At 41.0% G+C, this 576,716-nt stretch overlaps 14 protein-coding genes, 1 long non-coding RNA gene and 1 other non-coding gene across 48 annotated transcripts in view; 7 read left to right on the forward strand and 9 right to left on the reverse strand.

The window, feature by feature from the left end:
* The first annotated feature begins 988 nt into the window (after window positions 1–988).
* On the forward strand, window positions 989–32,135 carry LOC146506163 (protein yippee-like 1). Its single transcript, XM_085180068.1, has 5 exons — window positions 989–1,423; window positions 6,144–6,428; window positions 22,998–23,041; window positions 25,304–25,412; window positions 27,642–32,135. Exons 2-5 carry the CDS (start codon window positions 6,312–6,314, stop codon window positions 27,729–27,731), a joined length of 360 nt encoding a protein of 119 aa, XP_085036194.1. The 5' UTR covers window positions 989–1,423; window positions 6,144–6,311; the 3' UTR covers window positions 27,732–32,135.
* Window positions 32,136–60,441: 28,306 nt separating this feature from the next.
* Window positions 60,442–94,863, reverse strand: ppil2 (peptidylprolyl isomerase (cyclophilin)-like 2). Its single transcript, XM_085180010.1, has 20 exons — window positions 94,693–94,863; window positions 94,459–94,508; window positions 93,929–93,974; window positions 92,375–92,437; window positions 91,595–91,646; window positions 90,451–90,502; window positions 89,982–90,073; window positions 89,507–89,596; window positions 89,343–89,418; window positions 89,080–89,240; window positions 84,843–84,918; window positions 84,000–84,106; window positions 80,690–80,779; window positions 78,446–78,479; window positions 72,605–72,722; window positions 72,171–72,227; window positions 66,756–66,828; window positions 66,216–66,278; window positions 65,214–65,356; window positions 60,442–62,877 (listed from the first exon to the last, which is right to left on the reverse strand). The coding sequence occupies exons 1-20, from the start codon at window positions 94,722–94,724 to the stop codon at window positions 62,775–62,777; spliced, it is 1,578 nt and encodes a 525-aa protein (XP_085036136.1). The 5' UTR covers window positions 94,725–94,863; the 3' UTR covers window positions 60,442–62,774.
* Window positions 94,864–95,704: 841 nt separating this feature from the next.
* On the reverse strand, window positions 95,705–106,950 carry LOC146506165 (STAM-binding protein-like A). The gene is made up of 10 exons (XM_085180031.1): window positions 106,783–106,950; window positions 103,745–103,969; window positions 103,547–103,622; window positions 103,359–103,454; window positions 101,767–102,157; window positions 101,435–101,559; window positions 100,876–101,013; window positions 99,852–99,964; window positions 99,644–99,743; window positions 95,705–97,265 (listed from the first exon to the last, which is right to left on the reverse strand). Exons 2-10 carry the CDS (start codon window positions 103,945–103,947, stop codon window positions 97,209–97,211), a joined length of 1,299 nt encoding a protein of 432 aa, XP_085036157.1. The 5' UTR covers window positions 103,948–103,969; window positions 106,783–106,950; the 3' UTR covers window positions 95,705–97,208.
* A 586-nt stretch (window positions 106,951–107,536) lies between these two features.
* Window positions 107,537–107,608, forward strand: trnap-ugg (transfer RNA proline (anticodon UGG)). Its single transcript has one exon. It is a non-coding gene; the product is annotated as a tRNA-Pro (tRNA).
* A 1,553-nt stretch (window positions 107,609–109,161) lies between these two features.
* slc39a14 (solute carrier family 39 member 14) lies at window positions 109,162–139,234 on the forward strand. Of its 4 annotated transcripts, none has more exons than XM_085180024.1 (10): window positions 109,162–109,390; window positions 117,935–118,113; window positions 120,475–120,800; window positions 122,363–122,540; window positions 128,208–128,377; window positions 131,503–131,625; window positions 134,625–134,798; window positions 134,981–135,215; window positions 135,423–135,607; window positions 136,560–139,234. In XM_085180024.1, exons 3-10 carry the CDS (start codon window positions 120,504–120,506, stop codon window positions 136,710–136,712), a joined length of 1,515 nt encoding a protein of 504 aa, XP_085036150.1. In that variant the 5' UTR covers window positions 109,162–109,390; window positions 117,935–118,113; window positions 120,475–120,503; the 3' UTR covers window positions 136,713–139,234. The 4 variants fall into 4 exon arrangements, with proteins under 4 accessions (XP_085036150.1, XP_085036149.1, XP_085036148.1 ...); XM_085180023.1 differs by lacking the exon at window positions 128,208–128,377 and adding an exon at window positions 129,789–129,958 and having other exon boundaries at window positions 109,164–113,083; XM_085180022.1 differs by lacking the exon at window positions 128,208–128,377 and adding an exon at window positions 129,789–129,958 and having other exon boundaries at window positions 109,164–109,390.
* Window positions 139,235–141,058: 1,824 nt separating this feature from the next.
* On the forward strand, window positions 141,059–155,522 carry ascc2 (activating signal cointegrator 1 complex subunit 2). 3 transcript variants are annotated; one of them, XM_085179995.1, is made up of 19 exons: window positions 141,059–141,193; window positions 144,432–144,538; window positions 144,639–144,797; window positions 146,546–146,719; window positions 146,818–146,947; window positions 147,025–147,092; window positions 147,198–147,311; window positions 148,194–148,306; window positions 148,385–148,459; window positions 148,540–148,644; window positions 148,741–148,809; window positions 149,109–149,183; window positions 150,233–150,491; window positions 150,649–150,845; window positions 152,179–152,298; window positions 152,464–152,688; window positions 152,761–152,851; window positions 153,506–153,597; window positions 153,687–155,522. In XM_085179995.1, exons 2-19 carry the CDS (start codon window positions 144,455–144,457, stop codon window positions 153,856–153,858), a joined length of 2,322 nt encoding a protein of 773 aa, XP_085036121.1. In that variant the 5' UTR covers window positions 141,059–141,193; window positions 144,432–144,454; the 3' UTR covers window positions 153,859–155,522. The 3 variants fall into 3 exon arrangements, with proteins under 3 accessions (XP_085036121.1, XP_085036122.1, XP_085036123.1); XM_085179996.1 differs by having other exon boundaries at window positions 141,064–141,193; window positions 144,435–144,538; XM_085179997.1 differs by lacking the exon at window positions 141,059–141,193 and adding an exon at window positions 141,206–141,355.
* Window positions 154,165–163,132, reverse strand: rnf215 (ring finger protein 215). The gene is made up of 10 exons (XM_085180040.1): window positions 162,729–163,132; window positions 162,253–162,405; window positions 162,039–162,110; window positions 160,539–160,624; window positions 159,069–159,123; window positions 158,861–158,965; window positions 158,526–158,642; window positions 157,117–157,260; window positions 156,861–156,963; window positions 154,165–156,680 (listed from the first exon to the last, which is right to left on the reverse strand). Exons 1-10 carry the CDS (start codon window positions 162,966–162,968, stop codon window positions 156,658–156,660), a joined length of 1,098 nt encoding a protein of 365 aa, XP_085036166.1. The 5' UTR covers window positions 162,969–163,132; the 3' UTR covers window positions 154,165–156,657.
* Window positions 163,133–164,008: 876 nt separating this feature from the next.
* LOC146506170 (SEC14-like protein 2) lies at window positions 164,009–188,027 on the forward strand. The gene is made up of 12 exons (XM_085180033.1): window positions 164,009–164,298; window positions 170,404–170,479; window positions 176,596–176,639; window positions 179,018–179,080; window positions 179,190–179,378; window positions 180,230–180,325; window positions 180,405–180,465; window positions 180,538–180,621; window positions 180,715–180,821; window positions 183,969–184,108; window positions 186,647–186,816; window positions 186,892–188,027. Exons 1-12 carry the CDS (start codon window positions 164,245–164,247, stop codon window positions 187,041–187,043), a joined length of 1,236 nt encoding a protein of 411 aa, XP_085036159.1. The 5' UTR covers window positions 164,009–164,244; the 3' UTR covers window positions 187,044–188,027.
* Window positions 188,028–191,766: 3,739 nt separating this feature from the next.
* Window positions 191,767–399,352, reverse strand: unc13ba (unc-13 homolog Ba (C. elegans)). Of its 8 annotated transcripts, XM_085179927.1 has the most exons (58): window positions 399,073–399,352; window positions 380,335–380,364; window positions 363,815–363,914; window positions 349,647–349,764; window positions 347,570–347,693; window positions 344,855–344,913; window positions 344,391–344,448; window positions 343,216–343,251; window positions 342,607–342,799; window positions 323,459–339,214; window positions 321,916–322,203; window positions 321,324–321,411; window positions 272,217–272,266; window positions 270,737–270,812; window positions 268,322–268,327; window positions 261,799–261,873; window positions 259,760–259,979; window positions 259,450–259,677; window positions 250,626–250,767; window positions 248,276–248,445; window positions 248,038–248,153; window positions 246,766–246,929; window positions 244,552–244,702; window positions 232,631–232,699; window positions 231,314–231,403; window positions 230,408–230,548; window positions 229,425–229,666; window positions 227,836–227,921; window positions 227,674–227,709; window positions 226,857–226,898; window positions 225,265–225,391; window positions 223,890–223,986; window positions 221,562–221,705; window positions 216,683–216,760; window positions 216,318–216,395; window positions 215,365–215,385; window positions 215,016–215,054; window positions 214,471–214,503; window positions 214,327–214,341; window positions 214,160–214,189; window positions 211,426–211,452; window positions 209,847–209,891; window positions 209,269–209,283; window positions 209,152–209,172; window positions 206,431–206,457; window positions 206,225–206,245; window positions 205,505–205,525; window positions 203,461–203,487; window positions 199,101–199,189; window positions 198,803–198,940; window positions 196,808–196,931; window positions 196,246–196,290; window positions 195,859–195,930; window positions 194,631–194,778; window positions 194,467–194,523; window positions 193,882–193,965; window positions 192,335–192,494; window positions 191,767–192,247 (listed from the first exon to the last, which is right to left on the reverse strand). In XM_085179927.1, exons 1-58 carry the CDS (start codon window positions 399,092–399,094, stop codon window positions 191,965–191,967), a joined length of 21,042 nt encoding a protein of 7,013 aa, XP_085036053.1. In that variant the 5' UTR covers window positions 399,095–399,352; the 3' UTR covers window positions 191,767–191,964. The 8 variants fall into 8 exon arrangements, with proteins under 8 accessions (XP_085036053.1, XP_085036055.1, XP_085036056.1 ...); XM_085179929.1 differs by lacking the exon at window positions 343,216–343,251; XM_085179930.1 differs by lacking the exon at window positions 209,847–209,891.
* On the reverse strand, window positions 375,292–380,328 carry LOC146506172 (uncharacterized). The gene is made up of 2 exons (XR_014877180.1): window positions 377,470–380,328; window positions 375,292–377,436 (listed from the first exon to the last, which is right to left on the reverse strand). It is a non-coding gene; the product is annotated as an uncharacterized LOC146506172 (long non-coding RNA).
* A 5,824-nt stretch (window positions 399,353–405,176) lies between the features above and the next one.
* On the reverse strand, window positions 405,177–406,369 carry LOC146506173 (uncharacterized). Its single transcript, XM_085178997.1, has 4 exons — window positions 406,232–406,369; window positions 406,099–406,151; window positions 405,327–406,000; window positions 405,177–405,245 (listed from the first exon to the last, which is right to left on the reverse strand). Exons 1-3 carry the CDS (start codon window positions 406,243–406,245, stop codon window positions 405,357–405,359), a joined length of 711 nt encoding a protein of 236 aa, XP_085035123.1. The 5' UTR covers window positions 406,246–406,369; the 3' UTR covers window positions 405,177–405,245; window positions 405,327–405,356.
* Window positions 406,370–409,902: 3,533 nt separating this feature from the next.
* On the reverse strand, window positions 409,903–412,211 carry LOC146506174 (uncharacterized). 6 transcript variants are annotated; one of them, XM_085178916.1, is made up of 5 exons: window positions 412,072–412,211; window positions 411,934–411,986; window positions 411,502–411,854; window positions 410,090–411,333; window positions 409,903–409,988 (listed from the first exon to the last, which is right to left on the reverse strand). In XM_085178916.1, the coding sequence occupies exons 1-4, from the start codon at window positions 412,086–412,088 to the stop codon at window positions 410,098–410,100; spliced, it is 1,659 nt and encodes a 552-aa protein (XP_085035042.1). In that variant the 5' UTR covers window positions 412,089–412,211; the 3' UTR covers window positions 409,903–409,988; window positions 410,090–410,097. The 6 variants fall into 6 exon arrangements, with proteins under 6 accessions (XP_085035042.1, XP_085035043.1, XP_085035040.1 ...); XM_085178917.1 differs by having other exon boundaries at window positions 410,090–410,850; window positions 411,049–411,854; XM_085178914.1 differs by having other exon boundaries at window positions 410,090–410,940; window positions 411,049–411,854.
* Window positions 412,212–418,870: 6,659 nt separating this feature from the next.
* Window positions 418,871–465,249, forward strand: rusc2 (RUN and SH3 domain containing 2). 6 transcript variants are annotated; one of them, XR_014877206.1, is made up of 14 exons: window positions 418,872–419,059; window positions 444,547–446,300; window positions 447,610–448,150; window positions 453,386–454,069; window positions 454,513–454,689; window positions 454,832–455,005; window positions 456,380–456,456; window positions 457,335–457,509; window positions 458,174–458,279; window positions 459,975–460,021; window positions 460,111–461,182; window positions 461,420–461,590; window positions 461,697–462,670; window positions 463,625–465,249. XR_014877206.1 is itself a non-coding variant. In XM_085180298.1 (13 exons), the coding sequence occupies exons 2-13, from the start codon at window positions 444,741–444,743 to the stop codon at window positions 461,902–461,904; spliced, it is 4,989 nt and encodes a 1,662-aa protein (XP_085036424.1). In that variant the 5' UTR covers window positions 418,871–419,059; window positions 444,547–444,740; the 3' UTR covers window positions 461,905–465,249. The 6 variants fall into 6 exon arrangements, 5 of the variants coding, with proteins under 5 accessions (XP_085036424.1, XP_085036422.1, XP_085036423.1 ...); XM_085180298.1 differs by having other exon boundaries at window positions 418,871–419,059; window positions 447,613–448,150; window positions 461,697–465,249; XM_085180296.1 differs by having other exon boundaries at window positions 461,697–465,249.
* Window positions 465,250–475,606: 10,357 nt separating this feature from the next.
* Window positions 475,607–478,684, reverse strand: LOC146506176 (eotaxin-like). Its single transcript, XM_085180317.1, has 4 exons — window positions 478,510–478,684; window positions 477,434–477,557; window positions 477,213–477,327; window positions 475,607–476,022 (listed from the first exon to the last, which is right to left on the reverse strand). Exons 1-4 carry the CDS (start codon window positions 478,571–478,573, stop codon window positions 475,993–475,995), a joined length of 333 nt encoding a protein of 110 aa, XP_085036443.1. The 5' UTR covers window positions 478,574–478,684; the 3' UTR covers window positions 475,607–475,992.
* An 8,168-nt stretch (window positions 478,685–486,852) lies between these two features.
* Window positions 486,853–488,081, reverse strand: LOC146506177 (C-C motif chemokine 21-like). 2 transcript variants are annotated; one of them, XM_085180318.1, is made up of 4 exons: window positions 487,933–488,081; window positions 487,677–487,791; window positions 487,424–487,531; window positions 486,853–487,327 (listed from the first exon to the last, which is right to left on the reverse strand). In XM_085180318.1, the coding sequence occupies exons 1-3, from the start codon at window positions 487,991–487,993 to the stop codon at window positions 487,429–487,431; spliced, it is 279 nt and encodes a 92-aa protein (XP_085036444.1). In that variant the 5' UTR covers window positions 487,994–488,081; the 3' UTR covers window positions 486,853–487,327; window positions 487,424–487,428. The 2 variants fall into 2 exon arrangements, with proteins under 2 accessions (XP_085036444.1, XP_085036445.1); XM_085180319.1 differs by lacking the exon at window positions 486,853–487,327 and having other exon boundaries at window positions 487,420–487,531.
* Window positions 488,082–508,832: 20,751 nt separating this feature from the next.
* The window catches only part of wdfy3 (WD repeat and FYVE domain containing 3), a 136,448-nt gene continuing 68,564 nt past the window's right edge, over window positions 508,833–576,716 (forward strand). For 7 of the 10 annotated variants that reach the window (XM_085180285.1, XM_085180289.1, XM_085180286.1 and 4 more), the window contains exons 1-17: window positions 522,867–524,605; window positions 538,920–539,130; window positions 541,859–541,982; window positions 543,750–543,859; window positions 550,810–551,043; window positions 551,446–551,638; window positions 552,245–552,431; window positions 552,851–553,017; window positions 556,269–556,748; window positions 556,857–556,967; window positions 559,279–559,472; window positions 562,595–562,866; window positions 563,058–563,255; window positions 564,707–564,790; window positions 570,456–570,645; window positions 570,950–571,164; window positions 574,467–574,579. In XM_085180285.1, coding sequence (XP_085036411.1) covers window positions 524,577–524,605; window positions 538,920–539,130; window positions 541,859–541,982; window positions 543,750–543,859; window positions 550,810–551,043; window positions 551,446–551,638; window positions 552,245–552,431; window positions 552,851–553,017; window positions 556,269–556,748; window positions 556,857–556,967; window positions 559,279–559,472; window positions 562,595–562,866; window positions 563,058–563,255; window positions 564,707–564,790; window positions 570,456–570,645; window positions 570,950–571,164; window positions 574,467–574,579 — 3,112 coding nt within the window. In that variant the 5' untranslated portion in view covers window positions 522,867–524,576. Of the gene's footprint in view, window positions 509,559–522,866; window positions 524,606–538,919; window positions 539,131–541,858; window positions 541,983–543,749; window positions 543,860–550,809; window positions 551,044–551,445; window positions 551,639–552,244; window positions 552,432–552,850; window positions 553,018–556,268; window positions 556,749–556,856; window positions 556,968–559,278; window positions 559,473–562,594; window positions 562,867–563,057; window positions 563,256–564,706; window positions 564,791–570,455; window positions 570,646–570,949; window positions 571,165–574,466; window positions 574,580–576,716 lie in introns of those variants that run through there. The other 3 variants (XM_085180291.1, XM_085180290.1, XM_085180292.1) reach the window with 3 other exon arrangements.

The following is a 576,716-nucleotide window of genomic DNA, read 5'->3' on the forward strand; positions in this document are numbered from 1 at the left end:
TTTCTGGGAAATAAGTAGATGACAGTCTGTCACAGCAGAAACACAGACATCTAAAGAGTGATACAAGGAAACCGTGATAATGCCATTTATGACCAATTTAAAACTCACAAAGAGAAAAACTGTAGCTGAACATGTGGGAACATTTTGTTTTATAAAACCAAATTAAGCAGCATAAATCCATCCACAAAAACAATTTCTACTAATAATTTAAACAAAGATTTAACAATGTAACCCAAATAACAAGAAAAAAATTGAGGCACCAATTTTCATGGCTCTGCAGTTATCTCCACTGGCATGCAGCCTGCCTCCTTTACCTCTGACACAGTCCAGCAAAAACCTCTGACTGCCTCTGGCATGTTTGGAAGGGACCAAGTTTGTGCTTCTTTAGCTTGCTAGCTGTCATGTCTCATAGATGTTGTTGCACTTTGGCACATATTCCAGCTGAAGCCATATGCCAGGTGGCTTTCTGCTGGTATTTGAGCTAAAATAAGAAAGTGATTCTTTCCCTGTCCTAGCAAAAGTCAAATCTGATCCTTTCTGTGTGGAGTTTGCGTGTCCACTCCAGGCATTTTGGCTTCCTCCCACGGTCCAAAAGCATGTTAGGTTAATTGGTGATTGGAAATTGGTTGTAAACTGTCTGAAGGCAAGGATAAGCTCCACCTTCCACATGACTCTGAGGTGGATAAGCAGGATAAGAATAAAGCAAGGATAGATCGTTGACTAAAAATTCCAAGTATGGCTTTCCAAAAGGATCCAAAAGCATTTAAAGTTTCAAAAGAAATCTTGTAAATATGGATATAAATGCTAATTAGTGGAAATCACATTTTAAAAAATAGTCAAAAATACTTTGGTAATCTAAAGTAAATGAAGTACAAATGTACCAGTAAACAGAGACAAATATTTACAAGATTAATGTTTATAAATAAACTTTAACACAGTTGTGCTTTTTATAAAATAAAAGTTCTCAAAAGGTGGATTTAAAGAGAATGGCAGGCATTAAAATCACACAAACACACATTTTACCTTGAATCGCGCTCTTATTCAGTGATCCATCTTTCCCAAGGGAGCCTGAAGGCAGCGCAGGCATCTATTGGTCAGCTGGGCTGTTAATCAAAGCTCGCTCTCCCTCCCACGTGGTGACGTCCTCGTAAAGTAACCAGGCCAGTCCATTGCGCACACAAAAGGCACAACAAAAGCCCGTGTGGGGAAAAATGAGAACCGTCATCACCCAAAGGAGGCAACAATAAGTTCCCATCTGGCAGCATCACCCATGGACCAGAGCCTGGGACGCCGACAATCATTTCTTTAAGTCCAAAAAGCAACAAGAAGTGCAAAAAAAACCCCAACAACAACACCTCTCTGTCTCTTCCTCCAGCAAGCAGTTTTCCACCGAGCTGCGCTCTGCTCAGATCTGATCCAGGTGGTGAGTACAGCAGCAGCTGAAGCGCCGTTTGCCTAAAAACTGAAAGAAAGCAGCAGCCGAGGTTCTGTGTGCGCTGGATTCAGAGACAGCGCCAGGCTCAGAAAAACAAACAATGAAAGCAGGCAGCAACACTGTTGCGCCTGAGCTGGCGTCGTGCTCTTTGTTGGGCATAAACAAATTTAGAAGAGGAGCAGGAGGAATCGGGAGGGCTGCAAACGCGTCTAACGGCCAGATTAACTGCTTTGGGTCGTAAGACTTTCAGCGAAAACGCATGTTATCGGCTTGTTTTGGTTAGACTCAGTGATGAAGGGAGCGAGTCTTTTGTCTGGACACTCTTCCTGTTAGTGGTTACCAGAGACGCACACTGTGCTGCCTCTTTGTTTTCACTTTGCTCAGCTGTTACCTGTCCTCTCCGCGCACATTGCCACCCTTTAAAAATATCTTTCTGCTTTTAATTTTTTAAAAGCCAAATATATTTCTGTTTAATTAAAAAACAGAAGCAGAAGGTGAGATGGCAGGCGATGGAGTGCATGGACACAATAGGAGGAGGAGACAATGTTGCAGCGTCGTGTTTAAAGTGTTTTATCAGCACTTTTATCTGCAAAAGTCCAGAAATGTTAAAGTTTCATCAAAGAAACAGAACATGTGGTTTTAAATGGCCTGAAGTCAGCAACTTGGCTTATAAAGTGTGTGCGCGTGCGTTTGTGTGTGTGTGTTTACCTTCATTGTGTACGTGCCACTGGGGTTAAACTGAGCTAGTTCAGAGGGGATTTTGTCCTTTTCATGCAGGGATTAGGCCTCGGCACCTGTGCAGATTATACTGTATGTATGTAAACGTGGCTCTCTGCGTGGGGCCTCTGTGGGCCAGAGTGTGTCTGCATGTCAGGTTTTTACCTGGCTGATTGTGTGTGTGTTTTTGTGTATGCATACGTATATATTGGTGTGTTTGTGTTTGCAGAGCAGCCATGCTTCATGCTGCTTCCTGTTGAGTTGCGGAAGTTCCTTTGTTTTCTGTCTGGCTGCTGGCTTCTGTCTCGGTGCTGCTCTTCCTGTTGCGGCACATTGAGCTCAATTGGAAACTTCTCGAGCCTTTTTAATTGTTTTCCCTCGCAGAGCCGCAGGGTTATTGTTTTAAGGGGATTTCTGCGTAATGGGGCAACCTTTGCTATGCAGAGATTATATTAAGAGAGGCGTGTGGTGGATTTTTCCTTCACTTTGCAACTCTTGAGAGATAAAAGTGAAAGTCTGAGAGTTTGGGTGTACAGTGTGCTGGTTGGTGTTTGAATGGGGAAATATGATCCACAGAGTCGGATTCGTCGTATATTTCAGTCAACATGGGAAATGTGAGCCAGAGAATTTGCAAACTTCAGGAATCCTCACGCTCTGGTTTCATAGGGGGCGCTGATGAGCCCGAAAATAGAAACATTTCATATTCTTCATCCAGTTTTCAACATGATTTTAATAGCCCAGGGTGAGAGAGGGAAAACACTTTTCTGTGTGTATCAGGAACCTCACAGCACCATGGGCCCCTTTACATCCTCGGCCATTTTTATTTGGGAGAATTTTGGCTTCCCTGCAAGAAAAACAGAAGTGTGTGAATGTCATTTCATACCCGTTTGGAGGTGTTGTTGATATGCATTTGTCTCAGTCATTTAGCACAACTTACCACCATTTATGGAGGATGAGCTCACGATGCACCCCCTACTGCACCCCAATCTGAACTGCAATCACATTGTAATGGGACAAACAGGAAGGGGAATGCATGTCCTGGATCTATAAAGGCACTGTTTCTAACATCTATGTAGCCATTAACTGTGTTTATCCATCCAATTATGGTAACCATGCCAACCCAACTGACATTCACAGTCTAGTCAGATGACGTTAAAGCTGTGTAGTTTTGGGAAATCTAATCTAAAGTCCTCAAGATTTATCAAGATCCAGCCGGGTGTGTTTACCACGGTTAATTTTATCTCCCTTAACCTAGTAACCTTAGTTAACCCGATTAGCATTCTGTTAGCCCTGTATGTTTAGGGGCTGAGGACTTTGACTCTCTGGTAAAGTCACTGCGTGTTGCTCATTTCCTGAAAGTCAGCAGTTCAGCAGAAAAAGGATTTAAAAAAAAATCCATATGAGGAAAGATAACTTTGTAAATCAGTAACAAAGTTAAACACAAGCAGGCAAAGATGACTTCTCTCAGCTGTCAGTGGAAACTTAATCAGCGCTAAAAGCACAGCAAATAACAGGCGTGCATTCAACAGGTGTCTGGAAACTCGACACCAGTGTTCAGGTGCTCTGCGCCTCCTGGCTGCTGATACACTGCTGCAAATCAATACATGTACCTTCATCGGTCAATCAGCCAATCAATCAACCTTTAGCACCTTCAATCAGCGTGTGCTCTTCAGATGCAGCAAGCAGTAAAATAGAAAATGACACAAAATATGATTTTTAAAAATGAATACAATGATATTTTTAGCACCGTGCACAGCAGTGAATGTTTGTCTGCAGAGCTGAACAGTGAGCGGGTCTGCACCTTTAAAAGTTACAGCAGTGATTCATTTATTTTGTGTAAATGTGGAGAAACGCCTCAGTAAATATAAATGTGTTTTCTGGCCTAACGATTAATAATGATTATTCTGAGAAGTTTAAAGGTCAGGACACCGAGTGGGGCTTTGCATTAGCTTTTTGTGGGTTTACTCGTTGCAGTTTAGTTTGCAATGTTTAGCTTCAGGTTAGTTTTATTTTCTGAATTTTATAAAAGTGCGGGTTTTATTAAGGGCCAAGATACGATGCTCACAATAGCAAAACACAACAGTTTGTGAAGGAAGTTGAGTCACAGTCCGGTGGACATCCCAGTAATCACACACTCCAAAGCCTCGTGAGGCTGGTTGTGTCACAAAGCTGACCACACTGGAGAAAACTAAAACTAAGAACACTTCCTCAGTTTTTCTATTTGCTTTTAGTTTGGCGAGCACAAAATATCCTCTCATTTTATTCTTTCATCCAAGTCTGTTTGTGGGATGTTTTTAACACCTACTTTTAGTCTTTTCTTGATTTAGGATCACAGCCTTGGGTGGGGTGTCTGGGATCGGGCTTGTCCAGGCATGTCCGTGGAAGTTTGAAATCTGGGGAAAGTCTGCATGCTGTTTGGATCTGGTTTAATAATTAAATGCATTTTTAAAACATTCTTGCAAAGACCTTTGCAAACTTTTGTGATCCTATTTATTCATTTTAACAAATTTGGGGACACAGTTTGCTGTGGGAGACTCCTGCCAACATGGACTTCTGATTGTGTATGGAGAAGCGATATGTGTGGTAGTGCTGTTAGCAGAAAGCAAAAGATGGAGCAAACCAAATCAAAGGAGGCAGAGGGGGAGAGATCGATTACACTGAGCTTATTTAGGCTGTTTCTAGCCTGCACAGGTGCGCCCACATTAATCTAACAACTCCCCCCTACCTGCACAGTCCCACAGGGAGAGCAGAGAAACCGTAGCAGTGTGAAAGTAACATCTGCATGTCAGTGCAGTTCCAGGAGCCGACGAGTCCCCGCAGGACATTACATCCTAACGAGATCATCAATGTCACTCACTTCACCTGCAAGTGGTTTTAATGTTGTGGCAGGTTTGTCACTCCGGGCTCTTTTTTTCTGTTTGAGGTTAAAAAAAATTCCACATATGCATTTTTATGTGAGCTTTAATCTCTTATTGGTCAGCTGGGAGTCGCATGCTTGCAAACAGCTGCACAGTAGGAGGAGGAGACGGAAGACTCCACGTGGGTGGATGTTTAGCATCTGTGTAGACCTGCAGACGTGTTGTTCGTGAACCCCTTTCAAAGCTCGCACCTATTATCAGGCTTCTGTTTCGTTGTCTCAGCAGCTGTGCTGGTGTGCAGCTTTTACTGCGGCGCTGCAGGCGCCTGCTTTCACTTTCACCTCTGAAACCTTTGCAGACAGTCACGCCTCTTTCTTCTTTAAACGCCACGTTCCAAGATAAGGCCAAGAGATGTGACTAATGGTATCCTTTGACATGAATCAACTTTCTGGGATTTTATATAAACAAACGTTTCATCAGTCAGCCAAGTTCATTCCAGACTGAAGAAATCACTCGGCTGAGTGATGCAACACGTCTCCCACTGAAAACGCAGCCTGGATCGTTCGGCATGCATTAAGATACTTTGACGTCAAGCGTCCAACAAAAATGATTATGAGCCATTTGTTCGTGTAAATTAATGACATGAGGGGAAAACTTATTGAGCTACTTGAAAAATTGACATCTGAGCAGCATTTCCTTAAGTTTCTACAGGCGCAAGAGTTGGTGCTGAGTTTTAGATTCGAAATCCTGTAGATTTGTGTCCTTTGAAGGATTTTTGTTTCTCCTGAGAAATTCCTCTGACTTATCTCCAAGCTGCTGATCTCTTCTCGCATCTTTCAGTCTAAAGAGACAAAATGAAGACAGGCTGGTTTTAGAAAATAGTTTGAGAGCAGGTGAAACGTGTTCTGTGGCTTCTGACTTGTTGTCATATTGAGTTACATAACCACGCAGCCGTGTTGGTCGGGGACAACATGCGACTGTAATCACTTAATAGATGTTTCTAATCAAATGATTGCTGCAGTGAACGAGCTGTTTATATTGGAAATGCAATTAAGCTCACGAGCGCTATAAATAGGAAGTGCGGAACGTGCCGCTCACCACATCATCTCTTTCCTTTTCCCACTTATCCGCAGGTTTGATTTTCTCCCGTGGTGTCTGTGTGGAGCGTGCCACACACCCACTCCACAACAACGACGGCTTTTGCTTGCATCTTCCAGTGTTTCTTCTGTCAGCAAGTCCAGCAGAGCTGCAACTCTTCCAGTGCCAGCCCTGACACCAGCGAGGAGCCCTGCCCCACTGACATGGTGAAGATGACCAAGTCTAAGACCTTCCAGGCTTACCTGCCGTCCTGCCACCGCACCTACAGCTGCATCCACTGCCGAGCACATCTGGCCAACCACGACGAGCTCATCTCAAAGGTATGACGGCTCCACACTCGTCCCTGCCTTTCATATAAAGCCACCCTGCAGCACTTCACATGACTTCAGCTGCTCTGTTTTATTTATGGGGGAAGGAAAGCTCCAGGGTTTTGCACTTGTCTCACAAATCTCACAGCAGCTACCCTTGGTGCCATCCCGAAGGTCAACTAGAGAGAAATATTACATTAGTGTAGCGTGCTTAAAACACCCTGATCAGCAGCGAGTGTTGGCCCTCTGCTTAGAGCTATAAATAAAAGCTGCGAGTGTCGGCCCATTCTGTAAGCTATAAATAAGCGTGGATAACGTGATGTAGTCGAAGAAGCAAATGTAGGTTACTGTGGCACAGTAAACTGTTTTTAGCCATACTGTCTGTTTGAAGACACGTCATGACGTGAGAGCAGAACAGAGAATTAATCTGAGCGAGCGCCAGCAGGCACGCCGTGCTCGTGTTTGTTTGACTACTATGGTGACCAGCATGCCTCAGGAACTTCTCGTAATCTGCCGTGCTCGCCTGAGCAAAAATGCGAGTTTGGAAGAGTTACGAGACGGGAGCCTGTCGATAAATGGGTCTCTCGAATCCCATAAACTGGCCTCGCTTCCTGAGCTCGTAGCCTGAAGCCGGTGTGGAAGTGCATAAACCTGCAGTGTTCATGAAGGCCAGCAGGGGGCGAGACATTCAGTTGCAGGGTGAGTCCACCTTGTTATTGACAAACCGTTACTGTATGAGTGTGAGGTGTCCTTTAATTTATCACATCTGGTTTCAAAAAGCTACCATGGCGATGGCCGAAATGTGTGATGTCACTATCGCTATGTCCGTCTTTAATATACACTAGGGCTGCCACAAACGATGATTTTGATAGTCGACTAGTCACCGATTATTTTTGCAATTAGTCGACTAATCAGATCATCATCCATTGGACGTAAAACGTACAGCTTATTGCACCAGCAGCATCTGCTCTTATATAACTATCATTAGCTTACAGCTTTAAGTGTTTAAGGTATGTGCTAACTAAAAATAAAGACAAGATGATAGTTTATTAAATTTTAATGAAATTTGCAGATTGTCTCAGTGAAGTTTAATAAACTGCTTGCTATCTAAAATATAACAGGACACCGGAGTAAATTCTCAAGCATCTCACACTTCTGATAATCAGCTGTCTGCTTGATGTTTATTCAGCTGTGTAAAAACTATAACTTTAATCTCAGCCAAACCGATTCACTCAGGAACAAATAAAATGCTAAAAAAAGCCGAACAATAACATTTTTAAGTTATCTAAGTGAGTTATATAGGTTTAACCTGAGTAGCGAAAGACGGCGGTGGGTTTGAAAACGATTTGCCGGGAGTCCGGTGTTCTCACGGCTCTAGTGAGCCTAGCCCCCGGCTAGCTATCGAGCTAGTGGGTAACAGACGTCTCCGAAAACGTCGGAGCGCTTTTGAAAATATGTGGTGTCTTGATAAACTGAGCAGATATTTGAGGTTTACACAGCTACATTCTCACCTGAAAATATGTTAAAAGTTTATTTTGTGACCCAGAAAGATCAATAAGAGTAATATTAAAACGAACTAGCTGCCGCCATTGCTGGAAACTGAGCTGGGCTGCGCTATGAATTCTGGGACACAGCTTCTTCTTCTTCTTCAGGGTTTAACGGCAGCTGGCATCCTTGTACATGCAGTGCTGCCATCTTCTGTTTCAGTCCGTTATTACACTCTTAAATCCTACTACTTATTCCTGCGTCTTTTGTGATCTTACAAAGCTTCAAACGACGCGTCGACTATTAAATCAGTCGTCGACGATTTTGATAGTCGACGTAATCGTGACTAGTCGACTAATCGTGGCAGCCCTAATATACAGTCTATGGTTGAGCGTTCTTTAGCATAGTGACTAGTGTAGTTCACTCTGTTATAACCTAATGTTGTGGTATTAAATGTATGTTTTACAACCAAATATTTACTTTCAGCCAGCTCAGCGAGCAGGCGTGCTCACGGGAATTTTGGGAGCTTTTGTTTTTTTTCTATCGTTCCTTCAAAATAAGAGCTCAGCTGCCTCGTGTTAGGAATAAGGTGGATCGTGTGCTTTAAAGCCTTAACAATGTGCTATAAGAGATTCACTGTGCAGTATTTTATAGACTGTATATCAAACATGGTGTCACCTGCTGGTGAAGGCTCAAGCTTAGCATTGTTGATGCCGCCATGTTTATTTTTCCTTCTTTGGAGCTGCCGATGAAACCACCTTTAACCAAAACGTGGTTATCCATAACATGTGTCACATAACTTCATTATAAATACTTCTGAAGGCACAAACAGCACAAACATGCTGAGGAGCTTCAGTGACTCAGTCAGATTACCTAAAGGCTCACAGGCTGCGAGTGGCTTTACCTGTCTGTGTCACAATCCACCTGTTACTCAAAGTGGGTCACCTCCTAGCATTGCATAACTTTTAAACAGCTGACATGTGTAAATAAAAACCTTACCGGTGTCATTGAGGGGAAACTGAAACTGCTGTGTGTTTGTTTAATATCAGCTGTGCTTTTAGGCTGTTAATCCTGGCAGTCTTTTTGAGTTTTTGACACTTCATTTCTAACCCTGACTCTTGAACCCTAATCAGTGGAGATTTTAAACATGTGATCCTCACTAGATGGAACTGAATTAGAAGCACAAGCAACACGCATGTGAATTTGTAACGTTAGAGCTCTGGAAGTGTGTTTATAGGAAAATAAATGTAGTTTTGTGCTGATTTATGCAGCTCACAGTTAAAATCGAGCTCTGATAATTATGCAGACTTATCTGCAGATCAAAATGAATGGCATGTTTTGCTTAGTAACCATGGGGATGACTTTCTCAGGCAGTCATATTTGACAGCACGCTCGTTATATTTTGTGGTGAATAAATATGTCTAAACTGTGAAATCCCACTCAGCAATATCTGATATCAGTTCTGGCAAATGACACAGATGAAATTTTATGCGATGCTCAACTTCCTTATTGCGTCTCCACAGCTCGCGTACCTGTCCGCTCGGGCGTCTGGGTCTCGTTACTGCCCATAAATTCTCCGAGGCTGGGCTGCCGGGCGGGGCTGCTATTATCACCGACGCTGCCCGAGCATGAAAGAGCTGGTCGCTCTATTAAAGTGTTACTGCTGTGGCTATTTTTGCTTCTGTGGCTGTTTTTGAGTTAAAAATGTCGAAGCTGAAAGCGCCGCTTTGGTTCGCTGAGCATCTTTGGGAACCTCGTACGTGCTTTGAAAATCTGAGATGGAAAAATCAAGACAGTCGAGCTTCGTATCTGCGCCGCTGGCCTGGGGACGTGTTTTTGTTTGTGTTAGCTCATATCGTATATTGTCACGATGTAGATAAGTGTGGCTTTAAAGAGCTGCCTTTTGCAAAATGTCAGAGATAATGTCGTCAGATTCCATAATCTCCATGAACAAAAGTTTTAAATAAGTCGATAATAATAATAATAATAATAATAATACATTTTATTTAAAAATAGCGCCTTTCAAAGCACCCAAGGACACTGTACAACAGATAAAAACACAAAAACTGAAAATATACACAATAATAGTAAAAATAACAGATAAAAGTTAAGAACATACAGTGGTTTAAACATAAGCAATTTTAAACAGATGAGGGAATGAAGTAATGTTTCTGAGGTCAGGGGGTAAGGAATTCCAAAGTCGAGGGGCGATGCATGGATGGAGGGATGGCAACACTTTAGAAAGCCACAAAAATCATTAAATCTCAGAAAGTTTGAGGCTTGATGAGCATGAAAACCTTACCTGTCATCGCTGGGCTGGTGGGACTAATATTCCTGTGACTGTGCTTTTCATTCTGACTTTACCCTTTTTTTTTTTTAAGGTAAATTACCTTCATCATCACAGCGTAAAGGTGCTGGTAGAAATGATGTGTCACTCGTTGAATCCAGTGTTCCCGTCAGAGAGAAATTCATCTCCGCGAGTCTGTGACCTGAAGCGATTCTAGACGACACGTTATTATAAGCGTCATAAAGTGTCCGACGGTGCCAGTCTGGATTTAAAGTCAGGAAAACGCGAATATTAGGATCACTAAGTTCAGCACAGTTTTCACAGTATCTGGTGGTGGGACTGGTTTTCAACTGGTCGCTGGTATCAACTCGTGACCCCTCCTCTGTGATGTGTCTGTGGAGTCAAATGTCTGCGTAGTCCTGTGGAATAAAGCCTCATTATTAACTCATCATAAATGACTGCTGATCGTTTTGTTGCTGCCTGCACATAAATCCCGTCTTCACTAATGATCAGTTCTAGCAGAGACCAAAACAAACAAAAAACCTCATTTTACAGTCAGAGCGCACAGCAGGACGCTGAAGATTCAGCCAATTTCCCAAAATGAAATTGTCCTGCCAGGGCCGGTCATTCATCAGCCCACAGAGTGACAAATGTGAACCTGAGTCAAATACAAAGAGCTCTGTGGCCCCTTGAAGTCTGTTTATTGCACGATTTCTGTATCGAAGTCCACGCTGGCATTTGGGGGCACAAACGCGCAAAGGTGTGAAAGCGTCGCTTTAATGTCGGTCGTAAATCGGCAGCTGGAGGGGAAAGTTTCGGAACTGTGAGATGAAGCAGAGCAGAAGTGGTGACCTTTACGTGTTACGACGGCGTGCTCCTCTGCGTTAAGGCCTTACCGAGCGCCAAGCTGATTATTTAAATGGAAAAGTTGATCAATCTGAGCTTGGATCGACTGTGTGGAGGCTGCGCTACTGTAATGACCTCACGTACGTCATGTGGTACTCACTTGGAAAAAACTGAAACCAAGAACAGTCGAGTAGGTACTACTGGAACAGCTATAATATTACCACTAGGGCTGCCAAGATTAGTCGACTAGTCACGATTACGTCGACTATCAAAATCGTCGACGACTGATTTAATAGTCGACGCGTCGTTTGAAGCTTTGTAAGATCAATAAAAGACGCAGGAATAAGTAGTAGGATTTAAGAGTGTAATAACGGACTGAAACAGAAGATGGCAGCACTGCATGTACAAGGATGCCAGCTGCCGTTAAACCCCGAAGAAGAAGAAGCTGTGTCCCAGAATTCATAGCGCAGCCCAGCTCAGTTTCCAACAATGGCGGCAGCTAGTTAGTGTTAATATTACTCTTATTATTCTTTCTGGGTCACAAAATAAACTTTTAACATATTTTCAGGCGAGAATGTAGCTGTGTAAACCTCAAATAGCTGCTCAGTTTATCAAGACACCACATATTTTCAAAAGCGCTCCAACGTTTTCGGAGACGTCTGTTAGCCACTAGCTCGATAGCTAGCCGGGGGCTAGGCTAACTAGAGCCGTGAGAACACCGGACTCCCGGCAAATGTTTTCAAACCCACCGCTGTCTTTCGCTACTCAGGTTAAACATGATATATAAGTCACTTAGATAGCTTAAAGATGTTATTGTTTGGCTTTTTTTAGTATTTTATTTGTTCCTGAGTAAATCGGTTTGGCTGAGATTAAAGTTATAGTTTTTGCACAGCTGAATAAACGTCAAGCAGACAGCTGATTATCAGAAGTGTGAGATGCTCCAGAATTTACTCCGGTGTCCTGTTATATTTTAGATAGCAAGGAGTTTATTAAACTTCACCGAAACAATCTGCAAATTTCATTAAAATTAATAAACTATCATCTTGTCTTTATTTTTAGTTAGCACATACCTTAAACATTTAAAGCTGTAAGCTAATGATAGTTATATAAGAGCAGATCCTGCTGGTGCAATAAGCTGTACGTTTTACGTCCAATGGATGATGATCTGATTAGTCGACTAATCGCAAAAATAATTGGTGACTAGTCGACTATCAAAATGATCGTTTGTGGCAGCCCTAATTACTACTGGCCCCTATGTCAAAAATCCAGTGTTTAAAAATTCTACATATATGTGCTAATTCTCTCCTGAAGCAAATGCTGATAACTCGGTTTGTTGGTGCAAGCACAACAGCACGCTCAGTAAAAAGCTTTACCACCAGCCTCTCAGAAGGTTCGGAGGCCTCAAGGTGGTAAGTTTGGAGTTGCGAAGTCTGCACAACAACAATTTCACTGGGGTTTAATTTTTAACGAGTATCATAAATCATGAATGCGATGTGCCTTTGGCCTGAGAGAGAGGGGGGGTGTCCTCATTTATCCGCGCCTCACTTAACCTGTCGTGAACCATGTCAGATATGTGGATTTATCGCCACGCGCAGCAAAGACTGTGACAGGGGAGAAAGGAGGTTTTATGCAGTGAAGGTTTATTGGATCCTGCGCGGGGAAATTAAATTGTTGCTCCAGCAAAGTTGAACTGAAACCGGGTGGCTGTGGGTGGTGGTGGGGTGGGGGGGGGGATAAAGCAATAAATGAAGAGAAGTTTAGCCGATGTGGCTCATGCAAATAACCTTCAGTTCATCAGCAGAAGAAAAATGTAGGGAAACATGATTCATTCATGGGATGTTATTTAAATCGAGGCACCATTGCTTGCTCTTGTAATTAATACATTTCTTTCGCGTTTTTGCAAATAGGAAGTCGATCGTGGAAGAAAAAGCTATTAAACGTAACTTTTATGACACGGCTCATCCTCAATGGTCAAAGCTGGATTTAAAAAAACGTTTAGTTTTCATTATAATGGAAGAAAGTGAAGCTGAAGGAATAATAACTGCCCTGTTACTCAGTCGTTCTCTTATCAGCGGCTCCTTGTTTACCATCAAGTAGCAGCTTGTTGTAATCTCCTCCATAACCTCTCGCTCAGTCGAGACAGCGGCTGATGACGGCCGATCGGTGACTTACTGGATATTTTTCCCTTCAGGGACCAGAGCTCCGTCAGGGCCGCATGCTTTGAAGGTCAGTTTGACTTGGACAGAGAAGACGAGCATGTAGCAGGGAATAGAACAAATGCTTTTACACACTCTTGGCTGCGACGGGCCGTCTACGATTCAAACGGTGCCAAAACTAGAGGTCAGCTGCTGTTTTTCAGAGCAAAGTTCCCAGAGAGCTCTTTTTAAGGAAAATATGCAACACTGTGTTTTACTGAGTACAGGCCTGTGTGGTTAAGGTGCTGCTGAATCTGATCAGGCGTAATTTTGCATTGAAATGTCAGCCAAAAGAAGCCGCCTGTTTGCCTTTTGAAATATTTAATCTGCACCAGCACTGCACGGCTCGAATGCCTGGTGTGGCAAATGTCTCACCGCGGTCATGTTTTCTTATGAGCATCAAACCCACGTTTCCTGTGCTGCAGTCATTCTTCTTGATGTTGCCTCCCGTGTGACAAACGATTAGATGGAAGCAACACAATAATGACGTCAGGCGTCGGCGCTCCGCGGGTCAGAGCGGGAGGAGCTGAAGGTGTTGAAGGTTGTTGAGCCTGTCTGCTGGCTTTATTAAAGTCGCGCCACATTGTTTCTCAGTGTTCCTCAGAGATGACACTGGAGCAGGAATGCTGGAAAACCAGTAGCACCAGAGCGCTTCTGTCTGGGAGCTGATTTATGACTTCACTTTAGCCACGTCCGTGCTGGCCTTTGTTTGGTTTGTGGGCTTTATTTCCATGGGAATAAATGAAACCGGTCTTGTTTTCTCATGAATTATTGAGGAATCAAACCACAGACATCCCGCTGCTGTGTTTACTAACATATAACCAGAGATGGTGTTGCTGTGGTCAAAGCTGAGAGGCGATGTTTGCGTCAGACTGCAGTCAGAAACGCCAACGCGCTGTTGTGACAAGTGCAAACGATTCAAGTAACAATTAGCCGACCAGCAAACTGGTGAATAATTACATTTATTTAACTGGTCAAGAACACCAAGGCAACTTTCACGAAACTCCCCGAACAATAATCGAGCTGGTTGGTGTTTTATGTTAAATAGTTATACGGCCATTAAAATCTCTATTCTCCGTCTGTTTCTTAAGAACACGATTAGTTGGTGGTGCTAAACAGTTCCCAGTACACCACTGGAGTAAAGAGTGAAGTCACTGGGTTGTGTTGCTGTGCTTACTGGACTAATGCGACTGATGACGGACGACCTCTTTAAGCCAAACAATCCACGTCTATAATAATTGGATTTCATTAAGAGCGCTTCCTCGGACCGTCTGTTCTTCTCCGGCAGGTTTCAAATGCTTAAAATGAGGCTCTTTGCTCCTATTCTGCCTTCATAACACTAATATCTATGTAGCATGTTTTCTGTAAGTCCTGACCTGAAGTGCACGTAATATTTTTATTTTTCCCCAACTCACTTCATTGTTAGTTTTAATTAAAAAAGGTAAAAGGCGTCCAGAGAGATCAGATGCTACAAAAGGCTGCGTGCACTTCATTTGGATGCAGATATTTCAGCTGAAGTTCAATTAGCAGGCTTTCATCGGGGTACGTGTCAAAAGGGTTTCTCAAGGCCGCCGTGCATGTGCTTCCTCCTGCAGCCTCGCAGGAGATAATTTCACAATCGTAGCTCCTGCAGTTCAAGCGCCGCATAATTAATACAGAGAGCAATCAGAACACGGGCAGAAAAACTGCAAATGTCAGGAAAACCTGCGACGCAGCACAGCAGTAAATGTATTTTGTTGCATAATGCTGCCACGTGGACTCACAGCCACAGTAAAGTTACAGAAGCTTTACCTCCTTCATACAAGTGCAGGAATGCATTTTCAGTCTTTTTCTATTGTTTGAGAAATTGCAATTGAAGGATTTTATTGTCTCTCAAAATAGAACAACATACGATTATTTCTTTGACCACCAGTATGCGACCTAAAGTATAATCCATGTAACTGTAGAGAGGCTAATTTTGAGGATAATTATCAATAACATGAGTGCTGATTTAAATTTCCTAGCAATCATTTCAAAATAAAATAACCATCGTAGTTACAAAATAAAAGTTCTGCCCATGCTCAACATCACCTGAACCTTTTGAGTTAAAGAAAGTTTATATTCAGCAGTTTTTTAAATATTGTCATGTGATTAAAAATAATGAAAAAGCTTTGAAACCTGCGAGTGACTCGACCCGCAGGCCTCCCGTTCTCAGGTCCAGGTTACCACGGTGACGTCAGGGAGCAGAGCGCTGATATGTTTCCAAAATTTCATTTCGAATGTCGTTAGATCACATCAGGACCCCTCCGAATGTTCTCATTGCAGCACTCTGATTGGTGTTTCTCGCTCCGCTTTATGTGGAAGCGTCGTTGTTTACGGTTTAGTCTTTGACCCGGTTGTATTCGTTGTTGATGGATAAAAAACACAAACGTGCATTTTAATGTCTGATTTCACACAAATGCATCGTACCGTGAAAACATCCATCTGGAAATCGTTCTTAATACCTTGATATTGATTGTTGACCGTAGCTCACACTGATCTATTAATAAACTCCTCATTCTGCGCCACACCTCGCTGCCATGTGTGTGTTCAGTCCAAGGCGGCATCGCTGGACCTCAGCATCAAGCCTTCTAAGCCGATTATGTTACTCAGGAGAAGATGACACCGTAGTCTGGTGTTTTCCACTGCATGGTGCCAAGGACCGCTCGCCTTGTCCATGTTTGATTTTCATCTCATGTGAAAGTATCTCGCACTGGTAGTGCGTTATGGGTTTTCTTTTTCATTGTACGTGGTCTAAGCAGAGGAGAAAGTAGTTCCTAAGCCCTGTTTAAAAACAAAAACACAAAGGGAAGTGTTGGAGGAGATCTGCAGGTTCTGACAGATTTCTCTCCATCGCTGCAGCCTGAGTGCTGGAAATCCCCTGAGTCAGGTATAAAAAAGAAGAGTGGGGGGGAAATGTTTAGTTACCCGAGCTTGTGCACAGTCTTCGAGGCATGCCAGGCAGCGAGGGAAGATGCAGATGGAGCAGCCTGAAAGAGAGGATTAACCTGAGCACATGGACCAGAAGGAAGTATGGCAGGCACAGTGGCCTCCCTCCTCCCGCTTCAGCCACTAAACTAAATATGTTTATTACCCCAGCTCTGAGTGGAGATGGTGATTTATGTTTTTATGGTGGAAACCTGATGAAGATGTTTGAGGTTATGCAGTCTTGGGATTGATGTGCATCAGTTAATGTGCAGATTGTGTGTTTCATAGAACACTGATGATGCATTTAAATCACTTGTACGGCTGTTTATCAATTAAAAGAGGAATTAATCAAACAAATGCAATATTTCTATTGTTTATAATATTTTATGTCTGTTTATTTCCTGGGCTGATTCCTGCAAACTGCTGCTGGAAAGCATGCAAAGTAAATAAACATATTTAAGTTTGCCAGCAAACATGTTCCTTGGGCTTGGAAATGATGCTAGATTGTTGCTGTAGGATATATATCTATTTTATATTTATATTACAGCAGACAACTTTTTAAATATATTTCTCACTGTTCTGATTTAGTTGAGGCTAAAAGTGCCGATATCCAGGCCTGACTTGTTCCTAAGCTCTGATTCTATGCTCTGTTTTTGTCACTGATTTGTTAACATGAAGGGCAGCTAGACAATCAATGACGTGGTTTAATTTCAGTCAACACCTTCAACCCAAACATGCTGAACACAAGACGCGCAGGCACAAAATCTGATCGGACACGTGTTGTTGTTGTTGTCATCCTGAGCACGCAGCTTCTTTTCAGCATCGCTGTCGCTTCACGTTTTTATCAGATGCGGGTTACAGATAGCGATACGGCATCCTGAAATCAGAGCAGCGGTTAAGAGCAGAGCGTGAAGGCCTGCAGTGTGAACGTGGTCCTGGAGCGGGAGGATGCCGCCCGAATACTGACGAGGAGGCTGAGTGTCTCATTCAGCACCTCGGCCTCGCCCCACCCATCGGGCTGATGGAAGTCCCTCTAATGGATTGATCACACGTTTCATTTATCGCCATTAACAAGACGCAGCTCCTTTTTTCGTCTTTCTTTTTTAAACCATGTTTAACTGGAAGTTTGTCTGTGACAGAGAAGTCAGTTTAATATTGCTCTTCTTTCTCTCTTCTTTAAAAAAAACTCCTGGTACCTGCTACGTCAAAGGTGAAACATTTCAGTAATCACTTGGTTTGACACCAGAGATGGTGAGCAAATGTTCAACAATCGGTGCCTGCGGTGATTGTCTCACTTATAGACAAAAGTCCTCACCTACAGTGCATCCATCGCACCTGTGGGTTACAGACAATTTCAGTTTTATTTTAATGGCATCACTTCACAACAAAAACGGTCTCATGGAGAGAGAGAAGGCCCCAATGATTCAACAATCCCATATCTGCAAGCACTTGGTGACAGTGGGAAGGAAGAACACCATATTAAGAGAGGCAAACAAAACTGGATGCCTCTAAGAGGATCACAAACCTTTAGATGACCAGATATCCTGTAATGATCACGGCAAGAGTGCAACACGGAAAAAGGACTAAAACTTTAAATGCGTCCACTCGCAGAAAAACGTTGAGTGGGAACACTGGAGTGTGTCTCTACGGAGCCCCGCAGGGGACATGGGAGAAAAAAATTAAGACGGACTTTTGCGAGATCTCGCAAAACAAACTCGGGATCTCGCAAAACAAACTTGGGATCTCGCAAAACAAACTCGGGATCTCGCAAAACAAACTCGGGATCTCGCAAAAGTTGAATTCCAACAATGGCGGCATCTACTTAGTTGTAATATTACTCTTTCTGGGTCACAAAATAAACTTTTAAGATATTTTGAGGCGTGAATGTAGTTGTGTAAATATCAGATACCTGCTCGGTTTACAAGACATCACATATTTGCAAAAGTGCTCCGACGTTTTCGGAGATCTGACACCCACTAGCTCGAAGCTAACGGGAGGTCGAGACCTACCACAGCCGGGAGGAACACCGCTTTCCCGGCACATCGTGCCTCGACCTCCCGGTCGGCTTCGAGCTGGCGGCCTCCGAAGAATGCAGCTAAAACTTTTGCGAGATCTCGCAAAAGTCCGTCTTAATTTTTTTTTCTCCCATGTCCCCTGCAGGGCTCCGTATGTCTCAAATATTTGGATGAGCCACAACATTTCAGGAAAGATGAGATAAAGGTTTTAAAGCCTCGTCCTGACTGTGCAGCATGGCGGAGGAATCATCGTGGTTCAGGGCTGCTTTTGAACCAATGAATGCAAAAGTTTAGCAAGTTTTACAGGCGGGTTTGGGTAATGCAACAACACAGAGACTCAAAGCAGCAAATAAACCAAAAACTGCAGTTTCAAATAAGAAAACTGAGGTTTGGAGGGATGACATGAAAAGGACAACTTCTTCTGTAATCAAGTTCAAACTGCGTATCATTAGTTCATGTTGAAGTTTCACATAAGCTCTGATGTATCCCGTCGGAGCATATCTGTGAGCTGCTACATGACTTATAATAAAACAGAAGACAACACAAACTCTACAAACACCAGATCTACTTTCCTTACAAACGCTGTCCTCTAACTGAATTTATACAGAGCCTTGAGGTTTAAGAAGATTAAGTTGGAGCTGAGCCTTCACCTGCAACAGCCAACATCTGTTAAAACAGATGGTAAAAGATGACCTCAGCATGTTTGTTATAAGAGCTCTGAGTTAATCTCTTTTTTTAAACACAAGTGTTTGTTTCACAGCTTCTCTTTCATTTTTATGGCGTCATTTTCAGAAGAAACGCCGGTGACACGGCACACTCACTGCTCTCACGGTGGATTTGTGTATCGTGTGTTTGGCTGAAGGAGAAGATTTCTGTGTGCGAGCTCTTGTCCCCTTTAGTCCCATGTGGTCAACGGGATATTCAGGGATTTTGAGATTTGCTTTGTAGAATTTATTTCTTGGGAACAAGCGTTTTAAAACAAGTGTAATTGCAGCAGCTTAAAGAAATGAGCTTGGTAAGCACACTCCAGTTTTTGTCATGTTTTATTAAGCAGCAAAAGAACAAGCTGTGTGAATATTTCCAGCTAGTATCTGATTCTTGCTGCATGGTTAAACAGTCAACAGAGCAGTCCCTGGGATGTCTAGCTGGACTGCTGGTAGGCTGTAGGACGCTCGGGTTGCCGTCTGTCTCCCAAAGCTACTAACCGAATTTCTTTCTCGCTTTTTTCTTTTTAATCTTGTAGGATTTTCTGTTGCTAATGTTTTAGTGAATGTTGCAGCAGCTCGGGAAAAAAACACAAGCAAAGTAAAAATAGACTGTGGGAAACAGATAAGGGCAGCAAGAGATGGAGCCTTTTGCCAGTCGTTCAGCTGATGGCGAGCCACAGAGCAGCACAGATACGACATCCAGCTCTCGTCACACAGAGTAACCCGCCACCCTCTCTGGCCTAAACGCTGCCGAGGACTTGTTGTTAACTCCACGGGGACCGACCCAGTTCCCTCTCGCAGCTAAAGGTCGCATGTCTTGTGGCGCTGGACTGCATGTGTGCATAGATTTCCCTTCAAACACAAACATCAAAGTTAAGGATGTGACAGTAAGAGTTCTGCAGAGAGAAGGGTTTCCTTTTTTGCACCTCAAATTTGTTGCTGTGGAATCGGTTTTAGGACGAACTGCTAACGTCTGAAATTAAACTTTGCCGGTTTGGACAGATGCTGGGCAGTTAAAAGATGTCCCCCAGGCCTCAGTGCTGGTTGTGGCTGTGGTCAGTGAAGGAGGCAGCTGGTGCTCCTATTAGGCGGTATTAGCTCAGCGCCCTCAACCGCAACAACAAATGTATCTGCCACACTCATTTGCAATGGAAAAAGCAAAGCCGATTGAGGCCTGTCGCCCAGCCTGGGATGACGGGACCAGAGGATGGAAGCCTGGCAGGCTCTGTTGTCACTCACTGTGACGGCTTTACTGCGCTCTGTTTACATTTTACAGAACAGTCGTGTGTACATTTAATGGCAGGCAAATACAGGGATAGTAAAAAAGGCCAGTTTTCTTTTTATTACCTCCAACAGCAATCAGGACTACATAAGTGAGTGAGTGTACCCTCCAGTATTACTGAAAAAGCCCCAACAATTGGCCACTCCCCTGTAAACAAACTTGGTGACTGTGGGGAGAAAGAGCTCCCTCCCGGTCAGCAGCAGGCATCAGCTGTCCCTCAGTGACCTGCTGGAGCGACACTACCATAAGTTGTTTGTCCAAGCGTCTTTTTAGGACCTTTCCGGTCGTTAAGTGATGACGTGACGAATCCTACTTCCGGGCCTAAGGTAGTCTGCGTTTAATATGGCTTTTGTGTTGTTAACATGTTTAATTTTTGTATTTTCTTCTATTTAATCTCAAAAAGCTCCTAAAACAGTCAGTGATCACTGTTGACCTCCCTCGGCTTTTATTACTGCTAATCATTTATTTAAGCTCAGTTTTTAAAACCTTAGGATGTAACTACAGCCCAGCCCATGCAGCAGTATATGAATGACTAACCTCGTATTGTGGATGGATTATATCAGTTGTTCTCCTGGCTGAAGTTTGGTCCTTTTACAGCATCCTGCCATGCGATTACATTTGTTCCTGACCACCGAGAACACTCACGTTAACTTTTATCGAGTGGGAAAAAAGTTAGCTTGTTTATATTATGCTAACATAGCTGTGTCGCTAGCGGTCACATAGCACATCGTTATATACCAGCTAGCCAAACTTCAGTAACCCTACAAACGTCACTGCTGTTTAGTTTTCTGTCTTCATTTATGTTGGAAGTGATAACAGAGCTGTACGTTTTAATTTGTTTCCAAAACCCCGCAGTCAGGACATGCTATATTGTATTTAGATAGAAGCTAGCGAGCTAACTTCCTGCTAACTTCTAACTCCGTTAAATGTCATAAATTCCGCTTTCATGGATACCTGGATGTTAAACTCAATTGTTACACCTGGTAGAGCAGAACGCTGATCATTTTATTAAAGATGGAAGACTTTAGACAGTTTTTCAACTCTCAGTAATGCCATAGTGATTGTTTGATATATGGACCTGCAGCGGAGTTTAGGCCCAGACACGGCTAGTGACGTCAGACCGGATAGTCAGATTTTAAGTTTAAGCGACCTCTAGTGGCTCTGTGTGGAAATGCAGTAATATGTACACTTGCGTTGTTATCTTTAAACATTGTGGATTTGCTTTTTATTCTTTTTAAGATTGTGTCTCTATTTTAAACCAACTCCTGATCTATAGCATACTACTGTGAAGTATTAATTGTGCGTTATCAATGTAAAATTCTCTTTAATTGTCTCTTTGGTTTATTTTTGGCAGATGCTAGCAGACTCACATCTGCTTGCGGCTAAATGTGTCATGCCGATATAATTTAAACCTGGGTAGTTCTGTCTGTGATATTCCCACTTCCCACAGGTAAGGCATAGCAAGCTTTATCTGCCTTGACAATAATGGGAACCATGATTTACTAAATGAACACGATGTTATATTAAATGCAACATGGAACTAGTGATTGAGCCTATAACGTAATTTGGAAAGTATTTACTGAGCTCATGGAGGAAGTGAGAATCAGGCCCGTTTTCTCATAGATTACTATACAACCAGACATCTTTGCAACAATAGGAATCGCCCCTGCTGGACATTTGAAGTACTGCAAGTTTAAGGCACTTTCTTGTTTGCTTCACTTTCTCCCTGTAAACAGCTCAGCAGGCTCATCTGTGCTACTCTCAGACAGAACCTGCCGCTGTCATTGGTTTGTTCTCATCATTTCTGTAACTGAAGACTGAAACACCCCCAAAATTTTATTTGGGTACTTGGACTTAAAGTTTCTTTTGTTTGCAGCAGCATGTAAAGCCCTATACAAATACAGGCCATTTACCATGAACACATAGGACCCCCGGTTACCCACATCATCCTTCTCTGCAGAGACATTTTTAATTCCAGCCTCATAAGGAAGGCTGTGTTTGATTTGCCTCAAGGAATCCCTGCTTATACTATTTTCAGGGATGTAAACATAACAGTTCCTGTCTAACGAGAAAACTCCACGGGGTGCGTTTAATAAAACTGATGCAGGGTTTTCAGCTCATTTTGGGGGTGATGACGATGATTACAGCTGTTATTATTAGCTGTGTGTGTGCGTGTGTGTGTGTGTGTGTGTGTGTGAGGTGAATCCCTGTTAAACTGCAGCATTCCTCAGACATCAGTCTTCTATCAGCTGCTTTGTTGTTCGGCAGATGCACTGAATACCTGGAGCTGCATGTCAACAGTGGAGCTTGAAATGTTGAGATTGCAGATGGAAAAACTGTAAAAATGTGACTCATTCGATTTTTACCTTGATTTTATATGATCCGTTTATTCAAAACAAACTTTCATCTGTTTCCTCATAGCCCTACTTGTACTTTAATACTCTACTTTTGAGTAGAGTATTGACCTCTTCTTACATGACTGTCCATGCAGTATTTAGCAGAAACTGAAGTTTGTGAATACTGAGTCATTGTTTATGTCGTCTAATGTTTTTACTGCTCTCACGTCCACATTATTCAGAGACCTGTCTGTGTTGTTTATCTGCTTCTTCTTCTGCATTTTTGAGCCTCATTTTATTCCTCACCTCCAGCCAAACTTGTGCAGGACTGTTGATAAGGTGGAAGAACAAGAATGCACAGCAGTCGCGGGGGGAGAAGCACCCCAGGGCGTCAGATGCTGACATTCTTGAACTCAGCGGTGCGGCGCAGCTCTTTAATGTCAACTTACATGATGTCTTTTTCTCTCTCTCTCTGGTTTCAGTCATTTCAAGGCAGTCAAGGAAGAGCCTATCTGTTTAATTCAGTGTAAGTATGAATCTCACACCTTCCTTGTTTCTCATATAAGCAGTCTGACCTATAGCTTGGCTTTAAAACACAGTTCAGTTATCTGAATTCATCTTTCACTCCACTTAGTTGAAACACCATGTTAGCTGATGAAAGTGGCAAATGTTGAAAGCACTTTCTTCTTAACTGCACAGGACAAAATTTAGAAGTGAAAGAGGAACGATCACCTCCACTAACCCCGCTCACTTCTGCAGAATTTGTCTGAGTTTTGATAAGTTCTACTCAGCACATGCTTTATGCACGCACATAATCACTGTTCAGGAAAAGCATACTTAAAGCAACCCATCCTTTAATTAATAGTTCCCACCCCCATGTCCTCATAGATGCACACATTCCAGTGACGAAGGTTCATAGGAGGAAATGTTGTGCCGGGATGCTTCTTTGTACACCTGCATCTTATCACTGCTGCAGCCAGAGCTGTTAGCATGAGATGCACATAAATTTTCATGCTCTCGGAGCATGGATCTGTCATGCATGCAGACTGCACCACAGTTGGCTTACAAACACCTCCTTTAGGTGGCCTCTGTGGGTTCATAAAATTATATTGCATGCCAGAAACTTTAACTACAAACACTCAAAGGAACTGCAGATTTCTGGCACCATAGTGACTCAGAAGTCTGGTTCCAGTTTGCAGCAGCCAAGCCCAGCAAGCGCTGATTTATTAGGTGTTTTGCAGGTCAAACGATGTCAAAATAATTGTAGTTTTCAGTTGTTTAGATCACACACACGACCGGTTCAGCTTTTGCACTATTTCTAATCAGGTTTTAATGAGTCCAGTCATTAATTTATCATTTGACCTGGAAACAAACAAATCATTTCTTACCGGTAAACACAGCACGGACTTCCATTCTTTCAGAGTTTCAGTCCGTGCTGCAGAAAAAGCTGGTTAGCATTCATCTCTTTGAACCTGAGAGCAAGTTTTACCGGTCTATTTCTCGGTTGGTTGGTTTTTGGGACTCTGCTCTCAGTCTTAATGAACCGCGCAGAAGCCGCCCCCCCTCTCTGCCCCCCAGAGCCCCGAGACATTTTGAGACCGTGTCGCTTTTCAACAGCTTCGTGCCACCCGACTCTGAATTACATTGTTTCACCTGTCACGATGAATCGAATGAGAGAAGCAGTCTACGGGCGCGAGCGTCTGAATAAATGATTCCGAACAACGTGAAAGCAACCGAACCCCTGAGACAAAGCTTATGGTGCGCCGCAGGTAAAAAGACATTTAGGCTGAAAAACAGAAACATTTGTGGCGGAGGGAAAAAACGAAAGGTTTGCAGACATCTACCGGTTGCTTGGTTACATATAATAATTTGAAAAGGAGTCTGTTTCTCGTGACGTGGTCGTTTAATTAAAACGCCACTCAAACTTCTCTGCAGCACGGCGTTTTTAAAGGGACAGTTCACCACAAAAAGCAGTCCAGTCAGTCTGCCTGGATTGTTTTGCTGTGAGTGATCAGACGTGTCTGCCTTTCTCCTCATGAGGCTGAGCATCAGGCGCTTTCGTGCAGAATTTTCTTTCTTGCGTCTACATCTGCCAATAAATCCAAGCGTGCAGCTCGCCGACAGTATAGGTCAGCCGAGGTAGACGTGAATGTTTACATATTCTCACACCGTCACAGGTTGCTGCACCTCTGCACGGCAATACCAGCTCGTCAGCAAATTAAGTAAGACGCCGAGGTTCGTGGTGTTTTCAAGGAAAGGCTGACGTCTGTAGAGGATTTAACAACACAACAAAGATTTTGAGGGCAAACTAAGAGCAAAGTGTCAGCGTCGAGACATTCTTAACACGTTTATCTTTGCTTTGCTTTCACTCCTGAAACTTTCTGCAAGAAAATAAGATTCAGTCTATATAAAATGGTTTAGGTTGATTTAGGGGCGATCGTGGCTCAAGAGTTGGGAGTTCGTCTTGTAATCGGAAGATTGCCGGTTCGAGCCCGGCTCGGACAGTCTCGGTCGTTGTGTCCTTGGGCAAGACACTTCACCCGTTGCCTACTGGTGGTGGTCAGAGGGCCCGGTGGCGCCCCAGGGCAGCTGTGGCTACGATGTAGCTGCCATCACCAGTGTATGAATGACTGGATGTAGTGTAAAGCGCTTTGGGGTCCTTAGGGACGAGTAAAGCGCTATACAAATACAGGCCATTTACCATATTTAATCACAGGGCCTCTACTTATGCTCTGCTTTAATTTCCTTGACCCCTGTGACCTTTCCTGATCTCCTGCCTTCCTTACAGGGTGAATGTCGGCTGCGGGCCAGCAGAGGAGCGGGTTCTCCTCACAGGTTTACATGCTGTGGCTGATATCTACTGTGAAAACTGTAAAACCACCCTTGGCTGGAAATATGTAAGTAATTTGCTATTTAAACTTTCCCCGTCTGTCTTGATGGATCACTTAAGGCTGCTGCTTTGTCGTTTTGCATCTGCGTGGTTTTTCTAGTTTCTGAGAGAACACATTATGCTGTTACAGGTCAGAAGAACAAGGTTGCTCTCATTAAAGCATTAAAGAAAGTGTGACAGTTCTTTTCTTTTTTTAAATACTCAGGTTTTTGTTTGGGCTCAGAGATTGAACACTCTGTGGTATCCAAGTGTGCAAGATAATTACAGTGCCGAAAGGTTGGCTGCAGACAGCCAGGCTCGTACCTCTGAGAGTCTACAGTGATTAAATGTCAGGCCGTTTTGAAGAGGCTTGTCCTGGTAATTGCGTGAAAAGCGTATAGAAGGGTGTAAAATAACTGAACACGGTATAAAGACAGGGACTCACTTAAAGCTGCTGCTTCAGTGACAAAAACAATTAGAGATTCTCCGAAAAGCCCCGCAAGCAAAGCAGAGCAGGGCTGGTTTACAAGGCAAACCAGGCTGAGCAAATATTCACAGACTCGCACGAGTCTCCCGGAGCTCAGCAGGGCCGGGACATATGCCGGAAATCATACAGCACTTAACGAGATGCACTGCCGGTCTGGAGGTTTAGACCTTTGAACGAAGCGATTTGGACACCGGAGGAAACGTTTCTGTTCTCATATTTCTCTCTGCGTCTCTCAAAACGCTGCTGTTCTCTGACGGTGATGTGATAGATGGTGATAGTGCTACATCAATGTGTTCATCTTGGATGCTTGAATGCTGCCGTCTCCACGCTTCCCATGTTCTCCATATAAAAAAAGGGCTGGGACAAAATCGCCAGTCTTTGTCTTTTTGTGTTTTTATGACTATTTAAAAAAAAAAAAAACAACAGTAGATGTAAGCGTGCCAGATTTTAGCAAAGCTGCTAATTTACATCAGCAGTCCCTGCAGAGCACGTTAGTCTATATCAGCGCTCCCCAACCCCCGGGCCTCGGACCGGTACCGGTCCGTGAGTCGTTTGGTATCGGGCCCAGTGTTGCCAACTTAGCGACTTTGTCGCTATATTTAGCGAGTTTTCAGACCCCCTTAGCGACTCTTTTTCTAAAAAGCGACTAGCGACAAATCTGGCGACTTTTTCTGGTGTTATTGGAGACTTATTTATGACGACTTTTTGACGTGAAAGCGCGTATCGCTCTTACTCTCAACAAGCAGCGGTGCTGCCGTGGGCGCCTCACCCGTGCCAAAGCGCTCACGGGTGGAGGATAGCCCTCCCCCAGCTGCTATCAGGGCAGGAGACGTTCACACCTGTGCGTCCAAACGGCAAATGAATCGCGCATGAGCGAAGCCGCTGCTCCGCACTGACTGTAATGCAGTCAGTTCTTCTTTTACTCTTATTCTGTTTTGTGGATCACAAGGTTTAAAACTACTTATAAAAACACACACACACAGTAACTCCACCAGAGTGCCTGTTTCGGGTCACTTTTGCCGGTCCAGGCCCGGATAAAGGAGCAGGGTTGGAATTGTGACATTAAAAAACAATAATTGCTAAAAAGAAATTTAATTTGTAGTTCTAAATAAACTCTAAATGCATTTAGGACGTTTTTTACTCACTTTATGTCTCTTCCACGATGTTATTTCTCTCTCCAACAACGTAGGTTACAATTACATTAGCATGACAAATTATGCAAATTAGGTGATGACGTCATTTGGCGACTTCTAGCGACTTTTAGGACAACCAATAGCGATTTTCCTTTCTGAGGAGTTGGCAACACTGATCGGGCTGCGAGAGTTGAGGCTCAGGTGTGAAATGTATAGATTTCAGTGTTTTTATCGGTTTTCAGCGTTATTTTGTTATCGTTTTTATCGTTAACTCTGTTTTCCTGGGTCTTTTCACGTGTGTTATTATTAAATCTTCTTTTTTTTCGGTACCGGTAGTAGTTTTATTTTGTTGTATTTATCCGCAACACCTTAAAGGCCGGTCCGTGAAAATATTATCGGGCATAAACCGGTCCGTGGCGCAAAAAAGGTTGGAGACCGCTGCTCTATATGATGGACTGTGATGGTTACAAAGATGCACAGATATAGGAGAAAAGTAAAGTGAGCACAGATGAGCCTCTGAGATATGAAGAGCAGCTGTTTATTGCTCTGATTCCACTTTTATTCCCACTGTCACTCGTTGTGTTTGATAATGTGTTTTTCTTTCTCATGACTGATTTCCTGATTCCTCTGTTAACAGGAGCACGCGTTTGAAAGCAGTCAAAAGTACAAAGAGGGAAAGTTCATCATCGAGCTGGCTCACATGATCAAGGACAACGGGTGGGAGTGACGCTCCGCCTCTCCATTTGTTTTTCTTCTTTTTGTTGTTGTTTTTCTGACCTGGGAATGCTCTTTATCGAACTACAGGGGGAGGGCGCTCGTCCGGCCCTCCCCCCACCTCCCTCCACCAGCCCCCACACTTTCCTAACAGTTAAAAAAATCAACCACCTCCACCTTCCCGCCTCCTCCACGTGCACACGCACCCACCTGCTCATTGTGAAAGTGAACAAACGGCGACCGACGAGTGGAGCGACTCGTTGAAAAATGACGTCACGCGAGTCCCGCCGTTACTTCCCCAGAGCTTTTGGGATCGACCCCGCCCACTCTCGACCCGCCGCCGCCCCACCGAAACACGCTTACAAGTGATTGTGGTGACGTGTCGACCACTATGCGAACGAAGAGAGAGACTTCACCGAGAGGACGTTTCTTTCTTTTCTCGATGGATGACTTTGATTATTTTAATGTTATTTGCTTTAGTTTTAACGTCGGGGTTGGTAAAGATTTGGTTTGGCAGCCGATGGATGTTACTGGTTAGCATTATATTTTATTTCCCTGTCAAGTCTGTTTTTATTCGTTTTGTCGGCTTGGTGTAATCTGCCTCTAGCTGAGCATGCTTTTCTTTGCTAATGTCCAAATGAGTAATCAGGGATGGGTGAGGAGCAGAGGGGGAAAGGGAGTTTATCGTAGTTGCAAATATGTAGCAGCATCTTGCTTTCTTTTCTTTTTTCTTTTTTAAAGAGGCAAAGAATGAGTTTGCAGTAATGTGGAATTTTATACCTGATATTTTTCTGTTTTTACCCTTTTTTTTGACTTTCTTTTTCCCTCTTTCTGGTACTTTTCAGCACCCAAAAGCATTGAAAGCAGCACCTAGTATTCGTTTGACATAAATGGGTATATATATACGTATACATAGATCTATAGATACATATTTGTAGTGTTTGGCTAATTGCGATTGTGGCTGGTCCCAGTTTGCAGCAGTACCACGAGTGAAAGACGAAAAAGGAGCAGAAATGGTTATTAGATTGGGGATCCTTCCATCAGTGCCCACACATCATAAAACACGATGACAGAGTGTATTATCCCATTGTCTGGTAATGAAACAATAAGAGACACACTTACATATGAATATAAATACACATACTATGATTACATATCCATAAATACTATGAAAATGTTCGTAGTACGTCGATATTGGAACATGGTTTCTATATATATATATATTTGCTGTCATGCACATATGTATATATGCATATTACTGTGTGTATATATGCATTTTGTGTGTGTGTGTGGTCATGCATTATACAGTGGCATACTTGAACGACTTCGTTTGCACTTTGCAGAGGCGTTTGGTCCATCGCGGTTTGGAGGCAAAATGTTTGTTCGCTCTCGTTTCCCAATGGCCTTCTCACAGATGAACGACAGATTGTTGGAGATGGAAGCTGGAGCAGGAGGGCTTCGTCGACTCTGGTATGCTTAGCAGCTGCCTGTTAGATACTTTTTTGTTTAAATTCCGGGTTTCCTCTCACTTCTTCCACAACACAAAGTAGTTTCCAATTTTTTGCTGCTATCCTGGAAATCCCGCCGCTTCGCCCCGTTCTTCTAGATCTTTTGCACTTTACGTCCTTCTCTCTCTCTCGGAGCGTATGAATCGTCTCTTTGTGGACAGCATCTGTGATTTGCCTCCAAGCCGTATGAATCTCGTGCCTCTTCAAAACACGAACGGCCTCCCTCTACTTGTTTTCTTTTTATTTGTCCTTCTGTTGTGCAGTGCATAACTCTGAAAACTTTCATGTGAACCGATGTGTCTTCCCCTTCCCTTCGCCCCCTTCCCGGTTCAAAGAAGTAGCCCTCGAAACAACATTTTTCACCAAAATCCTCAGAGCTCTATGGATTACAGAGACTTGGTATATATACACACATATATTTTCTACGTTAAGATTTAAAGGTGCAAAAACAGATGGATAGTCAGTATATTATTTCTCAGAGTAAAGCAAAGAGGAGGAAGAGGTTGCCCGGGACTTGTTGGACTTTTTAATCGGAGGGATTAAAAAGATGGCAGCAGGTGATGGCGTGGGCAGGTGAAAAAAAAAAATCAGCAGTGATTGATTACTTTGCCGGCAAGGTCAGTCAGATCACACGACCTTTTAACCTAAAACTATGACAATGCAAACCCTTGATAGTTAGCAGTGATACCTACTTGAAATATAAATACATAAACAGCTAAGATATTGGCCCGTGTTACAGTTTTTGTACATAAAGTAACATATTTAAGGTTTTATACGTATTTCTACTGGGTTAGTTCTTTTACTTCCCCTACTTGAAGCACTTTTGTTCACCGTACCTCTGGCTGTGTGGTGTCTGGCTGTGTGGCGTGTGCGCATACATGCACGTGTGTTAATCCACATGCATGCCTGCACACCAAAGCGAATGTTTACCTTCTCTTCCTCAGTTTTCCCCTCTTTCCTTTTTTGAGTTTTCCTGGTGTGTTTTTTTTCTTCCCTTTCACAGCTGTTTGGTTTCGCTGTCTCTCCCGCTGATCTGCGAGGTTGACAGCCAGGTTAGTTTGTTTGGAAGTGATTTATCCCCCGTTTGGTTTGTTTGCTTTTTTTTTCTGTTAGCTTGTTTCTTTAGCTTGTGTGGTAAGAGCCCGTTAGAGGGCCGGTGTTTAGGTCTCTGCTGAGCCATGTAGACGTTGAGGGCGAGCTGGAATCTCCCACCATGTCGCAGGGAGAGCCTTTACCAAGACCCTTTGGCCACCGCAGTCAGTGTCTCCTGTGCTGAGGGCTTTCAGGTGTAGAAATGCACCCTGTGGCAGCTATGTCGGAGGTCGTTAGTTTGCGGCAACACTGGCTGTGAATATCTGATTGTATTTTTTGAACGTATTCATTCTCGTGGTGTTTTTCTTTTTTTGTGTAAAAGTGAACTGTTACTCCCCTTATCTATTTGATCGAATGGCTTGTTTTGATGATAATAGCCTGTTTTAGCCACATCTCAGTTCTGGTGCTGCATCCTTTCGATGTTTTGCAGGACACGCAGGGCCTGGCAAACGCAGGCAAGAATTTGCAGGCCTGTCCAACAACCTAATGCATAGTGTTGAACGCAGCTGCAAGAGTTAACCCCGTAGCATCGTTTGGCCGTGTGCTCAGAGGTGCAACAAACTTCTTTGCAGATGTCATATCAAACTTTTAATGGCCTGTTTTTGAGTCCAAATTCTAAAGTATTGAAATATAATGTGAAAGATTTGAGGTCCTTCAACCAGAACTAGCTTGTCTTTCCATTTCCTGGTAACAAGCTGGAAAACTACAGACTGGATGGCCATTGGATAAAACGGTCATTGCATTAAAGCCATGCCTTCTTCCACATGTCGTGAGATTTGGTCAGTTTAAAGCTACAAACATTAGATGTTCACAGGAACGCCTGAATGCTCGAAGGTTGCAGCTCCTCAACTATGATGAGCTTTTATTAAAACAGCAAAGTCTGATTGCATTAACATAACAATGCCACAGCCCCTGCCTTTAGGTTGGTTTACCTCTGTGAACTTTCCACACACTCAGTCTCACAAGACCAGCACCGGTAGCAAAATTTGGAAAGAAATCTACCTTACAGGACTGTTTGTGTCTACCTGAATCATTACTGAATGCACACACACAGTTGTACGACTTCCCTCTGCTACGTGCACACAGCCAGTTTCTCTTGAGGACCTCCACATGGCAGCAGCAGCAGTTTGTGGGAGCGACCCGACTGCAGAGCCTCTGTACTCTTCCCTTCGATAAGTCGGTCAAAATTGAACCAACAAAAAGCAGCTGCCAGTGTCACCGCCAGTGCGTACCAAATAAAGAGCCAGGCTCTATCGAATGCATCAGTGTCATGTGTCAGCGGGCAGGAACGAAGCCAGGGGCCACGGTCGATGGGCTCCTGGAGATTCGACTGCGATACCAAAATCAAAGAGTAGAAAACCTGTCACCTATGACATTGTCTTTCTGTAGAATGTTTTGATTCTCTGAAATACAGCGTCAAAGCAGCCTGGATGAAAAATGTAGATATTTGCTGCTGAAAACTGTTTACTTTTTATTGTTGTTCTGTTGTTATCGTGGCACTGGCTACCTACTTTTTGCGCTCTGTTACTGTCTAAACAGGATGTTGATCAAAGGCTAGATGGGTATACGGGGAAAAGACTGTACGAGTTCTTTTCTTAGGACTGTTAAACTACAGCTTGAGGTCTAAAAGCATGTTGTATTTATAATGTCGTGCCTGTTTTTTGTTTGTTTTTTTCTTCCTAAATTTAAAAGCAAATATTCTGCTTTTTATTTGACTACATTGCTTTGCATTCTGTCTTATTAAAGCCATGTCACATGTCTGTTTTCACTCTAATGTAAACTATCAGATATCACAATAAAATTTTCAATGGCATTAAGTCTCAGTTTGTCAGGTGTCATTATTTTTACATTTTTAAATTTCATGCCATTTTCCGTAGCACATTAACTTTTTCTGAATGTGTGCAAGTAAGACAGCTTTTTGTATATTCAATTTTTTAAACATGAAAAATCTAAAGATTATGCAACTTTTATTATTTATATTTTGAAATGTAAGCAACCAAGTGCTACTAATGAAATCACTTGATTAATTAATCATTACTCGGACTGACCACCTCCATAAACGCTAACTGAGGGTTTTTGTTTTTTATATCACAAGACATCAGCCACGAGAGAAGCAACAGTTGCCACTTTCAAGGAACTGAAGTCCATCATTCTACAGTTTTTCAGAACAATCTCCCCGGGAGTCGATGTTCCCACAAATTCATCCCAAGGTCAGACCATACAATGCTCAGAGAAACTTAAAAAAATCCACATCTCAGAGTCTGCAGGCCTTGGTTAGCTTGTTAAATGTTAAAGCTCATGAAAATTAGAAGAGGCCTGAACACTTATGGATTTTTTTGGAAGGTTTGCCCTCTTTTCTCCAAAAAGGACATAGTACCATAGCTTAGGTTTGAAAAGTTCTGACTTCTGGAACAATGGCCTTTGGGACAGACGAGTCCAAAGTGGTGATGTTTACTATAAGGCACAGCAGCACGTTTGGAGAAAACCAAATCACCTCACAAACTGTCAGCACGGTGGTGGAGGGGTGATGATTTAGGCTTGTTTCGCAGTCGACCATGAACTCCTCTGTGTACCAAAGTATCCTAGAATCAATGGCTACGTTCACACTGCAGGTCTTAAAGCTCAAATCCGATTTTTTTGTCTGCTTGTTCACACTACAAATAAAATGCGACAGCAAACGCGCTCTAGTGTGAACGCTCAAAGCGACCGCATGCGCAAAAGAAGACGTCACACACAACGCGCTCTGTTTAGACCCAGAGCAAACAGTATTGTTTGACTGATGGCCCTTAATATAAAGACTTTGGACTTTACGTTTCCCAATTTTTGCTTTAAGTTATTTTGTTATTTACATAATAATGTAGATAACCTAATAATGATCCTTATTGCTGTTTAAGAGAGGAGCGGTGCTTCAAAGGATAGTTGCAGATTTCTGTCAAAATCTGAAGATTATACAGTACAAATAAAATGTTCACGTTTCTCCAACGTTCAGGAAACGTTCGCGATGTCTTCTCCGGCGCTGATAATCGGCGTCTGTCTTGTGTCAGTGATGTAAAAGACGGATTTAATGCGACATGACCATCAAACAGCAGTCGCTTTCTGAAACATCAGATATGTATCAGATTCAGTACCACATACGAAAGTGACCCAGATCGGATTTGAAAATATCAGATTTGTGTCGTTCACACTGTCACACCATGATCGGATATGGGTCACATAGGGTCAAAAAATCGGATTTGATGCGCTTTCGCCTGCAGTGTGAACGTAGCCAATGTGAGCTCATCTGTCTGACAGCTCATGCAACAGGACAATGATGCCAAGCACGGCAACAAATCTGCAACAGAATAAGTGAAAAAGAAAAAACCTCAAGCTGAAGCGTTGGCACTATCAAAGTCCAGACCTCAACCTGATAGAGATGCTTTAAGGGGGGACACAGTAAATCTGCCTGGGACAGCATCAAACTCAGCTTTCTGCAAATAGCCTTGCAGCATATGGTCACCTGCTCAGGCAATGAGCTACACTGACACTCAACAAAATGATTGCTGCTCTAAAAGCGAATCATGGGATGTTCTTCATTTCTCACACACTTCTTCTGCTATTCGGCTATTTGACAGTTTACCAAAAATAAATAAATAAGTGTAATATGTCGTGTGTTGTTGTTCTTCTAAAGCTGTGATTGCCTCATTTGAAAACCTGCGTAGGACCAGACAACTGCTTATCATGTCCTGATACGTAGGATTCAAAGTCTGTAACTGTTGACTGTAATATTTATACTTTTTCTGTCTTTGTGCACGAAACTGTTAAGGTGAGTTAGTTTAAATGGTTATTCCCTTATACATTTTTTGTGAGCATGGATAAACAACAAGAATGCAGACATTAGACAACGGTTATGTGCTTATTTGAGCACCATAAAAAGCCCTGAAAGTGATAATGTAAATTAGAGCCGAGCACTGGCCTGGAGCATTTAAAACAGGGATGCAGCTGAAAGAGGAACTGGTCTGTGGTGGATGTCATGTCTGTGAAAGGTGATGAAATGAACTTTGACAGTTTACCACAGAGGCGAAACTTCTTCATTGAATATTACAGGCCGTGCAGGAAATATGGGCTTTAAATGTAAAACAATTACTGAGGCATGAAATTCACTAGTTTCCTTTCTGATGTGCAAGTGTGGAGGGTTGTCAGGTCATTTCTTCAAAACACAAAGAACTGCAGGTGACAGTGCTTTTTGTTTTCGGTTTGTGCAGCCGAGGAGTCGGACGTCAGCAGTTGTGTTTCGTCGACTGCCGTCGCACTTCCTTTTACCTGGTTTGACTGTTGGCTCAGTGCCAAAGGGCATAGGGTCATAAATATATAAATAATTAATTCTAATTATTTTTAGCAGGTCTCCAAGTGACAAACAGTGAATTCTTTAGGGGGGAAGCGTTATATAAATTAAACAAGACTATACTGTGGGATTGGGAATTGACAGTTTATTGATGAATAAATTTAGTCTGCACAGGTTCCTCAGATTTCCTGACTATATTTTCTGAGCTTCGGGGCTGTTTTGTTTTGTTTTGCAGTTACACTGTGACTATCTTCACTTCTATGACAGAAGCCAGAGGCCTTTCCCCTCATTATTCCATGAAACATTTAGCAGAGAAAAGATTCCAAGACTTGAACTTGGATTTGGGAGCTGTTCACTGGAAGTTAGAACGTGATGTCCAATAATGGAAATGAAGGAAGACTTCAACAGTTCAAACCAAATGAAACCTAACAGAGAGATCAAAGCATGCCACCACATCATCTGGCAAACATGGTGGGGGTTGTTATGTATGAGCGTGCATGTAGAAACAGCTCACTAGTGTTTATTAATGTGACTGCAGATAGTCGTAGGATGAATTGTGACGTGCACAGGGCTGTACTCTCTGCTCAGAGTCAGACAAAACTGACCGTGCTTCAGAGAGGACATGGATAAATAAAGCAAAGCAAAATGCAAAAGCAGTCCAAGAGTTTCTCAGAGCAAAGAAATGAGATATTATGATATATATATGATAATAATAGATTTTTATATAGCGCTTTACAATGCCACTATTCATTCACTCTCACATTCACACACTGGTGGAGGCAGCTACAGTTGTAGCCACAGCTGCCCTGGGGCAGACTGACAGAAGCGAGGCTGCCATATCGCGCCATCGGCCCCTCTGACCATCACCAGTAGGCGGTAGGTGAAGTGTCTTGCCCAAGGACACAACGACCAGGACAGAGAGCCCGGGGATCAAACCGGCGACCTTCTGGTTACAGATACACTTCCCAACCCCCTGAGCCACGGTCGCCCAATATGAGATATGTTTTTAGCTACTGAAGACAAAACTGAAGGCAGAAAGACCCTCAAATAAAGCAGGTGCTCTTTAATTGCAAAGTATTTCAAATATGAATAAAAATGATGGAAATTCCTAAACAGTTAATGCAAAATTGTTTTTAAACCCCTTGAAATAAACCCAAAATTCAAATTGATTGTTTGATTTAGAAGCCGATGTCACTGTGTACAGATGCCCTAAAAGGAATCACTGGATAAAATATGAGGGGTCTTAACATGTTTAATGGGGGTCACAAAGAAGGAAAAATAAAAGTTCTGCCCTATAAACTTTCTTTTACTATATTTTAAGTTTTTTTCCTCCTGTTTTCTGGTTTACTTGAGTGAATTACAATGTTCACTTTTGAATGCACTCCCAAGAGTTTCAGTTTCAGTTGAGATTTATATGAGTTCTTCTCACAACAGTTTTGCTTTTATCTCACAGGTTAATCATTCTCTGTTTGGGTGAGTTAGACTGACACACAGCGAGTAATAATGGATTGGATTTATATAGCGCTTTTTAAGGCACCCAAAGCACTTTCCACTATTTCCACTATTCATTCACTCTCACACTGGTGGAGGCAGCTACAGTTGTAGCCACAGCTGCCCTGGGGCAGACTGACAGAAGCGAGGCTGCCATATCGCGCCATCGGCCCCTCTGGCCATCACCAGTAGGCGGTAGGTGAAGTGTCTTGCCCAAGGACACAACAACCAGGACAGAGAGCCCGGGGATCGAACCGGCGACCTTCCGGTTACAGATGCGCTTCCCAACCCCCTGAGCCACAGTCGCCCTGAGTACCTCAAACAGAAAGGTTGCTGTTTTATAACTGATCTTAACGCCGTCTTTACTTCCTTCAGTATCATCATATCCATATCACGGTCATACATGTGACGGTATCTCAACAACAAAGGCAAGAATTCTGCTAAAGTATAAAAATGTGAATTCCTTGCAAACAACTTTAAACAGATTATTTAAAATGACTATAGCCTGCAACGGTATGAAGATAAAGACAGTGCAGTGGGGGGATTGATATTTAAATTTTTATATGCAGATAAAAGAAGACTGGAACATTTTCCTCATATTTTTTTTAATCATATTTGATGAGTGTGAAGGCCCGAGGTGACGAATGAATCTCACTACGTCTCTCCCAGCAGCCTCTCAGTCTGTTCTCACTCACTATTGTTTAACCTGCAATAGCTCAAAGTAAAGGAGTTTGAATGTCTGTATTATGAGAATAACTGTGCATTATATATGTAAGGTCTGTGGAATAAACCTCAGGAGTTTACATGCATCACGCACAATGACTCAGAATGACTCAAAAGAAACAGTAGTACAAACAACAAACATGTTGTGTCAATGTCATATTTTAAATATTAAAATATATTATGTATAATAATATACATATCCGTTATTTGATGTTAAAGTGCAAAAAACAAAGATATTGCATTAACAGTTAAGGAAGTACAATAATTTTAATACACTGTTAAATGTTTTTAACAATGAAAGAAACAATGACAGCTCTAAAAACAAGAAAACTGCAAAATAGTCAGTCTGCTTCTTTTAGATGCTTCCCCAGGCCTGTAGCTGTCTTTAGTGAGACTTGCTTTTCCTGCGATCATCCACCGCTGTTGTTTTCTATTATCCGGGTCTTTTATTTTAATTAAAGTATTATAAGAAGTGTGTTGTTCTTTCTTTTTTTTCCCAGAATATACTAAACTGTTGATTTTGTCTTGGGGCTTCCACACAGTAAATAACAAGCAGCGACATGGCAACCAGATCACAGAAAGCTGATGAAACTCAAGGACTTGAAGTGATAGCTGTTGAAATGAACCCACCCACCCACTTCACATCACCAGCTCTTGTTTCCAAGTCGCCAAATGTCTCTGATTCTCTGCTCTCTAATTGCCATGTCTCTGCTCAGACCCAGTAAGGATGAACAATTTAATTTGCATCGTAAGCTCACATGTTGCAGGTTCACGGTAAACAAAATGCCACATATAGAATCATCTCTAAACGACCCACCTGCTTAAAATAACAGTGCATCTTTAAAAATGTCATAATTTCAAATTAAAGCTAAGACTCTGCAGTTTAAGCCCATATTCATCACATAACTCTGACTTCAATGTTAAGGCTAAAGACTCCTTTCCAAACAGAAGACATACATTTAACCATAAAGTCATTCTGTTATGTTTTCAGATCAGTTCAAAAATCTTCTTGTTTACCTTCATTTCTCCAAGCTTCTGTATTATTCCATCCTTGGTCTCTTTATTTCTTTACAGTTACACCCACTACTCCAGCCTAAAGTCATCAGAAGACACGGAAATGTAAATTTATTCCACAAAAAAGGCTGCCACACAATCAGTGTTGGGGAGTAACGGAATACATGTACCGCCGTTACGTATTTAAAATACAAAATATGAGTAACTGTATTCCGTTACAGTTACCGTTTAAAAAGGTGGTATTTAGAATACAGTTACTTTGTTGAAATAAATGGATTACACGGCGGTACTTCCCTGTTTCATATTGTGGCGGGTCAGGACTGTTTGGGTTTTGTTTGACAGGTACGTTCTGTTGTTCCAGGCGGCAGCGTTACGGTTGCCATGGTTACAGGGTGACGCTCTCTCTCTGCGTGTTTCCTGGGTGAGAGAGGCCTTCTCGTTGTTGTGCTAAGCTAACAGGCAGAATGCTACAGGCATAGCTCTAAAGAATGTAGCATCATGGGCAGTGTAGTCCGTGCTGCAGGGAGAATGGACTGCCATACCCGTTATGTGTCTGTGAGCGAGGGAGGGAGAAAAAGGAAAAGTACGAGCTGTCATCGAGCAGAAACGGGAGCTGGAAGCATGTAAATATAATAATAACCACTGCAGCCAAGAAGAGAGCCTGACGAGCCCAGCTGTAAGTAAGCTATTAAGACTCGACTGTACACCGTGTTCGTGTTTTCCTCCGAAAACAATAAGTTAAGTTGCAGCAGCCTTTCAACGCCTCTCTCTGTCTCTCGCTAGCAAAGTTGACCCAGACAACAAAGTAAAGCTAGTTTTCAGCTACGAGCCAACACAGAACCCACCGTATTAGCCAGAGGTCCCTTTACTACGGTTCGGAGCCGCGGACCTTCAGTAACAGTAATAAATCACAGCAATAGTACATTCATGTAGTTGTAAACAGCATGATAATATATTAAGTAATCCAAAGTATTCAGAATACGTTACTCTCATTGAGTAACGTAACGGAATACGTTACAGAATACATTTTGGGGCATGTAATCTGTAATCTATAGTGGAATACATTTTAAAAGTAACCTTCCCAACACTGCACACAATGAAATATCAATACTTTGATCTCAGGAAGCTGTAATTTCTTTAAAAAAGACACTTTTTTCAGTTTTTGGCATGTCAGTGAAACAAGAGAAAGACTAACTATCTTTTCCACCAAAAGACACTTTCTTATAACGGTTTTTAGAAGCATTAATTAATAGATAAATAAGAACTTTAGCCTGTGGCAGACAGACCAACCAGCAAAGAGGAAACTGCAGAAGTAATAAATTAGAAGCCTGGTAGTTTTTTAGTTGGTGGAGACCAAAAATGGAGCTAAAATAATTTAATCTGGATTTTAGTAAGATAATTTCATAGACAGACGTTGCAGCAATTATGTGACAATAATATTTCATTACTTAAACTTAAATAAAATGTTGGATCCCATGTCTCCTCTCTCCTCTAATAAGTTTTGTCCTTTTCTTTCTTCTCTTTGCCTTCAACCAGTTGCAGTACAGGTCACCCAAACCTGGTTTAGCTGGAGGTCTCTGTGCTACTCACTGGTAAACAGTCTAACCCTTCAAATCCAAGTGTATCATATTTGATACATGTGTTTTGTGAGTTTTTGAGACTTCTACATGATCAGCATGACTTTTTTTACCCCCAAAAATGATTTGAATTGCATGACACTAAATTGCAAAAATATTGCTTATGTAGCAAATGTGATTCAAATTAAAGCTCATATATGCAGATTTAAATTTGATATATTTTTATATAGTTTGTCTAAAGTTTCAGCAAACACTCCATTATCAAAAAATGAAAGATTTCTGTTATTTCATGGTTCAGGTTTGAAAGGCTCAGTTTTAATCAATTTATAACTGTAGCTGCATCAAAGCACTTTATCTTGTAAGCTACAGACGTCGTAATATTAGTGAAAATCCCAACAATCAGACAATCACCTTATATAACTTAATCATTAATCAACTAATATATCAATTTATTGTTTAATCAGATCCTGTAAATTGCCCAAACACTCACAAATGTTTACTGGCTGAAAACTTTATCAAGTGTGTATCGTGTGTCAAAGTAAACTGAAAGCAGAAGCCAGATAAAACTTCGGCGTGCAGTTTAATGCCACAAAATCTTATTTAACAAACAAATCTTTATTTAACAAAGCTGTGCGTTTCAGTCCAGAAGAAGCGTCTGTCGGGCTCTGAAGTGTTGAGTCTGCTCTGCTGTGAGCAGCACAAATGAGGCTGCGGCAGAAAATATCTCAAAACCTGGGAGAACTTTGTGCGATGCTTCAAACCCACTATGTGTGAGTCACACCGTGTGTATTTATGCTGATTTGAGTGTACTGACCATTTAAAAGGTGTCACTGAGCTCGGGAGCTTTTATTTTGCAGACAGATTATCTGACCTGCAGCTGCACAGCTTATTAAGCATGAATCATTTGGTAAAGTACAGACAGTTCATTTGTTGTAATGACAGGAGCTCCTGTGACAGTACATAGATAAATATTCTCTCCACGGTGCTTTCTATCTGTCTAGCTTGCGATGCTGATGCCCACACAGCCTCGTATTTTCATGTCCTTGAGGTGGCTGGCTTGTTTTCAAGCACAAAGCAGCCTGTCAGCCTCTAATTTATCCCACATTCGGCTTTTCTCTTAAGCTGCAGGACTATAATTGCATAATATTAATATAGATTTCCAAGTTATAGTTTTCAATATTGATTTGAAACTGTTTTAGACTTTTTATATCAGAGGGTGGCACAAACAGCCCAATTTAGAGGGGCCAGAGAACTAATATTACCAATAACCTGTAAAAACAAATACCTCAGAATGAATCCTCTGTTAGTATAAAGAAATACATTCTGAGAACATTCACATCAATTAAAGATGTGTACCCTGTGTTTTGCCTTGTGGCAGCTGGACAAGACCCAGCACTGTGACAAAGACCACACCAAGCAGAGAAACACCTGATAATAAATATAACTCAAGTCAAGTGGCTTTATTGTCATTTTAACCATGTGTAGTGATTAGGGATGGGTATCGGTATCCGGTGCCATGATGGCACCGGTTCTGATATAAACGGTAGTAACCAGACCGAAAAGCAGCGCACATTTCGGTGCTTTATTTCGGTGCTTTTTTTCCCTGAGATGTGATACACTTTGAATTCTAGCCAATCATTTTACGTTTCCGGGGATAGTAGGCGGGTCCAGGTACGTACGTTCTTTTAGAGCAGAGCTACAGGTTAAAAATGCCCAAGGCGAAGCGGTCAAAAGTCTTGCTGTACTTCACAGCAAAAGATGCAAACTCAGCAGCCTGCAACAAGTGCTTTAAGGTGATACTGTGGAAAGGAGGTAACACCTCAAATCTGATGAAACACCTGGCGACGCATAGCGTTTTTTTTAAAAGCCGAAAAATGCGCCGTATTTGATAGCTTGCTGCGAGACCTCACACCGAGCGCATCTACTGCAGGTTTGGTGCCTGTTATCGGACGAAGAGTTAGCAACATCCCCCAAAAAGCTGAAGAGTAGAGTCCTGGCCCCTAGCCCTGCTAGTGTAGCAGAAATGATGAGGATGATGATGCAGCAGCAGCCGTTCTTCTCTGCGTGAGTAGCTTAATGTTGTTCGTGTATAATTTACGTTGAGTAGGCTAACCACGTTATTACATTAATGCATGTAAGGTGAACTAGCAAACACCATCATAGCTACATGCGGCTGTCTTCTTGTTTGATGGCAGATACTCCCTTCACCCTGGACAAAAAGGCTAAAATGATCAAATAAAAAGTGGAAAACAGTTAAACATGAGAGGTTTTTGGACAAAGTTTGTGTTTTTTCCATTGATTAAGCTGCTTCCAGCCAAGAGTGATACCATATATGCCCTATAGCTGCAGAAAAGGCTAACATTGTTATCTTTTTACAAAAAAACAGCTGAACATGAGAGGTTTTTGGACCAATTTTGTGTTCTCCATTCTTTAAGCACCGGTTTGAGCACCGTTTAAGCACCGGCACCGTTTCAAAAGTACCGGTTTGGCACCGGTATCAGATAAAACCTAAACGATACCCATCCCTAGTAGTGATGCAGTACACAGTGAAACGAGACAACGTTCCTCCAAGACTGCGGTGCTACATATGACATAAAACAGACAATCAACACAGGACTACATAAAGTGCAAAAACTGTAAAACCACAAAACAAACACTGTGCAACAGCAGACAGAACAGAACGACACAGACACGAGACAATAGAAATGTGCAAAATACTGAGCATTATGCAAAAAGTAACGTGGTGTATGAAGGTGTGCGTGTGTACGAGATTGTGCAGATAGACAATAGACAAACGACCATAATAGAGACACATCAGCATGTCTCCACGAGTTTATAATCTACAACACAGATCTGTAAAATGATAGAAAAAGTACTGACAGTCTGTTCCATGATTTCCTGTATAATTCACAGAAAACTAAAATGTCATCTAAGCTGATTTACTGCCCTTTAGCAAAGCCCCCAGCAGGTCGGGTTGTGGAGCTCTTGGCAGATCACTTTTGTCCCCAGGCCATACTTTTGACATGTTTTTATTCGATATAAATATATCTGTAACTTCCAAAAAGTATTTTCATTTACACACTCAATACTTATTTGTGGCTCCTTTACCATGAATTACTGCATCAGTGTGGTTTGGCACAGAGGTGCTCAGCTTGTAGCTGCTGAGGTGTTACTCACAGCCCAGGTTGCTTTGATAACTCACCTGTATTTTTGGGTGTTTCTTATCTTTCGTTTGATAATGTGTAATAAGGGGAAAGGAGAAGGGAGAGGGAGGTCGAACAAATAAAATAAATGGGGGTGGTGGTAGCCGAGGAGTACAAAACTCTAACATTCATTTACAGTCCCACACATATATAATGTATTACAGGTGCAACAGTCTGGAAATAGTGTCACGATCCTGGGTCTTATGACCCAGCGTTTTGAGTTTTAGTTCATTTTGATGTTTTTAGTTTAGGTTTAAGCTCATTAGATTTCTATGTTCATTTGCTTATTATATTCCCCTTGTGTTTTCAACCCTTGTGTTAAGTCTCCTTTATTCTTCATGTGTTTCATGTCTGTTTCTTATGTTGTCAAGTTTATGTAGTCAGTGTTTCATTGTTTCCTATTTTATTTTGAAAGAGGTCCTGTGCTTTGGTGGTCTGTTTTGCTCTTTCCCTGTGGGCGTCGTTATGTTCATGTTGTGTCTACTTTGCCTTTCTGTCCCATGTTTCAGCTTCCTATGTTCTGTCTCAGTTGCTGTTAAGTTTACATGTTTTGAGTTCAGTCAGTGTGTTTCCTGTTTTACTTTGAAGGTCCACATCTCATGTGAGTGTTTCTAGTTTTGCTTCCCTTGTCTCGTCCAGCCTGATTACTCCCAGCTGTGCTCTCCTTCTGTGTCTCATTCCCTCGTTATCCCTCTGTGTATTTAAGCCCTGTGTTTCTCTTTGTCAGTGTCGTAGTCTCCCTCATGGCTGTGTTTCCCTGTGTGTCAGGTTATCCATGCCCCAGTTTAGTTTTGTTATATTTTTTCGGTCCATTCTGCAATAAAGCAGCTTTTTTGAGTTTAATTTCATTGTCGTGAGTTTTGCGTTTGGGTCCTTCTCCTGCCAGTACACTGCCGAAACATGACAAATAGATCTTCTAGTACCAACTATCTCTTGCTGAGCAAAGCCGTACTGCATACAGCTTCAGTTTCACAGACACTTCCAGCCTCCTTGGCATCTGTCTGGCTCCTCCATCCGTCTGCTCTGCTGAAGCTCTGCGGTTTTCATGCTTGTACCACCTCTGTGCATCCTCTCCCGTCTGCCCATGCTCTGTAATTCCCCTTAACTGCCCCCACCTCCCATCTTTTATGCAGTGTGAGCAGTTGTGGAGAATTGCTTTGAATATGGGTGGGTAGGAAGAAAAACAAACTTCAAAATAAAAGCATGCAAAATATATATAAACATGCATAAAACCATACTGTAAAACCAAGCCAATAAAAGACAGAATAAAACAACAAAACTACGTCTATAACACATAACCCACAGATTCTCTCTGGGGTTTAGGTGAGGTGAGTTGGCTGGCCAATTAAGCACAATAATAATAACGTGAGTAGACCTGGGTAGTAGTTTTTGACACTGGGGCACTGCTGGAAAAATGAACTTGGCATCTCCGTAAAGCTTGCAGGGAGATGGAATCACGAAGCTGCTGTTCACAGACTCGAGAATCTTCACACTGGACTTCAAACACCTTGGATTCTGAGGCTCTCCACTTTGATTTCCAAATGAAATCCAAAATTAACTTCAGACCACTCAGCAGGAGTTCAGATCTTTTCCTCCTTAGTCCCGGTAAGGAGTGGGTTGATATTGGGAATGTGACAGTTGCTCGGAAACTAGCCTCAGTCCACTTCTTGTGAAGCTCTCACAAGTTCTTTAATGAGCTTTTCATATAAGAATCCTCTCTCTTCAAGGCTGTGGTCATCCCTGTTACCTGCGCACCTTTCAATTCCACTCAGGCTACGTCCACACTAATGCGTTTTCGTTTGAAAATGCTCGTTTTCTCTCCGATTTGGCCTCCCGTCCACACTGAGACGACGCTTTCCCCAAGGAAAAACGCATACATTTCAAAACGGAGCTGCCCCGTCGCAGTGTGGACACACGAAAACGCAGACTTTCTAAAACGATGAGCATTTTACGCTACGTCCACACGTACCCGGGTATTTTTGAAAACGCAGATTTTTCTATGCGTTTGCACCCTCGTCCAAACGTAAACGGCGTTTTGGGTCACTGCAAACTGAGATTTTTAAAAACTCCGGCCAGGGTGGATACTTTTGAAAACTCAGTTTTTGCATTTATGTGTGGACGAGAAAACCAGAGAAAATGCAGAAAACGCAGCGTCAAAGGTGTGCGCCTTTTTTGACGTCACACCACGTTATTGTTTCGGTGAAATGAATTTCTACAATACTGTTACTGTTAATTGTTCTCTCTGCAGTGTTTAAATGCTTACATATACACACACAGTTACTGTCCCTCCACACATACGACTCGGTTCTGCTTCTATGCCCCATCTTTGTTTACTTTTTCCCGCCGAGGCTTCTAGACTTCTGATTGGCCAACATTTCTGCACGGTTAGGAATATACCTGTTGCTTTGGCATGTTCCTAGCAGCGTCTTCCATCATTTCTGCATTTATGTGTGGACGATTTATTTTTTTTAAATGAAAACGAAAATCTCCGTTTTCAAAAATACCCATACTGTGGACATGTGATGCAGTCATGTGACCAATTAAACAAAGATAGCATACAGCAGTTCTTTTGATTGCTCTCAATTTGACAACCCTAAAAAAGATTAATATCAGTTTGTACATGCTCCAGATAGCTTTTCTTCAAATTCTTTAATTCTCACTCGCTTTTGCGCATGCGCAGGACTGGAACGCTTTGGGCCGTTTCAATGTGGACGCACAACTCTGTGAAAATGACTGAAAACGCTGGTGTGGACGCGTTTCAAATCTATACGGCTCGTGTGGACGTAGCCTCAGATTTTCATTAAGGTGCTTAGATGCAGCACTCTGTGGACAGCCAGGCTTTCACCTCTCACCTGTGGCTTATCCTCCCTGTGGGGGGAGAGGGGGTGTTCATGATCATCAACCACAACCCATTACTCTGGTGGTGTTTATTGAAACAGTCCAAGAGATACACAATATACTAAAACTCAAAATAAACTATTCAAATAAGACACTGGAGTCTAGATTTGTATGAAAACCATCCAGATCGAAATAAAAACTGCTTGAAATATTTCACTGCACGTATAATAAATAGAGATTATGTGATGTTAAGTGTAAAAATGTTACTTTTTCCTGAGTCTACATTTTTGACATACTCATACTGTATAATCTGTATAATCCAAAGTTATATATACAGCTGCAAGAAAGCAGACCAGCTAGAATCATCTATCATCTCCTGAGAGTCCAGCTGAGTGTCCTCAGTACCCAGATGTTTACAGACTCAAAGAAGAGGGGATCCACACAGCACTCAACGTTTTTTTAGGATGTGTTGCTGCCTTAAAATTCCAAATGAGCTAACCTTTTGTTTTGTTTTATAGTAAATAAAATATGGTTTTATTTGATTTCCGGATCATTGCATTCTGTTTTCATTTACACTTTACACAGCATCTCACTAGTAATTGAGGTCTTACTGTAATTTATGAATTTTTCAAACGTTTAGACGAACTTTAGAGATAAAATAATGTTTTGGGTTTTTTAAATCATTCTTTTTGTTTACTGATGACTGAGTGCAGTTATGAGACACAGACCAGGCAGCCCAGAGTGAGAATCCAGCCTTTACTTTGTAAGGTCCATTTCCTGTGTGCAGATAGAGCAGCAGGCAGGGGGAATATGGATGGGTGTGCTGTTGGTGTTGTGATGGCTGCAGATAGCTAACAGCAGCACACCCTGACTGTTTATGTCTGCGCGTGTTATATGTTCACTGTCCTCACGTTTCCTGACCTACTTCTCTTGCACAGGAGGGTCTCTCTCTCGGTCTCGGTGGAAGGCTGTTTTCTTTTGTTCACACTCTGTCACTTCATCCACAGACAGGTTGTGATGTGAGCGCGGAGGGAGGGATAAAGATAAGTGTTTGGGTGTGAAAGGAAGCATGAGGAGTGAGAGGTAAACTGAGAACATGAGGGTAATGAAATCTTTCCATATTATTAGATTCTCTGCTTTCTGCAAGAGGATTTAATGCAAATATGCATGCCGTTCATGCATAAACAGAAATACTTGACGTGGAATCTCAGTTCATCTTCTTTCTCATGTGAGCTGTTTGCCCTCACAGTTTAAACCAACGTTCTTCTGATTGGCCGACCCTCTCAAACAAGAGGCCCAAGCAGCAGGTGGGTGGATGCCACTGCTCAACCAGAGCTGTGTGCCTGAGACGGGAAGACAGTCTGACGCCGACTTTAAATCCGTCCGGTCTCATATGTACAATCCACGTTCATGAAATCAGGATTTTCCACTTTCAAACGGTGAAACAGTTCATGGTTGGAGGCTGGAGAAGGCTGCGGGCACAGGTGGAGCTGATGGTGGAGCTCGAGTAAATCACTTCACAAGTATTATTAATTTTTTTTAACGTTTAAATATGTGCTTTGATTAAATTTAGTATTAAAAACCATTGGTTAGAGTTAGGAATGAAACAGGACACAGTCTGGGTTAAGACACAATCACTGGCGCTTCCTTTAAAGCTGTTTTCTTGGTTGCCACGGTGACACATCCGCAGTATTTATCTGTGTTGCAGAGAAATACATTACATACACATTTTTACTGTCCCGATCAAATGTCACAATTCGAGTCCATAAACTTGAGCTATTCATATTTTGTTATGAGGCATTAGCTCTCAGTGACATCACACAGAGCCAGGATTAGAAAAAACGGTCTGATTGTGAGTGTGTAGATCAGTCTGTGTGAGTTTATTTCTACATACGTTGGCATCCATTATTTGAAACTTTATTATGGGCATCTACTGTTATAACCACATATATGGTTAACATATTTGCAGCTATATTATGTAGCATGAGTTAGTTCATGTTATTAGTTTATTGCAAAGTAAGAAACAACAACAGTGAAAATGAAAAATATCCAGGTACACGTGTTCAGTTTGACCAAACATAATTGCCGCTCTCTTCTGAGTGAGAGTAGCTCTGAAAGGATGTTCAGCCGATCACCCCTCTGACTTGTTGCTCCTGTCACTTCATTATCTCCTCCGTCTCTTTGTTTTTATGGCCCACCCCTCCCAGTCTCACTCGCCTCCTCAGCTGGAAGTAGCTGCCTGGGTTGCAGGCCTCACAGCAGGATCCCATGACTGGAAGCTTTAATGCTGCTGCTGCTGCAGCTATTTCAAGCCCTCTGATGTCATCTGAAGGAGGGGCCGGCCCTCATGCCCAGAGCGTGAGTCACAACCAGAGAAGGAGAAAGAGAGAGAGAGCGATTCAGTGAGGAGGAGCATCTAAACATCAGGGGTATGCTGTTTGTTCCCATCTTGTCACATGAGACATTAAAACCTTCATGGTGGAAAAACCAGTGCACACATACTGGTGTAACTGGGCTGATGCAGCTAAATAAAACAGTCAGTAAACGCAGCGTTGTCGCGTTCTTTTGTTTATTGTTACTGTTGTATTTTAAAATGAACCAATTTTTTTGAATTTTAAGTATTTTAAGAATATTTTTCTGTTGAATTTTATTTCTAGAGATTCTGTACTTCATGGTGATTTAATCAGCATTAATGAATTTTTATTTTTGCAGTTAAAAAATATTATATTTTTATAACTTTTAATTATTTCTATTTTGTTTTTCCCCTCAGCTTTTAATAAAGTGTCATATTTCTTTAATCACACATATGTGCAAAGGTTTCCTAAATATAAAATTCAGCCAAAGCTCATTTTCAAACAGTTTCCAAAACATTTGAGCTGTAATGGAGAAGATTGTATCAGTGCTGGTTTTCTTCTGCAGTCATCGTTTTGCGTACAGCAAAAGAGAGACGCCAGTTTCTGGCTTTGCTTTGGGATTCAAAGTTGCTTTCTAACAAAACGATCGTCTTTAGGTTTGCATCTTCCTCCAAATAACATTTGGTGTTATCGTCACGGGCAGAAAAACAGACACAGGAACTGAAGGCGATGTTGTTTTTCTCCCGTCTCCCTGAGTGATGTCATCCCCATTCAGACTCTGCCTACACAAAGTCGTGGCAGTGCTCAGCATCCACTGTCGCCATGGCTACAGCACTGCACCTGCCACACCTCCCTCAGATGCACCGCCGGGCAGTCATTGGTCAGTGCCTCGGACTGACGGTCACTTTGTCCAATGGGAGGGGTGGTGAGTGATGTCATTGAAAGGATGGATTTGAGGCAGAGATGCATATCCAAACACAGATTGTCAGATCTTCTGCTGATGCACCAACTTAACGCGACAGGCCATCACATTATCTCTTTGAAGGAAACAGGTGAGGGTGGATGCCAGGGTATGAGATCATTGACAGCTCAGTCCAGCCGCTCTTTAGCACTCATATAGCCAATTAAACCTGCGCTGTTCACGATGTCGGGTATTTCTGGGTGGGGTTTGGCATACTGCGGGTAAGTGGTTCAAAATATCAAAGCTTTTCCACGGACCTAAAGATCTATTACACCCAGAAACAAACTCGACACTATACCAGAGAGATATAAACAGGAGACAGAGCGTCAGAGGATCCTGAAGAGTAACAGTAAAGATGCTGGCAGGAGTATAAACACAAGTGGGGGAAATACTTTAAAGAAATATTGTGGGAACTAAAGAACAACATCGAATTACACAATAAGCTGTATTTTGAATTGATTTTGAATCACTTTGATGTGAACCATAAATCTGTGTATGGACTGTTTAGTGTCATTAGAGTAATCGGTAACATTTCTCATAAACATAAACAGCATGAACATGTTCTTCTTATTTCGACTCCTCCCGTTACAGATCATCTTTCTGACCTCTGCATCTTCCTGTGTCCTTGTTTCTGAGGAGGTAAATTTTTAACCTAAACCTGGAGCCTTTCTTAAACTTAACGTTGTTTTTAAGGGAAAAAAAAGGAAAAGCAAGTGAAAGCAAAGCCAAATAAAGTGTAAAAAACCCAAATCAGACATGAAGCGTGAACTTTCAAAGCATAATATGGGATTGCAGACTCCTTCTGTGACTCCCCATCACACTGAGGTGTCCTTTGATGTCCCCTCCCTCATGCCGTGGCCTTTAACAGATAACGGTTCCACTTTTTAAACCAAAAACATATACAAGTTGAACGTTTGCCTGGCGGGACACTGTGGGAAGCTTTCTGCTTTGCACTTTATTTCTTTTCTCTCATTGGTTAGGCTAAAGCTAACTTTGGGGAAAGTTAATGAGCTGGTTTGAAGCAGGAATCTTTACCTCAATAATCCATTCACTGACAAATAGGAAGTTTAGAGTGACGTACCCATCACACTAATGAGATCAACCAGTGCTTCATGGTACAGGCTCCTTCAGACACCTGTGCATAAATGAGTCGCAGCAGCTGACTTGAGAAACGCAAAAGCCTTCAGTTGATCCAAAATGGTGCAGCAGGAGTCCTGAAGGAGACTAGAAAGAGAGCAGATTTCTCTTATATTGCCTTCCCTTCATTGTCTTCCTGTTAAATCCAGAATTGAGTTCAAACTCCTCACATACGAAGTCTTAAATAATCAGGCCCCATCTTATCTTAATGACCTTGTAGTACCATATCACCCTATTAGAGCACTTCACTCTCGCTCTGCAGGCCTACTTGTTGTTCCTAGAGTATTTAAAAGTAGAATGGGAGGGAGAGCCTTCAGTTTTCAGGCCCCTCTTCTGTGGAACCAGCTTCCAGTTTGGATTCAGGAGACAGACACTATCTCTACTTTCAAGATTAGGCTTCAAACTTTCCTTTTTGCTAAAGCATATAGTTAGGGCTGGATCAGGTGACCCTGAATCCTCCCTTAGTTATGCTGCAATAGGCTTCACTCACTATGTGTTTGTACACCTGTTACATTCCCCTAAAAAGGTCCAGGGGATGAGGGAAAGTGACAAAAAGTGTCCAGGTTGAAAAAAGGAGACTGGTTAAATTAACAGGTTTTATTAACGTTTCTACTGATAACTAAACTAAAAGAGACGGACGAGCTGCTATCACCATTCAAAGAAGGAAAACAACAAAACTCAGGTGTTGGTCAGTAAACTGTAAAATATGTAAAAAAGGCTCGCACGCTGCAACCCAACATGACTCTCCACCACTAGAGCTCCTGCTCTCTTTCACAGCATGTCTTTGTCCTGTCTTCCTCCCCTCACCCCCACCTAACCAGTCGCAGCAGATGGCCCCGCCCCTCCCTGAGCCTGGTTCTGTCTCAGGTTTCTTCCTGTTAGAAAGCAGTTTTTCCTTCCCACTGTCACCAAGTGCTTGCTCTTTGGAGTTTTCTCTGTATTACTGTAGAGTCTTCACCTTACAATAAAAGCACCTTGAGGCTGCTGTTGTTGAAATTTTTTACTTTATAAATACAACATGTCACCTCCCTTTGTCGTGTCCATCATCCGCAGCATTATCTGAAAGAACAGCAGAATTCATCGTTTTGGGGACCTTGCACCTCTTTCCACTGCTAAAAAATTTAATTCTGTAGTTCAACCTAACGATGACACCAGCTCACATTTTACAGGCACTTATTCACCTGATGGTTTTCACCCGTGTCTGATTCCTCTCCTGGTGACTGCTTTGCTTTTTCTCTGTTGTCTGTTCACCTTCAAGTTCCTTACTTTGTGTTGCCTGAAGAGCTTTGTGTTAATTCTGTAAGCTGGCGCTGGATAACTTTTCACTTCTATACCTTTCAGGTTGTAATAAAAGCTCACACACAAGCTGTTTGTTGTTTTTCTGTAGCTGTAGAGCCATTTGTTTCAGGGAATGTTTCTTTATCCAGAAAAACTAAATGGTGCACAAAAGCTCTGCGCTTTCTGTTTTGCTGTAAGCCTGCTGTCGGCTCAGTGCGCGAACACAACGATCCAGGAAATTTGATGGCTTTCAAGGGACAACATGAAAGGACTGGAAATAAACAACGCCGCGTCTCCACAACACTTTTTATACTTTACTTTTCTTTGTGAAAGGGCCGAATTATCAGAATTACCTCTGAGAGCTTCTAACATAATTGAACAGACCTCTCAACACATCAGACATAAGATCAAACGAAATGATCGTGATTATTGCAGGAGAAGCGTGCACCTTCACAAGAAGAGAAAATGGACTTTAAAAGGTGTTTTCATCCAAAAACACAGAGAAAGCTCTTATATTTAAACCTAACGATGTCCACTTCCATCTGTGATGTCTGTTAATGCCTCCCAGGAGCTGTTTCTCATGCTACCATGAGCACACAGTCAGGTTAAATAATGAAGTAACCCAAACATCGAACCGAGCCAATAATCAGGCTGGTAAATGTCAGCTGTGCTTTCACATTAAAAGTAACTAAATTCACTTGTAGTTTAAATATAACTATAATTAGATTCTGTACTATTTGTCTCTTAATTAGTGTTGAGATTTTTTAAAGCTGCCTTGCAGGTATTGATCTGAAAATGATGGATAAATTCTGGTCCTGTTCCACATCTAGGGCACTGAACACCATCATTTCTTTGTTTTCACCTCATTTAAAAATCTTGGAAAAGCTGCTGCCTGGGAGTGAGACAGATATGAGGAGCACTTTTTAAGACGTTAACAACAGCTTGTTATGACGAGGCAGTGACAACTTCTTGTGTTCGTCGATCTTTGATCACTTATCGGTTTGCACCCCCCCCCCCCCTCCCCACCAGCTCATCTAAAGGTCTTCCTTTTTAACTTCACCTGGTTTACTTACCACCAGTGTTGGTCAAGTTACTTGAAAAAAGTAATCAGTAACTAATTACTGATTACTTCCCCAAAAAAGTAATCCCGTTACTTTACTGATTACTTATTTTCAAAAGTAATTAATTACTTAGTTACTTAGTTACTTTTTAAAAACACGATTTACAACCTGAATAGGTGATAAAGCGATAGATCTTTCAGCCCAATTCTACTTTTTCTGCATAATCCATCATACAAAATGTAATCAAATGGAAAAGTCTCTTTTTAAAACTTGTTTTATTAGTTTTAATCTTTTAACTTTATGCATCAAGCAAAAATTTAATTATATGCAACATTGTCAAAGGAGCTTGCAAAGAAAAGCGTCTGGACTTCTTTAAGTTACTTGAAGACTTAAAGAAGTCCAGACGCTTTTCTTTGCAAGCTCCTTTGACTACGATGACCTGGATGACTGAGAACCTTCACAGATATATGCAACATTCACTGACTGGAAGAAATTAGTTTAACATTTAAACCTATTTTCTGCACATTCCAGCACATAAAATAAAATATTTTTTTGTGTTTACACTCAGTCTTTCAAATAGATGCAAGTAAAACACAGCAGAAAATAAATAAAGTCAAAGACTAGCGGTCCTGTTGCTCTACTTTCACCTGTAAAGCAGGAGTGGGGTAGGCGGAGGGTTACCCTGGTCCAGGTGTGCTGCGGTCAGTGGATGAATCCGCGAGTTTCTCTGTGAGTTTCCCATTGGCTTGTTTGGAAGTTTAGGGGTTTTTTCGCTGTAAAAAGAAGTTTTCTTCCCACGCACAACGGACACTAATGTTTTTGTCACTTTTTATGGAATCAAACTTAAAGTAAGGTCAGTACTTCCACGCTTTAAACGCTGCACGCTCATACTCTCTCTGCACTCGATATATGATCCATTGTTGATCTGCACACAGCTGTTGTCACGAACGTCGCACTCGCTTACGTCACTGTCATGAGACATTCTCGCAAAAAAAATCACGGTTTTAGTAACGCAGTAACGCAGCGTTCCTACGGGAAAGTAACGGTAATCTAATTACTGTTTTTGCAATAGTAATCCCTTACTTTACTCGTTACTTGAAAAAAGTAATCGGATTACAGTAACGCATTACAAGTAACGCGTTACTGCCCATCTCTGCTTAGCTGTATATAAACCTTTAATAAATGGGTCAGCTACACTGATGTTTTGGCTCATATGAAACAGTGTATATGCAGAAGCTTTCCTGATAGTGGGGTTTTTTGTGCCTCCTCTCTCTGGACTATGTAACCTCATAAATGTTTCAGAATAAAACGCTGCAGCTCAGACGCAGCTCTGACAAACCCGTTCCCTCGCTGCGGTGCAGGGAGGAAGGGAGTCACAGATCATTTCCCCGTCTTATAAAGTAACAAGTGATCTCTGGCACAGTCTCAGTGAAATGGATGCAGCATGTAAAATGGAGAGCTGACCTGTGAGATGAAAAAAGACAGACAGCTGATGGGCAGATATAGAAAGACCCAAACTTGGTGCTGACAGCCTCGGGAGTCGGAGAGGTTTGGATGTTTGTTGTGGTTCTGGAATCTTCACACAAACCAGGACTTTTTATCCAAATACACAGCTGACACAAATGATTCTATTTTCAGTTGAAGCCACTGTTTAATGCTGGAAATACAAGCCAAACAATTTACACTCTGTGTGTATCCAACAGCTGTCTGGAGCTGTATTCAGTGCACTGTTTTAATGCCCTTAACTATGGTTGAGGACTGTAAATAATAAATGTTAACACTGAATTACTCTTTAGTTCATTGGGGTTTTCTTTTATTAAGCTAACTTATTATAAAATAACAAACAATGACATCATTTCTCAGGGAGCAAAACAACATTAAATAATACGTTTCATCTTAATCCATCTAAACTGATCAAAATTTGATGGATTAATTAACAGAACAAGAGAGAGAGCCATAAATTAAATAGAAAATCTGAAAAAAATATTATTTGATATTTTTTGTTTACCCCCAAAATGTTTTTCTATTATTTCCTTTTTTCTAAAATATAGAGTTAGGGTGGTGGGTAATGTTGCCACCCATGATGAGTTATATCTGAGGTCAGGGGTTAAAGTTGTCACTGATGGAAACTTCGATCTCTGGGCTAGATGAAGTAACGCTCCGATCACACCTGTATGTATAAATTCCAGCGTAGTGGGATGTCATCAGTCGTTTACTGACCACCTTCCCGATCCCACTTTAAAGCACCCAACGTTGCCTTTTTGTCTTGAGCACTTGAAGGCTGAAGGCAACCGGACTTCCTTTTTTTAGGCTCTTGAAGCCATTTCACTTCTCATCTGAAAGCCTTTTTTGGTTTCTCTTGAACTTCAGATGTGAAAAGCGGAGAGATCACGAGAGAAAACACATCAAAACTAAACCCTCTGCAGGGTCAGCTGTCATTAAGTGACAACCTTAACCCTCAGAAGAGGAAGATTTTCATGCAAGAGGTGAAAGAAACCAAAACAAAATCCAGTTGCCTTCAACTCAAGTGTTTAAAACGACCATGACCATCACTGAGGAGAAAACTTTGTTACCAAAAACTGTATGGGTGGACCACACAGACACACATGCTTGTAAATAAGAAACAATCTGATAAAATGCTAGAATTTCAATTACCAACACTGAAGCACAAACGTCTTAGATGGTTTGTCAGAACAGCTGTCAATCAAACTGGACCCACCTCTAACTTACCAGCACTTCAAACTTTTGATGAAGGTCAAAACGACTCATAGAGGCCAAACTGTCAGGGTGTAAACACAAGCTTTAACACGGTTAAGTTGGGAATTTCAATGTGAGAGTCTAAAGACTTACTTTTGAAGTCAGCCTCATGTGGCCACCAGAGGAACTGCAGCTTTTGACACTTGCCTTAAATTACTTCATCCCTCTGCAGAGCCAGAAGTAAACTGGAAACAGGAAACACGAAACTATATTTGAGCTATAATATCCACTTAATGATGAAATTAGAACCACAATCATCAAAAGAGTGAATTTAGTCAGTTACACTGAGAGACAACATAATAACTGAGCAGGAGGAGGTAAAGGTGCAGTCCAGAAGTCCTGCAAATGACATAACAGCACCCATTTTTTCACTAGTGTGGCCTGAGCCTTGTAAGATGAGAGGAAGTGTTGACACTTCTTTACATGCAGTCTGTGGTCTGCACCAACCAACAGCTACAGCCCTAAAACGCACTGGTGCATCAGAGCCAGTGTTACATAAGAAAAAACAGACAGGGAATGAGGACATAACCATTACTAAGATTTTAAAAAAGCAAGTGATATTCCTAGAAAATCTAAAAATCTGAAAGGAGATGCTAAACCGAGACGAGAATCTGACTGCTGCATAACTGTGCAGAGCATTCAGCCACTTTCTCCCCCTGCAGTATCTCTGCTGATGTCTGCTCTCGACGGTCTACTTCAAAAAGGAGGCCTGGGAATGAAAAGTGAGACTGAGAAGGGAGAGGGATGATGATGATGTGCGCAGACACACATTAGAAATTTATTCACGTACCCTGAGAGATTTCTGGTCAGTTTTTATTATAGCGCTGAGGCGGGAGGGTGATGACTTTATAAAGACTATGTCCTCTGCTTGGCCTTTTAAAGGCAGTGAAACTGGATCTCTATAACAACAGCATGTGAGACATCCAGTTACTGCAATTGCCTGACATAGCTGTTACTGCCTATTTAATTTGATATTAGTATTAAAGTTGGAGAAGCCAGATAACGGACTGATGGGCCATTGGTGAGTGGTGCTGATGAACACGGCCTCGGACTCCTCCTCAAACTCCTCAGAGGAGCGTGAATACAAAGCTCCATGTTCACTCTCTCGGCCACCTGTTACTCTGGTTGCAGATGGCAGTAGCCATCACAGGTATGTAGTAAAAGGAGGTTTTTTTCTTGAATCCCTGGTAATGTTTACCTCTAAGAACGCTGTATCCCATTTTTAAACCTCTAAATTTTGATTAGGTTGTGTAAAACTAGGAGTTGTAAGTTTTCCTTTCAAGTGAGGTGGAGGTCCACCTTAGTGGGATCCTTGCCACCTTTGGTGATGTACCTCTCCACCAAACTTATGCATGTGAGTGAAGCTACCTATCACTCAGCTGCAAACCACCCTAGAGCGTGCTGGAGGTCACTACCTAGTGACGCCAAAACAACCACATCATCTGCATAGAGGAGAGACGTGATTCTGAGACACAACTTGGCTGACAGTGACAAACTGTTCTGGTTGAACTAATGAGCAATGTGGAGTCTGGTGTCCACCATTTGGTTCGGGGATTACCACCACGGCAGGCACCAACCACCTTGCGGCCGCAGTTCAATGCAGCAGCTTCGGCAATGGAGACGCTGAACATGGTCCATTCGGACTCAATGTCCCCCGCCTCCCTCGGAATGCTGTTGAAGCTCTGCCGGAGGTGTGCGTTGAAGATCTCGCGGACTGGGGCCTCTGCTAGTCGTTCCCAGCACACCCTCACTACGCGTTTAGGTGCACCAGGTCTGTCCAGCGTCCTCCCCCGCCACCTGATCCAACTCACCACCAGGTGGTGATCAGTTGACAGCTCAGCCCCTCTCTTTACCCGAGTGTCCAGAACATATGGTCGCAGGTCTGGTGATACGATTACAAAATCGATCATCGACCTACGGCCTAGAGCGTCCTGGTGCCACGTGCACTTATGGACACTCTTATGTTCAAACAAGGTGTTCGTTATGGCCAAACTGTGATTAGTACAGAAGTCCAATAACAAAGCACCACTCGGGTTCAGATCAGGGAGGCCGTTCCTCCCAATCACGCCCCTCCAGGTCTCGCTGTCATTACCCACGTGAGCATTGAAGTCTCCCAGCAGGACAACAGAGTCTCCAGGTGGAGCACCTTCCGCTTATTTTTCTTTAGTCTTAATTTGATTATTGTATTTTAATGGTGTTTTGTGCATTACATGAAGTTTGAAATTGAATTTTTTATTGACTTATTGGATTGTGAGGCATCTTTGAAGCAATAACCTGCAAGAAAAAAAGCTTTACAAATACTGATTTTTGTACTTTAAGCACACTTTTCTTATAATTGTCCTGTTTCTGAGTTTAATGGCTGCAATTCTTTATAATTTATTCATTTATTATTTTATTGTTGTCTATAGAAGCTTCAAATAAAAATCTGAACATTTCTATTGTTTGTGCATTACTGCATAAACAATATAATAGAGTGTTATAATGCATTTTTGTAATTAACAGTTATGGTTTAAAGACATACTGTTCAAATGATGTGTAAAAACAGGCTTTTTTAACTATAGATACTATATGATTAAGGAATAACTGAGTACATATAAATGTCATTACTATACATTTTAATTATTTATTTAGGATTTGTACAGTTATGTTCACTGGGTTTGTTCTTTTTCTCGAAATCATTTTAAACTAAAATTTTCTTACTTGTTTTTCCAAAAGGGGGAACAAAACTGACAGTTTAATTATGCAGAAAATGAGATGCTGTTGGAGCCTGTTCTTTGTGCATTTACCAAGAATATTTCAGTGGTTGATGTTTTAAAGGACATCCAGTGCCAACTTTAGTCATTACTTTGAGAAACTGTTCTGCTCAATAAAAAATACTCTTAAAATGTAAAACTGGAACGAATTTGGCTGCCCAGATTAGATTTGACAACAATTCAAATACTTTACATCTTAACTTTGCTCCACATCATCACCCAATCACATATTTGTAGCCTGAAATACAGAAATAAAAATAATCCTGCGTCCTGAAAGCTGGAGGAGCAAATCTGGCTTCTCAGATTTATCAAACAGCAAAACTTCAACTTTGACTGGAGAAAAGTTCAATCAGGAATTTTTCTGTATCAAAATCTGAAAGCCTCAAATCAACGTAATTTCACTGATTTACAGTCCACAACAACCTTGGTGCCACCCCTCAATCATCCTCTGTGTGACACAAGCTAATTTAGCTCTCCTTTAAGCTAAACCTCTTCTGATTGGCTGTCCCTCGCAAACAAAAAGTTCAAATAGCAAAGTTGGGTGGGGCTTCCATGACCATATTAGAATGGACTGCCATACCCGTTATGTGTCTGTGAGCGAGGGAGGGAGAAAAAGGAAAAGTACGAGCTGTCATCGAGCAAAAAAGGGAGCTGGAAGCATGTAAATATAATAATAACCACTGCAGCCAAGAAGAGAGCCTGACGAGCCCAGTTGTAAGTAAGCTATTAAGACTCGACTGTACACCGTGTTCGTGTTTTCCTCTGAAACAATAAGCTCTGTTGGAGCAGCCTTTCAACGCCTCTCTCTGTCTCTCACTAGCAAAGTTGACCCAGACAACAAAGTAAATCTAGTTTTCGGCTACTAGCCCGACACAGAACCCACCGTATTAGCCAGAGGTCCCTTTACTACGGTTCGGAGCCGCGGACCTTCAGTAACAGTAATAAATCACAGCAATAGTACATTCATGTAGTTGTAAACAGCATGATAATATATTAAGTAATCCAAAGTATTCAGAATACGTTACTCTCATTGAGTAACGTAACGGAACACGTTACAGAATACATTTTGGGGCATGTAATCTGTAATGGAATACATTTTAAAAGTAACCTTCCCAACACTGCTTATAAGCAGCCTTCAGGTGGTTTGTCAGTGTTCGAGCTGCATCAGTCAGAGGTGTTTGCTTTTATTCTTGCCTCTACTCCTATGCGGTCTTCTTCTGAGACCTCGGTGTTTGGGTTTGGGGGTATAACCTTGGTTTGAGACAAAAATTCACCCTTTTAAGATGTATAACACATCAAACAAAAGTTTCTGACCGTCTCTCGGTCGCAGTGGTTAAAAACCAACACCAGCAGAGACGTTATGTCCATGGTCTCATTTCAGATGCTGAAGGAGTCCTGCTGAACTCCACTGAACAAACGTTCACCCTGAAATATGGATAACCAAAGCTAATTATTGTGACCAATCGACAGTATGTGACGAGTTAGGAGGAACTGTTTGAAAGGGAGTGATTTCAAGGACATATTTTAATGGTTCGATTCAGTGAAGAAACTTTGGCATTTCAAAGTTTTGCATCATTTTTGTGCTAAAATAGAACCAAAGTGATTTACAGCAGTTATTAAACCTGCACTAATAAAATGCATTAAAAGTATTATGTGTAAATCAAACAGTACAAACTGTAATAAATTATGTTAGTTGTGGGTCTGAAAAGTAAAGCAGTTGCGGATTTCTTAAAACAACCGTATAGAAGTCCATGAAAGTGGCACTCAGCTCGCTCTCGATTGATTTATGGTCTCGATCGCTACTTTCAAGGCTCAAAAATTAAGAAGAATAAATCAGTTTTACAATTTGCTTGTGTGGCTTTAACAAGTGAACATGCACTGTCCTGAACTTCAGAACAGGTATTAAAATACGAGCAAGATTTTTTTAATTAAACATCTTCTAAATCTTCCCAATATAATTTGTTATTTTCTAAAACTCAAATCAGATTTTGTTTATTTCAAACGTTTATAAAGATGTTTTTGGATAAAGAAAAACTACTGTGTATGAAAGTTTCATATACACTGTAACCCGGTACATGCTTAGCCTCCCCCTGGCTCAACCACTTGACTTCATTATGTAAACAACACACAGTTTAACGTTACTGTTTACATGTCACTCGTCAGTCTCAAATTGCCCAGCCAATGCTTTCAAGCAGCACAGACCTTAATTATTCATTCTGTTAGTGACATCAGCATCTGAGAACCTGCAGGAATTCATGTCAGCTGCTCTGCTGACGGGACAGTTGTGAGAACGAATGTGTCCGTCACGCTGCAGCGCCGTTTTAGCGCTCCATGTGTGAAAAGGATAATCGTATAGGTCAAGAAGTTCAAGTTTTGGAGGGCACCAGCTTCATTTTCCACCTCCCTGTGTTTACAAAGCTTAATCTCACTCAGACGAGGGAGAAACTTAGGACACTCAAGGGTGTATTCATTCAGGTAAAAGCCCAAAGCGTAGCAACTGCTGCCAAGAGCAACGCTAAATGACGAGACTTGAGTGGAGCAGCATTAGGGCGATAACCAAGCATCCAATAAATTACATTATGTGACACAAGGGGGCCATTGCCAATAGGTCTTCTGCAACAGCACAACAAGGATCTTTAAAGGGCCGATCCCACGCAGCCTTCAGATTTAGAGCTAATGATTTAATACTCATCCAGTGAAAGCTTTCACACTTCCTGCCCAGAACACCTGATACTTTGGTAATTCCGAGAAATATTTATAGTGTATAGGAAGTGATGTTTCCCAGGACCAATGGGTTATAGGAAAAATTACTTAATGCCCACGGTGCTCATTTCACATTGTTCTGAGGTTGGAGGAATTACATGACCGGAGGAGTGATCAGCCAAAAACGTCAGCTTCCTGCATATAAACCTTTCACTGCAGTCACAATCACCAAGTGGAAAATCCTCAAAAGCCCCATAAAGGTTTCTTAGATGATTGCAAACAACCAAAGATTAGTCCAATAAGGTGTGGGAGTCACTGTTGAGCATCAAGAAGAAGAATAAAATGAACTGCAAGTAAAAACATGGATGTTACCACATATTATCACATCTGCATGAGACTGCAAGTTTTGATTTTGCTGCTTTAAAACATTTTAAAACACAAGACGGGTTTATGGAAGAAAAACGCAGAATCTGTATTTGTCAGGAAACACGAGAGCAGGAAAAAAACACATAAATAAATAAAATATTCTTCAGGCTTTGTCCAAAAAACTTAAAATGACCTAAAAAACAAAACAATAAATGATAGAGAGTCACAAGTTGTGTTGTTATGTGTTGAAAACATCGATCCAACGTCAATTTGTAGGCAGTAAGTTCAGATCTTTCTTTGGTTTAGTCTGATCGTTTTCTATAGAAGCTTTGTGAAGTCTCCACAGTGGATGTATGAAATGTAATTTTCAAATTATGCTCTCACATAAAAGGGATGTCTCTGAACATTTATTTAAAATGCATGAAAACAATGAATCAATACAGACGCAACTATAAACACGAGAACAAACGAGGCGATAATCAGACCTGTAGCTGTCCGTCAGTCACCGCAGTCTGATTTCCTTGAGTGTTGTTCAATGAAAACTCAAGAACTGAAAGTATTTTCACATTTTCATACATTTTCTTGGTGCTGTTGAATGAGAGCAGTGAATAATAAGGTTTTTGTCAAAGAAAAATAAAAAAATAAAAGATTCAAACCCTGAAGCTCTGTTGAAAAAATTATTTTGTGGTGATTTGAACCAGAATGAGAAAATATCAAACTATTGAGTTTGTGAGGTGAAGAGAAGCAGTGCTCGAAAATCACTGGCCCATCTTTTTTCTTGTTAGAAAATATTAACTTTATGAACTATGAAATTCAGAAAACATGAAAAAAAAAACCACTTAAGAGCTTTTTTCTTTCGAGTACAGTGAGCTTTGAGGCTCATCGCTCGAGATCAGGATGGGGAACTCCAGGCCCCAGGAGCCGGTGTCCTGCAGGTTTTAGATCCCACCCTGGGTCAACACACCCGAATCCAATGATAAGTTCATTCCCAGGCCTCTGGAGAACTTCAGGACATGTTGATGAGGTAATTTAACCATTTAAATCAACCGTGATGGATCAAGGACCATCTAAAACCTGCAGGAGCCCGGCCCTCGACTTCCCCACCCCTGCTCTAGATGCTGCAAGATTAGGTCAAAGACTTTTCCACACTGCTTCTCGAGCACTGCTCTATGAGCCACCTGCATATCCACCATCAGTCCTGAGCTGAACCACGCTTTAGTTACATTTCGTAGGCTGGTAAACATGACTTCTTCCTCCCCACTATCACTGGGTGCTGCTCACAGGAGGCTATCTGACTGTCGGGTTTGAAAACGTGTTAAATACACTTTATCATCTGTGCCGTGCAGAAGCCTCAGCGGAGATGATCTGTCTGCACAGGTTTTATATCTGATTCAAACAGCCTTTAACTCCAGTGCTGCACGATGTGTGCATAGACTGTACATAAAAGATGAACGTAGCCGCCGTAAAGTCCTCCTTGTTTAATGAGGCATCACTCAAACGAGACGTGGATCTGTTTAAGAGACCTTACATGTTCTATAAAGATGTGAAACTAGCCACTGAACCCATAAACATATAGCTTTTGTTTACTATAGACACTCTACATTAATTATGCCAGTGTTGCTAGCAAGCAGCTAACTGTAGTAGCATAGCAACACTTATTAAACCATCCAGGACGAAACATCAGTGAGATATTTAATCCAAATACCGATAAGATTATAATAATGTAATAATGTATAATAATGATTATTTAATAATGAAGAAAACAGACTTTATGAAAAAAGAAGCTTTAATTGATAGTTGTCAAAAAGCCGATGCTACTGAGAAGAAAAACATTACACAAAAAAAGAATAAAAGTAATTCTGCTGGTTGCCATTCTGACCAGTAAAGATACAATCTGGTAAATTGAGAATGTGTCAGTGCTACCAGGAGCTGAAGTCTCCGAAGCTGGTTTTGCCTTTGGACTTCTTGGCTGCCGTGCCGCTGGTGGACGGAGCGCTTTCATCTTCAGCAGCTGAACGTTTTCTGAGAGAAAAGAAGCAGAACATGAACACACGAAGATCCATTTACATTTTGCTTCTTGCAGATAATTCTTTGATCTTTCTTATAACTCTGTTCTTTGTAAATTCTGTTGTGTGTGTCCTCGTCTGCATGCTGGGCTCATATTTTCAGGCATTTCTTCTTAGTGAAAGTAAAAGTCGACCCAAAAAAGAGGCGGGGCGGCGTACCTTCAGTCTTTGTGGCCTAAAAGCACTGCTGAGTTTTCTGTTGATCGATTCATTGACAGATTGGTCTGTACATGGTTAAAATACATTTAACCCTTTAAGACCTACCATAGAACCAAGTCCGCCAGAGCTTATATTATATGTTTACATGCTGTGGAGCCATTTTTGGGAGCATTTCAAGTTGCTATACATCAATACAACCATTACAGCCTACATTTTAATAATATGTCTGCATTAAGTGCATAGTAATTACATAAATTGCAAAAAAGTGCAATAAACTACAAAAAAATTGAAAATCGTTTTTGTTTTTTTAACATATATTTCTAGTTAGAGAAATTTAAGAGGCTTATCCCTCAAAACTGTAAATACAAAAAAGTTGTACAAAATAGTTTCCCACCACAGGAAATTTATTTTGAGTGTCTTCATAGTTTTATTTTTGAAATACACCAATTTTTATATACTGCAGGAAAAACGAAAATAAATATTATAATGCAAATTTGCAAAAAAGCAGCATATGCATCAAAATAAACTATTTCCAGCAGTGCAATATGAGTCCTAAGCATCCCAGAAACCACACAGAAAGTCAGAAAGTCAAACATAACTTTTAAAAACACCAGTATAGGCTCATGAGGCCCTGATGGTAAAAACTACATTTCCGCAAAAATGACGTCACTTCCGGTTTCGGGCAGGTCATGGCGGACATGTGAAAGTTCACGCTGATGGACGTAGGAAGTGTTACGAACAGCTGATCAGATCAGCAAAGCGTGTTTCTGGAATATTATGTTTTTGTTGCTGCAAGTGCTTTTTATGCAGTTTTTGCAAAGTTATATGTGGAAGGAAACTGTGACCGAGGACAAGCTGATGGCATAAGATGTAAGTACAACTCCTCCGGTTTCATATGCAAAAAAAATTATTGCGCTAGCTCACGTGGTTGCAGAGCTACCGGGATTTAAAAATAGTTACGCAAAACGGAGCGTGCCGCTCTGACCGGTTTTAAAGGGTTAATAATGTTTTAATGCTTCTAACGGTTCCTTAGAGACTGAGGAAATGTCCCGTTTTGTCTGGTAAATGGACTGGTTCTTATATACTGCTTTATTCACACCAGCTCGTTTTTCTACAAGTGCTTTCTATCCAACATTCACGCTCTGATGAATAAATTGGAGAGAAAAATTCATTCAACTACTCATTTGATTATTTTTCCACTGTGACACGATTACAGTTAATGTTATAAAGCTCAGGCTACAGTCCCACACACTGACGTGAATCTGCTCCGCAGTCTGATCGTCCCACTGCTTCTGTGGGACCACCGATGACCACGGCATCCTGATACCTTGTGGCAGCGATATAATAGGCTAAACGTCATGATCTAGACCTGTACCTGTCTCTCCTGCATTTTGCTATAAAAACAAACAAACAAACAAAAACAGCTGGTGGAAACAAAGTTAAAAAGAAAAACAAATTCAGCCAAAAACAAATTATGATCCATATCAAAACTCAAACCACAGCTGCAGCACGACTGCTTCTTCAAATTTTAACTAACCGCATTACAACACAGTTAAAAGCTTAACACGATAGATTAAAACCTCCCAAAAGAATGATCCCATAAAACACCATAAGAGGCCCTTTATGGACTAATAAAATAGAGCCAGAGGACAAAACTCTATTGTTTGGATCCATCTGTTTTATAACCCAGCGACTGAGAAATTTGAACAGAAAACTTGAGCAATAAAAAGTTAAAGTTGTTCTAAATATTATGCCAAAACATGTGAAAACAAAAGGAATATCAACAATATGTTATGGATAATAACCCTGAATTATCCCTGTGGGGAAAATTGGCAATCTTCTCTATAACTGGCAATTTCATACAATATGCCTATTCCCATTCTCTCTTGCTATGCTGCTATATAATCAGACTTTATCATCCATTCATTGCTTTCCACTTTCTCTAGTCTCTTACATCAGACGGTGAGAAAACGCTGCAACTTTTTAATGTAAATTCTGTCACCGGAGTGGAAAGAAACGCTCTTTAACTCGTGTTTGCAGCTTTCATCGTCTCGCTGGTGCACATGAATGAGTCATTTCTGCATCAAAAGCACAGGGAGGCTGTAGTAATCTGTATTCACGTGTGTTCCTTACATTGTGGCAGGGTTGATGTATTTTCCAACACCTGCTTTGAAGGTTTTTGGCGCCCGCTCCTCTTTGGCTTTCTTCAGGGCGACGTTGGCCTGCTGTTTCTCCTCCTCCTGCTTCTGTACCTCCTTTTCTCGCTCCGCGGCAATCTGAGAGGCAAAAATCATGTCAATCCACACAAAACTCACAGGATAGATGGGTTTGAGTAATAACTCTGACACAGGTTTGTCAATATAAGAGCTGTGACCGGACACTCCGTGAAGCAGACCTATAAAAATCAAAAAGCTTATCTGCTTTACATTCCTCCGATCTCCTGTTCAAGGTCAACATCTCAGTCGTGTCCAAACAGCTGCTATTTTTAGACTGCTGACTAGAAATCCCATGCCGACTACTTGCACTGCACACTCTGAAGTTTACAGTCCGCTTCTTTTTCAAACTGACTCGACTTTCGAGGATCATCACCGGCGATGAGAGCTGGCTCTGCGGCTACAGTTTTCAAGCTTGAGGGTAGCTTAACTTAAATTTTTTACTGAGCTCTGCACCACCAGAGTTTCTCGATCCTGAGGCATCTGAAGGAGAACGTTAGAGGAAACCAATGTGATCTGTGGCGCTGGTCAGTGCTGGCGCAGACTGTAAGAGGCCTCGAGCACGAGCAGAGGTGGGAATTATCTTTACCAGCCAGACGAGGCAGAGCGTGATGGCTCTGAATAAAAACTACAAACTTTTAAAACTGCTCAAAAGAACAAACTTTTCAAGAGGTTAGCAACATCACTATTGGGCAACAAGCAAATCAACCCCCAAGTGCCACACTGTACACGCCTGTACACCTTAAGCCCCTCCCACAGGAACTACTTTATCTACACAGTTGGCATTTTCATTTAAAAACTCGATAAGGGAATTCTAGACTTCTCAGAAACACAAACACAAATTCTTAAGTTTCCCTCTGAAACGTCTCTACTATAAAGATATTTATGGTTTGACAGTCACGTCATAGAGAAAAATTCAAACCTGAGCATCAGCTTCTTCATACGGGTCCACGAACACTGTCGTGCTTATGATCTTGATCTCCGACTGTGGAACAAACAAACATTAAAGCATTAAATGATGTGGAAATGATAAAGCATGTAGCTTCTATTACACACTCTTAATCCAGGTTAAAATATGTTCTAGTTAAAATAAAAAATACTGGTTGAAAATAAAGGGTCTAAATTCATAACTAGTCCAATTTTTATTCATTGATTTAACTTTAAGGTAAACTTGGAAACTGCTGCTGGATTTCTTTGTTGTGTACAGCTGTTAAACAGAACTCTCACGCTCCCTGCATCGTTTCTAGTCCCAGTATCTGACCTTCAGATGATCTGTGTATCCGTGGCATGACGTCTTGTTCTCCTCAGCTGCTTTTAATGTTTCCGATCCAGAAATTTTAACTCATTTTAAAACTACAGCTCAACCATTTAAAATGTAAAAAATCGGACATACAACAAACCTGTGGAGTGATACGTCTTTTCAAACATTTACAAGCCAACCTTATACCTCACTGCTTCATACCTTTGGTTTGTCTGTTTTGGGATCGCTCTCCACGTTCTCCATGGCTGTGAGAGTCTCAAATCCACCGACCACCCTGCAACAGAAAAAACAACACGTCCTTCATTTTATACGCTGCCGAGTCCTGACAAAGGTCCCATCATGCCGACCTTTGCCAGGAAGAGGATCGTATCTGTCATAAATCATGAAAATGTAGCCATGAGAAACTCAGACTGCTGAATAATTCATTCCCAGTTTTACCATTTAAAATGACACATCCATGTTAAGAGTGATGAGAGCGAGGAGCATGATGGAGCTTACGTCGCCATGAGCTGATCCATCTACATTAAGACAGCTGAACTGTGATTGCCCTGCGCTCACCTTCCACTGCAGGAGGGTGTTTGACTTTTACCTTCCTTTCTGACTGATAATGAGTCGATTCATTTCACGCGTGTAAACACCAACAGATTCCAGGACTTTAACCTGCAGCTTTTTTAATGGCCAGTCACTGACTGACGTGAGGGCTCGGTCACTCCTGGACTGACGCCTCTCACGTCCAGTTTCAGAACACTTCAAAACGAGTCTTCACAAACCAACAGGCGACATGTTTCATACATCCATGTGTTATGGATGAGCACAGTGCAATTACACAATAATGATGTATATATTCAGGCTGGGAACTAGGGGTGGGGGAAAAAATCGATACTGTGTAGTATGGTGATATTTTGTTTGCTAATAATGTATCGATACAGGGACAGCAGAAATCGATATTTTGTTACAAAAAGGTTTTTGTGCTCTGACTTCAGAGCATGTTGATCCTTTTTCTGAGCAAGAATCCTGACATTCCTTCACTGTCCAAATGTGTTTAACTTGTTTTTGGCAGCAATAAACATGACAGTTTACTTATTTTAATTTAAGACATGTTTTATTTTAATTAAGTTTAAAACTTTTTTATTTAATGTAAAATTATATTTTGTTTTAATTTACTTTCAAATTCTTCAGTTGCTGAAGGGGCTGCATAGTTTTCATAAACTGCATAGTTCAGAATAGCTATAATTGTACCAGATGGTTGATTCAGTTAAGTTGGACTAGACTGTAATACAAACCGTTCAGTTTGTCAACAATAAAACTGAAATGAGAGAAAGACTGAGTGTGAGACTTTGATATTAGAGAAAATGAATATTGATAAAGTTTACCTTTATGTACAGAATCTGAATATCGCAAAATATTTTTAAAAATTGCAATAATATCGTATCGTGCGTTAAGTATCGTGATAATATCGTATCGTGAGATGTATGATGATTTCATCATGAAAACCCATCAGCTGGGATTCTTCTATCTGCATTGAGTCAGTAACGGAGGACGAGCTTGACTTGATCTGTAAAACTCTTTCTTTAGCTTGCATTCAGCCTTCAGTTGCTCCCCTGCTCGTCCTGCTGACCATTGGAGCGACTATGTGTGGGTTTCTACCACAGCTGTATGAATGCCAGCATCATCATCTTATTTGACATGAATGCACCATTGTAAGGTTATGACTGCTACACATGCCAAACCTCACACCAGGATTTCTATCATTTTGTACTGGCAAATGTATTTCAGCTTATTAGAAACTCTGATGAGTCTTTCTGGAGCTGGAAACTCTGCAGTTTCCCATCGTCACAGTTAATCAACTCAGTTTAGGTGTAGACTCTTATGGAGACTCTCAGGCCCCTGAGAGGTGTACGACAAAGGAAGTTCAACACAGCTGGACCATTTTGTGTTAGTTGGCTTAACAAAATCTAAAACCGCAGCTTTCAGATGGTGGTTAGAGGCAGCTGTCTGCTTCAGGCCCTGTGCTTGTTTCACACATCAATCCTTATGAGCGCTGCCTACACCAAATTTCCCAGAGGAACCCACCCACCATATTATCTTTTATCTTATCTTATCTTATCCAATCAGACATCATTGAGTGATGATGATAAAATATTATAGTCAAAATATTATATTATAAACATTATAAAAACGCTGTAGAAAATTGTTAAATTGTTGGGATTTAGTGCACAGAGCGGTAAAAGAAATATTTTAATTCAAGTTAATATATTCTAATTTTACAGTTTATTTGTAACTTGATCCCTCTACACTAGGGCTCTGAAACTTTAAGCTTTATAAGTAAAACTATATAAATATTAATGAATACTGTTCTGTAGATGTGGAAATTACACAGTAGTTTGCAGCTGGGTTTGATTTGGTGGTTTTAACAAGATGCACATATAAAACATGTTTACGTCAGATAATCTATACAGCACTTAAAATCATGCTGTAATCAGTGAAAACGTGGCACCTACAGACAGTTTATACTGAAACTCTCTGATGACACAGAAAAACAATTCGAGCATTAATCAAATATAGAATAAATAAATATATATATACATAAACTCATCATGAAAAACAAAAAGGTAAACGTGAATTATGATGCCAGTGTGTCACGCAGCTTAGTGAATGAACATCTGCACATGGGGACAGCTAAATAAGCTGTGAACATCAGCAAACAGCTGCTTTTTCAGTTTAAACCTATAGAAACAGAACAGCGTTTACATGGAGTCAGGCTCTGAATCGAAGCCCAGCACTCACTACAATTAATTCTGCTTTTAGACACTTCCAACTCTGCTGGAAAAATCGGGCTTTTTGGCTGATAAACACTCAACTAACCCTGTCTGCCATTTAGTGCAGAGCATGTAAGGTATTCAGAAGCGTTTTGAGCATTTTCTGTTAAAAGGCTGGTTTCTGCAGGCAAAAATGACTCAGGGAGCAGTGAGTGTGAAATAAAATGGAAAGGTTTGGGTCCAGGCAGCCAAACAAAAAGCTGACTCGCTGATAAAGCTCAGTGAGGCCAGGAGGAGCTGCAGGTTTAGCTGATAACACTCCTCACTGGATTCATCACTCGAGCTTTGTCACGTTGTTTTGACGTAGTCTGTCAGTGACTCCCGTGGTGCAGAGCATTTTAAGAAGTTGCTCTCACTTCACTCTTTAAACTGCAAACTCTTTCTCCAGCTGCTTTCATACGTTCAGGCGAACCGATGAGCACAAACACTTGATGACTCGCTGACCTGCAGCATCAGATCAAACTGTAACGTTTTAAACTTTTTCCTACCTCCCGGTGACCCGACACATTGTTTTTATCTCTAGGCCTTCCAGCTCGAGCCTCTTTTGCAAATTTACATTAAGATATAAATTAAGATCCCACCTGTCTGCACAACAGGCACCTGCAATGTGAACAAACATCCTCTATATAAGGTAGAAAGAACCAGCGTTATACAATCGATTTTCAAAATAAAATCATTTGCCAGATAAAATAACACAGAGGTGTTTGGGCTAATCCAGCGAATGCCAAATCATCACAACATCACAAACACAACAACACAAACACATCATTTTTACAGGAAGAAAAACGCTTCATCAATTAGTGAATTAAAATTAAAATTAATCTGAAATACTTCTGACAATAAAACGATCCTGTCACTTTTCAGGAAAAAAATATTGTGAAGCCAGAATTCACATGCAGATTAATAATAATAATAATAATAATAATAATAATAATCGATTAACTGAGAAAATAATTAACAACAAAAATTCACCGTCTCGTAGCTCCACTGCCTAACATGTCGAGATAAAACAAGAGAGTCATAGCAACAACAGTGTTGCGACTATCATCCGGAAATAAAGCCGCGGCCGGCTGAGTTGGTTGTGTCCCTGTGACGCGCCTCCAATAATCCATAATGAGTCGTACTTGTACTTTGCGCATTTATTTTAAGAACAAAACAAAAAACAACCCCTGCTGCGAACACTGACATCAGGTAAATAGACTGTGACCACACCCACATGCCATCACCTGAGACGCAGGTAAAGCTACACACCTGTGCCACCTTAACAAAAAGGCAAAACATAAACAATAACTTTGGCTCTTACAAACAGTATACTGTGTACTATAAAGAGTGCATCTTCTGCATCTTCCCATGTTCATGTCACCAACACCGAGGCTAAAACAGCATGAGGATTAACACGTCAGCACACAAAAATATATCATAAGTCAACCCAGAAAACTTTCAGCTCCAGACGAGCCCGACAGAGTTTTTGTTCTGTTTATAAAGTTTGGAGCGCTGGTGCTATATCTGAACATCACTCATTAAAATACAGTCCGAGACGTTTGTTGCATATCAAACCCCAAAATTTCTGTCTTTCTTCTAATAAAGGAAGAAAAAAAATCTTAACATTTGCAAACACACAAAAAATGCTAATAAAAGAAACCAAAGAGCAGCATGAGAGAGAAAAAAGACTCCTGGTTTCGGCTACATGAAGTGATGCCTCCGTGTTATACGAGTCATTATGGTCAAGCAAAACAAGACATTTTAAACGTGACCCTTTTTTAAGATAAATAAATAAAAAAAGCCAAAGCTAAACATTTAATCACTTACAAAAACTAAAAATGCATAAAGAAGCAGTTTGAAAGTGTGATTCGCCTCAATCAGAAAACACTGAGGATGTGGTCGCACATCATTAATACGAGCGTTATATGTTTCTTTAGACATTTTTAATTTTCCATTCGACATCATTCATGCAACCCATGAAGGTTATTTAATAAGATGAAGTGTTTCCTCATTAATTAAAAACAAACACATTATGTTCAGTACTTGTACTCCTTCTCTCACCCCAACCAATCACAGCAGATGGCCCCGCCCCTCCCTGAGCCTGGTTCTGCCGGAGGTTTCTTCCTGTTAAAAGGGAGTTTTTCCTTCCCACTGTCGCCAAAGTGCTGCTCATAGGGGGTCATATGATTGTTGGGTTTTTCCTCTGTATCTATGAAGCGCCTCGAGGCGACTTTTGTTGTGATTTGGTGCTGTATAAATAAAATTGAATTGAATTGAACTGAACAATAATAAATATTCTTGACGACCCTGCAGAAACAGTGTCCTCTGTAAAGTACCTAAACAGATCTGGTTTGGTTGCCGAGGTCTCAGTTAAATGTGCAAAGACACTGGGTTAGGCGGTAAAAAAAAAGCTGCTTGCAGGGTTAAAACTGAAGCTTTTATAGTGCACTGAGCATCTAAAGAATCAGCCTGTTAAAAGCAGTCTGAATATTTTTAGACAACAGTCAAGGCTTTTTGCAAAAGACGACCATTCGCTTAGCAGGGAGAGCGAGAGAGAAAGCCATCAGTTTAGGTTCAGCACCTCCTAAATTTTTCACCGCTTTTGACCAGAAGTCGGTTTAGAAGTCAGAGTACTGGGACCACGTGTATGAAAGATAATATGAGAGGTGAGAAGGAGAGATGGGGAGTGAGGACTGAGAAGAGGAAGAACATGCAGGAAGCTGTCTGTCAGGACTGTTGCCTTTCACACCCAAAAATAAACACAGACACAGCACACACATACAGTGAATATGATAACACTTAAAGACAGATTTACCTTCCAAATACTGTGTGCTTCCTGTCGAGGTAGGTGCACGATCGAAATGTGATGAAGCTGGAGGGAGAATTTTAAAAAAGTTACACGAGTTTTGGGAATAGTAACCAGCCTTATTTTACAAAATATGAGAAATACCCTTCAATAATACACACAGGCTAAAAAAGCTAAAGCAGGGAGGTTTAAAAGACTGGAAATAGTGGAAACAAGGAACTGTGGAATATTCGCTGAATGATCAGAGAGCTCTTGTGTGACAAAATGTGCCCCAGTTGGCTTTTATAACAGATATTTAACACTAAACAGCAAAAAAGTAAAAAGAAGTAATGGCTGTGTTAACACGAGTTTCTGTGTACGCTCAGCAGAGACAACGACACAGACGAAACACAACATAATTCCCTGCCGGCAACTGTTCTAACTTTAGGAAAAATGTGTCTTACAACTGAGATTTGTTGGTGTTTGGACCAGAGTTTGCCATGCTGAGAATCCCCCGGCCGGTATGGGATAGGTTGGGACGAAACTCATCCTTGAAAGGTTTTCCCCAGAAGGATTCGCCTCCTGAGGATGGAGAAAGAACGACAGAGAGATGGAAAACAACAGAAAACATTACGTCACGATGGAAAACAACAGAAATAGTCAAGTCCTTAATAACATATTTGCTTCAGAGTCCTAACTGACGTGCAGTTTTAACACTTTCTTGCGCTCTGGCTGAAAATGTTTCTGCAGGTAAAGCTTCAATATTTGCTCAGGCTAAACCTTTTACACTGCAGACACTGGGTCATGTTAGCAGCAACTGTTGACGGATGCTGTACATCCTGCAGTCCAGCTTTCAAGATCTTGGGATTAAGCATCCTGGCTCACTGGCTGTGTTTATTGGGCGCTGGTCACATTTTGAAGACCAGCCTCTCTCTGCTGGAGCTTAATGTAACTGTGCATGCGTTTCTTTCCTCTCCAATGTTGCTACTCTGTTGGGGAAAAGACCCCACACCCCTACGGGCAGAGCTATAAGTCTGAGGTAAAAAGTAAGCAAGTAAAGTAAGTTAAATATATTTATATGGCACTTTTCTCTCTCATATCCATCCACTCATTAACCATAAAAGGCTAAATAATTACCAATATTCTCTCTTCATGCTTTAGAGAGAGAAATAAACTCAGCTGTGTTTGTGTGGGTGGACCGTGACCTCCTCCCCACCAGGACAAAGTTGGTGTTGGTTATAGCATGGCTGCTATATGGAGCCCAAATCATGCAGAATACATGGTGAGTGAATGATTTCGTAATACATTTTAGAAAGACTGACTCTAGTTCACTTCTCCTTGCTGAGGCTTGTACTGCTGTAACATGAGGAGTTAATAAAGCCCTTGTATGCCTGACGAGTTTTTTCTTCGTTTAGAAAGTAAATCTAAATTAACTCGGGTCCAGTTTGGAGCAGCAGCCGTCTGAGCAAAGACATAATCTCTCCAGTGTGTTCTGCCCCAGGGTTTCCTAACCGGGGTTTCCTCCCGCTCTGACTCGCCTGAAACACCGCTCATAGGAGGAGCCCCAGAGGCATCTTAATCACATTCCCAAACCACCTCAACGCGCTGCTTTGATGTGGAGGAGTAGCAGCTCTGACTCCCTTCCACTCCTTCACTTAGGCCAACAAGTCGTTTCTGCCTGAGAACCATGGTCTCAGACTTGGTGGTGCTCCTTCTCATCCCATGTGCTTCACACCCCAGTGAGAGCTGCAGGTTGTTGTTTAATATAATCGAACAAACCCACATCGTCTGCAAACAGCACTAGCTTGGCTGCACCTGAAAATTCTGCCTGAAAATGATTAACCGAGCTGGTGACAGAGGACAGTCCTGGCTAACTGGGATAGAGTCCAACCTACTGCTGCCACTGTGAGCCAGACTCTCTCTATGGTTGTACACAGGCCAGGCAGGGTGTAACAATGACCCCACACTCCCCACAGTGACCGAGTCCAAGTCCACAAAACACATATAGACCGGTTGGACAAACTCCTACGCTCCCTTAAATATCCTTGAGGGGAAACAAACCGATCGAGTGTCCCATGACCAGGACGAAAAGTGCACTTTGAGCTTCCTAACCAGATTGGTCATGTGCGTACAGTAAAGAAATGCTTGTCATTTATCCACAGACCCACACGGTTGTATAAATAAACTGTGGTTTCTCGCTGATCCACAGCTGACATGCCCTAAGGGTGGGAAAAAGGAGACTGCTAGCTGGTATAAACAGATGGAAAACGCAACGCAGCTTTCAAAAATAAAAACATCAACAAATGCTCAACAGAAGGAGACACGTCGAGCCTCGAGGACACGGCGAGGGTTTTAGTGAGAAACAGTGGACGCAAAAACAACTTTGAAGTTTGTTAGGAAAAAGGAAACATGTGCAAGTCTTGTTTTCAGCGTTCAGCTCCACATAAGTGCATGTTATATTTTTATATTGTGTAACAAATCAAATTAGATTGTATGAAAACAACTCGAGTTAGCGGCTCTGCCAGCGCCACTTATTCAGATTCCTGCACCCTGAGAGAGACAGGCAAGAGACCCGGTTGCCCTTGAACACGGAGGCGTGTCGAGAGCCTTCAGCTGTGAATCATTATTCAGACTGACTTCATCATTAAGAATCATCATAATGAGTATACAGGAATACGCACTGCAGGGGCTTATTGGCTCCCAACAGGGGAAAGGATCTGTCGCCCTGAGATGTGTTTCACTGTCCTGCGTGCTGCCAGCTGGTGTACGTGCATGTGTGTGTGTCTCCACGTAGGCACAATATGTACCCGTGAGTGTGTTTGCGATGCATACAACCAACCAATCAATTCTGTAGAGGCTTCTGCAGCCACGACGTTCCCCCGGTGACATTTTGGTATAATTTATAAAGTCGCTGACATTTTACCTCGCTATGAATGGATCGTAAATGAAGGTGAGCGAGAGAGGAGGGCCAAGGGAGAAATTAATTCCCACCAGCGAGTTAACGATTAAATTAGAGTGAAAATCCCTCTGTGGGGAATTTCAAATATTCCTCAAATTAAACCAATGGTACAAACTTAAACTTTGCTCGACCTAAACGGGAACAAAGGAAGAGACGTGAAGACGGCTTCAGTCTAATAAACATTCTTTTTTAGCATTTCTAAGTACCTGAGCATGAGCATCGGCGATTTCACGGTTCAGTATTTAAAACTCAGCTCTGGCCAAAGCACCTGATCTTGCAGGGTTTTAGATAAATGAAGCTTTTCAAAACTTGGCAAAGCATCAACGCTACAGTGAGCAGTTAGCTGAATGTCATATACAGGAAGTGAAAAAGACAGATTTGCTCAAAATATTTCAGCAATTCCTGAAACTCCGGACAGGAAAGCACTCCAACATGACCTAATAACTTATTTTAACATCACTACCTCCCCTTTTTACCTCATGCATTTGAGATATTCAGAAAACTTCACATTAAACTTCACATTAAACAATGTGAAACTCATCACATCTGCTTTGGTTTCCACAAAAGGTCCAAAGCAAAACGACAGATTGAGAGTCGCACTCCAAACCTTCACTACAGTTCATTTTATTACACAAACAGCATGCTCGACTGCACCCTACAACGTGCTTTGGGACTATTAAAAGAGCAGTTCACCCAAAATCTAATTTATGCCTTTTGGAGATATCGGCTGTAGAGTCGTCTGCCTTTTCTTGAACATAATGGAACAAGATGGCATTTGCTTGCAGGCAGTAAAAAAAGCTATATTTAAAAAAAATGTTTTACAGATCGTCTTTCCAGAACTCATGATCCGATTACTCAAAGGAAACACACAAAAGTATTGTGAACAGTAACTATTTGTAGCACACCGAGCAACTGTTTCACCCTGCAAATAAAAATGACGTATCTACCCATGACGAGAGTCTCGATTTAGGGACAGTGTAATGGGTTTTTCTCCTGAGGCTGGCGAGGCTTATTATTCTTTATGATGGGAGCAACAGGCTTGTATATGACACTATGCCAGAGGCCATCCCAGAAATATCAGAATATTAAAAATGATTAGAGGAATACTTTGCCCACTGTGGATCTGCCAAGATAAGTAACAATCACGTACTTGAAACCTACTGTCTCTCTTAATAGCCTTACAGAAACAAAAGAGTCTCAACAGGGGAAAAGAAAGGTTGTTATGTCTGTGAAGGTTCTCAGTCATCCAGGTCATCGTAGTCAAAGGAGCTTGCAAAGAAAAGCGTCTGGACTTCTTTAAGTTACTTGAAGACGTTTCACCTCTCATCCGAGAGGCTTCTTCAGTTCTAAGGTCAAATGGTGGAGAGTCCCAGATATAAACCTAGTGGGAGTTTCCCCCCACAGAGGGACAAAAGGACCCCTGATGATCTTCTAATCGCCTGAGCCAAGGTGTGAAACTGGGTGTGGGTCCCAATCAGCCAGGGTTTCGGGTGAGCTCATTGTGAAACCTGGCCCCACCTTATCATGCGACATTGTTAAGTCTGTGTTTTGGAGTTTTGTCTTTCGGGTGAACCAGTTTTTGTCTGAGCGTGTTTGCTGTACAGCAGCGAGGAATGCCCAGACCTCTACATTGGAGAGACCAAACAGCCACTTCACAAGCGCATGGCACAACACAGAAGAGCCACCTCCACAGGACAAGACTCAGCTGTCCATCTGCATCTTAAGGTCAAAGGTCACATTTTGGACAGAGGGACAGATGGTTTGAAAGAGGAGTGAAAGAAGCATCTATGTCCACTGTGAGTGACCATCTTTGAACAGAGGCGGTGGTTTACGACACCAACTCTCTGCCATCTATAATCCAGTTTTGAGTTCCCTCCCCAGACGCCTTAACGCCCACTCACATCCTGGGCCATCTGACCTCAGGAAATCACATGATAGGGTGGGGCCAGGTTTCACAATGAGCTCACCTGAACCCTGGCTGATTGGGACCCACACCCAGTTTCACACCTTGGCTCAGGCGATTAGAGGATCATCAGGGGGTCCTTTTGTCCCTCTGTGGGGGGAAACTCCCACTAGGTTTATATCTGGGACTCTCCACCATTTGACCTTAGAACTGAAGAAGCTTCTCGGATGAAGGTGAAACGTCTTCAAGTAACTTAAAGAAGTCCAGACGCTTTTCTTTGCAAGATCCTTTGAAAGGTTGTTATGTTTTCCATTAAGCGTGTGGTTAGGTGGTTTTCAGCCCTTAAAAAAAACAACTCTTTCCTAATGGTGTCCATCCTCAGCTGACCTTTATTGCTAACTTGCTGCCTGCTTCTTTTGGTTGGTGGATGACGACATCAGGAAGAAAACACTTCCTACATGAAACTGTAACAGCAAGTACTGTGGATTTTATGGCTTCAGCGTGTCATGAGACACTGCTGCTGAACCTTTTAATTTTAAATGCTCTTTTTTAAAAATTTCAAAGCCTTTCAAAGGATTAAAGGCATACAGACCAGGCGAGAACAAGAGACAGAGGCAGCGTTTGCCCTCTTCCTCATTAGGGGGGTGATATCTTTAGCAGACAATAACAAAATCCTGAGAAAGGGAAGTGGGTCAGTAGCAGTTTGGCCTTACATACGCGTACAGCTGTGAGAAAACGAAAATATTTCACATGAATCTACGCATACCATTTGAGTCCATTACATTTAAGAAAAGGCGCCTCTAGAGCCAATATCTCCAAAACTGACCCACTGATAATAAATCTATCTATAAAGATAAACAGCTCTACAAGCCAGTGGGAAAACACGCCAGTTTGATTCTGGATGAACGGCCTCTTTAAGCACTGCAGAGAATCCCTCCTTTAAGTCCGGTTGAAGGTCTGCTAAGGAGTTGTGTGCACACACTGTTCAGTCCAGGTGACGAGGAACATTTTGCCCACAGGCCAGAAATTCTGCACCTCTATAAATCTGTCATGCTGGATGCGTTTTGCATAGTGTTCAGAGACGCCCACAGACACAAAGCTCACTTTGTGCTGCAAACTCTCACATCGGCTCTGACGACACGAAGGCAGGAAATTAACTACATGTGGCCTAGCAGTCAATTACACTTTTGCTTTTAAAGTGGTTGTAAAAGCAGGAAAATTACAGCATATTCTAGATGATTGGTGTTTCACCACAGCCCCATTCAGCACTCTACCCTCAGCCGCCTCTATCCACATCATCTCTGTTGCTTTGTAATATGTAATCCCGTATTTAGTAACACTCTTGACTTGCAGTATTTGCGCAAAGCTTCCAAAAAGGGACTATTAATGATTCAACCACTCAAATGAATTCAAAATGTAGTTTAAGTGCAGTGCTAATCTTACCTGTGCCTGTGCCAGTCGGGTCTCCTCCTTGAATCTTTAAAAAAGAAAAGAAAAAATGACCTTTGGGTGACCTCAGCTTCCTCTGCTGCACACTGAAAAACTAAATGCGGGTTTTGTTCTGCAATACAGGAACAAATGATACATCATTTTTAAGTGTTTTTGTTCCCCAAATGTGACTTTAAATTGATTATCTTTTGGATGGGAGGCTTCTGGGTGTTTCATCAGTTTTTAAACATGCGATAAACGACACAATTGACAAAACTAAAGTTTCCCTTCTTGCCAAACACCCAACCTGGGGTCACGTTTCCCTGTAGAAGCCTGACTCAAAGCTTTCCAGGATACTGGCCCCTATTGTTCATTGTAAACTTGCCCGGTGTTCCTATGAGTGCTTCTACAGTTCTCTGCATTTCTTTAGTGTTCTTGTTTAAAGAGCTTTCTGAACTTTTGACCAGCAGCGTCACCGTGGAGCAGTTTTGTTGAGTGGGCCTCCTGTGCTTCCATGCAGAAAACACTTTTAACGTCTTGATGCATGCTCAACCATCCAGGTAAAGAAATCCCCAAAAAGTGGATTCTGTTCATCTGGACGTTCTCAGTGGGAGAAACGTTTCATCATCATCCAGGTGACTTTGTCAGTCTCAGGTGACTGCAGGTTTCTCCAGCATTATAAAGCTTATGACTAAAACTCAGCTCAGTTCCTTGATCATTATAATGTAAATTATCATGACCATTAATGAACAACCAGCGATCAATGGTGATCAGATGAACAGAATCAACTGTTTTTGGACTTTCTTCTAACAGCACAGGCAGATGATTATTCTGCATTTTGCACTGTTGCCTTTGAAGCCATGTTCTAAAAAGGAGCCAGGGGCAGAGGAACAAACGCTCAGTGACAGAGAAGAAAAGAACGTCTGCAGGGAAAGGGAGACGACAAAGAGCAGAAGCATGTTTGCTCAAACATAATTTGTGGAAACAGGATATTGTTTTAGGTACTGTTTATGCTATGCACGCCCCAGTGTGCCAGCCGTGCAGTTATGGTTTTTCTGCCACTCTTGTTAACCTGCTTCCCCCTCTCTCATTCCTCCTTACTGCTGATTGGCTCTTTTGTTGCTGCTGTTTTAACTGTTTTATTTTTCACTAGAATCTGTTTTACTGTTCGTTGAATAGTGCAACACAAATAATAATAAAGTTTTTTTAATGCAAAAGATCTCTCGTGGCATGAAACAAACACTGCACCGTCTCGAGTGTAGTGGTCTCCCATGTTAGAGCTTTAAAAAGCAATGCTTGTAATGCTTCCCCATTAATACAGTAAATAAGTATACATATTATTCAATTAATATTAAACCTGAATTATTAGACGGCTGCATCGTGTTGATGTTCAACACGTCTGCGCCTCTCATGTTTCAAAGTAAAACCATCTCTGGATGTTCAGCGATTCAAAGGTCCTGCTTTATAGTGACAGTGCTTTTACTGCCACTACCACAGATTTTAAAGTGTTTGTTGCTATGAAATGATTCTCTGTGAGGCCTCCTCTCCTTTTGGTCTGCGGAGGATAAGCTGAAGGCGCTAGTGGCAGTGTAATTACGTATAAACAATTCACAGCTTGCCAGTGTGAATGAACGCCACAGGACAGAATGAAAAAGGTAAGGGTCCTCTTGAGACCAGATGTCCACTCAGAGCCACTTTAATTATGGAAGCAGCAGCTCTGAAATACACAGACGACGGCTGACCAGACTCGCCGCCTCATATTCTCGTCTGTGTTTAAAGCTTAAGCTGAAGAGACGCAAATAAAGTCTATCACGATTACAACAAAAACCAATGTAATAAAACACAGATTGTAATTATTCAGGGGTGGAGGATGAACCCAGATATATTCAGGTCATCCTGACTTCTTCATAATGTGAACTCACTGTTTAAGCCAATATAAATCCACCACATTTAAGTTAAAATGCAGCAGGCCGAGCATAGACCATAATTTCCAAATCCATCAGTTCCATCAGCTGTCTGTTTAAGAGCCAATTTGAAGCTTTTAATGAGTAATTAGAGCATCAGCGCCTGACCACTGCACATGTTCTGCAAACTCTTGACCTCTAATACAGTGAAGTTGCATTGATTTAAAAACCTGTGAAAGGAACTTGTGAATCACAGAAAAAGGTCTCAAAGCTCAATCCAGACACGTAATTTTGGTGGCTTTAGTGGAGGAAGGTAAAAGCAGGAAGGTGTTTTAAGCAGGTATTATTTCCTTACCATGAAATTCCGGATGGACCTGTGGAAGATCGTTCCATCGTAGTAGCTCTTTTTGCACAGACGGATGAAATTCTCGCCCGCTTTGGGAACCTTGAGGAAAAATAACGCAGGTGCTTAGCTTTGTGATTTTCTTCTTCACTACAAGATCAATACTTTTCATTTTATCACCACTCATTTGATAAGTGCCAGCACGAACAGTCAAAAAGCGCCCAGTGTGTCAAACTCGTGTCATTTACCAATATATATGTTTTCTTTGCCACACATATACATAATTGCATAACCTGTTAGCATTTTTCAAGTTCATGATAGTACTTTTGGACAATGACACAATGTTTGTTCTGAAGTTCAGCTTTATTTTGACGTGTTTAACAAAAATATCGCTCTTCCTGTTCAGGAACTGCAGCCGTTTTTATGCATGGTAAAAAAAAAAGGTACTTATGGAGCTAAGTGTACTTTCACTCCATCATCCATGTGAATATTTGACTTCTCTTATTGGAGCTTTAGAAAACACTGAACTGGCTGTATTTCAGCTTTCATGCAGCAGTTACTGTCAGCGTGAAGTTTTACATTCACATAAACTGAGTCGCACATTTTCAGCTCTGCCTGACCTGCTACAAAATGTTTGTTATACCCATAAGTCTGTCATGAAGTAGGGCTCGTAGCGAGAAGGCAGGCTTCGTTCACATCTACAACAGAGCGATTTAAATGTTGAAAAATAAAATGCTTCATTGAAGGTGCTTCCTGGGTTATGAAACTTTTAGACGTCTTGTAAATCATCACAAAACACTAAGTGTCGGGCGCTAATTTTGACTGACTGGTAGTCTGTGAAACGAGGCGGCGACACAGCCCCGAGCAGACGGCGTGGCTTTGACTATGACGCCGGTCAACAACCTGGAGGAACACCTCTCTGAGTGTTCGTGCGAGAGAAACACACACCCCCGGCCCGGCAACAACGGTTGGTGGTTTCCCCAGATTTATACAATACTCTGTTTAAACCTCTTTATTTTAACAGCTCTCTGCTGGTCTTATTTCCACATACGTCTTGATTTTGCTGGGGGTGATCAACTCTCTGGCTCCTTTTCCCTCTAACATAAATCCCAGATTTTCCAAGCACTCTGGTACAAAGAGGCTTATTGTTTTAAACCACTAAGCAAGCACACACACACACAGTAATTTATTTCTATATTTTTGGATATAAAACTGATTTTTGGAATTGAACAGGACATCTTAAAATAGTTGTCTAAGGACAAGCTGTCTGGTTCAACAGATTACTACCACCTCTATGAATAAACACATAACAAATCAATATAAAAGCCTCCTTCTTCCCCCAGTGCTTTAACTTTGATTATTAACCAGTCTCCTGCGTCAGAGACACGTCTGCAAGTCCTCTCCCTCTCGCTGTTGCTGCTCTGTAATAATGGTTAATTTAGCGTGCATGCTTTTGCGTTACTTTACGAGTCTCTAAAATGCAATTCAACTTAAAAACATGCCTAGGTACCTAAAATTGTCAACAATCAGTTGGTGTCAGCATGGAAACATTTGGTGACGCAGACAAGAAGGAAAAGTAGAAAATGTCCTGATTCACACGTGTTTACAGACTCGCTCACGCTGCCATGCAATCAGGCAGTAATGTGAAAGAGCGGAGGAGCATGAATCCATTAAAATTACTCAATTCATTTACATTTTAGCTGCAGACATTTACTTGTAGGTCCCACATAATCCACTTCACTAGAATAAATAGTCATCATTGTTAGTGTGTCTTGTTTAACTTTAAACTCAAAGACAAAAATATCTGACTTTACATTTTCAAAGGATTTGAATATAATAAAGGTTTGATATCATGGGCGTCTGAAGCGCAGGCTCTGTCGGACAATTACAAAAATCCACCCCCTTGCAGACAGCCAGGGCTGGGCAGGCTGAGTGAGCAAACCTTACATGGAGGTGGGATCTGGGTCTGTGTGACAGAATGTAGCTCTTATTAATTCATAAACAGCAGGCTACGAATAGAGCTGCGATCTTGTGAGGAAACCACTGGGGAGGAAGGCGGGGTGGAGGAGGATGTGGGGCACAGAGGGCAGGTTTGTCTAAATGCTGCAACTTTCCCTTCATTATTCTGATTCGACAGCTCAGAAGCCAATGAAAACCAGACGCACGAGGCGCTCGGTTACCAGGGAAGAAATATGTTCCTGGAGTTCACGCTGGCTCTCAGGAGCCCCCACGTCTAAGCTTAGAAGGGTGAACACTTTGCCAAGACACAAGTTTGGCAAAGTGTGAGGTGGGGACGCTGTCTATTTTCACAGTTTTAGGCGAGTCATCCTAAAAGCTATTTATTTAAACACATGCACCAGGAAAAACTTCATTTGAAAACCTTACAGCGGAGAATGAAACCACCCTGTCACCTGAATCAGAGCCTCACAGGCTGCACTTGTAAAACTATTCGTTTTGGCAGTTAGGACTGCTAATATCCAAGTGAAGCCATCTGCTCCTTTCAGGTTCCACATTGTTTTCATGTAGCCCGATGCAGTGGTTTGGTTCATTGTCTCAATGAACATCTGTTTAAGGCCAGCCTCCATTTAAGCCGGTGGTTTTTAAAATGTTATGACAAGAAGCTGAAAGCTTAAACTTTGATTCCTGGTTAGTCTCTTAATAACTGTCAAAAATGTTTTAGCTTCTGATGCGGGGTACTTTGGAACATGTTCGACAAAAACTGCAAACTTGACGTGTGTGCATACGCTACACACCTTATTATATGAAACTTTTCTGACAGCTAAGAAAGTGAAAACATGTCCAGTCCCACCTTCTTACGCCCACATCTCACTCACCCATTTGTTCTTGTGCTTACGGCACTTCTGCATTTGCTTCATTTCTCCCACCTGAGAGCTACGTCCAGCTTTTATACTGAGATAAAAACAACTCACAAAATCTCAATGCCTGCAGAGACCTAGCTGGAACCGCAAAAACAAAAAGGTATATATTTTTATTTTCCCACAGTCCCTCCTGTGCTAACTGCTAAGAACTGAAAACCCCCCAACTTACCCTACAAATTTTAATGAGCTTTTATTTTCTAGTTCTGTCCTGCAATGATCATAAGAAAACATCAATGAGGACTGTTACTATACTAACAGTAAAACCTGCTGAATTGCACACTTTCTCCTCAGTTTCTTGTCTTTTCAAAATAAAAGTACGACGCTAAACGGCTGAAATCTATTCATTGTATAACACAGATTATTATAATTATTTCCACCTTATCGATTAGCAATTACCATCCAAATTATTCCTACTGTTCATGCGTAAATACGAGCGTTCTTACCTTATCACAGTGCAACTCAAGATTCAGGTCTCCCTTGTTTGTATGCAGGCGTACATATCCCTTTTTCTTCACATACTGGTAACGCACAGTGTCGTCTGCAATAGCGTCTGTAAAACACGTTTAAATATAAATTTAGTTGACGTGCATATGACGAAAATATTTCACATTTATAGCTGGCACGTCAAGCGGGAACAGTTATTCTGAAAAACAATCTTAAGAGTTCATTGATTGTTTTGTGAGTCTCAGCTTGATGTTGGCACAGGTGAGATCTCTGACCTTTAAAGAGCCTGCATGCGTCTGCAGGGAAAGCTGTTATGTAGATTTATGCCTGAGTGTTTTTCTCCTGTTGACAATCTCCAGATCAAAAAGCCGTTTTTAAACATCAGCGTTTAGCTTTTCACTAGAAACACTGGTTTAAAAAAAATAAATAAATACAAATCCCTTCTTGTATTTCGCTAAATAAAGAGCTCTGTATAAATATATTTCAAGCCATTTCATCCCTTCTCAGAAACTTGAACTAGGTCACTAAATCCAAACATTGTCCTCCTTTTCTGAAGTGTGCTGAACCTACTATACAGTTGCATAACAGCAAATCTCTTTCATGAAGCAGCTCAGCGGCTGACAGGAGAAGAAAACGACAGTCGAAATAAGCAGCTCCCACTTGCAGCTGCATTTAAACCATGTGAGCGTGAAGCTGCACTTTCCTTTTAAAAAAAATAAATAAATAAATAAAGAGCACACATGGGCAGCCAGTCGTCCCTGAATGAATGCAGGTTGAAGATGAGCCAAACATTTGTTTTTACGGGGACTCTGAGGCTTTGTGTGTGTGATGTGTTCACTTGCCTGCTTCGTGTGTTGTGGCAGGAGTCATAGCCGTGGATGTGAACGAGGCAGAAACTCTTCCTGTGGAGTAATGAGCCTGAGGGGGAAAAAGAACAAGATAAAAGTTTAAAAAGTCATGCCGATCTGTCATATGTCAATAGAGCTCAAAAAGATGTGAATATAAATATGATTAAGACAAGAGGTTTACTTAATGCTAAATTCTGGGGGTGTTGTTAGCGTCTTTATCATGTGGCACGTGTTACGCCCCTCTGCAGCCCCTAATCTCTTTGCAGTGGCAGTGCAAGAGTGTTCAGCTGTTGCTAATTGACCACATCTAGTCAGGTGTGGATAAAGGCGTACCCGAGGCAGGCTTTCATGTAGCCACACTAGGCTTCGTCTTAGTGGTAGCAGCTATTTTAGCTAACTTGTTACATAGTTGAAAATAAAACCTCTTCTAGTTGAAATTCTGGTGTTACTTTCCATATTTATGTTGCAGCTTTTGAGCCGTCTCGCAACGTAACCGGGGGCTCGTCCGGGATATGAAACCGGGGGCTCGTCCGGGATATGAAACCGGGGGCTCGTCCGGGATATGAAACCGGGGGCTCGTCCGGGATATGAAACCGGGGGCTCGTCCGGGATATGAAACCGGGGGCTCGTCCGGGATATGAAACCGGGGGCTCGTCCGGGATATGAAACTGGGGGCTCGTCCGGGATATGAAACTGGGGGCTCGTCCGGGATATGAAACCGGGACGTCTCACACCCCAAGCAAGAATCATACTCCTAGACTATGATTCTGTTGAGCCGGGTTGTAACAGCATTAAATAACTTTTCTAGTCTTATTGACCACTGGACACACTCATAAGTCATTCTTACACATAAACTTTGCACAACTCTTGATTCAAGTCATGACTACTACTACTACAAAACTACTACTTTACTGCCATTTACTACTTTTCTTTGTTTTTAAGTCACCTGAGCAGAGCTAGCAGGAGGCAGGACACATGAGGCTGCTGCCTAGTCACCTGTACTATGCAGTATTTGCACTATTCTCATATAAACATAAACTTGCATAATCTGACAGGACTGAAGCTGGCAGGTTCAAGGCTGTTTAATGCCACCTGTTGAGAATTATATAGAACATCAGAGGTGCAACAAATGTGCAAGAACAGCCTTTTAGCAGTCACATCAATGGTGGCAGAATAATCTGGGGTTCAGTATTTTCCCCCAGGACACTTGGATATGCAGGCTGGAGGAGCTGGGGAATGAACCACTGACCTACTGATTCAGGATGACCTGCTTTAAGTCCCGAGGGAGGGGCAGAGGTATGAAAAAAAGCCAGTATGTGGATCTCAAGCTTCTGTGTTGCTTTAGTGTCTTTGTATTATTCTAGATGCAGGGGAAAATATGTAAAATCTTAATGTAAATGTAATTATTACATACTTTAAAAAAACTCATCACTTTCTCTCATTATTGTACATTTTTCTCTACTGTGAAATAATCCACTGGAGCTCAGAGGCAGCCAGGGGCAGATATTTCCTCATTAAAAAGGCCTGAAGGTTCATCCACCAGTTGAGGAAGCGTCTTCTCCACTCGTCATATCTTTCCAGCCTCATACTCGAATGGACCCCTCGTTTGCTCTAAAGGGCGTGTGAGCTTTTCCAGATTGATTAAGAGCCGAGAACAGAAAGATTTCTATCACGTTATAATTACGGAGCACCAGAGAAGTTATCTGAGCTTAAATTATAGTAGAAAGCAATTGTTGGATTGTAATATACACCTAACAATACCAGAAACATGTGATAAGGCAGCTAGAGTTATTCAAGTCAAAGAATAACAACTCTGAAGATTAAAGCAGAGAAGTGAAAATGGATTTCAAAAGCTAAAAGTCTGTTCTTCAGTCCCCGCTTAGCATTCTTCTGCTCCAGTTCTTGTGAAGGCGTATGAAAGTGCAGACTTCACCTTGCACGCTCTGTCTGACCTATATTCCCTCTTCTCTCAGATGCTGTCAAAGCGTCACTATGAACTCGACACAGAGAGCGACCAAGGATGAGCTGTGCTGTAAAAATGAGGCACGGCGCAGCATCAAAGGAGAGCTGATAAGAAAGAAGGTATAGCTGCAGCTCAAACTGAATCAGCCGTCATCCTTCCAGTAATTCAAGGGCACAGTCATGGCGGTAACGTCACCGCCGGTGACCTCCTTTGTTACACATCGGTCTGTGTGTGCGAGTGTTCACCAGATGATGATGACTGAGAGCAGGCCTGGAGGAAGGTTACATTATGCATATGTTGAGTTTTCAAATGGATATAAACATGTTCCACATTTTACTCTCTCTGGTTCTGACACTAATGTTATTTTTTATCAACATTATTTTACATGCAAAATATTATCCATCAATCTCCCTTAGATTACGGTAAATATATTTTATTCTTTGTTGTTTCTGTTCCTGGATACAGCTGGGCTTTAACTGGTGTTTGTTTTTGTTTTCTCATCCACAATACTGTGAATATATTTTCTAATATTTGGCTCCCTCCTGTGGACAAAGTCAAACTAGCACATCTTCACCTGGTTCAGAAGGCTCTCAAACCTGCTGCAGTGACGTGACTAAATAACTGAAAAATCTCCTAAATTATGTTAAATTAGTTCTCAGCAATGACATTTGATTTACTGTCAGCTTCATTACTAGTTTTGAGCTTGTCCAAAAGTAAAGAAATATGACATAAAATAATGTAACAGTTTAGTGAAACAAGTTGAATAAGGGTTCAGGTCACATCCTGTCGGCTTCATTTCAAATCCAGTGTAGTGCCGTGTCAGCAAAACGGAGGAAAAGTGCATCCTTGTCTAAATACTTCTGCACGTGGCTCAGTTTCCATCACCTGGTCTAAATGTTGGGACTTTTCTTTCAGCAGCTTAGAAGTTTGGACACCGAGCCTGGACAGTTTTTAAATTATTATTTATACTCTTAATAACCATTTATGAGTCTTTGTGATTCACCATCATATTGGCCAAAGATTATAAGACTAATTCATTGCTCATAGCAAATAAGATGGTGTTTACTAATCAAGTAACCAAACACAGCAAGATGAGAAGCTCAAAGGTTTAAAAACAGCAGTGAGGTTTTCCAAAGGTGGGAGAAACCAGAGTTTCTGAGAAAACCTATGTAAGCAAAGAGTCAACATCCAACAACCCAAGAACCTCTTACTACGAGACTGCTGTCCAAATATATTATCTAATCTTATTAACTAACGTCACTTCTAGCAACTTGGTTTCTCAGGCATTTGACTCTACATCACCTTAAGTTAGCGATTAAACTCTGCTGTGGACACAGACAGCTGCAGATAACAGCAGCAGGTGAGATGTCTAAGTCCACCCTAAAGGTGAAGGCGTTGAATTAGAGACTGACCAATATATTAACTGGTATTAAATATTGCAGATAAATTAGTGTGTCTGCATTTATAAAAGAGATGGGAGAAACACCCTTCACCCATCTTGAAGGGTTGATGCTTTTGTCCATCAGGGGGAACTCCGTTTCCAGGAAGAGTCAAGCAGAACATGAACAAGTAAATAAATAACTACACATGCATCAGGGAACTCTGTTTATGTTTTTACATGTGAAAGAAAACATATCAGAGTTTTAAATCACTAAATATTGGCATCAGTTTCAAAAATCCCATAGTGGTCAGGCTCTAGTCTGCATTATAAATGGAGAACGGGTGGAATCTGACTCCACCTTCAGGTTTCTGGGCACCCACATGTCCACTGATCTCACCAGGACCCACAACACCATCGCCCTGGTAAAGAAAGCCCAGCAGCAAGACCATCGTCAGATCCTCCTGTCTCAGGAAAACTAGAGCCAACATAGGTGACCCCTTGTACCCACCACCTCACCAATCTGAGCCATGGTCTGAATAACCCTCATCACTCAGGCCACTCACACACTCACACTCTATACTCATACCAAGTCCTTTGCACTGCTTCCAAACACTTTGTCCTCCAGTGTTTGCCTTTCTCTAGTTTGTATTTTCTCCTGTCTGTTATTTATTCTGTTGTCTTATTAGTTATATTTAACTCGTGCACAGTTGTTGTGGAGCACCCATCATTTCGTTGTAAATGTAGAATGACAATAAAGGGCTCTTCTATTCTATTCTATTCTATTCTATTCTATGGTCACAAAGGCATTGCTGCGCATGGAGCCTTGCAATGATGAAACCAGGAGCTATATAAAGTGGCTTTAAGGATCATGAGGATGGTTTTCTTACAGCATTTAATTTGTCCGTCTTCTTGGCCTGCGGCTCCTTCATGGTGGAAGCCAGAAGTTCATCCCCTTTGTATTCTTTATAAAGCTCTGCTAAAGTCTCCCTCGTCTCCAGATTGGTGGTCTTCAGATGGTATGCTGGGTCCTGCTTGGCCTTTTCCTCATCTGAAACATGCCAGAAAGAGCAAGATTAAATGGATGATTTTACCATAGCACATTTATATAATGCGAGAATTACCCATCACCAGAAAAATACTGATAGCTCACCCGGGTCCAACACTTTCAGGTCGTTCTTGACATGGAAAAAGTTGGAGACGTTGAACTTATCCAGGTTTGTGGGGTCCTAAGAAGAGAAAACAATGTCTCTGTTCCTCAAATAAAAGTACTCTTTCATTGTGTAGGTGGATAAAAATCATGAAACAACATCTCACCTGAAGAGTTATAATATCTTTCCTTGTGAAGGCTTCATCTGTGAGCAGATCTTTAAAACTTTTGGTCTTAATGTTTAACTGCTCAACTGCCTGCATGAAAACAGAAATATTAATGTTGGTCATAAGGAAAACAAATGTGGGCAGCAGGAAAAATTTAATTATATGTGTTTCCTTTAGGTTTAACACAAGCTTAGTATCACTACAACTGAATGAACAACACTTTGTGGAATTCATCTGTAAAAATAAACAGAACAACACTGTTTTTTGTTTGGAGGGAGATTTTTTGCACACAGCTAATTCTGTGTGATGTAAGGCAGCATCTTGTGAGACCATGTGGGCTGAGCATCTGCACTGTATCACACCAAGACCAAAATCAATATCATCTCTTTCTCCATGTGCGTAATTTTAGACATCGATTTCTGTCTGAAAAGCATCATCGTGAGGATCAATGCAGCAAGAGCACGAGTTCACTGACCTCATAAGAAAACACATTCCCGGTGACCTTGTTGGCAACAATGTGAGAATTATTTGTGAAGACGTTGTACAGAACAGGGCAGTGATACTTTCCTGGAACAAAATGAAGCAAAGAAAAAAAGTGAGAGAGCAGCAGGCTGAGCAGCAGAGTCCAATCTGCTGCCAGGGGCTGAATCCACTCAACAAGTCAACGAGTACCTCATGCAATCCTCTGCTGAATTATATCACATCTTCTCCCCTCACTTGCTTTTTTGGGTTTTTATTCCTCCAACCCCTTTTAAGTCAAGCTTTCTTTTTAAGGCTCCCCTCACACAAAGCAAAGCAGTAAGAAAAGTGTGGATTTAAAAGAAAACTAAAACCTGCATGATTTCAGTGACTATGACCTGGCAAACTAGGCTAATGAGAGTATTAAATTTCTTCTACATGCAACTTGTTGTGCCTGAGGTGCATCAAAACGTAAGCATATTTACCATCATTGTTCTTGGCTATGTTAAGTTTGATGAGGGACTTTGCTTCCAGTTTCTGTGGAGGAAAAGAACAAATTTGCGCTACAAGTACAACCACAAATGGATCATCTTACAGAGATCAGTTTCCAGCTGTGACGTTTGGGAAATTGTAGAGATGTGCTTCTTGATGCATGCTCAATCATCCAGGTAAGTAAATCCCCAAAGTTGATTCTGTTCATCAGGACGTAGCGTTTTCAGTGGGAGAAACGTATCGTCAGTCATCCAAGTGACTTCTTCTATGTGAAAAGGGAAAGACTGAATCGAGGAGGGGGCCTAAGGGTACATTTTTTGCCATCTTACAATGCTGTGATTGCAGCCATTCACCAACTCTCTGTGAACGGTACTCATTGATCAGGGCTTTGTTCAGTGGTTGTTGATCAATGGCCATGAGAATTTGCATAATTATGATTAAGGAACTGACCTCCCAGCCCATTGTTCCTTCAGTGGGCTGGTTTCAGTCATTATGCAAATGTACTGTTTATAAGATTGAAACCTGCAGTCAGCTGAGACTGAAGAAGTCACTTGGATGAGTGACGAAACATTTCTCCCACAAAACGCTACGAACAGATGAACAGAATCAACTTTTGGAGATTTACTTTCCTGGATGATTGCGCATGCATCAAGATGTGCTGTATATATTCATGACTGATAAGTATACTTATTAACAAAATGTCTGGCATTAACACTGTATTTGTGAGCAGCACTTTCTCTTACTTATAATAAAAGCTTGAATATGAAAGAGGAGCTGAACTGGTTATAAAGATAATAATAACATGTTATACACAGCATTACCCTAAATATTATTCTTATCATTGTAAGACAGTGACCGCTACAGCGGTAAATAACATGTTTGACATGCAGGGTCATGGTGAAAACTTGATATTCTTCTGAATTTAAAATTTATAAACAGCTCAAGCTAACCCGACCCTAAGCTATTGAATTCCACCTCCAGCTTTCATAATTGGCTTGCTCGGCTAATATTTAAGGTCACGTTTTTATATAAAATTGTGTTTATTTCTTTTTGCTTTGGATGATTAAAACCACAATTTCTGTAAATGAGAGCAGCTTATGGAGCAGTTAGATTATGAAGGAATCGTTGTCTCCTCACCTCTCCAGAGATCGGGTTTGTACCAAACTTCTTAATCCACGGAACAATGCTCCTAAAAACAGGAAGTACACAGTAAATCATTTTTAGGTTATGCTAAAAGCAAGTAAAATATAAAATATGTAAGAGATACATCATGTTGTGCAAAATTATTTATGCCAAGTGAGATGTCAAGTCACACACCAGAGAAATCATCAAAAAAAAGAAAAGAAAAATCACCTTTATAAGCCAAAACTGAAACAAAACTGATATTTTATTGGTTTTATTTAACAGAATTAAGGCAAGTGTGACATATCCAAGCTTCCTTTGTGTTAGCTGGCTTCATAAAACCCAGAAACAGAGTTGGAAGCAAATCAGGACCAAGCATAAAAACATATTTTTACTGCAACAACTTAATGACTGAAACGCGACGCATAAAGTTTGCGCTTCTGCAACTTTTCTGTACAGCTTCATCAAGTGGCAGAAATAAGATATAGAAATGAAACTGCATATTTAATATCTATTCCTTCAGCATAGACTATATAATTCATCATGCTTAGAGCATGTCATCAGGAAAAGAATCACTACATTTGTGCCACTTCTGGATGATTTTAAACCAAAACTCTGAACATACAGGAGGAGGTTATGTGTTCAGCATATGTTCTAATCCAGCCGGGATTAAATACACTGAAAACTGTCCATTAATGTTGCCTCGCAGTACACACTCAGAGCTTCTTCCAAGACCTGCCTGGCTACTGAGGGTGTTATGTGAACACTTAAAGGCATCAGACATCATTTACTCACAGCAGGTCGAAGACGACTCCCTCCTCAGTGCAGACAGGATACTCAAATGGCTGAAGGGACAAGCTGAAATATGTCACAGCACAAGTGTCAAACTCACTTCAGCTCATCAATTAACCAAAGTTTGTCTGTATAGCATCTTTCAGGCACATCAGTACAGCTCAAAATTATTCACAGATGACAACAAACCAATAAAAAGACATAACAAGAGTTAACAAAGCAAATAACATATGGAAAAACATTCCTAGCATAAGGAATTCAAATTAAATTAGGAAAAATTTAATTAACTTTAAAAAGTAAGGTTAGATAAAATATGCTGTAAAGTACAATATCCACCAATATAAAAGCACCAATCAGTGAATAAAAATAAAATTATGTAATGATAAATAAAAATCCAAACAGTACAATGGGGGAAAATTACTAATCAAATAAGATAAAAAAAAATAATTGACTCGTGCAAATGTTGAGATGGAGAAGTGAGTTTGAGTTTAAACATTTCCAGCTGCAACTTGGGGAACAAGAGCTAAAAACTGCCCAACCAGATGTTTGTCAGGGGAACTGGTCATACTCTGTCAGTATGAACTGATGGCAACAAAGCTATGACATACTTTAAAAACGTACATCATAGCAGTTTCTGAACATAGCATGATTTGATTCTATACATGGGGTTTAAAATTAGTTCAATTTTCCTTCCCTTCCTAATAAGTCACCTGCCAGTACTAAGAGAACAATATGTTCCCAAGTGGACCAAACAACTGCATAATAAAACATCCTTCTTTTAATATTATAAGATGCTCTTTATAATTTGCAGAAATCTAGAAATGGTTCTAACTTTCTAGACACTGCAATTTGTCTGACATCACCTCACCAGGTGAGGCAGAGAAAAATTTGAGATGTCAGTGACTTCAATGCAGTTTTCACACTTCACAAAGCCATTCAGGCGCCAGGCTGGACCCCCAAACAGTACGACAAATACTCAATCATTTACAGCTATTGAACAAAAACATGTTCAGATGCAGATTTACTAACAAAGACATTATCTAACTGTCTTCTAAAGGTGTAATGGGTTGGCCGGCAATTTTTTTTCTAAAGTGCTTCTTCTTCTTCGTCATCATCATGTTCTTCTTTCGGCTGCTCCCTTTAGGGGTCTTCACAATGATCGTCTGACTCCATCTTACCCTCTCTCTATCATCCTGCTCTGTCACACATGCATGCCCTTCTTCACTACATCCAGAAAACATCTCTATGGTCTTCCTCTTTTCCTTCTCCCTGACAGCTCCTTCTTTAAAATCATCTCCATCTCAGCCTTGCCTCTCTACCTTTGTCTCCAAATCACTTAACCTGATGTGTTCATTTCTAATCCTGTCAAATCCTGCTCACCCCCAGTTAAAACAGTTTAGCATCTTCAGCTTTGCCTCCTCTCTTTTTGTCAGTGCCACCATCTCCAAACTATAACACTTTAAACACATCACAGCAGGCTTCTCTTTTCCTCTATCACTTTACTCTTTTGTCGCTTTCTAAGGTGCCTCTTCTCATAATAAACGAGTCTCCTGTTACCTGCAGTGGTCGAAGGGAAGCCGTCTGAAGTTTGCTTGTGGGATTTCTGGAAAGTAAATACACAAAGAGAATGTAAGACAAGTAAAAATCAGTTTAATTTTTAAGGACTAAAAAACACTGACAAACCCCCGATCAAGTACAGCAGCCCTCAGCACTTTTTACCTTCAGAGGCTCTGGTTCATTTACAGTACTTTAGCACTTAACAATTATAACATTACTTATAACGACTAACTATAGATATTGTAATCCGTGCAATTAAATATGACTCAATGATAAAAAATAATAATTTAGAAACATGATTTCAAGCAGCTAAACAAACTAAAGCCCCAAAAACAGCAAACAGCATAAAATTGAATTTCCTTAAAAGCGAAACCCTTCTGAACACGCCTGTGTTAAAGCCTAGTGGGCTAGTCTGAAAGCACGCTGCAAAAACTTGCATAAACTTATATCAAAGACACAAATAAATAAATAACATGAACAGTGTCTCTACAGACGCTGGTTTTAACCAGTTAGTCTGAAAATCAGCTTACCTGCTCGTTTTCCTCCATAAAAGTTCGTGTACTCTGTACATGTGATGTACCTGAAGGGTTAAACAAAACACAGGTGAGACAACAAAGGCAACGATACAACTTTAATTATAACACTTTAAACTGTTAGTAACGCAACACTCAATACGCTAATGTGGGTTAGCTTGCTACTAGCTTCTTAAGTGCTAACGGTGGCCAAACAAGCCCGTTTCAGAGCTGTTTGATGCTCACACTTACATTTTGTCTTTCTGGTGCTGTCGCTTCCCCATTTTGACTGATTTTGCAGGTCTGAAGAAATATCCTCAGTCACAAAATAAAATATTAAGACAATAACACGCAATAACTACTGTGTGCCTTTCCTATCTTCCTGTTTACGTTCTTTGTCGTCGTCGTGATTAACTGTACACTGTATGTAACAGCTGCACTCTACTGCCCCCTATTGACAATGCGGTAAAGACATTTTAAGCATTGAATTGAAACAATTAAATAAGGAGCTATACACAATCATGTAGTTCGGTCAGAAATAGAGTATTGTGACTCTCTGTAGAGATAAATTGTAGGATTTTTATGAAATATGTAAAAACAGTGTTTGTTTGTTTGTTTTGCCATCATTGAAATAAAAAGAAAGAGTGACAACCACAGCCTAATTTTGAGTTCCAAATTCATACTGTAGACATACTGTATCATACTGTATTTTTTAAATCAACAATTTTGTGTTTTATGTCTTTTTATGTCACAGTTGAAAAACTGTTTTCTCATTCATTCTGTGAGCCTGCGGTTCATTTATTTTACTTTTGGGGACTGCAAAGCATCTAGAGAGAGAGCATCTACTGGGGCTCATAAGAGCACTTGAAATGTTACACAAAACAGGTTGATCATATTTTTTATGTGATAAATCACAGTCATACACGATAAAAACACCAATACATTTTTTGTTTGTTTTTTTACCTTATGTCTACATTTTATTTTGCCATGTTTATTATATTTTATTGCTGCTATTGTTCTTGTGTTATTGTAAGGTGACCCTGAGGGTCTTAAAGGTGCCTATAAATAAATTATATATGATTATATATTATGTATTATTATTATTTTTGTTATTATTATCATCATCCATTTGAGTGTATTCAAGCTGCCATAAGCCAAACAGACAGGGTCACAAAAACAAAATATTTTAATCAATATTTTTAATAGGCTGACAAGTTGTTACTAACTTCTGCTGCCTGCGTCCACGCACACTGTAACTGTTTGCCAGTAGATTGATTCAAGGAAGATAGAGTCAAACGCTAAAGGATCTTAACCTGGAGCCAAACAAAAGCTATGTGTGCATTTACACACTTGGCACAGTAACACTATCTACAAAGCACGGATCAGAAACGTTTTCAGCTTTATAAAGTGGACTATAAGGTGACCTCCACGCCAGATTTAAAACTGATTTATCCACAAGATTCTCAGACAATTTCTAACTGAAGAGTTTATGTTTACATAAAAAACACAAACTTTCCTTCAGCTGCCTAATTTGTCCGACAGTCTGTTTCCAGAAAAAACAGCGTGTAAAACCTGCGCTTACCCTGTATACTTTTGGAAAGGTTATTATTCGTTCCTCGTGGGTCTGCTCGAGTTTGATCCACTATTTTGTGCTCTTCTTAGTGGAATCCTTCATATCACTGAACTTACCAAACTGGCTGCGTTTTCGCAAACTACAGGCTCACTTTTGTAAAATGATCAATTTTCTTCATTACAAATCTGTTGACTCGTCCAGAAAAGTCCCGTCCTGTCCGAGCTTTGGACACATATTTGTCTTCGTCTTCTTTTTCCTCTTCCAATCTGTGTAGCTGCAACTCTTATTTCTGACATTATTTCTCAGTGTACAAACATAACAAGACAATACAGGATAAATTCATCTACAAGTTTATTCTTTTCTTGGCAATTAATTCGTAATTATGGCTAATCATTGACCTCTTCTAACAAGAGAAGGGAGCAAACAAAACTGGTTACAGAGGCATGATCCAGGGCCTGGTGGTTAGTAAAATGTTGTAATGTGGAGCATTCAGGTACATTCAGATTGCACACTTGTCCTCTGAAGCGTGAACACATGATAAAGATCGACCAACCCTTTATCCAAGAAACAATAAGGACATTTTTAAACTTCACACAGACACCTTTAACGGTAGAGGATGATCTGGAGTGATGGGGTATAAAAATAGAATACAGCGCAGCAACACAAGCACTGCCTGCAAACCTGAGTTACAACTTGCTTTCACTTCTCTCATCACTCATTTAAAAGAACACAGAATAAATTAAAAACTCCACACTGGACTCAAAAACAAGTTTATGTTCTCATCCATGGCACTTTATCCTTCAGGCAGAAACCAAAATGTGACGATGGTGCATGAAAGGTTTGGGTTACCAGACGTGCGTCTCTCACTGATGAACAAACATCTTTATTAATGACAAAAGGAAAGAAGTACACCACACACTGACAGAAACAAAGGGCCCCAAGAACAAGTCCTTCAGCTGGATCGCAGTTGCTTGTTTGGAAAGTGCAACAATATGTCGATTATCTTCTTAACAGAACAAAAAACGTAATAAAAAGAAAAGCGTTTGCAGCGTCGTTCTCTTTGAGAACAACCGAGGTCCATAATTATGGTAAACTGGCGGCCAGCATCTGCTCAGAACCGCCCTGAAAATAAAAACGAGTGTTTTTTCCTTGATAAAACAGTCTGTGAGTGTTTTGGTGAAAAAGAGGAAAGAGATCACCGCAAATCCATCATGGACACGGTGCCATCAGTGATGGTGACATGTCCGGCGTGCTGAAAAAGGAGAAACACATTTCAGTTACATGTTCAAACAGTTAGCCACTCTGGGGTACGGTATTCCCATCCCTCCTCCCCCCAAGCAGAACCAAACAAGAGCCGGACTGGGAATCACAGCAGACGTTTCATGTGGAGGCAGATATGCGTCTCCTCGTGATTACAGCAAAGTACTTTTGAAATATTTATCTCTTGGTTTACGCTCTCTTAACATTAATTAGCATGCTGTTGGCCAATGATGTGGACGGTGAGCCATTCATAAAGCTGTAATATCACACGTTTGCACACAAATAACTTGTGGAAAAATCCTTTTAAATTCTATTTTGGGACAAAAATAATCCGTTTCTCAAGCTCTTGTTTTTTTTAAACAGATTTGATTCTATACATGCAGTTTTTCATTACTGATGAAATAAATAAAAAAGCAATTCTCAGGAAGCTTTAGGTAGTTCGATCTGATGAGAGTTATCCAGCCCACAGATTAGTACGGAGTTAAAACTGGATGGTTTTCCTGATGCAACCCTCCCATCTATCCGCCTTTGGGACGGCCATTGTGAGGACACTAAGCTCGTGACTCCCTGAGGCTGGATTTGTGTCTCCTCCTTGTTTGGATGCTGGAATTTTTCACATGTTAGAGAAATGTAAACTATTAAAACATTTAAGTTATTTTATTGAAAAAGTAATAATCAAATCTATTTCATCCATCCATCCATTCGCTTCCGCTTATCCTTTTCAGGGTCGCGGGGGGCGCTGGAGCCTATCCCAGCTGGCATAGGGCGAGAGGCGGGGTACACCCTGGACAGGTCGCCAGTCTGTCGCAGGGCCAACACACAGGGACAGACAACCATTCGCGCTCACATTCACACCTAATGGCAATTTGGATTTTCCAATTAACCTATCCCCACAAGCTGCATGCCTTTGGACGGTGGGAGGAAGCCAGAGTACCCGGAGAGAACCCACGCAAACACGGGGAGAACATGCAAACTCCACACAGAAAGACCCCAGCCTGATGTTGGAATTGAACTCAGGACCTTCTTGCTGTGCGGCAACAGTGCTAACCACCGTGCCACCGTGCTGCCCATAATCAAATCTATTTAAGATGTTTTATTTTTCTCTATGAACCTTTAATCTGACTGAGATACTGCAGTAAATATAAGAAAACGCCTCCTATTGAGTAGATTTGAGTACTCTTTGAGTTAACTGACCTTTTAAAAATATCTCATATAAGGAAGAAAGAAAAAGCTACACTGAACCCTTGGTCATCACTTCATCTGCACTTTTTTGGCAATAAGCCCTGCCCGTGCCAAAAATCATATACGACTTTCCACAGAATGCTGAGCACAGTACATCTATCTGTAGGGAAGATAAACTGTACTCTACAGCTGCGGGAAACAAGACCTTTATTCTGGAGAGTTGCATCTACCTGCATACCACCCTGGCACGTAAAAAACCCAGGCATGTCAGAGTTTTAGTCATACGTTATAAACATATTTACTTTTTGCAAGACTACAGTTGGATTCCTTTTGAGGTTATTTCCCATCATGCACATGGTGGAAATTTACAAGCAGAAAAACTGGAGCAGAAACAAGGAAGGAGGTTTTGGCCACACCTGCAGTTTTGTGTGGAGTAGTTTGTTCTAAATAAAGATAAAAGAGCTTTAAAATTAAAAAAAGATCTGGCAGAATGTGGGCACAGCACGGAGAGAGCGCAGACTTTGAAAACTTCAAATAATGTTAAACATGGCTGACTTTATTGGAACGCCAAGACAGGAAAAAGACTCAGTTTCCTGACTACCAAACAGCAGATGATGATGATGCAATCCCACTACAGCTTTAGTAAGACCGTTGAGGTTTTACTGCGACACTGAAATCACTTTAATAGTCATTTGGTGGGAGGCCAATACTTTTCCTTGTTCTAACTGGCTGGTTAGAGGCAAGTAAAATAAGTTTCCAGGGGAAGTGGTGAGGCTCAGTCACTCAGTCACTCAAGATGAGATTATTTTTACATCATTATTAACAATCCTTTGAAAAATAAAAGACCCCAGTTAGTTACTGGAAATTATAATCCTGTTTAAACACTTTGGGATTTTCAAAATAAAATGTAACTCCAGTTAGAGGAGTTATAGAAAATAATCTGGATGCACAGAAGACGTTTTCAATAAAAGCCACCAGTTAATTATAGGATGCTTTAGTGTTAGATTTTTCAAAATAAAAGCGCGTTTTTCTTTTTTGTGCCACTTGCAGTTAAATTTGTTTCTATAATCCTAAATCATCTATATAACTTCAATATCCCCAGAAATTGCATCGTTTTCTTTAGCAATACAAATTCTTTCCATTTGCGACAACACTGCATCTATGACTTCACAGCACAGATATACTTACTGTAAATAGAGGTGGCTCTTTGCTGTGAGGATGAAACCCTTTCTGTTTACATGTGGAAATCTCATCTGTTCCCCGATCTGTCAGTCTGAAGTAGCCAATTCTGAAACACACACACACACACACACACACAAAATCATACACAGTTAGATCACAGAAAAAAAAACATCCCATAGTTTGTAAAGACAGGACACTGAGTTCTCCCACTCACTCGTTGAATTTAGGCGAGCAGACTATCGCGATGGCCTCTGGCAGCATGATCTGGTAGGAGCAGTGCGTGTGGAGGTCTACGCTGGACAGGAAGGCTGTCTGTGTGGGGTGAGTCTGGGAAACACAGAGGACAGACCTCAGTTTACGTCAGTGCTCATCACACAGCAGAACAGGACCAGTGGTAGCCATGAGGACTTATTCTTGTGAGCCAAACTGTAGTTTATGCAGGTCAGAATGTCTAAAAAAAGTTTAACTATACACCTGAACTAATACAAATTCAAAACCGAACAGTGAACAGTTTTACATTAGGCGGCAGATTTTAGTACCTACTCTGACTTTGGTTGATACGAGGTTCCACACAGTTAAGCAGCATTAAAGTACGATTCATTACTGAAGAATGTGATGGGTGGTTTCTAATCCCTCTGCTTAGACAGTTTTTGACAGCCTCCATTAAACAGTCCTCAATTTTAGCTTCTTCCTGTTCTTGTCGCTATTTTCAGAAAGGTTGCTTCCTATCAGCTGACCTGTTTTTGTAGGTTGCAGTTATATCTTTACTCGTGTGACTGAGCCATTGATTTGCTCTGAGTTAGGAAGAATCTCAGTATGAGGTGAGCGCTCTTATTTGTAGTATTCATATAGTATTTTAATTTATTTAATATAATGCTAATATTTGGTTTTGCTGTATTAATACAATATCACCACACAAAATATTACAATACTTCTTCCCCTCGACCCTCGTGAACACATGAGGAAAATCTATTTTAGTGTGAAATCAGACAGAGGATTACCTCACTATGAATCAGTTTACAGGGTGGCTTTGGTGACGTCTTTATCTTCTGGTTATCGTCTTATTCATCATCTATGCCTGATTTTACTCCTATAATTTACACGCGTTTATATTTTTCTCTTCTGACATGCTCTTGTTTTAAAATTTCAGTGAGTAATGTTTTAATCTATCCTTTGAATAAAGTTTATAAGCTGATTGGTGTGGGTGACTCTGCCCAACCTGCCCATCTTTTACTCACATGTATCCAGCCGAGTGTGATGAGATCATACTGGTCCTGCATGAGGAAGAGCTCCTCCTCGTTTTCCGTGTCACAATAGTCCGGTCCGCCGCACTGCTTTGGTACGATGACGTGGGTCACAGTAAACGCATTTCTGGTCTGGACCAAACACAAAAAGCGTCTTGCTTTTACACTCCTTTAAATTATGCATGTCCTGCTGTCTGCCAAAGTGCTACCCAAGGGCACTGCCTGCACAAAATTAACACTGAGCACTTACAGAGCTGCTAGCAAAAACGCTCAGTCATGCTCATAGAAAAGTGGAAAGAGCTTGAAGTTAACTCCACCAGCAAATGATATAATGTAAACAATGGGCAGAGTAGCCAAAGAGCAATGAGATAAGAGTCAAATTATCGTCTACGCCTCTGAAGAGGGACATCAACTGTTGTTTAATTTAAAATCCACATTCATAAAATGTTCACAGCCTCAGAATTATTGACACAACATTGAGCACCTCTGGGCTCAAGGGCTGCATAAAAGCAACCTATCGCTCCAGCATAGCTACACCGTTCCAGCTTCTTACCAGTTTGCCACACAGGATGCCACAAGTTTCTACAGCTCTGCTTGTGTTGGCCTCAGCCAACCGCAGAAAGCTCCGGCACAACTCAGCGGGAACAGCCAACTGCCGAAGGGCATCCACCATTGTATCTGCAGAGACCATACACAAAAGCTGAATGGGAAAGTTAGACTCTCGTGAGATTCTGAAACAAGTCATGGTGCAAACAAACAAACGAAATTAAGTAGGTCGGGGGGGAAAGAAATCAGCTCAGAGGAATAAATACTTTCACCCAGGAGCAGGGCAGCACTTTAAATCCTGTGAAGGCCAGCCCACCGTGACACAAAGAATGAACTCACTGTTATTCCCCGGGCTGACCAGAGACCCCGGCTTGAGTGAGCGGTCAAAGCTGGGCGGGCCGGTGGTGGGTGTGCCGATGGATGTGGGAGGGCGGTTATGTTGGTGGTTGGACAGTTCTCCTGGGATCTGAGGAAAGGTAGGGGAGACTAACGGGGGGCCCTGGATGCCTGGGATGAGGGGTGTGTCAGAGGAAGGCTCAGCCGGAGTGGCGAACTCCAGAAGCACCCGTTGGCGCTCCTTCTCCAACTCTTGGCGGCGGATCATCTCCTCAAAGGCACTGAACTGCTCCTGCTCCCGCTGCCGCCGCTGCATCTCAGCCACACGTTCCCGCTCTACGTCCAGCGCTCGCTGCTTGGACTGCTGCCGCGCCAACACCTCCTCCTCCTCTTTCTGAGCATGTAGCAAACACATCACATACTGGCTTAGTTTCAGCCGTGGTTTCTCTTTTTGGCCCTTTTTTTAAACTGCGACATTAAATGTATCGATCTTTTTGATGATGAAACAAGTTTGCTGTAGAACAGTTAGTGTGGCACACGAACTGCTACTGATTGACTATTCAAGGTCAGCTTAGGTGCAAATTAATGAACTGTGATATGAGCGTACTGTGGGGCTTGTTAATGATTCACCTGCTTATGGACTTTAAATGTAAATTGGTTTTTATTTAATTACTTCTAATCTCTTAAACCTTTCCAGTGTGACTTAACCTCCTCGGACCTGCGTCCACATATGTGGACATCACATTTTGGGATGTCTAGACCAAAATAAAAAAATTTACTCTACAAGGGCCTGATAACCACTAACGAGGACGTTATACTGCAAATGTTCTATTGAAATTTAAAACAAATGTCCTCATATGTCAATCTTATTTTTGTCAGAGATAAAACCTAACCCTAACCCAGCTTCCAGTTTGGATTCAGGAGACAGACACTATCTCTACTTTTAAGATTAGGCTTAAAACTTTCCTTTTTGCTAAAGCATATAGTTAGGGCTGGACCAGGTGACCCTGAATCCTCCCTTAGTTATGCTGCAATAGACGTAGGCTGCCGGGGGATTCCCATGATGCATTGAGTTTTTCCTTTCCAGTCACCTTTCTCACTCACTATGTGTTAACAGACCTCTCTGCATGAATCATATCTGTTATTAATCTCTGTCTCTCTTCCACAGCATGTCTTTTATCCTGTCTTCCTTCTCTCACCCCAACCAATCACAGCAGATGGCCCCGCCCCTCCCTGAGCCTGGTTCTGCTGGAGGTTTCTTCCTGTTAAAAGGGAGTTTTTCCTTCCCACTGTCGCCAAAGTGCTGCTCATAGGGGGTCATTTGATTGTTGGGTTTTTCTCTGTATCTATGAAGCGCCTTGAGGTGACTTTTGTTGTGATTTGGCGCTATATAAATAAAATTGAATTGAATTGAATTAAAATCAGGTAAAAAAAAAAAAAAAAAAAAAAAGGAAATTCTTTGTTTTTACATTCATCAGGTCCCAAACAGCAAAGACAATTTACAAACGCATGCCATGAAAGAGTTCGGGTCTTAGGAGGTTAATGCAGCAATGTGATGCAAGGGTGTAAATTCACAAAAGAGTGTCTCAGCTCACCTTTTTGACAAGATATTGAGCATATTCCTGTTCAAATCTTTTCAGTAGAGCCTTTTTGAGAATCTCAGCCTGAGGAAACGCAACATCCTTCAGTTTCTGTAGATCAATCAGAATGAAGTAAGTGTCAAAGTTTCCATGAAAACAATTAGTAATGCAAAAAAACAAACAAAATAAAACTGGATTACAACCTTTAGTGTGTCCTTTTTCTCAGGAATGTTGGCTGTCTTATAATCCCGATGCTTGGGAAGTTTTTCTATAAAGAGCCTAAGGAGGGGAAAAAAAATATCAAGACCCATAAAGGTCAGAAAACTCTTAAGAGAGGTCTTTACGTAAACTCCTTCAGCTTACTTCAGTCAATATGGACAGAAATGTGAAAAGACACTCACGTAATATATTTATTGTAAAGGACAAAGGCATGCTCGATGTTGCCCTCCTCCGTGTAGATGTTAGCCATGCGGATCATCTCCATGCCTGAGCGGAAGTAGCGGCGTGGGGGCATGTCGTCATTAATCTCCACCGAGCTGCCCTTCTTGGTCAGGGCGCGGACGCGCTCCTCCGGCTGCAGGCTGACATCAGTGTGATCGGCCATCACGATGGCTCAACCTGTAAGACTGGTGAAACAGGCTGACTCAGTGGCGTCTTTAAGCCAACAGTGGATTCATAACGCCGGGTTTAAACATCCGAGAGCCTTTGAACGCACCGTCAATCTGAATTCTGACTTGGAGGTAAAACTAAACATGATTATTTTGGTTAATACTGAGAAAAAGACAATTGAACACAATTATTCAAAGACTGTGCAGAGTCAGACTTTCATTCTCAAACAAGAATTGGAAAGTCTAAGCAGGTAAAAAACAAAACTATAGAGCTAACTAGAGTGGGGAATAAATAAGAGAACATTTAGTTGCCCCTTTAAACTTCTAAAATGCTGCACATTTGTTCACAGTTTTTATGTCAGACACTGCTTCATCTGCTTTCAGAACTCTCTACAACCTTCATGAGTCCTAAGGAAATGTACATTTTATTAGAAGTTAACAGCAAGAAGGAATCTTGGAAAAAAAAAAGTAAGGCATATCCAGCTGGAGTTTTTAATAAATGACTCTATTAGGAATTCACAATGACATCACTGGAAACTATTCGTATATAGAGTATATTTTAAGTTAATTAATTCAGTAAGTATGTAGGAAACACAGACTCTCGTATACGCTAGCACAAAGAGGCTGTGTGTCCTCAGTATCAAGGCCACAACTCAGTCTAAAAATCACTGGCTGCTGAATATATTTAGGGAAAAAAAAAACTGCTGGGAGGGTCGATTTGGTGTGACTCGAGGTTCTCTAGGCTTCATCAGCATGCTGACTAACAGTCAAATGGCTGCTATTGATTCTCCCATGATGGCTTCTTGGCTAGAAGGCACAGAAACACAGTGTGTAAAGAGGCGGCCACTTCTTAACAGTTTAGCTCAAGAGGTGTGGCGCTGATAAAAGGAGCAGAGGGGTGGTACTTGTGGTTCATGCTGTACGGTGCTATCTGCCGTTTTCTTTCTAACATACACAGCTGCACAAACAGTCTTGTCCCCCCCCCCCCCCCCCCAAAAAAAAAAAAAAAAAAAAAAAAAACCAATACAATTGTGTGTGTATATATAGACTACATTATATATGGTCTATATATACAGGAGTACTATATATATCTGGAGTACTTTTCTATGCTGTGGTGTGCTGGGGGAGCAGCACAGCAAAGAAGGACTCATCCAGGCTGGAGAAACTGATCAGGAAGGCTAGCTCTGTGGTCGGCATGAAGCTGGACACTCTGGTGTCAGTGGCAGAGAAAAGGACACTAAAGAAACTGCTGGACATTATGGACGATGCTGGGCATCCTCTGCACACGGCCATAAACAACCAGAGGAGTCTGTTCAGTGACAGGTTGCTTCTCCCAAAGACAAGAACCAACAGACTTAAAAACTCCTTTGTCCCACACGCCATCAAACTGTTTAACTCCTCTCTGGAGGGGAGAGGGAGGGGAAACAGGAGGACAAAGGAGGGGGGAACAACTAAGCTGTAGTGCCTCTTCTCTTCACTGTGCAATACCTTTTGTGCAATACTTTTTGTTAATAATCAGCAGTGCAATAGACTCCATACTTGAAATGTGCAATTCACTTGTTTTTTTATTTTTATTTTTATTTTTATTTTTATTCCTATTTATTCTATTTATCCCCTTTGTATATTTTATCTATATATGTCTTTGTATTTATATATGTGTGTATATATATATATATATATATATATATATATATAATATTCTTAACTCTGTAACTTCTGTCGGTGCTGTGCTTTTTGGAAAAACAAATTTCCCAGAGGAACCTACCCGAGGGATTAATAAAGTTTTAGCTCTCTCTTATAACAAGTTAGTAATATTACGTAACACATATTTAGTCACTGCTTTGTTAAGTTTAAATTATTTATGTTGCCCACATAAAGTAGATGATGAACATAAAACTAAGGAGTTATTCATGGAGAAAAACTAAACTTTATTACCAATTACAACACTGATATCTGCATAAAATATTGAAACTTGTTTTGTAGATCAGAATAGGCCTGCAGGAAGTGACGTGATGGTATTTTTGGTAAACAAAATTTGCTTTATGGATAAGTGTCTATAAGCCTAATTATAAAAACGGCTTAAAGATATTATGTATATCTTTAATAAAAGGTGTTATTTTTAATTTGGCTCCAATACTTTTTTTCTAAGCAAGAAAGCCTAGAGAAACCTTAAACCTTTTAAAATGATTATCCAGTAATCTACCCTTATTGTAGACTCACACAGAATTAAAACAGGCCGAAGAGATGACACAACCACAGCTGGGGTTGGCAGCGTGTGATACTAAATTTTATAGTTGAGATAAACCCTCATGAATTTCAGAAGCATTCAGTCATCAAATGCGGGTAAAAATTAGATTTCTCAACATGACTGTGTATTTTAAGTCGATATAACTATATAATATCAAAAATTAACCTGCAATAAAAACACGAATAAGGTGCTTGACATAAATAAATTCCTTAGAAAATTTATTGACAGAGTATTTGAGAAAGTAAAACGTAAAAACCACAGTGACAGTAACTTTTATGTTTACAGTCACTGTGATCTTTATAGAAACGGGTAAATTACAAATATGTCGTGCCAGACTTCGTTTTTTATCCAAACCATTTGCCAGCTCGGTCATGGTCTATTTAACCTTCAGGGATGCTTTCAACTCCTTTAAAAACTTCACGACACTCCCTGTGTGTCACTATATTTTCCCATCGATCCCTGTATCCCTGTCACTGAACTGATCGAGCTCTTTAAAAACGTCGCGTTAGCCTGTGCTAAGTTAGCCTCTAATAAACGGGTAAAAAGCTCTCCACCTCCGTACAAATGCCATAATCCTTCTTACCTGATCGAGCCGTGAACCTGAACCCGAAGCTCCCACAGAACTACATACAAGTGGATAATAAACACGGTCAAATTACGGCCCTAAGGCTAATTGTTAGTGAGCTGCGCCTACAACCAACAGCATCTGTACACTTCCGCAATCAAAGCAACTTCCGCCCGACTAATCCTCACGCAAGCGCAGAAGTATTCCTGTAATTTAGTTTCTTTCGAATGAATATGGGCTTTGTGTTGTGTTTAAATATATATATACACTGATCTGATTTTTAAAGGTGAAAATTTTCAGACAAAAAATTGATTCATTTTAAGTGTTTGATGGTCATTTTGCAGTCTTTTGCTATTTGTTTGTGTAGCTATTGACTTCATGTGTTTTCAAGCTTTTCCTATATATAAAACATTTTCTAGCATTTCATTGGACAGTTCGCCTCGTACTTTACACACGCATGCGCTGTCCTTCCCCAGGTGGCCTTGTGCTCTGGTACTTTCCCTTGCTTAGTGATATGCATTTAAAACGGCTGGTCCAGAACAGCGGATGCGTTTCAGGCTGAATGGGGTGACGTCAGCCATCAACCCAGGCACCAACCAATGAAACCACGGTATCCTGAGAGAGAGCGACGTGGTTACTCGTGCAGTCTGGCATCAAAACGTCGAAACCTTGATTACTGTGCTCAATAATAAAAATAATGTATATCAATAGTGTAACCAGCAATTAGCTTAGCTCGTTTGAATATGATGGACGATGTCCCAGGACACAGCGTGGCTCGTTGGTCTAGGGGTATGATTCTCGCTTTGGGTGCGAGAGGTCCCGGGTTCAAATCCCGGACGAGCCCTTTATTTGTTAATGTTTACGTACTGTATGAGATCGTGGGCGCTTGGGCAGTAAAAAAGAAAAAGTATACACAACACATCCATTGATGTAGCGCACTTTATGCAAATGAGTTCTCACTGTTTGTCAGGCTTATCTGCGTGTCTTTAATGTACTTTGTGGGTTTATTAATTATATAATCATAAATAGAATTCACCTGAAATGTTCTGAATTACACGGTAGGGATGGAACAACACATTTATTTTGAATTACTTTTTGTGATCACAGTTTACTTCACTATATTAATTGAACATTTAAGGATGAAATTGGGAATTTAAACCAAAAATTAAATGACAAATAAATTTTGAAAATAAATCCATCCACTCCTTCTTTTGTGGAGTTCTTACCATAATAACATATTTGTTTGCTTTGGCATATTTTATATCATGACCTGTATTTATTTTATTATATTAAATTCATTTCTGCTAGTTTTTTTTAAAGGTTTAAGATATTTAACAATATTGTTTAGCAACACATGAACGTTTTAAATTATTGGTCAGTTGCCACTAATGGATAAATAGCTTGTTGACCTACTTCGCATTTTTAAAATATTTTGCTTCCATGGTGCCAGACTTTCATATACGTTGGTAAAGTGTTTTTTTGGGGTTTCTGCAGGTCTATCAAATTTCTTCTTTGCAATTTCTTCTTTCTATGTATAAAATACAACAAGCATTTTTGGGCATGTCTATCTCAAAAACCTACAATTTGTAATTTAGTTTACTCTTAAAAAAGAGAGACAAAGACAACAGAGTTTGACAGGCATGAAATAGTATTTCTGCACAAATAAAGTGACTCCCAAAGCATCTGAAATGAGGGTGTATTTCTTCTCTGAGGAAAAAAAAAGTTGGGGATGAAAGATGTGGCAGGCCTGAAAATCCTATCTATAGCAGGCAGAAAGGGAATCAGGTACAACAGTGAATGTGTAAAGCCCTCTGTAAAACACAGTGGAAGCATGTTGATGGTTTGGCACTTCATGGTGATTGCCAAGATCTTATCAAAGATCTTATCAAAAATGACAGAAATATGGACACAGATAAATACTGTGAGGGAATGTAATTTGGAGGGTGTCCGACTGGCAGAAGGTTTATTTTTCACAGACTGGCAATGCAGAAAAAGCATACTTGGATAGAAAAACACACAGAGGAGCATGGACCGGGCTAGCCAATGTTCAATAATGATGACCTCAACATTAGTGAATAGTCAACTACTTCACTTTTTGTTCAACAATAAACAACCTATAACAATCCTTTTTTGATCCTTTTAATTATAATTCAGGTAGTGTGGGATCATCTTGAGAATATATATAACATGTAGAATGATGACGTAAAATAGAATATCACAAAACATTAGTTAAACTAATGTTGGGTAAAAATAAAAAAAATTAAAATAAATAAAAAATTTAATGAAAAGTAATATAGCTCACGCATAATCAGAGTACGGGGTTTTCGTGCAGTACCACCTTTGAACGCAAGGTGGCAGACACGACCATGTGGAAAAAGCCAGTGCGGTCTGTGACGTCACAGTGAAAACGACCACATCCTCCACGCGTTCCTGCTGCCAGGGGCTAAAAAGCAAACGTCCTGTCTGTGTGTGAACGACTGAGCAGTGCCGGATGGATCGTCCACACCAAAGCTGACATTTTCACTCCCTGTATTTGACGTCGCGGTTCGTGTCGGAGCCACGGGAATTGAATTGTTGACAGGAATTGACGTCAAGCCTGATTTTCTGTCCCTAACAGTGTCACCCGGTAAGCTAACTCTCCAGGCTAATCTAAAACCAGCTAATATACCTGACTCCAGGTTATCAGACCACTAAGATAAAACGTCTGCTCAGTTTTATTGATGAACACAGGGTAGTGTGTCCGTGTTTATTCAGCGTAAGCATTTAAGACCATAGCTAAATAATCAATTGTTTTTTAGTGTAGAAGCTAACATTATAAAGGTAGATAAGTAATCTTCAAGCTTTTTAACTCATTCAATTTTGGGTTTAGTGTTCTCCACGATAATCCACAGATTTGTCTTTGGAGAGAAATAAAGGAGTGCAGACAGGTGAGACTCACCCAGGTGTCTGTAGAAATCTGCCAATAACAAAAGAGTCCCTTTAATGTATGCATGTAATATCTGTTTTCTGGCACACATTAAATCTCATTCTGGTCACTGGAAGTCGGCACTGTGACTCAGTACTACTACTGCTTCTAATTTTTACTCAGCTTATATACAGATGTATTGCATAGGATGAGTTAATTGTTAATTTATCTTTTATTGCTCACACTGACAGTTGCTTAAACCTGTAAAGTCCACTGCCTCATCAGTCGTTTAGGGTGAAATGATTATAGTTTATATTACAGTCTGCAGAAAGTTAAAAGCAACAATAATTAGGAGTATTGTGAGTGAGGTTGGAGACTTTACAAGTATCTCAAAGGCCCTTTATTTTAATTGTTAACTTTACAATTCAGTTTAGTGTTTTATTTAGTTGTATTTCATTTTATTACTTTCAGTGTTATTGTTGTAAAATAACTACAGTGTGTGTGTACATACAGACACTATTGTTTGGAGATATGAGCACAGAGGGGTGTACTACAAACATGGTTTAACACAGCCAGCCTTTCTTTGCATTAGCTGGTGTGACCAAACCTAAAACCACATTTGGGGATAAAAGATATCAAATTCTCTGTTAAGCTGACTTTCTGCTTCAGGCTCTGTGGGCTTTCACATATAAAGGGGCATGTCGCATATGTCATATGATTCTTCTTCCACACCAAATGATCCCCACGAGTGCTGCCAACTGCAGAGACGTTATAAGATGACAATCTATAACGGTAAATATAAAGAATATGCAGAAAATCATGATTTTGCACAGAGTCCAGTAAAATAAACATTTTAATTCAAGTTAATTGTTTGATCGCTGAGTTCGCTCTCACTGCTGCTCCTTAGAAACCTTATCTCTAAGCTTATGGCTGCACATTACAGCTCTGAAAATGTCCTTACTTTGCAAAATAAAATGTTACACATCTACCCAGTATCATTGATACACAGTCTAGATTTTGCAGACTGTGTTTGATTTATTATTATTATTATTATTTTTTTTTTGCTCCAGATATATTTTTAATATTACCTTGGGCAGGTTAGCTATAAGTTTGTATGTATAAGTATATTTGAAAGCAGCATGGCTGACATGTGTTCGTTTGCTGCTAGAGGCTTGTTGGTCTAGGAGTCTGCTTCTTGCTTTGGGTGTGCGAGGTCCTGGGTTCACATCCCAGATGGCATTAAGTCCATATTTTAGTATTATTTTAACAATGTAATGCAAGCAGGTCAAGATATACATTTTTATTTTTATTTTTTTTAAAGCAATGATGTGAAATTTGTTTGGTGCTGAACTTTGTAAAGTAAAAAAGCATGGCAGCTTTTCCTTTGACAGCTCTCTCTGTGCGTGCACCACCTACACAAACATGTTGTGCGTCGAGTGGAGCCAACACTAGACATGTGAAGGGAAATACTATTAATAGAGTTTGGATTGAAGGTGAGAAATGAGCAAAGATCTGATCTGAAAAGATGTGCCTGTTGTCACTGATGCATGATCTGGCTTTTTTCAGTCAGGATTACACTGACATCTGTCCTCCTGCCATCAGTGGTGCATTTTCCATATGAAATTGGGACGAGTGAGATGTTTCACTGCTTTCACAGGCCCGTTGGGTGATGTGCATGCGCTTTACTTTGTGTGCTAAAGGCCCTGGATTCATATTTTGTTTGTTCCACGCCTGTATGATAGCACATAATAATGCGCTATCATACATACTTTATATGAGCATTATCTGCAAGCACCTCAAGCTTTACAGTTCTATACAACAAGCTGCCTTACTTTATGTGTGAGTCTGCCGTTGTCAAAGGCTTTTCTGACTGCTATCATGGCTTGCTGTGCGTCTCGTTGTTCTTCAAGCATTTAACTTGTCCCAGGTCCTGGTTTCCTTTCACTAATGGATTTCCAAAAATTGCGTAAAAAGTGCACGCAACAAGAAAAACACTATAATCCAGAAACACGGTTTGCCGATCTGTTCAGCTGTTCGTGGCACTTCCTACGTTGAAATAAACGCCATCGTGTTATCAGAACAAACGATCACGTGTCAGCCATTATTTGCAAAACCCAAATTTTACATCATTTTTGCAGGAAATGTAGTTTATTTTCCCCCTCGGGGCCTTTTAAATGCCCACTGGTGCTACTGAAAGAACTGGAATTATACAGTTTCTGTATAATTCCAGGAACACTTCGAACTTTGACCTGTTGAAAATTTATTTTGATGCACATGCTGCATTTTGCAAATTGTGCACAATAATATTTATTTTTGTTTTTGCTGCAGTTTTTAAAAATGAGCTTATCTCAGAAATTATGAAGACACTTAAAATAATAATGGATTAATAATAATAATGGATTGGATTTATAAAGCGCTTTTCAAGGCACCCAAAGCGCTTTACAATGCCACTATTCATTCACTCTCACATTCATACACAAAATAAACTTCCTGTGGTTGGAAACTATTTTGCATAATGTTTTTCTTTTTATAGATTTAAGGGATATCTTTCACATTTCTGTAACTAGAAAAATGATTTTTAGTTTCTTTTGTAGTCTTTGCACTTGTACAGTATTCAGTCGTCCTCTCAGCAATTACTTTGACATGTTTCATACAAGATCATTTCCAACAGCTCTGTTTCATGTGCTTGTTTTATCCTGTTGTTGTGCTGATTTCAGTTACATATAGTTAGAGTCAATGACCTGTAGTTTAATTAGATTTTTTTAAAATTTGTACCTCACTCAGTTCATATGTATTTATTTTAATCAGTGCATTTCCCAAATGGATTTAACCTACTTGAAAAAGGTTTATGGTCTAAGACTGGATTTAATCCACGTCATGTTTAACTTACTCATAAAAACTCTAAACTGCAGCCATCAAATTAGTTATCTTTAATGTTCTCTTAAAGTAAAAAGGAAACAGCAACCCACCACTTAAAATGTGTGTAACTTCCTTCAGCGCACGTGCTCTGTGGCTTTCTGTGTCTGTATTCCTGGCCTGGGTAAGAGAGACGGGGTCTGAGTCAGTCCGGGTCACGTTGAAACCCTTTAATTTTATGGTTGGTGGTCATTTGGAGTGTAGTCAGGATGAGTGGAGCACAATAACAATGTGTTCGGTGAACCAAAACCGTGCCCACAGCTATCGCGCTATCATCTAATGACGGCTTTGGTTGATGATAACTGCACGAGAACCGAGCGAAACAGTAATTAGGGGTTGATGAAGGCATGCGCAGCCTCACCTGGTCTTCCCTGTGGTTGTATATAAAGTGGCCTGAGAGGACAGAGTGCAGATGTGAGAGGACGGACGAGATGTGCGGAGCAAACTGCTGGAAATTGCAAAGGATCTGTTCAAAAGCAGTCTCCATTCATAGAAAAGGTATGATGAAATGCATGCTCTGTAGTCAGTCTGCAGAGAAAGCCTGTTGAAACCAGATCAGAGATCTGAGAGCTTGTTTATGTTTTTAGATTTGTCACAAGTCTGATGAGTACAGTTATTGGACTAATAAGGGTGACTGATATTGAATGTCATTTTGCTATTTAGTGACACAACCCTCTTATTTATCCAGGTTTGGGACTGGCAGTCGTTACTTTTGTCATTTAAAGACCTAAATATTGATTTTATGGAAACACACATGGCAGCACTTAATACTAACTGTTCTTATCATCATTTTGTTGGGCAACATGAATGAAATCACTGCCTGTTAATCATTGAATTCTCTAAATTCAATGATTAACAGGATATTCTATTCTCTTCGACTTCAGAGTGCAGAGTTTTATCTTTCATCGAAGAGCATCGGTAAGAAATACGGATTCTTAGAAGCAACTTTATTTGTTCAGGCTGCAATATAAAAATAACCTTATTGCTCTGTAAGCCTCTATATATCATCCTAAAACAGAGCACTTTGTACTTTTTTACCTTATGTCAGTTTTTCAAATAGAAGTTTGAATTCATTTTTAAAATTCATTTTTATATTTATCCTTTATTATCAGAGTTTAAACGCCTGAACATAGTTAAACGTTTGTCATTCGCTGGTACATCAGGTGTTAATGACAGAGCTGTGATACTGATGAATGTGTTCTCGTCCACAGACGGCATTTATGGCAGCTTTACCTGCTTCACACTGGCCAAAGTTTTATTTCTCCTTGGAAAATTTCCCCTCGGCCTTCAGTAGACCCACCCCAGTTTGTGATCAGTAATATAACACCAACGCCCTTTCATGTGAACGTGTTAACATCTAGCCTGATAAACGCTGTGTTTACTTATTACTTCTTTGTACAGGTTTGTGATCTTCCCCAGCTGAAAGCAAGGATAAGAATTGTTACGACTGACTGCAGTTATGCTGTTTGATTTTATTTTTGGAAAGACACAAAGTACTTCTCACTTAATCTTACAGTTTCAGGCGCCTCTTTTAGTCACTGCTTTGTTTGGTTTAATTCCCCTGTGCTCTTCTTTTGTTTTGTTTTGTTAAGAAATTCCACTTTTCTTCTTCTTTTTTTGTTACACTTACTTGTTTCTTGAGATCTGCCTCTTCACACTACCCTTTTAAAACTTTCTGGTGCCAAATGACGACATCTGTGCTCCTCATGGAGCCTCATGGAGCCGGCTTATTTAAAAAGGCGAAATGCGAGCAGAAAGTTTCTTTCTGTGCTTTTATGATGGATGATTTAGTTTGTGGATTAGCTCACCAGTATGCATCACCCTAATTACTCACTAATTTATTAAAAGGATGCGTGGGTTTGGAGTGGTCATGGTTTGTTTGGTTAAACGAATCCACGGAAAGCAGTTATTCATGTTGTTTTTGAGGCCGGTGGTAAAGTGTCAGCCAGAAGTTCTGCGAGACCTGTAACCCACCTCAGACTTTATTTCTGCTTTGTCAGCACACGAAGTTGGTGATGACGAGGGAAACTGGTCACCGAGCGGTGTTTACACGTGGGTGCAGTAGCCGTGACATGTGACAGTAGTGCAGATAACACTGGTAATAATGGTTAATCACCACAAGTGCTCATGGGCCCTTGATACCGCGGTGACCTCAGCCTCCGAGTTCACAGCTTTCTCTGGCTGCAGTATTTTCATGCTTGCTCGGGGATGCTACCTGATCTGTAACGGACCTGATTTGTCTTGTGTGTCCTTCCTGTCAGCGCTACAGTTTAACAGGATTCATTTTCATGCCAGTGTTAGATTAGATTTCCTCTTCATTGGTACTTCATATTATATAGAAATATAATTGTATTGATACTTATTGGTATAAAGATGTTTTCTTTGATGTTACTGTTAAAGTGGTGTATTTAAATGCCAGTTGCACTTATTTTGAAAATCTTCAAGAATACATACTAATAAAAATCACTGAAATGATAAGTGAACATTATGTTTACTTATTTGGGGGGTTGGGTATGGATCAGGTAGAGATGATCCTGTCATGATGGGAGACTAAAAAGACAAAGTCAGACAAACAGGTGACGTCTTGAGACATCCGAGGTCCTCTGCTGCCAGCTCCCATGTAATCATCATGCTTTCCATCCATGGCCTTCACCATCACGTTGAAGAGCTCACGTCTGTGCTGCAGACTGCCAGTCTCGTCTGCCAGCCTTTATCTTATCTGTGCGCACACACACACCACTAAAACAGACATGGTGACATGAGCGTGACCCAACACGCTAACATTCGGGGCACTTGTTTTGATTGGACCTTAGCCATCTGCCAGTGAGGAATGTTTCTGCTCCTTCACTGTTTATCATAGCTCGGCTTTTTGGAGCTGCACATCCTCCAGACGCTGAGATGGACGTGTATATTTAGTGTGTGTAATCTGGACATTATCCCAGGCAGGTTTCTAAATCAGCAATAATGGTGCTCGTGTTCATATTGACATTTGATAGTTGGCGATTTATGTCATCGACTGACTGCAAACATACTTGTTGCATGTGTGAGTGTGTGAGCGTGTATTTATATTGTTGTGGGGACCAAATATTGGAAGCTTACTATACTTGTAAAATGGTAAATGGTCTGTATTTGTATAGCGCTTTACTAGTCCCTAAGGACCCCAAAGCGCTTTACACATCCAGTCATCCACCCATTTACATACTGGTGATGGCAGCTACATTGTAGCCACAGCTGCCCTGGCGCCACCGGGCCCTCTGACCACCACCAGTAGGCAACGGGTGAAATGTCTTGCCCAAGGACACAACGACCGAGACTGTCCAAGCCGGGGCTCGAACAGGCAACCTTCCGATTACAAGGCGAACTCCCAACTCTTGAGCCACGATCGCCTGGGGACCAGCAGCACTTACGGGGACCTAAATCAGGGTCCCTGCAAGTTTGAAGGCATTTCTGAGACTCAAAATGTGGTTTTAGTGTAAGGGCTACAGTTAGGTTATGGTTAGGTATATTAGGCATTCATTTTTGATGGTTAGGGCAAGAGGCTAGGGTAAGCATTATGGCAATTAGATGTCCTCACAAGATGTGAATACCCGAGATGTTGTGTTTGTGTTAAGGTAGATTACATGGCTGGTTCTTAAGTTTCAACATATTAATTGCGGGTTAAAGCCTTTCTTCCTGTGTTTGTTGGGTGGTTCATGTGTAACGTAGCAGCAGAGCTTCTAGTCTTCTGGGTTTGGTTGGTGTTCGCCCATTTTCTTTGGTTTTAGAGGAATTAACACATACGTGTTGGGAAACTTTTGAGTCAGACTTGTTAGGCTGCAAAAAGAACCTCAAAACTGTAATATACTGTCCTGTAGAAAATGACCTCAGTACTGGTCTCTTTAAAATGTTCTCCCCTTCTAGACAAACATTTGTCTCGAACATGCCCGTGAATGCGTTTCACCTTTGTGCGTTCACTCTCTAATATAGGCTGACACACCTTGACTCTCTCCTGAAAAATAAATGCACAAGACGAGAGAGAAATCAGTTTACTTCTGGCAGCTTTCCTTTGTTTTCACAGGGACCGCTAACAGCAGTTAAACCACAAGGTGAAGCTTCAAAACAGCTGGTTGTTACTTCATCTCATTCTTAAGATTAGAGGTACTTAAGACCTTTTTATTTAACCAAGCAAATCCTGTTAATATGAGGATGTTTGGCTAAGGCAGTGGCATTATAAAAAGCGTATAAAAGGGCGCCATCGGCCCTTCTGGCCAACACCAGTAGGCGGTAGGTGAAGTGTCTTGCCCAAGGACACAACGACCGAGACTGTCCGAGCCGGGGCTCGAACCGGCAACCTTCCAATTACAAGGCGAACTCCCAACTCTTGAGCCACGATCGACCTCCCAAAAACCAGTTTTGACCCATGAAATATGCTGCAGCACTTCTATTCTGCACATCAGCGTGCTCAGTTTTAAGCCTTTCTCACAAATAGACTCTACAGACTGCACAACATAGTGTCCACCACACTCTCCCACTGCCTACTGCGGGAAAACCTCAGCTTTAAAAAGTTAGAAGGTGCAAGTATTTATTGTATTAATGTTAGCTTGACTGATTTATTTTAGTACCATTGTTTACTCTCAGCTTCCCCGTGTGCCTGAACATTAGCAGCCAGCAGGAAAGAGGCCAAAGTTCAGAGCTCCTGCAACTTTAAGGAGGATTGTGCAACAGAGACTTGCAGGGAAGAAAGTTTGAAAAAGTAGTACCTAAAGATGCTTTTGAAGTTTTCTATTTCTCTCCTCCACCAACTCCAGAATAAGGCCTCATTAGGCCAAGTGGAGGGGAAAATGGGGGGGAGAGGGTGTAATTCACTGGGGAGGAGAGGAGAGTCTTCTCTTTGCCTCCTCGGATCAGAGACCTTTGGAGAGAGACGTAAAGACGGTGCCTGAACTCAAATTGGTTAGTCAACTTTCCCTAGATAAAATAAAACTTTTACTTTTTCAGGTAAGGCTGCATTTTGTGAGAAATTTCAAAGTGAATCATGCTGATCACTTGCTTGCACGTCAACCTGCTTTTTCTTAATTAATCTTTTTCAAAGCTTCAGTTTTAAGTAACTGCATAGGTGTCAACGAGAAACGCTTCAGTTGCAGAAAAGAAATATTCAGGGTTCGGCTCAGTTCTTGACTTTGTGGCCCGAGTGTCAGACAGGAAGAGGACGAATCGATAGATAAGAGAACACACGGTAGATTTGAGCTGGCAGCTGCCATGTCAGGTTTCTTTTTAGTCCTCATTTCTTTTTGTCCACCTCTCCCTATTTGTTTCCTCCTAACCACTGACTTGTAACCTTCATTTTATCCGTCTCTCTCTCTTCCACAGCCCGCTGCACTCCTGAGGACCCTGCTGCTCTCTCCACACTCACATTTCTCCCTCCCCACATCTATCTCAGCTCCCAAGTTACCCGTGAGCATTACTCAGCAGGCTGGGAGCCTCGGGGCAGACCGACTGAAACAGCCTCTTTACTCACCGGCTATCATTACGCACCTCTGTAGGAAAAGGTGAGCGCTTCTTTACAACAAAATGAATGGCTGTGTTTATTCAGCCCAGCTTTGCTTGTAGACCTGCAGGGTGCACAGACATGAATAGAGACTCTGTTACAACAGTGGACCCTATGTGGACATGATCCTATGTGATTGGGCTGTCAGAGTTTAAAAAAGTGGAAATCATGAGGGTTTCATATAGTCGAAACACACAGTGTTGGATAAATCCCACCAACACCGATTGAGTCAAGTGTTGAAAGACCAGTAAATCCTATTTCCAGTCGACAGACGGCACATTGGTTGAGATTGTCAGTGATAATCCGTGTGCTATAATTTCCTGTATTTGTCTGTAATTGGGGACTGTTTATTCCACTGTTTCCTGTTCTCAGCTTGTGCTTCGTGCTACAAAAGCTCTTTGTGTCACCTTGTGTGTTTGGTGTTTAATTAGAAGTTCACAGCTTTGCTTCAAGCAGCAGTTATTTTGTATATTAAGTGTTTTGGTACCAGTGTTTCTCCTGCTTTGGATGAGGCGAATCAATCTTGGGCTCAGGAAGACTTCAGTGTGGACATTAAACTTAGGGTCAGGACTTTTTCACAGTGAGCAATCCAAACCACACAGCAGCAAATTAATGTTGTAGATTGAACATCTCAGATGTGTCTCTGAGGGACCTTTAACATGGACAACCACTGAGAACAAGTTAACCTTTGTCCTATCTTTTTCCTGGGGTAATGTGCTCATTTTATCTGAACCATAGCTTTGTAGCACCAGGTAGGTTAACACTTTATTATTTATTATTTATTAGAATTAAAAGACGGTCCCATAGAGAGCTGAGCACTTGAGGTTCCTCTGCAGAGTCTTTGTTGTTCCTAGAGCTGCGCACGTCTGTACAGAGCTCTCAAATGTCCTGTTCCTATGAGCTGCAATGATTAGTGGCTCAGGGGGTTGGGAAGCGCATCTGTAACCGGAAGGTTCTCTGTCCTGGTCGTTGTGTCCTTGGGCAAGACACTTTACCCTACCGCCTACTGGTGTTGGCCAGAGGGGCCGATGGTGCGATATTGGAGCCTCGCTTCTGTCAGTCTGCCCCAGGGCAGCTGTGGCTACAACCGTAGCTGCCTCCACCAGTGTGTGAATGTGAGAGTGAATGAATAATGGAATTGTAAAGCGCTTTGAGGGGTCCCGAAAAGCGCTATATAAATGCAATCCATTATTATTATCTGTGCTGTCTTTCAGTTCAGCTTTGTTCAGCCACTGGTTGGATTTCTCAGTATCAGCCACTTCTTCTGTCTGTTGGTGGTGCGTGCCGTGCGGGGGCCTCCATGATGGTTACTCTTCTTGCTCGAGATGTTCACTAAGAATTTGCGAAGATCTTCCCAAGTCATGGCCATATGAGAGGAACTTTCGCCCCCAGTCCGAGGGGGGCGCTCTGGATCAGTTTATCACCCTGACTACTAGAGATGGGAATTGATTAGAATTTTGTGATTCTGATTCCATTATCAGTTTCACTTATTGATTCGTTTCCTTATCGATGGCTCGACTTTAGGGTCATCACCATCTCTAAGCAGCATTTCAAAGACAGTAAATTCATGCAAATTAATTACACACTGGCTGGTGAAATGTTTGTGCATGTTGGAGGCATTTCCCCTCTTTCTTGTGATCAGTGAAAAAAAGGATTGCACATAAATCAACAGAACACTTTGTTTTTAAGTAATACAATAAAAATAAAAGTAATGTCCACGCTGTAGACTGCGCCACTATTTTCCTCTGACACATGAGCAGAAATCAGCTGATTGTGCCTAGAGTATGGACAGCCAGGCAGACTAACCATTCCAAGGAATTGGACTACTGGGTTCTCAATTCCCATCCCTACTGACGAGTCTCCCAGTACCTGTTGCCACAATGCTTCACCTTAGTAATGCTATTATCCCGGTAATGAGCAGTCCCTGGTTCCCTCCAGACATGATGCCTGGATTCAGGCCAAAGAGTGCAATCTTTGTTTCATCAGAGTGAAGAATTGTTTCTCATGGTCCGAGAGTCCTTCAGGTGCCTTTTGACTAACTCCGGGCAGGCTGTGATGTGGCCTCCCTGATGAAGGCCCGTCTACCTCGATTGCTCAGATTGGCCGGGATTAATAAGATAAACATATGAGAAACATCAACCCATATATTACTGTTAGCTGGTTTTCTATCAGAAAATTGTCAGTATGCGTCAAAATTACTACAACTAACTGTGTTCTGTTACATACTATCACAATGTTAACACACCTTATCAGGAAGTCGCATACAGAAACTATGCTGTTTAGACAGTATAGTGAATTTCCAGCAAATAACGACGCGTGATGTGTCAAACTTTCTTTTTTGTGGCTTCTGTCCTCCCCACAGATCGACGTCCTGCGTCCACTGAAGAAGACATGCTCATCTGCTGCCCTCATGGCCGTGCCGCTACATCCACCAGCCTCTTTCGCTTTGACTTGGCGTTCCTGCTGGCTCTAGCTGTGCTGCTCTGCCAGGTGACAGGTCAGGTGGAGAGTCAGACGCAGTCACCTGCCCAGGTGCTACAGGACTTGCTGTCCCGCTATGGGGACAACAGCACCATCACGGTCCCTCAGCTGCGATCTCTGTTGGCAGCCCTCAGCCAGAGTGAAAGCGACATCAGCAGCACAGCTGAAACACCAACAACCACACCTCCCCAGTTCAACAGCTCCAAGGTACAAAACCTTTTCATTCTCTCCATTTTAAATTCATATTTTTTTTTCTGTTGTGGAGAAAATATAACAAATAGAAGCTAAAGACTAACATTCGTGCACCTTTGCAGGACTCTGAAGTAGAATCATAAATTCAGTTTTAGTCCGGTCTGGAAGAAACAGGCGCTGCTGGTTCCAGATAGCTGAGCTGTTTAGCATATTTCCCATACTTAGTGTCGTGGCTCATTGACTCACTCACTTGTTGATTCGCCTTTGAATAGATTCGCTGTGAGTACTAGTGGCCAAGTATGAACCTTTCCAAAGAAACAAGTGATGGCTTGGACGTCACACGTGAGTCAGGCGTTGGTTTGTGACACTGAAACGTTTCGTTTGTCAATAACCGGCCGGACTACAAAGAGTGTTCAGGGTGTTCCACAGTTTGACTTTGCAGCATATTTTGTATTGAGGCATCTGCTCCTTCTACCACGTCACAGATCTTAAAGCAGGCCTGTTGCTTTTTATTATTTTCAGCATCAACTTTTCTTTCCCACCTTTGTAAAATACAGTGTGGCAAATAAATACATGTAAAAATATAAATCTAATGAACTGGTATTTATTACATGACAATAAATAACATTAAAATCTGAGCGATCACTTTATTCACCTAATTTAAATTTTTCACTCACTGTGTTTATTCTGTCTTCTTCTGTTTTTCTGATCCACCTTTTTAAGTCAGGATTAAAGCGACATCTGACACATGCATCCCGAGTCAACGCATGCGCAACTAATCCCAAAAGCTCAGTCTTCTGATTGCATCAAACACTCTGTTCTGAACTTGTTTCTCTACTTCAGCCTTTTCATAATTACAATGAGAGCAGATGTTGTTAAAAAGCTCTGGATCTGAGTGAAAACACCTACTTTAGGTGCTGTCGCCCTCGTGAGTGGCAGTTGTGACGTCACTTTGGGACGCATTTTCCTTGCTTTTCCACCCCTTGATGTTTATGACCTCGGTCATGCGTTGCAGCTCAGTTGAAGACACATTAGTTTCAACATTTCATTAATGTATCAGTTCAGGAGCTCAGATTCTCCGATTATAAAGAGCGAGCTCTGACTTCTATTTCTGTTCCAGCATGAACATGAAGGTTTATTCTGAGTGGTAACACCTGTCTCTGAGCAGGTTCAGCCTGCCTCAGCGTGCCCAGTATAAAGGTTACAGTGCTGTGATGACACAGTCGGTGGAGGCAACAACGAGGCCCAACAAAAAGGATTATTTTAAACAGTTACTTTGTTAACATTAAATCATTAGAGTCGAAAATTTAATCATTTTTATTTGGTCAGATGCTGTTTTTTAATTTATTTATTTAATTGGTGACACCAATGTTATGCAATAGTGCCTTCCTGTTAATTTCGTCTAGTCTATACTCCAAATATGAGTCTTGACAGACTCATTTGTGTTGTGTTTTCAGTCCACACGAAGGTGAAACACATGCTAACCTGTCACTGCATCCTGGTTATGTCCTGGCTAATTCACCAACAGTGAGATGTTCGCTTGTGTGGGTTATTTATGGGGATGTTTCCTGTTCCAGTGCTTGCCTGCAAACACACTGGCCATTTACAGCATGAGCGAGGAGTCGCGGCTGGATGGCCGGGGTTTTCAGGAGCTGTGCCCCACCATGCTGCAGCAGCTGGATGCTGGCAGCTGCAGGGCACATAAAGGGGAGGAGCAAAGCAGCGACACCTACCCCAGGCCCTCAGACGCTGAAGGTGAGCACCAACTAAATACTAATATTTAGCATATTTTTATGTTTTCATTTCCTCTGGTGGAGATTGTACATATGTGTTGATCAAAGTTTACCTTTTGCTCCTTAATGTCTTTTAAAGCCTTCTTCATTGTTATTTAGAAGTAGGGCTGCCACAAACGATTAGTTTGATAGTCGACTAGTCACCGATTATTTTTGCGATTAGTCGACTAATCAGATCGTCATCCATTGGACGTAAAACGTACAGCTTATTGCACCAGCAGCATCTGCTCTTATATAACTATCATTAGCTTACAGCTTTAAGTGTTTAAGGTATGTGCTAACTAAAAATAAAGACAAGATGATAGTTTATTAAATTTTAATGAAATTTGCAGATTGTTTCGGTGAAGTTTAATAAACTCCTTGCTATCTAAAATATAACAGGACACCGGAGTATATTCTCGAGCATCTCACACTTCTGATAATTAGCTGTCTGCTTGATGTTTATTCAGCTGTGTAAAAACTATAACTTTAATTTCAGCCAAACCGATTTACTCAGGAACAAATAAAATACTAAAAAAAGCCAAACAATAACATGTTTAAGTTATCTAAGTGACTTATATATCATGTTTAACCTGAGTAGCGACAGACAGCTGTGGGTTTGAAAACGATTTGCCGGGAGTCCGGTGTTCTCACGGCTCTAGTTAGCCTAGCCCCCGGCTAGCTATCGAGCTAGTGGGTAACAGACGTCTCCGAAAACGTCGGAGCGCTTTTGAAAATATGTGGTGTCTTGATAAACTGAGCAGATATTTGAGGTTTACACAGCTACATTCTCGCCTGAAAATATGTTAAACGTTTATTTTGTGACCCAGAAAAAATAATAAGAGTAATATTAAAACTAACTAGCTGCCGCCATTGTTGGAAACTGAGCAGGGCTGCGCTATGAATTCTGGGACAGAGCTACTTCTTCTTCTTCGGGGTTTAACGGCAGCTGGCATCCTTGTACATGCAGTGCTGCCATCTTCTGTTTCAGTCCGTTATTACACTCTTAAATCCTACTACTTATTCCTGCGTCTTTTGGGATCTTACAAAGCTTCAAACGACGCGTCGACTATTAAATCAGTCGTAGACGATTTTGATAGTCGACGTAATCGTGACTAGTCGACTAATCGTGGCAGCCCTATTTAGAAGAGACATATTTGGATTCATCCAAGCAGCATCTCAGACAAAAACAGCATGAATCCAGAAAGTGTTTCTCCTCCAAATATTTTCTTTTTAACTTCCTCTGCAATCGCTGTCTTTCTTTCAAGGTTTTCTGTGCCTCATTGTTCATGTCTGTTGTCAGTGCAAGTATTATCACACGCCTTGCAAATACATTTTTTCATCAAATCTCAGCTCGAAATTTGTGTGTTTTGTTGCCTGGTGATTTTATGGTGTCCCCGAAGGAGAGCAAAGCCAAAATAAGCAGGCACAGTTAGCCAAGAGCTCAGATTGCATTTCTCAGTTTTCTGTAAAAACCAGCACATCTTCCAGAGTCCACAGTCCAGCTTCTCTCAGCGATTTCAGTATGCAGCACAGATCTCATCCAGGTAAAGACAGTCCAGACTGGAAAGCTCATCTTTCCTTGGCTGCTGAACCGCTGAAGCTCCGTGCAGGCTGCTGACCGAACACACCCAGCAGGGTGTTTTAAGCCTGAGAGCCGCTTTGACGTGCACATTCTGTCAGAAATGCTGAATTCAGTGCAGGCTGCTGTTTAAAGAGAAAAAGAAAAACCTTTGAGTCTTCATGAATAAAACTAAATTGGCTCTGGAGTGCGTGGCTGGTATAAAAAGCAAGCTAATCACAGACTTGGAGGTTTTGGTTAAGTCATGTGATGTTTTGTGCTCAAGGCCTCAAGATCATCGGTTCAGAAAAGTCCAAAACATTTGAGCTTCAGCTAAAAGAAAAACAGCAGCTTTCTTTATGCAGGCAAAGACTTGGGCTTGAATCTTGTGCTGTAGCCGGTGTCCTTATTTATTTCATCCTTGACAGGTGAAGAAGAAATGGCCCCAGAGCTGTGGCTCTATTTCTCACTCTCCACTGACAAATTTGTTTTCCCTTATCAGGCTCTCATGGCTTCAGCTCACTTCACACTTTCCTCTTTAGGCAGCTTATTTTGGCTTGAGAGATGTTTTCCTAGCTGGAGGTTTACGGGCATCAGAGAGGAAATTTAATAACCTTTTCTTTTCTCATTATGTGAATAATCCAGCTTTACCCAAGGACTCACATTAGCACTGATATGCTACTAACAGACATGAAATAATGATCCTTTTTTAACCAGATACTTGTTTTAATGAAGTTTGATGACATTCTCTTTATCCTGCTGCTTATGTTCTTAACCGCGTGTCCAGCAGCTGCGTTTAAATGGTTTTTGACTCGTCTGCACGGCTCTTGTACACCGTGAACATTTCTCAATAGATTGATGATTTTTCCAGAAGTCTTGAGCCTGTTTTTAAAGAAAGACACTCTAGACAGCAGTAATGGAGACAATTTGCAAACATGGAATTTGCAGGTTACTCACCAGCCACTTTGGTGTGTCCTCCATCTCAACTGATTGTTAACAAATATTTAATCACCTGGTCACATTGTAGTAACTCAGAGATGTAGACATGCTCAGTACAGCCTGCTGACGTCAGAACCAACCATCAGAAAGAGTAGGGAAGGTGATTTAGGTGACTGATAGGAAAAATATCCAAAAAAGAGAAAATATGAAGCACGTCTCTGGGAAGAAATGTTTTGTTGATACCAGAAATCAGAGAGTGGCCACACAGCTTAGAGCTGAAAGTAAGTCAACAGTAACTCAAATAACCACTGGTTGCAACCAAGGTATGCAGAAAAGCATCTATAAACGCACAACATGTTGATCCTTGAAGCAGATGCACTACAGCAGCAGGAGACAACATCAGGTGTTGTTCCTGTCAGCTCAGTCCAGGAAACTGAGGCTACAGTTCACAGGTATCATCAAAACTAGTTGTTTGGGACATATTTTCTCACTTTGTTCTCCTTAGTACCAAAGGAGCATTGGTTAAACACAACAGCCAACCCGAGTATTGTCACTGACCTCGTCCAACCCGAGTATTGTCACTGACCTCGTCCAACCCGAGTATTGTCACTGACCTCGTCCAACCCGAGTATTGTCACTGACCTCGTCCAACCCGAGTATTGTCACTGACCTCGTCCAACCCTTTTAATAAAAGATTCCAAGAGGTCAGTTTTCCGGTTCACAACATCAGATCCTCTCAGACTGGTTTCTTGAACATGACCGTTCACTGTGCTCAGATGGCCTCCACAGTCACCTGACCTCCGCACCTTTGGGCATGTGCTGGAACAGCAGATTCACATCACTGTGTGATATTATCATGTTGTTATGAACCAAAATCTCAGAGAAGGCACGAAGCGTGAAGGGCAACGCTGAAGGGAAACCAACCCAACCCAGCACTAGAAGACGTACCTAATAAAGTGTCAGGTGTGTGAGACCAAAAGACGCAAAACTTAGCAGGGATGCGAAGTCAGCAAATCAATTTCCCATTGGAGACAATAAAGTTCCCATTGAACATAAGAACCAATATCAAGTCAGTGATGGGAATGTTGGTGTTCCTTGTTTTTCTGTACCAGAGCTACTGCAGGTCCATTAGCCACTGGAAACACTAAATAATAATGATGAAATATAAAACAGTGGTGCCAAGTAGTGGGGAAACAAACAGAGTTTTGCTATTGAGTCAGAAACCACAGAGTGTTTCACCATAGTTTCATCAGAAAGAGGAAACGATTCAAACTCATCTAAACAGCTCAAAGACATCTGGATCTGTATTCTCTAAAATTCTGTTTGAGTTTCTGATGTCATTCAAATGTTTAGGATAAAGTTCCCATGCTTCAGAGCTGAGCTGGATGCTGCTATTGGGAAACTACTGTCACAGCTTCTGATCTGCATGCAGCAGATTTTCTTGAGGAAATACTTTTTGAAATATGATCTGATTATCCTTTCTTTTGTATCCAGTTTAGTAACACGACGGGATGCTGATTTCCATTTTTTACTATTTCTGATCTGATACAATCTCACGTTTTTCTCCCCTTTGTGCATTTTTAACATTATTAAATATCTCTTTTCCTCAGCTGTACTCATCTTCCTTCATCACCATTGTTGCTCATCTGTTTACTTGTTTTTTCCTCAGCAACAAGTTGAGAGGTTGTCTCACAGCATCCAAAAACTGTGTTTTGCAGGATATGGAAAATCTAACCAATGGCTACTTCCTTTTATTCTTCTTACAGGTGTTGCTGGATATATTTAACTGTAGTGTGCATCACATTTATGTCTGGTAGCACTGTGTGTGAGCACTTCAACTACTTCATGTACTTAAATTGTTTTATTTGACTGCTTTCTAGAGTCCAGGTGGAGTAAAGCTGCAGCGTATCACAATATAAATACTAAAACTAAAGAAGGGAACAGAAAGTGGATTAAACTGCAGGATTTCTGTGGTGCATGCTTCTAGCTGATTCATCTGTCTGTGCAGCCGGATTTTCTCCTGATCAGAAAATCTGTCAACACAAGTTTGAGCATTGATTTTAACCCCATGAAAATATAAGAGCAGTTTAATTGAGTACTTAAAAATCAATAAGCTGCAGCTTCATACAGTCATGTGAAAAATAAAATGCATCTGCTTTTAGCTCTCTTGGTTTTACGTGTCAGGTCAGAATTGAAAAAATCATCTGGTCCACACGAGTTCCAAATTTCAGTACAATCTCATATGAACAATAACACGCGACATTATACTGTCATATTTTTATCTGACAAAACGAAGTCAAATCCAAAAGCAGCAAGTGGAAACTCTAAATGCACCCAATGATTCAATAGCTTGGAGGAGCACCTTTAAACAGCAGCACCTTGAAGTGATGGTTTCATCTCTCACAGGACTTTTGGCCACTTTTCTTTACAGCGTTGCTTCATCTCATTGATGTTTGCACACGTTGTTCTTTAAGATCGCTGCTGATGTTTTTTAACGCCCACCTGAACGCTCCAAACCAGCAAACTGCCAAAATGTCTGGTTGTATCGAGCTGGTTAAACTGGCTGATGAACGAGTAATCGTGTGTCTTTGAATAGCAGCGCCTGGCTGCAGGAAGGGGTTTTAAAAAACTGTTAAAGAAATAACGACACAGTGTAATATGTCGTGCGCTGTTGTTCATTTGAGGTTGTATTTAAATGACTGGAAGACCTTCTAAGGATCAGATGATTTTCTTTTTAAATTATATGTATACTTAAACCTTAAAACTGAAAGATGGTGTTATTTCTTTCACATGACTGTTTGATACCAGATTTGAACTGACAGCTAATAGGCTGATGCTATCATACGGATTTGTTGGAATAATGAGACTTTGTCACCTCTGCAGTGATGGAAAATCTACTGCCGTTGGCATGAACGTCAAAGTAGCTGCTGATCGTGCAGACATAAGACACCCACACAACAGTTTTCTCACATCCAGCAGCCGGAGCCCACATGATGATGTTGTTGTTGTTTTTAATGCTTGACCTGTATGATTGACTCTGGCTGATGTTCTCTTTTATCCACAGCTTAAGCTGCATTTATAGATGGATGACTGCACGTTATTCACAGCGCTTTGTTTTAACGTTGTACCTTCCTGTTACTCCAACTCCAGTTTGGGGTTTTTCTTTCTTAAGTGTGACAATCATCAATGTCTCTGCCCTGACCGGAGTTTTCATCGTGCCCCTGATGAAGTCGCGCTTCGGGAAATACGCACTCACCTATTTCATCGCGCTTGCCATTGGCACGCTGTTCTCCACTGCCATCCTGCAGCTGCTGCCAGAGGTTTGACATCGGGACATGCATGCATGCAGACCTTTGACTTTCATACACTCATACAAAGATTACGCTCTCCTTCGTTCATGGCATTGCAGTCAAAAATCAATCAGTACTTTCCACCCGACCCTCTCGTAACGAGCTGGTGTAATTCAGCAAATGCTTATAGTACTGTAATTAATGCTTTTCACGGCTTCATTAAAAATACCAAAAACAGCTGATTGTGAGGGGTTTGGTAGGAAACTTGGAAACGGTCTGACCTGCGGTCGTTTACGGCACTTTGGCCGAGCTCGCCATTGTCTCTGTGTTCATAACTCTTTCCTGTTCCTGACTTTGTTTCCTTTCTGTGGCTTTCTCGGGCACTGTGGAATTTGCTCTGATCTCATTGCAGCCCCAGTCATCTGGCTGTGTGTGTGTGTGTGTGTGTGTGTGTGTGTGTGTGTGTACCTGTGTCTGTAGCTCTCATGGTACTGAGATCTAGGCCACCTATGTTGTTTAACTGAGGAGAGAATTTCTGTTCTGATGCTAGAAAAGCTGTACAGACCTGAAACATGGTGTTAGTCACTGTTTAGGGGGGGGTCATGTGTTTCACTGTGTGTAACAGAGCCCTGGGAAATGGAGCACTGCACCCTTAAAGTGTCCTTCAAACTGAAATGTGACCCCTTGTTAGCATTGCTCCTTCTGCTACGAGTGCGCTATTTAAAGTTCGTTTGCCCCCTTTTGTCTCTGCAGTGTTTAGCCTGAGGCTATGACAGTGGTACAGACACACCTGAGCAGATCATAACAACCGTGTGTGTGTAGACATCTTTGTGAGGACAGAAAATTGGCATGCTGCTATACTCGTGGGGACAAAAACCACAAGTTTGAAAGCAGTTTGTAGGCTCAAAATGTGGTTTTAGTTTCAGGGTTACGGTTGGTTATGGTTAGGGTTTAGGCTGAGGGTTAGGCTTTAGGCTGAGGGTTAGGCTTTAGGCTGAGGGTTAGGAATTAGTTTTTGATGGTTAGGGTTGGGGTAAGCAGCAGGGGAAAGCATGTCAATTAGATGTCCTCACTAAGATATGAAAACGAGCGTGTGTGTGTGAATGCTTGAGATTGGAGTCAACTATAATGACGTTTTCTTCTTATCAGTGGAAATGAGGAACTGGTGATTATCTTCAAATACGAGTAAAAGGTGGTCTCACTTGAGCTGTTTTCAGCGGATTATCGGCTCGCTGTTCCTGAAAATCCTTTCATGTCTCTTTTTTCTCAGGATGATTTCATGTAATTGTTCCTTTCCAGGGAGTTAACTGCTTGGTCTTCCCTCCTTTTTTAAAACTCATGATGTTGGTTAACACACTGGTCATTAATCCAACAAGATTATTTCCAAACTGATTACCTCTTTCTCTCTCTTCTTCCCCCTTCTTTCTCCTGTGTTAATCAGTTTGGGGCTATGGGATCCTATGCGTGACACTGATCTCTCTGTGCTCGCTGGTCGGGGCGTGCGTCGTGCCCTTCATGAAGAAAACCTTTTACAAGCGACTGCTGCTCTACTTCATAGCCCTGGCCATTGGCACTCTCTACTCCAACGCCCTGTTTCAGCTCATCCCAGAGGTAGTGTTGGTGCTGCTGAGGCTCAGTTTGCTGCAGTGCATTTTTAGCAGGGCTGCTGTGTAGTTCCTGGAAAGAACAGTGAATATATATATATAAGCATTTGGAAATGCAGTTAGGTCCATGTTTGTTTTAAATTTCATCTCATCTAATTTTCCTCTCTGCCCAACAAGCACGGGCATGTATGGCTGCCAGTGGAAGTGGGTCACTAGAGTTTTTTCTCAGTTCTGTGTGCTGGGCTGTACTCGCTGCTCATGTTACTAAAAAGTTTCTCCAAAAGTCTCCCATGAGTTTCTCAAGGCAAAAAAATAATCTATATATTAGATATTCTTCAGTGGACGAGTCAGTCAGCTGATCTCAACCCAGTGAGGCAGTTTTCAGTTTCTAGTCCTTACATTTAAAATGTTGTAGTTTTAAGCGATTACATATAAAAATAACTGTAATTCCTAAACAGTTAATGCTTGAATTAAAGCTGAAACTCTGCATTTAAATCACATTTTGATGAATTTAAAATCCACTGTGGTGATGTACAAGGACAAAATGATAAACTGTCATTGTTCAAAACCTTATTTTTTTCTCATTTCACTTAATGTGAGATAAATCAGTTTCATGGTGACATTATTATGTACCACTGAACAACAGAATAATCTGCTTTAAAGTTTATAGTCACCATAGACAGTAAAGCATTAAGGAAAATCCCCAGTTTTTTTGATTGGAAATGACATTAATAGTCTAAATTGTCTTGCAGACATCAATCAGCCGTGAGTCGGTCCTCACTTAAATTCAATTAAATTTATAAGATTTTTGCAAGAAAAACAAAGGACAGTGATTCTGGGCCTCAGATCCTGAATCGGGGCCTCGGATCCTGATTGGGGGCCCTCGGATCCTGATTGGGGGCCTCTGATCCTGATCGGGGCCCTCAGATCCTGATCGGGACCTCGGATCCTGATTCGGGGGCCCTCAGATCCTGATTCGGGGCCTTGGATCCTGATTCGGGGCCTTGGATCCTGATTGGGGCCCTCAGATCCTGATCGGGGGCCTCGGATCCTGATCGGGGCTCTCTGATCCTGATCGGGGGCCTCGGATCCTGATCGGGGGCCTCGGATCCTGATTCGGGGCTCTCTGATCCAGATTCGGGGGCCTCTGATCCTGATACGGGGGCCCTCTGATCCTTATCGTGGGGCCCTCTGATCCTTATCGTGGGGCCTCGGATCCTGATCGGGCCCTCTGATCCTGATACGGGGGCCCTCTGATCCTGATACGGGGGCCCTCTGATCCTGATACGGGGGCCCTCTGATCCTGATCGTGGGCCTCGGATCCTGATCGGGGGCCTCGGATCCTGATCGGGGGCTCTCTGATCCTGATCGGGGCCCTCTGAGCCTGATCGGGGGCTCTCTGATCCTGATCGGGGCCCTCTGATCCTGATTCGGGGGCTCTCTGATCCTGATCGGGGGCCCTCTGATCCTGAACCACTGCCCTTCATGAAAGCATTCTTTATTGCACCACATTGCTGCACGTGTTAACATCATCTTCTTCCTGCATGCCAGGCCTTTGGATTTGACCCAATGGTCGATTTCTACGTGTCCAAGTCCACCGTGGTGTTCGGAGGCTTTTACCTCTTCTTCTTCACTGAAAAAGTTCTCAAAGTGCTCCTAAAGCAAAAGAACGGGGTGAGTGTATACCAAGAGTGATACAAACTGACTTCATGTGTTTTATTTTATTGTTAGATAGTGGCTGTTAGATATTCTCCACCTACTGAAGCCACAAAGCGTGTTCCAACCAGTCACCAAGATTACAAAACGTACGTGCAAATGTTGAGTAAGAGTAATTATTTTCAAATGTGGTTCACGGTGTGTTGCAAAAGCCTGGACTGTGGATTCTCCCAGAGCCACCGATAAGGTGGCTTTGCTCTGTTCAGACACCTGGCAAGGCTTGAAGTGTCTTCTCGTCATTGTGTCAGTAACTGAGAGAAAAATCTGGGAAAGTGATGATTCAACGCTGCAGGCAGTTTACAAACGGCGTGTTTGATCCCAACCTGTTGACTAACACAGAGGTTTGCAAAGTCACGGTCTGGAGTTGATGCCAGAGGCGCTGCTAGTTTACATTATGCACTGTAGTCTCTGTACATACTGTACTAAAGTGAAAAATGAGACACCTGAAAATGTTCTCGTGACCTTTAGACATAAATAGGAAGGCGAGGTGAACTGAACGTTCTTGTTTTTCGTGACTTTGAAGAATAATTTAATCACTCAAAAGAGGATTTTGCTGACAGACATTTGTGTTTTTGCCTTCATCGTGGAGATGAGCTCGATAGAGACGTTTAAAAAAAGAAAGAAAGAGAAAGAGTCAATCATTTAACTCCACATACGTAACAGCCAATGAGGCACCACATAGGGTGTCATGGACATTTGGTCATGTGACATATTCCCAGTCATTGGTGCTGACAAAGGGGAGCGACCAATAGAAATCCTTGATGGTGAAATATGTGGTGTGTAAACTGGAGAAGTGCAACTGCTCAGAAAGATCCACTTAAAAAGACATTTTAAAAAATAAATGAAAATATTTGGAATAAATCATTTATTACCTGAGATACGCTCATGTGTTAGAAGATGCCTGATAAAGGGCTCTCCGAAAAGGTAAATAAAATATTTGAATTGCTGTAGAAGCTCACAGAGAGGTCGTAGTTCACACCACCTGGAACTTCATCCACTGAGATCATAGAGAAATATAACATAATTGAACAATTTCAAAGGTGTGGTTTGAAAACCGTTATTAACCTGCAGCGACCTGGAGAACATGCCAGCTGTGGAAACCCACTGGAGCAAGAGAGCGGCTTCACTTACCGACCTGAAACTTTCATGGAGGCAGGTATATATTATTACTTTTCTGCCGCAGAAAAGTTTTATTCGGCAGTGAGGAGAAGAACTTAGGTCAGACACACATGGGTGTTTAAACAGTGAGCTGGTTAGTTTATCAGGTGAAATTATATAAATTAACAGCTTCAGTCACTCAGATGTCACTGCTAATTAAATATCAGTTATTAAATATGTTGAGCTGCCTGCGACCGCTTTCACCATCTTGTTCTTTTACACGTTGTTTTGTGAAAACAGTAAAATATTTGAAAGATTAACACCATAAACTCAAATACGCAAAGCTTGTTTTCTATATATATGCATACCTATATAAGCTAGGGCTGCCACGATTAGTCGACTAGTCACGATTACGTCGACTATCAAAATCGTCTACGACTGATTTAATAGTCGACGCGTCGTTTGAAGCTTTGTAAGATCACAAAAGACGCAGGAATAAGTAATAGGATTTAAGAGTGTAATAACGGACTGAAACAGAAGATGGCAGCACTGCATGTACAAGGATGCCAGCTGCCGTTAAACACCAAAGAAGAAGAAACTGTCCTAGAATTCATAGCGCAGCCCTGCTCAGTTTCCAACAATGGCGGAAGCTAGTTAGTTTTAATATTACTCTTATTATTCTTTCTGGGTCACAAAATAAACGTTTAACATATTTTCAGGTGAGAATGTAGCTGTGTAAACTTCAAATATCTGCTCAGTTTATCAAGACACCACATATTTTCAAAAGCGCTCCGACGTTTTCGGAGACGTCTGTTACCCACTAGCTCGATAGTTAGCCGGGTGCAAGGCTCACTAGAGCCCGTGAGAACAGCGGACTCCTGGCAAATCGTTTTCAAACCCACCGCCGTCTTTCGCTACTCAGGTTAAACATGATATATAAGTCAAATTTAATAAACTATCATCTTGTCTTTATTTTTAGTTAGCACATACCTTAAACACTTATAAGAGCATATGCATACTAGTGCAATAAGCTGTATGTTTTATGTTGAATGGATGCATGATCTGATTAGTCAATGAATCGCAAAAATAATCTCCGACTAGTCAACTATCAAAATAATCGTTTGTGGCAGCCCTAATATAAACTATAGACACTGAATATTGCAGCCAGTGCTGTGGTGTGATTGTGTGCAGCATGTGTTTGTATTTCAAAGTTCTCCATTATAAAAAGATACAGCAGGGTGTCCTGTTATGGGCTCTTACAAATTAAATTCCTTAAACCCGAAAAGCCTCAGTGGATACTTTAACGGTTTCAGTGTTAAAAATAATAACTTTGCACAGATACAGCACTCGTTTTGTAGATTTTCCTCTATTTTAAATCTAAAATTTTAAATGACAAGCCAATAAAAGAAACTGTGGGGTGTGATTGTGGGACCGTTGCTCCACCTTGTGGTTGCTCTTTTTCAGTCCAACCTAGTTAACTGCTAGCAATTTACGTGCTAAAGGAGCTCCAGATCTGGTGTCGTATCCTTGAGTGAAACAGTGACTTTGTGCTGTGGTTTACTCGCGACTTTGTTGCACGCTTTTGAGCAGATTTCATTCCTCGTTGGGTTTGCAGACAGAACTTGACCTCACTGAGTCACTGAAGGAGAAAATGGTTAAAATCACATGATCGGCCTTTTCAGCTCTTCAGTCCCAGCAAATATGACAAAAGCAAAAAGGAACATCTTCAACTTTTAAGTCACATCTCTTATCTGCACCTCCTCTGAACCAGATACTGAGGTTATTTCACCTGTCAGGAAGATGCTGCTCACAATAAGTCTATCAGAATGTGCTGAGTTCTTCCCCCGCCTGTCTCTCAGAGCCACGGCCACAGCCACTACCCCGGTGCAGATCATTACTCAACCCCTGACAGGGATTTGGAGGAGGGGGAGAAGGAGAAGCTGCAGCAGAACGGAGAAGCCAGCAGCCTGGCTCTGGGCAAAGTGGACGCAGGGGAGGGCGAGCTCATGCTCAGCCCTGCACAGACTCCACAGGTATGGATGTAACAGCTCAAAGAGCAGCTTGTCTGCTGGACTTTTAAAAGAAGAGGAACGCAGAAAAAATAGGAATTAACTTTTGTATTTGTGGACAGTATCAGTTTATGACTGGATCAGATCTAAACAAATTTAACTTACAAGGTGGGAACCGCCGATTTCTCTCCCTCTGCTCCTTCCAGGACTCTCAGAGTCCAGACAGCGGTGGCCGGTCAGGCACCAGTGGTGGCGGCTGCTATTGGCTGAAGGGGACGACCTACTCTGATATCGGCACGCTGGCCTGGATGATCACACTGAGCGACGGCCTGCACAACTTTATTGACGGCTTGGCCATCGGGGCCTCGTTCACCGCCTCTGTTTTCCAGGGCATCAGCACCTCGGTGGCGATCCTGTGCGAGGAGTTCCCCCATGAGCTGGGTGAGTCAGGGCGGACTCTGAGCGGGCGGGTGTCCCTAATGCCGAGATAATCAGGCTGCAAGCTTAACCCCAGCTACTTTCCTTTTGGCCCTTTAGTATAAGAACATTTCTTAATGAATTTAATGGATGTGTTTTGTTTGCTGTCCCAAAACAAACTACTTGAAACGTCAGCTGTTCTGACTCTGATGCATGTTTTCCTGCTACCAGGAGACTTTGTGATCCTGCTGAACGCCGGCATGAGCATACAGCAGGCTCTCTTCTTTAACTTCCTGTCGGCCTGCTGCTGCTACCTGGGCATGGGCTTTGGCATCCTGGCCGGTAACAGCTTCTCTCCCAACTGGATCTTCGCCCTGGCAGGAGGAATGTTCCTCTACATCGCTCTGGCAGACATGGTCAGTGATTTGTGAACTATGAGATTAAATCAACACAGATGGGTCTCTTGAGGTAGTGGGCTTTTTAAATATGTTCTCGTGTTGCTGTTTAGTTGGTTATGCTGAGAAATAAAAATAATAAACAAGTAAAAATCCAATCAGAAGTACAGAATTTATTTGTAGCAGTAAAAAGTCTTTTTTAGATTCTCTCTGTCAGACACTGTTCAGGATGTCCAAGAGTCATATTTCAAAGAAAGAAACATAATGTTTTTAAACTGTGTAATAAACTTAAACGGTGCCAATGAAATAAATTATTTGTACTATACAGTCTGTACACTGATTGGTAGTCAGTTTGTTTTTGCAGTTTTTATGTTACATCCTTCACGTTAGGTTGTGTTAATATATTTATCATCATCAACTTTATTTATAAAGCACTTTAAAACAACCACAGCTGACACAAAGTGCTGTACATTGGAACTGTAAAATAAAATTGCATGAGATATAAATAAAAACCAAATAAAAGAAGAGTGAAATCATTAATTAAATAACTACTTCAATTAAAAGAGAAACTAAGTCTCACTGAGGTTAAAAGCCAAGGAATAAAAGTGGGTTTTAAGACGTGATTTATATTGAAACATGTGCGATTAAGCTAACAGCTAACCTGAGGCGGAGCTCTGCTGCTCATTTTCAGATTCACATTTTTCTCTGAAACAAGCTGTTTTTGCTCCTCCCACTCTGAGCCAGCTTTCTTCTGATTGGCTGTTTATTACAAACAGAAGGTTTGAACAGCTGGTTAGGAAAGGGGGAGAGTTCTTGTAAATATTTTATGTGTTGGACTTTGAAAGATTGAAACATTTGAATGAGGGGTAAGATAATGGAGCAGTAGTTGGTGTGACTGAGCTGAATAAGGTCGAGCTGTTCTTGGTTACACGTCAGACACTTACGAAGTGACACTCTGTTTTATGTGTCACAGTTTCCAGAGATGAACGAGGTGAGTCGTGAGGAAGAGGATGCAGGCGGCAGCAGCTTCCTCCTCACCTTTGGCATCCAGAACGCCGGCCTGCTGACGGGCTTCTCCATCATGCTCCTCCTGACGACGTACTCTGGACAGATACAGCTGGGCTAGCAGCATCTCCTCCAGGATCACCATCAGCTGCTGTTGGAGCTCAAACAAAGAGAGGCTGGCTGAATGTTTCTCCTCTATTTTTTCCTCCTGTTCTCATTTTTCGGGTTCGGGACTTTGGGGATTTTGGTTGTGCGGCAGGTACGCGCAATCGTCTTTTGAAGTTATACAAGAAGCTGCTTTAGTGCAGTTCCTGCATGCAGAAGGTTCAAGGTCGAGGGTTTGACGGCTCCGTCTCCTCAGCGTTTCAATCCTTTCTGCACAGCTGCCCTGAAAACGTCCTGAAACATCAACTGAAGCAGTCGCAAAAGACGCTTATACTTGATGTGCAATACACTCACCCAGTCTCTCAGATGTTTCCCTTTTCTTCAGACTGCTCTCCAGGCGTCTTTCCTCAACCTTCATCCTCATCATCCATCCTGGTTGATGCCATTGAGCCTCCACTCAGGCCAGTTGAGATTCCTAGCGAGTGTTTATATCATGAATCCTCTGTGAAAAGCACAATCAGGTAACAGCAGCTGTACTCCAAACATCTTTGATTCCCAGGCACTACACGTCCCCTTTTTCTTTTCTCCATTCCATACCAAAAAGCAAACGTTAAAACATTTAAACTGGAATTATTCCGACTTCCAGCTGGACTTTGTTGTCTGTGAGTTGATTTTATATTTTTTTACACATGAATACTGACTTTTAAAGACCAAATATGGGCAGACCATCGAGAATGGTGAAGGGCTACGCAGTGATGTTTGGAAACGCACGTGTCAGCCAGCCGGCCGGTAACTCCCAAAGACTCCGGGGTCAGACACGGAAAAGGGACTAAGTGGCTTCATCCAGATCACGGCGGCAGCATTTCTCTGTAGTTTACCATCTGTGCCCTTCATTAGAATAGCAAGTGAAAAGTTTTAGCTTTTTTATTCCTTCTGATCTTGAATTCCGAGTGCAGATCTGCAGTTTTCACATATCCCATAGACTATTTTTCCCAGATTATCTATTCTTTTACGGTGTCATTGTAACAGAATACTGTAAGGTGAATCATACTGTATAACCACGCACACGTCACCTCGTCTGTGACCTTATCCGTGTTAGCGATTCAGAATTAAGAACTACGGCCAAAAGTATGTGGACAGACTCGATGCCTGTTTTTGTCGCCGGGCAGTTTTTAAAGGGGTTTTTGGCCATTTTAACCATGGAAACAGTCTGCACTGCATTTTTAACCCAATCCCACTAATCAAAGGACATGATTACGATATTTTTAACTCAGAAACTTTCATTTCAGCATCTGCATCTTTATCATGTTAGTTGGTCAAAAATCAAAGATCAGCTGAAACTCAAACAAGGATGGACTTTCTTTTCTTTTTTTTACTTTGTGTGTTTCTTTTCTCATTTTTAGGTTTTTCATTAAGAAGAACTTTCCTTATTTTCTGTTTAATGTGGCTAAAGTTGCCTAAAACCCTGTGAGCCAAAAGCTCTTCAACACTTTTACTTAAAGGGAGCTAAAACAGTTTATTTACCTTTATCTTAATGAAATATTAGTTAATTTGATCTGTGAACCTTGCACAGCAACTCTAGAGCTCAAGACTTAAAATGCATTTGGACATCAGCCCAACAGATCTTCTTTAAATGCTGAAAATTACTCATTTTACCCATTTAGTAGCATTTTGCAGACGAATAGAAAAGCTACTGGCAGCGCTGTGCAGAGGAGCTGTGTTAGCGATGGTGTGTGCAAATGTCCATCAAACTGGATGGACACAACTACAAAACTAGAAGAGCAGAGGCTGATGTTAGGGGTATTGGGTGTCCACATACATTTGGCCATGATGCTGTAAAAAAAAAAGGTTTATGATGTAAAGGGTTAATAGTTTATTGGATGGTCGGGAGGGGAGGGGCAGCTGTTGTGCTCCACAGCAGTGTAAGGTTGTCGGGTTGTTTCTGTGTTTGTCTCACAGGTGGATTATAAAGATTTCCCTCATCTGAACACTGACATTTCAACAGAGCTGACGTGATCCATTATGTAGCATCTTTACATACTTTTCCTAACGTGAGTGTAGATTCGAGCTGTAGAATATTATTTATTAGAGCTCGAAGCTGAAACCTGTGATAGGTTTACAATAAAGATGAAGTTGTAGTTCCAGGAAGAAGGCAAGCCATTACAAAGAGTACCCTGAGTGGTACAGCGAGTATTACTGCTGCTCGATATGTCATGTAACAGATTATTTATTGTTGCTTAAGCCATAAAATATTTATTTTATGCTTTACATCTAAGATCAAGTGTTGTGCTTAGTTTCACACCATGAGTCCAGACGGAGTTTAGTTTTTATTTAGAATAAACGGGTCAGATAGAAGCTAAACCGTCTCCGCTCTGCACAGTGTTAATGCTGTGTTTAAAACTGAAGCCAGTGGATTTACAGCACACAGACTGATAACATATCCACTCAGTTAATGCAGATAATACCTTCAGAGACCAGGAGAGGTTCTTTGGAGCAGAAACAGGAACTTTACCGACCAAAAACCAGACGCAGAACACAGAGAAGAACACTTTATCGGGAAGTTTATTAACGCAGCAGAAAGGTTACGGTTAGGAGGTTGTATTGGGGGTCAGATTGCTCATGGGAGCAGGAGGGTAGAGTGTCTTACTTGTGGGATTTCTAATAAAAGTAAGGAAACCAAAATATGATATGTTCAAATTAGAGCTGCAGCATAGTGATGGAGAAGACAAGAAAGTAAGAGGGAGGACAGAAGAGATGAATCTCTGAGGAGCTGACCCTCGAACCAACCGACTGACGGAGGATGGACTTTCTGGCCATTTTAATATTTACAGCGCTCTCGCAGACTTGTAAAGGATCATTTTGAAAAGTATTGTATCTAATTTCATGTATGAGAATCCTCGTTAGCCTTCTGTGTGTGTCATGGAGATTGTTTTTATATATAAATTTCATTTTCCAAGAAATTGTATTTGTTGAAGTGTCATCATTGATCGATACTGTGCTTGATTTTTGGTTTATTTTTCACCAGTTTAATTAGAAGTGACCAGGCTGAGTCATTTATATGAATAAATGTAGTATCTATCTTTTTTTATATTTTAATTTGGACTTTTCCCACCGCTGCTGAAGCCTCGAGGCTGATACTAAAAGCCCAAAGTGATGATGAAAACAGCTCACTGATGTAGCTTCAGTTTCTTTTTGTGTAAAAATGATTAAAAGCCATAATTAGTTTGTCATAGATAAAGCAAACAGTAAAGCTATGATAAACACAAACGGAGCCTTTAAAAAGTATTTGTGTATACAATAGTGAGCCAGCTTGATTGCTTCAGCATTAATCAATGTTATGAAATGCTCTTTGTCCTCAGATTACCAAGCTTCCCACTTTTAACAGGTTGTGTTACTTGGAAGAATATGTTTATTAGAGGTCCTTCATTCTTGGAGAAATGTACTGTTCAGCAAATATCATGAAAGCATTAAGATGACAAATACTGCAGCAGATGGGATTCAGGCTACTCGAGAGGATGTTCAAACAGTTCTCTAATAACAAAGAAAGCATTCAAATTTTATCGTTCTTGAGGAAAAGAAGGTCGCGTTTGACCGGGAAACCACAATGAAGCTGATTATGGTTTGCACATTAGTTTTTCACTCCTGCAAAGAACCTTTTTTTTCACAAACATCTAAATACAAAAATGCACAAAAGCTCCTTCCATACAAACTCGCCAACATATCAAAACAGTCTTATTTGTGTATGTGTGTGTTTTCAGATCACACACACAATCAAGGTAAGAACACTGCTGAGCACTCATTACAGAAGTCTGAGAGCCTATCCCAGCTGCCATAGGGACATTGTTTCCTTTGGGCTATGATGCCCACCAGGCAGTGGTGCAAACAGGCAAGTCTCCTAACTGGAGTTAGACCTGTTTATATCTCAATAAATCTGCAGCATGAACCCAGTATACTGCCAATGCAATAAAAGCATACCTGAAAATATCAGTTATGGACTGGCCTCATAGCGGCATCATCTTGGCAGAGAACAGGGCAAAAGACAGCCAACATCCAGTAAAGAGTGTTTAGTGTCCTTCAACAAGCCTGGAGAGTTATTCCTCAAGACACCTTACAAAAATGAGAAGAAAACTGCCAAAGAGTTCAGATTGTGTTCAATATTGAAAGTAGTCATACCAATCACTGACTTTAAAACTCATTAGTGATTTTGCCTTATATATTGTATTTAATTCCATCTTTTTGTGGCAAATGTAAAGAAATCAGGTGTGGCTCAAGACTTTGTTGGCTTTCTTTGCATTGCTCTTTGGTGCCCACCAGGGGGCGATGTAAACAGCCAACCCTCATTGCGCGTCACATGCGTCACGCTGAAGGAAAACAAACTGCGTCACTTCCTGTCTGACACAGATGCTTAGAAAACGTTTGGTAGCAAGAACTGTAGGAAGCTGCTGTGGTGACTCTGTTGTGATGGCTGTGAACCGTTGGGGACAGTGATTCTGAGAGGTGAGCGGGTTCATGTCGCCTGTTTCCTGTTCGGTAGTTCGATGCTGGTGTTCCGGTCCCGGGGGGGACGGGTTTGAAGGCACCGGCTAGTTTGACACGTTGTGTTAACGCGTCCATTCATTGCCGCGCTGCTAAACTCTGTGAATAAGTGACAGCTAACAGGTAACTTTAGCTGAGCACGCAGTTAGTTATCAGTCTGAGCTTAGCTAATTACCTGCAGGCTGCTAGCCGTGAACAGGTTAACAGGTTGGAGGTTTTACTAGCTAACTTTACCTTAGCTTCCTAACTAACCGGAGTGGGTTTTTATGTGTTTCGTTTCTATTTTCAGCTTTCTGAATAAACCGTTCATGTTAGCTTGCTACAGAGCTCACAGACTGACTGTGCGTGGCTTAGTTTTTATCATCAGTTAATCCTTTCAGTTTGTTTTTCGACCATAGAAAGTTTAGAGAGTTTTTCTTTAATACTTTTGGATCTATAGCTTTGAATTTAAGGAATCCATCAGAGGCCTGTATCACGAAGCAGGAGTTGGGGCTGAGCGAGGTAACTTTAGGGTTAACCCAGCGTTTCACTGTTATCAAGGTGTGGTCCACCTTTAAGAAGTAAAGCAGTCAAGCAAACCAGTTAGTGCACATTAGATTATATAAATCTAAATATAAAAGAACTTGAGGTAAAAGAGATGTGAGAAAATGTGCCTATATATGTATAATAGGAAAAGAAAAACTATACAGGATCTTTGAAATAAATATATTTCACAGCAGTGTAGCAACAGAATAACAGTGTACATTCACCATTCCAGAAATATTACACTGACCTAAATATAGAGTCCCTACCAGTCCAGTTTCAGAATGTGCTTTATACATGTATGGAGAGAGGGGAGGGGGAAAGTAGCTGGGGAGTGATGCTGCAGGGTTATCGAGGGTTCAAGAGTCTGATGGCTTTGAGAATGAAGCTGTTGCAGAATCAGGCTGTTCTGGTCCTGATGCTCCAAAACCTCTTCTCAGAGAGCAGCGGGGAGAACAGTGTGTGGTCAAGGTGGGCGGAGTCTCTGATGATGTTATGGGCTCTACTGGGATGGTGTTTGGGATGGATGTATGGATGGGAAGGGAAAGGTGTGCTCTCCTTAACCAGCACATGAAGTACAGGTGCTGCTGAGCCCGTTCAACCAGTGTTTATGTGTTCAGTGACCAGTCCGGACGATTGTTTATCTGTACTGCAGGGAATTTGATGATGGTGACTACCTCCACAGCACTGCGGTTAATGATGAGTGGTGAATGACTGTGCTGTTTTTCCTGAAGTCAATGATCACTCCTGATCGTTGACAGATCATTGTCACTAATGAGACCCACCACGATGTGTCAGCAGTGCAAACCACAGTGGACTTGGGACAGAATAAGAATTTCTTTGCATGTTTGTGATTGTCCATTGCTGTGAATACTTGTGCTTTTATTTGAACAGGCTTGTAGCTAGATTGATAAACTCTGGGTAAACTTATCAAGTTGATTTTCACCTTCACAAAACAGCCTGAACCTGATATCTGTTGTTATGATAAGACAAGCCAGACAAAGTTATTCTCTGAAACTTCTAAAGCTTCTAAGTTCCCTGCTTTATGTGAAGTAGCTGGAGCAGATTTAGGCAGTTGTTTTAAATTAGAGCTGCACACAAAGAGAGGATTGTGCTATTGGACCCATCTTTACACAGTAACTTTAATTGGCGGCCTCCCTGCAGATATGAGGCCTTTTATTGTCCGTGTTACTGCTTTTCAAACAAGCGCAGTGGCTGTTACTCAGTGTTTTGAGTTTTGAAGTGACCTCTGCCCATTTTTTATTTTGTTTGCTCATCTATTCAGGTTGTTCTTGTGATGTTAGTCTTATAATTAGTCTGTGTGTTAAACCACTGTATGCTCAAAAGATGGACAGTTTTAAGTTGAAACTCCGAGTTGCTGACATGGTTGATATTTGGGACCAGAAAACAAGTTTCAGCAACAAAACATCCACAAGGGATGTCAACGAGGAAATAACGGAGGATCACGTCATGGTATAATGATCAAACAAGAAACACCAGATAGTTTTGGACTAGGGCTGGGCCATATCATACCTTTCATGGTAAAACAGGTATGTTGGGCAACGATAGGAAAATGAAATATCGCGATAGAATATGGGTTTTGTTTTCATACGCACATGGCGGAAAAAGCGTGCCTACGACAGAGAACGAGAAGGGCGAAAGCGGTTCGTTGAATGAAACGGATGAACCAGAACTGGTTTGTAAAAATGCTGCAACTTCAGTGATGTGGAACTGGTTTAGCTTTCGTCCGTCAGATACACAACAAAGCACTATTTTTGGTAGCGCATGTTAGCGGGCCGTCGTTATTACCGTGTTTTTTGGAAAATATGGCACACTTCAAATCAATCCTTTGATTTTTCTGAAAACCGACAGTGCCCCTTATAATCCCGTGTGCCTTATGTATGAATTCTGGTTGTGTTTACTGACCTCGAAACGATTTTATGTACACGGCGCTCAAAAATCTGTCAAAAGTTTTAGCACGACTTTGCTAAGCTACGAACCCGCACCGCTTGATGGATTGTCGGAGCGTTGCGGCTATCGTTGGCAGGAGCCTCGCGGAGTGATACGCACTGTGTTAAACTGTCAGCAAGGAATTTGCATTTACACTGTGAACTTTTTATTTAACTTTAATGCACATAAAAAACAGCTGCTTGTTTAAGTTAAAATACGTTGTTTTTTTAAAAAAAAAATTTGCACGAATAAAGTTGTGGAGTTGTAAAATATCTTGTCTAGTGTCAATTATATCATCAGTTGTATCGTTAGCGCAAATTTTCAAATGTATATCGTGATAAATATTTTTGGTCATATTGCCCTGCTCTATTCGGGACGACGTGTCCGATCCCTATTTAGAATACAAATTCAGTGCACATTTAAAGAGCCTGTATGTAAATGTTTTATTGTGAAAATTTAGTCCGTGCTTTCCAGGTGGCCTGCTTTGTTTCCTGTCTTGTGGCTGCTAACAGCTGTGTCAGCTACCACTCAGATGAGTCTGATGGACGCCCACTCTGCTGTCTTTGAGTGCATTAGGTGATGATTGTCCTTACAGGAAGTGGTCAATGCGCTGATCAAGGACTGCCGTCACGGGCTGAAGTCCAGGAGTTTTGCCTTAAAAGTACTACTAATAATAATAATGTAGCTACCTCCAGTAAAATGTACTTTTTTTTGTACACTTCATCAGAAGAACCCAGAGAAGGAGCAGCCATGGCCTGTGCTCGAGTGCCACTGGATGAGCAGCAAGTGACCGAGCCTGGCCCTCTGGGAAAGGAGCGCACGCTGCCTGCACTGGTGAGTCGGCACTGATGGTTTTATGCTAATGTTCACTCAGACAGCGGCTCACCTCTCATACTGACCAGGATCCCAACCTGTGCTTTCTGCCATCCATCAGCACCCAGACAGGACAGAGGAGCGCTGTTTCGTGCCTTACAAGCCCCCTCCAGAAGACGGCTCTCCAGCTGACGTGGAGGAGTTTTTAGAACATGCCAGATTCATCACAGAGGACCTGGAGTGGCTGCTTGCATTGCCTCACGACAAGTTCTGGTGTCAGGTACAGTCGTGTCAACGTGTTATGTAGAGAAAACTCAACGGCTCGCACTCTGCAGGACTGCCAGTGTTTTATTTTGTGCAACACAAACACTAATGCTTCAAACACAGCTGCTCTTTAGCAGACGGTAATGTCACATGATCCTGGCCTATGGATGCAGTGTTCATAGACCAGTATTCCATTGATCTGGTTCTGTTATCAGAAACATGTTAACAGTTTGTGATGTAAACTGTCAAAGAAACACAAGAAAATTGTGAACAGATAAAAATAATAAAGATTAAAACAATCAAATAAATGAATACATAAAAAATGTAAATACAATTAAAAAGATAAATATAAAATAATTATATAAAAGCAAAAAACTGTAATAATAAAATTAATAAAAACTATATAAACATTAGTACAAACATGACAGTAGACAGTAGGAAAGCTGTTGCCTGGATCACATTCAGCATGTAGACACCAACCAAGCAGAAGGCAGTCGGTTCAAATCTGTGGAAAATGTCTAAATACTGTTGAGTATAGAGCGCGTCTCAGTACGTCTCAGTGCCTCTTAGATAATAAAAGCAGGATTATTTTTATGGAACTATAATAAATCCATGTACTAGAGCTGCACGATTAATCGTTAGAAAATCGCGATTTCGATTCATACTTATGTGCGATCTCATTTCCAAATGACAACGATTTAAAATTTTTTTTAAAAAAGACGACGACGATTGTACCGCATTTTGATCCGGGACGTAATCTGCATGAAAACAAGCGCTCACTCTTCCTGCTCAACAAATGACGAGGGCGGAGCCTTATACCACGTGATACAAAAGCTAGCTGCTAAAATTAGCAGGGAAAAACAACGGAGAGCACGTCAGGGATGACGAGAAAGTGACTGGAGAAAATCCGTCCCGGTCAACCACCCAAACATCAATAACGGGAACCTTATACAGCGCTTCCCTATACCCGTCGAACTTCCGCAGGCACAAAGAAATTACGGAGGCTATTACTTATCACCTGACCAAAGATATGGCTCCATCAACACTGTGCAAAACGAGGCATTTAGGAAAAAGATCAACACCCTAGACAAACGCTACACAGTGCCGTCCCGCAACTATTTTTCTATTGTTGCTCTACCTGCTCTATACACGCAGCGTCGAGCAACGGTGGAGACGCAATTTCAAGCAGTACAACATTTTGCGGCAACGACAAAATGTGAGACATTTGTTGTTTTTATGTTTATTTATTGTTTTTATGTTCAGTCTCAACTGCGCAATAAATATTTATACTGGAAAAGAAAATCGTGAGAGAATCGTGATCTCAATTCTAAGCCAAAAAATCGTGATTCTCATTTTATGCAAAATCGTGCAGCCCTACCATGTACAGCATGTGTGGTAAATAGAGAAGCCTTTAATAAGCTACCAGGTTAGTTTAAGGAAACAGGGGAATCTCTGTTGTTCAGTGAAAAAGGTGCCAAAATGGTGAATGACCGACGGCTCAGAAGATGCACAATAAAAAGTCAAAAGGAAAAGATTCAGGAAGGAGTGCAGAGAGAGGCTGATGGTATCAGACATGACCTTCAGGAGAATAGTTCTTGCTGTAATAGTAAGACTTTAACATTGATGGTGCACATTTGTCATGCAGCTGCAGGCGTCCTCTGGAGCTGGGTAGCAGTTTAGATTTCTGGTGACTCACGTGTAGGAAATGGTGCTGATGCTAGAAGATGTTCTCCTCCTGATATCGCGTGGCGTCTCTTCCATCAGGTGGTGTTCGATGAGTCCCTGCAGAGGTGTTTGGACTCTTACCTGCGTCACGCTCCTCGTGGCCTCGATCTCTCCACGCTACCCTCCTCCCCGGCGGTGGCTGACATGCAACGCTCCATCCACAAAGCGGTCTTCTTGACCTTCCTCCGTATGGCCACGCATAAAGAATCAAAGGTAGGAAAACTAGATCTTCAGCGGGTCTTATGGGCTGACGTTGGTGGTGACGTAAAGTAGCGCAGTACGAAAGCTTAACTTCCTCCACCTCCCTGCAGGAACACTTCTTTACCCCAGCGGTGTTTGGGGAGATCATCTACGAGAACTTTCTGTTTGACATTCCCAAAATTTTGGATCTTTGTGTGCTTTTTGGAAAGGGTAACGGCCAGCTGCTGCACAAGATGATAGGTGAGCTGTGTGTGAAATCTTATTTGTTTCATACCGGTTGTTGCACTCTGCTCACTTTCAACATGACGGCCTTTCAGAGAACATCTTCACTCAGCAGCCGTCCTACTACAACGACCTGGATGAGACGGTGGCCACAGTTTTACAGGCGAGAGCCCACTTTTTGCATTTCACTGAAAAATATCCAAATGAAAAGCGCGTTGTTTCTGTCGGAGAATATTTGAATGAACTTCTAACACTGTGTCAACTTCAGGTATTTGACACGATCCTGGAGAAGTGTGGTCTCCAGTGTGAAGGAGCCACGGCTGCAGAGCCAATGAAGCTGAACGCACACAAAAAACCCACTGCCATGACCATGAGCCAGCAGGTCAGTCACTTCATATGTGTAACAATATGCAGTTAAATAAATAAAAATACTGAAACATCTGAGATCCATGAAGGAGACCACATCAGGCTGGCTAACTAAAAGAAAGTGACACAGCTGTGCAGTGTGAAGCTGAGTTTATCAAGTGGTCCATCTTCTTACGATCGAGCCTTCGACTGAACAGATGCAGATTTTCAAAGTCCTTATTGGCACATCGTGTTTGTGCTGAAAGGGAAATGATATCCTTCCTATTAAAACCATCTTAACTGTCGGTTCTCCGAATCGTGTGAGTCGCTGTGAATTGTGGAATGGTATCATCTGCGCCCCTTTCATAAAGGTTGGTCCAGTTTATTTGCTGCTAAATAAGGTGTGAAAGAAGGATTGAAACTCTTTTTTTTTTTTTTTGTGAGTACAGTGGGTCACTTCCTGTCGCTCTTTTTTTTTAAAAAAAAAACATGCTGTCATGTTCATTTGTAGCAGCTGTGGATGATAAGCAGAAGAAAAGGCGATTTCATTGGGATTAAGGTTAAAAAAAAGATTACAGAAGCTACAAGAATCAGTTTTTGTTTCACAGGTTTGGTCACAGTCTCCTAGTGTTGTGCAGCTCTCTTCAAATAGAGCTCAGATTCAGAACCTCGCGATAACCTTCTGTTCACCCAGGATCTCTGAGGATCTCTTCCATCTAAAAGCCAGCTGTCTATGAGCCGTGCCTCACCTTTAGTGCTCTAGCCTGCTAAACATAGGTCGTTATTATAGGAACAGATTTTTGCACAGTCATTTCAAGATAAAGGCCTGTAACTGGTGCAACTGGCTTAACTACTAGGCTGACTACGGTTCTACAGAAGGTATTCTGATTGATAATATCTTTTATCATTTCTGTCCTAGGAACTGTCAGATATAATTTTGTACCTGTGTGACTCAACCACCACCATCAATGCCTTCCTGGACATCTTCCCCGCAGCCTGCACCAGCTTCCAGTCCCACAGCTTCCTCAGCAGGTAGTTACCCTGAAAGTTTACCATGAGTCGTACCTCCATAAAACCTTCTCACGATCTTTGGGTTTTCTCTGCTGGCAGTCTGACCTCGTTTTATGAGACCGGTGTGCCTGACCTCGAGAAGGCGATCAGAAAGAGAAACTTTGACGATAAAAGGTGAGCGTCTGCTGCGTAAAGACAAAACCAAGTGCGAGGGGAAACGTTTAACACCTGAGCGATGACAAACTTTCTTATAGTCTTCAGGAGGACCTGTGGAAGAGGCTGTCTCACTCCTGTCGTAAGATGGTGGAGACGGTGCACCTGCTGCTGCACCACACCTGCCTACAACCAATCCTGGAGGGGTGAGACGCCCAGAGTTTTTGCATGGAGATTAGCAGGATTAGCATTACACGTTTAAACAGACAAACCCATTAAAACTTCTACTGGTTTCCTCGCAGGAGAGAAAACATGCAAACATTTGCAGAGGAACTGCTGCAATATTTCACATCATTTTTACCTGAGAAAAGGTGAGATGGACGATTAATAATTTATCTCAGACTATAAGCCAATATTATAATGGTTTAATAAGCATAATAAGCATGTTTTCAAACATCTGGTGCAAGTAAATAATGAAATATTAAAATTAACACTGAGAAACTTCATCAATTATTCACACTGACTTATTGTTGGAGCTGATTTTTTTTGGAAAGTTTGAAACCTTTTCAGTATACGGGTTATTCTGGTTTTTGATAAACTCTCTGATTGCTGCTGTAATGAGAAATATGTCATCAAAACTGAAATTTAACATGTTTCTTGTTCCTTCCAGATTCTTGACGGACTACGATGAGCAGTTCCCTGTTGCAGACGACATCAGCCTCCTGCAGCAGGCCGTCCCTGTCATGTATCCTCAGGCGCTTCACAGCAGGACATTTCTAAAGGCTGTTATGACAGTAGCCTGAAAGCACTCACGCAAACAGTTTAACAACACATGGCCACGATTTTCAAACTTACAAAGAAAGCTGTTGCTACAGCAACCATCGAAAGCCTCAGAAAACTGCTGAGCCTTCACTGTTAGCTTTCCCTATGAGCTATGTTGGTTTTAGACGTACTCGTTTTAAGTTAAAATAGTTGACCCTGTTTCAAAGTTCACTAATGCATTAACAAAATGTAATTGCATTAAGTTTATATCTGCATTCATATCTGCAGTTATGGAAGGACTGGTGTTCTAGTGCACCACACTCCAGGCAGTCACTAGAAAACACCAACTTCCACACTTGGTTGTGATTGTGTGGGTTGCGTTGCACCATCCGATTGCTGTAAAATAAACCGTGCGGCACAATCAGAATATCTGCATATTTGTGGGTGAGAGATAAAGAGGCGGAGAGGACGTTCATTTCTCACGTGCACCATAAAGAGAAAAGTCAAAAATACCAAATCACTGATTACTACGTTTACATAATTAGTGATAAAGTGATCAGATTTCCTCCTATTTTACGTGTTCTGGTAACAGCAGGAACATTAGATGGTCGTTTATCAGCAGATAATGGTTGGAGCATTTATCTGTTGAGCTGAGCGAGTGTGTGCTGCGTGGGCTCAGCTCAGAGTAGAAATACAGTGTTGATAATTGAAGTGAGATCCAGGAGCGCTCATTTGGCCACTTATGGTGAAGCATTTTCATTTCATGAAGGACTTTTAACTTTAACTGGTGATAATACAGTTTATATTTTCAACAGTGGCATCATTGCACTATGTGGTGTTTTTTTAATTAAGTAATTAAAAAACATGAGAATTAGTTTCATCCTTTATCGTCTCACATTGTAATATCGTAATATTTAAGCTTCTTTGGGTTCAGCCTGTTGCTCTGATGGATGATGGGATGGATCTTAAGTCTCAAAGCCAGACTTGGGTCTTAGTGTTGGATGGACCTTCCTTAACCACCTTCTGCCTCAGTGATGAGACCAGGACGTCCTACTTGCTCCAGGGAGTTGAAAGTGCCTGGGACAGCGTGGGGCGACGGAAACCGCAAAGCCAGACTCGGACGAGTCAGGCTCAAGCTTCTGCATCGCTATCGGCCAATCGGGGACCAGCAGCTGGTGCTGCCGCTTCCTCTTCGGCTGGCTCTAAACCTCAGGAGGTCAGAGAGCCAGCAGAAGGAGAGAGTACGAGGGGAGCAGAGGCCATGCTGGATGTCCCCCAAAGAGGAAACAATGTGAGCTCTGTGATTGTTACCGCTCAGTTAATGCACGATTATAGCAGCCCAGATTTTCCTTATATATCCTGTTAAAATGGCCAAAGTTTTAAATAATTATGTCAGCAAAGCTACTGCAATGGAGTCTAAAACCAGCCTGCCTTTGACGCGGTTTCAGGGCGCCGTGTGTCCACTGATCGGGGCGGAGCTGGAGTCTCTGCTGTCGTGTATCAAGGACCTACTTCCTGATTTGGGTGAAGGTTTCCTGCTGGAATGCCTGAAGGAATACAACTACAACTCCGAGCTGGTCATCAATAACATCCTGGAGGACCGGTTAGCTCCCAATCTGGCCAAACTGGACCGAGCCATGCCACGGTAACACAGCGAGAGATTTATACATAATAGAATAGAATAGAATAGCCTTTATTGTCATTGTACAAAGTACAACGAAATTGGAGTGCCACTCCCTTGGTGCAAAATGCAAAATAAATATAAATGTAAAATATAAAAAGTACAATAAAACAACTGTAGTGCTCAGACAATAATAAGTACAATATATACAGGATAGCAGCATAATATAGTGACAATGGCAAGTATAGTTAAGCAGGTTTAATTGTTTTGTGCTTATTTACTACGGTGATAGCTCTGGGAAAGAAGCTATCGGGAGTTTGCAATGGCCTCCAGACTGGGCAGAGAGCAGCCAGTGATCTTCTGGGCTGTGTTGATGACCCTCTGCAGTCCTTTCCTGTCTGCAACTGAGCACCCTGCATACCATGTTGTTATGCTGTACGTTAGGATGCTCTCTATGGTGGCTCTATAGAATGTCACCAGCAGCCTCTCCTCCAGGTTGTTCCTCCTGAGCACTCTCAAAAAATGGAGACGCTGCTGGGCCCTGGCCTAATGCTGATATTTATCATCTGCTCTGTGATCTGACATTTATAGCAGCGTCTAACATAACATTTCTTTATCTAGATCATTTGATATGTACTTTACTTATGGCGTAATCCATAATAATGTGGGATCATATGAAGTCTGTCACTGAGAGGCTGCAGTGGACTAACAGGCTCCATTTCTGCTGAGACCACAGGCTCTGAGCCAGCCTGGCTTGTGCCAACAGTCCAGACTGCTGCAGAAACATGTGTTTTATTATCTTCATTCGTGTTTTTAATGCTGCAAATTATACTTCCCAACCTTAATAGCCACAGTTTTCCATTACCTGCACACCACAAAGCAAAAATTACATCAAACTGCTTTGAGTTTGAGTTAATTCGACCTTTCCAGCCTTCGCATTTAAAGGAAGTAGAATGGGATGTGGTAGAGTGAATCCTGAATGTTTCAGGTGCAGACAGATGTTTCAGGGACGCCACATCTGAACACAGCTGCAGATGAAAACACAGAGTCATTGTTCTGGAATAAAAATGTGCATGGTGTGCCTACAGAAGATATTTATAGCAACTTTAAAAAACATCTGATGCAGAGAAAAACCTCCAAGGGCAGCAGGACGTGTTACAGCACATTTTTCTTTTCAAGTTTTTGTTGAGTCTGCAGTTTTGATGTTTGGGGCTCGTGTGCCGCAGTCTTGGTTCTCTGGGTGGTGTTTAGTGATCTTATAGTTTAGAGTAGAAAAGTACACACGGTCTGGGTTGTGCTGGTCAGTTTTAGATCACTGTAGAGTTTTATGCTCTCATGTTTGTCGTGGCTCTTTTAGGCCAGTGGAGGAGGAGCTTCCAGCTGTTCTGAACAACAGATCCAACGTGTTTGATGGTGACGAGTTTGACGTCTTCCGCAGAGAGCAGGTGGACATGTCCCGCGTCTGGAAGGGCCGGAGGTAAAAGCACACATCGAGATAATCACCGATCGGGAAGTTAAAAAGGAAAGTGGACGTGTTTTCAGTGTAATACGTTCAGATGTTCACTTCTGTGCTCTTATTTCAGGATGTTTGGCTCATAACTCAAACTCTGCGCGCCCTTAAAGACGCTTTGTTTCCCTGCAGGAAAGGTGAGAACGTTCGGGAGATGCTGAACGACAAGCGGCACATAGCGGAGCAGAAAGCTCGTTATCACACGTACGAGACAGTGGTGGACGAGGTCATCGTCGAACCCGGAGAATCCGCCACGGCGTACGAGCTGGACGACTACGACGACGAGTACGACGACACCTACGACATGAACCAAGTGGGCGCCAACGACCTGGACGGAGACTCTTTACTGACCAGAAGGTATTTTTGGTGTCGCCGATTATGATGGCGTGGAGACGCAGCGGGCCGGAGTTAATTTCTGTTTCTCTGCAGGCCGTTCACGGTACCGCAGGTACTGAGAAAAGGAAACAAGGAAGACGAGGAGGAGGAGGATGAAGACGATCAAGAGGAAGATGCTTCAAAGGTACGGAGATCATTTGATTGGATTTTCTCTCACCCCAACCAATCACAGCAGATGGCCCCGCCCCTCCCTGAGCCTGGTTCTGCTGGAGGTTTCTTCCTGTTAAAAGGGAGTTTTTCCTTCCCACTGTCGCCAAAGTGCTGCTCATAGGGGGTCATATGATTGTTGGGTTTTTCTCTGTATCTATGAAGCGCCTTGAGGCGACTTTTGTTGTGATTTGGCGCTTTATAAATAAAATTGAATTGAATTGAAACCTTTAATGCTGTGCGATGATGGAATTGCACCTTTAAATAAACAGAATCATCCTCTTAAAATGTTATATTAAATGTTAAAGTTAGTTTGCATTAAAAGCTCCTGTGCTAATATTTAAGTTCTGACAGATGGACTGTTACAAATCATGTGAGGTTTACTTCATCACAGGAGGAAATTCACTGTTCCAGCAGTCAGGACAGCCGAAGCTGGAGTTTAGAAAACGTTGATGTTAATCTGTTACCTCACAGCTGAATCGCGGCAGTCACACTTTCCATATATGATTTAACTTGCTGAAGTTTCAGCATTTAAATGGTTCGGTTATTTATAATTCATGATTTGCCCTACCACATTTCTAGAATCCCGGACGGTCCGTGTCTTATTGTTTGTCACTTCCTTTTATTTCAGAGCGCTGTAAACAGGGACCAGTTCGTGCAGGACCCGGCTGTGCTGAGGGAGCGAGCCGAGGCTCGAAGAGCAGCCATGCAGCAGAGGAAAGGGTAAAGACGATGCTCGGTTTGCGCAGGTTCGCTCTGCTCAGCTGTTTCCAACATGTTCTTGAAAATATGTGCCGTCTTCCCTCCTGCAGCTTCCGGCCAGAGCGTTCCAGCAATGTGGCCGGCCGACCCAAAGGACAAGGACAAACCGCTGAGACGTTACTGGACCGGCGAAAGAAGGAGACCAACAAGAGCCGCGTAGCCAACCACAACCGGCGCAGCATGGCCGACCGCAAGAGGAACAAAGGCATGATCCCCTCCTGACCTGTGGCTCAACCCCAATGGACTGATGGGAGAAGGGGAGGATGAGGTGTGCGTGAAAGCTGAAGGATCCGGGCTCTGGTTTGACTGTGGTTCAGGTTCAGCCTAAAGTCACTGTGAAAGCCGTCACAGATTTCATTCGTTTTCAAAATGGTTTCGGTAAAACTGCATTTTGGCTTTTTCTTTTATTAAAAGTTGCCAACAAGCTTTACTGAAATAGTTGAGAGATCTGTCGTGTTGGAGCCCAAAGGATTTTATTCTATAGTTCAATAAACATCAAGTGTGAAGGACTGACGATAAAGAATAACATGTAACAAATCATTTTATTATTAAGATCCAGAGTGATCTAACAAAGTTTCTTTGACATCATCATCACTGACAAACAGACTACACAGGAGTAAAAGGAGGAGACGTTCAGGAGTTCCTTCTGTAGCTGGAAGAACAATTACTGACCTGGAGATCGAGTCTGGAATTCAGCAGCCGACTCGTCCTGTTCGAGTGCGAAAGCTGCTGCACGCGTGTCATCATCTACTCCGCTCACGCCACTGCTGTCCAGACTTCACCATAAATGAGGAAACTCCAACTCACGACGATGCTGTCGTTTGTGTTTGGAAGCACTTTCTGTAAGGACGGTCCTCGTGGAGAACCTCCTACACACTGCCACGCACACGCTATTTTCTATTCAGCGATGAGCTTTTTGTAACAATTTCAGCACAAAGTTCTGCTTTTTGGAGTTGGCATTGCAAAAAAAACATCACAAAATAAATACAATAAAACTATATGTTTAACATACTTTGAGTTTGTGGTTATTGGCAAACTAAGGAAATACACTTCAGAGTAAAAACGGTGATAATGATCTTCAGCTTTGGTAAGTACGCTGCTTCCTTTCTGTGCTTCAGCACTGCAGAGATTTACTTTACTCACAGTTTGGATATGATGTCTTCCAAAGAGCTGTTTGACATTTTGACTTAAAATCAGGTGAGAATGTTGTTACTGTGTTAGTAAACTGTACGAACCTACTGCCATTTACATCAAACACGGGGACAAAAAAACCAAAACTCAACTATGTCCAAACATGATTAAATCTGCCTGTCTGCACGTCGTTAATTAACTCAATAGTCTTGGCTCGTAATCTAAAATGTAAAAATGGTTGTGCAGTGGATTTAGTTCAGTTTAATTTCCATATCTAAGTATATATACATTATTGTTAGGTAAACCTCTGGGAGCGAAAACTAAAAAGACAAAAACATGACCCCCTTATGAGCGGAACTTGGCAACAGTGGAAAGGAAGAACTCCCTTTTGACAGGAAGAGCTTCATCTGGACTTTCCCTCCAATCTTAAATTGGATAAACTGTTCTGAAAAAGAGATGGACGGACAATCCCACCCTTGAAGGCGTTACATGTCATGTTCAGTCAATTCTAACCAGTTAACCCTCACCTGTCCCAAAGCCTCTGGCCCTGATTGGTTTCTGTGATTTCAGGATTGGACAGGAAGTGATGTCGGTCCTCTTTCATTCGTTTTCCTCTGTGAGTCCTGTGGACAGACTCCAACACCAGCTTTTGGACTACAGCTGTTAACAGACTTTGTCCTGATGCCTCAGTTAACCTGGTGCGTCAACATGTGAGCGACTTCCCCACCCGTTGCAGATTCTGGGTGGAGCACAGACTGTATACAAAAGTCCTGTTGCATAAACCGCTGTTTGCCCACTACCTGACGTTTTATTTAATAAGACTTGAAAGTAACAACAGGGTTTATGAAAGCTAACAAAGAAAGAGAGCTGAAGGTAATTTTAAGTAGATTTTTATGCAACCAGAACTCTTTTTGGAGCCACAGAGGAGACAGAGATTTAAGGCCCGTCCACAGGCTACATCCAAATTAGCAGCCCTGCAGCTCATTGGTAAGGAAAGAGGATGGGCCATAAAGCTGACGAGGTTCTGGTATTCTGACTTTTTTAGGATGGAGCCCAAAGATAATTCATTTAAATGGAAAATAAGAGCTGACAAGACTGCAGCAGATCTATGATTTGTAAAGTAAAACTGTAGCGGCTGTGAGAGCACTCTTTACACAGAGCTTCATAAAAAGGGACAATATCCTTCTATGCTGCAAACACAATCCTACCTGTTCAGCATCACTGATTGTGCAGGTGAAACTAAACTGGCTGCCGATGTATGCTAAACATGATTAAAGGAGAATCGCAGGAAAAATAAATAAAATGTTAAAGGAGGAGTTTAAGGATGTTTTTTTCCCCTACATGATACCAGGTGGTACACACTGACTCCTGCACCACGACTACAGAAGCTCCACAACTACCACTGAACTGCAAAGTACCAAAGACGACCATTTTTTAAACTTTCAGTCCTCCCTGGTTGTTGGTTACTGACATCATTTTGACCTAAAGTGAACCAGGTGATCAGTACATCCACACTAAAAACATAAAAGCATTGAACGCCTTTGCACCAGCAGCTGACTCAGATACTGAGGTTGTCTGTTTTTACACATACTGATCCCAAAAACAGTTGCATTTGCTGCTGTTTACACACCGAGTTGTACAGTAACGAGATCTCAAGAAGAAGTTCTGTTCACAGATAACACGACCAGTGGGGAACTTCGTAGTACTGCTTTAAACTACCACTGTATGTTGTAGAGGTTAAAATCTGATGGCCGGTCAGCAGCGATGACAACTTTATGCTCCCAAATCCACAGCTGGAAGGAGGAAGTGTTGAGGTCGCTTTAACCAAAAACAAAAAACAAGAGTCACTGAGGTCGGGATGTGAACCGACTCCCCGAGATGAAACGACTGTTAACTGTCTTTGCAGATGCTGCCTGGAGAGGAAAAGATTCAGACACACATTTCAGTCCCGGTCGTGAAAACGATTAGACTGACAAAGACTTGAGACTTTAGTCTGCAGTGGAAGAAGGCTGATCTTTTAAAGTGTTTTACTACAAGTAATTTTAAGCCTTTACAAGAGGATGACAGAGGCGTGTACGAGTGTGTAAACTCACTGAGGATGCTGCGCTTGCACAGAGGACAGGTGTGCTGCAGCAGCAGCCAGGGGTCGACACAGTCTCTGTGATACTCGTGAAGACACGGCAGCACCCGCAGACACTGAGACGACATTTTATAGATGCATTATTTATTTAAATCACAAAGTTAGCCAAAAAGCAGAGCGTGTTTGACTATTTACTCTCATCATTCACGGTCACTCCCTTCTTACTGAATTAAACAGAGTGTTATAGTGTGGGGGGGGTGTTGGCCGACCTGGTTGTTGTTAAAAGGCTCCAAACAGACGGCGCAGGTTTCCGCCTCTGCCAGCTGCGATGGGTCACACCAGGGTTTGGGCTGACGGTATCGTTTGGTCTTCAGGGATGACATCCTCTTCAGAACGTCCTGTTTGGGAAGGAGCTGAAAAACACAGGCCAGCAGAACATCTCATGTACCGCTGATTTTTATTTCTGTGTGTGGTAGGGCTGCCACGATTAGTCGACTAGTCACGATTACGTCGACTATCAAAATCGTCGACGTGTCATTTGAAGCTTTGTAAGATCATAAAAGACACAAGAATAAGTAGTAGGATTTAAGAGTGTTATAACGGACTGAAACAGAAGATGGCAGCACTGCATGTACAAGGATGCCAGCTGCCGTTAAACACCAAAGAAGAAGAAACTGTGTCCCAGAATTCATAGCGCGGCCCTGCTCAGTTTCCAACAATGGCAGCAGCTAGTTAGTTTTAATATTACTCTTATTGTTCTTTCTGGGTCACAAAATAAACGTTTAACATATTTTCATGCGAGAATGTAGCTGTGTAAACCTCAAATATCTGCTCAGTTTATCAAGACACCACATATTTTCAAAAGCGCTCTGACGTTTTCGGAGACGTCTGTTACCCACTAGCTGGATAGCTAGCCGGGGGCTAGGCTAACTAGAGCCGTGAGAACACCGGACTCCTGGCAAATCGTTTTCAAACTCACCGCCGTCTTTCGCTACTCAGGTTAAACATGATATACAAGTCAAATTTAACAATCTATCATCTTGTCTTTATTTTTGGTTAGCACATACCTTAAACACTTAAAGCTGTAAGCTAATGATAGTTATATAAGAGCAGCTGCTGCTGGTGCAATAAGCTGTACGATCTGATTAGTCAACTAATCGCAAAAATAATCACTGACTAGTCGACTATCAAAATAATCGTTTGTGGCAGCCTTAGTGTGTGGGTGTAATTGTAGAGACGTTAGCTTATAGTGTTAGATGACTTGAGGTGAATGTTGTTGTGATTTTAGTGTTATATAAATAAAATTTAATTGAAACTGCATGACAGAGGCCTGACTTAAAGTTCTCCTCACAGACAGCTTTTGTTTTGTGTAGGCTACTTTGTTGTGCTCTTTGCCACGAGCCTCTGTACTGCAGAAGTTTACACATTTGCTTAATGAACGCAAGGTCGCCGATTCACTCCCAGCCACACACACACTGAGGTTACATCAGGAAGGCATCCAGCATTTAAAAATAGCTGCTCTCGACTGTTCCTGAGAGCAGGTACCTCAGAAACAGTTGCTGCTGTTTGAATCTTTTATTTGAAAGGAGCAGCCAATCAGAAAAAGTTGGCTTAAAAAGGGGGGGACGACCTGAGGGGCTGTGCCAAAGCAAATTTTAAATAAAAAACAATTGTCTACCTCTAAGTCGTCGTTCAGCTGGCGGCCTTGGTACTGCCAGCGAGCCTGAACGATGACTCCTGTGCTGAGGATCAGAGCCACCAGGAGGACGGTGTCCCACAGCTGCTGCAGGTACTTCTGTGAAGCAGCAACAACACGGATTCCTCTACATCACAAACAAGAAAAGTCTTCCAGATAAATTAGCTTATATTTCTAATTTCTGTACCGTTCCATCTAATCGGGCTATCTTGACAAGTAGGAAGTCAGAGGTTTAGGCTCTAACACGAGTTACTCACTCGGCTCCTATGCAGCAGCTTAAAAGCAGACGTGTGTTTGACTGTGTCATGTTTGCCCACCTGGACCTGAGAGTTGGTCTCGCCGGTGCAGATGACCCCCTGCCACTCCCCGTAGCGACCTCCTCTCGACCGCCCGCAGCTGGACCACAGCGTGAGCGTGGCTCCCTGCCCGAACACACAGCAGCAATGCGCTCACTGTCAGCTCAGCCTGTCATCTGTTCACTCACCACTGGAGGGTGCTAACAACTGAGATGGGTGTGGATCTCACCAGGTTGTCCTGCAGGATCGTCTTGTATGTGATTTTTGCCGTCGCCTGAAGGCCCCTGTGAAGAGGTCGGTGCAGATTTAGGTGCCGATAAAAATCATCTGCCACCTTCCAGTCCTCCTGCTTTGTTTGCATTTCTCTCCATTAGTGTTTCCAACAACCAACAAGCACAGACTATATCAATGATGACTAAGAACATCTGCATCCTCTCTCACGGGCAGCAGAGGGTGACATTTGTGACATCTACTGGACTCAATCACTACTTGTAAGTTTTTTTCATACAACACGGTGCTTATATATGCTGCAATAGATGTAGGCTGCCGGGGGATTCCCATGATGCATTGAGTTTTTCCTTTCCAGTCACCTTTCTCACTCACTATGTATTAACAGACCTCTCTGTATTGAATCGTATCTGTTATTAATCTCTGTCTCTCTTCCACAGCATGTCTTTATCCTGTCTTCCTTCTCTCACCCCAACCGGTCGCAGCAGATGGCCGCCCCTCCCTGAGCCTGGTTCTGCCGGAGGTTTCTTCCTGTTAAAAGGGAGTTTTTCCTTCCCACTGTCGCCAAAGTGCTTGCTCATAGGGGGTCATATGATTGTTGGGCTTTTCTCTGTATCTATGAAGCGCCTTGAGGCGACATTTGTTGTGATTTGGCGCTATATAAATAAAATTGAATTGAATTGAATTGAATTATATTTTGAAATACGGACCCACTGGAGTTAAAGAGTAAGATGCTGCCATTTTCAAATCCACATAAGACACATTTGACATGAAAGCCTATCGGTAAATTGTAAACATCTCGCCTTGATGTGATTCTCCTGTCTCAGTGAGGCTGTTGAAATTGAGTGTGGCAGAACCTGAGTTTACTGCATGCAGGCTTGAAATACCCTTGAAAATGGGTTTATGTGAAATGTATGTGAAAATAAAACTATGCAGGGTGTGGTACTGGGGGAAAAACTGAACAGATGATCTGATGCATTCAAATTAATGCACAGTTTCCATCAGCGTTGTGTCCCTCTGGATTGCAAACACATGTGCCATTATATGCAACTCATACTCGTGGACGCATGTATGTAATCATTCTGTACATATGATAATTTATAATCCTACAACTGTTTATAACTCGCATAGTTCACATTTCTGTATAACTGTATATCTCAGATTTCTGTAGTTTTTTATTTCATATTTATATCCTGTTCACAGCCTGTACATACTTATAGTTATAGAATATTCATAACATATTTCATATCATGTACATTATAACATACCATAATAGTCCCATTTCTGTAATATACTTACATATCTATATTATTGCTAATATATATTGTAATATATCTATATCACTAAAGCACTTCTGGATGGATGCAAACTGCATTTCGTTGCCCTGTACCTGTGCATGTGCAATGACAATAAAGTTGAATTCTATTCTATTCTATGTATGCAGCTGCATCTCGGATAATCAGGCACTGACCTGAGCAGTGCTCCGATCAGCTTGGTCACATTTTCTGATGTCTGGATCACAATGATGGGCTTGGACAGCACCTGGGATAAATCCATCTACAAACAGGAAAAACAGGGTTAAGAATTCAGCAGACTGAAATGTAAACACAGTCAGAGCTGTGCAGTTGAAAAAGACTTATTTAATGATATCTGCATGTTTCCATGCATAATGGTGGCTCTTCAATTAAGTTAGATACAACATAAAATACTATAAAAGTCTCATATGAGAAAATAGAAATAGAGGTTACGGCAACATCAAAAGCAGATTTACACAGTAAACCTAAAACAGCCACCAGCATTATTACTGTCAATGATCTGATGAGAAGCATGCACAGAGTGCAACAACGGCACTTTTGGCTGGGCTGTTATGAAAGAAAGGTTCAAAAAACAAAAACCCTCAATCTGAAATCTTTTCATCATGCTGTGTACTGCATGTCCTCTCACTGGCTTAATAAACATTAGATTCGGCCTCTTGCAGACAAAGAGTTAGCTGAGGTGCTTTGTGATTTACTAAATTATGAAGCGTACTTCCTAAATGATCAACACAAAAAGGTAAATGACACACAGGTTCATGAATGTCAGGAAATTTTGAAGAAAACAAATGTATGTTTCTCAGGTTTTCAGGGTCAGAGTTCATGTTTCAGGTCCAAACGTGTTTTCTTACAAACAGAAATGAGCAATTTAATAAGAACAATTCTCTTCCTCCTCATCGCCTGAAGAATCCCAGCAGAGCCTGCTCTTGAAGAGGTCTCCTCCTGTAAAAGGGAGTTCTTCCTTCCCACTGTTACCAAAGGGTGTTCACATCATCTGACTGTTGGTGGTTTTCTCTCTTATACTGCAATCAGTACAGTTACATCTGAGATCATAAAATAAAGCAGCAGTTTGGCTATGATAAAACTATTAATGATGAGGTTGTATCAAACGGCACATTCACCGTGCCTCCCCGCTTAGATGTCTGCTGGGAGGGAGTAAGATGTGAGGTCAGGGAAACGAGAAAGGCAGCTGGGACCTGTAGGTGCTGCTCTCAGGTGATCCTCTCAGTTTCACTCTTCTTGAGGGATTCATGAAGAAATCCAAAAAAGCTTCTGCAAAGACATCCTTTTATGTTGTTGTCATCTCTGTCGCTTGGGGACTTCACTGGACCTAAACCTCAGATCTGTTTCTAATAGAATGTGAAAATTTGAACTGTTGTTATACATGCAGGCATTTTTTATGCCTTGCATCCTGACACAGACTGGCATGAAGATGTTGACACTCCAGCGGGACTTGCAGTATAACCTGCAACTTTATTGCCCAACCAGCAAGTTCCAGCCTGTAGCTTGCATCGGGGTCATGTACATGGACTGGCACATGTAAAAACAAGTCAAATAAGGAAAACGTCTGAGGAAGTTGCCGTTACAGTTATGATGGAAAAGATGGAGAAACAAGATCCGTATCAACTGCAGACACATCCTTCTTTCTGAATTTTTACCTCACTGACGGTGTTTTGGTTGAGAGCCAGAATAATCAGCGCCGACGCTCCGAGGACCAACGCTCGCTTCATCTTGAACAGAGAGAAATCGATGTTACCTTTCAGGTTTTTAACTAAAATACTGAAAACAGACTGATCACAGAACTAAAGCAGAAAGGCAATGTGGAACATGTGAAAACTAAGCAGTTGACTGAACTGTACAAATACCACTCACTTTATTTACCACAGCATCAGCGAAGGACTCCTGGTTCCCAGTCGAGGCTTTGCTTTCGTCTATCTCCACGGGCACAACCCCAATCCACGGCTCCTGCTTCTTGATGTCAGCCTCATCGTTTCCTTCATCCACTGGTGTCACCTCATCTCTAACCTAAAGACAAAGGGCAGGGAAACAGGCTGAACATCTGCCCTGCACCAGGGTGGAAGTTCTGACAGGTGATTGTTGATCTGTTTTTAATATTAGTACATCTTCTTTTATCTCTTTTACCTGAAAGGTGTGATTGGCTCACATACAAAAAAGGCAACACGTTAAAGTTAAAATTTTCTATCTAAAATCTTATTTTAAGCCAAAAATAAATAAAACTTAGTTAACAAAACAAATTGTTATTTTGGGCTCGTGTCACCCGCATGTACCACTCTATTAAAGGACCAGAACAAGAGCCGAGTAGCTTTGACCCCCCCAGGCCCACTCACCAGGACCAGGTCTGCCTCCAACTCTTCTCGCTCCTCGTCCCGCTGCTCGGAGCTCCCACCGCCCAGGCTGGACTCAACCACCTCCCCCTGGAGCAGGTCGCTCGCATCTGGCCGCTGTTCCAAGAAAATCTCTACCAGAGCAACCTGCTCCGCCACCGCCAGCAGCCCCGGCCACCGCAGCAGCAGCAGTAGCAGGAGCGGTAACGACACCCCGAGGCAGCACCAGCGAGGGGAAGCCATGACCCCCAAAACAACACAGAGGAAATAGAGCAGAAAACTGCAATAAATCCACGATTTTAATCAACTGTCAGACATTGTTTTGGAAAAGCCGTAGCGGTTCCCTTCGCCAGTTAGCTCGCAGAGCCCCGGAGAATGTAAACAAGAAAGACAGCTTCCGGTCGAATCCGGAAGCTGCAGGATAATTATTCTCTTGCATAGGAAAAACGCAAAATAGGTCCTTTAGACAGCATCGACAAAAATTCAATCACATGCTAATGCTGTTGATTAGCTATCGATGTATCATACTGGTTTTGAACTGCCAACTTTAGCATATGACTAATGTTTCTCACGTCGCTGAGCTTTTAATTTAAACAGAGACGAATAAAAACACCGAGAGAAGTACTCTCCCACACTTCCTTTTTCGCTTTAAAGCTAGGACTCAACCCTACAGCTAAAGTTCCGTATAAAACATTTTCAAAACGGCCTGTTGTTTATACTAAGATGGTGAATAACTAAATTCCCTTTATCAAAGTCTAATATTTTTCAGAAAGCACTGGAGATAAAAATCAGGATCTTTTAACAAGTTCCTTTTCTCACTTGCCCGGTACAACTATAAATATAGGGTATCACATTTATCATTAAAACTAATAATACGCAGTTAAACATAACTTTATAAAAAGTGGCATAATACGCAATAACTTAATTTAATTAACGATGTGAAAACGCTTATTGTATGTGCGCATGTGCAAGATTTGTTGTTAATTTATTTTCTTTTTCCAAAGATCGTCTCCTTTCTGTCCCGACAATGTCTTACACAAAAGGGAAAAAACACCTACTATTAAACGTTAAAGAGCTTAAAATTCTCAGTGTAAGGCCTCGTAGATTAAATTACTTTACTCTTTATTTTCAGCTGATTAGCTCGACAATTTAATGGCAAAAGATACATTGAATAATTCTGTATTTAATAACATGATTTTAATAGTGAGTGAACCTATGAACAGAGAAGGCGGGGCTTCTGCTCTCCGTGGCCCCTCCCTCTGCTGCAGAGTGGCGCTCCTGTCATTTTCCCCTCTTTCTTTGGCTGAGTTAGCCAGCTGGGCTGGATCTTTAAGCATAGGGTGAAAACGGGCGGTGTGAGCGCTGTGTTTACATTTTGCCCCCCTCTCATACGTTTTGCACCACCGGGCAGTGACACCGGAGGATAGCAGGACGCTGAGGCCGTGGATGAGCATCACGTGGAGGCGTCAAAGACGGAACTTTGAAGGAGCTCTGCTGTCTTTATCCACAGGTCGGAAGCATGAGCGGGAGAGTGGGAGACCTGAGTCCTAAACAGGCTGAGGCGCTGGAGCAGGTCAGTTTAATAAGAGGAGTTTGATAACGCGACTGGATGGGGTGATGCCTTCACTCTGGCCTTATCTGTCTTGATCTGCTTTTCACAGTGTGTGGTTTCCGTCACAGTGTGAAACGCTCTAATAATGCGTGTAGAGGCTCACAGTGAGCTGTCACAGCATGCGCACAGACGCTGTCCTGCATTTATTTCCTTTCTAGCCCATACATCACAGTGGAGTCTCCTCTGTCTAATTAAACGAACATTTTAAGGGTTTATACGCAGCACTAATATTTTCTGTTAATGTTAGCCATATACTGATGTATTATTGATCAGCAAAGAGACTATGGAGGAAGGTTAAATTTGCTAAGCTAGATTAAATTTTAAATATCACCCAAGTTTGACACTGTGGTGTCTTTATTTTCTGTGTAGCCTGTAAATGTTACACAGAGTCTGTCAGTAAGCCACACTTTATGAAGGGCTTTTAAGGATTTTTTAAATTATTGTTGTTGTTGTATTAAACTTGATTTGGATTTTTTTAAGATCAGAATTGAGTCCATAGAATAAGGACGGCGTTGTAGCAAATAATCAGCTAATCTGACTAAGAAACTCAGTAGATTTTAGTTGCTGTCTAAAACCTATTAGATAGTCAGTGTTCAATAAATTTTAAATCCTAATATTTTACAAGCCAGTGATGTTCCAAATAGTTATTTATGTATTTGCCAAAAAACATTTGTATCCATATTTAAATGAATGTAAATGACGTTTTGGCCTATAATTTGCCAAACAACAGACAAGTAATTCTGAGACAGAAAAAAGGAGCTGCAGTTAGTTTTTGGCACAGTAACCTTTATATGTCTCATTAAAAATGTCCTTTTCTTCATCTGTATGTAAACAAAGTGTTAATAAAAATATATTAAAATGTCTTTTTTAAGATTACCCCAGTACTTGTTGGTGCACATTTTCCACCAAGAAGTGAGAGTGGGAAAACATTACTGAAAAACAATAGGTGCTATTTCAGATTTATAGTACTGCGCAAACGTCTTGAGCCATCATCATTTCTTTATATTTTGGGACCGGTGATGTCGGTGATCTTGTCTAAATGAGTGGAATGATGAACTTGGGAAAGTACAATCAGATTTTCATCCACCCTACAAAACCATCTGGAAAGCATGTGATTGGCAACAGCTTCGTTTTTCAGCACGACACTGATCCCAACCACACAGCCAGTGCAGTAAACCCATCATGGATAGAAAACAAACAAACAACACCAAATGGAGCACTAGCATTCATGATCGGCCTCTCTAGAGCCTGGATTTCAACATTATCATTGCAGTGTGGGGTCATGTAGACAGACAATGGGAAACAAAAAGCCACTGTCGGATTATAATATTATTTTATGCCATGTTAGACCCCTAACTAAAGATTGTGAATTATGTAGTTTTAGTTTGCATTATGCTCCTGAATTAGAAGAAGGTGATAACTATTACATTTGGTAAACTGATTTGCATTACATTAGACTGCTGATTTATTGTGAATGAATGATATTGTTTTATGATGCATTATACTGCTGAGTTATAAGAAATACTGTTTGCAGAAAGTCATCGCCTTATTTGTCTGGTTAGAAGAGAACAGAGCATACTGCCCCATCTCAGCAGGAGCAGATAAACAGGGAGCCAAGGTCGTAGCTTAGGCGCTGTGTGAGAGAAAGAATGTCAATGTTTAGGCTTTTATGATTAGGTGGGGGCCACTAGAGGCTATAAGAGTTTGATCAAGGCTCCACCATTTTGAGATCTGATGCTGTCTGCTGTATGGTGTCCATCTCCCACGCGTGTGTTCATTAAATCATCGTTTGACTCAACCCGGCTGGACCAGTGTTGTTATTTTGGTTTTTCCTCTTGTATCCATCCCCAATATTTGAATCCGTAACACCACCAACATCTAAAGAAGAGCTTTGAATGTCCTTCATGAACCATAGAGAACTATTCCTGAAGACGTCAAACCAAATATTGACTTTCAAGCTCCTGTTTTTGCCTTATGTTTCAGTAAGTCGCTGCACCTATTTCCCATTTTTCTAACAAATTATTAACTATAAAGAAATGTGATGTGGCTCAAGACCTTTGCAAAACATAAGTTCAAACTTCAGTATTATGTTTATTGTTCAAACTAGTATTTTGGACGGTGAAACAGTGATTTCCTTTAACCAATAAATTACATAAATTACTTTTGAAACAGACTGCTGTCATTGAGCTGTCAAGAAAAATAACATTTTTTGTCCTTGCTCAGGTTAGTAACAAGTGAGCATATCCTGAATAATCCTTCTGACTCTTAGGCTCCCTGTAGTTTACAAAATGGACTTAATTTTGTATTTGTTATGACATGAAACCAGTAACTCATCCAATAAACCCACAAGGACAGTGTTTTACTAGAACATTTCTGGATACAGTTATTGGTTAACAGCTTGTGAGCGGCTAACCACAAGCCAGTGAGCTTGTGGTTTCACAGTCAGATCCACCCTTTGCTTCTTACTGTCATATAATGGATTGTGTAGATTACTGGACTCGTCAGATGGAATTAATTAAGGAAGAAAAACCAAACCTTTATGTTTGTGTTGTTTAAATCCAGCAGGAAACAAATCACATAAAGCCAAACAAGAGAAACACAATGGAAAAAGCCACTGGCAGACAAACATTCAGTTCAGTGTAGGCAAATTAGAAACACCAGGGTACACAGCTGAAACCAATCAGGGAAAACAAGACGAGGGAAGCAAAACTGAATATAGGGCACAAAAATACGGAGATTATCAGAATAAAACAGGAAGGAACTTAACATGGGACCATTTACATAGTGATGGAGACTTAACTAGACACAGGCAACACGGGTGAGGGAGGGTGAACTGAGAGAGGGAACACAATAAACACAACAGTAACTGTTAAAAAAAGGCAGAAGAGTGAGAACACAACAAGAAACTGAGAATTAAACAGAAGTTTATAATAAGAGAACTTAAAGGTCCAAAAACACAGAACACAGGGTTCATAACACGACTGCCCTAAATGATGGGTAACGTCCCAGTGGGTACGTAAATTTGTTTATGAAAAAACAGGCTCTGCCACGACTTTCTCACAAAAGAATTTCTTCCTGGATAAATAAACATTGAAAAAAACAAAACAGTTGTTAGTCATTAGCAACATTATCAGCTGCAAGTCATTCACCCCATTAAGAGCAGTCCTGTTGGAAGACCACGTTCAGCTCCACATCTGTTATCATATGATGTCAAGTGTCTGCTGTCATTCATCATTTAGCTGAAGGGAAAGTCTGTTATCTGCATGTATACACACTGCAAAGTGTACGATAAGGCCAAAAGTTTATGGACATATAAAGTTTCATTTTATAAGTTCATATTAACCCTCCACAGCAGAGGCCTCTGCTGCAGGGCAGGAGTGTTTTACAGTAACAAAGATTGAGACATATACTACACTGTTATGATAAAGGTAGATAAATTATACATAGACTAGCATTTCTACTGCAGGCCTCATTCACCGAGTCACACCCACATTCATACAGTGCTTTTATCTATGTTGATCTGTGCGCACACTCACACAGCATCAGGGTTTAGTAGCATGCTCCAGGCGATCGTGGTGATTCCAGCTTTACTAAACAGCCGTTTACTTCCATGTGTCTTTAAAAGTTCACTATTATGTGAACATTGTAATCCACATGTAGTGTGGTATATTGCTAAAACTGCACATATTTTTCTAAAATGATCTCAGGCTTATTAAATTAAAGATGGAAATTAAAGATCTCATTAACTGTCATCTAAAATGATGGGTCATGATCGTTTTAATCGTGTAACAAACCAAAAAAAAAATTATTGTTTGCTCTTCTTTTCTCAGTCTCGTGCTGTGAAGCATATGAGATGCTCCTGTGTATATGTCAGGTGTTAGGGCTGTGCGATATGACCAAAATCTCATATCCCGATATAAGAATTCTATCGTCCGATAACGATATAAATCACAAAAATGTAACATTTTCTGTAAATTCTGTGAATCTCGGGCAGCTCGGCTTGCGTGAAGTGTTTCCAGCTGCGTGTCATGTACCTGGAGTCGAGTGTTTTAACCGAAGCATGAAACGATACATTTTTAGACATAAGTTGTAACGGCCGCCGTTTTCTTTGTGAGTATTTATTACACGGCGTGCTGCGGGGAAAAGCCTGTTCTAACGTTTGAGTCTAAGGTTTATTTTTTAGCACCTGGCGGCTCTTTTTAAATTCTCATCCGTAAATAATCTGCTCTTTCACGTGATTCAGTTTATTTTGAAAAGTCTCAACAGGATCTTGAGCTTTATTGTGAAAGGTTTATGTGGAAAATAAACAAGCGGACACAGGATGGTTTTTACCGTCGTTGTTGCTAACGACAACGCATAAAAACAGGCGCTTGTCTGTCCCTAGTGTGGTTATATTAAATATAAGAGAAAGAGAGAACTTTTAAGAAATTAATATAGCCACTACAGTGACCATCAAAAAGATGAAAAAATATTGCCGTAAACAGTTTATTTTGCGACACCACGAAACAAACAATATGGTAAATGGACTGGTTCTTATATAGCGCTTTTCTACTCTGTCCGAGCACTCAAAGCGCTTTATACAGCTAATTCATTCACCCAATCACTTCTAAGCTCAAGTGCTAAATATCTAACATTCATACACATTCACACTCCGATGGATGCATCGGAGAGCAACATGGGGTTAGTATCTTGCCCAAGGATATTTGGCATGCAGACTGGAGCAGCCTGGGATTGAACCACCGACCTTCTGGTTAGTGGCTGATCCGCTCTGCCACCTGAGCTACACCCCATAGCGTAAAATGAAACGATAGATGTTTTTATATTGAACAGCTCTATCAGGTGTGTTACAATTGTTGAGGCGTTAACGGCTGAACTTTTATTATGGGAAGTTATGGTGCTGAAAAAAATGATTTTCATTGCCTGGCAAAGTATCTGATTTAAACTGTGGGTGCAAAAAAAAACATTTTAGTGATTTATGGTTAAAACCAGCAGCAGTTACTGTAGGTTTGGTGCGTGGACAGAAGGATGTGACTTTATTTCTATATATGAAAAGACATTAAAACACATAAAGTTAGGCCAATAAAATTGTAGGTTTAATCAATCTCTTTTTACAGCAGTGGTTTTTCAGTCCTGAGAGGTCGGTTGGGTTGTCTGGCTTTCTGGGTGTGTCTCGTATTTTGCCGGAATATGGTGTGTGGATTTCAGGTAACGCCACGTTTTCAAAGTGACACACTGATATTAGGACACTTGACATGTTTCAACATGATAGTGCACATAAAGCCAGGCACTTAAAGAACTGGGTTTAGTATTTCAGAACTGAACTAGTCCGCATACATGAAACCTCCACCCCATCCAACACCTCAGGGATGGACAGACACACTGACTGAGCTTTAGTGGCTGTATGGGAACAAACTCCACCATCCTAATGGAAAACCTGACCATCCTGCATTTTGCAACAACTGAATATTTAATATTTGCCGTTTATTTCTGCCCTTTGTTTTACATTAAACTGACAAAACCAGCAATACAAATATTTCTTCTTTGTTTTAGGAAGAAAATCTGACAAATTCACCCATCCTCCATCTGTTTCTTTTCTCAACAAATACTTTTCTATGATTGCAAAACCTGCAGCCACACCCCCAAGAATTAACCTCATGCACCAACACGGGTTGATTTGAGTTTATATGACCTCTTTTATGGGCCCCAAACTTATTATTTGACTTGATTTTTTTGTGCATGTTTTATCAGTAAAATCTGCTTATTGCAAGGGGAAATGATTCCATACTCGTCCTTATCTATATGTATTTTTTTGACATGCTGTTGGCTATAAAGTAAGCTTAGAGCCTAAAATGTCACGTAAGCCTGCCTCGAGCTCTGTAAACATGTTTACAGGCGTCAGCTGTAATGGAAAATAATAATTAAGTCACAAGATTCGGTGACACACACCACTGTGAAGAAAAACCTCTTTTAAGTCCGGTTTTCACTCCCAGGCTCACAGCTGGAGACATTTAGTGAAACGTTTCCTCTGAAGTCATGCCTCTTCTTTTCTCCCGTGTCTCACTGCAGTTTCGAGTTCGGGTACAAGATATTCTTCCTCAACTTCCTGCACAGCATGACCACTTCCTCTTACGTTGGCTCAGAGGTGAGTTTACTACCACTTTGCATCTGTCACTTCTCCCAAACTGAAAATGGCAAAAAAGTTTTCCCATAATTCCACATCCTACACGCTAAAGTTGTTTTCTCCTGTAATGCAAACTGGAAAAAAATCTGCTCACGTTATTTCACTTGTGGAGTAAGACAAGTGAAATAACGTGGTGGCTTATTGCATGAAAAGACATGAAGCAACGTGTTTTCAACATGTGCACTCAGCACTCAGCACGACACCTCTTATACTGTTGAGAGAGGGGGAGGCGGGTCTTCTTGTACCCCTTTTTAATGCCCCTGTAGGCCCCACCCTTCTCTGTCTGTGTCTAGTTCACGTAGGGCGTTGTTGTGGCTTGAACCCTCCGTTATCAAGTACATTTTGTCACACACACTAATCTGTCTCTCCCCACCTGTCAGCTCTGACACTGTAAAATATACAAATGTGAATAAATACAATAAAATAACACGATGCAGACTAACAAGAGGAGCCTATAGAGAGTTTCTAGAGCTTCTTTTTGCAAAGCAAATGTGTTTGGCAAAACGGTGCCATCGGATCATGATTGCTAAAGTTGCTGTCGAGAGGAGAAGTTCTTTTTACCAAAAGGTGACAAATAAATAAGAGATAAATACAAAACTTGGAGGTCTTCTTTGTGTAACTGATATCCAGAGTCTGAATAGGTGGTAGAGGAAGCGCAGCGATTAAAGCAGGCCTTGTTCTGATTAAGTCCTGAAGCAGAAGCCTAGCACTCCATGTATCAGGCTAATCCACGGCTAATCGCATTAAAGGTGCACTACGGCTGTCTGCTGCTCTTCTAGGTTTCAGTTCCCTGGATTTCGATAACAATGAAGAAGTGTCTCGTAATGAGCATTTAGACTGGCGGTTAGGGCGTGCTGTTCTATTTAAGTCGGCCTTACTAAATGAGCATAAATGCTGCGAAATGCCTGATTTGCTTCTCAGAAAGCTGAGCGTCACAGCTCCAAACATCGACAATGAAGGTCTGTTTGGACAATGCATGCTCTAAATGATACGAGTTATGTCACGCTCAGCATCACACTGTAGGAACAGGGCAGCTTAGTGATTCCCAAGAGGCAAAAGTACCCCAGGAGGTATTTGTGCCACGGGATACATGAACAGATTAGTTCTGTATCTGTAACCAATCTGAAAAACCTGCATGTAACCTGAACAAATCTGAGCAGAAAAGTTGCCTAAAAGCGATGAATAAGCACTCGAAGATGGCGCCTGGTCGAACCATATTGACTTTCAAGATCATGGATCATTGGAAATGTAAAAACTCAATATTTACCTTACCTGTATGTACACATGCTGCACCTGTTTCCCATTTTCCTAACAAAATATAAGGCAATGAGGGGTGGCTCGACACTTTTGCACAGTACTGTAGTTAAACTATTAGGATGACACAGTTAGGAAATATTGATTAAAGTGTGGCTGGCAGTTCAAGCTGTTGGCTAAGAATATAGAAATGCACAGTCTTAGCTAAACGTAGAGGATAAAAGCTCTTTTCATCTGCTGCCTTATTCACCAAATTCACCGCAGCAGGTGGGATGCCCTTCCTGATGCAACCTTAAAAGGATTTATGTCTTCTCCTCAGATTAAACCATGGGTATTTACACTTGGTAGGTAAACTGCACTGGATAAAAAGTTGCAATAGCTTCCTAAAATTATGAATAACAAGTTTAATTAACTAAACGTATGGCTAGCTTAAAATAAAGGACCGGTTGTTTTCAGTGTTCACTAAACATAATTTAGAGGAGCTTTTAAAGAAAGAAATAACTGAAATTAACTGGATGATTGATTGAAAGAGAATTTTAGTAATTGATCGTCGTCACTGTTTGCCGGTCATAACTGCAAGTCTGTGATAATCTGTCCAGATTTACATGGGCTTGGAGTGCCGTTTATGTTGTGCTTGTACACCACTCAAAGAATTTTAGATTCATCAGAGGTGTTGTTGGTGGAGATGTTGTAGAGGCCATCTGACGGGAGCTTTTAGAGGCATGAGAAACAGTGGTGTGGTTTATTGGTGTGAAGCAAATAGCTCGACAGTGAGGACGCATGATCATTAAAATATCAAATTCTGTGCAGACTGGGGGAGCCAGGGATTGAACCACCAACCTTCCATCTTGGTTAACTGGTAAATAAACGAGAATAGAACATATACTGTGGGAATGAGAAGAAATGTGAAAAGCCCGATCACTTCCATTAAAGCCAGTCAGGGATGTCTGTGTGCTGTGTGTGCAGCAAGGATCAGCAGGAGAGTTAATGTTACCACTTCAGCCTGTGATCATCAAACAGAGTCTGCTGAATCAGCTTTTATTAACCACAAGTGGCAACATTTTGTACAGAGACTTCCTCTTCTGACGACCACAGTTTTAATCACATGTTTGTGGGAACATGTTCATATGATGACATTTTGTTGTCCTTTGATATTGGCACGCGTTCTTTCTTTAGAACAGTAAACAGTGTTACGGATTCAAATATTGGGGATGGATACAAGAGGAAAACCAAAAATAACCACACTGGTCCGGCCGGGTCAAGTCAAACGATGATTTAATGAACACACGCGTGGGAGATGGACACCATACAGCAGACAGCATCAGATCTCAAAATGGTGGAGCCTTGATCCAACTCTTATAGCCTCTAGTGGCCTCCACCTAATCATAAAAGCCTAAACATTCACATTCTTTCTCACACAGCGCCTAAGCTACGACCTTGGCTCCCTGTTTATCTGCCCCTGCTGAGATGGGGCAGTATGCTCTGTTCTCTTCTAACCAGACAAATAAGGCGATGACTTTCTGCAAACAGTATTTCTTATAACTCAGCAGTATAATGCATCATAAAACAATATCATTCATTCACAATAAATCAGCAGTCTAATGTAATGCAAATCAGTTTACCAAATGTAATAGTTATCACCTTCTTCTAATTCAGGAGAATAATGCAAACTAAAGCTACATAATAATTCACAATCTTTAATTAGGGGTCTAACATGGCATAAAATAATATTATAATCCGACAACAGTAAGAGTCCCTGTAAGGTGCACAAATACATTATCGCTTAATTTTGGAGTTTGATCTCCCTGCATTGTTTTTTTAGCGAGCATGCACCAGTGATAGCAGCGAGACTATCAGAGTTATCAGACAATGAGCTGCACACGGAGGCTTCGTACCCGTAATGAGGCACATCGTAAACTTTTATTACACCTAAAGTCGATGCTGAAAATGTCTGGAGCTGTGAAGTGAGGGTGCATGGATAGAGCCCAAATGTGAAACATAAAAAGCCACAAAATAGGAATCCAGTGCAGAGATCACCAGGCAGCTTAAACAGAAGTCTTCACAGACTAGCTGCAGTCGAATACTCCAAAATGACCTCGTAGGTCTTTTCCTTAATATTTTTTTGAGGGAAAGCATCATGAGCTCATCAGGAATTTTATAAGGAAAAGTGATCCATGATGCACCGAGCTGATTAACCTCCTAAGACCTGAACTCTTCCACGACTTGCATTTTTAATTTCTCTTTGATATTTGGGCTGATTGGGACCTGATGAATGTAAAAACAAAGAATTACCAGATTTTATTTTATTTATTTCTTTTACCTGATTTTTCTTTCTAAGAAAAATGAGAGCCACATATGAGGATATTCATTTAAAATTTCGATAGAACAGAAGCCATTTATAATGTCCTCGTAAGTGGATATCAGGCCCTTGTAGAGCAAAATTGAGTATTTTGGTCTAAATAACCCAAAATGTGATGTTCACAAATGTGGACACAGGTCCTAGGAGGTTAATCATGTTATTCCTTCTTCCTGTTGGAGAGAGGATCCAGTACTCCTCCTTATTACTTCTTATCAAATGCAGCCAAGTAATGAAAGTTTCTAAAAGCTGGCATTAGAATTAAGTGATTGTATAACTTAAATGTAATTGGATAATTCTAATCTTTATGTAAAGACTGTTTGTGTGTATAAATCCACTTTCTTTATGTAAGAAGCAGATTTCATCAGAGCTGCGTCATGCTGTGATTACATCTGTGGTTTTACCAGCCTTTCATTGAAGGCTCAGAACACAACGGCAAGTTATGACCTGGAGTGAAAAATACTATTAACCAGCATTTACAGGTGTGCCACTTGTCAGCCACGTTAATCATTAGCTTTGGTTAATGGTGGTAAAGTGCGCTGGTAAAGGTAAAGGACGCTCCTGTGAAGCCTCTGCTAAAGGGGGTCATAAGAGAAGTGCTGAAGCACTTTTGCCACACAGACACCTCCAGGTGACTTCAGTCAGTTAGAAAGCAGCGAGACACAGGTGGGAACAGAGCACAGGTGGGAACAGAGCACAGGTGGGGACAGAGCACAGGTGGGGACAGAGCACAGGTGGGAACAGAGCACAGGTGGGAACAGAGCACAGGTGGGGACAGAGCACAGGTGGGAACAGAGCACAGGTGGGAACAGAGCACAGGTGGGGACAGAGCACAGGTGGGAACAGAGCACAGGTGGGGACAGAGCACAGGTGGGAACAGAGCACAGGTGGGAACAGAGCACAGGTGGGGACAGAGCACAGGTGGGGACAGAGCACAGGTGGGAGGCGGCTGCAGAGGATCAGGACGACAGACAGGGAGCGAAAGCACCCAAGAGAGAAACCCGGGGAAAAGCAATCAACAAAATAAAATAGCAAATGGAAAACAGGAAGCCAGAGAAAGTGGCGAGGTTCATTAGCAAGCAGCAGTCATAAACTGCACTGATGACACACAAAGACACGGATATCTGCAGAAACAGTAAATGGCCTGTATTTGTATAGCGCTTTACTTAGTCCCTAAGGACCCCAAAGCGCTTTACACATCCAGTCATCCACCCATTCACACACACATTCACACACAAATTCACACACTGGTGATGGCAGCTACATTGTAGCCACAGCCACCCTGGGGCGCACTGGCAGAGGCGAGGCTGCCGGACACTGGCGCCACCGGGCCCTCTGACCACCACCAGTAGGCAACGGGTGAAGTGTCAAACAGTGTCAAAGCATGGTGGGGTGGATGGTTGATGAAGTGGACAACTACCCATTTGTCTCATTTGTCTTATTTTTGTGTTTTCAATGCTGTAAATTTGGACATTCTGGCCTCTAATATCATATAGACCAAGTGGCGATTGAAAGAATAACTGTCATCTAAAATGAAAAAGGTTGAAACCATTACTTCAGACCATTAAGGTGACATGCATGTCGTTACTGACCCAGAGTAAGAGGTGGCCAGGTCTTCATCCTGCACCTGCTTTGTGTCTGAGTGTCCTCGAGGTTGCTGTTAGTGTGCCAGGAGGAAGCATTAGCTGCAGTGTAATCTAGTGGTTGAGTAAGATGTAAGTCTCAGTTCACAGCCACAGCACTGTCGTGTCTTTCCACCGGACTGTCAGCTGCAGAGCTAATCACCTTAAAAGGAGCATTAGCCTGTGTGTGCACTCTGTCCTGCATCACTCGTACTCACCGTGGTCTTAATGCCGACGGCGTTACGGAGAAGAGCTGCACGCCGACCAAAGTTTGATCATTTAAGAGACTGGTTTATATTTCTGCCACTATCATTCAAAAACATCAGGGGCAACATTTTAATAACTCTTGGCTTCTCAGATCGTTGTGTCTGACACCTTTACATGATTTATTTTAATGTTATTTGTCCAAAGTTGGAATGACATAGTTCCAACATGAGCACTGTGCTGCCATTATTCCTGCTAATATTTCCGTTAGATTCCTGTTGATAAGCAGATTTAGGAATAATATGAGAGAAAATTCCAGAGGAAGCTTATATAAATGAAAGCCTTTCTACATCACCAGCTGCCCCTTTAATTACAGCACCATGTGTTTGCGCAATGGTTTTAGTTTTAGCTTTATGTAACATATCCTACATTGTATAATTCAGCATTAAACATTTGTTTAAAATATTACATTTTACTATCTAAATTTTAAGAATCGCAGCAAAATTATGTTTCTTGTCTCGTTTCTGCGCTCTCTTATTTTATCATTTTAATTTGCACCTGTTGTATAATCCCATTCAAGCTTCATCTCTCTACAATGTGGATTTCAGCATTGATCGTTGCTTTTTATTTCTCCTTTTCAGCCAGGAACTTCAACATCCAGAAGTCTGAGGCAATGCTGCGAAAGGTAATAAACGTGGACTTTTAAAGGGCTTCCACGTGTAACACTCTTCTAGAAATGCATTGCACTGCTGAACCGCGAGCCAAAGTACGACCATAATGCGTTCCCAGTTAGTGAACGACGTTCATGCGCTTAGCTGCGGCACACAATGCTCATTAGTGTGGGAGTGGCTCCAGATTAGAGAGGAGCAGTGTGGTAATTTTACGCTGTGGATAAACTGAGTCATCACTGCCACCAAAGAGATAAGATGTAGATAAAAAGGATTAAAGAAGCATTTCCATTGATGGGATAAGATTTACAGTGACTAAATTTGCTGTTGTCCACTAGGGGCAGCGTTTGTGATTATTTGCTGTTTCTGTATTTGTCATGTTTGTGTCATTGTTGCCTTCATGCACAGTTTCAAACCATGATTCAACCAGGGATCGAAGCGACTACTAATCATTCACGTGTTGCTTCCATTGCTAGTTGTCATCAGGAGTACTAGTTAGTAAAATCAAATATTATTTTATTTATACTTCTCTGGAAGTTGTAAATGAGGTTTGTAGACGCTAGCCTGCGACAAAGGAAGGCGGCTGATGCTAGCACTGCTAACGGTAGAAACTCTCTGCAGACTAATCTGAGACTGTGTGTGTGCAGCGGTATAGTACAAAGTCCTTGTTACGGATTCAAATATTGGGGATGGATACAAGAGGAAAACCAAAAATAACCACACTAGTCCGGCCGGGTTGAGTCAAACGATGATTTAATGAACACACGCGTGGGAGATGGACACCATACAGCAGACAGCATCAGATCTCAAAATGGTGGAGCCTTGATCAAACTCTTATAGCCTCTAGTGGCCCCCACCTAATCATAAAAGCCTAAACATTCACATTCTTTCTCTCACACAGCGCCTAAGCTACGACCTTGGCTCCCTGTTTATCTGCTCCTGCTGAGATGGGGCAGTATGCTCTGTTCTCTTCTAACCAGACAAATAAGGCGATGACTTTCTGTGAACAATATTTCTTATAACTCAGCAGTATAATGCATCATAAAACAATATCATTCATTCACAATAAATCAGCAGTCTAATATAATGCAAATCAGTTTACCAAATGTAATAGTTATCACCTTCTTCTAATTCAGGAGCATAATGCAAACTAAAACTACATAATAATTCACAGTCTTTAATTAGGGGTCTAACATGGCATAAAATAATATTATAATCTGACATCCTGCACATTTAACAGACAGTTATCAAGGAATATCATTAATAGTTTCAAATTGCTCTTAAATATTAATGTGGAAATCACCAGATGAAGATTTCCTGTTTTTAAATGTAAATAAGAAAAAATGCACACGTACTTTATGCAAAGTCTGAAGGGAGGATAGGAAATGAGAAAATAAATGTCAACCAACACTTTAGCCCTGATGACATCAGACGCCTCTGAGAAAATGTCCCGTATTTTCAAACCTGAATGCTGCAGGTAGGATCCAGTTCGCGTTGTTTGCTACCTTCACGTTTCACTACAAGTTGGCATCTGAATACAATCCCAGGTTCTTATGCTGTATATCAGGGGTGGGGAACTCCAGGCCTCGAGGGCCGGTGTCCTGCAGGTTTTAGATCTCACCCTGGGTCAACTCACCTGAATCACATGATTAGTTCATTAGCAGGCCTCTGGAGAACTTCAAGACATGTTGAGGAGGTCATTTAACCATTTAAATCAGCTGTGTTGGATCAAGGACACGTCTAAAACCTGCAGGACACCGGCCCTCGAGGCCTGGACTTCCCCACCCCTGCTGTATATATAAAAAAGAAAGTTCTCAGTGTTTCAGCTCTGTCATTGAGACAGATTATTAATGTGGGTAACACAGTTGTTTGTTTCAGCTGCAGCCCTGCTGATATTTAATGGTGAGAACTACTAAATAACAAATGAAAAAAATTAATAATTTTTGAAGTGATGACCTCTAATCTTGAAAAAAGAAGTTACGAACAAACTCCAATAAGAAGTGAACGCGAAACCAGAGGCTAACAATCCCCAGTTACTATCTCAAATAAAAACAACAGGAAACTGCACAATGATGGCCTCATAAAATCAAACAAGAAGCACAACAGGTTCAGGCGAAGAGCTGAAATGAATCAGACACTCAGAGTGTGGAAAAGAACAAAAGAAGGAAGTAAAAATGTAGCAAGCGACAGAATTGCACTTTTGAAATAAAACAGGAAGTTAACTATAAGTGTGGCCAAGACCGTACTCACACAGACAACAGAAAGACTCACAAGGAGGATGGAAAGTGAGCAAAACAAGCGTAAACATACAGTAATCAATCAGAGATGAGGACAACAGAAGCAGATAACACAACAATAACAACAGAAGCTAACATGCGTCCATCTTTTCTTCCAGCATTTGGAGTTCAGGAAACAGATGAAAGTAGACACAATAATCACTGACTGGCGTCCACCAGAGGTAACCCCCTAAAAAGGTTTTATGTACATGTGATGTAGCTTCATTGTACTTTTAGAAAACGGCTTCTTCGCTACTATTGTTTGATATCCACATGGGGGTTTTCTTGCAGGTAATCGAGAAATATCTGTCAGGAGGCATGTGCGGTTATGACCGCGAGGGCAGTCCCATCTGGTACGATGTCATCGGACCCGTAGATCCTAAGGGCCTCTTTCTGTCTGCCTCCAAGCAAGACTTCATCAAGTCCAAGATCAGAGACTGCGAGATGCTTCAGAAGGAGTGTAACCTCCAGTCGGAGAGAGTAAGAGCAGACGCAGCGTTCCTGTTCACACCTCAGACTAAAAAACTCAAAGCTCTGCTGCAGCAAAACTGCATTCAGGTGGCGCAAAATCTGATTTTGTCTTTCACCAGTTAAAAAACACGATCGTTAGGATTCAACTTTTAGTTCTTAACAGTGTTGCTCTTCACCCGGACCAGTCGTCTGCACCTACAGGCCCGTGGTGCTGCAGGCTGACAGGGACCAGCGGGTACCCTCGGAAGCTGGGAATCTTTATCAATAAACACTTGCTAGTTTGGGTCTAATCCCACAAACCCACCTCATCTTCGCTAGCACGGTATCGTTTCATCGTTTGCACGGCTTCAGAACAACCAGGAGTGTTTCAGAAACGCAGGATCTGTCCTGGTTGGGCTTTTATTTTGAAAATCAACCAGCCTGAATACTGTGCACGTTTGCCATATTCCTGGGATAACTCCCCACCCGGTGACCCTTTGGCCTCCAGCACTGCATCTTTAATTTCTTTGAATAAGGATCAAAGTTAATGCAGCTGTTTTAAAGTTCAATAACTGTTTAAGATCACAGTTATTGAAAATTAGCTCAAAATTAGCATTCTTTAATCTTCATGAATTCATTAATTTTCTAAATACTAAATAATCGCGTCAGATATTTACATTTTATTTTACTCTGCTTGTCTTGTTTGGATGTCTCTGAACCCGAATTATTTAATGTTCTAACATTATTTAATCACACTGTGGCTGTTTGTAGCAACTTGACTGTTAACTCTGCAGTAAACGTGCATCTCTGCCACTTTTTAAAAAATGATAAAAAACATGTTTTATAGGCTTTTACTGTCTTTATGTCACGTTTTCTTCCAGCTGGGGAAAAACGTGGAGTCGATCACAATGATCTACGATGTTGAAGGTCTGGGCCTGAAGCACTTATGGAAACCAGCTATAGAAACATATGGAGAGGTATAGACTCGTATGCATGTAGTGTAAAAGCAGAAAGAGCAGAAGAGAAGTTTGTGCTGATGTTTCTCTGTTGGACCAGATCCTCCAGATGTTTGAGGACAACTATCCAGAAGGGCTGAAGAAACTGTTTGTTATCAAAGGTGATTTCATACTTTTTTAAAACGACAAATTTAGCTGAACGTCCGATTGACAGATTTCTTTTTCTGTCGCAGCCCCTAAAATCTTTCCTGTGGCCTACAACCTCGTCAAGCACTTTCTGAGTGAGGCCACGCGACAAAAGATCTGCATCCTGGGAGGTGAGACAAAAACACTGCATGTCACGACCTCCTGTTTACAGGATGTCACCCGAAAGAGTGAAATTTAGTGTTACGGTTTCGCCGCTTTCACAGCCAACTGGCAGGAGGTGTTATTGAACCACATCGATGCCGAGGAGTTGCCGGCGATATACGGGGGCAAACTGACGGATCCTGACGGAGACCCTCGCTGTCGCAACAAGGTGAGTCAGGCTGCAGCATCCGGACTTCTTTTAGCTCTTTTTGTTTGTTTTTGAATAAAAAATGGCTGAAAAGTTGGAGGCGGCAAATATCCATCACAGATTTACAATCACTGCTTTGGACTCACTCATAAGACATTAATATATCTGCTACATATAATCTCAACATCTCTAAAAGAGCAGCCTCGGTCGCTGTAGCAGTATGAAGATGTTTTCTTTGGTTGCCGGGTAAATTATCGACTGTTATTCTGCCCATGTTCATAAAGACTGTATATAAAAGATGGATGTAGCCACCTTGACATCACTCATTGGACGATCTGTCTTGAAGTCTTAAGCACATTGCCCGTCGCCATCTTTGGGTTTTGAAGACTTGTCAGTCACTGTGCAACCACACCCTAAACATTCTCTGCTTATAAAGCTGTTTTACTCTGACTGTGGCCATAATATAAAATCCACATTAATTTGGATGACACAACACTTGAAACTAAGTTTATAAACTCCTCAGGACCTCATCACTGAGGTCACAAATCAGGTGAAAAGAAGCTTTACATAGTTTTGGTTTCTCGTTTCAAGGACTTGAAGTGACAAAGTGACAGAGAGAGTGGGTCCATGTTTACAGAGATTTCTGTTAACGTGAATGTTCAGGATGTTCAGTAAACATGTTGAGTGCGCATATTTTCCCTTTTTTCTCGAGTCTGTTTGCTCATGCAAAATGAAATGCGATCAATGTAGAATAAAAATGAACTATATTTAATCATGATTAATCAAAATTAATCCACAGTAACGCTGTGATGAATCTGATTAAAATTTTAATTGTTTGAGAGCACTAATATATATATATATATATATATATATATGTTATATATTTAGTGTATACTTACCAATTAGTATGTAGGTTTTTTAAAAAAGCTAAAAGAAAACTATTCAAATTGTCTTTGAATTTAAGCATTTAACATTTTTTGTGTTTATTCTGCATTTACTTCATTATGTTGCATAAATGTCTGTTACAAGCTTAAATATAAAGTTGAAAAAGTGTAATTACAGTCAGGCTGTTGATCAAGTAATGGCGATTAATCACAATTAATAACAGAAAACTGTAAGATTAATGAGTTATTTTTTTAATCTACTGACAAATTTATTAAGCTTTCAAATTAACAAAGCAATGTGACAACTTAAATTTTTAAAACTGCTGTGATTGGATAGCGTCTGACTCCAACTACAGCCAATCAGCCGTCCCGTAGATGCAGAAATAGTCACCAGTTTCCGTTTTAATGTATATCGACTGAAACTTGTGAGTCCTGTCTCGTAGTTTCCCTTCACTGATATGCATCGTGCGCTCCTACAGTTTTAGCAGCTTCCCCTGTGCTTTGACATCATGCTAATATGTTGTGGGGTTACATTTGCCTATGTTTTACATAACCTCCTGCTACGGCCAAACAAACGACCACCAGGCTGCTCTGTGTGTGTGAGGATCCTGTTACACATGGATGAACCAGTCTAGTCACTGCAGGTCACTGACAATGAACGGGCTATTCCAGACTGGCTGCCTGCTGCAGGATAAATCAATACAGCTACACACACACAAAACTGTTCAGCAGATCTTTGATACAATGTATCAGATACGATACAAAGGGCTTGTGTGTTGCACTAAAAAGAATGACCAATAATATGTTTGCAGACCTGCAAATAAAAATAATCAGCTAACCCCCCCCCCCCAGTAGATGTCAGATGTCCTGTGAAGTGAGTAGTGGCCTCACCCTGCAGAGAACAGCAGCTTTGGTAGTCCTGCAGCCGTAGACGCAGCTCCAGATGACACAACTGACCCGTGTTTGTCACTGTTTCTGTAGATAAAAAATTGGGCCGAGAACACATGAGGAACAGAACGAGAGAAATTCATTTTGACTTCGTTGAAGGGAACAGACGCTCAGCCTCAAATGTTTTGTTTCTTTCTCTCCTTTTTTTTTTTAACCTTGTGTGTTTAACTAGCTATCCTTTAGCTAGCTGTGTGTCATTGATTTTGTATTGTGTTATGTTGATTTTGGTCCACGTGTGAATTTGTGTTCTAAATGTTGTCACGTGATCACGTACTTGTGCTGCCCAGTGTAGTTGTGTTGCAGAACGAGTGTTTAACTAGAAAGGTTTAAGAGTTTGTGCTGATTTATTTCCAGGTGCTGTTAAACAGTTAGTGGCTTTGAAACAGGTGCATACAGCTTTGATAACATCAGCTTTTAAAATAACAAGATTATTAAGTGCTTTACTAATAAAACTCTCTGGAACAACATGAGTGTAAAAGGAGGGAAGAGAAAATCGATAAATGCAACTTTCTGTTTCCAACAGGAGCCGAGTGGTTGGGACACAAATCTGAGAAATTTACTTCATTTTAAAAACCTACTTTAAACAAAATGAAACATATACATAGCGCCTTATGCACCTCACAGGGTTTTTTCCCCGTCACTCTTCCTCCTTCTGTATGAACTGTGTAAATGAATCAGACTGATGTTCTTCTCACTTGCTGTTAGTTTTGTTTTCATTCTTTGCCTCTGCCTTTCTTTTCTGTACCTGTTTTTCTGTGACAGTCATAAAATAAAATCACCTAAAAGTTCATATCTGCAAGATTTTTAGAGAAGTGGTTACACAATAGTTTGACTTCCTCCACAAAAAAGCTGACATCCAAAAACAGCTGAAAACTTTACAGGACACTTTGTGAAACCATGACAGCTTTTCTTAACCTCGACCTACAGTTCGGAGCTCTGTCTGTCTGTTCGTGCTGTTAACCTGCTCGTCACCTGCTGGACCGATGGACATTAATTCAACAATACAGGCAGCTCAGGTCTCACCAGGAAGTCACTGCCCTCTGCTGGTTGCATCCTGTATTGCACTGTTATGGGAAATCACTGAACATCATTGGTTTGACTTTATGTGAATAAAAAGAAAAAACAAAAACAGAGAACACTTTGCTCTTTTATAACATTTTTACCAGTTTTGTGCACAACTAGACATTTTACAAGCTTTCATAGCTGTATAATGGCACAGTAAGTGAAGCCTTTTCTTCTTTCCTTCACTTTTCTGCTCTCAAACCTCTCACTCATTGTCTATGTGAGTATTTGACGCCTGGTTTTTTTTTTTTGACTTTTTGACTCTCTGCTGCAGATAAACCATGTTGGACCAGTTCCTCCCTCCTACTACGTGCGGGACCATGTGAATGTGGATTACGAGCAGTCTGTGACCATCAGCCGAGTTTCTTCAGAGCAACTGGACGTTGAGATCTTGTTCCCCGGCTGTGTTCTCAGGTCAGTGATAAAAGTCATACAGAGTCTATGATTAAAGGTCCTGTCAAAAGGAGACAGTCATGTAGAAAGAATAGTGTCTGTAAATTTCTCAAAGTGGAGTCGATGAGCCGTAGCTAAGAGGTCTTAAAAAGAGTCATTACAGAGACGGCGTGACTCAAAGCCACAGAGGCTCTGATATGATTATGGCTCATCACGCCAGCTTGTTGTGAAGTCACTCACTTCATTCATTGTGCGATTAAAGGTTGAAGCATGCCATCTATCTTTGGAGCGTGGAGAAATAGATCAATCTTTATCTTTAAAATGATCTTATTCGGTTCACTTATATCACAAGAAATCAAACGACAAACCAAAAGGGTCTCTGTTCAAGCTACAGCTGAAAAAGGAAGATTAAATCAGCTACATCTTTAAACTTTAATTTAAGCACAGAATCGTGACAAAAGAAGAAACAGAACAACAAAGTTAGGTTTGCTATTTTGAACATGTGACAGTCATGCTGACAACTAGGGCTGCCACGATTAGTCGACTAGTCACGATTACGTCGACTATCAAAATCGTCGACGACCAGTGTTGGGGAGTAACGGAATACATGTACCGCCGTTACGTATTTAAAATACAAAATATGAGTAACTGTATTCCGTTACAGGTACCGTTTAAAAAGGTGGTATTTAGAATACAGTTACTTTGTTGAAATAAATGGATTACACGGCGGTACTTCCCTGTTTCATATTGTGGCGGGTCAGGACTGTTTGGGTTTTGTTTGACAGCTACGTTCTGTTGTTCCAGGCGGCAGCGTTACGGTTGCCATGGTTACAGGGTGACGCTCTCCCACTCTCTCTGTGTTTCCTGGGTGAGAGAGGCCTTTTTGTTGTTGTTGTGCTAAGCTAACAGGCAGAATGCTACAGGTATAGCTCTAAAGAATGTAGCATCATAGGCAGTGTAGTCCGTGCTGCAGGGAGAATGGACTGCCATACACGTTATGTGTCTGTGAGCGAGGGAGGGAGAAAAAGGAAAAGTACGAGCTGTCATCGAGCAGAAACGGGAGCTGGAAGCATGTAAATATAATAACAACCACTGCAGCCAAGAAGAGTGCTTGACGAGCCCAGTTGTAAGTAAGCTATTAAGACTCGACTGTACACCGTGTTCGTGTTTTCCTCCAAAAACAATAAGTTAAGTTGCAGCAGCCTTTCAACGCCTCTCTCTGTCTCTGCTAGCAAACTTGACCCAGACAACAAAGTAAAGCTAGTTTTCAGCTACGAGCCCGACACGAACCCGAGTATTAGCCAGAGGTCCCTTTACTACGGTTCGGAGCCGCGGACCTTCAGTAACAGTAATAAATCACAGCAATAGTACATTCATGTAGTTGTAAACAGCATGATAATATATTAAGTAATCCAAAGTATTCAGAATATGTTACTCTCATTGACTAACGTAACGGAATACGTTACAGAATACATTTTGGGGCATGTATTCTGTATTCTGTAATGGAATACATTTTAAAAGTAACCTTCCCAACACTGTCGACGACTGATTTAATAGTCGACGCGTCGTTTGAAGCTTTGTAAGATCACAAAAGACACAGGAATAAGTAGTAGGATTTAAGAGTGTAATAACGGACTGAAACAGAAGATGGCAGCACTGCATGTACAAGGATGCCAGCTGCCGTTAAACCCCGAAGAAGAAGAAGAAGCTGTGTCCCAGAATTCATAGCGCGGCCCAGCTCAGTTTCCAACAACGGCAGCAGCTAGTTAGTTTTAATATTACTCTTATTATTCTTTCTGGGTCACAAAATAAACGTTTAACATATTTTCAGGCGAGAATGTAGCTGTGTAAACCTCAAATATCTGCTCAGTTTATCAAGACACCACATATTTTCAAAAGCGCTCCGACGTTTTCGGAGAGGTCTGTTACCCACTAGCTCGATAGCTAGCCGGGGGCTAGGCTCACTAGAGCCGTGAGAACACCGGACTCCTGGCAACCCCCGTCCTTCGCATATCAGGTTAAACATGATATATAAGTCAAATTTAATGAACTATCATCTTGTCTTTATTTTTAGTTAGCACATACCTTAAACACTTAAAGCTTTAAGCTAATGATAGTTATATAAGAGCAGATGCATGCTAGTGCAATAAGCTGTATGTTTTAAGTTGAACGATGCATGATCTGATTAGTCGACTAATCGCAAAAATAATCGCCGACTAGTCGACTATCAAAATAATCGTTTGTGGCAGCCCTACTAACAACGTAAAACCAAGTGAGTAGGGTCCCAGTCAACCTGAGCTGCCACTTATTGCTAGGGAAGAATGTGCCTGGTTGTAGTTCGTCCTCTCCCAGCTGTAGTGAGACCATAGACGGAACAAAACATGGACATGGCTATCATGACATCATTCACTGGTTTCTAAAGTCCCATTGTGTAGCCTCGAGACAAGCGTTTCTGCCATCACCATCTTGGTTGTGAGAAACCACGGCTAACTGTAGAGCACAGTCTAGCTTTCAAAATAAAGGTCTTTGCTAATTCAAAGCATTTTTACATCCTGTTAGGTGGCAGTTTGCCAGTGACGGTGGAGACATCGGATTTGGGGTCTTTCTAAAGGCCAAAAAGGGTGAATGGAAGAAGGCGGCTGAGATGGAGGAAATCGTGCCCAGTCAGCGATACAACGCCCACTTAGTACCCGAGGATGGCTCACTGACCTGTGAGCGTCCAGGAGTCTGTGAGTAGCCTTGTGTTCGAATGCTTCTGTGATGTTAAACCCAACTGTCTAAATACTGCATTCTGTCCTCCAAAGATGTGCTGAGATTCGACAACACCTACAGCATCTTCCAGGCCAAACGCATCAGCTACAGTGTTGAGGTCCTGCTTCCTGATCATTTACAGCCCGCGCAGAACAACGGGAAGTCTGGCGGCCACGTGGAAGTGGAGTGCGACAGTCAGTTATAACAAAAATGATGTCATCAGATCAGCGATGTTTAGCCGCTCAGAAAGCACAGCCTGACATACTTGATTTGAACATGTCGTGTGGATTAATAGTATTATATCTCAGTGCTGGGTGACTCGTATTCATGTGGCATCTATTTAGAAACTCCACTTCACCCTCTCTCCTCTCACACATCACGGATCCCAGATTTTCATTTTTTCGGCCTGTTTATCTTTACTCTGTCATTTTTGTTCCACATCAGCATTGGTGTTTCAAACAGGCGCCAAATAAATGAGCTGGTTATACCACGGCGTGATAGGGTGTAAACAAACAGCTGAAACCAATAATGTTCAATTAGTATCAAACTTTGTCCATGTGCAAAGAAGTATTTTCTATAGACATATGCAGTAAATATGCAGTAAAACTCTAAATATTTGAATTTATTGCAAAATGCACTAAATTTTGTGCTATTTGTCCTTTTTTGATTCATCATTTATCAGCTGTGCCTCTAGTGATCACGCTTTCCCTGAACATAAACTGTCATGTCAAAAAGAACATTTCACAGGACTCTGCAGTGAAAACTAAGAATCGCGTCATTCAGTAGCTCAGAACCACCTTCAGCACCGTCATTACTTCAGCTCGTTGACATTTGCAGGTATTTGTTTATGCACAGCTCTCCAAAGGTCCTGTAACAGCATTTCAGTCAGCTTGAGGTCTGGATATTGACCGGAGCATTGCAGCACCACGAGTCTTTTCTTTTTCAGCATTCTGTTGGAGATTCGCTTTCACCTGAATATTTTTTTTCAAAGAATTGCATTAATGTAATTTATTATATAATTTAATATTTAAGTTTTAAGTCCAAGACTAAACATATGAAGGCTGAAATGAATATAATAAGTCCTCTTGTTTGGTAAAATATACAGTATATATTATTCCTGCTATTCCAGTGAGTGACTCTTCTTAGTCTGTCTTAAAGCTGTACAGAAATAAAAATGGAATAATTGTAATATTTGTTTTGTTTGATTTGAAGCTTTCATGGTTCCAACATTGATGCTTCACAGATTTAAAGCATAAAACTATACTGATGCAAAACAAATGTAAAAACCAAACTGGACAGAGTTTAGATACAGGCAGTGTTATAATAACTCAGAATGTGACACTATGGTAATGGTAAATGGACTCGTTCTTATATAGTGCTTTTCTACTCTTCTGAGCACTGAAACCACTTTACACAACTTGTGCATTCACCCATTCGCACAAGCACATTGTTCTAAGTAACATTCCCACACATTCATACTCCGATGGATGCATCGGAGAGCAATTTGGGGTTAATATCTTGCCCATGGATATTTGAAAAGCCAGGAATCGAACCACCAACCTTCCGATCAATAGATGACCTGCTCTACCAACCTTGGCTCCTTTCTTCTGGGAATTTGGTTCACCGGTTATTTTTCTGAACGTGATCAAAAATCGTTTAATCATTAAATTAAGAAAAATAAGCTTTTTAAAAATTTTTTTTTTTTACTAAAAATATAACATAAAATAAGGATGGCATCCAAAAAGGAAGTGAATGTAGATGTCAGTCATTCAGTTCTGGGCTCATGTTTTTTTTCCTGTCACCTGTGGATTACCTTTAAAACAACCAGAAAAAAACATCAACATAAGGTAACTGTGAAACACCGCAGCGGTATTGCTCACCTGATGATTCACGCTGTGCTCATTCGAACATGTAGTAAACTCTGTGCTGTGACATCTGGGGAATAGTCAGTTATTTTCTCTTGACGTTATTTATTTCTTCCAAATTATAAAAAAAGTAATTCAGACTGAAATGAGCAACTCTCCCTGACTGTTCATCAACAACCGGCTGAGCAGGATTACAGTATTAATGCATCATAAAGATGAGCTACAAATCAGACAAAAATAGAATCGACCTCCATGTATACAGTGTTTTTGCAGTCTACGTCCACACGTACCCGGGTATTTTTGAAAACGCAGATTTTTCTATGCGTTTCCACATTTCGTCCACACGTAAACGGCGTTTCTGGTCACTGAAAACAGATTTTTAAAAACTCCGGCCAGGGTGGATATTTTTGAAAACTCAGTTTTTGCATTTACGTGTGGACGAGAAAAACGGAGAAAATGCAGCGTCAAAGGTGTGCGCATTTTTTTGACGTCACACCACGTTATTGTTTCGGTGAAATGAATTTCTACAATACTGTTACTGTTAATTGTTCTCTCTGCAGTGTTTAAATGCTTACATACACACAGTTACTGTCCCTCCACACATATGACTCGATTCTGCTTCTATGCCTCAGCTTTGTTTACTTTTTCCCACGAGGCTTCTAGACTTCTGATTGCCCAACATTTCTACACGGTTAGGAATATAGCGCCACCTGTTGCTTTGGCATGTTCCTAGCAGCGTTTTCCTTCATTTCTGCCTTTACGTGTGGACGGGATTATTTTTTAAAACGAAAACAGAAAATCTCAGTTTTGAAAAATACCCGTGTACGTGTGGACGTAGCCTTACTGGCCATTCATGCAGCACTTTATGCAATACACCTTTAAGTACTTATCCAGCACACAACCATTTAAAATCACCAGTGCACTTAACAGTCTCTGAGTACCCAGAATAATAGAGCCTGCACAATCCACGCAAAACATCCCAAGCACCGCTTCCCCAGAACACCCACAGTACCCGGGGCCTTGTGATTCGTGCTCTTTAGTTTAAACTGTTTTTTTTTTATAGCTAAACCAACAGTTACCGTGATGAAGACTGAAGGTGTGTGTTTGCAAAGACAGAAAGATTAAACCTGGAGAGCAGGTAAGGCAGGAATCACTGACCGGAGCGGCCGTGCTGAGCGGGAACAGCGAGCTCTGTGACCAAAGACACGAGGCGCTGACTTGATTCATAAATATTTTATGTACAAAATAATGTTACAAGTATATTCAACATATGTCACATTAGAATAATGATAAGTACTTTACATACAGTCTTCATATTTCACAGTACATACATGAGGGGAAAGAAATCACAATTCTAGCTGATGTTTACAATAAATACATGCTCTGGATGTAGGCATTGGTTTCATTTCTTACAAACTTACAGTGAAACAGAGTGCAAGAGTTCGGGTGTAACTACAGATGTGGCTCACTTCTATAGTTGCTTTCGTGGAGCCAGTTTGAAAAAATAAAAAGTGGGATGTCTGCAAAGGCCACATCTGTCAAATACAACCCGAAACATGAGAGAAAGCTGAATGAGGCTCGCTGAACACGGAGGTCCTTGGCACATAAACAGACAAGAGGGTGGAAAAAAACCCCACTTACAGTCAGCCTGTTTGCTCTGCCTGTATTTTCTTAATGCAAAATGCCACCTTGTGTTTGGAAACGCGAGAACGGTCAAATATGTGACGGTGCACGCACGGCGAGGCTGCAGCGGCTGATTGTATCTGTCCTAGTTTGTAAAAACTGTTAAAGTAAACAAAAAGATTGATTGGTTTGGTCCTATATTCGTGTTCACGCTGTGTAACACTTAAAAGGGTTTTTCAGCTGTTGTTTCCATTCACAGCATTTTGTCACCATCACAAATTAGCATTAAATCAAAACCTCAAACACCCAACGGCCCAGCAGTCAGTCAGAGCTTTTGCTTCTGAATAACATCTTTACTTTAAATTTACAAGTCAGTGTTGTCATATTTCAAGTCTCTTAAAGCAGGCTAGCTTTGTGAGCTAACTCATCTGCTTATTTTAAGGCAACGCAATCCATAAAAACTTGCTACAAAATCAAACACAGCCCGTCTTAGTGCTCCTGCAGGTTTCATAGATCAGTCTGAAGCTAACATCAAAGGGAAAAACACGTCTGAGACATTTCCTGTTTAATTACCTGCAAATCATCAGGATCTGACGCTGTATCACAATATTTCACACGGTTAAATTTGGCTGCAAATGTGTGACACTCACTCTGTGGATAATGCATATCCTGACTACTGTGTGATGACTTTCTTAAGTTGTGTTAATTAACATATGTGTGTTACAGTTACAACTCCGTCTACGACTAAATTGTGTATCAGTCTTAAAGGTTTCGGCTTTCTGCAACAAATCAAATAAAGCATTTGTTCACTTTAGTGTGTTTTCATGACATTAAGTTTTGGATCCAGAGTCACACACGGTGTCTGTAAAGAGTTTAAAGGCCTCAAAGGCTCAAACATTATAAGAAGGATATGGGCTCGTGTAATCTCAGTGATACTCACAGTCAATTCACCAGCAAGGATTACACCCTGAAACACATTTAGTTTATAGAGGAGGGTGAGCAAAGACCTACAGTGGTGTCGGCCTCACCGAGGGTCGGCCCTGGAGTCATGAAAAAACAGGGAGGTCGTTTATAGACGCATGAGTGACAGGGGAGTGTTTGAGCTGTCGTCCTGCTGCTAAACTTAGGTTACTGTTTAGGTCTAGTTTTAAAATGTGTCACGCGGTCAAGTATCTTGGTGGTATTTGAAAGTCAGAATGATTTTATCCAGATTAACTCACTAAAATATTAAATTATGAAATGACACCACAAACAAAAGCAAAGTTAACTGGATGGATGCTATGCTGAGCTTCCCTTCACCTGAAACGATCACAGCAGATGGCTGCCGTTCCTGAGAACGTTTCCAGAAGTTTCTTCCTGTTAAAAGAGTTTTCTGTTGTTGCTAAGAGCTTTCTCGTAGGGTTGGTTGGATCGGTGATTCTCTCTAAAATCATCGTCTGATTTACATTTTGAGAGACGATCTTTTCCTCAAAATTTGCCCTTTTTAACAAATCCATTTTTCTCATTCCAACTCTGATAAACTCGTACGTCATCAGTCAGAAGGGTCTCCGTCAGTTAAGGATGAAGGTGAAACGCTGCTCACAGAAAACAGACAAAGCTACGCTTCTAAACCTCGCTTTCAGTAAAGCCCGTTTCGGCTCATCTGCCTTCCTCCGCGGGGCGAGTTTCCGATTTCAGCTTGACAAACTCTTTGGCCACCTCGTCAGCAGGACGCTGGGACAGGATACGCATCACCGTCATGCCCGTCTCGTCGGTGTGAATGCGCGGCCCGAGAGGACACCAGCACACGCAGCTCTTGCGGTCGGCCACGTCGCGCAGCTGAACGACGGCCACGCCGACCACCCGGTCCGCCCGTCCGAAGCAGTAATCCTTCACAGTCACCTGCAGCTCGTAGCAGTCTGGGGATTCTTTACCCAGGACGCTGCGAGCAGAGGAAACAATTAACCATCTGCGGTATCTCGACCCACTCAACAATCTTACTTGCTGCCGCTTCAGATTTCCAACTCACAACTGGAAAGCCTCGTTGAATTTTGCCGTCCAGCTGTTGTTCTTGGATTTTGTGGTGAACTTGCGCTTCTTGTCAGCGAGGAATGGACCGACCATGGAGACGTCGACGAAAGGCCGAAACATCCCAGACGTCTGCCACTTCATGTCGTTCACCACGATGACTGGAGGGGAGATGAGAGAGAGGGTGAGCAGGTAAAGGACAAGAGAGACAAACACAAAGCAGTGGGGGTGATGCTACTGCATGCACGCATGTAGATTAGTGCTGCCACAAATGATTATTTTGATAGTCAACTAGTCACCGATTATTTTTGCGATTAGTCGACTAATCAGATCATCATCCATTCAACGTAAAACGTACAGCTTATTGCACCAGCAGCATCTGCTCTTATATAACTATCATTATCTTACAGCTTTAAGTGTTTAAGGTATGTGCTAACTAAAAATAAAGACAAGATGATAGTTTATTAAATTTTAATGACATTTGCTGATTGTTTTGGTGAAGTTTAATAAACTCCTTGCTATCTAAAATATAACAGGACACCGGAGTATATTCTCGAGCATCTCACACTTCTGATAATCAGCTGTCTGCTTGATGTTTATTCAGCTGTGTAAAAACTATAACTTTAATCTCAGCCAAACCGATTTACTCAGGAACAAATAAAATACTAAAAAAAGCCAAACAATAACATTTTTAAGTTATCTAAGTGACTTATATATCATGTTTAACCTGAGTAGCGAAAGACGGCAGTGGGTTTGAAGACGATTTGCCGGGAGTCCGGTGTTCTCACGGCTCTAGTTAGCCTAGCCCCCGGCTAGCTATCGAGCTAGTGGGTAACAGACGTCTCCGGAAACGTCGGAGCGCTTTTGAAAATATGTGGTGTCTTGATAAACTGAGCAGATATTTGAGGTTTACACAGCTACATTCTCGCCTGAACATATGTTAAATGTTTATTTTGTGACCCAGAAAGAATAATAAGAGTAATATTAAAACTAACTAGCTGCCGCCATTGTTGGAAACTGAGCTGGGCCGCGCTATGAATTCTGGGACACAGCTTCTTCTTCTTCTTCGGGGTTTAACGGCAGCTGGCATCCTTGTACATGCAGTGCTGCCATCTTCTGTTTCAGTCCGTTATTACACTCTTAACTCCTACTACTTATTCCTGCGTCTTTTGTGATCTAACAAAGCTTCAAACGACGCGTCGACTATTAAATCAGTCGTCGACGATTTTGATAGTCGACATAATCGTGACTAGTCAACTAATCGTGGCAGCCCTAATGCACGCATGTAGATCTACAAATACATCAAGTCACCAAAAATGTGTGTGGTGGTTTCTTTTGTTTTGGACAGCCTGTGCTTTGGACAAGAGTGAAAAAATGATAAGAAACTATTTAAGATATAAGAAAGTATTTCAAGTTCACCCCAAGTTTACTTGATTTGGTCAAAATTTGTTCCTCGCTATAAGTTTAAATTCAAATGTTTGAACAGATCTGCTTCATGTGGAGACGAGGTCTGTTGTTGTGATTTAAACATCTGTATGTGCGTCTCACCTTTGACGTTGACCTTGCGCTCTTTGCCGAGCAGCATGTCGATCTGCAGCAAGGCCTCTCCGATCGGCTTATCTACCCCCGAACCTGCACGACACAGCCAGAGCGGTATCACACATTAACGCGATTAAACACATCTTTAAACTTCACTCACTGTGTAATTCACTTCTCATGGCGGCTTCAGTGACCCATTGTCATCTCTTTATTTCTGCTTTGGGCAAGCTTGTTAATTTAATCTCCACAGAAGCTGATAATGGAGAGTTGGTGGCAGAAATGTTTCACCACCAACAACAGCAAATCACCAAAGTCCAGTCAAATACAGCGAGGAGGAGAGGAGGCATGCGCTTTGTTTCAAGGATGCAAAAGGACCTTTCATTAAAGCTCATCGCTGTGATAGCAACATTTCCAAAATTCTCCAAACTGTTCTCATTATTTTCCTCTTTAATATTAACTGTGAGCTGCGAGGGGCTGCAGCTCTACACAAGTGTGAAGGTGTTGGTTCTGTTTTTGTGTTGAGGAGCACTCCACCTCCTGGGGTCTATTTTATTCGGAGTTCAGCGAGTTCTTCTTGTATCAAAGAAGACTTACCCCTATCAGGTCTGATCTTCTCATTGGCGGTGATTCTGATGCCCATCCCATCATGCACTGAGAGGACAGGGAAGAGGAGAAAAGTTTAAGGTTTGAACCACAGAGAAGACAAAAACCATCCACACTGAGCGTGCAGCGAGTGGAGTTTGTGTGTGTGCGATCACCTTGGGAGTGCTGTGTGGTGACGAAGGTCTTGATGAGAGCATCGGTGCTCTGGGAGTAGAGGGAGAGGGCGTAACGCAGCGATGCCAGTTCAGGACTTTTCTCGACGAACGCCTTCTTCAGCCCATTTCCTCCTGCGTGGAAATATTGCTGAAAGGAAAGGAAGTGGCAAGGTGGAAGTGAGGAAATGCTCACTTTAGAGGAACAGCTCAATAAAATACTGTTATGATTCAGTGTCATGGATATTTTTTTTGTACTGTGTTTTTTGTCTGCCACACCAGAGGGTGGCATAGCTTGTTTCCTGTGTTATTGCTGCTATGTGAGCTCCAGGTGGAGGCTGACCATTGGTGGAGGACTGGGAGAGGCCGGCTATAAATGAGGACCCTTCTCAACTGGCACGCCCCCGCCTACTTCCTGGTCCCAACGAACTGTGCATGTGGCTGCGTGTGAATTTGTATTCTGGAAGAATAGTTGGTTGTATATAGATGTAAATAGTTTTCGATACTTTTTTTTGACTCGGTAGCTGTAGGGGTGAGAAGCCATTTTTCTTTGGGAACCTTTTCTCCTGTTTTTGGGTAGGGAGGCAGGTAAGACACCTGTAATTTTCTTTTGGGGCCTTCTGTGAAGGTAAGCCAGCTGCATTTCATTTCTAGAGTTTTTGTTTGTTGTTTTGGCCATGCTCACCCTGACGTCCGCTACCTTTTGGGGTTTAATAAACTGACTGGCTGTTGTGAAATCTGTGGCAGCTGTTTTTTTTTGGTTCGTCTTCCTTGAGAGCAGGGAGTGAGGGGGCATTTCTCCTTATTTTTATTTTCCTTATGTTACACGCCGGTTTTCCCTGGGCTGGGGGCTCGTCCATTGCTTTTTTTTCGTCTCGTTTGGGTTGGCTTGGGCTCGTTCGTTCTTTATTTGTTGTCGTCGTCGGTGGGTTGCCAGTGTCATTTGTTGACTCTGTTTTTCTAGTTGGCAGTTTTTTTCTTGTGTGGGGGGAAGGGTGTTTTGTAGTGGGTGTGTTAGTATGGAGTTTAAATTAGAGGAGTTCACCATGAGTCTGTTGTTGGAAAGGTGTAAAAAGGATGATTTGGTGCTCATTGCAAAAAATTTTTGAAGAGTAATGAAGAGTAATACAATTTTCTTCTTAACCCTAAACTCTAAGCTCATGCGGGCACTTCAAATACGGCAGCGAGACGGAAAAATGAAGCTGTAAAAGAGATGCAGGCGTTCACCTACCTTGATTGACTCGAGGCTTGCATCAATAATTATGCACTGCTTGGGCGTCAGGGTTTTGGCTTCACCTCCTCCCTACAGAAGTCAGAGAAGTTACACATCACAGATACACAAAACCCAATCATGAGCACACATCAGTAAGTCCTGATGCTGGATAATAACTACAGCCAACTATTATAGAAAGTCTGGAAGTTTGCAGTTATGAGCTGTGAAGGTGGTAAAATGGATTTGAATGTACTGCGACTTGTGCAGGTTTACGGACTTTATCTACGATTCAAACTGCAGATTTTTACTGAACCGTTAGCGAGCAGAGTTATTATTGAACTGTAATAAGAATTTACAGTGAAACATAAAGGCAGCTACGCCCTTTATCGACAGTCTGTGTGTTACCTTGAGGTTAGAAAGTCCTTTAGCTGCTGTGAGGAGCTGAGCTCCCTGCAGAGACAAAGACAGAGAGGTGGAATATATGAAATCTTAATAACCTTCATTTTTTCATTATTACTGCAACATTAAAGAAATCTACCAGCAGCAGTCATTTTGTAAAAATGCTGATGTCGGACACTAGATGGCAACACAGAGCTGCATCTGCAGCACGCTTAAAGCATGGTCATGTATAAGCTCGCTGTAAACTCTATTTACTTTGTTTTTCTCTGTAAAAAATTATTTTTGTAAACTAATTTAGTACATTTAGGAAAATTAGTATGATGCTGAGAAGACAGAAAAACATAATAAATACAACTGTCTCTAAATTTGGTTAGATTTGACCCCCAGCAAGAAACAACTCAGACATAAACCAAAAAAGTTTTTAAAAGACAAATCAATACAAATTGGGACAAACTGTCCTAAATGGTTGTCCTTTCATAAATGTCCTTTCCTTTACTGTCCCCAGAGTAAAAGTATGTAAACGCTGGACTTTTTAAGGCCACTCGGTTGTGCTGGTTAATGTGCTCACCAAGCTGTCATTGCTCTGAGGCAGCACGATGGTCTTCTCCAGGCTGCTCAGGACGATCTTCCACAGATCCTTTAAGATCCTCTTCAGCACCGTCTTCTCACAGATGTCAGCAAAAATACTGAGACTGGATTACAAGCAAACACGGAAAAATGTGAGAGACTGTGTGCAGAAATTGGCCTTAAAGCATTCTGAAGTCACTCTGTGCCTGTGTGCTGCACAAAAGACTGACACAAACACAAATAAACACACAACTAACGAAGAAAAACTAACATGATGACAAAGGATACATTCGGCTTTTTTAAAATGAAAATAAAAAATCCAGATAAATCAGTGAAACAGATAAGAAGCAAATATCAATGTTGCTAAAAAAAATCGTTTTGTTCTGATTGTACAGCACACTCTGTCTCATAGCTGAGGCCTCATTCATCAAAATTATTTGACTGCTATGAAAGCAAAGATACGGCCTGATCAGGTGACGCAAAAAGATGAAACATATTAAGATGTCATGATGCTGGGTTTCTGTTAAATCTCTCTCTCTGAGTCCTGCAGTAGTTCAGACGAGCAGATGAAACAGACAAAAAAAGAAGCTGAAGAGGAGTAAAGCATTCAGCTCATCTGATCAGAGGTAGTGATGATAATTCTCTCAGGATGAACACAGAAGCATTTTAACTTTTCTGTTTCCATCGATTTTCTACCACTTTGTCCAGTTGAGGGTCTCTGAGGGACTGGAGCATATTGTAGTGAGTTTTGGGATTTGGGGTGCATGGTCATTTTTTTAATGACTCATCTGTTTTCAGTCAATGAGCAAACGTTGGATAATCCTCCTTTCTTAAACGATAATGTTTTATTCTGAAATGAGTGAGACCTTCAGGTCATCAGGAAGGTGTTTACAAGACCTCACAGCCAGCTGTTCTCCCAGACACAGGTATTGCCCCCTGGTGGCCACTAAAAGAATGCAGCTAGGTCTATCTTTTCTACTGTGTACATGTTTTACATCAAGTTCTTTTTAATAAGCTCTTGTAGTGGATCTGTGTGACATCAGGTGGGGCAAAACTTAAACACCAGTCTTAAGTATTATTAAGTTGTACTTTTCAATTTTTCTTAAGGCTCTTTATACTGTAAGGTACAGACGCTGTTCAGCTTAAAGACACTGTAGGACACGCCCCTTTGTTACCAACAGGCCCCTCCTCTTACTCCTTTGTACTTTGTACTTTACTCCTTTGTACTTTGTACTTTAAAACGCTGTCTGTAATTTGTTTCACAACGACTTCGATGAAGGACACAAGCTGACACAAACGCACGCTGGTTGATGGTCAAGTTGTTTTATACACTACAAGTGTTTCTGGAGCTTTAACCAATTCAAATTCCCCTCATTCAAAATTGAAATGTCACCCGTCTTACCCAGTAATCTATCTGCCCTTCAAGCCAGTGACTCCCTGATCTTTAAATTCATTGTGAGATGTCTCTGTGTTTAAGGCTGCTTATTGTGCAGCGCTCGTCCTTTCCATCTCCACCTCATCTGGGTCGTCCTGACTCCATCAGCCATCTGTTTACACTGCTCCACCAACACAAGTGTCTCCGGTGACTTCAGTCACTATCTTGAACCTTCAGCTGGAGCCTTTGCTCCGTCTCACCACTTCAATTTTGCATACTCATATTTTGAATCTATGTTTCCCCCGTACTGCAACACTGTTCATATGATATTCCAAACAGCACACTGTACCAATAAATAATGAGACAAAACACACATATGAGTTATAGCAGCTTGCAGCCATAAAATATTAAGGTAAAAAAAGTTTCTACCTATGAGCACTGTGGTACTGCAAAGCTGGATCGATTTTAACTCGCAGAAAGTAAAAAATCATTTGTGTTAATGGAAATACACATTTCATTTAAACCATGAAATTAATGACTTAAAACTTCAAGAGTACATTCAAGTTAAGACAATCACCCTGGTGGTGAACTCTGATATAATCTACAACATAAGCTACTTACTTCCCATCCAGAAACTCCATGAGGGGCCTCAGCATGGTGTCAGCGTCTGCCTCAGCGGTGCTGTGGTTGGGGGGGCCTTTCATCTGGTAGAGAATCTCAGCCATCTGACGCATGCAGCCGTTAATGCGAGTCTGGAAACTGGAAGCAGAGGCCGAGGCAAAGTTAGAGGAAAAAGACCTCTGCAAAGGCGGTGAATGCTCAGTCATTCAACTGTGTGTGTGTGTGTGTGTGTGTTAGGTTCCAGCTTAATCAGGATAAGGTTGGCTTGATTAAGAGACCAGGAAATGAGCATTTTTACCTCTTAGCAAACATGGTGCTGAAATTGTCCAGGACGGTGCTGAGCTTCACCTGCAGATCGTTCAGGTTGTCAGCCGCCTCAGTATCCAGCTGCAGCACACATAAAAGAGCCGGAGCAGAAAGGAAGAGGAAGAGGAGGTGTTCACAGGTTATTTCAAACTTTTATTAGCAGTTCCACAGTCTGCTCGATAGACTGCAAAAACCTCATGCATGAATCGGATGCAGCTTCACGGCTGAGTATCCTGTGCTTCTGCAGCACGGCTGCCAAACTCGTTTTCATTTAACGAACTAGAAGGAGCCCAGTTTGATCTCGAGCGGGCTGGATCACTAAAGCCAACCCGTAATAACCTTAATATACATATATGCTACATGTATGCATAGCAAATATAAAGAAGTATATTCAGAAATCATTTACATGTATTGAGTCATAAATTTATAAACAAATGATAAGATTGAAATTAGAAAAATTTAAATGAATCCAATAATCCATGACACTGTTACAACCTGTGAGCCAGGCTCAGTAAATATGTATGAACCAGACTGGAGTTAGACGAAACGCGTGCACGAGCTCTACTGCAGGAAGCGTGCTGAAAAGATGACGAGCTGTGTGTAGCACCACATTTCTTTCACGGTAGGTTAGACACTGATGACTGCGAGCGCGTGAGTCACACAGCGACTTGCAGTTTGGGCGTATTTGCAGTTTGATAGGTAGGCAAACAGGAAGTAAATGCTGACTGAAATGCACGTTGGAAAGGCCGAGTTGTAAAGAAATCACATATGTAATGGGCGATACGGATGAAGAGTCCTTTTATGCCTCTTAAAAGCTGTTTACCAGCATGAAAGGAACACTTCGAGCTGTAGAGAGCACGCCACTTCCTTAAGTGTCGAGAATATATGAATACACCTCTGAAGTTTGAAGTCTGTAGTAAAAACTATTTCACCTTTTCTTAGCAGGAAGCTGTCACCTGTTTTTCATCAGGCTTCCCATGAGTCAACTTTGTGAGGATAAAAGTGTTGTGAACAAAACAGACGATAATAAACCTGATGGCTGACGTTTAGAGCAGAAACAAGGAGGAAGCTGCAAACACAGCAGCCTAATATTAAATGACTTTTACACACTAATGTTGTAATGATGTAGGATAAATGTTATTTTTATGTTGGTATATTTACTCCCAAAAATTGCTCCTTATGTGCTTATCTCCTTTGCTCTTTGCTTCAGAGCATCTCCAGATCTTCCCAGTACTCAGAGTCTGGAGTGAGTTCACTTGACTGGAGCGTGTGCAAGAACACCTCTGGGCAACAACGCACTCCAGGCTAACCTCTCTTTTAAATGGACTCACTGAAATACGAGCGCTGCACATTTCTGGGTTTCAGTTGCGCCCTGTAGGTAAAGCAGCCATGATTTAATTTGAAAAATAAAATAGATTTTTACTGTTTTTGAAATCTCTTGCCTCGAACACAGAAACCAGTGCGCGCACAGTCGGAGGAGCAGCTTGACTTTAACAAAGGTCCGTGCTTTCGAAAAGTGGAACTCTTTAATATTTTATGTTTTCTATGTTCTCTTTTCAGCTTCTGCAAGTACGTAACTAACATCTGTATCTAACGTGTGCCATGTTTTCAATGTGCACACATGTAAATGGCAGAGAAATCTGCAAAAAATGACCCTTAACTCCAACCCAAATGCCACAGAAAACGTAAATATGCAACTTCCTGCTCGAAACTACCAAAAAAACATCACACTAGCTTTCATGTGTTAACCTGTGAGGGTGCCCAGATGCACCCTCACAGGTTAACACATGAAAGCTAGCTACGGACCCGTGCGTTTTTATGGTTAGACCTGTGTGGACTGTGTGGGCGTGTCCAGACCAGGTTTTGAATTGACACATCTCTCTTCTGTCGAGACCATCGGGGTGGGACAAATTAAACACCAATAAATCTTATGGGAGTTTGGTGACATGACATAAATTTCAACATAGAAAAGCAAAGGTCTCATTAGGCTGTGATTGAATAACTGTGGCTACAAACCCTGAGCAACAATCGACTGTTTTGACAAAAACGCCGAGACTGAGCCTGCAAGATAAAGTGGCCTTGAGAAGCCTGGTAACAGTCCTTCAATAAAACTAAAATACAACCTGAAGGTTTAAGCCCATTAGTATGCTGGACCTCAAGCATTCACCGCGTGTTACACCAGTCAAGTGGCTAGACGACTACAAGATAAGGCATCCCATCCCATCTTTGTAAAAAGCGTGCCATCAATAACTGTGGAACTGTGTTATTAGCTAGAAGACATTGGGCATACTGCCAGAACATATAATTGGACTAAAGGAGGGTCACGACTTTCAAGTGACAGTGTTTTAGCGTTTTGCATTTTAATTGAGAAATGTTGCAGTGAGTGAAGTGAAAGGTTGGACTGCAAACTCGGGCCTTTCAGAATAAATCTGTTCTGGTCTGAATCCAAAACGTAAATGCACCGCGGCGTGGACGTGAACGCTAAAGTGATGAACATAAACATTCTGACAGAAATTTGTAAGTGACCGTGCACATTTGAGATGTCCTTGAAAACTCCACGACATCAACAATCCTTTGTAATATTATTAGGCAGTGTAATAAACGGAGAACGTGTAATGACTAAAACTGGAATAGTAGATAATAGCGTTTATATGTGGTATATAAAGTTGTTAAATTACCATACTCTGCACTCATTAACAAGGTAGCAAAGCATATCCTGCTTTATGGTTTATGTTTCTTACTGTAATTCATAATTTACCCAGTGAACATCATGCTATAGTAACTCAAACTGAATAGGCCACAGATCAAGCCAGCATCAAGTCATTTTTACACAGACATCTATGCAAACACACTTATTTGTTCGGGCCATTAGAACAACACTGGCTTTCATTTATCAGACCTGGAAGCTGTGCTCGTCTCTTATATACACACTTAACCCTCTGCAGAGTGCTACCATCATTAGCTTAAAAGAAAAAAAAAAATCAATATTAATCTCATGTTTCCTGCCAAATTTTGTGTGTTCAACTAACTGCTAAGAATGACATTCTGTGCTTTTACATTACATTTCGCATTTACCTTCTTTATAAACCCAACAGCACTGTTCATCATGTGTTGGTGTCATTTTTTGTGGAAAAATTCAAAACGTCAGACATTCAACAAATCATCAATTTTCTAAGGCTACGTTAACACTGCAGGTTTTGATGCTCAATTCCGATTTTTTTGATCAAATCCGATTTTTTTGTCTGCTCGTTCACACTACAAATAAAATGCGACAGCAAACGCGCTCCAGTGTGAACGCTCAAAGCGGCCGCATGCGCAAAAGAAGACTTCACACACAACGCGCTCTGTTTAGACCCAGAGCAAACAGTATTGTTTGACTGATGGTCCTTAATATAAAGACTTCAGACTTCACGTTTTCCCAATTTTTGCTTTAAGTTATTTTGTTATTTACATAATAATGTAAATAACAAAATGATCCTTATTGCTGTTTTAGAGGAGCGCTGCTTCAAAGGATAGTTGCAGATTTCTGTCAGAATCTGCAGATTATACAGAACAAATAAAATGTTCACGTTTCTCCAACGTTGTCTTCCCAACAGTTTCACTGACATCTACGCTGGATGGCCAGGAAGTGATCACGATGTCTTATCGGGCGCTGATAATTGGCGTCTGTCTTGTGTCGGTGACGTAAAAGACGGATTTAATGCGACTTGACCATCACACAGCAGTCGCTTTCTGAAACATCGGATATGTATCGGATTCAGTACCACATACTAAAGTGACCCAGATCGGATTTGAAAATATCGGATTTGTGCCGTTCACACTGTCACACCATGATCGGATATGAGTTGCATAGGGTCAAAAAAATCGGATTTGATGTGCTTTCGCCTACTAAGTATAATTCATGTGAACTTTGGGAGGAGAAAGAAAGTGACTATGAGGAAACTTGCTTTCAGGTTAGAAAAGTACCTGTAAGCTTGAATACACACACACACGTCAGGTATTCATGTCTTGTGGGGACCTCTAATTGACATATTTGACCTAAACCATGAAAAATACATTCCTAACCCTCAACTTTACCCTAAACCTAACCATAACCCAACCCTGACACTAAAACCACATTTTGAGTCTCAAAAATGGCTTCAAACTCATGAGGACAGGCACTTTTGTCCTCACAAGTGACTGTTGGTCCCCACAATTGGTGGGCCCCAGAAAGATGTCTAAACAGGTACACACACACACACACACTCACAGAAACACTCCTCTCTATAGAGTCACAGCCTCAAATTAGAGGTGTCCTTTACAGGCACTGTGTGTTTGTCAGACTCTGATCCTTCTCTCACACCCAGCCGTACCTTCTTGGTCGCAGTGGTAGCTTCAGTCTTGCCAGATAGACAGAAAGGCAAAATGAAAAGGAAAAATACAAAAAAGTAAAGAGAATAATCACACAATAATGTGCAGGAGATTTAAAACACAGTACACAAACACAGGGCTGTGTTTTTACCTCATTATTATTATTATCATAGCAGGTAAAAATAGGGTTTATTTTGGGTGGGCTTTTGTAATGTCAAGTGGATTGGGTACGGATGAGTGGGTGATTTTAATAAAAGCTTTTACTTTATTGCCTCTGGTTTATTGGGATGCTACAAGGGACGTAAAAGAGGACACTGACATTGAAGGTAGGAGTCCAATGTTTCACTGCTGTCTGCTAAGGTACGCTGCTCAGTGCCTTCTTTTTTTGGCAACTCATATAATAAATGATATCCGATATTAGCATACTGCGAGTGAGGCCTTATGCCTCCCAGTGTTTATTTGAAGCCCCACAGAAAACATATATATACTATGCACTTAGACAAACAACAGCTGCTATATGTTACCTGACAAAATCTGAAGAATATGGACTAGATGGCAGATTTGAGCAGAATAAATGCTTGTCGACTTCAAATACACAAAGTAGCCATAATTCACATGCAAAGTGTCGTTACAGGGAGGCCAATCGGTGCTCTTAGTTTTGTAAAAAGGCTCCCAAAATTTCAAGATACCCAGGAGGTAGAAGAGAGCACACTAAACGTTTTTCATCCTCTGTTATTGTAGCACACGCCGTAAATTTGTTTTAAAAAACAGAAACTGTAGAATAAAGCCACGTCAAATGGGAGATGCAACAAATGAAATAGACTGGTAAATATATAGCACCTTTCTAATCTAACTGAGCACTCAAAGCACTTTTTATTACAAGGCACTATATTTAATATTCGAGGCATTTAAGCACTTTCTAACCATCACACACACACAAAATGACGGATGCACTGACAACAGCTTAGAGTAAAGCAGGCAACCTGCCTTCCTTCCTGAGCTACAGCTTTGACTTACAGATATCTAAGTAGTAAATAAAATTAAATAGACCACTCTTTGTCGTACTTTGAGATCAATCAATCAATCAATCAATCAATCAAAGCTTTATTCGCCACATGCAGGATGCCCTGCAGTGAAATGGGACCCCCCGACCTTACACACACAACACAGACATTACATGGGGATACAAGTCGGAGATCGGTAGCGTTACAGAGAAACACTGAAATATACACTACAATGGGAAAGTACAAGAGGAAAAAACAGAGACCTCTACTCATGCTGTGCTTCCATGGTAGGTAGATATCTATCTATCTATATATCTATATAGATATGATTATATGAAGTGTGACTGCACTTCATATAATCGATATCTATATCTATATATATCTATATCTCTATATCTATCTATATATCTATCTATATCTATATATCTATATCTATATATATATATAGATAGATAGATATACCATCACACTCACGATGAATCAGAGCTTCCATTATGAAATTAGATGAGTTCAGGTGGAGCACCCTCCCATTTAGCTTGGCATTGTTTAACAGTTTCTTGTCTTCCTTCCAGTTTAACCGCTTTTGAAGTCAAATATTTTTCTTTTTTTATAGAAGAAACAGTTTTGCTTATCTATCCAGGTAGAGAGGTTAGGTCAATTGGTAACTCTGAATTGGCAATACATGTTTTGCATGTGTATATTAAGATATGTTCATTTTGTTCTTCATAATGTCCACTTAAAGCCTAAACTTTCACACATACTCTGTAGCACTGCTGCATTTTGTGGCCAGTGAATTCAAAATACATAAAAACCCCTGAAATATAAAAAAAAAAAAAAAATTTATTCGCTCTGGAAGTGTCTGCCTATCCTTCACAACAACAAGCTCGATTCTGCTGTCACTACCCGCAGAATAAATGTTGCATGTTGGGATAACTATGAGGCAGGGATGCATATTAGCTACGAATTTAAAGTCAGGCGAGGCATTTTGGAGGGGCAGCAGAGGACAGAGGTCTACAGGGGGAAGACGACTGGATAAACAAACCTTGTTTACTTCCTCCTTTGTCTATTAGGAAAAAAGCAAAAAACATCAGACAAACATATCTCCTTTTTTCTTTTCATTTGGTTTCCTGCACAAACACAAATCTACCAGCCAAACACTGTCAAATATAGGCTGTTACACACACGCACACACAGTCAGTATAACACACACCTAATTTTGTAAGATGCGTTTGCAGTTCTGGACTTGTACAGCATAAACAGCTAATGTAGGTTACAGCTGTCTCAGACCGCCTTTCCAAACATTAAAAACAAACATCAGCCAGATATGAATTTGTGAAAGTGGTTCCTTATATTGACACACGTCCATTTAAATTGAGGACAACTGAAAATGCTCTCTGAATTAGCTAAATGAATATTCATTAGGCTTAAAAAGACCCAGGAGGCAGAGCTAGAGTTCAAACATGTTGATTTGATGTTGATTCTGTTGTTTGTTTAATGGCTCGATTCCTGCTGTTCTTTTGCTGGGTAGCTGCACTTTAACCAATTTATCCTCAATTTTAGGTCCAATAACTGGCTGATGTTAAGTACAAAGTGGGCCGGAAAACCAGCATCCATGCCATTTAAACAAAGCAGGATAAAGAATCATCAGCGCTGCCACTCTTTTTGAATATTATAAAGCCCTGGAAGACTTCCAGGTCTTACAAATCCCTGTACTCACTGCACTGGTTGAGCCAAAGACATAAGCTGTGTTTTAAACACCCACCTCTTTGCTCTTGGAGTCGTCCTTTGGGCAAAGATGAAAAAAGAAATTAGGAAAAGAAAGTCGACACCATTAATCTCTTTTTTTTTAATGAATTATTTTTTAAATCTTAACTTCGATTGTAGTATTTTCAGTAATTTAAATCTGAAATGTTCACATAGCACAAAGTGGAGATGAAGGGCGATGAGTGATATTACAAACGAACCAACCTGCTTCTCTTTGTCTGTCTTTTCAGCCTGCAAGGATACACATTTGTGAGTGAGCTAATGCTTAAATTCACACACTAACCCTGCAAAAAACACACTTGTTTTTACATTTGATTAAATTCATCTTCTCAGTAAGGCTCTCACTTCTCCAGGCAGACTCACATATTTATGAAGCCGATTGCTGCATACAAGTAAAACCCTCCCAGCTGGACTTTTGCCGATTCACAGTTTTCTGTCCAGACTCCTCTAAGCTGAAGAGTTAAAACGAGCCCCGAAATTTTAAAGGCACAAGGTGTTTCCACAGTATTATGCATGAGCTCACACAGGATTAAAACCTTCAGCTACCTTCAGATAGACCCTGTCATTATCATAATTTCAACCCCTTTGATCATTTTAGGATCATTAACGCCATGTACGCAGATAGCTAGCCCCCTGAGATTTGAACACACTTAAAAGTCTAGAGCTCTGAAGTGTCTGCAGTCTCTCCTCATAAACATGAAATCATTTCAATAATTACATGCTCCCTCTGTGCTTGAAGGTGTGGTAATGTGGAAGGAGTTGAAAGGGAAGCCTGCAGACTCTTGGACCTTCATGGCACATAATTGGACCCCACTGGTGTGTACTGGGACCTGTGCACTGTCCAGAAACTTCTTACTGATGAGGAACAACTAAAACTAAGTCCATTCGTATATTACAGTCTAACAGCAGTTCGTGTAATGGTCACAAAGTTTTGTTTGTTTGTTTTCGTGTTTGTGGACACATTTTTCTTTTCTTTTCTTTTGGACGCAAAAAATGATCTCATACCAGCGCTTCCAGTTTGAAAGAACAACTAAACCCATTTAATCAGGGACAGGGTATGCGGGTTCCGTAAGTTGCAGGATTTCTTTCAGACGATTGAGGTTTAAATGCCAACAGTAACTTTATTTTAGTCTTTCACTTGTTTTACTTTTATGCTTCCATTGGTTAGTTTTGGCATCACAGCTAATTGGTTAAGTTTGGAACAGTTTTCATATAACGACGGAGGTATATGTGCTGGTCAAATAACTAGGCTTCCAACTGATGTCAGTGAGAGTGGATAGAAAGATGGAGCCGAGTAAACATCACTACAGGTCACAGTAAGATAAATAAGAATTCTTATCTTAAATTTTTTTTTTTTTGGTTGTTTGTTTTTCCATAATTTGTGTATCTGCAAATATACACCTTCTGTTTTTTTCATATGAAAGAAACTATACTGTGGTGGGGATTGCTAATTTCTTGTTTTTGATTTATGTATGTTTTGTTTTGTTTTGCTTTACTTTTGTTTCATATGTTGTTTGTTTAATTTAAGACTAAAAAAAATATATATATATAAAGATATTTTTGAATGAGAGGTAAAACTTGAGGGGGTAGGGACAAATAAGTAAATACTTCTACCTACTCCTTTTCAAACAAATAATGGAATAATATATTGTAATGATTGTGAAGGCTCATGTTTGAAATGTTTGAAATAAAAATGAACTGAACTGAACTGAACTGAATTATGTTGAGCTCTGAATCATGAAATGCTACTTTAGTTGAGCCAAGAATAAAAATGGCTTTATAAATGTGGATAAATACGTTTGTGTGTGTGTGTGACTTGGCATGCTGGTACATTTTAGGCCCCTGAAGGTTCTTATCTATATCAGATATTATGATGTCAACATGTTGCCTAGTAACTGTGTAGCAGTGGGCTAATATGACCTAAATGTAGTATTTATGCACCCATCATACCTTACTAACCATTGCATAAATTATATACACAAAAACTGTATCATGAGGCCATCAGGTTGCCTGGCAACCATCTAGCCACAGGTTACAATGACCTGTTTTTAGCATTTATGCACCTGTAACACCCTTTAACGCACTGTATCATTTTAATGCCACGGCCAAAAGAGCATTATCTAAATGTGCTTTTTTTAAATGCACATTTATTTACATGAATTTTAATATGGAGTTGTTAAAGAAGAGCTCACTGAGACATATAAAAATCAATAACCAAACCTTTATATTAGTGTACATGAACGTAAACTGCCATGAGACCGGGCTGATTTACCACTCGTGTTAGCCACCGTGGTCTTTGTCTTCCACAAATGTGGGAGTTTCAAGAAAAGGTATGATTTTTTCTTCTCCTGTAGTTTGTTTTCTTTGATCAGCTAATTGTGTACAGTCAGTACGCTTCACATTAACTTTCCATTATTAACGCTGACGGCCATTCTGACCTCCTGCAGCTCCCTTCAGCTAATCTTTCAGGAACCAAGGTACCGACTTTTAAGGCCACTGACTCCAGTTCTGTGTAAAGCATTGCTCCTAAATATAAAAGAGTAAACAAACACCACTCAAAACCTTTTTTTAAGGTGGAAGTGAAGATAAATTATACAATTTGGGATTTTGGCGAGAAAAACAACACAGCAGTGATATGGAAATGCTGCAAATTAAAAGGTTTACAACATCTTTTTATTCATGTCTGCTCTGAATTAGCATTAACTTGTGTGTTTATGTTTCTAAATGAAGGTCAAGTATTTACTTTCAGTTCTGTTTTTTCTCTTCATATCTCAAAATATCTTGTTTGGCAGGTTTTTTTTAAAGCCTTTTGTAACTTATTTTTTTATATACAATAACAACTTAGGCTGCACAATCACAAATGAGCACAAAGACAAAGTACTTTAAAAAAACAAAAACATGAACACAGTTTAGTTGAAAACACACCTTTTCCTTCTTGGACTCAGACTAGAGAGGTGTGAAAACAAAAGAAAAGACAACTAAGACAAATGTTAATGAAATAAAAAGAAACTGAGCTGTCGTGTGGTTCTTGTTATGGCTCACCTTCTCTTTGTCCAGCTTTAGAACAAAAAGCAACAAAAATATATTTAAAATTAAAACAACAGAAAACAAAAAAGGCCGGGGAAGACAAAAAGTGAATGGTGCACAAGGATGTACTTGTATGTATACATACGTGGATCATATGTATACCCGCTCAGACACAAACATTAACTCTTACACACAGGAATGGTAAACTAACTGGAAGGCTTATGGTTCAGTCACACGAGTAAAAATAGGATGGCAACCCCCTTATAGAAAAACTAGGGAAACAAATCAGTGACTAAAAACATCTGATTTATAAACACAGACAGACTGACAGCACATCAGTCTGTCTGCACTGATGAGCACAAACTGTCTTTATAATAGCGAACTCAAGTGGTTTCAGACCAGATCCCCATCTTTACAGCAACAATTTCTGAGGTAATAAGAGTTTATAACACGAGTTGTAATAATTTTGGTTGTCCAGCAGTTTCCCAAGTGTGACTGCAGCATTATTAACCATGTGTAATGATTTGAGTCAGTGATGTCTGTCAGCAGGAGAGGAGAGGTCAGTTATGGAAATACTGGACATAAAGCCAAACCTTCTCCTGCTCCTCCTCACTGTCATCATAGGCTGAGGACTCATCCTACAGGAGCACAGAGGGTAAACAGCTGCTTTAAAGACAACAGTCACAAACTAAAACGTCTACTTCCAGTACAAAGTTGCTCTCTCTCCACAAAACTATTGAAGCGTCAGCTCGGTGATAATGACAATTAATGGTATATCATTGCTGAACAAATGTTTTTTACATTTCAGTGTGCTGTCGCCTTGTTTTGAAAAGGGAAGGCACGCCGTGTTGCCCCATGAGAGCGCTGCGTTTTCATTTTTAGCACTGGTTTAAAATATCTCATGTTTTCGCTTCCCACTCCAGATTTTCAATCTCGTCGGCTTTAATAGCAGGAGTCGTGTAGCACCCCGCGCTTTTCCCAAAGCATCTTTTTAGTGCTGCTCGATGGGAAAAAAATAGACATCTGGTGGAAAGAGGCACTTAATGCATCGTCACCAAGAGACTAATGCAGAGAAACAGGCACAGATGTGACGGAGCATCTATGGTGTGTTTGATCAGTTAATGACTTAATTCTGTGACAATCTAACACCCAGTTTCATTTGTGATTTTGCTGGAATAAATATTTGATTGTTTTTGCACAAAATCTGCATCTAAACTGCTGCAGGCAATATCTTAAAGAACATCAGTGCAAAACACTAAAGGCGACGAGATTGTTTTAGGAGACAAACTAAGATCCAACTGATTTTCCTGAATTAGAATCAAGAGTTGGATACAGACACTGGTGGAAAGCTGAAGTTAAAGGATGGGAAACGGGATTATTCTTCCTGGGCTGATGTTGGTGAATTTTCTTGCGTAGGGCTTTAAGCTCTGAAACACTTTCCTCTGACTTTCATTTGGAGTTTGGTTGTCTACCTTCTAACATAAAACTATCAAAACGTTACACTTGGCCATGATTAGAGCTCCTTCAGTGTCACTTCTAAGTCCTGTTCTGACCACTTGCAAGTGCTGTGATTTCACACGCATTTCAAATAAAATGAACCCAGAATTTGTGTTGTGAGAACTCAGTCGGGTCTCCAGCTACAACTCAGAGACCAAAATGAAGTTTTCAGTATAAGAGCCTGAAGGCTTTGCAGCAGGTGAAGCGTGCGACCAGAAACATGACTTCCACGGGGCTGTGCACCATGTTGTTTGTCACACGGGGTCAAACTGTCTACTATAACCTCCTGAGGTATCCGAGTTAGAACAGTCAGTGTAAATACACCTTTACTATGCAAACATGTGTTCACTCACAGCAAACTGAAAAGGTTGGTCGAGTTCTCTGACATACTAGTCAGATCTTGTTCCTTACACGTTCTTTCTCTTCCCCAAAATAAAATCATAATGACGAGTCTTTGCTTTGGTGTCGGAGACTCACCACACAAACATGCGCATGGAAGTGGTCGAAAAGGAAACTCAGGGGCGCAATGAAAAAAACAAACCTAGTAGGAGCAGCAGACGAGGAAATTTGCAGGGAATCGTAGCCAAATGATACTTGATTTTAACAGGTGGAACTTTTTGATCGTAACTTCTAATCAAACCAACATAAACATACGGTCATTATGCACAAACTGACCTTTTTCTCCTTCTCTCGGTTGTCAGCCTAAGAGTGAGCAGGAGGAGTCAAAAAGGATAAATAGGAAAGGAAAAGGAAGGTTTTATCATTATAACGAGTATGATCTATCAGAAAAATGCTCCTTTTTCATAAGGAAGGAAAACCTTTAATAAAAATTTAAGGTTGGGTGATCCAGGAATCAAAAAGTCATAAAACTAATATAAACATCATTGGATTTGAACTGTTTTTACATCCTCGAGCTAAATCTTAATATAATGATGCAGCATGCTGCCCTGCAGACACACTGCCGGCTGACTGAGGTTGGGACTCTGAAGATATCGGCCGAGACAGACTTTATCCAGCCTCACCTCTGACACGCTACCCTGTGCCACAAAGAAAACAGCTCCCTCAGACATGAACACATACACAAAACACACACTGAGCTGACTATCAAAGTCATTTCAGCAAACCATTTAGTGGCGGCTAAATACAACATGTTTATACTCCATCAAATTCAATTATCTGGCAGCCCACTGTCTGGTCTATTATGTACTCACTGGAGGGGAGAGGAAGGAGTCTGCGCTAGGACACGGCTGTAAATGTGTAAAGAGCTTTGCCAGCATGTGGTATCAAAGGCTTTAATGAATATTTTGGCATCACGTCTGCAGAGGGATTTATCACAAGTATTTAGGAAGAAGCACAATTTTCTGACAGATTAAAAACTACAGAAGACTGTATATAAAAGATGGAGCTGCCAGAATTGCGTTTTCAGGATTTTGGTTGTTTTTTAAAAAATATTTTATTTTGTAGTCAGAGTGATAAACTAGGAGTGGATCTGAGATGCTGAGGACACTGAATCTCATGCGAGCGGTTAAGTCCTAAAACTAGCTGGCTATACTGCCTGCACTCACTGGTTGCATTTTTAGGTACACCTGTTAAGGTAAGTATCGGATCGGCCAATCACATGGCAGTAACTCATTTAGGGATGTAGGCATGGTCAAGACAACCTGCTGAAGCTCAAACTGAGCATCAAAGTCTGAAAGAAAGCTGACTGTGGTATGGTTGTTGCCAGCACACAGGCTGGTCTGAGTATTTCAGAAACTACTGATCTACTGGGATTTTCCCACACCTTGTTGAGGTCAGAGGACAATAGCCAGACTGGTTTGAGCAGACTGAAATTGAACACTAACTCAAACAGCCACTCATTACAACCAAGGTATACAGAAGAGCATAGGGGCACAACCAGCAGCAGCAGACCACACTGTCCACTCCTGTCAGCTAAGAACAGGAAAGTGATGCTACGGGACACACGGACTCCTCAACAGTGGTCAACAGAAGAATAATGTTGGTTGGTCTGATGTGTCTCATTTGGATGGTTGCTATATTTGGATGGTGAGCTCATAATTTGGGCGTTCATGTCCACTGTGGTTGCTTCCAGCAGGGAAACATACCACATCACAAATCATCTCAAACTGGTTACTTGAACGTGAAATTAGTTCTCTGTAAATGGCCTTCCACAGTCACCAGATCTCTGGGCTGTGGTGGAATGGGAGACCAAATTATGGATCATTAAGGACAAACATCTCTGAGTAATGCTTTCAGCCCCTTGTTGAATCTGGATAACATTGAAGCAGGTCTGAAGGGTCCAACCCAGTACTAGCAAAGCGTACCTAATGAAATGGGCGTGAGTGTATTTGACTGTGTAAATGGTAATATAGGAAATACTGACAGAGACTAAAATCATCAAGGCTTTACTGGGGTTAGAGATCAAGTGACATCTGCATTGTATCGAGATGAGTCGCCCCCTGCTGGACAATATACAGAGCGGCAGTTTTAGGAATTTAACCGGTCGGAGCGGCACACTCCGTTTTGCATAACTATTTTTAAATTCCGGTAGCACTGCAACCACGTGAGCTAGCGCAATAATTTTTTTTGCATATGAAACCCATTATGCCATCAGCTTGTCCTAGGTCACAGTTTCCTTCCACATATGGCTTTGCAAAAACACATATTGCTCTGCTGGAAATAGTTTATTTTGATGCATATGCTGCTTTTTTGCAAATTTGCATTATAATATTTATTTTTGTTTTTCCTGCAGTATATAAAAATTGGTGTATTTCAAAAATAAAACTATGAAGACACTCAAAATAAATTTCCTGTGGTGGGAAACTATTTTGTGCAACTTTTTTGTATTTACAGTTTTGAGGGATAAGCCTCTTAAATTTCTCTAACTAGAAATATATGTTAAAAAAACAAAAACGATTTTCAATTTTTTTGTAGTTTATTGCACGTTTTTTGCAATTTATGTAATTACTATGCACTTAATGCAGACATATTATTAAAATTTAGGCTGTAATGGTTGTATTGATGTATAGCAACTTGAAATGCTCCCAAAAAATGGCTCCACAGCATGTAAACATATAATATAAGCTCTGGCGGACTTGGTTCTGTGGTAGGTCTTAAAGAGTTAAAGGCTTTTCAGATGACGACTCCATCCATCTTTTATATACAGTCTGTGCGTTCACACCTTTCAAATATTACACCCAAGATTGTTCTGAAACTGTGTTTTTGTCTCCGTCACATTGATTCTACATGACGAACTAGCGACTGCAGTTTCAGCGATTGCGTCTACTTCGTCAGAACTGAATGCGATGATTGTGTTAACAGCAGTCAAATCTCCTGTTTTAATCTCATACAGATTTCTACTTTAATATCATCGCAGCTCTGAGGAAGAGTGTGATCTTCTCCTCCTTACCTCAGATCCCTCAGCGTCTGAGCAGCCAGACTGACGTTGCCATCGACAAATTAAAATAGAAACATAAGAAAATGAGGTCAAATGAGACAAATGAGAGAAAGAAAAGGACATTTGAGGAAGCTATATGAAATATAAATGTTGGCTGTGACCTAGAAACCTTATCTCACCTTGGTCTCCACTGACTGTTAGCAAAAAGGATCAAACCCACACAAATGGGGTCATTTAAAAAACACAAGTAACATTTTATAATAACAAAAACAGACTAAAGTAGATTTCAGGAGTTTTTTTATCTGCTGTTGTGGCCTACCCACCATGTCATCGCCGCCTTCGTTGTCAGAGACAGCCTGGTCCAAATATCATAAGGAAATAAAAAGAAAGTGCATAAAATATATGAAAAAAGAAAACGACAAACCCACAAAGGAACAATCTCACCAGGAAACAATCCTCTGCTATGGTTTAGGACATGGATAATGAACTATAACTTTCAGTTGTTTCAGTTTGAGGTTTTTTGCTTGTCTATAGTTCATCCGTTTCCCATTTAATTTATCGTTTTATTTAATATGTAAGTGTATTTAAAGTGTTTGTTTATTATGTATATTATTTGTTCATATAAAAGCCTGACTAGAGCCATCAACAGCTGTAAACTCCATTGATTTAAACTGTGTTGTTCCATCAAAAAACCTTCACAACAATAAAAATAAACTGGTCTTTTTTCGAATCATCTTAAATTAAAAAATAACAATAATTGTCACAGCAAATATTTGGACTTTCACAGAAAAAGGCAACGACGACGACGCACTCAGACACAACAGGGGAACAGAAACAAATCGAACCAGTCAGAAAGAAGTCGACCCACCTCCTCATCACACTCATCGGGTTCCTCCTCATTCTCAAGCTTTCGAGAGAAAAAAACACCACGAAGAGAACGTTTTTTTTTTAAAAAACACACATCTACATCATTTATATCAGCTGGAGTTTATTTTGAGGAGTGAAAACTGGGAGTCTAGGAAGAAGGAGAGGAAGCTCTAGCTGATCTCTTGTTTATGAGTAAATTGGGATCAATCTAAAAACAGACACACGCACTGCTAGGTGGAAAATGACAGGAAAGAGGTGTGGAGTGGGTTTTACTGTACTCAACAGATTGTTTTGGGTGGAGGTGGAGCCACAGGGAAGCAAAGCAAAAACAAAACCCCACTGAGACATACCATCTCCTCCTCAGCTGTTAACTGCAGAAAAAAAGACACACACTTAACTCTCGCTTTCTTAAATCTGTGATTACATACATGCAGGCTCACACTTGCTGCAGCTTTTGCACCTTTGTATTTTTTACACCTTGAAACTACAATCACAGGCTCAGCAGAAGGAAAGATTCCTGCATCCACAGAAGGTTCAGCTCTGCTCCTTCTCCTTGTGGTGACTGATGAACCCAAATACATACCAAATGGGTTCATTGTAGAAATTAGGTCACACCTGGAGGACGGGGAGGCGACCCAAATAGGTCCAGCAGTGGACTTCAACACACCAACAGACAAAATGGATTTCTTTGTGGCTCATAGAGCTTTCAGTGCATCAGTGCTCCACCAGATATATTTTTAAACCTTCGTCCTATGTGCTTCTTGAGTATGACTGGAACTGGAATGCTGACAACATTCGACTGCAGTGTGCACCTAATTTAAGTTTGTAAAGTGAAGGTTCCCCTTTGTCTGTTCGGTCAACCTACGTTTGTAACACACTCTGTTCTGCACAGGTGTTGTAGCTCAGGAGACTGAGCAGGTCATCTACTAATTGGAACATTGGTGATCCCTGGCCGCTCCACTCTGCATGCCAAATATCCTTGGGCGAGATACTAAGCCAAAGTTGCTTTGTGATGCATCCATCAGGGTGTGAATGTTAGAGAGAAAACACTTAAGCATAGAAAAAAGTGTTTGTTTGAATGAGGCATGTTGTATAAAGCACTTTGAGTGCTCAGCTGAGCAGAAAAGTGCTATAGATGAACTATATCCATTTACCATTTTTCACATTCACACTTCTGAACAGAAAAACGTTTTTTTCTGCCATTTTCCAGTCATGTACTTTATGGAAAAGTCTTTAAATCAGCATTTTGACCTTTTAAGTGATTGAAATCAGTGTGTGTGTGTATACACCTGTTAATGCTCACCTGTTTTGCTCCCATGGACTCAAACATCTTCTCCAAAAGGACTCTCATCTGCTGGATGTTGTTCATCAGCACGCACGGCTGGAGGAAGATAAATCGGGGAGGCAGCGTTTGTAAGCAGACCAAACATAAATGATGAATTTAAAAAAAGAGGAAAAGTCAAGAATATAAAATTAAAGTAGATTAACAAGATAAAAGGGCGATGACAGGAATATTAAAGACTGAAGTTAGATGAGTAAGAAGCAACCACTGAAATATTAATCCACTCCAAAGAGAGTTTACTAGCTTTCAAAGTGTCTCCCTCCAAATCAGAGATGAGCCCTGAGGGAGGTGTTTTGGTAGCAGAGTGGTGACGCAGCAGTACTCACTATCTTCTCCTTCTCACAGTAGGAGGGGAAGCTCCTGGCCAGCAGAGCAGAGTACTGCAGGAGCACTTTGGTGATCGTCTGTGGAAACAAGATAACACTCAGATGGGACGTGCTTTCCCTGGGATCCTCTGGAGTGAAGAGTGACGCTGAACACTGATGTTTAGCCTTTTAGTCTGTTGAGCTGAGAGCACTGCTGTTTGAACTCAGGTAGCATCAGACACTCGCACTGTGCTAACTGAAAATGTCAGTCTGTCTGCCTTAAGGAGCTGCGTGTAGTTTCAGGACAACACGAGCTAATCTAACGTTAAAGATAATAAAGAAGATGCCTCATCGTGTTTGACTGATTTACTCATTGATGACACTTAACTGTTGTCACAGCAGATATGTGTAAGTCATGGAAATCTGAGCTAATGCAGAAGCTTCTAGTGATTTGCGTGATTAGCCATTAAACAGTCTTCACGGCGCCCGCTTCATAATAACACTACATCTGTGTGATGTCTTTCATGAGCCCACCTGAGAACAGCTGGCACCAGTAGGCTCCGCCCAAGCACCGGAAAGTCACTCACACTGCACTGCATTGTGATATTTTGCATGCCAATATTGTATTGATACAGGAACACCAAATATTAATATCTTATTATATAATTTGCAAATATAAATGAAACAATGTGTGGATACAATATGCAAAGAAATCAGAGGAGCACTTTTCTGAGTGCCGGGGCAATAGAGAAGGATTGTCATAGGAAAATCCTTCAGAGTTCATGTGACATTGTGTGATGCACACAGTGCCATCAGCTGTTGGAAGATCTTGCATAAAATCGTTGCTGATAAATCAGAGATGTAAAGAAGCACTCTTCCTCTGTTTAAGCACTTTTAAAATGTGTGGAGTTGTCAATCACTGGCCTCACTGTAGGGGTGGGGGGAAAAAATGGATACTGTGTAGCATCGTGATATTTTGTTTGCTAATAATGTATGGATGCAGGGACAGCAGAAATTGATATTTTGTTACAAAAAAGGTTTTTGTGCTCTGACTTCAGAGCATGTTGATCCTTTTTCTGAGCAAGAATCCTGACATTCCTTCACTGTCCAAATGTGTTTAACTTTTTTTATGGCAGCAATAAACATGACAGTTTACTTATTTTAATTTAAGACATGTTTTATTTTAATTAAGTTTAAAACTTTTTTATTTAATGTGAAATTATATTTTGTTTTAATTTACTTTCAAATTCTTCAGTTGCTGAAGGGGCTGCATAGTTTTCATAAACTGCATAGTTCAGAATAGCTATAATTGTACCAGATGGTTGATTCAGTTAAGTTGGACTAGACTGTAATACAAACGTTCAGTTTGTCAACAATCAAACTGAAATGAGAGAAAGACTGAGTGTGAGACTTTGATATTAGAGAAAATTAATATTGATAAAGTTTACCTTTATGTACAGAGTCTGAATATCGCAAAATATTTTTAAAAAATTGCAATAATATCGTATCGTGGGATGTATGGTGATTCCCACCTCTACCTCACTGCATGTTTCTTGTTTAGTTATTGCATCCTTTATATGAGAAAACACATAATTATCAAATGAAAGAGATGAGATTTGCATGAGCTTTACACTCTTCAGCACGCAGACAGCTGGAGTCTGTAACGTGCTCGATGAAGACGCCCTGCATGAATAAAAGCTGAAAAAATATTTCTAACATTTATAATGTCCAGCCAGCAAACTGGTTGCTTTTTGATGGGAAACAATGAATGACATGTTTGCTTGCAATAAAAACTCAACAGGGCACTTTTAAATAAATCACAGAGTTAATTTGTCATCATCACAGTGGTGACTTGTGCCTCACAGCACCGTGGGCTCACCTACTTTCTGCTGACTCAGCAAGATGACAAACTATTGCATTAAACATGCAGCTTGATAGCTGCCTGCACGGCTTTGTGCGGCTTTATATCACTCAAGTTCTGCAGCCGTCTCTCTTTCCTCACACTTCTAATTATTGTTTCTTGCATAGGAAAGCAGAACAATGTGAAACTGGCGGGTGACAAAGAGATGAGGAAGAAATAAAGGCAGACATAGACGGAAAAGTAGGAACACAAAAGACAAGAGTCCCAGGATTGATGGGATGGGTAGAGATGAAAAGACTCAGGAGGAGATTAACATGAGCGGAGCGGCACAAAATGAAAAGCGAGTCAGGGGTCGGGGACAGAGAGATGGACAGCTCAGAGTGATGGCTTACATTAGCCTTTCTTTATTTAATGAGTCCCGTATCGATCGAGCCATAACACCAGACACGTGCACACACAGTTTCTCTGCAGAGGTTTGTTAGAGTGAACGGCTCTGCTTAAAAGGACCTGCCTTAAATTACATTTCAAGAAAAAACATAACCCTAAAACAGTTCAAACATTTATATGTGGATGGTGTTTTCGATAGTTTTCCCAACTTGTCCTCTCGTTATAATCTCCCTATCACCCATTTGTTTCGCTATTTTCAAATTCAAAATTTTGTTGCCAAGTGTTTCCCACATTTCCCCTCTTTACCTCCAGAACAGCAGTGGGAAACTACGTTATCATTTATTCCTCATCACAGAGGAACCATTTCGAAACTCTATGATGCTATTCTGTCTTTTAGTAACCACTCTAATGTTAAGCTTAAGTGTCCATGGGAAGGAGAACTAGGAATTCGAATACATGAGGAGTCTTGGGAACAGGCTATAGCGAGGGTACGATCTTCCAGCTCCTGGACTTATTCAATTTAAGGTCATACACAGGGCGCATTTCTCTAAGTCTAGACTTTCTGAATTGTATCCAGAAGTGGAAAATAAATGTGATAAATGCCATGGTTCTCCTTGTCACCTTAGCCACATGTTTTTTCTGTGTCCTGAGCTACAAAGTTTCTGGACAGGGTATTTTGCTATTATGTCGACTGTTCTTGGGGTAACTCTTCGTCCTTGTCCTCTGATTGCTGTATTTGGGATTCCTGTTCGCTCACTTACACTTGATTCCACACAAAAAGATATTATAGCCTTCACATCCCTATTAGCGAGACGTCTAATATTGTTGCATTGGAAGTCTGTTAAGTATCCTACTGTTTCCCGGTGGCTTAAAGATGTCATGTTTTTTTTAAAACTTGAAAAAATTAAATATACGTTGAGAGGTTGCACAGCCAAATTTTTTCACAAGTGGCAACATTTTATCTCTTATTTTGCTAGTCTAGAGGTATTGCCTGTTTAAATGTACTTCTGTTACTGTTATATTCCTCTAATATGTTTGATGGTTGTGTTGATCTGTGTGGGACTGGGGGGGGGGGGGGGGGGGGGTCTTTGTTTTAGAATGTTTTGGTTTTTTTTTCATATATATATATATACATATATATATATATAAGTTTATTTACTTAGGAAAATGAAGAAAGGTTGATTGTATTTCGGTAACTGCAAGTACTGTTGTTTTCTTTTTTCAATTAAAAAAAAACCCCCATAACCCTACACTTTACGCCCTGTTTGTATGCTTTACAGAGAAATACCTGAAACTCGTTAGTGAGTTAGAAATGATTCAAGAGACTGAAGAAAGAAGACTCGAGTAAAGACCTCAGTAGGAGTCATGGTCTAAAGCTGCACCGAGCAGGAACTTCCAGGTACAGAATCTCATCTCTGCACCTCTGATGGATTACAGTCATGAAAAACTCCAAACAAACAACTGCACACCAGAGTCACATGCTAGTAAAGAAATAGACATGAAATTCTTTAAGTGCAAGAAGATTCTGATCTCAAAGCCTTCTGCATACAATTTTCCTCCTCATGTCTACATTTATACGACCTCTTCCCTTTGTATGATGTATCGGGGACGGCTGGAGCTAAACCAGCTAATGTTTCTGTCTTGAAATCACTCAGAAACAATTCAATTTTACTAGATTATAAAAGGAGGAAACAGTCTTCTAAAAAGGCTGTTGCTTTTGAATAGAGTCAGATGATCTTCTCGATTAACTGATCAATCCACGCTACCCACTTTAACTTGTCCAAATATCCAAAACAGAAAATGTGTGTTATGAGCAGTGAGGTGCAGAGAAATTCAAACATTTGAAAGGATAGAGCAAATATGAAGTTTTTTCACACAATCTCTGAGCATGAGAGAACAGTCGCTGTTAAACTTCAGTCTGTGCTATATCAGATTGCACTAAAGTGCAAATAGTGCAGCAAATATTCTGGTTTCACTCTGAGCTAGTGGTCATCATCTCTACGTATTTCCCCAAGTGCAAGAGTGCCTGAAGTGAACCGACTCTGCTGCTGCAATACTCCAGAAATGTACAGAAACCTATTAGAAGGGCTTCCCCTTTGAGAAATGACTGAGGAAAATTATAGAAAAAACACTTTTAGCTCATTAACTGGATTTAATTAAACAGAAATATTCTGTTAATTTAGAGTAAATTATGTTTACTCTTGTTTAAACTTCATTTCTGTCAGAAGTTTATCCAGTTTATTATGACAGGCCATGCTCGATGTTTTATAAACTGACAGAAATTCAGTTTTTCTGCTTTTCTTCTTTTGCAGTTTTCACATTTTCAAACTGGGCCTCATTAGAACCATCGCTGGGAGGATTCTGGCCTCACTGGCTGCATGTGTGATACGCCTGCACTAGAGGTAAGAGCCAGTGAGTATTTTTGTAAAGCTCTCTTAAAGAGTAACCTGACCTATCAACAGCTGTTCTTGGAAAGCAAAAGGATGTTTTAATATGCTCATAATGTGAGACGTGGCCTCTGCATATGTTCACGTTTAGCCAGAAAACAGAGAATTGAATAAAAAACTAAGATGCTGTCAGATCTGAGATGTTTTTCAGTGCTACAGAGACCAAAGTTACAAAATGGGCTCTAAACAAAGGCACAGGGCTCACCTTGGCAAAGCGTCTGTTGTAATGTGCCACCACCGTGGGGTCAGGGCAGTCCAGCTTCTTGATAATCTCAAAGCTCTGATTGAGCTGAGTGAAGATGTCCACCACCGAGCTGGAGAACAGAGCATGCTCAGATGTCTGTTGAAACTGCAGACAGAGGAACAAGAGGACATTTTTTACTTTGACACAAATAAAAAAACAAACAGTCTCCCTACGCTGTGTTCCTCCTTCCTGCTCGTACGTCCTCCCCTTCTTTCATTTAATGCACCGTATTCTTCAAATACTAATATTAAACCTACACCTTTTTGATGTATTGCTCTTTTTGCATCTTATATACTCCACAAAAGGTTCAGCTCCAACTTGCAACTATGTAACCTCTTTTTACCAAGATAAAATGAGAAAAATGTATCTAAACGTTTAATCTTTGCTGTTGTTGTCCTCTTTCGATGTTTGAAAATGCACATGGAGGCCAAGCCGTGTGAGCATGACTGAAATTAACCACCTGCTCAGGCCACAAAAAGGGCCAAACCTCCTTTAGGACACACAATAGCACAATAAACCAACAAATAGGATGGCAGAGTGCAGCTTGGGGACCAACAGGAGGCAGACAAACACTTGTTCATCATTCTTCTAACCTACGAAAAGTCGGCCAAAAGCAGAAGGAACCAAAGGGAGAATTTGAACAAAAGGTCACGAGTCTGAAGCTGTCTTTTATTCTGTCAGTACTGCAGAAAGCTTTCCTTTTTACTGCATCGTTGTTCTACTGCGGTTGCACTCTGGTGCCATGACAACAACATGATCAACAACTCTTCCTCTGTGCTCTCAGCTGCTGGGCACATCAAGCACAATCAGGTTGTATCTGTTATGTGATATTAGATGTGCTGTTTTGTAGGTTTATTTGAACAACAGCCTGATAATATATATTTTTAATCACAGGCACAACCTGCAACAGAAATGCTCACATTTAAGCAGCTTTCATGCGATCGTTTATCAGGATGTCTGAAACTTCTGGAGTCATTTATATTTGTGCTTTTTTATTTTTATGCTGTGCGTCACCTTCCACTTTACATCTCACATCCCCTCCTCTGCCTCATGTAAGCACCGTGACCTCAGCAGTGTCAAAATGGCAAGAAAACACAAATTCATCACATTTAGGCAAACCTTGTAAAGTAATATCGCTCATAATGGACGAGATCACAAACATAACGTCTCATTTTCACGAGCGAGAAGCCAGCAAATTGTTCCCGCTTCCCATGATTCAATTCTGTTTTGTGGTAAAGCAATTTACAGGAAATACAGAAACGTTCACTGAAGCTTTATAGAATTAAATTACACATTTTCTTCAAAGGGGACAGTTTTTGATGCTCGGATAACGACGTTGTTGAAACTGAGAAGAAAAACAAGGAATGCATAACTAAAAATCTCTCTTTTTTATTACACGCGGAGACGTACGCATACCTTTATTTAGAAAGCGTAGCCATGACGTTCATAATGTCCACACATCATCAGTTCTCATTCACACGGCTTCACTAGCAATAACATCTCCCCCACCAGCTCCTCACAAACAAACAGGAGTGCGAAATGTGCTTATCGAGAGGCACACCTGAACAAAGGCTGAAACCCACGTGTACGCTGTGCCAGTGCTCAGCCCAGATACTCGAATGTGCCCGAAGCCTCAGCGTTTTGACTTTCAGCTAAGGACAGTGTGGGAGATCTCTAAGGGACCGGGGGCTGACAGTGAGGCTTGACACAACGAAACCGTGTAAGGCTAAAAGCTCTGACGTAAGCCTTTGTTCAAAAACAGCAGCAACAAAAATAATACGGTTGTTGTGCACACACACATCTGATTTTTGAGCATGAGCATCACGACAACGACGTGGAAAAAAGCAAGATCAGGATCAGAGCTGCAAGATGACGTTTTTGTCTCGCTTTTTATGCATCCACAGATTATTAAACAGTTTGTGTTTTTAAAAAAATATTCATCCACTTAACAAAAAGCCAAAAATGATGCTGGTTAAACTGGTTTATGTTTACATAATCAATGGACTTTTTAGCCAGATCAGCCCATCACAGCCAGCCTGCTGATACCCCACCACCCCCACCCCAAAGATTTCTTCAAACATGACATGAAATGAGCTCTTCTGGATTAAAATCCTGTGTTTGACCGAGCACTACCTCCTCTTCCCTGCGTACATCTTCATTCAGACTCTAACAGAGAGCTCTGACGATAAACTTGTTGCTGATTCAAAGGAGTCGGTGACACTTTTGTTTTGCTCACGATGACGTGACAACTTTCAGCAAACAGAATAATTTCTCCGGAGTCTGACTCACCCCTTCTCTCTTGTCTCTCTCCAGCGCTCCGTGCATAAACTCCATGGATACCTCCTCGTTCTCAGCGAGCCAGGCAAGGACAAACTGGAGAAACCATCTGAAGGAATAATAGGAAACAGACAAAGCTAAACAAAGTTTAATCTTCTCTTTGACAGCCTGAAAAACTGGAACGTTTGCAGATTGAAAACGTTTTCAAAGCTCATCTGTCCATGTACGATCTGAGCCTTGAAAAGATCCGATATGCAATTAGTAATAACAGCGGTAAGTTTTACAAGGTGTGGGGGCAATTCCTGAATACTTTTCCAGCCTCCAGGTTGCGAACCTGACTTCAAGCATTACTCAGTAAGTCCTCCCCCCCCTTCTTCTTCTTCTTCTTTTTTAAATTTTATTTTATTTTTTCTAGTCATGTGTGTTTGTCTTATTTTTGTTGTGGTTGTATTTGCAATTTTTTTTGTATTTTTTATTTTCATGTGTGTGTGGTTTTTTGTTTTGTTTTTTGTTTCTGTTGTTTGTTTTTTCTTTTTTCTTGCTTTGTTTATTTTATTTTTTTTGTTTTATTTTGTTTTATTTATTTATTTATTTTTCTTTTTGTTTTATTTTGTTTTATTTATTTTATTTTTTCTTTTTGTTTTATTTATTTTATTTTTTCTTTTTGTTTTATTTTGTTTTATTTATTTTATTTATTTTATTTTGTTTTATTTATTTATTTTATTTTTGTTTTATTTTGTTTTATTTATTTTATTTTTTTTCCTACCTGGCCTGAGGGATAGGGGTTCCAAGTGGTATGGGTAGGGGGTAAACTGATGTAAGCAATTACAAGACATGTGAGTGTGTCATTAATCTGTATTCTAATATTTCAGTTCAAACAGTCAGACTTGTCTGTTGTTTAACGATTCTGTGTGTATCTGTTTTTCTTTGTTGCTTTAAATCAATAAAAATATCTTTGAGAAAAGAAAAGAAAAAGCTCATCTTTCCAAAAGTCATTTCATTACAGTTCTAATTTACCTGATTTGTTTGGCGTTTTATATTTTACATCCACATGTTATAGTTTGTAGAATAGAAATATTTAAGTGTAAAAACGTCTTGTGCTTTTGTATTAAAAGGTCATTTCTCCGTGAGCCTATTGAATTTTGGTTATCTAAACTGTGAAACAGAGCAAAGGCCTTGGGAAAAAACTGCTCGCTGATAACTCTTCTGGCTAATGTTATTATTCTGTCCTCCATATTTCTAGTGTCAAAACCCAGAGAGAAATGCTTCGAGTGTGTGTTTGGTATGCAACATCACACCAAATCTAATTGGAAAGTCAGAAAAATCAATCAACAAGAGCTCTCCTTTGTCTGAAGGAGAAATAATGAGAGAGAAAACATGGTCTCACGCAGGGTATTCTGGCACAGCGTCGATGAAGGCGGGCAGCTCCTTAACGTACTCGTTGTGCAGCCACTTGACCTTAAAGTGCAGGTTCATGTAGTCAGCAGTCTTACAGAGCTTATGCTTCTCGTGTTCTGTAAAACAACAACAGCCACAGAAGCAAAAGTAAAGACAGGTTTAAAATCTGTGAGGATTTTAATAAATGACTAACCAAACTCATCCGAGAATCTTTTATTTATTCTGAATACCTTTAAAGATTTTTTTAAAGACTGAAGTGAAGAGTGTGAAGTCTGTTGTTCAGGAGCCAGCAATAAAAAAGTGGAGCCTTACTGTGCTTCCTTAAATACATCGTAGATTCTTAGTCTTAAACAGAGATAAAGTCCTTCCACGTTTCCATGAAGTTCGTCACTCTAAAGCAGTCTTGAGTATGTAGTTTTAAATGTACTTTTAAAAGCCAAAAACCAACCAAAAACAGCAAAAGACTAAAAACTGTGGTTTCAAACACTAATTTCACTTTGTACTTTATTTGTAGAATCACCATTTAAAGTAAATAAACACTTGAAAAAAAGAGTCAAATTAATAGAACAGCTCCAGCAGTGTATTCTACTTCCACTGTATACTCAAGTTAGCTTTTTCTACCTGTGAACTTTCCATCTAACATTCAGCCTCCTGTGAACACACTGGAGAGCAGCTCGGGGCGTCCAGACTAGACCCACCAGGGACTGAACCTCCATCCTTCCCATTAGTAGCGAGAGCTGCTCTGCCTCCCAAGCTACATCCACTACACGATATACAACAGCTGTATCCTGTTTCCAGTCTGTGACTTCTAATAAGAAGCTTCATTGTCTCATATGTTTGGAGCCATGTTATGGCCATCTATACACAGTAATGAAATCTACTCCAATAACCACACAGTACAACCAATGAGAGCTTTTTCATGTTAGGATATCTTCCTGGTTTGTCCAATTACACCCTGTGGAAATGACCCAGTCAGCTAGACGTTAACAACGTAAAGGTGAGAGAAGCTGATTCAGACTGTAAGCTTCACACCGCTCGTCTTAGATTCTCGGCATAATTCTCAATAGAAACGCCGTCAGAAACAAACATTTTCTCATTAAGATCCTCACACTGATTAATTTACAGATCATTTGATAACATGTTGAAGAACATTAATAATTATACCAGTATTATAGACTGTTATAAGCTGTTTTTACCGGGTTGAACGTGGAGATGCCTGCTTTTTTCATATCAACACTTTTTACCATTAAACACTACTCCAATACTCTACTCTACTCTGCTACACATGTCTTACTAAAATATGTCCACTAGGCTAATAGTTTGGCTTTCATGATTGCAAGTTGATGCAGTCGTTTTTCTCCGTTATTGTCTCACTCCTAAAAAAAATGGATAAATTATACAGAGAAACAACATCTGCATCATTTATGAAGAAGGATGTACACACATGGATTGAATAAAGGGAGAATGTTTGTTCTAATTAAATTAAGTTAAAGATAAATGCAGTTAAATAAGTTTTACTGGTGCAAAAAAACCCTTGGGAAACTATTGAAGTACATGCACACTCATCACACACACTCTTACCAGCGTAGAAGTCAACTTTGCGGATACGAAATGTAGCGGGAGCTGAGATGGCAACAGAAATATGACAAAAGCAATAAGAATAGAAACTGAAAGAGAAGCAAGTTTGTGGCAGCAATAACTGAGATGAGAACGGCTTCAGAAAAACATGTTAGAAGAAAAATACTAGAGGAGCTGGAAAGTACACTACGCACAAAACAGAAGGCTTGAAAACCAGCCACCAGTCAAATTTGCTACTAAAGTCTACTTTTCCGCAAGTTTCTCTTTGTTGCTGAGAAACAACTACAACACTAAAAACAAATCATCTAAACTCAACACACAGGGTTACAGCCAAGTTTTAAACACCTGCTCAGGCGATGTGTTTAAGGACACTAGCTTTTACAGTTTCTACAAGTCTGACGTGACACACAATCAGAAGTCAGAATACTGAGCAGCTAAGCAGATCTCAGCTGACTGTTAGGTAGCGAAGTTAGCTCATTATGATGACTAACCTATATGCACTTATCTTGAAAGTCCACACATTTCTAAAGTGGAGGCTCCTGGGAAAATCACTGATGTTATAAAAATATCAACACTAACACCTGCTTCCTGTGTTTTCCCCTTATCAGCAACAGTCTCAGAACTTTGCACACACTTTTATTTGATATTACGATGAACATTTCTTACTCTCTGATGCTTACTGTCAGTGTGTTTTAGCTCAGTGCTGAGAGGTTTGAACATGTTTTTATAGAAATGGTCTCAGGAGATGTTTAACCCCATTCTGGAATCCTGATTACTGACTTTTCTGACTGTATCTCCATATTTTTATCTCTAATCTCACCATTTTTCCAGTGGTAGTGGTCAATCTTATCCAACACTGAAGGAGATGATGGATTGAAGAAAAGACAGTGTGAATGCAGAAGGGAAGGAGTTGGTTTCTCTGAGATGTCTCTGTCACACACACACATATATACTGTCCAAGTATGCAAAGATACAGTCTCACCCTCTAGGGCATATTTCATGTCTTGAGCGAAGAGCATCCACATGACCTCTGCGCTGACTTTACCCACATTGAGCTCTTGAGGAAACCTGGAGGAATAAAGAGGTAAGACAGTAAAAATACTCGTTACTCTGCAAGTAATGGGGGTCACTGCAGCTCCTTTCCCTTCCAGTGTAACTGGAATCTGAAGGATTTTTGGAAATGTTGTTAAATGTTGCCCTTTAAACTTCAGTCTTGATCATCTGGTTGGCTGCTGTTACTTTGCTTATGCTTCCACTGAGCCCAAACATACGATTGGAGGTTTATCCAGGATATCATTTAATATCTCAACTTGAACACAATATCTGTGTTAAGCTCTAATCCAAGCTAACAACTGACCAAAAAATAGTTATTTGAGTTTAGTAGCACCCACAACCTGTTGGTTTTATCATCATCATCGTTTATGCATATAGCACTTTAAAAACACACCTGGGAGACCAAAGTGCTTCACAATACAAATATAAATATAGGAATAAAATAGCAAAAACCAGACAGAGCAATGAAATTAATAAAAATGTCAGTTACCCACAGAGTTAAAAGCCAGGGAATAAAAATAGGTTTTTAATAAGGACTTAAACACTGGCAGTGATGGAGTTTGTCTAATATGGAGAGGAAGGTTATTCCAAAGCATCAGAGCCGCAACAGAGAACGCTCGGTCCCCTCTAAGTTTCAGCCGTGACTTAGGGACTGAAAGCAGCAGCTGCTCAGCTGACCGAAGCAAACGAATGGGGGCGTGGGGCTTCAACAAGTCAGACAAATAAACAGGTGCCAGACCATTTAGAGATTTAAAAACCAATAAAAGGACTTTAAAACGGATCCTGAATTCAACTGGAAGCCAATGTAGAGAAGCCAAAACCAGAGTGATGTGCTCGAATTTCCTTCTGCCAGTTAAAAATCGTGCCGCAGCATTTTGCACTAGTTGCACGCGTGCAAGTGTTTTATGTTGTTAACTATTAAACCTTATTGATCAAAAGCTCTAATTCAATCATGGCCATCTTCTTTGTTTTTTTTAAAATGTTACTTCCCTTGATCTACAGCAAACCAGAAGTAGATTTACCCGGGACTTGTCCTGGTTTTGCAATGCCTTGTGGCAGTAAAAATAGCTGAATAAATAAAAATAAAAAAAGATTGTTTATAACAAAAGAAAAGATTCTGTTGCAACGTACAAAGCTTTTGTGTTTTGGAGATTTTTTTTATCTAGCACCTCCACAGACCACACAGTTTGCTCAACAATAAAAGTGTTATTTTTTTTGTTATTGTATTTTTTTATTAAAAAATACTTTAGTTCCTAGTTGATCTTTTATACTTTTGTAGTAAACAGTCTTTTTTTTTTTTTTTTTTATGTATTTAGCTGTTTTCACTGTCTTAATGCAAAACCTACACAGGTTCTTATGTTTTTATTTTGTGTTAAGCACAACGAGCTTACGTATGAATAAAATGTGTCATTATAATAGATATATAAGTTCAAAAATATAATACACTTGATAGTTCTGCTCCATGAAGACAACTTTTGCAACAACACATTTCCCAGAAGACAAAAGAAAACCACTGACTGGTTAATGATGGGCGTGTACGAGTTCTTATCCTCCTCAATGATGGACACAATGAGTGTGATGAGTTTAGGCCAAAAGTCCAGATTCTGGATGCTTGGGCCCTGCTCTTCCGGTTGACTCTCCTCTTTCTTCTCCTCCTCTTCCTCCTCTTCTTCTTCATCCTCCTCCTCTTCATCATCATCTTCAGCTTCCTGACCCTCTGCTTTTTCCTTCTTCTTCTTCTTCTTCTTGTCTGGCTCGGGCTGCATACGTGAAAAACAATATGAAATAAAGGAAGAATTGACTTGCCTGACATGTTTCAGTTCTACACAGAAGCTCAAAACAAAACAAGTTCAGAAGTTTGCTCGACAGTTGAAATTTCGATGAATAATTTATCATTTTTTCTCTGTTTTGCTAATATGGCACATTTTAAAAAATGTTCTTGCTCCATATTTATGTGATAACATTTTGTACGCTCCACGAAGCTGAAAATGACACCATTAACACATATTTTTAATTTATTCAGGAACTCGAATGGTTTAATGAATTTAGACACACTAATACAAAAATCTTTCTTGGCAAGGTTAAAAATTTCGCTTGTTCTGGAAATATTTCTGTGGCTGCTACAGATAGGGGCTCATTAGAGCATCACTTAAACCAGGCTGCAGTGCAGATTAATGTGATTAATATTGCAATTTGAGGAGTTGATGTAAAAACCGAGAGTTAAATCTGGTGTTTGCTTTATTTAAATATTGTTAAATCAACCACAGAATAGGGAGAAACCACTGTAGTCACATGAAAAGTAACTCATAGATCTTTGTAACATACTACAACACTGGATAGTGATAGAGAGCAAACTACTGCTTTCTATCACTCTAACAGACATATTGTTTAGGGTTTGGTTGTAGCTGATGGGAAATACTGTTGTATTATCACTTCTCTCAGTCAGAAGATGTATTGATCTGTTGTGGAAGCTTAAAACATGTCGATACTTAGCCACTCACTGCTTGGACGGCGGGTTGAAACTGGCGGTTGAAGAGCTCCAGACAGTTGTTAAAGATATACTCGTAGGTGGAGTTCAGGCAGGCCTTGACGCAATCTCGCACCACGTTGGCTGCACGGGGAGGACTCTGCAGTTCCAAGACCTGCGTGAGACCGGGCATTGGAGTGGGAAGACAGAACACAGTGGGTGAATATCAATGTTATCATGTTATTAATCTAGAATATAAACTTGTCTGATAAAAAGCAGGACGCTATAATCTCCAGAGAGGGGACGTGGGGTGGCAGTGCAGTGTTTCTGTATAGTATACATTGTTACTGTACTTTACATTCTTTTCTTTATTTTACCAATGCTTTCAATTTTGTGTTCGCAGCTGCACCGTAGTACCAGCAAGAACTAATATAAGGCACTTGCTGTTCCTAGCACTACACACAGAGAAGTGTAGCAGGAGGGACAGCCTTCCCAACAAGAGAGCGAGGAAGAGACAGAGGAAGGTGTAATTAACATGATGAGAAAATAGATGGAAGGACATAATTGGAAGAGAGATTCAAGTAAAATAATTAGCTACTTTGACTATGCGCTACTGCTAACAGCTAAAGTATAGCTTTTAATTGTCGCATGCTGCACTACAGTGCAACTATGATGTCCTAATCCAACAGCAACCCTACCAACCTGATTACAAAGGGAAAAAAATAATGTATATTTCATATAACGTGTATCAAAAACATCTATTTATCCATCCATCTACATAAGCTCTATAAACAAGTTAAAATCTATAAAAACACATTTAATACTTTGAGTCAATACTTCATCATCAAAGGTATCTAACCTTATAATATAAATGCAGTGTTGTGTCTGTTTGGTTTTAGTGCTATGATATTAGTGATTATACACTATGAGCTGATTCTACCTTCATTCTGAAGAAAGTGATGCTGGTGAGAAGATCCACAGTAGATTTGAGGTCACTGAGGCGAGCCTTGCTGCTGGCTGGGAAGTTATTCTGCACATAAACACACACAAACACTTGGTTAATTATGTTTCTTCTAAAATGCATCAGGCTATTTAGGTCAGGCTCTTATATTCTGTAACTCTTGTTAATAATGGTGATGAAACTGTAACATTCATGGAATCAAGCACTCCACTTTTAATTGTATAACAAGTAGGGCTGCCACAAACGAATTAGTCGACTAATCAGATCATGCATCCATTCACCATAAAACATACAGCTTATTGCACTAGCATGCATCTGCTCTTATATAACTATCATTAGCTTGCAGCTTTAAGTGTTTAAAGTATGTGCTAACCAAAAATAAAGACAAGATGATAGTTTATTAAATTTGACTTATATATCATGTTTAACCTGATATGCGAAGGACGGCGGTGGGTTTGAAAAAGATTTGCCAGGAGTCCGCTGTTCTCAACGGCTCTAGTGAGCCTAGCCCCCGGCTAACTATCGAGCTAGTGGGTAACAGACGTCTCCGAAAACGTCAGAGCGCTTTTGAAAATATGTGGTGTCTTGATAAACTGAGCAGATATTTGAAGTTTACACAGCTACATTCTCGCCTGAAAATATGTAAAACGTTTATTTTGTGACCCAGAAAGAATAATAAGAGTAATATTAAAACTAACTAGCTGCCGCCATTGTTGGAAACTGAGCAGGGCTATGAATTCTGGGACAGTTTCTTCTTCTTTGGTGTTTAACGGCAGCTGGCATCCTTGTACATGCAGTGCTGCCATCTTCTGTTTCAGTCCGTTATTACACTCTTAAATCCTACTACTTATTCCTGCGTCTTTTGTGATCTTACAAAGCTTCAAACAAGGCTTCCACTAATAGATTAGTCGTCGACAATTTTGATAGTCGACGTAATCGTGACTAGTCGACTAATCGTGGCAGCCCTAATAACAAGCAAAACGTTTGGCTACAAATGGAAACCAATGCTATATTCACAAATTTCTGTAGGTCCAGAAAAAACTTAAAATTAAGAAAACGGACAACAGCTGGGTGATTTTTTTTATTGTTATTTTTGGCAGGAAATAAGGAAACTGCCTTACAGCAGAAGGGGGTGAAATATGTAGTAAGTAGTCCGTGCAGTCTAGTTTGACTTCTGCCCTCTATCATGTGCTATCTTGTGACCGACTGAAAACACAAATTCTCCTGAGATCCATTGAAGCCGTATTCTCTGTTTGCAGTTAAGAAACTATTATCAGCAGCTGGAAGCTGACTCACTCTGTACATGGAGAGATCGATACGCAGGGAGTTGTGCAGCTGATCCAGGAGCTTCACAAAACGGTCTTTCTGTTGGGAAAAAGAAGGAGAAACTCAGATTCTTGTACTTCTGTCAAACAGTGAGGAAGACAGACATGAATGTCCTCAGTCTGTGTCTCTACTGAACATACTGTATACGGAATTTGAAAGCAGAAAAAGAAGAGATGTGGAGATAAAAGAACGATGCGTCTCACAAAAGTGTCAGAAAGGAGATGTGCTTTTTTCTATGCATGTGCAAAATACAAACTGAGCTGCATGAATATATTTGCAAGTTGGAAAGCGGGTTTGGCACTTTCTGGTACTTTGTACTTTATGACCTCTGCTGAATCCAGGAAAAAACTTGGATACAAAAATTGATTGGCATTTATATTAGTGGTTATATTAAACCACTTTATTCATTCACATACATATTCACATATTCATGGATGATCCATATGTCGCTCCTGTACTGCAGGGATTATACCACTCACCCATCAATTAATGGACAACGCTGCTCTACCTAATGAGCCACAGCTAACCATAGCAACAACCATTCAGGGACTTCCTCCTCTCTTGTTGAAAATACTTGAGACGTACAGTATAAGCAGTATAAGTACATAAATATAAGACTTCCTGTGCAGCCTGAGAGTACACGCAGAACTTGTTTGTGATCCTCCTATGAGATTCTCCAGCAGAATCAGAACTACAGGCAGAGTTTTTCACCTGGTGAGCATGAAAAGGAATTTACAGATGATCAGATACAAGGTAGGAGATGACTGAGTAAACTCAGTGTGTAGTTACCACTCAGGGAGCAACGCATGCAGCGTGAGGCAGAATTCACAGGATGGTGAAAGTGCATATTTTCATCCTCCCGTTTCCTGAGAGTTTTGAACTTTGTTCGGAGAAAGTTTCACATTAAATTCTCACAGGTGAGTTTGTTTGGCTGCACTTTTAAACAGACGCATCTGTTATTTCTCTTCTTTTGCATATCAGACAGCTACTCAAGACATATGTTCCACCCCTGCTGTGGACTACAGTGCGTTCTGGAGGATCATTCTGTTATTAGGTATTACCGAATACACCACGAGTAGAATTTACTTGCTCTGCATCTTAGTTAAATACAGGAAGACATCTGGACGGGAAGAGCCACGAACCAAACCAGCCTGTGATCGATGGCCAGTCAGCCAGTACAGGCATCCCCAATGCTTATTTTTAATTTTTCCCCTCCATCTTCCTTCACATGCTTTGGCACCAGAGATGTATTTACATGGAAAGGCAATAAAGCAACTTGAAACTGGGAGAGGGACAGAGTCCTCTGCTGTGCTGGGAGTCACGACGTGGCTGAAAAACTGAGGAGGTGAAAATATTGAGTTTAATCGAGAGAAAATGAGGGGGCAGAAGAAAGAAGTGCAGGGTTTCTTGTTAGTCATTACAAATGATTAAAAAACCCAAACATTTATCTAACAGGTAAGGACAGAGGTGGATACTAAAACGGGTGCGTTGCGATTGTGTAATGATCCTCAGTGTTTCGCGTCCTAAGAAAAGCAAACCCTCATGTTTGCATAACAGCTGCTTAACATACTGCAAAGGGTTTCCCTTTGTTTTAATCCTGGGGTGCAGCGATGGACAATAGCCAACGATAACTGGCACAAATGAGCAATTAAATAAAAGTGACTGTGCGTTTCTTTGATGGCAGGAGCAACAAAAACAGTTAATGACTGTGTTTGAAACAGAGACAGATACACAGTGTGGTGCAGCTTTGTGAGTCACCGTTAAGAAAGTAAGAAGACGAGTTTGGTGATGAAGGAGAAAAGATGAAGGAGAGGGAGGAGGGAAATCCACTAACTAGTACAAATACATACCCACGATCCAATCTGACTTAAAAAGCTTCAGCCTGCTAATATTATTTATTTTTACTTTCCAAAACTCTGTGAAATAAACGTTTTTTGTAACCTTTTCCCCCTGAAGCAAAGAGCTGTCGTCTACTTTTAAAACCACTGAGCCATGTGACACATCCCTTCATTAGGAACAATGTTTTCAGTCATTCCCACACAGACCCTCCCGCTGCTGTAAATACAGTTATTTGCTGGGGAAACTTGGATGCACCAATTTATCTGTGCAATACTATTAAAATAACCTAATTAAGACGCCAAATACTGAACCCACAAGAGCACATCTTGTTTCTCCAAAATAGATTTTTCTCCAATTTAACATAAGGTCAGCGATCAGTCGGACGCTATTCAAATCATCTTTTAAAGCCATGGTTGCCAAGGTGCTGGAGCCTAAACGAGGGAAGGGAAGGCTCGAATTAAGAGCGACTGCCTCGCCGCGGTGCACATTAATGATATCTGCTTATAGTAATCCTTATGATGATTAGATTTTGGAGTTTTATTATATCGGTGCTCCCCTGGATAAGCCTGAGGAAGTGTCTGAGGGGGAGGAGGTCTGGGCTTCTCTGCTCAGGTTGTTGCCCTCTGACCCAGCCTGGATAAATAAAAGCAAATGGAAGGACTGATGGATTAAATCTGCTGAAAGCAAGAAAATTAAACCAAAAAGTGCCAAATACATCAGGTCCTTGTGGTTATTTCCACAGAGGAGTCAGTTCCCAAAGCCTCCCATTTTAAAAGGTCCAACTTTACAGGAGAGAGGAACACGTTAACAGGTTGGTCCCTAAAGCTAATTTTGCCATTAGGGCGTGGCTGCTTCTGCTGACAGATCATAATCACAGAGGAGGCAGCAGTCGTCTGCGAGGCTTCACCTCAACTAATTCAACTGAACCTGACCTCTGAACTGTGTCGGAGCCTTACTCTGAGCTCAGCTTCACTAAAAGCCTGTTTTGGTGAGAGAATTCTAATATTTCAACATTTTAACAAAAACAAATAAACCCCAGCAGGTTTCTGTCTCTGTGTGTTGTAGCCAGTCTACAGAGACACCAAGCTATCCAAGCTGCCACTGATCTCTGCACACAACCTGCTCGTACAGCTGTAACCAGCCTAGACCTTAACTTAAAGTGATGAACATGCAAAATGTCTTTGATTGTGTGAAACACTTTTAAGCTAAAAAGCATGAAAAAAGGACAAATCTTAGTTTTGACCTTTAAAACATCCCACTGTCCCCACTAGGGATGGGTACCGGTATCCGGTGCCATGATGGCACCGGTTCTGACATAAACGGTAGTAACCAGACCGAAAAGCAGCGCACATGTCGGTGCTTTATTTCGGTGCTTTTTTTTCCTGAGATGTGATACACTTTGAATTCTAGCCAATCATTTTACGTTTCCGGGGATAGTAGGCGGGTCCAGGTACGTACGTTCTTTTAGAGCAGAGCTACAGATTAAAAATGCCCAAGGCGAAGCGGTCAAAAGTCTGGCTGTACTTCACAGCAAAAGATGCAAACTCAGCAGCCTGCAACAAGTGCTTTAAGGTGATACTGTGATGCTGTCAAAGGAGGTAACACCTCAAATCTGATGAAACACCTGGCGACGCTTAGCGTATTTTTTAAAAGCCGAAAAATGCGCCGTATTTGATAGCTTGCTGTGAGACCTCACACCGAGCGCATCTACTGCAGGTGTGGTGCCTGTTATCGGACGAAGAGTTAGCAACATCCCCCAAAAACCCAAAGAGTAGAGTCCTGGCCCCTATCCTGCCAGTGTAACAGAAATGATGAGGATGATGATGCAGCAGCAGCCATTCTTCTCTGCGTGAGTAGCTTAATGTTGTTCGTGTGTAATTTACGTTGAGTAGGCTAACCGCTTATTACATTAATGCATGTAAGGTGAACTAGCAAACACCATCATAGTTACATGCGGCTGTCTTCTTGTTTGATGGCAGATACTCCCTTCACCCTGGCCAAAAAGGCTAAAATGACCAAAGAAAAAGTGGAAAACAGTTAAACATGAGAGGTTTTTGGACAAAGTTTGTGTTTTTTCCATTGTTTAAGCTGCTTCCAGCCAAGAGTGATACCATATATGCCCTATAGCTGCAGAAAAGGCTAACATTGTTATCTTTTTACAAAAAAACAGCTGAACATGAGAGGTTTTTGGACCAATTTTGTGTTCTCCATTCTTTAAGCACCGGTTCGAGCACCGTTTAAGCACCGGCACCGTTTCAAAAGTACCGGTTTGGCACCGGTATCAGATAAAACCTAAACGATACCCATCCCTAGTCCCCACGGTGTCCCTCCCCAGAGCAAACCCATCTTTGTCCTCCCACCGCACTCGCACGGCCACTCGTCCTCTCTTGGTAATGATTATAATGAACTCCTTGTTATTGTAGCTCCTCCCCACATGCTGAGGGGCAGGTTAACGCCTTCCTGTCCTCTGCTGCTGTCACAAGTTTTTCTGATGAAAACAGACATATGATACATACGTAATACATTTGCATTGTAAACCATATTCTTAGAAGACGGCCGTGTTAACCACTGTGATATTAAGGTTTTTCTGTCATTTGTATTATGACTGAAACTGTATTGCCTATATTTGGTGAGCCTGTTTTTTCTTAGATCACTATTATTGCTTCTGGGGTCCTGTGGGACATTCAGTGCTGCTCAGCTGGAGACCTGTAGATGCTTTGCTTTTACTTGAGTTCTCCTGTTTTTGCTTATTTATTACTTTAAATGCAGATATTTAATTTTAAACTTGTAACACTGTAACGGTGTGACGTCTTGACAAAGAGACGTTAACCTCAAAGGACTTCCTGGTTAAATAAATGTTAAATAAATAAAGAAATGACACTTCTGTGTAATCAGATATGGAATAACAGCACGGTTTAGAAATCTCTCAGTAACAGTGAGATTAAGGTTGCAGACAGCCATGAAAATCACAGCCACAGAGCCCATCACAGTCCTGACTCTTTATTAACAGTAAGTGTTACAACCAGGGTTACTCTGAACTCGCAATATGAACCTTCTGTTAGAAGATGAAGAGCTTCTCTGTGCCTTGTTCAATCAGTGATCTGTGCAGCAGTCTGTAGTGACGAGGTCACTGAGTGCAGCATAACAGTTATACTGATGTTTAGCGTTACTCAGATTGTGGTTTGTTGTGCTTTGCATGTATAATGTGGCTGTACTTTTTGGAACTTGGACCTTTAAACTAGAAATACATTTCCTCTTTGGGATCAATATTCTGTTCTATTCTATTCTATTCTATTGTTTCTACTGAACCCTTCTTCTTCCTGACCAGCAGACGGTGTCCTTCTTCTGCCTTCGACCGAATCTTGGGAGGTCTGAGAAAGTTTTGTGTAAAAACATTATTTTTGGTAACTTTATGACTCATGGGGTTAATCAAAGTGATCAATCTCAGCGTTATCTATATATGATATATTCCTCCTTCTGAAATCTCCCCACACATTAATGAAAACCGCTGCGAGCCGCTTTCAGCGCCACAGCTTCTGCTTTTCCCGTGTGGAGCAGCTGCACGCTCACCACGAACCAATAAAAGGCACCTTAAACAAGTTGCTGCAGGCTGATGACATCAAATTATCTTGGAAGGAAAGTGCTTGTATTGCTCTGGTCGTGCAAAGACTGTCGCCCAAAGCAGAAAAACACTTCAATAAGTCTACAAGCCAAACAGAAGTTGGTAACAAACCATGAATAATTCGACTGCCAGACACGCTCGCAGGCTTATTTAACCCTAGACAACCTGACGACCCATGTGCAGACTGCTCTGTATCACGCTGCTAAAGCTCCACCGGTCACCATTTTCAGATATAATGGAGGCTTGCCACTGCACTTTACTTCTGTAATCATTTTGAAAGAGTTGCAGAGGAAAACTGGAAACAGCGCTGCAATGATGAAAAGCCGGGACATTTGTTGACATGAACTGATTGACAACATTTTGTTTTTCCCTTTGGGCATTTATCTTCTGAACTACACGACTTTGGTTTAATAACACAAACAAACACACCGGGAAGTCACATCCTGTTCAAAAACTGTGGAACGATGATCTCACAGCACGTTTCCCTGTAAGGATCCAGTTTTATTTGTTTGCATATTGTAAGTAACTTTTGCACAACCAAGTCTTACTAGTAAAACCAACATATTCAAGTGGTTTTCCTTTTTCTTCAATAAATACACACTAACAGCAGAGCCAATCCACAGAGAGCTTCTTCACCTTCAGCCAATTGGCTGCAATTCCCCTACAGGGCGCTCAAAAGATAAACAGGAGCAAACGAAGGTTAATTATTTGACAAAATAGACCACATCGATGGTGTTTTTAAAGTTCACAAACATTGTTTACTAAATAAAATGAAATATTAATAACGTTTGTTTTTGCCTGACCCATGAAATGATACTTAACAGTAGTTCTTCCAGGAAAACTGCTGTTATATAGACTGTTGTATTTTAAGCCCACAGTGCCTCTGCTCCCACTCACATCCAGCCACACTGAGGGTCTAAAATGGCCCAAAATGACTCAGAAAAATCAGCATGAAAGAACCACTTCAGAGGAGCGAATGTAAGTTTTGCCATCATCCAGTAAATTTGCAGATAAAACGTTTTACACTCAGCTTACATGAACCTATTCAATTTCCTGTGACCTACTCCACTGCAAAAGTGCTTTTAAAGAGCAGGAACTGCTCATCAAGTTTGCTGCTGCTCCTTAGAGTTTCTTTTTTTCTGATTAAAGTACTTGTCAAACGAGATATTCACAGCATCTTCAACTTTACGGGCTGACGGCCGGCGAGATCCCAGATGTGAACATGTGTAGGAGCTTGGGGGGCAAAGCCAAACAGGAGCACACTGTAGATGCTCAGTAATTGTTCCCCAGGAAAGTTGGTCTGTGTGAAAGCGAGCAAACAAAAACTCCAGCGAATCCTGTTCCCATTGACAGAATGTGCAGCTTCACCCGCAAGAAACAGGTGGGAGGTGTGAGGCACCAGCAAGTCTGTAGATATTTGTACCAGCTAACACACACACACTCAAGGGCACAGCCACACACCTGCTCTTCTCAACAATGGCATTAAAACTATCAGCTGATGACATGATTTCAGAGATGAATTACGGCAGAAGCAGACGGGAGGAACCGATCGATACGATGGTATCTGTTTCCAGACGGAAGCAGGTCAGGTAGAGAAAATGGGAAAGAGAAGATGGAGACGACGACGTCTGGCCCGTGGATTATGTTTCAAAGATGACAGCGAACGGGTCTTGGGGGGTCTGACACGGTGTAGTTCCCAGAGGACTTCCTCCTTTTTGCTTTCTTTGTATCGAATGGAAAGGCTCAAGTGAAGTCGTACAAATCAGAAAAGCACCTCATTGCCATGGCAACAGGTGCTTTTGGACTGGCTAAACATTCAAGGCAATAAATAAATAAATAAAAGCAATAAAATCCCAGGAAACGGAAGGTGGAGGTAAATAATGCCTAGGTTTTCAGAGTGCTGCGTATCTTAGAGGAAGCACAGCAGCACTGCAGAGGGCAGAAACACAAAAAAGCTCCAGCAAATGAAAAGAGGGCAAAAGACACGAGTGTCACCGAGCAGATGGTTTATAAAGAGAAAAAAAACAAAAGAAAGTTAGTGGTGATTGTGGTTCAGTCTAAAACTACAAAAAAAGAAAGAAAATAAATGAACAGTCGATGCAAATAATTAAACACAGCGACTCAACGATTTCAAGAAGATGTGACTCATTAATAAATGCATCTCTATCCTTTAAATATATATTATAAATCTAGACATACTAACCATAACTGGATATTCAGCAGTGACTGTGGAAACATGATGGGGCGAAAGCATCGTTCATTCAAGGCAAAGGTCACCAGCACGTCACGATCCCGGGTCATGTGACCCAGCGCTTTGAGTTTAATATATTTTGATGTTTATGGTTTAAGTTCATTAGTTTATCTGCGCTCATTTCTATTATGTTTAGGTTGCCGTCATAGTTCATGTTTCTTAGACCCCTTTTTGTTGTCACCCCCTGTGTTTACGTTTCCTTTGTTTATTCTAATCAGCTGTTTCTCCGTGTGTTTCCTGCTCACCTCCTGTGTGTTTTCACTCATTCCTCGTCGTCTGTTATTCTGCTATGCTCATGGCATGTTTTCCAGGACTTTCATGTACTTTTGCCAAGTCTTCACAGTTCAGGTTTTTCATGTTCTCGCTCAGGGTTTTTTTATGTTTAGCATTAGTTCATCCAGTTTAGGCTAGTTTTTAGTTTTGCCTTGTTTTGTACAGTTGAAAACAGCCTTTGATAAATGGCTCACTTTCAGTTAATATTACGTTTGTTTCTGCGCTTTGTTTTGGGTCCTTTACTCTCCACACAGTCACTGTCACACAGCAGGAATCAAACCAGGGGGCAGTGAGATGCCCAGTGTCACGGCGAGTGAGATGAGCCGTATAAAATAATAAATGAGGATCCAATCGCAGGCAGTAGTGGAGGAGTGAAGGTGGTTTATTTAACACAATGCGCCAGTGGAAAAACGGAAACAGAGATCACACTAAACTATACTGGAGACAACTAAACTACTGAATACGAACCGGAACTCAAACATGAAGCAAGGTGGACGACGGTACAAGATGGTGACGGCAGGGAACACACAGACAACTACAATGACAGAGGACACGACTTAAATACACACAGAGAAACACGGGAATTACACACAGGTGGTGGACACAGCTGGGAATAATCAACAAGACGAGACAGAGGGAAAACTGAACACACTCACATGAGACTCAAACCTTCACAATAAAACAGGAAATGAGAACACTACAGGAAGACGCAGACCTGACACTGAGAGACAGACGGAGAATGACACATGGAACCTGAACTAAACTAAACGTGAGATACAACCGAGAACAAATCCTTAACATGAATAAACAGAAACAGAATTCTAATAATAATAATAATCCTCATAGCGCCCAAAACCACGACAATTATCCAAAAATAAACTAACAATCCAAAACTCAAAACACTGGGTCGAAACTGACCCAGAACCGTGACACCCAGTGCTGGGCATACATGAACAGGACAGTTAATATTTTTATATTATTATTACTACTACTACTAGTAATAATAATCAGAAATGAACCAGAAATGCGGGTAAAGTCCAAGAACACCTCCTCCAAAAAAAAAAAAAACCAAAGAGCCCCTAGACATGGATCAGAATTGGTCTGCAATTATTTACTTGAGAAGATCGAGACCCATTTTTCTTAACCCCCCTTTTCATTTGATATGTACTTGAAGATGTAGACTTAATTTGAAACTTGGAATGGCAAAAAAAACCTATTAAATCTCGGAGGTCCTGTCTCAGCTTAGGAAAAAAACTCATCCAAATCCATCCACACAAATCATTTGGAGTCAAAGAAATGAACCAATCACACGCAGCCACTTTGGCTGAAGCACGAATGGTCACTAAAACACCTTTCATTCAGTCCCCAATGAGAAGGAAGCTGCAATTATATCAGCTTCAACCAGCTGTTTTTGGAAAACTGAACACTGTATGTGCTCAGTCTCATCAGTAAAGCAGAGTTTGATATGATGACACATGTGCTTTACATTTGTGGTTGTCATCAGTTTATTTGTGCCTCCTGTTCAGCAGCTTTAAAGCCTTGTTAAATCTTTTTAAAGAAATTTTGCAACCACCTGCAATGAAGTCGCCTTATTCAAGCACTGATGAATTTAGACGAGTTAAATTAAGAACCTTCATATTTATGTATGAAGCGAACATTTTAATAGCAAAACATTCATTAGCGCGAGTTGCAGAGACTCGACTGAATATTCCATGCACAAATTCAAACTTTAATATTTCGCCGCTGTGCATCAATTACTGTCAAGTCCTTCAAATATTACTGACGCCCTCTGTCATCACACAGGGAAAGAAAACAGCCTAATGAAACATTCTTTATTTGATACCCACACAGAAAACGAGTCAATTTAGTGAAATTAAATGAGATAAGTAAACTTTACCAGGCTGGCAGCTCAGAAATAGACCTGCAACGCCGCGGCCCACAGTGAGAGCAGGTCTGCCTGCTTCCCCGGACCCTTTAAAGTAGGAGCACTCAGCCTGAGGATGCTCGTATATCGTTAGCGCCCGAGCGTGACCAGTAGGAGATTCGCTACTTGGCAACCATCCCAGGAGTCATTAAGCTCGGCCTCTAACTGTCATTGTCCCCCTGCCTGTGGCTCCTCTGGGGTCCACGAGCCAAATTTGTGCCACCTCAAAGTTCAGAGCCATTCCAAAGGTCCAACAGCGATATGACATTACCTTTTAATGGAGCAGATTATTAGCAGAATAGAGATAAACCTGCTGGGTTTGTACGGCCGCTCTCATGGATACATACGTGAAATAGACTGTGAGGCTTCAGGCGTTACCTGGGTCACCTTCTGTGAGAAGACTTTGCTCACTTTAGGTCAAACTGTAGCTTTAAAGCTACATCATCAAATACCATCTTAAAAGATTAAACTGCAGTCAAGATTCTCTAAAATTCAGTTCTTTTGTTGGTTTTGTATCTTCTTTGCTCTTTTTGGTGAATATGGTTCACTTTTTACTCCTAAAATGTTATTTTCCAGTCGAGCTCACTGAGCTCCTGCACCAGAGTTTGCAGAGAGAGAGTTCGTTTCAAAGTCGATGCCAACACAGCAACTACAGCCGGTGTTGATCTAAATAATCCTGATCATATGTGGAAAAAGAAGCACCAGACATGATGTGGTGGGAATTACTGGAATAACCACACTGGCACTTTTGTTGGTGGATATGCAATTACTTTAACTCATTTTCCCAGGCATGTTTAACCAAAGTGTTTGCTTCTATTCAAGGAAATCGACACTTAAAATAATAAGAATTATTATTACCAAGAAACTGGAGTTAAAGTGATGGCATTGAGCAAGGATGAAAGGGCTGCTTTCATGGTTATGTAATACGTTTGGCACATGCATTAGTAAATAAATGGTTTCAGCCTTGTGCAGAATATTTGCTTTGAAGAGCAATAACAGAACCAGCCGCCATTTCTGAATTTGTTTGAGTGACAACAGTGATCGGTCCACTGCTCCTGAGGGAGAAGCTACAGGACGTTTCAAACATGTCCACCTCATGGATTACTCACTACAGACAAACAGGTCCGACTGACTTGGTGATGTGCAGTACCGGAGCCCCTCGGGGGACTGCGCTGTCTCTACTCTCTACTTTGAGCACAACTTCAGGTCAAACCACCTAGAGTGGTCGGACGTATTAGTGATGTGCAGGAGGAGGAGGAGGTTGATTTGACTGACTGATCTGCTTCCAGACACCAGAGAGATGGATGTTGACCTCAGAAGGAAGAGGATGGCTACATGTCTTGTCTACCCTGTGACAGGATGCTGATGGAGTACACAAACAACATCGACATTGACAACAGGCTGAACTGAAAGACCAACAGAGGTGTTGTATGTCTGTGCAGTGCAGCAAGATGTTGGAGGTTTGCTGGGGGAGCATCATCAGCTGGTGACACCAACAGACTGAATAAAGTAATTGGGAACACTGGCACATGTCTGAAGCTTCACGGATAATCCTCACTGCCTTCTGCAACACTTACTGGACAGTCAGCAGAGCATCTTGTCTAACAGACTGATTCAGCTCCACTACCACAGAAATAATACTCGAGCTCCATTATTATGTAACTTTTTGAAGAGAAACAGCTAACAAAGAGAAAACGAGCCAACCACCGCTACCCAATATTTGACACTTAGAATTACAAACGTCTCATCTCAGCCTTCAGTTTCATTCATTCTAAGCCTTTATTCTGAGTCATAGTGTGTGTGTGTTTAATCAGCTTGTCTCTCATTGAAGCTCTTGACAGTTAATCCATCCTGTTAATAAATATTTCTTTAGTCTTTTTTAGTTTAGCATGAGAATTACTGCAGTTTTACCACGTCCCAAAATGTTCTCACTGGATGATAAACTTTACATTTATATTTTATCGTGATGGGTGTTCACTTACCCCGAAGTTGGAGGCTGCGAATCTGGCTGGAGCAGAGACGTTGGTGGAGGCGGTGGGGTGGGCGTAGAAGGCATTGATGTTGGCCAGCAGGGTGCTCATCACTGCCGGCACCCCTGACAGCATGTACTTAGAGGACAGGCAAGAGAATTGGCTGAGGAGGACAAGAAATGTGGGGAAACGGGCAGGGGGAGAACGAGAAAGGAAGATTGGGGATATAAATGCAGTTAGCAGGTTAAAAAAAGGCAGAAGTGGTTATGGAGAGGCGGGAAGGAAGGTGGGTAAGCAATTAGGATAAGACAGGTGAGGACAGAGGGTAAGAAGGTCGAGAATGAGACATAAAGAGGCCAGAGGGGGAATCGGTGGAAGGAGGAGGAGGATAGAAATTACGGAGAAAAGGGAGAGAGTAATTGAAGTGGACGCAGGAAGGCAGGGAGGAAATAGCGAAACATAATGAGAAGGTGAAAAACAAAAGACACAAAGAGAGACAGACGGGAAATGATCAAAAAATAAAGTCAATGAAGATGAAGAAAGAAGGAAACTTCTTGTGTGGACCCGAAATTAATATTGATGATGATGATTTAACATCATACAAACAGTATTTCCCTTTGAAGACCCAAAAATAAGCTAAAGGAAACTGGATATGGATGGACCAAATGGATTTGAGTTGGGTGCAAACATACCCAACCATTGTTCTGTCCCCATAGCTACATTTGAATCCGTTTTGGTCCACTTGGTCTAAATATCTTAGCAACAATGTAGCAAACACAGAATGACACAGAACAGGAAAGCTGATGCTGAAGGCAGCCCGTTTTAACGGAGGCTGGAGAATGGGAACTCCTTTATCCGCTCTAAAGACTGGCCCCTGTATCCACGCATCACAAGATGATCTCATATCCTTTGTGTTGTCATTTTGAATCCGCACACCGGCAAAAGATGTGGAGTCATACGAGGGGGTGGAGAGGTTTCAGAAAGCCACTGAACTGAAAAGATGCATGCAGCTACAGCAAAAAACTGTCTTTGAGCCAAATCTCAAAGTGATGAAAGCAGGTTTCACTGTCGCAGAGGAAATCGCTCATTCAGAGGAAGATGCTGCTAAAAGAATATGAGTATTTGCGAGTGGAGGCTTTTTCTGAGAAGCTGAGGCTGTAAAGAGCAGAGAAACTACATGATAAAAACAAACTTTCTCACACAGAAAGAAGACACTACACTGAGTTGTCATATTGAGAGGAAAAATAATATATTACATTTAATTAAATAGCCAGTTGTAAGGTAACTGTGTGGCAACCTTCACGTAAAACGTAATCAGAATGCATTTTTTCAGTTGACTTACTTTTTTATGTGTTAAGTGGAGCCTAATGTATGTGAACAAGCTTTTAGGGAAATTGACATTTAATTTCTTTTTCCTGAAATAAAGCATCTGTCTGGCCCCTGATGTCATCGATGTTTCCCAGAGTGGAAGTTTGAAGCGGAGCCCTTAGAAGCTCCAATCTGCTTTCCAGGATGCCAAATTGCTTCTAAACTTATCCACAAAATTATAAATTGTTTACAAACAAATACACACGTATCATTTAGAGTGTGAAATATTAGTCAGGGTCCTAAAAACAGGTGAATAAATTAATTTCCTCAACGGTGAAGGAGCTGTTCGGTTCACCGAGCTCTTAGTGAGACTTCTATAATGGCCACAGTGTTCTTGTATATTCCAATCACCACTTTCATTTGGCTGTGTCATTGAACAGCTCATATCCACATTTCCGCTGGGACAGAGCCTGGCCCATTTCTGCTTACAGCTTCACTTCACTCAATATTTCCCCACACGATTGCGTTGTGTGATTGCGCTCTTTTTCCCAGCACACAAAACCAACACACGGCCCTTTAAGCCCAAATTCTGACATTATTAATGCAATTAAACCAGGATGTGTGTATGAATGCTTGCTGAGTGCTTCTGTGCCCCTGCCTGCAATGATCCAACCAAACAGCAGGGAACTCTCTGAGGTCAGGGGTCATCTTTTCTCATTAGGTGAGATAAACTAATTTGCATGTTGTTTATAGTTCATGACATTAATGCCTCCCATCACATTAACATGCAGGAAACACACAGGTCCACAAATATACCAGCGAGCACACTAATATAAAGCCCCTCCTGATAAATCTACCTCACATCACAGCCTGTTGGATGGACTGCAGTCAAGTGTTCAGTGTGCAAACAGAGCTTACGTCATGGCCTGGAAGATGGACTCAACGCCGTAACGCATCGCGAACTCATCCACAACTTCCTGTTGCACTTCATCAAAGTAAACCTTCCACGCGTCGTCTCCCTGAGCAGCTGGGATCTTCACCGCGCCGCCTCCCTCGACATCCGTCGTGAAGTGAAACATATTCTAGAGAGAGGATTTAAAATTTAAAAATGTAACTGGAATTATTAACCACATGAAACAACTTTGTTTATTTTAGGAATCTGTTTTGTGTTAGCAAACAGACTCAGACGTGTGTCTACTGATCCTCAAAAAGTATTTATGAATATTGAAATCCCAAAGAGGTGTGAAAAATGTTCCAAGACTTTTCGCACAACCAAAAACAATCAAAAGTCCTTCAGTGCCCTCCTCTCCCCTGAAATCTGAAGGTGATCAGTCTTTCTCGGTTGCTGCCCCCAAGCTGTTTTGTTTTTATTGATGTTTCCGTAGTTTCAGTAAGAATGGAGTAAAAATGGCATCAGTGGTTCATCAGTGGTTGCACAGATATTTTTCTATTTCAGCAACCAGTTGCAAAAAGCTGCAGTGACCAACTGATTGGCCAGAGGTTGAGTGTGCAGCTCCCTCAGCCTCTGGGTGACTGATGGGAGGCAACCTGCTTCCAAACAATCCAATCTGCCACCTGATCAATAAATGCAGACAGACTGACTGCGATGAGTCTCTTTACAATAGCAGACGTGACTCAGCTGGTTATATTCTGGTTGCATTCATATAAAAACAAGGTCACCGAGCGCCCGTGCCATTGCGCAGTTACACTGCGTCTCTATTTGTGGAGGAACTTCAGTTTCAAACCTGTGAGGTTCTGGCTGGACTCTAAATGTAAGCAGCTAATTTGAATTTCTGTTTAATTCAATCTGATTTCATTTCTCTGTGTACACAGCACTGATTTATCACGGCTGACTGCAGTATTGTCACACACACACTGCATGTAATTGTCAACCTGACCTCGTTCAATTGTAAACACACTTATCGCACACGACCACAATCGTTTTGCTCGTGCCGCGGTTGCTAATCGCTGTTCTCTCCAGTGTGACTGCAGCATTCTGTTTATTCATGCACCTCTTTTAATATTTCATCTCAGTGTTTTTATACTATTTTACCTACTGAATAAATTTTATGTGGTAAACTGTGGAAGCTGTTTTAACCATTTCTTTTTTGATAGCTTCATCTGAATAGAAACTATAGTAGAGCAAACAAAGACAGTCAGTGTCCCCACGACATGTTTGATGTCCTTTACCTCATGAAGGCACATGTACTGCACGTGGTAGGGCGCCACCTTCTCCTCTCCCTCAATCTCCACGCTGATCTGAAGACGGATGGCACCAGACACCGCCGACTTGTCCGTCCTCTTCTCTGTAAGAGAAAAACACAGACACAATTAGTCTGAAGTGAAACATCACTCAGAGTTGAATTTGAGATGCTCTTTAGATGACGAACAAACACTCGGAGACATTTAGTTCTGAGTGACTACATACCCAGGTTATACCACACGTCCATCTCTCCGCTGAGCGTTCGGACCTCAATGATGCTCTGTCCCAGGAAGTCGTCCGACTCCCTCTTCAGACGCTGCTTCACTCGCGACTTGATGTCATCGTCCTCGTCCCAAACCCGCAGCTTGATCCGATCTGAGGAGTTGTGGCACTCGCTGTGCAGACAGGGAACAGGTGGGTGGGCTGTTGCTTTAACACATGTGGCAGCACGCAGCTGAGCTGAGGCATACGCAAGCCCAGAGCAAATAAACATATGTTTGAAATGATTTAAGAACCACAGGCTTTATCACTCTGCAGCCAGCAGCTCCTGACTCATTCATTTAATAACTTATTTCCCTTTGAGTTTGAATGTCACAGATCCATTGCATCCATTGTTTAATTGTCTTCATGATGTGAGAACCTGGCTATCTCAAAACTCTCTAATCTTGAATGACAGTAAAACTGAAGTTATTGTCTTTGACAGCCATATTCCATTGAACCAACTAACTGTTACCCTTGGCCCACTTGCTAGCTACCTCTCCAACGTTGTAAGAGACCTTGGGGTACTCCTGGATAGCTCGTTCAAATTAGAGAAACAAGTATCTACTGTGGTTAAATCCAGTTTCTATCAGCTACGTCAAATTTCTAAAGCTAAGCCTTTCCTCTCCCCCAAGGACCTTGAAAAGATTATTCATGCATTCATTACCTCTAGACTGGACTATTGTAACTCCCTCTATTTAGGCCTCCCCCACTCCTCTCTTCACCGGTTGCAATTAGTACAGAACGCTGCTGCACGTCTTTTATCGGGTGCCAGAATGCATGACCATATGACTCCAGTTTTAGCCAAGTTACGCATTGATTTTAAAATTATTTTATTCACTTATAAAGTCTTAAATAACACAGCCCCTAGCTATTTAACAGATCTTCTTCATTTGTATAATCCTATAAAAGCACTAAGATCTTCTAACCAGATGCTCTTAATGCAACCTAAGTCTAGGTTGAAAACCAGAGGCGACCTTTGCTATTGTAGCTCCTAGACTGTGGAACAACCTCCCTATTGCCATTCGCTCTTCTGAGACTGTTCAGTCTTTTAAATCTCCTTTAAAGACCCATCTTTTTACTCTGGCTTTGATGTAAGATAGTTTGATTATCATTTGGTTGGTTTCTATGTTTGTCTTGCGTTGTATTTGTCTTATTTTATTTTTTAATTTGTGAAGCACTTTGATCAAAACTGTTGTTTTTAAATGTGCTATATAAATAAAAATAAATTAAAAAAAATAAAAAAAATGTGCTATATAAATAAATTTTGATTTGATTTTGATTTGATTTGATTTGATTTGATTTTGATTTGATTAGATTTAATTTGAAGAAAAAAAAAAGGTTTCGTCTTGGCTATATTTATAAATAAAAAAAATTGATGTCCTAACCAAAAGCTGAAATATAGCTTGAAGAAGACAGAATATATAATTAAAATCAATTTGAAGTGCATGTGACGCAACTTTACATCGTGCATATTTTAAATCTCCAAATCTCTCTTCTTATGCGTTTTATCCGTACTGAGAAGAGTTTTAAACGTCTTAACTGCACAAAGTGACTGGGCTACCAATGTTGCACCAGATAAAAGCTAATAAGACGCATTAGTGCTAACTGACCCACACTGGTCTGCAGCTGTTCAAATATTCCTCATTTATTAATCAGATTATATAATAAAGTCAATGAAAACCAAAGGAGGGCATACAAGATCCTATCAAACAGAACATCCACAACATTCGACCCACTGACAGGTGACGTGCTTAACATGACTGCTGCCTTTAAAAGTTGGATTTTCCTGGGAAACTTTGGTCTAGACATTGACGTGGGTGTTACTTTGAAACGTACCGCCCACTGCTGCGGCACAATCACACACCTCACATGTCAGGCCTCCCTCATGGAAACAATGTTAGACCACAACATAAAAACTTGATGAAAATCCAGGCATTAATCTTCCCATATTCCGATATGATCCCACGGCCACAACCCATTGGACCCAAAGGAACCACAGATACTGATACTACTGCTGTCCTCCACACCTTTACATCTGTTCCACTGGGCTCCATGTACTTAAAAAAGATGATGTGATCAGGAACAACACAGCAAAGATGATCACGAGGAATACTCTGTGCAAACCCACACAGTGTTGAAAAGACCTCTAACAAACCAAGTGAAATCATCTGTGTGGGTTTCCTATGGATGTGCGACCTTCAGGAAAACGATTACAAATCATCTTCTTGCACAGCAGGGTCACCGTGACGGAGGCACATAGCTTTCAGCTCCAACTACGTTTTAAACCTGGAGGAAAACAGCAACTTTCACTTACAAGCTGAACTTTTCCTCCCAGACGGGGTTCAGGTTGCCGTAGATCGTCTTTGTTCTCTTCTTGGTTTTACCCACTTGGATGGTCACATAAGGATCGCTGGAACCTGTCCTGTCCTTGGCCTGGAGACCCTGGGCACTGACGACTGACACACACACGCACACACACAAACACAATTCAATTCAATTCAATTCAATTTTATTTATATAGCGCCAAATCACAACAAATGTCGCCTCAAGGCGCTTCATAGATACAGAGAAAAGCCCAACAATCATATGACCCCCTATGAGCAGCACTTTGGCGACAGTGGGAAGGAAAAACTCCCTTTTAACAGGAAGAAACCTCCGGCAGAACCAGGCTCAGGGAGGGGCGGGGCCATCTGCTGTGATTGGTTGGGGTGAGAGAAGGAAGACAGGATAAAGACATGCTGTGGAAGAGAGACATAGATTAATAACAGATACAATTCAATACAGAGAGGTCTGTTAATACATAGTGAGTGAGAAAGGTGACTGGAAAGGAAAAACTCAATGCATCATGGGAATCCCCCGGCAGCCTACGTCTATTGCAGCATAACTAAGGGAGGATTCAGGGTCACCTGGTCCAGCCCTAACTATATGCTTTAGCAAAAAGGAAAGTTTTAAGCCTAATCTTAAAAGTAGAGATAGTGTCTGTCTCCTGAATCCAAACTGGAAGCTGGTTCCACAGAAGAGGGGCCTGAAAACTGAAGGCTCTGCCTCCCATTCTACTTTTAAATACTCTAGGAACAACAAGTAGGCCTGCAGAGCGAGAGCGAAGTGCTCTAATAGGGTGATATGGTACTACAAGGTCATTAAGATAAGATGGGGCCTGATTATTTAAGACCTTGTATGTGAGGAGCAGGATTTTGAATTCAATTCTGGATTTAACAGGAAGCCAATGAAGGGAAGCCAATAGAGGAGAAATATGCTCTCTCTTTCTAGTCCCTGTCAGGACTCTTGCTGCAGCATTTTGGATTAACTGAAGGCTTTTCAGTGAGTTTTTTGGACATCCTGATAATAATGAATTGCAGTAGTCTAGCCTGGAAGTAATAAATGCATGAACTAGTTTTTCAGCGTCACTCTGAGACAGGATATTTCTAATTTTAGAGATGTTGCGCAAATGGAAGAACGCAGTCTTACATATTTGTTTAATATGTGCGTTGAAGGACATATCCTGGTCAAAAATGACTCCAAGGTTCCTCACAGTGTTACTGGAGGCCAAGGTAATGCCATCCAGAGTAAGAATCTGCTTAGATACCATATTTCTAAGCTTTTCAGCGCCGAGTACAATGACCTCAGTTTTATCTGAGTTAAGAAGCAGACACACACACACACACACACACACACAAAAAGAAAATGACTATGAAAATTGCATAAGAACAACAAACACCTACTCCCTACCATCTTTCTGTTTCTCATTCACACACACATCGAAACACACAATATCACCCACACAGTTATGCAAAGCCTCGTAACACAATACTCGTGACTCACAGGCAGATGTTGGGTAACATTTTTTACTAAATATCTTAAATAACCGCGAGGTTCTGTGCAACAAGTGGTGAAAGTAGGCTTTAAAAACCCCCTGAGGCTATGATGTGGTCCCACTGTTGCACTAGAGCGTAGTGAAGCCTGCAGCGTCAGCAGCACATGGCATGCAATCTTTTTTATCTCCTTTCTGCACATTGCATTCTGTTGCTGTATCTGTACCTTACTCTCCTAAAACAACCAAGCAATACATGAAAAGCCGTTTCTGTGACGCCTGGCTCTGTTTGGCTTCTCTCCAGTGAGCTGGCACAAAACGTTTTTGATAGACGGATGATCTGAATTGTGTCTGGAGACATTTATCAACAACGGAAGGTCAACAGGTACCAAGGAGGGACAACTTCATTTCTGCCATCCCTCACTGTCACTTTAATCCAGGTGAGAAGGCAAGCGGGATTTCTGCAGCACATACTAATGAGGGGAACTATTCATAGCTGCAGACTTTAACTCGAGCTGAAGCCTGAGGACAAATGAACTAAGCAACATGCATGCACATTTTCTAGGACCGGGAGGAAGGTTATTGACAGAAATTCGACATGCAGGGTGAGCTCAGGGTGAGTCTCATCGTTCAGAATGTAGCAAATGAGGCCGATTTCACAACCTGTGTGTGTCCGAGGCCATTAATAGCTGTTGCTTAACAGCAAACACTGACTGTAGTTAAAGAGTGTGACATGTTTTCCGTGTCTAATATTTGAAAAAAGCCAGTTTGTGTATCAGATTGACAGATTATTGGGGTATGACATGTAAACAGGTGATCACATCCGTTTTTAATTTTAAAAATAGAAAAAAGAATAACACATTTATGCCATTTATGAATATCTACACTCAACCATTTTATTAGGTACACCTGTTAGAGTGCTTGTTAATGCAAATGTTCAAATAGAGCAATCACATGGCAGCAATTCGATTCATGCAGGCATGCAGACATAATCAAGATGAGCTGCTGAAGTTCAAACTGAGCATCAGAATGAGGCTACGTCCACACGTACACGGGTATTTTTGAAAACTGAGATTTTCCGTTTTCGTTTTAAAAAATAATCCCGTCCACACGTAAAGGCAGAAATGAAGGAAAACGCTGCTAGGAACATGCCAAAGCAGCAGGTGGCGCTATATTCCTAACCGTGCAGAAATGTTGGCCAATCAGAAGTCTAGAAGCCTCGTGGGAAAAAGTAAACAAAGATGGGGCATAGAAGCAGAACCGAGTCGTATGTGTGGAGGGACAGTAACTGTGTGTGTATATGTAAGTATTTAAACACTGCAGAGACAATTAACAGTAACAGTATTATAGAAATTCATTTCACCGAAACAATAACGTGGCGCACAGTGTGACGTCAAAAAAGGCGCACACCTTTGACGCTGCGTTTTCTCCGTTTTTCTCGTCCACACGTAAATGCAAAAACTGAGTTTTAGAAAATATCCACCCTGGCCGGAGTTTTTAAAAATCTCTGTTTTCAGAGACCAAAAACGCCGTTTACGTGTGGACAAAAGGTGCAAACGCATAGAAAAATCTGCGTTTTCAAAAATACCCGGGTACGTGTGGACGTAGCCTCAGTAACAAAGGTGATTTAAGGGACTTGGATGGTTGTTAGTTGTGGACAGGCTGGTCTGAGGATTTCACAAACTGCTGATCTGCTGGGATTTCCTGCACAGCTTCTCTACAGTTTACAGAGAATGGCCTGAAAAACTAAAATCATGCCACGAGCAGCAGTTCAGCAGAAGAAAATGCATTGTTGTGCAAAAAATGCAATCAAAAAAGCTGGGACGCTGAGTCAATTATAATTCAAAACAGAATGCAATCTTTGACAATCGCATACCCAGAATTTATTTATAATAGAGCATAAAAAACAAATAAAATATTTGAGCTTAGAAAATGTACTATTTTAAGAATAAAAGGAAAAAAAAGGTCATTTTAAACTTGAGGGCAGCAACACGTCTCCAAAATGGATGGAGCAACAAATGTCTGGAAAAGTAAATGGTGCTAAAAATGACAATCAGGTTAATTGGCGACAGGTCACTGACCTGTCTGTGTATAAAAAGAGAGGCAGAGTTTTTCAGAAGTAAAGATGGGCAGATGTTCACCAAACTGCAAAGAACGATGTCTAAAAATTGTGGAACAAATTCAGAATGATGTAAATCCCATTATTAGTGCCTAATATCACTGAAAGATCCTGAGAAACTTGAAACATCTCTGTGCACAACGGGCAAAGCCTTATTTCACATGCATGGCTCCCTGGGCTCAGGAGGTTTTAGCTCAACATCTGCTCCCAGCCAGATGACTTTCTCCTGCTTCTCTCCAGGGAAGGTTTTGTGTATTTCAGCAAGACAACAACAGCATGGCTTCACAGAAGAAGAGTCTGGGTGCTGAACATCTGGATCATCACGAAGCTAAAACTACAGCAAAGAAGACCCAGGACTGTGAAGCAGCAGGAATCTTCCATCAGACAACAACGGGACAACATTGTTCTCCTGTTAGTCCAGCAGGTGGTCTCCTCACTTCCCAGATGTTTGCACACAGTGGGAAACATGATGTCATCAAATTCAAAATTACCCAATTTCTTTAAATGGTCCGTTTTCTCACTTTAAACATTTGTTTCCTGTTTTTTCCCAAATAAAATGTCGATTAACGAGATGCATGTTCGAATGTACGATTAATATGCTGCTATGAGCCATAACGTTCCAGTCATATATTTGCCGTCTGTTCATTTAGTGGCCACGTCTCTGTGCTAAAGAGCATTTTGAATATAAATTGGTTATTCCCCACTGGAATCGAGTGACTCTTCAAAGAGCTCTCTGTGAAGCATCTCCTGTCAGTCCAGAGGGGTTCGAGTTAAAAGCGCTTCGAGTTGTATTTCAGATGGATGACATGACTGACGTTTTAGACAGCTCGATCAATTTATAGACACATGCAGCCTTTTTTTTATTGTGTTTAAAAAGTTCACTTGTTTAAAGGGTTTTATCCCATTTACAACTACAGAGAAAAGCTTTTCTGTGCTTACAAGCAGCCACACTGATAGGACGACTACTGTGCAAAGAGATGCTTCCAAAGCTTCTGAACATGTACTTTTTAAAAGTTCTATTACCGTAATTGTCGGGCTATAAGCCGCTACTTTTTGCACAAGCTTTGAACCCTGCGGCTTTTAGTCAGGTGGCTTTTCTAAGGATTGTCCATGATTTTTGTGATATCGTAAGATTTGTTTTGTTTGTTCCGCTGTTGTACGGCACTACGTTGCCTGGCGGAAGGGCATGTGATGAGATACACAGTATCAGGGTTCAAGAGTGGTATGTTGGTCACATGTCCATCCGCCAGGCAACATAGTGCCGTACAAGTAGCGTGAAAAACAAACTTCAAAGTAGCGCTATGCGGTCAGCGGAAGGCGATAAACTTGCGAAAAGCAAGTTATGCTCAACTCCACTGGTGGATTCTGACAGCGTGGAAAAGTGTGAAAACATCCATGATCACCAACGGATTTCGAAGGGCTGGACTGCTGCATGATGGAGAGGAGAACACCGCCACGGCCCTTCAGAGGGTGTTCGACTCTGACACTGACAACGAGGATTTGTTTGGTTTTGAAAGTGACAACGAAGGAAAGAAGCTGAGGGTGGATGACAAAGCCATCCTGAGCCTGTTCGTATCTGACACTGGAGAAGAGGACTTTGGTGGTTTTAGTGCAGGAAGAAGAGAAAGATGGTGAATGACTGACGTTTCTTCTTGTTAAAGCCGTGTCACTGCACCTGAGCCTAAAAGGTAGTCCGAATCTATTTTTCTGGTGTGCTGTAGGTTATTGTTATGTACTACATTTGTTACTCGTTTATGAAGCACAGTATGTTTCGTACTTGTACATATACCTAAAACGTTATGCAAATATGTACCCATAACTTGTTTTTCAAAATATTAATAAAAGGGGTGTGTCTCCAAACAGCCATCTCTTTCCTGACAATTCGCTTTGTGCATATTCTCTTACATATGATAAGTCAACATTGAAACACCTGCGGCTTTTAGTCAGGTGCGGCTAATGTATGTACAAAACAGGATTTTCCCCTGATTTTAGCTTGTGCGGCTAATATTCAGGTGCGCTTTGTAGTCCGGGAAATACGGTACTTGGGTGGGGACGGATCTGGGAGACACAGTTTACCACAACTAACTCCAACATGTGGCGGGACTTCTGCTGGAAGAACATTATACGCTATTTCATAACGCCTAAACAGAAGTCTAAATTCAGTGCTACACCTGCGTTTTGCTGGAGGAACTGTGGGGAAGACATGGCTGATTACGGTCATATATTCTCACTCATACGACCCTTCTGGACGGAAGTTGTAAAGATCATTACAGAGGTGTTGGGATTCCACGTGTCTTGTACATTTACCTCATTGTATCTGGGATATTTTACAGACGATTTAGTTGCAGATGATGTTTATCTTCTGAAAGTTCTCTTGGCTTCTGCGAGGAAGGCCATAACAAAACGCTGGCTCTGTAGAGACCCTCCCACTGTAACACTTTTGACCTCTATAGTGGAAGACGTCAAAGTGATGGAATGTATGACTTTCACTCTGCGACTGCAGGGAGATTTGGGAAGGAGACGATGGAGGAAATGGCTCGACTTTACAGCTTGTGGCAGCACCCTTTAATGCGTAGAATTAGTAATGCAGACTTGCTGACGTATGTATATGTGGATGTGCAGATGTATGTACGGGCGTATGTTATCTTCCCATGACCTCATATTGTTTCTGTTTTTTGTTTTTCTTTTTTTATTTTATCTTGTTGCATAAAAATGTTCCTAAACAAATAAAAAGTGTCAAAAAAAATTTATATTACTGTCATGGTCCTGGGTCGGTGACCCAGCGCTTTGAGTTTATTATTATTATTATTATTTTCCAGTTTATTCTGATTTTGTATTAGTTCTTTGGGTTTGGTTGTCGTGTTTATTATCCCTACCTGTGCTCTGTTCGGGTTTTGTGTTGTAAAACAGTCTGTGTGTTTCCTGTTTTACTTTGTAGGTCCGTGTCTCGTTATGCCCATCAGTTCCAGCTGTGTCCCCTCCTGTGTGCCATTTCCTGATTACCTGGTGTGTATTTATAGTATGTGTCGCGTCGTCTGTGTTTCTCTGTGAAGCTTCTGCATCATTTTGGTGTCTCCGTGTCTCTCCGTTCTTCGCCTCGTGTCCTCTGTTTGTGTTAGTTTTCCCGGTTTAGGTTTATATTCAGTTCTGCCCTCACCTGGTTTTTCACTGTAAATAAATCTCCACCTGCATCTCCGCTGCCATCTGCATCTTGGCTCATTCATTCCACCACACGACCGCCGCCCCAGCCGTGACAATCACTGCATGTCAAGAATCGGTCGAGTATGTTTGTCAGACCTCGTTCAGCAGAAACGTGAATGACAGCCATCAGGTTATGAATGATTTTCAGCAAAGCAGCAGCTCCACGCCCGTCCCTGTATCTCATCTTTAAACGAGCTCATCTCTGCTGATTGGGGAGACAAGGTGTGATGGCTGCTATGGAAACACTGCTGCCAATATATGGTGTGATATGTCTGGTTGCTTTGGTAACAGTGGCAGTCCTGATGATGTGCGGCGAAGAGAGGTGGGGATGTGAATCTGTTCAAATTAGTAACTCCTTCCTATAAACGGTTAAAGTTTCAGCACAGCTCAGGAGACGGTGTGAGGAAAGAAGATGCTTTATGAATATGGGTGGAGATTTTTTAGCAACTGTCCTCCGCTCCGGCTCAGCAACGCTCTGCTTCACTTCTGCACAGCTGCAGGTTTACACAGGTGTCGGTGACGACTGTGCCAGCTTTCCTAACACTCATCGGATTTGAATATGCATGAAAAAAACTGCTTTGCTTTTCCAACTTTCTAACACCCACAGTCACTCTGTTGGGAAAGTGTCGGAAATTGTGCACTGAGGTCTGGTTGACTGATATTCAGGCCTCCTTAAAGGCACTGTGTGTTTTTTGCATTTACCAGGAGAATTTATTTACTAACGGACTTTAATGACACCTTGGGGACTCAGCCAATCCCAGGTGATCCCAGCCTATGGCTGTGTCCCAATTCAGGCTCTGCAGCCTTAAAGGCCGCATTTTAAGGCCGATTACGTCACAGCGACACGACGAAGGCTGTCCCAATTTGAAGGCTGCTCGAAATGCGGCCCTCAAATGCGTCCTTCATTTCCCTGAATTTTAAGGACGTGGCGGTGTAGACTTCGTAGCCCAACATATCCCAGAATGCATAGCGCGGCGGTGGGTGTGGATGATTTTGCCGGGAAAAAAAAACGGCGGATGAGAGGTGCCTGAAGAGTAAACTTTAAGTAAGTACTGAATATTATGTCACTTATTTATGTGCAAATGTTTAATAACGAAGAACATTAAAACATTACTGTTGGCCACATGTCGGCAAAGCTATGTGACATTAGTGACGTTTGTACTAACTTGGTTTTAAAGCCTTTACTTTAAAATATACGCCGTTCAATAGCTGAGCTTAATCAGAGAGATCAAAGCTCATGTAGAAACAAACAAACAAATGAACAAAAGATTTTCTCCTTCATTTCTGTCAAACAAAGCTGTATGAAACGTTTCCAGCTGTTAGTATCATGGTTGCTAGGCAACCTGGGCAGCGCGACGGAGGCTAGACCGTCCCATTTCACAAGCCTCGCACTTCCGGCCTTAGCGGTCTTTGAGTACGCGGCCCTTGAGGACCGTTAAGGCTGCAGAACCTGAATTGGGATACAGCCTATGTTAGCTGACACCTTAGCTGAAACCCATTAGCCTGACTAAAGCTGCCTCTGCAAGACACTTTGCAACCCACCATCCAAACCACTTTCATATTTGTCACTGATGCCTGTGGAGGTCTTGCTGGTGCTGTAACTACTGTATACTTTCCACGTATAAGCGGAGATCCTTTTTGACTAATGTGGGGCCTAACTAAAATACACTAAACTAAATGTGGCTGAAGTCAGTGTTAATTATAGAAAGGGAACCTTCACATTTTACTAGAGTGAAAAGAATCTGGGAATTACTTTTCCTGGATGTCTGCAAGAAATTTGCTCCGAACAGGAGTCTGAAAATGTTGGGGAGAGTTTGTGCAAATGTGTTTTTATCTTTCAATAACTGAAAGTGAGACAAAAGCAGAGGCAGATTAAAGATGCCTTGTAGTGAAATGTGGCATTTGGACTCCAGTTTAAAACTACCTTAAACATTTCAATGGTCTCTGTAGAGAAAATAGGCAACTGTTTATGTTTTTAACTTTAAGTAAGAAGTAACAAGTAAATACCATTGATGGTGATCTTGGCTGACCACTTGGATGTGCCATCTAGCACACTCTGCTTAATGTTCTTCATGTTCTGCGTGTGGACCATCTTGGAGACGTTGAACACTTTACGGATCTCCTCAAAGATCTCTGGCTTGTTCCTCTCGCGGATTTTCATCCGGTCTTTCATGGCCATGATGATGTGCTGCGTCCGGTCCTCCGCCCCGGTCTTGGAGCTCTTCTCGGCCGCTCCTGAAGGCGATGCAGCGAGTTCACAGGAAGCAATAATAAATATGACAATTCAGCTGTCAGGTAGTTTAATAACTTTACTTACTTTGCAGGCAGTCGGCGTTTAGCAGCTCTTGGCATTTCTCATGCACTTTGACCCCGCACTCTGCACAGCGCATTCCCTGCCGGGCGATGCCCCACAGCAGACCCTCGCACTCGTAGCAGTAAGTGGGTGTGGTGGCGGTCCACACTTCAAAATTGTGCGGCGTGGTGCAGGAGATGGGGTAGATGAGAGCCTGCAGGGTCTTCTTGTATACGTGGTTTTTCTGTTGGAGGAAAAAAGAGAGAGAGGAAGCGATAAAGAGAACGTGCGTCTGAAAGAAGCATAAAAGCGAGGAGTAGGACTGGTTTTTAAAACATTTTCCAAAGAAAGTAAACGGAGGGAGCAGACAACAGCTTAGAGGCGGAGCAAAAAGGCGAGGATGCATAACAAGGCAAGACAGAGGACGATGAGGTCAGTGACAGAAATGCACAAAAGACTATTTGCACTTAGTAATACATAATTATATAAAAGTATATATTAGCTAGTTGTGTTCACTGTACTCTGATTTAAGTAAGGTCTGCAGAAGTAATTCAGGAAAGCTGTCAAAGCGTAATTTTAAGGAAGTATCATTTAAAATGACAGCGAGCTTTGATTATGCACAGCAGTTAATTTGATTGAAATTCTACGACTTTTCTCTGACGAACTCAATTCTGATGTTGTGGGAGGAGCGTGGGAGGAGGTGAACAATCTACACAAGACCAGAGGACACTTTGACAAGAAGCCCAGTTTGATTTGGTGAATTTTGTATAGAGGGCAAGTGAGTCATTATTATTATTGTTAATGCTCTCTTTATTCTTTTCTTTATAATTATCATGGTAGAGATGCTGGTGTGGTGGAGTTACTAATAGAAATGACTGTTTTGTATCAATAATTTCACTTTTATTGACTCGACCTTCTGATTTCACTTCTTTTCTGTGATTTTATCACCTTTGATTTCCATTTGTCGGCGACTGTTTTTGGTACTTTTTGGCTGTTGATGACCAAAAAGGACGAACCTTTAGCAGCACATTTTTAAAGTTTCTTTTCACACTGTCCGACTGAAATAACAGAACCGTTAGCATTGTACACGTTGTTTATCTCAGTGTTTTTCTTTTCTTTTCTATGAACCCCCTTACACCATGCACACCCACACGAACATGTGCAGAGTACTCTTCTATAAATGTTTATGTAGGTCTGTATTTTCAAGTAATAATTAAATGCATGCTCTAAATGACCAGCTCACTTTTAAAGCCTGCACATCATTGGGCTCCAGGCTTCCTGTCTGAATTGATGAGAAACATAAACTTGGAATCGGAATCCAACAAAATAAAAAGAGTTCGCAACACAAGTCATGAAGGTTCATATATTGTAGGAAAAAAGGTGAGAGACCATCAATACGGTTCAGTCCACCAACACAACCTATGGCCTTAAAACTAAAGTCACTCAGTTATAAGGTGAGCCGGTATTTATTGCATGGTCTATTTTTAGCATTGCACTTGAGCTGCACATGCTTGTGCACAAGTCTTCTACACTGTAGGACTCTAGTAAATGGTGTTTCATCCAAACTCTTAATTTTTCATGTGTAATTATACTCTGAAAAGAAAATCCCAACCTTTGAATCTCCTCCTGTCCTCTGCTGTATCGTTTTTTGCCAAATCCAGTGACCTACTTTATGCACTTTAATTATTAATGCTTCTTCTGATATATAATGTAATCACCATCATGACTTGGCACAGCGAGGCATGGAAAAGAATTGCAAAATGAACTATAATAAACAAACATGAAGTCTGCCCCTGCCTCCATTAAAACATGAAGCTGTCTGAAGTTGACTCAGCAAAATCCAGAGCCTACAGTATATTGGATCACCAACAAACAGATCAACAATATGGCTGCAGGATAATGACAGCAGGAAAACAGTTGGAGGGGAAAAAAGTGTGAAAAAGTGTGTGTGACTGTTTGTAAAAATAAGTTGAGCTTAGCTGGCATCGAGGTAACTCACACCTTTATTGTTTGTGTGTGTGTGTGTGTGTTTATCTGTATGGCATATGCACTTGGCCACTCACAAGCTCTTCGTCTTTCAGGGAGGTCCGTGTGGCCAGTGTGTGGGCGAGTCCAGCTTTCCTGGACTGTAGCATAGACTAGAAATGAGAGAGAAAAGAGAGAAATCAGGAATTCACAGCCACGGAGAAACACGCAAACAAACACGTTTAAAAGAAAAGACAAAGAAAACTTTCCGCTTTAAAATTCAGGGAATCAATAGTTTGTGTGATGTTGGGCTTTTCTTTGAAAGCAGTGAAAGCTCAGCATCACAAGAACAACACACGCTTTTGTTCTCCTTTTGTCTTTGAGGCACACTTTCTGAAACACACTACTCTCGTGTATTGTCTCCTTGAGGACGAACCCTCACGCACGCTCGCGCTGCTACAGTTGTGAGGCTCTTTGTGATGTACAATTAGCAGGAATCTTTCAAATTTGCTCAGCAGGTTTGTCGAGGCTAAAGGCAGAGTTTTCAGTGGCACAAAGGTGGTTATGTTTTACCTTCTGAGATGAGCAGATGAGCTGATAATATTCACTACGAATGATATTTTTATATCACATGTGTCATATATGAGGCTGTTAAGTCATAGGTTAACCCTTTAACACCTACCATAGAACCAAGTCCGCCAGAGCTTATATTATATTTTTACATGCTGTGGAGCCATTTTTGGGAGCATTTCAAGTTGCTATACATCAATACAACCATTACAGCCTAAATTTTAATAATATGTCTGCATTAAGTGCATAGTAATTACATAAATTGCAAAAAAGTGCAATAAACTACAAAAAAATTGAAAATCGTTTTTGTTTTTTAACATATATTTCTAGTTAGAGAAATTTAAGAGGCTTATCCCTCAAAACTGTAAATACAAAAAAGTTGCACAAAATAGTTTCCCACCACAGGAAATTTATTTTGAGTGTCTTCATAGATTTATTTTTGAAATACACCAATTTTTATATACTGCAGGAAAAAGAAAAATTAATATTATAATGCAAATTTGCAAAAAAAAAAAAACAGCATATGCATCAAAATAAACTATTTCCAGCAGTGCAATATGAGTCCTAAGCATCCCAGAAACCACACAGAAAGTCAGAAAGTCAAAGATAACTTTTAAAAACGTGTTTCTGGAATATTATGTTTTTGTTGCTGCAAGCGCTTTTTATGCAGTTTTTGCAAAGCTATATGTGGAAGGAAACTGTGACCGAGGACAAGCTGATGGCATAAGATGTAAGTACAACTCCTCCCGTTTCATATGCAAAAAGAATTATTGCGCTAGCTCACGTGGTTGCAGAGCTACCGGGATTTAAAAATAGTTATGCAAAATGGAGCGTGCTGCTCTGACTGGTTTTAAAGGGTTAAGGCAATTCAGGGGGGCATGGATTAACTGCCCACAGATTTACATTTTATGATTAAGTGTTTATGGAGCTGCTGAAAACCATTAAGTGTACAAAAAAGATACAAAAATAACAAATGCAGATAGGATCATGTGAGCTGTTGCTCTGCCAGTATCATCAACACACAACTTCACAAAACAGCGAATCTGAAAAACATTGTTAGATAATTGTCAACACTGCAAGATCTTACTATGAACCCTGAAATGATACAACTATACGTATTTATTCACTGTATTTGTGGTCATTACTATTGGCTAACCCTGCTTTTTTACCCTTTTATAAATTTCTTGGTCACCACAAGTTGCTTATCTTCACTAACCTGACCTTTTGGTAAGTTTTGGTAAAAAAAACAAACACATAACAACAATAAGTTTTGCAGTTGGTCTTCAGGTTTTTGTTACACATCTGGAATTTCAGCAAATTGAGCAAAAATGTAAAAAAATAAGATCAAGTTTAAATTTTAGGCCTCTGTTGTGCAGCTGTAAGAAATAAAAATAAGCACTAAAGATGCTCTGAGAGAAACATCATATATTAACTTTTCTGTGGCACTTCTCTCGTGTCTCAGTTGGAAATGTTATCATTATCCTTCACATCTCTCCATGACCTGTTCCTGGCTGGAGTAGGCGGCAATCGATTATTTAAATCATGTGTCAAACGAGCACACGCAGAGCCTTAAGCTGAAAGCTTTGTGCAAGAAAACGAAGCTAATATCATTATTGGATTTTGATGAGTCTGCTAACACAAAGGAAGCCTGGTTATGTTGAGCTTGCTTTGTGCTCCGCCCCTCTCTGCATCATTTTCACTCTCAGCATTTCAACACTCCAGTTTACTAAAGTTGTTCCGCTTGCTTCCAGTCTTTGTGATGAGCTACGTTAATTTTCTGCTTCTTGTTGGTTTACATTTAATGTGAAACTATAAGAAAGTTATTGACCAAAAAGGAAGTAAATAAAGAGAACACAGGTAGAAACCACTAAAGCTGAAAAGTGTTTCCATTTCTCATTTATGTGACGCACCTGAGAATATTCTTCAAATACATGCACAGATTTCTTAATCCTACAGTGACGCCTCTCACGGCAGCTTGCTGTCAGTTATCATCATATTAAACTGATCAAAGTCATTTATTTGCAGAATGAGTCGTTACGAAACTCTTCACTTGAAGAAGCAGTGTTTTGATTGAGTGCAATGAAGAGTTTTCTGATTGTTAGTTGCCTGTATTTAGTTTAGCTTCCTTCATTGGAAATTAGTGAGAGGGAAATCAGATCACAGATACTGAGAGATACTTATTACTCTCTTTTTGTGACATCAAGGGCTAGAATTGATTAATTTACAATGTCAAAAATGGCCCATTATATGGAGCAAGGTTATTATCGTTAACGAAAACTAACGAAATAACTAGAAGTGAAAAAACATTTTCGTTAACGGAAATAAAAATAAAAACAAAAAAAGGAAAACTAACTAAAACTGTAATGAGTGTTCACAAAACTAACTAAAATTAACTGAATTTATAGCAAAAATGTGTTTAGTTTTCATTGATGTGTGCGTGTCATACAAGAGTCAAGGGTGAAAATGAAGTTTAGTTTCCAGATTTTTTCTTGCTGTGTCTCATTATGCCAGCAGGTGGCAGCACGTTAGTCGAGTCGTCTGTGTTGCTGCTCCGTCCACGCGCAGAATCATGTCAGGAAAAGTCGGAAGAAAGCGCCAGAGTCCAATTTGGGATTACTTTGAATATGACTGTGTTTTGGATAAAGCAAGTGTCTTGTAGTGGAAAGAGACAAATTATGAGGGACATTTCTAAAGGGAAAAAAATCCCACAAACCTTAAAGTGCACTTGAAAAGCTCACACAAGAAGGCTAACCTAGCTTAGCTTGAGAAGGTAAGGGAGCACACTCAACCCTCATCCCCAGAAAACAGAAGCTAACCCCAGGCAAGGCAGCGGGATGCATCCCGAGACAACAGGACGGGGATATCTACACAACTGTGTGAGTCAATTGCCTTCAAAAAGTTTATCAATTCACTTGAACCAAAATTACGAACACCCGGTGCTGCGAGAGTTAATAGTCTCATTGGGGCCAAGATATACATTTTATAGTTGCCTGGTATCAATGGTTGTTCATCTGCCTTTATTTATTTATTTAAAGAACCCATAGGTGGGAATGTGAGTTGTCTGTCTCTGCATGTTAGCCCTGCGACAGACAGGCGACCTGTCCAGGGTGCAGTATGGTAGCTGGAATAGCAACATACCCAAGGATGAAGAGAATGACTGATATGATGAAACTGGGATTTTGTTACACTTAATTATTGCAAACACAACTAAAACTATAACTGAAACTAATCAAAACTAAACTGAAACTAAGGATTTTTAAAAAAAATAAAAACTAAACTAAACTAGCAAACAATTGGTAAAAACTAATTAAAACTGATATAAAATTGAAAATCTGAAGTCAAAACTAAATAAAAATAAAAACTAATGAAAATTTGTTTTTATTTTACAAAACTATTAAAACCCTGATATGGAGTGAGGGTTTTGTGGAGTGTAGATTGTATATATACACATTCAAGGTCTTAAACATCTATATCAATAAACCAAACTTTCACTGGTTCTGTCTAACCTAACAAAGGTAATTACGTATCGTAGCTTTAATATTAGCCTGGCATTGGATCACACCGAGCCCTGAATTTGTGCTCATATGAGTGGAATGAGCTGTTTCACATACGTGTCACATTCACTGAAACCAGGAGAACCGTCAGTATGATCAGTTTATAATCATGCATGTGAGATAGATATAAGACCTTTTGCTTAGTCACGGTTTTTCTGATGATTAATCACATGCCAGTGCCACAACCTCCTGTTATTTTTAGCGCTGTCGATTCAACTAGTTTGTTGAGTTCGTGTGAACTTATCAGTGAAGTGAGGTTATTGAATTCTCTGAACAGTCATTGCGAGCCCTCTTGAAACACCCTCGTCTTTCCTGTTAGACCTAACTGTTCAATAATTTGCTGTAATGGTCAGTTCTCTGACATACGCCTCTCTGGCTGAAGTGCATCAGCCTGAAAGGTATTACCAAGCATGCTTAAAGAATTAAACCCTCTCCAGCTGTGACTCAATGGAAAATTTCTTTTTTCTTTCTGAATGCTCAGCTTCTCTTAATCCATTCTGACAGCTAAGCTCATAGAAGTGGATACGATACCACTGGACAGGTAGACAGCCCAAGGTGAAATATCTTTAAAGTGCCAAAAAGAGATCAGTCGATGCTGGAAAACATTAAAAACATGTCCGTGGCCCAGTAGCACAGACTGGAAGCTCCTGTCTGTGAGTAGGGAAGGTTAAAAGAGTATCTAGAATTTATATCTTCATATCTTTTGTAGAAGGATGTTGTAGCAACAGGATGCAACGCAATTATTTTATTCTACGCCAGGGGTGGGAACTCCAGGCCTCGAGGGCCGGTGTCCTGCAGGTTTTAAATATGTCCTTGATGCAGCACAGCTGATTTAAATGGCTAAATTACCTGATCAACATGTCCTGAAGTTCTCCAGAGGCTGGTAATGAACTATTCATTTGATTCAGGTGTGTTGACCCAGGGTGAGATCTAAAACCTGCAGGACACCGGCCCTCGAGGCCTGGAGTTGCCCACCCCTGTCCTAAGCAAACCTAACCCTAATCTAAATGGAAAGAGATCCATAACTTTAATTTCAATAACACCAGGGTATAAAAACAGGACTGGCCATCAAATGTTTTTTTAAAAAAAACACTTTAAAGGTTTTATGAATTTTCAAAGTTATATTTGTCATGGTGAGCGCTGTGTGGCAGGCAGGATGAAGGACCCAATTGCAGGACTCGGAAACAGAAAGTTAAACTTAGGGCGTAGCTAACGCTACATAAAAATGAACTTAACAAAAGCTAACTATAATGTCAAACACAAAAACTAGAAACTAAACTGTACACTGGAGACTAAACTGGGAAACACGAGCTAGGGAATTCTCGGAACACGAAGGGAGCAAACACAGCACGGAGGGAGTGTAGGTTAACAACGCCACAATGACCAGGAGAAGACTGAGGACTAAAACACACATCGGAGAACTCCGAGAACGGGAAACAGGAGGGAAACACAGCTGGAACTAAAACTAAACACACTAACAAAGCACACGGGACTATCAAAGTAAAACCGGAAATACGGCACGCTGCAGCTCAGTCCACATAACATCACAATCAGCCAGAACCAGAAGTCCACTACATCTAGTCAATATGTATCCCACTGTATCTATGTGTGCATGTTTCCTGGTTTGGCTGCATTACTCTTTGGTTGGACACCATGTTGCTCCTAAAAAGCTCTCTGCTGTAAGTGCGATTTGCATTGTAAAAATAGCAGCAATTTTGTAATTATCTTATTTCTATTTATCTGAAACTTTTACTCTTTACAGGTAACATCACAAACTACTGTCTGTTCGTATTTCCGAGTTTCTGCAGTTTTATCTTCAAACTACTTTAGTTCCATCTGAAAAGTTTCTTGTTCATCCGTGGACATCATCTCCTGTCTGGGTCACTTACTCTTTATGATTGATGAATTGACAAAGCTTGATGAAGTTAGATGAGCTTGTTCAAGAATCTTTAGATCCCTTCAAACCTGATCTGTCATATCAGCCATTGAAAGAGTGACCTTCACCCTGGAGCATCACTTTAAATCAAAGGAGACGAGTTTCTTTAATCAAACAAGTCTCAGGGACTGAATATTCACAGCTGCAGCCAACGGATCTATGTCTGAGCCTCTCCAAAGTACTCAGCTGAAGACTGAGGGGAGAAAGCCACTACTTACCTTAACATTTATTAGCGTTTTTGTAGAGTAGTGGATGTGTTATGTAAAAAAAAATGGAGCGGTTAACATCGTGTTTAATCGAAAACACAAATCTCCCTCAAAATAAGGGAAATCTGAAAATATTCACACAAAGTTTTGTCAGCTTATTTTGAAATAAACGGATTTATATTTGACTTGTATGTGCTGCATGTGTGTGCATGCTCACACTGAATGTATGAAAACCCACAAAAGAAAAACTCGCACTGAGCAGATCAAAATGCTTCGCTACAAAGCAGAGTTTGAAACAAAGCGCCTCAAACAAATAATAAAGTACAGCAGCTGAAATCTCTGGTCTTTTACTCACCATCGCCTGAGGGCGGACAAAGGCAGGGAGACATGTGCAAAGAAAGAAAACAAGAAGAAAGAAAAGGTTAGAGACAAAACAAACAGGTTCCCCTCTGAGAGGACCAGCAGCTTTTACCCTGAAACCAACAATTCACTGCTTGCAAACAAACTACTACCCAGCGATCGCTGCTGTACGAGTGCTGTTTAAATATCCTGCATCTAACCTGCAAATGATCAATCTTTAAGAATCAAATCAGGTGATTGTAGTATGTACAACTCTTGCATCGTTTTTTTTAATTGCCGCTTTAGAAACTGAAGGCCTTAAATCGATCATTACAGCTGAAATCCACAAGTAAAGTTATGGCAAAACATCTCGTGCACCACAGTTACAAACAGAAACAAAAACTATGCACTACACAAAACAGCAACATGGAAAATCCCCATAATACATATTTGTGCAATGGGTACATGAAAAAAACAAGCAAATGAGAGCTACGGTTGCTTTGGTGACCATCGCTAGGCCAACAGTGTGTACTCCACCAAAGCTCAGCAGTGAAGCTCATGAATCTGAAAGAGGGACTATTATGCTTTTATTTATTCTCTGACTTGTATGTATTGGTACTGTACAGGTTAGTAAACCCTGTGAACCAGAAGCTGAACCTTCAGACTTCTGTGAACAGATTCAGCTTTTTTTTACCTTGCACAATAACTTTGAGACGCACTTTTGGCTGTGAGCACAGAAGCCCCACCCTCCCTTTGCTGATCCTCTGTTGCTGAAACCTTTAGTTTATGGTAGCAGCCAATAAGAAGAAAGTTAGCTTAAAAGGGGAGGAGCTTAACCCTTGTATGGTGTTCGTATTTTTGTTACTCAGCCAGTGTTCATGGGTCTGGTGGAGTTTTGGCTTTCCAATTAACACTATCAAACAGTTTTATGTTAAATTACTCAACAGATGTTTACTTCATCCCAATTACGAGCCATGTGAACAGCAAACACGGTTACTTTTGTCCCTTTACCTTTGTTCGATCGCATTTATGAATTAATGTGCTTCTCGTTTTTTTCCAATAAAATGTTATAAAAACAAGAAAATCAGTTATAATCCAGTGTACATATCTTTATACCATATTTTGCAGGTTTTGATGGTATATACTGCCTAAAGGGGCCACAGCCTCTAAATGGCATGGGTCTCACAGACCCGAACACATTACAAGGGTTAAACAGGAAATGAACATACTAAGTCCCCTATGATCTATACTGCCTTGGCTTTATTTCGGATATTTATCAGCAGTTTCTTTAACCCAAACGTTTCAACTGAGTGATCAGGAATGGAAGCTGCAGATATTCATTTATTTCACACTGCTGTTTTGGTGCATACGGTAAAAATACTGTTAACTAACCAATAATAAAACCTCCCGTTCTTAATTCATAGACTTAATTGATATGTCGACCCACCTTTTGCTTCAACAGTTTCAACTCTCCTAGGAAGGATTAGGAGTGTTTATGGGAATTTCAGGCCAAACTTCCAGAAGCACATTTGAAAGGTCAGACACTGATGTTGGATTGGAAGGCCTGTCTTGCAGTCAAAGGTGTTCTACTGGGCTTAGGTCAGGACTTCATGCAGACCAGGCAAGTTCTTCCACACCACAATCTCTCATCCATGTCTTTATGGACCTTGCTTTGCACACTGGTGCACAGTCATGTTGGTCCATCCCCAAACCGTTCCCAATATGTCGAGAGCATGAAATTGTCCAAAATGAAAGAGTTCCTTTCACTGGAACTAAAGGGTGGAAAACAGCCCCACACCATAATCCCCTCTCCACCAAACTTTACACTCGGCACAATGAGTTGCTGTGATCCCAGTCACTTTCACTTTGTTATAATACCCCAAACAGTTGACTGTGGGATATTTAACAGATTGGAAATTTCACTACACTGCTGGAATTCCCTGAGCTCCTGGGAGCGACTCACTCTTGCATGTCCGGCTGCTTTATCTTATACACCTGTGGCCGTGAAAGTGATTGCATCACCTGATGATTTGGATGGGTCAGTGAAGACGTTTGAGAATATAGTTATATAGCTAGACCTTTATTTGTCAATAGTTAGAAATGCAAAATAATTTTAGATATAATCAAATATGAAATTCATGTTAGTTGGGAAAATTTAATTAAGCGAGTTGTTCATTATTCACAGCAGTGCCACATGACTCCATCATTGCAGTTAAATGATAAACCTGTTTTATTGCTCTCATGTGGGAGATTGTTTAGCTCGCTTTGTCACGATTGACTGACATTTTCAAACTGGTATATTCATCTGCATATTCAAATACAAGTCAGTATGAAAGGTGGCTGTCTTTATTTTCAATTAGCTGATCAAGTTTAGGGTCAGAAGGGGTCAAAATTAAAATGTCACAAGGAAAATGATGGAGTGTTTGCTTACCAGCTCACTAACGAGGGGAATGGGCCTTCTCTTGCGGAGATCTGGCATGCTGTCGATGCCAAACGGTGTGTTCCCCCTGTACACAACAATCGAATGTGGAAATGTATTGATCAGTTTTTAACCCTTTAAGACCTACCATAGAACCAAGTCCACCAGAGCTTATATTATATTTTTACATGCTGTGGAGCCATTTTTGGGAGCATTTCAAGTTGCTATACATCAATACAACCATTATAGCCTAAATTTTAATAATATGTCTGCATTAAGTACATAGTAATTACATAAATTGCAAAAAAGTGCAATAAACTAAATATAAATTAACATATATTTCTAGTTAGAGAAATTTAAGAGGCTTATCCCTCAAAACTGTAAATACAAAAAAGTTGCACAAAATAGTTTCCCACCACAGGAAATTTATTTTGAGTGTCTTCATAGTTTTACTTTTGAAATACACCAATTTTTATACACTGCAGGAAAAACAAAAATTAATATTATAATGCAAATTTGCAAAAAAGCAGCATATGCATCAAAATAAACTATTTCCAGCAGTGCAATATGAGTCCTAAGCATCCCAGAAACGACACAGAAAGTCATGAAGTCAAACATAACTTTCAAAAATACCAGTATAAGCTCATGAGGCCTTGATGGTAAAAAACTACATTTCCGCGAAAATGACGCCACTTCCGGTTTTGGGCAGGTCATGGTGGACATGCGATAGTTCGCGCTGATGGACGTAGGAAGTGTTATGAACAGCTGATCGGATCGGCAAAGCGTGTTTCTGGAATATTATGTTTTTGTTGCTGCAAGTGCTTTTTATGCAGTTTTTGCAAAGCTATATGTGGAAGGAAACTGTGACCGAGGACAAGCTGATGGCATAAGATGTAAGTACAACTCCTCCGGTTTCATATGCAAAAACAATTATTGCGCTAGCTCACGTGGTTGCAGAGCTACAGGGATTTAAAAATAGTTACACAAAACAGAGCGTGCCCACTCCGACCGGTTTTGAAGGGTTAAATAAGGAAAATCCAGAGTACAGCATACCTTGAGTTCACGGCCTTTTTTTTGCAGATTTTTCCTTAGAGCCTAACTACATTTCACAAAATTTCACCCACAAAAACCACAAATATCCTCTGCAATTTTTTGGGAGGAATTTGTAGCTTGTGATGGCGAAATACCCCTGTGCTGGGGGCGGAGATTTGTAAGTAGCCAATCTGAGAGCGTTCTATATCTCTGCTTATTTGCATCTCCAGCATTCTCGTGTCATAGCAGTCTTCTTAAAGCCCTAAGATGGCGCCCAAATTTAGGGTTTAAACCATAATACCAGGAATTTATATGCATTTTATGACCACACCCAAAATTCAGTTTTTCACTATTCACGGGTGCTCTAGGAACGTGACACCTGCAAATTTCTAGGGTCGACTGTATCACACTAACTCGCTTGAACGAACTAACACACACACATCAGAAGACCTTTACTGACCCTGGCTTGGCCCACGGGTGCTTGCTGAGGTCACCATCTTGATCTCGGCTCTGAGAAAGAAAGTCACAGGTCAGGCGTTCAGCTACTGGGTCTGCCTTTACTGGATTCATCACAGTGGTGCATGCACATGCACAAGCATGAGCAATAGAAGAAAGTGAAAAGGAAATAACAAGACAGAAGCACAGCGACTCAAATGTGTTGGTTGAGTTTCAGTACCGCATGCCAAACAGGACTCTGCGATCAGTTGGATTGTCGTCATGCATATATGAGCCTCATTAATGTGGTTTCCCCTTGTACAGTAAACACAAATAACATGTGCTCCCAGAAAACACAAACCAAATATTTACCATGTTTTTGTTTTTTCTTCTAACAGGTATTAAAGGAAATACCACAGTGACAAACACACGTCACCACTTTTATGTCCTAATCAGTGCGGGCATTATTGCATATACACAACTACATATAACTGAACATCTAAGTGATATAAATGCAAAAGGAAAATTAAATATAGACACAAGCATGATGGAAATGTATAAATACAACAGAAATAGAATTATAGAAAGAACAGTTTCTTTAAAAATACTGCGTTTGTCATTTTAATGGGGGAGAAACCACAAAACAAGTAACCTGATCTCCATCTTGACTTCCATCTGTAACACAGCACAGAAGAAAAAGGAAAAACAAATGGAAAACAGTCACAGACTAGTTTGTGAAATAACAAGCCGCATCCTGGATTATTCATTTTGTTGTTAATTCCTGAGTAATGCTAAAAGCAGCACAGTTGCTGAGCTATCAGATAGATGAGGTCCGAGGTCATAAATGTTTCATTAACATGTATAATTTATCATGAAAATGACTCCTAATATTTCGCTTCTCCTTCCTCTTTAATGTGAGGCTAGCTTTCCAAGGAGATAATTAATGTTTTCTAATTCAGCAAATGGCCACTGCCTTAGAGGAGTAAGGGACTCTTGAGTGGCAGGTGATACATTACTCTCACGGGACAAGAAAAGTGTAGCGCCAGCAGAAAACGTTTGGTACGGTAAATACCCAAAGGAACCGTTTGGTGCTGGGGCTCATTCATAACCTCTGGGTGAAGGTATTTAAAGAGGACACCGGTGGTTAAGCTTTGATCAACAAAAACAATGCACTGCAACCAGGACAGATCAAAGAGTTTCAGTAACGGGAAGAGGCTTTGATGACAGGAAGCTGGGAAGGAAAAGTTTTCCTGTTTGTTCTTCTAGAAACACTTGTGTTGACAAAAAAGTTAAATGATGACTCAGTTACCATTTATAGACATCTGAATGAATTAAAATACCCATTCTCCTTTACTGAGAAGATGAAGTGTGTTCATATCGCTCTTCATTTGAACAATTTTAATGGTTCATCTACTCTAATCACAAAAAAGCAAAAAAACAAAAACCAAAAACCAAATTAAAACGTGCATTAATCAGATATTCTTATCCAGTCCTGACTCAAAGAGTTAAATTAACCGAATCAGTTTGATCAATTGCTAAATTCTTCGTTAACACAACACATCTCAGAGTGTAATACAGCTTAATAAATCCAATATTCTCCGGTATTGGCTGTTATTGTTATTGGCAGCCATTGATACTGAAAAAGTTGTACAACCAAATAAAATGCATACAATAAAACAACAGATGAGCCCAACGTTAAATGTCATGTAATGACTACCTTGCTCAAACTCCTCCTGAGAGAAGGTGGACGCACTGGCAAGGCTGCGTCTGGTCTCTCTCTTCTCACGAAGAATCTGCTGAAAGCTCCTCAGACACTTTAGCCTGCGCTCATCCATCTGGCTGATCTCTGTGGATAGCTCTGCTGCTTCTCCTTCTGGTTTGTCCTCGGAAACTATAGGGGTGTCCATGCTAGTTTGTTGTGGCAGTGGGACATCAGTTTGCCCTTGCTCTTCCACGGCTGAAGGTTCGTCAGCCAAAACCGAGGCCGACAATGAATCTGCAGTGGTACATTGCGAAAGCTGAGCTTCTTTAATGCTCACATCTGCAAGAGTTTCTGCATGTTTTTCTGTAAGGCCATCAGGTTGAGGCAGTTTTGCAGCACTACTGCAAATCACGTCAGGGCAGATTGGGAGTTCCTCAGGACATGGTGGGACAATGTCAGAAAAAGGGTGTTGGTAAGTTTCTGTAGACCCCAATGTAAGGCTGTTGATGGCTTCTTTAAGCATAGGCTCCACATAGAAAGTATCTAATGTATCTACAGTGCTGGTTATGCTTTCCCTAAAAGCAATATCATCACCACCAACCACATCACCTTTTTGGGTTATATCAGATGCTTGAACCAATTGTGTCTCATAGCAAAAAGGTTTTGAAGGCAACTGAGTTGTAGGCAGATCTGAAGGCATTGATATTTCAAAGTCTGTTTCTTCTTCAGGATTCACAGCTCCAGGTGCTTCAAGTTTGCGCAACGCACCCCGCAAGGCAGAGCTAAAATCAAGTACTGCTCTACCTATGCGTTTGACATTGAAACCCCCAGCTTGGGGATCTGCATTGCCAGGGTGATTTCCTAAGCTTTGGTTACTGGCGTCAGTCACGCAGGATGCCTCGGTCCACGTCATTGCTGTAGACTCGTCATACGCTAAATACGTTTCAACTTGACAAGTTGTTGTAAAGCTCAGATCAGCTGAATGCCTAAAGTCTGATTCCTCTGCTTCAGCATCATGCCCATCGACTGAGTGGTAACCAGAACTTTGCGGGTAGGACAAATCAGCAGCACATTCATATGCTACAGTGGCGTTTTCACTGGGATCTGCCGATCCATGCATCCCAGACTGGTTCTGAGGCCGCCTCCTTCGCGGCTGCCATTCCTCTCTGCTAGAACTGCTGGCGGGTGAGTTGTAATGCTTTCCAGAATGTGTAGAGAGATGTTCTGAGCTTGCATTAGAACACTGCCCAGATGTACCATATCCCGTCGCACCACTGTATTGTTCCCAGCTCCCAGCTCCTTCACAGCAAAGAGGGCTTACACCTTCATGCTCCCTTGTGTAAGCTGTTTCCCTATGCCACGCGGATTCCATAGGTCCACTGTGTGTTGGTACAGCATCCGTCCAATGTTCCTCCCCATCACGAGTCCTCTCTTGCTTTCTTCCATGACTAGATGATGGTCTTTCTATGTCTGATTCAGATTTGGAACTATGACCAGAAGACAAAGAGCTGGTGCTCAGGCAGTCTTGACCATCCTGCCTATCATGGTAGCCAAAGCTGAGTTTTCCTGCTATAGCGCCTACTGGGATATCAGAGCTGTGCTCAGAGGTATCCTCTGGTTCCTCTAGTTCCCGATGATCCACTGATTCAGCAATTGGGGAAACTGTTGAGTCTTCTGGCAGTAATTCTCTATGTATGCTATGGCGCTCATTGCATACTTGAGGGAAACAATTTGACTCCGACTTTGGCACTGCACTGCCTAAACTGCCATACGCACTTGCAGGCCTCCTGCGGCAGGATGGGCCATCTTTGCACCCTACCCCTGACCAAGTACCTGCATGGGCTCCAGGCTTGTTGCTAGAACGAATGCCCTCAATCTCCAACAGAACAGCATCTACACACGATGATACTTCCTCAACTGACCCTCGAACTGAGGTCAGGTAATCCCTGAGGTCGGAGATTTCCTCCTGGATCTTGTTGATCCCCCTCAGCTCTTTTAGAATGTGCTCGATGATGGCACTCGACTCCTCCTCTTTATCTTCATCCTCTTCTAGCAGTGTACCAGGGAGAGCTCTGTTAAAATTGTAGTCAACACAGTCACCAGTAGAATAAGGTCTCTTTGGCCGAATACGGGGTGAGGCAAAATTCCTTCCTGCTGTTGATACAAACTTCTTGCCATTCACGTCTGGACCAACCGGAGCATAGTGTAGGGGTGGCCGTAATTGCTCCGGAGCATCCCGAAGTCCTTCTTCGAAGGAGATTCGTTTAATATTTGCTGGTGATCTACATCTTTTATGCTGCAAAGTGCAGGGTATTCTTATACAGCCCTCTCTGTTCAGTTCCACCTCTCCTACACATGGTGGCCCAGATGCTACACCATGCGTTTTAGTGTTTGAAACTGTGGGGGAATATGCTTCTGCCCTTGGGCTAACCTTTGGGTATATGCTCCTGTGCTCCTTTCTGCTCTCATGTGTTTCTCTCGCCTCGTCTTCCTCAATACCTGAATAATAGAGGTGGGAATCTGGGACATGGTGGTCTGCAGATCCTTGCAATAAACGATGTATTTTGCCCCGAATAACTAGTGCTACCCTTGGGTTTGGAGCCCTCTTCTTAGGTGGGTGAACTTTTGACTTTGCGCCTCCTTTAGGGGAAACACCTGCTCCATGTTGTCCATTGAAGCGATTCTTGGAGAACATATTCTAAAGAGAGCAGTCTGTCCTTATCTAGTTCCCCACATTATCAGTGGGAGATGTATATACATGATGTATCATAGTTCATTAATAAAGCCTGTCAGAAGCTTATCCAGCCCAGCCACTCAAAGTCAGTGGCCCATGGCTAAAATGGGAAGACAAAAAATAAAATGTGTAAAAATTAAAAATACTCTGTCATCATTAGATAAGCAAAGATGTCACAAGTTAATCAACCTGTACTCTTTAAAAAAGGAGCATGCACACTTATTCATGCACAAAAAAAGCAATGCTCTGTTCCCAACACATTTCCTCTCCTTGTTCTCCACGAGACTTAAAACGTGTCCTCGCTGTACTGGGATGATGAGGTTCAATCAACCCTTCAGAAAACAATTGTTATGTCAGAGCAGCCTGACCGAGTCAGATCAATCTGAAACACAAATTTCCAGCTCGGAACATCAGAAACGAATTACATTTGCTATTTATCAAACATTTATATGTTCAAATGAATACGATTAATTTGATTATTTATTTCGTAAATGTTACAAGAATATCTGAAAAATGAGAATGGCACGGACTTCAATTAGGAAAGATTATGACGTAGTGATGTAAGTTCCAGCTCATTTAAAATCCTTCCAGCTTCAAGCACTTGCACCAAATATAATAACGAAATGGTTACTATTTAAAATTGCAAAGCTCCTGGAACAGACAGACCACGTTGTTGCAATGTATGATAACTGCTCTTTCCTAATCCACTGCATTCACTACAACTTGACATTACTCAGTGACTGACGACTAAAGATGTCAAAACACAGCTTGTGTCTTTCAAAGACGCACATTCAGCAGCAGACTGACATATGTTGTAAAATTAACAAAGCCTTCTGTTCAATATTCAGGTAACTCAAAAAGTACATTTCAAAATAATGGGCAAAGTTGTTCAACCTCTGAGATTTCTACATGTTTAATCTTATATTTACAAATATTTTTTCAGTTGTTGGTGAGAAAATATTGAACAGAAGAGGACTGAACAGTATTGGGACTCTTTGGCCTATCACCCTCAAACTACAGACTTCAGATTCATTGACTGTCCTACAGGAAGCACTTCACACTGATCGCAATTACAGCAAATGAAAGTGTCAACTGCAAAAATCACATATGAACAGAGTTCCCCTACATCAACAAACACACTCACATATCAGCCACCCAGCACATCAGCTGTTCTCCTTGTTACCATCTGGCAGACGTTACAGGAGTCTGTCTGCTCGGACTACAAGACTTAAAAACAGTTTTTACCACCAAGCCATACGACACCTCAACCACAACACTTAAACACACACAACACAGTCCACAGGACGCACTCAGAAGCTACCCTGCAGCTTCACAAGTACTCTGTTTAATCTGCACTGGTCACTTCACTTTATTGTCATTGATATTTATATTTAAAAGTGCAATACTGTAATTTTCTGCTGCTCATTCCTGTGCAATATCCCATCTGCCCTCCCGTCATATTTCTTTTCAAGATTTTCTTATTAAATCACTAGTGTACATATATTTATATTTATAGATACATATATATTTAGTCATCTTTTCTCTTTTACCATGTCTCTCTAATATTTTGCTCCTTACTATTTTTTCTATTTTTTTTTTATCTTATTTTATTATATTTTCTCCTACTGTATCATGCTGCTGAGTGACTGCTACTCGTCAAACACATTTCATTGCAATGTTGACCCTGTGCTAACTTGCATATGACAAATAAAACTGAAAACTGAAACTGATATAAAAAGACGAGCCATTGTTTAAATTAGGGATGCACCGATACCGATACTGGTATCGGGTATCGGGACCGATACTGTAAAATGTGGTATCGGTTAACTTTTACGAGTTAACCGATACCAACTTATTTCATTAATCAGAGGGTGGATTGTCATTTTTGTTGTAGTTTTTTAGATTGGCCACTAGGGGGACATCCCGTGCTAAACAGGCACAGGGTTAGGCGAGTGAGACTGGCAGCTCCAGATAAAAAAGAGAAACTGGAGGCTGCTGTAGCTAGGCTAAACAAAATGTCAGCAGTGTGGAACAGCCAACTTTAACTCAGGTTTTGGAAAAGCGAAGAAAAATGTCAAGAGAAAATCCACGGGCAGTTAAAATAACAGAGGCTCGACTCATTTTATCGCTCTGGATGACCAGCCAATGCCGGTCGTGGAAAACATAGGATTGCACCGTCTTCTCAGCATACTCGAGCTGCGATATGAAATTCCCAGCCGCCCACACATCAGGGAGATAATGGTGCCAAAACTTTCTGAAGAGGTAAAGACAAGCAGTGTGTGCGCGATGTCAGTCCTCGGTTTAACGGCACAGTGGACTGATGATCCACGGGCAGATGAGGAGTTCGTCAATGCCAAATACTTTTGTTATTTTGTTTGTTTGTTTACAATATGGACACTCTGCAATAATTTAAAAGTTTATTTTATTCACAAACCTAATTTGTATTTATTTTATTCCAAACAGAAGTGTTTATTTATTATTCTGAAAGCTCGAGACAGTGCCAATAGTTCAGTGATATTTTGTTAAATTACAATGTGGAGACTCTGCAATAATTTAAGAAAAGTGCTTATTTTTCACTTGAAATTTTTTTGTGGTCATTTTTATTAAGATATTATTTATTATCGGCAGAGAATAAAATAAAACCTGTCTTCCAATTCATTGCATTTGTGTGTGTGTGTGTGGTAGAAGTATCGTTTTTTGTACTCGGTATCGGCAAGTACTCAGATCCAAGTATCGGTATCGTATCGGTTTGAAAAAATTGGTATCGTTGCATCCCTAGCTTTGGGTGCTTTCAAAATGGAAGCTTGTGCTTTTTTTTCCTTATAATTGATCAAATCCTAAATGCTGAAATCTAAAAATAAATGTCATTATTCATGAAAACAGACCAAGCACATGATGGTTGTTGCTTTTACACGTGATGAATGTTACAGACAGGCTATATAGGATTACAGGGTAATTACTTGATATTTCAAAAAGGGGAAACTATAAGTCAGCCAGCTAACGGGAAAAATGAAGATTTATTTTAGAAGCTTTAACGCAATCGAAATGTTCTTTTGACCGTTTTAGAGATAATCCTTAATATCTTTTTATTGCAGAACCAACAATGAATTCTTATGAATAAACTTCTAGCAAGGACGAAAGAGCACATGAACACAAGTGCCCAATAAAAACATATTATTGTTTAGGCAGTATGAATATCCCTATAATGACAGAGGAAGCATTGAAGCCTAATTAAAGGTCATTAGAGAAGGATAAATGAGGACAGACATGGAACATTTCAGATTCAGTAAAAGTGCCTCTCTCACAGCAGAGACAGCCTGTTTTCTGCAGCTTGATTTAGAAACTGACACAACTGACTGACACTCATTCTTAGGTTGGGCTTTGCTGAGCTTACAAAAAGCTGAGAATATTCTCAAATGAGCACCACACTAAAATAACAAAACCAAACAAAATGAGAAAGTCCAGTAAAAACCAGTCTCTTTGCCATGGTTTAAATAAATATATCGATTGATGAACTTTTGCTGAGTATACAAACAGTTAATTTGCTATTTTATGTAAACATTTAATCAATTAATTCCTCCACCTCTTAGAAAACAGTGACAACTATCCATCACAAATTGACAGGTCCTGTTTTGGTCTACCAACAATCCACACGGCTGTCAAACCAACTCTTACGCAAGTGAAAGAAAAGCACCAACAAACAGGATAACAAACTGCATGAACTACCTAATTACTTCATTATACTATATAATTAGAACAATAAATATTAGCTACTCACAAACAGCTTTTTTGAAACTTGTACATGAATTATTCTTTGTTTTGATGTTTACTCCTCTGTAAACATTTTATTTACATGATGACAATGAGGAATAAAGTCAGTGACAACCTTTACTAAAACAGTATGGCCATTTTCAGAGTGAAAAATCAAGCAAACTGATTTTATTAAACCAATGTGAAAACACGAGCACTGTTTCAGGCATGATTATAAAAGCTAGACCCTGAGATTCATCCTGGCTGTTGAAAATATCTGCTACCGCTGAGCTCAGACAAACCCAGAAGAATCAGGACAGAACAATTGTTTCCTCATTTATTCCTGCATGTCACCGAGCTTAGGTCTCGGTGACATGCAGGAAAGAAACATGGAACAAAGATGAAGGATTCCTAATGTCTTTTAAATACACGGAAGAAGCTCTAACAGCTATGCTATGCACACTCAGTTTTAAAAATGGGGAAGAATAGAGGAAAACACATAGCAACGAAAACATAAATCATTCCCCTGGCAGTGTTTCCTTAATCTGCTTTTTACAAAACACAGACAGAACCATCTTGTTATTTTGTAACATTTCTGTAACGTATCATATTTTTTAAGGCCAAGCCTTACTTTGTTTGAAGAAACAAACATGTAGCGTCATGGGGACTTGAAGGATTGGCAGATATGTAATCCATAAGGAAATATTTGAGTCTGTGATTTGAAAAAAAATAAGAGAGAGAAAGAAGCTCCAACTCCAAATAAGACATTTCAGTAAAAGGCACCTGTTCTCCAAGCTTAAAATGACAATGTTTGCACAACGAATTGGAGACGACAAAGAAAATGTTTTGTGCAACTCCAATTACACAATTATACATTGTTTTCATGAACTCATTTTGTAACCTGAATCGTTTTTGGATGAATTTCTGTAACAGTAACTTTTGTTGCCATTTGAATTTAATTCAAATGCCAAAAAAAGCATCTGATATGTGCTCTAACTAGCTTCTCCTTGGCGACAGCAGCTGAGACTCACCAATATATCACTAAGAAGGCAGAAAAATAATAAAGTTCAAATAATTAGAAACGATGACAACCGCATAACCTAAAGTATTTGTGCTGAGTGTAGGTGGAGGAGTGTTTAGCTGCTTTCCTGAATCAGTGACGAAAACCACGTCACTTATGGAGGCACGTTTGTAGATATTCTTCTTCCCTTCTTATATACTGTTGCTCATTTAATGCTGTAAAGAAACAGCATCTGAAACCTCCTGTCACTCTGAGTTCATCTAAAGATGACATTTCTATGGCAGAATCACTGTTTTCACACTGGTTGTTTCTTTTCCCCCCTGGAGCCTGGAGGAGAGCAGCTGGCTGATGGCAGGTTAGAAAGTCCCGTCATCCCCATCCAGCCATACTGATTAGTAAGCTGCAGGGTGGATGGGAGGAAGCTCTGGGCATGTCAAGACTCCAAGTTTTGGTTTTCTTTGGGGTGACTCATTCATTCTCAAAGCCCTTATTATCAAAAGCTACCATTTGGATATAATTACAAAGATCCTTTTTATAATTTAGTTTATTTTCCTGCTCATCCTTACTTCTGTCTTTCTATTGGCTATGCTCCTCTTGCTTTTGCTCGGTGTCATTTCACATTGGACTCGACCCAAAGGAGAAACTCACGCTTGAGCCAAGGGGGAGATTTTCTGAGTGTCTGCTTCAGTGCCAGCAAATGACAAGGATTACTTTGGAGATTTACCTGTTCCTGTCTGCTGAATGATCCTGCAGCATCCATTCATGTCACAGCACAAGTGGAAGAATGAGATGTCAAATTCAAAAATATTTATTTTTACCTTGCTGCAATGACCACTTGAAAAATATTAAATATATTTAAATATAGTATAAATACTTTTATTAGCAATTTACAACAAAACTAACCTATTATTATCCCTTTAATGATCCAGGACAGGCAGAAACAGCACCTCATAATGGTAAAAGCATTATGACATCTTAGACTTGCCAATATCTAGTGTGTTTCTACTCCAGAGTAGAAATTTGTTACCTTGCTGTCACTTCCAAGTGCACTTCAGTTTTATGATTTGATGCATTTGGGCGTAAAACTGGGGTAATATAAAAACTGAAAAAAGAACAAAGTTTGGAGCAAGTTGTGATTTGGCTTCCAAGAGAATTGGCCTTCTTCCTTAAATCTTTTAGGACTGTAGCGTGTCCACAGGCCGCGGTCAGCGCAGCCATTTAAGGACAGCACAGAGGTTTGGTAACAGCTACAGATGAAGGGTTCTGGGTTTCCATGTTGGATTTAGTGGGTCAATGTCTACAGAGAAAAGGGAATTTGCAAACAAAAGTTGTGAACACACTGTAAGCACAAGCTTAATTCAACAAAGATTTAGTTACATAGTTGCTTCTTAACTAAAGTATGATTTAACAATTCTAAGCTATTCACCCATCTTACCAACAAAATAGGCCACATGTCCTTTCTGATGCCACAGCCTAAAGTTTATTAGTAAAAGTGAGGCCCATTAGAGCTGCTGGAATCAAAATGGAAAACTTTTACATACATTGCATCTCTGCTGGCTTCCAATTAATTGGACGCCAGTGTAGCGATGCAAAGACAGGTGAAAGCTGGTGACTTTGGAGATATTTACTGCTAACGCCAGTAAACAGAGTGTTACAGGAGCCACAATCTGAAGTAATGAGTGCAAGAGTGATACCTCACCGAGTCAGGGAACCAAACTAAAGAAAAAATGTCTTATAATTAGAGAAGCTACATTTAGCTACTTGTAGGAGATGTGAGCAATCCCTAGCACACAAAGTCATTTTCTGACTAACGTGTTTTTATTGCAAATATATCAGCACAAAAAAGTTTACTTTTTCTTTATCAGCCCTTTTTTTAAAAAGAAATCCTTGAAAAAAATGCAACCTGTCTTGCTAAATGGTGGGAAATATGTGTCATATATTAAAGGCCTCAATTACCAGCAATGAACTTATGCTGAGCAAACCACGATTAACAAGCAAGGGGAAAAATGCAAAAGATACTTGTCTCTTGGACTGGGGGTGCTCTCAGCCCAGGTGCATCATCTCTAAGGAGAGGTTTGCTAATGCTAATATGGTGCCACAAACTAAAGGACTTGGAAAGCAACTTTCCCTTATGATGACAACCTGGCCTCCTCAGGAGCCCTGGATCCAAACCAGAGGCTGCAGGAACATTAGTTGAATTGTCTGAAAGTATCTGACAAGACGATGTTCGCATAAATGATTTCAAGTGTCTGTGAGTAGATGCTGTAAAAGCTGTCAGAATTCCAAAGAAAAGAAGAACTGATATCAGCTATGTTGCAAAAATGTGAATACAGATGTGCGTTGTGGATCTGGATTTGAGTTTGGCTTATCCTCAGCCTAAACATCTAGAAAACCACTGATTTATTCCATATTATCGAACACTAAAATACATCGGCTGTACTTTGACAACGACAGTGTCAAGTGGATTGCTTTTTTTCACTTCATCTTATCTGCATCGACACATAATAGCCAGCTAGGCTTTTGAGCAGACAGATGTTGAATGGTGAATTTATAAACTTGAACGATTGTGATTGTTCTGCCAGGAGTCTGACTGAGCTCATCTGTTTAGACAAAGCCTTTTGGTAATGGCTTTCTCCTCGGCTGGTGCAACGGCCTGGTAAAAGCTCCACAGCATGCTTCCTATTCAGAGGCTGTAAACTTATTGATCAGCATTTTAAATTCTCCTCCGTAACCAAGGCAAACAAAACCTGCCTTCTGCCAATATCACACACAGGCTATCAATCAAGGCCGGCTTCAGTAGCCAACATACTGCAGGTTTCCATGACACCGGGCATCAAGTTACAAGCTGCACAGGATAACCAATCAGAGGTAATGAAAGAGGAGGGTTTATGAAGGAAAACACAAAAGAGGCATGCAGTTTCTATTAATGTAAAATACAAGCACTTCATCCATGAACCAACCAGCCACATAAGAGACCAGCAAACAGCACAACCCTTCCCACAGTCAGCTAGAAAACACGACCTCTGACTGTTACAGAGTTTTCAATCTGTCGTGTGATTCAAACCGTTTTTCTTTGATGTTGTTTCTGAGTTAAGGGTTCATAGTTTCATTTCTTTGTTGCTGTAGTTTCTTTTGAGTTTTAAGAGTATTTAGTGTTCAGGTTCCTTCTGTGTTTGACGGTTTTCGTCCCTCCATCTCGTCTCTTGTTAGGACCTCTTCCTCCACCTCTTTGTCTGCTACGAGTCTGATTTTTTATTTATTTTTAGCTGTGCATCATCTCATTTCACCTCCCATTTCTTTTTCCCAGTGAGCTCTAAGAGTAGTCCCATCTTCCCCTTGCCCTTTGTTAATGTGTCTGTTTGTGTTCCCTTGTGTGCAGCTCCGTTTGTCCCAGTTTTTCCTGGATTTATTTCCTGCCTCATGCCTTTCTTACATTTTGTTCACCTGATGGATTTTATTATTATTTATTTCTAGACTTTTTGTATTGCCTGTTCATTCTTTGTCTACCTTGGAGTCCTGCATTTGGCTCCTCACTCTACATATTGTGACCCTGATGTTGGAGACTAATATTGGAACATAATAATCATTTTAGTATAGATTTGATTTAATCTCATCACAGTGACTAACAAAGAGCAGGTATGATTAACATTTTTATTGTTGTGCCAGAAATACTTGCTGTTTTAGTGAAGATGAAGAAGAAGAAGTAAAAAAACATGGAAATGCTAAAACAGCTAAAAAAACAAATTAATCTCACTGCATTCAAACGCCTCACTAAACTACTATGGACATCCTTCTGCTTTTCTACAGGGGAAAAAACAGGTATAGTATACCCAGGAAAGTATATAAATAAGGCTGATTAGTAACAATTCTTTGGGGAGTGTTAGTGTGAAAGAAGTGTATGCTCACAAGCATCTTTAACGTGTCAGTGTGTGTCTAATGAGCCTGCTATTCTGTTTGGGACAAAGACTGCCTGACAGAAAATAAATACCACTACTAGGAGGGGGCATGAATCCTGTGAAAAGAATGACAACCAGATGAATAGTGGCAAGCTGGCTGAGAAAGGGAGACAGTTAAAAGAGAAAGCACCGAGAAGAAAAGTGCGATAACAGCTGTTTCCAAAGAGTGACAAAGTAGACGGCAATGACAGGAGCAAATCTAGGGAAAATAATAATAATAATAGCTTAAAGACAAGATGCTCAAGGAATATGATTTGAAATAGAATTGAAATAAAGAAAAAGCTCTACAGTGAAGGGCAGTGATCTGCTGGAGTCTAAGTTCTTCTCAGTTGTTAAGTCTTTGAGGCCAAACCCAAACTCATTTCATCTCAAGTAGGACTGAAAAAGGTCTGAGATCAAAACCAGTTCAACTCAAGTTTAGGATTATTTGAGTTTCTTTCTTTATAGTCCAGCGATCAGCCAAATTACAACAAGAACAAAGCGAGCGTAAAAACAACGAAAAGTCCTTCTTAATCTAAGACGTAGCTTTGAGCTAAATGCTAACATCCTGTTACACGACATGCTGATTCTTAGCAGTCTCTGCATGCCCACAGTCACAGTTTCACATACGAAACATTTCACTGTGTACATAAAGTGAGCCTGCAACAGACTGACGACCTGTCTAGGTTGTTCCCCGCCTCTCGCGCTGTGGCAGCAGGGATAGACTCCAGCACCCCCTCGACACTGACTCGAGTAAGCAGAAGAAGATGGATGGATGGAAGTGAAAGACTGATATGAAACCGGTGAACACTAGTGAATATGGATACGCCGTGCAGCAAAAAATAAATAAATCTACACCAAACCATCTGACAGGTGTCAGAACATTTCTTTAAAACCAAAAATGTCAGACTGATGGAAGGTAACAGAAAACTCAGTGAATAAGGTTCATCCTCTGAGAACCATGAATTTAACAGCAGTGTTGTTTTGTCTGCATCTTCTTTTTATGTGTTGCAATCACTTTTAGTCCAGTTCTGGAATAAACTACAGCAGCTTTATTATATCTCATTTATTATTAAGACACTCTTAAGGAACAGTTTTTAATCTTTTAACATCCAACTGGCATCACTTCCTTTTTTTGCTATTTGACGTCCCCATATGGAAAACAGCTGGACCAAACTGTGCACATATGAGAATTTATTAGAAAGAGATCTTCAAGCTGCTGAAAAACAACAACCTAAAAACATCATAAATTAACTTTAAAAAGTGTCCTCAAACTTTTTTTTAAATCTGTCAGTCAGTTAACTAGATCATGCATTATGCAAATCTCCAAACTTTCTGTGTGAAATTTCAGATCTCTAGCACAGACCTCATGGGAGACGGCAGCTTTCTAGTTTTTGGTGTCACTGGTGTCGTCTGACTATCATTCAAATCCTCGATGGCTTCGCTTTCTTCTAATTATGCTGCAGGTCTCTGCTGCGTAAGAGACAAAGTTTCCCTACTAATTAATGTCATTATATTTCATACAAATAGAATAAATAAAAGTTTGGAGGCAGCTTTAAATCCACATGGCCACAAACGGTGCTCATCAGGTTTATCTAAAAATGCAGGCGGTTGTTTCTGTTTATGCATCTTTTACTGAAATCCAATGATATTACAGTTCCCGATCATTATGAAACCCTTGTTAAATTCTTTGCTCCTGTGTAGGATCCAGTAAGAGCACACATGTGCAATCGTACACACCCACCAATAAGATTGAGTCACAGCTGAGTGGGACGCTGGCCCTGCTGTCACCTTCATTAGCCTAATTCTCCTATGCACTCTAATTGATTTATCATCGCCACTCCAACGCCGTCCAATTTCATCAGTCATATATCCACACACACACAAATAAAAATATATAATCAGAAAGACATAAGAGTCCTTCTTTTCCATTAATCAAACACAAACTATACAGCACCAGCAACAAAACTTGGTCTGCAGCATGAACTGATGTAAATACGAGGTAAAATGTTTGCGCTGGAGGCTCAAAGCTGCAAAAGCAGCCAAGAGGAACACTCTGGCAAAGTGTGCCACAGCCATTCAGCAGCTAACGTGTAGAGCAGCAGGGAGGGGAGGATGTTAGGTAGAAGGTTTAATCACTTTCCTGAGCAAATCAAATAAGCCGCCCTGCTGCCTCTCCTTCCTCTCCTTCCTCGTAATCCTTTCCTCCCCGTTTCCTTGAGTGAACGTCTGCTCCATGAACCGCAGCTGGCTGCTTGCCACTGGTAACCCGATGCGAATGACAATGCACTGCCTCTTGAGGCTAATTGATTTAGCTTACTCTCAGCCATTTCAGAGATGCCAAACCATGATGCTTCTTGCTGTTCCTGCCAATTTGGGAGAAAACCATGGCTCTTTACAGAAAGCTTTCTCCCTTCTGCTGACTGTAATAAATTGATGCTGCCTGGTCCTTCAGCCACTGCAGTCGGTGATTAAAAAGAGTCTAAAATTATTCAGATTTTTAAGTTTAAATATTTCTGCCCTATAATTTTGCTTCAGGGCCGATCAGACATAAAATGATGAACTTGCTGTAGGTTTGCGCCGTCTCACCATCTTTTTAACGTATCTCCAAAAGAATCTGACAAACGCTCCCAACTAAAGGAGCGACGGTGCACAAGTGAGAAGCTGGGCAGGATCTGAGCTTCTCTCCCAAGATCTTATTTCATTCTTTACAAAATTACTTCTGCGCCATTTTCTGTCTATGAGGAATAAAAGTGGGACCATTATCCCAATTTGTGCAGCTCATTAAGTTAAAGCACAAATGTTCTGTAGAAGGACTGATTGGAAAATGAGATCAGCAAACGAGGAGATCAGGAGTCTTTTTGTATGACTGTCAAAGTTACTTTACCTAAGAAACGTGCATATTCTTCTGTTTCTTTGCAGTTTTTGTGGCGGATCATCAGAAGCACTTACTGATCTTCTTGTTTGAACGTAACGCGTTTTCTGACCAGTGCTGAAGCTCCGATTGCTGTTTTAAAGCCGGCATTCCCATTGTGTGGAAATCCCTTTGTTCCATTCTCTTTGTGCTAAATCACTGAACAGTTGGTGGCACGAAGGAACAAATAAAGCAAACACACACATTCAGTGGGAGAAAGCCTTGTTTCAAAGCAAAAAAATAAAATAAAAAATCCACTTTGCAAGTGTTCAAAGATGGAAAAAATTCACGCGCACAGGTACGAGGCACGATGCGTTTCACGCTTCGTTGTTTGTTTACGAGATAATAACACAGGGCAGCTTTTAACAGCGAGAACTGAAGATTAGTTTATGGCTGTTAAACCCATCCAAACAAACGTGGAACCCCAAACAGCATTAAATTCAGACGCTGTAGCTCCACATCAAACAAAACCTTTCCTGTATTCAACACTTGGTCTTTGTAAGTGCAAACAAATAAACATGTATATCTGAGAGTCTCTGTGGATTTCACACACAGTGCTGTTGTTTTGCTTTTTTCCCCATGTATGTGAAGTTGTTGCCAGGATACTATAGACAATACTTCTCAGTAGCATCCTCCCTCCATCAAAGCGCTGCTTAGATATAAAGGTGGTCTCGTGTTGCCATTTCTTCTCCATCACTCCATCCATTTAATGCTGCAGCAGGTCTGTACACAGTGACCCTTGCTGTCTCTATTTCCTTGCTCTGTCTGCTTCAAGGTATCCAGCTCATCCATCACTTGTCGTGTCTGGGCTAAACTAGACATACCACCAGTAAACACACACACACACACACACACACACACACAACCCAGTGTGACTATCAGCCACTAAAAGGCCTTGACCACATCCTCGTGTTAAACACTGGGCCTAAAGGAAAAATGACTTAAAACACACAAACACGTGACGTATAAATATGTTCAAAGGCTTTATTTTTTGTGACGTTTTGCCAGGAACAGTAAATTCCCACATCTGACTATCAACACTTAGCTTGATGTTAGTGTACAGTAGGGCTGCACGATTTTGCATAAAATGAGAATCACAATTTTCTGGCTTAGAATTGAGATCACGATTCTCTCACGATTTTCTTTTCCAGTATAAATATTTATTGCACTTATTAACTGCACATCAACTTCGTAACAGTTGAGACTGAACATAAAAACAATAAATAAACATAAAAACAACAAATGTCTCACATTTTGTTGTTGCCGCAAAATGTTGTACTGCTTGAAATTGCGTCTCCACCGTTGCTCGACACTGCGTGTATAGAGCAGGTAGTGCAACTATAGAAAAATAGTTGCGGGACGGCACTGTGTAGCGTTTGTCTAGGGTGTTGATCATTTTCCTAAATCCCTCGTTTTGCACAGTGTTGATGGAGCCATATCTTTGGTCAGGTGATAAGTAATAGCCTCCGTAATTTCTTTGTGCCTGCGGGAGTTCGACGGGTATAGGGAAGCGCTGTATAAGGTTCCCGTTATTGATGTTTGGGTGGTTGACCGGGACGGATTTTCTCCAGTCACTTTCTCGTCATCCCTGACGTGCTCTCCGTTGTTTTTTCCTGCCAATTTTAGCATCACACGGCACAGCTTCTGTATCACGTGGTATAAGGCTCCGCCCTTGTCATTTGTTGAGCAGGAAGAGTGAGCGCTTGTTTTCATGCAGATTACGTCCCGGATCAAAATGCGGTACAATCGTCGTCGTCTTTTTTTTTTTTTTTTTTTTTTTTAATCGTTGTCATTTGGAAATGAGATCGCACATAAGTATGAATCGAGATCGCGATTTTCTAACGATTAATCGTGCAGCCCTAGTGTACAGTTTTAAATTTTTATCAACTCGAGTCTAAAGCCACCAGTGACATCGTTAAAACAGCTCATTTCACTTCCACAGCAACTCTGCACACATGCATCCTGAATAGCCCTCCATCCACTGGCAAATATTCTAATCTACATGAAATATTGTTGTTGTTAAGTCAAAGCCACAGTGAGAACTACTTTAAAAAAACATCAGTCACCTCCTGGCTGATAGATTAAGCCAGTTAGTAGTGCTAACAACAGTGAGTCAAGCCCCATAGATTTGCATGTTCAGTTGCTTTACTTCAGACATGAAAATGTACATGTTTGCAGGCATGTCTAACATAGTCATTGTTTTTTTAAAGCTAACATCACTGATTGTGTGTGCAAAATTAATTAAAGCTTATAATTTGCATTTGGCAGAGCATGGTCACTTTGACTGGCAGGTAGTATCCGACATTTCATTGAATATGACTCACTGAGCTGCACCTCTCGACTCCGTTTGTAGTGTTTCTGCCTTAAATCTATTATCTGACAAATCCGTGTGGATTAGCTGAGTGAAATCCAGTAATTTACTTACCGCTAATTAGCAGGTATCTGTGCGACACTCATCTGAATATGTGCACGTGAGGTTTAAAAAGCCCCAAGACAATGACAGCAGCCGCAAGACTGATGACAGCTACTATTGCCTAAGTCTACTGTTTAACACACAAAATTAGTTCACATCTGTCTATTCCACCTGCAGCTAATATGCAGCCATTAATATGCTGGTGCAGACATCTCACATTTACTTTTCATTTGGAGTATTTTTAATAAAAGTATTCATATAAAGTCAGTGTATTCAAAGTCACCGCTTCCCATAAGGTTAGCACTGGAGATAATAATGTAAATATTAAATGAAGCTCTGCCCCAGCCTGAAATTCATTACTGTCGTTTTAACCTTCAAGTCAAGACTTAAGTAATCTACACTGCCGTCTGCAGAACCCAGTGTTTCAAGCTTAAAACGGTTTTGCCCCAAGGTGAGGGGGCTACGCACAGCACAAGCAGGTACAAACTCAAATACAGAGTATTTTTAATGAGTTTACTCATTTGCACGTAAAATGTCAACGTGTCCAATGCCTGTTAAAACCTCAGGTCATGCACACATTACTTGAGTGGCAGCAAAAAATCACCGTGGCCTTTAACTACATCAGCCTGCCTTCAGGAGGGAGAGCCTACAAACAATTAACAAGGTCAGGACTGGTGTGCTCGGTGGAGATAATTTTAATCACACGTCAGTCCAAATGTAAAGAGGTCAAGACCCAGGTAATTTGTTTTCTTTTTTTGCTACAGTGATGAATTTTTATTCAGATCGTCTATGAGTCGCAAGTTCTGTCTGAAACTGGACGGTGTGCTTGTTTAAAATAAAATCTGATACATGTTCTTGTGAGCTGTCTGCATGTCAGCCATCAAAGTGATGCTGCACCAGAGTGATCAAAACGTTCCTATTGGTTTAAAATGTCTCATGGAAACATTTCAGAAAAATATCTTGACATGCATTACAAAGTATATGTTTCATACGGAGCCCCGCAGGGGACATGGCAGAAAAAAAAATTAAGACGGACTTTGCGAGATCTCGCAAAACAAACTCGGGATCTCGCAAAAGTTTTAGCCGCATTCTTCGGACGCCGGCTCGAAGCCGACCGGGAGGTCGAGGCACGATGTGCCGGGAAAGCGGTGTTCCTCCGGTTAGCTTGAGCTAACGGGAGGTCGAAGGGCGAAGAATGCGGCTAAAACTTTTGCGAGTTTGTTTTGTTTTGTTTTGCGAGATCTCGCAAAAGTTTTGCGAGATCCTGAGTTTGTTTTGCGAGATCTCGCAAAAGTCCGTCTTAATTTTTTTTTCTCCCATGTCCCCTGCGGGGCTCCGTAGTTTCAGGAGCCACTGAAAATGTAGCAGTTATAACTTTTTTCACTCACCGTTGCTACAAACCTGACATGACACATGTTGTTTTAAAGTTTACAACCAGACGCGAGAGATCAGTTTGTGACGGTGCCATGAAAGATGACAGAGAGATGTCCTCCCCCGTTACCTACAGTAACTGCAAAAACACTGAGCTTCACTTCATACAAACAGAAACTGAGACGGTGGATTATTTGCAAAACCTCACATAATACAAAAAGTTTCCAAAAAACTTTTCAGGCAATAAATAAAGAATGCACTTCCTGAATCTGTCTTCATTTCAAATCACAGTTAGTTTCGAAGTTTCTCCTCATGATTGTTAAGTGTCAAATCTTCCCAGATTTACATGAAAATCTTACCTGATCAAATATTCCAACTTCCTGTGGGCTCCCTCAACTTGTTCTCGCTCCCTTTGTGACTATGAATCTTTGTAACCACTCTTGGAACAAATGGGAAACCAACAAATGGCCACAGGCAGTACAGACGACGGAGGTAACCACCACGATGGCATCCATTCATCGACCTTTGGCCATCACAGCATTGATTTTTGAAGCCAGAACCAACTGTGCATGGACGAAAAGTGCTAATTTATCCTTTAACGCTAGCGTGGTGCAATGAACAGACTGAATTTCACTCACAAAAACTGTCTTGACATCTGTCGATGAATGCAGGCCACCCCCATAAAAAAATGAAAAGAAGCAAATCTTGAGTGGCCACTAGAGGAACTGCAATGTTTGCTATGACCAGTGGCTTCATTTTTAGCTCTGGAGATTGTCCCTTTACAACAGGGGTGGGCAACTCCAGGCCTCGAGGGCCGGTGTCCCTGCAGGTTTTAGATGGGTCCTTGAACCAACACAGCTGATTTAAATGGCTAAATTAGCTCCTCAACAAGTCCTGAAGTTCTCCAGAGGCCTGGTAACGAACTAATCATGTGATTCAGGTGTGTTGACCGAAGGTGAGATCTAAAACCTGCAGGACACCGGCCCTCGGGGCCTGGAATTGCCCACCCCTGCTTTACAACATCATGGCTATAAATATGCCTCCTGTCCACTAACAAGCTAACAAGTTTGCTTCTGAATGATGAACTGAATCTGTTCAGTTTATGTCTCGATGGAAAAAAACAAAGAATAAAAAGATTTGTTATAAAAACACATTTTTCCCTCTTCCCCCCTTAACCCCCCCCCCCCCCCCCCCCCAAAAAAAAAAAAAACCTATTACTGCCTACAGCTGGTAACTCAAACTCAACCCTTCAGTCACAAGCTCCTTTAATCATAGTTGCCGGGATTTATTCAACTACTCTAAGCCCAAAAGACAGCCACAATACAGTCCGCAGGACATGGACATAAGGATGATGAACTTTGTCTGAAATATTACTTTTAATTATTGCAAGAAGCTCTGAAAGCTGCTAAATGGCTCATATAAAAAATGCATTTACCGCAAAGATCCAAAAGAATGATTAAAACACTTCCAAGTTAGAAATTACTCATATCAGTCCTCTAGTCGCCCCTCAACCTGACGAATGTCCTGACCTGCAGGTTCAGAAGTAATGTAATGAAGGAAAAATGCTAATTACTCTCTGCTATTACTCTTCTAAAAAAAATGTTTAAAGCTCGAGCTTCAGGACACGCCCCGCGGCGCTAAAGCCTCGACACGTTCACACCCTCTACACGACACGAGTCGGGGATCACGACTTGTAAACCCACACAGGGAGCTGTTCTGGAGCGTCTGCACAGAGCTGGAGGATGAAATACTTTTGTCTTTTCCTGTGAAGCTCAATGCCAAGTCAGGCTGGCGGGGATGGAGAACGAGGCAGAGATGCTGTATCGCATCAACAGAAAATTATGTATCAGCACAGCCGGAGGACGAGACGGAAAGAAAGTTTGATTTTGTTTCAGCAACCTTGGAGAAATGTGAATCTCTAACATAAGATCTTCACAAGAAAAGGAGAGGAAATGTGTTTCCTTCATGAACACATGCTTCAGCACTTTGTGTCGCACACTCATATCTGCACACACACAGCTTAATCAGGAGGTCATTAAACACATTAAAGTTCTCCTGAGTCACTAAATGTAGTTTATCCTAAACAATAGACATAATTAATTCTATTAATTGTAACTCTAATGATATTTTTGCATTCCTGCCGTGATTCCGTCCTGAGTGAAAACTGAATACCTACCTCATGCAGACTGAAAATGAGCCAAGGTGGTAAATAAAGAATCAAAGTCTGACAGCAAAATCCAAGCATCCGATAACAGAGCGGCTACGATCCCCAGCGAACACGAACAGAGTGATTGCACCTCTTTACATCATTTTCAAAGATGTGCAAGACAAAAGGCTTTGAAGTGATAAGCTGGGAAAACTAATTAACCCCCCTCGTAGCGCGATCCACTCAGCTCCACAATAAATCAGAAGACATTAGCAGATTAAACATTAATCAAAAAAGAAGAAAAAAGTTGGCGAGCTTGTCCTTTGCTTTCGCCACGTCGGGCGTGTCAATCAGCGCACTCTGTCACTTTCCCTTCGTTTCCTCTACTCGTCTGTGTTGATCACAGCGCTCAGCGAGTCGCCTCCCAGCAGTCGCTTTCACCTCCGACTCAGTCTGCACACACGGCGCTGTCTCCTCCTCCTCTCCATCTCTCTCTCGTTCTTTGGTCCTGCCTCTCCATCTCACACCCTCACATCTCCCGAGCGATCTTTATTGCTTCCAGGCTTTTCCCTCAGCTCACCTCTTCCTATTAGCTCCACTGATCGCAGCTTGTTGCACGGCCAACAAAAGCACCGCTTCTTTTTGCGTTCACTCTCTTCTCACTCGCCTCTCTCTGCTGCTCTTTTTCTCTCATAGTTTCTGACAGCCGCACGTTACTCAGCTACATCAGCCTGTCCTCAGCACAAGATATCTGAAGGACTACACTCGTATACTTTCACATAGACACATAATAATTATGCCAGGAAGAAATTAATTTGACCGCTTCATCCTTTAACCCATCACAGAAACGACCCTTTTAATCTCTGCTTTGAAGTGATTCACATTTCTAAAAATAAAACATTTTTAATGGTTAATTTGGAATCATTAATTAATGTTTTGCTACCACTGAAGGGTTCCCATTAATTTATAATTAATTAATCTCACCAGTATGAAAATTAAGAAGTAATTTAAATAGTTTGTTTTCATTTGCAGGGACAGCAAAGTGTCTCTCTGTGGGTCCAATCATCACTTTAGTCCAGACGTAAACATGTCCAGACTGACCAGAGCGACTGTGGCTCAGGGGGTTGGGAAGCGTATCTGTAACCGGAAGGTCGCCGGTTCGATTCTCGGGCTCTCTGTCCTGGTCGTTGTGTCCTTGGTCTTGCAGCTGTGGCTACAACTGTAGCTCCCTCCACCAGTGTGTGAATGAATAGTGGCATTGTAAAGCGCTTTGGGTGCCTTGAAAAGCTACATAAATGCAATCCATTATTATTATTAAACTTGTGGAGGAATTTCTGAATTTCTTTTTCAAATCTATAAAGTTCTGTTTGAGTCTGAATGTCGTAGCTGAAGTGAATTTCTGTGAGTGAAGACAACATATGTGCAAAAGATGGCAGCAGATTTGACATTTTTGCCCATTTATCTCAGTTAATCGACGTATTGGCGCCAACAGATGGAAGGTAGCAGATCTGATGGCAGATCAACAGTCTTATGCCGGCTCACACTGTGCGATTTTGTCAGTCGCGCGATTCAGCTCCTGCTCAAACTGCACGATTGACTCGCAGGGGTTAGAAGTTCGTAGGTCACGATGCAGGTCTCACACTATACGCCCCGATGCTCTGATGTGACCTGAGTGCTCACACCGTGCGTCCATAAAATGAAGGTTATAACAGAAATTCTGTCGCTCGCTCTCCCTCTCTGTCTTTCACTCACACAGACACACACCGCCATCGACTTTGCTAAATTGCTAATGAAAAACATGATCAGTCAGCTGTGATTGAGCAGCGATGTCCATCCAACTATTTTCACGGTTGTTGTGGTCGTGATAATTTTGTGAGGCCACATCGAAAAGGCTCGGATGAGCTTTCCAAAGTTCTACAAGTGCCTCCATCGCTTGTGTCCAGATCACACGCTGCACTGCCGTGCTGCGCCGCCTTTTTCGCTGACATTTGTGTTTGCGCGTGCACAGTGTGAGAAACTGCGGTGACACCCTCACGACCAAGCGATTGATGATCGGGAGCTGATCGTGAGGTGTTAATCGCTTCTCGTTACCCCACGTATACTACACGATGAAGGCCAAAATCGGCCGATCGCCAAAACGGTGTGTTGATACAGCAAAGTCACGCTGAAGACAAACTATATCACGCTTTAAAATGTGTGAGAGCTCATTTTTAATGAAAAGTATTTAAACAAAAAGACTTCTACCTGGAGCAAAAAACAGAAGCAGCTGAAACAGTGACGTGGAGAAACTGTTTTCCAAACCAAAGACTCATCATGTGTTGATCTAATTTTCATGGTTATCATCATTAATTTCCTAATCATGTCAGCGCTGCTGTAGTTTGTTTCATTTTGCTGTTTGTTTCCAATAAGAAATTCATCCTAATTAATTTCTTCAGGGTATGAACATCAAGCAGCAGATTATTTAAACTTGTGAAATATGTTTATTTTTAGTCATGCAGGTGGCATGACTCCAGGAACATCAATCCCACCTGTGACTGAAAAAATACCTTCAAATAAATAATATCGCATCTGCAGTCTGCATTTACACATGTGCTACCAGTGAAGTCAAAGTTATAGATCGAAATGCCATAAAAATTACAAGTGTGAGAATGCAATGTTCCTCTGAGAAGCCTTGAGTCTTGGCATTCCTGTAGATGTTAAACATTATTACAGACCATGCACAGCCTCATGATAACAGCACATTGGCCTTCATTGGCAGACCAATGCAGGTTGTCACATAAAAAGATCTTTTCAGAAATGCTTCAAGGAACAAAAAGCCAGAGGTGGTGACACTGCCCTCTGTCACCTCTGGCCTCAATCTTTTCATGCATTCAAGGGAGAACCAGTGCAAGCCTCACACGCTGAACTCCCACTGATAGTCAACATATCCTGGTGCAAGAAGACCTGGAGGGACGATGTTTCACAGGCGGTTTGAATATTGTGGCTGACGTGTGTAGAAATGTAGCGTGTGCCGGCTTCATTTCTCAGATTTAACATTTGTGAGAGCTCATCTGTAAGACTGACAACAATATGAGTAATTCATGTCAAAAACACAATAATGTATTCAAGTTTCTTTACTGATGTGGAACCATCGTCTTTGAAGCATGAAGGCATCCACTTTGTTATGGATGATAAACGGGAACAAATGCTTTGCAGCGAGCGGATAGGGATGTGACTTACGGCTCATTAAAAAGCCATTAGCACAAAAGAGCATCAAAGCCATGGCCAGTGGCTCCACAGCCTCCGGCCCATGACACGGCGTTCAGCCCTGAAGGCGAAGCTCAAAGGAAAGGTCATATTAGGCCTTAAAAATGAGGGCTTATTAAGTAAGGAACCAGCCACAAATGACTGCAAAACACACTTCTATGGCAGAAAGTCAAATAATTAGCACCTCTGCCTATGTGACAAAGACAGACATCTTTTCCAAGGCTTGGGTGTTCATTGACAGAGTGACAAAACATCACTGAAGAAGAATTGCCGTTCAATATTATGAAAGCAAGGCCCACATAACACCTGACAGGCCTTTATTTTGCATATGCTGAGATGGTTTTTGCGTAATGCTTTCTGCTACACGATGCTTGGTTGAATTAAATATGTGCTCTGGGCAAGCAAAGCCCACAAGAGCCTTGAGCCATAGATAAAACAAATCGCACTTGAAAAGACAGGAATCACACTGCCAGCAGACAGTCGGAGGTTCGAGTTTTCAGCTTTTCAGTCTTCTCAGAGAGCTTTAGTGTCAAGAGGATGGGTACCGGTATCCGCTGCCATTATGGCACCGGTTCTGACATAAACGGTAGTAACCAGACCGAAAGGCAGAGCACATTTTGGTGCTTTTTTTTTCCCTGAGCTGTGATACACTTTAGATTCTAGCCAATCATTTTACGTTTCCGAGGATAGTAGGCGGGTCCAGGTACATCCGTTCTTTTAGAGCAGAGCTACAGATTAAAAATGCCCAAAGCGAAGCGGTCAAAAGTCTGGCTGTACTTCACAGCAAAAGATACAAACTCAGCAGCTGCAACAAGTGCTTTAAGCTGATACTGTGATACTGTCAAAGGAGGTAACACCTCAAATCTGATGAAACACCTGGCGACGCATAGCGTTTTTTTAAAAGCCGAGAAATGCACCGCATCTACTGCAGGTGTGGTGCCTGTTATCGGACCCGGAGTTAGCAACATCCCCCAAGAACCGGAGGAGTAGAGACCTGGCCCCTAGCCCTGCCAGTGTAGCAGAAATGATGAGGATGATGATGCAGCAGCCGTTCTTCTCTGCGTGAGTAGCTTAATGTTGTTCGTGTGTAATTTACGTTGAGTAGGCTAACCACGTTATTACATTAATGCATGTAAGGTGAACTAGCAAACACCGCCATAGCTACATGCGGCTGTCTTCTTGTTTGATGGCAGATACTCCCTTCACCCTGGCCAAAAAGGCTAAAATGACCAAAGAAAAAGTGGAAAACAGTTAAACATGAGAGGTTTTTGGACAAAGTTTGTGTTTTTTCCATTGATTAAGCTGCTTCCAGCCAAGAGTGATACCATATATGCCCCATAGCTGCAGAAAAGGCTAACAGTGTTATCTTTTTACAAAAAAACAGCTGAACATGAGAGGTTTTTGGACAAAGTTTGTGTTCTCCATTCTTTAAGCACCGGTTTGAGCACCGTTTAAGCACCGGCACCGTTTCAAAAGTACCGGTTTGGCACCGGTATCGGATAAAACCTAAACGATACCCATCCCTAGTCAAGAGTAGTAATTTTTAAAGGCAATGAAATGCAGGTTCTCTCATTCCAGGCATGTCTCAGCATTTTACTTTTCACAACAGCCATTGTTGACTTTGTTTGCAGAGAACAAGAGTTACTGGGACCATGTGCAGTAACAGACAAAGATATCTTGGATTGTGCAAAGGATGTGGCCTCAGGGTCCGAAAACTCAAAGCAAATCTGAAGTGCCTCAGTGTTTCTTTTATTCTTTCTAATGGCCAGCAGGAGGCGACTCATCTTTTTTCCAACTAAAGTTAGATTTTATAAAAAGAGAGCCAGTTTACTCCTCGTTTGATTACCTCTGTAAACCCTTCTCTGGTGTGTTTATAGTCTCAATCACTAGTTTTAAGTCTAATTTAATACCAGATAAATTATGTTCCCATGTAGTACGTTAGACGATAGAGTGCAATCATATGATCATATTGCAGTTTCCACAGTTTTTCAGTGAGACTGACCACTCTTTCAATTGTTGTTTCCTTGTGTTAGAGGAGCAAAACATTTAGTGCTAATTCTCTACGACACAGCTGTTGGAGTTTTCTGCATTTTTTCCTCCTCAAGATTTTTTGGCTTAGTTTGTAGTGAAACACTGAGATTCTCTACGTTGGAAAGCAGTTTCTCTGGCATGCTAAATGCCATGCTAAATGGCATGCAAATGACTATCAAAGTAAAACAGGAAGTGAGTAACTGAAAACATTGAATCTCTGTACAGTAGAATATAGAGAACTTGACGTGAGAAGGGGAAGGAGTGCAACAGGAATGAAAGGAACAGCCCTTTATTGTCACTGTACATGTAGGGGAGACCGGGGATAGTTGTAACGTGGGTCAGTTGTAACACTTCCAATTTCTCCAATCAGGGCTAAGTTTCAAATGATGTGACTCATCCTGTGCATGGCCAACTCAGTTCTGCTATCACATGTGAAAAATCAGCACATTTTGTCAAACACAGACAATTTAACACGAAAAAAATTTATTTGTATGTCTGTGGGGATATATCCTGTGTAGGTCTTTAGTGCTAATGTTTTAGCCGTTGGCTGTAATGTTAGCTAGTTCATGGCTATAGGAGTCTGGGTCAGTTGTAACAGCAACAGTCTGGGTTAGTTGTAACAATAATGCAGATGTTACAACTTACCGCACTATTACTTTAACTTATATTAAACAAGTTGGGGCAACGACATCAGCAGAGAGAGGTTCACTGGTCGCCTTTGTATATGCGGTTAATGCCATTGGCAACACAATTCCTCTACTGTTTGTGTTCCCACACATACATTATGCAGACCACTGAGTCAGAGATGGACCAGTAGGAAGTACTGGTAATGGAAATAAATGGGTGCAAGAAACAGGTTTCCTTCCATCTTTCTGAAGCACTTTGCAAACCACACCAAGGTAAGCCATGATAAAACGTAATGGAATTGCGATGCTGGTGAACAACTACATTTTTTCAGCTTCATTGTTATGTTCAAAATTGGTGCAAGAGTTGTAGGTTATAATGCCCACTGAGCCAATGAGGCCAAACTCAAGGAAGACCAACCAAAATTAATGAAATATTCAGTTGCAGAAAATTCCATAATTTGTCTTTTTTGGGGGGTTGACATATGTTCAAAAGCTAGATTTCTGCATTCTGTCACACACACAGCTACATAAATGGCTCTAAGTGCATTCATGTGTTGAATAAACAAAGATTACATGTTAATGTTTTGTTAGTACCCTTATTTCACCCCAGGATATGTTACAACTAACCCAGACTATGGGGTTAATTGTAACATTTCACTCTTTGTGTTTGAGACCACACCATGCAATGGGTAATTGTGCTGCAGAGAAAATAGCTGCACTATTTAATAGCCGAGACATGTAAATACTTTGCATTACATTTTGAATCCACTACCTTAAAAGAGCTCCAATTTACAGACAGAAATGTCAAAAATGTTACAACTATCCCCGGTCTCCCCTACAACAAAATTGTAGGTACTCCACCTGACTGTGCAAGAAATATAAACAGCAAGACAGCAGGATTAATAAAACAAGGGGAATATATATATATACAAAACTAGAGGAAGGCACAAAATATAAAAAGAATAAGTTGGTCTGTGTATAGAGTCCATGTATGAGTGGCTTGAGGGATGAAGGTTACTCAGATTGGTGGATGGGCAACAGTGGGTGGGTGGGTGGGGGCATCGTGGTTGTTTGCAGCAAAACACAGAAAGGTACACAGAACAAGAGCTCATAGCAAACAAACTATAACAAAGACTCAAAATGTAAAGAGCACAGAATACAAGAAACGCCTGGAACCATGAAACCATAGCGACTAAAAAAAAAAAGGAAATAAAACCCGAGGAATAACTAAGCTCAACTACAGATGGCAACTGCAACTAACCTGAGATAAATACTAAGGAAAAACACAAAGATAAATTAGAAACAATGAGCATACAGGGAATCAAGCAGAAGATATTTAATTATAAGTCCAAGAACTCATAAATGCTGGGCTTAAGTCCCAGGACACTTTTATTTATTATTACTTTCTTTCTTCCTTATCAGTGTTTTCACTGAAGCTTTCCTGTTGTGAAGTCATGCACAGGTAATTCCAGATAGCTGAGAGTAATTAAGTCACTAAGGTGCATGTAATTATTAATTAGAGGGACAGTTTTCCAACAGCGTAACAGGAATTTTGAGTACACACTAAACCAACACTCTAAACTACATGTATCCAACTTATTTTGGTGTCAAAACAAGAACATTTTTTATGTTCACATAAACTAAGGCAGATTTCCAACATGTATTTGTCAGCTGCCTAAAATGCCACGAGCAAGAACAAATGACCTCAAGCATCTCTGTGATAGAGTCGTGTGAAAGAAACAAGAGAAAAAGCACCGTAACGGTCAACAAGTCGGGCGACAAATTTGACATCCACGTCTGCTCTGCTGTCAAGAAGTCAGAAAATCTACTTTACTGACTAATGTACAATATCTGCTGCCTCTTATTGCAGAGTACCAGAAACTAATCGTGACATCGTTTATGTAAAACGCTGTATGATGTCTGTGAGTGCAGTCATTTCACCTACTACACAGGCTGTCGGCAGGAGAGCAACACTTTCATACACCAGCTGCACCTTTCACATACTGAACAGACAAATGGCATCTGGGTATAGGAGTCGTGGTTATCTGATACGGCGGCTGGCAGAGCTGACAAATAAACCCAGCATCCTGCCATTGCCTGGAATTAACTTCAGCCCCGGAGCGTTTAAGACGCGATATAAAGAATTTCATTACCGATAAGGACGTTTCGTTTTTAGTGTGAAGAGGAATTTAATCTACAATTTAGATATACAAGTTTCACATTTAAGGCGTGTTATTCTTGTAATCTTTTGTAATGAAACATAATTCATCAACATATTTTAGTGTGTGTGTGTGAAGGTATTTTCATAGCCCCTGTATTTAAGCTAGGTGCAGTCGCTCGGAGCAAACAAGCAGCCAAACATCTAATTTACCACCAGGATTTATGAGGGCATGAATGAGGCTCCTTACACTTCCTGTAATACATACAGACATATTCACACAGGCTGCCCACGGGCCAGATTTCCACAGTGACTTTCAAGTCATGGAGCAACATCAGGCTTGGATCTCTCAGCGAGGCGGGTCGTTAGTATATTAAACAGACTTATGATCGTCAAAATATATAAAACAATTCTCCCCTCATTTACCCTTCCTCCTCCTCTTACTCACAGTTCTGTTTCCTTTTCCTCTCGTGTGTCCACGTCTCCTGCTCTGGCTTCAAATGAAGTTTCACCAATTAAGATAAAGACTGCCACCAGTTTTTTTTGTTTTTAACGTGCCTTTTAAATCAATTTTTGGTTGAAGGTAAAATGAACAAACAATTTAGAATAACTGTTTTCTGTAAATGTCTCAACAACAAACAGCAGAACACAAGTGAAACTTTTCACCTGTTGACACTTTGCAAATCTGATTGGTGTAGTTAAAAACTCGGAGGGTCTGTCACTCCCAACGACACATGGACACTTGTGAAGGTCCACATTTAAGCGCATAAGCGCAGCATTAATGTAGCACAGGAGCACGTTAACATAAACATTTTCTTATACCTGACTAAGAAGATTTTGTCGCTTAAATCTAACACGCAAGTCAATGCAAAAGTAAGAATTTTGTAAAAATCAACTTGAGTTGAGTGTTTTCTAAGGCTACGTTCACACTGCAGGCGAAAGCGCATCAAATTCGATTTTTTTGACCCTATGCGACCCATATCCGATCATGGTGTGACAGTGTGAACGGCACAAATCCAATATTTTCAAATCCGATCTGGGTCACTTTCGTATGTGGTACTGAATCCAATACAAATCCGATGTTTCAGAAAGCGACAGCTGTTTGATGGTCAAGTCGCATTAAATCCGTCTTTTACGTCACTGACACAAGACAGACGCCAATTATCAGCGCCCGAGAAGACATCGTGAACGCTTCCTGGCCATCCGGTGAAACTGTTGGGAAGACAACGTTGGAGAAACGTGAACATTTTATTTGTTCTGTATAATCTGCAGATTCTGACAGAAATCTGCAACTATCCTTTGAAGCAGCGCTCCTCTAAAACAGCAATAAGGATCATTATTAGGTTATTTACATTATTATGTAAATAACAAAATAACTTAAAGCAAAAATTGGGAAACGTAAAGTCCGAAGTCTTTATATTAAGGGCCATCAGTCAAACAATACTGTTGCTCTGTGTCTAAACAGAGCGCGTTGTGTGTGACGTCTTCTTTTGCGCATGCGGCTGCTTTGAGCGTTCACACTAGAGCGCATTTGCTGTTGCATTTTATTTGTAGTGTGAACGAGCAGACAAAAAAATCAGATTTGATCAAAAGATCGGAATTGAGCATCAAGACCTGCAGTGTGAACGTAGCCTAAGTCACCATCTTGGCGCCTTGAACCTGAACAACAATCACAACAACCACAGTATGCAGAAAAGCATCTCTGAATGGATAACACATCAACCTTAAAGCTCTTAAGGCTCCAACCAGAGGACTCCTGTTAGCTAAAAACACACACGGGCTCGAAACAACTGGGAGAAAAAGTTTGGAAAGACGTTGCCTGGAATGATAAGTCTCAATTTCGGCAAGATTTCGATGGCAGAGATTGAGTTTGAACTAAAAACATGAACCTGCGGCTCCATCCTGCCTTCTGTCAACAGCTCAGGCTGATGATATTGGTGGAATAAGCGGGGGGATTTTCTTGGCACACTTTAGGCCCTTTAGTACCAGTTAGGCATCGTTTAAACACCACAGCCTACCTGAGGTTTATTGCTGTGTACCCATCTTCTGATCACTGCTTCAGCAGGATAACACACAAAGTTCAAATAAACTCAAACTAGTTTCCTGAAGATCAAAATCAGTTCCAGATGTAAATCCAGTATCTTGGATGTGCAGCTGTTGACACTTCTGGAAGCAAAACTGGGGCACCTAATAAAGTGGCCAATGAATGTATCATTTCTTTCAATGCACAGTTGTCTGCTGTGAAAATAAACATCATCCAAGCCCGATAAATTCTGCATAACACTCATTAAAATCAGTCAATAAAAATCACGGTGCTTTAAATTCCAAATGTTTCAAAGATTTAATTTAAATCATTGACTGGATGAAAGGCGTTGGCAGTAATAAACACAAAGTCTACAATGTGAATATGTCATTTAGCCTAAACTTCACAAAGCCATTAAAATGATAAAACAAGATGGACTGCATTAGCAATAAGGCAGCGCAGCACATTTATTAAGACAGATGTTTCGGTGTAGAAAGAGCTCAGGGCGTAAAGAAGCTGCCTGCTTCCATCCGCTCAGTTTGAAAATTCACTCACTAATTTTCTAATCAAAAGAAGAAGCGCGTCTGCCCCCACCTTATTGTTGACGCTCTGAAATAAAACAGTTCACATCTGAGTGACTTGGATAACAATTTCTCCACCAATAGGAGCTCCAGTACATCACAATTTAGTGGAGCAGCACGACATTGAGTGTTTTGTGTTTATGAATCACTACAAATGCAACCGCAGAATATTTATGAAGTGCTTAATAAACCATCTGTAACAGGGAGCAGGAGGTTGTTCCTTTGGATCCTTGGTGAAATGCTACAGAAATGCCATTTCAAACAAATATATATCCTTAGACTAGTCTGAGAAATACAGTAAACAAAGCTTTCTCACTCCCCATCTTTCTGATTATTTCCCACCTTTTCATTCTCACTGCTCGTCTTCATCAGGACCCCTGGACAGGCAGTCGGGAGGTGGTCCGCTCCTTACATATCCAATTATGTCTGCATGTCTCCTCTGTCGATAATGACTTATCACACTGCACCCTGTTCCATCCAACGTGCTGTTTCCTTTTTGTTATAAAGCTGCTTTCAGTTTTTCCCCTGATCTTACTCAGAGACATCAGGATCAGAATCCTTTATTAATCCCAAAGGAAGCGATGTGTTCACTTCTTACTGCTCCAAGACAGTGAGAACAGTAACTAACTAAACCACAATAAAGAATACAATATATTACAAATTACAATAGATGACAAAATAACTCTAATATATGGTGGAAATTGAGGTAGATGCATAAACAAGGTAAATGTAAAGTCGATTTAATTGTGCAGGTTGAAGGGATCAAAGAGACATGAAGCTTATATCTGTGCTCATTCCTCCGTCTTTAGAAAATAGGTCCAGAGTGACAACAGGGTTCATTTGACAGTGAAGGAAAGCAGAAGTGATGTGAAACACAGACTGAGCAGCATCTGTCCCTTTTTCTTTAAATTTCATTGATCTTCTGTCATTCTGCCTTTCAGACGGCGATCCAGCTCCACCCCACCTCCACCTCATCCTGGCTAGACAGAGATCCTGGTCCAAGTTTCCATCTGCTTCATCGTCTTTCTACTCGGTTCTGCTTCATCAAAGTGTAATCACCGAATAGTTTATTACTCAATCTCTGTATTTCAATGAATCCTGTTCACTTACTCTAAATGAGCTCTCCTTACTGAAATGGCTTTCACTAAGCAAGGCCGTTCGTGTTGAGTTTGAGGCTGCTTGTACAGCACAGGCACAAGCAGGCAGGAAAGGTTTAAAAGCATCAAAGCAAATAAAGTGAAAACTAAAAGCCACTGAAAATCTATATTTTTTCATAAGCCTCTGAATGTTTATCTGCACACATTAACATGTTCACCTGTTAGAATTTTAGATATACACTCACCAGGCACTTCATTAGGTACATCATAAATCCATCTAATCAGCCAACCCAGGCTATTAAGGCATTGTGTCGCCTTGCTGTGGTGAGAAGACATTGGCCGCACTACCTGCATATTGCTGCTGACCATGTCCATATCTTTATGACCACACTCGACCCACCGTCTGATCCTTCTTCATGTCATGTAACAAAGTTCACATCATCTCAAACTTGTTATACCTAAATATTAGGGGTGCAACGATACTCATATCGATATTGAACCGTTTGATACAGTGCTTTCAGTTCGGTACACATATGTATCGAACAATACAAATTTTTTAATTTATTTTATCAACTTTTCTTTTGACGGTGCTGTCTGTGTTGAGCGCTCAGTGGATCTGCGCTCGACAGTGCAGCCTAGGCGGAGTAGTCGAACGCAGATTCACTGAACGCAGGGCAAGCTAGCAAGACAGAAGTTAAGCTCTCCTTGCAACATGGCGTTTGGAACTATTTTGGTTTTCATGTGACGTATGACCCTGATGGTAAGCGCGTCATGGACAAAAGTAAAACAGTATGTTGGATGTGCCACAATGCTCAATTACATTGGTGAGAACTAGTGCGTTAGCGCAGTTAGCTCGTTAACGTGTTGCCGTCCAGCCCCACGCACGGGCCGATCCAGGGTAGCTCGTTAACGGAGATTTGCCGTGTTATGGCGTTAACGTCATTTCAGATTAACGCTGACAGCACTAGTGGGAACACAACGAATATGACTGCACATTTACTCCGACATCATCCTAGTGCAAAGACAAGTGGAAGCAGACAAAAACAACAAGCAGAGTCATTTAGACAGCCGTTAGCACATGATTCTCCTTATGGGGACCTGATATGTTTAATATGCTGCTGAGAATATAGCCCAGAAGAAGCGTATAGTATAGCTTTTATTTTGGAAAGAGCCATTTCTCTGTAATAAACTCTCTTTTCCAAAGATGAGGGATTTCTCTGTCAGATAGATTTATTTTTATTACTTTGTTGTTTCAGCAACATTACATTTAAAAACTGTACTTTTGAGTTAAAATATATATTTAGAATTTTAATAAATGACAAATTAAAAAAGCATGAACATTTTTTTTTGTATCGAAAAATATCGAACCGTGACACCAAAGTATCGAACCGAACCGTGAATTTTGTGTATCGTTGCACCCCTACTAAATAACCACTTTACTTACCAGATCTCAATCTGACGGGTCACCTTAGGAATGTTGTGGAATGAGAGGTTTGCATTGTGGGTGTGATGCGTCATGTCAGTATGGACCAGAATGGTTGTTGAATCTATGCCGTGAAGATTTAATGCAGGTCTGAAGGAAACAAGGTCAAACTCACTACATACAAAGTAAAACCGGTGACGCGGCTGATGAGTGTGTTTAATCAGCTATTTCACTTTTTAAACTACTACCTTTTCATTTTGATATGTTCTTTTGACAGCAATTTCAACCACTTATCTATTACATTTAATTAAATAATTTCAAACTGTTCAGGTTGACTCAATTCTTTAATTAAGTTGCCTTCCCTTGTTATTTTCAGAACAGTTATTACTTCGAGTGCCCCCAAGCTACTGTGAAAGTTCAGAATCCCTTTCCTACAGGTTGTTTAATAAAACCTTATTGTCAGTTTCAGTTCAGATTTATAACGACACACGTCATGACAGGACATTTCCCACAGTCTCATCGTGCCTCTTAACAGGGTTTGAGAGCAAACCTCCCTTTGAGCAACCAAATGATGACAGGTCAGTGTGTGTTTGTATTTTACCATCTACCAAATAATGCAAAAGTGTTTGAGGACAGAAATCTTTGTGATTATGTCTTTCTTTCTGAGTTAATGATTAAGTCACTACGATTGTAATAAAAGTGATAAAAATGATTAAGTTGTAATAAAAGCATTAAAAAAAATCAAATTCCCACCAGTTTTGCATCAATAATTCAAAATATACATTTATATTTCCAGATTTTCATTACTGCTATAGACTGTCTGGAGCTCTGGAAGAAGAGTTGATATATTTAAATAGAATATTTGCATTACACCATATTTGTGGGGTGAAATGTCAGTTCTGCAGGTTCTGAGTCGGCTGTACTTTAGAAAGTGAGTCTGTACAGCGACTGTAACAACCTCAGCATCTCCTCATCTCCCTCCCCACAGTCCTTTCTGGCTGCCCCTCATATTCTCTGATGCTTGTTTTGATGTCTGCCCGCCCAGAGAGCGATCTCATCTGTTAAAGCCTCTCTTTGGTTGCACAAATAAGTGTGTGTGTGTGTGTGTGTGTGTGTGTGTGTGTGTGTGTGTGTGTGTGTGTGTGTGTGTGGTTGTGAGAGTGTGTGAAGCACTTCCAGGGACGAGGGAACATCTGCATAGTCCTGTAACCTAAAGTACCGTTTCCACAAATTTCCACAATAGCAAATACTGACTGAATGTTTCTAATCTGAGTTTCCTTCAGACATCATAACCTCATTATCGGCATCTTTTGGACAGCAAACACTGTTTTTGGAAAAAACCTGCTACCAGTTTCAAAATCTGGAAATTCTGCACAGCTCATAATAGAAAGTTGCCCCTAAAAGCATCCTCTACTGAACACAGGACCAAGGTCCTGCTGTGGCACCTTTACATTCTTAAAGTGTTACGTTAGATAAGGTAGTATAACAACTAGAGGTGGGAATCACCATACATCCCACGATACAATATTATTGCAATTTTTTTAAATATTTTGTGATATTCAGATTCTTTACATAAAGGTAAACTTTATCAATATTCATTTTATCTAATAACAAAGTCTCACACTCAGTCTTCCTCTCATTTCAGTTTGATTGTTGACAAACTGAACGGTTTGTATTACAGTCTAGTCCAACTTAACTGAATCAACCATCTGGTACAATTATAGCTATTCTGAACTATGCAGTTTATGAAAACTATGCAGCCCCTTCAGCAACTGAAGAATTTGAAAGTCAATTAAAACAAAATTTAATTTTACATTAAATAAAAAAGGTTTAAACTTAATTAAAATAAAACATGTCTTAAATTAAAATAAGTAAACTGTCATGTTTATTGCTGCCATAAAAAAGTTAAACACATTTGGACAGTGAAGGAATGTCAGGATTCTTGCTCAGAAAAAGGATCAACATGCTCTGAAGTCAGAGCACAAAAACCTTTTTGTAACAAAGTATCGATTTCTGCTGTCCCTGTATCGATACATTATTAGCAAACAAAATATCACCATGCTACACAGTATCCATTTTTCCCCCCACCCCTAATAACAACATCACCCCGTCTTTGATATATTGCAGTTTTGTTATTGAGATACATGACAGTTATGTTGATGTGTAATATTACTGTATTGCAGCAAAGTGAGGTCGTGTTATTTTGGCATATACACAGCATTGTGTGTCCTTTGGTGTTAGTCGTTCCTAGTCGTTACATGTACACACTTGTAAAAGAGCTCTTGGCATCATATTTACATGCATGGAGTAAAATTCTTGATTTAACATGAAGAGACACATTTGAACTTAAACCATGGTCTTTTCTCCAAACTAACCCTAGTTTTTGAGGCCCGACCCTGCACTGCAAGGGAAAATTATAATTATGAGATAAACTGAAACAAGCTTCCACAGACATAAACTGCAGGCCAATTATCTCTTGGCATACAATATTACCACGACTGGTTCATCACGGCACAGACAACAAAGGGCATCTTATATAAATCTCTGCTGATGGCAGCTTTATGGGACAAAACGACAATATTTTTCACCCAGAGATTAGAATTTATTGCATATGCTTTAGCTCCCCGATCTTTACCGCTTTCGTCTAATAAACTGTTAAATTCAGGTAAAAACAAAAGTGATTGAGATCATAATTATGCTCATCTGTAAACACCGTCAAAGATCCATGACCTGTAAACTCTGCTGCTGTGACATCTGCACACATGAAGACACAGTTGTGTCATAAATTTGTCTGACAGACAAAAATAACACTTTAAAACTAAACTAACAAAATAGGCTTAACAAGAGGTTCTGATCAGATAAGCAGGAGCACAGCGCTGTTTGAAGCATCCGAGTGAATCACAGCACTGTCATCTTTCTCCCGACGACAGTCTGTGTGCAACATACAGCTGGAGCCACATCCATCAACACCAATCCACAGAGCTGATCAAACGTGGCAGGAGAAAAGTGACGGGCATGAAAAGACTCTTAATCGTCTCCTTAAATTGAAGAGAAAAAAAAACAAAAAGAAAAGAGAAAAGCCACTATTTGACTTTATAGTTATAGAAGTTACATAAATATATAATCTTCGTCTCGGCAACGCTTTTATTTTTAATGCAATATAATTACTTAGCCAGACTTTGGTGCCATCCCTTGAACTGCATATTACATGATTAAGATGAAGATTTTCCTTCGTTAAGTTAAAATGTATCCAAATGTTTGTGTTTGCTGAAGGCGAGTCTGAGCTCAGTTTTCCCCAACATGACAATTCACAGCTACACCTAACTGTGCATGTTACCCTCTGATATTCACCAGCAGTTACATGTTAGTTGTTCTGTTACTCAGATTGTTCTGCCAAAATGTCACGTGCTTCATCGCAGCAAAGTATGAAATATGCCAACAGAAAAAAGCCGTAGATGCAAAGACGTTTCCCTAACTGCAGTTAATGAGGCGTTACATGTGAATAATGTATCAGTGGTATTGTTTTAAATACTATAAATACTTCTGTCTCATCATTATTTTGTTTTTGGATATTCGTATATTAAATATACAAAAAAAATGTTACATAACTATACAATATGTACGTTTATTCTTCAGTTGAGAGTAAAATATTAAAACTGCACACATACATATAAACTAACAGTTGAACTGAACAAAAGTTCTGACCCAAAGTAGGTCACATTAAAATAAAAAGTATATATCTGACACAGAAACTCCAGCACCAAGACTCATCTAGCACAAACTTACTGTACACAATACTGCTCACATTAAAAAGTGGAAGAGCTTTCCAGAAACGTTAAGCCTTTCAATATTCTCCTTCTGGTTTGTTTCCTACAGCTACGGCTCGTGACAGCGATTGTCTAAAACGCACACTGGCAAACTTTCAACATGTTCAGTGCCAAGATTTTAACTCAGTGATTTTTTTAATTTCTCGAGTCAGAATTTCTCATCTTCCATCTTCCATCCAGCCAATCATTTTACCTTTGCAAGGATAGTAGGCGGGTCCAGGTACGTACGTTCTTTTAGAGCAGAGCTACAGATTAAAAATGCCCAAAGCGAAGCGGTCAAAGTCTGGCTGTACTTCACAGCAAAAGATGCAAACTCAGCAGCTGCAACAAGTGCTTTAAGCTGATACTGTGATACTGTCAAAGGAGGTAACACCTCAAATCCGATGAAACACCTGGCGACGCATAGCGTTTTTTTTAAAGCCGAGAAATGCGCCGTATTTGATAGCTTGCTGCGAGACCTCACATCGAGCACATCTACTGCAGGTGTGGTGCCTGTTATCGGACCCGGAGTTAGCAACATCCCCCAAAAACCCGAAGAGGAGAGTCCTGGCCCCTAGCCCTGCCAGTGTAGCAGAAATGATGAGGATGATGATGCAGCAGCAGCCGTTCTTCTCTGCGTGAGTAGCTTAATGTTGTTCGTGTGTAATTTACGTTGAGTAGGCTAACCACGTTATTACATTAATGCATGTAAGGTGAACTAGCAAACACCGCCATAGCTACATGCGGCTGTCTTCTTGTTTGATGGCAGATGCTCCCTTCACCCTGGACAAAAAGGCTAAAATGACCAAAGGAAGTTTGTGTTTTCCATTCTTTAAGCACCGGTACGAGCACCGTTTAAGCACCGGCACCGTTTCAAAAGTACCAGTTTGGCACCGGTATCGGATAAAACCTAAACGATACCCATCCCTACTCGTACTGCTGCAGCTTTCACTGCTGCATGCAGAGTGTTAAATATCAAGCACATATTTTGCCAAATGGACAAAAAAGAAAGCTTTGAAGAGATCTCAGAAAGAGTGGAGGAAACTGCAATCAAAGACATGAATCAGTACAATATGTGACTGATTTTTGATGGCAGCTAGGCTCCAGCTCCCCCACAACCCTGAATTGGATAAGCAGAAGAAAATGGATGAGTGGATATTTTGCCTTTATTTATATATATATATATATATATATATATATATATATATATATATATATATATATATATATATATATATATATTGCATTAAGCATCTGCATCCACAAATATTAATATTTTATATCAGTTTTTTGCATATTGATGAAAGTCTGTGTCAGATTGTTTTAAAGTGGTTAAACATGAACAAAGCAGCATCATCTGCCCTCTGCTTTGTTACTGCCTACAGCTTAATTTTATCACATAAACAATTTATTAACACATATTTGTTGCGCCTCCTCCCTGTCATGGTTTGTATCATTCAACTGTACAGCAGGTCACATTTTTACGTCGAGGATAAAAACCCTTGTTAAACCTCGACCACAGCACTCCTGGCAAACCTCCTCTCTCCTTGGTCCCCTCTCCTCTGGATCCATTTTAAAAATTGAAACATTCTTCAAGATGGTGCAATGAAATTGATTTCAAGGTCAACGGCGGGAGGACGTGTGACATAATGAGAAAAAGCCTTTGTTCCGGCTTTATGTTTTCCCTGCAAGTCTGCTGGTTTTAGCTTTTACTCGATCCTGGGTTCTTGTCTACTAGTTGTTACAAAAAACTGAAGATTTTATGATCAAATTTTCCCGGACAGAAATAAAATATACATAACAAAACTGATGCAGCAAAAGCAGTTACAGTCATTGCATCTGACACTAGAGATTCTCTGACATACAGAGCTGCAGCACATACTGCCGGCTGTCTGGCGACTTGATTCTGTAGAAAAAGAACCGAATATTAATCTTGCCTGTTGTCCCTACTCATTACGTACTGAGTGCAGCATAATGCTGTTGAAAACATCCGCTTGTGATCATATTTTTCCCAGATCATCAATAAAATCAGATTAACAATTTTAATGGACAGTTTGTATTCCGGTGTGAGTCATAAAGTCAACAAAGAGCTGAAAAAAGCTCAACTTGATTTATTTCATCATGCAGAAATTCCTCCTAATCATAAACAAGTGCTGGAAGGTTGTGTTTCCATAGAAATGCGACATTGTTGCCATGCTACAATGCTTGCGAGAGTGATAAAATACTATTTTTGTCCTTAATGGCATAACTGCTGTCCAGTGTCCTGCAGATACCTTCAGAGATAAAGACCATCTGAAGAAATTGTTTATGTTTTTTAAACAATGCTAGCATATCTATACAGACTTCTAATCTGAGACTACACACACTAAGTACAAATGATAATAAATGACTATATCTCAATTAAGTTTTACATCAATGTGGAGAAGTTGCTTCCTGATGAAGATGGATGGGTGGAGTAAGGGTTGTTGGATAGTCAGCTATACAAACTGAATTTAAAAGGATGTCTTATACTTTTATTCTTCTAACTCCCTTCTGATTGGCTGCCCCTTGTAAACATAAGGCTTGAACAGCAGGTCGGTGAGGGATGATCTGATATCCTCGTGTTGGTGTTGTTCCCAGATCATCATGAAAATGTTGTTCCAGGTTCAACATTGCAAGTGACCAATCACATTATTGTGACGTTATTCTTTTGCGCACCAACCCATTCGTGCATTTATGAAATTCCAATGTTGCAAGGACAATATCAATTCTGCTTAGCATTTATTAAAGGGTCAGGGTTAGGGTCAGGGTTAGGGTCAGGGTTAGGGTCCGTTGATCGGCGGACAAAGGCGGTTTCTCGCAGCTTAAGTACAGTTTTTTGTTTTACGCCGGTTTTTCCCAAAGTCGCAAAAGTATGACATCACAACATTCTGATTGGTCACTTGCAATGTTGATCCTGGAACAACCTTTAGTATGATGATCTGGGAACAACACCAACACGAGGATATCAGATCGTGCGTCGGTGAGGCCTACCTGCCAGAGCTGTGTACCTGAAATCACCATATTAAGAGTTTACAAAGAGAAAAACCAGGATCCCAATATTTGGAGCATTGACTTTTTCATACACTGACGTACTTATTTAAATTGATGATGGTCGCCTAACTATGACAGAAAATAAAAAAAACACAATAAGGCCACTTTAAATAACAATATTGTAAATGACAGGACATATACACACATAAGTATGAGTACATGAAGTGCACTGTTACTACCCTTATGGTGTACTTGTCAAAACCGTCAAAAAGATGTCCACCTTTCACCTTGACATGTCACTATCTGGGCTTTGCAGTGGAAAAAGAGGGACAAACAACAGTCAGTCAGTAGGGAGTGATCCACTGCATGTGTTATGAAGCCATTACATATTTATGGATGGTAAACTGTTGGTTTCATTTAATATTTCCCAAACTGTGGGGCAAAGAACCAAAGCAGGTAAAAATACGGAGTGCAACTCCACTAACAAAGGTTAGCAGTCTTTATTTTCACAACCTGGGTCCTATTTTATTATTAATATTTGATAAAAATGAATTCTTTGTCGGCTTCTTTGTTTGAGTGCATGACAGAAAACAGATGTGTTTAGTACTGAGAGCATCTCAGAAGAAAATGTGGCAGCTAAATATGCTGTCAACATGAAAAATGCCAGCCATGATTCTGCTACGTGCACAGTTTCCCACGATCAGTTAGGAACACTGTACTCAAATTCAAGCAATGCACAACTACAGAGTAACATAATAAAGTAAATGTATCTAAACTGAGACATGGCGAATGAACTAACACCAGCAATTACATCCGGAAATATACGCAGCTTAGCGTTGTTTAGGAAAAGGCTACAATTTTGGCAGATTTCTGTTTTCAGCGTTAGCACCTGATGGTTCAGCCAATACCCTTCAACGCATTCAGAGGCAACTCTCATTTTCTAAGATGCTCTAACCTCAGTTGATGCTGCCTCTTTGCATCCCATTTCCATCCAACATCTCAGTTTTCTTTCCTATTCTGACGCAATCAACGTCAAATCTCTTGTCACTGACGTCTTCTCCGACTGTCCTGGGGTCGTACCGCTGATGCCCTCACCTCTGGATTTCCACGTGTGGACGTGAAAGTGGTGAGGTCTCAGATGTGTTCTGACACATTGCCTTACAGTGAGATACAGTTATTATCTGCTATAACCAGAGAAAGAATTGATTGCAGTTTGTTCAGCCGTCAAATCTTTTCTTTGTTATCAAACAGGATTTCTAGCTAAAAACTGAACATTTAGAAGCTACATTTAATCTCCAAACAGAACGCCCAAGAACACACGCTAATGAGCATCAGCTAGCAGCACAACACTTGTGTAATTGGCCACGAAAGGTGGAGGATCTGATGTGCTTTCTCCTCTCGGTTTTGCAAAAGATCAAAGGTGGCATTTAAAGAAACGATCTCTTGTTGATAAGCCGCTCGGGACTGGATGAACTAATTATTCTCTATGATCTGTCCTGGGGTGGCTTGCAAAGGCAGCAAAGGCTTTTCACCTGTAAAGTAGGAGGTGAAGAACTTTCAAGTCTTTTATTCTGTTTGCACCAAACACAAATGAAACAGACGACTGGAAAAGCAGGTCCCAAAAAATATATCTTACAAAGGGAGGAGAATATTAATACCTTCAAAGCTTTTCCACTGGAGCTTTGACACTGTTTGTGTACTTATACATTAGAAAAAAACAAATGCGTGGAACCGCCCTAAAATCTCTAAAACGCTGAAAGAAGAAAATTATGAACAAAAATATTAATCCAACTGTGGGATTGTTAACTTTAGGCTGGACTATTCTAATTCGGTTCTATTAGGTCTCTGAAGAGCCTTCAGCCAATCCTCATGTTTAAAATCATTCATGTTATAGTAAATACAAAAAGCTGAGATGACAGAGGTTCATTCATATCTTTAATACCCCATCAACCATTTTATCCAAGTTGCTCTCAGAGTTCAAGTGTATTTGTGATTCCTTTCTAAACGCGGAAAGAAAGGCAGGACCTTTAGCGACTAGACTTCTTTCCTGTGTAATCTTTCATTCTGAAATGCATTGAGCGCCACACTTTTCAGTGTCTAAGGTAGTCTGATAGGGTTCAATAGTTCTTCGCATCTGAAACAGGCACAGACAAAAGTGAAATGTTGGTGTCAACACTAGGGCTGCCACAAACGATTATTTTGATAATCGACTAGTCACCGATTATTTTTGCGATTAGTCGACTAATCAGATCATCATCCATTGGACATAAAACGTACGGCTTATTGCACCAGCAGGATCTGCTCTTATATAACTATTGTTAGCTTACAGCTTTAAGTGTTTAAGGTATGTGCTAACTAAAAATAAAGACAAGATGATAGTTTATTAAATTTTAATGAAATTTACAGATTGTTTCGGTGAAGTTTAATAAACTCCTTGCTATCTAAAATATAACAGGACACCGGAGTAAATTCTCGAGCATCTCACACTTCTGATAATCAGCTGTCTGCTTGATGTTTATTCAGCTGTGTAAAAACTATAACTTTAATCTCAGCCAAACCGATTTACTCAGGAACAAATAAAATACTAAAAAAAGCCAAACAATAACATTTTTAAGTTATCTAAGTGACTTATATATCATGTTTAACCTGAGTAGCGAAAGACGGCGGTGGGTTTGAAAACGATCTGCCGGGAGTCCGGTGTTCTCACGGCTCTAGTGAGCCTAGCCCCCGGCTAGCTATCGAGCTAGTGGGTAACAGACGTCTCCGAAAACATCAGAGCGCTTTTGAAAATATGTGGTGTCTTGATAAACTGAGCAGATATTTGAGGTTTACACAGCTACATTCTCGCCTGAAAATATGTTAAACGTTTATTTTGTGACCCAGAAAGAATAATAAGAGTAATATTAAACTAACTAGCTGCCGCCATTGTTGGAAACTGAGCTGGGCTGCGCTATGAATTCTGGGACACAGCTACTTCTTCTTCAGGGTTTAACGGCAGCTGGCATCCTTGTACATGCAGTGCTGCCATCTTCTGTTTCAGTCCGTTATTACACTCTTAAATCCTACTACTTATTCCTGCGTCTTTTGTGATCTTACAAAGCTTCAAACGACGCGTCGACTATTAAATTAGTCGTCGACGATTTTGATAGTCGACGTAATCGTGACTAGTCGACTAATCGTGGCAGCCCTAGTCAACACTGACATAAGACATGTAACAGATATGTCTGAGAAGGCTTTTTTGCCTTTATCTAAAATAAAATAGTACGTTAGTGTGTAGAGTCAGAAAAATCACAATAAGGCTAAAATATGTGGAGAAGGAATTCTTGACCGAGCGTCAGGAGTGAGAATGTGTTAGTTTAATCTTAGAGCCCAAAAGTCATTTAGAACTGTGTGTTCAAATATATTAATTTAAAATGAACTTGTCTTTCTTCCTGTACTGTGTGCCTCGCCTCTGTGCTCTCTCCTTCCGAGTCTCCCGGCTCCTGTTCTGTATGTTCCTGTTCTACAGCGACCTGCTCCAATGTGCACACATTTAGTTTGTTTCTTCTTTACTTTGTTTGCTTTTCCCTCACTTCAGCCATGGAGACAGATGGCTGCCCTCCCTGAATCTGGCTCTGTTGGAGGTGTCCTCATGTTAAAAGGGAATTAGTTCTCTCCAGTATTGTCAGGTGTTGTTCGATTTCTCCCTGTGATATTTTTAAGTTTTTGCCTCAGAATATAAAGTACCCACAGTTGACTGATGTTATTGCAAACTAAGAGTATAAATATATATGAATAAAACTGAATTTAACCTATTTTCTAATCTTAGCCAAGAGCTTATCAGTGTTAGACAGAGCTGCTTTTAAAGCTCTGCAATAATGTCTCATTGAAACCCTGTGACAGTAACAACCTCCACATTAAACCTAATATAATATTGTAGGGTGTCATTCCCATGCTAGCTGAATCTAGTTTAAAACTGGCACTTAGTGGGTCATTAATCTAAATTCATAAGATAAGAAACATAACAATGGAATTTAAAAACTAGTTATGACTGAAATGTCTGCTGCTGGCATCAGAAGAAGGTGAAGAGAGGAAATAAGGGGAAAAAAAAGACTAAAACAAACCTGTGATTCAAAGAAATATTACAAAAGTGGGCAAGGACCTCTAATCTATGAGGACAACTTGAAGGTTTCTTCATATAGAAAGCACTCGAGGTGAGTGTGAGCCACAAACATGTCAGTTCAAAGAGAAATTCATGCAGCGGGACACTAAACGAAGCACTAAATGGAACCAAAAACCATTTCTTGTTCTTTTTCTGACATTTTCAATAGCTCTTTAACTTCCAATGCCAAACTAGAACCACTAATTCCAAGTAAACACACACCTGTAGTTGTAATAGTTCAATGTCGCACTGAACTCACTTAACAAAGCAGCCACTTTGTGTAAGGTCCCAAATTTACCTCCTAAGAAGTGCCGTCAAAAGACAGATTTGATTCATGAACGAGCACTGATGAGCTTTATTGTTTAAGGAGACAGAGTCACAGATGGGAGATGAGATAATTTAACATAAACTTAATGGCTCCTGATGGAAACTTCTCACTTCTGTCAGCCTGCTGCCAGGTAGGTCAGTAAGTTAACTGGGATTCTGTGTTTTGCTCAAGGGCTCTCCTCTCAGCACGGGGCCGTGAACCCACTCGCACCCCCGCATTCAGCCAAAGTGAACTAAGCTTGTAGCATTTAAGAGGCCCAAGAAACAAATCAGAAATGAGAATGTGAAATAACCCAAAGAAAAATGAACACAAACACAGATCTCAGATGTGACTGTTTATGAGTGTGAGTGTAGATACTTATTTCCCATCTAGGACACCACAAACTAACTGTTGGGTTAAGACTGTGCTGTAGAGTCCACACGTATATAGAACATGGATTTATTCATTAGTATAAAGGAGGGACAATGGACTGATTGCTATACTGTCAAAAAAATTACAGGAACACTTTTTAACTAAGAGTATAACAACAAATCAAATACATTTCTGGGACGTTGATCTGAGCAAGTAGCAGAGGGAAGCGTTAGTCTGTTTCAGCTGCTTTGATTTTTATTAAATTAACAACACCAGCAGTAAAGGGCCAACGATGAGACAACTCCCAGAACAGAAATGATTTTGCAGGTGGACATTTTTCCCCTTCTCATCTTTTCTGTCTGTTTTTCACTAGTTTTGAGGGTCAGTGTCACTGCTGGTAGTGGCACGGGTAGTCCAAGACGGTGGTCTGAGGGCCTGATGTCATGTAGTTAGCCCTGTGTTCACTGCCCAGCACCTTGGAGCTTGACTGGTATTGCCAGCACCAGAAATGGAATGGAACCCTGAATATGTGTGACAAACATGAAGGGGTCTGAAGGGCAGTCTCACACTGCCTGTAACATTGTTCAGTATGACTGGTTTGTCGCTGGGGCAGGGGAGCATATCCATGGACTTATCCACAGCCTTCTGTAGGGTAGGAAACATCTTCATCTCATCCATATATTTCCTGATACCATTGTTCATATTTTGCACTCTTCCCATTGTAGAGCACTTAATGATATATGGGCTGTGTTAACGTTTATTTAGTCTTGCTGCCCGATCAACCGATTTATTAAGATCACACAGCCTCACAGATTCTCTCATTACATACTGGAGGTTTCAGGACGTAGAGAGCAGCTTAAAGCATGAATGCAAACACAAACAAACTGAGATGATTATCACTTCAGGTGCTCGTCAAATTTTCTTCATTAACTGGTAAGTGAATGGTAAACAGACTGGTTCCTATATAGCGCTTTTCTACTCTGAGCACTCAAAGCACTTTCCACAACTTGCCTCATTCAACCATTCAGAGCCATTCATACAAGCAGCTTTTCTAAGCTTTTTCTATGCAAGTGCTTTCTATCTACCATGCACGCACATTCATACACTGATGGATGCATCGGAGCAACGTGGGCTTTCTAAATCTAAGCAGGTTGTTTTCTATGTATGTTTTAACCACATTGATTTTTCATGTAATCTATAAATAAAAATAGTCAAATTGTAAAGCAGTCACATTCACTGTGTTCACATGCTTTTAGGTCACAAAGTGAAAACAATATGAATATTACAAAGCAAAAGCTCAGAGTGTTTAGACAACAGCTGTTTCAAACTTATATTTAATTTACCTGAGTTATTATGAGAATCACTGGTAATAACTAACTTTTTTAACTAATCTAACAAAGTCACCTGATGTGCAGCAGAACTAAGAGACACTTAATTAGAAATTAAATGCAAGGAAAATGTAATAACAATACATTAATTTTCACAAGTTGAAGCATTTCTTAAAGTAAACTAGAAATATATCATACTAATTAAGCCTATGCCTGTGATAAAAATATTTTCTTTGTGTGTGTGTGTGTGTGTGTGTGTGCACTTGCAGATTATTTCCTTTAATTTATTAATTATGAGATTTGATATGTACAAAACTATATTCCCTATTAGTTGCTTTATTCAAAAATTGATTTTATTGCTGCAGTTATATTCTCCAGGGTTTATGTCTCTGCACAGCCTAAAATGTACTTCTTAGCATACAGTGATTTGAGGCAAGGCATATACACACAATCTCCCATCATTTGAGGACTTTCAAAATGACAAACAGGCCAGAAATTACATTTGCAGTACTCAGACCCCAGTCGACCGCAAACCACCCTCAGGTGTTTGGTACTATAATAATGAATCTTTTTAACTTGCAGTACCATATCTTGGAACTAAAACCTTTCTGTAACAGCAGAAGTGATAGCTAGATTTGAAGAAGCCAGTGAAGAAAAGGAGTTTCCCAGATCAAAGCAGAAATCCTTAAGGAGCGCAAAATTGGTGCAAATTGCTGTGGCATGACTTGAAACTCAACCAACCCAGAGCAGTAAAGAGGGAGAGAAAGCATCATTACATGAAAGAAAGTGGAGAGAGAGAGAGAGGGGAACAGGAAATGTTAATGTGTCTGTATCTGTGTTTGGGATTTGGCTGTTTTGTATTTCTTGTGCTCTCTAGGGTTGAACCTCTACTAAATACAATGAACTGATTCTAAAATGTATGCAAGGCATGCAATATGTTTTTGTAGTGAGTGTGTACGAGCAGCATATAGAGACAGGAGAAAGAGTCTTCCTACCTCGTGCAGTTTCACTCTCACTTTGTTGTAGGCTTTCAGCCAGCGAACTTTGGATGGAGAGCAGGGTGGAGGGCCATCTACGAAGAAACTGAGGACCAAGAAGAGATCAGCTTTTGGACACATAGACAAGACCGAAATCAATCAACATAAAATTAAATGTCTAAATCTGGTCAGCCAGTCATATATTTAATGTAAAAATAATCCCTGAAAATTTGGCTGTTTTTATTCTGGCTGAACTGGTCCCAATTTAGCCCAGTTTGAGCATCGTTTTGTAGTCTTAATACAGATCCAGCAATCCCATCCAGCAAAACTCACTGAAGACAATGTTGCCAGATATATTGGCTGTCTGAAAGATGAAAGGACATCTAGAAAAGTCATAGCTGTAAAGGGTTAGGGTTTGCCTCTGGAAAAGTCATCTATTCAACAAGTATTTATTGGGTAGGTTGTCGTCACTACTTTGTTACTAAAAGCCAATAATTCCCACTGGTATCTCACAAACTAAATGCTGTGTACAGTGATGGATATTTTGGTTAGGATTACCAGCTCAATTACTTTAAATATTTTTAAAAATGACAAGGCAAGACCCACATACCCATTTGTCTGACTCTTGTTATCGCAGTTGTCCAAGGTTGGTTTAGGAAGGATGTCTGAAGAGTCCTTTAAATCTTTCTTCGAACCAGGCTCTGGCAGTGCATGCACGTCCTTTTCAGCATCGTCCTCTTCTTCCTTGTTCCAGTTGGACGGCTGGTTTTGGAGAGGCGGGCGAGGCTTACTGGGGTGGCAGGACTCGACATGCCGGCGCTCTTCAGGCTCAGAGCTCAGCTGAGAGCTGACTGGGCTGAGGTTGCCTGACGAATCAAAGTGGCTGCTGTCTGGAGGGCTGTAGACAGCAACATCACAATTTAGAATACAGAGGTGATTTAGACAGAAAAATAGTATAAACGTCCAGGTTCTATTCCAAAATCAATATGGAAATCTGCAATTTACAAAATGGTAGTAAGGAACTGATTGATTGTGGACATTTTATTTGCTTTAATACTGAAAACAAAGTTCAGTTTGCAATGGCAGACATGATTTTGGAATGAAACATTAAAGGATCAAAGGGGAATATAAGGGTCAAAGGATGCTCTTTATCATATCACAAAGAATATCACACACAACAAGGAAAACTAAGAGGGTTCAGGAAGATAAGTTGATTAAATACATTTCTGTAATAGTCAGGTCAAGAGAGGTTCCACAGGGATTGCAAAGTTGATGGTCATGACTATGTGACTATCTGCCATCACTGGAAACTTCGTGCATTTTTGGTTGATGTGTCATTTTTACTAATTTTGCAGTCTGCTTCTCCTCGTGGCATAAGCTTTCTGCATGTTGCTATCTTTTCTGACACCACCACTCGTTAAAAATTGTGCACAACTTTTAAGAGCATGTGCAAGTTTAAAGCAATGTTGGCATGTTAGTAAATAAAAAGTTAACCTGTTTAAGTAATAGGGATAAAACTGATAAATCTCATAAGTCATCGACTCAAGGGCTGGAAGACTGAGACTCCTGGCGCTGTGCTTTAACTTGCACGATTTACTTTCTGTTGGGTGTGGGCCAAACCACTTCTCCTTGCTCCTTTTATTCCAGAGTCCAGCCTGCCTCTACGGTGTACGCTGTAATGCCATGATAAATCTATCAGCTTGATTCATATAAACAAATTGGCTAAGGTTTGGAAATAATTCAGAGAACTGCAGGGGACAGAGGAAGGAGGGGCTTTTTAACCACCTCACCAGTGGAAAGGTAATAAATAAGAGCCGCCGGTTTCTTCATTCATTTTGCTTCCATCACTGTCACAAAAGCTATTACTGAGGTGGTGTAAGCACAAAATAGCTACAGTACATTTACACTTGATGGTTAGCACTTTCTAAACATGTTATCATTTCCTGGGCCTCGATCATGTCAGATATCTGGTAACTGGTTTCCATGTATGACTATGGAGCCATACAAGAGTTGCAGAATGAGAATGGGACTGGAGTGTCCTAATTAGGGAAAAGGGGGAAAAATGGGAAAAGAAAAGCGGGAAAAGGGCTGAACATTTATCTATGCTAGCATGATAAATGAAGAATGCCATTTATCATGTACATTGCACTAGCCTTTTCATAGCTTCCTTTGTTAACTGTTCCTTTGGTTGATCCATTTCCAGTTCTGCATGCACGACATCAGGTGTGTTTACTTCACTCTTATCTAACTCACATGGGGTGACCATTAACTGAGGTGTATCCAAACTTTCTATTTGGGAAACTGAGTGCGAAGGAACACCAGACAGAGGTGACTGTGCTAAGCTGTCACAGCTTCCTGTTTTTGAAGTTTCTGTTGGTCCTTCTGTATCACTGCCATCTTCACTTTCAGTTTCTCCAGAACCTGGGGAAGGTTTGTCAGGTTCTGGATCCTCACATTCAGTAGGTTTTGGAGTTTCAGACTGAGGCTCTACGCTGACCACAGGAGGGGTGGATTCAGGTCTGGGAGAGTCAGAGTTACCAAACATTGAGGTAAGTTTCATGCCGAACACAGATGAAACAGATGCTTCCTCCTTTCCAGTTGACTTTTCATCATGGAAAATACCAGCTGAAAGGCTTTTAAAACCAGAAAATAGACCACCATCAGTTTGTTGTGTCTGAGGTGCCTTTGAAGCAGTGGCAGGAGATGTTGAGGTGGAGAAAAGGGATCCAATCGATGATGTACCTTCAGCAGCTACAGACAAAAAGCCTAATTTTGGGGCAGTGAGACCTGGAATTTCAAAGATGCCCTTGTTTTCTGGAACTGTGGGTGGTGCTGCTTTGTCAGACACTGCAGTAACTGGTCCTTCTGAATGCTCTACATGTTCATCATCCCCTGATTGTTTCTCAGTAGTTTGAATAATAGATTCAGTGAGAGAATTTCCTTCTGCTTCCGTTTCTTTTTGTTCCGTCTCCTCCACCAAACCTTTTCCAGGAATCTCAGATTCTGTGCTCTTGACATGTCCATCTTCAGATAAAGGTGTCTCTGGTTTTTCAGTGATTGCACAGTCTGTCACACTAGCAGAAAGCTCATCAGGTCCACACTGTGTACCAGACTGTTGAGTTTCCTCAGGTTTTGTTGTCTCGGGACCTTTGAACATACCAAGTAAGTCACTTGTAAGAGATTCTGAAGCAATACTACTTGGAAGGCCAAAAAATGAGCTTTTCTGTTGTTGTTGTTGTTGCTGTTGCTGTTGTGGTGGTGGCTGACGAGGCGCAGGTGATGAACCAAAAAGTGAGGCAGCTGAACTTGAAAAAAATCCACCAACAGTTGGTGATTTACTTTGTGTATTTGGGGCAGAGAACATAGACATAAACCCAGAAAATGGAGCTGGTTCAGGTGGCTTTTGTGGCCCTGGCTGTCTTGGACCAGCCATTCTTGGCCCACTCATTCGTGGTGCTCCCATTCGCGGCCCACCCATTCTTGGTACTCCCATTCTTTGGACTTGTGGACCAAGAGGCCTGGTCATACCTGGCCTAGGTTGTTGTTGTGGTGGAGGAGTTGAAGGAGCAAGAGGTGGAATTGAGTTGGTACCAATGGTTTTTTCTTCATTTGTTGAAGAGGCCACTCCTGCCAAAGGTGAACTTTCAGATACTTTTTCTGCAGGTTCTGTAGTAGCATGCTCTAATTCTGCCTCAGTTAGTTCCTTTATTGTCTCACCAGATGTGACTTTAAAGTCTGCCAAAGGTGTACTTTCACAGACTTTATCTCCAGATTCTGTAATAGCATGCTCTAATTTTGCCTCAGTTATTTCTTTTATTGTCTCACTAGATGTGATTTTTGAGTCTTCTTGGTCAGCTTTTTCAGAATCTGAAACTGCAGTAACTACAGACTCTGCAGTAACTGTTTCTGGTTTTTGTACCACAGAATCAACTACATTAGTATGTTCAGTGGATTTTTCCTCATCTGTCATTACCTTTTGTTCATCAGCACTAGTTAATTTTTCTATACCTGCCTTTACTGTATTTTCTTCACTAGCATCTTCTGAAGTGTGCTCAGTTGATTCTTCTATTTCCAGAACAGCTTTTTGTTCAAAGCTGTCAACTTTCAAAGGCTCTTCCGTTAGTTTTTCTACATCTGCAACTACTGCAGCAACTTTCAAAGCCTCCTCAGATGTTTTTTCTATACCTGTAACACTAGTTTCATCTGCATCAGCAACCTTCAGTAGCTCCTCACTTGGTTTTTCAATCTCTGAAATTGCTAGCTCTGCATTAGTAATAGCCTTATCTTCAACTTTATTTGAACTTGGGTTCTTGTCAGTAGACTCACTAGAAACTTGCAATGCCATTTGCATAGTGTCATTTTTCTCTGAAAGACTTTTGATATCACCTGTCTCTGCTTCGTCACCTGTGGACTTACTTTCACCTTTCAAGCTATCAAGTTCTGATTCTGCAAATTTTCTCTCAACATCTACGCTGTCTTTTATCTCTTTATTTTCTTTTTCAGTTTCTGACTCTGCCTGACAAACTTGTTTTTTAGCCTCCACAAGTGTCTCTTTAGAAGTCGTGATATGAGTGTCCACAGTGGAAGCTTTAACCGTGTCTGATGTGTTTTCATCAAAGGGCAATTTCTGTTGTATTGTGGTTTTATTTTCTATATCTCGATCTGTCGAGGGAACAGACATTTTAGTAACATTTTGAGTGATGTCTGCAGTTGAGTCTTTGACATCTTGGCATGCCTGTTCTATTTGAGATTCCATCCGAATTGACGATGTAGAAAGAAGCTCTGGGGATATAATTGTTTTGTTCTCAACACAGTCACTCTTTTCTTGTTCTGAGTCATCCTTTGTGCCTTGAGGTTTCACTTGTTCTGAGGAAATTTCCTCCTTATCTGATGATACAGAAAGAGGCTCTGGAGAGACACTTTTTATCTTCTCAACGTGGTCATTCTTTCCTTCTTCCAAGTTATCCTTTGTGTCTGGAGGTTTGACTAGTTCTGAAACAATCTCTTCCTTTACAAAAGCAGTTGTTTCTTGTTCGGGTTTGGTTTCCTCCAAGAAAGACATCCCAAATAGGCCAAACCCAGTTTTAGATTTGTTACTATCAGAACTCCCACCAAGTGAAAACACAGAGGAAACTTTGAAACCTTCTGATTCAGGTGGTTTAGAAACTGGTGATTGTGCTTCTGATGCTTGTTGGCTTTGTCCACCAAACATCGAAAACAGTCCTTTTCCTGTTATTTCTGAACTGCTGGGTCTTGGTGGTGTAACAGTTGGCCCAGGTGGGCGTACTCTAGGACTAGTTTGAGACTGGGCACCAAGACCACCAAACTTTGTAAACAAACCTGCTCCAGGGGTTTCTTTATTTGCAGTAGAACCAGGGAGTATGCCACCAAATATAGAAGATCCAGTAGAAGGCGCCCTCGGTGTAGCACTACCCATAGGTTGACCTCTGGGACTGGGTGGTTGCTGAGGAGCAGATGAACCAAACATGGAGAACAGACTCTTTCCTGGAGGTTCTTTGGGTGGAGGACCTCTAGGTCGCACACTTCCAACAGTTGGACCTCTTGGAGCAGGTGATGCTTGACTACTGGCTCCACCAAACATGGAGAATAAACCTTTTCCCTGTGGCTCCTGTGGCGTTGGTGTTGTTTCTTTGGATCCAGGTGAAGATGGGGTACTTGACCCACCAAACATTGAAAGCAATCCTGTCCCAGGAGCGTCTTTGGCAGATGAGCCAGGAAGAATACCACCAAGTAATGATATACCAGGGGAGGAAGTCTGCTGTGAGTTTGGAGTAGAGCCACTAAATAAAGAAAATAATCCTTTACCTGCTTGTTCATCCTCAGGTTGATCAACCTTGCCAGCAGAACTGTCCTCCTTGGAAACTATTATTTCCTCTGTGAGAGGTTTGACAGGACTGGGCTTAGGTTCAGGCAAGGAAACATCCTTTTGAGTTTCGTCATAAAGTGGTTGGACTTTTTCAGGCAATTTTGCATCTGAGACTGAGGGTAATTCTTCTGGTGACACATTTTCATGTGACTTTACTCCTTCAGACAGTACGATTTCTGAAGATGTGCTCTCCCTCTTATTAGCTAGAGCGTCAAGTGTTTCAGGAGCATTGGAGGATTTTATTACTGAAGTTGTATTGCCAACTTGGCCAGCCAGATCACCGAGTTGTTCAACCACATCAAGTGTTGTATTGTCTGAAACTGATAATTTTGCATCCTTGGAAGTCAGTTCAGTTTGTGGCTCGTTGGCTTCAGTACTCTCTGATATTCCTTCAGCTCTAGAGAGCACATCATCTGTAGTTGAACATTTTTCAGTCATGATATGCTGTGAGTCTCTCTCTGCAAGAGTACTACTTTCTGCAGTCAGTATAAGTGGCATTTCTGGTGAAGAGGTCTTGATTTGTTCTAATTCAGTGGATAGCTCTGTGCTACATATTTCTGTAGCTCTAGCCTCCTTAGATATCTCAGACTCTGAAACAGAATAATCAGGTAAAGAATCTTTACATTCTGCATCGGGAGCAGTTTCTTTAGAAACACTGGCCTCTGGGATTTCAGGCGTGCTACATTCACTAAACTCATGCTCATTTGTCTCTTCTTCTGGTGAACTTGCTGCCGAGACAAAAATATGGGGCAGCCTGATATAAGGTTTTGGGTCACCTGGTTCAATTTGTGTCTCAGGTATTTCAGAGCCAATGCCAATGTAAATTGACTTTTGATGTTGACTTTTATCCTGTGATCCATTAGACAAAGAATTTTTACCACACTCAGTATTGCCATCGGAAGACTCTGTGGCTACTGTTTGTTTGGAATGCTCTAGAATCTCATGCATAGATATGTCTGATTCTGGTACAAACATTTTATCTGTGATGACAGAAGCCTCTTTGCCACCTGCTTCTGATGTAACTTCTGACGGTGTTTGCGAAGGTTCTGCTGAACTGTCAAAACTCAGAATTCCCTTGGGTGGCATGGTATCTGATGGCTTTGTTAGTACCTTTTCAGGAAAAGGCCTTTCTGTATCTTGTTTTTCTCTCTCTGGGATTGCTTTTAGCATTGGCGGTGGTTGCTGATATTCTTGAGAAAGAGATGAAGCCAAACCATGTACTGGCAACTCACTAATGTTGGAAACCATAGGCAGTATTACTGGTGACGTTTCAGAGCTTATATCACTTAAAATGGAATTGTTGTTTCTGTGTTCCGATTTGCTTATTAGTGATTGGGTCGGATCTAGCTCTGTCCGTAGGGCTGCAGATTGATCCTTTGTTGATTCAGATGAAAAGGAAGCAGTTACTTTATCTTTAACCACCACTGATCTAGAGTCTTCAAAAGATTTTGTTTGTGTAACTGGATAGGTAATTTCTTTCCTGTTTGATATGTCATTATTTTCACTAGTCAATCTAGAACCAAAGTTAGCTTGGTCAGTAACAGGCAGAGAACTTGACACAATAAGACTTTGTGAGCTTAAAGCAGTTTTTTCTTGAAGCCCAGCAGGGGTTACTGGGGTAGTGCTCTGTTTAATATCAGCTGTCATCTGTGTTCCAGTAAATTGCGTCCTTTGGTCCTCGGTTGTAGACATAAGCTGGTGGGACAGAGCAGCAGCTGGCATTGTACTGGCAGATGGTTGCGATCCAGCACCGCTGAATAATGAAATCAAACCCTTGACAGAGGTAGACCTTGCTGCTGTTAGAGATACCTCTGGTTGTTGCAATTGAGCCCCAAAGTCTTGGTTAGGAAAGCTACTCTCTAATGGTTGTGCATGCACAAGATCACATTTTGTAGACTGTTGGGATATAGATGTGCTAATGTTCAAAGATTCAGTTGGTGTGGAATATTGCTGGACAGTGACATGTGTTTGGGTTTGAGTATACTGTTTTGATAGTTCGAGAGATGCTGTCACAGATGCCTCTGGTTGTTGCAATTCAGCCCCAAAGTTCTGGTTAGGAAAGTTGCTCTTTAATGGTTGTACAGGTACTGGATCACATTTTGTGGATGGTTGGGATACAGATGTGCTTACTTTTAAAGGTACGGTTGGTGTGGAATACTGCTTATAAGTGACAGGGGTTTGGTATTGACTAGAATGTTTTGACAGTTCAAGAGGTCCTTTTGAAAAATCTTCTGTTGCCATACTTTGTACAGGTTGTATGCCAGAAGACTGTGGGGAAGGTTCAGGTCTAGGTCTGCCATCTGGTTGCTGACTAAGTGAAAGATTACGAACATTGTGTGTGGTGGGATCATTTTGGATTGTACCATACAGTTGATGGGTAGCTGCAGAAGGCAATGCATGTCCGTTACTTGATACTGTTTCACTGTTTGGCAGGATTTCCTCAGTGCTCTCATAGCTGTCCACAGTTGCCTGCTTAATAAGAATTTTGGGTCTAGATATAATGTCAAACTGAACACTTGGATCATGTCTTTCCACCTTTAAAGGTATTGGCTGAGATGTAATAATTGCTGGAGTCCAACCGGTTTTAGCACCAGAATGTTGATATTGCACAGCTGAATGTTGGGTTTGCTGCTGCTGAGACAGTGGATCATGGTTTTTGTAATCAACATTTGCACAACTGATCTGTTGATATGCATTTAGTGATGATCTCTTGGGTTCCTCTATAGCCTGGGGAGGCTGTGTCTTCATTTGAACAGGTACAAGAGATAACACTGAAGTAGTCAATGACTCAGAGTTTATTCCTGTTCCCAACTGCCATCTAGAATTTATTCCAGGTTGGATGGTAGAGTTTTTATCAGGTAAATATCCCCTGTATTGCAAAGGCTTCTGAGTATCTTCTCTGATATCTTCAGTACTGGCTGCAGGTGTGTATGGTTGGTGACAGTAGATACCATTTTGAGATTGTGATGAAATATAAGAAGAAGAAAGATCGTTTGTATTTTGATCTCTAACCACTGTGATTTTGTTTTGAAGATCTACAGTTAGGTTCACAATACCATCTGGTGTTTCTTTTTCTAACGGCCTTTCGGTTTTCCTTCTTTCAAACATTTCTTTTTTTGCTTTAACATTTGAAAAGTTCATGGGCTCTTCAGCTTTTGGCTCAATTTGAGTACTTAAAGCACTAGGCTTTAGGCTGTCTTTTGCTGAGAAGTTCACTGGTTTATTTTGTTGCCACATGTCCTTAGAGATGGCATTTGGCCCAGAAAATACATCATTACATTGGTAGGAAAATATATTTGTGTGCAATGTCTCAGTTTTGCTGATTCTACTCAAAACTTGTCTTCCTTGTTGATTTGCAGATTGTGTCACTATAAGTGGTACACCAACAGAACCATTTCTTATCATATTTGCCTTGTTTTTGATCAGTGGCACAACTCCAGTTGACAAGGTATCAGGCACTGTTTCAGACCATTTCTCCTGTGGTTTTGGGGACATGTCTAGGTAACTTTTGATAGAATTAGCAGGTGCAGATATTTCTTGACATCCACTTTGAACATAGCCTTGTTGTATTGGCACCTGTGAGCCAGCCCCTGTTGGCTGCCTTTTAGTTTGTATCTGAGATAGGTGGGTTTCCACAATTAGTGGTACACCAACAGAATCCCCTTGTGAATATGAAAAGCCTGACGGTCTTATCCTTACCAGGGATACTGGATCTGAATAGTTTACCATCGCATCTGATTTACCTGTCTTTGTTGACATATCTAATGTGCTTTTAATAGAGTTTGCTGGAGATGTAGCAGGTGATTTCATTTGGGTAATGACTGATAGCTGTGAAGTTATCTGATTTGAATGGAGAAAGGCCTCAGATTTTCTGTGCCATGGTTGTTGACACAGAATAGAACCTGAGTGATTTTGAAGCTTACTCATAGCTGTTTGCTGGGCATTTGCATTTGAACTTCTTAAGTTACCAAGAGGTACTTCAGATGGGCTATCAACAACCAATGGTATGCCAACAGAATTATTTCGTACAAATTCATGTGCACTTGGCTTGCTTCTTGTTAGTGGTAGAGCTTCAGAAAGAGTATCATTTGTTCCCACTTCTAGATGTGCCTCAAATTTGGCAGAAGATTTAGAAGTCATGTCTAGTGTGGCCTTAACTGCATTGGCTGGTGCTGTGGCTTGACAGAGTGTTTTGCCAGTTTCAAGAGATTCTGTAAACTGTCCAAGAAGAGGTCGCTGCCTTGGTAATAATATCCTCCTATCACCACATGAAGTCTCCTCTTTTGTGTTAGAAGATCTTATTTGAATCGTTCCAGCAGTAAGAGGAAGCATTTTCTCAACAGAAACGGAATTATTATACTCTATTGTTTGTTCCGTTGGCTCTTGAAATTCTGCCTTATTTGACAAGTCAATGGATTCGTGACAACTGAGACTTTTGTCTGTCTTTTCAGAAGGTAATGTTTTTCTCTTTGTCAGTGGCAGTGCCTCACAGATAGGAACAGTTGGCACAACAGTTTGCTGAGTCTGCTGGGTTGTTTTCTTTTTAGACATATCTAATGTAGGTTTAATTGAGTTTGCTGGTGAAGTGTTCTTCTGATATTGCTCAGCTGTTCCATTAGACTGATAAGGAGGAGTTGTGGATATCTGTGGGCTCTGCTGCATTTGCAGGCCCACACCAACAGAGCAATTTGGTTGTGGTTCCTGAGTAGCTACTTGTTTTCTCAAAATTGGGCTTAATAGCGGTGAGGTACATACAGGTTGTGCTGATTTTGTTTTTGCAGTTTGTTTAAGACCACTATTGAGGCCAGAGGCTTTACTAGAAACATCAGTAACTGAAGAGCTAACACTACTGTGAGAACTCTCTGACAATTTGGAGGTAGAAGACGGCTTGGGTGAACTGTCTGCTTCAACTTTAGTGCAGTTTGTCTCAGTCATTATATGGGTACTCTGAGAGCCTGGGAGCTTTTGGATATGAACTACAGAAGTTACATGGCTGGTTGTAACTTCTGGCCTGGACAATCTTCTCTCTGATTTCTTGTGAGGATCAGCAAGCCTGTGATCAGTCTGAGAACATGTTGGACTTTGCTGTAATGTGTTCATAGTGCCATATTTTGAATCAGGCCATTCAACTTCATCTTCCTCAGTTTGTTTGGTAAGATCTACAGCAATGGTAGTCTGGCCAGTCAAGTCAGTGTTTGCCTGGGTATCAATGGAGTGTTTCTCTTTGAATCTTTTTAACTTGTACTTTGTGAAGTCAACAACTTCAGTTCTCTGTGTAGACTTTACACTGTCATCGGTTGCACCTTTTTGTTTGACATTTTTGATTTGGTTCATTGTGGCAGAACAGTCTATGACTTTATTGCATATTTGAGAGCTGGCAGTGGTTAAAAGTGATGTCCGATTTCTATTGTAAAGGTAAGCTTCACTGTATGTATCCGAGCGGTCATTTAAAATATGTAACTGGGGTGTAAGTTGCTGAGAGGATTTTTGTGGTTGATTTTGAGACAGGGAAGCACTTTCATCAGTTGCTAAAAAACTGTTCACGTTGCTAATGCTAGACATCCCAGTGACTGTGATTTGATTTGGTTGTGATAATACTCTGGGTCTCTCTGCTTGAGAGGGCTGTCTTGTAAGCCTATGTCGCTGTGGTGAAACTGAAGGTACAGTTGAGGTAGATGTCGTGGATGAAATCTTAATAGAAATGGCCTGTGATGGAGATGCTGCAGAGGTGACACCTGTACTAACAGCTGGTGGTGTTGGGAGTTTCCTTCCTGAATGCACAGGTCCTGGTATTTTTTGAGCTGATGGGCTCCCTGAAAGAATCCTTGATGTCTCTGAAACCTTGTTAGACACTGGTGGTGATGTAGCAGGTGTTGATGACTGTATTCCACTTTTACTTGTATCAGTCTTGGAAGGCCTTTTAACAGCTTCTCCAGCAGCTGAAACTATAGAGCTTGACTTTTGTCTTGGTGGTTCTGCAAGTACATCATCTGCAGGTGCAATCCTGATTTCAGGAATTTGGGAGTGTCTATTTGGAAAGATTTGTGTTGAACGATACCTTGGAGAATGTGCTGATGAGGTTGTATTTACATCTGCTATTGCCTGATTCTTCCAATATGGCCCTCCATGTCCACCTTTCAGTGACTTTAAAGTCATATCAGCGGCCTCTATTGGTTCCTCTTGACAGTCATGAGTATTTTGTAATGATTCTACATTGATCTTTTTTAGCTTGTACACAGAAAAGTCTACAGGTTGTTCTGCTTGGGAAGATAGCGATTCCTGAAACATTTGAGAAAAGCTTTCCAAATTCATGTTCATTATTTTCTCACCCTTTTTGAGTGCAGAGGTTAGGTTCACAGGAGCATCAGAAAGAACTAACCCATTCTGCTGGTCACCTTGAATCCAGAAGCCTTCATTTTCAGAGTAAAAGGGGATTTTAAAACCACAAAGGGTAACTTTATCCCTTTCTTTTTGTTTCAGAATTTTAGCAATATTTTCAGTGATATTTCCTAGAGCTTGTACATCCTCCGGTGTAGCACAGGCATAGAGATGTTTACCAGCTCTGTCAGTTAAAAGAGAATAAATGTAATCCTCATCTGTATAGACATAATATCCACAGTCCCCAGCCTCAGCTGGCCACCACAGCCCTTGTTCCAAGAGTAAAAGCCATTGTTGATACCACTCAGAGTCCTTAAATAGCATTTGTTCTTCTGCATCTCCTGTAATGCCTGCAGATCTGCTTAAATCCAGGGCACCACGTCTTAAATCCATTGGACCCTTTTTTGTGGCAAGTTGTTTTAAAAACTCAGTTGCTGATTTCAAATCAAAGTCTTTATCTTTTAAATGACTAACAGTAGTTTCTTCCACCGTTTTGCTAAATGCCTGTCCTCTGCATTCAGTGAGCGACTGGCATCTACTTAACTGGGTCTTTGTTTTTGCCGTAGACAGATTCAGCGCACTGCCTCTAACGATCCAAGGTTTAGCATTTCCAGCAAGATTATTCAATTGGTCACAGCTACTCCAGGATTTGTTATCTCTGCAGCTCATGTCAAACAGAATAACATCTTCACCTGGCTCAAGGAACCGATTTCTGCTTTCAAAAAGCTGGGCAGCAGAATCCCTCCAAGGATGTGAGGGTACATTAAAGCCACTAATGTCCATTTCTTTAGGTTTCAAACATGTTTGATTCTCCCATTGAGGTGGTCTAACTGTAGGAGCCATATGCCCTTGGAATGTTTGGTAGCCTTCCTGGACTTGAGTTGCAAGGGATTCAGCAAGGATATAATCATTGAGTTGTTGCCACAAAAGAGCTTCAATAAGACACTGATGCTCATAGAGGTCTGGTGGAATAACACCATGCTCTGTAAAGTTGTATAAAAGATCCTTGTAACCATACTCATCTGCTGTTCCATACAAGAGACGTTGTATTTCCTCAAGATAACGTTGCGTTGGAGAAATTGTAGGATCTTGCAAGCCCTGAGAATGTGTGGCTTCTTTACAAGTCTCAACAGTGGAAGTGACTGGATGGCCATTCATTAGAGTTGCTGTACTTGAATGGATATCCACCTTACTCTTTGGTAGTAAATGATCGAAGCAGCCTTTTTCATTTTCCTTTCCAGGAGCAGAAGTACTGTCATTGGTGCCTGTTTTTAAAATACTCGATAACAGACTAGGAGACCCGCTACTTGCGGTGTTTTTTTGTTCTTCCTTTCCAAGTTGAGGAGTAGATGGCTGCTGTGTTTTTGATGGTGATTCCTCAGTGACACTAAAAAGGCTTTTGAGAAAACCTTTTTGAGAAGTACTTTTTAAGTCCTTATCTTTATCTCCCACATCTTGGGAGGAATGCATTTCTACAGGTTTAGTTCTCTGAATCTGAGGTCGGCCCTGTCCTGTATGTGGCTGCTTTGGTTCCTGTATTTTCTGATCAGGAGGTGGGGATGGCGACTGTTCCACAGTACCTGAAATTTTGTTTAAAATGCCAGAGAATAATCCCCCTGATTCAGACTGAGCTGGAGTTTGTCCAGGCTTATCAGGTGGCTGACCTCCCTGTACAGGTTGAGGTGATGGTTGTTCCTGTGGTGCGCTGTCACCGGATGCAAGCTTAAGAAAACCTGAGAGCAAGCCTCCACTTTGACTCGGCTGCTGAGTTCCAGTTTGTTGAGAGCCTGTTTTACCAGATTGCTGCTGCTGTTGTTGCTGAGGTGATGTTTGACTGAACAGACCAGACAAAAATCCTCCTTGCTGACCTGTTTGAGATGACTGTTGACCTACAGGTTGGCTGGGTCCAGCTAAATTTGATTTATTGCCTTGTTGAGATGCAGTCTGTGGGGTGGGCTGTTGTGGTGCATTATCACTAGCAGCCAATTTATTAAAAAGCCCTGACAATAGTCCCCCCTGTTGTAGTTCTGGTGCAGAGGCAGCACTTTGCTGAGGTATTTGGTTTTGCCTCCGGAGAGGTTGTCTGTTACCTTGTTGTGGTTGCTGTTGGTTTCTACTGACAGGTGGCTGTTGTTGAGGTGGAGGAGCAGGACCTGTTGAAAATAACCCAGAGAAAAAGCCTCCCTGTTGACTAGATGCTTGTTGAGTAATGTTAGTCCCTGGTCTTTGTGCTTGTTGCTGTTCAGGTTGACTCCCCACTGTAGACTGTGGAGTAGCTGCATCTGTAATTTTGCTAAATAATCCACCGAGCATCCCTGCAGGACTACTGGGGGGTTGCTGTGGTGGGAGTTGTTTTTGCCGTTGTAGGTTTTGCCTATTGGTGGGTTGCTGAATGGGTTGGTTCCCAGGTTTGACAGTCTGTGACTGGTTTTGTGAGTGCTGGGTTTGGTTAGCTGGAGCAGAGTCTTGAGCTCCCATTCCAAAAAGACCAGAGAGGAAGCCACCTTGCTGAGGAGGATGTTCTTGCTGGGAACCAGTTTCTGGGAATTTTAGCAAACCTCCAAACAATCCACTAGGTTGTGGTGTTGTTCCTGTTTCTGTTGGAGGTGGTTTGGGGGGTGTTTGGTCTGTCTGTTGCTGCTGTTTGCTTGGTTTCTGGTCTGAGACTGCAGGCTGTTTTAGCTGTGGGTCAGATGGAGTCCCTCCTGACAAAATCCCTGCTGACTGAGTAGGAGTCATCCCTTGGCTTAAATTTTGATCAGATCCTTCCATTTTTGCTTTATGGTCAGCCACTTCTGGTTGTAACTCATGGCTAGCAAGATTTGGTTGAGACCCAGACACTGTGTCTGTGGCTTTTTTTAAGATCCCAGATAACAGTCCTACAGATGATGGCTGTGCAGAAGTAGGCTGTTCTTGCTTTGGAGTTGAAATTTGACTAGATTGTCCTCCTGGTAACGTGGATGAGGACTGATTTGTAGAAGCAGAGACATCAGAGGCAAATTTTAAAAATCCAGACAAGAGTCCTCCTGACTGTTGTGTGGCAGACGTTTGCTGTGTTTGGGGAGAAGACTGGGAAGGTGGTGAAAATAGACCTGAGAACAGCCCACCCTGTTGAGGCTGAGTGTTTCCTCCTTCAATTTTCACTACAGAAGAATCAGAATCAGTTGATCCAAGTTTCAACAATCCAGAAAGAAATCCTTGAGTCTGTGAAGCTTCTGGTTGCGATTCATCTTGTTCCACAGATTTGGGAGGACTTTGATTTTTAGATGTCACAGTTGATTCAGACTGAACATCTGGCTGGGAATCTTTTTCAGATGACATTTGCTCTTGGCACAAAGGTTCTGTTTTGCAAACGGTGCCCTCTGTGATATCAGACACTATTTGTTCAGTTTGGTCAGTAGGTTTGGTTAATATCACGGTGGGAGTCATTTGTTGCTTCATGGGTTCCTTAGCTGGTTCATTTGGGGTTACTTTAAAAAGGTTTGAAAACCACCCAGTTTCTGTGTTTCCTTTGGGTAAACTTTCAAGAAGTGCTGCACGACTTGGAGAGGGTGTTCTTGTAGGGGTTGGGGTTGGACTCTTTGGCGTGGCACTGGCATCTTCACCAGATGCAAACTTAAGAATCCCTGATAGCATGCCCCCTTCTGCCTTTGGTGGGGCTGTTGTTGCGGAAACATTTTCTGAGAAAAATGGAAGTTTGAGTTTGGTACCTAAAAATGACTCATCTGCAGGCTTGGTGTCACTCTGCTGGGAACTTTCTGGAGGAGGTGTTGACATTAGTGAAGAAAGAGACTTTTTAAAAGGACTGAAAAATCCTGCTTCCTCTGAACTGCTTTCAGGTTTTGGTTCAGGTACTGGTGAAGATTTTCTTTGCTGAACATCAGGTAGTTCACCAGAGGACTCTGTCTCTGGAAGAAGCTCTACTGACCCACTACCAGTTTCTTGGAAAAGCTCGATTGATCCACTTCCTGTATCTGACAAAAGATCAACTGATCCACTGCCAGAGCCTGTTCTCATTTCACCTGATAATTGCCGGTCTGTTTGTGATCCCTCTCTAATAGTACTCACCGTTTTGTTTACAGGCCCTTGCTGGGAGTCACTGATTGGAGCTGATGCACTTCTTTGCTCTGATGGCTGAGGTGATGGGTCTCTAGATGGTGGTGCACTAGAAAAAAGTCTCAAAGGACTAAGTCTTCCTAACATGGATTCAAAACCAGATGTAGCTTGTTTAGAACCACTTCCTTGTGAATCTGTACTAAGTGTCGCCGTCTGACTGGCGTCAGCTTGCTGGTTGGATTCGGAAGACTGAAATGGCAAAAGAGACTGAAGGGAAAACTTTTTTTCTGATGTGGGTTCCTGAGAGGCAGGTGGAACTATAGCTACGGGTGGGGAAGTACCACCACTTTTGGGAATAAGTGAAAGCAGCTTTGAAATGCCTGACTCAGGTTGGGGTGATGATTGAGAGGTAGGTGGTTCTGTGGCAGTAGCACCAGAGGTTTCTGTGACTTCAGTATTCGCTTTGGGGATCAAAGAGAGAAGTTTTGAAATACCAGAGTCCGCTTGGGTTGGTTGGGGAGATGGAGTTGTACCAGGAGCATCTCCCTCAGTGGCAGGCTTTGATCCTGTTATTGTACTAAACAATGAACTCATTGCATTCTTCACTCCAGCTATGCCCTGTTCAACAGCATTATCCTCCTTAGTATCAGCTTTGACATCGTCATTACTACTCTCTTTAGGTTGCACAACTTTAGCATCAGTTGGCAGTGCTGGGAGTTTTCGTCTAACTGGTTTAGGCATTGATTCGTAGTTGCTGATCTCCTCTTCTTTTACAGCCAAGTATTCCGACACTGAGTGAACTAAACTCTTTAGTTCCTCCATTGGATCTATATATTCTTCACCTGGTTCCTTCACCGGCGATAACATAGGATCTTGTCCATAACTTGACCTCCCTTTACTTGAAAAGTCTTCTCCGTAAGGTGGCATATACTTGCCAGGGTAGTAATAACTTTCATATTCATAGCAAGTATCTCCCTCAGTGAATGTCAGGTCATCTAATTCCTCCTCAGAGCCAAAGGAATACTGCATCTCATCTGAACCAACTGAGTTATATTCCCCTCTCTCCCTGATCCTTTCAGCCTCTTCCCGAGCAGCTTCCTCTTCACGAAAAGCTGCATAGTTCTCAAGTGTGTCTTCTAAAGCAGTTTTGGCCCACAGTCTAGTTTTGAAAAGTAGACTCTCTCTATCTGACAGCTGTCGTAGCTGTTTAGCAGAGGGTATTATATCAATTTCAGGAGGTGACGATTCATCCTCAAAGCTGCCGGCTTCCTTGTAGACTAACCGCACTTCTCCACTGCCGAAGGCACGCCTCCGTTTGTGTGTCCTGCCATCCAGCTCCAGCAAGTCCTCTGGGAAATGTGCATCACATTCCACTGTCTGATAGAATCTGCTGACTCTGGACTCGGATGGACTGTCACTAATTTTATAGATGATGCTTTTGTCCTCATCCTCCCACATTTTCTGCTCAGCATCCAAGTAATCGTCCAAGACACCAGAGTCAGGCACTTTGTATTTACTCTCCCAGTCCTCCACACCCATACCTGAATCAACAGGGATTATTTTTACTCCACCCTTACTGTTTGATTTCCTAAAAATAAAGTTAAAAATACCAAGTGGGAAGCAGCAGAGGACGGTGCAAAGAAAAAAGAAAGAAAAAGATATTAAGCATTAGACATGAACCAAAAGCAACAGATCATGCAGAAAAGAAAAGCACTGTAGAATACCTGTGTAGTAAAAACAGAAAACAAAAGACAAGAAATACAGACAGAGGAAAAAGTATGTGATAGTGTGCAAATTTTCATGGTCCAATTTTTTGTCAGAAAGGTATGCTTTGACATATGTCAGTTGTGATTGAGAAGTTTTCTGTTTTCGCAAAACAAGTTGGGTATAATGGCTTTTCTCCGATTTTGGCAATACATAATATAAAAAAATATTGGTTTCCCATGGCAACACACTCTTTAAATAGAGTAAAAAATGAAACATTGTGCATCTTATGAGCTACAACACTCATAAAAACCTTTCCTGAGTTCAACCTTTACTGATCTGCCTTTCAAGGTCACCTTATTGTGCGCCTCTGGACTAGTTCCAGTGTAGCTGCCATTTATAGGTCACTCTGTGGAAGTCCTGCGATCACTATTTGCTCATGCACATTTGCATTTCCATCATAGAATTCAAACAAACATCTGTGTCAAGGGTCATTACAGGTGAGGAGAGCTGTCTACAATGTGAACGCAAAATAGCACAGTCAGGTCAGGAGGTCAGATACACAACAAAAGACATGCTAGGATTTGTGTGTGTGTGTGTAATTCACAGGGCTATGCACCCTCAATTTGTCCTTCATTGTGCCACTGTCAGCTTGGCGTTCTACTGTGACATGCTGAGGCATCCATGGGGAGACATTTGATGAAAACAAAATTAACTGGGGTGCTTTCAGGAATGCCGCAGCAACACCATCTTCAATCATCACTGCTGTACTTGCTATAATTTCTTTCCTAGATTTTTCTCCTCTTTCCCAAATTGATATTCAAGTCAGTGGGACGCCTTTTGAGAGAGTGGTGGAGATGCATCTGAACATTACAGATGTAAAGTCGGAGTGGTCAGCGAGAGATTTAATTGAAAGGGCTATCATTCATTTATATCAGATTTGGCTTTTGATTTTGATCTTAGGCAGTGAGGTACTCAAACATAAAAATGTTCAATCTATTGACTATGTGCACGTTAGCATATGCTACTTCCGGTGCGGAAACTCCTGTGGGGAGCTTTGTTTCCGGTGTCCTATTCACGCCCTGTTTACGGTCCAAAACAAGTTAAGCAAACGAATGAATGAATCAAGCGGCGATTTACATTTCTATAGATGTCTCGGGCATTTATCCAATATATCTGTAAATGATGTTCATCGACTTGTCGATATTTTTTCCCCGCGCCTCAGAGCAAAAGAAAAAAGGGATTCAAATGTTATATTTCTCAGCTGTCCCTCGTTTATCGCGGGTGTTATGTTCTAAAAACAACCAGCGATAGGTGAAATTAAGTAGCCAATTTTATTTTTTGACGGTGCAAAACGTGTCGTGGACATCGTGGACATACAGAACTGCACTTCAGAGTCACACTGCTAGCGATCGATGCAGCGATTCTGTACTGTACAGGAGAGACGGAGGAGATCGTCTGCAGCGATCAGGACGCAGGACACAATGTGACGTAAAAAAAAAAAAAAATCTGTGAAACAGCGAGGTGAAAGGTGAACCGCGTTATAGCGAGGGACCGCTGTAATTTTGAAGGTAAGTCACAACATACCCTTCATAAATACTAATGTATAGAAACCGTTACCAGCAATCATTAATTTTTTGTGTGGCTTTTTTTCACGGTTTGTTAACATGCTGTGTAGGTGTGTACTTGACGAGCTGATCTGACATAACGGGAAACATCTGGTTTGACTATTGTTCACCTGTAGTTTGAATGCTGAACATTTACCTGTTTAAATCATAAGACCAGTCACTATACAGAGATGTGCTTCTGAATGTGGACGATGTGTCTTCTGCTGCAGTTCTGCTTGTGTTGAGTGATGTAAACAACTGATCAATCTAAACTCTTTAAACGTCAAAATTGATCATTAGATTTTTTATGACACAACAGTGGTGAGTGTTCCCACCTTCTGCTCTTTGTAACTTAACGCCATCTTTCAGTTTTTCAAGTTGTGGACATGATTTTGGAGTATATCTTCGCAGTAGCGATTGACCGCAAAGTAAAGCTACTGGAAATGTACAACCTCACATCCGGTCTCAAACCAGGAAGTTAGCATTTTCTCGTGCACATGCAATTCGACTTAATATACTTCAGTAAAAAAGTTTTGACAGAAGACAGTATTTTTATATATGCAGTGAAAGCATAGTTCACTCAAAAAGTGCCACTTCTGCTATCAAACTGTTGCCAATTAAAACAGGGGGGTAAAACATAAGGCCCGGGCCCAGAATCGGCTCCGCAAAAATTCAAATCTGGCCCACTTGATGTCTTTGGAAAATGTACAGAAGGGCATAGACTTTAGACTTTTCATTACAAAAGAAATGAAATAATAAAGAATCAAATTACAGAAAAGTTCCTATTTTTCCACTTCATCTACTAGTGAAATGTTTTTATTGAGCGTCCACAGTAAAACGAATAAATAAAACAGGACAATTTCTGTCTCAAGTTCTAAAAGTTTGTTCTTTATAATTACAGGATAATCTGCACAATGAGCTATTAAGAAGTTATTCAGTAATTTTACACATTAATTTCTTATTAAGAAAGCCCAAACAGTTGTGCTGATGGATTTCTTTCATTAACTAAAGCAGCACATCATTTTTCATGCAAAAATAAATAAATAAATGAAAAATAATTGAGATGTACTGTTAAAATCCCAGATGTCAGGGATTACATGCGCACTTAAACAACTTTACCGACAGAAAAGGGACGTTTCACTGGTCCAGCCCAGTTAAGATCTGTCCTGGTCGTTGTGTCCTTGGGCAAGACACTTGACCTACCGCCAACTGGTGATGGCCAGAGGGGCCGATATGGCAGCCTCGCTTCTGTCAGTCTGCCCCAGGGCAGCTGTGGCTACAACTGTAGCTGCCTCCACCAGTGTGTGAGAGTGAAAGTGAATGAATAGTGGTATTGTAAAGCGCTTTGGGTGCCTTGAAAAGCGCTATATAAATCCAATCCATCATTATTATTATTATTATTATTATTATTATTATTATTATTCTTAAGCTAGTTAACATCCCTGTTTTAAAAACATTAAAGGATTCTTAACTATTATTAATATTAACTACATCACTAAAACCAAAGGCACAAGGAAGAGTAGTGGATTAGTTTGAATAATTAATTTAGAATTATTTACTAGCTTTAAACTGTATTTGGAGGCAAAGAGTGACCATGAAAACATTAACCTCTAGCAGTGCTGCAGTGATGTGCTTGCTTATGAGTATTTTTAAGTGAGCATATATTTACCTGGGCCCCCTCATTTCTAGCTCATAGCTATGCACAGAGTCAGACTCCTTTGACAGCGTTTGATGTTGAACCCTGCGCATCATGGGATACTGATGCACCGAGGAATTTGTTTGGGAAGTGTTGTGGAAGGGTGGAGGTTTGTTTCCAGTTTCACTGTCCCAGTCGTCCACTGCACTGTCATGGTCATCAAAAGCTGGGTGGAAGACAACAAAAACACAGTAAAGAATAAGATCATGTCCACCCTCTGCAGAATGCTGCCTGCGCAGCCAAACAATGAAAATATTTGAGTAAAGGGCTCCCTCTTGGGGTAACAGGCATGTATTACAAAGTGAAGGAAGTTAAAGCCCAAAATGACGGGAAATGATGGGATATGTTTGCTAACAAACATATCAAAGTGCCACATAACAAAACAACATGCCAACAAATGAGGGACTCACATTTTATATTTTGACCAAAAGAATTCAAGACTTTTAAATTTCATTTACAGCGATCATAAAGAATAAAGAGCTAACATGCAGTGGTACTTGTTTTCAGTAGGAACCATCCATACCATGCAGTCATAGACAGAAAATACAAGTGACAGAGGGGAGGAAACACCGCCATACGTACTCTGTTGGTCACTCCATCCAAAATAATTCCAACTGCCTGGTGGCATGGAGGCAAAAATTAAACTTTGTTACTGCAGAATGAAGCCAGTAAGTTTTCTGATGATGGCCGAATGAGAGTGTAACATGGTACTGAGCACATCCAAAGAGAGATGGATGAGAAGTATGTGAAGAAACGCGGTGAAGACGAAAATGAAGTAATGTGAGTTAAATTCACACAAAAACAACAAAACAGAAAAAAGTATTTACAGTCAGTAAGTTCATATCCGTGTACAAGTAACTACAAATTTATACTTTAACTACTTATTATTATCAGGCGGTGAAACGGCTTCACACCCAAAATCCAGCAGAATTTCTCATAGTAGCTGAAAATTATTGCTCCGCTCATCTTACACAGAGTGAGATGACTTTGTCCAAATCAAAGGCTACGTTCACACTGCAGGCGAAAGCGCATCAAATCCGACTTTTTTGACCCTATGCGACCCATATCCGATCATGGTGTGACAGTGTGAACGGCACAAATCTGATATTTTCAAATCCGATCTGGGTCACTTTCGTATGTGGTACTGAATCCGATACATATCCAATGTTTCAGAAAGCGACTGCTGTTTGATGGTCACGTCGCATTAAATCCGTCTTTTACGTCACTGACACAAGACAGACGCCAATTATCAGCGCCGGAGAAGACATCCCGAACGCTTCCTGGCCATCCGGTGAAACTGTTGGGAAGACAACGTTGGAGAAATGTGAACATTTTATTTGTACTGTATAATCTGCAGATTCTGACAGAAATCTGCAACTATCCTTTGAAGCAGCGCTCCTCTAAAACAGCAATAAGGATCATTATTAGGTTATTTACATTATTATGTAAATAACAAAATAACTTAAAGCAAAAATTGGGAAACGTGAAGTCCGAAGTCTTTATATTAATGGCCATCAGTCAAACAATACTGTTGCTCTGGGTCTAAACAGAGCGCGTTGTGTGTGACGTCTTCTTTTGCGCATGCGGCCCTTTGAGCGTTCACACTAGAGCGCGTTTGCTGTCACATTTTATTTGTAGTGTGAACGAGCAGACAAAAAAAATCCGATTTGATCAAAAAATCGGAATTGAGCATCAAGACCTGCAGTGTGAACGTAACCAAAGTCATCCTCAGCAGGGAGGGAAAGTTTAATACTTACAGCACTGGGAAGGCACAGATGGCATTCTTCTTCTCTGGCCCTCATCTTGTGATGGATACTGCAAAGATTAAACAAAACATAGAGGAGAATTAGAAGCATTAAGATATCAAAGAAATGCCTTTATTGGAATATGAGCTTGTCACTGCAGTTCCTATAAACCCCTGCTACTGTTTCCCATCTTATGTCACTAGATGGAAGCAGAGCAGCAAAACAAAGTGCCACGTCACTGAGAAGCCCACACAGTGTGAAACAATATGATATTAAAGCACAGAGTTTGTAGATAAAAACTCAAGCAGGTAAATATCACAGTTGTGCAGAATCATGTGATATTTCTTTATAATACAAACAAAGATTTACACAGAAAAAGAATGAAAGCTTCATACATTCTGTAAATACTCAATATCTCTAACAGCTGATTAATATATAACACAGTAACAGGAAAACAGAATATGCAGTGAAGTTACCTCATTATGTATCCGCTCCAGTTTGCTGGTCCAGTACTGAGCCTCGTCTTCGGGAATGTCTGGATCAACGTATGGGACAGAAGAAATATGGAGTGAGTTAAAATAGTGACAGACGACTACAAGGTGGTGAAAAAGAATGTGTGGAAGAAATACAGGCGCATGGAAAAGGGGGATTTAGGATTAAATACATAACGGGAGATGACAGAATACGAGGCAAAGTGCAGAAAGAAATGAAGGACCATTTCTTTAGCTCCACCCTTCCATCATTTGCCACTCCTTCATGCTCCCTGCCCCATCCCATCCTATTCTGTCTGCAGGTTGATGAGGTTTCCTTTCAGGGGCCTAAAGGTTCTTCCCCAAGAAGAGGGAGTAGCAGAAGAAAAAAACTTAAGCATAAGAGGAAATGTGAAAGAGCAGTCGTCTCTGCTGTGGTTCCCCAAGAAAAAATAACCAAATAATATTTCAGCAAAACCTTGTACAAGCAGATTTATGGCCATAGTATCGAGAAAATTATCTAGATCCTCATACTCATATATACTCATATTTCATGCCTGGGTTTGTAAATGTTAATTTTTATCAAAATAATTTTAAATGTTAGTAACTGGGTAATTGCCTTGTAGATGATATCACACTCATTGGCTGCAAAAACATATCTTTAAACTAAATTCTATTCATCTCAAATTGAATCATCAATTGGACTTTAAAATATATGATGTATGAGATTCATTTGACAAAGTCTGTCAATCTGTGTCAAAACAGTAAAATCATTACAGAAACACCACAGCTAGAATTCAAAGAAATACGTCAGTGTGGCTCTTTGGCTTAACCATTGTTCAGTGGTGTAGCGGGTCAGGGGTGATAACTTTTCTTAAGAAGAAAGCTGATAAACGGTGATTCAGACTTTGCACAATGATTTTTCTGCAGAATACAGTTAAAATTCAAACAATTACACCTTTCTTCTCTGCACTTTCAAACTTTTCACCCACAAGCTGAGTGTGTGTTACAAGAACGTTGAATTAGCCATGATCAGAACCTGGTGGAAAGTTTATGTTTGTTGGATGTAAAAGAAAGTGGATTACTAGATTACTCTGAAAATGAAGAAACATTGTCAGACAGGATCTGAATTTCATCTTCCATTAGTTACTGTTTACACATTCACTTGGCAAGGTGAAAAACCTGCAGAGCTACCTGGTGTGGTGACAACAGAGCAGCTGAAAGTAGCTGAAAGTAGCTTCATAACAATTCAATCAAGCAGTGAAAAGGGAAAAACGTCCACAGTGCGTTACAATTTAAAAACTTTGAGGCATTTGTCAATGTGTTTTCTAGATGATGTTGTGTTAACGGATGAAAAATAGAACTGATCACTGATTAGAACCTATGTTGTTAACTGCAGGTCACATATCTTCTCCTGTTTTTGAGGATTGATCAAAAATAGAAACTCCTATTTTAAGTTGAGCAGACATGAACCACAGTTCCACTGTTGACAAACAGTGAAGGTGGACGGAAAATGGCAGCTCAACAAGACACACTTCAGACAGCTTCTTGAGATTAATAGCTTGCAGAGGAAACAAACTGTTCCACAGTTACGCTGCTATTTCAGTCAGAACACTGATAGTGAAAAAAAAAAGATTTCCATTTGCAGTAATTTACATTCGTATCTGGGAGGAGGAGGTGGGTAACAATGGGGTTTGCAGATGCAGAACTACTGTGGGCATGCTAACATCAAAAGTGCTTCATATATGAAATCTCCCAGCTGGATGGTCACAACAGTATCAACTGCTGATCTGCCAGAATTGCAGCTTTGCTTGGTGACTGCACTGCAGAAATAAAAACAGCAAGAAGGACAACAGGAGAGCACGCACTCCAGCCACTGCTGTGTTTTTTCCCTTTTAAATACATAAATTCAAATTATCCTGAGCTGCACAAAAATGTACCATCTTGAAAAATGAGAGGCAAGCAAATATTACCAAGCACAATTCTTCACCTCAACTCTTCCATGGAAGAGGAATAAAAATAGAGGACTGAGGAATATTTAGGAGTGAAATGTTACAGTGAATAAATCTTTCATAAAAACTTCATGAAGCCTAATGGTTCCTCCACAAGCTCTGATATATGAGGGATTCTACAGGAAGTCTTAGAGGATACAACATGGCACAAGTAAAACTCCAAACAGCTATATTTAGTGCAATGTTTAGAGTCTAACCCAGGGGTGGGCAATCTCAGTCCACGAGGGCCGGTGTCCCTGCAGGTTTTAGATGTGTCCTCGAACCAACACAGCTGATTTAAATGGCTAAATTAGCTCCTCAACATGTCTTGAAGTTCTCCAGAGGCCTGGTAATGAACGAATCATGTGATTCAGGTGTGTTGACCCAAGGTGAGATCTAAAACCTGCAGGGACATCGGCCCTCGAGGACTGAGATTGCCCACCCCTGGTCTAACCACTCTGAAAAGATCTCACATGTTGCTAAGTTGTGGATAGTTGTTTTGTTCGGGTTTTATTTTGAAGTTCAAATGCTTTAAATAGTTATTATCTTCAAAATTTTAATTGTTATTGCTCTCACCCAGCATACATTTTCTTAACCACTGATTGACCTTAGAACAGACAACGACACAATGTCACATCCACAAATATGGCCGATTCAGAATCACATATCTTTGGACACAAAAAGATACGTTTTCCTTTGTGAGAAAATGTTTTTGCACAAATATACAGACCAAAGGGCAACTCAAAGCGAGTGTCCATCAGCACTTGGTGCGGAGTTGGGTTGCTGGTGCCGCAGATCTCATCCTCCCTCATTAACACCTCAGAGTCCAAAGACGTCCACTCTCCTGGTCCCTCCTAGAAGACAGAAAAGCAGATGCAAAAAGAAAGGTAGTCAGGAGAGAGCCAGGAGGACTAAAAGAAAGAAGATTAGAAAAGCGAGAATGCCAAACATCTGCTTTGTGGGAAACAGCATCAGCAGAATAATGGAGGCTGCAGGAGGGATTATTAGAAATATCAGCCACTGAAGCTGAGCAAAGAGGAAAAGATGAGGAACAACACTGACAGTTCAGATGTTGAAACAAAGGAAAAAGAAGGTGAGTGTATGCTGTGCTTCATACTTAGACGCCAAACATTATTAATGACTACACAGGAGCTGCTGCCTCGCTTTAAAACTGCAGAAAAAGTAATGAGGTCTACAGGCGAGACCGGCCTGCCCACAGTCCGACAAAATGACTTGGCCAGTGCTTCACCTGTGAGAGGGCTTTTTAAGACTAAGCTACAAGGGAAAGATGGAGATTTAATAAGTAAGCACTGCTTGGCAGATGGTGTGTGTGTTTACTTTAAGGGCTGTTGCTAGCATAAGTAGCCTGAGCTGCAGATACACCAGATCGAATTTAACTGTAATGGTAAAAACCAGTGTAACCATCTGTCCAGTTCAAATATAATCAGATACAAATAATAACCCAAACCCCAAAATTAATAATTAAAACTTTATCAGTAGCTTTGTTGTGATGCGTGATCAGTTGCATCTTGTTGGGTTCAATTATGCTTGAGGCGTGTCCCGCTGTGGCAGATTCACTGTTTGGACCACAGCTACACTTCCAGTTGGTAGTTGACTGATCAAATATTTCAAATTATGCTTAAACTGATTCATGCTTTGCGGTATTTATTTGAATTAAACCTGATCTCTACATTAACCAACATAACATTAATCAAGTCTGCTTTATCAGGTATAAGAAGTACTAAAAAGAGCAGGTCTGTCAAGTGTGTAAAAATAACAATCAAGTTCCCATTTGTATGTTGAAACAGGTCAGGTTGTTATAGTCAGTCTTGCTGTTCACACAGGCCATTAAAAAGCTTGAGGGACAAAGTGTGAGGCTATCAAATCAAGAAGATGTTTTCTTTTGTGTCAACTAAGGGGCACAAACTGCACGAACAATGGGCACGGCTCATTTATGTTTAATGCCGAAACCTAACAAGTGAGTCAGAGTGAAAGAGAGTAAACAAAAACAAAAAAGGTCTCAATGGGACGCAAACCAGGGTCTCCTGGTTGGAAAGCCCGACACTTAAATCGATCGGGGCGATCGTGGCTCAAGAGTTGGGAGTTCGCCTTGTAATTGGAAGGTTGCCGGTTCGAGCCCCGGCTTGGACAGTCTCGGTTGTTGTGTCCTTGGGCAAGACACTTCACCCGTTGCCTACTGGTGGTGGTCAGAGGGCCCGGTGGCGCCAGTGTCTGGCAGCCTCGCCTCTGTCAGTGCGCCCCAGGGTGGCTGTGGCTACAATGTAGCTGCCATCACCAGTGTGTGAATGGGTGGATGACAGGTTGTGTAAAGCGCTTTGGGGTCCTTAGGGACTAGAAAAGCGCTATACAAATACAGACCATTTACCATGTTACCATTTAAATCCCCCAAACCTTCCAATTTTGCATGTGTTTAAAATGGAGCTGTTATCTCTCAACGGCCAATATTTCTGCAGACAGGGGGTCAGGGCGCTCACTCCAAAGGACGCCTTTCACTCAATGCTGAGATGCTGGAAGTAACTGACAGAACAGCGCTATTACAGCACGTTCCTCCACTTGGGAATGTTTATTTTAGAACAAACCATTAAGTATTGATTAACTTTGAAAAATGAGTAATTTTATTTGACTTATACCTTAAACTTTGCATATTGAAATTAAACTGAAACCACGAATATGTGCTCGTAGTTCATGTGCAGAACTCTGCATCTAGTGACATAACGACGTGACGCTGTTTTAAGCCCTTCGTGTCCACATGCATGTGAGGACAAAGAGATTAAAGGGCGTGTTACCTCGTCAGACTGTCGAATGGAGCTGAGGGGTATCAGCGCCGTGCCGATCATCGTGTCCCAGATCAAACCTTTGTTCCACAGCTCCACCACCAGCCCGGACTCCAGGTGACTGATCTCACTGGGAAAAAGACAAACACATCACCTATATTACAGCCAAAGTTAAAAGCTCTGTACCAGTGTATTAACCATAGAGATTATTAACTAGAACACGTCTGTGTGGTTGTTCAGGTATACAGTGGCAAACTGCTGTGAGTAACTTCTGGTCACCAGCTTCAAAACAAAGACACAACTGTTCTGCAGGTTTGAGAACATTTGCAAACACACTCAGGTTCATAATAGAACATTATTAATATATAGCTTTGGTGGGAAATCACATCCTTCACTTTTCTCTTTGTTGCACACTGATGTGACTGTCAATCACTGCCGTGTATAAACAAAGTAGGAGGTGTTGTCTCGCTCTGAATTTGTCGAGCTGTCGTATAAACTCCACGCACTCTTTGGTGACGTCTCGTATGACTTTATTACAAACGTGAGAGCCGTGGAAATCAAAACGAGGCAGGGATGAATATAGGGCTGAAGAACCCACAGTTTACAACTTGATTTATCAAATATCACAAAACAAAACACAATTTCACACAATTAGCTACAACAATTGTCACGATTTGTGACAAATGGACATCAATAAAAGTGATAATGAAGATTTAGAAGATGGTAGTGAGACCTGTTACGATTTATGGTTTGAAGATGGGAGCAGTGAGAAAAAGGAGGCAGGGGTGGAGGGGAAAGATGTCCAGATTTTAGAATAGAATTGAATAGAATAGCCCTTTATTGTCATTTTGAATGTACAAATAAATTGTAGGTGCTCCACAACAACTGTGCTGGAATAAAATATAAATAGCAGACAGTAGAAATAACTGGCAAACAGGATCCTGTCCACCAGGATGAATAAGAGATGAGTGCATCAGAGGGAGTGCAAAGTTAGGAGGCAAGGCTGAAATGGTGTGGACATGTGCAGAGGATGAACAGTGGATCTGTGAGACAAAGGGTGTTGAATCTGGAGCTGCCAGGCAGGAGGAAAAGAGGAAGCCCTCATCGTATATTCATGGACATAGTAGAGGAGGACATGCTGAGTGGCTGAAGAGAGCAGCTGCAACAAACATCCCAATACGCTTCATCAAGGGATTAAAGACAATCCCAAATTCAGTTACATCAAACATCTATTATACTGTAGTCAAAAGAAGACTGTCATGTCCGTTAGGGCTGCCACAAACGATTATTTTGATAGTCGACTAGTCACCGATTATTTTTGCAATTAGTCGACTAATCAGATCATCATCCACTGGACGTAAAACGTACAGCTTATTGCACCAGCAGCATCTGCTCTTATATAACTATCATTAGCTTACAGCTTTAAGTGTTTAAGGTATGTGCTAACCAAAAATAAAGACAAGATGATAGTTTATTAAATTTTAATGAAATTTGCAGATTGTTTCGGTGAAGTTTAATAAACTCCTTGCTATCTAAAATATAACAGGACACCGGAGTAAATTCTCGAGCATCTCACACTTCTGATAATCAGCTGTCTGCTTGACGTTTATTCAGCTGCTTTAATCTCAGCCAAACCGATTTACTCAGGAACAAATAAAACACTAAATAAAAGCCAAACAATAACATTTTTAAGTTATCTAAGTGACTTATATATATTTAACCTGAGTAGTGAAAGATGGCGGTGGGTTTGAAAACGATTTGCCGGGAGTCCGGTGTTCTCACGGCTCTAGCGAGCCTAGCCCCCGGCTAACTATCGAGCTAGTGGGTAACAGACGTCTCCGAAAACGTCGGAGCGCTTTTGAAAATATGTGGCGTCTTGATAAACTGAGCAGATATTTGAGGTTTACACAGCTACTTTCTCGCCTGAAAATATGTTAAACGTTTATTTTGTGACCCAGAAAGAATAATAAGAGTAATATTAAAACTAACTAGCTGCCGCCATTGTTGGAAACTGAGCTGGGCTGCGCTATGAATTCTGGGACACAGCTACTTCTTCTTTGGTGTTTAACGGCAGCTGGCATCCTTGTACATGCAGTGCTGCCATCTTCTGTTTCAGTCCGTTATTACACTCTTAAATCCTACTACTTATTCCTGCGTCTTTTGTGATCTTACAAAGCTTCAAACGACGCGTCGACTATTAAATCAGTCGTCGACGTAATCGTGACTAGTCGACTAATCGTGGCAGCCCTAATGTCCATCCATTCATTTATCCAATTCAGGGTTGCATGGACGCCGGAGCCGTCATAGGATGAGAGGCAGAGTGCACCCTGGACCAGACTGCTGCAGGGCTAATGCAGAGAAACAACCATTCACACCAAGGGCTACATTAGAATCAGCAGTTAACCTAACGCCACTACATGCATCTCTTTGGATTACGGGGAAGAGGCCGGAGAGAATCCACACAAACACGGGGTCAACATGGAAACTCCAAAACAATCCAGATGGTGGATTTGAGCCCGTGCTCTGCTGCCCACCACACCACTCGGCTGCCCATGCCAACGGTCATTTCTGTAGCAGTTCATCTGTGGCACATCTGTGTTCAGAGCATACCTGCCTTCCCTTTCATATTATATGACTTTCACAAATTGGGTGCACAGAAACTGACTGGTTAATCCATCAGCTGATGCAGGCCGACACTGAGATCAGCTGACCCGCTAAGCTTGTCTCTGAGCTCAATTCTGTGGCCTACCTGACTTAATGCTACCCTCACTTAGTGCTTACTTGTTATTTGTCTAATAACAACTTCAATAATTAGTGATTATGACACAACAGTTGTTTGGTTCAAGGCTTATCATTATATACTCTGTGTGCCACTAACCTCAGCACACTGCAGTACCGCTCTCCTCCCAGCAGGCCTGTAAGTGGCCAGTATTATCTCAAAGAAGCGAGGCTGAAGGGTGACAGCCGTCTTTTTCTGACAGATCTTTTAAAAAAGACGACGGCAGCCAAACCGTCTCCGCTCCTCATCTGCATATTCATATTCACAGTCCCATTCATATTCATCTCGCCTCAGTTTAGCTGTCAGTCATCCAAGATGACACTTCACAGCTGGGATGATGGAGAGAAGAGGGTGTGTGGGAGATGCTGTGTGAAAAGTTTGCACTTGTGTACGTGTGTGTGCTTGCACGTAGCTCCTTGCTGCCTGATGAAGGCAAGTCAAACCAAAATGGTGATGTTCCTAAATGTTAGCATGGTTAATATTAAACACTGATGTGTTTGGTGGTTTGCTATTCCAACTATGTAAAACAGTGCCATTAATGACGCTCTCATTGAGGAAAGCAACATGACAGCAGAGGCCAGAGACCAGTGGATGGAAAATTCTGACTTTTATCTGTGAATTTTAAACAGCAGGAATCAAATCAGCTCCACAATATAACTGACACACAAAAACATTCTGCACATATTAAATCTTTCACATCATGGATGCTCGTAAATGTAAACATATAAACATAATGTTTGTTGACCATTTGTCATGAATAAGAAAACATTGATGACATTAAAATGTTCTTTTTTTTTCTTATTTTCACTTGTAATGTATGTGATCCAAAAATAATGTTTTAATGAGTTCATTATATGCAGAAAACCAAATAAAATTATTAATACCTTGCTTGTGGTCCTTCAATTCAATTCAAATGTATTTACTAGGGGTGCAACGATACACAAAATTCATGGTTCTGTTCGATACTTTGGTGTCACGGTTTGATATTTTTTCGATACAAAAAAAATGTTCATGCCTTTTTAATTTGTCATTTATTAAAATTATAAATATATATTTTAACTCAAAAGTACAGTTTTTAAATTTAATGTTGCTGAAACAACAAAGTAATATATCTATCTGATTGAGGAATCCCTCATCTTTGGAAAAGAGAGTTTATTACAGAGAAATGGCTCTTTCCAAAATAAAAGCTATACTATACGCTTCTTCTGGGCTATATTCTCAGCAGCATATTAAACATATCAGGTCCCCATAAGGAGAATCATGTGCTAACGGCTGTCTAAATGACTCGGGTAAAGTTTGTAGCATGCGTGCTTGTTGTTTTTGTCTGCTTCCACTTGTCTTTGCACTAGGATGATGTCGGAGTAAATGTACAGTCATATTCGTTGTGTTCCCACTAGTGCTGTCAGCGTTAATCTGAAATGACGTTAACGCCACAAACACGGCAAATCTCCGTTAACGAGCTACCGCGGATTGCCCTGTGCGTTAATGAGCTAATTGTGCTAACGCACTAGTTCCCACCAATGTAATTGAGCATTGCGTGGCACATCCAACATACTGTTTTACTTTTGTCCATGACGAGCTTACCTTCAGGGTCATACATCACATGAAAAGCAAAATAGTTCCAAACGCCAGATCTGAATGAGGGTGGGGGAGGTTCAATTTGCCATGTTGCAAGGAGAGCTTAGCTTCTGTCTCGCTAGCTTGCCCTGCGCTCAGTGAATCTGCGTTCGACTACTCCGCCTAGGCCGCACTGTCGAGCGCAGATCCACTGAGCGCTCAACACAGACAGCATTGTCAGAAGAAAAGTTGATAAAATAAATTAAAAATTTTGTATTGTTCGATACATATGCATACCGAACCGAAAGCACTGTATAGAATGTTCAATATCGATACGAGTATCGTTGCACCCCTAGTATTTACATAGCAGCAAATTACAACAGCAGTAAGGTGAAGACCCGACAATAATAAAGAGAAAGCCCCAACAAATGGAGCAAGCACTTGGTGACAGCTGGAAGGAAAACTCCCTTTTAACAGGAAGAAACCTCTGGCAGAACCAAAGACATGCTGTTGAAGATGGCCACAGATGTGACGTGTATAAACACAGTGAGTGGAAAAAGGTGAGTGAAGAAGAAACAGTGCATCATGGGAATCCCCCAGGAAACTAGAGCTATTGCAGAGTAACTAAGGAAGGATCCAGGGTCACATGATCCAGCCCTAACTATAGCTGTGTCCCAAAACGTAGGCTTCATCCTCCTGAGGCGGCATTTGTAGACCGATTACATCACAGCGATGCCATGAAGGCTGTCCCAATTCATAGACTCCTCCGAATCCGGCCGACAAATGCGTCCTTCTTTTCCCCAGATTTGAAGGATGGGTCGGGTGTATCCTGTGTGGCCATCCATATCCCAGAATTCATAGCACGGCCCAGCCAGTCCCAGTTTCCCATAATGGCGGCCACTATTAAGTTTCAGCTGGGTTTTCACACAGCTGAATAAACGTCAAACTGATTGAACAGAAGTGTGAGACGGTCGAGAAGCAGGGTCCTGTTATATTTTAAATAGCAAGGAGCAGACGGCTGAGTTAACTACACCAAGACAGCAGTGATGCACATCTGAAGGCCCCATTTCACAGCCTCGCACTTCCGGCCTTCTCGGTCTTCGAAGGACCCAGCCCACGTAGACCACGAAGGCCGGGTTCTCCGAAGGATGCGGCCTAGGTTTTGGGACACATCTTATATGCTTTAGCAAAAAGAAAAGTCTAATCTTGAAAGTAGAGAGGGTGTCTGTCTCCCAAATCCAAACTGGGAGCTGCTTCCACAGCTGCTCTTTTGACTTTCCCAGTCTCCCTTGTTTGTAGCCAAAGTGCAAAAACACCATTTGGACATTTTCTGGGTTTATCGCTATGGAAGCGATCTGTTCTTGGCAGATTGTGTAATTTTCGAAGGTCCAAAAAGACCAAGGTGAAGTCGACTAATGGCAAGTAATGCATTGCATAACGAGAGAGTCAGCTCTGGATCAACGGGCTTAAAGAAAGGGAAAAAAAACAAAAGTACCTCATGATCTGCTCATTTTAATCTGAGGGATTATTCATTTGATACCATAAAATCCAAATTTTAGAAATAAGTCTGACGTTGCCCTTCTGTGGAGCCTGTCTCCAAACTATATGACTCATAGCTCAGATGTGTGTTTGTGTTTGTGTGCGTGTACATGTGCCTTAGGTTTACTCTGGCATATGCCCTCCATCAAAGCCCATCCATTATTGAGGGAATGGTTTTTGGTAAAAGGGAATGAAACGGTGTATTTTTAACACTCAGATGGGAGTGCGTACATGTGCAGGGATGTCTTTGAGTGCAGTTTCTGACAGAAGAGACAGAAACTGAAAAAACAGAAAGGCCAGAGAGGATGTGTAAGTATATATTTTCACTGAGCATAATGCTTGATGGAAATTACGTCCTGTGAGGGAGAGACCGGAGCACCGGAGAATAACGGATAAAGTCAGCGGTGAAGCAGCTTTTTATTTGTTCCTGTGAGAAAAGCTTTACACAAGCTGCTCCTCCAGCTAAGAATCAGTGCTCCTGCTCAAATTTACAAAACATTTTCCCTTTATTTGACATCACCTGCACAAACCAAATCATTTTTTAAATGCACTCTAAGAAAACTGCTTAAATATCCAACTACTGCTTTCTTTAAAGCCAGACGTGGGTGGAAAATACTCTTTCTAATAAACAACACCACTGAGACAAATGTTAGAGTGAAGGAAAAGGTTACGATCAGAAAGACGTTGATCAGTCCTGATATTATAACTTGATAAAATCGGTGGCCAAAGACTAATAAGGGTTGATGTGAAAAGACGGAAAGGTTGCCCTTTTTTTGATAGTTAAACACTTAATTGACAGAGAACTTGAAGGAAAGGCCACACAGTCTGACCCAAGGAATCGAAACAAATCTATTTTATGTGCGCGTTGTCTTACACTAAGGGGGTTTCAGATTGAAGAGAAAAATGTGAAAGCTGCTGTTTTCAGGAGGAAATGATGGTATAAAGCATACATGTGCCATGTGGCATCCTATTACACATCCCTTCAAACCCCTGTAACTTTAAAAGTAAACTTTTACTGAAGCCGCCTTCACAGCAGACCTCTGAACTGTGCCAACAATGAGATCTAGATTTAAGCGAGTGGGCAAGTCAGACTAAATGAAACAGCCAGATTTAGCAAACAGCCAAAGCAAGCAGAGACATACTGAAAAAGGAAATGGAGACAACGAAGCTAAGCCACTCCCACTTACCTGTGATAAAAGAAAAGAAAGACAAGAGCAAACCGAGCTGGAGAGTTTAAATCCTCACATGCACGAGGAGAGGCCAACAGGCTGAGTCTCATGAGTCTGTTTAGAGGCATCAACATTCAACTGCTTATCGTCTCATATACCAGCCCACCAAGCAGCCATCACGCAGTATTTAACAGATCAGACACGACCAAGGTTATTATCGTTAACGAAAACTACCGAAATAACGAAAACTAGAAGTGAAAAAACATTTTCGTTAACGGAAATAAAAATAAAAACAAAAAAAGGAAAACTGTAATGAGTGTTCACAAAACGAACTAAAATTAACTGAATTTATAGCAAAAATGTGTTTAGTTTTCATTGATGTGTGCGTCTCATACAAGAGTCAAGGGTGAAAATGAAGTTTAGTTTCCAGATTTTTTTCTTGCTGTGTCTCATTATGCCAGCAGGTGGCAGCACGTTAGTCGAGTCGTCTGTGTTGCTGCTCCGTCCACGCGCAGAATCATGTCAGGAAAAGTCGGAAGAAAGCGCCAGAGTCCAATTTGGGATTACTTTGAATATGACTGTGTTTTGGATAAAGCAAGTGTCTTGTAGTGGAAAGAGACAAATTATGAGGGACATTTCTAAAGGGAAAAAAATCCCACAAACCTTAAAGTGCACTTGAAAAGCTCACACAAGAAGGCTAACCTAGCTTACCTAAAACAGAAGCTAACCCCAGGCAAGGCAGCGTGATGCATCCCGAGACAACAGGACGGGGATATCTACACAACTGTGTGAGTCAATTACCTTCAAAAAGTTTATCAATTCACTTGAACCAAAATTACGAACACCCGGTGCTGCGAGAGTTAATAGTCTCATTGGGGCCAAGATATACATTTTATAGTTGCCTGGTATCAATGGTTGTTCATCTGCCTTTATTTATTTATTTAAAGAACCCATAGGTGGGAATGTGAGTTGTCTGTCTCTGCGTGTTAGCCCTGCGACAGACAGGCGACCTGTCCAGGGTGCAGTATGGTAGCTGGAATAGCAACATACCCAAGGATGAGCAGAATGACTGATATGATGAAACTGGGATTTTGTTACACTTAATTATTGCAAACACAACTAAAACTATAACTGAAACTAATCAAAACTAAACTGAAACTAAGGATTTTCAAAAAAATAAAAACGAAACTAGCAAACAATTGGTAAAAACTAATTAAAACTGATATAAAATTGAAAATCTGAAGTCAAAACTAAATAAAAATAAAAACTAATGTAACTATTAAAACCCTGGACACGACACAAAGAACGAAGGAGGCCAAGATCGCACAAAGCAGTTAGTGATAGCTGAAGGAAAAACAAATATTAGACTTTGCAATAAGATGCTAGATAGACGCTTTCAGCAGAAGAAAACAAACTCAATTTACAAACAACAAGAAAAAGATGTCATAAATAATGCAAATGTGACCTCTCAAATACCCAACTGAGCATCTGTTCGTACATAGCCTGATGACTACGAGTCATTTGGTAAGTATGTAACTTTTTACATATCATAGATTGCTTGTGTGTGTTGAGATTGAGAGGCAGTGTCACCTTTAAACTGCTGCTTTATTGTGATCTCCCTCTATTTCTCTCTCACACGCACACCCGGCTCATTTCTCCTCTCAACGCCAAGAAAATGTGTATTTTCTAAGCCAAACTTCATTACAGCTCAGCCTGGCCCTGATGGAGCAACATCCTGATCATTTTGCCATCACCGTATCTACAGCAGAGCTAAAAAAGAAAGAAAAATCTTCCTGGAGGAAATAAATGGCTTAAATTAGAATCTCTAAAATTTCGAAAATTGCTGCAGCAGTGATGTGTAAAATTGGTTCCTCTTGAGTTTTCAACAGCAGCTTTTTATGGGAACCTGTATTCCTGTGTAGAAGGACGCCCGTTTGTGTGACTGGTGCTCATCAGGGGTTTGCCCTAAATCTCTGAAAGGCTTAGGTCGCGTCTGTGGACAGAGATGTTTTAATACTTTCAAACTATACTGTCGAGGCCGTCGTCTGTGACGGCCAGTTTTCTCCCCAGAGGAATATCCTGCAGTCAGACTGGGCTGAAAGATTCACTCCAAAACAGAGCAAAACCACACACAAGCAAGCCAAACACAAAGGTTACAAATAACAATTTCTAAATGCATAATTTTTGAGTCTGTTTTCTTTTTAGGACAAATGTCAGAAGTTAATGTAAACATTCAGTATCTACAGAGAATAAATGTGCAGATTTAATCTATTTAATGTCAAAGGATGCAATCGTGGCCTTTTGCAACTAAGCTGAATCTCAGAGTAGTTGCACTGGTACTCGGTGACATGCTGCTCACCAACACACTGCTGGACAGACTGACCCACGGAGAGAAGTCAGGATTAGGTACACTAAGTAATTAACTGATCTTAGCTTTCTACTGATAGCTCAAGCATATAAGGCACAGACTACACAGCAGAACTGGTATGAGACGGTTTTCAGCGTCAGACCTTTAGGTGGGATCCTTGTGGTTACTCCAAAGTTAACACATGTCTCCAGAGGTGACCGTGCCGTGGCCACAAGGACACCTCAGCTTTGAAACAACCTCTGCTGAGCAAATCCAGCTGGCAGTGACCTTTAAGCAAAATGTTTTTCTATACATTTGTATTTCCTTCCTGATGCTATTACTGCTTTCATTCAAAGACTGCTATAATACAGAAGTTTAATATTTATTACAGGATAATTTTGTTGATGAATTCCACAATTTCATAGGACATGTACAATGACAATAAAGGGCTATTCTATTCTATTCTATTCTATCCTGATACAGGTCCTTGCCAGATGTTTTTACAGTATCTCCACCTGTGACGTTACCCGAGGTTTAACTGAGAAAGCTCCGGTCTTATAGGTATAGGCTCTTTAGAAAATACACTCATGCAGGCCATTACTACTACCACTAAGATTCAGCTAAACCTCACCATTAGTCCTCGCTCACCATTATGTATAATGGTAATATCCTGTGCACGAATATAAATATAAAGTTGGGCTTTAAAAGTGAAGCCAAGTGCCTCAAACCTGCATTCTTTCTGATGGCCAGCAGGGGGCAACTTATTTGGCTCCAAGAATGAGTCAAATTTAATGAAAGTCTTTGAGAAAACTGCCCCGCATTTATAGTCTGGATCATATTTCATATTTAGCACATGATGATGTTCATTTTGGAAATTATGGATCCATTAAGAGTAAAGGAGACAATAAAGCAGGGTGAGTGTTGGAGTGTCCTTTGTTTCTGAGCCACATCTCTCTGCTGACTGTTTACTTTGAAAGTAAACAGTCAGCCTAAACAGATATCTCGTAGAACAGATATCTTGCGGCTTTCAAAAATCAGAAATCGGGATTTCAGAAGGTTGCAGAGTGTCAGAGAGAGAAAGCGAATGCAATCAGCAGGTGAGAGATCGAGTGTGAAAGGATGGCCTAAGTGCAGCTGGCAAAGCAGTTACTGTTCTCAGCTTTATTTTTAATTTTGGGCAGGAGTGAAAGGTTTGGCATGACGGTTGAGTGCAAGCTAGCATCAGTCCAAACTCATCTCTGACTTTTTTCTTTGATCCGAGCTTCATCCGAGCCAAGATACCAGCACGCCGCAGTGAAGCTGGTTATCCGACCACTATGAAATCTACTCCTGATCAACACAGATGCCCAGTGTGACATAGGCATGCTAATTCCTATCTTCACTAACACACACACAGTAAACATGAGCACAAACATTGTGTAACCTTAGACATCTGCCATCCCTCTTTGTATCTGAACGCACGGTAACTTCTGTCTGTAATCATCCGTTTAAAGAACCTTGAGAAGAAACAATATAAGAATCTAAAGCCACAGATGTGCCCGGTGCTCCCGGTGAGGCCTAAGAGTCAGACTGCACATCTGGCAGGGTCTCGGCACAGTCACTATCCAGCTGTGAGGAGGTGACGTCTTCACTGTTCCTGAGCAACGCAACCATATTTAGAGTGAGTCCTGCTGGTCATACAGTTGATATTTACAATGCATCACACTGGAAAATGTCATTTCAGTACAAAAAGAAGAAGATGCATGCTAGCTGTGAGGAGTACGTGTGTTTTCAGAGAAAAACTTTTGGACTATTGGATTTACTGTGTTATATACTGTGGGTCGAGAACTGCTGCAGATCTCTATCACAGCAACACCTCGAACAATATCTAGAGTCACCAGTTTAAACCTGAGTGCAGAGGCCCACCATGACTTGAAACCAAGTCCATTTAGTGAATCCTTATTATTTAAAAAAATATTATCATTTGTGTTAGTTCCTTGCTTTGATATGTTGTGATTTCATCCATTAATAAAACATAAAAACACATTTCAGGAGGTCCTACGACAGATATGACCGTCTCACTGAAACCTTGAAATTCCTTCTTGATACCTCGAACGTGGCTCAAAGCCAGCGCACTGCTTCTGCGCCCTGCTGAGCATAACTGCTGCTAATGAGACTCAGGAGTTAATTAGCCATTTAGCTACAGCATGGGGGGCTGTGTGGTGCTTTTTTCAACAATTGAGGTCATAATATCTCGAGGCACGCTCAATCATCCAGGTAAGGAAATCCCAGAAGGATGATTCTGTTCATCTGATCGCAGCGTTTTCAGTGGGAGAAACGTCTGTCGCTCATCCAGGTGACCTCTTACATCCAGATGAACAGAGTCAACTTTTTGGGTCATAAAACTTAATATTTTACTTAACTAAAACGAAAAAATCTTCATACTGACTCTGGGAAACTAATTCTCCCAAGAGAGAAAGGTGAGAGAAGTGAGGATAACGGTCTAAATGGATGTGAAAGAGCTCAGAGTAAAAGGTAAAGAGTGAGGCGAGGAGACGGTGTTATATAATAATGTCGATTCACAGTCAATCTCTCCACGCCATTCTCTAATCAAGTCTAGAGGGATCAGTCTGCAGGAAAGATCAGTATCCCTTGTACAGCACACAATGCACGACTGACAACTGTGTGTGTGTCTGACAAAGACAGACGGGGAGAGGAGGGAGATTAATGTGCGATACTGCTGCGCGCTTTACAAGCTGCATTCAAATACTAAACTGTTATGTAAAGAAAAATACAATTTCACACTGTTGTACTAGTGAATCATTTATAAAGCATGTTTATGTATCACTTTAAAATTTAGCCCTCATTCACTCATGCTTTCTCAAGCAAAGTGCTGACCTGACACTCGGGATTTTGGGGTTCGCTGTTTTGTGTAAGACCATTACATTCACTACATGCACACGGAGATCTTTTATGTTATTCTCCACGATGTGGATGCAAAACCACCAGTGTGTGAATGTGTGTGTGAATGGGTGGATGACTGTCCTTAGGGACTGAGTAAAGCGCTGTACAAATGCAGGCCATTTACCATTTGTGACGATTGGTGATTCGTTTGTTCGTTAGTTTAGCCTGTAAATACTCTCACAGAGCTTCTTAGCATATCTGTGCAAAGAACTGAGGTACAAGACATCCTTGGTGATCCTAGCCTGACCCATATGCATTTATTTTAACTGTTCTCCCAGTCAGTGCAATCAGTGTATCAGTGTACAGCAGTTACTGGCAAATAGAATAAAAATGCCAAGAAAGTCCTTATTATTCTGTGAACCCTACATGTATGTCAGCACACGTAGGGTTTAAAATTAATAACTGCTAGTTACATGATACACAAAAAAAGAAAGTGGCACACAAAGTAACAAATTACTTGCTACAGTAAGCACATGCACATTTAATATTTACTGTAGGAATTAAAAAGTAATGTGCCGACACAAGACATGTACAACTGAAATGGCAGCTGCACCAATCAAAGAGTACCAAGAACACTTCAGGAATCACGATAAAAAAACGAAAAGTGGGATTCCAGCTATTTCAGCTGCAGCTTCACCCCCTCTACTGTTCACATATACTCAGACCTGGCTGGACAATTCATTAGATTTATCACCAACTCGTCCACTTATCTGAGCTGGGCATGTCATTTCACTTTCTATCCATCCTACCTGCTCCAACCACAAATTCCCATTTAGTAGCCTGTGCCCGACTGGAGTCCCACAGGCGGCTGGTGCTCTTTCAATTTCAGCGAGCCCTATTAAAGCCAGCTAACAAGTCAGCTTGCATTGGATACCTGGCCTGCATTCATCCAAGGGCTGACACATACTCCTGAAGCTCCAATTTCTCCCTGCATTTGCTCTAATCCATCCCAGGAGCTTAGTGTCGTACTGCTGCCAATAAAAGTGACAACACTGAGCCAAAAAAGTAAACGAGGAAAATGTAAGCCAAAGCTAGAGTCAGAATAACGTGACTGATCCTCGGTGCAATGCGTTATAGCATAGGTCTTAGAAATGAAACCAAAACTAAATATGCCTCCAATACCAGGAATCTAACGTGTGGTTGGACGGTCCTGCCGACATTGGGTTAAAAAGTGCAAGATGAAGTTTTCTTTGAACTCTTTCAACTTTAAAGTCTGGATTAGTTTGGTTGATACTGAAAGTATCAACATTAGGCTCAGCCTATTTTGGAAATGCAGCTTTTCCGTATCCGTTGTCAGACAGAAACAAAGTTCTGGGTTTGAATCTGGTGGCAATTTACAGAGACGTGCAGGAGGAGGAGACGTCTTCTACTTTCAAAGCTAAATCAGATGTAACAGACTTTTATAGACAAATGAACAGCCACCTTTCACTTATTGACCAAATCTTTATTTTGTTCTCAAGTCTAGCAAAGCCATCTGTTCAACGAGTGTCGTCAGTGAGTTTCTGCATCACTTCAGCCCCACATTATTCAATTTGAATACTGCAAATCTGTACGCCAGAGCACAGCACCGCGTTGCAATATTTAAACCATAAAAGAACACGTAATCTTTCAGTGGATGAAAGATGTATGAAGTTTCTACATAAAGATGTATGAACTGTCATTTTATATTTAAGCTATTGTTAGGCTTTCTACTGCTCAAAAATGCTGCAAGAAGCAGGGAAACTGAATTAAATGTAACAATTTAAATGCATTTTTTACATTAACATATAAAAGTGATAAAACATAAAAACTTTACACTGAGAAGTGAAATTTAGAGCAAAGCAGAAACAGGGTTTGAGGTACTCACAACATGAAGTCTTGTTCCCAACATGGCCGGTCCCCTCGGACTGTGATAGTTGTGCTTTTCACATTCTGCACCTTTAAAGTCACGTAGGCGTTGAATTTGTCTGGAACAGCAAATAAAATGTGAGACTTTGATTATTTGACACACAACATTTTTCATTTTATCTCAAGCCTTTTATTGAAGGTTCAACTACTTTTTGCTCTTTTCTACCGTCGCGAGCTGCAGTGAACCAGCACACAGCCTCCTTACTTCAGAGCCGTATGATTAACAGGCATTATTTTTAGAGCACTGCAGTCTCATAAAGAGTTCAGTAGAAAGATGAAGGCGAGATAGGAGAGGCAGAAAACAGACAGAGGTATCGGTGCATCTGGCAGACAGCAGGAAAAAAAAGAAGAACCTGGATTGGAAACAAAGACTAAAGAACACACGTCCAGTTAGATTTCTGTGTGTTTACTATTACAGAAAAGGTAAAGCCATTATCTGCCACCCACTATAAGATAAAGATCTACCTCATCGTATAACCTGGAGCAGCTTATGCTTGATATAACCAATCAGGTCTTTAGAAAACAACGTCACCATTTATTCCTCAGACCTCAGAGCGTACAGGTTTTTATGATGATTCCTAGTGTCTAAAATCTTTGTTGTTCCATAATGAGCATCAGTAGTAATTTCAGATTTTTAGACAACTTTATGTCTTGATTTTTATTTCCTGCTGGCTGCAACAAACAATGTTCTTGTTTTATAAGTCTTAATCCTAATATTTGCAACTTGGCTTCTTTTCAGACAACTAAGAAACAGATGTACTTCCTCTATTAAGAAAGCTAAAACAGAATATTATCTGTCTGTCACCACTGAGAACCTAAATAATCCACAGAAGTTCTGGAAAATCATTAAGTCTCTTTCAGTGAGTAAAAGCTCCCACGCTCTACCCACCTATGTTTTCAAGGATTCTGTTCCTGTTTATGATAGGAAGGAGATTATGAATTGCTTTAACAAGCACTTTATATCTTCTGGCTCTTTGTTTGACTCTCTAAACCCAGTCTCTGTAAAATCTGGCACAAACCTTCTGCCACAAACCTTCTGGTCAGCCATTTAACTTTGTTCCTTTCTCTGTGGAGGAGGTCTGTAAAGCTCTTAAACTGTTAGATCCTAGAAAATCTCCAGGGCCAGACTTACTAGATCCTTACTTCTTGAAACTGGCAGCTGATTTTGTGGCAGAGCCTCTCACAACACTTTTCAACCTCACACTGGATACGAATAAAATTCCCTCAGTATGGAAATCAGCTTTTGTTATTCCACTATTAAAAGGGGGCGACCCAGCAGTGTTAACTGATTACAGACCAATATCTAATCTATCTGTGCTGGCCAAAATTCTTGAAGCTCTTGTGTGTGAGCAGTTAAAGGAGTTTTTACACACCAATGCCATTTTATCTGAATATCAATCAGGCTTTAGGAAGAATCACAGTACTATCACAGCTGGAATTAGAGTGGTAAATGATATTACTATTGCACTTGATAAAAAACAACACTGTGCATCCCTTTTTATTGATTTGTCAAAAGCATTTGACACTGTTGATCATTGTATTTTAAAACTTAGACTCTTCCAGTCAGGACTCTCTGAGAGAGCAGTGGCATGGTTCTCAAACTACCTCAGTAACAGGACTCAGTGCATTAAATCTGACAGTCTATGTTAAAAATTATATAAATTAAATTTGTATGTTTTGGATACTTCCTAAAACAATATATGAAAGCAATGAGAAAGTGGCCACTTTCATGAGTAAATCATAAAAGCCTGATATGATTCACTATATGAAGTAGGCCACATTTTATGCAGGTTTTTTCTATTTCTTTTCCATATGGGTTCATGCTTTCCTACTATTGCCTCTTTTCCGGCAACAAATAATTAAAATCTCCGAAAAAAAAAGTAAAAGCCACGGAGAACATTTTGCTGTCTCTACCATTATTCAGCATTATTAGTTTGTTGGTTGGTCATTGATGTTCTGGGGAGTCATATCTATGGAGAAACAGAGATCACCACCCTGACTGCCATTAGATATCAGGGTGAAATCCTTGAATCCACTATCAGACCCTACACGGTGCACAACAATGCCTGGCATCACTTGGCGAGAATATGCAGGCAGTTCTTGGAGGATGGAAATGATACCACTGACTGGCCCATGTGCTCGCTGGCATAAATCAGTAGAACGCCCCTGGGACGTTATGTTTCAGGCCATCCGATGGTTCCAGGTTGCACCTCAGACTATCCAGGAGCTCAGTGATTTCCTTGTATAGATCTGGAAGGAGATCCTGCAGGATACCATCCGTCATCTCATTAACTGGGTTGAACAAAAAGGACTAGCCTGGTGCAGAAGTTTGTCACAGATTTTCAGGGCGTTGTTGGATCCAGCCCTCTGTAGGTCGATAATTTTCACCTCAATCAAACAACGCGGTAGTCTTTAATTCTGTATCAGCATACATAGCCAGCATGACCTTTTCCCATTGAGAACTGATGTATTTTCAAAATGTTCCTTTAATTTTTTTTGTATCATTTATATTTGAAGGCAGCACTTATGTTCCTGGTGAGCCAAAAAATGGAGGGAAAGTTTCTAAATTCTTCACTTTGTTTGAAAATATCAAGTTTAACTCTATCGTTAGGGTAGTAAGAAAAATAAACAAAACACATAAATAAAGGTGTTGAACTTTACATACATTTACATTTTTAATGGGCTTTAATTGGCTACTGTATGAAAAAACAGAATAATTACTATTATTAGTATTCAGTAGTGTAGTCATTTGAGGAAATATGCAGCAAAACTGTTAACAAACTTCTAAATCTTGAATATTTGATCAAACTGAAAAAACCAGGAGATGGTGAAGAGAAATTAGCAAGTGAAAATAGCTTTAAAAACTGCACTCTGTTGTATGATAATTGAGCAGGAGAGAAGCTGTGACAAGAAAAGGCCATTTCAGAAGGCAAACCAGACATTATATTTATTAATCAAGCAAAAATGAATTTATTTTGTTTCCTTTTATAAAACTAGTCCAAGTCATGCACTCAGATGTAACGCAAATCATATTCAGTCACATCAAAGTTACATTTGGTTATTCTAAAGTGATCAATAGCATGATCAATTATGTCAGTATTTATAAAGTTTCGCTTCTTTCATATTTATATCATTTCTGTCTAATTTGGCTGCATAATTGTACCAATTGTTTTGCTTTTTTCTTTATTCAGACTTGCAAAAATGTTTTGTTTCAACAGCTGGCTGATAAATAAATAGAACTCCTACAATCTACATTGCCATGCAAATGAACTGCATTCTCCTTTAAAATCTATTTTCTGCTCAACAAAAGAAATTGCAATTAGAAAGGTATTTAATGAAGACTGTAATGAAATATGGTTACTAGGGTTATTTTGCAGATTCATGGGTGTTGAGAGCTCTAAAGGCTGTAAATAGCAATGTGATTTCCCAGCAATCAAGTACTTAAGAAGGGAGATTACGCCTTACATTTTGAGCTATGTTGGTTAAATCAAATCAACCAATTTTGCCCAAGAAGTTAATTCAGTTGTCACTAAAGGCCATCCTGACTATAAGAGACTTTAACCCACACCAAATATGTTCCTTATTGTTTTCAAATTCTTGATTTTATGGGCCTAAATGTACTTCAAAAACAAAACTTTATAGCCTTTTAATGGTTTGGAGTGATGGCAGTGATGAATGACACGATCCTGAGAACAGCGGTGTAAGAAAATAACTGCACGTGATACTCTGGTGGAAAATTTAAAAGCACTTATTTTGAATTTTGCATTTCTTAGATGATCTTCTTTGTCATTTTAACCCACTAATCTACTCTTTTACTAAACTGAAATTATTTAATCAATTTACTGCATAAATGGTATAAATAAATACATAAAATGTGATTTGATGTTTAAACACACACACACAACACCAAAGTGTGTCTGCATATTCGGCAATAACGGAGGAGGTCTGAGCATCCAGCCACCTAATCCCTGCTTGATTACCTGCCTCAAGTAGCCACTCTACACACAAGAGAATCCACTCAGTGTTATAGTGTGTGTGTGTGTGTGTGTGTGTGTGTGTGTGTGTGTGTGTGTGTGTGTGTGTGTGTGTGTGTGTGTGTGTGTGTCTCTTTTGAAGAGCAGCATTAGTGTTTCTGGGGTGAAGATGAGGTAAGGGATGAGCTCATTAATCTGCATGAATGAATACATTACAGCCATTGCTCGGTTCCAATATCCAGGTTTCATTTGAATCTATGCCCAAGTTTCTAAAATATACCTAAATCCCAAATTCTAGATCACATCAGTCCGCGCCATGCTTCGGTTATTTTTAGGGGTGTGTGTGAGTTTGAAAAGGCGTTTCAAAAATGTCTTTATATGTGAAAAATGGCCCGGTCAAACAGCCATGCAGTACAGGAAAGTGACCTTTTCTTCTAGGTGACCTTTAGATGCCATAAGGGCTGTGAATACCTGAAAACTACCTATTCTTTGTGAAAAGACATCATTGGCCAGCTGTTTAAAACCTGCTTATAGAAATTAAGTGGTCAGTAGTGTAATGTAGAAATAGACAGCAATTTTCCATCTAACAAAGGTTAATGTGGTTCATTTTTAAAAAGAATCCATAGCAAACTGCAGAAGCTCAATGATATAAGTGGGGGCCTGTCCTCGTAAAGACATCAAAGTAAGAGTGAGGATTTTAAACTGATATCTGTACCCAACCGGAAACCAGTGCAGGGACTTTAACAAGGGAGTGATATGAGAGAATTTATGACTGTGGGTTAAAAGCCTTGCTGCGGCATTTTGGACCGCTTGAAGGCGATTTAAAGAAGCCTTGATAGACGGGAAAAGAGTGCATCACAATAATCTAATCGGGAGGAGATGAAGGCACAAACAAGCATCCCCAGTTCACCTTTGGAGACAATAGTCTTAAGTTTGGTAATATTTCTTAAATTAAAAAAGCAAGAACGGGTCACAGACTTGACTTGAGCATCAAAAAACAGAGATTGATCAAGAATTAACCCAAGACTCCGAGCAGTAGCTTTACCGCGGATGAGAAAGGACCCAGATGTTGCCTGATTTGGGGCATGATACTCTCTGGAACGAGAATTAAACACCCAGTCTACTCTGCGTTCAGCTGCAGAAAATTGTTTGTCATCCAACCAATAATTTCCTTAAGACAGTCCATTGGAAGTGGATTGGAAGTTGTCAAATTCACAAGGTTTAAAGGAGATGTAAAATGGGATATCGTCTGCATACAAATGGTAGGAAATAATTTTGAAACAACTAATGAGAAGGCCTAAAAGCAGATTATGCAATGAAAAATACAAGGGGCTTAAAACCGATCCTTGTGGGACACCGCATGAAATTTTCAGCTCCATCTGACCGAAAGTTTCCCACTGAAACCAAAAGTGTTCAATCAGCCATAAATGAGGACAGATCCACATATCCCTACTAAATGATTTAAGCAGTGGATTAAGATCTGATAATCAATACTATCAAAGGCTGAGCTAAGGTCCAATAGCACAAGGCCTGAGCAATCACCCCTGTCCCCGGCCTGTCCGCGGCCATCAAAAGGTCATTTGTGACTTTAAGGAGAGCTGTTTCTGTGGAGTGTAACTTTCTAAAACCCGGTGGGTCTCTAGCTTGTCTGTAGTGTTGGATCCAGGTTAGGCTTTTTCAGCAGTGTCAATGTTTAAAGTACCCGGGGACAGAGCCAGATCGCAGGGAACTCCACTGTGGTCATGAAGGTGACCACAGTGGACCCAATGGCGTCAAAAACATTAAGGAACAGAGAAGTAGGTAAGACATCAACTGGACTCGTCGAGGGTTTCAAATGTCTGCAGGAGCTATTTCTTGTACATCGGGTCCAGTGCTACTCTCTACTGCCATGTGGAATAAAGGCTAAAGAAAACGCTGAAAAAATCATTTAAAAATATGACTCACTTCATTAGCCACATTCTGAAAATATACAAGATGCAATGCTACTGAAAAATATGTTAATGGAGTTTAGATCTTTACAGGTGTTTGGCATTATAATAAATTATATATCCTCAGCCGGAAAAGGGTGGAATGTCCACTCCGGGTCAGGGACGAGTGTAGACGTTTAAGTATTTCGGGGTCTAGTTCACGGCTGAGGGGAGTGGGTACTGGTCTGTCATAGGGAAAACGGAGCTGAGAGTAAACGGGAATCTACGTCCCCACCCTCGCCTATGGTCACGAGCTGTGGGTAGTGACTGAAAGAAGGAAATCAAAGATACAAGCAGCAGAAATTAGCTTTCTCCGAAGGGTTGCTAGTCTCTCTCTTGGAGATGGGTTGAGGAGCTCAGCCTTCTGGGAGGTGCTCAGAGTAGAGCCGCTTTTTAAAATATGCTTGTCTGAAACAGGTCTCACTTGTAAATGAGACATTGAGTCTCAATGGGACTACCTGTATAAATAAAGGTTAAATAAAAATAAATAAAAATAATCCTTGACATGTAAAAGGAGCCAGTTGAGTTGGTTGAGGCATCTGACAAGGATGCCTCCTGGGCGCCTCTTGGGTGAGGTGTTCCAGGCATGTCCCACTGGGGGAAAGGCCTGGGGAAGACCCAGGAGACGCTGGAGAGATTATGTCTCTCGACAAGCTGGAGGAGGTGGCTGGGTAGAGGGAGGTTTGGGCTTCTCTGCTTAGGCTGCTGCCCCCGCGACCCGGCCAGGATAAGTGGAAGAAAATGGATGGATAGATATATTTTTAGTTTGTGGCGCTAAATCTGAAATAGTGAAACTCCAACACTGAACACCCAAAGATTTAAAAAAAATAAATAAATAAATGTATGACTGATACAAAGCTTCATGAAAACAAGCGCCATAAACATGGCAATATTTTAGTTAACTACCCTGATGAATAAGCATAAACATTAGCCTGATGACGCCCTTTGGCTCCCTGTACCAGTGCAGGTCTCCATATTCGGTCACTTTAAAGATTTCTCTCTGCGTATTTTCTTAGGTTTTCCATTTTTTATTTTTAACGTATGATTTTATGCTAGAATGTACGGAGCCCCGCAGGGGACATGGGAGAAAAAAAAATTAACTTTTGCGAGATCTCGCAAAACAAACTCGCGATCTCGCAAAACTTTTGCGAGATCTCGCAAAAGTTTTAGCTGCATTCTTCCCGTTAGCTCGAAGCTAACGGGAGGTCGAGACCTACTACAGCCGGGAGGAACACCGCTTTCCCGGCACATCGTGCCTCGACCTCCCGGTCGGCTTCGAGCCAGCGTCCGAAGAATGCGGCTAAAACGTTTGTGAGATCTCGCAAAAGTCCGTCTTTTGCACAAACGGACTTTTTTTTTCTCCCATGTCCCCTGCGGGGCTCCGTAAGAATGAACACAAATACAACACAACATATTTATCAAAGTATTCTGGGAATGGTTTTAAGATCATTCCAGTTACTGGTGTGTCACATAATGGCATTTTCAAAAGTCACTGGCATTTCTCATTTATGCATATAGTGCCCTTTAGAGACAGTGCATTAACAGACCGGGTTATGGCATCAATGTTACGCTGCTGTCATTCCCAAACATGACTTAACCCTAAGCAAGTGTTCTTAATGCCTAGCAACTAAAAGGTACAAAGTGAATAAAATCAAATGCATCATGCATAATGAAGAGTGGACTTAGACATCTGACAAAACGTTTCTTTACCATTTACTTTTACATTTTTTGCAAAGTCATTTAAAAACATTTTGCACGAGCTAACGAGGATGAGCTTGGAAAGAAAAATCGACTGGACTTCTTTAGGTTAATTGAACACATTTCCACTCTCATCCAAAAAGCTTCTTCTGTGGAGGAGACTTAGTGGAAATTGTCCCTTAAGGGGGTCGTGACCCACTAATGATCATGCACCACATGGTCCAAGGTGTGCAAAAGCGTGTGGGTCATTATTGGCAGAGGTTTTGGGTGAAACCATTGTCCCCACACTATTATGTCACCCACTGAGCTCACCTGACACAGGGTGAGAGTGGGGGCTCCAGTTGCATTGTACTGGAGGTTGCAGTTGGTGTCATGAGCCACCCCCAGTGTCCAAAGACGGTCGTTCACAGTGGACATAGGTGGCCTCTTTCAAACCATGTCTTCTCTGCCCAAAATGGGAATATTGGCATCCTCGAAAGAGTGACCTTTGACCTTTAGATGTAGATGTACAGCTAAGTGTTGTCCCGTCGAGGTGGCTCTTCTATGTTGAGCCGTGCATTTATGAAATGGCTGAAAGTATTTTCTGTCATACTGTAGTGGAACAAAAGAAAGAGTTTGCCATTCATAAATCACTGTTCTTTGTGTGCGCGCATCAAGTTTAGGTGCAATAGATTTGTTCATCTATAAATAATACCTGTCCTTTTATGAAATAAAATAAAACTAAAATGACATCCACTGTCTGTGTACAGTGCTTTCTCTTCGCCAAGCACAGCTCTAGAGTGAAAGGGGGCAGGAGGGAAAGGGTTACATTGGGAATAATCCATCATTCCTTTAAGACAGTTGCCAGGTCTGTGATTAAGGGAACAAGGTGACTGGCAGGGCTGAAGGCAGCCCAATTTACTGACAGCTACTAAGGGTAAAGGGGAAAAAATGAGGAAAACAAATAACAACTGGAAAGGCAGTGAATGAAAGAACAACAACAACAAAAATAACCTAAAACACATTTTAGTAAAAATGTAAAAGTGTGGTATCTATTTCCTATGACACCTCCACGGTTGTCATGCAAAATATTGGCATCATAACAAATATCTGAAAGACATTAAGCACATCTCCATAAGTGGTTGCAGTGAAAATAACAACAACAACAACAACAACCCACAAACACCTTCTTGTCAACAGCGCCTTGCTAAAGACAAATCCCAGCATGCAGCGGGACTCTCTCAGGGGGCAGCCAGCATCATTTATAATTAAGCAGCGATGACTTATGAAAATAAATAAGTTATATTGAGTTATACATGGATGTGTAGAGCACAGCCAGGCAACATGACATTTACTAGGCAGTCTACAGTAATGAATACTCTATTATGGGTGTCAGGGGAGGTGGCGGGGCTGGAGGAGGCTGGAGAATGTGAGTAACGGGGAGCTCGAGCAGAGACGAGCTGTTGGTCGATGAGGACAGCTTACGGTGATGACAAAAAAAAAAAAGAATAAATTCTTTTTGTTCCATAACAAACACAAAGCAGCATTTTGTTTCAGCTAATTACATTTAATATATATATTTAAAATTCTTTGCTACTAATTTAAATTTAAAAAGTATTTTCTGAAACACCGGTGAAGAAAATCTTGGGGAAGTTTACTTCTGGAGCTTGAGCCTTTAAAAAAGGAAAAGAACGTGGATGTCGCTGATGCACTAACTGTATTAGGCTAAGCGTAACAAAACTGTGGGCTCATCTGGGATTTGGATCGGAGACCTCTCGCACTCCAAGCAAGAATCAACTTTGACCAGATCCCAACACCGCTGGCTGAGAAGCAGATCGAGCAGCCGCAGTCTTATAGATCAGCGGCCCCCGAGCTCCGTGCCGCGGACCGGCACCAGCCCACGAGTCGTTTGGTACCGGGTCACGAGAGTTGAGGCTCGGGTGTGAAATTTATGGCTTTCAGGAGTTTTTTTTGTGATTAATATTTTATTGTACTTTTAGAACACTACAGTCCACTGCAGAGACAGATTACATCACATAAAAAAAACATCAGCATAGCAGCAGAACAGTAGAGAATACCAAACCAAAATGAGGGGGGGGGGGGGGGGGCAAACAAAGCAAGAGATAAACAAAAACAAGAAGAAAAAACAACAACAACAAAAAACAAAAAAAGAAACCAAAACAGCCAGCCTTTGACTATATGGGTCTTACTGCATGCCACACTCTGACATCCGTGAGAGTGCTTCGTCAGAATTCCAACGTCTATTCCACTCCAAGTTCTAGTCTGTTTGTTTTATTCTGGACAGATATGGATCCCACTTCAGATGGAAACTCTCCACTTTATTCAGGAGCCTGTATGAGAGTTGTTCTAGTGCAGCGAGTCTCCCTAGTTGAATATGCCATACAGAGACAGGTGGGGTGGAAGGAGCCTTCCACTGGGAGATAATGAGTTTACGCCCCAGCATCAATGCAGTCTGTACCCACTCAGCAGCCTTAGGCTGAGCATATTTAAGGAGTGATGGGTCCCCCAAAATAAATAGCCTTGGTGAAAAAGGAATATCCCATTGTATGGTTGATTGGCTTTCAGGAGTTTTATTGTTAACTCGGTTTCCCTGTTCTTTGTAGTTGTGTGTCTTATTTACATGTTACCATAGCAACCACAGAGCATTAAGGGGCAGAGAGGAGGATGTCACTCTCAATGTTGTTGGTGCATTTCAGGAGGACGCTGCTAATAAAGTTACACAATTACACAGCGAATTTATTTATTATTATTATTTATTATTATATTTACAAAATACCACAGTTTTTGTCTTGGTCTTGTCATTTTATTTTGTTTTATTTATGCGTGACACCTTAAAGGCCGGTCTGTGAAAATATTGTCTGATATTAAACCGGTGTTGCAAAAAAAGTTGGGGACGCCTTTATAGATGACTGTGGTTTTCTCCTGACCTCCTCTATACGTACTGACTCTGCCAAAAGGTTGATTCTGTTCATCTGGACGTCACGTTTTCAGTGGGAGAAACGCAAATTGTCACGACCTGGATGACTGAGCATGTATCAAGACATACTGACTGTCATGATCCAAGCAGCCAGGAACACACAGGCACAAATGTAATCTTCAAAAAAAAAAAAAGGATTTTATTATACCCCCAAAAAGGACAAGATGATTACAAAAATTCAAAATAACAAAAATAAAGTTTTTAAGAACCAAGGGGGCCCATAAAAGAGGTTAACTTAACAGAACGCTACTCAAAAGTCACTTAACAAAAACATAACTCAACAAACTGACCTGCCCAAATGAGAAACAGCTCCAGTTATATAGCAAATGAATAAACCATGATATACACCAAAGGTGAAAACTAAAGAGATAACAGCTAACCATCATTCAAGAAGAACCCCATTCCCCCCTGCATGATCACAATAGATGGTCCAGTCCACTTTATTGGCTTCTGCATTTAAACCAGCTCCACCCTCAGCCTCCTCTTTCAGCCAAACCAGGAAGGACTGGAGCGGAGGTCAGGTAACTCAGAAAGAGCAGAAATATAATCAGTATAACATATACCTATATAAAATAACAAACAATGCAAAGCAAAGTCTATGCCACCATTTGGGCTATAGCTTAGTGCTGTCATGCATTACAGGTAAACTCAAAATATCAAATTAGTTAACTTATGATCACAGAAGCTTTAGAGCATAACGTAAACATAAGACAAAAGACCAAATGAATATTATCTAAGTATCTCAATTGTGTGGTTGCATGCAGCCATCACACTGACTATGATTTGAACCAAAAAATGTCACATTATTCTGTTGTCACTGATTTTCAGTCCAGTTCTTGTGTTGTTTAGCATACTCAGCCTTTTCTCTTTCTTGAGAGTAGCTTTTTGAGGCCATTTCTGATGATGCTGCAGTGAGCAGTGGATGGATCGACCAGCTGCATCTCTCAGTCAGTGTCAGGTCTTTGATTTTTTCTTATTTCTTTGGGCATGAATGCTTCTGCTAGGAACAAGGATTTCATCAAGTTAGGTGGTCGAGTTAGTAATGCTTGAATGACTGATAAGTCAGTGTTAACAGGCTTACAATAAAGGACAAAAAATTAAAAAACATACATACAATATTTCTCTGAAAATGGTCAGGTACAAAGACTGGACTGAAAATGAGTGAAAAGCAGCCAATGCCCAAAGAGAAACTTCAGAAAGCCTGAAAATATTGGTCAAGACCAGGAAATGACAGTGAAGTCTGAGTCGTCCCTGTTCTTCCTAAGCAAACTCTTTTCTGTGCATCAGCTTGTTCTGGAGTTCGTCTGCCCTCCAGTAGAAAAACTTTCCATGCCTGTTTGTTTAACCGACACCGTAGAGCCTTACTGCACGTCTCCATTCTGTATTGAACCTAGATTTCTTTTTCTAATAGGGAATAATACTGTCCTCTGGGGCAGCTATGCAGTTTATGAATACACTGTTAACTGGGAGGAGCTGCAATAAGTCAGACAACAGGTTCAGGCTGTGCAGAGACAGGCCTGCCTCATTACACCAGCACTATTGACTCATTAGGGTGAGGGATTCCTCTGCAGTTACAAGGCAGCAGTGAACCATCACAGCTATATAGCCACTTCTGCTAATGAGCAAGCTGTCAGATATGGAAAAGAACGAGGCTCGAGACGAGTTTGTGTTTAAACAAAACTGATAAATAGTCTCTTGTTTTGAGGGATAATGATTTCTTTTAACAAGCAACACCTAAATATTTTAACTGACTCAACTTCAGCTGAAACGTAAAACTAAAAACAGGTAAGATGGACAATTAACTTTTTTTTTTTTTAAAGATGCAGGAAACCATTTGATTTACTATTAAACTGACACAGTCGTTTTTAATGACTTGTGTCATGAGCATTACTCTTACATCCCAAACCTCTAACCCAGACAGTAAGTAGTGTCAGGCCCCTTAGTATATAATAAAAATAAATCAAAATAATAAAAATCTGCTGTCATAGCAGATGTTTGAAATTCTGACATTATTTAAAAGGGAAGCATTCAATTGAATGAGCCGTGGAATGGTCCATGTGAACATCTTAAGTGGCCTCTGACTCCATAACACCAAACCATAGTTTATTTATGTAGCACAAACAAAACATGGCCAAACAAAGTGCTGTACAGCAGAAATCTAAAAAATACAATAAGAATAATAAATACAGTAAATAAATAACAATAAAATTATAGTGTCAGTTACCCACTGAGTCAAAGGCCAGCAAATAAAAATGACTTTTTAGTCTGGATTTAAAAACCAGCACTGATGTAGATTGTCTAATAGGCAGAGGAAGATCACTCCAAAGCCTCGGGGCCACAATAGACAACGCTCGGTCTCTAAGTTTCAAACGTGATTTAGGGACTGAGAGCAATACATGCTCAGCTGACCGGAGTGAGCCGGGGGGGGACACAGGGCTTCAGCAGATCAGACAAATATACAGGTGCCAGACCATTTAAGGATTTAAAAACCAATAAAGGATTTTAAAATAGAGCCTAAATTGAATTGGAAGCCAGTGTGAGGAGGTCAGAACTGGAGCAATATGCTCAAATTTGCTCAAACACATCCAGTAGAAGACAAATAATACTACAGTTATGCACAAGTGTTTTCATGTGTCGCAGCTGAACTGTAGGTCTGGAGATAATGGTTCTTAAAGTATAGAACATAAAAAAATAAAAGAACTACAAATATGTTGGAGGTTTGTCAGCTGACTGCAGTGTTTGTGGTTTTTCTGGGGACAGATCAGTTCTGTGAACTTTATTTCTTCTTGTTTTGATTTGGTAATTTTTCTAATTTTTACTTTTTGTTTGTTTTTTTAACTTCCTGGTTATGTTTACAAATCAACTGCTGCTTGTGAACCTTTACAAATGGTGTTCAGCTTATCCTAAGTACTCTTGCTCAGCAACAACTGACCTGCTTATGGCTCTGGATGAAAAACAAAAATCACTATTAATAATATTTTAATATTTGCACCGAAACCCAATGCTTGCTGGGTGCTGTATAGCTTTGGACCCTCAGACTAGCTGAGATTAATGTCTCCAGAGCCTAAAAACAAGATAAAAGTTACATCTTCTAAACTAATAAAGTGACACAAATCAGCTAACATCCCTCAGAGGTCATCCACCCATGAGATTTCAGGAGGGCCCTGGGACAGCAGCCAGCTCCCCCCCAGGCAAACAATCTATTGCTTCTTACTATTAAGATAAAATCAGATCAGGTTTTTAAAACTGGGGCATTAGAGTGGGACAAACTCATGTCACCCAACAGGAAGCAGCCCTGCGCTTATTCTCTTTCACTGACGTGACTGGGTGTTACGGCTGGGGGGAGGAGGTGGTGTGTGATTTCAGGTCATTCCAATGAGAAAATTACAAGTTGTGAACAGAGAGCTCCAGTACTTCCAGTGTGCATCAGACAACTTCCAAAATGAGGACTATCACAATTTGGCACAAAAACAAACAAACTCGGCTGGACTGTCAATCATCATAATGTATAACAGTGGAAAACAAGAGAACAGACCGTGTTTAAGCAGGCCGAGATAGGAAAAAAAGACTTTTGTGAACTAATGTGTTTACAGTGTCCTACTGCAGGTAGTTCAGAGGAACTACAGGACACCACAGGTGCCACCGACACAACCACCATTGTCCCATTTCATGCACCCTGGATTCAAATCTCGCCCTCCTGCTCTGAGAAATTGCTCGTCAATCAGAGGCCAAAGGCAGCCAGTGACAAATCGCTCGTGTATGGAGTCTGTCTCTGTCTACTAAAGAAACAGAGATTTGTCTCCATCGTCTCCTTTATGCCGGGATGACACGTAGTCATTTCAGGCTAGCAGGTGGCCCTTTGTCTGTGATGATCTATTGATTTCCTTCTCCAGTCCTCCAGCTTGATTTCTCAATCTCCCACTCTTTGCTGTTGTTCTACCGTCATCATCGCCTGGAGAGAAGATGGAAGGACAAACAGCTGCAGCCAGCAAAACTGTTTAAAAAACAAAGGACAAAAATGTGCGGGAAGAGGGAGTCCCACTCTTGACTGGCTATTGAATCGTTGATGCTTCATGTGTGAAAAGGAACCGTTTGAAAAATGGTTTTTCAGCTTTGTGACACGTCTGTGCAGCCACAGAGAGATTCAAACAAGCGTTTGACTAACATCTGGTTAGTAGATCCAAATGTACCCTTTTTTTGGACTGACAAACTTTTATTTCCACATTTTAATTCAACTTAAGTACATGACCCCGGGTTTGAGCCACCTCCTGGCCGGGGCCTTTCTGTGGGGAGTTTGCAAGGGTTCTCTCCGGGTACTCTGACGTCCTCCCACAGTCCAAAGACATGCAGTTAGTGGGGATCGGTTAGTGGCAATTCTAAATTGCCCATAGGCAACTGAACTCCACTGTTGCCTCATAGCAACCATCTGGGTTTAAATCCACTAGCCGGTACTCTGACTACTATGGCGTTATTTTTGTGCCACTATTCTGAGCGCACGTAAAAAACGTTTGCAGGTGCAAGTGTTGTATTTTGAGGAGAAATTTATTGTGAGCGAAGAAAAGCTGAATTTGAGTGAACAAAATTCATTACTGCGTGCAAAAAATGTATTTCAGTGTTTGCTATTATCCACACACACAGTAGCAGCCCCTCTCGCTCAGTTTTTCCATTTGCGCTCGCTCGCACGCTCAACTCTTTGTGTACACCGTTATATTTGTGCCACAAAACCAGCCAATCACAGACTTGAAATGACGAAATGCAATATCCCAGAATCCATTTGGTCCAAAACTCAAACGAGGCAGTGGCGGAGGAACACAGAGTGGCGGAGTTTGAAATATTACTCTTTCTGGGTCACAAAATAAACTTTAAAGATATTTTCATGCGAGAACGGTGCTGTGTAAACTTCAAATACCTGCTCGATTTATCAAGACATCGCATATTTGCAAAAGTGCTCTAACGTTTTCGGAGATGCCTGTTTTTTTGGTGCCAGAAGTGACTTTATGTGGATAAAACACTTTATATGGAGTAATATCAGCTAACACTAGTAAGCTAGGTTAGCAAACTGCATCCAAAAAAAATGTGTGTCATATACATATTTGCCTAATAAAATACATTTACTACCAAAATATTAACTTTATGAACAACAAGCTACAATATTAGTCAGAAATTTCCATTAAAGTTGCTCCAAACGGCACCAACAGGATAAACATATTAAAGTTCAGTGACTCCAGTTAGCAGAGATGAGGCCTCCAGCCGTCTATGGCAGGACACCAACGCCCCCACGTCCCGTCCAGTGTCCAGGTCACCCCGTTCAGAGACAGTTTAAAGGGTGCAAAAATCATCAAGGCCAAACTTTCTATCTGTTGTACTGAGCTCTGAGCATGATTTCTGATGCTGTCAGGCGTTCAAGGTCACTGGAGGACTTTTAAACATTAGGACACCTCTTGCTGTTTTTCAAACATCTGCTCAAAATATTCAATTTTTGCTTATTAAATATCTTCAAAACTAATGAGAGCATCGCCAGCCTCAGCTGTGCATGATTAAAGTCTTAGCATGCCTACAAACTGAAGACTTCTAACACTGGTGCAAAACCTCAGGCTGTGAGAAAAAGGTCAAGGTCTTAAAAAGAGGACTCTGTCAAAACGTAAAGAAAACTGTTTATATTTCTTTTTTTGATCTCTAAGACAAAACAAAAAGTGTGATGAGTGGATACTGTTTTTCCATGGACACAGACACTGCAGAGTCAATATGTCTGTATCAAGTGTTGGAGATCACTAAAGTGACTTACTGTGAAATAATGTAGAAATACAAATAGCATATACAAAAAAAGTGCAGCAGACAAAGAGCCAAAATAATATGCTCTTACCTGGGGGCCCGTGGAGTTTGGCTTTCTTTACTGAAAGAAGAAGAGAGAAAAAACATATTAGTCCCAATGTGATGAAGAGGATGAAGAGGATTCTATGACTCATCAGGATTATATACTCTTAGATATTTCAATGGAATTTAGTTTTGAGGGACTGAACAATGTTCTAACCCCTCTACACTCTTATTCCTGATTGTTGATGTACTTCAAAAATAAAAATGCGCAATAAAATTGCATAAAATTAACCCTAAGCCTATCAAATAACAGTTCAATGTGTTGTATGACTGTAGGAAACAAATACAGTTTTTATATTTGATGTATATTATTATGGTTGAAACAGTATTGGCACTGTTGCAACAGCTGCAGGAAGAATGGACTGTGTGAATCAACAATCAGCGAGTTGTGAAAAGACACTGACACAATCTGCTAAATCCATAAATATTAACCTAGAATAAGTTAACCCAGCCAAACACTGGAACCGTTCATAGAGATCACACATCTGTGATAAGAAACAGTTCATAGTTTATCTTGTGGGTGGAAAGATATGAGACACATTTCTCACTGCATACATCCTACCAGAATCTTTTCAGTGACTTCACATAATTTACCACTGTGACTGTCATCATGACATAAAAAACAAACAAACCCATCAAACATCATTTAAACATTAACTGTATAATCATCCGTCAGCTTAACTTTATCGTTTTACTATAAGCCATAGCTTCCACCTTGATGAACGGCTGATGGTACTTTGGGTGCTTTCTTATTTCCAATCAATCAATCAATCAATCAAAGCTTTATTAATCAAAGCCCCCCCCCCCACCCCCCCACCCCTGACCTTACACACACAACACAGACATTACATGGGGATACAAGTCGGAGATCGGTAGCATTACAGAAAAACACTGAAATATACAGTGGGGCAAAAAAGTATTTAGTCAGCCACCGATTGTGCAAGTTCCCCCACTTAAAATGATGACAGAGGTCAGTAATTTGCACCAGAGGTACACTTCAACTGTGAGAGACAGAATGTGAAAAAAAATCCATGAATTCACATGGTAGGATTTGTAAAGAATTTATTCGTAAATCAGGGTGGAAAATAAGTATTTGGTCACCTCAAACAAGGAAAATCCCTGGCTCTCACAGACCTGTAACGTCTTCTGTAAGAAGCTTTTCTGTCCCCCACTCGTTACCTGTATGAATGGCACCTGTTTGACCTCATCATCTGTATAAAAGACACCTGTCCACAGCCTCAACCAGTCAGACTCCAAACTCCGCCATGGCCAAGACCAAAGAGCTTTCGAAGGACACCAGGAAAAGAATTGTAGACCTGCACCAGACTGGGAAGAGTGAATCTACAATAGGCAAGCAGCTTGGTGTGAAAAAATCAACTGTGGGAGCAATCATCAGAAAATGGAAGACATACAAGACCACTGATAATCTCCCTCGATCTGGGGCTCCACGCAAGATCTCATCCCGTGGGGTCAAAATGATCATGAGAACGGTGAGCAAAGATCCCAGAACCACACGGGGGGACCTGGTGAATGACCTGCAGAGAGCTGGGACCAAAGTAACAAAGGTCACCATCAGTAACACACTACAACGGCAGGGAATCAAATCCCGCAGTGCCAGACGTGTTCCGCTGCTGAAGCCAGTGCATGTCCAGGCCCGTCTGAAGTTTGCCAGAGAGCACATGGATGATACAGCAGAGGATTGGGAGAATGTCATGTGGTCAGATGAAACCAAAGTAGAACTTTTTGGTATAAACTCAACTCGTAGTGTTTGGAGGAAGAAGAATACTGAGTTGCATCCCAAGAACACCATACCTACTGTGAAGCATGGGGGTGGAAACATCATGCTATGGGGCTGTTTTTCTGCCAAGGGGACAGGACGACTGATCCGTGTTAAGGACAGAATGAATGGGGCCAAGTATCGTGAGATTTTGAGCCAAAACCTCCTTCCATCAGTGAGAACTTTGAAGATGAAACGAGGCTGGGTCTTCCAACATGACAATGATCCAAAACACACCGCCCGGGCAACAAAGGAGTGGCTCCGTAAGAAGCATTTGAAAGTCCTGGAGTGGCCTAGCCAGTCTCCAGACCTCAACCCCATAGGAAATCTGTGGCGGGAGTTGAAAGTCCGTGTTGCTCGGCGACAGCCCCAAAACATCACTGCTCTTGAGAAGATCTGCATGGAGGAATGGGCCAAAATACCAGCTACTGTGTGTGCAAACCTGGTAAAGACCTATAGTAAACGTTTGACCTCTGTTATTGCCAACAAAGGTTATGTTACAAAGTATTGAGTTGTATTTTTGTTATTGACCAAATACTTATTTTCCACCCTGATTTACGAATAAATTCTTTACAAATCCTACCATGTGAATTCATGGATTTTTTTTTCACATTCTGTCTCTCACAGTTGAAGTGTACCTCTGGTGCAAATTACTGACCTCTGTCATCATTTTAAGTGGGGGAACTTGCACAATCGGTGGCTGACTAAATACTTTTTTGCCCCACTGTACACTACAATGGGAAAGTACAAGAGGAAAAAAGAGAACTCTACTCATGCTGTGCTTCCATGGTAGGACAACATGAGAACAGGAAACAAAAAAACTCCTCTGCACAAAAAGCACATAAATGTCCACAGCACAACTTTGTGAAAGACATAACAAGCCACAGGATCGGGTGGAGGGTGAGGAGTAATCCGAAGCGAACACAGCAGCCGCCCTGCACAGCGCTACCATTCCAGCTCGGCACACAGACCCGCCGTGTTTGGAAAGGGAGGGGGATGAGTGTGTGCTTATCAGTGTAAGTGTACGTGTGCGTGTCCATAGTTCAGCTGAGACAGTGGATAAATCTGCATGTTTGATTTGGAAGAGAGTTTATTCCTGATACAACCCTTCCTCCCAGTAGAGCTTTGCTTTTAAGAAGGTTTTGGTTATTATTTCCGTCCTGGTACTGCACACATAATACTGCACGCAAAAAAAACCAAACAAATCCATCTTCTACCAAACAAGAATGGGAAAACATTGCTTTCTCAAAAATCTAACAGCTGCTCTGTTCCCAGATGTTTTTGGACTGTTGTTAAAAAAGAACGAGTGCATGCTACGCAGTGGTAAACATCACCCTGTCACAACTTCTGAAAAGTATTGCTGTCATCAAATCCAGATGAGACTAATACTTTTCCTAAAATGGTACATTTTCTCAGTTGAAACATTTGATTGGTTTTCTATATTCTATCATGAATAAAATGTGAGTTTATGAGACATGTTTCTGTTTCTGTTACATGTTTACTTACTTCTTTGCTAATCAGTAATCCTATTAGCTACACTAGCGCCGCAGTAATTGGTGGAATAAAGCAACTGTGTTACTAGTTCAAGCTGCACCTGTTGGCACGACAATCCCAAATGTGCGCCAATGGAGTTCACAAACTTTGTTGGCCACGCCCCCACCCGCCTGACCAGCGGGGTGATGTCACTATTCCTCAGCCTTTTATGACTGAGGGGTTTACAACATTTAGCCAAGCAAAATAATGTATTCTGATTACAGTTTTACAACAAACCTGAATATGACTACAGCTCGCTCACTTTCAAAGAAACATGATGCTGCAGTTACATTTCTCCTCTCAGTCCAGCAACTTTCTGAAGCAACAGTTCTTCATCTATGACTCCGTATCTTTGCTACTATGTGGATTCAAACAGAATAATCGAGCAGAATGGGGCTCTCTTTATGCTCTACTCAGTTTCCCAGCTCAGTTGATACATTTAAGAACCTAAAGTGATACACAGGCCTTATTAAAATGTATAAAGAGCCTTGAGTTGGACACATGTGATCTGTATACACATTTTTGTGTGTTTCGTTGGCTTTACTGTAATGTTGCATTTTAAACTTTTGCTGAGCAAAGCATCAAGCAGCGACTTTTGTTTGCACAACAGGAGCTATGTGCAAAGTAAACCTTATGTTATGTTCCTGATGGTGTTGCAATCAATGTATTTATTCTGGGGACTAAATATTATTAGCCTCTAAAGAGCAGCATGAGAAACTGCTATTATAAGCTAGCATTTAGAGAAAAAGGGGTTATTTGTCTACAAAAAAAGAACTCAATAATATTTTATATTTTTTTAAAAACAGAGCTGAGATTTTAAATGTACTGAGACCCAGAATGCCTTGAAATTCACAAGAGAGTCTTGAAATGCCAACATGTTCTTGGCTTCAGGCTAGAAAGTCTCCGATATTGATCTGCAGTTCAATCAGGCCTCCCTTAAATCTGTTGCAGTCATTTGACTATGCAGCAGCATCAAAGCTTATTGCCTTTTTAGGGCTAATTCAGTTATTTAAATCCAGTTTAGACACATGTTCTCACTGAGGAAGATCAATATGCTCATTCAATCACAGTCAGAGTGAGAGATGTGATAAGAAAAACAGAGAGACAGAGACTGTTAACAGGTCATTTATCTTAGGCTGTCAGCACAGCTTGCTTTGTGTGTCAGTCATGGCAGCTCGGCAGAGGCTCACAGTGGCCTCGTTGGTCAAGTGCCAACTGGGCTCTGATGCTACCTGTGTGAATGACCCAACACTGTGAGAGAAGATGTGATTCAGTCTCATTCAAAAATAAATAAATGTGAAACAGGTGGCTCAAGGTTAGCGCCACTGCTTTATATTAAATGTAAAAAGTGTTCTGAAACTTTAGCTCACATGTTCTGAATTTACTTAATTATTTAATATTCAGTGTAAAGTTGGCTCTGTGAGCCACCTCTCAGAATCACAGCTCCTAACGGAGAAGCGTTAAAACCAACATTAAAACAACACAGCTCATATTTGTAACTGTGTGACAACAGATGGCAGCTGTCAGGTGTTAATCCTGAGTCCGATGTAATGCACAGCGCAACATTGTTTTGATTCAAGGCGATAAAACCGGATCAGCAGCTCATTCAAATTAAAATCAAAAAGAGCCTTATCATGACACACATGATTGGCAGCAACGGACATGTGACTTGTGCAAAGTTTATACTTAGACGTTATATAACGTACGAAGGATTTAAAGCCCTACCAGATGTGATGATGTGTGTTTGTGACATTTGAGCACAGAGTCATCTCTGAAACAAGGCACCAAGGATCAAAATGATGCAGCACAATCAAAAAATCCTTCAAAACCTAAGAGTGACAATGCAACATCAGAATGAGTTCTGAACTTCTGCTTGGTGGAAAAATGAATCCTCTTCCCTTAGTCTGATGTGTATGGAAGCCTGTTTCCGCCACTAGAGAAAAAAAAAGGCTCCATAACTCGAAATTCTGAGTTATTTTCTCCACATTTCAACTTTTTTTCTCAAAATTTTGACTTGAGTTAGTTATTAACTCAAAATTTTGAGAAAAGTGACTCAAAATATCGAGTTGGCGCTGCCAATCAGTAATCTATGTGAATGATGTCATTTCCTTGTTACCCGGAAGCTGAAGCCCTCAGGTACAAATGCTACAGCTAAGCTACCGGTATTACATCCAGTCATGAAAGCACAGATTGCTGAGTATTTTCAGCGTGGCTTCAAAAATGATGAAATCCTTGTGTTATTAGCTGAATCACATGACGTTACTATCAGCAAACGTACTCGCGAAAGCGCCAATGTGTTGCGATCCGGTTTTCAGTGCGTGTTACTTTGCGCCATATGCTTCCGAGCCAGTGACCTCAAGAAAGTGACCTCATTCACATAGATTACTGATTGGCAGGGCTAACTCGAAAATTTTGAGTTAATTAGTTGAAATTTCGAGTTATGGATACTTGTTTTTTTTGTTTTTTTTAGTGGCTGAAATGGGCTGATGTGTATGGAAGCCCGTTTCCGCCACTAAAAAAAACGCAAACAAACAAAAAAAAGACCAGGTGTTCATAACTCGAAGTTTCAACTTATTAACTCGAAATTTGGACAAACATAACTCAAAATTTTGAGTTACTTTTAACTCATACTTTGAATGAGGTCACTTTCTTCTTACCTGGAAGCATATGGCGCAGAGCAACGCACACTCCAAACCGGACTGCAACACATTGGCGCTTTCGCGAGTACGTTTGCTGATAGTAACGTCATGTGATTCAGCTAATAACACAAGGATTTCATCATTTTTGAAGCCACGCTGAAAATACTGAGCAATCTGTGCATTCATGACTGGATGTAATACCGGTAGCTTAGCTGTAGCATTTGTACCTGAGGGCTTCAGCTTCCGGGTAACAAGGAAATTACATCATTCACATAGATTACTGATTGGCAGCGCTAACTCAATATTTTGAGTCACTTTTCTCAAAATTTTGAGTTAATAACTAACTCAAGTAAGTCGAAAGTTTGAGAAAAAAGTTGAAATGTTGAGAAAATAACTCAAAATTTCGAGTTATGGATCCTTTTTTTGTTCTTTAGTGGCGGAAACAGGCTTCCACAGAGGTGGGATGTGGTCTACATGTCTGTGGTGACATTCTTAGACATTCTCACTACTTCCCAGTGCTGTTTGGTGGACACCTCTCCGCCTCCTACAACCTCACCTACCAGCACAAATACTGATCTGCACCTGAAGTAGGTGTCTGCTCCGGGATTACAAACCCAAACTAACACGGATGGCTGGTATCCAAACTTTCTCTTACACTGCAAAAACAGTTAATGTTTAATGTTTTCGAACAATATTAAAGATGAGAAATTGGACATTCAGCACTTATATAAGACTGGCAGTACATCGCTTAACAGTTTTTCAGGAAGTTACCACAGGTGTTGGGTAGCACCAGATATCCTGATTTGTTTAAAGCAGCCTAAACCTCAACTTCATGCAAATGAAGCGCAGCCAATACAATGTTGTCTTTGAAGACAGCAACGGACAGGAAGTTCTGACAAACTGGCAGAAAACAAAGGCTTGTAATGAAAAAAAAAAAAGTCACCTAAAATATAAATGTAAGTGCATCGCTCTTTAAGATTTGGACAAATAAAAATGCGAGTGTCACATTTTAGAGCTTGCAGAGGTCAGCGTCCATCTGGGCTACAGGGCTGGTGAGGCTGATCAGAGGTAGTAAAGCAGGCACGTGTCTTCTGGAGTGATTGTATGACAGGATGCGTGCTGCTGGTGACCGCATGTTTAGCTGGTGGGATAATCCCTCCAAGCTAATGCTTTAAGCGGGGCTGAAATCTACCAGACCCTGCTACATTGTACTGTGGATGAATTACAAAAGAGACATAGGAAAGCAGAAAGACTTCTTTTCATTGGTCAGTAGCTAACTCTTAAACCTTTTTTCTTTCTTAATACCTGAAAAAAATAAAGAGACTGAGAAAAACCATTTGGGGAAAAGAGCAGGCTGATGTTCGTGTGATGACAAGTGCACTGGATTAAAGCTGCTACTGAGGAGCACTCAAACGCACATCTGTAATGTCTCCATACGCAATGGAGGACGTGGATGACAAGGCATTGTGCTTTTGCACAACAACACAATGCTTATACTGAAGCTTATATTCAAGCACAGCAGGCTTGATAATATATTTGGTTCTTTAAATGCCCAATTTAAAATATATAATTATGTTTGCTTAAAAGCAAGTTTACTGAGCAATTACAGCCATCTTGTATCTATCCCGAACTTTCAGGGTTTGCATTATATAACTTTTCCTTGTCATTTTAAATACAAGGCCCAAAGAGAGGGAGGTCATCATTAGCAGGACAAGTAGATTTTTATTTTAATGAAATCGATACAGCATGGTATCACAATACTATTGCAAAATTGCAATATTGTATCCATTCAGGGACAAAGTTACATTACTCTAGGAATACTACAAACATGCATATCGTCCTGAGATAACGGTAGCCGAGTAAAATTAAATTAAATGGGCTCAAAAAACAGCGAACAAAAAAACAACTGGACACACTTAGCTCGACAAATTCAGAGCCAACTGGTGCCTGACTCGACCTGACTGCACTCGCTCTCAGAGAGATTATCAAAGGTTTAAAAAAGATTGCTGTCTAATTTACAAATGCAGTCAGATTGCCGACATGTTGCCATCAATCTGAATGAGTGTTTGTCAGTGAGCAAAGGCAGCTCGCTGGTTATATTCTGGCTATATTTCTATACAACAGGAAGGTTGATGAGCACAAATGTAATAGTTAAATGTCCATTTCTGTCAAAGTGGACGGCAACAGATGTGGGATTTGTAATGATTTATCACAGCTAATTGTTAGATTATCAGAAACATGCCTAAATCATAATGTGTGTTATTTCAGTACTCACATATTGCTAAATGTTAAAAAGCACAATTATATTTTATTGCGAGTGACGTATGATAATAATGATAATATCACATCGCAGGGTCTTTGGGTGTTTCCACATCAAATCATTAGGTCAAACTAAACCTACAGACAGGAAGCAAAAGTGCAATCACGAAACATCTTCATGGAAGGAAATACAGAAGGTTTACAACAAGGTGCAAACCGCCGGTTACACTGTCGTCAGTGGCCAAGTCAGTCACCTAATCTCAACCCACTAGACAAGTTTTCTCAAGGAACCTCAAGGAAGCAACACCCACAATTAGCACCCACCCACATCTGTGGTGATCTCCAGAGGTTCCACATTTCAGACAGACACTGACTACAAAGTTAGATGTTTTTAATACAAAATAATCTTTATATTTAACATCCTGTTAGTTTGGACAATTCATTTTAAACCTCTAAAAAATGGAGTTATGTGGTGTTTCTGAGGACGCCACCCTGAACCTTAGCCGTAAGCAACTGGATATTATCGCTTTCACTTCACTGCTGGCACGGCGTCGAATTTTGCTGTCCTGGAAAGCTCCTCACCCTCCAGCCCGATCACGTTGGCTGGAAGATGTTATGTTCTTTTTAAAAATGGAGAAAATAAAATTTAGACTCAGAGGAAATGTTAATAAGTTCTCACAGATGTGGCAGCCTTTTATCATTTACTTTAACTCACTGAAAACACAACAGACTAAACTTTTGTACCACAGGGTTCCCTTTTGTTATGGTTTTTGGAGGGAGTTGATTTTTTTTAAAAATTATTATTATTTTGTTTGTTTGTTTGTTTGTTTGTTCTTCCTTTTTTCTCTTTCTTTTTTCTGTTTTATTGTTATCATCCGAATCTTAATGGCCTAATTTGTTTTGATATATGTCTTTATATCGGTTGGTACTTGCTGTATTGGGCCTGATATGTCAAATTACATGTGCAAAACTTTATAAATAAAGAGGGAAAAAAAAAAAGAAGTTATGTGTATAAAAATGGGTTTAATTTCTAAACCGCTCACACATTTTTTTGAGTAAAGCTGAAACTGTGGTTGTGTGCAGAGGCAAAACTACAGAAACTGAGTCAAATTATGGGCTTCACTATATTTAACTTACAGATATGCATCATTCACTTAAGTGTTACGTTTATTCTCCGTATCACATGTAAAATTCATCAAAATACATTTTGAAAGTAAGGCCTAAATGTTTGTTACGTTGCTCTCACCAGGAGTACAACATCTATGAATTACATGAACAGTGAATTTGTAACCGATATCCAAAACAACTATCCAAGACTGAACTTCTAGCCTGACATGGGAGAGAAAAAAAACAACATCTGACAAACTCTGAAAGCTAAAATGATTTTCTGTCATCTCCTCTGTACACCGATGACATTCTTCTCTTTGTTGGACTGCAGCTCTGACTGTGACCACTTACAATCTGCTCTGGTGTCTCAGGTTTGAGCTCTTTGAAGTGACAATGAAAGTGCAGCTTTGAAGCTCAGGGTTGGAAACGGCGTCTCGGTGGGGAAATAAAGACACTTTTGAGCCTCTGGAGCGTCACGACTTTAACTCTCTGGAAGCTGGCCGTGTAGAGGAGAGCCCTGGACAGGATCCACGACCTCTAATCTGTGCCCGAACATTCACGAATCGTTCTTCCCTCAGTTTTGTCATCAGTGAGTGAAAGACATGCTTGATTGGGTCAAAGGTCAGGCGACAGTCTCAGAAAATTTGGTGATCTTATGGAGATCTTAGAGGTTTTTGGGCCACTTTACCTCTGTCTTGTGAAGCAACACCTAACCAGTGTAATCATTGGATTAAGCTACTTTTATCAGGAGCCACATCATCACCAAGTTCTAACGTCAGCATTACAAGTCCAGGTTAGCACACCCTTTGGACACCTCTTAAACCAAACTGCCTGGAATCAGCTCTACATCTTTATTTCTTTAATTTGTCATGAATTCATTTTAAAAAAGAGAAAAAAGCAGATCACAGCTGGACACAAACTGTTCATCAGGCTGGGAAAACATGGCTGCAATTCCTAAATAGTCAAATGTAATATTTAAACACCCTAAATTATATCTGAAAGTCTACACAAGTTGATTGCTTCTTTCTGCCAGCTGGTGTCAGTTTGTGACAACCTGCAGGACATCTGCACCCCTCATGAAACTTGAGCATATTTATTTATATTTGGCAAACTTTGGGGGTTTATTTCATTAAAAATAAAAGATGGCCCCCTTTTACAATGATGTGCTTTTCATCTAAAGAAAAGTTGCACATAAAATATATGATATTCTTTTACTTTGAAATATAACATTACCACACAATCACTCAGGTGTAGAAACACTTAATAAAATGTGTTGAACAGGAGCAGCAGACCTGACATGCTCAGCAGCCAGACAGGCATAGACTATAGCAGTGTCATTACGAGGGGCCAGACTGTGCCTCTATTTTTAGCTCCAGTCCTTCAGCTCGTGGTGGGTTTGAGAGCGTACAGGTTGCAAACCTTTTGGCCATGTCATTAACACCCTCTCACTTCCATTAATGTACAGCCCCCGTGGACCTCGCCAGGCCGACCTAATAAATACAACTATTGTGGATCCAGCATGGGTTGGTCAGTATCCTCTGACTGAAGTATGTTTGATCAATTTACTCATGTATAAGCTTCTGCTTACGCTCGGGCTTCATGCTAGCAGCATATACGGCTGTATGTTTGTGTGCAAACGCTTCAAATTCAGCTTATGGATTAACATAATTTCTCTGAACTGTATCTAAAGACACTTTATATTGCAAGATAAAGCTGTAATATATATATTCTGTGTAGAGTTTAGTGTTGTGAGCATACACATTCCTTCATTTAATGATCTGTTTCAATGCCAGAGCCTCATTGTGTTTACATTAGCATGTATACCACATATTATCCTGCATAAACGCAAATGAAAAGAGACCGTCTCCCTACCGCTCCACGATAATGAGCCAATTAGAGAGACGCTACTGAAAGTCCACGAGTGATCCAGTATGAGTGGATCATGGAACGAGGGCTTTATGGACCATGACATTACCACAGACAGTCGCACCATTACCTGAGTGCTTGTCTTCATCTGTTCACTGTGTGTCAACACGTATTCATCACAAACACAAATTAGAGTCCCGATCGATCAATATCTGGGGTCTAAAACAAATCAAAACTCACAAACCTCGTTTACAAACCAGGATTAAAACCAGTTTTAGATCCTCCGTGTTTTTTAGGACCTGCATTTCTAAGAAAATGAAACTTATGGACGTCTGCATACCTGGGTTACATCCAACCCTTTTTCCTGATCAGTTTTTGCACAGTGATCAGACCTTCATATAATAAAACCTGCAGAGGTTTGACCCTTCAAACCTCTGCAGGTCTATTTTTTTTTTTTTATTCAAGAAAATTGAATTATTAAATTAAATTAAATGATAAGAATCAATAAAAACAATGACATTAAATCAGTTTTATCAGTATCTAACCTTTGTGCTCACTGTGATGAGCGCAAAGAGAATACAGAATCCAGGAGTCGTAAAGCTTCATATGTTGATTTTTTCCCACTTTGTCTATCTTAGGTTTACAGCGATCCCGTCCCAGATGTCACCGAGGGAAGAGGCCATCACATGGCTGAGCACAGAAAGACAGACAATCACATCTACACCCAATTCAGAGTCACCATTGCCACCAGCAGTCTCTGGACTGTGAGAGGAAAGCCACAGGAGAACACTCCACACATACAGCCCAGGACCCACCTGCTGTGAAACGGTGGTGCTAACCACCGCACCACAACGCTGCGCCCTAATTGAAATATTACAACTTTTACGATCACCTATGTAAAATATGAGCAGTGCACATGAACTGTTAAATCCTCTTTGTCCTCTTCTTGTTTGCTTTTCTCTTTAGGGGCCTCCACAGTGGATCATGTACTTCCATCCCTAGCATCCTCTGCACAGCTTCCTTCAATACATCCCTTTCCCTCTTTTCCTGTAACTTTGTTGCCAAAGAGCTTGACCTGAGCTGTCCCTCTGATGTACTCATGTCTAATCTTATCCTTTCTGGTCACTCCCAATGAAAAGCATCTTCAGCTCTGCCACCTCCAGCTTGCCCTCCTGCCTTTTGTCAGCTCCACGGTTTCCAAATAATAAACCATAGCAGGTGTCACTGCTACCATTCTGTCACAAATCACCCCGACACTCATCTCCACCCACTCCATCCTGCCTGCACTCTCTTTCTCATCTCTTGTGCACTGCCCATTGCTTTGGATGGTTGAGCCGAGGTATTTAAACTCATGTACTCTCACCATCTCTACTCCTTGCACCTTCACTGTTTTCAGCTGGGAGATTCAGAGCGTAGACCAGAACTCTTTGGAGAAATTAAATATATATTTCATCAACCTGGGAGCATCTCGGGATTTTCCAGGAGTAACTGGAAAACAGTGATGTTAGGAACGTTTAGCCTAATACTGATCCAATTCTGTTTCAGATAAGTGCAAAAAAATGGATGGATGCTGGTTTACACATATTTGTCATTACTCCCAAATGTGCCAACTGATGCTTATACTGCAATAAGAATCACCAATCACTATCAAAACTCCCGCCTTTGTAAGAAAAAGAGAAGAAAAAGTGCTGAGACAGCACCAATTTCTGCAAAGAGCACAAAAATCAGGTGAACGCAGTTTTGTGTCTGTATTTTCTCTGCATTTCATGTCACAATCGTCTTGGAGTCTACTTCTTTGAGCACTCCTCGGCCTGAGTTGAGACAAGTGGCCAGTAGCAAAGATTAAGTGTAAAGAGAAACTGTTAGATTGAGCCAATGCTCGTAGCAGGAAATAGCCTTATCACGACGGGGAGGGAAAGAGAAGGAGGAAGTGAAGTCCACTGGCCCATGTGAGTTGCAGTCCAACATACACACACGTATACAAGCATAACCACGCAGGATAGGAAAAGCAGCAGATGGCATCGGGATTATTTCCCCTCTATCCCCACCCCCGCCTCCACAGATTGGCCGCTGAAGCTTTGCTTGCATCCCTGTGATTCCACTACAGTGTGTGCCGGTGTACTGGCTGACCTGGTCTGCCCTCACCTTTTGCATCTGATGGCCTACAAAATGGTTTTAGTTATCACCTTGAATGCATGAATCCAAACCAGGCCAATAAAAAAAACATAAATAAAATCAGCACAAGCTCCAGTTTCTGTGCCACGCTGCTATCTCCAAATGCCTGACAGTCGACCTGCACGTATTTATCTTCTATTACTGCCGGATAATTTCATCTAATGCAATTTCTTCACAGTAACCTTACTCAACACTGAGCAAATTATGCAATGCCATCAGTGTATGCATTTATTCCACTGATAATTGCTATCCAGAAATAGCTAGGAGTGGGTACAGACTGAGCTGTCAGAAGCTGCGTCCTCCCATCCTGCTTTCGTTTCTGCAGCCGTTCACTTCCTGCAGAGATCTGCAGGCCACCATGCAGGTACTGAGGGCGCTCAACACAACCAGGAATGAGGAAATGAGCCTCTGAAAAGTATCACAGGTTCCAAGAAGAATGCCACTCGTCAGGTTTTATATCAGGCACTTCCTTTAAGAGATGGAAAGACCGGCTTCTCTGATAGCATGTCAGGTACATCATAGACAAGAAAACTGCCAAAGAACACATTTACCACAGGCAGAGAGAGCATTTCCCAGCTCATCACACAGATACATCTCTTGTCCCTGAACAGCCTGATGACATCATAAGAACACAGTTGGTTAATCTGTTATCTGCTGGTGTTGTCAGCGTCTGACGTTGTACGCCAAGAAAGGCTCTTTTTTTTAGTCCAATATAATCACTTTAAACTACACCAAGACGTTTTTAAACCATAGAAACAGGAAAAAAATTTTAAAAAAAAGCAGCTAAATTGACTTTTATGCAGAAATTACCTAAAAGCAGAGTAAAGAGCACACATTACAGGAGGTGGGGTCATGCACGTCCAAGGACTGCTCTTTGACAGCGTGAATCTTAATACTATAGACTGTTTGTTTTTGTTCACTGCTCGTTCCTGTGAGGTTATTTCTCCTTATTTGCTTGTAGCTCATGTTTCTCACCTTACTGTCTGCATATGCAAGGAGATACTAGGTAGAGCTCCAAGTCTATTATTAGCGTTATAAAGAAAAGAAAGGGAGATTATCTCAGGAAGAATTCAGGTGACATTATAAAGCACTGAATCTGCAAAGAAACAATGATGGGCTGAACAAGTTAACAAAACATTAGCTTTTCACATGGAAAACTGTGGTTTACTTCCTCTTTCTGACAGTGTTGTTGTTTACTATTAAACTATTCTAGTCTGCCATCTAAAAATATATTATTTATTAAAGATTTGATGTGTCTGTAAAAGTCAGATGATGAAATATTTCAGATTTTTTAAAAAAGGAAAAGAAATACTGTTTAAAGGACAGTCGGATGACATATTATGTAGATTCGCTTGGGAGAAACGTTGAGAATCACACATCCACTCATATTTATAAGATGCATTTACTTCAGTGATGATGAGTGTTTGAGTCCATCCTAAGTCAGACCTGCAATAACTGATATTTATTGTATTTATGGCCTCATCTGGGCAGCAGAAACAAGTTGCAAGCACTCACACATCTGCACTTTATAAAGATGATGTGGTGAACATTTCTGGCGTATATGTCAAGATGTTGTGGGACAATGTCATGACTGATTTGAATCCATATTTCTGTCCTTCTGAGTGAAACAGCAAAGCTTAAAAAGCTGAGTGCAGGCTTCATGCTAACCTGAACAAGTAACAACTTTTATGTGAGCATGAAGCACCCTTTCTCAATCCCAGGGCAAGCTATGAAACAAAATTAGATTATTTTATAATTCCACTTGTCTGAGCCCACTGCGACCCAGGTGTGCTTCACTCGCTCCATCTCCAGCCTCACCCGCATCTCATCACTCTGTAATAGGAGTTGGGTGGAGGTGGTGGTGGCCTTTCATCCTCAGGCAGCGCTCACACCCAAAGATGAGAAATGGTCAGAAATGATCAGTGAGAAACAATACACCAGGGGCTGAGAGCTGGAGATAGCCAGACAATAGTTTGATGGTGTGAAAAATCAATCAGCATGTCTGCGAGAGAAGAGCAATTTGTGATCTGGAAAGGAGCCAAAAATGTTAATAAACTGGCGGTGAGGGGAAGCGCCGGCTTTTTAACCTTTAATGAATCAAACTTTGTCAGACCTGATACACATGCAGGTTTTCAACAAAAATTAAAAAAATCATTTCTTATTCTTTTACTTAGACATTAAAATCTCACATCGCTCATCAGCTTTAGTTGAACAACTGCAGATCAAGTGACTTGCTTCAGGGCAACTCAGGGGGCAGTTCACGTGGAAAGAGAACGCTGAACGACGAAGAAGGAAGTGCACATTTTATTTATAATGTCCCTGCAGAGATCTGTAACCTGCTACCTTAAAGGGGTCAGTCAGCTTTAGGGCTGCCACAAATGATTATTTTGATAGTCGACTAGTCACCGATTATTTTTGCGATTAGTCGACTAATCAGATCATCATCCATTGGACGTAAAACGTACTGCTTATTGCACCAGCAGCATCTGCTCTTATATAACTATCATTAGCTTACAGCTTGAAGTGTTTAAGGTATGTGCTAACTAAAAATAAAGACAAGAATATAGTTTATTAAATTTTAATGAAATGTGCAGATTGTTTTGGTGGAGTTTAATAAACTCAGCTGTCTGCTCCTTGCTATCTAAAATATAACAGGACACTGGAGGATATTCTCAAGCATCTCTTTAATCTCAGCCAAACCGATTTACTCAGGAACAAATAAAATACTAAAAAACAAAAGCCAAACAATAACATTTTTAAGTTATCCAAGTGACTTATATATCATGTTTAACCTGAGTAGTGAAAGACGGCGGTGGGTTTGAAAACGATTTGCCGGAGTCTGGTGTTCTCACGGCTCTAGTGAGCCTAGTACGGAAGCGTAGAGCTGCCACCCAGGCAAAAGAAAAATACAAGTGTATCACGTTATAACGTGAAGTTTATTGTTCTAACAAGATACTTTTCCTGTTTGTACAATATACTATCATGTTTGTACAATATACTTTTCACGTTTGAACAACATAATATCACGTTATTACAATATACATAATTATCACGTTCGTACAATATAATTATCACGTTCGTACAATATAATTATCATGTTCGTACAATATAATTATCACGTTCGTACAATATAAATATCACGTTCGTACAATATAATTATCACGTTCGTACAATATAAATATCACGTTCGTACAATATAATTATCACGTTCGTACAATATAAATATATTGTACGAACGTGATAATTATGTATATTGTAATAACGTGATATTATGTTGTTCAAACGTGAAAAGTATATTGTACAAACATGATAGTATATTGTACAAACAGGAAAAGTATCTTGTTAGAACAATAAACTTTTCACGTTATAACGTGATACACTTGTATTTTTCTTTTGCCTGGGTGGCAGCTCTACGCTTCTGTAGACTAGCCCCCGGCTAGCTATCGAGCTAGTGGCTAACAGACGTCTCCGAAAACGTCGGAGCGCTTTTGAAAATATGTGGTGTCTTGATAAACTGAGCAGATATTTGAGGTTTACACAGCTACATTCTCACCTGAAAACATGTTAAACGTTTATTTTGTGACCCAGAAAGAATAATAAGAGTAATATTAAAACTAACTAGCTGCCGCCATTGTTGGAAACTGAGCTGGGCTGCGCTATGAATTCTGGGACAGAGCTACTTCTTCTTCTTCTTCGGGGTTTAACGGCAGCTGGCATCCTTGTACATGCAGTGCTGCCATCTTCTGTTTCAGTCCGTTATTACACTCTTAAATCCTACTACTTATTCCTGTGTCTTTTGTGATCTTACAAAGCTTCAAACAACGTGTCGACTATTAAATTAGTCGTCGACGATTTTGATAGTCGACGTAATCGTGACTAGTCGACTAACCGTGGCAGCCCTAGTCAGCTTAAGGATAAAGACCTTAAAGTACCAAATGTCACCAAATACATAAAATGTGTTCTTGCCACAGCAAATTACAAAGAAATAGCCACTGATTAATCTATTTTCTTCCTCTTAATCTATTGAGGATGTGCAGTGTTAACGGTCAGGTGAGAGTATACAGTCCTAAGTTATGTTATTATGTTATGAATCCAGTTTTAAACTATTTTAATATGAAGTATTGACAGTTTTCGGGTTCATGTTATTTAAGAGTATAAGTGACCCAAATGTAGGCTGCTAAGAATCCACCTGAAAGAATCAGAAAACCGAGCTTTTACCGCAGCTGATGTAGCTCCAGATCACAAATAAAGTCTGAAAACGGCATGGAGACACGTGTTCCAGCCTTGTTTGCGCTGTAGCCGAGGATTTAAATATGCACAGGGAAAATGGAAACATAAAGGTAAGAAGACACAGCTGAACTCAAACTACTGAGACATGAGGCACCTGTAGTAAAACTAAGGTGAAGAAAAGAGACTGACAAAATCAAACAGGAAGTAGTTAACTGGACACAGTGACAAGCCGCTGACACTCAACTGAACACCAAGAAACACGGTGGAGGCTACGATCATCAAAAACACAAAGGACCAAATATAATAGAACTCAAAGACTACTTGACCTATAATGATAATTCTAAACAGGACTTGGAATGCTAAAATAATCATAGAAACTCAGATAAATGGTAATCCAAATTAAAGCTCAAGAATAATAATGAAAAGCTAAAAAAAACAAAACAAACAATAATCATAAAAATATGCCAACGAAATGGGTAAAAATCAGGGCCAGAAGACCTTCTATCATAATCAAGCATATGTTACTATAACAGGAAGAAAACAAACTTTAATCATTTTGTGAGCATTTTTTCATTCAGAAAAAATAAATAAATCACTAAATAAATCAATCCTCATTTAGACACAAAGCTAATACTTTAACAGCTGAAAACTGAGAGTGCTCTTTGGTGAGCATTGGCATTGAGCACTGATTACTAGATGGCTTGATTTAACCAAAGCGTAACTTTTCAGAGACTCGCAATATCGGACCATAAAATAGCAACAAAACATTAATGCACACATATCCATCGATAATGACCAAACGCTCTCACTTAACTGTGATTTTCCTTTTTTAAAGTCAGCATCCAGCCTGAGTGTTACACTAAACGTCACTGGAGGCAAATGAGGTTTAAATTCACCTTTCAGGGAAACACTTAAAGTTTATGTTATGCTCTGTATCTTCACAACTGGATAGTTTCAGAATAATGTTACAGTATTGCCCTCAAATATTCTGCCTTCCTTTCTTCTTTCATCTAAGTTTTTGTGTTTTTATATATAAAATCTTTTCTGTGAGAACTTCGCCCGTTTATGAAACCCTCACACGAGCAGATCCACGAGTTCTCCTGTTGAAACGATAACCTGTAGCTGTGAAGTGAGAGCATACCTCTAACGCACAGCAGAGACATCGCAGCGGGATTTTGTGCAACAGTTCCTCCGACCAGCCGTCAGTGAGTTTGCAGCCCAGTTGCCTGTTGCACAGAAGTCATTTAGACTGCTCCTAAATGTCGCTCAGTTTTCGCTTCATCGCGCCGCGCGGTGAGGAAAGGGACAGATGTCGGGCAGGTGGACAATCCAGGAGGTCCTCAGGGTTTAAAGGGATGACTGTCACTGGCAGAAAACGAGTGCCTACCGGCTGAAATCCGGTAGAGCGGGGCGGCACTTGTGCTGCGTTCACATGTCACAGGCAAAGTAGGAATCTGGGCTATCAGCTCGAGCATACAATTGTCCTCCTGTGGTTCATAACACTTTACACCACATTTGAAATGTTGAATTCAGCTTGCCATGGCCAAATCCTAGTTTCCTGCTTCAGTGACAAAAAGAAGGGAAAAAACAGCACAGTATTAAGTGATGCCAAAAGAAAACTTGGCAACACTTTATGATATGGCTGCGATTAAACACGTAATTCCTGTAATTTAATTAAACTTCATTGTATTGTATTTAAAATCACAAAGTAATTATGTTTACCTACTAATACTTAAGGGCACGTACGCTAAAATAAGGGGTTAACGAGTAAAGTTTTTACAACAAACAAAGAATAATTAGATATTTCAGTAAAGTAATTAAAGAAATCTGTAAGTATTTTAATTGATGCGTACGTCATTTTTGGCAGTGCAGAAGTCATTTTAAATATTGCACAATTTGAGGTATTTTACAGAAGAGGAGAAACAAATTATACAGTAAGTAATTTCAAATACAGCATAATTTTGAACATCCATTACGCTCATTAACATAATGAATATAAATGCAGATGTAAAAAAAAGGCAAGATTTATTTCTACTCAATAATATGGTATGATCTAAGATGGTTTTTTCTTTTCTTTTTCTTTAAAATTACCTTACAATATAATTTCTTTGTTTCCTAACCTGACTTGTTACCTGCTATTCTAGTGTACCGGCCTTTAGGTATTAGTAGGTAAACACAATTGCATTGTAATCTAAAATAAAATACATTATAGGGGAATTACACCCTTGGTCAGGGGCCTTATTATAAAGTGTTACTGAAAACTTTGAGAGGCTGACGGCTCTACAGAAACATGAATCAATGGCTCTCCTTCATCAAAACATTCTTAAGCGATTTCTAAGAATCCCATTTGCAGTATGGAACAAGCCTTGAGATTTCCCCTGATGCATTTGAGTGTTTAGAAGAACAATGGACCAAAGAAAAGAAAAAAAAAATCCCCTATTTAGGCAAACATGAGATTGTGTTAATGGTAGAGGAAATTGAAGCCCTGCAACACATTCGTTGAACTGCATAGCTTGTTGAAAAGGCTGAGCCTTATAGTAAAACAGAAGTGTGGCTGATAGGCATTCATAACTACAGCACCTCTACAAATACATACAGTCACTGTAAAAAGAAAGTACGCAATCTTTCAGCTCTAAGGTATCAGGAGATGATTTGGTCTTTAGCAGGTTTTAAAATTAGGTAAATTTTAGAACAACACTCAGATGAAAAACACTCAACATATTACACCACACTGCATCTGCAAAACTGTAGATTCAATTCAATTCAATTTTATTTATATAGCGCCAAATCACAACAAAAGTCGCCTCAAGGCGCTTCAGTAAAGGCATCACCAGGAATCACTGGGAGGACTGAGTATTCATCAAGTGGTCAAAATCAAATTAGCAAGAATGTCACGATCCTGGTCTTTTGACCCAGCGTTTTGAGTTTTAGTTTATGTTTAAGCCCTTCAGGTTTTCTAAGTTCATTTTTTATCATGCCCAGGTTGTTCCAGTTCTTTGTTATTAGGTTCCCCTTGTGTCTTCCACCCCTGTTAAGTCTCCCTTGCCCTTCATGTGTTTCATGTCTGTATCGTACGTTGTCAAGTTCAGGTTGTCATGTCTGCGTCTTATGTTTCCTGTTTTATTTTGAAAGTCCAGTTTTCATGGCATTGTGTTTGAATTTACATTTCCTGTGCATTGTTATGTTCATCCTTGTCAGCTGTTTCCTCATGTGTCTCGACTTCCCCGATCACCTCATGTGTGTATTTAAGTCCTCTGTTTTCTGTGTTTCGTTGTCAGGTCGTCTGTTTGCATCCCCATAGTGTTTCGTCATAGTTTACGCAGTGTTCATAGTGTTCGTTTTCACTGAGTTTCTTAATCCTTTAGTTTTCTGAGTGTTCTTAGTTTTCCTAGCTTTATGCTTTTTCATGTGCCAACATCCAAATAAAGGATCGTCTTCTGTTCAGCCAGCAACTCCGCCTTTCAGTGTCTGCTTCTGGGTCCTGTAAACTTATCGGCGCACCCCGCCGTGACAAAGAAAAAGACTGAAACAAGTGAGGATGTGCAGAGCATTAGGCTGTCTTTGTTATAAGTGAGGCTTCTAAATGCAGTTCAAAGCATTTGCTGAGCTGTGGATGGAGGCATTCTGCCAAAGCACCCAGTATGAAATCACTGACTGGCATCTTTTCAGTTATCATTCAGTTAGTTTAACAAATAAGATGAGTGCGCTCTGAATCACTTACATCTGGAGTCAGTTTCAGGTGCATTAAAGCTCGTGCGTTTTTGAATTTCGCCTTTGAATCATCCACACACACCAAAGTAGAACAAAATTCATTTTTGTTACTCTTCAACTATAAGATTTAATTAATCTCCAAGATATCATCCACAGTTGCACAGCTGAAACGAGTCACTCATTCTAAAAGAGTGAAAATCACAATGTTATCACAACAAAGCATCAACTTTGCACTATAAGCTACAATCATGTTCTCTGAAATCTCCCCTCTGAATCCTTATGCTTGGCCCTTTTCAGTCTGGGCCCAGCACACGGGTCTGCAGGAGGGTCGAGGCTTTTAAAGAAGTCACTGCGGCCTTTGTTGCAAAAACGCATTCGTGGAAAATTGGTTGGCATGTTGTAGACTAATCCTAGCTACAGATGCTGAGGTTCTGGTTGGTACCTGGGGACTTTTGGTTATCAGGGCTGAGACGGTCAGCATTTACAGCGTCAGTCTTTTTATTTGGGATGCAGCGTCTAATACAAAGTCCAAAATGAGAGCAAACAGAAATCCCAAACAGCAGGTGTACACAGAAGGAAGCACAGAAAGCCCTGTGACAAAGACGGAGGGGAAGACCAGACCACTTATACACGAGGGGGAGCAGAATCGGCTAAAGGAACGAGATGCAGTCATCAAGACAGTCATCAAAGGGAAGTAAAACTCAATGTAGTTCACCGTCAAAGTAAAACAGGAAATAACCCAAAAAATAACTACTCAACACAAAGACATGAACACACACTGAAACATACAGAAGCAATGCAGGAGGGAGGAGGCTGGAAGGAAACTGATCATCAGAGGTAACGTAAAGCTCAGTATTAATAATAAGGGGAACAAAATCTGAAAATATAATAAACACAAAACTCCTTCAACCTCATGTACAGGAATATTCAGAGAATCTAAACATAAATTCAAGATAAACAACATATCAACTGCCTTTAAGCATATCAGCAGGAATTAGGATGAAAGAGATATGAACACTTCCTAAAGGCAGTCACTCAAACGCCCCGTGGAGTGGATGTTTCAGTTAATGGCGTTAGTTCTTTAAAGATATGAAGTATAAGTTCAGTAAGGAAAATCTGTTCATTCATCTGCCTCTCTTTTCTTTTCCTTACCTCTTTCGCACGCTGTCCGTCTCAATACTAACATCAGTGCTCTGCTCCAATCATCTTCCTGCCCACCTTCTCTGAGCCAATAAGCCTCCACTTTGCGTGGTTTAAATCTATGCCCTCTGTCATTCTCCCTTTAAGACTCATTTGTGCAACCTAGGCTTACACGCACCTCAGTAAGAGCCGAGACTCCATCCTGCCATGATGGCCCATCGGAATGTAATCGCCAGATACGTTCATACGCTCAGTTCTTCCAGCTGATCTCTCCTTATTGTTCTGCCTCAGTCGGCCCCGACTCTTCCCTGAGAGGTTAATAGCTTTTCTTTCAGCTCAATTGTTACTGGACAAAGTTTCTGAACAAAGCAAAATACAAACAATTCAGACTTGAATAATGAAACTTCTGCATTCTGATCTGAGACTCAGTCATTCTGCGTATAAATTAAAACCAAGTCCAGAATAAAATAAGATGTTTGAAAGGACACAGCAGTACACCAGATACCAACGAGCCAACTCGAATAGCATTTTACACAAGGACACACAGCATTTACAGTTTTGCACTTTTATTCACGTTACATATAAAAACGTGTTTTTTCATAATCATCTTAAATAATCCACCATAATATTTATCCTGTTCGCATACATTGCTGCCATGATCCTTATGTCACATGATCTTCTCCAGCATACTGACAAATCCATTGGACACAAACTCATCTCAGAGGTTTTGGATGAGGCTCATTTGTGATCTAGTCATTCTCCACTTACAGCACAACAGGAAAAGGAAACAATCTGCCAAAACGGGGATACAAGAGCCAAAGTTCCTCTGGAGATGCACATTAAGTTGAAAACTTCCTTAGCCACCTGAATTTTCAATTTTTCAAACGGGCAGGTTTTTACTGCAGAATCTACAGCAGTGGATACACTTTAGAGGTTTTACTTTTGGTCTTTAATGCTTTTGACTGCAAGTGAGTCAAGTTTACAACTACAAGATGTTTCAGAGCCACATTTTTCTTGCATGTTGCTTCACTGCTTCTACCACAGCTGCTTGCTTGACTGCAAGCTAATGTTAAAGATCAAAGTAAATAAAATAGTGTTGATGTTATTCAGTTGTCTCTTCCCCATATTTAACGCCAAATTAGCTGCATTTAGGATTATATTTAATTATATGCTCCACTTCATGTCTTGCTTTTATTTCTTCTCTTGGCCTTGAAATTGGGTTTGCTTGAACAAAATCATAAATACTGCTTACAAGGAGGGAGGTGGGCTCCACTTAGAGAGGTCAGGTCTCTACTATGGTACTCTTGTGGTTAGTCTTCAGGGGCCACCCACTGACATTGGGGCTCAAACAGTTGTCCGTTGACTGGCGACTAGACTGTCACCATTGAACTAGTTGAAAATTAAACCCAAGCAGAGTTTCACTCGTAATCGTCTGTGAGAACTCGAGTTTCTCCATTCATGTATTTTCTGTGTTCTACCCTCTCCTAGTTTAGCTTGTTTCAAGAAGAGGATAAGCTAAAGAGCCACACCAGTCCGAAACAATTTAGAGTTGGGAAGAATAACAGGTCTCCTTTAAATACCCAAAATCTGAGAAATGACAACAAAACAAACACCTTTTTAAAACCTTGCAGGACAGTTGCGGGGCAGACTTATCCATTTTGTCAAGTGGCAGGGGAAAGCCACAATACCCAAACGTCGTGTTAAATGCATCACAAGGAATGCATTGACTTAAATTTCATTGATTGATGCAAGGCAGATATTTCAATATTTCAGGTGGTAAATGGCTTGTTCAGAGAAACTTTAAAACTCTGCAGAAAAATATCACTAAGCTGATTTTTGTTCCACTCTTGATTTTAATTAGAAGTCAGGGAAGCACAAAGGTTAGACTATTCATGATCAAGCACCATCGTAGGTTTGCTCGCTTTGTTGCAAAACTCTAAATACTTCTAGGAATCGACATGTGGGTGACAAAAGAGCCAACCTTTTAGGTTGTTGGCCAACATGTGAGAACAAAACCGCTTCAGGGGCCTTTGGAAGAGACTCATTTACTCTTTTTGGTGGTGGGTCACCCTTTAAACCAGCCAAACCCAACAGTTTTACTCTGTTACAAAAACCCTCATCTAAAAAAGGGGGAAATGAACCTAAAATATGCTAGGCAGTGCTCCGTCCCAACATAGAGCAACCCCACCCAATACCACACTCTCCATCTTCCTTCACTGTATGGAGTCAAGACAGTCATCCCATTTGAGCAGATACATGTGTCTGTAGTAGGTGCAAGCTTGTAAAGTACATCAGCAGTTTGGCCTCTGAGACAAGACTTCAATACAGCATGTACATAAGTTCTCAATTCCAGGACTGAACTATAGAGATTTGCTTCACAGCAAGAAATAGAAGTTTATTACTATTTTTACAAAGATCATTTTAATTGGGTCCAAGTAGTTAAAGATGCATTTTCTGACATATCTGAAATGAGAAAGATAATTTAGGGTCTCGATCTTATGTTAAAAGCACAACAGTAGATTAGAAAGTAAATGCCATTCTTACCTTGAGCATCCTCATGTGTTCTAATTAAGCCTATTTCCAAGCTTGATGGTTGTCTATGGGAAAAGCCCTGCCCCTAGGATAAGGCCGCGTTCTGCTTTGAGGCTGAGTCTGAAGGATATCCTGGGAGCCCTGCTTGTGGGTCTCAATCTGAAGTCTGCGCTGAGAGCCCTGCCTCTGGGTACGTGTCGGAAGCTTGTGCTGGGAATTCTGTACTTGCCTCCAAGTCTGAGGCTTTTTCTGTGTGCCTTGACTTTGAGGCAGAGTACTGCTTTGGAAGGCCTGATCCTGGGCAGGAACCAGGGACCGAGGCCAAACCTGATACCTGGAAACCTGGGACGGCAACGGAGCCTGGTAGTTGGGAACCCGGTGTTGTGACCTAGGCTTGTAGTTGGGAATCTGGTAATGTGACCAAGGCTTATAGTTGGGAATCTGGTAATGGGACCAAGGCTTATAGTTGGGAATCTGGTAATGGGACCAAGGCTTATAGCTGGGCATCTGATAATTTGACCAAGGCTTATAGGTGGGAACCTCAGAACGCAACCAGGACTGGTAATTAGGAATCTGGAAATGCGACCAGGGCCGGTAGTTGGGAAGCTGGAGCTGAAGGTTGGACTGGTAACCTGAGGCCTGCTGAGGTTTTACCACATGCGCAGTTACAGAGTCAGGATACCAAGCTGAAAACAGAAAATTTCAGATCAACACCACAAGTGAAATAGTTCTTTTGTCATTTTCTACTTAAGCTGTAGTTTGAGTCAACATGCTGTAGTCTTACATTTTACATTTGCTTGAAGCTCCCCCACACAGAGTAGCCACGGCAGCACCGCACTAGAAAAGAATACAGGTTTAAGTAACCCTGTGTCCCTTCAAATGGACATAGCCATTATATGGGGGCACAAAAATAGTACCATAATAGTTTCATAGCTTCAATCAGTGACGTGACCTAAATGCATGCAGAAAGGCAGCTGGACCCAAAAAAACAAAAAATCTGCTTTCCTCCTTCAGTGGTGCAGTGCTGGGAGCGGTCCAGTGCACATAATTTATCTTCTTTTGACAGCCAGTCAAAGTTCTTGCCCTCCGTCTGATTGACTGGAAACAGGTGGATTGATTGCACCTGGACCAGATTCATCATGATTCACAGGTGTTGTGGGACTTTGTTGTGAAACACTTTGAACAATATCAAAGCCACAATCTTATTTCAAAATTGCCATAAAGGACACGACACATTCTGGTAGCTTTGCATTTATTGTTTGAGTTATTTTATAATTAAATACTTAGTGGTCACTATGCCAACCAGTTTGATTCACAGAATGGTTGTCTAAAGATCTGTGTTTGAAATTAATGGAATGCAATGAAATGACTAGACTCAGAGTCAATGCAATATTGCATGTAAAGAAGCTAATTAAAAAAAACAAATATACAAAAATTAAACAAAAAAAATTAATAAGAAATCAACTAAAGAAGATTGGCTTACTAAATATATTATGCTGTTAAATGATAGGATCTGGTGACAAATGGCCTAAACTAGACCAAATACAATTAACTGCGCAGATGTTCGGGGAGTTCTTTGGACACTGGACTTCATAGTGTAGCATGTAAATTGCATGATTTAACACCAGTGTTGGGGAGTAAGGGAATACATGTACCGCCGTTACGTATTTAAAATACAAAATATGAGTAACTGTATTCCGTTACAGTTACAGTTTAAAAAGGTGGTATTTAGAATACAGTTACTTTGTTGAAATAAATGGATTACACGGCGGTACTTCCCTGTTTCATATTGTGGCGGGTCAGGCCTGTTTGGGTTTTGTTTGACAGCTACGTTCTGTTGTTCCAGGCGGCAGCGTTACGGTTGTCATGGTTACATGGTGACGCTCTCTCTCTCTGTGTTTCCTGGGTGAGAGAGCGCCTGTTGTTGTTGTTGTGCTAAGCTAACAGGCAGAATGCTACAGGCATAGCTCTAAAGAATGTAGCATCATGGGCAGTGTAGTCCGTGCTGCAGGGAGAATGGACTGCCATACCCGTTATGTGTCTGTGAGCGAGGGAGGGAGAAAAAGGAAAAGTAGGAGCTGTCATCGAGCAAAAACGGGAGCTGGAAGCATGTAAATATAATAATAACCACTGCAGCTAAAAAGAGTGCCTGACGATCCCAGTTGTAAGTAAGCTATTAAGACTCGACTGTACACCGTGTTCGTGTTTTCCTCCAAAAACAATAAGTTCCGTTGGAGCAGCCTTTCAAAGCCTCTCTCTGTCTCTGCTAGCAAAGTTGACCCAGACAACAAAGTAAAGCTAGTTTTCGGCTACTAGCCCGACACAGAACCCACCGTATTAGCCTTTACTACGGTTCGGAGCCGCGGACCTTCAGTAACAGTAATAAATCACAGCAATAGTACATTCATGTAGTTGTAAACAGCATGATAATATATTAAGTAATCCAAAGTATTCAGAATATGTTACTCTCATTGAGTAACGTAACGGAATACGTTACAGAATTCGTTTTGGAACATGTATTCTGTAATCTGTAGTGGAATACATTTTAAAAGTAACCTTCCCAACACTGTTTAACACTAACATAACCAGTTGTGCTTGTAGTGACTATTGACACAGAAACCCCTCTGGAGACTGGCGGTCTTTATTCAATGCAGTTAAGTTTTATTTATATAGCACCAAATCCCAGCAACGGGCACCTCAAGATTAAAAATACTACAGAGGAATAACACCAATGTTCAGACAACCCCCTATGAGCAAGCACTTGGTGACAGTGGGAAGGAAAAACTCCCTTTTAACAGGAAGAAACCTTCAGCAGAACCAGGCTCAGGGAGGGGCGGGGCCATCTGCCACAGCTGGAGTGAGCCAGGACAAAACAATCACTAGGCTCGCCTCTTCAGCCCTCTGGCCTTTCTTGCAGGATCAACCTTTTGCTGCAGTGACTCAAGCTGCATTCACAGCTGGCTTTTTGGTGGCTTAATGTCAGTTTTCAACTGTATTTTTTAACCTTTTAATTTACTTATATATATATATATATATATATATATACACACACACACACACATTTCAACAACCAGCGAAGCGACCAAATTCATCTCTTTATCAGTTAAGTATCCTCCAGGAGGTATGGATATAACATAGGTGGTAGAAATAAGACTGTTCATTATAAGCTATGAAAATGTGCATGTCTCTGATAATTCCCTTGACTGATGAAATGCTGTTTGTCCAAATCGTGGTTTTGGTGGATCTTGTTAAATGCTAGCATGCAGCCGGTCACACTAATGCTCAGACGTGTGTGTGTATATGTATATATATATATATATATATATATATATATATATATATATATATATACATATACACACACACGTCTGAGCATTAGTGTGACCGGAAATTATATAACTTTTAAGCCGCAGCTGTCATTACTTGTTACTTTGTTGTTACTTTAAAACCTTAAAATGTGGCTGTCATTTTAAACAGGAGATATAGAAGAATTTTAACTCATTCTAATATACCATTATAGCACAAGTTATACTTCTGAGACAGCGTAAAGTCATTTCAGTTAAAAGCAACTTTCTAGAAAGCAGTTCCTTAAAGAATCTCCTGACTTTTGCCATTTAAAGGAAGCTGGTTTAATAGTTAAAAAAAAAAACTATTAAAATGTTCTAGTCCCAACATGTCCATGACAGTCTCAGGTTTCATGTCAGATGGTGCCACCTAATGGCAGAACATAAGCATGGACGTGTAGGAACAACGTATGCTGGATAGGAAACAGTTGATAGATTAAATGTGCTGTGAAGTTCAAAAACATGGAATGCCTCTGCTAAGGACTTGGAGGGATTGCCAAACAAAATTGAATTAGTCACAGGCCTGCAGTCTCCACATCGCAAACCAATTTAACAAGATCCACCAAAACCACGATTTGGACAAACAGCATTTCATCAGTCAAGGGAATTATCAGAGACATGCACATTTTCATAGCTTATAATGAACAGTCTTATTTCTACCACCTATGTTATATCCATACCTCCTGGAGGATACTTAACTGATAAAGAGATGAATTTGGTCGCTTCGCTGGTTGTTGAAAAGGAACATGGGAGTTAAGCATTGTGAGACTGCATGCAGTTTTCCATGAAGGCCTGTTTTTTCCTTGCAGTTACCCAGTGAATTTAGATTTGCACCTGAGACTCGTTTGTCTCTGGTGCACATCAAAAATCTGACTTCATCTAGTAACCAGACTGAATACTGCTCTGAATCAGTTGGATTCTCTCTTTTAAGTTAACAGCAGTCTGGAAATAAAAAGGTGTGCAAAAAAGTATTCAAGGTTTCATACATTTTCAGTTAGATGCTGAAAAAAAAAAAAAAAAAAAAAAAAAAAAAAAAAAAAATTCCAGTTGAACTGGGTCACCAGCAAAATGAAGAGCAGGTCATTACGCATCACTTGTGCTTTCAGAGCAGATCTTCTTTGCCTGCCGTAGATGCTGCACATGAATGGCTTCAGTTTGAGCTAAATATTTGAAACATGCACCACCTGCTCTCACAACTGTGAGATATTACTATAAAGTATAAATAAGCTAGACCACACACAGACTCATCTAGAAAGATTTATTTACATTTCCCCTAAAGATCAGTTTAATTGTATCCATGCAGTTAATGAGCCATCTTCTGATGTTGGACCTAGAATGAGAAAGATGATTAGTGGTGTTGAGCTTATGCAGGTTCTAAAGGGAAAGAGAAAAGAGGACAAAGTAAACACCAACTAGTTTTATGGAGTTTACCTCTTCGGTTAAGCCGCTTGCAGAATCTGGTTTGTGCCAGTTGCCCTGACCCAAGGCAGAAGATGAGGTCTGTGCTGGTAACGCATCATCCAAGGATGCATTTGATAGCTGCGTGCCTGTATTGGGATTTGAGTCTGATAGTAAGAATGGGCATGTGGATATGCTGGATAACTATGAGGCTTTGTCTTGGCCTGAGCATGATGACTGCGAGGCTCTAGGTGGCCCCGCGACTGAGAACTGCTAGCATGCAGCTGGTCTTGGGGCTGAGCCGGAGAACTACGAGGTTGTGGCAGTGAGTCAGCCTGATAGCGTTCAGGCTGAGAGCTGAGAGACTGCAGCTGGGTCTGGATTTGGGCCCGAGGACGGGCATGGCCCTGAAAGCTGCTGGGCTGCATTTGGGACTTCAGCTGGGCATGAGAATGGCCTTGATTGCTGCGAGGCTGTGGCTGGGTCGGCAGCTGGGTCTCAGGATGGACTTTATGGCTACGAGGCTGGGTCTGGGGACGGACCTGGGGTTGGCCGTGAAAGGTACGAACCTGAGGCTGGGTCTGGGCATGACCCTGAAAGCTGCGAGACTGTGGCTGGGTCTGTACCTGGAGATGGCCTTGATGGCTACGAGGCTGTGGCTGGGTATGAGCCTGGCCTCTGCGGGGTTGTAGCTGGTTCTGGGCCTGGCCCTGATTGCTGCGAGGCTGTGGCTGGGTCTGGCTCTGTAGCTGGGTCTTTGGATGGCCTTGATGGCTACGAGGCTGGGTCTGGACCTGGGAACTACCCTGAAAGGTGCGAGGCTGTGGCTGGGTCTGGCTCTGTAGCTGGGTCTTGGGATGGCCTTGATGGCTACGAGGCTGGGTCTGGACCTGGGAACTACCCTGAAAGGTGCGAGGCTGTGGCTGGGTCTGGCCCTGTAGCTGGGTCTTGGGATGGCCTTGATGGCTACGAGGCTGGATCTGGATCTGGACCTGGGAACTACCCTGAAAGCTGCGAGGCTGTGGCTGGGTCTGTATGTGGGGATGGCCCTGAAAGCTACGAGGCTGAAGCTGTGACATCAGCTGAGCCTGGGGATAGCCACGATAGATGCGAGGCTGCGGCTGGTAGGAATAGCCATGAAAGCTGTGAGGTTGCAACTGGTTCTGGGGACGGCCCTGAAAGCTCCTGGGCTGTGGCTGGGTCTGGCTCTGCAGCTGGGTCTTAGTATGGCCTTGATGGCTACGAGGCTGGGTCTGGGGACGGACCTGAGGATGACCCTGAAAGTTGTGAGGCTGCAGCTGAGTCTGTGTCTGGGGTTGGCCCTGAAAGGTACGAGGCTGAGGCTGGGACTGCATCTGGGTCTTGGGGTGGCCCTCAATCCTGCGAGGCTGTGGTTGGATTTGGGGACGATTCTGAAAGCTCCGAGGCTGGGTGTGGGGACGGACCTGGGGGGGACCCTGGATCTCAGGATGGCCTTGACTACGAATCTGCAGCTGGGGATAGGTCTCAGCCCAGTAACTATGAACCTGTGGCTGAGATTGATAGCTGCGAGCCTGCACCAGGGGCTGTGACAGAGGCTTGACTTGTGGTTGAGAACCATGAGCTTGCAGCAATGGCTGGGGGAGGTAGCTGCGAGACTGGGGTTGGACCTTGGGCTGAGAGCTAGGAGCCAGAGAGCTCCGAGGCTGAGGCTGGGTCTGGTCCAGGCGCAGCGGGTGGAACCAGTGTGGCAATTGATGAAGCTGGTCACCCGAGACCTGCTTACTGGCATCAAGATTTCCAAAGCCAAGATAGGAAGCTGAAAAGAGAAGAAATTTAACAGTGAATAACTATGTTTGTCATACTTAACTCAAATTTTAGCTTCACATGAGACTTACGTTTCATACTTGCTTGGAGCTCCCCAACAAGAAGTACCCATGGCAGCAACACACTAAAACACAAACATATTTGAATAAACTATTGTGATCACATCAAATAAAATCATAAATCTCAAGAAAATAATTATTTGAGATTACCAAAATATAAAGCTCATTGCTTTAAGCAGAAATAATATCAGGTATAAACTTGAGAAGCCCCAATCTAGCGTCCGTTAGCCCAACACAAAACAACTACAACTCTGCTTCCCTCCTTCTGCAGCACAGTATCAGGTAGAGTCAAGGCACCCAATTTATCTTCACTTGACAGCCAATCAAAGTTCTCGGTTCCAAAGCAACTGACAGGAAACAGACAGATTGCTTGCACCTGATGCAGATTCACTATGATACACAGGTGTTCAGAAGAGAAGAGACTTCTTTCTGAACCAATCAATTGCTTAGTGATGCCAATGTGTGGCGCTGAAGACTGACAAACTTTAACTTTCCAGCAGCGGCAGAGTGTGCAAAGTTTGCAGTGAAAGTATAAGAGACCCGGCCTTCTAAAGAGAGCCCCGCTTGTGCAAGTGGCATGTATGATTGTGTAAAAAATATAAATCCAATGACACCAAGATAAAAAGAAAGATGAAGAAAAAAGAGAAAAGAGGAGAAATGAAAGCAATAGAAGCAATAAATCAGTGAGTTAGGCACATAACAGTTAAATCTAATGGTAAATAGTCTATCCTTAAATGTTGGGGACACTTGAATATTAGCTTCCTGTAGCACAACATTATTTCTTTTCTTTACTCTGACTTTGACTTAGCTAACAGAGCATCCTGTGTTATGTGATTGAGCATGCAATCTTTCTGTTGGTGTCAGATTATTTGTAACATAATGATGATGAACACAGTGATGAACCCACCGCATCCCTCTGTGGGTTTTTCCGAGATCCCAACAGAGTCTAGAACAGCCACTGTATGTAAGTGGATAAAAAGCCAAACCATTGTTCTGATTATAGAGCTAAAGTTAGAAGTGCGAGTGATGTATTGACACGTATTGATATGTGAAACTTCTCCCGCCTTAAAATTCAGTTACAACAATACATGATTTTGTACATATTTGAACAGTTTATATTTTTGTTGATGTTAAAGAATAACATAAATGAAATAAAGACAAGTGGGAGCGTTTTTTTAAGGGCTTGAATGGAACTGAAAGATAGCTGGATATCTAATTGACATCATCTTTATCCATAGAGCTCAAGGCTGTACAAATCAGGGCTGGATTGGAATCGGGCCAATTCACATTAACGTCATGTCAGCTTTAGTTCCTGTGGGTAACTTTGTCTTGGCCATTGCAATAACATCAGGAAACCAGTAGGTGGTGCTCAGCATATGCAATTCCCACTCAAACTGAACTGGAGTTTAAATCTCATTGGGAAGGAAAGTGGACTGGTTCTTGTATAGTGATTTTCAACACTGGTACTAAGAGCACATGTCTCATTCACCCGTTCATATGAGTTTTTTTAGTTCTACGTTTAAACGCTTTCTGTCTAACATTCACATTTAAATGCATCGAGCAACTCGAGGATCAGTATCTTACCCAAGGGTACTTTGGCATGCAGAGTGGATCAGCAAGGGATTTAACTACCACCCTTTCAGTTAGTAGATGACCTACTGTAGGCCCTGAACCTCAGCCATTCTGAAAGTAAACGATTGTCTTTCAAATTATGCTGTATAGTAATATAGTATAGTGTAATATAGTCTAAATGAAATAATCTTCTGCAAAATCCATAAGTGGTTTGTTTGTCTCCTCTTCTCCACACCTGGCCTGGCAGCGGCATTTGTGTGGGAGATTGCATGACCTACAGTCTTTTGTGAGGCTCATCATGTTGTTATGGCTTCTTACCTTCATCAGACATATTCTTATTTCAACCTAAGATGTTTGGTTGTTGACCCTCATCTTTGTGAACTGAGATAATGATGTTATAGAAAGTTGTGCAGGTTGGGCAAGCCGCATGAGAATGAAGATGCCATAAGTTTGCTTTTCAACAAGTACAATTAATCAGACAGTTTCAGGCAATCATTGCAACCTGCACAACTTTGCCATTTGTTTATAGTTTATATCTTTGTTCAGATGTTGGGGGGAGGGGGGTCCCTTTTTTTGCACTTTTTAAACTAAACCTCTTCCATGCATGAGAAAAAAGAAGATTAGAATAAACAAAGTTATGAGAGTCCCGTTGGTTATGTTACACAACAAAATTGTCATTTGTTTAAGAAAAAACTCAAGTTTTTTTTATTTACAGGTCAATTATTTCATATTACAAACATGTAATATTTTAGTTTATGGTATAACTAATTTTAAACCTGCTGTAAGAGATAATTTGCAGGCCCAGGCACTAATTTCATTTTAATTCAACTGATTTTTTTAGTTACTGTATTCACATATCAGTTGTTTTGTTCCATCAAGTTACAGGATGTATAGATTCAAAGTAATCTGACTAAAATAACACAGTTACAAAAATGAAACAAACATAAAATCCTTATTTTCCAGATTTTGAATGAGGCTTTTTCGTGGCTCAAGAGTTGGGAGTTCGTCTTGTAATCGGAAGGTTGCTGGTTCGAGCCCCGGCCCCGACAGTCTCGGTCGTTGTGTCCATAATGACCAAGACTGTCAAGACACTTTGCCCGTTGCCTCCTGGTGGTGGTCAGAGGGCAGGGTGGCTGTGGCTACAATGTAGCTTGCCATCACCCAGTGATGCAGGCGGTTGCCCGGGGCGGCATCGTGGTGGGGGGCGGCATCACGGGCATCGGCAAAAAAAATAAAAATAAAAAATTGCTCGGGAATGGCATAGGCACCGATCGGTTTTTTATCGCCCATTTGCTGGGAGTAAGGGCGCCCTCCGTTTGCAAGGTGCGCCTGCTGCTTACGGCACAGAGAGGAGAGGGCGGGGCGGCGGGGGATTTTCTGGCTGGCTGGAGCAGCATCTAATAACCAACTTGCAAAATAAAACAAAATAACAACAAACACGAAAACACCAAACATTATGATACAGACTTATAATTTGCACCGATGTTTTTTTCGAAATTCTATACGCGAAAAGTGAGCGCGAGAGCCCTCGGTGCGCCTGCTTTTTAGTCTTTTTCAAAATCAGAATTCTATAAAATCCGGTTATTTTGGTGCATAAATACATTGCTGTGACTGAGTGCAATGATAGACTTTTTGAACAAACATAAAAACTGTAATTTAAAATAAAATTGTTGCAAAAATGCTTCATTTCAAGTCTGAACTGAAGCGTTTTCATTTTGGCATTTCTTATTATTAATATTGAAAGTTGAGAGGTTTTTTTTCCATCTTGTGTTGCCTATTATTATACTTACTGTTATTGTTGATACTAATATACAGGTTATATAAAGTAAAGTACAGAAAATCATATCATATGCAATAACTTTGCAACACAACAGATCAGCTTGTCAAAACATAGCACAGAGAGCACACAATGACAGAGATGGTGAAAATATAGGAAATCTCCTGTCAATTATGGAACTACATCACATACCTTGGACATGCTACACAAAATGAAATAATGGATTGCCTGGCTAAAATGGGCCTTTCCTCAATAATTAGTGAAATTACACAAAGCGAGGCTTTTATTATAATGGTGGATGTAACCAAAGACCTCAGTAAGAAGGACCAGATGTCTTTTGTAATAACATATTATTATAAAGGGTCAGTGTGTGGGTGCTTCCTCAACTTTAAAGCTGCAGAGCATCTGGATGCTGCAGCACTTTCACAGAAAATGATATAAATGCTGCAGAAGTATGGCCCTGACCACAGAAACCACCTTGTGGTTTAACACTAACCTTGTAAATGATGGGGCCTCAGTAATGAGTGGAAAGAACATAGGTGTGCAGGCACGCGTTAAATTTGATGCCCCATTAGCTTTTTATGTTTGCTTTAATGCACATTGTTTAAGTTTAGTATTAGTTGACAGTGTGAAAAGCATTCCTGAAGCAGACTGGGGTTTTTTTGTTTTTGTTTCTGGTACCAAAAGTGGCTAGAGGTACAAAGGGCAAATTTTAAGGTCCACCTAGAGCGTTACAAAGGCTGATAGAAGCACAGTGGGTATGAAGGTACAATGCTTACAGAACAGTGAGGGACAGACTACCTGCCATTGTACGTCTGCTGAAAGAGTTATCTGAGGAAGGAAATGACAGAACTGTAGAGACAAGAGGTCTGTTAGCCTAAATACATCTAAATGTTGTCTTCTTATAACTTTGTTTTGTGTGTGGTGAGGTCAAACATCTGTCTGATATTTTGCCATCCCCACAGCTCAGTTTAGTCACAGCTGTTATTGACGCTCTTGTTGAAACACTGGTGGTAACACTGGTGATGCATCTGCAGGCCGTCACGTCATACCAAGCTCTGGCTTAGAGCCTACTATATTTCCACTCCAGTAGTTCAAAGACAGATCAGCACAGACAAGGAATCATTTCAAACTGGTACATTCCTCCAATCACTGACATGCTTCGGTCTGAGAGAAGATTATCATCAGGAAACTGTTATTATGAAAGGTATACAAGCTTTAAATCTCAAATTTTTCCATTTTCTGCACAGTACACACACAGCAACATCAACAATCGGAAATACGAGATTCCCCAACTAACATAAATTCTTGAAGAAAAAAAAAAAAAAGAGCGACTGTAAAACATAAACACAAGTTTATTAGGACTTATCATGAGCCGCATAAGGAGATGTTTCGTGAACTGTTTAAACCGTGCAAAATTGCACTTCCATTACCGTGACCAGTGTCATGTGAGCACAGCTTCTTTAAGGAACACGATGAGTGACAACCGACTCAGCAGTTTGGGGGCATTAAGCACTGAGGCAAGAAGGGCTAGAGCCATGAACCTTGATGATTTTGTGGATGCTTTTAGACATGAAATGATGGAGCACAACAGTTTTGAATAAATGTGATGCCAAAAGATGGTTTTGTTTTGCACCAGTAAACACGTAGCATTGAAACCCGTGAAGGTCTCTGTGTGGGGTTTGAAATTTCAAAGTCGTATTTCCAGTGAAGGAACTACTGATCAAAGTGATGGTAGAATTTGTTTACTATATTATTCACAGGTATTTGATCCTGACAGATCACTGTTGCATCTCAGGGCCAACACAGAGACAGACAACAGTTCACAGTCTTACATGATCCAACACGTGTCTGTCTTTCCTGATCAAGTTTACTCTTAAAGTGAACTCCATTCTTGGAGAGGGAATCTTAAACTGCTTGTGCTTAGCTCTGCTGAGAATCATTAAAGCGGTGGTTGGGACTTCCAGTCAATCAAATAATCGATTAAAAACAGATTATTATGGATTTCAAAATCTTATTTGGTTTTCATTAGGGGTGCAACGATACTCGTATTGATATTGAACCGTTCAATACAGTGCTTTCGGTTCGGTATGCATATGTATGAACAATACAACATTTTTTGTTTGTTTTATCAACTTTTCTTCTGACGATGCTGTCTGTGTTGAGAGCTCAGTGGATCTGCGTTCGACTACTCCGCCTAGGCTGCGCTGTCGAGTGCAGATCCACTGAGCACAGCGCAAGCTAGCAAGACAGAAGCTAAGCTCGTTGCAACATGGCAACTGCCTCAATGCTACCTGAAATTAAACCTTCCCCACCCTCATTCAGATCTGGCGTTTGGAACTATTTTGGTTTTCATGTGAAGCATGACCCTGATGGTAAGCTTGTCATGGACAAAAGTAAAACAGTATGTCGGATGTGCCACGCAATGCTCAATTTGTGGGACCTAGTGCGTTAGCGCAGTTAGCTTGTTAACGTGTTGGCAGTCCAGCCCCAAGCACGGGCGATCTGCGGTAACTCATTAACGGAGATTTGCCGCGTTATGGCGTTAATGTTATTTTAACGAGATTAACGCTGACAGCACTAGTGGGAACACAACGAATATGACTGCATATTTACACCGACATCATCCTAGTGCAAAGACAAGTGGAAGCAGACAAAACAACAACAAGCACGCATGCTACAAACTTTACCTGAGTCATTTAGACAGCCGTTAGCACATGATTCTCCTTATGGGGACCTGATATGTTTAATATGCTGCTGAGAATATAGCCCAGAAGAAGCGTATAGTATAGCTTTTTGGAAAGAGACATTTCTCTTGTAATAAACTCTCTTTTCAAAAGATGAGGGATTTCTCGATCAGATATTTTTTTATTACTTTGTTGTTTCAGCAACATTAAATTTAAAAACTGTACTTTTCAGTTAAAATATATATTTATAATTTTTCTTTCGCTCCTTTTCCCGTATTTTCCAGGTAACCTATATTTCACAACATCATAATAAAACTGGAAATTCTGTTTCTGCTGTGCCAACCCAATATTTTTAGTGGCCCCCATATGGTTAAGCCTATAAAAAATTGTGGAGGCCCCCTGCAACAGATCCGTTGGGTAAAGAATAATTTATTGTCCACTGTCAATATTTTATTAATCTCTTTTTACTTTTTATTAAACACTATGTGTGCACCAGATCATTTTAATCCCACTTTATAATCTGTTATACTGTGGTATTTATATTACTGTTCCATTTTTCTTTCATTTATAGTTTTTGTAAATTATATCATTTTATTAGTCATTTTAAAAATGTATACATTGTTTATTTTTGCATTTTAATTTAACTCTTTTGTTTTTGTAATATTGCCAAAATGGTTACAGTGTATCTTACTGAATTATATACCACTGGAGAAGTTTGTTGTATGTTGTGTTTAACTTGGATTTTAGCCGTTGTCATAAAGGACTTTCCCAACTTTGGGGCAAATAAAGTATACATTGTGTTTTCTTCGTACAATATTCATGCGATTGTGAACTGTGCATTCATGAAGTCAGTATAGCTTCGCTGGTTGAGGTCACGGGGCTATTAATGAGCGGCAGCTGTCCCACCCAGGGTTAGATAATCCAGTCTGGGACCAGGCTGTGACTTCAGGCTGACGTGCCGCTCCAGCCCAGCCCATCCTGCGATGCAGCGCCGCTGACGCTGTCCGCTCCGCAGTCTGTCGGTGAGAAAACAAGCCTCGCTCCTCCACAGCTGCACATGCGTTTCACCGAGAACAACACCACCGCCGATCCCGGAGACGAGGTTAGTTCATTAAATTGTGATTTTTGTTGTTTTCTTTTGTGAGCGATTTGGTTAGAGGTGCGGAGGGAAAAGGGCTCCGCTCAGCAGCATCGCGTCGGAGGCAGAAAAATGATGCCTAGCTCGGTCAGATCGGGAGGGACGGAGGCTCGGCTTTCAGACGATGGTCACCCTCAAACCGCTATGTCGTGTTAGAAGACGCCTTGTTTTTACGGTTAAATGACAGTTTCAGTGGATGGATGTGCCCGTTTGCCTTCTGACGTGATAAACAAAGATTTATTTTAATCGCAGCAGCACAAAGGCAGCGCGGTAACGGTCTACCACATCATCCATGTTCGATCATGTATCCGCGGCTTCGGGGGGGCCTTGGGCTCCGGAGTGAAGTGCGCGATGTTCGGTAATAAACTGCGACTGCTCGGGATCATCTGCACTGGTGACACCAGCGGCCTGCACATTGCCATCACCATATTGATCCCTTATTAGCAGAAACAACAGGGATACGCGAGCAGCGTCAGCTTAGGAAGATTGTAAAGGGATGACTTCCGCCAAAGACTTACAAAATAAAAGCTTGGTTGAATCGAAGAACCATAAACGTGTGCAGCAAACACTATTAAAAGGCAGGATATGTGTATGGGATGGATCAGGAGACAAAAATACAATAAATAAAAATATAAAGAAAACAGGATCAGTTCAACCGATGAAGGAAATGTACCGTACCATGTAAAAAATAAAATAAAATTATCAAACAGTGTTTTTGTTTTGTATTGTTCAGATCCATTATTAAAAGGTTCAAGACAGTAAATTCTTGAAGCTAAATAGGTGAAAACCTTGCAAATGCTCAGAACTGCAGTAAACATAAATAACACGGAACTAAAACTTGATTTTTATCTAAGTTTGATCTGATATGTGATGGATGGATCCATTTTTGCCATAGACCCTACTGAGGTTGGTTACTGATACTCAGAACAAGGCTACATATCTTTAGTATTGATCTGCCCATCCCTACTATGCATCAGAGGTAATGTAGAACACAAGGAAATAGGAGATCTAAAATGTTATCGATGCACTGATCTGAGATTTGGATCAGATGTCCGCTGGACGCTGACTCAAAAAGACAAGCCAATCAGGTTGTCAGAGCATCGATGGAAAAAAAGAGGCAAAAAATGAAGTAAATATGTTTTTCAAAACACTTAAGTAACCATAGTGGATTCAGTTTCATAGAGTTGCTCTACTGTAAGCATGCTCTCTGAGGCTTTTATTTTTTAAGGTTTCTTCCTATTGCTGCTTTTTTTTGTGGATTGTTGTTGATCTGTTGAGGTGCATTACATTACATTATGCGACATGGTGGGGATGCAGATAACTCATTTGAAAGGCATTGTTGTGTCACGGTCACATTAATGTACAAGTTTTACCAACTAAATTATTACATAATGAAAGAAAATGCCATAAAGTGACGACACTGATCATTCTCTCAGGGATCACTGTGTGATGTCTTGGTGACATCTTTTCTATTTTGTGGTGTTTTGTTTAACAGTTCAGTTGTTATTTGATTCAGTGATTAACTGAATACTTGTTTTGGACTCCAGATGTTTTGTCTGCATTGTTTATGCAATAATAAGTCATGCAAGATGTTAATACACCAGGTGGTCTGCTTGTCCTGGTGCTCTTTTAGATAACCTGATAATCTCAGGAGGGAAGTAGCGGAAGGGAGAAAGCTCAGCGTGTCTTACGTAATTTCTTTTTTCTGCCTTGCTTTCTAATCTCCAGAACCTGAATCCATTTGTTTACAGCTAGCTGTCAGCTTTATGCAGCCCTACTGACCTCTGCAGTTCTCTGTCTCACTTATACTCTCTATTTTCTTTGTTTTTATCAGTATTGTATTTAAAAGAAACTTAACCAGCTGCTTTCTTTTCAAGCTCCTAAGACCACTGTTGTATATGTTAAATTTTAGCGTTATCTGACAGTATAAAGCCCTCACTATGAGTCTGTGGCATTTTTATTTTGACTATGTTGTTTATTTTGTAGCCTGTACTGTTGTGGGATTGCTCCGCTCTTCCTGTGGGGCACAGATGATTTTCCATTTAGGATTATAGCTGTAGTAGTAACAGTTAGACTTAGAAGGCTGTGGTAGTGCTTGTTGCAGGAGCTGTGCTCACACTTTTATTAGTAGTACTAATAGTAAAATTAGATACTCGTAAGAAATTTTAAAATACAGGTTTTTTCTGCTGGTTGTGTACATCGATTCAGGTTAGGTACTCGATTAGAGATTATAGAAGTAGATACACAAATATGCAGAACCTGAATTAAAATGTAACAATTTTCTCATGATGAAAGCACTGAAGAGTATTACGACTGCCCTTACATCCTGCTGCAGCGAAATTCACTGAACTCATTGATTAAAGACAGAAAGAGATCAAGGAAGAGCCGTGAAGATCAGCAGGCTTAGACTGATGCTTATAGCGTCAGAGTATTAACCTAAGTCAACCCAAAGGCCCAAACCGTGTCATTACTCATACTGGGGTGCAGCTATAGAATCAACATTTTTACAGTAGCAGTGTGTTTATCTGCTGTTCTTTAAGTTGCACAATATGTTAAAATGTTCCAACTGGCCATTTCCAGCCCATCAACAGGTGATTGTGTAAGCTCTGATTGCTGATAAATATGTTGTGGTGGATATGCTTTTTATTCCAAAGTCACGTGTTTCCAGAACTCTGAATTTTGGGATTCAAATTGTTTTTTTTTGTCTTATGTAAAGTTGTTGTTGACAGTCAGAGCAGCTCACAGTGTTCACAGTGAAAGCCACTTAAAGCAGCAGTGTGTTAGCAAAGCATGAATCTGTCTGCGTCACCAGTCGGTGTGAAGGAGGACCTGTGACCGCTGAGCTAATCGTCATGGCATTACAGGACTAAAGCCTCAGCGTAGTGGTCATTTCTCGAAACTGGCGGATTCACTGAGTCAGGCCGATGTGCCTCCTCTCGCTGTTCAGCTGCCTGTCCTCATCTTTAAATGTGTGTGTGTGTCTCTTGTTATGTAACTGAAGGCCTGCTGAGGCCGGATGTGAATAGTTTCTGTGTGTGTGTGCACACGTGTGGCTTTCCTATGTGTTAGTGTGTGCTGTGATTTGAGCTATGCTAAGTATGTAAAAAAACACGCACAGACGTGACGCCCGTTTCCCAGCGTGTAATCGAGTTTTCCTGAATAGAGGATTTCAGCACTCTGTTATCTGCAGCTGCACTCAGCCACACAAATGCTCGTTTTCGAGACTCTCCAGTTTGTAAAGAACAAAGTTAGTTTTCAAAAACATAATTTGGAAACCTTTTCAAGCCATGCCAGCATCTCCCAGTCGTTTCCTATCTGAACCATCTCTTACTGAGCTTCTTTAGCTCATGTTTGTGTAACTCTGTGCTCAGACTGTGCTGTTCTTGCTTATTAAGATCTGCAACCATAACATATAATAATTGGCCTCTCTAAATTTTGTCTGTTTGCAGATTGAAATGTATATCTAGAGTTGTGAGGTATATTTATCGTAAAAATTGTTGCTTAAAATCAGAATCCATTGTTTTAGAGGGAATCTGTGACAGTAAGCTTGTAACTGAGGCACCCAACAACTCAGCATTTAAAGTCAAGGAAACGTGTTAAGAACTTGATTCTTCAGTGCTGATCAGCCGAGGCCGCGTGTAGCGTCTGCAGGCCTGTGGTGGTTTGGCCTGGAAATGAATGAACCTCCTTGTGATTTTGATGCAACATCTCTGTTAGGGCTTTTGCAAGTGTTCTGCTGATCAGGGTCTTTTTGTTTAAAGCCTTTGGCTTCCCAGGAAAAGGGCAATACTCAAATTAACAAAGTGCATTTACTAAAGTACTATAATTTAGTAATATCTGAGGCAGATTTATGACTCCACACAGTTGCATATTGGTAGTGAACTGGGCTTTTGGAGCCAGAAGTGACCATAACTTGACCACAGGGTGGACGGCTAAGATGTCAGCCAATGCTAACAAGCTAGGTTAGCAAGTTGCAAACATTGATCTGAAAATGAGTAAACTTAATCTATTAGGAATGAGTTATAAAAAAAAATAACCCTGTGTTCAGTAAATACGAAGGGGGAAATTAACTCTAGAGAACTAAGCTGTTTTTAGTACCAGGCTGTAAACGTACTTTTTAAAGCTGTAAAATCAGACATTTTAACACAGGAGTCTGGTGGGATGATTTTCAGAGCCAGCCTCAAGTGGCCGTTAGAAGAACTGCAGTTTTTGGCGTTTATGCTCAGCTTGGTTATTTTGGCACTTGGGAGCAATGTACAACTCTACAAACCTTCTTTATATTTTCACATTGCTTTAATTTCAGTTAATTAAACTATTAGCTCCAACTTGGCTCAGATTAGTTGGTATTGTTTAAAGTACAGGAAAAAGTTGAACAAGTCTGTGTGTCACTGATAGTCTTCAGGGGAAAAAGGAATCGTGCAAAATTGGAATCAGCAGCATCATTAAAAAAATTAAACTATAACTGGTGAAGAAAATCTATGATCTAATTATGCAACTAATAATAAAATATGCACGTCTTACTTTGAAGCACATTTTACTGATAGTGTTTTTACGCTGAGCAGTAATTTTTAGTCTTCATAAACCACTGACTGTGTGAAATGACTTTTATTTAAGTAAAACTATGAAACAGAATCACGCAGCCGGCCGTGGAAGGAAAGCAAAGCAGAACCAGCACAAAGTATAAGGACACGGCCACAGTCGGTGTCAGAAAGAAAAATGGCTGTGCACGTCGGATATGCATCTTACCCTTTTGAAATTTTTGAGTCGAACGCATCAACACAAGCACATGCGATCGTGCACCCACACAGCTTTTGCCCTCCAGCTTATTATGGCAGTTTTGTTCCTTTCATGTCTCTCGGCCTGCAATGCTTCGCTGATTTAAAGGCACCCAGACGGCTGTTTGGGAGAGTTGTGAGTTTGTGTGCGTGTGTTTATTGCTGAAGCAGATGAATGTTGCCCGCCCTGCATGCTGATTTGTCTGCCTGTGAAAGAGCTGCTGGGACACCATCAAAGTACTATGGACATTTTCACTGTGCTGCTGAGGAGAATGGAACAGTGACATGTAAGCAAAATCATTCAGTGTGAAGGCGGCAAGACTGTCTTAGCTTATTTGACAAAAATCTCAGCATTTTCCTTTTAACTACATTAGATTTTTTTTTTAAAAAGAGCTTGAGAGAAGCAATGCATTAATCTAACTTTTTCCCGCTCTTATATTATATCAATAGGTTGGCTTTGGATATCTGCTGATGTGGATTACTGATCAGTGACTGTTCGGGAGTCACTGAGAATCATTTATGTTTAAGGATTGATTTAAACTTTACTTTCCTAACTTTGTAAAATCAAATTGAGTAAATACTTAATCCTTGAATGGTAACAGTTGGACCAGAATAAAAAAAGAGTTTATAAACTGTTACTTCACAACTGTTAAACTCAAAATATTGCAAGAAAGAAAGGAAAAGTTGTTGGTGTTTCAGGGATGACCTCTGACCTCTGCGCTATGTTAGCTTTGAGGAAGCTCCTGCTTCTCCTGCTGCAACAACATTTGTCTTAGTTAATAAAGAACAACAGCTGTGTGGGGGAATGGAAAGGGAACCTTTTTTGCCGGCTGTTCTAAATAAGTCCAAAAGCAATTGGCAAGGTGATCACAAACCAGGAGACACACAACAAGGACTACAGGAACTATGGAGCAGGGAAGCACACAGCTCTCAGAGACGACACTACAATGAGTAAGGGGAGACTGGGACGATATATACACGAGGTCGTGGGAAACACAGCGGGAACTAATCAGGGATAATGAGACAAGGGAAGATAAACTCAATACAAGACACAGGCGACCAAAACTACCAAAATAAAACTGGAAGTAACCAATAAAAAAATCACTGAACACTAGGGGTGGGGGAAAAATGGATACTGTGTAGTATCGTGATATTTTGTTTGCTAATAATGTATCGATACAGGGACAGCAGAAATCGATAATTTGTTACAAAAAAAGTTTTTGTGGAATGGAACATGACTCTGACTTCAGAGCATGTTCCATTCCACTGCTGCATAGTTTTCATAAACTGCATAGTTCAGAATAGCTATAATTGTACCAGATGGTTGATTCAGTTAAGTTGGACTAGACTGTAATACAAACCGTTCAGTTTGTCAACAATAAAACTGAAATGAGAGAAAGACTGAGTGTGAGACTTTGATATTAGATAAAATGAATATTGATAAAGTTTACCTTTATGTACAGAATCTGAATATTGCAAAATATTTTTAAAAATTGCAATAATATCGTATCGTGGGATGTATGGTGATTCCCACCTCTATTGAACACAGAGATGGAGACTCAACAGGAGACACGGGGAAGCTGGGGGTAAAAGAAGACTGCAAGAGGAGGTGAAAGTAAAACCTGAGAATAGAAACACCAAGCAAACCAAGAAACATATAGAAAATGTAAATAAGCAAAACTCAAAGCCAACTCGACAAATAAAGCTGACTGGCTTGTTATCAGAATACTTTATTCAGCTTTTTGAGTCAGGACCAGACAGATATGTGATCCAGATGGAGGCTCAGAGCGAAGTGAAGTAAAACCACAGTTAAAGTTTTAAAAACATTCATTAAAGTAAATCCTTCTGGTTCTACTTACAAGTTTATCTTTCTGGCAGTGAATCGATTGTTGGCCACGCAAAATAAAAGCACTGCTGGATTGTAATAGGTGATCTCAGTGAAACCATATACAGTCAGTCTCAGTTGGATACGGAAGTGAAGAGAGAGATTGAAGGGAAGAGAGATTATGAGAGAGGCAGAAGTAAAGGAAAGATGTGTTACACTGCAGTGCAATATGGAGGAGAAGCAGAAAGAGTAGCTGAGCAGGGATTTAGTGCAAGTGAAGTGGGGAGGGGGATAAATGAGAAAAAGCAATCACGTGTCAGAAGAAGATGGGGAACAGAGTGAGAGGTGTTTGGATGTGGACCAGAGGAGGAGCAAGAAGGACAAAGTCAGCACAGTGTGAGGAGGAGGTCGAGAGGAACGGAGGTGGGATGGCTGGAAGCAGAACTGCAGCGCTGCATTTTCAAACATGCTTTGCAAGTCATACTGATAAAACTTGGTGTCATGTTCACAGCTGGTTCCATCTGTGTTTGACACGTCACGGTGTCACATGTTCATGCAGACTCATGCTCACGCTGTCAGGCTTTGTGGGAACTTAAATACCTGTTATGACAAGACTTTGAAGTAATCTGTGGCTCAACCTGTTCAATATAACGACCAGCAAAAAGCCCACCTGCATTTAATCATCTTCTGAGGGTGTGTTTGTGAGAAAAGCAGTTACTTGAAATAAAAGAAAGTTTCCTGTGTCATGTGACACACGGTGAAGATCTTTGTCTGCTATCTTATCTGCAAAAAAGGATAAAATATCCTCATCTGGACAAGTTTGAATTCAGTACGGTGATGGTTTTTGTCAGGTTAGATAAAACTGAGTAGGTTGGTCCTTAAAACAAAAAGATATTTGTCACGTGACACAATAATCAAATGATTTATGTAATGATCCTCAAGTGGTTCTCTGTGAGAAAACCGGTGTTTCTGTTTCATGTATTGACATTTAATGTGTTGTTTTATGGGCAATAAATTGCATTTTTAATTGAAAGTTAGGAGCGATTAGCAGCCAGAACTGCACTGATGTGCTGTAATTCTTAGTGCAGGTATCACTTTTCTTCATCTGTTCAGTGATGTGCATATCTCGGTTATCATGAGCAGTTACTGTCACCTCTATCAGCTCAATTTCATTTCAGTTCAGTTTTATTTATATAGCAGCAAATCATAACAACCATTTCCTCAAGGCGCTTTGTATTGTAAGTTAAAGGCGCTACAATGATAAAGGCATTTGAATGTGACTGGGGTAGCAGAGGGATGACTGCATTTTATTTGATTTACAGATTGATGGATTGCTCTATTACAGCAGCAGAGGTAATAAACAATACTATGCTCAATACAGCAGAATAGTGCCATAAAATAGAGTAAATATCTCAAAAGGAACCACATATAAAAAAGTTAATTAAAAGAGCAAAAAGCTCAATAAAATCAATGATGCTTAGTAGAAATAGAATAGAGCTGAAGCAATAATAATTTGGCTGTAAAGGCCGTCGTGCTGGGGATTCTGTGATAAAGCAGTAAAGAGGAGTCCTGTGGGACAGCAACACCTTCATGTGTTTTTGTGTCAGTGGAGCTAAACATACAGGATCAATAGGACGACCAATTTTCGCTGTGTCAACAGGTAGCATCCCCCCCTCCCCCCACCCCTCGGTTGCATGTAGTGCAGTGAACTCTGCTACATAGATCAATAGATGGTAAATCAAATCAAAAACATGTGGAATATGAATTGAAACAATTCAATTCAATTTTATTTATATAGCGCCAAATCACAACAAAAGTCGCCTCAAGGCGCTTTATAGATACAGAGAAAAACCCAACAATCATATGACCCCCTATGAGCAGCACTTTGGCGACAGTGGGAAGGGAAAAACTCCCTTTTAACAGGAAGAAACCTCCGGCAGAACCAGGCTCAGGGAGGGGCGGGGCCATCTGCTGCGACCGGTTGGGGTGAGAGAAGGAAGACAGGATAAAGACATGCTGTGGAAGAGAGACAGAGGTTAATAACAGATATGATTCAATGCAGAGAGGTCTATTAATACATAGTGAGTGATTATTCAGAAATCTCAAACTCTTTTTTTTTTTTTACAGTAGAACGTAGACACGGTGAGACGTCTCAGAAAAATGTGCAGCATCCCGTCTTTATCAAAGATTTACAAATGACAGCATTCTGTTGTTATGCTCTATTTTCAGTGTCCTGATTTTTTTGGAACTGGGGTTGTATGTAACTGATTAGCTGTCTTGAGTTAGCCACACTTGAAGCAACACTTGTCTGTGTGTATTATGGATGAGACTGAAACATCATCCACAGTCTGTGTATCCTCATAACGTTCATGGTCTCTTGAATACTTTGTGGTCCCCTTATTGGAGAATTGGCATCACAAGCAAAACACTGTTTCTTAAACAATGGAATTAAATCAAAAGTTGTGCATGTTAACATCAGTGCAAGCTTAAACTGACAACACAGGTGTAAAACTGAGCCTGTGCAGCCCCCCCGGCCTTTATTCCAGCACCAGTCGAGCCGCAGATAAGATGGATGTGATTATTTGTTAGAACAGTAGAACCTTGTTATCGTTCTCTCGTACATGTATAATGTTCTAGTTTTGAGTTAGTATGGTAGGAATTCATGACTGTTTGACTTTTGGAACACATCCTTCTTTGTGTTTTTGTTCCCGGCAGCTGGTTGGACTTGGTGGAACATTTCCACGCTGAATACGTGACTCAGTGTACTGTGACTGGGTCACTTCCTGCTTGTTTTCTATTTTTCTCCTTTTAGTTATCTGTGTGGATGTTTTACATATTTTTTCCCTGAGTAGCAGATAAACCTTATGTTACTCGTCGAGTTCAGCGCAGCAGTGAAACGGCCTCAAAGTTCCAAGAACCCTTGAAGGTTGTTTAGTTGCAGCATTCCTCGCTTTTAGCTCTTCCTGTCTTTTTGTCTGGCTCTATTTTGCTTTGTGACGGCGAATGTGTAGCAGACAAAAGATCCATTCAGTCGCTCTGCAGAGAGAAACACTGATAACTGGGCACCAAGACAGCTACAGACTGTTGCAGGAGAGGAGAGCAAAGCAGGGACTGTCTGAAAAAGAGAAATATTTGTTTTCTGTGACTGTGTTTGTTTTTGTTTGTTTGTTTGTTTGTTTGTTTTTGTTTTTTTTCCACAACGAGCCAACAAATCATAGATGCAGGATGTGTAACATGTAATGCAATCGTGCTGTTGGTTGTTGGTAAGTTTAGTTATTTTTCTTGGCTGTATGTGGATCTCTCACGGCGTTTGGTGGGATGGTCCAAAGAAAATGATCGTATACATTCATCTATGAATTTTCTAATGTTTAATAGAAATTCCATTTACGAAGGAAAAGACTAATTAGTCTTTATTTTGGAGCAAATTCAACTTTTCAACATGTTGTTTTGTTTGTTTGTTTGTTTTTTCTTTATCGGACCTGACTGGTGATTCTACACATGTAGTTCTTAGTAACTGCAGTAAAACTACACCTATGGTTGCTTTCCCATTCATTTAAATTAGCTGCAGTGGCAGTACAGGTATAGGTGGTGTACAGCAGCTCATTTCAGTTCATTCTTTGTACCGTTTTGTATTAGCAGGGTGCTTTATTTTCAATTGTTCTGCATCCTCCAGCCATTTAATTATACTTCTAAGATGTTAAATTATTCATTTAATACATTTTTTCTTTCTTAAAAAAAAATAATTATATATTATATATAAAATATGTGTATATTTTAGTACACGTGTGTGTGTGTATGTATGTGTGTGTGTGTGTGTGTGTGTATGTATGTGTGTGTGTGTGTGTGTGTGTGTGTGTGTGTGTATATATATATATATATATATATATATATATATATATATATATATATATATATATATATATATATATATATATATAAAAGATGTGAATTTGAGTTTGTAAGTAAATTTGTTTTTACTTTTTTAAGCAGTTTTGATACAGGCCAGGTTAAATTCGACGTTTTATTATTTTTTTTCTGAATCTGTTTTCTGTCTTGACTTCTTCACATAAACAAGTTGTCACCTGCTTGTGTTTTATTGCAATAAATGTGTCCTGCTGTGCGTGGACTTCATCCATCATCATAATTGCTGTTGCGTCTGGCTGTGCTGTCTCTGCCCGTCGAGGGTGTGCCGTCACTCGGATGCACCCCTCCTGGGCTTGGACTCATTCCTGGAAGTACAGCCCCGATGATTTAAGAGGGAGGATGTCCTTTGTTGCTTTGCTTTCCTTTTCCTCTCGTGTTTCATAAATAGGTCAGTTTCCCACCCTAGTTAGCATCTAAGCTATGCTGTTAATGCTTTCTGAGGCACCCATTAAGGATGTAGTTGTGGAGAAAGATAATAATGGAATTGATTTTTAACAAGAACCTTTTACTAATCCGTAGTTATCCGAGTGTCAGAGACCAAAAATCGTCTTTTTTTTTGTTCTCCATTATTATCACATTATTGATTAACTGTGTTTCCTGGCGAAAAAACCTCTAATAATATGGCAGTACGGCTCCTTCCTCACACGATCCTGAGTGTTTGTCACGGTACTGGGTCACGGACTCAGTGCTTTGTGTTTATTGGTGATTCTAGCTATAATTATTATGACTTCTGGTTCTCTGCTAATGTTACATCTTTAGTCCTTGGGTTGTGGTTTCTGTTTTGTATCATCTCTGTGGTTCAGGTTCCTGTGTTTCCACGTCTTAGTGTCTAGTCTGCGTCTTAGTGCTTTGTCTCAGTTTCCTGTTTTACTTTGGTAGTCCTTGTCCCATGGTTATGGTTTCAGTTCTGCTTCCCCGTGTCTCGTCATTATCCCAGCAGTGTTTCCCTCCTGTCTCCCATTCCCTGATTACACCAGTATGTATTTGAGCCCTGTGTTTTTCCCTGCCCGTTGTCGCGTCCTCTGCGTTAGTTGTGTATTCCTCAGTCCATGGGTGTAACTTTGTGCTGAACATTGGGGGGTCAAGATCTCTGTCTAAATAAATAAATCTGGGTAAATTCCCAGATGATTAAACATGCAGCTATTTTGCTCGTAATACCTGAAATGAGTAAAGAAAATCAACAGCCTACTTATGCAAGATAATTCATAGTTTTATTGGGGGGGTTATAATGGCTGTGTCTGATTATTGTGGGGGTCATAACCCCCCTGGAAATTACGCCCCTGCCTCAGTCGTCATGTTTTGTCAGGTTATGTCACGCCAAGTCATGAACTCCTAGTTTAGATCATCCTTCCTAGTTTGAATGTTGTTGTTTGTTTCTAGTGCTCATGTCTTGTGTTTCTTTTTCGTTTTCTGCCAGTGAATAAAAACTGTCGCCTTGAGTCCTGCCTGTGGGTCCAACCACTGCCTGCCACACAGCTCACCGTGACAGTGTTACTGTCAAAGCGGGCAGTTGTTTCTTTAAGACACGATTCCATTTAGTTTGACTTGTCTTTAATTCCTATTTTATTACAGTAAATATTAGGGGTGCAACGATACTCGTAATGATTATTGAACCGTTCAATACAGCGCTTTCGGTTCTGTACGCATATGTATGAACAATACAACATTTTAAATTTATTTTATCAACTTTCCTTCTGACGCTGCTGTCTGTGTTGAGCGCTCAGTGGATCTGCGCTCGACAGTGCAGCCTAGGCGGAGTAGTCGAACGCAGATTCACTGAGCGCAGGGCAAGCTAGCAAGACAGAAGCTAAGCTCTCCTTGCAATATGGCGTTTGGAACTATTTTGGTTTTCATGTGACGTATGACCCTGAAGGTAAGCGTGTCATGGACAAAAGTAAAACAGTATGTCGGATGTGCCACGCAATGCTAAATTACATTAGTGGGAACTAGTGTGTTAGCGCAGTTAGCTCGTTAACGTGTTGGCCGTCCAGCCCCACCCACGCAGTAGCTCGTTAATGGAGATTTGCCGTGTTGTGGCGTTAACGTCATTTTAGATTAACACTGACAGCACTAGTGGGAACACAACGAATATGACTGCACATTTACTCCGACATCATCCTAGTGCAAAGACAAGTGGAAGCAGACAAAAACAACAAGCACGCATGCTACAAACTTTACCCGAGTCATTTAGACAGCCGTTAGCACATGATTCTCCTTATGGGGACCTGATATGTTTAATATGCTGCTGAGAATATAGCCCAGAAGAAGCGTATAGTAGAGCTTTTATTTCGGAAAGAGCCATTTCTCTGTAATAAACTCTCTTTTCCAAAGATGAGGGATTTCTCCATCAGATTTATTATTTTGTTGTTTCAGCAACATTAAATTTAAAAACTGTACTTTTGAGTTAAAATATATATTTATAATTTTAATAAATGACAAATTAAAAAGGCATGAATATTATTTATTTCATTTTTTTGTATCGAAAAAATATCGAACTGTGAATTTTGTGTATCGTTGCACCCCTAGTAAATATCAGGGATGCTGTTGAGTTTTATCCAGTCTGAACACTGAAACATGATCATGAAGTTACAGGAAGTCTTTGGTGCATTCAGCAGATTTGACATGTAGTTATGTTTACTCTGCTGTAGGACTTTGGTTAGGTCTCAGTACTAAAAGGCAACTATGTTCATCAGCAAATGTACCTGTTGGAACATTTAGCTAAATGATGCTAAAACACTGCACAGTATAGGAAAATAACACTGTGGGTATAAAATGCTGTGAATCTGAAGGTGCTGTGTTTATTTTGTCTTGTGTATTTTCAGGCTCACGACAGATTTGGAGACTAGTTGGGTGAATAAAAACAATAACAATCCGATGCTGCTGATTTCAGAATGATATTCTGGTCTCCTCATCTGGTTTAACTGGGTTTAGACTGTATAAGCATCAGCAGTAGGACGTCCTGAGAGAGCTCGACCTTTCTGGATGAATTCAGGTTCTTATGTAAGCAGGTATTGTGTTGGAAGTAAAGAGAGACGAAGAAAAGAAATACTTTCTCATGCTGCCCCTCGTGGAGCAAGGCTCTATCTGATTGGGTGGCATTGTAGCTAGGGTTTCTGATGTCGCATGGGAAATGGATTTCGATTGGCCAAACACAGCCTCTTTGTTCTTCTTAACCCGTTATCTGATCAGATGTGCTGCAATCTGGTAATAACACAGAATTCAGTCATGCTGCTGTTGTTGTTGTTGTCGGCTTGTGTGAGGCTGCTTGTGCATGTTTTCTTAAGAAAAGTGTGCAGAAGCTTTCTCTGCACTGTATTGTGCTCTTTGTTGCAAAGGCTACGTAAAGGCTGAACAGTTTTAGATTAACTTTTTCACTTGTAGGACCGTTATTTATATTTGTCAGGGTGGAACTGTTGCAGTTATGTAACTGCATGGGTATGGGTGCCCCATGAAATGCCAAAAAGATAAATGTGGTGGTTAATGCAGCATAATGGGCATTCACTGGACGTATTCACTGTTCACTCTGTCATTTCTGCGTGTGCCTGAATAGCTGAATAGCTTGGCAGCCTGCATACATTTGTCAATCTTTTAAGAGGCAGTTTTGAGACAAGCGTCACACAGCGTCGTTTCATTGCTGCTGATTGATGTATCATAAATATCACGCAGTAGATTTAAAAAGGCTTAACTTGTGGGTCTGTGCCTAGATGTCTTCACAACATAGCTGTTGATACTTAAATTTTTAAATGATTTTTATAAAGACACATGCATTAAATTAATGTAGGAGATTTTATATCATTTGCTTTTAACTGATTCTATGTCAGTTTAAAGCAAATTAATTGCTGTATGAATGAAAGGTGAAACGTGGCTTGTAGTGAAAAATGCTTTGACATAATGTTTTTCCTCATAGCTGTTTTGTCAGTATCAGTCATCCCTTCAAACACTTTAATCCTTTAATCCTCAGATTGTCTTTATTAATTATCAAAAGGAAACCTATTTGTCACAGTTTTTCAGAAATTGATATCTGTAAAATCACTAAAGGATTGAGGAAAGCAGTGAGACTGTCATCTTGCACAGTCGAAGCAGATGATGTCACACTCTGTTACCTGGCTCATGAGGTGAGGGTTATAAACAACAACCAGCATGTTGTGTGAAAAGTCCCTGGTGAACACAGCAGAGAGGACGAGTGTGTTTGTGTTGCAAAGCAATAGATAATTGTTATTATTTGATTTTATTTTAAATAATTTTTGGTTTAACAGGCAGAGGCTCCTTTGACCAGTTAAATATAAATGCTCTTTAAGCTCACGTAAAAGTAGCTATTCAGTGTTTTAAGATTAGGGATGGGTACCGGTATCCGGTGCCATCATGGCACCGGTTCTGACATAAACGGTAGTAACCAGACCGAAAAGCAGCGCGCATTTCGGTGCTTTATTTCGGTGCTTTTTTTTTCCTGAGCTGTGATACACTTTCTTCTTCCTTACATTTCTATTGGCGGTTGGCAAACAACTGAAAGGTGCATTACCGCCACCAACTGGTATGGAACGATACACTTTAGATTCTAGCCAATCATTTTACGTTTCGAGGATAGTAGGCGGGTCCAGGTACGTACGTTCTTTTTAGGGGTGCAACGATACTCGTATCGATATCGAACCGTTCGATACAGTGCTTTCGGTTCGGTACGCATATGTATCGAACGATACAACATTTTTAATTTATTTTATCAACTTTCCTTCTGATGATGCTGTCTGTGTTGAGCGCTCAGTGGATCTGCGCTCGACAGTGCAGCCTAGGCGGAGTAGTCGAACACAGATTCACTGAGCGCAGGGCAAGCTAGCGAGACAGAAGCTAGGCTAGTTGCAACATGGCAAATTGAACCTCCCCCACCCTCATTCAGATCTGGCGTTTGGAACTATTTTGGTTTTCATGTGATGTATGACCCTGAAGGTAAGCCTGTCATGGACAAAAGTAAAACAGTATGTTGGATGTGCCAGCAATGCTCAATTGGTGGGAACTAGTGTGTTAGCGCAGTTAGCTCGTTAATGTGTTGACGTCTTCCAGCCCCACTCATGAGGTGATCCGCGGTAGCTCGTTAACGGAGATTTGCCGTGTTGTGACGTTAATGTCATTTCAGATTTACGCTGACAGCACTAGTGGGAACACAACCAATATGACTGCACATTTACTCCGACATCATCCTAGTGCAAAGACAAGTGGAAGCAGAGAAAAACAACAAGCAGCATGCTACAAACTTTACCCGAGTCATTTAGACAGCCGTTAGCACACGATTCTCCTTATGGGGACCTGATATGTTTAATATGCTGCTGAGAATATAGCCCAGAAGAAGCGTATAGTATAGCTTTTATTTTGGAAAGAGACATTTCTCCATAATAAACTCTCTTTTCCAAAGATGAGTGATTCCTCAATCAGATACAGGGCTCGCAAAATCGCTAGCCCGACGTCCTGGGGCTTTTTTCCAGTCGGGCTACCAAAATCTATCTCTGCCCTGCCCGTCGGCCTATCCTAGGAAGGAAAAATATATGTCAATGCTTTTGCATTCTTTTGGAAATGTAGCTGGGTAATTATGTCATTGGCATCGGCCACTGTCAATATGTGACATACTGAAATCGCGTTTGAATTTGCGCTTGTTTTTTGCTTTCACTTTGCAATCGCGTGAACTGTGTATAGAGAGCGACAGTACTGATTGGTGAGTGATGATAATTTGCGCACCAATTCCTCTGACATCGTCTTATCAATCGTTAGCTTACTATGCAAACATGACAAGTGAAATCTCCCGCAGCTTAAACATGTGAGAGGTTGATCGCGCAGAGAATCGCTGAGCGTTATGTTAGTGCGTGTGTAAAAGCAGCAGGATATATATTTTAGTTCTGCTGAGCCAAATAAGACAGGTCAGCGTGAAGAAGTGACAGCCAAAGAAAAGCTTACCACAAAACGGAAAGGTTATGACAAATCAGACTATAAGGAAAAAAGAAAGTGCAGCTTTATGGTTTCATGGACAAAAGAATTTCTGTGGCTGCAATATGACGAGCTAAATAACCAGGGCTGCACATAAGTGGTCCGCAGGTGCGCATTCGCTGTCAAAATAAAAACCCGCACAAGATAAGAAGTTGCAACGCGTGTTTGCGTACATAAGATTTTCAGGAGGACAGACATTTGTTTAGAACTCTTAAAGATGTCGAAGAAGCTCCTTTAAGCAATTACTGTGATGTTCCTCCACCTCCAAAGAAATGTCAGAAGGAGTCCGAACCACAAAAGAAGCGCGTATTCTCTGAAAAGTGGTTGCAGGAGGTGAGCTGGCTTCAAACAAATGATGAACGCACAGAGATGTGGTGCAGAATGTGCCGTGAAAATTTAATAAATGACAAATTAATAAAAAGGCATGAACATTTTTTTTGTATCGAAAAAATATCGAACCGTGACACCAAAGTATCGAACCGAACCGAACCGTGAATTTTGTGTATCGTTGCACCCCTAGTTCTTTTAGAGCAGAGCTACAGATTAAAAATGCCCAAGACGAAGCGGTCAAAAGTCTGGCTGTACTTCACAGCAAAAGATGCAAACTCAGCAGCTGCAACAAGTGCTTTAAGCTGATACTGTCAAAGGAGGTCACACTTTAAATCCGATGAACCTAGCCCTGCCAGTGTAGCAGAAATGATGATGGCAGCAGCAGCCGTTCTTCTCTGTGTGAGTAGCTTAATGTTGTTCGTGTGTAATTTACGTTGAGTAAGCTAACCGCGTTATTAAATTAATGCATGTAACGTGAACTAGCAAACACCATCATAGCTACATGCGGCTGTCTTCTTGTTTGATGGCAGATACTCCCTTCACCCTGGCCAAAAAGGCTAAAATGACCGAAGAAAAAGTGGAAAACAGCTAAACATGAGAGGTTTTTGGACAAAGTTTGTGTTTTTTCCATTGTTTAAGCACTGCTTCCAGCCCAGAGTGATACCATATATGCCCTATACCTGCAGAAAAGACTAACATTGTTATCTTTTTACAAAAAAACAGCTGAACATGAGAGGTTTTTGGACCAATTTTGTGTTTTCCATTCTTTAAGCACCGGTTTGAGCACCGTTTAAGCACCGGCACCGTTTCAAAAGTACCAGTTTGGCACCGGTATCGGATAAAACCTAAACGATACCCATCCCTATTTAAGATAATGAGCAGCTTTTATTTTCCTTAGCATGAACTCTGATGTGAAAACTACAGTGAGGAGGACTCATCAGAACTGTTGCTTGTTACTGTAGCTACAATCAAAATCTCACTGGTGAAAGTCCAACAAGTGTCTTTAATCAAATTATGTTTATCACAAATTAAACGTGAAAAATAATGTGATTTCACCACCACCCAAACAGAATCTGTCTGCATGCAGTTCATATATTTCACCACAATCTTTGCTGATTTCTTGTAAGTTGCAGACGATCAATAACAGCTGCAGCATGCAGGGGTGAGTCTAAAGAGGGACACGGCGTTTTTTACTAATTATTTTGCACCTTTTAGATTATTAAACAGAAAATGTAATAGAAATACAATTATTGCTTCAGCTACTCAGCAATATGTAAAGTAAAATGAGTTTAGTTTTGTTCAGAGACTAGATTAATCCACAAAGTTGGCGACAGTGGGAAGGAAGAACTCCCTTTTTAACAGGAAGAACTCTGGGAAAAACCAGGCTTAGAAGACTGATATATTTCATCACCGCTGCTTTCAGCAGTGAAATCCTGTTGTTATATGATGACAGAGAAGCCACAATGAGGCTTTTAGCGCCCACCTCTAAAGCGACCCCAACTGAACCTGGGTCCCTCCATCTTTTTGTTTTTAGAACTGAACAGGCTTCTTGTTTGAGAGATGAAATGTCTTCACACACGTGCAGAAGTCCAGGCACTGTCTTTTTCACACTCTTAGGAGTAGAAAAGAGATTCCTCACGTGAAGAGATCAATACTTACATGGGCTGCTCGCCTAAAGTTCATCTTCTTCACAAGAATTCACAGCAACAGGTGATATGAACGAGACAGCTGTCTAATCTGACGACACATTACACAGTCTCGCCTACCTAACCCTGCAGATTATCTCATAAAACCAGTTGGCTTTCCCTAACCTCGCCTGGAGTCTTTAACTGAGCACAGAGTCATTAATGTGACTCTGCTAACAGGAACCAGTGACAGCCTCAGATACATTGAAGGCTTCTTGGACCTGATACGTATATTATATGCAGAGATATGTGGAGTCTTGTTCCCGCTGATATATTAATGGAAGAAAGGAGCAGATTCTATGATGTTGTATACGTCACTTACTTCCTGTTCCACATGAGTGTTTGTATTCAACACTTAAAGAGAAAACGCTGCAAGAAGATTAGACTTATTCTTTGGTGGTTTGTTGCATCAGGTGTCTTTGTGTCGTCTCTGTTGTTATGTAACAACAGAGACGACACGTTGCTAAGCGTAGTAGTAATGAGATGTCAGGCTTCTTCTGATTCTTACCACACAAACAAAACAAAATGCACTTTTCTGTTTGAAACTCACACAAACGTGCGTGAGGAGTGTGTTTCATACGATACGCCGGTTGAAAATCGTTCTTATATTAGTCCGTCAAGAAAAGGAAAATTACATAAATGAAACTGTTTATGATAAAATGAAAAGCTGTGAAGATTTTTAGTGCTGTAATGGTTTAGTTTAGGCTTTGGTTCAGAAATGTTTTATTCTCTGTTTCAGTCACTACAATTAATTTATGGCAAGTAGTCACAAAACGGGTATTTTTGATTAATGATGCCCTAAACAAGCAACCGATGGTTTTTATTTTCTGTCCGTCAGCTTCTTCTGATGGTCTGTGTGGTTTTGGTGACTCAGCGATTATAACTCGACTCAGTATCTTCGCTGTGATTTGGAAATGCAGTGAGTGAAACGTGGGCTCAGATCTTGGTCTGTTGTTTGTTTACTTTGCTGTTTAATCCAGGAGGAATTTAAAGGCTTTTTCCATCCTTCGCTATCACATGAAACACAGCTTCCCCCCAGGCAGGTGCAGGTACACATTCACTGTGGGGGGTTTTCACACCGTGACGAACAATAGTTTCTTTCCTGCTATAATTTATCAGTTCAAGATACTAAAAAAGAAAAGTGAGAAAATGTCATGATTCATACCTGCAGCACAGGTTAGTGGGAACCCATCACTTCTTTGTTCACAGCTTTGAGATAAATAGGTTGAGCTCCACTTGAGGTGAATCCGAGTCCATCCCGACAGCGAATACCACTCCATTCTCTGTTTAAAAGGTCAGATATCAAGAGAAGCATCACAGTTATTGCAGTGCCAGAGTAAACCTGTCGCACTGTGCGAACACGTAGCTGTAGAGCTGCTGTGTGTCGCCTCGTTTGGCCTTTGTGTTTTCTTTCACTGCAAAACTGACGAAGAAGCCTTTGCCTCCATCGTGATCGTGAAGCTCTCACCAGCATTTATATCTTCATCTTCTTATCCATTTGACTGTTAGCAGTGCAGCTTTCCAATATGCTAAAATGCGGCTTTTGCTTTTATCTTCACATCTGATTTCCCACTTTTTTAGTCACAGGCGCACTTAATCTGAGATTACGTACAGTACATATCAGTCTGGACTATACAAAGGATAGAAAGGTGGTTTATGAAGCATTTCTACATAACTTGAGTAGAAAAACAAACATATAAACAAATGATGGAGAAGCTTCCCAGAAATGATAAAGAGCATTAAAGCCTGTGTGAAATGTTGTTACTGCAAATAGAGCTGCATTTTACCTCCTCTGGGGAGGAAGTGGGAATCTGATGGAAAAATGACTTTCAGTATATTTATTCACCTCAGTGCGGTGAGACTAGCATGAGGAAATGCATTGTTTTGTGTAAATTTTCTGTAACGACACCTAATTTGGGAGTTACGTGTATTGACATATAAAGACACCTTTATCTATAAAGTTTCATCAGCACGAACGCTGCTGGGCTGTAATTGAAAAATGGCAGACTTGCTGCAGTGCAAGGTAGTGCATACTTGCCTGCAAACAACAGCAAAGTAATAATCTTTTCCTTATTTGAAGATAAATTGCATGCTAGGTAAATGTGTGTTTGCACCAACAAGTATAATCTGACAGCAAGAAGATGTGAGGGCCTCGTGGAGATTGGATCGTTTGAGGGGCAAGAGAAGGATGAAGGCTCAATCCTGTGTCTGTTATTTAGGGTGTGATGTGAATAAGGATGAGATCATAGTCCTGTTTAAGAGTCAGCTGTTTGGTGTGTTACTGGCTCTCACTGTTTCCACTTCATGTGTTTCTGACTCAACCTGCTCACTGGAATCATACTTGGTTGTAATTCTCTACAGTTACTGAAGCTGTTTTAATAGTATTGTAGCCTCCCTGGCTGAATGATGGTCTCTTATACTGATGCTTCAGAGGTTTTATTGGAAAGGTTTTTATTGAAACATTCAGTAAAGACACCATAAGAGCTAGGAGCAAAACAAAACCAGCAATATTAATACCATAACATCAAAGGAAACAAATTTCTCCTGCTCACATATAGCATATACATCAAATTTACATCATTCAATTCATTATATCACCTCACTAACTTACAACTACACTTAAAGGTCAAGGTTAACAACACAAACTCTATTAAACGACATTTTGATAGCATGTAACTTATTCCGTTAAAGGAAACATTAACAAACCTTGTGCCACTGTCAGCCAGGTACTAATTGGCAAAGGAAACGTACATATTTTTCACTTTAAGGCACACTATTTACCATATCCTAAAAGAAACGTTACTAACGAGCCCTTTAACGGTTTTGCGCCAGTTTCCTGTTTCAAAATAAAAGCATGGATTTCAAAATAAAACCGAAGTACCTTTCAAACAAACGTAAAAATATTTAAATTTAAAGGTGATTTGCAAGTATTACTTTACATTACTACATTACTAGTTTAGTAAATGTTTTGGGAGACTCGCTGATCATTGGTGGAAACAACTGTGCATTGTGTTTTGTAGCTCCAGAACTCTAATTTCTCTTTTTACTACATTTTTAACAACAAGTATGGTTGCAGTGGAGGATGCTGTCGAGTTTTTGGAGTAAAAACTACATTAGGACTAATAATTTGATCGTCTGTGGATGGTTTTTGACCTTTTGTAATGCAGCTCTGGATTCCCGTTACCTTCTCCTGAAAGTCTGTCATGTGGGGAAGAAACAAGAAATTGCTAATAGAAGTTTAATTTTTACTTATTAAACTAAAAGGGACAGACAAGCTCCTATCACAGTGAAAAGAAAGAGACAGCAAAAACTAGAAGCTGATCACTAAAAGAGCAAATCAAGAAGGTTAAATGATTAAAAACACCCTGAGCAGGATTTAGCAGTCAGCATCAGACTGCAGAGTCGCTCTGGCTCTCCTCCCTCTGGCCTTAAGTACTCCTGGTCTAATTGCAGACTACAGACATTTGCTCAGAAGGGAGGCTGAAGAGAAGAAAGCAAGACATGCAGGAACTACCCCTGAGTTCAACCAACCCAAAACAAAGAGACTATTGCAGAGCTGCTTTACACAGTGCTCACTGTCTTCATGCAGCAGACTTTGTTCTTACATTATGTCCTTTATTTTTCTCATGTGTAACATTAGTTAAGCTAGCAACAAAAAAAGAAGCTAGGTGTGTTTAGGCTTTACTAGAAGAAAAGTGGCTTGAGAACAAATAAACACACTCCTCATCTGTTCCTGTTGTTTCATAAATTACTCGAACATTAAAGTTTAAACACAGTATGACCTCAGGTATGTGAGCCCTGTTAGCGGTGTTAGGATGCTCCTGTTGCTGGGTGGATGCTTCCATTAAAGCCTAAAAGTAAACACAGAATCTAAAGTTTTTCAGTTATGGGGAGTTCATCAAGACTCTTGTTTGCTTTGGGAAAGTAAAACTTCAGCCACTGGTTTGTTATTGCTTTCCCTGGAGGGGCTTTACAGTGATTGGTTTTGGGACTTTGGGGTTAGCTGATCCCATGTATTACAAGCTAATGAAAGCTCTGATGCTCCTTCAAGGACGAGTTTTTTGTAAATGATTGTGCGTTATCCTGTGGTTTAAGCCATTTGATACTTTAACTGTACTTATATTGTATGGTATACCATAGAGCTGGGCGATATATCGAGTTTTTAAAAAATATCGATATATTTTTATACGAGATATAAGATGTGACAATATCCTTTATATCGATATAGTCTATGTTACGTTATAACTATACTTGTGGAGCCGCAAGTTTGCCTCTCTTTCGTCCACTTTTGTCTTTACGCAACATTACTCGGCCTCACCTCTCCTTCACTGAACACAACTCCCCCTCCTCCCCCATCGCTTCACCTGCAGGAAGCGACAAGATGGGCACGGCAAATCTCCGTTAACGAGTTACTGCGCATCGCCCCGTGCGTGGGGCTGGACGCCGTCAACGTGTTAGCTAGCTAACCACGCTAACGAGCTAACCACGCTAACGCCATGCAGCCCAGAGGCGCTGCACAGCCTAAAATCCTTTCATTTTCTCAAAAGTTGACAGCGCGCCTTATGTATGAATTCTGGTTGTGCTTGATGGCCGCGAAGCGATTTTATGTGGTACACAGCGCTCAGCAATCTGTCAAAAAATGTTTTAGTACGACTTTGGTAAGCTACGGTGCTGCACCGGTTGATGGATTGTCAGAGCATTACGGCTACCGAGGAGCCTCGCGGAGTGATACGTACTGTGCTTCAACGTAATATTACCCTACTGTGTATAAGGACCATAAATGGCACCTGTTAAGAGACGTGGTTACGAAGAGGATTTCAAACTCAATGCTGTCAGTCACACAGTAGAAGTTGGGAACAGAGCAGCTGTGAAATCTGTCTTTGTTACTATGCTCTGCATCTTTTAGTTTACATTTTGACTGCACAATTGTGAGCTTTTTGTTATGCACAAAAACAACATTGTTTTCTTTTATTTATGGAGCATTATTATTTGCATTATTAAATGCTCATAATTTATTTTTGAGTAAATTTTATGTACATCTATGCTCTATGTTAATAAAAGTGCCCGTGTGACATCTGGGACACAGCTTTGACTAAGAACTCTCTTTTTGTTCTTACTTTATGGCTTAAAAAAATATCGAGATATATATCTTATATCGCCGTCCAGGTAAAATATATCGAGATATGAATTTTTGGTCATATCGCCCAGCCCTAGTATACCAGTATTATGCTATACTGTAAATACTATATGGTAACTTTACAGAAATATGTGATTTTTTTTTTTTCTTCTGTGCAAGATGTAACAACGCACTAACAGTAAAGGCTAAGTCTTAAGCTAAGAAAACCATATGTAGTTTATAGGGGTGCAACGATACTCGTATCGATATTGAACCGTTCGATACAGTGCTTTCGGTTCGGTACGCATATGTATCGAACAATACAATTTTTTAAATTTATTTTATCAACTTTTCTTCTGACGCTGCTGTCTGTGTTGAGCGCTCAGTGGATCTGCGCTCGACAGTGCAGCCTAGGCGGAGTAGTCGAACGCAGATTCACTGAGCGCAGGGCAAGCTAGCAAGACAGAAGCTAAGCTCTCCTTGTAACATGGCGTTTGGAACTATTTTGGTTTTCATGTGACGTATGACCCTGAAGGTAAGCGCATCATGGACAAAAGTAAAACAGTATGTTGGATGTGCCACGCAATGCTCAATTACATTGGTGGGAACTAGTGTGTTAGCGCAGTTAGCTCGTTAACGTGTTGCCGTCCAGCCCCACGCGCGGGGCGATCCGCGGTAGCTCGTTAACGGAGATTTGCCGTGTTGTGACGTTAACGTCATTTCAGATTAACGCTGACAGCACTAGTGGGAACACAACGAATATGACTGCACATTTACTCCGACATCATCCTAGTGCAAAGACAAGTGGAAGCAGACAAAAACAACAAGCACGCATGCTACAAACTTTAGCCGAGTCATTTAGACAGCCGTTAGCACATGATTCTCCTTATGGGGACCTGATATGTTTAATATGCTGCTGAGAATATAGCCCAGAAGAAGCGTATAGTATAGCTTTTATTTTGGAAAGAGACATTTCTCTGTAATAAACTCTCTTTTCCAAAGATGAGTGATTTCTCCATCAGATAGATTTATTTTTATTACTTTGTTGTTTCAGCAACATTAAATTTAAAAACTGTACTTTTGAGTTAAAATATATATTTATAATTTTAATAAATGACAAATTAAAAAGGCATGAACATTTTTTTGTATCGAAAAAATATCGAACCGTGACACCACAGTATCGAACCGAACCGTGAATTTTGTATATCGTTGCACCCCTAGTAGTTTATTTATTCATTAATCTGAGAGAACTGAAATGCAGTTTGTGAAGGGCAGGAGAAAATTTGTGCCTCAGGACATTTTAAGTTTGTTTTACTCAAAAATTGAAAGCTCATTGCTGTGGTTTCCATTTTATCTCAACCTTTCGGCCAAGAAATTACTCAAGAAAGAAGAAACATCTTTGGAATAGAAGTTGATTTATCACATTATACCTGGGTAGATTGTCCGTGGATATCTTGATGGTGTCTGGTATGAGGACAGAATATCACCATAATATTGGTGGAGCTTCTAGTAAAAAGCATGCAGCTGGCTGCAGTACATAGGGTACCAGGACTTTGGACTAACTGCCTCTATGATGTTACCTACTAACTGAAAAACTCTGCTCTGATGTCCCGTGTTTAACAAGGACACCAATAAAACAAAATATGAGGTGGAAAAAAAGGTTGTTTGTGGTCTAATAAGTTATGATTTTATCTAACACTGTTTCACTGACTTTTTTTACAACCTTGTAGCCTCAACCCCTGTGTGTGTGTGTGTGTGTGTGTGTGTGTGTGTGTGTGTGTGTATTTGCCTGCTTTCCTAACTTCTTTTGTCTTTGTGTTTTCCAGATGTATCACTCTGACCATGGTGTAGACTTCCCTGACCTCTCCTTCCAAATCCCTGGCTGCCCTGCAGAGAGAGGCCCAGCAAACAGAGTGTGAATACAACTGCCAACACACCTCGTTTCAGCCTCCCCCCCTCACCCGTACAGGGCCTCGCTCAGCTGCTGCAGCTCCAGTCCCTCCCTCGCTCCTCATAGGCCATGGACAGCCCTCCTAAACTGTCTGGTGAGACGCTGATTGTGCACCACATTCCCCTGGTGCACTGTCAGGTGTCGAGTAGGCGGCAGGGTGGCTGCGGGAGCTCGATGAAGAGGACCAACCCTTTTAGCCCACCAGAGAACCTGGGCTTGAGTCGCACCACTTCCCTTCCGGAGAGAGACGTCCTCCAGAGAGAAGCTCTCCTCTACAGCAGCCTGATCCAGACCTCTAGTGGCTCCTGGTCCTCCCACAATGGAGGAAGAGAAAGAAAGGGTGGCGGGAGAGGCGGCAGCACAGCCAGCGATGATTCATCATTTGCCTCGAGCAATTCGGAGGACCAGCTGATTACAGCGCACACATTACCCAGAGCCAAGCCGAGGAACAGGAATCCGTTCCGTCACAATCCTTTTCTGCTGAATACCGAAGAGGACGAGGATGACGAAGGGGAAGAAGATGACGGTGACAACCTCAGTGGTTACCTTGAAGACTCTTCCTTTCACCTTCACAGCGACGCTCACTCTGCTCTCAATGACGGTTTGACTTCCTTCCATTTGCACGACCTCGGTTTTGCTCCCCAGCCCTTCCTCCTTCACAGCTCAGTGGGAGGAAGTAGTGGGGAGTCCCTGAGAGGTGGCGCCTCGGATCTTTCTAACCACCTAGAAGACCTCGAGATTTTGGAACTTGCCAGTCAACGGCGCCATGGAAGCAGTGGCTCCAACATGTCGATGGACTGCGGAGATCAAGATTGGGGCGATGACGACGAAGAAGACGAAGATCATCCGATGAGGTGTGGGAGAAGCAGCAAGACGGGCTCCTACTCTTCCAGCTCTTCCACCCAGCACTGCTCCTGCTGTACTCTGTCCCAGAATTACCCTCGGCACTTCCCCGAGGCGTTCTCCGAGCCGTTCTTGGAGTGCCAGCAAGGCTACGGCAGCGACTCCTCCTGCAACAGCTCCGATGGCGTGCTCGTCAACTTCAGTGCCATCTACAACAAGATGAACAACAGCGTCCCAGAGAAGCCACCAGTCTCCGGTCCCACCAACCTCAACAGCTCCACCGACCACTCCTGCACCTCATCTGCTTCCGATCTACCAGGAAACCGAGACTCAACTGGAGGGGCTTTCTATTTGGACCTTCACACTTCTCCAACCGAACCTCCCCTATCTCAACAACTTGGAAACACATTCCCTCTCATCCGTGAACCACGCCTGTCCTCTTCCTCCACCTGTTCCTGCTCAGTGGAGCACCAGGGGGCTCTTGACCTCGATGCCAACTGCAACTCCTACCACCCTCCTCACGCAGGGTCCTCTGGCGACCTCGCTTCCTGTCTCCAGAGTCAGGCACGACTGGTCGTCGCCACCCAGAACTACTACAAACTGGTCACGTGCGACCTTTCGTCGCAGTCGTCCCCGAGTCCCGCGGGCTCCTCGGTTCACAGTTGCTCAGACGAACACAGCAAAGGCAGCCCCACCCCGACTCAGCCGAGTGAGTACTTCCTCTTCAGGCAGCAAGCTTACGAGGAAGGAGTGGAGGAAGAGGATGAAGAGGGAGAGACATCTAGGGTGAGTGGAGAATCCGGCCTCTGTAGTTTTAACAGTTTCTAAGCCATTTCAGGAAACACTGCATGTAAAGGTCCACACGAGAGTGGAAATGCAGTCCACTAGAAGTGTGACCAAAGGGTCAAAGTTCATCAGCTATTTTGTGATGTAAAATTGTAACACTGACAAAACTAAAATGTCATATTGGGTTCCATTTGATATAATATGATTATAATCGAATATGATCAGTGACAGTTTTGTTTTCCTATTTATTATGTGTAAACATAAATACACTGATTTACTGAATAACTGCAGCACTTAACTGTGAATGAGGATTTATGATGATAAAGAATCTATAATCCAAGTCGAAATCAAAAGATCTTTGATTTATCCTCCACTGAATCTGTGTTTAATGTTTTTAGTTAAATAAAGGTCAGTTTAATTACGTTACACAAACAAGTGATTATGATGTAATAGAGGTGGGAATCACTATACAACTCACGATACGATATTATTGCAATTTTTTAAATTATTTTGCGATATTCAAATTCTGTACATAAAGGTAAACTTAATGTACAGAATTAACTAACTAAAATAAAACATGTCTTAAATTAAAATAAGTAAACTGTCATGTTTATTGCTGCCAAAAAAAACAGTTAAACACATTTGGACAGTGAAGGAATGTCAGGATTCAGAAAAAGGATCAACATGCTCTGAAGTCGGAGCATGTTCCATTCCACAAAAAAATTGTTTGTAACAAAATATCGATTTCTGCTGTCCCTGTTTCGATACATTATTAGCAAACTTATAATACGAAGCACTTCGCGGTGACTGTTGTTGTTATTTATGTAGCTAAAACTAAATTGAATTGGTCAGCGAAGCAAGACCAAATCAACAACAGAGACAGAAATTACATCTGACTCAATACAAAAGGAAAAATGGGGAGAAGAAACATAAAGAGCTCCTAAACTGTAAATTAAACTGAAGGCCCGTAACAGTGAAAACTTTAAATAGCAATAACACTGGTATTAGTCTGGTACTGGCTCGTTTTAGACACTAGCCACCGCCTGCAGTTATCTGCTCATGTCTGAGGATTATTTTAGCACTTATGTAGACTGAAGGGTATTAATATCAGTGTGTAACAGTGCCACTGTGTCAAAGCAAATCTGGATTAGTCAGTTTAAGCCTTTGGTTTGTTTTTAATTTGACCTTTAATTGACCTCTTAACCTCTTAATTGACCTCTTAACCACAGCTAGTAATGTGTTTTATTTTATAATCTCTTGGAAAAAGTTTAACTTTCAGTCTTTTCTTTTCATATTCCTCTTTATTCAGCAGGATGATGATGATGATGATAATGACAATGATGAGGAGAAGAAGAAGAATCAGCAGGGAGCTAAAGCTGGTCCTGTGATTGAAGGCCAGGTGTATGTCAACATTTCTCCTCCTCTGTCTGGTCGCGGCGTTATCGGAGCGTCTGCAGGAAGCCGTCCACGTTCTCGCAGCTACGATCGCAACCTGGACAAGTCTCCGTCTCCACGGCTCGGCTCGCTGGAGCGGATGCTGAGCTGCCCCGTCCGGCTCAGCGAGGGCGCTGCCGCGACCCCGCCTCCTCCTCCGAGGGTCACCTCCTTCGCAGAGATAGCTAGAAGCAAACGAAGAAATGGAGGAGCGGGTGGATCGCCCTCGGTGAAGGCTGCTTCAGACGCCGTCTCCTCTCACTCGCACTCCTCAGTGGACTTCTCTCCGATCCCGGAGCAGCGTGTCGAGGCTGACAGTCAGGCCCTGTCGCCTGTACCCTTTACCAGATGTTACAGTCAAGGCAGCATAGAGCGACACCTGGAAGGGGGGAGAGAAACCCGGGCCAAGGCAGAAGGTACACCACCTCTTACACTGCACAACAACAGTGTAAACCTCATTTATTTATTCATTTAGGTTGCAAAGGGACAGAAGAACTTAAACTGACAGTTTTTACGCTTATCTACATAGCCGCCTCAAGCACATTTGCATTAATTTGTTCTCCTTCTGTCCACCTAATGAATGGAAGATACATTGTTTCCTTTTAACTAATCTGGGCTCTGCAAACTCCAGTGGAAAGTATTTGGTTTGATAACAGCTGATGTCATGCAATAATGACATATAAACGCAACATGTTTGGGAGGTTCCCCCTGCACCCTGAGCCAATAGCAGCGTCACGAAAGTATGACTCATGTGATCAAGCCCTGACTGTGAGTTCGTTATAAGGGAAAGAAAGAAGAACACAACCGTTTCTGATTTTTAAAACGACTAAAACCTATAAATATGCTGACATTTTTACATACTTTATAGACTTACTTCAAACAGCAGATCATCAAATGTGAACAAATGTTGAGGTAATATCCCTCAGCTGTGGACAGGCATTTAGTTCGGTCGTGTTTTTTCACTTTTTGGGTGTAAGATTGCAAGCAGGCTGATAAGATAAGAGCACAGTCATACATAGTACAGTAGTACAATGAAATTGGAAAACTTTCCTACGTCGGCACTACATGTAACACAACACGACACGACACATCACAACGCAACACAAACAACACAACACAGTATATTAACTTGGTAATAAAAAAAGAAGAATAAGTGTATGTGTATTGCACACTGTTATTATTGCACATTAATTATTATTGCACCTTGTTATAAATATCAATATTATTATTGTTATTGTTTTAAACATTGTTACCTCCCCCCTAAAAAAGTCCAGGGAGGTAGCCAATCAGGTCAGCTATTTGATGCCTTAGTGTGTGTGTGTGTGTGTGTGTGTGTGTGCATGTTTAGACATCTTTGTGAGGACAGAAAATTGGCATCTTACTATGCAACAACAGTCACTTATGGCATTTTTGAGGCTCAAAGGTGTTGTGAGGGTTGTTATTAGGTTATGGTTAGGTTTAGGGTTATGTCAATGAGATGTCCTCACTAAGGTGTGTGTGCGTGCACACTGCTTTAGATGGAATGAAGGGTTGAAGTGGGCCAAGCGTGCTCAGAATAACAAACAGGTGAGAGAGGAGAGAAAGATGCAGTGAAACACCCGCCCCCCACAGAGCTCTGCATCAGCTTGCTGAGCTCTGTGTGTGTGTGTGTGTGTGTGTGTGTGTGACTTGTATATTTGCATATCCGTGCATGTTTGTGCCGTCCTTCCAAAAACAAGCGCTCGTAGATAGAAACCTCTGTGTCATCGCTCTCAATCAATTCTATTTCTGAAACTTCTAATGAAGTTTGTGTTTGAATGTGATGCCTTTCAGCTCCCTTTCATTTGGCTCAACAGATCAGTGATTCTCAGAAAGCTCAACACAAACCTCCATCTGTAGCTCTGGATTATTTTCCAGAATTGAGAGACGTGAGGAATCTGACTGAGGAGTTTCTACTGGTGTCAGGTGTTTTTTGGCTTGTTGAACGTGAAATGGTAGCCGCATCACCTTCTCAGCCAACCTTAGTCACTTATGACTAAGCAGGATGTCACTGTATTCCTGCACAATCCTGTTTTGCCTTTGTTTGTGCCTGAAAACAGATCAATTCTGCTTAATTTGGATGCATTTAGCACAGTATGCTGGGTGGTACAAGTACACATGGAGTTTTAGGTGTAATTCTTGCAAGTGAAACATCTGCATCTGTGAATGAAAATAAAGGAGAGTAAAGCCGTTAACATATCACACTATAGAAAAGGTTTCAGCCAAACCTCATTCCTGTAGATTTTGCTGGGATAAAGGGAAACAGGTGCAGATATAAGATGCATGGAAATACAGCATCAAGGCAAAAATGGATGGTTGTTATATGCAGGCACAACACTGGTTCAAGCTTGAATGATTCATAGATGAGTATTAAGTAGCTTAACAAACAAAACAAAACAAATCTAAAGAGAAACTAACTGAAAATTAGAGAAAAAGAAGTGGAATGTCCAAAGGAAACTACCTGCAGAAAGCCCAGAGAGCTAATGCTCATTTTACAAGATCACAACTGTCCTTGGAAGCAAAAAAAGTCAAATGAGGGATGGGCCAAGACTTTTGTACAGTACTGTACACTAAATGGATAGACTGTGCATTAGAGAACTGTTTAACTTGGTAATTTAATGTTAAAATAAAGATTATTGTCAAAGAGTAGCACAAATACAGCGTTGGACTGAGGTGGATGGATTTAAGTAAAAGCAGAAAGTTTTCAGCCACTAACTCTGACTCATTAGGGTTTCAGGTACTTTTAAACTGTGCAAGATAACTTATTTCTATGAATTAAGTCACTAACCCATCAGTTTCTGTACACATAAGAACAGTGACCGTCGTCAGCTCAGTCTCAGCTGCTCGCTGTTTGTCTGCTTAGGTAAATACACAAACACATGCTTGGGATTCCTGTGGAATAAGACCAGGGAGGGTAAAGAGCACTGGGAGAGTGATATCCCAGGAAGCCCCAGCTGTTGCCTTTTATAGTTGGAGACCGGCTGGCGTACGGAGAGAAATCAGCCTCAAATGTGTCACAGATGTGTGTGATTTGTGGGAAATTGTGAGTATTCACAAATATGTACGTTTGAAGACGCGTTACAAAAACATATTTGGAAACCTTCAGTGATCAGTACCTGTAGTAATGATCACTGATGCACAAACGTTTGAGGTTTGATTGTTAAATGATGAGCTTTCGTTTGTGCATGTGCACTTTTCACACAGATTCACAAATGTATGCTGCATTCAAGTGCAAGTGGAAAACTGGGTCATCCGAACATCATTTGAGGAACATAAAAAAATCTTTTAAATTTGGACTTGTATGATCTTTTAATAATTACAAACAGACTTCTGCCTTCGGCTGAGTATTTAACAAGGTTTCTTGGAATTAAAGAGAAATGCTGTCTGGGTTTCGTCCTGCTCTGCTGCGCCATAATACATGAAAATATACGGCGTGCTACAACCAGCCTGTGGGCCGCACTTCAACTTTATTTGCTTTTAAACTTTTTTGGGGTTTGTTTGTTTTTTTTCTGGGGCGTTCCTGTGATGCTAAACCAGAGTCATCACAGGTCTGCTGAAGACACCAAGGCCAAAACATCAGCGTGTTGAGATGACAGGAATAACCTGACGAAACTTACATTTGTCAGCTTTTTCCTGAGCTGTTTTGTAAAGTGCTACATTTTTACATCAGAGCATTCAACACCGAAAGATCATCTAACAGCTGATTTTTCTGTCACGTTACAGCTAAATCACAATAATGAATGTTGTCTTTACTTGAGGGTATAATTAAAATAGTCCTTGTAGATTTTTATGCACAAAACACAAATGTTGTATTTCTTTCCTTCTACCTGCAGGAACAACCTAGAGCACATCACCTCACCAGATTTACTGAGTATAGATGAAAGTAGTGATTGAAAACAGATTGTATTTCACGTCTTTAAACCCTGAAACAGAGGATTTATTGATAAGTTAGAAGGCAAGGGGAAATTTGGTAAAGGATCATCCCAAAGAATAGAGGCACGTTCCTCCCTTAGTTTGTAACGCTGTGTCTATAAAGGCCGTGATAATTTAAGGCTGTAATGAAAGGCTGTGCAGAATCTCTGCACATATATTATTCATTAGACTTCACTTCAGTCAGCTGTGTTGTTTCACCGCAGTACAGTACAGGCTTCAGTAAAGGCCTCTGGGAGACAGCTTGCTCACTAATGATGCTAACATAAAGCAGAGAGCTGCAAAATAAAAGCTTCGGCTGTCTAATGGATTCATCTGTGAAACAGGAGCTGAAGAGAAAAACAGGCAGAGAGGAAGAAGAAGAATGAAGTTGGGAGAGGCGAGTTAGCGAGAAAAGAAATGAGTCCAATTAGAAGGATGACAGAGCAGATCCAGAGTCGGAGAATGAGGGCTTCTCTTCTCCATCCCAGTGGGAGCTGAGTCCTGCTGGGTGTGTATTCCTCTCACTCCGCCCTCCCTTCCTCCCGGTTTCCACAGCAGCTTGTTGTCGCCCTCTGTGGCTGAGAAACAGCTACTGCACTCGGGTCAGGTGGCACTGGTGGGCCGGCCTTTGGGCGACAAACAGCTTGCGCAACCCCGCTGACGTCACACGTCGCTGTCTGTCACCCACTGGATCTAGGAGCACACACACAAACACACACACTGCAGACAAAGGCTTCTCCTCGCTGCTGTGTCTCCTGACATTCCCAGGTTTAGTCTGCGTGTGTGTGTTTGTCTTTGTGTGAGTGAGTGTGTGTGGGCCTGTGAATAGCAGTGTGGTTCTCTGTGATAAGAGCGGTTGAGCTTTATGACTGGGCAGTTTTCTGCTGTGTGTTGTGGTTTCACTTCTAACCTTTCTATTTGTGCATTTATGAGCTGCGATGACCTGCAGGTTCATGAGTTTCTACACCGGCCTGTACTCATTTATTTATTTATTTATTTATTTATTTATTTGAGTATCTGAGCTGTGAATATGTGTGGTGTTTGAATCTTTATAAATTTATTGACTTTTAGCTTCAGCCTGTTGATTGGACAGTGTGAGGAAGTCTGTGATAATCTTATTTTATTTCCTAAATTATTAACCGAGAAATCAAATAATCAGCAAAAGGGAATCCACAGTGGAAATAAATATTTGCACACATTTGTACTGAGGTCAGCTTGTCTCAGCTTTCAGAGAAGAGGTCAAAGAGAATATAAATGAGAGTAAAAGATGCATTTGTGACATCCTGGTAAACACATTAAACACTTAGCTATGCAGCTGCAGCACTGACTGCTCATTATTGCAAATGCTACACTTGTGGACGGGGTTAGGGTTTTGTTTCTGCATTTCAAATATGTCCCCTGAACGTCTCACGTGCAGGGAGTTGACAGAGAGCTGCTGCTAGTTGTGATAATCTAACAAGAAGAGCTTTTCGTCTGCCCCGAGGAAAGACAGTAGGCACAAAACATGAAAAGCGTTCCATCAAACTAAAACTTGGCATTTACTCAACAATACAGCCGACAAATATGAAGCAGGCTGGATTAACGGTGAAGCGCGCACACCCACAGACACACATAATGACACTCCTGGATATATTCAGTACATTAACAGTCAGAGCGGGGGGGGTTTGTACTGTTAAACTTGTGGCAAACTAGAACTAAGCAGTTTGTTTGGGCTCTTCTAGGTGGTCTCTCCAGTTCTGCAGACAGCCGCTCAGCAGTGGTCCGCTACAGCAAGGACCAGCGGCCCACGACCCTTCCCATCCAGCCCTTTACCTTCCACCACCAGTTTGCAGCTAAAGCCCCCCAGCCCAAGCCCCTGGCGCCCCTGCTCACAGGCTACATCTCTAGCATGCAGGCCCGCTCCAGCTTGGGCTCAGGCTCTGGAGGTCCAGTCGGGGAGGACGGCGACGACGCAGCTGAGAACGTCCACAGCTTACAGGGTTCTCTCATCACAACGGCTCCTCCTCCTGGATCGGTTAGGCCCTCGCCTCTCGGGAGTTACTCCCCGGTCCGACTCCAGGGAGCACCCAGCTCCGGGACCTGCTCCACCTGCACCCCCAGCCCTAAGCCAACGCACAGCCTCTCCTGCCCCCTTTCAGCCGGCCTCGGCCCCCTGCAGACCCCGCCCACGATAAAACAGGCGGGGGCATCAGCGCCGTTGCCCCCTACTCCTCCTCCTTCATCGCTGGGGCTGAAGAGAGGGGCGGTGCCACCGACGCTGCCAGCAGTGCAGGGACACTGTTTCCGCCGTGGAGGGCTGCCCGGCTTACCAGCACTTCACAGCAACTCTCTGAGCCCATTGGGCTGCCTCGACTCTGCGAAGCACGAGGAGGGCAACAAAGGGCACGCAGCCAGGACACATAATGGTACGCCCATAAATAAATCTCACGTTTCCGTTAAAAACTATTCATTAAATCCCTGATGAGAAAATGCTGTTTTAAAATAGCTGTTCATCTTCCTCTCGTCGTCTCTCATGCCTTTACATTTCCCTTCTTTTAACTGTCAGCCCTTCGTTACAGAATCGCTCAGCAGGTTTTGTCCTGATGCAGTTGGTTTTTAAAATCTGCACTGAATTAAAGTTCTGTTGATTTGCTGTTAAAAAGAAGCTCCTGTAGATTCTTACTGTTCTCTTTTTCTCTTTCTCCTCTCCCTTCATGCATGAACTTAAATGTTTTCCTGTCCTCCCGTCACCTTTTCCACACGCCCATCTTCATCTGCTTTGTTCCTGCGTATCATTTCCATCTGTCTCATCGACAAACCCTAATCCGACCCCTTTATCGCAACCCTAACACCTCCCGTCCCACAACAGCACACCACCTCTCTCCTCAGGCTCTCAAATGGAGGGAGTACCGCCGTCGAAACCCTCTGGGAGTGGAGAGGGTGTCGGGGTGCCATGCTTCTGCTGGATTGGGGCCGCGACCTGCCAGACGCAACGTTTTCGATTTCCCTTCGGTCCCCTCTGGCCACAAGCTGGGACGACTCAATGGTGCTCAAAAATCTGTTGGCACTGTTGAGACCTGCAAGAATATCAAATATTTAAAAAATAGACTCAGATATTTTAAGTACTGGCTCATAGAAGTGTGCTCCTTACCTCAATGCGTCTAATAGTGACTTCGTGTGTGTCTCAGCAGTGGGCCAATCAGCTAAGCTGCAGCAGAGCTACAGCGACTTCCTGTCCGACTACTTTTCCCTGACAGAGAAGCCGCCTGAGGAGTTCTGCCTCTCCCCGGACGCCTCCACCTCCTCCTCTTTGTGCTCGTCCTCGCAGTCTCACATCTCTGTTGACCTGACGCAGAAGAGAGGTGGGGGCTCTCTGTGTGTGTGCACGCCTATGTGTGTGCATCCTATCTTTGTGGAGCCCAAAAATTGGAAGTTTACTCTACTTGTGGAGCGAAACCCAGTCCCCACAAGTTTGAAGGAATGTTTCTGACTCCAAATGTGGTTTTAATGTCAGGGTTATAATTAGGTTAGGTTTAGGGTTACTGCTTACCGTTCTCCACACACCAACAAGCGGGTCTTTATTCTAAGATAGTGTGATGGTGTTGTTGTTGTGCCTCTGGGCTCACAGCCTGCAGGGATCTCCCAACATTTATAAATATTACCGTCTGTGAGCGATACAGAATTAATCGATTTGTTAGGAGAGTTCACACTAAATTCAAGCTCCCTTAAGTCTTTCATACAGAAGTGCACTGTTCTTTTTTCTTTTCCTTGTCTGGTAACTGAATACGAGTGTGATTCAGGGATTTAACTGTTTTTCACTCTAACAAAAGCTGCTGCTGGTCTAAGCGTTAATTAGTTACACTTAAAGAAGAGCTGAAAACCTCCAGAAACGGTGTGCATACAGAGTGCTCCATCCAAGCCAAAATACAAACACAGACATCAAATTTCACCTCTGCACTTAACTTTTCTACAACACAACTCTTAGAGTTACAAGGAGAACATGTTTGCATTAACTTTGAGTTAAGTACAATTTTCATGGATCTTTAAATACAAGGAAAAAATCCCAAAGGCATAAAAGTCCAATTAGGAGGTAATTCAGACATTATTTGGCTCTTCAGTTAAAAAGGCATCACTGTGCCTGTTTAGATGCTGTTTTCAGGATGACACCTTCATTTTTTTTTTTTTACCGACAACTTGTGAGCTGTAAAAGCTTTTTGGGCAGTGATACTGCAGCGCAGACAGAATCAAATCACCCTAAATGAAGTGGATCTCACAGAGTTATCCGAGGCCACAGCAGTGAGAGGAGATCATCCTCCTGCCAGATAATGCAGGTTTACACAGCTGCAGGGAGCCGCGACATGAGTGCTGAACAGACTGATGAAGCCCTTTCACCTTACTTTCATAAAAATCAATTTCACAGATGAACCAGGACACAAAGATTTGCTTTTTGCTCAGTAGGAGTTGAATTGCAGTCTTTGTCAGCGTTTTGTGACTCGTATCTTTGAACGTTTGTCTTGTTTTCAGACTGATGTGAGTCAAATCCCTAGAAGACAACTTGACTCCTGTAGCAAATCTAACATGCAGATTTGGAGCTCAGACTCATTATTATATTGGTACCTCACCTTGCTGCAGGGATTTTGTAAAATAGCACACAGATGACTGCCATGTGACTGTTGCCACAATAACACAGAAATAAAAAGATGAACTTACAGACACTTTGCTCTTTGTCTCGTCAGCTCTGGTGAAAGCCGTGAACACTGCAGTGGATCTGATCGTGGCTCACTTCGGCACCAGCAGAGACCCCGATGTAAAGGTAAGCCTGGGGTTCACAGGTGAGGCAGCCACACATTATAGCATGAACTGCTTATTTGTGAATATGAACTCACACACTGATTAAACTGGCTGATCAAAGTTATACGTATAGAATTTGCACAAACACATCACAACTGCAATGAAGCGCAAAAGAACCAAAATGTGTGTTTTGTGGTGAATTACACCAGTTTCACCATCAGATGGCGCCACCTGACTAGGTGAGAGTGAGCAAGCTGTTTGTGTACTTGTAGCAAACGTTATGTAATATTTTATTTGTGTTTTTATTCTGTATTTGTATATGGGACAAACACGCTGCATCTAAAGCAGCGCTTGGTTCAGTAACTTTAGATTCAGTGTCAGACTGTCACCCACGATCTTGTCTCAGAGCATCAATGCCACAAACATCTATCGTTTATTGTTACAGTGGTAATATTATAATATAATTTCTGGCAAATACAGATGAGTTTATCAGTTGGTGAGGTGGACCACAGTGTCACGGTCCTGGCGTTTCTGTTCTGTGTTTCTTGGTGTCCAGTTTGATTCCTAGTTTTTAGGTTTTGGTTCCTGTGCCCCTCGTGTTTGGTGTAGGTTTAGTTCTGTCCTTGTGTTTATTATGTTCCCCAGTCAGTCATTTCTCATGTCACTCACTCCACGTTCCCTCTGTTCAGTATCATGTCCGTGTCTCTGTACCTGTCGTGTGCTTCCTGTTTTATTTTGACAGTTCAGTCTCTGTCCCCATGTTTTCTCTGTACTTTTCCTGGTCCCACGTCTCATGTCTAGTCTCCCTGTCTCTATGTTCCCGCTGTAACGTGTCAGTTTTGTCGTAGCGTTAAGCTCGTGTCTCTGAGTCTGTGACTGTACTTCTCTACAACCCGCCAGGCAAAGCTCGGGAACAGCTGGGTGAGTCCCAACGTGGGTCACCTCATCCTGAAGTATCTGTGTCCGGCTCTACGTGACGTGCTGCAGGACGGTCTGAAGGCCTACGTGCTGGACCTGATCATTGGACAGCGCCGCTGTCAGCCATGGAGCCTCGTGGAGGCGTCCACACAGCTGGGTGAGAGCGCTGGGTGGAGGGGACATACCGGGAAGTTGGCGTTAGTATTGATCCACCGCAGTGACTCGCTCACTGTAATGCTGACCCTGCGCTGACAAATATCAGAAGGCCAAAGAAGTGACGAAGCAGTGACGTGTTGAACTAAACTGCAAGATTTTCACCATCAGTGTCGGAGACAACTATGGTACAGAAGGATGAAGTGAAGTAATAGAGGAGTAATGGCACCTTTCAAAATAAAATGACAAAGTGCTTCACAAGACTAGAAAGGAAACAACAAACAAGCAGTAAAACATTTAGAAAGATAAATGAAACATTAGAAGATTAAAAATCGTGAACAAGTAAAATATGAACTGCAAAGCAGATAAATAAAAACAAATATAATAAAAAATAAAAATGACTAATCGGAGGCATAGATTGTGTTTATAACTAAACTTGACCTTTCGCAGCGCTGACATGAGCAGGATTCAGGTGACGGCAGAGCAGCAGGGCACAAAGAAATGAGCTCCTTACCTCCATGTCAAACTTCACCTTCTAACCAGGGCCCCAAAATGCTAACTCGTTGTACTTTCCTCACTATTTGTGGTGCATTCACAAACAGCTACATTCATTCTTTTGCAGATGTTGTTTAAGCTTAATGTGTTTTTTGAAACGTGTGTCCTTTCAGGCCCGTCCACACGTGTTCTCCACAGCCTGTTCTCAAAGGTGAGCCAGTACTCGGAGCTCACGAGCCACAGCATGAGACTGAATGCTTTCATCTTCGGCCTGCTCAAGTGAGTCATTTCATTTACTGCTGTTTTCATTCTCAGTTTACTCTCTGAGCCTCGAGCTCGCTCTGATTCGCTCTGACACAACAACAGCTTCTGTGTTTTTGGGTCTTAGTGACTGCAAAATAGTGATGTTTCTACTTTAGGTGTATTCTCGAGGTCATCATGGCGTGCTGAAGTGCATTTAAAAGCGTTACTGTTTATGTCCGATAGTAGAGGTGATGTATGAATGTCTCAGTCAGTTAAGAAAACCACAATCTGTGAATTCAAACAGATTAAAAACTATTGAAAACTCTGAGTATTTTAAACCCCACGTTGTTTACATTCATGACTTCTTGTTCCATTTCTTTCTGATACATTCCTGCATATCTTGGCACGTTAGTGCCCCCTGTTGGTCAGTGCTTTAGTGTATTTGTGGCTATGTGTGTAACCTACAGTGAAATGTAATCAGATTTTTTTTTTTTTTTTGAATGAAAAAAGTAATCATGTTGTGAGCTGTTATTCGTCTCTAGTAAACCTTTTGTTATAAGTTTTGATTACCCGCTCGAACACATGAAGTGTGTTCATGTGTGTTTTGAACTGATGTCATTCCTTAAAGACGGCCTAATATTTGCCTAATCAGCACTAAATTATTATTCTTGAGGTAAGTAAAGTAACGTTGAATACTTCACACTTCAGAATAATCCTGTTTACCTAATGCTGGCCTTCATCGTCAGGGGCAACCTCCCAGATTTCCTCTGATAGGCTTTGAACAGGTTTGAACAGTGGGTGGGCGGGGCTTCTGGGATATATGAACTGTGTGTTGGACATGAAAGTACAAAGGCAAGAGTTGAGTTCAAAGCTGGCCGTGTGGAGGCAGAAATGGACCAAAATGCAGACTCACAAAGGCAAGAATAAACTCAGAAGGCAGTTTTATTGCTGAACACCAGAAATACAAAAACTAACTAAACTGGGAACACGCATGAAACTAAACAGGTGGGAAGGCAGAACACTCGGCAGGGAACGAGACGGATCACGACGCTGAACAGACAGAAACAGAAGGCTTAAATACAGGAAACACATGGGGAACACAGCTGAGACAAATTAGACACAAAGAGACAGAAGAAGCAAAACTAAACACACTGAACATGGAACCAAGACTGTCAAAATAAAACAGGAAACACTAAGACGCAGACTAACTCACAACATGACACGGGAACTGAGAGGAAAGCACACTCGGGGAAAGAAAATGGATTCAAGACGGAGAGAGAGCGAGAGGAGAGACATGATGGTCTGGGAAAAATAGATGGGGGGAGCATGGGAACAACACACAAGGAGGGGAACATGGGAACAGAAGAGGGAAACAAGACACAAGGGCTAACACAAACACACACAAACAAAGACACACACAGAGGGACGCGGCAAACTAATTATAATACAAAAGACACCAAAACAGAAGAAAACTGAAAACACTGGTCAAAAGGACCCAGAACCATGACACTGAGCATCTAAAGCACTCAGGAGCTAAAGAATGACGTCCACACACTGAGCCCATTATCATCAGTAGCAGAGAATAACAAAGAGCATGATGGGTTCCCTTTAAAACCATGTCAGAGCTGATTAAAAGACTCAGTTTTGGGTGTGACGACTGTTTAAATGTCTTCTGCAGGAGACTTTTACTCTGCTGCAGGTTTTAAATTAGTGACTGTTTTTCTGTTTTAGTCTGAAATCTTTGGAGTTCTGGTTCAATCACCTCTACACGCATGAAGGTAAGACCATAGCAACTGAAACACGGTAACTGATTTCTTCTCGTGCATCTTGTTGTGACGCCTCCTTACCTCTCTTATCTTTTATTCAGATATTATTGCCGCATACTACAGCCCTTGGGGTTTCCTTCCCCTGTCACAGGGGCCGTGTCAGCCCCTCTTTGAGGAGCTCCTCCTCCTGCTGCAGCCTCTCTCGCTGCTCCCCTTTGACCTGGACCTGCTGTTCGAACCGCATCTCCTCCAAAAGGGACAAGAGCAGCTTCGTCGCAAAGAGCAGCTCTGCTCTGCAGGCCAGAGCGTCGACCAGTCAAAGTGCTCCACCTTCCAGCTCATGAGGGGGTGGAGCAACACTGTCAGTGAAATGGTCAAGGACTCAAGCGCAGAGGTGAAGAAAGAGAAGGCGGGGCTCAGGCGAGAGGGAACGTGGCCAAGGATGGAGGGAGTTGGATCGAGAAGAGAGGCAGCAGCGGGGAAATCGATGCTGAGGAAAGAGGGCGTTACAGCTCAGAGCATGACAGCTGGGCCTGATTGCAGAGGGACAGTGAAGGAAGTAGGGTTTGCACATTTATGGAAGGAGAGGGGGGTCGAAGGGCAGAGGGTGAAAGGTGTAGGACAGGAGAGCCATGGAGAATATGAAGATAAAAAGGAGAAGGACAAGAGGAAGGAAAAAGACCGATTTCCTGCAGACGAAGGGCGTCAGCGGCAAGACAGGCAGGCCGGCTGGTGGTACCAGCTCATGCAGTCCTCCCAGGTCTACATCGACCAATCCACAGAGGGGACAAAGTTCGTTAAGACCGAGAAGAGGAAGAAGTCATCGGAGAGACGACAGGGCCAAATCCCACCCACGAGAGAGGGAGTGGTGGAGGGAGCGGAGGCCACTCAGGAAGGTGAGGGCGGGAAGAGCAGCAGCAGTAGCGTGAGCGGGGACTCATCTGGATCCAGGGGGCGGCCTTCATGGATGGGCAGCCCCCCAGAGTCTGTCCTCAACCAGGAGAATCACACCAACCCTCTGGAGGTCACGGTGACTGGGAGCCACGACGGAGCCCAGGATGAGAGCCCCTCACAGGGACAGAGTCTGCGCTGGAGCAGGCTCTTTGGCTCTAGTGTCGGTTCTCCCTCGAAAGCAGAAGGAGGTGAACAGAGGCCAAAAAGCCAAAAGACCAGGTGAGAAAAGTCTGAATGTTCATGACTGAAACCAACAAAATATCATTTGTATATCTTAATCTGAAACTAAAACAACGATCACCTTCTTCCTGAGTTCCAGTTCACGCTTCTTTACAAATTTAGTGGGTTTATATATATTTTTGCTTCATTGGATGCCGTTGATGCCGCAAATGACGAAAGACTGACCTGGACTAACGTCGGCCTTTTTTGTTTTCACGTTGTGTTTGTGTTTCTTAGACCTCCATCGGGCTGGCTCGGCTTGGATCGGTCTGTTCTCGACCTTGTAGCTTTGACCATTGGAGCAGGCCCCGGAAAAAAGGCGGAGCTTCCTGCCACACCAACTCGCAGCCAAAGTACAGCTCCACCAGCGTCGACGTACCCCGCTGAGGCCAAACTACAGTCCAGCTGGTAGGAACCGCCTACAGTGTTATCGTAGTGTTACTTGGACGTGATGCCAAGCATTCCTCCCTCCGATCACTTATCCTCACCTTCTGCCTCCGTGTTGATTTCTCAGTGAAGTACGAGCACTGTGCCACCACATCGCCACCGAGCCCGGACAGCTGAGCTTCAACAAGGGCGACATCCTGCGCGTTCTGAGCAAGGCTGACCCCGATTGGCTGCTCTGTTCCCTGGGCTCCACCCGGGGCTTGGTTCCAATTGTCTACGTCACCCTCAACAGCATGGAGGACAGCCAGGATGCCCCCGGTTTCGGGCAATGCTGAGCGAGAGAAAACTGTCCGACAGATGAAGCCAACCAGACATGGAGGGTATCCCTCCCGCACACGGACCGAACACAAAAACCTGTTTTTGTCTGTAATTTAAAGGAAAAAAAGACAAATCATTGTAGTGAAGCTGGAGAGGATGCAGACATAACTGCGAGGGCAAGCATGCAGGCTCAACCACACACAGACATCTGCTTCAAGGGTACATCCAGACACGTATGCATGCATACATCCAAAAAAACAAAAAAGCACCCCACGAAGATCACAAACAAACCCAAAGACTCTCAAGCGCTTCTTTCTCTGCCTCTCCTTCTAGCTTAGCAATGTGCAGGTCCAGTCTATTTATCATCCAGCTCTAATTTCAAAAAAAATAGGAGGCTCTCTTGTGTTGCACCGTGCTGTACAGCTGTGCCGCACGTTGAACGCGCCACTCAAACGATCGCCCTCGGTGCCGGCGCAGGTTAGTTCGACGTCCTCTTGTGAACTTAGTGCTAATATGATCTTTGCATTCATGTAGAAGTGAGTGAGTCTTTGCTTTTTGGTGAGATTGATATGAATGTAAGAGCTTTTGGAGCTTTTGGATAAATGTTCTGTGATTCAGCATATTTTTATTATTATAATGAGACGGTGGAGCTCGCGACAGCAGCTGTTCAGACATTCAAAGTGAAAAGAGAGCAGAAGGAGAATCAGCTTTTTCTTTTTATCCTCTGTTTTGTTTGATCTGCCTTCGTTTAAGCGTGACTGTTGGATGGATAGACAGTCAAAGGTCGTGTCCAAATTCATGGGCTGCTTCCTCCCGAGGCCGCATTTGTAGACCGATTACGTCACAGCGACGCGCCGAAGGCTGTCCAAATTCGTAGACTCCTCCGAATGCAGCCGACAAATGCGTCCTCCTTTTCCCCGAATTTGAAGGATGGGTCGGGTGTGTCCTTCGTGGCCCACCATATCCCAGAATTCATAGCGCGGCCCAGCCAAGCTCCAGTTTCCAACAATGGCGGCCGCTACTAAGTTTTAAAATTGCTCTTACTAATCTTTCTGGGTCACAAAATAAACTTTTAACATATTTTCAGGCGAGAAAGTAGCTGTGTAAACATCAAATATCTGCTCGTTTATCAAGATATCGCATATTTGCAAAAGTGCTTCGACGTTTTCGGAGACGTCTGCTACCCACCAGCTCGATAACAAGCCGGGAGCTCGAGGGTTACTGATGCGGCCGAGAACGGCACAACTCCCGGCACATCATTTTCAGATCACCGTGGAGTTTCGCTACTCAGGTTAAACGTAATATATAAGTCACTTAGAGAACGTAAAAATGTTATTGTTGGGCTTTTTTCAGTGTTTTGTTTGTTTGTAAGTAAATCGGTTTGGCTGAGATTAAAGTTATTAGATTAGATAAAATAAAACTTTATTAATCCCCGGGTGGGTTCCTCCTTGGTTTTCACACAGCTGACTAAACGTCAAACAGAAAACTGATTAAACAGAAGTGTGAGACAGTCGAGAATTTACGCCAGTGTCCTGTTATATTTTAGACAGCAAGGAGCAGACGGCGAGTTTATTAAACTCCACCGAGACAGCGGTGACGCTAATCAGAAGGCTAGACCGTCCAATTTCACGGCCGTTTACTTCCGGCCTACCCGACCTTCTGAGGACCCGGCCCACGTAGACCGCGAAGGCCGGGTCCTCAGGAGGATGCAGCCCATGAATTTGGACACGACCAAAGTAATCCTCCTTTCCTCACAGCTGGGATAAAACGATGGTTGACACCGACGACTTGCATGAAATCTCTCGAAATCTTTTGCTTTTCCTTTCAGTCCTATTCCCCCTCTCCTCACTCGCACATCTAAGAAGACTTGACAACCTGTGAGGATGGCAGGACTGAGCTGGTGGGAACACGGCCGAGTTATTGGTACATACTGTAAATGCATTAGTGACTTAAACGTCTGATAGATTCTATTTATTTAATAAGTTGAGGGAAGCACCTAAATGGATGCTTCCAGAAAACATGGATGTCAAATGAAAGCAAAGCATAGCTGTGCAGGTGTCTTTGGAAATGGGGATGATGGGATTTACCCCAGCATGGAAGTTTATTCCGGTTCAAAATGCAAAGATCTCATTCATGCCTTAAAGCAGGGGTGTCGAACTCCAGACCTCGAGTGCCGGCGTCCTGCAGGTTTTAGATCTCACCCTGGGTCAACGCACCTGAATCAAATGAGTTCATTTAGGCATTTAAATCAGCTGTGTTGGATCAAGGACACATCTAAGACCTGCAGGACACCGGCCCTCGAGGCCTGGAGTTCGACACTTGTGCATTAAAGAGGAGGGGCGGGGCACCTGTCCAGCTATTTGTCCTGATGGTGTATTTTGTACGTGCTCTGACGCGTCTAATGCGACGCGTCCTCCAGATTTACGTCCGCACAGATTCTCGTTCACGTGAAAGAAAAGATCCGTGGGGATATTTTTGATGTTTAAAGGGAAACCCCGACACATTTTTGTGATGGAGGCTCTGCGGGGGTCCTGTTCAGGTGCAAAATGTGGCCTTAGGCTCAAAATGAGTTGATGGAGAACTAAAACTCCGACTGTATACTTTAAACCTGGATGGATGTTAAACGTATACAGAAGGCCAGAGGTAAAGTTAATGTACATATATTAAATAAATGAATGCTTGTGTATTTTTTGAAAATCTCACATAGGATATAATTTCACCATTTCAGTTTTCCGTTGCTGTATAGTTTTTATTTTTATGTAAGACTTTTAACATTTAATTTCAGCGACATGATTAACATTTCATCCAAATGTAAATATATTTAAAACCCTCCTGAATTCTGCTGTAGAGCTGTACGTACAAATGTTATGAAAGGTTTCTCGGTGCATTTTATGTTGACTACAGAAAGCGAGCATAAGCTTTAGCCTCACTGCTAACCAACCTGCTGACTGTACGACACGCTGCCCGTCACGTTGGAGGAAGGCTTGCTGTTCGTCACCGTCCTGCTCAGAGCTCACAGGAGACCGACAGAAATAAACACACAGTAATTAAAACGGAGACGGGCGAGGGAGGCCCAGGGGGTCCGAGGCAAAGAGAGACTTCTTTTTAGAATTAAGCATTTAATTATCTGGGATGTTGTGCATTAAAATACTTGTAGGAGTGACATAAGAGAGGGAAAGAAAGGAGTGATCTTTGTTTCTCTCGTCTGTTCTCTCTCTGCATTCTCTCTCCCGGCTGCCTGTAAATACCTTCAGCATCAGCGACACTGCTCTTCTCTCTGTGTCCAGACTATATGATGTGTACGTATGACATTATCAAACTACTATGGATGTTAAATAACAAAGTGCTCATGTGATCACAAACTCGTGTGGCTCCAGTGTCTTTTTCCCCCTGAGAACATTCTGGATTTACGGGCAGCATCCAGCTTATGACTCGGTTTACTGCGAGCTTATTAAATACCTGCTTCATTTATCAGTGAGGCTCTGCGCTGCCCAAGTGATGGGGAGGCTGAGTAAGTGTTCCCATCTTAGTTTTATGCTTTTCCAGTAAAATTTAAGTGGCTGCAACCAGAGATGTGTCAGGCAGTTGTATCATCATCATCATTATTATTATTATTATTATTATTATTATTATTACTGAGGGTGCAAGTTGTGCTTTCTGCTTTAATGCTATGCCAACGCGTTCAGCTGATTATGATTCATGAGTGGTTAAGTTTTCACAGGACTCCATGCAAACTAAATACAGCTTTACAGCTTCCATAGGACTTTAGAGGGTAAGTAACAGCCAGGTTCTGCTAATCAAGCCTACTTGATAAACTAGGAATCAGTAAGTTTAAGCACCTGTGTAAAAGCAGATGTTTGGGCATTTTGCTGCTGCGGAGCATTAATATACAGCAGGTAAAATAAGCATTGAACACATCACCAATTTTCCAAGTAAATCTATTTCTAAAGGTGCTATTGACATGAAACTGTCCATAAATTCCCAATGATCCCAAACACAGCAGCAAATCTACAGCAGAATGGGCGAAAAAGAAAGGAATCGAGGTGCTGCATGGGTCCGATCACAGTTCAGACCTCAACCTTATTTAATACTGTGCATAAACAAATGTCCACAAACCTGAATGAACCGTAGTGATGAATTCCTCCACAATGCTGCGAGAGACTCGTAAAGTCACACAAAAGACTGAATCGTCTTGTGTGGTGTTTTCTTGTGTGGTGGATGTTTTGGGGGCTTTTTGTGTTTTGTTTTTAGGAGTCTGCACAGAGCTCTGTGAAAACTTGAATTTCTCCATGATTATATATAAAACATAAGTCTGTTTTTTTTATTATTATTATTATTATTCTGTCTCATTAAACACCAGTTGAGTTTTCCAGTTCCAGTGGTGTTCCAGTTACACAGGTTAATTGTCTGCAGATCTGAAGTAGTGTTAATAAATTAATCTTTCCCATTATGCCCTCAATATTATTATCATTCCACATGTAGCACATTCTGCCACCAGATGGCGATATTGTCTTTTTGAGTCCTACACTCCACCATGTCTGAGCCACCTGTGCATGAACGAATGTGCTGCACACTGAAGATGTATTTGAGAGGCAAATATATCAAATAATTTTTCTACTTCTATAAGTTGTCCTCTCTTTAAGGAGCTGTGTCTCCACACATGTCTTTCTGTACTAATGTAAAGCTACACAAGTTGAACTTTGGTTGTAGTTAAGAATATACCTGTTTAATCTAACCATACTGCTCAAGCTCATGGAACCAGCCTGATCCATGAGTGGATTTAATATTATTCTAAAGTCTTTGAAGCTTTCAAAACATACTTCAGAAGTGTTACTTTGCAAAACAATTTTGCATAAAATGTAGAAACAACATTTGAAACAAGGAAATGACAAAAAAAAAAGACAAAATTAGAAGATTTCATTGAAGGGTAGTGTCATATATCTTCAAACAGCAACAACACTGATAATTCAGAGTATATAACACTTAATGTGTTTAGGATTGCAGGGGGTTTAAATACCTGTAAGGTACTTAGGAGACATTTGTATTGGGGCAATTAAGGACAGCTCTTAGTTGAAGAGGTAAAGCTTACAGTGATGTCTGTCAGTCAACAGCTCATCAAAGCCAGGGTGGGTAATTTAACACCGGCTAAGAACTGAGCATCTGTCTGCCATCAGGGAGGTTTGCCAGCGGTGCTGACAGATATGCTAGTGAAAGCCGTGCATCATCATGTGTAACTTAATCTGATGATTCACCAGGTTTCAAAGCACAGAGCATGTTAGACTTCAACATAGACTAAATAGTCGATAACGTATAACCCCTGGTGATATAAAATGTCACTTTCCCCCAGTCACAGATATGCACTGAGCTCTGAGTTCAGCTCCAGCACACAGGTGTGTATTTTCCACAGTCAGTGACGAGAATATTCTGTTTATCAGTGCTGCTGTCTTTCAAAGTAAAAATTATATCCAACATCCAGAGTCTCAAATTTAAATTAATATGTGCAACATTTTACGGACTCTGTAATGCTACAAAAGCTACACATGTTGTATATGATATGAACGACCACATGCTTTAATTAGCTAGAAGTGCCCTAGGTCATAAATCTGTGCAGTTATACAGCAGTAAGATCACGACTCTCCCAAACTGATACCAGGCGTTTCTAATATCCTCTGAAGAGCTACAGTTAGGTCCATATATATTTGTATTATAGTTCTATAATGGACATGGACATAATGTGTAGACTCTCAGGTTTCATTTGAGGGTATGCACACTCGGACTGGATGAAGGGTTTAGGAGCATCGGCTCCTTAGTGTGCACCGCCCACTTTTGAAAGGGAACAGAAGTCATTGGACAATTGACTCATAGGCTATTTCATGTACAGGTGTGGGCGATTCCTTTGCTATGTCATTATCAGTTAAACAAATAAAAGGCCTGGAGTTGATTTGAGGTGTGGTGCTTGCCTTTGGCAGATTTTGCTGTGAACAGACAACATGTGTTGAAACAAGACATCCCAAGCTGTGAAAACAGATTAAAAACAGCCCAGAAATTGCTACAATATTGGGATTGGTAAAATGGTACATCCTGAGAAAGGAAGACAGCACTGGTGAACTCAGCAATGCAAGAAGACTTGAACATCCAAGAAAGTAACAGTGGTGCATGAGCACAGAATCATTTCCATGGTGAAGACAACCCCTTTACAACAGCCAACCGAGTGAATAACACTCTCCAGGAGGTCAACGTACTGATATCCAAGTACACCTAAAGAGAAGATGGCATGAAAGTAAAGGGTACAGAGGGTTAAGCCACGCATAAGCTTCAAGAATAGAAATGCTAGACTGGACTTTGCTGAAAAAAGAGCTACAAAAGCCAGCAAAGTTGTGGAAAAACATTCTTTGGACAGATGTTACAGAGATTTACTTCCACCAGAGTGATGCGTGGAACAGCTCATGATCCAAAGCAATCCACACTGATGATGTGACACAGGACAGAAGCAGCTGAATGAACTCTGAGGTGTTCAGAGGCGCAAATCCAGCTAAATGCAGTCAAATTGATTGGGTGGTGTTTCTAATCTAGATGGACACTGACCATCCAAACATACAGGAGTTTATCAAAGCGAAGAAGTGGAATATTCTTAAATGGACAAGTCACCTGATCGTGAGCATGCATTTTACTTGTTAAACACTAAACTTCAGACAGAAAGGCTCACAACAAACAGCAACTGGAAGCTGCTGTGAAGTTGTGGTATCACAATAAAAAGCAGGAGACCCAGCATCTCTGTCTCTGTCCAAATACTTATGGACCTAACTGTATTTATCACAATACTGAAAAGTTCCAGTCAAGGGTCCGGTCTCAAAACCTGAAATTACGGAGCCCCGCAGGGGACATGGGAGAAAAAAAATTAAGATGGACTTTTGCGAGATCTCGCCAAAACTTTTGCGAGATCTCGCAAAACAAACTCGGGATCTCGCAAAACTTTTGCGAGATCTCACAAAAGTTTTAGCCGCATTCTTAGGAGCAGTGTTGCCAACTTAGCGACTTTGTCGCTATATTTAGCGAGTTTTCAGACCCCCTAGCGATTTTTTTTAGAAAAAAAGTCGCTAAAAAAAAGACGTGAAAGACATTACAAAAATAATAATTGCTAAAAGAAATTTAATTTGTAGTTCTAAATAAATTCTAAATGCATTTAGGACGTTTTTTGCTCACTTTATGTCTCGTCCACGATGTTATTTCTCTCTCCAGCAGCGTAGGTTACAATTACATTAACATGACCAATTATGCAAATTAGGTGATGACGTCATTTAGCGACTTCTAGCGACTTTTAGGACAACCAATAGCGATTTTCCTTACTGAGGAGTTGGCAACACTGCTTCGGAGGCTCCCAGCTGGAAGCCGACCGGGAGGTCGAGGCACAATGTGCCGGGAAAGCGGTGTTCCTCCCGGCTGTAGTAGGTCTCGACCTCCCGTTAGCTTCGAGCTAGTGGGTGTCAGATCTCCGAAAACGTTTACACAACTATATTCACGCCTCAAAATATCTTAAAAATGTATTTTGTGACCCAGAAAGAGTAATATTACAACTAAGTAGCTGCCGCCATTGTTGGAATTCAACTTTTGCGAGATCTCGCAAAAGTCCGTCTTAATTTTTTTTTTTCTCCCATGTCCCCTGCGGGGCTCCGTATGAAATAACTCACAAAGACAGAAGTTAAAAACATTTCCAGCGCTCAAATGCAAAGTAAGAAGTACATGCATCAGTGCACAACATGTTAAAGGTCGTGTCTCCATCAAACGTGTTTACATTTAAATGCATAGCTTTTTTCCTGGAAATGTGTTTGTTAATATTGGTGCAAGTTTTTCAAGCTAATAACGGCTCAGCTGAAATCAGCTCACGGTCAGGCAGCTTGCTTTGGACGCATTACTCACATTTGTGATCAGATATTGCCAATTTGTGTATTTTGCAAGAATCACTTCTTTGTGCTATTAATATTTCTGTGAGCCACTCTTGCAGACACACTGACTGCTGTGTGCTGACACACGGTGAGTGCCTCTTATTTGTGTCACAGTTCCTCTTTAATGGTTTAACCGCAAAGACGTAGATTAGATTCCCCTGAAAAGATGCCTTTTCCTCAGAAAAATAACCGCGCTTCAATTTCTTCTTCTCCATAATGAAAGAAGAGAGGGATTTTCCTTCTTGGGGGTGTCTTTGCACTATAATGACAGTCACGGCACAAGGATCTGTTGGGAAATAAATGAAGGAGTTGTAAGAGAAATGTTGGCGCATTCACTGTAGATGACAGATGATCTGATATCCTCGTGTTGGTGTTGTTCCCACATCATCATGATAAATCCGTAGAGGACAGCCTAGCGTGAAATCTAATGCTTCATATTTCCTGAATGTGTGGTGGAGGATAACAAAGGCCTTCTCACACACCAGATTAAACTTTATCCAGATAAGTCAATTATTAAACGTCTCACTGACACTTCCTTGAAATTTCCCTCCAAATTTACCAGCGTGTAAATTCTCATTTTCTAAAGTTACCTCACAGACTGTCGATTACATAAAACCCAAATAATGGTCTTACTTTGTGGGGGTTTTATGTTACTGTGAAAGGGAAGTTGTGCAAGCTCACAACAAAAGCTGACTCGGCTGAATAAGCAGCTGCAAAATGGACGTTTGCAGCTTTGTTTTCTTTGCTTTTACACAAATAAAATTGAGTCGCTGGAGTTTTGGACGTCTGTGTAACTGAAAACAGTGAGGCCAAAGTAGTTCCTGTGAATCCTGACATCTTAGGAAAGTGGCCTTAAAAAACAAACAAACAAAAAAAGTCATGTAGCCACTGAAACTGTGAGTAAATCAAAGATTATATGAAAGTTCTCTGATTGTTGTGGTGATGCAGTGGCTGAAAATGTGAAGGTCTCTTGGAATTAGCCAGTTATTGGGTTCAATGAAGATTCCTGGTAATGGAGCCATAATGTCTTTAAACAGGAGTCTGAGGTTTTGCACAGGACACAGCAGTCCACAGAGCTGTCTATGCCAACGTTTGATGTTCACCACATTCACTAAACCAAATCCTAAACGGACATATAACCATGTAATTATCAGTTTAGCATTTCAACACTTGGAATGCTATCTGCTTCTTAAACAAGTTTCAGGTGTTTTGGAAAGACAAACCTGCACATACACAGTTATGCAGGATCCAAATACCCAGAGAGACCAACGAGTAACTTTCATATCTGAAATTGGCCATTTTAGCCTGGGACTTGTGGTGGCAGGCTGTGGTTGTGGCCCAGCTGCAGGAGAGGGGTCAAGCAGAGGGCTCCGCAGTAACGCACTGGTACTGTGAAGTGCAAAGTGCACCATACCTAGAACTGGAATCAAAAGGCAAGGGGTGAGTAAAGACTGTGGTCATCAAACTATAGTGTGTGTACATGTTTAGACATCTTTGTGAGGACAGAAAGTTGGCGTGTTACTATACTTGTGGGGACCAACAGTGACTTTTGGGGACAACCTCCTGGTCCCCACGAGTTTGAAGCCATTTTTGAGGCTTAAAATGTGGTTTTGTGTACAGTTAGGTTATGGTTGGGTTGAGGCTGAGGGTTAAGGTTAGGCATTCGTTTTTGATGGTTAGGGTTCAAGTAAGGAGATCATTATGTCAATTAGATGTCCTCACTAAGATATAAAAACGAGTGTGTGTGTTTTCATGTGTTCTGACCAGTGTTGGTCAAGTTACTTGAAAAAAGTAATCAGTAACTACTGATTACTTCCCCCAAAAAGTAATCCTGTTACTTTACTGATTACTTATTTTCAAAACTAATTAATTAGTTAGTTACTTAGTTACTTTTTAAAAACACGATTTACAACCTGAATAGGTGATAAAGTGATAGATCTTTCAGCCCAATTCTGCTTTTTCTACATAATCATCATACAAAATGTAATCAAATGGAAAAGTCTCTTTTAAAACTTGTTTTATTAGTTTTAATCTTTTAACTTTATGCATCAAGTAAAAAATAAATTATATGCAACATTCTCTGACTGGAAGAAATTTGTTTAATATTTAAACTTATTTTCTGCACATTCCAGCACATAAAATAAAATATTTTTTGTGTTTACACTCAGTCTTTCAAATAGATGCAAGTAAAACACAGCAGAAAATAAATAAAGTCAAAGACTAGCAGTCCTGTTGCTCTATTTTCACCTGTAAAGCAGGAGTGGGGTAGGCGGAGGTTTACCCTGGTGCAGGTGTGCCGCAGCGGTCAGTGGAAGAATCCGCGAGTTTCTCTGTGAGTTTCCCATTACGTCGTAGCTACTCGGTGCTTGTTTGGAAGTTTAGGGGTTTTTTCGCTGTAAAAAGAAGTTTTCTTCCCACGCACAACGGACACTAATGTTTTTGTCACTTTTTATGGAATCAAACTCAAAGTAAGGTCAGTACTTCCACGCTTTAAACGCTGCACGCTCATACTCTCTCTGCACTCGATATATGATCCATTGTTGATCTGCACACAGCTGTTGTCACGAACGTCGCACTCGCTTACGTCACTGTCATGAGACATTCTCGCAAAAAATCACAGTTTTAGTAACGCAGTAACGCAGCGTTCCTACGGGAAAGTAACGGTAATCTAATTACCGTTTTTGCAATAGTAATCTCTTACTTTACTCGTTACTTGAAAAAAGTAATCGGATTACAGTAACGCGTTACTGCCCATCTCTGGTTCTGACCTGGACTCATTTTGATTTATTCGTGGATGTTCATACAGTTTTCATGCAAAACAGTTTAAGCTCTCAGAACTCTGTCTTCTACATGCTGGGTTTACTGGAAACTCTAAACAATTCAATTCAATTCAATTCAATTCAATTTTATTTATATAGCGCCAAATCACAACAAATGTCGCCTCAAGGCGCTTCATAGATACAGAGAAAAGCCCAACAATCATATGACCCCCTATGAGCAGCACTTTGGCGACAGTGGGAAGGAAAAACTCCCTTTTAACAGGAAGAAACCTCCAGCAGAACCAGGCTCAGGGAGGGGCGGCCATCTGCTGCGACCGGTTGGGGTGAGAGAAGGAAGACAGGATAAAGACATGCTGTGGAAGAGAGACAGAGATTAATAACAGATATGATTCAATACAGAGAGGTCTGTTAACACATAGAGAGTGAGAAAGGTGACTGGAAAGGAAAATCTCAATGCATCATGGGAATCCCCCGGCAGCCTACGTCTATTGCAGCATAACTAAGGGAGGATTCAGGGTCACCTGGTCCAGCCCTAACTATATGCTTTAGCAAAAAGGAAGGTTTTAAGCCTAATCTTAAAAGTAGAGCTAGTGTCTGTCTCCTGAATCCAAACTGGAAGCTGGTTCCACAGAAGAGGGGCCTGAAAACTGAAGGCTCTCCCTCCCATTCTACTTTTAAATACTCTAGGAACAACAAGTAGGCCTGCAGAGCGAGAGCGAAGTGCTCTAATAGGGTGATATGGTACTACAAGGTCATTAAGATAAGATGGGGCCTGATTATTTAAGACCTTGTATGTGAGGAGCAGGATTTTGAATTCAATTCTGGATTTAACAGGAAGCCAATGAAGGGAAGCCAAAACAGGAGAAATATGCTCTCTCTTTCTAGTCCCTGTCAGTACTCTTGCTGCAGCATTTTGGATTAGCTGAAGGCTTTTCAGTGAGTTTTTTGGACATCCTGATAATAATGAATTGCAGTAGTCTAGCCTGGAAGTAATAAATGCATGAACTAGTTTTTCAGCGTCACTCTGAGACAGGATATTTCTAATTTTAGAGATGTTGCGCAAATGGAAAAACGCAGTCTTACATATTTGTTTAATAGACCATAGGTGTGAATGTGAGAGTGCACCGTTGTCCAGGATGTGCCACACCTGCCACCTTATGAAAACTGGGATGGGTTCCAACCTTCCCACAGCTAAAAGTATGGCTGGTTAAACCAACCAAGTGCTTGTAAGCACTTTCATCATATTTTCGAAGCAGTTATGATTCATTATATGAGTCATCTGAAGAAACTGTGAAGATGTTCAAAGCACTAATTACAGTCCTGTAAAATAAATATTAAAACTAACTTTAATATTCAGCTAACCAGAGTAAATACAAAATGAATATTTAAAAAAAAAAAATTTAATTTATCAAAGGAAAATCTATCCAAACTTAGCTGACCCCGTGTGGGAAAAATATTTGCCCCAGATCAGGAATTAACTGTGACCCAGTTTAATTTCACCAGCCACACCCCGGCCTGATTACTGCCAGACCTGCTGAACCAAGAAATCGCTGGAGTAGAGCCTGAGAAACTGAAGCAGGCTTAAAGATCTCAAAGAGCATCACATCTCAATCTAAAGGAAGAGCTGAGAAATAAAGTCACATTTATGAGTCCGGAAAGGTTACAAAGCCATTTCTTTCTTTTTAAAAAATGTTTATTTATAAGATTTTAAGTTCAAAGTTACATAACGTCACACCAGACAAAGGACATAAGATTCAAAAACAATAACATTTAAGCACAGACGAAAAAAAGAAAAAACAGAAACCAAACACAACAACAAAAAAAAACCCAAACAGGAAAACGGGAAAGAAAAGGAAAAAAATAAAAACTAAATAAATAAATAAATAAAAATACACCAGTTAGCCAGTACAAAAGTTCAAAAGAAACACCAGTGTCCAAAGAAGATGATCTTCTGTGTGAGTTTAGACAGGGCAACAGAGAGTTCACCAAGACCAGAAGACGTGGGAAACATGTCCAGGAAGGAATCAGGGTCCGGCAGAAGTGCAGCTTCACACAAACACAAAGTGCAGTCAAATGGGTTAAAGTTTATGTTAAATTCCCATTGATATGATTGAGAAAAGGGCCCCAGATTTCAACAAACTTAAAATGGGTGTCAGCCAAACGATAACAAACCTCTTCAATATACAAATAAGTAATCATCTCACGTAGCCAAACCCTGAACAATGGAGGAGATGGTGATTTCCAGGCTCTAAGAAGAAGTCTTCTAGCTACAATCATGCCAAACATTAAGGCTTTCTGAAGAGGACGTCTGAGTGCCAATGAGGTTAGGGAGCAGCCTAGCACTGCAAGTACACCATCCGGCTCTGATATTAAGTCATAAATCCAGTTATATATATTAAATATCTCTGCCCAGAAACTCCTGAGTGTGGGGCAAGACCAGAAAAGGTGACCAAGGGGTCCATCCAACAAAGCCATTTCTAAGGTGCTGAGAGCCACCATCCACAGGAGTGCATCAACAACTCATCCAGAAGGCAGAGTGAGGACTGCAGATCTCACTTGTCAAAGTTAAGGTCAGTGTTCATGATTCAACAATGAGATCATATTCAGATGGTTTGGTGTGACTGTGAGTAGGCTGGCCATGCTAGAAAACCCTCCTGTGTGGAAATTTCTCAATAATATTGGCCAAAAGTTCTCCACAGAGATGTGAAAGAGTCATTCTCAGTCATCCAAACACTTCAGTGCAAGAATAACATTTCTTTGATGATCTGAAACATGTTGATGTGACAAATATGCAAAGAAATAAAGAAGGGGCAAATATTTTCCACACAGATGTTTATGAAAACATCTATGAACATGGGTTCAGCCCCTATTGTAAAGCTAAATGAGCTAATAAGGGTCTGAATATATATCTACAGTAAGATGAATTATAGCATTGTAGTGAAGGTCATTTACTCATTTTCAGCATCATTGACAAAGAACCACAAACACGATTTGGATGTTTTGGGGGGGAAGCTTTATTCTGATAATATCAACACTCACATAAATCCATATGACCAACAAACTGCTTGTTCCTGAGTTTTAAGTTGCTTAGTGAAGCAGACACTAAACAATCACATTTTCAGTTTTTTCATGTACCGACATCACAGACCTTTTACTTATAAAACAAAACACACAGAATAAAAAACTCCTTCAAAATATTTTGTCTTTCATAAAATTGATAGTTACATAAAAAAGACAAGATATTGTTTTAGTAGGCAGAAAAATATCTGATCATTTTCATATTGAGCTTAAATTCTTAATTTATTCATGTTGTGGTCGATCCCATCTTCCTCCTCGCTGACTTGGAACCACTGCTCTGGCTGAAGGGTCAAAGTTTGCTTCACTAGGCTTTCACTCCAGTGCAGCGTTTGGGCTGTAGGAACACAAACGTTCAGAAACCCCAAGGTTATTATTTTCACCACGGCTTTAACTTCCTGTTTTGTCAAGCACGGTGCCTAATGACACAGTAACAGGGGACTCTTGTGTAATCCAGTCGAGTGCAAGAACAGCGATTAAGTGATTGCAGCTTGTGTCTCGACTTGTGCTTTCTAAGATAAAAACGTACGGGTCGCTAGCAACGAATAAAAGAGTGTTCTAAAAATAACCAACTATCACAAAAGCAACACAGAGGGTACAAATGTGCTCCTAGCAAACAGCTGAAGGTCAGAGGTGAGCACCACCACATGACCAGGATCAGGATTAGCGGTTTAACAGTTCATTGACCTCAAAACACTTGAAATTAAATGAGGCTTGAAACATGTGGACGCTTTGGTTAAAGTCTGTGAGGAGTTTAACTGATGATCCAAATAGATATGATCTAACATTTCTAAATCTCACTGTTTGATACGTTTTAGCTTTTTCTGGTGTTTTTATTTGAAGGCATTTTATTATTTATTATTTATTTATTGTGTTGCTTATTGTAAAATAAGAATAAGTGCATGTGAAATGTGCACTGGTGTCAATTTTAAATAATAAACATCTGTTTAAGGGTTATATTTTATCCATAACACTCATCTTGGCCTGACGTCTAACCTCAGTGTCTAAACCTAAGTTTAGAGTCTTCAGGCCTGAAGTGACCTCTGTTCAGTAATGTAAAAACAATTGAAATCCAGATGTTTCAGGCACCATCCCCCCCCAAAAAACACCTAGAAGCTCATCACAGACAAAACATTAACCCAAGAAAGCAAAAGGAGACGAATTGGAGATTAAACTAACATCTCACTGATGTAGAAAGTCCATGTTAGGAGGTGGTGGTGGAGTTCTGGTGTTTTAGCATTAAAAAGACTTTGATTTGATTTAAAATTTGGACCTTTGGACTTTTAAATTCACTGCTTGGTTTTAACTTTGCCTGAAGATAAGTTTCACACAGTGGGACTAATGTGGTGATTTTCTGGGAGTACCTGTTCAGCGCACATAAGCAGTCTATTAAAGCTGCAGCTTACATTCCTAAAAAGCTGCACTATTCCTTCAAATCAAGTGTATTTCTCTTAAGTAGGGTCACCATCACGGTTAAAAACATCTAAAGAGTTTATCTTGTTGAGAAGCAGAGTAGCGTGAACGTACCACGTAGTTTTGTTTCTTGCAGTATGTCCTCAGCTGATCCACGTGGCGTTTCAGATCTTCCACCCACTTTTCATTAACGGGGGCGCACATTGTCCGGCCAACTCTGGACAGAAATCTGCAAGAACACAAATCACTCAGGTCAAAATGAGCTCGTGATGGCAGCTTGTCCCTATATCCTGATCCCTTACATACGTAATCCACTGCACCTCATCAGAACTTACATTGTGGCATCAATAGCGCAGCCTTGTCCCTGGACCTGATGGCGGTAGTTTGCGACGAGACCTTTCCCGATAGGTCTTGTTGCCACCCTCAAGCAGCAGTCAACGGGCACCTGTGCCAGCGTCACTGAAACACAAAGAAGAGCGCGTCAGCAAAAGGTGACGCTCCAAAACGAAACTGCGCGTTGAAACCACGAACACATGCTGAGGTCATGTTTGTGTGTGAAGGTTGACGTAGGTTCAGTCCAGCTGAGCTGGGAGGTTTTACAGGAAAACAAAACAGCTGTTAGAGTTTTTTAAGTGTCAGGTTACATATCAGGTATATTTGCCTCTTTTCATTCGTAGTTTTTAAGATTTTTCTTTTTAGTTGCATCATTTTGGCTTAAATGCCAATTTTTCTTGATATTACTACTTTTATATATTTAAAGAACATATTTCCAGGAAAGGTTTGTTCAGCACTACATGGTATTGCGTGCAACTTATTAGTACTTATTAGGATGCAGTCCCCAGAGTGACGAACACGCCCAGGGGCATGGCACGTTTGTCACTGGACAGGGATTTTCCACAGTTAAACTTTAGCTTTCACCTACAACAAAGAATGCACCAAGGCGAGGGGAATGCCACCGCCACACCTTTGCCATTGCACAAGCAATGCTTATCAGCATATTTATAGTTAATTTTCACATTTACTTAATATTCTGCTGATCATTTTACTATATTTTTACTTGATGTCACCCTCATCTCTACATCCTGCAAGAGACTTTGTTGTCCTCTTTTGTTCAGCTCTTTAATGATTCATAAATTGTAAATCTAGCAGAAACAATTGCAGGAATCTCTGCAAACGTATTTGGAATCAGAAAAAGCAAAACTCAAATTCTACAGAACCACAGATGTATATTTAGGATTACTGCTTTCTCTATTAGTCATGTCAAGTGATTCTTTTTTAAAGATACGTTGCATCTCTTTAAGCCTACAGACATGTTTTTGCAGTGATTCGTTTCATATTTCTGCCTGAGATGAAAATGCACGAATAGAAAATAAAAAGATTTGTCACTGGAGGATGCCTGAGAGAAACTCACCTGTGCAGTAACAAGCGATGAAAAGGATGGAGAGGAAGAGTCTGCCATCACCCCTTGGAGCCATGTCTGGTCTTGCAGGAAGAGTTGCCTTTTGGTTTCTCTGGAGACAGCTGGGCTGATGCAGAGCCTGTTCTTCCCTTCAACACCAATGTGGCAAAGGAAGTGAGGGGACTGCTGCTGCAGCACTCCTTATATAGGATGCAAACGGCCTGTTCAAGCTTTCACTTTTCATCATCCCACTTTGTTCTTCCTGTTTCTACTTCTCCTAAACCCTTCCCTCTCAGCCAAAGAAAAATCCCCTCTTTTATTTAGCTGTAACAGCTGTTTCTTGGCGCTGCCTGTTGACGATAACAAGATGAAATTATTCAGACATAACAATAAGCACACATTTGATCAAACCCCAGGAGTTTGTAGCATCCGTCTATTTTCTTCCACTTATCCAATTCAGGTCTGCGCAGGTGGAGAAGTCGAAGTCTAAGACAAACAGCCAGTCACACCTACTAGTTTACCGAACCAGTGCATGTGTTTGCACTGTGGGGGGCAGCTGGATCAACAGGAGAGAAACCCTGCAGACACAAACGTGTGACTCTTGCACTGACTTTAAAAATTGATAAAAGATAAATAAATAAATAAATACCTGTAGTCTGCTTTTGGGAGCCCCGCTGGACCACATTGGACTGTATCCTCAGTCAGTGTCCACTAACATTTCCCATATTGTTTAACAGCTTCTATGAAGATATTAAAGTAACAAGAGCAAATATAGTACAGTTAAATGCTTCAGTCATATAGATTAGAAACAACTAAAGGATTTTATGGATGAAAAATTACTCATTTGACTTGTGTCGCTGTGTGCTGACTCTAGTGGACCTGGGCTCAGTCCTTTGCAAAATTACATAAAGCTAAATAAGGCAGAGCTTAAAGCAAACCTATGAAGCACAGGGTGTGGACACAAGTGAAATAAAAGCTCAACTTTAAAAATAAGGCAGGAGATTTAATTTACTTCTATTAAGTCCTATAAATGGTTAGTAATTCATGGATATGGGAGCTCAGACACTGCAAGGACCAAGAGCTGAATAGTGGCACAGTGGTTAGCACTGCTGCCTCACAGCAAGAAGGTTGAGTTCAGTTCTAGCATGAAGCCGAGGTGTCTGTGGGGTTTCCTAGCAATAGCAGGGCAGAGGTTGTACTTGCAGATCTGGTTGAATGAGATGTAATCATGCTTGTTGCACTTTAAAAAACATAATAATAATAATTCTGCCTGAAGGAGTACCAGGGCCACATTTATATTTAAAAAACAGAACTGTTGTTGTTCATTTTGAAAATAAAGTCAAAATGTGTTTAAAGTTTAAAGTCGATTAAAGTTGTTTCAAATAAAATAAACTAACACGGCTGCAGTATGCTCGATAAAATGCCTCGTGTAGACGAGCGGCGAGAGCTTGTTTCACTAACGAGCGATTTAACTGATGTGACATCATCTACAAACAGCACTACATGTGCAGAGGACCAAAGTGGCAACTCCTGTGTTGTAAAACGAAGCTAACACCAACGTCAAAAAGCTGCAGTAACCACGGGACGCTGGCTCCTAAAGGAAGTCAATCTCCACACACCCTCGTTGTAAAATGCCCAACTTCACGCATTTAGAAACATGTTTACGGACTGGAACAAAATCCTTTGCACATTTTCTGATGTAACCTTCAATTTAAATTTTCACATTTGTTTCCCAGAGTGCACCGCCTGTACATGAAAACTACTGGGACATCAATCCTCTGGTTAGGGAGACTTGTGCATCCTCTTGGCCTCCCAGAGGTCACCAGTGTGTCACACTTATGCTGTAGCACCTCACATGAATGTGGCACAAACTGATATCCTGATGATGTTTCCAAAATCCCGACTGTCTCTGAGAAATTGTGGGTTTTTAAACAATAATCTTTTGAATTATGTATGGAAGTGTTCCTTCCCAGTAAAGGGAGCAGACCAATGTTGAACAGAAGAGAAATGAAAAGAGGGTTGTTGGGACGTCTCTTTTTCAAATATTGTCTGACTTTTAATTCATTTCTATCTGTTTTAGTGCCAGTTCACAGCAACCGTTTCCTCAGTGTGGTTTAAACTAACCAGACAGTTTAATTATTCGTGGCATCCAGGATTCCTCAGAGAATTTATTCCACTTCGACATCATAGCGTCCCACAGTGACTGCAGATCTGTCGGCTGCACGTTCATGATGATAATCTCCAATTCCATCTCAAAGGTGCTCCAGTGGATTGACTGGTGACTGTGGAATAGAGTAAATCAGCGGTCTCCAACCTTTTTTGCGCCACGGACCGGTTTATGCCCGACAATATTTTCACAGACCGGCCTTTAAGGTGTCGCGGATAAATACAACAAAATAAAACTAGTACCGGTACAGGAAAAAAGAAGATTTATTCATAACACACGTGAAAAGACCCAGGAAAACTGAGTTAACGATAAAAACGATAACAAAATAACGCTGAAAACCGATAAAAACCCTGAAAACTATACATTTCACACCTGAGCCTCAACTCTCGCAGCCCGGTACCAAACGACTCATGGACCGGTACCGGTCCGAGGCCCGGGGGTTGGGGACCGCTGATCTGGGGCATCTCTGTGTGGAGTTTGCATGCTCTCCCCATTTCTGTGAAGCTAATCTGGCTTCCTCCCAAAGTCCAAAAACATGAGTTTAGATTAACTGGTTGCCTCAAACTGAGCTGATATGTGTGAAACTGATGCATGGATGGTTTTTGTTATTTTAAGTAAACATGCATGACCTTCAGCATAGCTTAGCTGGAATAAAGAAAACAAACAACTTCGAGATAAGAAACAGTGCTCTGAGCAGAGAGCTCGTTAGCCTCCTGTAACACACTTTTCTTCACACTTGAGGTGAAGTACCCTCAGGGTCTATTTTACTTGTCTGACCAGAAACAATCAAATCAGGACCTGTGATAAGAATAAAGATTCCCATTATTACGACACTTTGTTGTAAACTTCCTCGTTGATCTGTTCCTGCGTAAATGACACCTCCATGGAACAGCTGCACTTCCAGTGAAACAGATACCGCTGCAGCTGAATGTGGTGTCTGTAAAGAGCAGCTTTCTCTTCCCCCCTTATAGTATTGAGGAACTTAGAACAATAGTGACAGACTGATGACCTCTTACTTTTGAACAACTTGTTGAGTGAAATAAGAAGTTGCTTGCACCGCCGTCTTAATGCATTAACAGGAGTAAACAGGGATTCTCACGTTTCACTGCAGTGAGTTTCAGTTTCTTGTAACCTGCTGGGTGGAAGTTTGCCTTATTGGGCGATTGCAGTGTTTGGACTTTCCCTGCTGAAGCACTTACAGGAACGTTTTTAAACAGTTGATACGCCTGAATTATAGCCTCTGGCAGGATTCCATTAAGTAGTCCATGTGAAAGGACTGTGTCGGAAAAAGTCTCTCATTATAAATCTGCGTCCTGCACGAACAAGAACGGACATGTTTTAGCTTTTGTAATGTGTCTTTGAAGGCATGCTTACGAGAATAGTTTATCCACGGTTATTGATGCAGGTAGGCATGAAGATTAGAGATAAACAAGGCCAGAGGTCATCCAAACTTTCACCTTTTATCTTTGCCCACTTTTTCACACAAGTGATTAATACCACGCTGATGTCATTTTTTTGCAGTGTGAATTAAAAACATCCAAGCAAGTGCTGCAGATGTCAATGAATTCGCACTCTTGCACTTTCATGTGGAGCATTCTCAAGAGGTCCAGAATAAATGGGGCCCAAATACTTTATTTTATTTTAGAGATGTGAAGGTTACAGCTGTCATTTCAAGAAAAACTGCTATAATGAAATCAAGAATCAGTTTTAGTAACAAGGAAGAACTTCTTTTAGCACATAAACAGTGTCATGATGCATGAAACCATGGTGCAGAAAGCTGCATCTGGTCAGACAGAAGAACACAAACCTGCAAGAGGGGATTTGCACAAAATGAGGTCATCGATGGCTGAACGCTCGTGCAATACAGAGGATGTATGTTCTATCACAAGATGGTTGATCAGTTTTCTTTCAATAACTCGCTTTCACAAGGGGTTTAGCAGCCGTGGCAACAACAACTGTAATCTCCACAATTTAAATTTTGCCTTCAATCTCAAAATGATCAATTTTTTTCTTAATCTGGCCCTAATACTCCTTCATAGGGCTGCATCAGGAGGCGCATCAGTTATGCACATCCATCCACTTCGGTGCTCCTTGCAAATAAGGAGAAGCTGAAAGAAGCTTTTTAGCAGCATCCTCCAGAGAGCAGTCAGCCCTCACAAACAGCTGATTGTTGCACTCACACGTCTGGTTACTGTTTGGTAACAGAGTCCATGACAGGAACATGTCCTGTTGATCGATCCTGTAACTAACCAGGCTTGCTAATGCTAGCTGATAACTGAGCTAATAACTCCAGCCTCTCATCCCAATATGGTCAAATCGAGTTTCAAATACCAAGATGGTGATGGCCATCCTTAAAATGTTAGTGCACAAAATATTGAGATGGTTTTCAGTTCATTTCAGTTCAGTTTTGTTTATGTAGTGCCAAATCACAATAACATTCACCTCAGGGCACTTTATATTGTAAGGTAAATTCATTTTGTTGCAACATTTTTTGATATACGGTCTGTGATTACCAGTCTGTGTCGAAGTTGTAGTTAAACCTGGGAATTTTCTAACTCCTGATAAACCAGATATGGCTTTCATAGATATGGAAGTGATAACAAAACATGAACACTGAGGTAGATTGTGTCTGAAACCAAGTTGAAATGCAAACAAACCTGAAAGATAAACAATCCTAAAACATGCTGAAGTACTGAGTCAGTTTACAAATCGCACTTACGGTAAAGTTTGGAGAAAGTCTCAGATTGGACTGTTTGGGGTTTTTTAGTTACCGATAAGACAAGAGGGAAAGTCAACAGAAATCTGAAGCATTTAGTTTTGCTATGAAAGGACATCTGTAGCAGATCTGACCAGAGTAAGTGCTTCCCCCCAGGAGCGTGTTTCCTTTTTGGGTGGTCTGTAGTTATACAGCTCATGTATCTTGTGGGAAACTCAAAATAATGCTGTGAACTGCTGATCTTTGGCTCCCTGGACAGTTTTATAGCGAGCACAGAGATTCTGCTACAAGCAGGTCAAATGGTCAAAATGAGCTGGAAGGACTTCCTGTTTTCAGACCCTCTGAATCCCAGCCTGGATTCTCATAAATGTTCGACATGCTTACCGCCAGTCATTCGTCACTTACACTTACAGCAGTCGAGTCTTTAGGCCAACTCCAGTTTCCATTTGAAGGTTTCATAAATTGTCAGGCACAGCTTCCTGGAAGCGGTGTTATCAAACATTTTCATTTAAATAAACAGCTGTTATTTGATTGTTTATTGACACGTGAATAAACACAACGATAATAAACCCCAAAGGCCTGAAAAACTACACAGAAACAGCAAAACCAATATAATGGTAACTGTAACCAAAAAGAAAATGAGATGCATGTAAAAAAAGAGAAAAATAACCTTTTCCAGTTATTATTTGCCTCACACAACGACGTCGATTCTTCTTGGTAAACATTTTAAGGTGTGTGGTAAGTCGATTTAAATATCTTGAATGAGATACTTCGCTAAATACTAAAGGGGTAAAATTCTAGACATCTGACACACTTGGAACTTTTGCCCAGAGCTGTGCATTGAAGCATGAGGAAATCACAAATGCAAGCAACAATTAACCACATTTTACTGTTATATGTGTGAACCAAATTACTACAGTGTGTACAGAGCAAACTGTTTTTGAGCAGCGAGCATCATGAGAGTCGGAGGCGCACTTAAGACGTGTACGCACAAGCAAAACAGCAACAAGAAGGGTAAACACTAGGGGTGCAACAATACTCATATCGATATTGAACTGTTCGATACAGTGTTTTCGGTTCGGTACGCATATGTATCAATCAACAATACAATTTTTTTTAATTCATTTGATCAACTTTTCTTCTGACGATGCTGTCTGTGTTGAGCGCTCAGTGGATCTGCGCTCGACAGTGCAGCCTAGGCGGCGTAGTCGAACGCAGATTCACTGAGCGCAGGGCAAGCTAGCGAGACAGAAGCTAAGCTCGTTGCAACATGGCAAATTGAGCCTCCCCCACCCTCATTCAGATCTGGTGTTTGGAACTATTTTGGTTTTCATGTGACGTATGACCCTGAAGGTAAGCGCGTCATGGACTAAAGTAAGACAGTATGTCGGATGTGCCAGCAATGCTCAATTACATGGGTGGGAACTAGTGTGTTAGCGCAGTTAGCTCGTTAACGTGTTGACGCAGTCCAGCCCCGAGCACGGGGCGATCCGCGGTAGGTCGTTAACGGGGATTTGCCGTGTTGTGGCGTTAACGTCATTTCAAATTAACGCTGACAGCATTAGTGGGAACACAACGAATATGACTGCACATTTACTCCGACATCATCCTCGTGCAAAGACAAGTGGAAGCAGACAAAAACAACAAGCACGCATGCTACAAACTTTACCCGAGTCATTTAGACAGCCGTTAGCACATGATTCTCCTTATGGGGACCTGATATGTTTAATATGCTGCTGAGAATATAGCCCAGAAGAAGCGTATAGTAGAGCTTTTATTTCGGAAAGAGACATTTCTCTGTAATAAACTCTCTTTTCCAAAGATGAGTGATTTCTCAATCAGTTATATTTATTTTTATTACTTTGTTGTTTCAGCAACATTAAATTTAAAAACTGTACGTTTGAGTTAAAATATATATTTATAGTTTTAATAAGTGACAAATTAAAAAGGCATGAACATTTTTTTGTATCGAAAATATATCGAACCGTGACACCAAAGTACCAAACCGAACCGTGAATTTTGTGTATCGTTGCACCCCTAGTAAACACCTGTAACCTCTCACACATCATCAACATCACACAAAAGGATGACAAGTGTAGCTCGAGCTGACATTTAGATGTTTATCTAAATGCTAGAACAGCTTTGAAATCCACACGAGTTGTTCACACTAAAGTAAAAACCATAATTTAATGCGGCTACCGCTTTTGCGACAGCTGTGGTCTGAAGGCCGGAGCTGAACAAAAACATCCTGATAACAGACTCTGCTTAGACTGTTTCCTCCTATCCTACGCAAGGCCACCTGGGTCGACTGGAAGACTGTTTACTTAGCCTGGCAGGGCGAAGGACACTGTCTCAGCTGAACTCTGGACACACACACACTGATACACTCACACACTCGCACAGTCATGTGATTTTTGTGGGGTTTTTTCTGTTATCAAACTGTTCTCCCATTAGGAGCTCACTCTGAGTGGAGTTTTTTTCTCTTCCTCTCACCTCATGTTATGTATTTTTGTTGTCTTTTCCTATCAGCCCACCTCTCTGACATGTCTTCCCAATGTGTTGTTTGTGTAAAGTTTGGTCAAAAGGTTCCTTTGTAAGTGCACATGCCCCATCAGCGTGCTGCCTGCTGTAAGTATTCTGATTCTGATTCTGATTCTGTTCATCCCGACGTCCAGATTAACAGAATCTACTGTTTGGGAAAGAGGTTAGGTCACATGTAAATACTCCAAAAGTCCAAAACACTTAACTGTAGATGGTTATTCTACTCTTGGCTCTTAGCCACAGCTGTGGCTGTAAGCACAGAACACTCAGCTTGCTGTTCTGACCTTCTGTTTGCAAGGACAAGCAAATCAGAAGACAGCTTAAAGGACGTGTTTCTGCTGCAAGACCCAGTATATGAGGAGTTTGTTTTGTTTGTTTTGATCATAATCATGTAAACTCACTCTAGTATAGAAATATGATGTGATATGATGTGTGTGTTCATAGTTCTTCTGGCACTTGTAGAGACGACACCAGTTCCACATATCAGCAGGTAACATCTGTGTGGCTGCTGGATAACACATCTCGCTCACAGAGGTGCAGAGTGAGATACCGCTAAATACACCCTGATAAGGAACTCATGTTCACTCCACCATCACACGTCTTTTATCTGAGCACATATGGCTCAGTTTGTTTTCATTCACTCTCAGTTATCGTGTTATTCTGTTTTATTGTTTGGGCTTTTTAGTTCTTTGAATTTTACTTTGGCGCTGCTGCAGCTCAGGAGGAAGAGCAGGTCATATGCTAATGGGAAGGAATTGGAATTGCATGCCAAATTTCCTTTGGCAAGATACAGAATCCCACATTGCTCTCTGGTGTGTGAATGAAGTGTGTGTGTGTGTGTGTAATTAGAAAACGTAACAACTTTTGTTTTTCTTTTCTTAAATGATTTGTTAGAGAAACAGACGATTTAGTCATAAAGAAAAAGACAGGAACGAGAATTTACAAAATAATATCCAAGTTTATTTCGGGATAACTCTCTGCAGTACGTTTGATATATACAAGCCAAAAACAGCAATGCGAGTCATTCACAGGCACTTTGACAGAAACAGGATTGTAACACTGCTCTCAGTTCCAGGGCAAGTTCAGGCAAATCTTTCTATTTCTATGGATCATTCATAACAAAAAGGAAGAAAGAAAAAAGAGACGTCCACAGCTGCTCGTCTCAGAGTTCGAGTTTCACCACAGTTTCACCGCAGTCACCACAAAAAAACAGAAGAAACACACATGTAGCTATATATTGAGCCGATGGCCGAGGCATGGCAGCTTATACAGGACAACATTATAAATAAGATGAAATGATGATTTCTCCGTAATCGCTCTAACAGGTTTTCATCTCCTACAGTGCAACATTGCCATCACAGATTATGATTGGTTGTCTCCATCCATCCTTCCCAGAGTTTGTTCATCTAAGAAAAAGCAGGAGATTCATTGATTAGCCGGTGCACGGGGAATAACTTTTAAAAATCACATGTGATGGAGTGAGGAAATGGCTTCGTTCTCACCTCATTTACTGTTGCTTTTTCTTGTTCACGATACTGATGAGATTTCTCACCCACGGTTTCTGGCTGGGATGGATGACACACAGAGTTCTGCCATTGTTGGTGATGAACCTGAAAAAGCAGATGAGATCGTGAAGTGAGAGGAGGCAAATACAGGTAAAGCAGGCACTGTGGGTCTTTAGGAAAGCATCCCTGCACAAATGCACTCACTACTTAATGCATATGCATGAATGTTGTGCACGTGTTTGACACTTACACAGTAGCGCTTATTTCACAGCCTTTCCCAGCTTCCTGAATGATGTAGTCCACGATGTTTTTGGAGGGCAAACGTTTGTCGATAGCCTGCAGACAGCAGTCCACTGCGATCTCACCTGCAGGGAGACATTACAAGAGAAGACTTGTAAGGACACGCAGAACACCGATGTCAGTTTAACAGGCAGAAGAGTTTTAGACATGTGATAGTTTAAATCTGAGATGTCATGCAGTCTGCACCTGTTTTCTCTCTGTCTTACCTGATGCAAAGCTAAAGCAGAGGACGCCCAGCAAGAGCAGAGCTGCAACTCGGGAGGCCATGTCTCTGATTCTTCGTAGGTTTGCTGCGGTTGCTGCTTGAGAGAGTCTCTTCAGGAGAGCAGAGGAGGCGATGGTGTGAGGAGGAGAACTACAGGTGCATTTATACAGGTGAGCAGGCGAAACTGAAAGTGTTTTCTGGGCTCATTGACTGGAAATGGGTGAAAGTTGGCACAACAACAAGGAAATGTTGGCGCGTGGCAGGACAATTACAGCTTAACTCCTCCTGACTTTCGGTTTTCTTGCCAAAGAAACTTAACGAGTTTTTTTTTCCACATGCTTTCCTGACACCAAGCAGGAGTCAGCACTTTTTTCATTTATGTTTTGTGCAAACGTTACAAAAAAGGAAAGATTTTGCAGTCAAATAAATTGGAGTCTTCTCATTTTTGGGAAAATAAAAGTCTGAGGATTAGCTTGTATCAGTCAGTGCAGGTGACCCACTAGTGCAAGACAAAGAGCAGTGACTCTGAGATGCTCTGCAACTAATGTGAAACTGGACGGAAACATTGCAACATCCATCCATCTTCATCCCCTAAACAAAGTCAGGTCACCTGAGCCTATTTTCCCTTTCACAGGGTGAGAAGCACACTAGTGTCTGCTCAAGTGGAAATCCTGGAGAAAGCTCAGGCATGTGTAATTTAAGCTTCTATTAAGCAATATTAAAAAAGAGGGAACTAGCTTATATCTGCATCCACAGCTATGCTGCTGCATCATGACTGCAAATTGTTTTTAGGCTGTTTTTGGTGCACTACACTACAAAGTAACAACAACACGACGCATTTCTGCAAAACCAAACAATTCTTGCAAAACTTATATAGCTGAGGTATTTGCATCATTGAGTGGATGAGCACATGGAGCACCAACTACACAACATGGTTTGTCATACATGGAGGGAAAGTTATCAGATTTGGCTCATAACACAAAATCAGTCAAATATGAAGCTGAGAAGTGTTTTGTGCGTCATTTGCTTTCAAACATGCTCGAAACCACAAAAAGTCTCATTTGTGATGCCACATTTCACTCTGAAGTGAGCTGTGTTTGAACACGTTTTTCACACTGGCTGCATGTCAGCACTGGCAGAGCTTCAAGAATCCTGTGCTCATTTGACCTCATTAAAGCTTTAGGTTTATTTTACAGCTTTTAACAAAATTGACTTCAATTAGAAATGAAGTATTATTGTAGTTTTATGAACCACTGGAGACTCATGGAGACCACACTTGCACCGACGGGCAGCTGACCCATATGGAAAAGTAAAAACTTATAAAAGACTTGCATCAGATGTGGCTACTTCATATCATGAATCATATAAGGCTTATATGATTTACTCATGAAAGTGGCCACTTCCATATATTGTTTTAGTAAGTATCCAAAACATACATGTTTCATTTATATAATTTTTCAAGGGATCTTATATCACTCTTGTACTATTTTTCATACAAGTTTCACACAAGACAGATACAATCTTTATAAGATTTATATATATCTTTTCCATATGTGGAGAAAAATCATTTAAACTAACTTTGCACTGTGGGAAGAAACCTGGAGAAAACCCAAGAGGCACAAATGGAACAAAAGGCTCATGGACATTCAGGCCTTCTTCATTTGAAGAAACATTTTCAAGGCTGTCTTGGCCAACATAAACAGCAGTTCAACCAACCGTGATTCCACAAACAGCAACACATGTGCAAAAGCACAAAAAAAGTTTATTTGTGCAGAAGATCAAGAGTGAGATTCAAAAACAGGGAGAATATAATATTTAAAGCTACGAATATTGTTGGCCGAACAGGGAAATAATGTTCAAGCAGAGTCTCCTATAATGTCCTTAAATGTATTTATTAAAATCTATTGTTTACAGATGGATCTGCAAATTTAAATACCTTTTTTTTAATTATTCAGTGTTGCCTTTGGGCCTTTTTTGGCTTTAGGTGCATTAGATTTGAACAGAATTGTCGTCCACTACACTGAGGTGTGAAGACCTGCATAGTGATAGTATCATTTTGTGGTTTGGGAAACTGCTCTTTCCCAAACCGTGCTCTTGGCATGTCTACGCAAAGATATCAGTCTACAACTCCAACACAAACAATTGCATGAAGTGGAAAGTTGTAAATATCTCATCTTAATCTTGTCTTTACAGTAATAACCACAAACTTTAGCCGTTGGGATCCGTCTATTCACTGTGCGGTTCGGGGATTTTTCCTGGAATGCGTACGGGCAATCGCTTTATTGTGTTCTCTTCTGAGTGTTTATGCTTGTGTGTGCATGCATCCAACACTACATCTCGATCTGGGAGAGCAGGATTTGCTGCGCAAGAGCAGCCAAACCTTTCCCGCCTGAAAAGAGGGTTTCGCCAGGAGTCATGCAACTTTTACAAAGCCTGTGGCCAGACGCGAAGTTTAACTTGTTTCACAGGAAGTAGTGTAGACCGGTTTCCCCATTAATCTTACTGTTATTTTTTCCTTGTCTCCACTAGTTGCATTGGATGAATCAAGATTATCCTACCTTAAGATTAAGGAAAGTTATTATCTTGGTTTTGTGGCCTGCAGCTTACAGCTTTTGTTTAGTCTGATCTCTCTAAAAAGCTTCCTCCTCAGACGTATCGGGCTTGCTTCATATGCACATACAAATGAATGTTTAGAATAAGGAGATCACATCGTGTAAAAAAAGAATAAAGTATTAACTAAACACCATTTAAACCATGTATGAAAACAAAGAGTTTGCAGAATAAGAGCCAGTTTGTTGCATAAAACACTGTAAACTCTGCATAAATGATCCTGCAGTAAACACCTTCCAAGCAACCATATCTTCAGAGTTTTTGTGCGTTGCAAAATTTAAAATAAGAAACTCATGGCCCCGTCTGTATTCCCCCCAACTGTCTCACAGTTCCTTATACACAAACATGAAAATGGTTTAAATCCTTTTTCCAAAAAACAATTTGTGTGTTCATGTTGGTAAACGTTTCACTTCCTTAAATCTGCGTGTTGACCTTCTGAAGTTTTACACATACATGCAGAGAGTTAATGGTCATGTTGTTGTGAAAGAAGCTGCGAGTTCTAAAAGCACCACATTTCAGTACAAAGAAATGAGTCAGGAGGAAGTTTCTCCAGTTCAGCACCCAGGCTCTTCTATTATGAAGCCCTGCTCGAGTAACAGATGCGGTTTAGCATCTCGCCAAAAATCAAAAAGACGACTTCTGTGCACGGGAGCGTGTTTGTCTAAAGCTTTCTAGCATTAATGGGGCCTTTTCCAGTTCGTCTCAGTCCATTTTAAATGACTTTGGCTCAGAGAAGATGGCAGCATTTTTGGATCATGTTCAAATTTACTTTCTTCTTTGTATGATAGAGCTTTAACCTGCATTTGAGAATAACATGTGTAACAGGATCATAAATCACATTGTTATAATTACCCAAAATGTGTTCTAAACCCCCAAACCGTTCCTTTTATACCTGACTTTTAGGACCTCCAAGCCTGTAGTTATGTTCATTATCAGTTAGAGCCCCTCCTCATTCTTTTCTTCTTCTTCTTTGGTGCAATCCTATAAATACAGTGTACCCCTTTTGCCTTTCCCCTTTTCTACAATTCCCCTGTGGGAGAGGTGGGTGTCATTTCTTTCCAACACTTTAAAACACACATATAATGCATATTTAGCCACCCTGATGTTTCTGATTGCGATTTTAGTTGAATTATTGTCATTATTAAGCCTGTTTTTGTTAGATGTTATAAGTGTGTAGTATGTGTGTATCATAAATGTGTTTTAGGCACCATAAATGCTAGCATGAATATATACTCCTTGCTAGCTTGGAAGTTGTGGAAGCTGTTTGTATTTGGTCGTAGGAGCTGGAGTGGGCAAATTATTTACTTGGTCTTTCTTTCTTTTACCTTTTTTTATCAGGTATGTCGGATTTCATGTTGTTGTTTTTGTTTTATCTTATGTCAAATATGTTACGTGTAAATGCATACTTTATGTTTAATGTAAAAATAAATGCCAGCCCTTTTTTTTCTACAATTCCCCTGTGGGAGAGGAGCTGGAGTTGGCAAATTATTTACTTGGAGGTCTTTCTTTCTTTTACCTTTTTTATCAGACACAACGCAGAATCACACCGGTTACACATGGACAAATGTGTTAATAGACAGAGGTTTTTGGAAGAGTTCCTGTCCCAAGCAGGGATTTCCGTGATAGAATTGTGCCAGTTTTTAATATAGTGCTGCCTGAGGGGCCAAAGATCACAAGCATGCAACATTGATTTTCAACCTTGTCCCTTATTTCTCAAGACTCTCAAAATCTTTTGATGGTATTATGTACTGTAGATGACGAGATAGAGAACAAATCAAATGTTTAGAGACTTTCGATTTGTTCTGTTGTGGAAAAAAATCTGGGTTTGTGAGATTTTGGTTTTATTTACATCTCACACAATGTCTCAATTTTTTGGAACTGGGGTTGTGTTTAATTGGAACAAGAGAAGCAACAGAAAATTTCCCTCGACCACTCGTGGTTTCTGTTATATTGTTGCTGAGGGAAGTACTTCTTGCAGCACATGAAGTAATTCAATCAATCAAGCAATATTTACACAAATGCCCTGGCTGGAGCTGGAGCATGCAACCTTTCTCTGTAGCTTAGCAAAGATTAATATTAATACCAGCAATAACGCCTGCACTGCCCACACAGCAAAATCCACACATGAATGTTTAAAACTGCAAAACGGAGTCTTTGCCAAAAGTGAGCGTTAAGACTACCAAAAGATATTTCTCTTCCCATTCATCGTTCCAACATTCCAAACTGACGTTTAGTTAGTCATAGACGGCCGCTGGCCCTGCAGGCTCTCATGCAGCCACATATCAGGTGTGAAACATCAGCTGTGTTGTCGTACCATGTGGGAACGTAGACAGAGCGGAGATTGATGGAGTGTATCGATGTGTATCTGGATGTCTCAGAGCAAAGTGTAGACTTATACACAGGCTGAGAGTGACAGCTTTAAGTGTCAAAATCATAGATTTGTTTGCTTTTTCAGTATTAAGGTAGGACAAACATGACTATTCTTCCTCATAGGCATAAATTGTTTTTTAGCCTTTATTTCGAGAGTGGACAGGGCAGTAGGGAGACTCAACCACTGGGTGGCCTTGAATTTCACATCTTGCTAGTATATCTGTGTCACGTTACTATCTTACTCTGACTCACGCAGCTCTTACATTGACAAATAAAACATTAGTCTGTAAACTGAGATACTGAAGCTGAGATTATCACAACATCAATAAACAAGAGTGACTTGTTTCTGCTGACAGCCATAAATGCCCGTGCCATAGCCAGTGTTGGTCAAGTTACTTGAAAAAAGTAATCAGTAACTAATTACTGATTACTTTCCCAAAAAAGTAATCCCATTACTTTACTGATTACTTATTTTCAAAGGTAATTAATTACTTAGTTACTTAGTTACTTTTTAAAAACACGATTTATAACCTGTATAGGTGATAAAGCGATAGATCTTTCAGCCCAATTCTACTTTTTCTGCATAATCATCATACAAAATGTAATCAAATGGAAAAGTCTCTTTTTAAAACTTGTTTTATTAGTTTTAATCTTTTAACTTTATGCATCAAGCAAAAATGTAATTATATGCAACATTCTCTGACTGGAAGAAATTTGTTTAACATTTAAACCTATTTTCTGCACATTCCAGCACATAAAATATTTTTTTTGTGTGTTTACACTCAGTCTTTTAAATAGATGCAAGTAAAACACAGCAGAAAATAAATAAAGTCAAAGACTAGCGGTCCTGTTGCTCTATTTTCACCTGTAAAGCAGGAGTGGGGTAGGCGGAGGTTTACTCTGGTGCAGGTGTGCAGCGGTCAGTGGAAGAATCCGCGAGTTTCTCTGTGAGTTTCCCATTACGTCGTAGCTACTCGGTGCTTGTTTAGGGTTTTTTTTTCGCTGTAAAAAGAAGTTTTCTTCCCACGCACAACGGACACTAATGTTTTTGTCACTTTTTATGGAATCAAACTCAAAGTAAGGTCAGTACTTCCACGCTTTAAACGCTGCACGCTCATACTCTCTCTGCACTCGATATATGATCCATTGTTGATCTGCACACAGCTGTTGTCACGAACGTCGCACTCGCTTACGTCACTGTCATGAGACATTCTCGCAAAAAAATCACGGTTTTAGTAACGCAGTAACGCAGCGTTCCTACGGGAAAGTAACGGTAATCTAATTACTGTTTTTGCAATAGTAATCCCTTACTTTACTCGTTACTTGAAAAAAGTAATCAGATTACAGTAACGCTTTACAAGTAACGCGTTACTGCCCATCTCTGGCCATAGCACAACATTGCCTCCTCCATGTTTAACAGATGATGTGATACGATTCGGACGATGTTTCTCTTCATCTGAATTATCTGTGTTTTGTCTGCACGTAGGGTTAGTGCCTTCCTGTTGTTGAGTTAACCAGTGGTTTGCACTTTGTTATAATCTTTCTGTACATTTATGAAAGTGTCTTTGACAATATTATACTTGTTTTTCTTAAGCAAGGAAAAAGCTCTGCTATGAAATCCTTTAGCTGTCTTCTGTGGTTTTTCAGGTCTTTTGATGTTGCTGTGCATTCATTCTTTCTAAAGATGTAGCAGAGTGTTGATTTAGCCACCTTTAAAGTCTCTTTTATAGACTTATTTAACATTTTGGGGCTAATGATGTCCTCCCTTACTTTGAACCTCTTATTGAGTGTTCCTGAGAACAGCTATGAACTACAGTTTCAACATTTTTTCTTTGCTTTTTGTTATTTGAATAACAGGGGACTTCACGTGGCTATGAAGTGTGTGTCCGATTACTTTTGAGCATATGGGGATAGTGCGTATGAAGTGGCTTTAATTCATTATCAGGTCATGTAAATGTTTTTGTGAAAGCATAACGCTGAAAGTTGACACTTTAATCACACCGTGACAGATTAATTTAATCGTTTTCTGGTAATTTGAGAACTGATTGGTAACAAATTCATTTCTTAAGCTCATCTTAACGTTTTTTTGCTGAATGGATCATACTAAGAGAAAAAAGAAGAAAGGCTGTATAGAATTGAAGGTAATTTTGTGTGATGATCTTGTGTAAAGTCATCCCCTTCCAGTAAGCTCAAGCTGTTTGATTTGTTGTTGACACAGGTCTTAAATAAGTGGAGGATTAAAGGTACAAAACAAAATCAGTCCTGCATGTCAAAAATACAAAAGATGTGCAGCAGCTTCTTTACTTTGGCTCGATCTGTGAAAGCATTTACTGCTCCTTCCCTCAGGACATTCACCTCCTCTCCTGGCACAACGAGGCCTTCGTGAATACAATTCTCACACAGCAAAAAATTGGAGTCGAGGAGTTAAGCGAGTCCAAACACCACGTGATTTACAGGAAAGCGGGAGTAGACTTGAATGCAAGTTAAGATCTCATTTGGAGTAAAGTTAAACATGGGCAAAAAAAATTGAGCAAACAACAGAGGGCTGTTAAATAAATAAATATCAAAGCAAACATATCGCAGTAAATCTGATCAGACTCTTCTTGCACGGCTAAGAGAAAGAGTGCAGCTGGGACAGTCCTTGAAAGTGCAGACAGCTAGTTTATGCTTTATGTGTTTTAACAGCTGCACTTTACCCCCCCTCGACAAATATGAAATTGCTTTCATTCAACTTTTAAACCCAACAGGAAACTATTCCTGAACCCCTGGGCTTTAAGGTCAGAGGACAAAAGTACAAGTACTGTGCTTGCATGGGTTCTCTTTGGGTACTTCAGCTTCCTCTCACAGTCCTAGAAATGCATAGGTTAGGTGAATTGGCAGGTTTATATTAGCCATAGATGTGAATGTGTTTGTCGCTCAGTGTTAGACCTGTGCTTGACCAGCATGTGCACTAACCTTCATCCTATGAAGGCTAGTATAGGCTTCCTCCTGAGCTGGATAAATAGAAGAAAATTGATGAGCATCTAAATTGCATTAGCAAGGTGTTGGGCCACAATGTTCTACAGGTATCATTAGAGCACAACTTGAAGGTGACTCTGGGCCTCTACTAGAGAGTGAAGCATTAAAGCGGCTGGTGTTGTGCCAGCTGTTTGTAAGTTATCTTCAGTATCTAGCTAGTGCTAGCAAAGAGGAGCGAGCATAAAGAGAGTAACGTTTTTTACTCCTAAACGTTTTTTATTAACTGGGAGGTAATTTCAAATACAGCTTTTTTTTTTTTTTTTTTTATCAGCTCAACAAACATCAGCAAACATGCAAACTGTTTGTGTGCAGTTTGTCACAGTGTATTGCTAGCTAAAAGGCCTAGCTAGCAATACATAAGTTACCTTCAGTATCTAGCTAGTGCTAGTTACCTTCAGTATCTAAGTTACCTTCAGTATCTAGCTAGTGCTAGCACTAGCACTAGCTAGCGCTAGTGCTAGCAAAGAGGAGCGAGCATAAAGAGAGTAACGTATTTTACTCGTAACGTTTTTTTACTAACTGGGAGGTAATTTCAAGCTTTTTTTTTTTTTATCAGCTCAACAAACATCAGCAAACATGCAAACTGTGTGCAGTTTGTCACAGTGAATTGCTAGCTAAAAGGCCTAGCTAGATTTCTCAGGGAGAGTGCACGATAACTTCACTCAAAGATGGAGAAACATGTAAGAAAGTCAGGACAATGAGGAAATGAGAGGTTGGATTTAAAGGTAAGGATGCTCGGTGGCATTTGACAAACTGCAAAAATGTAATGTCATCATTTTAATCACATTTTGGATCTGTATATGATGTGTTTTTTATAAATTATGTATTTTCATCCTGCAAAATAAACTAGAGTATACATACTTTGTGTTTTTCAAGCGTTGCTTGAAAATACTAATGTGGTGAATTTTGTAGTAAAGCACTGTGGCGGCGTGCTCAGTGGCTGTGGAGCTCATGGTTACAGTTAATTAACATCAAATGTAGCAGCTATTAACTTGCATTTAAGCTGATGATGCTTAGATTCATTCACTGAATGCCATTTTTATACCAACTTTATCCAGTCTGGTATAAACGTGGTACAGTGTAGGGGATGGGAATCAGCCAAGGTGCGAAACATTTGCTTACATGTTGAGTTCAGCTGTGTAAATCCACAAAGGTCAGCAGGTCAGCTGATCACAGCCTGTACAGGTGCTCATATTAGAATTCCTTTGCTTGTGGTCTGTACTTGGCCAGTACAGCAGACCTTAGAGTTACAACAACTGCTGAATCTCACTTTAACCCTTAACTTTACTCCCTGTTCTGTTTAGTTGTGGAGACAAAGTCACCTCTACAATGTAGGCAAATGGTTATTTTCACTGCTGTGTCCTGCATGACAGATTTGAAGTGAGAATTAGAATTTTGATTGGAATAACATTTGTATTTTCATGAACTAATATTATTATATTATTATGTTGACAGACTATTGTTGTATTACATTATATTATTGATATAAAGGTTCAGAATCCTTTGCATTAAAATAGATGGTAAAATCGTCCTTCAAGTACAAGAACCTGTACGTTTTCACTTTTGCTTGAGTGAAAAAGTTGCTTCAGTACTTCAATTTTTACTCAAGTATTTTTAAAGACAGGTATCTGTACTTCTACTTATGTAAAGAAGTCTGTACTTTTGCCCCCTCTGGTTATACTTTGAGGCAACTCTTTCATTGAGATAATAGAGGCAAACCATCATTGCAGATCACCCCCACAGCACAACAGAGTCGCTGGATACCTTTACTTTAAGGAGCAAGTGTTCAGGTGGTTTCTTTCATTTTGATTCTGGTATGGTTTGGCCAAGAGGCGTAGTTTCAAAACTTTTTTTGGCATCCTAAACGTGGCGGTTTTTCTGTCAGCATCATATTGAACCCAGCGAACACCAGATGTCAAGTTTTGAAGGAATAGTTGAAGGTTGGGAAAATACGCCAAGACAGATGACAAGATCGGTCAAATACGAGATTAGTATCGCTTTTCTTATCTAACCCTTGACAAAAATGTAAACAAAAGTATTTCCAACATTTAGTGAGTTTTTAACAGTTCATGTAGCTGAACAATGACAGTTGATTGACAGTGTTTAATGAATCGGATAAAAACCTGAAAGCAGAATGGTTTGAAGTATCTGCAGCAATCAGGACTCTTCACTGGATGTTTCATGTAGAGTTACAATATTGTAATTAGAGAAAATGTTGAAAATGTCTTCATATTTTATATTAAATATTTTATATTAAAACCAGGACAAACAGATTCAGGGATAGCTTCTTTCCCAGAGCTATCACCGTAGTAAATAAGCACAAAACAATTAAACCTGCTTAACTATACCATACTTGCCATTGTCACTATATTATGCTGCTATTCATACTATCATTATATTATGCTGCTATCCTGTATATATTGTACTTATTATTGTCTGAGTACTACAGTTGTTTTATTGTACTTTTTATATTTTATATTTATATTTATTTTGCATTTTGCACCAAGGGAGTGGCACTCCAATTCCGTTGTACTTTGTACAATGACAATAAAGGCTATTCTAATTCTAATTCTAATTCTAATATTTTGCTAAAACGAACAATAGAGTTTCTACAGCAAGCTTGAAAGTCAGTATTTGATATGACCACCCAGACGCTTTTCTTTCCAAGCTCTTTAGACAACCATGACCTGCATGACTGAGAGACTGTTGTTCATTATTATCATGTTGTCCTAAAAACTCCCTGAAAGGTCTTCAGTTTATTCAAAATGCTGTGGAACCAGCTTCCAGTTTGGATTCGGGAGACAGACACTATCTCTACTTTTAAGATTAAGCTTCAAACTTTCCTTTTTGCAAAAGCATATAGTTAGGTTCCTGAGCCTGGTTCTGCTGGAGGTTTCTTCCTGTTAAAAGGGAGTTTTTCCTTCCCACTGTCACCAAAGTGCTTGTTCATAGGGGGTCATTTGATTGTTGGGTTTTTCTCTGTATGTATCATTATAGGGTCCACCTTACAATATAAAGCACCTTGAGGCGACCTTTGATGTGATTTGGCGCTGTATAAATAAAACTGAATTGAACTGAATGAATCCATAATGTGACATTTTTGGTTTAAACTATCATCAATATGTATAGAGGAGGTCAGAAGAACGCAGTGAAGGCTCTGTTATGGTTTGGCTTAACTTAAGTTAATTTAACTGGACTTAAAAACAGTGGGAACATGTTCGAGTGATGAAAACTAGTTCATGGATTTATTACTTCTAGGCTATGACTTTTTTTCACCAGATGCTATTCCTGACATAACCCCACTGGATTTGCTTGATACCCAAAGATTTTAAAAAATCTGCACTATGGAGCCACTTGCCCACAAGAAGAACCTTTAAATCATATCAAATAAGTTAGTTTGACGTAAAACAGAAATATGACCTTATGTCTTTCACTTCCCAAGTTTTGTTTTTGTAATATATCAATTAGACTCAGTTCAACTTCCATTTTTCTGAGGTTTTAAGTCAGTCTCTATCTCTCTCTTTTAGATTTCTGACAGTGTAATAAAACATGCTCTGTGGTTTCATTCTTTCCACAAAGGCAACATTTCCCTTTACAGTGTTTCCTTATTATGAATAATGTGCCAGCAAACATGCCCATGCAGGCCTACAATGGATGAACTGTGGGGTTGTATGGAAAGCCCAACCTACAATTATCCCACGTGAGCCCCAGGTGGGTCAGTCCACAGTTTTGCCCTTTGGGATCCCTGTATGTGTTTTCTAGTGACAAGCCCACTATGGATAGCCTATGGAAAACCACCATAGGGCCAAGATGGGTAAAGCTAACCATGGGGCCTGCATGGGGAGCCAAAATGGCAAAACTGCTATGGGCACTGCCATGTAGGCTGCCTGGGGCCCCAATCTGTTTTCTTTGGCAGCCCATGGTATGTTACTCATAGAATTCCCTGTTGGAAGAGCTTAAACATCTCCCTTCACGCACACACTTCAAACTTCAAAGACCATCAGTCTGCAAAAATATTGCTCATAACCATTAAACAAAAACTCTGATTGCTTGGAAGCAAAAGGAAATGAAGGGTGGTTTGAGATTTTTGCACAGTACTGTAGCTCTACATTCAAACTATGTTTGGGATTATGTCTGTGAAGGTTCTCAGTCATCCAGGTCATCGTAGTCAAAGGAGCTTGGAAAGTAAAACGTCTGGACTTCTTTGAGTTGCCTGAAGACATTTCACCTCTCATCCAAGAGCGCTTGTGAAGTGGCTGTTTGGTCTCTCTGATGTAGAGGTCTGGGCATTCCTCACTGCACTGCACAGCACACACCACATTGTTAAGTCTGTGTTTTGGAGTTTTGTCTTTCGGGTGAACCAGTTTTTGTCTGAGTGTGTGTTTGGGATAGAGACTGGGAAGCAGGCATACTCGGAGTAAAAGTATTTTATGTTTTATGCTGTGCTCTCTTTAGAAATACATAATTGAAATCAAATATTTTCAGTTATTTTAATACCATTTCCGATGAAGCTTCAGTGAAGCATCAGCTCAAGGGCCAGAAGCATCTCTCAGGTCCCGTGTCAGGGTTTTGCTGGATTATTTCCCATTTCTTAAGGATATGACTTTCAGATACTGTTCATCTGCTGTAGATGGTTTGTTAGGCCTTCCAGTTCTTCTTTTTTCCACCACTTGTCCAGTTTCCTCAATTTTGTTAATGACATAAATGCACACCATGCTGACATATGCCAAGGTTCAGCCAGTATCTCTGAGAATCACCTCGTTGGTGCAAATACTGTTTTATGCCTGTCAAACCATGTTGTCTTCAACACTTTTTAGAGATTGAACTCAACAAACAAGGAGAAAGAAAGAAAACACTTATCTTAAAAAAAAAAAATAGAGCTATAGCCAGAAGCTTACATACAATCATCACAGGAACAAAAGTCTTGGCAAGTTTGGGCTTTTAGTGATTTCTTTAAGCTGTTGTTTCCCAGGTCTTTAATTACTTCAAAAGCAAGAATTTGGTGCAACTTTGAATCTGTTTCACAGGGTCAAATGTGCACATACAAGCTCAAAAACGTACATATCCTCATTCATACGTTACAAAAGTTATTAAAGATGGCACCACCGATGGTTGCCTTGGTACTTTGCTGTCTTATGTTTTGCGTGCTTCTTTGTGGTTCTCTGTTTTTTGCTACTATCCTCAAATCGCCTTCACCAAAGAGGAACTCAAGAAACCAGTCGTCTGTAGGCACTTTTTTCCTGGTTTTCAATGACCTAACCAAGATTACATTTGACACAAATGTGTCAAGCTTCATCTGTGTCAACCACTTCCCTAAATAGTAATAACCCACTATTACGTCATTCAGGTCATACGCACATGCACATGTTAGCCTACTCCAAAGACTTTCTGTAACTTTTCTTCATTTTCAGATAGATTCTGGTTAAATTAATAAGTTATGCTGGAGGTTCTACAGTGTAACCAGGCCAAGGCCAGTTATTTTCTTGCAAATGATCATCATTCACTACAGCTGGTAGTTTCTCTTTGCCAACATATGAAGGATTTCTTTGACCGTTGGATTGACCACCACTCAATGGACAATGAAAAATCCAAGAATGAGGAGAACTGCAGATTTACACATGTCGGGAAAGTTTCTTAAAGCATTTTCTAAACAAGTGCCGATTCCAAGGTAATCACATCAGTTTAAGCAAAAGTTATTTGGAGTTGTCACCACTTTACCAAAGTCTGGAAGACCCAAACTTCACCCACACCTTCAGATGAGAGGAATTTAGTTAGGAACAAACCAAGAATCATCAAGGCTCAAACCTGCCATGAATTGGAAACTGCTGGAACTCCAGTGTCACTATCCACAGTAATGCAAATTTTACATTGCAATGGACTAAGAAGATAAACATGAAGAAAAATTTTCGCTCCAAAACTGACATCTTGAAGCTGAAATTTCCAGCTTCTCACACGTATAATCCCAGTACCGGTGAATTATGTTTGGGGGACTTTTAAAAATGATAAAACTGTACCAGTGGTCAAGCACGGTGGTGGGAGCATCATGCTCTGGGCTTGTTTTGCTGCCAGTGGTACCGGTATGTTGCACAAAGTGGATGAAATAATGAAAAAGGAGGGCTACTTCCAAATTTTTAAACTGCGCCTCATATTAGCCTGGGTCGTTTTTATTGAACTTTGATTTTGATATTATTGATCATTTCTAGTCTTTTGGTTTCTTTGTTAGACTTCTCTGTCTCATGGTTTATGTCTCTGTGTTCCATAGTTGCTGTGTCTTCCCTGTCAGCCGTATCCTCTTGTCAAGTCCCTGTGCATCTCTGTGTTGTTTCCTGTTTTACTTTGAAAGTCCGTGTCTCATGTTAATGTATCGAATGTTTCTGGTTTTGCTTCCCTTGTCTTGTTAGCCCTGATTTTTCCCAGCTGTGTTTCCCTCCTGTCTCCCATTCCCTGATTGCTCTCCGTGTATTTAAGCTCTGTGTTTTCTTTGCTCTCTGTCACGATCGCCCTCATCCCATGCTGTGTTTCCGGTCTGTCTCCCTGTGTAAGTTTATTTTGAATTCTCAGTTTTATTACATTTGAGTTCAGCATTAAAGCTGTTTTGAGTTCACATTTTGGCCTCTGAGTTTCTGCACATTGGGTGCACCATTCCTGCCTGCACACAGCACATGACACACAGGGTTTTTCAACAGAAAAAAAATCCCAAACACACATCAAAACAGGTTTTGGAGTGGATAAAGCCAGCGTACATTAACCTTCTGGAATGGCCTTCTGAATTTCCCAATCACAGCACTCTTGAAATTTTGTGTAACAACCAATTTATATTAACTTGATCGATTCTGCCAAGAGGAGTGGTCAAATAACCAGCCAGGTCTATGTCAGAAGTGCAAGCTGGTTGAGGTGCAACTTGCTAGGGTACATTTAACCAAATATCAGTGGGAGTGCATGTACATATTTGAACCTGTATATGTACTTTTGACCCTGCGTGGATTAGAAAAAAGTATAAAATAAAATTAAACACCTAATTCTTTTAAAGTCATTAAGGATGTACGCTGTCCAGTCATTCAAACTTGGAAAAAAGTTTTTAAAACTGTTCAAAAAATCTTAAAAAATCACAAAATCATCATGACATTCATGATGAGTGTTTGCAAACTTTAATCAGCTGTATCATCTTGCATTTGGAAGTCTCTAGATGATCTAATTGTTTGTCCCTGAGGTAAATTTTATTTGGTGAAATGAAACTCGTAGTGTCTGTGTCTTTTTCTGTGGAAATTGACGTATTTAGAACTGTGTGCTCGCACTGAGTCATTGCTGTAGAGGAACTAATCCTGGTCAGCAAGATGTGCGACCTGCATTATTGTTTTGTGTTCAGGACCGTTGTAATTATCCAGTGCATGTCAACCTTTTTTAATAATGGGTATTGGCACACAATTATCAAACAAGCCAGAAACTCTGCACGTAATTTCACACCAAAGGCCCCTAACTTTCGTTTTCCTCATCTACCAGCGTTGCACGCCTACTGAAAGTTTCATGTTCAGACTTGTGTTAGACGTTTTGAAATACTGCCAGAGATGTCTTGCCAGAGAATTGTTGTTCTTTTTTTTGTTTTGTTTACTCATTCATCTTTGTTGGGGAATTCCACTAACCACAAACGAAGTATTGAACAGTTTTCGCTGTAGCTGGGAACATGTGGGAAAATCAACCTGATCTTAGACATGATTTTGATTACCCTCTGCACGCAGCAGCTCCTGAGCAGCAGCACTCTTGATCCATTACAACTTTGATCAACTTCATCCCATTGTGATCCTAAGCATATTACAAAAAATATGTATGGTAGTCCTACAGTAGACTTTAGCTCATCTTGTACATGCTTTAATAAAATATATCTACATTTTCCCGCATGTTTAAAGTTATTGTATTAAAGTTATTTGTAAGATGAAGACTTTGACACACATTGAAGTGTTACCTTTGTCAAGACACTGCAATCCAAGTAAGTTTGAGTTCTATTAGCTGGATAGTGTAGAGGTAAGACTACACACCTTTGGCGCGGAAGTTGCAAGTTTGAGTCCCCCCATGCTAAAAAAATAAACAAACAAACCCTGGAATGATGCGGCTACGTCTGCAGCCTGTCCGCAGTTTGGACACAAGCATTTCACCACATGTTCAATATATGCTGTACTGTGTATGTGACAAATAAAAACTTGTATTTATCATGAGCATAAAATGAAGGTCAAGTCCCAGTGGGTCTTGACTCTCAAAAATACTGCAGTGCATGTACGCAGCCTGTGACATAACTTTATCTTGAACTTTAGGAGTCCTGTTGTTGTCCCAGTGAGCACTGATTTAGTTGATAACTTCCAGAAATTAGACGTGTGTCTGTAGTTTTAAACAAATGCCAGATGGGAACAAAAACAGAAATTTTAAAATGCTTTTCATTAGAGTATCAAATTCCACACCTGACCTCTGCCCACAATATGCACTGAAACTGCACTGGAAAGCAAAGGAAAGCCCCGGATCTAATATAATAGTAAGTAAGTAAGTTACTGAGCCTCCGGTTATCAGAATAGCTTCATTAGTCTTTGGAAAAATGCCTGAGGGGTTCCAAAATGTGTTGCCTCATTTAATCATAAGGTTGGAAAAAACGAAGCCCAAATTCTCTCATAGATGTTCAGGCGGATAGATGTTGGATTAGAGAATAAATGTGCTCTCTGTAAGAAGGGATGAGGTGACCTCTTCCTCTCTGTCAGGGTCCAGGGTTACACTTTTTTCCATTAATTTTTCACCCGTCTACATCTTCGATCTGTGCATATAGGGGCTATTTCCAATAAGCAAACCAGAGTTCTTTGGGTTGAAAACTTAAATTTTACATTTTACTCAGGACTTTATTGAATTGTTATCCTAATCCTGTTTCAATTGTTGTTTTTTCTTCTTAGAAACGTAAAGGGTGTACTTTTTTTTGGTTTGTTTGTTTTACTCATACCTGTACTGAGCTGGACTAAGCAACAATGGGTGCACTCCCTAAGTGCGAGTAGACGGTAGATTTTCAAGTCTGATATGTACAAAGAATATCAAACTATTGAGTAATAATGGCATTCACCGCTGAGGTGATTTCACAGAGACAAACCTTACAACTACGCCTTTTGAGCTTTTGTAAATGGGAAGATAACAAAAGGTTTAACTGACAAAAGTGAATTCCCCAACCGGAAGAGCAGAAACTGATCCGGAAAGTTCTGATGCGTTTCATGATACAGGCAGTGTTTACCTTTGAAGAAATATGGGCACAACAGCATGTAAGTCATCAAAGCATCACTACCACTGGGTGAGGTTACAGTGGTTTGTGGTTTGTATAACCACAAGCCACCCATGTAGTCATTTGCACTGAATTGCTGTGATTTGTAAAGTTCAAATGAGAACTGCTGTCATCTAGTGACTCTGACTGCATATTACAATGCACCACACTGTCAAGTGATTAGGATCTCACAATCCTGAAGCATTCACAATGACCTTAGTGAAATAAGAGCTGAACCACAGTGCCTCCTTGCTGGATTGTGCAGAGTCAACCGCTCTCAACTCTAAACACAAAAATAGATTTAAAGGATAGATAATGGACTTGATGTCCTAATTGGGGTTTCAGCAGTCTCAGGCAGTTTAAATAATACATCGCTTGATTGATCCAGCTTCATATCAGCCCAGATAAACTTAGAAATGTAGTGAACACGTGTTAAAACATGGATTGTTTTGGTGGAGGAATGTGTTAATGGTAACTAGTAAGTAAGTAAGGACTATACCCTAAAAGAGTATAATAAATTATAACGTTAAGTGCCATAATTTTCAATAAAAACACAACAAGTCAAAATAAAATAAAAAGTTGTTTAAAAATCCTCTGTTGGTCCTCCTTCGGCTCTCACGCTCTGGGGGCCTCTGGATGTCTGGGGCCTGGATCTCCTCTATGCCTGCTTCATGCGCTGGGGGTCGGGGCTGTGGCTCCCCACACCCTCTCGCAGATTGTTACATGGAGAAACCTTTTGAATAAAAGCGCACCCGTCCACACAGGTGTACACACGGGTGCTCACACACACAAACTTCACCCTTCTGGGCTGCTACCTCAAAGCACATTGTGCGCTGTCGGTCTTGTGTGTTGCACAATAACATACAATATTTAGTATTTACTGTTACTTACATTTATTTAGGTTATTGCAATGAGGTTGTGTGTCTTGTGTTGCTCTCTTTTCTCTTTTTTTCTCTCAAGATGTGATCCAGGTGATTTTTTTCTTCTTCTTTTTTTTTTAAGTGTCCTCTCTCACTGTCAGTCTTCCCCTCTGTTTTTCTTTAGAAATAAATACATAAATAATAATAGCAAAGATCAATTAAATGGACCAATACGGGAAGGCCGTGATGATGCACTTAGTAAAGCCTTCTCTGAAGGCATTTTTCTTGGCCTTCAGAGAATAATTTTGATGGCTAAAGAGCCAAACGGGACAGGCGGGAAAAAATTTAATAAATTCTCAACATAATTCCTGTTAAAACAAAATAAATTAGCTGCTTTTTAAATCAGCTAAACGTAGTAGTGGTAATGGTAGCTTGTGGGTCCACAGGCTCTGTCTGTGTAGTTTTGTACAGGGAACAACTAACAACCTCTGAGTCTGTGAACGACAGCAAGCAGCAGTGTATTTTGTAAGAAGCTGATATATAATCTAGAGCCTGGCCATTTAGTCCTTTGTATGTTAATACAGGAATTTTAGAATGAATCCTATAGTGTACTGGAAGCCGAGTCAAGGAGTATAAATGAAGACTATCAGGGTGTAGCTGTGTGGCAGGCATGTTGCAGACTCAGATGCAGGAGACACAAGCCTTTAATGCTAAATGCACAAAAAATAACAAAGTCCAAAAGGTAAAGTACAAACCACAGACTATACACCAGGAAGCAATACAGAAACCACAGGAAACACACAGCTGACAGGGACACAACAAATGACAAAGAAAGACTCACACAATATATGTAGAGGGATGATCAGGCCAGGGAGGAGACACCTGAGAGACACAGTTAAACTACATCAGAATAACAAGATATGGGGGAAGTAAAACAACATACCAAACACAAAATAATTAATTATATGACTAATTATCAAAATAAAACCCGAAAAAACTCAACTGGAAAGAAAACACCTAGAACAGAGACAAGAAAGGACTAAGCACACAGTCAAACAAATTTTATATCATGAGAGAAGTAAAATCAGAAAGACAATACTAACAGAACTGTCAATACAAGATTTCTTTACACAACTAAACCTGGACAAGTAAACACAACAAAACAATGTGATAACAAATGAAAATCAAAAAGAATCAGTGGAGAATGTTAGAATTAGCTTAGGAATGGTAAATGGCCTGCATTTGTATAGTGCTTTAGTAGTCACTAAGGACCCCAAAGTGCTTTACACATCCAGTCATCCACCCATTCACACACTAGTAGCCACAGCCACCCTGCGGCACACTGACAGAGGCGAGGCTGCCGGACACTGGCGCCACCGGGCCCTCTGACCACCACCAGTAGGCAACGGGTGAAGTGTCTTGCTCAATAACAACGACCGAGACTATCGGAGCCGGGGCTCGAACCGGCAACCTTCCGATTACAAGACGAACTGCCAACTTTTGAGCCACAATCGCCCCATAATAGGAACCACAAGTAAGCCTGCAATTATAGAGCAAAGTGCTCTATTGGCATGGTGTGGTCCTGTGAGATAAAATGGGACCTGATTATTCAAGAACTTGTATGTGAGAAGATTTTTACAATTTACAATTAAAATTTACAAGCTTGATTTATTTATAGCAGAGAGGTTAGAATTCAGAGGATAAATGAATGTAAAAAATGCAGCATGCCATCTTGAATCACATTTGTTTTTATCTCACAGCCTAATTTTATTTTAAAGCAATTTTAGCCATTGCATAATAACATATTTATTTTAAAACAAGGGTTTGCTTTTATTTGGATGTAAAGGATTCCAGTTACATTCCGAGTCATAGCCAAGATAAAAAAAAAGGAGACTATTCTTATGCACCTATAAAATTCTGTAAGTATTAGTGATTATTGTAATGCGTGTTCTAGAAAGAAAACAAATAATAGATAGCCTGAGATGTCTTATGGAAATCTAAGTACAATATCAAGTAGGGAGAAAAGCAGGGTATATCCTGGACAGATAGCCAGTAAAGTTGGACAGCACATTGTAAATTTTGTTTTCGCAACCCAAGCAAAAAAAGTGGCTCCGACCAGAAGTGTAAGGAGAGAAGAAAGCAGGATAAATATACTGGGTTTAAGCAGGGTTGTTTACAACTTCCCTGAGCACAAGGCCCAAAAGATGAAGCTCTAAAGAGCGAGTAGTTTGAGTAGTAGAGGTTTATATATGGAATCCATCCATTGTTACACTCATATGTTGAACATATAAACTCATACTATGACATGTTTGCATGATATATATAGATGTTGGTCCACTGGAAATGATTGTTGAATGAGATGTTTGTTATAAAGTGACCCATCCAGTCAGTGTTTGGGGACCTGTGGTTAATAGGCCTGTCTTCTTTATTTGTGCTTATAGTTATTCCAGTTGTCTTTGGGATTGTGATAGTTTAGTTGAAAAAGACCATGTAAGTTCGTAGCACAAGCTTAAATAAATATGTCTGTTCCCCGACTGCTCGCTGCAGTTGCTGTCCATGGTGCTGATCAAAAGGTGCAATAATTCTATTGAGGTGAAAAAAAAAAAATCTCAAAAATGTAAAAACAAAAAGCTTTTCAGCCTTAACACATTCTGTGAGTTTAAATAAAAGAGAGGGGAAATTAAATGAATCCATTAAATCCACGCCACCGAGTGTGTTTTTCCTTTTATCCAACAGATGTCAGGATTGTGTTTCAGTTGCGGCCTCGCTCGGGGCCGAGAGGAGGATGCTGTTAGGAGGAAAATCGGCGCTGGGACCTGGCTACATGCTCGGCTTATTTGGATGTTGAGGAAACATGGCGACCGGCGAAAGGAAGGAGAGGGAGCAGCAACCACTTTGGGATTAACGCATCGTTTGAGACATATGGATATACACGGAGTGCCCCGTACCGACTTAATTCACACATTGGAGGTTATCTTCAACGCTCACACCGACGCATTTTGCCGCAAACGCTGCTTACTGGTGAGTAGATGGCGGGTACACCAAAGACGCTCTCCTCTCTGGAAGTGGCTAGTTAGCAAATGTGTGCTAGCTGCTTTAGCATGCGAGTTAGCATGGGCTGGAATGTGCATCTCGGCTCAACTACAGTCCGCACCGTTATCGCTGGTGTTAGCATGACAGTGGCAACCTCGGGAAAAATACAACGAACCCGCGGTAACTGTGGAAACACCAGCTGCCATCTTTATTTGCAGTAAAGTTATTGAAGGCCGTACATTTGAAGGAACGTCACCCGTTTAGCTTGACAGTTGAGGTTCAGATAAGCCGACGCTAGTGATCAGCTGGTCGCTAGCTGCATGTTGTGGGCTAGCGTAGCTGCAAACTGAGGGGATTGCTGGTTGGTTGTGTTTTCACTCACTGACGGTGGAGCTGAGTCCTAAAGCAGGACTTTAACAGATCGCAGCCATTGGAAAACACACAGGACCGCTGGTAATTAAAACGTTCGGGGTACATGTGCAGTATGTCGCTTTGGATAAACGCATTATTTTTTTATTAGGGGTGGCTAAATCGGGTTGCAGTGAGTGTTTCGTAGTAGCTGGTCTTTAAGGGGCAAATTCGCAATGACTGGCAAAGCTATAGCGGTCACATCGTCCTCATTTTACTGTCTGCTCTGCGCCTGATGTGCAGCAGTCACCTGTGTGTGCGCATTGTCCCTGAGTGTATGGCTATCTGCCCGGATGCCTGCACACAAGCTAACCACCTCCCAGCAGGATGGGGCAGAAAACTTGTTTCATGCTGGGGCACTGTGAAAGGTGCGGTATGACATGTACACAAATACACACGATACAGTTAAAAGCTACATAACATTTCTGCTTGTGACTTGTAAAGGTGGGGGTGGGGGGCTGAACTGTCATCCAGATAACGTGCAGGTTATAAATACTAAAAAATAGCACTGCAGATACATGCCTGTGTGACTGTAGACAAAATTAGTCAGAATAGCTAACATAACATATATGGCTCTTTATTCGTTGTGAAGAGTATCGGGAGTGAGATTTTTTTATGTTTAGGTATTGATTTATTATATATTGTGAAGTTTAGTCTAAATCAGATGGTCGTCCCATGTTGGTATATTTAAGTTAGTTTAAAGACAAATGACAAATGACAGACCTGTAAAGTAAAGCTTAACTGAAAAGGCCACGGGAGAGCCTGTTTCCAGAAATAAATGAATGGCAGCCACTCGAAATAGCAGTGAATATGTAGAGGTCTGTTATTGCAGTGAACTGGTAAGTGAGCATCATTTGAGTCTAATCTAATCTTAAAAACCTGATTAGTTGAGGTGGCTGTTGATGTCTGTGCTAAACTCAATTTCTGAATTGAGTTTATATCTACATAGACAGCTGTGTGTGAATAAATAACAGTCTCTGTGTTCTAGCATTGGAAGCAGGAAGCCCTGAGTGTATGTCGGTGTTTGTCATGTACTGTATGGTGTGTGTTTTTTCCTCATAAAAGTTAAGTTACCAAGCAAGCAAACTGGCTGTAATTCAGAAATAATACTAGGATAATTAGTCTAATAAGTAGGCTTAGAGGGGTTTGGAAAAATTACTTTATTGGCTTTTGCGTCTTGTGTTGACTATTTTTGTGAGTATTTGCTGTGTGCCAGAATAGGCAGCAGGGTTTTTCCTGCATAAAAACATTTAGTGCCCCCAACCCACAAAAGAGGTTTTGGTGTTCATCAACCGGAAACTCACCAGGGCTGCAGTGAAATAGTTTATAACCAATTTGTTTGAGTGTGATTTTCATTTAGTTAACAGTAAAATCACTTTTGTTTAACAAATGGCCCAAAATAACAGGAAAATGGATGGACCTCTGTTAAGTAAGATAACACTGACTGGCTATTTTAAACTATATGTGGACCTCTTGTGCATAGTCACCCCTAAAAGACCTTTTTTTTAGCCAAGAAAAACACTAAAAGCACTGCCGTGCCTTTCAGTGGAGGGAGAAAAGGATACCCAAACATGGGGAGAACTCGCACTCTCCTCACAGAAAGGTCCTACCTATGTTTGAATTTAGATCTTTCATGCTGTGAGGCAGCTACTGAGCTACTGTGCTGACAGTTGATCAGTTATTCCTTAAAAGTCCTTTACAGACACGTTCTTAAGCCTTACCCGGCAGCTTTTATCACTGCAGTGCAGCTTTCTTTATCGGACTGCTCTGCATAAACACTGCATCGCATTGAATAATTTGAAAACTCGAGGCACAGAAACCCGATTGCTGCTAACTGCCAGTAACTGAATTATTCCTTAACTTTGTTCTGTCGATGTGCAAACCCAAACAGTTAGCTACAGCTCTCCCCCAAGTCACCTGAGAATTATTTCTTCTTTATTATTGTTTGGAAAACTTCTTTGACTTTAGTGCTCTCCATGTGAGGTGATTGTACTGCCTTTTCCACATATAATACCATTAGTGACACTCATATAGTTTATTTCATCTGTAAGGAGTAGCCCTGTTACTTTTTTTAGCCACAAAAAAGCAAATGGGTTACACTTCAGCAATACTGTCACATGCAAATTTCTATGCTGTAAAATACAGCAGCGTTAGCAAGAAGGCTTAGTGGTGTTCTGCCTCCAGTTAGTTAGACCCGGTCTACCAAGCGTTTGTCGAGTTCCCCTTTTGTTGTGATTTACTGAGGTGACTCAAGACCTGCCAGCATTTGGTGGTGCAGTCTTGACTGTGTAGCCTCCGGGGCTTCCTTTCTTCTGTTTTTCTCTCACGGTGATTCAGGGCTAACAGGCATTGAAACTTTGAACCTTTTATCATTGGTTATCCAGAGTTTCCTCCCCGGGGCTACAACAGGGCTTACTTTGACCTAAATACAATTAGGAAAAAATGAACCCTGTTGGAATTATAAGGATTTCTACATTGATTATTCATAAAATGTGTTCTGATTTTCATCTAAGCCATAATTATACAAAGACGGAGACAGCTGTTCTTTTCATGCATTTATTAAACCCAACAGCATACATTTGTCCTCGCTCTGCAGCTGTAGATTGTTGTTGTTTTGCTATTTTGGGGGGTAAGGGAGATTAAGTGGTTAATCCTGTAAGTATTTGATTGTTTGGACAGTGCCTTATGTCTCCCGAATGTCAGCATAAATGCTGGCCTAAATGAATTTATTTACTCATTTACTCTCTGCTTTGCTTGCTTTTATAACCGTCAGCTATTATGAATCATTCCCAAGGATCTGCAATAGATTAACAGTAGTTTTCCAGTGTGATGTGCTCTTGCTGACAGTTTGCTTTGTTCTGGCCATCATCCACACTCTCATAACAAATGGAGATTTTGCTTCAGCTAGCTATTTGTAGTGTAGGAATCCTACTTGGTTTTCCAAAGCTATTCTTGCATTATATATGCGTTATCAGCCCCAATACAGTTTTTACAACTTTTATGTCAGGGTTTTAGGTAAGTAACAGTTATATATTTGGTTGACACCAAGTTATAGTTAACTAAAATTAAAACAAAACGGAGTATGAAAGAAAGAGTCTAGTGAACTAACTGTATATGTTCTTGTGGTGACCGTTTGAGAATAAGGGAGCAGCCAAAGTGGCTTCTGTGTTCAAATTTGTGAGTACAACCAGCACAAAGAAGTCCTACTACAAAGTATTGTTGTCTTTTACAGTTCTGAACATCATAATTACTGTATTACAATCTACCATTATACAAACAAAAACTGACCCTTAAAAATAATTAAATCTTAACTAAAAGCAGGCATTTCGTTTCTCAGCATGGGCATTTGGGCAATGACTGTGCACATAAATACACGTGTCTGCATATATTTAAGACCTTTAAGAGTCATTTTTCCTGGTATTTCTGTCCGTGTGATGGGCAAAGTTTACTTTATTCTTGAGTAAATTGAAACCTCAGTAGAGAAGGTGGTGAAAAATCCTTTATTGCATCTCTGATGGTTTTTCTTTTGGAGCAATGTCAAAGGCTCTTTGGTGGATGCAGGACAAAGCCTGTAAAACTAAACATAAAGTAAACTGAAACAAGCAAACTCTGGAGGATAACTGAAACTATAGCATTTTTGAGTATTACACCAAAGGTTCAGATTAAACCTAAGCAAAGATCCTAGACTAACAAATCAAATATTACCATTAGAGATTTTATTTTTACCTGCAACTGCTTTTGTGTGCTGGGATGGGAGCTGTGGGGTGTATTCTGTACTTTGTGAGGCTCTTATTATTGATTAAGTGTAGCCGGGCAGCTGCATTAAAGTCTTGTGGATGATGCAGCTCAAGGCCAATGCTGATTTTCCTCTCAGTGCACCGACTGAGCTTTCTCAGGCCATTCAAATGCATCACACACAAAACAATATGGCCTGAGTGGCTGGTGTGTTAGGCTTGTCGGTATAAGCCCACGTCAAACAACAGACTTAAGTCGCAGCTTACTAGTTGTCATCTTTCATGAGAAGACGCAGCACGCACCAATAAAGCACAAGAGGATCATTCTTAATTAGCACTCAAGGGAAGGGCCTGCACATCCTATTAGTGACACTACACATGTGCTGTGCACATATAGTTTGTGTCTATGTTTTGTCTCGCACCATTGCATTACATCAAGTTGATGACATGATAAAACAGAACACTGCAGATTTTTAAAATGTTTAAGGGTTTATTCACCTGTAACTTTGAATTCAGGTGTTTTCAGTCCCATTGTCATAGGTGTAATATTATAGGGACTTTATTATTGTAGGGTCTTAACCTGAGAATATAAAGTGCCTCAAGCCAGTCGTTGTTGTTATTTGGTGTTAAATAAATAAAACTGAATTTTATTGCATTGAATTGAATTAAAATGTAGGTCCTTACCATGCACTCTGCTTTTATAAACATTTGTGAAAGAATGAGTCATTCACTGAATTTGAAAGGTGGTTCTGTAAAAAGATGCCACAACAAGACAGTTTGTGAAGGTTCTCATCTCGTTTTAATTCCACAGCCAACTGTAAGTTGGCTGTGGAATTGCTTTGCTCTACCTCCTGGCTGTAGCTCAGGAGGTAGAGCAGGTCACCTACTGATCGGAAGGTTGGTGGTTCGATCCTTGGCTCCTCCAGTCTGCATGTCAAGTATCCTTGGGCAAGATACTAACCCCAAGTTGCTCTCCGATGCATCCATCGGAGTATGAATGTGTGTGAATGTAGTTAAATAGCACTAAGTATAGATAAAGTGCTTGTGAGAATGGGTGTGATTGGGTGAATGTGGCATGTTGTATAGAGCGCTTTGAGTGCTCCGAGAGAGTAGAAAAGCGCTATATAAGAATCAGTCCATTTACCATAAGTGGTGGCAGGTGACCTAGTGCTTAAGTTCATAGAATTTATTTTCAGTCAGTCAGATAAACCACAATCACCTCACTTACTAGTCTACACAGCTGTTAATCCACAGCTGAAAATGTGCCCCTAATAAAAGAACTATTTACTTCTGTTTGAGTAGTGTTGAGGGGAAAAAAGGCCAGCTGTTTTATAAATCGGTGAACCTTTTATTAAAGTAGAACTATAAAAGTGTACTTCCTCAAAAATGGGCTACAGAAAATCAGAGTATATAAAGAGACGGCCTTACTTTTCATTTATGGTCTTTTCATCTATTTATAATATGAACATTACCGTAGCTTATGAATTGATAAATAAGTGTTTCAACTCTTCCGTAAATAATAAAAAAAAGGAACCACCTCTATTATTGGTAAATGCCATGTAACCATAGCTTGTATGGAAAATAGATGCACCCACTGTGACCTCAACCACTGGTTTTGGACTTCTGCCATAGTGACAGCAGCCAGTATTGTGTTTTTGTTTTGTGTTTTTTCAGCTGTAGGTGACCATATTTGGATACGAGGGTGCAGTACAAGTTATTGGCTAATCAGTGAACCAGTACTGATGCAGATATTCAGCCAGTACATCCTAACTTCAATACTTGAAGGTGTTTTTGTAGTATTTTTTATTTTTATCCCTACTAGGGCTGCCACAAACGATTATTTTGATAGTCGACTAGTCGGCGATTATTTTTGTGATTAGTCGACTAATCAGATCATCATCCATTCAACGTAAAAGGTACAGCTTATTGCACCAGCAGCATCTGCTCTTATATAACTATCATTAGCTTACAGCTTTAAGTGTTTAAGGTATGTGCTAACTAAAAATAAAGACAAGATGATAGTTTATTAAATTTTAATGAAATTTGCAGATTGTTTCGGTGAAGTTTAATAAACTCAGCCGTCTGCTCCTTGCTATCTAAAATATAACGGGACACCGGAGTAGATTCTCACACTTCTGATAATCAGCTGTCTGCTTGATGTTTATTCAGCTGTGTAAAAACTATAACTTTAATCTCATCCAAACCGATTTACTCAGGAACAAATAAAACACTGAAAAAAGCCAAACAATAACATTTTGAAGTTATCTAAGTGACTTATATATCATGTTTAACCTGAGTAGCGAAAGATGGCGGTGGGTTTGAAAACGATTTGCCGGGAGTCCGGTGTTCTCACGGCTCTAGTGAGCCTTGCCCCCGGCTAGCTATCGAGCTAGTGGGTAACAGACATCTCCCAAAACGTTGGAGCGCTTTTGAAAATATGTGGTGTCTTGATAAACTGAGCAGATATTTGAGGTTTACACAGCTACATTCTCGCCTGAAAATATGTTAAACATTTATTTTGTGACCCAGAAAGAATAATAAGAGTAATATTAAAACTAACTAGCTGCCGCCATTGTTGGAAACTGAGCTGGGCCGCGCTATAAATTCTGGGACACAGTTTCTTCTTCTTTGGTGTTTAACGGCAGCTGGCATCCTTGTACATGCAGTGCTGCCATCTTCTGTTTCAGTCCGTTATTACACTCTTAAATCCTACTACTTATTCCTGCGTCTTTTGGGATCTTACAAAGCTTCAAACGACGTGTCGACTATTAAATCAGTCGTGGCGATTTTGATAGTCGACGTAATCGTGACTAGTCGACTAATCGTGGCAGCCCTAATCCCTACACATATTATATGAAGTAAGTGGTTATTCTTTATGACCTGAAGCTGCTTATGTCAGCCACAGAGTTGGATATTGATGATATATGAGATTGGAGTAATGCCTTATATACAGTCTGCTGTTTTATTGGACAGAATGAAGGAGAGAGATTTCCACAGGTCTTTTTATCACCACAGTTTAATTGGCTGTAATTTTCATTGCCCACACTCTGTCTGTAACTGCATGGCAGTAACGGTTTGGACTCAAGATGATCTTAAATGTTGGTGCTGTTGTATGTGATTGATGATTATTAGTGGTGCTCACTGAAGCTATAATAAAATGTTGGATTATATTCTCGCTTTTGATTCATACGAAAACGAAAATCTCACAGCAACTGCAGAGTGATTGGAGTTGGTGCAGATCTCTTAAGGTTTTTAACACAACAGGTCACACAGTTAAGCCACTGCTAGCATACATTTCTTTTTTCTTTCATTTAACCTTGGAAGTGTGTTATTGTATAGCATTGTATAGACTCGTTTCAGTATGATCCCGTCCTTCCCCGCTGGAAGTCACATTTCACCATCTTCTTAGTGAAGATGGTGAAATGTGACTAGCTGTCAGCATGCTCCATTACAGTCTCGTGTAGAGGTTTCTGAACTTTTCAAGGCCAATTTTCAGGTCAGGAAATTCCCATAATCACTGCAGTTAAACAGCTGTGATGTGAATCTCAGTGTGCCATACTAATTTTGCAGGACTGAAACTAATGGCAATTTTCACTGTCAATTAATCTGACATTTATCTCCTCATGTTGTCTATTAAGCCACAGGACATTGTGAAAAATGTTTCAATTGATAATTTGGAGTTTTTAAAAAGCTAATTTTTTCTTAACCCAAAGATTTTCAATTTACAATTTCAAAAAAGAAAGAAAATTCTCATGTTTAAGAAGCTTGAGTTATAAAAAATGTGGTATTTTATTTTGATAATAGATTTAAGGAAATTATTAACCACCAAGCATGTTCCTGGAGACTAATTTACTGGTCCTTTAAGTTGGAGGAAAAAATCACATTACTCAACTAGTATAGTTCATAGCTCATATATTTAAAACTCATTCTTCAGTAAATGTTGCTGAAATACTTGACAGCTTGCACCATACACAACATTGCATGCACACAATGTCAGCAAAGGATGTATTTTAATTTCTTTAAATAGATATCCTGCCCAGTGCAGCAGTTTGTCAGCATAATCGATGAGGTCGACTATAAAAATTCGTTGCCGCATAATTAAACTACAGGACACTATGGGGCAGTCTCGCCCAGGGCTGTGCGATATGACCAAAATCTCATATCCCGATATAAGAATTCTATCGTCCCGATAACGATATAAATCACAAAAATGTAACATTTTCTGTAAATTCTGTGAATCTCGGGCAGCTTGCGTGAAGTGTTTCCAGCTGCGCGTCCTTTACCCGGAGTCGAGTGTTTTAACCGATGCATGAAACGATACATTTTTAGACATAAGTTGTAACGGCCGACGTTTTCTTTGTATTTATTACACGGCGTGCTGTGGGGAAAAGCCTGTTCTAACGTTTGAGTCTAAGGTTTATTTTTTAGCACCTGGCGGCTCTTTTTTGCTTCTCATCCGTAAATAATCTGCTCTTTCACGTAATTCAGTTTATTTTGAAAAGTCTCAACAGGATCTTGAGCTTTATTGTGAAAGGTTTATGTGGAACATAAACAAGCAGACACGCGAAGGCGTTACCGTCGCTGTTGCTAACGACAACGCATAAAAACAGGCGCTTGTCCGTCCGTAGTGTGGTTATATTAAATATAAGAGAAAGAGAGAACTTTAAGAAATTAATATAGCCTCTACAGTGACCATCAGAACAATGAAAAAATATTGCCGTAAACAGTTTATTTTGCGACACCACGAAACAAACGATAGCGTAAAATGCTAAGAAGTGCTAAGAAGAAGAACGGCAAAACAGCGGGACGATAAAAAATGGAAATGGAGATTTGAAAAGATGCCTTTTTGATTTCATTTAAAGCTTTATTTGAATGGACAGAAGCGATTTTAGTTTCGTATTTGCACATTCAGGGTGGCGCTGTCACTTGGTGTTCGCTCGCTCGCTCTGTGGTATAGTATCGCTTCCTGTTCCTGCTCAAACACAGTGGTGTTTCTGAGTAGCTTATTTGCTTAGCAGTTTAATTAACAACTTTTAAATACATTCTTTTTTCACAGTATAATCTTCACGTGCTTCATCCGAAGCACACTTTCTGTGTACTCACTACCTAATTTATAGTATTCACTCACTGTCTCTGTACTGTTTCGCTAGCTTAGCTCGTAGCCGACCCGTTAGCACCATGGCTACTTCACATGTCCCTTCTGCACTTTCTTGCTCATTGTGTCAGATGTTTAGTTACTCCTCGGCCTCCTTTAGCAGTAATGATATCTGTAACAAATGTAGCATATTTGCAGCTCTGGAGGCCAGGATTACTGAATTGGAGACTCGGCTTTGCACCCTGCTCTCACCCTTAGCTAGCCAGGCCCCTGTAGCTGGTGCAGCCGAAGATAGCGTAGGCCCCGCTAGCTGTTCCCCGGCAGACCCCAAGCAGCTGGGGAAAGGCTGGGTAACAGTGAGGAGGAAGCGTAGTCCTAAACAGAAGCCCCAGGTACACCACCAACCCGTTCATGTGTCTAACCGTTTTTCCCCACTCGGTGACACACCCGCCGGGGGTCAAACTCTGGTAATTGGTGATTCTGTTCTCAGACATGTGAAGCTAGAGACACCGGCAACCATAGTCAATTGTCTTCCAGGGGCCAGAGCAGGCGACATTGAAGGAAATTTAAAACTGCTGGCTAAGGGTAAACGTAAATTCAATAAAATCATAATTCACGTCGGCAGTAATGACACCCGGTTACGCCAATCGGAGGTCACTAAAATCAATATTGAATCGGTGTGTAACTTTGCCAAAACAATGTCGGACTCTGTAGTTTTCTCTGGTCCCCTCCCCAATCAGACCAGGAGTGACATGTTTAGCCGCATGTTCTCCTTAAATTGCTGGCTGTCTGAGTGGTGTCCCAGAAACGATGTGGGCTTCATAGATAATTGGCAAACCTTCTGGAGGAAACCTGGTCTTGTTAGGAGAGATGGCATCCATCCCACTTTGGATGGAGCAGCTCTCATTTCTAGAAATATGGACAAATTTATTAAACCCCTCAAAACATGACTATCCAGAGTTGGGACCAGGAAGCAGAGTTGCAGTCTTACACGCCTCTCTGCAGCTTCTCTCCTCCTGCTACCCCCCCAAAAACCCATCTCCATAGAGACTGTGTCTGCTTCCAAAAAGACAAAAAACAAACTAAAAACCAGCAACAAACAACTTAAACAATCACAAAGAAAGAACAATACAGTATCCACATCTGAACCAAAGAGTAAAACAATGAAATGTGGATTATTAAATATTAGGTCTCTCTCCTCCAAGTCTCTGTTAGTACATGACTTAATAATTGATCAACAAATTGATTTACTCTGCCTTACAGAAACCTGGTTGCAGCAGGATGATTATGTTAGTTTAAATGAATCAACACCCCCGAGTCATTCTAACTACCAGAAATCTCGAAGCACAGGTCGAGGGGGCGGTGTGGCAGCAATTTTTCACACCAGTCTATTAATTAATGAAAGACCAAGACAGACTTTTAATTCATTTGAAAGCCTGATGCTTAACATTGTCCACCCCAGCTGTGAAACTCAGAAACCAGTCTTACTTGTTATCATCTATCGTCCACCTGGGCCTTACACAGAGTTTCTGTCTGATTTCTCAGACTTTATATCTAATTTAGTTCTGAGCTCAGATAAAATAATTATTGTGGGTGATTTTAACATCCATGTAGATGCTAAAAATGACAGCCTCAACATGGCATTTAATCTGTTGTTAGACTCAATTGGTTTCTCTCAAAATGTAAAAGAACCCACCCACCACTTTAATCACACTCTAGATCTTGTTTTAACATATGGCATAGAAACTGAACATTTAACAGTGTTTCCTGAAAACCCTCTCCTGTCTGATCATTTCTTGATAACATTTACATTTACAATAATTGATTACGCAGCAGTGGAGAGTGGACTTTATCAAAGTAGATGTCTTTCTGAAAGCGCTGTAACTAAGTTTAAGAATATAATCCAGCCACTGTTATCATCGTCAATGCCCTGTACCAACACAGAGCAGAGCAGCTATCTGAACGCTACCCCAACAGAGGTTGATTATCTTGTTAATAATTTCACCTCCTCACTACGTACGACTCTGGATACTGTAGCTCCAGTGGAAACTAAGGTCTCTAATCAGAAGTACCTGACCCCGTGGTATAATTCTCAAACACGTACCCTAAAGCAGATGACTCGTAATCTGGAGAGGAAATGGCGTGCCACAAATTTAGAGGATCATCATTTAGCCTGGAGAAATAGTTTGTTGCTTTATAAGAAAGCCCTCCGCAAAGCCAGAACAGCTTACTACTCGTCACTGATTGAAGAAAATAAGAACAACCCCAGGTTTCTCTTCAGCACTGTAGCCAGGCTGACAAAAAGTCAGAGCTCTTTTGAGCCAACCATCCCTTTAACGTTAACTAGTGATGACTTCATGAACTTCTTCACAAATAAAATTTTTATCATTAGAGAAAAAATTACCAATAATCATCCCACAGATGTAATATTATCTACAGCTACTCTTAGTTCCATTGATGTTAAGTTAGACTCTTTTTTTCCAATCGATCTTTCTGAGTTAACTTCAATAATTACTTCCTCCAAACCATCAACGTGTCTTTTAGACCCCATTCCTACAAAACTGCTCAAAGAAGTCCTGCCATTGGTTAATTCTTCGATCTTATATATGATCAACCTATCTCTAATAATCGGCTATGTACCAAAGGCCTTCAAGGTGGCTGCAGTTAAACCTTTACTCAAAAAGCCATCTCTAGACACAGCAGTCTTAGCTAATTATAGGCCAATCTCCAACCTTCCTTTCATATCAAAAATCCTTGAAAGAGTAGTTGTCAAACAGCTAACAGATCATCTGCAGAGGAATGGTTTATTTGAAGAGTTTCAGTCAGGTTTCAGAGTTCATCACAGCACAGAAACAGCTTTAGTGAAGGTTACAAATGATCTTCTTATGGCCTCTGACAGTGGACTCATCTCTGTGCTTGTCCTTCTTGACCTTAGTGCAGCATTCGATACTGTTGACCATAATATCCTATTAGAGCGATTAGAACATGCTGTAGGTATTACAGGTATTGCACTGCAGTGGTTTGTATCATATCTATCTAATAGACTCCAATTTGTGCATGTAAATGGAGAGTCCTCTTCACACACTGAGGTTAATTATGGAGTTCCACAGGGTTCGGTGCTAGGACCAATTCTGTTTACATTATACATGCTTCCCCTAGGCAGCATCATTAGAAGACATAGCATACATTTTCACTGCTATGCAGATGACACCCAGCTCTATCTGTCCATGAAGCCAGATAACACACACCAATTAGTTAAACTGCAGGAATGTCTTAAAGACATAAAGACTTGGATGGCCACTAACTTTCTGCTTCTTAACTCAGATAAAACTGAGGTCATTGTACTCGGCGCTGAAAAGCTTAGAAATATGGTATCTAACCAGATTCTTACTCTGGATGGCATTACCTTGGCCTCCAGTAACACTGTGAGGAACCTTGGAGTCATTTTTGACCAGGATATGTCCTTCAACGCACATATTAAACAAATATGTAAGACTGCGTTCTTCCATTTGCGCAACATCTCTAAAATTAGAAATATCCTGTCTCAGAGTGACGCTGAAAAACTAGTTCATGCATTTATTACTTCCAGGCTAGACTACTGCAATTCATTATTATCAGGATGTCCAAAAAACTCACTGAAAAGCCTTCAGTTAATCCAAAATGCTGCAGCAAGAGTACTGACAGGGACTAGAAGGAGAGAGCATATTTCTCTTGTTTTGGCTTCCCTTCATTGGCTTCCTGTTAAATCCAGAATTGAATTCAAAATCCTGCTCCTCACATACAAGGTCTTAAATAATCAGGCCCCATCTTATCTTAATGACCTTGTAGTACCATATCACCCTATTAGAGCACTTCGCTCTCGCTCTGCAGGCCTACTTGTTGTTCCTAGAGTATTTAAAAGTAGAATGGGAGGGAGAGCCTTCAGTTTTCAGGCCCCTCTTCTGTGGAACCACCTTCCAGTTTGGATTCAGGAGACAGACACTATCTCTACTTTTAAGATTAGGCTTAAAACCTTCCTTTTTGCTAAAGCATATAGTTAGGGCTGGACCAGGTGACCCTGAATCCTCCCTTAGTTATGCTGCAATAGATGTAGGCTGCCGGGGGATTCCCATGATGCATTGAGTTTTTCCTTTCCAGTCACCTTTCTCACTCACTATGTATTAACGGACCTCTCTGTATTGAATCGTATCTGTTATTAATCTCTGTCTCTCTTCCACAGCATGTCTTTATCCTGTCTTCCTTCTCTCACCCCAACCGGTCGCAGCAGATGGCCGCCCCTCCCTGAGCCTGGTTCTGCCGGAGGTTTCTTCCTGTTAAAAGGGAGTTTTTCCTTTCCACTGTCGCCAAAGTGCTGCTCATAGGGGGTCATATGATTGTTGGGCTTTTCTCTGTATCTATGAAGCGCCTTGAGGCGACATTTGTTGTGATTTGGCGCTATATAAATAAAATTGAATTGAATTGAATTGAATTTTAAACTCCTACCAGCACTTGTAACTTGTATTACCTGCAATCTTTATTTATTTCATTTTTATTCTGATTGTCCTATTAAGTAATGCTAAAAATACATTTGATTATTATTATTTGATTCATATGTTTCTTGGGTCATTACTTTTATTTGCTGTGGGACGATGTAAACAGGGTGATATTCCATGTTGGGCAGACTTGAGCAGGAGGTTTGCACATAGGAATCAGAGATAAGAGTTATTGAAATAATTGTTGACTGATCAAAGAAAAATTGTCTAATTAGTTGACTATAAGAATAATCTTTAGTTATAACTAATAGCTAATATTGAAGCACAAAGCTGGACTGAAAGACAGCACAGAGGCACGTATCATGGCAGCACAGAACAAGCTCTAAACACAAGATCAATAGAGGCTGGGGTCTGCCACACCAGGCCAGGTGCAAAGATGCCCCTGAGACAATCAGCACCTAACAACAGGGTGCAAGATGCTAGCAAGCAGGGATGCATGAACGCCATAACCAAGTGGCCAGCATAGTGTATCGAAACGTCGTGCTAGGTGTGAACTGGAAGTCCCAAAGTCAAAATGAGAGACACCTCCTTGGGTGGTGGAGAATAACCAAATCTTGATTGTGTGGGGATTCCATATACAGATGGACAAACTGGTGATGGCTAACCAACTGGACATAGTAGTGGTGGAAAAGCAGCGGCAGAAGGCCGTAGTGATAGATGTAGCTATACCAAGTGATAGCAACATCAGGAAGAAGGAACACAAGAAGCTTGAGAAATACAAGCCCTGGGAGAGGAGCTACAGAAGATATGTAGAGTGAAGGCAGTGGTCTCAGTCGTAATCGGAGAACCAGAAATGCCAAAGATACTGTGCAGGACCCTCAATAACAACAACGCTGTTGGCTAACATGTTTGATGTTTTATTGTTAGGTGGCTCTTTGGGGTCAAAATGGGATAACCAACATCTTTATCATTACATTATTCCTGCTTAGATTTATGTTCAGGGAACTTAGACTGCCCAGTCTCCTTACAGTGTGTATGTGGGATTTCCAGAGCTGACTAGTGAGGAAAGCATTGTTTATGATGATTAAAATGATTAAAATAGCAGTCTGTTTTTAATAATTTTAGCCCTTTTCTGTTTTTAAGAACATTATCAGGTATCAATATTTCAGTTGCCTCCTACAAACCCTTTGGTGTGACACATGTAGATTAATTGAGATGCTTTTTTCATTCCCTGTTCTCGTCCCCGAAAGCACGCCACATAATAATGCAAAGTTAATGTGAGCTGTCGGAGCTTGGATGTACAGGATGGCGACTGAAATGGCCAGAAAATGAATTTTTAATGATGCTCACTGCTGTGAGTTCTGCCTCCCACTCCTCCTCCCCGTTTCTTGTGGTAATGGTATGTTCCTGTCGTCGTTCAGGCCAAAGCCCGCCCTCCTTTCCTCCCCTCCTCTTTCTCCAAAGCCCTGTACACCCCACCCGGTGTCAGGGGGGGATCAGCTGTGCCAGTCCCGGCAGACCACACACACATACATACACACACACAGTGCTGACTGGCGAACAAAGCCACTGGTACTGCCAATAAAGGCGAGCCATGCCTTCGCGCTTCTCCTCTCCTCTCCTTACGCTGCTGTGAGGGGAAGGCATGACACCATTGCCATCGCCTCTCTGTTTCAGGAAGACACTGTTGTTGGGAGGAAGAGCGGCTGGTCTTTGGCTTACGGTGGAATATTCTTGTCTCTTCTTCTGTTGATGAGTTGAGATGCTGGCGGAGCGCAGAGAGAATAGCAGGTAAGGAAAATCAGAGCTGGGTGCTGAGCTCGTTTCCGCAGCGACCAGGGGTTTGTTTACTGTTCACTGGTAAAAGCCTGACCTTGGTGGATATAGTATGTTTATCGATGTTATTGATCTAAAATAACTGCCTCTCGGTGTCAGTGACCGTTTCACGACGTTTGACGATTAAGCTTCGATTACAGAGATTGTCACCATCGAGCAGTTACAGCATCTCCTACTGTTGCATCTTTATTGTAAGAATATATCCTGATGTGGTCAAAGCAATCATCGGCCAAACCCAAACGAAGCAAATGTGTGACTTAGCAAAAGATACGTGTAAAATGCCGAAAGATGTCATTAGATAATGTTCTTCTCAAGAGTGTTAATAAATTTAAAGTTTAAAGAAAAATATCACAAATGCCCAACACTATAAAAAGATGGCAGCCTTCAATAATTGTTACACTTTAAATGAATAAAATGACATGGATGACACTTAACCTACCTACAACCTACAGTATAAGTTAAACCATTTTTCTCAGGAAATATAATCACAATAATTCTGGACACTGTTGGGATCTTGCATAACACGATTATTTGTAGACTTGGGGGCAAATAGATTTATGCAATGTGGAAAAAACAAACGTGGACTTTAAATTGTAATTAAGCTGAAAGGAAGAACAAAAGAAATACAAAGCAAGTTAAATATGCCACAGACTGTTGGAGAGTGTATTTGGATTATTGTATAGCAGCATAAGTAGTGTTGGTTGCTAATTGACAAAATCAAACATAGCTTGATAATTATCCTGGTTATCTTGTTTTAATAATAGTCGGAAACCAAAACTGTTCATAAGTCAGGAAGATTGATATTAGACATCAAAGTTAGTCATCAGGAAGCAGAAATGAAGGTTGGCCATTTTAAAAAATCTAATTCGATGTCAGGCCAGCAAACAGTGATTTGTGTGTGTACCTGTTATATTTAGCAGTCATATGAAGGATACCTTATAAGCTCTGATTAAACAAACACACAGGGATAACAGATGTTATTAAATAATTAAGGTAGTGCAGCTAGTGTCCCTTTATAGCTTGGTAGCTCAAAGTGTTGTTGGTTTTGAGCTAACAATCTCAAATGTGTAAATATACAAGACTTAAAGCTAATTCCTTCTTTATACGTTTTATATTTGCACTGTTATTATATTAGTACTCGGACTCTATGGCCCTACATGATGAGAATCTCTGCAGGTCTCTGTGTACAACTGTAAACTCAAGCTCAACACAACCAAAATGAAGGCGGCACTTAAAGTAGACATAAGAGTGCACAGATCCAACCGTGATTTTCTGTTGCTCCTCGCTTTGAGTTGATAGGATGATTATTTATGCGATAGAATTCTCAAGAATATAGACCGCCAACAAAATGTAAAGCATATGAAAAAATCCCCTGAGAGTTAATGAGTATATTCTTCCACTCACCCAGCCCCAGTCTGCACACTGCATATTTTTGGCTTGTTTTTAAGATTATGTGTAGTTTGAATATATTTACATGAGATGTTTAAAGCTATTTAAAACTCACATTTATAGTCTATTCTTTCTCTTACTAAACATAACTGAGTAGAATTGGCTTACGCAAAATCAAAGCTGCAAAATTATGATAAAATGTACTCGTGCTGTTTGAAGATTAAGTTGCAAAGATGCCTTAAGGTTTACTCCGGGGCTGTCGTTGATTGTCATTGTAATTTAAATGGAGACTATAATGCCTTGTTGTTCATGGTGCAAATATATTGTATCACAATGTTACCATACATCTATGTTTTACCGTTGATATTTAAAATGTAATTGACTACAAAAGTCACCATCCTGTACCTAATATTGTGTAATTATATAATTGACAGGCAGCAATTTGTGTGAGGCCTGCTAGTTGTCATGGATACCATTCAGCGATCCAGCTAACACACTACTGAAATGTGGTGGCACTCTTCGAGCACATGAAAAGTGTGGCGCTCACATTTTTGAGAAATAAATCGGTATTTTTTGTCAAGGATACGCGACAGCCGCGGCGGACGAGGCACAAGTAGAACTGTAAGACTAATTATGTGATATTAGTCTGCGATGACAACTGTCCAGGCGTTGTTTAGTGCAGGACTGAATAGATGCCCATTTTAGATGCAGTTAACTGTGGTCATGACCAGACATGTTCAGCATGAGATCATTTCCTGCTCCTCTGTCTCGTGTTACAAGTCAGGCAACATTGACTTGGTGACAAAAACATGTTTCACTAGTTCGAAACTGCTTTGTTTTGTGGTCATGTTTTCACACACGACAGAGGCGTGTACGAGAGCAGAGTCAGATCCGACATTACCCAGTCTTTAACCTCCCAGCATCCCAGTGTAAAGCCTGCGTGATGCTGGATAGCACTGACGTGCGAAGAGCTCGGCTGATAGTCCGACGCATTTACTGCTAGCAAGTGGGCGTCATCTGGGCTTCTTCCTGCCTTCTGCAGGCAGCTCCCTCATTTAAGCCACACGACATATTTCCAGTACTTAAACATACCTGAAGTAAATTTGCTCTAGAAAATATCTCACCCTGATTTTCCCAGAATTGTCCAAGTTGATGTCTGAAAATGACCTGAGTTGCTTAAAATCGGTTTGTAATAGTTCTGATTAAAATATGTGAAGGTGTCAGAAAATGTTTGTTCCCCTCTAGTGGATTTGTTTCCCATAAATAGCTGCGTTTCTGTGTGTCACCGTGGCTGGCAGAGGAGACGGTTAATCACCCTCAGTCCAAATTTACCAGCATTTGGCAGGGAGGTGGTGTGAACTCACTACCCTGCCTACATATCCTTTTACTTTCTCCAAATTTGCATTTCCTTTTACAAGTTTGTGTTTTATCTCACTCCTGTCAAACCATTTTTTCTCTGTCAGCCAGGAGACATTTCTGAGATTACATCACCTTCTCCAGAGGAACAACCACACAAGCCTTTGAAGAGTTGGGCTTTTCCAGGGCATTGGCTGCCTTCATCTCCCAGGAGTTGTTGCTAACTCTGGGAGACGTTCATTGAAGCTGGCATCCGCTTAAAGAGAATGCTTTGAAAAATACTGGAGGGCCAAGCTCAGTTCCCCTCCACAGAAGAGTTGACATTCCATTGATGCCATTGACTCATTGTCTTTGCTTCAGCAGAGACGAGATGCAGTTTGATGCTTTTTTTCCCTAGTTTAAACAGTCCTATCTGTGCCGTTAGAATAAAATGATCAGAGATGCATCCATTTTTTCCCTTTCTAGTAATCCAAAAAAAGCACTTTCGAGCTGTTAATTCCTGATGGTCCTTTGGTTCTCTAATCCCCTTTAATAGTGCGACCTTTATCCTCCATTTTCTGTCACCTCTCCCCAAGGCTAATTAAGTATGCAGGGTTTGTGCGATTGCATAGGTCAGCTGCTGACTTTCAGTTGCATGCTAGGGCAGAGAGACGAGTAACAGGTTGGCATGATCTTAACATATCTTTATGTTGGAGTATGAAAAGGGAATCTGTGCAACAGACAGAGCTGGTAAACGAACGGCAGTGTCGGAGAAAACAGCAGCATCATGTAGAAAACTGTGCAAGGAATCTAAATTGCCTGATATAAGAGTTCAGTCACCCTGAACCAGCCACCTACAGGAGGCTGCAGGCAATTCTTCCCTCATAACACACTGTGGATCAGCAGATAAGACCGATTCATTTTCGTACAAAGATAAGAGGTTTGAAAGGTGGTGGCTGTTTTAGAAGCCTAAATTACAAATGGATTTAGAGACAAAAAGGAAGAAAAAAACACACTTTCTTAACAAAGTTGATTTCGAAGTCATCAAAAACTGAACCAAAGTAAGAGAAAACTATGGATTTTCTATAAAAAGTGCCACAGTGGCATTCAAGTATTGATGACATGGCTTTCCTGTTGATCTGACATTTTTGCAACTCAGTTATCCACACACTGGAGTAAATTAGAAGAGGGGCCGATTTAATACTCTCCTTTGGTTCATTGTAAACATGAACATGTATGCATGATTCATTTTATTACATGCTGAGACTATCAGAGTTGTGCAAAACCCCATATGCTGTTTGGAGCATTGGAACCTTTGTTTTCATAGAAGAGTCACCTTTCCTCAGAGCTTTTGGAGGTTGACCCAAACAAAAAGCTACCTTAAAGAGGTAAATTTACTAATTTGTAGTAAAACTACACAAAGACACCCATTTGGGGCGACTGTGGCTCAGGGGGTTGGGAAGCGCATCTGTAACCGGAAGGTCGCCGGTTCGATCCCCGGGCTCTCTGTCCTGGTCGTTGTGTCCTTGGGCAAGACACTTTACCCTACCGCCTACTGGTGTTGGCCAGAAGGGCCGATGATATGGCAGCCTCGCTTCTGTCAGTCTGCCCCAGGGCAGCTGTGGCTACAACTGTAGCTGCCTCCACCAGTGTGTGAATGTGAGAGTGAGTGAATAGTGGTATTGTAAAGCGCTTTGGGTGCTTTGAAAAGCGCTATATAAATCCAATCCATTATTATTATTACACCTAAATCTGTTTTCAGTGTGTTATAGGTTTAGTGCAGTGCAGAAAGGGAGGTTCTGACAGAGCTCTACGTGATGGTCTAAATTCTGTGGTTTCATGACGCTCACTGCTTACCAAGGAGGTGGAGTGAGATGTAATCCTACATTTGTCTGCTGATTACTGCCTTGCCTTTTGTTGATTTTCCAGCTCAGCCTTATGCTGAGTCGTATGACATGTGTTTGCCCCAGTTTGTGGTCCCGGCCCTGCTGCTCTCCGACTCTACCATTCTCACAGCCCTCGTGTCTGCTTCAGTGACTCTCTGTTTCACTGGGCCCTGAACAGCAGTGCTAACAGTCAGCATTGTTCTGAAATAAATGCTGCCTTTGATCAAGGATACGTTACAGTACAAAAATAGATGAGCTATTTCATCCTGTATACGACTCAGACGATAACTTTCTTAACATTTTGAATTTATTTTATTTTAACATAGTTCTGACAAAAGTAATTATTTAAACAGTATCAAATATATTTTTATATCTTTTTAAGGACCATACTGGTTGTGAAACTGGTCAAGTTATTTGAACAATGACATCCTCATGACACTAGCTCATAAGGAAGTATCTTGGATCATCTAAACTAGGGAAACCTTTTGGGAAGCGAACCAATTTTCATTTTCACTTTGCTTGTGATAACTTGGTACATCTGGATAGATAAATAAATGATCTATCAATGGGCTTAGGGCTGTGCGATATGACCAAAATCTCATACCCCGATATAAGACATCTATCGTCCCGATAACGATATAAATCACAAAAATGTAACATTTTCTGTAAATTCTGAGAATCTCGGGCAGCTCGACTTGCGTGAAGTGTTTCCAGCTGCGCGTCATGTAGCTGGAGTCCAGTGTTTTAACCGAAGCATGAAACGATACATTTTTAGACATAAATTGTAACGGCCGCCGTTTTCTTTGTGAGTATTTATTACACGGCGTGCTGCGGGGAAAACCCTGTTCTAACGTTTGAGTCTAAGGTTTATTTTTTAGCACCTGGCGGCTCTTTTTTAATTCTCATCCGTAAGTACTCTGCATACTCTTTTACGCGATTACGTTTATTTTGAAAAGTCTCAACAGGATCTTGAGCTTTATTGTGAAAGGTTTATGTGGAACATAAACAAGCGGACACGCGAAGGTGTTACCGTCGCTGTTGCTAACGACAACGCATAAAAACAGGCGCTTGTCTGTCCGTAGTGTGGTTATATTAAATATAAGAGAAAGAGAGAACTTTAAGAAATTAATATAGCCACTACAGTGACCATCAAAACGATGAAAAAATATTGCCGTAAAGAGTTTGTTTCATGGTGTCGCAAAATAAACGATAGCGTAAAATGAAACGATAGACGTTTTTATATCGTTATCCGATATATATATATAGCGACAGGCACTATGAAGTGCCTGAAAGAGACTTTCTCTGGTTTTTGAGGCGCTGCTGCTTAAATCTCTCAGCTTTAAACAACAACTGAGGAAGCTGGCCTACTGGACCAACCCACTTCTGCTTTTGGATTCTCGATTTCTAACATCCAGCAAGAATTTTTTCTTGCCTGTCAGCTTTTCAACAGACTTGCCTGTGGCTCAGCCGGAGTTTCCATTCTAGCCAGCAGCTGAAGACGGGCTTTTCTGCTGATGCTGCCGAAGCTACACGTTGATCACTTTATAACCCCACTGCTGGCGTGTTTCTCTTGGCCAAGTCTATTGTGTGGATATGTGACTTTTTCCTCAAAGCCTTCACTTTTATATGTGCTTGGCTGCTCTAGACTTCCAAAGGCCTGCCCATCCATTCAGTGGAGTTAGTTTTATTTATGATGAGGACTTGCTTGTGGGTTGTCTTTGGAGTGGTGTAAATGAGAAGCAATGACCAGCATTATGTGTGTCATCACAGAAAGGGGAAGGATGTTAGCAGTAGAAAGGAAGGAACTGGATAGGCTGCAGTGCAAAGTTTATGCCACTTATCTGGGTTATGGCATATACTCATAATAAAAGTAATCAACTTTAACCTCAGTAAACATGATGAACCATGGCTGCTGTAATTGACTTTGGTTTCCTGCCAAAGATTTCAAAAGATATTCAGCTGTTAGTGTTAAATAGTGCATTGCAGTTTTCAGTAACCTGAACACAAAATAGTTTTGCTTTTCCATCCCAGACTACAACAGGAAATGGCTTAATTTTCCCTCTCGAAGAAACCTGACCTAGAAAGAAAATCTTCTAGGTCAACTTAAACCATATCTGATTATGAAGTTCACTCTGATAACAACTTTATGGTGTCATTCGTTAATCATGACTCAGTATTGGCACATATCACAGCGACAAACCCCCCAAAAATAAAAAAAAATCAGATTATTCACTGACACAGAACTAGTTGAATCCCACTGCCCTGTGTGTCTGGTCTGTATTGGAGAGTCTTTCTATTTTTACCAGCCACTATACCACAGGAGGCATTGCTTTATCTGTGTGTGTGTTTGTGTTGCATTGAGGTTAAATGATGTCCTGGAGAAACTCACTGCAGCACGAACTACTGCAAAGGTGGATTCGAGTACTTTCGCATTTTGTCTGAGGACAGATTTAGTAAACATCAGAGCGCAGCTGTCATTACATTTAACAGGTGTCTAGGTGAGTACAAAATTGAGTCTGAAGATTTGGTTGGCCTGTGTCACGACTACTAAATGCTCACTGAATAATGTAGGGCTGCTCGACGCTAGCAAAAGTCAACATCACTGTTATTTTGTCAATATTGTAATCCCAGGGAGGGATAACTCTACGTTATCTCATACAGGCAGAGCCAGTGGTCAGTGAGAGCTGAGTATATTGCAGCCAACACAGGGTGTATTGCAAATGTCAAATCGTGAGCCTTTCAGGTCTTGTTTTCTTTGATCTCCATCATGTGCAAACATTTTACCTGTGTGAGGTTATTTTCTCTGGACATTTTCAGAGGATAGAGGCCCAAAGCACTGACGTGAGAACTAATTGTGTGACTCAAAGCTGGATTGCAGGATTGGTTGTAATTTCTTTTGATTTCTTGCTGCTTCTTCTTTCTTTTTTTTCTGACCATTCAGGTTGAGTGACGTTAAAGATGGCAACGTATATTTATTTTTAATGTTTAATCAGATGACTCCTGATGTCGTGAATGGTTACGTTTCCTGTGTACACACTCTGCACAGGGGCAGGGGTATTGCTCAAAATTTTTAGTGTCCAAATGTGGAAGTGGAAGATAAAATATAACTTAAAGAATTGCATTAAGTCGTTCCCGTAGTGGGTGATGAGGTTATTTGTGCTCAGTCTGTGTGCCCAGATTGCCATCAGCAGTGAAACTGAGCTGTTCATGTTGGACAACAAACACTGGAAGCAGACGAGACATCACATCTATGCAGATGGAGAAAAAAAGTATATGCTAAAATACTAGCTAGTGCATTATAACAAATCTGTGCTAATCCAGTCGATCTTAATCTTTATTTTGATCTACCAAAGAGCCAAAAAGGCTCTTTACTGTAGTTACTGCCAATCATTAGTAATGCAACTTGAATGAAATGAAAGTAAATATTGTCATGATTGAATCAGCAAACTCTGAACACACAAATGATATTTAGTGACATTTGTCTCAGTGTCAGCAAACCATCAACAGTGGCTTTACAGTGCTGCACCTGTGATGTCGGCCTCACCACCGCGGTGTTTGAAACCAAATACGATGAGAAAACGATTGTGAAAAAGCACGCTCATCGCTCAGGTTGTTAACCAATAAAAATTCCCTGGATAATCCTTTTTTATGTGACTTACAGTGACCAAAATTTACAAAATGAACCTAATGTTTTATTCATGAAGACATCAGTGACCAGGAAAGTTTTTACTGAGGGCTGTTTTCCCATAATTCCTTTTGCAACCACAGATACTCGCCCTTAGCTGCCGTGAAAAAGAATGCAGACTTACGACACTTGGACGCTGGCTTCACTTCTCAGACTTGTCTACGGGCTCGTCCCACAGTTTGAAAACCACTGTGCCAATCGGCATCCTGTGTTAGGTATATTTTTGGTGTTTGAGTTGTTGTGACATGTAGTTATATTTCTGGGAAGGTGCAAGACTAGCTCAGACAGGTCTCCTTATTAAGGGGAACCCGCATTTCACAACAGATTCCTTTGATTCAGAATCTATCAGAATGTAACTCGCGGTTGGTGAAATAGATGCTTGACGTCTGAAAGGTTAAAGGGTTCCCCTGGTTTTTGAATTTCAGGCCCTGAGGTTAAGGGGTTCAGTCCTTTTGAGACTGTGCGAGCTATAACTGTATGTACTTGCTCACGGACAGTGTCAGGCACTCGAGATAAAAGTGTACCAAATGGAGGATGTTAAATGGAATTGAAGTTTAAGTGTGAGTTCACGCAGAGGGCAGCCCTGCTGTGTGGGTAAAATGAGTTACTAAAGCCTTCAGTCTTGAGTAATTTGGTTAGTGCCGCAGATGCCATGTTTCTGTAAATCAGACGGCAAGCTTCTTTGTAGCTCTCTGCTTCTGCCATTATGTTGCTCTTCATGTTCTTGCTGTCTTTTGTGACAGTCGTTAAAGGAGGCGGATTCTGAGAAAGGATGTGTGTTGTTTAGATGCAAGAAGAAAGCACTTAATAGAAGACAGACATCTGGGGACACATGCTTACTTAACCCTTATAGTCAACATTGTACTGTGGTATAGTGCATATAATTATACAGTGGCTAGATTAGGGATCAAGGTGTTATCAGATGTTGCATAGAAACTATTATCTATTAATCCGGAGATGAGCTGTGATTTTGGGGGTAGATATATGTCCAGAAGTCAGCGTTTTTTCCTTTGTCATCAATAAATAGATGTATGGACTGACTGATAGTCACGTGGAACACCTGATGTAGGAATTATGACCCTCGTCATACATGGTTTGTATGTATGACGAGGGAACAAGAAGGGAACAGATTGTTTTCTGAAAGAAAGGAAATGAACAGAGCTGAGAGCGGGGAGGAACATCCTCCGTCACATTATTCCAAATCAGCTGTTTTGGCATGCAGTCAAGCCTACTGTCTGCTTTATAAATACCCTAATATCCCTGTAGTACCAGCATTTGTGATATCACAACAATGGAATCAAATTTATATACAGAGAAGCTTGCCAAAAGTGAATTAGCCAGCTCCTGGGGGCTTTTACCTTGAGTCTCGCCGGTTTGAATTCAGATTTCTTTAGAATTGAAAATAAGTGGTTGAGATGGCGAATAAAGCAATAAACTCAATAATATTCCTGACTTTAAAAGTTTAGTTTAGGAAGAAAGGGGACAGTTGTCAGTTGTCTTTATCTCGTCTCTCACTGTTTGAATCAAACAAAATTTGAATTGTAAACTGAGCGAGCAGCTTGTAGGATTCATTGGCAAATGTGACAGCGCCAGATAGGGCTGTTCAATATAACGATATATATCAGATGGCGATATAAAAACATTATCGTTTTATTTTACGCTATCGTTTGTTTCCTGGTGTCGCAAAATAAACTGTTTACGGCAATATTTTTTCATCGTTTTGATGTCACTGTAGTGGCTATATTCATTTCTTAAAGTTCTGTCTTTCTCTTATATTTAATATAACCACACTACGGACGGACAAGCGCCTGTTTTTATACGTTGTCGTTAGCAACAACGATGGTAACACCTTCGCGTGTCCGCTTGTTTATGTTCCACATAAACCTTTCACAATAAAGCTCAAGATCCTGTTGAGACTTTTCAAAATAAACTGAATCACGTGAAAGAGCAGATTATTTACGGATGAGAATTAAAAAAGAGCCGCCAGGTGCTAAAAAATAAACCTTAGACTCAAACGTTAGAACAGGCTTTTCCCCGCAGCACGCCGTGTAATAAATACTCACAAAGAAAACGGCGGCCGTTACAACTTATGTCTAAAAATGTATCGTTTCATGCATCGGTTAAAACACCCGACTCCAGCTACATGACGCCCAGCTGGAAGTTAAGCTGCCCGAGATTCACAGAATTTACAGAAAATGTTACATTTGTGTGATTTATATCGTTATCGGATGATAGATGTCTTATATCGGGATATGAGATTTTGGTCATATCGCACAGCCCTAGTACCAGAATCACACAAATATTTGGTTATAACCAGAACTATTTTTAACTAATAACTAATAATAATGATAACAATAATAAAACCGAATTTGTTGGTAGTGATGATACAAACTAAAGCCCCTTTTCCACAAAGTTCCCCTCAAGTCAATTTCTCTGTCTTTCTCTGGCCTTGGACCAACAATTCAAATAAATTTGGCAAAATTTTCCAGTATTTTCCATTTTATGTTCATGCTGTGATCAGTGCCAAGATGTAATCCGTCTAATGTTGAGGCTTTGATGGTGCAAGACATAAGAAACCCACACAGTGACGTCTGCAGCACCGGTAGATTTTTGGGTTGTAACTGAAGGGCAGAGGATATTTCCTGAGTGTCTGAGAGTAATTCGGTGTGAGGAGTCTGCTGGGAAAAGGACGGACTACATGCTAAACTGCCAGGTCTCTTCCTTGTTGATGGGTCTTTCTGCAAGAGCTGTGACTTAAGTGCCAGAGCTTTTTTTTTTTGTCATTCATAGAGTGTGTGTGTTCATATAAATGTTTTTAAGCTACAACTGATGTGACACTCAACCCTAACATGACTCCAGTGCTGTTGTTGTCAATATAACAGATGTGTTATAGGATCAATTGAAAGTGAGCCTTTTGCCCATTTGATGAAGGTAACTTCATTATGGTAGGCTAAGCTTGTTGAAAATATAACTTTATTTCAATGCTGGTGATTTTTCTTTTGAAAGAGGAAAACAAACCCCCTTTCTTTTATGCAGAAAAAAGAAAAAACTCTCTTTCAAGCACCACTGTTGGTGTGCTCATGATCAAGGCAGTGCATGAAAAGAAAGCTTCTGTTTGAGGTTGACGAGCAACTTTCTCGCAGTCGTCTGAGCTGTTGATTCTGTTTTTATCACCAGATATTTATCTGTCGTACGTAGGCTTTGCAGCCCTGTGATATCTCCTAGCAACCATTTCAAATAGTCTGGAGAGAAGCTGACATGTGGAACAAATTGCTAAATATACATCAACTACGATGATCAGTCACAGATGCTAATCTGTTGTCTTATTTCTTAACTTGCAGTTCAAAGTGAATGACTGAATCAGTGACCTGAATTTGGGCCATACAGCCTCTGCTTCACTGCAGTAACAGCTTGTATACAGAGATCTGTCAAATCTGCCAATCAGAAGAGATCTTTCCTTTATTAGCTGCGTGTATATAGATATATAAACATAGATGTAGATGGATGGATGGCTACACCGACAAATAGTATGTCCAAGCAGAGAAGCCCAGACTTCTTCTCCCAGGCTACCTCTTCCTGCTCATTGCTATTCCCAAGCCAGCCATCTCTCTGGCAGATCCTTAATCCGCCCCGGGGCCTCCTACCAAGAGGACATGCCTGAAACACCTCGCCTAGGAAGTATCCAGGAGGCATCCTAGTCAGATGCCCGAACCACTTCAACTGGCTTTGATGTGGAGGAGCAGGAGCTTTACTCTCCCTCTCAAAAGACTGAGCTCCTCTTCCTATCTCTAAGGAAGTGCACAGCAACCCTTTGAAGGAAACTCATTTCCGCCACTTCTATCTGCAGCCTCATTCTTTCTGTAACTACTGAACTGCCATAGCTGCTACACCAATTTATTTCCTGTTTGTTTGACTCCATAAATTCATCATCTTGTTGTTTTAAGTCAAATATCACGAGCTGCAATGTCATAAAGCTTACCCATCTCCATTTACACAATATAGATTTATTTAATCTGTTAGATGTTTGTTAGCAGTCTAGCAATATCATTTTTACACTTTGTGTGACGTTTGATGCCAATAAATAAGCTGATTTAATTTTGGTGAAACTAAAGGTAAAGCTCCCACCAAAATCAGTGAAACTTTATATTACCCACAATTCTTTCATGGATCGTCTTCAAACTTCACAGAAGTTTCACTAGATCACTAGATCTTGGGGTACATGGATGCATAGGTTGGCTAAGCATTTGACATTGACCTTCATTGTTAATGTCCAAGGTCAAAGTTAACCTTGAATTTTTTTTTCAAGAAACCGCATCGAGTAATTTATCATATGAAATAGGGCTGCCACGATTAGTCGACTAGTCACGATTACGTCGACTATCAAAATCGTCGACGACTGATTTAATAGTTGACGTGTCGTTTGAAGCTTTGTAAGATCACAAAAGACGCAGGAATAAGTAGTAGGATTTAAGAGTGTAATAACGGACTGAAACAGAAGATGGCAGCACTACATGTACAAGGATGCCAGCTGCCGTTAAACCCCGAAGAAGAAGAAGAAGCTGTGTCCCAGAATTCATAGCGCAGCCCAGCTCCGTTTCCAACAATGGCGGCAGCTAGTTAGTTTAAATATTACTCTTATTGATCTTTCTGGGTCACAAAATAAACGTTTAACATATTTTCAGACGAGAAAATAGCTGTGTAAACCTCAAATATCTGCTCAGTTTATCAAGACACCACATATTTTCAAAAGCGCTTCAACGTTTTCGGAGACGTCTATTACCCACTAGCTCGATAGCTAGCCGGGGGCTAGGCTCACTAGAGCCTGAGAACACCGGACTCCAGGCAAATCGTTTTCAAACCCACCTCTGTCTTTCGCTACTCAGGTTAAATATATATAAGTCACTTAGATAACTTAAAAATGTTATTGTTTGGCTTTTTTTTAGTATTTTATTTGTTCCTGAGTAAATCGGTTTGGCTGAGATTAAAGTTATAGTTTTTACACAGCTGAATAAACCTCAAGCAGACAGCTGATTATCAGAAGTGTGAGATGCTCGAGAATTTACTCCGGTGTCCTGTTATATTTTAGATAGCAAGGAGTTTATTAAACTTCACCGAAACAATCTGCAAATTTTATTAAAATTTAATAAACTATCATCTTGTCTTTATTTTTAGTTAGCACATACCTTAAACACTTAAAGCTGTAAGGTAATGATAGTTATATAAGAGCAGATGCTGCTGGTGCCATAAGCTGTACGTTTTACGTCCAATGGATGATGATCTGATTAGTCGACTAATCACAAAAATAATCGGTGACTAGTCGACTATCAAAATAATCGTTTGTGGCAGCCCTAATATGAAACCAATCCCACCAGATTTCTTTGTTTTTGTAGCCAGAGGAAACCCAGCTGGCTCTTAGAAGCTGGCTCTCTGTGGCCGTAACATTTCAAATCTGTGTGTTTTCTGCATCTTACATCTGCTATTGTGAACCAGGATCTGAACACAAAAATGTAATTAAGTAGATCCTGAATGATCGTGGGTACAAACACACAGAGCATTATTACACCTACTACTTCTATACCTGCACGGTGCTCATGCTAAACCTTCTCTGTAGACAGAAAATTTCAATAAATGTGCCTAAAGATAACTTGTAACACTTGATAACTGTTGCAATACTAGTACTCTGTTACACTTATGAAGAAAGGTAGATGTACATATATTCACATCGTCTACAATTGTCAGAATTATGAATTAATAAAGATACTTTGAATTAAAAAAGAAATAAAACAAGAAGCTTATCTGTGTGAAATGTGAAATATCATCTATATCCATATTTGGCTGTTTTTGATACTCGAGACCACTTACAGAGTTGAACTGATACCAAATAGCAGGGACTTTGAGTTACATAGACTAACAAGATCTTTATGTATTGAGTTACTGTGAGATGTTTATTAGATCTTCTCTTTCCCATCTGCAGGGCTGCCTTTGCCCTGACAAAGCCGCTCAAGATGAACATGGTGAAAAGGATCATGGGGCGGCCGAGGCAGGAGGAGTGCAGCCCCCAGGACAACGCGCTGGGCCTCATGCACCTGCGACGCCTCTTCTCCGAGCTGTGCCACCCTCCTCGCCACATGACCCAGAAGGAGCAGGAGGAGAAGCTCTACATGATGCTTCCTGTATTTAACAGGGTAAGTCACACCATGGGTGGAGGGAGAACTGGAGGTGCTCCAAACAGGCGGATTAACAGATATTTGTACATATGGCAGCTCTGATGTGCAGGTTACAGTTTGCTTCATTTGGTTCCTGTGCCATCTGTAACTATCTTTAAAATCACGTGTTTCTCGTCTGTGCAGTATTCAAAAAAAAAAAAAGGAAAACAAGAAGAGAGCTCTGTTGTGCTGGATTACAAACGTGCTAGAGCTGCTTCCCTGAGGTCATGGGTGCAATAGATACTATAGATGCATTGACATTTGAAAACGAGATCTCACCAGGGAACTTCTGCAGATTCAAATCCAGTGGTTAAAAGCATATTTTCATACGTACCTGTCTGGATAGCTCTCAGATTCTGTTCCCCAGACTGCAGATACATGGAACGGAGATAAGCTTGTTTACTTCTGTGGGCTTGTTGACTTTAGGGCTAAAGGTTAGCTGAACAAAGCACAACGAAGTGGACTTTTCAGTCCAACCTTTGTGTCATATATTTTTACCGTCTCCACAGTGTACACAGGCATGAGGTTTTCAAATTATGATTTAACCAAATCTACCTGGCCTTGTATGAAAAGGTTGTTGTGCAAATGTTTGGCAGTGAGAACTGTTTTGTGTTTGCAGTAACTGGCAATGAGTCTTTCACACGGCTATTGATGGATTTAGACCCACTCATCTATGAAGAATTACTTTAATCAACCACATTAGAGGGTTTTCAAGTATGAATGGCCTGTTTAAGTTCATGCCGAAGCATCGCAGGCAGATTTAAATCTGGACATTGACTAAGCCACTCCAAAACGTTAATTTTAGTTCTTAGTTTTTACCCATTCAGAGGTGGACTTGCTGGTGTGTTTCTGATTATTGTCTGCTGCATAAGCTAAGTGCAGTTAGCCAGAATTCTCATCCACGTAGAGAGTGGCCTGCATGGATGCATCAATTACGGCAAGTTGTCCAGGTCCTGAGCAGCTCCAGACCATCGTGCTAGCACCAGCACCATGTTTGACTGTAGTGTCAGTGTTTGGAATGCAGTTAGTCTTACACTAGATGTAACAGGAGGAGGAGGAGCTGAATTTTTCAGGTGCAGATCAAAGCAAATAGTACCCAAAACACACCTGGTTGTCAGGTGTTGAGGAGCAAGTGCTGAAAAGTACCGAACTCACTGAACTACACATTGTCTCATCGTTAGTTTGGTGTTTATAATATTTCAGAATCATTTGTGATTAAATTAAACAACCTTCAAAGCTTTTCTAAATTATATATCTGCTAACTAATGTTAAATTTTATTGATTTAAGCACTAATAGGAAAATCAGACCAGTTGAATGGTGGGGGTGTATTGTAACTGTTTTAATGCAGGGGGAGAAAAGTCCAGTACAGACTTGTATTTTTTATCTTTTAATTTTTATCTGTAGACAAAATAGATTCAGGTTTATCAAACATTTTTAATTGTGCAGTTTCTGAGCCAGGTGGGACAGCTCACTGTTGTTATGGCGATCATTCAGCCTCTCCCTCCCACTTTACAATGGCCTTAAGCTATGTTAACAAAATATGTTATGAATTACTAATTAATATTTAATTTTCATAAAGCATTTTTGCACCTCTTTTTGGAAAAACTCTAAAATTGAATCCAGATCTGTGGAAACCACTCAAGTCGGTGGGTAATAGATAGATAGATAGATAGATAGATAGATAGATAGATAGAACTTTATTTCGAACATGCAAATATAATTGAAATAACAACAGGAAAAAAAAAAAAACAACTTAAAAATCATCAAATTTTCATGTATATATCTTTGTCTACAGAATGTGTGTGCTCGAAAAGGAGTAGGATGAAGTTTACACCTTTCTTGTTCCTACCCCCTTATTTCAAATTTCATTGCTTACAAATCCATATCCAGGATTCAACATTATTTGATCATATATGGTTAACTATGTACAAGTCTAACACATTGAACATACACAAATAAAAACCATTTTCAGCACGTAAACCAGAACAACAACAAACTACATTTTTACATAAACTAATCACCCTGTCTATAACACCCGCTTAATCTCTGAGCTTGTTTTATATCTATGTGACAAACACCTTAATAAAAACTTAAGGTTGGGTTACTCAGACCTTGATCTATAAAAAAAATCATGGACGTGAGCTACACATATTAACAAGTTAACAAAATGAAGTTGTTGAAATCCCTATAGCTGTTTTTATATCCAAAAGAACAGAAGTAAAGCCTGCAGGCCAGTAATTCGCCTTTTTGTTTGGCAGCCGCAGCTGTAGGCTGCCTTTGTTAAGTGTGCTTATCAAGCTGGAGTGCACTGCCAAGGGTCTCTTGACTTGTCTGCTAATTACCCACCGCTGGCTGGGATTCACACCTGTGGCCATACTCATGTCAGAATCTGGAAGTAAAGTGGTCCCTGTGCGGCGGGACGGCAGCCTCCCGCCCTGCTCTCAAGTCAGATTTGCTGGATGAAGAGTAGTTTGTCTTTGTTGACCTGCTGCCCCAAAGGCGCCTCCAATGTTCTCTGTCACCATAAAGTAGTGCATTCAAGCAAAAACTGTCACAGATATCAGCAGGAATGAGGATTTCTGTAACTGTACACACCTGACTATAAGCTACAGATGTCTAGTTTTTGAGTCTTTTTGGTTCCTCTCTTCTTGTTTTTTTAAATTATTATTTTTCCATTAATCAGATGCTTTTTTTTGTCCACTTCAGGTGTTTGGGAACGCACCTCCCAGCAGCATGATGGAGAAATTCTCCGACCTGCTGCAGTTCACCACCCAGGTGTCCCGACTCATGGTGACTGAGATCAGACGAAGAGCCTCCAATAAATCCACAGGTGAGCTTGCAGATGCACACAGACTCATATTTGTGTAAAAATGCACTATAGAGTAGGCCTACTTGTAGACTTAAGTTCTTTGGCATCAGCCAATTTCTCATAACTGGTTTGTGTCTTCTGTTTTCCTTTTGGCTGTGCAGATGAACACAGTGGTGTTGAAAGAGATTTTTGTTCTTTATTTAGATACAAAGACAGTTCCCATGCAGAGTTTCAACTATAGAACTAATTGTACGGCACAGATGGAGCATCTGAGCTTTGTTAGGTACACATAGTAGATGACAAGATAGAAATGAAGACTCTAGGGAGTTTATTTTTTCACTTTCCCCCATAAAGACAACATATGACGACCTCCCCAGTGCTCTTAATGATGAGTTTGGACACCTAAGTATATATAAATATGTCGTCTGATAACTATTAGAATATTTTCTGGGTTTTTCCAAGCTGGGTAATCAAACACAGGCTTTTTTTTTTACAAGCAGGCTGAAATATGACAGAAAGTGCTGCAAACGTTACTCCTGTTAGGCTTTCAAGAGTTAGTGCCACATATGGCAAGGACCCTAATATACTGTAATCTGTATATTATTAGTGGACATAAGTACACGCCCATGCCTGATTATGATTGGTCACTGATTTTAGTCAATGATTTAAAAAAAATAAATAAATAATTGATGCTCAATATAACTGTCTGCTCCATCCTGGAAACCCGATTTATTCTATGGATGTGCGTAAGAGCTTCGTCTTATTCTACCCTATCACAATAAGATTATTTTATTAATCGTTCCCCTAAAGATAAATACATATTTCATTGTTTTAGTAAAGAATGTTTAAAGCTGATTTCATCATTAATGGAGAAAAATGTTGGTGTTACCCTAATCAGATAAGGCCTTTCCCAGAATTTTGCACTTTATCTTTTGACTTTTTGGCTCTTAGTAGATACGTTTTCTTTAAAGGATCAATGCAATCCTACTTCAATCTGAAAGGTTAGTCTTCACTGCGGGCGAGCCAGCAGCATCTCATCAAAGCGTTGACAGCCGTGGAAGCTTTGACTGTGGTTTCCTCAAAAAAGACGCACAAACACACACAAACACCAGCTTTCTATTTCTTATTTCTCCCGCTTTATCTCGTCCTTCCATCTCTTCCTCATCCCTGTCTAATCATGTGACGTGCTGTTATCAAACGGTGAACGGTTCTGATTTTGCAACACAACAGTCTAAAAAAACACTCCTACAGTTGGTCACCAGGCCTCTTTAGAATGAGTCAGTACATGATTCATGCTCTCAACTGACGTACTCATTATCAAAACAACAGATGTGGATTCGCTCTGAACAATGAGTAACTACACCTTGGCTCAGATGGTGGGTTGGATTAAGGAAACCTTTTCAAAAGCATTTTTATTTCTGCTCACAAAAGCGACTAAAAATGTGTGATTTGCTTTTTTATTGTGGTTCGGTTCTAATGGATACTTGTTCCTAAACCTAGTGTGGCTGTGTTCTTAGGACAAAGAGTGCTGCGATAAAATTGGTAAAGACATGAGCTAACTGAAAAGCTAGAGCGTGGGACCGAAATAAAATATTGATGTATTATTTTCAAGATCACAGATAACCAAAACCGAGAAGCCCAACCACACACGTTCCCTCTTGTCGCATCTGCTGTAATGATTAATTTGTTACATATTTGATCATTATTCAAACAGCCCATCTGCCCCACAGTGAGCTGTCACTTTCCACCCAGTTAACCACACGTTTGTGTGTGTGATTGTTTTTCCAGAGGCAGCCAGTCGAGCCATAGTCCAGTTCCTGGAGGTGAATCAGAGTGAGGAGGCGAGCCGCGGCTGGATGCTTCTAACCACCATCAACCTGTTAGCTTCCTCTGGACAGGTTGGTAGAAAAGACACTGTACAATACTGTGTGAAAGCCTTGAACCACCTCTCATTTCTTTAGCCCTTGGAAGCAAAAAATAAACTTTTTTGTCATTTCTCAAAATGTTCTTGAGCAATACTCCTCCAGGCTTTCTGGATTTGTTTTTAAAGTTTTCCTTTGGACATTGACTGCTTTTTCAGTCATTTTCACTCCAGTCCTTTTGCCTCACCATTTTCAGATCTATGACTCATTCAAGCATTAAAACACCTCCTAACTCACAGGATGAACCAGTGTTGTGTTTGCACATAACCTCAAAATTAGCACAGCACCAATGTTAAATCTGTCTTTAGGCAGTTTCACAAGCATGAAATTGTATTTTTGCACCAACAATATGATTCACAGAGTGCTTTTAGCTGACACTTTGGCATATTTTGGAATGCTCTGCAGTGTGTCCTGGAGGACAAAGGAAGGAGGGGCAGGCCTAAAAATACTTTAAAGTCTCGTATTTAAGACATAGGAAACGGCCCTTCTGTTGACACATCTGCTGTTCACTGAAGCCTCATCAGACATGGTCTCTGGTAAGCTGGCTGTCAAGAAGCCATTCATTAAAGGGAGAAAAGGTTGGTGTATGTCAAATTATGCAAGAACTGGACTGAAATGATTGATGATTTGCAGCAGTGTGGGGTAGAGCAGGGCGATATGACCAAAAATATTTATCACGATATACATTTGAAAATTTGCGATAACGATATAACTGACGATATAATTGACACTAGACAAAATACTTTACAACTCCACAACTTTATTAGTGCAAAAAAAAAAATCAATGTATTTTTACTTAAACAAGCAGCTTTTTTAAGTGCATTAAAGTTATATAAAAAATTAACAGTGCAAATGCAAATTCCTTGCTGACAGTTTAACCAAAAGGCATTTCCAGTGGAAATTGGCCGACATATCCTCAGCATAATCATATAGAATATCCACAAAACTTAAAGAGGTTATACACACACAATATGGTAATATTATGTTGAAGCACAGTACGTATCACTCCGCGAGGCTCCGCCTACGATAGCCGTAATGCTCCGACAATCCATCAAGCGGTTTCGGCTTCGTAGCTTAGCAAAGTCGTACTGAAACATTTGACAGGTTTTCAAGCGCCGTGTACATAAAATCGTTTCGAGGTCAGTAAACATAACCAGAAGTCATACATAAGGCACACGGGATTATAAAGGTCACTGTCGACTTTCAGAAATATCAAAGGATTGATTTTAAGTGTGCCGTATTTTCCAAACAACACGGTAATAACGACGGCCCGCTAGCATGCGCTACCAAAAATAGTGCTTTGTTGTGTATCTGACGGACGAAAGCTAAACCAGTTCCACCACTGACGTTGCAGCATTTTTACAAACCAATTCTGGTTCATCTGTTTCATTCAACGATCCGCTTTCGCTCTTCTCATTCTGCGTCGCCGCCATGTGCGTATGTAAACAAAGGCACTGCGCATGCGCGTTTTACCCATATTCTATCGCCATATTTCATTTTCCTATCACTGCCCAAAATTACACCGTGAACGGTATGATATAGCCCAGCCCTAGTGTGGGGTCATGTTGACAAAGAATGGATTAGAAGGAAATGAACATTGAAAGAAAAGCTTTGATCTGAAGCCTGAAGAACTGTTTCTGAAAACTATTTAAAGAAATGAAAAGAACGTTTACCTAAGAGAGTTCAGGCTGCGCTGAAGCTACCGTAAGAACCAGGAGACTTCAGTATAATTAACAATTCTCACCTGACCGAATCTCATTTATTCTCCCCAAACACAACGTTTCTATCTGCAGTCTTCTGATGCTGCTGGATGTCACATGAAGAAAATTCATGCATTGTGATTTTTCTTCTTAGCATCTAGTCACAGTAATGAGCGCCTTACTCTGTTCCTACCACCTGCTTATAAAGGTTGGACGTCGAGCTCTTGTTTTCGTCTGTAGTCTTGAATCGTGGCCAGCAGACTTCTTTTGAACTTTTTGGCCTGCGTTCCTCTGGAGGTCTTGTGGGGAGTGTTGCTGTCAGCTGGTCGGCTGTCTGCTTTTCCTGCTCTGCTGCACATCAGAAATTCACTGTTGTTGTTGCTTTTGGGTGGAACGCTTCTTCCCATCTACAGACACGTGATCCACCCCCTCTTCTCTGTGCCCAGTCTTTAGCCGCTCTCAAGCATGCGCTGTTTAATAGTTAGGCAGGCAGCACCTTAATATGTCGACTGAATAGTTCCTTGAATGCAGCAACAACGATCTTGCCAAACCAGACATGGCAAAATGGCACTTGGCCAGGCTATGAGACAGGCAGTGTTCTTCTGATGTAACATGTGAGCACTTGGACCGACTCCTGTTCTCAGTTATTTATGTAACTAAATGATGAGTAGGACATAACATGTTGACAGAGTTCCTTTATTTTTTGTCATTTGGGAATGTCTGGTGGGCACGGATCTTTCCTTTGTGCTCCAGAATGCACTTGGACTGTAGGTTTGGATGATTGGATGAATATATCGGAAAAACTTGATCATCAGTTGACATTTTTAGGGCCGTTTTTTGTGGTTTTCTGTAGCCAGTTTTGTGGTCTGCTTTCTGAAGAATTCCACTTGGCGTATACTTAACTTGAGCACTTGTAAAATAGTTGTGTTGAGCAAAAGCAGAGAGTACTACACATGCGATGGAGATTCCCATTACTTCCTAGTTACTGAATGACAGAGCTTTGATATTTGTGCACAACAGCATCTTTGTGCGACTCTTAACTCTTGCTCAACACAAAAGAAAGGAAGGAGGCGAGACGGCTGGTAGTATTCAGCCACTGTGTTTCAAAGGTTGGGTATTTCCATCTCCCTGTAGCCCAGCTTTTCTGAAATTTCCATTTACTGTCGCTGATTTACTCCATAGGTGATGCATGTTTATTAGTCTCTACAGCTTTTATTTAAATAGAACCAGTTCACAACAACATAAGCATAAAATCTGTGAAGCAAAGCAAAGAGTTTCTGATTTTGCTCATTAGCCGTGTACTTTGATGAAGGGGTTTTTTTGGGGAGATTTGCATTGCCCTCTCTCGGGAAGGACCTTAGTAAGCGCTGGCGTCGCTCTGTGCTGTGTGTTTCAGACTGAGATGAGCTGCAGCTGGAGAGAACGTGCAGCTGAGTTTTTCTTGTTGCTCAGACACAAGTGGCTTGACCCTTGTCTCTGTCCAGTGATCTGATTGGTCACACATGTAAACACATTGAGGATGTAAATGTAAACAATCATTTAAATGATAACTTTAGGTTTATTGGTCAGTACCACTGGACGTGCACACTGCACAGTCAGCGGTCTCCTTTAAATGAATAAGGGCTGCTTCTTGTGACTGTTTGATATCAGCGAACACAGACTGGCAGTAAAAAATAACCCGTGTCGTTCGTGTGTGTGTGAGAGTAGGTTTAATGGATTTCTCCAGGCAACTGGCCTCCCATAAACCTGACGTCACCTCCCTCCCTTTAATGCTCTCCCCTCTCGCTCCCTTTCTCCCCCACCTCCTGCTCTTTCTTCCTCACAGCATAAAACGGCAATATTTTTGTCAGTAACTCAGTCTGGACTCCTCTTTTATTTTGTTTTTTTAAAGGGTGCCCTTCATGCACTCCCACTGCACTTGTTTCTCGCTCTCTTTTTAAAACAGACAGGAGATCAATTTATTGGTGTTTTTCTTCTCCTCGTGTCTGTCTTCTTCTCCCTTCCTGTCTCTGTTTTTCTCACACTCACACACTGTTAAATGCTTTCGTCTCTCTGGTTTTGTCTCTCGTTTGTTCACGGTAACCTTGACCTGACTGCAGTGGGACCAGCCTGTAAACACACACACACACACTCCTCGGTGTGGCTTGTTGTACCACAGGTGCTGGTCCAGTCGTCCATTGTTGTGACTCACCATCATCTACACACACCTCTGCCTACTTCAGCTGTCTATATCTTACTCCGTGTTTTTTCTTTTTTCCATCTGAGGGGTGAAACTGTGTGTGCGCCTGCTGTGCTTTGTTATTCATCGCTGTGCATCCACCTCCTCTCCGTCGTGTAGACGGCATTGGAGTAAATGGGATGGTCATTTCATCCAGCTGCAGCGTGTGTGTGTGTGTGCGTGTGCGTGTGCATATGTGGTCTTTTGTGAGAGCTTGTGTGTAAGAGCAATGTAATTTGTCTGTGTGTGTGTGTGTGTGTGTGTGTGTGTGTGTGGGAGGCAGCGTTTGATTATCTGAATCATTCGCCTCAGTGAACACAAACCCCATCTCTTTCTCCAGCCCTTTATCTTTGTCAACATGGCACACACACACCCACACACACACACACACACACACACACACACACACACACACACACACACACACACACAGTATAACTGTGGAAAACACTCAGTGAACACACACCTCAGGCCCTTATAGCTGAATCTGAAACACTGAATCACAGCACAACAAAACACCCATTTACCAAAGTCACCCTTAAAGCAGCGTTTTTGTCTTTATCTGTCCTGCTGCTGTTGTGTAGCTCTTTATTTTAGGTTGATATAAAGTGATTTTATATGAATGTGGAAAAAATAAATCATGTTCCTTTTAGACTGAAAAGGGAATATGCAACATACAGATGGATCCATGCGTTATTAGACTTTTACTTCATTTTTGTTGTTTTGCCTCTGCAGACACAGCCGAGGTGTGTTTGACGCTTCATTTAACCTCCTAGGACCTGGTGTCCACATATGTGGACATCACATTTTGGGTTATTTAGACCAAAATACTCAATTTTGCTCTACAAAGGCCTGATATTCACTTATGAGGATGTTATACTGCTACTGTTCTATCAAAATTTGAAACGAATATCCTCATATTTGGCTCTTATTTTTCTTAAAAACAAAAATAAGGTTTAAAAAAAAAATCTGGTAATTCTTTGTTTTTACATTCATTGGGCCCCAAAATGACCAAATATCAAAGAGAAATTAAAAATGCATGCCGTGGAAGTGTTCGGGTCTTAGGAGGTTAAAGTGGAAGCTGATTGCTCATATTTAAGGAACAAGAGATCAGAGTATTTCAAAAATGATTTTAGAAAAATAGCATTAATTTTTTTATTTTTAAGAGATTTAAGCAGAAACATAATCAGGTGAAACAAATGGGGGGGAAGAAATATGCAATTACAAATACAAACAACGAATAAATAAATACCTCGGGGTTCATGTATGTAATTGTTGAATAAGTGAATGAAAACTCTTTAAGCTATTCAATATAGCAGCATGTATATGTGTAAGTGAACACAAGCCAGTTCTATCTGTTCTGATAGGCTGCTGTCATCGATGACACACTTCCTCATTTGAAGTGTGAATCTTAAGAAATAAAGTGCCAATATTGTGCAGCAGTAGTGACACAGCAGTAAGTAGTGTAAGCACAAGTAGGCTAGGTTGTGTTTTCCCTGGACGTTTTAAGTGGAAGTATAAAATAGCTGCTTCACACTTTAGGTTAGCAAAATCTAAAGCAACTTAACCTCGTAGCTCTACTTAAAGCCCTGCTTTTCCACCCACAGCCGTTATTTCCAATGAATGTTTGCTGTCCCTGTCATAGAGAGTGCAGCGGGCGGACGCTTGGTTTACATTTGGGTCGCAAATTCAAATTTTATTTGTCACATACACAGTCATACACAGTACGATATGCAGTGAAATGCTTAGACAACTGCTCGTGACCTAAAGAAAAAAAGAAAAGGCTATGAATAAGATGAAAATTAAAAAGGGTAAATTTAACTAGGAAGGAATAAAATAAAATCTAAAAATTAAGTTAAAAATGAGATAACTGCACAACACAAATTAGAATGAAGGGTAAATTTAACTGGGAAAGAATAAGCCTGCTAGTATCTCCTCCTTCGTAGCCTGGTTTGTGATCATGCTGGTTTTTGGTGAAAGTGTGTTGTTTCCACCTTTAGCAGAAACAGGTTTCTTGCATATTGAAGTTCTTTGTTGGATGTTGTTGAAGTTAAGTACTAAATCTATTAGAGGCTGATGTGTGGCTCTTACTGTCAGTTGTAGTTTTTGGTATTTTTGTATCAATGATACAGTTGCGCTGTTGTGATATGACATTTTTATTTCTCAAAGAAGTTTATACCAGTTATATCATGGAGAATATGATTATGACACAGCTCTGATGATTTTAACAATTTAGATACTCGTAAATGGTAAATGGCCTGCATTTGTATAGCGCTTTACTTACTTTACAGTCATCCACCCATTCACACACACATTCACACACATTGGTGATGGCAGCTACATTGTAGCCACAGCTGCCCTGGGGCGCACTGACAGAGGCGAGGCTGCTGGACACTGGCGCCATCGGGCCCTCTGACCACCACCAGTAGGCAAGCGTGGGGTTAGTATCTTGCCCAAGGATATCTGGCGGCCTGGGATCGAACCACCGACCTTCTGATTAGTGGCTGACCTGCACCTGAGCTACAACCACCCGTACATTAGAAGATTTCTATTTTCTGAATTTGCAAAATAAGAATTAAGCATCCAGAATGTGGCTAAGTAGAAGAAAATAGCAGAACTAGAAATGCATAGAAAAGTAAAGAACAGGTCGTTGGATAGAACCACCACTGCTGTTCATGCTCTCATCCAGCAGTGTTGTATATTGTAAGATTAGCATTTCTCTAGCTAATGCTATCCCTCACTGCGCCTCTGGACAAGTTCTCTGTGATTGGGAAGCAAACACGTTAGACTCCAGTAAAAAAGTTAGTGGCCCTTCAGTTTGTGTTATTTTGTGACTTTGGTGTCTTAGTGGGTTACTTCAAAGACAAACTAATGTGTTGAATCAGCTCAACTTTAATAAAGTGACAAATAAAGGCTTGAACATTATGAGTATAGCCTGAGTATAGCCCTGTATTCCTGAGCTGTGTTGGGAAATAAAATGTTATTCCCTTTTCTCTGCCCCTCGACAGAAAACTGTGGACTGCATGACGACCATGTCTGTGCCCTCCACGCTCGTCAAATGCCTCTACTTGTTCTTTGACCTGCCCCACATGGCCGAGGCACCCATAGGCCCCATGTCACAACCGCCACAACCACCACCACCGCCACCACCCAGCCAAGAGAAGACGCCAGGGCAAGGGCACACCCAACCCGAGCTGCCCCTGGCTGACCGTAGGGCGCTCCTCCAGAAAGTCTTTGTCCAGGTGAAAAGACAACAGTGTCAGCTGTTACACTCCAGACTAAGAGCCGCTATCAGCTTGATTTATGTTTAAAACCGTCACACAAAGAATAACTGAAACTTTTAAACATCGTCAAAAATGTTTGTGTTTGAATTGTGGAGCAAAAAAAGTCTGCGTGGAGAGTCTGTAGCAGATCAGAGGATTATAGCACGGTTATTGGCTTATTTTGATATTTTAAATCTATTTGTTCACTGATAAAAAGACTCATAAAGACTTTAATCCTGAATCTTTTCATCAAACAGCGTCACAAACACAGTCGTATCTCCGTGACAAAAGACTCGGGCTTGTGTTGTTTTTTCAGCAGCTTATTTTGTTGTTTTTACCCAGAACTTAAAAATAATAATAATTTCGTTTCCACTCGTGCAGATCCTGGTGAAGCTCTGCACATTTGTGTCTCCAGCGGAGGAGCTGGCCCAGAAGGATGACCTGCAGTTACTGTTTAGTGCCATCACCTCCTGGTGTCCCCCTCACAACCTGCCCTGGAGGAGGAGTGCCGGCGAGGTGCTCACCACCATCTCCCGACACGGCCTCAGCGTCAACGTGGTCAAATACATCCACGGTACGTACAAGCGCACCGTCCGCAAAGGACATCTGTTTCTGGAAGTAACCGTCTTCCAAACCACATCTGGAGCATTTTTGCTCTGAAATATAAGAAAATGTGAACCAGTCACACACAAAAGTCTACAGCGTAATAACAAAAAACACATTGTGAGAATACTGCTGAACAAAACAGGGAAGTTTGTTTTCTACCATTTTTAAAACAGATAATTTACAGTTCACAGCCTGTAAAGCTCCAGAGCGTTGCCTAATTACAACTTGTTGTGAGATTTGTGCAAAGATTTATATGACACTAAGTAAAACCATTATTTTTAATGTGATTTATTATTTAAGCTCGGTTGTCCCTGTTATTATTGTGTATTGTTTATTTTAAGTTAAAGAAGAAAAACCCTGAAGCTTTTGTCTTTATAGCATAAAATAAAGTTAAAGTTAAAGCAGCACAGATCTGTCTGAAGCTGTTTCTTTGTCCATCTGATGCATTTTTGTTTCACTTCCTATAAATCTAAGATCAAGGGAAAGCTCTTTATGTCCTTAATAATTCCCATACATTCTGTCACAGAAATTCCTTACATTTCTTTGTCTCTAACACCCCCTCTTCGGTTTACAGAGAAGGAATGCTTGGCTACATGTGTTCAAAACATGCAGCAGTCAGACGATCTCTCCCCTCTGGAGATCGTTGAGATGTTCGCCGGCCTCTCCTGCTTCCTCAAAGACTCCAGCGACGTGTCGCAGACCCTGCTGGACGATTTCCGAATGTGCCAGGGTTACACCTTCCTCTGCGACCTCATGCTCAGGTACAGCTTAGGTCTTGCTTCCTACAGTTCATCACAGGTTTTTAAAGCTACCTAGAGCGATCGGTGACCGCTGGTTACTAGACATAAAATATGAATTACCCAGTGAGTGCAAAAGTGGCAGCTGGAGGTTGCTTTTTGAAATCGGTTGCACAGAGGGTGCAGAAACCGTCCCCGTGACTTCTTCGTTTGCTAGCAAATTGCTACAGTTGTCCATAGTTTGCATGGAAGACACCAACAACTTGTCGTCCTACACTCATGAATGTGCAGTCTGCTACCAAACGCAGCATTCACAAGGCTTTTGCGGCCTGTTTCACCCCCAGCAACCACTTGGCAACCATTCAGGGATTTGGATGTGTGTGACTGAGACCTTATTTACTTTGTTGTGTGAAGATTGATGTAACTTCTTCTTGTGCATCCAGACTGGAACAGGCCAAGGAGGACGAATCAAAAGATGCTTTGAAGGACCTGGTCAACCTGGTCACCTGTCTGTGCACGTATGGGGTGACGGAGTTGAAGCCTGCTGGCTTGACAACCGGCGCCCCCTTCCTGTTGCCTGGGTTTGTTCTCCCGCAACCTTCTGGGAAAGGTATGTTAGACTGTGGCTCATCATTAAATCTGTCATAAGTTTTATAATGAGCAAGACTTCAGAGTAAAACATGTAGATGTGCCAATGATGCCCTCGGATTAGAGCTTCCATGATTCAAAGTTTTATTCAGTCTTACACTCAGCTTGAGGTGATTTATAACGATCTTCCATTGGTGTCCTCTAAGGAAGAAATCAAGGACACATTTAAATAAAGTGTTGAAACAAACCAGTGATTTTCAGCTTAAGTCTACACAGTAGCACCAGCCTGATTTTCCCAGAAGCTCTAAAACAAAAAAAAGGAATTACTTGTGAAAAGTCTACATTTATACCTCCATCCCCACCCCTGAAATGACTGATGGGTGTTTCATCCCAGTGAGATTAATTCCTCTGTCGCCTTTGACGCTGCTGGAGATAAACGACCGAAGCCTCTTTCATGCAAACAGAACAGGCTCATCCTGCTTGTGGAAAGATTTAAACTTATTTATTTTTTCATCCACCTGAGGAACGCCGTTGTACTTTTTCTGACCCACATGTTCATGCTCGCCAAACACAGGTTCAGTAGTTGAGCTGCTTAGATATACATCAATACAATAAAGCCCAAAATAAAGAATTCAAATAATTCAGACTAAAACTCTGAAGCTGTTGGTTCTGTTTTGACCAGTGCTGGGTGTAAAGACTGACCCGACACGTGTTGTATGCTTGCGAGCTGTTTGTTGAAGCACCACACACACGTGGCTGCACGTTTCACCACACAGTTCACCAACTTTTCCGTCAGTCGTCAGCACACACACTCTCCCCCAGCTCTCTGGCTTCACTATATATAAAGGGAGAAACCTTAAGTAAATCACCGCCACCTGTCCCTCCAGGCACTGCCCCCTTGAGCTCACCGCCCCACTCCTCCCCTGCAGCTGAGCCAGGCACCACACTTCTGCCACACGAGGCTACAAACACAGATTCTGATAATTAATGCTAGGGCAGAGAATAATTAAATAGTACAGTTTTACTAACTAAAGCCAATCTCCTTGCTTGGTTTGTGCTACACAGCCATAATGTGTGGTACAAACCATAATTTTAGTCAGATAATCCACTAAACGTGCTCCAAAGACACCAACAACAGACGGGGTTGGGAGGTGCAGCTCAGTAACAGACACTGATGGGCTACACCTCCCTGTGTTGGGAGGCCCTTGAACTACTTTAACCCTTTAAAGCCGGTCGGAGCGGGCACGCTCTGTTTTGCATAACTATTTTTAAATCCCGGTAGCTCTGCAACCACGTGAGCTAGCGCAATAATTTTTTTTGCATATGAAACCGGAGGAGTTGTACTTACATCTTATGCCATCAGCTTGTCCTCGGTCACAGTTTCCTTCCACATATAGCTTTGCAAAAACTGCATAAAAAGCACTTGCAGCAACAAAAACATAATATTCCAGAAACACGCTTTGCCGATCCGATCAGCTGTTTGTAACACTTCCTACGTCCATCAGCGTGAACTATTGCATGTCCGCCATGACCTGCTCGAAACCAGAAGTGACGTCATTTTGCAGAAATGTAGTTTTTTTTACCATCAGGGCCTCATGAGCCTATACTGGTGTTATCACCATATGGTGTTAAGTTATCTTTGACTTTATGACTTTCTGTGTGTTTCTGGGATGCTTAGGACTCATATTGCACTGCTGGAAATAGTTTATTTTGATGCATATGCTGCTTTTTTGCAAATTTGCATTATAATATTTATTTTCGTTTTTCCTGCAGTGTATAAAAATTGGTGTATTTCAAAAATAAAACTATGAAGACACTCAAACTAAATTTCCTGTGGTGGGAAACTATTTTGTGCAACTTTTTTGTATTTACAGTTTTGAGGGATAAGCCTCTTAAATTTCTCTAACTAGAAATATATGTTAAAAAAACAAAAACGATTTTCAATTTTTTTGTAGTTTATTGCACTTTTTTACAATTTATGTAATTACTATGCACTTAATGCAGACATATTATTAAAATCTAGGCTGTAATGGTTGTATTGATGTATAGCAACTTGAAATCCTCCCAAAAATGGCTCCACAGCATGTAAAAATATAATATAAGCTCTGGTGGACTTGGTTCTATGGTAGGTCTTAAAGGGTTAACTTAAAATTGTATTTAGTCCATCTCTACTTATTCATTTCTTTGTCTTTTAAGCAAATGCAAATGACTAAAATAACATTTCCCTCCATTTATCTGTCATTCTGACTTTGTGTGGGTTCGTTTAGCTTTTCAGCTTTCAGTGCTTTAGAATCAAACACAGTTTCTTTGGAGCTGTGGTGTTTGTATCCCGCCTTTCACCTCCACCCAGTCACACATGGTAACACACTCACTGTCAGCGTGTTGGGTTTCTAACCGCATACACCCTGCCTGAGTCACAAGCACATGCAGTTACACTTGTGTTTACCCACCTAGTGACAGTTCCAGCTGAGCACAGAGTCATTACCAGGAGCCATCATGGTACGAGGGTGCGCTTACACGCCTAATTAACCCGCCGCATCCACTTAACTGCTGTGTGTGTTTGAGGCTATGTGCTGACACACACTTTCAGCGCTCCTTTTCTTTAGTGTCGTCCTGTGAGTGTGAAAGTCATAGCTAACTTAAGCTATCTTAAAATAAGCCTAAAATATTTTTGTTGACTCACTGAATGAAGATTATTGCGTATAAAGACTCCAGTATCAACTCAACGAAGCAAACTGGAAACGTGCATATTTAAAAAACAAAGAGTGACAACAGGGAAGAAATTTGAAGTATCGTGTATCTGCCCCGTTAACTGTGACAGACGGCAGTTTAGAGTAACAGAGGTCAGAGAAAGGAGACGTTTTGCAGTCGCTGTAAAAAGTTCAGTGGAGTGATTCAGCAAAAACTGAAGGAAGAGTCTCCTGTTGACTATACGGAAATCCCCTGCTGAATTTGAAAGTTTGCTCACTTACAAAGAAATGAATACTGTCTCATTTTATGGAAGAAGACAGAATATTAACCACAAAATCCAGAAAACACATAAATTATTCATTTAATTGCGACTCATTGAGTGAAATAAGCCAGCTAAGGCAGAGAAAGGCTGGCTTTGTTTAAATCGTTTGTATTAAACCCGTCTGGGACTCTGTTATGTAACAATCTTGGATATTTACAGAAAATACAAAACAGAGCAAATTTTCTATGACTGAGACCGTTGTTTCTAATTGTTGATCCATATATATATTTAATTTCTTTTCTTTGTATTTTAAATTTCAGGCCACACAGTGCGTAATATTCAGGCCTTTGCGGTGCTCCAAAACGCCTTTCTACGGGCCAAAACAAGCCGCCTGGCGTGCATGCTCCTGGACGCCATCGGAAACATCTACGCAGCCGAACCGGCCAACTATTTCATCCTAGAGTCGCAGCACACGCTGTCTCAGTTTGCAGAGCGTGTGGCCAAGCTCCCCGAGGCTCAGACCAAGTACTTCGAGCTGCTGGAGTTTGTAGTGTTCAGCCTCAACTATGTGCCGTGTAAGGAACTCTTCAGCGTTAGCGTGCTCCTCAAATCGAGCACTTCGCACGCCTGCAGCATCACCGCCGTACGGACGCTGCTGAAGCTGGCCAGGCACGACCCGGTGTTCAGCGACGTGCTGCGGGAGGTTGGACTGCTGGAGGTGCTGGTCAACCTGCTGCACAAGTACGCGGCATTGCTCAAAGAACCGGCCTCACAACAGCAACCACACAGTAATGACCAAGGTGAACTGCTTCTGGTGGATTTTTAGAAACGATTTTACTGGATCACAGTTGTAATCCCGTCTAATATCGACCTCTGTCCTCTCGCTCTGTGTTTCCTTCCATGTTTAGCTGACTGCAAAAACAACACTGTGGCGGAGGAGCAGAAGCAGTTGGCCTGGCTGGTGATGGAGACGCTGACTGTGCTCCTGCAGGGCTCCAACACCACCAACACTAACGCAGGTAAACTCATAAACTCAACAGTTTCTTAAAAAGCATAAATGGTGAATGGTCTGTATTTGTACAGCGCTTTACTCGTCCCTAAGGACCCCAAAGCGCTTTACACAACCAGTCATCCACCCATTCACACACACATTCACACACTGGTGATGGCAGCTACATTGTAGCCACAGCCACCCTGGGGCGCACTGACAGAGGCGAGGCTGCCGGACACTGGCGCCACCGGGCCCTCTGACCACCACCAGTAGGCAACGGGTGAAGTGTCTTGCCCAAGGACACAACGACCGACGGTATCGAGCCGGGGCTCGAACCGGCAACCTTCTGATTACAAGACGAACGCCCAACTCTTGAGCCACGATCGCAGCACTTTAAATGAAATCCACACAGAAATGTTTTTAGTTATGTGAAGGGAATAATTATAGATTAATATGGACTTTGGAGGCACAACTCGATTGACTGTCCCTCAGTAATTAATTTCTTAAGTACCTGATTCTTATCATGTAGCCAAGCTTGAAGTGTCAGTGCTATCAATCAATAGAAACGATAATAAAGACAGTTTTACAGAAAAATGACACGACTTTGTGTCTCTATAAGGTCCTGCTGGGTCTCAGCTCTGATGCTGCTTTTCACTAAATCAGATCTTTTCAGTGCAAATAATGTCTCCTGAAAAAACGCCATATTACTAAAATGCAGACTGTACCTTTAAAATTAACTAATACACACACTCCGTTCCCCATCCTTACCGACGTGTCCTTGAGCAAGACATTGATTCTGCATCTCCAGGATGACGTGCCTTGAACTCTGACCTCCCTGTTGAAGTGGAAAGGAAAGAGTTTTCCTCTAGGGATGAATAAACGATGTTATTGCATTTATTTTACACGCTCATCATTCGTCGGTCAGCTGTAGAAATGCAGTGAATCACAAGTGAAGCATAAGCAGCAGTGAGAACCTGACAGCTCACAGCGCCGTTTGACCTTGATGATGACGACCGGGTGGTTCGGTGAGGACGACGAGGACGTGTGTAATATTTGGAGCGCTTCACTCTGACACATTGATTACATTTACATTTTACGCTCGATCCTCCTCAGCTGGCCTGGAGAGACTTGAGCAAGATTAGAAAGAAATGATAGTAACGGGACTGGTCAAGTTTTTATATTTGCAGATAAACTTGAATAAATATCAAGAATGTTACAAAAATATTTTTCAGTAAAGCATTTATCAGATGGGTTTTTAAGAAGAAGTTTGAACATGCCAAAATGTTCCTTATAAATGTTTAAAAGAAGGAGGTTATTTGTGCATAACTTCATAATTTTCATTTTACAAATCAAAGGTATTAAAATGGGAAATTGAAAGAGACGAGTATTCTGGTGATTCTGGGGCCCAGTTGGTCCCTCGAAGCAACAACCAAATCTTCAAGGCTTGCAGTGAATGAAAGTATTTAAAGGTAATTTAATAGAAGAAAAAGGAAACTGTACATAGAATAGTGTGATTGCATCTTCCAATGAATTGATGCATTCTCATAAACTCAAAATTAATTAATTAAAAATACTTTGGAGCTGGTTTGTGGATTGTGGAAGCCAGCATGTTACCCACACCATATTTGAATCCTGTGGCCAGAAGGAAATCTCCTGTTTCACTAATTGTGTTTTACATGTGGTTAAAGTTTGGCCGTACATACGTAGTACATCAAAGGCAGAAAAGAGGTGTAAAAGACATTTAAATTTGTGTCTGCACCTTCAGACTAACGATATAAAGCATCATACCCATGTTTTATGATCAGAGAAGGAGTCCTCTTCACCAAATGAACAAAAATGTGATGAAAGCGCCACTAGCGTAGTCTCAAATCTGTCAGCAGATTAGATTTACCATCCTCACGTCTGCAGACAGCTGATAGGAGCCGGCTAAACAACAAGTTATGAGCTAGCATCATGGCAGCTAAAAATCACACTTACCTGATTAACAGTTGAGCTACATTTTCACATCATATAATTATTAACTAAGCTTCCAAGTCCAGCAGAGGAACATCCACGTCACAGATGGTTGAACTCTGGCTAACAGTAGCTAACAATGGCTAACAGCGACTAACATTAGCTAACAGCGGCAAAAAACAGCGCAACGGTTCAGCGCGTCCTCAGCGTTTACATTAATCGCGACTCAACTTTAGAGCCGACCGTAGTAAAACTTGGATGTAGTCTTTAATTACGTTGCAACCACAGGTTTTTAGTACTCTGAAATCTACCCACCAGCAACAAAGTGGTTTATTCATTAATTGACCTGATTTCATTATGTTTTGTGTTTTCTTCTTTTCTTGCAGCTCTGTTCAGAGAGTTCGGCGGCGCACGTTGCGTTCACAACATCGTGAAGTACCGCCAGTGTCGCGAACACGCTTTGCTCATCATCCAGCAGCTCGTCCTGTCGCCCAGCGGCGACGACGACATGGGAACGTTGCTGGGCCTCATGCACTCTGCACCGCCCAGTGAGCTGCAGCTGAAGACAGACATACTGAGGGTAACGGCTCACGTCTTCTTTTGTATTAATCAATATTGTCGAGGCGCTTTCTGCTGGGATTCACCACTTATATTCCTTTAATTTGTGCAGTTTATGTGTCTTTTTACATTTACTTCTGCTGCATTTGTTTTAGTGGACACTAAAAAACACCCGTCTGTGAATTTGAGTGAGATGGCTGAGAAAGGAAAGTCTGTAATTTAAAAAATCAATGTTCATTTGAAGCCCTGCATACAGTAATCGCTTCAAACAAGGTGCACTGAGAGCTAGGTGCACATAAAAGCATACACTACACTCACGTTCACTCACACACGGACAGGATGTGAGCGAGGCTCATCTGCTGAAGCGTAATTGCATTTTCAGATTCCACTCCTTCAAACGAGGTTATTCACATGCCGAGGCTTTACTTGGATTAACCCGTCAGCATTTTACTCCAATTCCGTTAATCAGGGATTTTAATTACCGCCCTAAAAAGGATTCCAAAGAACTCATATCAAATCTGGTTTGACTTTAATAATTTTTCCTCCCTCTTCTTCAGAGTTTAAGTATCACTTACACTAACACACTGCAGACCCTCTGAGAGATACCAGAGTAAAATCCAGCCTTGTGAAGGTGTCCACGCATATATCTTGAGAGAGAACAGCCTGTCCCTAAAGCCTCCCCATGGCTGGTAAACTTAACACCCCAAAACCCAAGTTTTATGTGCGTATAGATGTACCCTGGTGGCAATTCCCCAGGAAGAGGATGTCTTTAACATCCTGTGATTGGTTTTAAAAGCATTGTGCTGAGTCTGTAAGTCTTCTAAAGTAGCAGGAAACAGCTGGATCAGTGGTGCAACGTGTAACAGTTTTTACGTCTCCTTTATTCACCGTCCCTCCAGTCGGACATGTTTATAGGTCCCAGCTATACTCATTACTTTTCTAGCTGTAATCTTGAGAAATGGGCGATGTGAAATGTGAAAATCCAGTGCAGTGATTTCTCAGTACTGGGATGCAGTTCTCTGTGAGATTTCACTGGTGGCGTGTTCCTTAGCAACAAAACATGGGATGTTCTTAGTTTTTCTTATTGCATCTAGGTGAAAAGCTAGGAACATCCCATGATTCAGTGTCTTGTAGAAGCCTTTCCCCTTTACAGCATTGCTTTAGTTCGTTTCACGTTTGCAGACAGAAGTTTTTGCACAGCTCTCTTAACGTCCCACCAATGTTTCAAAAGAAAAGACGGCATTGAGTTTTACTTCAAGGGCCAATATTGAATTATATTTCTTCACGTCAGTATACGGCCGCAAGTAGGGGTGGCGTGGGCCGCAAGTGGCCACCGGGCCGCGAGTTTGCGAGCCCTGTCCTAGACGGTCTGAGACAACTCTTTGTGCCTTCCACAAACCACAGTCTCCAGAAGTCAAGACCGTGGAGTTGATCTACCCCTTTGAGTTTCTGGGTTTTTTCAGCATTTCCTGATGCGCCTGTGCTCATGGTGCCAAATAAGCCTGTCCCACCGACTGGACAGAAGCAAAGCATCCTGTGCAACTACAGAATATTCACAACTAAATCAAAACCCTGAAATTGAAGCGGTCGACCAAGGACTCGACCCTCCTCCTGTTTTCGCCCCATTTCTTTCTTTTTTGTCCTCTGTTCACTTCTCCCTCTCTACCACCATCCCCCATTCCACTCCATGTCCTTCCTTCGCTTCCTGCCGATTTGCCTTCCCATCATGTTCCCTTCCTGACTATTTTCCTCCCTCCTTGCCTCCTCTCTTTCTCTTCCTTTCTTCATTCCTATCACCCTCCTTGGTTTTGCTCCCTCCCTACCACCTATTCCTCCCAGCCTTCCTCCCTCTCTTTCTCCCAATCTGCCTTCCTATCTTCCTCCCTCATCTTCTTTACTCCCCCCAGTCTTCCTTCACTCCCTTTCATCTTTCCTCACCCCTGCATTCCACTCTCTGTCTTCTCCTCTATTTCCCTCCCTACATTTCTCTACCTTCATGCTCTTCTCCCCCACTTAACATCCCCCTCTGAGACGGTCTGTGATTATTATTGGGATTGATTATTTAATCAGTATCTTAAATAATCAATCCCAGGTGTTGTGGGAAAACCAAAACATTAAAACATTAAATTTAAAATAAATAAATATAAAAAAGTTTGTTTAATAAATGAGTTCAGGGTACTGAGAGTGTCAGAGAATGAGAGTTATTTGTGCAAATCAGAATTAAATTGATGATTCCAGTACAGCAAAATCAGGAAAAATAAATAGTTTTCATAAATAAATCATTTTCATCAACTATGGAATAGTTTTAAGATTGAATTTGGTTACTGTGGTCCGTCTTCTGCTCTCCACACTGACGTCCTGGTGTTTAAAGAGTTATTTATCCTCACGTTATCATTACAAATGTATAAAAATAATGTATTGATTGTTTTCAGATATCCACGACTGTCACGTTAGCCTGAGTAACATTAGTACCAGTACTTCTTTAGTTTGTTATATTCTTGATTGAAATACTGCACATGTACTTATTGCAGTATGCAGAGAAGTCTGCATCATTTAGTTGTGCATCACATGCTTCCATCATTTTTACTTCAGAGGTGATGATATTAAAAAGCCCCCGGTGGTGCTGTTTAGTTTTTATTGACGCCACACTTCACCGGTGTCATTCAAAAGCTTCACCTGCTGTCGGTCGCAGACATTTTTCTCCCTGTTTGCCAATTAAAAACTTTGCCTGTCATAGTCGCTCTGTGTTCTCAGGCAGTTTTTTTCTTTACCTCCCCAGACGCATATCTAGGTTACAGTTTGATGTTTCAGTTTGGTCGCTTGCAAATACAAACCGTAAAAACCGAGTCGGTGCAGCGGGGCGAAGAAACCCAGAGGGGCTCGTAAATATGTCCCTGAAAAAGAACAACGAGAGGAAAAATGAGTTGATGAATAGAAATGTGATTGAATGGGTTGACAAAAAAGAAATTAAGACAGGAGAAAATAACTGAGCAAGTTCAGATCTGTCAGGGAAGGAGAAACGTGGCGTGTGACATCGTCAGAAGACGTTATGCATCGAGCTACGTTAGCTAAAGCAAAAACAGTAGCGTTTGTAGACGCGTCCGTCTGTAAACATCCCAATGAAATAATCGTTCCTCTCTTCAGGCTTTGTTATCCGTGCTGCGAGAGAGTCACCGCACTCGGACGGTGTTCCGCAAGGTGGGCGGCTTCGTCTACGTCACCTCGCTCCTGGTGGCCATGGAGCGCTCGCTGTGTCAGCCGCTGCGACACGGCTGGGAGCGCGTGAACCAGAACCAAGTTTTCGAGCTCCTGCACACAGTCTTCTGCACGCTCACCGCCGCCATGCGCTACGAGCCGGCCAACTCGCACTTCTTCCGTACGGAGATCCAGTACGAGAAGCTGGCCGACGCGGTCAGGTAAGGACCGCCTGTTTAGGAAAGAAGACGTTTTGTTTTGTGGACACAACACACCAAGCAGTCGAGTAGACCACAGTTTCAGAAAAACATCCAGATAGTTGAAGTTGAGTGAAATGAAGACTTTTGGAAGTGTTAAGATTGTTTGTATGAGTAATTCTGCCGTCTCCTAACGACTGCTTGCCGTCCTCCAGGCTGCTGGGCTGTTTCTCAGACACAAAGAAGCTGGGCCCCACAAGTGTGTTCCCCTCCAACGCTCAGCCTTTCCAGAGGCTCCTGGAGGACGAGGCCGTCCCCGGAGGCTGTGCAGGAGACAGCGTCTGCCCTACGCTCAAGCACTGCAGCAAGCTCTTCATCTATCTGTACAAGATGGCCACAGATTCTTTTGACAGGTCAGCAAAGCAAAGACTTTGTTAGGAACATTTATTCAAGATTAATAATAAATATAGCTCTGAATGCACAATCTGTATGTTATAATTTCACCATCCTCTGTTCACACAATAACCAGCAGATATAATAGGCTGTATCCCAATTCAGGGTCTGCAGCCTCAACGATCCTCAAGGGCCGCGTACTCATAGACCGCTAAGGCCGGAAGTGCGAGGCTTGTGAAATGGGACGGTGTAGCCTCCGTTGCGCTGCCCAGGTTGCCTAGCAACCATGATACTAACAGCTGGAAACGTTTCATACAGCTTTGTTTGACAGAAATGAAGGAGAAAATCTTTTGTTTGTTTGTTTCTACATGAGCTTTGATCATTCTCTGATTAAGCTCAGCTATTGAACGGCGTATATTTTAAAGTAAAGGCTTTAAAACCAAGTTAGTACAAACGTCACTAATGTCACATGACTTTGCCGACATGTGGCCAACAGGAATGTTTTAATGTTCTTCGTTAGTAAACATTTGCACATAAATAAGTGACATAATATTCAGTACTTACTTAAAGTTTACTCTTCAGGTGCCCCTCATCTGCCGTTTTTTTTTTTTTTGGCAAAATTATCCACACCCACCGCCGCGCTATGCATTCTGGGATATGTTGGGCCACGAAGTCTACACCGCCACGTCCTTAAAATTCAGGGAAATGAAGGACGCATTTGAGGGCCGCATTTCGAGCAGCCTTCGAATTGGGACAGCCTTCGTCGCGTCGCTGTGACGTAATCGGCCTTAAAATGCGGCCTTTAAGGCTGCAGACCCTGAATTGAGATACAACCACAGCCTGTCAGCAGTGTGCATATTGCACCATAGTGAAACCCCTGAAAGTGTGGCTGCTCGCTCACACACGTGCAGTATAACATAGAAGCTGCACAGCCTGGTGGTGCTGTCATGTTTCCAGAACTCGTGACATTTCAGCTGTCAAATATTCCAAACTTCAGTGCGCCTACGATTCGTCTGCAAACAAAAGAAAAACTCTCAAGACTTTGTTGTTTGCTCTTTGTGACAGATTGTAGTCGCTTAATTTGAGCTCAAATTGAGTTGAAGATATGTTAATTTATTATGTTTTTGGATAATTACAGCCCATCTGCATGTTTGCACCACAAAGGTCTAAAACAAACTTTAAACTTTGTGATTATCCATATTTAATAATGCAGTTATTAAAGTAATCTCCTCACGCTACATGCCAGGATCGTGTGTAGGTGGCGTTGTGCATGTGCCCCAGCTGGCGCTCTGATCCTGTTTTCTCTGTCACTTTTCCACTAACAACCTCTTCCCCTTCTTTTCTCTCTTTCTGTTTCTCTTCCTTTAACCTCTGGCGCTGTCTGGCTGTTCATCCTCGGTCTGGCCCATCTGCACGGCCGCGTGTGTGTGCATGCCTGTGTCTGAATGTGTGCGCGCGTGGCGCGATGCAGTCGTGCGGAGCAGGTGCCTCCCTGCCTGACTCATGAGACCTCGCTGCCCTCCCCGTGGGGCACGCCAGCACTCGCCAGGAAGAGGTAGCTACAGCGCTCTGTCACTTTCCTCACCCTCATCCCTCCTTCTCTGTCATGCTTACCTTCAGTAGATACTAAAAGAGACCTGCTGTGTGCCAGAATAACCACTGATCCGTTAACTGTCACATAGAGCTACTTTTAGCTGTTTTACAGGAATTAAACTTGTTTCCTCATTTTTAAAACAGACACATGTGAACATTAAAGAGGACCTAATGCTTTTTCTGCTCATAGTAATCAAGTAATCATGCCCAAAGTGCTGGTAATCCATGTGACACACTCAAGCTGCTCTGAACACACAGTGTCAGACAGTTTTTTTTACTCTTTGATCTTTATGATGCCGTAGATCAGCGGTCTCCAACCTTTTTTGCGCCACGGACCGGTTTACGCCCGACAATATTTTCACGGACCGGCCTTTAAGGTGTCGCGGATAAATACAACAAAATAAAACTACTACCGGTACCGAAAAAAAGAAGATTTATTCATAACACACGTGAAAAGACCCAGGAAAACCGAGTTAACGATAAAAACGATAACAAAATAACACTGAAAACTGATAAAAACCCTGAAAACTATACATTTCACACCTGAGCCTCAACTCTTGCGGCCCGGTACCAAACGACTCACGGACCGGTACCGGTCCGAGGCCCGGGGGTTGGGGACCGCTGCCGTAGAGCACAGACGCACTCACTCACCGACTGTTCCCCTTTGTGAGGGGCAGCCAATTAGAAGAAGGGCGACTTAAAGGGAGAGCAAGGAGCTAAAGCAGCTTCATTTAGATGAAGTGAGCGCATAGACCAACGGCCAGTATACGATTTATTAAACCACCACAAAGTGTACGGTTTATGCCATAGATGCACTAAACACTGCTGTAATTACCAGGATGACTCCCCATAATTCTGTAATAGTTTATAGTCAATGCTAAAATATTATTATTGTTGTTGTTCATTAATTTTTTACATATTTTACAAAAAAAAATCGCAAGAAAAGCGAAACTAGTTTTTTGTTATTAAGATGCCAAATTATAGTTATTTACACTTAATTTCTCTTTTTTCAGAGGAAAGTGTGAAACAAGTTTTGACAGATTCCTAAAATACTTGTTTTCTTCTGGTTATGACAGCTGGTCTAATAAATTTGTTGAGCTCAGTAAATAAGGATAATTTTAACCGTGACACATTAGATGTTTACTCTGGTAGACGAGAAGAAGAACAGCATATTATATGGCCTTTAAAATGAAGCACTATTCATGAGTAGTGTTAAAGACACAACTATATTAGCTGGGGTGTCCAGAGGCTTAGAGATCATCCACAACATCATACTCAAACTGTTTTATCAGATTCAAACTTTAGGATTTTCGCTGCCAAAAGAGTGCAGCAGATATTTCAGCAGTGAGTCACAGTCATCTGTTTAGCAGTAAGTGATGTCGTCCAAGAAAAATGTATTTTTAGGTAAATGCAGTTTTCTCTGTGTGTTTTGACTCCTTGTTCACACGTAAATGCTGATCTGAAAGCCTGAAAATTAGAGGTGGGAATCACCATACATCCCACGATACGATATTATCACGATACTTAACACACGATACGATATTATTGCAATTTTTTAAAAATATTTTGCGATATTCAGATTCTGTACATAAAGGTAAACTTTATCAATATTCATTTTATCTAATATCAAAGTCTCACACTCAGTCTTTCTCTCATTTCAGTTTTATTGTTGACAAACTGAACGGTTTGTATTACAGTCTAGTCCAACTTAACTGAACAACCATCTGGTACAATTATAGCTATTCTGAACTATGCAGTTTATGAAAACTATGCAGCCCCTTCAGCAACTGAAGAATTTGAAAGTAAATTAAAACAAAATATAATTTTACATTAAATAAAAAAGTTTTAAACTTAATTAAAATAAAACATGTCTTAAATTAAAATAAGTAAACTGTCACATTTGGACAGTGAAGGAATGTCAGGATTCTTGCTCAGAAAAAGGATCAACATGCTCTGAAGTCAGGGCATGTTTCAGTCCACAAAAACTTTCGATTTCAATTTCTGCTGTCCCTGTATCGATACATTATTAGCAAACAAAATATCACCATGCTACACAGTATCAATTTTTTCCCCCACCCCTACTGAAAATGAAGCACGGACAAAAGAAGATCCTGATTAAATGTTACTGGCTACATTTCTTTGAAACAGGGTGTTAGCCTTGACCTTTTTAAAAAGCAAATTAATACTGGAGGTAATTTAAAGCAGTAGAATGACTAAAACAGTAGTTCACGCTCTCAGCTGCATACACAAACTGCTTTAAATGAATTCATATTTTGTTGCGACTCCCGCTGAGACGTTTCTCCACACTGTCAGACAGATTCAGTCTAAATTACAGTGCGTTTGTCTTCTCATCACATTCCTCCCGTGCTCCTCTGTCCTCTCTTCTATCTGAAATTGCCCCTCTCCCTCTAAAAACCCAATCTCTGCTCCTATTTGAATTTCATTTACAAAGGGAAAACCGGTCGGGACATTTTAAATGTGCTCTGCTGTCTGCTGTCAAGGTGAGGCCGAGGGTCTCTTCCCTGCAGACTTCTCCCCCTCCGCCTGTCTGGATCGGCTCCAACACTGCATATTCATGAGGAGGACTAATTTGACAATTAGAGATGATGGGGCACTCGTCCTTGCTCATGCACTTCATTATAAGATCTTTGTGGATTTAATAGCGTCGCAGTTGCTTCCTGTGTTTTTACTTCCGTTTCAACAAGTGTGTTTATGATAGGAAGCCTTAGTTTACTCAGGTTTATTTGGCAGAAAGTTGCTAAATACCTAATTTTTTCATTGTTCCAGAAAAATAAAAGCTTGTCTGGTGTAATTTTGCTGCTCAGCTCAAACAGCGAGTTTTGCCTTGACGAACATGGCGGTGATTGTGATGTGCAAATTGCAGCAATCAGCGCTGTGATCATCATGTTTATGACAGTGACATGAAAAAGCTGTTCTTGTTTTTTTTAATGTTCTTTAGTCTGAAAAAGGAACTCTTTCAGTTGCACGCTAGGATACCTCATGTTTTCAGACTGTGTCCACGCTGAGCCAGCTAAATCTGAAACAGCAGCGTGAAAATAAAGCAAGATTTTACACTTTAAGCTTTAAGTCTCCATTTACACAAAACACCTGACAGGAAACACGAGGGGTTCCTGGGCCACAGTGATCAGGCATTGTGAGAATAAATCAGATTCATAATGTTTGCAGCGATTCAGTTTTTCTGTTCAATAGCACCGATTCACCTCACCAGTAGGGCTGCACGATTAATAGTTAGAAAGTCGCGATCTCAATTCATACTTATGTGCGATCTTATTTCCAAATGACAACGATTTAAAAACAAAAACAAAAAAAAGACGACGACGATTGTACCGCATTTTGATCCGGGACGTAATCTGCATGAAAACAAGCGCTCACTCTTCCTGCTCAACAAATGACAAGGGCGGAGCTTATACCACGTGATACAGAAGCTGGCTGCTAAAATTAGCAGGGAAAAAACAACGGAGAGCACGTCAGAGATGACGAGAAAGTGACAGGAGAAAATCCGTCCCGGTCAACCACCCAAACATCAATAACGGGAACCTTATACAGCGCTTCCCTATACCCGTCGAACTCCCGCAGGCACAAAGAAATTACGGAGGCTATTACTTATCACCTGACCAAAGATATGGCTCCATCAACACTGTGCAAAACGAGGGATTTAGGAAAACGATCAACACCCTAGACAAACGCTACACAGTGCCGTCCCGCAACTATTTTTCTATTGTTGCACTACCTGCTCTATACACGCAGTGTCGAGCAACGGTGGAGACGGAATTTCAAGCAGTACAACATTTTGCAGAAACGACAAAATGTGAGACATTTGTTGTTTTTATGTTTATTTATTGTTTTTATGTTCAGTCTCAACTGTTACGAAGTTGATGTGCAGTTAATAAGCGCAATAAATATTTATACTGGAAAAGAAAATCGTGAGAGAATCGTGATCTCAATTCTAAGCCAGAAAATCGTGATTCTCATTTTATGCAAAATCGTGCAGCCCTACTCACCAGTAACATTGAGGTGCTTTATTCTCCAAGTTAAAGACCTTACCTTATTAGTTAAAAGCTCCAAGAATCCCTTATATCATCTGCTGAAGGGAAAGAGAAAGGAGAAAATAGAGAGAAAAGGACGAGGAGTAGACGAGGTTAATGCTACATAAAGGCCTCGTCTCCAGCCGGTGGATGGCCGCCCCTCCCTGAGCCTGCTTCTGCCGGAGGCTTCTTCCTGTAAAACAAGAGTTTTTCCTTCCCACTGTTGTCAAGTGTCGCTCAAAGGGGGTCGTTTCTGTATTACTCTACGGTCTTTAACTTACAATATGAGGAGTCTGTTGTTGCGATCATATAAATGAAATGGAATAAAATTAAAATTGATTTAAAATGAAAAGTGGGTGATTCCTAAGCCTAATCTTAAAGTAGAGAGGGTGCCCGTCTGGGTGGTTACGGAGGACAGGGGGTGATAACTGAAAGCTCTGCCTCACGTTCCACTTTTAGAAACCACAAATAATTGTGCAGAGTGAGAATGAAGTACTCTGTTGGGATAATATTATATTAAGAGGTCTTTAAGGCATGACCTGCACTCATAAAGGTTTGTAATCCCTGAAAACCTGACCGGCTTAGTCTTGCTTTCCTCCTCTGTAGCTTGTGTGAGCTCTAACCACCTTCAGCACAGCTGGCGTTTACTAAAGCATGTTGCTTCCATTACACTGCGTTTATCACTGCATCAGGCCAACTCTGTTTCTGATGATTTTTTAATGTATAGTCGAGAGCTTCACAGAATAAACAAAAAGAAATCAGAACAAATAATGAAAGAAATCAGCAACTCAAAGCCGAGGTAGAAACTACTAAGAGGCAAACATACGGAGATTTCGTGTTTTATCTGGCAGCAGATAATCAATTAAACGAGTGATTCGATTCTGAAGAATCCAAAAAGAGTTTAAAGCATCCACCAGCTGCTGTGAACATCAACAATCTGGTTCATTTTCTTGCCCCGCAGCCAAGCCCCCCAGCGTTTATGCTGACTCCAACCTTTCCAGCTCTGCATTTCTCCTGAGGAGAGATTTGCATCGCAGGAACACGCCTATTTTGCCTAATTGCCTGAGCGCAGGCCCCTGCAGATCTCCTACTCTGCTGCCTGCACAGTGGGGGGTGGAGGGTAGGGGGCTGTAGCCATCTGACACCTCGATCTCTGAAGTGTGCAAACAACTTGACTCGCGTTAACTAAAGTTACAGTCGGTGTTAAATACAATGCTCACACTGATCAGTGTTGGGAGGAGAGCAATGTTCCCCCTGAGCCCTGGAAGATCCTGTGACTTTGATTATGAATAAGATTTTGTTTTTGTGAGCTACTTACATATTTTACAGCAGAGCAGGAGCTGTAAACAGTTGCAACCCAAGAGGTTTAGAGAGTAAACAAACTTCCATTAACGGGGACAATCGGGCTTCTCCGTGGCCAAAAACTCAACATTCTGATCCTTTATGAAAAGAAAAGTTTATATTTACAGGAGCAAAGTATTCACAGTATTTTTACCTTCTGTGTGAAATGTGAATATTTTCATGCAGCTTGCTTTGAAAAAGCCAATTTTGACTCGCCTCTCTCTTCCTTTGTGCTCCCAGACACGGTTACTACGGCACGTCGGGCCCCCCTGCACCAGCGAAAGCCCTGACTGACCTGAAGCTCCACTTAACGAACTCCTCCCACCCCATTTCCTCATCGTCCTCAACAGACATGGTGGTCATTCACCCAGGGGCCGTGCTGGCCATGGTGGACCTGCTGCCCTCCGTGTCCTCTGACAGCCAGCCAGAGGTGAGGAAATGAAAGGCAATGTGCTTCCTGTCAAAGTGGGTGAAGGGATTCGATGGCAGGCAGGAAGTGTCTTGTCTCAGCCAGACAGTGTGAGTCAGCTACATATGTGTGTTTTAGGGGAAAGTCAGTCGTATTGAATGATGACATGCAGGTAATAAACTTTCTAATCAGTGAATTGCCCAAAGCACCCTCTCACATTTACCTGATTTTGCTCTCTTTTGCCTCTTTACAGGGCGATTTAAACTAAGCTTAAGTCTTAGTCTTGGTTTTAACATCTCGCTCTCCAACTTTCTGCTCCTCCCAGCATGCCCTCGACCTGCAGCTGGCAGTCGCCAACATCCTGCAGCTGCTGGTGAACAGCGAGAGGAACCAGCAGGTGTTGTGTGAAGCCTGCCTCCATCAGCGACTGTTGCAGCGCTGCAGCCAGGCCCTCAGCGATGAAGACCACCCTCTGCACCCGCCGCTGCAGAGGATGTTCGAGAGGCTGGCCTCGCAGGCCCTGCAGCCGATAGCACTCAGGTACTGAAGCTGGCCACTTTGATAACATGATGCAGGCGCCAACAAAGCTAAACTGAGAAGCTTCAACACTGAAATGCTGCCCCAACAATGACTGTTTCAGATGATAATAAAGAGATTAAAATAAGAAGAGCATAAAAGCAAGACAACTCAAACAAATATTTTAACTATTATTCATTTTTTTTGAAAATCTAAATGAAGTTTCAGATGAAATCCTTGACGAACATCACAGAAACACACAAGGTCAGATTAGGAGCCAGATCAGATCCAGCTGGAGCCAATCAACATCTTCTATATTAATAAAATATGAATTATTAGTCTAACTAATTACTGTTTATACTACAACCTTAAACCCAACCTCAGACCCCCTTAACCAACATTACATCAAACCTTAAGTCAGTGCAGGTCGTCCCTTTGCCTAAAATACCCCCAAATCTTTATGAGGCTTTCGCTCAGACTCTTAGTTCTAAGCACAATAAACCTCTGATGCACACTGTTTTATGAGGTACTTTACTGCTGATGGAACCGAATCAGCAACCAGGTTTAAATAGTGAACAAATGCATCACATGAAAACAGATTTATCTGTGGTGAAGTATTAGAGACAAAAGAGTAAAGGTGGTGCATTACTTTGCTTTATGAAGGTCCATCACTGTCCATCACTGTTAGATGGAGGAGGGATCTAAATCTCATTCATTTTTGTCATCAACAATTTTTATTTATTTTATTTATTTCATTTTAAACTTCAATAACAGAACTTAAGGATAACTACATAAATAAATATCTTAAAAACAAACAACAAAAAAACAAAAAACAAAACAAAAACCAAAACAAAGGAAAGTTATCCTATTCTTTCTTCGCACACCAATCCCCACACCACCACTCTGTCATTACTCTTCTGTTCTTCAAGTTACAGAAAGCCAGCTTGTAAAGGACCAAATACAATCATATTGATGCAATTTGTCTAATAAACCATAAGTCACTTTTTCGTAAGACGCCAGCTTAGCCATTGTCTTTAGCCACTCTTCATCGGGACGGGGGTTCTCTAAATCTCATTCATAACCAAATATCGGTCCAGGTTATTATTTCCACATGAAAAAAAGAAAGCCTTAAAGTCATATTGATATAAAATGTATTAACATCCCAGCGTGCAGTTTAAAGTCTCAGAGGGAAGGTCGGCTGTTCAGGGAAAGTTGATGTTCAGCTGTTTCTTGGTTGTAGCTGGTTTTTAAATTGGTTTTAGTCGTGTTTGTGACACGTGTCTAACATTATTTTTAAGCTCGATTTTCTTTTTTTTTTTACTCCATTTAAGCAGTAAATAAGAAACCAAAGGACAGACCCACAAAAACCTGAGAACAATGAAGAGATGTAATACCTCACATTCAGGTTTTTTTTAAACATTAAAGTGTTTGTCTAGACTTTTCTGCACAAACCTGAGCTTGGAGCAAATAATATTTTATGAACAAAATCATTTTGTTCTTGGAAAGCGGTTTTGTTTTTTTATCATGCTAATGCGCATTTGCATTGTCGGGTTTCACTGAATGAAGACGGATTTTATATGCAGGCAAAACGGAGTGATTCTCATTTCCCGCTTGACTTGTTACGTGAGATGGGAGATTGGGGTTGAGGGACAAGACTGAAAGTTATTTGACGTGCACATGGTTGGTTGTTTTCATATGTTAATGCGGCCTGCCCGGCTCACATTCTCTCCCTCCCGCTGTAATTATGCTGGGGTAAACGTGTCGCTGTCTGTCAGCCTGTTCCCCATCCTTCCTCCCTGTCAGGCCTACCCTTCATATTTCCACTCCTCTTATTTCTTTCTTCTTCCCATTTTTATTTAGTTTCCGCTCTGTCAACATCAGCCAGCAGCAAAGCTCCAGAGTCTTTCTGCCTCCTCGGTGCCGCTCCGATATCGTCTGCTTCCAGCCGCTGGTGTCGCACATCGAGCACTCTGACAGCAGACACAAACATTCACAGCAACACTTTGCATTCATGTCACTTACATGCCAGTCAACCATGTCACTGACTTTGAAACAGACTGAAAACGCTGTAAACCTCAGCTTTTTGAGGAGTGGAAGTAACTGCTGACTTAACAAACTGCATCCAATTAGGATGTGCTTCAGTGCTTAATGCGAACATAAAGGACATAGTATGGCAGGGGGACCCTGTGGGAGTGCAACGACTAAACCCTGCAGTTGTTTTTAATTGGTTATGTGATAGAAAAACAGGAATGCGCCTAAAAGAGCAAAAATAGGCCTCGAGGCTCATGCTTTACACGAGCACGGCCCAGGTACTAGGGGTGGGGGAAAAATGGATACTGTGTAGTATCGTGATATTTTGTTTGCTAATAATGTATCAATACAGGGACAGCAGAAATTGATATTTTGTTACAAAAAAGGTTTTTGTGCTCTGACTTCAGAGCATGTTGATCCTTTTTCTGAGCAAGAATCCTGACATTCCTTCACTGTCCAAATGTGTTTTATTATATTTTGTTTTAATTTACTTTCAAATTCTTCAGTTGCTGAAGGGGCTGCATAGTTTTCATAAACTGCATAGTTCAGAATAGCTATAATTGTACCAGATGGTTGATTCAGTTAAGTTGGACTAGACTGTAATACAAACCGTTCAGTTTGTCAACAATAAAACTGAAATGAGAGAAAGACTGAGTGTGAGACTTTGATATTAGAGAAAATGAATATTGATAAAGTTTACCTTTATGTACAGAATCTGAATATCGCAAAATAATTTTAAAAATTGCAATAATATCGTATCGTGCGTTAAGTATCGTGATAATATCGTATCGTGGGATGTTTGGTGATTCCCACCTCTACCAGGTACTATATTTAAAAGATTTCTGCATTCTTAATGGCAAAAGTTTGGACACGAGTTTGTACCTTTCATTTCGTTTCACTTATGGCTGAGGACCATCTACGTGCATATTAGGGAGCGTATCTGCAAAATGTGCATTTGGGTATAGAAGTAATCACTTTTGAAAAACACCTCCCTGCCAAATGCACGCTCACTTCCTCTTTCCACATGTTGATAATAGGGTGATTGAAGTGTGAAGCCAAGCTTTAGTTTAGTTGCTCGCCTAAACAAAGTCGCTCTTCTTAAAGTCACTGAAAGGACTTTTTGATTTTCAGTAACAGTGGGGGGGAAACAAAGGCTGAGGTTATTTTAAAACAGGAGCGCTACTTAAATAAGGTTAATTACACTGAAATAAAGGAAGTTCAGCAGTGATACTGGCCTAATTGTTTTTTCTTTGTTCTTTCTTTATCCCTGACTTCCTGCTTATCTTCCCCTTCAGGGAGTTCTTACGGCTCGGGAACCCGCTGAACTGTGGCGCCTGGGACAAGAAGCTGTTGAAGAACTACCGGGTGCACAAACCGAGCTCTCTCAGCTACGACGCCGAGATGAGAAGTAAGATTGTAACATTCGATCATTGTACTCACTGTTCCACAGATCTCCAGTGAAATATTCCTACAAGTGTTTTTTGTCAGAGATATTAAATAAAACACAAGTCGGGTTTTGGTGTTACACTTACAAGTGCATAGACTGGATCATACCAACTACACACACTGCGTTCACACAGATAGGATCTGTCCCAGGATAAATGATTAAACTGCCTGCATAAGTATTTGTTATAGTTGGGTTACAGGCCTCAAACGTGTTATTAAAGTGCTGACTAAAAGGTAACCACCTTAGAAACCTCTGTGATTCTGTTTTATCACCTATCACAGAAAGTTCTTTGGTATTAGTCGAACAAATATAGTCTCTTTTACCTACACAGGTAAAATTCTCACTTTGTAATAGCTGAGAATTGAAGAGCTCTTTTCACAGCAGCCTTCCAAGTGCAGCTATGAAGGATGTGCCACCTGGGAGCGATTCCCATCTGCCGTTGTGATGCGGGCTTCTCCTGGGAGAAAGTGTCATTTTTATTTATTTATTTTTTAAACAAAAGCTTTAAAAAAAAAAAAGGAGAATCATCTTTTCTTTGCTCTATGATGAATTCTCCAAAGAATAACATCTGATGTTAGCGTATGAGCTTTACTCAGTTCCTTAACACCAGATTAAAATGCTCAGATGGTCCGTGTGCTTTCAGAGTGGTCTTTACGATTTATCCAGAGCTCCTCGTTTCCGTGCCGGATCAAAGATAGAAGGCAAACCTAACCTGTCCTTCCATGCATCCGTGTTGTTAACCGCTCATCCAGTTTGGGATCTTGTGAGCGCTGGAGTTGATCCCAGCTGTCACCGGCTGAGAAGCGGCGTGAACCCCGAGTATCAAATAGCTAACACGGCGACACAGATGAGCACGCTCGTATCCAGCCCTCCTACCAATTAAATCTTCCTGTAATGCTTATTTATATGTTATATATATTCAGACAGCAGCTGACAGTAGACAGAATGCAGCTATGACTCGAGGACTTATAGATACACTAATTAGCACATGGCGTCATTTCAACGTGCTTTAGCTGCTTTTCATTTCGTTGCTTTTTGGAAGCAGGAAGTTGTTAGAGCGGTCTTCTTGTCCACTGATTAAAGCGATGTGTAAACTCCATGTTTAAACAAAGATCGGCTCGCCTCTGCGAATGTAATGCAAATGGCTTGTTTTCCATCAACAGCTGCTAATGTTTGTAATTTTCTGGGTTTCTCAGCATGTCTTAATTGCTTATTGTGTCTCCTCCCAGCTGAGAATGGATATCAAGGCCCCAGTAATTACTGCTCTTTACAGACAGCCACTGGGAGAGCACATATTGCCATCTTTCTCTGTGAGAAGAGTCTGGTTTATTAGCTGCCATTGATGGCTGTTGTAATTCTTGCTTTCATCCAATTCGTCTTTGTCACATCTGCTGACGCTTTAGAAATGAGACGACCCGTGTTCTCAATAGAAGGTGAAATATGTTACCTTAGCGCGGGACGTTATTATCGCCCTTCTGGGGCGATGAAAATCCAGGTTTGATTTAATGTGGCCTACTCGCAGTCGGTGTTTTCAGTGCTGTGGGAGTTTTCATGGGCGGACCAAGCTGTAAGGGGTTTTTATCACTCTCTCTGAATCTAATCTAATTGGAAAATAAATGTTATTTTGAATAAACAAATGCAAATTTTCAAGTGCTGGAATTCTGTCAAGACATTTTTAGGACTTGTAAAAACAGTAGAGAAACCACTGTTAGATGGGGAGATGACACAAGCTGCTTTAAACTAAGAGTAAGAAGTTAATTTGTATGTGTTGTGTTCTTTTGGGTTTCCGACTACACATTTGCATGAAAAAGGCCTCTATAGTGAGAAAAAACATATATTTCTGCTCCGGGGTTTTAAAATCAGGCTATTTTTAAGGTTTAAGGGTTTTTTAAAGTTTGATTTTGATACTTTTTAAAAATGTAATAGCCAAATTTAAACTTAACTCTCTTGAAGCGTTGTATTATCTTTCCATTAAGACCTTCTGATATGTAGGGAAGGTCATGTTAATTCCTGGCCTCATTCTTTACAGTTTAACAGGTTTGTTTATTTGTTTATTTATAAGGAACCCCATTAGCTTCCACAACAGTGGTTGCTCGTC

The sequence above is a fragment of the Neolamprologus multifasciatus genome, chromosome 12 (genome assembly GCF_963576455.1).
Source record: "Neolamprologus multifasciatus chromosome 12, fNeoMul1.2, whole genome shotgun sequence".
NCBI lineage: Eukaryota > Metazoa > Chordata > Actinopteri > Cichliformes > Cichlidae > Neolamprologus > Neolamprologus multifasciatus.

Bases quoted from the DNA above. Each gene is read 5' to 3' on its own strand.
- LOC146506163 (XM_085180068.1), top strand. From the start codon at position 6,312: ATGGTGAAGATGACCAAGTCTAAGACCTTCCAGGCTTACCTGCCGTCC. The intron at 6,429-22,997 runs GTATGACGGCTC...CTCTGGTTTCAG, and splicing joins ACGACGAGCTCATCTCAAAG to TCATTTCAAGGCAGTCAAGG. The intron at 23,042-25,303 runs GTAAGTATGAAT...CCTTCCTTACAG, and splicing joins GCCTATCTGTTTAATTCAGT to GGTGAATGTCGGCTGCGGGC.
- ppil2 (XM_085180010.1), bottom strand. From the start codon at position 94,724: ATGGGGAAGCGACAGCACCAGAAAGACAAAAT. The intron at 84,919-89,079 runs GTAAGAAAACCA...TTTCCCCCTCAG, and splicing joins AGACGGACAAATTAAATGCT to GCTCATTACTCCACAGGAAG. The intron at 84,107-84,842 runs GCAAGTGAACAC...CGTGTTTTACAG, and splicing joins TGCCACAACACACGAAGCAG to ACGCTATTGCAGACGACACT.
- LOC146506165 (XM_085180031.1), bottom strand. From the start codon at position 103,947: ATGGCCGATCACACTGATGTCAGCCTGCAGCCGGAGGAGCGCGTCCGC. The intron at 103,623-103,744 runs GTGAGTGTCTTT...TCCCCTCCTTAG, and splicing joins CTTTACAATAAATATATTAC to GCTCTTTATAGAAAAACTTC. The intron at 97,266-99,643 runs GTAAGTATATCT...CTCCTTTTTCAG, and splicing joins AAGAGCCACCTCTATTTACA to CACGCCGGACATGTCACCAT.
- slc39a14 (XM_085180024.1), top strand. From the start codon at position 120,504: ATGCTCATCTGCTGCCCTCATGGCCGTGCCGCTACATCCACCAGCCTC. The intron at 131,626-134,624 runs GTGAGTGTATAC...CCTGTCTCTCAG, and splicing joins TCCTAAAGCAAAAGAACGGG to AGCCACGGCCACAGCCACTA. The intron at 135,216-135,422 runs GTGAGTCAGGGC...TCCTGCTACCAG, and splicing joins GGAGTTCCCCCATGAGCTGG to GAGACTTTGTGATCCTGCTG.
- ascc2 (XM_085179995.1), top strand. From the start codon at position 144,455: ATGGCCTGTGCTCGAGTGCCACTGGATGAGCAGCAAGTGACCGAGCCT. The intron at 144,539-144,638 runs GTGAGTCGGCAC...GCCATCCATCAG, and splicing joins AGCGCACGCTGCCTGCACTG to CACCCAGACAGGACAGAGGA. The intron at 152,299-152,463 runs GTAAAAGCACAC...GTTTCCCTGCAG, and splicing joins CGCGTCTGGAAGGGCCGGAG to GAAAGGTGAGAACGTTCGGG.
- rnf215 (XM_085180040.1), bottom strand. From the start codon at position 162,968: ATGGCTTCCCCTCGCTGGTGCTGCCTCGGGGTGTCGTTACCGCTCCTG. The intron at 159,124-160,538 runs GTCAGTGCCTGA...ACCTCTTCACAG, and splicing joins CTGATCGGAGCACTGCTCAG to GGGCCTTCAGGCGACGGCAA. The intron at 158,966-159,068 runs GTGAGATCCACA...GTGTTCGGGCAG, and splicing joins CGATCCTGCAGGACAACCTG to GGAGCCACGCTCACGCTGTG.
- LOC146506170 (XM_085180033.1), top strand. From the start codon at position 164,245: ATGAGCGGGAGAGTGGGAGACCTGAGTCCTAAACAGGCTGAGGCGCTG. The intron at 176,640-179,017 runs GTAATAAACGTG...CTTTTCTTCCAG, and splicing joins CTGAGGCAATGCTGCGAAAG to CATTTGGAGTTCAGGAAACA. The intron at 184,109-186,646 runs GTCAGTGATAAA...ACATCCTGTTAG, and splicing joins TTCCCCGGCTGTGTTCTCAG to GTGGCAGTTTGCCAGTGACG.
- unc13ba (XM_085179927.1), bottom strand. From the start codon at position 399,094: ATGTCTCTGCTGTGCGTTAGAG. The intron at 343,252-344,390 runs GTAAGTATTAAA...CCATGCCACCAG, and splicing joins ATCTGTGCCTTCCCAGTGCT to GCAGTTGGAATTATTTTGGA. The intron at 259,678-259,759 runs GTAAGTAAAGTT...CATCGCCTTCAG, and splicing joins AAACGCCGACTGCCTGCAAA to GAGCGGCCGAGAAGAGCTCC.
- LOC146506173 (XM_085178997.1), bottom strand. The intron at 406,001-406,098 runs GTAAGACTACAG...TTCTGTTTTCAG, and splicing joins GCTTCAAGCAAATGTAAAAT to CTTGGTATCCTGACTCTGTA.
- LOC146506174 (XM_085178911.1), bottom strand. The intron at 411,855-411,933 runs GTAAGTCTCATG...TTCTCTTTTCAG, and splicing joins GCTCCAAGCAAGTATGAAAC to CTTCCTATCTTGGCTTTGGA.
- rusc2 (XM_085180296.1), top strand. From the start codon at position 444,741: ATGGACAGCCCTCCTAAACTGTCTGGTGAGACGCTGATTGTGCACCAC. The intron at 454,070-454,512 runs GTACGCCCATAA...GTCCCACAACAG, and splicing joins CGCAGCCAGGACACATAATG to CACACCACCTCTCTCCTCAG. The intron at 455,006-456,379 runs GTGGGGGCTCTC...TTGTCTCGTCAG, and splicing joins TGACCTGACGCAGAAGAGAG to CTCTGGTGAAAGCCGTGAAC.
- LOC146506176 (XM_085180317.1), bottom strand. From the start codon at position 478,573: ATGGCTCCAAGGGGTGATGGCAGACTCTTCCTCTCCATCCTTTTCATC. The intron at 477,558-478,509 runs GTGAGTTTCTCT...TTTGTGTTTCAG, and splicing joins CATCGCTTGTTACTGCACAG to TGACGCTGGCACAGGTGCCC. The intron at 477,328-477,433 runs GTAAGTTCTGAT...GTGTTCTTGCAG, and splicing joins TGCGCTATTGATGCCACAAT to ATTTCTGTCCAGAGTTGGCC.
- LOC146506177 (XM_085180318.1), bottom strand. From the start codon at position 487,993: ATGGCCTCCCGAGTTGCAGCTCTGCTCTTGCTGGGCGTCCTCTGCTTT. The intron at 487,792-487,932 runs GTAAGACAGAGA...GTCTCCCTGCAG, and splicing joins CTGCTTTAGCTTTGCATCAG to GTGAGATCGCAGTGGACTGC. The intron at 487,532-487,676 runs GTAAGTGTCAAA...CTGCTTTTTCAG, and splicing joins TGTGAAATAAGCGCTACTGT to GTTCATCACCAACAATGGCA.